Genomic DNA, 439,254 nt, shown 5'->3' on the forward strand with positions numbered 1-439,254 from the left:
TGCTTTGTTCAATAAAACACCTTCCCAGTTACCACTGCAGACGTCTTAAATAACCCTTTCTCTCTCTCTCTCTCTCTCTCTCTCTCTCTCTCTCTCTCGCACGCACGCACGCACGCACGCACACACACACACACACACACCAACATATTAGAAAGAAATGGGCTGTGAGGGAGGCAGATGGGAGCTTTACTCCTTTTTCTGCCTCTGACGTCTTACATATTTCCAGACAAGGCAGTTTTTTTCTGTGGACAGCAATCTTTCCTGTAACCCCGCAATGCCCGTGTCTAACGACACAATGGCACACACCGGCTAGGGCACACACACTGGCAGGCTCAGAAAACAGGAGCTGTAATCCAAGGGGGGTGAGCATGTGGTTTCTCCAACACAGAGTTATTTTGATTTCCAGAAGTGAGGAGCTACTAGGTCAAAGGACAGAACATTCGATACCTATTCTCAAGTTTTCATTGACTCTTGGACTTTGCTGTTGTTTTTTTTTTTTTTTTTCAAATAGAACCAAGGGTCAAAGAAATTAAGCTAGCCTAGGGCTCGGTACTCATAAACTGTAGCGAACAGATTAAACCCATATTTTCTCACTTTTGGTGGGAACAATTTCCATTAAATGTTACAGACTGAGACTCAAACACTTGCAGTACAGGAAACAGAAATAAAAAATCCTTTGCAGTAAATCAACTCTATGAGCCTCTTGTCTCAAATTCTGATGTTATGACAGAATAACACATGCTCAGTAATTCACACAGAGTTTATTCTCTGCGGTCCTGGAGGCCAGGAAGTACAACGGCAAGGCGCCAGCATGGTATGAGGGCCTTCTCAACGCATCGCAACACGGCAGTGGTGAGGGTGCAGCACAGCTCTCTCTAATTTACTTCTTTTTAATTCAATTTGCATGTGTGGATGCTTTGCCTGTACAGCATGCTGGTGCCTGGTGACTGAAGACGACAGGGGATCCCCTGGAATTGCAGTTACAGACACTGAGCCGCATACAGGTGCTGGAACTCAAACCTGAGTCCTCTGGAAGAGTAGCCAGGGCTTCTAACTGTTGAGCCATGGCATCCTGTCTCACGACCTCATCTATCCTCAAGTGCCCCCCGAAGGCCCCACCCTAAGCATCATCGATGTACTGATTGGAGACTCCAGTTTGCAACCTATGAACTCTGGGGACACAATCCCACTCCAGCTCCTCCTTCATTGTGCTTCAGAGAACTTTACGGACGTACAATAAGGAAGAGTGCCCTGAAAATCCATCAGCTTCGGGGACTCTGGAGGCTTGGGGTTCTTCCAGCCTGTCATCGACACTTCCTGATATCTGGAAAAGTCAACGTATCTCTTATCTGTAAGGCGCGAACTCTGGATGGTACCTAAGGACACTTCTAGTTTAAAGTCCTTTGGTGAGTAAGTGACGTGGATGTGTGTGAGAGATAGGACTGAAGCTGTCTCCCCGGAAGTCTGCCACTGTGTATCATCCGCTGGGGGCGTGAACCCCCGGAGGTCTGCCACTGTGTATCATCCCTAGCGAGGGTGAACCCTGCATCCCTGTATCCTTCGCAGTTTCTCTCAGAACATCCTTACCCACCAAAGGAGCCTCTTGTGGTAACATCAGCCCCTAAATGCTGGTTAGAAGGCAGAAACCTAAGGTTAGATTTACTTCAAGGTATTTATGTATTTATTTATTTTTCAGATTGCCTCTGTTGGAACTCTCTACGCAGTCAGGAATGAACTCAGAGGCCTGACCCTCTGCTCTAGCGCCTGCGTACTGGGATTTATGCAGGACTGGATTGGAGCCCAGGGCTGTGTGCTTATAGGCAAACGCTCTACCAGCTGAGTGCTCCACCATCCCCAGACCCTCAGGAGGGTCACTGTATTTCACTGTTGGTGGTGGTGGTTGGGGGGGGGGGAGGCAGGCACATGATCGAAGAGATGGCATGTATAAGAAAAACGTATTTATTTAGTGAAGACCAGACAGAAATGAAAACATTTGATTGTGGTGTTGGGGGGAATAACAAGAGGCTTTTGTTTCTCAATTATCCTTAGTATTGTTTATGCAGTAACAAGTCACAAGAGCACTCTGTTAGATGCTAGTGGTTAAGTCTGGGGCCGAGAGCTTTGGAAGCTTTTAAAATGGTACATCCGGCCGCGTGTTCTAGCACTTTGGAGCCTGAGGCATGATTGGAAGTTTTATCAGCCAGCCTGGACAATAGTTAGACTGAGGGAGCATAGAGGGACACAAAAGATCAAGGAGACATGAGAAGAGAAGAATCCTTCACTCTAGGGTCCCATGGAAGTCTTTCTCCAGCCAAGAATAAAGAATTCCAAGCATATAGGGCTGGAGAGATGGCTCAGTGGTTAAGATCACTGGCTGCTCTTGCAGAAGACCCAGGTTTGATTCCCAGTCCCCTCCTGGTGGCTCTTAACCACTAGATTCAGTCAGTGCCTGGTGCCCTCTTCTAGCCTCTGCAGACACCAAGAACCAGGCACACAAACGGTGCCCAGTAAGCAAAACACCAATATACATTCAATTTAAATTTAAAAATATTCAGCACAGGTAACAACTCTTGCCATCAAGTTTGCTGGGACAGAGTATTTATTTATTTTATGTAGATGTTCCCGGATAAGAATGCTGAAACAGACCAGCAAGTTGGTAAAGGCATTTGCAGGAGAGCCTGACAGCTTGCTTCCAGTCCCCCAGGACTCACAAAAGTAGAAAGAGAGAGGAGGATCTCTGTGAGTTAGAGGCCAGCCTGGTTTAAAAGTGAGTTCCATGACAGCCAGAGCTACATGGAGAAACCCTGTCTCTAAAAAAAAACAAAAAATTAACCTGGGGCTAGAAAGATGACCCAGCGGTGAAGAGCCATTGCTGCTTTTCAAGAGAACCCAAATTTGGTTTCCCAGAACCTACATGAGGTGGCTCACAGCTGCCTGTCAACTCCTGTTCCAGAGGCTCGGACATGCTCTTCTGGCTGCAGTGGACACCCACACAACACACGGCATCCATTTAAACACAAATAAACTGAAACAATGAAGCAACTCTTTTTGAAAGATTTTATTCTTTTCATATGTGGTGTGTGTGTGTGTGTGTGTGTGTGTGTGTGTGTGTGATGCATGTGCACTTGCACTGGGAGTAGAGAGGGTGTCAGAGAGCCTGGTGTTGGAGTTATAGATGGTTGTGAGCTACCAGACGTCTTTACTGGGAATGGAACTCTAGCAGCAAGTACTTTGAACTGTGGAACCATCCCTCCAGCCCAATAAAAATAAATCTGAAAAACACCTTAAGTTCCTGTGCAGCCCTTGCGACTTGGGACTTTTACCTCATGGGTCGTTACCCTGTGCAGCACACATCAGCAACTGCCCTGTGACCTCATTTACTGGGGAGTTCCTTAGCAACCCTTTGAGAGTAACACATGGCTGCGGTGCGGGTGTGTAGGTTGCTACTCTCTCCCGAGAAGCCCTTGCCCTAAGCTCCCCACCAACCTTCTCAGGGAGATGCTAAAACTCCCTTAGTAAACTTAACTCTACCTCATACTGCATAGCGATGCTTTCTAAAACTCTTCTCTGCAGTGAGGTCAAGAATCCTTCCTTTACCTTAGTGGAGGTCTCTAGAAACAACTCCTCAGGCCACTGAGGGGGCAGTGAGGTGCTGTCTGTGACCTGCTTCCCACTACCGCTGAAAACAGAAGGTCTTAAAAAAATCGAAACATTGTAGTTCAGTGTAGAGGGCTTGATTAGCACTCTAGGGAAGATCCTGGGATCAGCCCTCAGTGTGATATTCATTTTAAGATGCTTTTCTGGATGATGTTGCGGAAGAGAGGACAAGGAGAATGTAAGAGCCAGAAGATGGGGAAGGGCTAAGAAACGTTACCTTCTAGAAATGACAAAGCCATCGCAGCCATGGACGCAACAGCAGCTGCGGTCACAAGACCTACAGCAGAGCCTGTCAGGGTCAATCGTGGTTGGGGGAGGGGCTCAGGGGACTTCACCCCTCTCTTCCAAGCCTTTGGCTACCGATGGATTCTAGGACAGGGACAAGTCACTGTGTACTTGCTGCTGAGCCCACCAGCCTCCACTGAACAGTCCCAAAGCCATGGTGACACAGAACACCCCTGGTTAAACTCAGTGGGTGCAAAATAAAACAGAGATGAAAGTGAGAAATGGATTTGTAGGGAGGAGGGGGCCTGATGGGTGGTAGGGAGACCAGAGAGGGTGGGGATTGAGAGCAATCAGAATGTATTATACATGTATATATGTGCATGTGTGTGTGCATATATATATATGTGTGTGTGTGTGTATATATATATCTTTGTGTATGTGTATATAGATGTATATGCATATATGTGTGAAATGATTAAAGGACAAATTGAATATGAAAATTATAAAATTAATATAAAAGTTTTTTAGTATCTTGTTTAGGCTGAGTGAGTAAACACAAAACAAGGACTGAATTCTACACGTGCATATTAAATAATTTGCCACACAGATGAGGTTTTGAGATTTCACAGCAGGGTATCACTTGAGTCCTGTGTGTCAAGATGGCTGCTCACAATGACAGGTGCTTCTCTCCAGCCCAGTGACAACCTGATGTCCCATGTCCCTGCTAACCGCCCCCCCCCCACCTCCTCCTGACACAGTGACTCTTAGATTTGTGATTCCCAGCTTTGGTTTCTCTGGCCATGCATTCCGTCCACGGGGAATCTCTTGAATTCTGCAGACATACGGTCATCATCTAAGAGGAAACTGTTTGCTATTGGCAGCTAATGGGCAGAGGGAGGCATTCCGTCAGATACGTAGTTTGCCAAGAACCGCTTTCCCCAAAGAGAATTATCCAGCCCCAAATGTCCAGAGTAGTCACGTTGAGAAGCCATACTTTACAGATAAGGGAAGCAAAAACAGGGTGTAGGCTTCGGTCCCTAGTCCTGCAGGGCGTTGTTTACAAAGGGCAGAGGAAGTCTAATGAAGGACACAGGCCAATCTTGCAACTCTGCCCACCACATCAACAGCTCCTGGAGATGTAGTATCTGGATGAAGACTCTCAAGTACACGTACACACCCACGCATACACACACATGCTCACACTTACAGGAAGAACCAGACTGTACCCCCAAATGTTACCACGGTGTGCATTCCCACCTCAGGACTTGCTTCATGTCAATCCCTCTCCAGAACGCCTGCTTCTACAAAACCAGTTTCTCCAGCTCACCCTCATCAGAGTTCTGTTTGCACAGCCTTAGCTTCCCAGTCTCATCCTTGATACCCAGAGCTGCAAGAGGACAGTCCGGACAGAGCTTGAGCTCTAGGTAAAGGGGAAATTGGCAGCAGGTCCCAAGAGAAGTTACCAGAAATGACCTGGAAGCAGGCCAAGCTGTAAGGAGGAAGTGCAACTGAGGTGGACACAAAGGCCACCCAAAGAACCACCATGACATGATGTTTCCATGAGCTTCATTCTAAGCCTTGGTTTGAAGCACAGTGATGAGAAACAGCAAGGGATTGGTCAAAGTCCCAGGAAGGGGTTCTGTATGTAAACATGCATTGTCATGGACCCTGTAAATGTTCCATGGTGTGAGGTGCGCTTAGAACTCATCAAAGTCACAGACAAGCAGGAGACTCCAGGGCTTCTCCCCTCCTGGCTGGGGGCTGGTACCCGCTTGTCTAAGTGTTAGAAAAGAGCAGGCAGTCTGCTGCCTCAGGACATTTATCCCATAAGGCTTTGCATCCTGATCTCACGGGACAGGGAATTGGGAAGGGAACTAGGCTGGAAGAGCGTGAGGACTGTAACTCTCTGAAGTACCAGCCTGTGGGGAAAGGAGAGCAAGGATTTCACGGAATTAGGAGCCTTAAAAGCCAGTCTGAAGCCAAACTGTCACACCAGCGGAGCCAGCCCTCCGCCTTTACACCCTGCTGGAGTCCTCGTCTGCAGAATCTTATATTAAGAACTATTGGCCTTTTCTAGTCTCGTGAATCTGATATTACAGAGTGAGGGTCTTGTTTCTCATATAAAATGGGAAAAATAACATCTGAGCCCTGTGGGGGTAGTATATTGCTGTGATCCAGGCATTTGTGAAATGGAGGATTAAGAGTTCAAGGTCAGGGGCTGGAGAGATGGCTCAGAGGTTAAGAGCATTGCCTGCTCTTCCAAAGGTCCTGAGTTCTATTCCCAGCAACCACATGGTGGCTCACAACCATCTGTAATGGGATCTTGTGCCCTCTTCTGGCCTGCAGGCATACACATAGACAGAATATTGTATACATAATAAATAAATAAATTTAAAAAAAAAAGAGTTCAAGGTCATCCTTGGCTACCTAAGTGCGTTTGGGGCCAGACCTGGCTGTAATGAGATCCTGTCTCTAAACAAAAACAAAGTATCTATTACTGGATAGTGAAAAGCGGGAACTTGTTAGGAGGCCATGGCCCAGCAAGAGTGTATCTTACAGCAGCTGGCCTCTTTGCTTTAATCTTATATCAACGGCGCAGTGCTGATCTCAGCTCTTTCGAGAAAGCGCTCTCCTGTGGACATGTTAGGATGAAGACAGACTGCTTTTACTATAAATGAATAAAAGAACTTTTGGCCGGTGTTGAGACTCACCCAGGTGAAAGGTCTGTTCACCCTTGAGTCTGAGTTATCGAAATTTTAACATTAAGCGTTCTGAAATCCCAGCCAGAGGCCTCTGGCAATCTCCACAAGAGGAGGAACCTTGTAGCTGCCAGGAGTTACTTTTAGAGAAACAAGCACTTAACCAGGGTTTCAGTGGGAAGGGGTGTGTGGACGCAGATGTGCACAGCAGTCATGCTCCCTAAAACCTAAAACCTTGTCGGACCCCCAGCCAATAGCAACATTGTTGCAAAGACGATGGAAGCACTTCTGGCTGCTTAAGCATCTTTTCTCTCTCCTCAGTGGAAGGACTTTGGTCTCAGTCCAGCTAAGGACTTCTGACAGTTAATTAAGGAAGAAGTGAAGTAATAAGGAACCTTGTAGGAGACAAGAGAGGGCCTGAAAACCATTATTATTGTATGTATGTGAGGGGGAATGTATGTAGGGTGTGTGCAAGCTGTGTGTATGAGGTCAGAGGATGTCTTTGTGGGACAGGTTCTCTCCTCCATCTTGAGGTGGGACACAGCAAGTACTTTCACCTGCTCTCTTGCCGGGCTGGGAGGACCTTTTGAACTATGGAAGTGGGCCAGGATGCTAATCAATACACGTAAGGCTGGTTTCCTGACGGGTGTGGTGATGCACACCTTTAATCCCAGCGCTTGGCAGGTTACAGGCAGGTGGATCTCTTAGTCTAGTCTTGACCTTGTCTTAAAAAAAAAAAAAAGATTGAAGGACTCTTAACAGTCAAGGTCAGCGTGGCTCCCTGTGCCTTGGGCACCGAGTGCACAGAGGGGAGCTCGCTCTCAGAGCCACAGAGCAGTCTTTAACCCCTGTGCTGTTGTAAGCACTGCCTTCACCCTTGCTTCCTCTGCAGTGGTTTGGACCTTCTTCCAAAGGCTTGGAACACCAGATTCTGGAACCACTGCAGGTTTGACTTCAATGCACCAGATTTTGCCTTTGTTGGGAGCGTAGAGACTGACTGCTCAGATCTTGGTCCAATTCTCTGCTCTGGATCCTTGCCTTGGCTTAACCACATTCAGACTTGCCTGGATTAAACAGCTTAAGCGGATTTAAAGTTTCCATCAGCGGAAATGACTGGCACCCCTTCGCTGAGTGTTCACCCGCTAGACCCTGCCCCTTCTGAGGTCAGCATGGCCAGTGGAAAGGTAGCGCTGCTTTGTGCAGGAGAACACAACATAACAGTGGGTAGAAGCCACACTGTGGAGGCCCCACATAGAGCAACCAGGAAAGCTGCCTATTCAGAATGCGCCCCGGCACAGGGTCAGAATGTTCCAATGCAGCCAAATGGTGCTCAGAGGTGATGCTATCGAAGCAGCTGGGTTGCCAGGAACGTGAGTTTGTGAGTTCTCCGGGGGCTTCTCTGACTCGCAGGATGGGACAGATCATGACAAGGACTAGGGAGCAGAGGCAGGCAGATCTCTGAGTTTGGAGTCAACCTGGTCTGCAGAGCGAGTTCTAGGACAGCCAGGGATACACAGAGAAACCCTGTCTGGAAAAACAAAAAACAAACAAAGAACTGTGTGCTCACAGTATCAAACCACAGCAAGGATTTGTGCCAGGTGTAGTAGGATTACTGAAGGATTTTCCTTACGTTACTGAGTTCACTATTGCTACTTTAAGAAGAACGTATATGCACATATGTGTAAGTATACATGCACATTGTTTTGTATGTGCCTGTGTGTGGATCCCTTGCTGCCCCTCCATCAGTGCCGGTGCTGCCACAGGTGGCAGCCTCTGTGGAAGTCTCCAGTTCACAGTATGGAGCTCAGAATGAAAGTGTGGCACACCAAGACTCCAATGTCCCGGTAATGCCAGCACAAGCTCCAGACCCAGTCCAAGGACAGAATTATGGTGTCTGGGATTCAAACCAACAGTCTGTCAGTGTACAGCACCAGTGCTCTCCTGCACAGTCTCCAACAACCGTGCACTGTCGAGGACAGGCGTGCTCAACTGTCTATGGTGTGACGTCTCCACATCCACAGACAGCTCCACCAACTGCAGAGTTACGCCCTCCCCTCAGTAAAACTGGACAAAAATCTGCTCAACAAATTGAAATACACAGATATTGGGAACAAAATTTAGTTCCATGTGCCAAACTAAATGAATTAAATTTCTGCATGTTTGCAGCATATCTGCCTTTTGGGAACGTAATCAAGGTATAATCTTTGGCTCGTGTTATGTGCCTGTTCTTTAAAAAAAAAAATGGTACCCCAGAAAAGGACTGGCAGTCTACTGCCATAGCCAAACTTCACCTTAATTTCCATGACTTTTGGAAGCAGGAAGAAGGCTACAAAACCAGTATTTTGGTGCCGTGTGTAAACCTGATTAAACTGGTCTTCTAAAAGCTGTCAGGACATTCTACGAAAGGTAATGTCACAGCTGGTTATAAATAAAACCGTCGAGTCAACACCAGTGTGCCTGAGATAATCTCTGGAGTTTATTTGCTGGCCTGCACCAGAGGACACCTGCATTCTCATTACTAAAATTGTAGCACAGAACTGCACCAGGAAACACAGATCTGAACTTCTCTTCCTCTTGTGACATTTCCCGTATGGATGGCTTGCACTCATCAGAAGAGCACAGAAATGTAGGGTGGCACTTCTCCCAACAAGAAAGGCCCACCAGCTAAAAAACCTGATGTGTGCCCGAGTTCATTCTGAACTCGCTCTCAAACAGAAGAATATTGCCAGGCGATGGTGGCGCACGCCTTTAATCCCAGCACTCGAGAGGCAGAGGCAGGCGGATCTCTGTGAGTTCGAGACCAGCCTGGTCTACAGAGCTAGTTCCATGACAGGCTCCAAAGCCACAGAGAAACCCTGTCTCGAAAAACCAAAAAAAAAAAAAAAAAAAAAAGAATATTTGTGTCAATTGCCTCTGGATGGCGTCCTGTGTGGATGAAGTAGCTTCCAAGGTGCAGACAGCTGTGACATTGAATGAGAATATGTCAGAGAGGAACAAAGCTCTCGGCCAGGTGCTGGCTGCCACAGATCATTCCAGTGTGTCTGTAATGGTCGAGAGGTTTAAGAAGCAGATGAAAAACCTAGATGAGGTCATATCAGTAATAAAGGGTGCTCTGAGCTCTGCCACCACGTCGACCAGACATCAGGAGCAGGGTGAGAAAAGTGATTAGAGCAAGTTGGATCCAGCGAGTGCCTCTTCTGTAGGTGAAGGCTCTGGGTTCAGCCTGGAGGACCGGCTGACTGGGAGGAAGCAGCTGCGGACTCGGAGGAAGGAGCTGCCTCAGGGAATGTACTTGCTGTACTGTCCATTTTTCCTACGTACTTTGTGGACTGGATCCCAATCACACACCGCTCAATACACCTGAAATAAGCAGCAATTCAACTAAGGATTCTTTAGTTACGAATGAAAGGAAAGATTTAAAAAAAAAATTTTTGAGAAAAATGACCTAAAAGAGAGAGGACCTCTTAAATAAAAGGCAATTGGAAATCTCAAAGAAAATTTAGGATGTCTGATCAGGAAGGGGGATCAAAGAAGGTTGGGAAAGAAGGAATACTTAACCCCTCCCCCAAAAAAAACACCCCAAAACCATTGTTTTACTTCCCAGCTGGAAGACAGCCTGAGATCCTGAAGGGATTATCTATTACTACCATGAAATCACAAGGCAGACTCAGTGGGGTCCTCCCACTTAGGAAATTCCAGATGATGCAAGCCTTAAGCATGAAGCTGAGATGGACCTGGGAACCCCATGAAGACATCAAAAAAGCCCAAGACAGCAGAAGCAGACACTTCCAGTGAGCTGGCAAAGAAAAGCAAGGAAATATTCAGAAAGGAGATGCCTCAGTTTATTGTCCACGGCCTGAATCCTTACCACAAACCTGACTGCAAGGGGGGCAGAATCACCACAGATGAACATTTCAAACACCTCGCTCGAAAGCTGACTCACAGAGTCATGAATAAGGAAGGACATGAAGTTCTGTAAGAACCCGAGGACCTGGAGTGCAATGAGAATGAGAAACACAAAACCAAGGAGTACACTAAGAAGTACATGCAGAAGTCTGGAGCTGTTTACAAACAGCTCCTCTTGCCCTAGCCAACACGGGCCTGGGCTCCTTCCACTGTCCTGTAATAAGGTCTTTCCAGCGTATCCATCCTAAGGACTGAGAACTTTTATTCCAATGTCTTTCCATGTCCAAGTGACCCTCACAATCCACAGTTAAAACATTTAGAATAAATAAAATAGAAGCCAATTGTGTATGGGGAGAGAGAATATACTCCCCCCTATTTATTTTTGTGAAATACTGTTTTATAACCATATACATTCTTTCTACTATAGCTTGTCCAGCAGAGTTATATGGAATACCTGTAATATGTTTAATATCATTATTTACACAAAAAGTTTGAAATTTTCCACTAGTATATGCAGGGCCATTATCTGTTTTAATAACATTAGGTAAGCCCATATAAGCAAAAGCCAGCAGGCAATGAGCTATCACATCCTTCATTTTCTCTCCACTATGCAGCGAAGCAAAAACTACTTTAGAGCAAGTATCTACTGAAACATGCATATATTTCAGCTTTCCAGCTGAGGGTAGGCGGGTAACATCCATCTGCCAAATGTCATTTGGTGTAAGACCACGAGGATTAACTCCAGCAATGGGTGTGTTATGAAAAGGAGCACAGGCGGAACATTGGGGGGTCATTTGTAAGGCAGTGGCTCTGGAGCGACCAATACGGTGCTGCAAAGAACGAGCATTTAAGTGATATTTTTATGGAGTTTAGAAGTCTTTTCTTCGGGGCTGGCAAACAACATTAGGGTATATGCATCTGCGAGTTTATTACCCTTGGTCAGAGGTCCAGATAATTAAGTATGACCTCTAACATGACTCACAAAAATAGGATCCTGCCCAGATCATACTAAATATTGTAGACAACATAATTGTTGTGGTATACGGGGCACGGGAGAAATATAAGGAGCAGTTTCTAAAGGAGCAATAATGTGAGACATGTAAATACCATCAGGATATAAATTAATTGACTTATCAGGAAACATTTGTAATGCTAGAATACAGACTATTATTTCAGCTGCTTGAGCAGAGACATTGCCAACAGGTGTTTGGAATACTAGACCTTGAGAAACTACCACAGCATTTCCTTTTGGGGAACCGTCGGTAAAAACTGTTTGAGCTCCCACCAGAGGCCTAAGTTTTACTATCCGTGGAAAGATAACAGGATGCTTTTTAAAGAAACTTAGCAATGAATGTTGGGGATAATGGCTATCAATTATTGCATCAGTTGATAATAAATATAGAGTCCTGGGCTGGAGAGATGGCTCAGAGGTTAAGAGCATTGCCTGCTCTTCCAAAGGTCCTGAGTTCAATTCCCAGCAACCACATGGTGGCTCACAACCATCTGTAATGGGGTCTGGTGCCCTCTTCTGGCCTGCAGGCATACACACAAACAGAATATTGTATACATAATAAATAAATATTTAAAATAAATAAATAAATAAATATAGAGTCCAATCATCCATTGCATGTCACCCCAAAAACATTTCCAATCATGTAAGGTTTTAAGATGAACATAATCAAACTGCAACTTTTGTGGTTTAATTTCTCCTTTTTGAAAAATATATCCCAGATAAGAATACGGAGGCATGGCTTGAATCTTTTCTGCTGCAATAATCAAGCTGGCAGCTGCTAGGGCTTGTTGCATATCAGCAAATGCATCACGTACTTTTTCCAGACATTTAGTGGCTAATAGGATATCATCCACATAATGAATTATATAAAGATGGGGACTTTTCTGTCAAATAGGATGTAGTGCTGCTCCCACATAAGATTGGCACATAGTGGGGCTCTTTGACACACCCTGGGGTAATGCGACCCAATGGAAGCATAATACAGGTTCTTTAAATTTTTAAATTTCTTATTTCCCTATGTATTATTTCCTCCTCATCTTCCAGTGACTCCTCACTATCCTCTACAAACTCGAAATCATCAAATTCCTCCCTAGCAACTGACTGTTCTCTGAACAAGGCAGAGAAGATACCTCTAACAATTCCCATCTTAATTCCCCAATATGTCCCTGCTGGCCGGGAATGATCCTGTCTGCTTACCCCTCTTTCTCGGTTGGGCTTCCACTTGCTGCCTGCACAGCCTGGAACCGAAACCCGAGCAAAGGACATCAGGATTAACACATACCCCAGTCCACCCTCACCTGCTGAGGGCAACCTCTCAGCATTCCCTAGTTCCTGATCTCTCCATGGAACCTCCAATTGCAGCGCACAACTCCTGTCTGCGTTCTATGCACTACCATACAGTACACGAGTTTCGGGCAAGGGGCTGGAGATTGAAACATACCAAGACACACAGACAGAGAGACAGAGACACGGATCTCTAGTCACTGGTAAGAAGCCCCTTATTCAATAGCACCATGGAGGCTTATATACCCAACACAGTCAGGTGGGCCAACAGCTGAAAACCTCATCCTCTGATCCTCAAGGCCAAGGCAACACCCCAGAGTGCACCTTCAGGCGGAACTTGACACACGGACATTCTTCAATTCATATCCTGAGCTCTAGGAGAATCACTAAAGCCAGATGGAGGGGCCCTGAGCCCTAGGATGTCCTGTGGAGATCTTGGTGTGCCATGGAAAACTAAAACTAAACTTTGATGATGCCTCCTGATGTACAAGATTGCTCTTGAGAAATGGTTGGGGTGGGAAACACTCCTTGCGAAAGCCTCCTTGCATGATGGACAACACCAAGTTCCTGGCTGGTGTACAGGCAGCGCCTGCATCAGGTCTGCTGGTTCCGTTCCTGCTGCTGAAGTGGTCGAAGAGGCACCCTCGCTCTTGAGTGTGTGCACGTGTTCATACACACGCATGTGTACTGTTTCTCAGGTAGTTTCTACCTCTCTTTCTTTCTTTTTTCTGCATTCTCACTGGCCCGGGCATCCCAGACCAGGTTCTGATGGAGCCCAGGGCATCTGTCTCCTTTTCTCGGTTGTGTTGAGTACAAAGAGCTAGGGCTTTAAAAAAGTAGTTGTGAGCATTAAACACATGTCTCTGTGCCCTTTGCCAACTCAACTATCTCCCTAGCACGGGGTTTTGGTTTGGTTTGGGTTTGGGTTTTTTTTGGAAGGTCTCACAATGTGGCTCAGGCTGGCCTCAGATTTGCAACAGGCTTCTGGCCTCAGGGCCTCTCCCCCCACTCCCCCCCCCTCGAGCTCCGGGATTAGAGGTGCACCCTATTCTTTTACACTGCACTGAAGAGCCATCAAGAAGGCAGAGCCGAGGTCAGGCACAGTCAGCCACTTTCCCTACAGGACACTGTGCAGGCCTGGGTCGGCTCCAGGCCTCCCCCATACCTTCCCGTTAACCATTCAGAGTCCCTTGAACAGTCTCAGTCCACAAGGACACACAACTTTCAGTGAGAAGGGAACACGACCTAGCCTGGGAAGCCTTGTTGATCTATTTTTATAAAAAATAATAATTAAAAATAAACGACCCTGACTCTTCATAATAAAAGATCGTTTCAATGAACTGCTCTTCAGCTGGTCATCTGTCCGGTCTAGAGTGTCTTCATTTCATTAGCGCACCGAGAAATTTCCTGGCACACAGGTCAAAGCGGCTTATTTTTCCCTTCTCAGCGCCTCTAATGCGAAGAATGCCACGCTCTACACGTCTCGCAGCCTCCATTAGCAAGCGCGCTGCAGCTCTCCGGCGGTTTTAATAGCGCCAGAGCCTCTCGATGCTAGACTAAGGTTGGGGTTAGACGGGAAGGAGCGAGGTGAGTAAGCACAAAGCGGGACCGGATGTGAAGAGAGCTGACGGTTCTAAATAAAGACAGCTGGGAAAGCCTCCCAGGGCCGTAATGGACTCCAACATCACAGTTCAATCGAGACGGGCTGGGAGATAATGGAAACCATAAGGGGTTCTGATAGTGCACAACACGTCTCGTCTTAAAGCTTCCTGAAAGGTCCTAAAATGGAATCCAGTTGCTCGGGTTCAGTGTCATTTGGGTAAAAAGCCCACAGGAGTGGGTTCACCAGCCAATGGGACAGCTTCACAACTACTGTTGGCCTGTTTCTCTGGTTGGTTCAAAGTTAGGAGGGAAAAGAAACTGAGGAGTGGTTGGTTATTTGTCTAGTCCTAGGCGTCAGAGGGGAATCCCTCAGCTTTCTGAGCTGGTTGCTGAATCCCTACAAGTCACAGCCTGTGGAACTCTGTTCTCATAGAAGCTCTATTAGCTTCTCCTGGCAGTGATCTTATTGCTTCAGGTGTCTTTAAGAAACGACCAGAGCCTGGGGACTACCAATACTCAGGAAGGAACAAGGGTGAAAGAGACGTCTTGTCCCATTATCAAATCACGAGGCAACAGAGGGAGCCAGGCAGACTGGCCTGATTACACTTGCATTGGGGGGATTCTGTCACTGTCTGTTGGTGACCTTGCTGCAGAATAAGACCTCCCTCCAGGGTCCCCTCCTCTTACCTGCCCTTCCTCGGGGGGACTTCTTGCTTCTCCACCTTTCTTCAGCCATCGGCTTCTCTTTTCAAGGGCCTGAGCTCAGAGTGAAGTCTTGGAGGAGGGATTGCACAAGCAAGCGATGGAGGTGGGCGTGAGCTCGCAGCTCCTTCCCTGTGACTCGGGGCTCTAAGGAGGAAGCCTGCAGAAGGTGATAGAGTTTCCAATCAGGAGAGTTCTGGGCTTGTGACCCAGGGAACACACCAGGCAGGATGGAAGAAAATATCACAGGGATATTTGGTGTTCTGGGAAGTGTGATACTGGGGTCTCGAGGTTTTCTGGGCGATAGGATAATATACCTCATGGGTCCGACGCCACCCAGAGTGGCACAGTTCTTGGGGATCTTTCCATCTACCTGGCTTTATAGGCTAAAGACAAAAGCAGGCATGTGGGCTAGCAACAACTGTCCTTGGTCACTTGGGAAACTCTCTGTTCTTGTGGACTTCAATTTGGTGTTTTCCTGCTCATAGGTTGTGTTCTGTCCTCAATAGCAAGTCCCCAGTGGAAATATCTGTGACTAGGTGATGGGACTCTCTGTCAGCCAATCATCTTTAAGAGGTGGGACCGGGTTAGGGTGGGACCTTTTGGGTACCTGGAGACAAACGCTGGTCCACCAGGGTTGAGCTCTTTCTGTGGTTCCTGTGCTACCCAGCTGAGCTTGGACTTCTCGTTCCTGTTTCGTGAGTTTGCCCCTTATAATAAAGAAAAATACAATTGGTTTATCTTGGAGTTAGCCTGATATTCTTTGACCCGCATCATTTAACAAATGGTGCCAACGTGGACAACTACATCCACATAAAACCTGAGAGAATTTGGGAAGAAATTCTAGACACAAAAGAACAAAGTTAAGCACAGCTTCTTGGTAGCTGCTTTTTCTCAGGTGAGCTCTGTTTGCTAGAGGCAAGGGCATCTCATTTAAGAGAGACTTCCTGACTCAGCTTTAGCTGCAAAAACCTTGGAGCTCTTTTAAGAGGACCTACCACCAATACTTAAATGGTGTTTATGAATAGCCGACAACATGCTTCTTAGTGGTAGCAGGGACCTTGAAACTCCATAGAGTTGTGGCAATAAACATGGTTCCTGCCAGTACCTCCGCCATGAGTCTAGACTTTCAAAAAGCTAAGGAATGGGCTGGATCCAGCCATCAAAACCATGGCTTTAATTCTAGCAATACTGCTTAGCAAATTAAAGACTCATGTGGTCAAAAAAAGAGATATAAAGTAAAGATTGATTCAAAGATAAAGAAAACCTCTAAATGGTTTAGAGTGTGTTTAAAAAATATATGTAGGCTTGGGAGAGAAAAGAAAAAGGACAAAGTTGTTTAAAAAAAAAAAGAAATAAAGAAAGAAAGAGAGAGAGAGAGTAGTTGAGTGTGGTGGCACACACCTTTAATCCCAGTACTTGGGAGGTAGAAGCAGGTAGATCTCTGTGAGTTCAAGAACAGCCTGCTCTACAGAGTGAATTCCAGGACAGCCAAAGACACAGAGAAACCCTGTCTCAAAAAACCAAAAGTTAAAAATAAAAAAAAAGAGTTTAAAATAAAGCCAGGTAAAGATGGAAAATACACTGGAAATCTGGACACTGTATGTTATTGTGTTGTCTTTGAATTGTCTGAATGCTGAGGAAGGAGCAAAAGCTGCTAAAAGACATTTGATTATAAATGCTGCTGGATTAATCCAACATACATATTTTGAAAATGCCTTGACTTCAAAATTAAAGTCAAAAGTTATGTTACTTTGGAGAAGAGGTTTTGCTTTTGTTTCCACAGGAAATAAGAGGCTATAGAGTCATTCTGGGCTAAGAAAAATCAGGTTTGATCAAGTAAAACCCCTTAGAAATCTCTGATAGGAGCAGATGTTCTACATCCAGGACAGCCTCAAGACTGCTGGATGAGATGGGAAAGCCTCACAAAATATTCCAGTCAGTATGTGACCATAATTCAAAATTTTCTTTAGGTCCCCGTAAGATTATCAGCACTCCTAATCACCAGGAAGTAGCCTGGAAAACCAAGCCCACAATTCCCCCCAAAATGGATTATGGATGTTTTTCTTTGTTTACAGTGTTGGTTACAAGTTGTTATGGATAATGGTCAGGAATAAAGCTAAATAAAGGAGATTAAATTCAGAATTTTTGTTTTGAAAAAATACAAAAGGGGAGAAGTGCTTTGGGACAATAATCTTGTACCCTTTAAAGATTTATCAGTTGTATTGCTTTAATAAAAGGCTGATTGGCCAGTAGCCAGGCAGGAAGTATAGGTGGGGTGACCAGGCAGGAAGTAGAGGTGGGGCAATAAGAACAGGAGAATTCTGGGAAGAGGAAAGACTCAGTCTACAGTTGTAATCCAGACACAGAGGAAGAAAGATGAGAATGCCCTGCTGATAAAAGGTACCAAGCCACGTTGCTAACACAGACAAGAATTATGGGTTAATGTAAGAGTTAGAAAGAAGCCTGAGCTAATAGGCCAACCAGTCTATGATTAATGTAGACCTCTGTGTGTTTCTTTGGGACTGAACGGCTGCGGGACCGGGTGGGACAGAAACCTCTGTCAACAGCTGGGGACCTGGAAGCTACAGGAGGTGAATCAATGTGTTCAGCATCTCCCGCCTTAGCTTTGACATGAGTTCTTGCCCATTCTGCCTAAAAATATTGTGGTAAATGAGATTAAAAATGGGGTGGTAGAGTCTGGTGGATCCCTAGGGCTCACTGGATGGCCAGCCCAGTCCAATCAGTTCCAGGAACAGTACCCAACGTTACCTTTCACACACACACACACACACACACACACACACACACACACACACATACCTGTGCATACACAAACAAGCTTGTTCTAGGGTAGCCATTGCTGTCATGAAGCACCTTGTCTGGAAACCATATGGGGAAGAAAGGGTTTTGTATCACTGGTCCTCACTGAAGGAAACTGAGAGAGGAACTCAAACAGGGCAGGAACCCAGAAGTGGGAACTGATGCAGAGGTCATGAGGGGTGCGGCTTACTGGCTTGCTCTTCATAACTTGCTCAGTTTGCTTTCTTATAGAACCCAGTACCAGGGGAGGCATTTGCCCCCAGTGTCCTGAGCCCTCCTCCATAAATTGTTAATTCAGAAAATGTTCTACAGGCTTGCTTACAGCCTGATCTCATGGAGGCATTTCTCAATTGCGGCTCCTTCCTCTCAGATGACCCTAACTTGTGATAAATTGACACACAACCTAGCTATCACAAACCTCAAACATGCAAGTGCACACACGTACACACAGGGAGGGGGGTCAGACTCTACTCTCAAGGCAGAAGCCTCTCTCTCAGGATAGAGAGAAAGATGCTGTGATTAGTGAGCGAATAGCTCCTCGTCCACTGGAATGTGCTGAGCACAGGGACAGCTTGCCTAAGGAGGAGCCCCTCACACCAGGCAGGCTTCCCTGTGTGGAGCCAGGCCCACCTCTTCCTGGAATCTGCAAACCAGATTGACAGGACAGGGCTTCTGGACAATTCCACTGGAAAGAAGTGGCTCCTGAGTCTAAGAAGAAACATGTTTGAGTCATAACGTTGGTGAGTGCTTGTCTTATCACCAGAAGAAAGCACATGTGTTTGAGAGAGTGGAGAAACCTCTGCCTTTCTTTCACCCTCTAACTGCAGGGATTGATGTGAGCGCAGAGGTTAGGAGACTTCCTTTCAATTGAAGGAACTGCACTCCTTTTTGTTGTCGTTGTTACTTTATTATTTGTTTGTGTAGTGTGTGTGTGTGCGTCTGTGTATGCATATCTGTGTGTATGTGCACGCGTGTGTGTGTCTGTGTGTATATGCATGTGTATGTGTGTGCACCGTGGTGCACATGTGGAGATCACAGTTGGGAGTTAGTTCCCTCCTTCCCTCCCCCCCCCCCCTGTGTGGATTCTGGGGATTGAACTCAGGTCATCAGGCCTGGTAGCAGGTGCCTTTACCTACCGAGCCAGCTTGTCAGCTCTTTTGCTTGTTGTTGTTATTGTTGTTTTTCCTTTCATTTGCCCTGACTGGAGCCTCAGGAGCACTCAGATGCTCAGATGAAAATCTCTCAGAGTGGCATGCCTGGTGTGGATGTTACTGGGGAAAGAGAGAGGGACTGTCCCCTTGAAATGACCTTGTTCCAATCCCTCTATAGCCCATTCTTGCCAGAGTAGCCTTCTGGCCAAGGTGGGGACAGTCTGCCTTTGCCTCCTCCCCCAGAACCTCAGTGTACTCCTCCACAGCTGGTCCTGACTCACCAGATAAGGTTGCTATAACGGAAAACAAGAGCAACCCCATAAGCCAGGTGCTGAGTCAGAGAAGAGCGCTGGGTGGATGGGAGCAACCCTGGTCTCCAGGGTGACATTCGACAGAGGACAGGAAGCTGCAGGAGGGGGTAGTGTCACACATGAGAATATTCCCTTCTGGAAACCAACCCCAGCCCTCTCTGCCAAGCTATTTCCAGATGCCTGTGCCATCTCAAAATAATTTAAAAGGATCTTTAGCTGGGCATGTTGGCACACACCTTTAATGCCAGAACTCCATTGGCAGAGGCAGGGGGTCTCTGTGAGTCCGAAGCCATCCTGGCCCACATAGCAAATTTTAGGCCAGCCAGGGTTACAGAGTGAGACTCTGTCTCAGAAAAGAAAGAAGGGGGGAGGACAGAAGAAGAAAGGAAAGACTCTTAAATCAACTGATTGTAGATCCCCATCTACAGAGGGTGTGGAGCATGGTAGCTCATGATAGTAACCCTAGCATTTGGGAGGCGAAGGTGGGAAGACCTAGGCTAGCCTAGGTTACATGAGTCCCTGTCTCATAAAAGGAGTATCGGCTGGGAGATATCTCTACACGAGAACTTGAGTTTGATCCCAGAACCCACATAAAATCTTGAGCATGGCCATTTGTACTTACAACCCCAGGGTCAGGAAGACAGACACAGGACGATCCCAGGGGTTTGCTCGTCAGTCAGCACAACCTGACCAGCGAGTTCCATGTCCCTGCAGCGCACCACGCCCCTGTGTCTGCGTTCTGTGCGCTGGCACCCAGTTACAGAGCTTCGGGCAAGGGGCTGGAGGTTAAAATACACAGACACACACAGACAGAGAGACTGCGACACAGGTCATCCTTGAATTCCCCAAGAATACCCCCTTTATTGTGTTCTGGGGCAGATTATATAGAGATAGCCACACCCCAGCCAAACCCACCAGAAACCACTCTCCTGCCATCAGGAACTCCTGAAGGTCCCGTGCTCAGAGCTGTAGGCACTCAGATCAGGGGATTACAAGAAATTCAGAATCTGGGGTCTTACTGCTCCCAACATGTCCCAGTGGAAGATCTGTATCTGAAGAAAAGCTGGTGGTCCTGATGAAGGACACTCGGTTGCCTTTTCTGGTTTCTGCCTGGATGTGGGATACACACATGCACCTACACACACAGACACATACACACACAGACACATATACACACACAGACACATAAACACACAGACATACACACACAGACACATAAACACACACAGACACATAAACACACACACATACACACACATAAACACACACAGACACATACAAACACACACAGACACATACACACACAGACACATACAAACACACACATACATACAAACACACACAGACACATACAACACACACACACAGAGAGAGAGAGAGAGAGAGAGAGAGAGAGAGAGAGAGAACAAAGAACAATCAAACCTGTCCCCTACAGGTCACTGCAGATGCCTTTAAAGCTACCCATGACTGAATATCAGCAAGTCCCCAATCTACCAAACGTTCATTCACACACCCTACATAATTCCTTCAATGGAAACTTACTAGCAACCAGCTCTCTATGGGGCTGACATGACAGACTGTACTCTGTGGCCTCACAGTTGGGACTGAATGCCAGGTGTGAATCTAGGAATCCAAAGGACTCAGGCATCACCTGGAGGAGGTCTGAGTCCTGCTACTCCTGTCTTCCTGCAAACATCCGGTCACAGACCAACCACAGTCCAGCATGACCTTGGTGATTGACTGGCGAGTGTCTGTGAGTCAGCTTTGAAGTCAGGCTTGCCTTTGGACACTCAAGCAGTTGACTGCATTATCCCTGGGGACATACTGACTTCGTGCACGTAGGTTACCGTGAATTGTGAGTGTAGTAACAACAGTTATTCAAACAAAGAACACCGTGCAGGCTTATTGTGTCGAACTGTAGTTCAGACATGAACTGATGCTCCAGGTCAGGGTGTAATGAAAACACGTGGAATGTGGTCCATACCCTAGACAATGTGGTCTTGCTTCTTGAATCTTGTCAAGACTTGACATTCTCCCTGCTTATCATACCCATAGTTCAGGAGCTAAAGTGTGTGTATGTGTCTCTGTGTGTGTCTGTATATGTCTTTGTGTGTGTCTGTACATGTCTCTCTCTCTCTGTGTGTGTGTGTGTCTCTGTGTGTGTCTGTACATATCTCGCTCTCTCTCTGTCTCTATGTGTGTATCTCTGTGTGTGTCTGTATATGATGGAGGAAGGTCATTGGTTAAATAAAAAGAAACTGCTTGGCCCTCATTGGTTAGAAGATAGGTGGGAGGAGTAAACAGAACAGAACACTGGGAGGAAGAGGAAGTGAGCTCAGACTCCACAGCTCTCCTCTCGGGAGCAGACGCCTCAGAGAGAGAGACGCCATGCTCCGCTCTCCCTGGCAGACGCACGCGATGAAGCAAGCTGCCAGGTTAGACATGCTGAACCTTTCCTGGTAAGACCGGTGCTCACAGATTATTAGAGATGGGTTGATCGGGATGTGAGAATTAGCCTGTAAGGGCTAGAGCTAAAGGGCCAAGCAGTGTTTAAATGAATACAGTTTGTGTGTTGTTATTTCGGAGCATAAGCTAGCCATGTGGGCAGCCGGAGTGCTGGGGACGCAGCCCCGCCACTCTTATTACTACATGTATATGTCTTTGTGTGTGTCTGTAATGTCTCTATGTGTGTGTGTATATGTCTTTGTGTGTCTGTACACGTCTCTCTGTGTGTGTCTGTGTGTCTGTATATGTCTTTGTGTGTCTGTACACGTCTCTCTCTCTTTCTCTCTCTCTCTCTCTCTCTCTCTCTCCTCTCTCTGTGTGTGTGTGTGATGGTCTTGCTAGGTAATCAGGCTAGCCTCCAGCCTACTTTATAACCTGGGCTGGCCTTGAACTCACTATGTAGCCCAGGCTGGCCTTCAACTCATAATCCTTCTGCCTCAGCTTTTTGGATGCCAGGATTATAGATATGCTCTATACCTAGATACATCTGAATTTTTGTCATTTGACGCTGGAAAAAGAAGAGAACCCCCCCCTTCTCTCTCAGAACAAGAACTTTTTTTTAACTATAGCAGAAGTTAGAGGATTTTATAATAATGATGACATACTATCACCTGACGGCATTTGTAACGATTTCCCCTTGATTCAGAATCTGGTCTTGTTGACATGCCTTTTTATTTTCCCTTAATTAGGACCGGTTCGTCAGCCTGATTTTTCTTTTTCCTTTAGTGCTACTGGCATGTTTTGAAGACTATGGGCCATTTCTTTGTGACAATGCCTCCCCATCTGAGCTCGATCTCCCATGATTGCAATCTGCATTCCTCTTGATTGGAACTGGGTTGCCCTCTTGGGGTTTGATTTCAGCCTAAAGGATGCCACCCTTTAGCAGGACCTGACATCAGGACATCAGGAGGCAACAGGCCTGTCCCACCACTGCCAATTGCTCAGTTATCGGGTGCCCTCAGGGTCTCCCCACTACAGAGTTCCCTTTCCTCTCCTTCAGTCAATGTGTTGCCAGGAGAACTTTGAAAATGCATCAGGGGAATGAGAGCAAGTGAGGGAGGGGGTTGGAGACTGAGTCTGAGGTTAATCCACACTGCGGTATAGCTCAGCATCATGCTTCCTTAGCATGCAAAAGGCCCTGGGCTCAAGTTCCACCATCACAAAAGAGGTAATAAGTAATAAAAAGAACACAACCAGCAATTATTTTTCTGTTTGTTTGTTTTTTGGTCTTTTGAGACAGGGTTTCTCTGTATAACAGCCCCAGCTGTCCTGGAATTATCTCTGTAGATAAGGTTAGCCCCGATCTCACAAAGATCAACCTACCTCTGCCTCCCGAGTGCTGAGGTTAAAGGCCTGTGCCACCATTAACTGGCACCAGCAGTTCTTAAGCTAATGTGCTGGTGTATGTCTGTAATCTCTGGAGGCTGAGGCAGGAGGATTGCTATGAGATAGAGACAGGCTTTACAGTAAGACCATGTCTCCAAAAATAAAAGAAAAAGAAAAGAAAAGAAAAGAAAGAAGCTGAGTATGCGTCTTAGTCACTGTTCTATTGCTATGAAGAGACAGAGGGGTGGTGGTTTGAATAAAAATGCCCCACCCTGCCAATAAGGAGAGGCACTATTAGGAGGTCTGGCCTTAGTGAAGTAGGTGTGGCCTTGTTGGAGGAAGAGGGGTGGGCTTTGAGATTGCAGATGCTCAAACTGTGCCAGGTGTGGCATTCTCTTTCTGCTGCCTGTAGATCCAGATGTGGAATTCTCAGACACCTCTCCAGCACCATGTCTGCCTGGACACCACCATGCTTACTGAACAGTAAGACAGCCCCAGTTAAGGGTTTTCTTTTATCAGAGTTACTGTGGCCTGGCAGTGGTGGTGCACGCCTTTAATCCCAGCGCTTGGGAGGCAAAGGCTGGTGGATTTCTGTGAATTTGAGGCCAGCCTGGTCTACAAAGTGAGTTCCAGGACAGCCAGAACTGTTACGTAGAGAAACCTTGTCTCGAAAAACCAAAAGAAAGAAAAGAAGGAAGGAAGGAAGGAAGGAGAGAAGAAGGAGTTATTGTGGTCGAGCTTGGTGATGCACACCTTTACTCCCAGTACTTGGGAGGCAAAGGCAGGTGGATCTCTGTGAGTTCAAGGCCACCCTGGTCTATAAGAGTTCCAGGACAGCCAGAGAAACCATGTCTTGGGTGAAAAGAGTTGCTATGGTCATGGTGTCTCTTCAGAGCAATAGAAGCCCTAATATAGACACCATGACCACGGCAACTCATAATAATACTCTTTAAAAGAGCACTCAATGGAGCACTTGTTCACAGCTCCAGATGTGTGGTCCGTTATCATCACAGTGGGCAGCGTGGTGGCAGGTGGCATGAGGCGGTTGCTGCAGCAGTAAAAGAGAGACATTGGGCCCCGCGTGGGCTTTTGTAGCCTCAGAGCCCACCCCCAGTAAGACCACACCTCCTTATCCTTTTCAAATAGTTCCACTCCCTGGTGACCAAACATTCAAATCTATGAGTCCATGGGGGTCCATTCTCATTCAGACCACCATAGCATGGTTGCTCATATCAGGAGGATTGCCCTAAGTCTGAGGCCACCCTGAACTGGCATATAAAAGTCAGTCTCAAACAAACAAAAACAAACAAAAAGTGAATTTAGTCTGGGGGTAGAATTCTTTGCCTTGGGAGATTCCTATCTTTAAGGCTTCCAACTCTCTGAATGGGCACCACCTCCCCCCCCCCATCCTATCTCATGCACACACACACACACACACACACACACACCAATCCCACGAAGGCAGATAGGCTTTAAACCACACCAATCTAAAGGTTAATCTTGAGCCGCATCAAATTAGCCATCACATCAGATAAGCTTTCCCCAGCAGTCTTAGCATCTGCCCGTCATCTTAGCCCTCATCAGTCTCTGTCCTGACGGCATTTGGAATGCGAAGGATTCCGGCTTTGTTATTCATAGTTCTTTTAGCTTTCAGGCCTGGGAAGATGGTTCAGTGGTTAAAGTGTTCACCAAGCAAGCATGAGAGCCAGGGTTCAACACCCCCCCCCCCCCACCCAGAACCTGTGGAAAAGCTAGACGGAAGTGAAACGGGGTGGGGTGCGGGTAGCAGTTGGAAAGAAAGCGCCTCCACAGGCGCGGGCCTTTGCGCTCTCGGGCACCAGGCGGTGGTGCTGTCTGGGGCCGTGATAGGGCAGTACAGCCCTGCTCAGGCCGCATTTGAGAGTTTACACCACTTAGTTTGTTTCCTTCATTGTGCTTGCATTTGATGATGTAAGCTTCTTGTTCCTCCTGCCATGCCTGGGCTTGCTGCTCTGTCCCTCTGTCATGACGGACCCTTAAACCTTCTTGAACCACAAGCCCAAATAAACGTTCACTTCTGTGAGGCGCTTCTGGTCACACTATGTTGCTACAACAACAGAAAAGTAACTAATACATAGGGGATTTCAGAGCAAGCCAGCTAGCCGGACTAGCTGTATCAGTGAGCTCTGGGTTTGATTGAGAGACCCTGCCTCTGTGAATAAAGGAGATTGGAGATTGAGGAAGATTCCTGACATGCACATTGAGCCTTACGTGAGCACACACTCATGATGTGGGATTCCCTCTGTTTGCTGTGAATATGTTCTATTAGCATTGGTTAATAAAAGAAGCTGCTTTGGCCTATAGCAAGGAAGAATATAGCCAGGCTGGAAGAGATAGAGAAAGTAGGCGGAGTCAAGGAGACACCGGGTAGCTACTGAAGGAGAAAGATGCTCATGAACAAGTACTGCTAAACCATGAGCCTCATGGTAAAATAAAAAAATAATAGGAATGGATTAATTTAAGATGTAAGAGCTAGCTAGCTAGAAAGATGCTTAAGCTATTGGTCAAGCACTGTTTTAATACAGTTTCTGTGTGATTATTTCAGGTCTGGGCATCCAGGAAATGAACAAGCAATCACTGCCTACACACACAAGTACACATGTGAACCCACAACCATGGGTGCCCACAAACGTGTGAAATATATATATATATATATATATATATATATATATATATATATATTGAACATAGCACACACAATAAAATGGAAAAAGGAAAAAAATGAGGACATTTTATATCAAACTAAGTTCTACTATTCTCCAGTAGTACTGGATATATAATTACTTCATTGATGTGTATAATTTCACATTACTTCTTTTTCGAAATATTTAAATCTTCGCTTCATTTGGAACTTATTCTGAGTAACATTTGAATCCAATTTAATTTCTCTACGTGGAGTTGCTCTATTATTATCCTACCGCCATTTGTTGAAAAGTCCACGTTTTGTCCAACTGATTTGAGGTGACATCTTTACTACACTTTAAATGCCCATATAACCAGGGCCTCCTTCCCCCTCTCCCTCCCAGGAAGACCTCACATGTAGCCCAGGTTGGCCTCAAACTGCACACCCTCAGCCTCCCCAGTGCTGGGATTACAGGCGTGCGCCAGCACACCTGGCCTCCCAAGTCTGCTCTGACATCTGCGACAGTCGTCTCTGGGTCTCATTCACACGTGTGCACGGATGCTGAGATGAAAGTGTCTGCATTCTGGACATTTTGTTTTCGAGACAGTGCTTTTCTGTGTAGCTTTGGAGCCTGCCCTGGAACTCATTTTGTAGACCAGGCTGGCCTCGGATTCACAGAGCCTGCCTTTGACTCCCGAGAGCTGGGATTGAAGGTGTGTGCCATTACCACCCAGTTCCAGCCTATTTTTTTAAGGAAGATATAGCAAACAGCCTTGAAGACAGAGGAAGCCTCTTCCTTCTGCAATGAATCTAGTACGCACGCCATGCTCATTAAGGAAGATCTGGGTTCCTGACCTCAGGCCTCTGTCTGTAGTGCAATCCTGCACCTGTGGTGTCTTCCTCCAGCACCGTGAAACTGGGGCTGGCTAACCTAATTCCTCATGGTCCTTGACCTTACAGAATAGTCTTTCCTCGGTGCTCTTCTTTTTTTATTGTAAAAGATTTATTATTATTTTAGAATAATGTGTAGAAACTGAGCATGGTGGTGCATGCTTTTAATCTCAGTACTCTGGAAGCAGAGGCAGTTGGATCTCCGTGAGTTCTAGGCCAGCCTGGTCTACATTGTGAGCTCCAGGACAGCTAGGACTATATAGAGAGACTGTAACTGGACATTTCTCTTCTACCTGCCTGTTCCCAAATACCTGGCAGTTGCTTTCCAAATAATTGACTTGAAGGCTTAATATAAATTATTAATGCTTGGCCAATAGCTCAGGCTTGTTACTAGCTAACTCTTTTTTTTTTTTTTTGGTTTTTCGAGACAGGGTTTCTCTGTAGCTTTGGAGCCTGTCCTGGAACTCCCTTTGTAGACCAGGCTGGCCTCGAACTCACAGAGATCCGCCTGCCTCTGCCTCCTGAGTGCTGGGATTAAAGGCGTGCGCCACCACCGCCCGGCACTAGCTAACTCTTACACTTAAATTAATCCATATTTCTATTTCTGCTTTGCCACCTTTCCTCAGATCAGCTGCCTATCTTGATCTCCCTGCTGCTGCCAGCAATTCTCTGTTGCGGGAGCTCCTTCCGCTCCTTCAGCTAATAGCCGCTGAGATACCAGCCCACTGGGGCGTGGTCTCCAAATTCTCTAACTCCACCCTTCTTCTTCCCATCATTCTTGGTTTTGTCGCTCTGCCTGTACTTCATGCCTGGATACTGGCCAATCAGCATTTTATTAAACCAATTTGAGTGACAACTCCTTTCAGTGTTCAAGAGGATTATTCCACAGCAAGAGACCCTGCCTCAAAAAAAATTTTTTTTATTTGGGTGCAGTGCCCGTGGAATCCAGAAGAGGGCGTCAGACCCCGTGGAGTGGAGTGAGAGGCTGCTGTGAACCACCTGCTTGGGTGTGGGGTGCTAGGAACCAAACTCTGGTCCTCTGCAGGAGCAGTGCACTCTCTCCAGCCCTTGGTGCTCTGAAGAGGCTCCTTCATATTTTTATGTGTTCTTTTGCTCATGTAAATTTAGAATTCTTCATTCCAAAATAAAGTCCTTCAACAAATCAAGAAAGCTTTGCAAGGCGTGTCTCTGTGTGAGAGTCCATCTTTTTGTCCAAGGCTTCCTTTTAACAATTTTCTTCAATTTCATAATCTAGGTCCTTCCAGAGTTGCACTTGGGCAACCCTTCCTAAAAACACACCTTAGATTTGCTTTAAATAACAGGCGAGAAAGCCCCTTTGAGGCGTTTGGATGCAGAGCAGAATGTCCAAACGCTGGCTGAGCTCCATCGGCAAAACCAGGTATCAGCCAGCTCCAGGCCCTGAGGGGAGAGTGAGTTAACACAAGGGGCCAGTGAGGTGTGCTCCGTGCTGGTAGCCAGCGGTGTTACATCGCCTCTTCTGTGTGATCGTGAGCCTTCACCTCGGCTGGCTTTCAAAATTCCAATTCCAAGCACCCTAATTTGTGAGAAACTTGAGACAGTTCTTACATTACAGAAACACGGTTCCTCGGACTCCTACTGACCGTGAATTCATTAGTTTGGCTAATGTGGTCATTATCAACGATAAAAATCCTTGCCCTCAAGTTTATCTTTTAATTGAAAAATCTTCTTACATCTCACAGAGGTCACTACCTAATTATCATCATTATTATTTTACAATAGAATGAGAACAAAAGCCCTGATTATTCAGAGAGGTCAGAGTGGGTGGCTTCCTTCTGGAGGAGAACTGGTGTGGTAATTCCTCGTCCTCTGTCCTTGAGAGTGTTGGTTGCATAGATTAAAGCTGGCCAAGGCTGCTGCGGTCCTCAGTTTAGCTGGAAATCAGATATTTCTTTTACTGTAAAGTATTTTTTCCCAATTCTCAATCTCTCTCATTTTAATACTAAACACTTTGTGATTTAGGTCAAATGCAATAAAGTGTTTTAATAATTGTTATAACAATATGCTAGCCTTCATTTTAAATATTTTATATATTTGTGCATGTGTGCGTGTGTGTTGTGTGTGTGGAGGTCAGAGGACAACTTCTGGGACTCAGTTCTCTCCACTGCAGGAATTCTGGGGGTCGAGGTCAGGTTGTCAAGTTCAATGGTCAACACCTCTACCCCCGAGCCATCTTACTGGACCACTTTTATCTGTCTGTTTATCTGTCTGTCTGTCTGTCTGTCTATCAATGATCTATCTATCTATCTATCTATCTATCTATCTATCTGTCTGCCTATCTATCTATCTATCTATCTATCTATCTATCTATCTATTATCTATCTATCTATCATCTATCCATTATTTATCTATCTAATTTATTATCTACCTACCTACCTACTTATTTGTCTATCTATTGACTGACTGGGACAAGGTCTTGCTGAGCAGTCCAAGCTAGCCTGGGACTCACAGTGATCCTCCCACTTCAGCCTCTGGAATGCTAGCATTGCAGAAGTGTGTTACCATCCACGGGTTTATTTGTTTTCAAAGCCTACATCCAAATCACAGAAAGAGATCTGTGATGATAAGAGACCCCTTGGTAGGATAACCAGAGGCAAGAATAAAGGCCAAGCCTGGTCCCCATGGGTCCCACAAAGAAGCCATGTTCTCCTAATCTAAATCCAACTCCTCTCTCAGGTCAAACCATTAAAAATAAAACAGTTTCTACTATGGCTCCTTAAGACTGTTTTAAGTGGCCAGGCCAGCCAGGCATGCCCTTCAATCTCAACACTTGGGAGGCAAAGGCAGGTGATCTCTGTGATTTCAAGACCAGCGTGGTCTACATGGTGAGTTTCAGACAGCCAGACCTACACAGTGAGACCCTGTCTCCAGAGAACAAGAAATTGTCCTAAGTGCTTTCTACTTACCTTATATTCATGGCTCTCCCCTTATCGAAGAAGTCTCTGTTTGCAGTAGAGACAATTACAGAAAGCCACACTGGCCAAAAGGCAGAGAACAAGTGAGCATGTATTCTGCCCCAATGGATACATCTACAGCACATGATATAATGTGTTGTATTACATCTACAGGACAGCTCCTATACCTGAGGCTCAGGAAAGATGGGGAGTGGGGTGGGCAGAAACGCTTTAGAAACCAGAGTCTGCTGTGAGGCTGTGTCTTCTAGAACGACAGGGAAGCAACTCTCGTGATGTGTCAACAACACGGCTGCCTGAGCCAGACATGACAAGGTCAACCCTAATGAGCATGTTTATATGGAAGGGGTAATCTCAAGGGGCTGCTGAGAGGGGGTGAATTTGTCTTCCCCAGGGATGAGCCCCCTAACTGGTCACCCAATAGCAAGTGGTCAGCCGTGAGATCACCTATGTATAAGCAACAGCAGGTTGTATTTACATATTTATGCATAGTATAGGTAATAATGGAAAGGTCATAGGTTTTAGAGTAACTCACTGGGGGCTGTCGTGGTTTGATAAGAATGTTCCCCATAGATTCATAGATCTGAAGGCATGGTGCTTAGGGAGTGGTGCTTCTTGAGAGGGATTAGGAGGTGTGGTCTTGTTGGAGGAAGTGTATCATGGGGTTGGGTGTGTAGGCTTTGGAGTTTCAGATGCTCAAGCCAGTCCTACTATCTTTCTCTTCCTGCTGCCTGCTGATGTAGAATTCTCAGCTCCTTCTCCAGCACCATGTCTGCCTGCAGGCTGCCCTTCTTCCCACCATGACAATGGACTAAATCTCTCAATGTAAGTAAGTCCCAATTAAATGCTTTCTTTTATAAGAGTTGCTATGGTCATGGAGTCTCTTTACAGCAAAAGAACACTGACTCAGGCAGAGGGGTTTAAAGGGGGAGGACCCTGGAGTGGAGGAAAGGGAAGGAAGGAAATATAATGATGTAATTATATTTTAACTAAAATAAAATAGTATTAAAAGGGAAAAAAGATAACTGTTCTAACCTAGAAACCAAAAGCTAGCTAACATCGACTGCTTAGCAGGATGAGAAACTTGATCAGAGTTCTCTGGAAGGAAGTGGTCCTAGGACAGCGTGGGATCTGAGGCGCTGGGAAGAACACAGGGGCTCTCTCCATCAAGGGCATACCCACCGTGACGTCATGACCCCCGTTTCTCCTCCACGCTGCCCTCACCGCTTTTGCTCTCATTGTTCCCACACCCTTGTGGCCGGTTGAAAAATCAGAAACCTCAATGCCGAAGTCTGCTCCAGTAGACAAGTAGCTATATGACTAGGACCTGTATCCCTCCAGCGCAGATTGGCTGTCTCAGGCCCCTCCAGCGCTGATTGGCTCCCTCAGGTCCCTTCCCTGCAGCATTCTGAGTCTCTCTGATTGTTAAGCAGGTTGTGGCAATGCCACAATCCATCCCTGTTGGTGCCTGGCTCTGTAGTTCCCATGGCCTTTCTAGGTCCACCCGCCTGGACTCTAACGCCAGGGAAGGAGTGAACTTGCCAGTGACAGACAGGGCAAGCGGGCAGCCTACCTCCGCGTCCTTTACGTAGACTGTCTCCAGAAGGTGTGGCCCAGATTAAAGGTGGATCTTCCGCTTCAGGCACTCGGGAGGCAGAGGCAGGCGGATCTCTGTGAGTTCGAGACCAGCCTGGTCTACAGAGCTAGTTCCAGGACAGGCTCCAAAACCACAGAGAAACCCTGTCTCGAAAAACCAAAAAAAAAAGAAAAATTCCTCACGGTGTACCCAACAGAATGTAATCAGGTTGACAACCAAGAACAGCCATCACACCGTACCTACAGTGTGCATGGGTGTCTTCCTCAGGCTCAGGTGACCCCCACAGCACCAACAGTGCCCTTGAAGTTCTGTAAGGAAAAGTTTATCCCTTTACAATCCCTAATGATGACGTGAGTCGGTACCTAGAGCTGGCGACTTAGCTCTTGGCAGGCGGACAACGGTCTCAGACATTTCATGAAATACACAGTTCGGAAAATATACTAGGAACAAGCACATCAGAAAAGATATAAGAAAGCAGTTTGGGGAAAACAATCTATACAGGAAGAAAGATGTAAAAATGTTAGTTTCTGTTATAAGATGTTGCAACCATGAAATATTACCAGGTATTGTAACAGATAACAATTCAGTTTTATTAATTTATTGTGTGTGGATTTTTTCCTTTTTGGGGGACAGGATCCTGATATATCACCTGGGATGGTCTGGAACTTACTTTGTAGCCTAGGCTGGCCTTCAACTGAGGAGATCTTCCTGCCTCTGACTCCCAAATACCTAAATTACCCATTCTTATCTGTCTGCCTGCCTATCTATTTATCTAGGGTTTTATGGGCCAGGCTAGTCTCAGATTAGACACATAGATGAAGATGACGTTGAGTCTCGGAACCTCTTCTACCACCTTGCAGGGGCTGGCATTATGGGTGAGCATCACCACAACCAGCTTTCAAGTCAGAATTTAAAAGATCCTTATAAGACATGATGGCAGAAATAAAAACAAAAATCTATGGGGAAGCCTGGAACATAGCTGAGGCAATCTCAGAGCAAAACAGAATGCAGGAACTAGAAGGACCTGATGCAGGGTAAGAGTACCCGAGGCTGGACAAGGAGCGAGAACACTGAGTTAAGACTTCTATAGCAAACAGGGCAATGGAAGGGAGGAAATTAAAGATAAAATCATCACAATTTCTGATAATCAAAGGACATGTGCTCTCATTTGCAAGACTCCATGAACACCAAACATAATGGATAAAAATGACACACCAGACACATCACCATGAAATTTCAAATTACAGGCTGAGCATCCCTAATCCAAAACGTCAAATCTAAAATGCTTAAATGTCTGAAAATTCTTGGCTGCTGATATAAAGCTGCAAGTGGAAAATTCCACACCCGCCTTCACGTGGCACGCAGCAGTCAGAATGGAAATGTGTAAAAAACACTGTATATCGACTCTCAGGGGCTGGAGATGGCTCTTCAGGGAGCTGGGTGCGATAATGTACATCTTTAATCTCCACACTCAAGAGGTAGAGTCAGGTGGATACCTGTGAGTTCCAGGCTAGCCTGGTCTGTATAGTGAGGCCCCACATCAAAAATAAATGCATAAATAAATAAATTTAAAATACTTTCAGATTGTGTGCATAAATTGTATAGGAAACATTAAAAAAAATTCCCACCCTAAGATATCTCATTTTATATACACAAATTCTCCAAACTGATAAAAAGTAATCCCCAAATCCAAGCAGTCTGTTTCTAATTTAAATAAAACATTATCATAGGGATCTCCAGCATTGGGGCTGGAGAGATGGCTCAGTGGTTGAAAACACTGGCTGCTCTTCCAGAGAACACGGGTTCAATTCCCAGCACCCACACGACAGCTCACGACTCTCTGTGCTCCAGGTCCAGGGGGTCTGACACCTTCATACAGACACACATGCAGGCAAAACACCAACGCACATATAAAAATAAATGAATAAAGAGAATCTCCAGCATTTTGGATGCAGCATAAACAACCTGTAACAGATCCAAAGGATGCCCTTACGTGTTTCCAGGGAGAAAACGGCTCGAATCATTAATTTTCACTGCTAACACACCTCTTCACGTGTCCACGAGAGTGTTTCCAGAAACACTGACTGAGCAGGGGAGAACCAACCAGGATGTTTGTGGCGCCCCCCTTGGGCTGGAGTCCTGCACTGACTAGAAAGGAACCAGCGACCTGAGCCTCAGGGTTCATCTCTCGCTGCTTCCTGACTGCAGTCGCAATGTGAGCTGCTGCCTCAGGCCCCTGCTGCTCTGCCTTCCCCTCATGGTGGGCTGTTCTTTCAAACTGTGCCAAAACAAACCTTGCTTCACCAATGTTGCCTTTTGCCAGGTATTTTGTTGAAGCCATGTGTAGCTAACACACCAACTAAAATATTAAATATGGAGACTGGCCTGGGCTTTCAATAGCATCATCAGAAGCTGAAAGTCAAGGAAGGATGCTCTCAAAATTCCCAAGAGAAGGCCACCTCCATCTGGATTTCTGTACCCAGCAAAGCGTCAACCAAAAGGAAGAGGAAGCTAAGCACATTTCCAGACTTGAGAGATCCAAGGAGGACGAAAGGCAAAAAGAGGATTCAGACCAGAAAAGCAATGGATACACCAAGATTGTTTCTAAAGGACGTCTCTGGAACTCCGAAATATGGCATTTTGTGGAAGGTTCTGGAAAAACTGCAAGATAATTAAAACCAACAGAAACTTTTTTGATAGTAATGTATATTTATAATAATATGATAGTGGTCGTTCACTATTCTCTGAACTCTTGCTCAGCTTTTGTTAGCATTTATCAACAGCCACCATTGTCTCTGTATTTGCTAGGTCATGGGGTCTGCATCAATGCCTGGAAAACAATATACAGTGAATGAAAATGAACGGGTAAGACATTGGTGAGATGACACAGAACCCACAGGTGGGAAATGCCTTACTGTTGAGAGTCACTTCCTCAGGATCCCCCAGTTCAGTAAACTCCATTGCTGTCCTGTGCCCCTGGTGCCGTCCTGTACCCCTGGTGCTATCCTGAGGAAGAGCAATGCAACCCTTGCTGGAATCCCTGGACCAGTTAAGTACATTTCCACCAACCTCAAGGTCGAAACGTCTAGAAACATAAAGGCTTAGTGTTTAACAAGGCCTTCTGATGTGTACACAAGAAAAAGTCCTGATAGGTCTGACATTTACAAAACAATGTTGTTGTTACTGCTGCCCACAAATGTACTCTTCTGCCATCTTGTGGCTACGATAGGACCCAGATAAACATGAGGGTCACCTGAGTCAAAATTTATGGGCATCTGGGGTTGCTCTGGTCCTTGCTCAGCCTCTGAGACGCCCATTACACAGAAATAGGAAACCACCGAGATGCCCGTTATGCTTGATGGCATCTACAGGGGACAGACGAAAAGAATGCCTAAAGCTACCTCTCCAGTGTCCAGCCATACAGTCCTCACTATTCACTCAATCATGGTCAAACTCCAAGGAGTTGGTCTGAGTGCTCATTAAATGACTTAAAATCTATCAAAGCAGGCAAGGGCGCATCCATTTTGCACCTTCACAGACTAAACCACATTTGGTATATAGTAGCTGCTTCCTAAGAATTTGTTGGTGAAGAAATAAAACAATGACCAGCTTGTATAGAGCACCTACTATGTGCAAAACCAACCAGCAGCCTGTATAGAGCACCTACTATGTGCAAAGCCAATCACCAGCTTGTATAGGGTACCTACTATGTGCAAAGCCAATCACCAGCTCGTATAGAGGACCTACTATGTGCAGAGCCAATCAGCAGCTCGTATAGAGGACCTACTATGTGCAGAGCCAATCAGCAGCTCGTATAGAGGACCTACTATGTGCAGAGCCAATCAGCAGCTTGTATAGAGTACCTACTATGTGCAGAGCCAATCACCAGCTCGTATGGAGCACCTCCTATGTGCAAAATCCATGCACTTTCTACGTCCACTTTCATTTCATTCAAGCTATTCGCTCACCTCTGTCCATGGAACTCCTCAATTCTGGACGAATGGGGATGGTTGGTCCTTGTAATTTAAAATTTTACAGCATCTCTCTGAGGGCAACACTGCCAGGCAACCCATATTTCTGAACTGAGTTTCAGAATGACAAGCGCTTGCTTCCTGCGTTAGTTACTTTCCTCATTGCTACAGCCTGACCAGACGAACTTCAGGGGGTCAGCGCTCACGGTTCTGGTGTGCAGTCCAGGGCGGTGGAGGACACATACGGAGCAAATGGACCTCAAGGTAAACCCTGGCTTCTGCAGTGTAAACTGTGACCACGCTTCGATACTGTCCCTGGCACTCAAATGCGGAGTCTTGCAGACATGGCTCCTTCTGGCAGAAGGTCTTTGTAGGTTCTTCTCTGCTCCCAAGACTGAAGGGACAAAGGGAACCAGAAGTGTCTTCTAGTCCTCTCTGATGAAACTTGTTAAGCAGACAACGGAATAATGATGGTGGAGAGAGAAGAGGAAAAGGAGAGGGGAGGGAAGGGAGAGGGAAGGAAAGATGAAAGGGGAGCTAGAACATCTCTCTGTAGGAGCAAACCTGGTCCCTCCCACACATTGCTTGACTGCCGCATGCCTCAGCCTCCTTGGGGGCAGCCAGGAGATGCTGATCCACTTCCGCTGAGGACAGCTTTGAGTATTTAAACACTCAGAGCCCTTAGGGTGGGCCATCCTGAAAGTCCCAATGTCCTTCTCTTATCTCCTCTATCCAGTCCACCATAGAATCCTCTGGCCTCATTCACCTTCAAAGTGTCCCCAGCAGCCCTCGCCCACCACCACACTGGTCTGAATTCCCCTTCTGTATGTCACAAGGGATCCCAATTCAATGCTTGACCTCTTGTGCTAAATGGAGTCCCATCTCAGCACCGGTCAGTGTGAGGGACTTTTCTGAGAAACTATTGTCTTCAGTATGTCTATAAAGCTGTGACTGAATACAGCCCTTCTGTCCCCACCCTTGACCACTTCCCTTGCTCTCAACTTGTGTGATGGCCTCCTGCAACTTCTCAAAGACCCTAAACATGTCCTCTTTAGGCATCCAACAGTGGTCCCCTCTCTCCGGCCTCTCTGCCCCCAGCAGGGTTCTGTCTCCACCTACATCCTCTAACTTTTCCTTAAGACCCAGACTCCATGTGCAATTAGGACAGAATTGCAGACAGCTGGCTGGGAGGGAGTACCCCCTCTACATAGGCACTGAAGAGTCATAAGGCACATAGGTGCCAACCTCCTGCGCAGTCCTGTCTGTAACCTTGAACCCGTCGCTCCGTAAGAGAAGCTAATAAACCCTTTGGTTCCTCAGAATGAACCTGAGTGCAATCACTCTTGGCTGTGAGTGGGAGGTAGGAGGAGGAGGTGAGGGGTGTTTACTTCTTCCCCATGGGAAGGCATTTTAGCCACAGAAGCCACCACCACCATAGCAGTTAAGACTGCTGCAAGTCTTATGACCCTCACAACGCCCTCTTTCCAGCAGGGACTATTAACTGCCAGGCGTTGATGACCTTTGGCAAACAGGCCCAGATGAACTCCTGAAGATGGCAGTAGTTTGGCTCAGAGGATAGACCTGAACAACTGCTGCCCTCAACCCCCTGAGGGTGGTTTATGAGCTTTCTGACCGTCCTTTCTTGAGTTGCCCTTTTATGTGTCCAGGATAGTCTTAACTCTCTTTGTAGTTGATGATAACCTGAACTCTTGACCCCTGTGCCTCCACCTCCAAGGGCTGGGGTTACAGGCATGAGCCACTGTGCAGGGTTTTACTGTGAAGGAGGATCCAACCGGTTAGATCTCCATAAGAGAACCTCTTGTTCCCGTGCTCTCCTCCCCCATCATCCACACCCACTGAAGCCTCCACACTCTAGTCCAGGATGATCCTAAACACCTGCTGTGGCCATGCAGATGCCCTCCCTATTACAGCTGCAAGCCCAGCCAGCCTCCCCCAGCCCCAAGACAAGCGTGAGTTACAACTTGGCTTTGATTTAGTGTCTTTGGGCCTGATGACTCCTGGTACACAGGCTAAGTCCCATGGAATGGAACTTTCACCATGGTATAGAAACAAAACCAAGAAATCCTCTTTGCCCCTTGGAACTGTAGGCCGTGTCCCTTCCAGACCTCCATCATGACCCAGACGGCTCCAATCATCCCCACAAAGCTTCCCTGAAGGGTAATCGATCTCAGCGCCCTTTCTACCGACCAGTGACATCTTTATTATTTAGAGAAAGTCCAGGGCTTCTTGGCAGGCACACACTATCAGCTAAGCTACATCTCTAAGCCTGGTCCAAGCCTTTAAATCTTCAACACCTTCTCCGGTATCAGACCCTTGCCCACGGGTTCCTTGTTGATCACATTATTGTCCATGCTGCCACACTGATGGGTCTTTTAATATTTGTTGTACCCTGAGTGTCTAGTCCGGGTTGGTTCAGGGTGGGTGATCAGTAAGCAATGGTTGAACAGAGAATGAACTCAACTGGCCTGGCCCCCTCACAGCAGCCCTCGGAGGGTGGCTGACCAGCCTTGTGCGTGTGCGCGTGTGTGTGCACATGTGTGATGTGTGCTGTGCGTGCGTGTGCATGTGTGATGTGTGCTGTGCGTGTGTGTGCATGTGTGATGTGTGCTGTGCGTGTGTGTGCATGTGTGATGTGTGTGTTGTGTGTGCGCATGTGTGCATGTGTGATGTGTGCTGTGCGTGTGTGTGCATGTGTGATGTGTGCTGTGCGTGCGTGCACATGTGTGATGTGTGTCGTGTGTGAGTGTGTGTGCGCGTGCACTCATGGTGTTTCTCTTATTCCATAGCATTTCCACAGCCTCCCCAGTGCTTCAAACCCATACACAAGATATTCTCAAACTGGTTACACTTTGGTCAGAATACTCCACTTACCTGGGGGAAGCCTCCTCCACTCCCTCCGTGTGTGTCATACGGTCCAGCCGTGCTCTGGGGTGGAAGCCTCCTCCACGCTCTACACCCCCAGCACTGTGCGTACTTTCTGTTTCTTACCTAGAGCTTCTGTTTATATCCTTATTTCATCTTTCTTGGGAGCTCTTTGGGGACAATCGGACTCTCTCTCTCCTTCCCTCCCTCTCTCCTCACCCACCTCCTCTCCTCTCTCTCTAAGCTCTCTGACTTTCCAGCTTTCTCCTGGATGCCTGCGTGGTTCTTAGTAAATAATTATTGAACACACGTGGGCTGTGGTTTTTGCACACCATGGGACCTATCACGAAGTCTGTCTAGGTTTGTATACTGTTCCAAGAACCCAAGTCAAACTGTAGTTAGTGGCTTTCTGAAGCTTGGTCCACTGGAGGTCAGTGGTCTTCTTAGTGTGTCAGCCACTGGTTGTCACTTATATTGGAGCTAAAATCGAGGTTGAGCGGTGGGGGCTGCTGAACTTGGGAATCTCTTCTCATCAGGCATGGTGGCTCACACCTTTAATCTCAGCTGGCAGAGAGGCAGGAAGAGCTCTGATTTGGAGGCCAGATCGACCTATTTAGTGGATTCCAGGCCAGCTAAGGCTGTACAGTGAGACCCTGTCTCAAACAAACAAACTAACAAACAAACCAACAAATCAGGTCTGGCAGCCGTGCGCGTGCACTCGGGAGACAGAGACAGGAAGATCTACAAGTTCAAAGCCAGCCTGGTCTACAGTGTGATGTGGGACAGCCAGGGCTACACAGAGGGACCTGAGGAGCCTGACTGACTCCATTGTAAAGCAGGAGCCGTTATGCTGTGTTTTTAAAAATAAGTTTCTATTTACTGTGAGAGTGTAGTAGCTCTGTTTCCTGGAACCTGACCTTCCCAGCCTATGACCTTGATTTGTTTTTGAGAATACCTTGACCCATCCTGGCCCTCCCATGACCCTCCTCATCACAGGATGGGTGAACACATGATGAATTTGAAATGTTTTTTAAATTTCCTTATTACTCCATTATCTCTTCAGTAAAACTACTTGTGATTTTACTCCTTAAAAAAGGCCCAAGAAATGAATTCAGGGCTACTCTCTTTAATCCGACTTAGGAGGCAGTCACTGGCCAGCTCTTGGGTGCACTCCAATAAAAATCAAGCTTGCTTGAAATTCAGCTCAAATTGTGGTAGTGGTCTTATTCTTGCCATTGGGATTAACCAAACCAAACCAAAATAGAACAAAACAATAAAAGAAGTTACTACTGCGCTCAGGCACCATGTGGGAAAGAGACTTGGCTCCCTCTGCTGGTCAATTGTGTAGTCCGTCAGCCCAGTTCTGAGCTGGCTGGCCTTTCTGTGAACTGGAGACCAAGAGACCTAAGCATTGGGAACAGGGAGGAAGAAGGCTTGGCTCAGTGCTAAGGATGGGCTGCTTCCCCAGCACACAGGCCTGTCTTTGGTTCCCACTAAGCAGACGGGACACTCAGCCCTAGGAAGTGTGGGGCTCTTTGTTTCGGGGCCCCAAAATAGCAGCTGCCACACTCGGTTCCGGTTCTGTTTGAGCCTTTAAACTATGGAGCCAAGAAGTCTCATTAGACAAGCCAGACATTAAAGCAAATGAAAAACTCACGTGACCCTGAAATTGCCAGTACCCACAGGATGCTAGAGGGTCACATCAAAGCCTCTTAGTCCCTGCTTGTAGCAGACAGTGATGGTACTGGCCTCATTGAAAAAAAAAACAAAATAAAACAAACAAACAACAAACAAAAAAAACAAGCTGGAAGCCCTAGACGCCCAGGTTGCCTCATTAGTGGCCTCCGATCAGGGTTGAGACAGAAGCTCTGACACCCAGGACTCTCCAGAAAGCCCGAGGTCAGTATCCCAGGGTACAGGTGAGTGGAGGCAGAAAGCCAGCAGGAGAATGTGCCCTTTTTGTTTCTTCACTCTGGCGGCCCGAAGAGGGGAAGTGGGGATTCAGCCAACACAGGGTTTCGGTTCTGCAGGGAAAAGTGTCTTGACGACTCATGGAGGGGACGGTTGCACAATCGTGTTGGTGTGACTTCTGCCATGGTTCTGGACCCTTATAAAGGATTAGCTCCACTTCCTGTGTGTCTCACCACAGTTGTAAGATTAAATAAATGAAGTGTCCTGCTTTCTGAGCAGGTAGGCACGGGATCCGGCCACACTACCACTGTCATCCTCCTCCTGTGCCTCACGGGTCCCACATCTGTGTCCCTGTGCCCTGCTCCCCAGCCCACCACTCCGCCACTGCCTTCTTCATGGTGAGGTCAGAGTTTACCTTCATGACCTCTCTTGGCGATGGGAGTGTCTCCAGTCGGGCTCGTGGGGAGGAAGTTAGTGTCTGCAGAGAGCCTGAGGAGAGCCCCAGCCTCCCCTGAGACGGTCAAGGTCGTCCTGCCTCCTGGATTTGTCCTTTGAGCCACCATTCCAGTCTTGCATCCCCACAGACGGTCATCAAGGCAGCTGTGGGTGTCCATCCCAGGGTGCTGGTGGTGAAACACTGGTCTCTAGGGCCCCGCCATCCACACTGCCTTGCCCTGGTTCCCTTTCCACTACCTTAACCATCAAGTTTACTGTGCTATGAGACAGAGCTGCTATAATCTCGAGGTCAGGCAGGTTGTGGTAAGCGGCAGGTGCTAGAGCCTCCTGGGAAAAGACTCAGTTATACTTGAGTTCAAATCTTGGCTCAGTCACTAGGCATGTGTCTGAGGCAAGTTATTTAAGTTTGCTCTTCGCCAGTTTAAAACAATGTGTTTTGTTTGCTTGTGTGTGTGTGTTTAGATTTATTTTACATGTGTGAGCAGTTTTCCTGTAAGAGCATGTGTGCACTGGCCTTCAGAGGCCAGAAGAGGGCGTCAGACCACCTGGAACTGGAGTTAGAGATGCCTGAACCGCACTGGGATCAAGCCTGGGTCCTCTGCAAGAGCAGTAAATGATTTAAATGACTAGCTTCTCTCCAGCCCTCTTTCTCAAGTTTCTTATCTCCAAAATGAAGGTCGTGAAACATTCCTTATTATTAATAGGATTAAGATTGACGCCTGCCTCACAGTAGGTTAAACAGGGTAGCAGATGTAGGGCTGACAGCTTGAGAGCCTGTGGGGATGGCCTTGAGTAGGCTACTCGCCACACTGCAGGACAGTGGCTGGCTTCCACACTTGCGGGTAATTCAGGAGACTGCTGAGCCCATAGGCAGTCTGCACATGCCCACTGTTCAGTGCATGTTCAGCCTAAGTCGGTTGTCATAACATGTGAGAATATAATTTTTTTGCAGAGTCCATAATGGTTAAAATAGCCAACAATAGTCAAGCATTTCTCAAGCATTTTTAAAATTTAAAACCGACTTAAAGATACTTAGTCCCTAGAGACAGATTTCATCTGCAAAACGAAAACAAACAAAACACACAGAGGGGTCCTGTGGAGCCAGCACGAGACCAAGACAATGGAAAGAGATCACAGCAACCCACACTGAAAACTACTGACAATGTCCTGGACTTTAGGGATAAGGTGTAAGGTTTGTTTTAGCGTTTCCCTCCCTATGCAGAACAGCACTTAAACAGTTGGATAGCGCACTGATTGGGTGTTGCCAATCAGCATGGAATTTAGAGAAAGACTGCAGGAAGATAGAAAAGCCAGGTGAAGACAGAGTGGCAGAATTAGTGTTCCCTCGAGTCTAGGCTTTCATACTAGAGTTGTTGCCAGGTGCATTTGCAGTCCAAGGAACGAGCCAAGAGAGGCAAAGAGCCAGGCCTGAGAAGGCAAAAGTCCCCACTTAGTGGAAGATCAGTCCGCGGTGAAGACTGGTGAACACGATGCTCCCAGAACCGAGTCAGAAAGCTGGGAAACCGACATCTGGGAATCGTCCGGCATTTTGGGAGCTCAGAGAGGCAATGGAACTTAGTGTGTCAGGGAGCAAGATCAGCAAAACTCTTGCAGGAGTGCTGTGGAAATGGAGGAAGAGGGGCTGGAGTGTGGAGTTCGTTTTTATTTTCTCTTTACTTTTTGGGAGCCCTGCTACCCAGTTTCAAATAAATAAATAGAGTCTTACTCTTCCTTATGAAGGCTCAGCCTTACCTTGGCTCATTTCTTTCTTTCTTTTTTTTTTTTTAAAGATTTATTTATTGGTTATATATACAGCATGTTTTCCTGCACACCAGAAGAGGGCATCAGATCTCATTACAGATGGTTGTGAGCCACCATGTGGTTGCCGGGAATTGAACTCAGGACCTCTTGAAAAGCAGTCAGTGCTCTTAACCTCTGAGCCATCTCTCCAGCCTACCTTGGCTCATTTCTACCAGCTTTCCTTAACTGAAACTTACCCTGTCTACCTTTTGCCTCTGGGCTTTTATCTTTATTCTATATTCTTTACTTCTTACTCTGTGCTGTCTGTGTAGTGGGGTGGCTGGTTCCTGATGTCCTCCTCTCCTCCTCCTTTTCCTGTTTCTCAATCTTCTCTTCCCAATTTCTCCTTCTATTTATTCTCTCTGCCTGCCAGCCCCACCTATACTTTCTCCTGCCTTGCTATTGGCTCTTCAGCTCTTTATTGTGCCAATCATGTGTTTTAGGCAGGCAAAGTAACACACTTCACAGAGTTAAACAAACACAACATAAAAGAATGCAACACATCTTTGCATCACTAAACAAATGTTCCCCAGCATAAAGAAATATAACATATCGCCAACTAACATTCTACAACATTTCCCCCTTATGTCTAAATAAAAAGAAAAGGTTTTAACTTTGACATAAACTTTATACAATAAAAACAAATATCAAGAATTACATTTATGATTTAGTCCATTTGTATTTAGCAAATTTAGAGAAAATTCTTTATTATCTATCTTAGTGAGTTCAAAGTTTTATACCTAGTTTACTTTCTATCATAACTAAGGAAAACTATAACTCTATTTAGTCTTTAATTCCAGCAAAGACCCCAGAAGGATATACCCAATAACAGAGACATCTGACTGCCTGGACAGCCACTCAAAGTTCCTCTGCAATGTTAGGGCATCCATCTTCAGCCTACAGGCCTAGGACATCTGGTAGACTCTTCTATGAAGCAGGAAATTTGAAGGACTGTTCTACCTTATCTTGGCAAAGTTTAACAGTCACTTTCCTTTTTGTCCTGTATGAAGTCTAAGCACTGTGGCCTGTTTGCACAGGAATACAAGCTAGGGCCATCCTGGGCTTGGCATCAGGGATTATTAAACTATAGCTCCATTCCATGTAGTAGACTAGGGATGAAAATCAGTTGATGGAACACTTGTCTACCACACAGAAAGCCTTGGGTTCTGTCCACAGAACCAACTAAATTTGGGCATTGTGGCACATACCTGTAATTCCAGGGTTTGGGCAGTGGAGACAGAAGGCTCAGATGTTCAAGATCTTCAGCTACACAGCAAGCCTGAGGCCAGCCTGGATACATGAGGCCCTCTCTCCAAACAAACAACTGGGCTGAAGAGGTGGCTCAGCCGGTGAGAGCACTGTCTGCTTATCCAGGGGATCCCTGCTCAGTCCCTAGCTTCTGTGTTGTTGTTATTACTGCCTGTCACTCCAGCTCCAATGAGACCCTTGCCTGGCTAAGTTTACTCATACTCACATGGCAGACACAAAAACATACACACATACACACACACACACACACACACGGCACACACAAAAACATATACATGGCAGGCAGGCAGACAGACACACAGACACACACATGTCATACAGACATATAGACACATGGCAGACACACACACACATAGAGCAGATATACACACACGCAATCATACAGGCATACAGACACATGGCAGGCAGATACACACATAGATACAGCAGATATACACACACGCAATCATACAGGCATACAGGCAGACAGATACACAACAGACACATATGGCAGACACACACAGACGCAGACACAACACCAATAAAAAGACACACCCATAAAGAAAAGAGTGGGAGTATAAAACAAACAAATAAGCCGGGTGGTGGTGTTGCACACCTTTAGTCCCAGCACTCAGGAGGCAGAGGCAGGCGGATCTTTGTGAGTTCAAGGCCAGCCTGGTCTACAGAGCAAGTTCTGGAACACCCAGGGCTGCACAGAGAAACTCTGTCTTGGGAACAGAACAAAACACAACAAAACAAAAAATGCACCAAATATCTGTAGGATGAATTAGGCAGTAGGTGTGTATAATATCTTAGAAGGAACCTCTACTTTAAGTACAGAATATTTATCAATTCAAGAAAAACAGAATGAGATATATACATATACATATACATAGAAAGACATTAGTAGTAAAAGACAGATTTTTTTTTTTCCACCCTGGGGAAAAACAGTACCAGGAATGGTGTGGGAAGTCCTTCTGCATATGTGTTGCTTTTATAGGTTAATGAATAAAGAATCTGTTTCAGCCAGTGGCTTAGCAGAGCAGAGTTAGGTGGGAAAACTAAACTGAATGCTGGGAGAAAGAAGGCAGAGTCAGTGAGACACCATGTAGCCACCAGAGGAGAAAGATGCGAGCTGCCTGCTGGAAACTTGCCAGTAAGCCACAGCCACGTGGCAATACACAGCACAGCCACGTGGCAATACACAGATAATGGAGATGGGTTAGTTTAGGATATAAGAGTTAGCCAGAAATATGCTTAAGCTATTGGCCAAGCAGTGGTTTAAATAATATGGTTTCTGTGTGATTATTCAGCTGGAAACAAACAAGCAGCCTCCTACAACACAGAAGAAGTAAACGTTGGTGTTTCATGCCCCTGGGGTTTCCCCTATGCAGGTATTGCATTTGTTAATGTCTTTATTAACTTCTGAGGACATCTTAACGAGCATGTACTGAGTAGTAGGACCAGATAAGACACACAAACTCATATCCTTAAGAACAAGAATTTATTTCACACCAGTGATACTTCACAGCTCATGACTAGCCTTCACTGGGTGGTCTTTTGAGTGACACATAATTTAAAAAGGAAGGGCAAAGAAAACTAGAACAACAAACAAACAAGACCTAAGGCACAGTTTTCAGCTCAAACTGCTGACACTCACTATCTTCTATTTTTTTTTCAAAAGCCCTCTGTAAACTCAACATTGTTTTCATAAAAGCGTTAGAAATAAACAGGATGGTTACCTTTTCAAAATTAAGTTAGTCTGAACTCAGTTCACTTCTGCAGCAGAAATGCAAGACATGGCCCAGTGTTAGAAAAAAATAAAGTGTGTGCTTTAAATAAAGCCAGACGGTGGTCATGCACATGCTGAGGCAGGTGGATCTCTGAGTTCAAGGCCAGCCTGGTCTACAAAATAAGTTCCAGGACAGCCAGGGCTGTTCAAAGAGAAACTCTGTCTTGAAAAACCAAAAATAATAAAAATAAAAAAAATTAAAAAAAGATTAAAAGGCTCCCGCTGGCAGCTTAGAAAACAGCTTTGTTATTAGTTAATATTTTGGTTCACGATTCTGAAGTCTTCTGCATCAAAGGCTCGCAATAGAGTGTCCTGCCCCTTGGGGCAGAGGTCAGGGTGCACCGTGGACTCTGTGTGACTCCCTTGCCTCCCGACCTTCACATTTTTGTCTGTGAATCAGGTTCCAGCGTGGAGAGGGGGTTGTCCTTTCCTATGCTCTTTTTCTTTTCTTCCTCATCGAACTGAGCTTCGATCTCCGCTGGGTTGACGTAGGTGTAGAATCGAGCCATGATGGCGAATATCACACAGACAACCAGGAGCAATGAGGCGAACAGAACGTACTCAGCCCACTTGGGAAGACCACAGTTGGAGCAAGGAAACAAAAACAAACCATAGGTCACATTAACATGGTACTGTATGCCCATCTCCTTGCTCCTTCTGGGTGGAAGATGCCTTGAAACAGCTAGAAAAACCGGGGTGCCCAGCAGAGACACACTGGGTTTTCTCAAATGTTCAAGGAATGGGGACATTTTCCTACTAACATGGGGTGTAGAAACACCAGACTTTTGGGAAGATGAGAGAAATTTTCTGATTTTTTATTGGATTTTTTGAGACAGAGTTTCTCTGTGCAACTCTGGCTGCCCTGGAACTTGCTCTGCAGACCCCTGAGACTTGCGGACATCTGCCTGCCTCTGCCTTTTGAGGGTTAAGATTAAAGGTGTGCACCATCACCACCCAGCAATTTTCTGAAATGCTTCAGGTTTATGGCAGGTGCCAGAGGGATGAGAACCACCAACGACCAAGCAGTGGCCTTGCAAGACAGAGTGTGCTGAACACGAGTGGGAGAGATGGCTTCATGGTTCTGAATATCTGCCAATGGTCTCTGGTTGGGCTCCCAGAACACCCACCAACCTCAAAACTCCAGCCCAGGGGTTCAGAGTGCTCTTGTGGCCTCCATGGGCATCTGCAGGTGAATGGCATACATATATGCATTCAGGTCCCTTCCCTACACACACACACACATACATGCATAAATATTTCTTGACAGTACCTGGGCTCAAGAGCATGAAGCCCTATGGCCATTCCCGCCACAGGAAACAATGTAGCCCTTGTGTACAACCAAGCTGAGCATCAGACAAGCCTGTGTTTCATTGTACTCTAAATGGGAAGGTGTAGCTATTGAAAGAATGCCTTTTAGTTGTTGGGACGTTTCTGCACAAGGACTCTGGTTTTCTTTACTTTTTTTCTCCTTCCAATGCTGGGACTAGAACCCGGAGCCTTGTGCATGCTAGTAGGTGCTCTAGCATGGGGCTACACCCCTAGTCCACATGTCTATTTTAGGGTTCTTGAGTTGAATTCACAGAATTGATAATGGGTGTTTCCTTTGATAGTAGACCCCATCAGGAGGTTAATCTGGTGTCGGTTTCCAAGTAACAAGAGTCAGCAGAGATTCTGCCCAGCACCAGTGTGGCAGCTGGAGCAGACGGGCCTGGTAATGTTATTCAGCCATTGACTCAAATGGATACTTATTTATAGATAGCTAGGGAGGGTCATGGTGATAACCACCAATAGCCAGCAAGTTCAAAGTCAGCCTCAGATACACAGCAAGTTTGAAGCCAAGCTGGGCTACATAAGACCTCGTCTCAAAAAAGACAGGAAAAAAATAGGCACACCCAACCTTCTTTCCCCTCATACCTGTTTCTCGAAGTGACCAGCCCCTGCCACGATGAGCACGATGATATTGCCAACTGCCACAGTTAAAAGCCAGCCTGCCTGAAGCACCGACTTCATGTTAGAAGGAGCCTGGGGGAGCAAAGCAGAATGGATTATGACCCGAGTCCTGCTTCAGGCCAGAAGAGCCCCATCTACCTCTCCCTTCACCCAGCATCCTGGACGTGCAGGTTAGAAGTCAGGTTTAGTCAGGTGTGGTATCTCACACCTAGAACCCAGCACTTGAGAGGCTGAGGCAGGAAAACCGTGAGTTTGAGGACACCCTCGGCAACATGGCACGGCCCTGTTCTAAATATAAATATGTGTATAAGTAAATAAAAACAAGGTCAGGGTCATTTTAATATAAGGATAATCACGCTTACGTGATGAAGCACAAAAACCCTCCTGAGGCGAGGACAAGTGTCTTAGGAACGGGCAGATCTACGGGTAATGGTCTTTGCTCACAGTCTTTTAGGCAAAGCCATTTGTGGCATGTTCTCCCCCAAAGGGGGACTACTCTCTGGGCTGCAAACTTAGCCTTCTGCCACGTCCTTCCTCATGCTCTCGACAGCTATGTCACAGTTTGTCAGACTGTGTGGTCATCCCAGAAAGGAGCGACCTGCCCATGCTGACCATCACGAATACTGAAGGAAAAGATGCCAGGATGGAATGGCTTTGACTGCGCTTTCAACAAATATTTAGATATTAAGCTCTAATTAGGGTACTAATAAAATTTGTTTAATTAGCTGTGGTGGTTTGAATGTAACTGTCCCCTCATAGGGAGCGGCAAAATTAGGAGGTGTGGTTTTGTTGGAGTGGGTGTGACTTTGTTGGAGGAGTGTGTCACTGTGGGGGGGCTATGAGGTCTCCTATGCTCAAGCTATGCTTAGTTCAGTTCACTTCCTGGTGCCTTCAGATCAAGTTGTGGACAGAATTCTCAGCTCCTTCTCCAGCACCGTGTCTGCCTGCATGCCGTCACACAACCAACCGCCATGCTCCCCACTATGATGATAATGGACTGAACCCCTGAAACTGTAAGCTGCCACCTCAGTGAAATGTTTTCCTTTAGAAGAGTTGCTGTGGTCGTGGTGTCTCTTCACAACAATAGAAACCCTAAATAAGACTTAGCCAAATATACGTAAAAGAAAAAAAAAGTAGTATTTTTCTGAGGTAGGGTGTTATATATCTCTGCTGACCTCAGACTTCCTATATAGCCAAGGATGACCTTGAAGTTCGGACCTCCTTGCCTGTACCTCCCCAGCGCAGGGATTACAGGAGGGCACCGCCATACCTGGTTTCAGACAGTGCTGGGGTTTGAACCCATGGCTGCATGCGTGCTAGAAAACACTCTTATCAACTGAGCTACATACTAAGACCCAGTCTTACACAACCAACAAACAAAAGAGGCTCTAAGCTTGTGGACATCCCAGATTCAAATCAAGTTCCCTCAGCAGTTATCTGAGGGCAGCAGGCAGCAGAGGGGAGGAAGAAACAAGAGACCTGGGAATAGGAGAACTCCAGTCCCGTGACGGAGAAGACCACTTCGCCACAGGTGAGGAGGAAGTACTGCGGGATCTGTAGCGCCATGTTCACCGTGTTGGGTGGGATGTCTTCAAATTCCTTCACTTCCAGGCAGCCGTCATTCTAGACCACCAAAGCAACAAGCAGGTGGTTGAGAAGGAAGCGGAGACACCCTTTAGACTAACATCTGTTCGCACAGACAAATTGAGTTGACTTTCTAAGGTTAAATCCCACACCTTATGAAGCCAGTGCCAATTTTAAATACAATGTTGGAAGCCCGTCAGTTAAAACCATGCACCCTAAAGTCAACAGTCCATAAGGAAGCATCAAATACTGGTTGGAAGGAACATTTAGCTACCGTGTAACTAAGTCTGCTGGGTCAACTAAAGTCAACAATAAGTTAGAGAATCAGTGGTGGGCCGGGGGGGGGGGGGGCGGGGGGCACCAAACCTAATAACCTGAGTTTGAACCCTGCAACCCACACAGTGAAAAGAGAGAATGGATTCCTAAAGGTTGTACCTACGCGCGCGCGCGTGCACACACACACACACACACACACACATGCTCTTGCACAATTGAAAAAAAGAATTAGTGGTGAGTTGAACTAGTTCTAAGCCCATTTACAGGTCCCAAGTCCTCTTGTTAATCGTAAGCACATCCTGAGGAGTGTCTGTGAGGAGGATGAACGGGCTATCTGCTGTGCTGGAATGAGCTACTAACCGCCCTTGTGATCACATAGGTGTAGGCGCTGCCGAAGTCAAGGCTGGAGGATTTAAAGTCGCTTGGACAGGTTGATGCAATCTCTGTGGAGTTTATTGTGTATTCTTTTCTATTAAAAGAAAGAAAACAGAGGTTACGGTTCTTGGTATTAGAGTATCCTTTCCTTCCTTCCTTCCTTCCTTCCTTCCTTCTTTCTCTCTTTCTCTCTTTCTTTCTTTCTAAGAAAAATACTAAGCAACCTTGAATTTGGAAACAAGTTGCCCAGAAAAGGTACTTACTGGCCAGAAGGAAAGAACTGGTAATTGCTGATATTGTTACTGGTGATGTTTGCGTACACTTTCCCACTCATCGTGATGGTTAGCGCCTCGGTAAGGGTGTTGACAAATCTGGAACAGAAAGCCATCTGTCGCGTAACCAAACCATGGAATGATTTCTTCTCTGTCCCAAGTCTGGGACCCCATGTTAGGCTATGTTCCTTTGTGAAGGGATTTAAGATGCATACAGAAAATTCCCAGAGTCTAGAGGCAGGAAGTTAGCTATCCTATCTTACGGTTGTCTCTGCCCACCCATTTATGAGAACGCCCTTCCAGCAAGGTTTTTATTTTTTTGGCCCTTCACATGTTGAACTCTGAAAGTTTCCATACAAGCAGCACCAACAAAGCCTAGCTGTCTTCTAGAAAGAAAGGGAACCTGTCCCTGTTTCCATGCCTAGTTAATGAATGCCCCTACATATCAATCAGCCTTGACATTGTCCCTTGCTAAACCTCAGGAGGAGGCAGGTAAGCTATTTGCCTTCCTAGGTCCATACAGAAGGTTTCAGCGAGAACAGATGGTTACAGATGTAACCATAACATAGGCTAGAGACTCTATGCTACAGAAGACTCTGAGATTCTAATACTGCCCTAGGGATGAGCATGGTGCTTCCCCAAGGGAGTTGTTTGTTTTGTCCCCCAAATAGGTAGTGACAGACTATAGCAGATAGTTCAATACATAGAACAAGAAGTAATGATGGCCATCTAAGTACTATAAAGAACAACTTAACCACTGTATCTCTGAAATATATGGCCCAGTTTCACCAGCTTCATGGCATTTATTTGATAGAATAGCGTATATATATTATATTTATAGTTATATAATTATTTGTATAGATAAATTATATACACACACACAAATAATTTTTGAGACACGGTTTCTTGTATAACAGCCCTAGATATCCTGGAACTCATTCTGCAGATTAGGTTGGCCTTGAACTCACAGATATCTGCCTGCCTCTGTCTCCTGAGTGCACCACCACCACCTGGCCAAAAAAATTTTTTTAAAAGATGCCATATCAACATTTAATGTGTGTGTGTGTGTGTTTTTGCATGCAGGTGCCCTCAGAGACCAGAAGAGGACATCAGATACCTTGGAATTGGAGTTACAGGCAGGTGTAAATTGCTGGACTTGGGTTCTAATCATCAAACTAGGATCTTCTGTAAGAGTGGTACCTAGTCTTAACTGCTGAGCCCCCTCCAGCCCCATGGATACTATATTTATATATAGTGGATATAGGTTCACAATATTTTTTACTAAAAAAGAGGTAGCTCAGTCAGCTGAGCGCCTGCCTCTAAAGCAGGAGACTCAGCACACTTGAAGCTTTGGGGGCAGAGGTTGGGGTTCATTGGCCAGCCAGCCTGACCGGTGTATTCCAGGTGCCAGCCAGGGCAAAAAACAACATGGACACCCGTGAAGACCAACACGAGGGTTGGCTTCCTAATGTGCATGCGTGTTTTAAAAACTTCAGTTGTACTCGTGAACAGCTGATTCCAGTAAGTGTGTGCACGCATACACGCAGACACACACACAAACTTTTAAACACCTTGTACTAGTGAGCCGCCAACTTGAGTTTGATTCCTGGAGTCTACCAGTGAAAGGAGAGAGCTGACTCCTACAGCTGTCCTCTGACACGCGCGTGCCCCCCAACACACGCATACTAAATAAGCTATCTAAGGTTTAAAGAGCCTGGCAGGTCTCTCAGTGGGTGAAGGTGATTGCTTTCAGACCTAACGGCCTGAAATTGGTCCCCAGGACTCACATGGTGTAAGATGGAGACAGGTCCTGAAAGTTGCCCTCTGACCTCCACACCCACATATATACATAATAAATAAATGAATACATATATACATACAAATATACACATAAACAAATAGCCTAAATCCCGTAATCTACATTGTCCAAGGTTTCCAGTGTTAGGGGCCATTTCTAAGGATCAAAGCAATGGAAATGTTCTGAGGACAAAATGAAACCCCAGAGGTGCTTCCAGTTCAGAGCCAAATACAAACCACAGAGCAGATCTGTGTGGGAGCGTATGTGAGAGAGAGAGTGTGTATATGTGAGTGTGTGAGAATATATGTGTGTGAGAGAGTGTGAGAGAGTGTGTGTGAGTGTGTGTGTAAGAGAGAATGTGTGTGAGTGTGTGTGTAAGAGAGAATTGTGAGTGTGTGTGAGTGTGTTTATGTGTGTAAGAGAGAGAATTGTGAGTGTGTGTGAGTGTGTGTATGTGTGTAAGAGAGAATTGTGAGTGTGAGTGTGTGTGTAAGAGAGAGAGTGTGTGTGTATGAGATGAATGAATCCTGAATTCTGCCAGACTGATTTTCTACATCAGTTGAGAAGCTAAGTGGACTTTCTGCTCTCATTTATTAAGATGATGGATTATGTTGGCTGAAGCAGCCGGCACTCTTGGTGCGGACGGAGCCCTTCCATGCCCGTGTTATAACTAGCTTCGATGACGGGACTGTGCCAAGCTCTGCTAGAAGCTAAAGCACAGTTTCAGAAATCTCCATACCTGATTCCATTTTCTCCTTTTTCTGGCTTCTGGTTAAGCCCATCTTTCACCTAAGAGAGAGAGAAAAAAATAATATAAAAATATTCCTGAGACGTTGAGAGGGCTGGTGTGGAAGGCCTTGCTGGGCAAGCCTGTCTCTCCGAGTTCACCCCGGAAGCCACAGCTGTCCTCTCACGCCTTTACACACATGGTGACAGGCACACTCTGCTCTCTTATGTGCCATCATGTGCACGTGCACACACATATATACAGATACACACACACATACACATGAATAAACATACACACAAACATTCACAGACATACACACACAAACACACATTCACACATATACAACACACACACGCATATACATATATACAGATACACACACATACACATGAATAAACACACACATAAACATACACAGAATATACACACAAACACACATTCACACATATATACAACACACACACGCATATACATATATACAGCACACATACATACATATACACACATAACACAACACATGCACAGACATATGCATACACACATAAACACACATACATACAAATGAATAAACACACATACACATAAACATGCACACACAAATACACATTCACACATATATACAACACACACATGCATATACACACATAAACACACATATATACACAAACACATAGACTGTGGAATAATCTTTTTGTACACTGTGAAGATGTGTCACTTTGGTTGGTTTAATTAAAAGCTAAATGGTCAATAGCTAGGCAGATTTTTGGGGCAGAGAGGATGTGGGGAAGAAGAAAGGTGGGGACAGGAGGAGATACTGAACAAGTGGAAGTGCATGATGAGAGGGAGCTAACAACACGCGGCAGAAGGCAGATTAATATGAATGAGTTAATTTAAGCTAGAAGAGCTAGTTGAGACAAGCCTAAGCTAAAGGCTGAGCTTTCATAATTAATGTAAGTCTCTGTGTTGTTATTTGGGAGCTGATTGGTGGGTCAGAGAAAGACTCGTTACACATACAATACACACACACTCATACACACATACATAAATAAAACAATAAAATGATTTCCAAATATTTAGCTCATTAGAATCAATTCACACTAACGCTTCAGACTTCGAGTTCATGATATTGGCCCTTGTCCTGGGAGATAAGGGTTCCCTTTCTTCATCCCTGCGTTCCCACCAGGCTAACACATGCTTCTGCTGTTATTGATCCCTGACTGTCAGTGGTTCCAAAGAGCATGACTCTCCAACAATTCAGACTGTCCGACCTTCGGACATTGCAACACTGTGTTGTCAATACAAAGCTCATGTGTGAGAGCCGTGCAGATGAGTCAGCAAAATCATTGCAAAACGACTCTTCTAAAGCTTTAATACGCACATTTGTGCTGGGCCACGCTTGGAGATACCCTGGAGTGTGTGCTGCCTGCGGGCCACAGGCTGGACACCCCCCTTACAGAACGAGCCCCTCAACAGCTCCCTGATTAAGCAGATGGCCAATAGCATTAATTGCACATCGAGTTTTTCGTGTGTTCTTATTCAAATTCCCTTCAGACTGACTGAAGTTCCTTTATTTGGTTCAACTACATCTTCACTCTTCATATACCAAATGACATGTCTGCATCTTGTCAACAAATATTCCATAATTATTTTCGTCCTTGTATTTGCTGTGCACGCCATACTTTTGTAAGACTGCTCTAATGAAAAGACTCATACAAATAAAGACACATTAAGTGATTTATCTCAAAACGCCTCTGAGAATTACGTATGTATCCATGCGATATTTACACATGTACATATGTATCCATGTGATGTTTTCACATGTACACGAAAGAGTGTGGGCACACATAAGTGTGGGCACACACTCATCACAGCAAAACATCATTGACCTTTACATTTTTATTGTTTCTGCTTTTTTGAGTCAGAGTCCCTCTGTGTCACTTTGACTGACCTGGAAGTCAAGGAAATCCTTTTGTATCTTCCCTGAGTGCTGGCATTAGAGGCGTGTGGCACTATGCCCAGCTGAGAAAGGCTTTGCTACCAGTCCAGGCTAGTGTCTGCCTCCTGAGAGCTGGTGAAAAAGGGGTGCACCAACAAAACTGAGCCCTAGTTTTCCTTTTAAATCATAACTAATATTAATCCTTCCTATCCACCAGCCAAACCCTTTACTGGAAGTCAAATGACCTGTGTTCTTGAAGAAAGAAGATTGGCTAATATAGTACTCTATATAGATAAAGCAACGTCATGCCAATAAAAAGCTGTATCCTGAGCCTGGAGTGGTGGCTCAATGGTTAAGAGCACTTGCTGCTCTTGCAGAGACCTGGGTTTGGTTCCCAGCACCACATGGTGGTTTACTACTATCCACAACTCCACTTCCAGGGGATCTGATGCCCTGTTTGACCTCCTCAGACACCAGGTACCCATGGGGTGCACATAATGTGTATACAGATAAAATGCTCAAACACAGAATAAAATCTAAACTTGAAATCTGTGTCTCTAATATTGCAAATAGCCAAGAGAAAGCTGAACGTATCGCCTACTTACCACAAGCATACCACTGGGGGCCCATACTAGAAGGGTGTAGCGTTGGCCTGGCTCAAAATCAGGGTCAACTTTAGTGACTGGAGATCCAGGAGAAGATATGTTTATGCTTGTCAGCTTGTCTACATCAAAAGTCATGAAACTGTTTGTCTGGATGGGGGTGAGGTGGGGGAGGAGGTAGAGTCAGCACTGTGCATTTGAACACTGTAATGCCATGTTACATGGCAATCCACGTTCATATACATCCAATACCTTGTAGGGACTTCACACTTGGCCTCCCACCCACACAGACACTTCCATACAGTTCTTCTGTATTGCCACAGGGATTATATCATTCACCAAACATTTTATTTTGTTTTGCTCTAAGGAAACTCATTCTGTGAAATCATTTATGGTACACTGGAGAGATGGTTCAGTGGCTAAGAGCACTGCTTGCTCTTCCAAAGGTCCTGAGTTCAATTCCCAGCAACCACATGGTGGCTCACAACCATCTGTAATGAGATCTGGTGACCTCTTGAGGATGGTCTGTCGTCCTCATCATCTTAGACCATGAAACCCAATATGGACAAGTTCAACAGAACGGCCATATATAGGCTGCCCATGCATGCTCCAGCATTGCCAGGGCATTAAAAAAAAACTATGTAAAGAACAGTACCAGGAACTGGGGGTGGAGAGATGGCTCAACGGTTAAGTGGCTGTTCTTCCAGAAGATCTATGTTTGATTCCCAACATCCATATGGTGGATCACAACCATGTACAACTCCATTTTCAAGGGCTTTGATACCCTCCTCTGGCCTCTGAGGGTACCCGGCACATATGTAGGCTAAACACTCGTGCACATTAAAAAAATAAATAAATAAACAAAAACCACCAGAGGAAAAGGAATGGCTCTGGTGACATCAATATGGGCTTCCTGGTGACCAGGAGCCAAGCTTCCAACACCTTCAACAAGGTCATCAGCTTGTCAGGTCTAAGTTCACTGCTCAAAGTGCGGTGGACCAGGAATGGGAGTAGATGAACCCACACCATTGAGGTTAGGACCTCAAGGTTCTCCAAGTGACCAGACTCAAGGCTGGGAACTAGTATTCAAGGGCAATGACCTTTAGAGTAGGGTTTTGACACCAGCATTGTGAACACCAGGACAGATATACCTCTTTATACAGCACTATGTGTGCCTCCCCATGGAGGCTGAGCGCCTGTTGGCTTTCCATACGTGAAATGCCAGCATCACACTCTTGGTTTGTAACGACAAAGAACTGTCTGTAGAGACTGTTCAAAATCTCCTCAGGGATGCTGTCGGCCCAGTTTGGAGCCGCGGAACCTCCCTGCTGTTGGAAGGGCAGCTTCCCAGAGCAGCAGCACGCGGGAAGTTACGGAAATGTAGTAGTTCTGGCCTCCTCCAGGGTACCAGCGTGATGAGTGCCCACATTCAAGTCAGAGGCCCGTTGGCCTAGAGAGTAATATGTCGTGGGCATCGGCATGTGACAATCTTAGACTGGCTTTGGGGTTTATACAAGAACGGATCTTCCGAGTTGGGTTGTAAGCCAGGGGAGAAGATGAACAAGGAGGCCCCATGGCCTCTCACTTACTTGAGACATTTGGTCAAGGTTCACAGTCTCTCCAGGAAGATACACATTCATGTTACCGTTTCCTATGTTCAAGACTTTAATTTGGACTTGATTTTCTGTAGCGAAGACGGGAAGAGTTTTCTAGGAAAGGGAGAAGGATATCAACAGTGAGGACTCCTGGACAGCCACTGTCACCCTGGGTCTGGGGGTCACTCTCCTCTGCAGTCTATAGCTGCACCCAGGGAGACGTAGCAAATAGCCGGATAAGCCCGCTGGTTACATCTGGCATAGCCATGGAGCATTATTTAGCCTTAAAAATAAAGGGGATCTTTTTATATTCTCTAAAAAGGGTAAACCTTGAGGGCATTATAAAAGAAGCCAACCACAAAAGGAAAAATGCCCCATGATTATATGTGGTGATATTTTCTTTGTGCTGTAACAAATAAAGCTTGCCTGAAGATCAGAGTGTGGAGCTAGCCACGCTAGTTAGCCATAGAGGTCAGGCAGTGGTGGCTCACACCCTTAATTCCAGCTCTTGGGAGTCACATGCCTTTAACCCCAGCATTTGGAAGGTGGAGACAGGAAGGGATACAGTTGGGCGGAGAGAGGAATATAAGGTGGAAGGACACAGGCGATCATGGCATTCAGTCTGAGGATCCCTAGAGACAGGATACCCCATTTGGTCTGAGGATTCGGTAGAGGGAAGGATCAGCAACTTCCGATCTTTCAGCATTTACCCCTATATATGACCCGGGGTTTTTATTATTAAGACCAATCAGAAAACATACATTGATTATGATCCTGTGATGCTCAGAGCAGAATCCTAGAGATAGACTGTAGAGTGGTGCCTGGCCAGGGGAGGGGGAGACGTTAGCTCTGAATGGCACAGAGGCTTCATTCGGGCAGATGGAAAATTTCTGGAAGTATGTGTGGTGCGGGATTCATGGTAAAGGGAACCGTACTGAGCCGCGCGCTTAGAAATGGTTAAGACGGGAAACTTCATTTGTGAATGTTCACTGCCATGAACTGTGTGTGAGAAGAGAGAGAGTCTCTCTTCCAGTTTTATGAATTGCATTGTCCTTTTCTCTAGAACTAAAGTCTTATCTCCAGCAGGCAGCACTGGGCTGGTTTAGAAAAAGTGCACCCAACAGGTTTCAGGATCGGTTTAGTCATTAACCCTTAGTAGATATATTAAAATCCAAAATGTGTTTTTCCCTGAAAAGGACAGTGCATGTATTTCTGAAGTGCCTGTCTGTGAACGATAAGCCTCTTCTCATCAAAGCGTCCAGAACAACTCTGTGAACTCATCTCCCAACAGGGAAACTGTATTATAGACAGAAGCTACGCACGCTGTCTTTCCAACTAAGGAAGCCCGTCCATCAGTCCCAGGACCTCCTGTGCCCTGCCAGGACAGAACCCACTGTGCACCCTCCTCCCCACCAGCACCCTCCCACTATCCTTTACCCTAGCAGTTCGTACTGCTTATGGGGAGAGCCCCCTTGTCTCCTCGAATCTTCCCAGTCCCAAAGAGCTCACGAGGGGTCCAGAAGAAAACTCACATCGATTTCCACCTGTACAATTGCAGCCGCCACGAAGGCCATGGCAGCCAGGAACATCCCAACTGTCATCTTCTTCAGGGAGCTGATGAGGACAGGAGGAGAGTGGACATCAGCCCGTCTCACCCAGACAAACCAAGAGTGGGCCCCAAGGGGAAAGCCTCAGCCTCTCCCAGCCCAGCCACTTCCCTGCAAAGATAGCCACCTCTGGAGCTGTCATTGTTTTGTGAGTGTATGTAGGGACATTTCATTTGTATTTTAATAAATAAAGCTTGCCTGAAGTCCAGAGAGTGAAACAGCTGCACTGATCAGCCTTACAGACCAGGCAGTGATGACACACACCTTTAATCCCAGTAGCCACACTAGTTTGCTGTAGAAACTGGGTGATAGTGGTGCACGCCTTTAATCCCAGCACTAGAGAGGAAGATAAGACGGGAGGAGACAGCTCTCACACACAGTCTCATTCCGAGATTCCTGGAGGCAGGATCGCCATTTTGGACTGAGTAGAAGAAAGAGCCAGTGGCTGGTTGTTTTGCTTTTCTGATCTTCAGGTTGAACCCCAATTTCTGTCTCTGGGCTTTATTAATTATGCTCTAAGTGTATGTACACACGCATGTGAGGATACTCTCAAGGCCAGAAGATCGTGTCAGATCCCCTGGAGTGGAGTCACAGGTATTGGGTGCCCTGGACCATGAGCTTGAGAGGCAACCATTCCTCGTGACTGAGCCATCTATGAGTTTTTTTCCTGTTGTTATTCATGGCCAGAACTAGTGAGGCCAAATAGAACCCTTATCTGTATTATCACATTTAATTTCCAGAAATCCTGTGGCCATAACTAACACTTCATGTATGTACAAATGATAGCCTTGATTATCAGCTTTTCTTAGGCTTCCATTAATAGAGCATTTTCAGAAACACTGAATACAAACATCTCCCTTTAAAATGTATACGTGCATCATGCAAATGAGTGTGGATTTATACAAGCCTATGTATGCACATGAGGAAGCCATAGGCTGTCAGGTATCTTCTGACCCTGCCCACCTTATTTCCATGAGGCAGGATCTCTCAGTGATATGTAGCTTATCACGTTTGCCTTAACTGGTTAGTCACTACACTCGAGGGATTTGCCTGTCTCTGCCTGCAGCTCTGAAGTTGTGGGCGCACACTGCCTATGCCTGGCTTTTGACATAGGTCCTAGAGGTCTGAGTGAAGACCTTCATGTTTGTACAGCAAGGTCTCTTACCCAGTGAGATATCCCCCATGCCCCTGATCTCTCTTAAATTGATTTCTTTAAAGTCTTCACCACCATCAGGCCTTGTAGAACAGCCTGTAAGCCATCTCCCTGGGTGGCTTGCAAGTTCAGAGCCAACCTGGACTGTAGAATAAATTTAAAACTAACCTTATCTCAAAATAGAAAGGAAAAAGAAGCTTGGGGTTCTACGTCAACAGAACATTTGTTTGGCATGTGTGAGTCTCCTTCATTCAATCTCCAGTACCGCAAAAATAAAGTAAATAAATGCCCCACCCTCTAGGTCAGTGGTTTTCAACCTTCTAACACTGCCACCCTTAATACATTTCCTCATGTGTGGTGGCCCCTAACCAGAAAATGATTTCCGTTGCTACCTCATAACAGTAGTATTGCTACTATTATGAATCATAATAAGACTAGCTGTATTTTCTGATGGGCTTAGGTGACCCCTGTGAAGGGTTTTTTGATCCCCAAAGAGGTCATGATGCATAGGTTGAGAAATGCTTATCTCGGTGGATGCTTCTGGAAGCAGAGTCTTTGCAAAACCCTGAACCAAATAGCATCTCCATCAACCCCAATCAAGCAGCTACCTACGTGAAATTGAAACATTTCGCAATGAGAGGGTACACCACGGCATCCATGATGGGGACCATGATGACAATCAAGATGGCATTTACAGTCTGCGGAGGAAGTGGAGAGGGGCCGTTAGCGCTGTCTCAATAAGCACGTGGACCTTGGAAAGGGACCCCAGGGGTTTCTCCTACCTGCATCTGGTCTGGCTGAATTTCCATACTTCCCTAAAAAAGAGGAGGAAAATATTACTGGAAAAAAATGCCATAAAAGGGAGGGAGAAAGGGGGCCAGGGGACTGACACGAAGAGGTGGTGACCAGAACAGAAGGACCACGAGGACAGGCAGACTTACAATCTTCCCACTCATGGTTGTTGCTTGCAGCGTCCACCTGGAGCCCTGGAAAATGAACACGTTGATTGCGTCATGGGGGCGTGTGGCTTTTTAGAATGTGATGATCCACCACTGAACCTTCTAAGTCAGGACAAAAATGGTATGGGATTTGAAGTCGTCACAAACATCCAACTGGCTTCTACTCCATCACAATACTAAGAAGACAGAGACCAACGGTAGGCCCGCAGACCTAACTCTGCCCTGGAATTCATGAAGGACCCAAGACAAAGGAATCCTCAGAGGATGCAAAAGCACAAGGCTGTGTGAATCCATGGTATCTCCTCTCAGGGTGAGCTCATCGGGGCATGGTGTTCTACGTATGCTGGCGTCAGTATCGAATATCACAATTGTTAAGAACCATCTTCTGAAAGCTATGGAGGGGGTTTAAATGCTTCTCATCAAAGACAGAGGTGGCCTTAAATCTGGGCAGCCTAACTGCAGTTCATCTGTTTCTTACAGGATGTGATGATGTTTTATGGCCAACTAAACACTCAATGGATCAATGGAAACCCATCGACTCCATGGGGAAGACAACAAGGAAAACGGCAGAGTTGTGTTGTTTGAGTTCTTAGTATGCCCCAGTCACTGGGGGCCTTGTGTGTAATGTCCAATGTGGGCCTCACAGAAGAGGTGGGTGGGGGGTCAGTTCTGAGCCAAGTCACCCAGCTGTAGGGATGTCTGTACTTCTCGTGCAAGTCTGAGTCCAGTTAGACTCCCACCCAACATGCAAGGTGGTTCCTTTGTCCTTCCAGGATGCTCTGTGCTTCACACTACAGACAAGGAGGTGTGTGCACGCTCAAATGTTCTCCAGGGACTGCCCTCCCTTCTGCTAGTTCTGTCTGTACAGTGTCGACTAGCTGTTTAGTCTCTTGAAGAAACAGTATCTCCTTGTTCGACTAGCGAGTGTTGTATGCTGGGTTAACTGACATGATTGTATAGACCCCAGTGTGTGTCCTACACATGGTCTCAAATCACGTCTGTGCACATATGGGAAGCACTAACTGGGACCTTGGTTATCATCACAACAATAAAGGAGAACATGAGGCCAAGAGGGACGTGGGGTGGGTCAGTTGGAAGGAGGTGATTGTGTATGGATATGATCAAAATACATTGTATAAGTGCGTGACTGTTTCAACAATGCAAAAGAAAGAACAAAGCCACAAGTCTGGTCTGGTCAAGCACTAGGAGGACTTGGATCCAGTCATTTCCAAGCCTGTCTGGTGCTTTGAGCTCACTCTTCTGTTTTTAAGAAGATCTAGCACACATCTCTTTAATACCTTTCTGCCGTACTGGGTCAGTAGAACAAAACCCTGCCCTCTGTTCTGACTGGCAAGGGTCCCAGACACTCTGAGGCAATCTCCCCAGGGTTACTTTAAGTAAACAAACCTCGTTTTCTTCATTGATTCACAACAGACATGTGGACGGAACCTCTCAGGGTATGTTTTAACCAATAAACTCAATCTGATGCAACAATTAAATCAGCAAAATTAAAAAAAAAAACTGGAAGAGGATTTTTAGAAGCTGAACATGCAGTGTGACCGGGTGACCTGGCAGCGCTCACTACCTTCTGATGAAACAAGACACATACCTGCTGATCAAACAAGGCCCAGAACATGGGAAGCGGGATATACAGGAACATCACCTTCATGACCATCTTAACTTGTGAGATAAGCCGCTCCTGCACGTAGACAAATCAGCCCAGGCTGGAGTCAGCAGCAGTTGCTACTCTGTTGCAAAGTTGGGATATTTGCATCTAGGACAAGCTGGGGGTGGTTATTGGGTCTAAGGAACATGGCCACTGGCTTTAGGAAACCAGAATGTTCTGCACACGTGACGGTCCCAGGGAGAACAGCTGTTTAGGGGTTCAGCCACCAGAGCTTACTCCATGTCAATCCCAAGGTTATCACCACCCCCGCTCCTCTGTTCCACATAATGGAAGCTGACCGGAGTGGGCAGCTAAGATAGGCTCACTTCTACCATGGCCAATGATAACCACTGTTTTGGTTATCAGCCATACAGAGATGTACTTCACGTGCTATTAAGTGTGAGGCGAACACGCTGAAGGTGTTGCTCATGTAGCTAACACTCTGCTTTGAGCTTTCCTTTCACGCCTGCTTCCTGAGCAGCCAGGTCCACTGGAGAAGATGGGAGAGGTGACTTACGTCGTATTTCTCTTTAGCCCAGTCCAGCCAGTGTTCCCTCTTGGGAAATTGCTTACTTCGATGCCTAAATCTGTTTTTGATGGCAAACTGAAGAAAGGAAGAAAAATTAATTTAAAAAGAGAATCAACTATACCAGAAAAATACATTTCAATGATTTCCCTCTTAATGGACAAAGATGGGAGGAAAAGCCCATTTTTAACTAGTAGATACCAGCATGGCACATTTGCTGAAACCTTCAACAGGTTCTCTTTCTAATCCAGACGCCTGTGTTCGGGTCCCATTGTCAGCACTTTACCCCTAGTCTGTCTAGAAAAGCACGTTCAATAGGATGTTCCAACACATTTGTACTTAAGTTTCTTGCAGCCAATTAACAAGCAAAAACAAAATACATAAAACCCAGTCCCAGACAGGGTTTCTTTGTGCAGCCCTGGCTGCCCTGGAACTTGCTTTGTAGACAAGGTTGGCCTCGAACTCAGATATACACCTGCCTCTGCCTCCTTCGTAATCCTTTATGCCTCTGCTGGGATTAAAGATGTGCGCCACCACCACCTGGCTCTATTTGGTAAGTTGTATACAGAAAAAACTCCCAAGTGCCCTAAAAAAAATCATCTTAAAGGGAAAATCAAAACTTTGTTGAATTTTTCTTTGTTTTTTAAATTGAACTTTGATTTGAAGGAGGTGGAAGGCAGAGGAAAGTTCTGGAATGATGTAATGTGGCCAGGGAAGGGGGGGAGGAGCAGGGGGGCGGGGAGGGGAGGGGAAGACAGCACTTACACCGATGCACTTGACCACTTTGCTCATGACGTTGCCTTGGGGCTTGAACTTCTTATACATCCCACTACCGAGGACAAACACAACTGCACAGGACAGAGGAAGAGGTGTTACTGTGGCCTGTGCCAGGGCTCCCTGTGGTCTGAAAGACGCTCATGTATCTGTACCATCCCGTTGTCTGGAAGCATGGGATTGCATATAGCGCCATTCCCCTGCCTCATGGGTAAAGAACTGCTCCTGATTAGAGCAACCCCCAGGGCCTCTGGGGAGCAGGACATCTGTGCTGCAACACACAAACCACAGCCTCACGCCTCTATCACTCCCCCCTACTGCCATTCAGCACAGCTATCTGAACACAAGTCCTAGCTATTTAAAGGGCACAGGAGCTTCTGCATGCCATTGGCTTACACTATTCTACAAAGACAATAAATACAGTGTTAATATTTTTGGCTGTAATAGCAAGAGGAATTTTCTTCCTGCTCTTAATATTCAGGAGAAAGGGATTAATCTGTTGAAAGGTTTACTTAATCATCAATGGTGGAATCCCCACCTCCAACTATTGTACAGAAGAAGCAGGGCTATAATTAATTGCTTCTACAGCTGCTTTGATCAATATGAGAGACCCTTTTCAGTGAGGCTATTGTTCTTTTGTGGGGCTTGGTAATAATAGGCATTTTGTGAAAAGGACCCAGGAAGACAGCACTTCTGTAGGAGAGCCCACATTAGGTTTCCAGATCACCCAATGCCATAATTTGATAACTCAGAGCATCAATGTATCGCATGCTTCTCGTTAAGCCTGAGGCATAGACAGTCACTGCCCTCAGGGTCAAAACTGTTCTGCAGATGCCCTTCAGGACCAACTTGCTGATGCTGGCACATGCCAGCATTCCCCTTTGCTAAACACTACTTTAACCTTTCAGCTTTTTGACAAACTGAAGCCTAGCTCAAGCACAGAAATTTCTAGAAGAGCTTCAGATGCCTGTGGTCTTAATTCTTTCATAAGAAGAGACAGAATCTTTTTCTTAAGAATGACTTACATGGACTAGATGAGAATTCACCTGAAGTGTCTTTTTCTACTCAGAACTGAGAGAAGCATATGTAAGCCCTTTAGAGGAGGGCGGCCATCTTTGAAGGATGATGGGAGAAAAGAGATGTTGGGAAGGGGTAAGGACAGTGGTTTCATAATGGTAAAACAACGCAAAATTGCTTCAATATGATAAAAAGAGGTGGAAAAAATAGTTCAATATATATACTAGTAAGACCTGGAAACAAAACCTGGAGAGAGGTCGAAGGAGCTGTGGAGACTTGAGAGGACCATTGGCCAGGCCTTTCTCACACTAACTCTCAACTCAGAACATTCCAGATTATATCTTTTCATTTCTTAAGAAAAAAATACTCATAATTAATGCACATGTATAGAATCTAGATTCTATCATTCATCTATCTATCTATCTATCTATCTATCATCTATCTGTTCATCCATCTATCCAATTATCTATCAATCTATCATCTATCTATCTATCTATCTTTATCTGTTTATCCATCTATGATGGAGGAAGGTCATTGGTTAAAAAAATAAAGAAACTGCTTGGTTGGCCCTCATAGGTTAAAACATAGGTGGGAGGAGTAAACAGAACAGAATGCTGGGAGGAAGAGGAAGTGAGCTCAGACTCTACAGCTCTCCTCTCGGGGGCAGACGCCTCAGAGAGACGCCATGCTCCCGGCTCCTGGGCAGACACACGCGAGGAAGCTCCGACCCAGGGTGGACGTAGGCTAGAATCTTCCCAGTAAGCGCACCTAGCTGTGCTACATAGAATATTAGAAATGGGCTAGTCCAGGTGCGAGAGTTAGCCTAGAAGAGGCTAGATAGAAATGGGCCAAGCAGTGTTTAAATGAATACAGTTTGTGTGTTGTTATTTCGGGCATAAGCTAGCAGGCGGCTGGGGTGTTGGGGACGCAGCCCCGCAGCTCCTATTACAACACATCTACCCAATTATCTATCATCTATTTATCTATCTATCTATCTATCTATCTATCATCATCATCTGTCAATCATCTATCTATCTTTTATCCATTTATCTCCTCTCTCTCTCCTGAAAGTAGAGGGAACTGTTTCTGGGGAAGAAGGGGAGCAGCCAGAAGGATGAGGAAGGACTGGCATAGGTAATGGGGAAGCAAACATGAAAAAGATAGAAAGAGATAATGGCAACCATGTATGAACTGTCATAATGAAGCGTGCCATTCTGCATACCAGCTAAAAGTAATCTAAAAAGAAATACAGCCACTGATATAAAAAACACATGCGCAAATAAATATGACTACTAAGTACATATATTCCTTCCAGCAGGAAAGGGGTGGAGTAGACACCCTTGGCATGATGTACAATGGGAACTTAGATCCTAGCAGGAGTATTTAGTGGCCATTGAACTAGATTCTTTACTCAAGCTGATCCCGTTTCCCTCCTTTAATATAGCCGCCTCACTTTTTCCTCTCCTAGAGGGAGAGCATGCCAAACACCCAATGCAGGTCTTCACAATACTTTCTCTTACAACTTGGCACATGGACGTAAAAAATTAGCCATGATAATATGGAGCCTGACCTGGGCATGGGCTTGTGTCCCTTCAACCCATTTTTACTTACTTAGGGAAACAGCCATGAGAGCCGCCGGAACACCAAAGGCCAGTGGGTAACAAGCTTGTTGAGTGTGAATTCCACATTCCTGAACTAAGGAGAAATAATGATTAAAATGCATCATTTTTTTCTCGTATATCCCATTTCTTTAAAAAAAAAAAAAACCCTCCCTGATTACACCATATTGTTTTTGCTTCATGTTCTGGATTTAGTTGTTTGCTTCAATGATGTTATTGCCAGCTGAGCAAACTATCTCTATAGCTTGTTCTATGGGTTTTCTTTTTAAATTTTGACATTTATTCTGTCTCTGTCTCTCTCGTGTCTCTCTCTCTCTCTCTCTCTCTCTGTGTGTGTGTGTGTGTGTGTGTGTGTGTGTGTGTGTGTGTGATGGCGTGCATCTGGAAGTCAAAGGACAGGATTCCATTCTCTCCTACTGTGTGGGTCAGCACCTTTACCTGCGCAGCTACCTCACTGGCCCCTCACCAGTGAATTTTCTAACCAGTGGAGATAGCCATGACCTGGACACTCTAACTTGAATATGTGGGTCAGAGAATTAAGGCAAGGGCACTACCTTTCAATATCGCGAGTGTCCTGTCAGTATGGTAGCTAAGTGCCGTATGATTTAGGAAGGGCCAGACAGTAACTAATTTTTAGGCTTTCAGGTCCATTTGTCTTTGGTCACAACTCCTCAACTCTGCCTTCATAGGGGGAAGCAGTCAGACCTACATGGTGGCTATATCTAGGTTCCTGGATGTGACCCATACTTGGTCACTCTGACCGAGGGCAGAAAGCAGAAACCCTCAGATGCTTTCAGTGGGATGTTGGTGCCTTCTGGAAGGACTGGATCCCACAGGGAGTTAGTTGGGTCTTGTCTTAAACTGGGTGTTTCACAATCCTGTGGAGAAGAGTTAACTAGCGGGAAGTGATGGTTGGGTAGATGTCCCTGCTCATGCCTGCACACGTGGTCCCCATTCATGACAAAGCCGAAGGGCCTGTCCCTCCAGCACTGTCAATCAAATCCCTGTTTGAGGGGTTGTGGCTCCCCAGTTCGTCACACGTTCCGTTTATTACGCGTGTACAGTCGTGACTTTACTTTAGGAAGCCACTCCTTTGACCTGTTCTGTAATTCAAACATGTACATTGGTCGGAAGAACCTGGAAGTGGGAGAGGAAGTGAGGGAGTTGTAGTTCAAGAATAAAAACCAAATTAGGATGGGCGAAGTGTCTGCCATCTTCAAACTATGATCCTAACTTCACAATTTAATTGGATTTAACCCGAGACACTGAGGCTTTGTTAGTTTGTCCAAATAGCGGAAAAACCTTCCACTCTGCGTGGAAACCTCACAAGCTCTCCGTGAGGCGTGAACAAGCAAAGATTAGGTCGTGGTTGAGAGTTATTGATATATATCTCTGTTATTTCTCTGGTTTGGCGCCATTTCTTCTTATATGCCCTTGGTTCTGTGGAGTAGGGTCTCACTGCAAGACTAGGTTAGCCTTGAACTTACAGCTTCTTGCTTCTGCTTTCCAAGTGCTGGGATTATAAGTGTAAGCCAACACTCCTCTTACACATCTGAGGATTTCTTTTGGAAACTGAAGGACAAACCTTGCCCACTAAGTTGTTCCCAACTCACTGAAACACCACAGGAGGGTAAAGAGGCAAGGACCAAAAGTCAGCCATAGCCTGCTATATGTTTTCCCAAAAATGCTGTGGATGATATCGTTCCCCACGTAACACATCTTATATTAGAAAATCGATGGTGTGGGAAGGATGACTAGGGGTCTCCAGGGGTCCTAGAATAAGGAGTCAAGAGAGATTGGAAGCGGGTAAAACATGTAGGAAAGTTTACAGTTTAGATTTTGACAAATATCTCAGCGTGTGTGGCAGCTTGGCCACTGGAGGAAAAAGGGACAAAGCAAAACCAACAAGACGAGGACCCAGCCTTTGTTTTGAGACAGGGGTCTCACTGAGTAGCGCTGGCTGGGCCAGAACTCCCTGTAGAGACCAGATTGGCCTCCGACTCACAGGGATCCACCTGCTTCTGCCTCCCCAGTGTTGGGATTAAAGTTGTGCCACCAAACCTTGAAGACTTGGCCTTTGTTACTTGACTTTCTCATAATTAAAGAGAGAAAACCAGCTCCTTCTAGATGGTTCTTACCCCTCAGTATGGGTGTGACAATCGTGGAGATCAGACTTCCAGCATTGATGGCCAAATAAAAGATGGAAAAGAACTGGTTCCTCTGCTTTTCCTGTCATGGAACGGACAAAGTTAGAGCATGACAATTTGGCTGGGAATCACGGGAGATGATAAGCTCAGAGCTGAACTCACTGCCGACTTAGTCTGGTTAGTATTCTGCTTTCAAGTATCCTGGAGAAGAATGGAACAGAGATCTGACTTGTTCCAGAGATTTGATCTCTAGAGGGCTGTCAGTCATTAATGGGGCTCGTGCAGAATTCACATTCTTACCTGACCTTCTTCAAACTGATCGCCACCAAATGCAGACACACAGGGCTTGATTCCTCCTGTGCCAAAGGCTATCAGGATCAGGCCGATCATGGAGAGCGCTCTGGAGAAAGGAGTAGTTTGAGGGAAGGTCCTCAGAGGAGGGAGCCTCCCCCATGCTCTCCCTACAAGGACCAGGTGCAGCGGCTGTCACCTGAAGGCTCTGCCTCAATGCACAGCAACCCGGGTAGTGCACAGGACCCCAGAGAATGCATAGGACCCCAGAGAATGCACAGGAACCCAGGTAATGCACAGGACCCCAGAGAATGCACAGGACCCCAGAGAATGCACAGGAACCCAGAGAATGCACAGGACTCCAGAGAATGCACAGGACCCCAGAGAATGCAGAGGAACCCAGAGAATGCACAGGACCCCAGGTAATGCACAGGACCCCAGAGAATGCACAGGACCCCAGAGAATGCACAGGACCCCAGAGAATGCACAGGAACCCAGAGAATGCACAGGACCCCGGGCTGAGTGTTGAATGAAAACGACACCACAGGCCTTTAAGTCACATCTTTGTCCAATCATTTTTCCCCCACGAAATTGAAAATATCTTGAAATCTGAACAAAGATTTATATGTGGACTTTGGGGAGGCCTTATCATTTCTAATAAAAGAAAGATTACATGAAAATATTCCTTAAAGGGCTGAGGGTGTAGCTCAGTGGTAGAGTCAATGCTTAGTATGCACGGTGTGGTTCTCAGCACACACGCAAACACACAAATTCCAACTGAACCAACGTAAGCCTTGTGTCAATCAAAACGGACTCATGATGGTCTTGGAATGACATTGGAAACATGACTTAATTGCAAAGCAGACCATCTGACCAGGCGCTGCGATCTCCTACCTTTATGCCAGCGGGAAAGGCCAGAGAGCAGCAGATCAAATGAGAAATGGTTATGACTAGGTTGTGGGACCAAGGGCTCTCTATTTCAATTTTAGTTTTGTTATTTTCCAGGTTAGCTGCAAACATTTTACCTCCTGGATTAAAAAAAGAGGCCATGGGGCAGCAGGAAGAATCACGACAAAGTATAAAGACACATGCATGGAAAGTCACCATTACTTCATATGCTGACCTAAAAAATTATCTGAAAAGGGAAAACCCATAGCATTTAGGATTTTAGAGTTTTGCCCAAAGTTAGGCACTATAAATCTGAAGTTTTGTAATGTTTTACTAATGTTGCTTAAAATATTTAAAATGAGATAGATAAAGTCTCTCTTGGTCTGGGGTTCTTCCTCCTGGCTACATTGGCTGGCCAGTGAGCCCCCCTGGTCTGTCTGTCTCTGCTCCCTCAGGGTTGGGAGGCGAGGGGGTGAGGAAGTGAGGGGGTGAGGGGGTGAGGGAGTGAGGGGGTGAGGAAGTGAAAGGTGAGGGGGTGAGGGGGTGAGGGAGTGAGGGGGTGAGGGAGTGAGGGGGTGAGGGGGTGAGGGGGTGAGGGGGTGAGGAAGTGAAAGGTGAGGGGGTGAGGGGGTGAGGGAGTGAGGGGGTGAGGGGGTGAGGGAGTGAGGGGGTGAGGGAGTGAGGGGGTGAGGGGGTGAGGGAGTGAGGGGGTGAGGAAGTGAAAGGTGAGGGAGTGAGGGGGTGAGGGAGTGAGGGGGTGAGGGGGTGAGGGGGTGAGGGAGTGAGGGGGTGAGGGGGTGAGGGGGTGAGGGAGTGAGGAGGTGAGAGGTGAGGGAGTGAGGGGGTGAGGGAGTGAGGGGGTGAGGGGGTGAAGGAGTGAGGGGGTGAGGGGGTGAAGGAGTGAGGGGGTGAGGGGGTGAGGAGGTGAGAGGTGAGGGAGTGAGGGGGTGAGGGAGTGAGGGGGTGAGGAGGTAAGAGGGTGAGAGGTAAGGAGGTAAGGAGTGGGGGTGTGGAGGTGAGAGGTGAGGAGGTGAGGGGGTGAGGGGTGAGGGGGTGAGGGAGTGAGGGAGTAAGGGGGTGAGGGAGTGAGGGAGTGAGGGGGTGAGGGGTGAGGGAGTGAGGGGGTGAGGGAGTGAGGGAGTGAGGGGGTGAGGGAGTGAGGGGGTGAGGGGTGAGGAGGTAAGGGGTGAGAGGGTATGGAGGTGAGAGGTGAGGGGGTGAGGGAATGGGGGGGTGAGAGGTAAGGGGAAAGGGGGTGAGAGGTGAAGGGGTGAGGAGTTGAGGGATGAAGGGTGAGGGAGTGAGGGGGTGAGGGGGTGAGAGGTGAGGAGGTGAGGGGGTGAAAAGGTGAGGAGGTAAGGGGGTTAGAGGGTAAGGGAGTGAGGGAGTGAGGGGGTGAGGGGGTGGGGGTGGGGCACAGTAGCCATGGACTCACACATGCACAGGAAGGCTGTCAGGAGTCCCATCACGGTTGTGGTCGGTGAGGTCGTGAATGGAGCTCACCGCGATGACTATCTGTCCGATAGTGTAGACGATGGATAATGAAATAATTGTCCTGTGTTTAGAAAGGTGAGAGAATCCTACTTTATTGCAGGTAGCTGTCTGTTTCCATTCTGCAAAACTTCCCAGCGCCCAGTCATGGATCCGCCCGCTTTTCAAAACTGGATAGAAACGTGAGCTCTCAGGATGGATAGCATAGGAGCACAGGATGAAATTCTGGTTAGAGCCTGGTAGTGTCCCACGAGATGTCCTCTGGTTAGGTGAGTGCTCACAGTGGCTTTCCATCCACCAAGCCACACGAGGCGGCAAGGCCTGAGTATCAGGCAGTTTTTGTTGTCCCATCTCTGCAGTGTCCCTGCTACTATTTGAAAATGATACAGTTTGGTTGGGGCTGGGCATAAACAAACCAAACCAAACAACCATGATAAACGCACAACCTTCTAGAGTTCACAGTGCTGTGTTAGGAACGTGATAGCAAGCAGAAACAAGGCCACAGATGTCCTACAAGCTTCTTCTCCTTGACGCTTCCTTCCCCGCGCCTATCCTGCCAAACCACAAAGCTCACAATGAGCGTCTGCGCTTGTGTGATGAGAAAGTACCATTCACTCACTTGAACTTCCCCAGCCACGAGTCTGCGATCAGGGCTCCGAGGATCGGAGTCAGGTAGCACAGGGCAGCGAACGTGTGGTAGATGGCCGTGGCCAGATCGTCGTCCCAGCGAAGGAAGTTTCTGAAGTACAGGACCAGAAGTGCTTTTTGCAGGGGCAGGTGGAAGAGAGGAACCGTGTTAGGGCTGGCAAAGGGAACACTCATTCTTACAGAAGGGCGAGGTGAGCCCGAGACTTACCACGCATCCCATAGTAGGAGAATCTTTCACAGAATTCATTGACCACGATGAAGAAGATGCTCACAGGGTACCCAAAGCAGCTCTGACAAAAAGGAAAATAATATCCAGACATGTCCATCACTGGTCCACACTCACGTGCCAGCACCGGAGGCTGGGCAAAGATCCACGGCACACTTAATAAATTCTCAGTGCCATTCAGACCCAGAATCTTGAATTCTGTGATTTCTACAGCCTGTACTTGTCATCCCCACATAGATTGCAGTGAAATAAATCAACCAGCATGAGCAGGAAATGAAAGGACATCGGCAGAACTCAGGACTGCTCCTTACACCCCAAGCACAGCGTGTCAAGTGAACAAAGCCCATTTGCAGCCACCGAGGGACAGAATACTGCACAACTCCAGGATAAAGACACAGAAGGGCAAAGCATACTTACCCGTGACTTGGACATCCCTGAAAGAAAAACAGAACACCAACGTTAAAGTCGTGTTCCACTCAGCACCCGTGGTTTCTTTGGGATCCCAAGCCAGGACTCTCCCATCACATCTGCAGTGAGGACTGGTGTCCTCAGGCAATGCTTGTGATCATTCAGGAGGAGAAAGAACCAGCACTCAGAAAATCATGCCCAAACCATTTCTTCCTCAAACACTTCAAAGGCCACCTCTGTATAAAACCCAAGCATTCCAGTGTGGTCTTCACTACCTCACAGCTCCTCAGAGTCCTCTGAGGGTTAGATCATTGAGGTGTAGCATGCTTTGGGTGCCTAATTCAGAGAGAGGATTCAACCACTCTTTCCTGTTCCTAACCCTGCCTTCCTTCCGGCCCTTCTCCATGCAAAGACCCTGTGAAACCCAACTGTTTGTCCATTGAATATGCCGAGTGTTCTCTCAAAGTTTGTAACATGGGAGATGGCCACCTGTTGCTGGGTGCCCTACCCCCTTTAATGTGTCCCTTTCCACTCAAGTTTTAGCCTTGGTGTTGACGTTCCCTTCACACAGTGTGGTGTAAGGATGGGTCATTCCTGTTCTTACCTCCCTACGGGATTGAGTCTCTCAGTAGAAGAAGCATGTGACACACCTTAACATCCCTGTCTCTTTTACGCTACGCACTGTGACAACAGCTGCTGTCAGCAGAACAAATGAGAAGATGGTGAAAACAAGAACCATGAGATTCCAAACTTAGTGTGGCATTTTACTTCCTAAATCTGAGGAGCATCCTTCAGTCCCATGACCTCAGAAGTAGAGACCTCTGCTCCTCTGTCTCCCTCCTCTGAATTTTGGGGTGTCTCACACCCTTGTCTCTGGTCTTCTCTAGACCTTCTCTGTTTCCAAAAATGACATATTGCTCCATATTTATCATACTGTGTCCCTTTTCAGGGGAACCCACCCTCTTCCCGTTTCCCATACTCCATTGACCTCATCTTAGAGTTCTTTGCTCCTGAGGCTCCCTGCCTCTGTTAGGAGCCAATGGCTCAGCAGTCGAGGGTTACAAGCTGGGCTGTTTCTGAGACTCTCTGGGGGGCTTGTGGGAACAGACTGCTGGGGCAGCTCAGAGCTGCTGACTCCATAGGTCTGCCAGACACATGCGACTGCATTTTCTATACAGTCGCAGGGTTGCACGCATTTGAAAACTGCTGCACGGGGGAATTAGAAATGATGCCGAAGCCCTGGCTGCGGCCCCTGCATGCTGCCCTGCACAGGGTGAACACCCTGCACAGCTATGCTGGAAACCGCTCTGGTCACTGTGTCTCGTATGAAGACACAGGGAGGATCTCTCTGTCAAATAAGCTCCAAGGTGACTTGGATGCTGCAGTCTGGGGACCTCACACTCTGAGAAGCGCATGTCAGCTGTGGTATTGTTGCCTGGCAGATCTCTGTATGTAAAGATCATAACTCCTCTGGCCCTGAGAACCAGGAAGACCAGCTAACTGCCCAGAGCAGGAAGCAAAGGAGAAGCTGGGCAGGTACTGACCCGCCACTGCTCCACATCTCTGTCTCTGTTCCCCATTCACATCCTTCCCTCAGAACTGCCACCACGTACGCTCAGTCTGTGTGACTCCCGCATCTGTCCCACAGCAAGCAAAACCCCAGTTCTGCAAGAGGAGCTCTTTTCTTGACCTAGACCATGTAGTCCTCCCCCCAACCAGCCCCCATTCACCTCCCTGGCAGGTACAGCCCTCCCTACTCCTGTCAGCTGAGCTGGGGGCCCTCTCCACTTGCCCAGCTCAGCCGTGACCCCAGACATCAGACCAGACTGTCTTGTGTTTCTCCCTACTTCAGCGTGTTTGATGTTATTTCAGCCCTTGCTCCAAGGAAGGAAATAACACCATCCTGATCTCCCAGGACTCCAGTTCCCAGCTCTTCCTGCTCTTGAAGCTGGAGCCAGAGATTTCACACCATAACCAAACTGCTTTTTCCCCTCAGTTAAGAGTTCGTTGATGGAAAGGGTTGCTTTGAAGGTGCCATGCATAAAATGAGAGCCAGGGGGTCAGACTTGCGGTTGAATCTCAGTTCTGCCAGCTGGCATCCGGGGTCCTGGGCAAGCCTGGGTAACTGGATAGCAAAACAAAGATAAATAACACCCCCTGCTTTGTAAGAGCTCACAAGGGGAAGGGCACTGAGATCAAGGTTGAAGACACAGGCTTCATTCACAGAATCTACACTTTCAGAGAACAGGCTCTTGCAAGCTTTCCTGCAACTGATACAAACATGCATGCACACATAAGCTCACGCAGACACTGTGGAGAAAGTCTCTGTGAAGGTTTCTCTACCTGGCTTCATGCACTAGTAAAATGGAGGTACTACGGCCAAGAGCCTTCCACCTTGAATGGCACTCTCCAGTGCTCACGGAACAAGGAGAAGCCAAGCTAAGCACCAGAGGCCATTCCTCTCTGTTTCCTGTCTGTGGAGGCCTTGCGACTATCCCTTGGCTGCCATGACTTCCCTGCTGGGATGGGCTGTACACTCTCCACTGTCAGGGTTCATCCACAGACAAGGAAGAGTCTTAAGTCACCAGGGAGCAGGTCAGAGGAGGCAAGCCAGGCTACGGGTGTTCATCAGTGCCCAGGGAGCAGGGCAGAGGAGGCAAGCCAGGCTAAGGGTGTTCTTCAGTGTCCTGATTTATCCTAGGGTGGCTTGTGTTCTTGAAGAAACAGCAGTGCCCCTAATGTTCTATCTACTTGAACCTCAGAGCATGTGGCCTCCCCATGGCCTAAGGACAAAGCAGGGAGTGAGACTGACATTAGAGCCCAGGATGTCCTCATGAGGAAGAGCGGTCAGCCCAGAGTCCACAGAGCCAGGGCGAGTTTCACCACAGTGGTGCCCTTCTCATGTCCCTAGGCACTCTGGTTCACAAGGGAGGACCCCGTATCTCCACGGCAGGAGCTGTGCATTTCCGTTAAATATTACCTAGCACTGATTTACATGAAATGCTTATGTGGTTATGGGAAATATTTAGTGGGCTGAGACCTTAGCTGGCCTTTCATCACATCTAGAATTTTATCATGGAAAAGGAGTGTCCGACCTCACTCAAGCAAAACCCTGAGATGCGGGACCCAGCCAACCAACGGGAAGCATTTTGTGTTTTGAAAGGTGTGACTTCCCAAGAACTGCCTTCATTATTCCGGGGCAGAGGTCACTCAGTTCTTTTTATAGATTGCAGAGCTCTCTGCTGGCCGCACACCAAAGTCAGCATTTCTTATCTGAATGTCCCCGTGTCAACAGGACCGCTATCATAGAAAGGCCAAGTGCAGAACCCGGGGGCACAAGTTCCGACGTGATCTGAACTCAGATTTCAGTTTCCACAAGGCTTGTCTACTTTAGGCCTTCGCTGTGTTGTCATCCTGGTTACCACACTCACTCAGCAGGCTGGAGTGACGTTTCCAGAACAGTTCCTAGAGGCCTGGGAGATGTGAGCAGGATCAGGGCCACATCTAGACTCCAGATGCCCTTATCTAGAGCTCAGTGGAGCCAGGGTGTCTAACCACTGACTAAACATTGGCTTTTGCTGTCACTATGTCTGATAGATATGATACAATAGATATGACTTTCTACTGTCTAGAAATTTTAGACAAAATTGCTGACAGTCACGACGCAGTACGCTTGTCTCTCATACAAACTTTGGAGTGCGGTGGAGGGACAGAGAAAGCAGGGGGAAGAGTGAGATTCCAGCGAGAGCCACTACTTCAAAGCATTTCTCCGTTAGCAGGGACATTTCCCGGGACTGGGATGTATGCAGAGCATATTTTAAACCATGTAGAGTTAGGATCTCTAAGTAGTGCTTTGTTACCTAGACGTCAATACAGTAATAGCGGATTAAAGAAGAAGCGTTCTGAGAAACGTAACTCATCATCAATGGCAAAGATCGTGATGATGTTTTCATTCTTGTTCAAACACCAGGGAGTGTGTTTACACAAACCTGGAGGGGCGGTATATTGCAATCTCATGGGCATATGCCACCCACGGTCGGAACGTCATATGACTGAGATTCCTCAGCAACACTCGGGTCCCACGGTGCACTCCCAGGAGTTGGGTTTGGGATCTTGGATAAGAACAAAGCCTTCGCTGAGGTCTGAGAAAGGAACCCGCACTTTCAGAGGGAGAGAAAACTATTTCCTACCACTTCTAAAAATATCCGTGTCCTACCCTCTGGGCGTTTTTCCTTCCCTGGAAAAAAGGACTTTGCTGATGATTACAGACCTTGAAATATGGACCTTATCTCGAGTTGTTCAGTGGGTGAAGAGAAACACCACACGAAGAATAGTCAGCATGATAACGGCATCAGGGACTGTTCTTTCTGTATCATTCATTGCCAAGGCAAGGGAAGCCAAGCATGGTGGTCCTAGCTCTGGGGAGGCAGAGGCAGGCAGGTATCAGTGAGTTCAAGGCCAGCCTGGTCTACATAGTGAGTCCTAGGACAGCCAGCATTACGTAGAGAGACCTGTCTTAACCAAAACCAAACACCCCAAGAACAAAGAAACTGTCTAACTGCTAAAAGGATCAGCTCAATGTTAGGAACGTTACCAAAGACCTGACCGGCCATGGTTGTTGATCTGAGTCCACACCCCATGAACCTGCTGAGTCTGAACAGGTGTGATGGTTATCAGTACAGCTCCTCAGGAGATGGACACGGAAAATAAGCCCACTTAGCTGCTGCCTAGCTTCAGCTCCTCAGCAGTGGGTACCACACACCGCAGAGTGCCAATAGCAGCTCCTGACATGTCTGTGTTGCGGGCCAGATGCCAGGGCGCTCTTTCTGTTCGACCCACTTCGGTGATAATGTGCCCTTGTATATCATTCCCATCTGTCAGTCAGACCACGCTCTGTTTGGTGCGTGCACCACAGCTGGGTCCTCATCTCAATTTAGCATCCACTGCTTAGTCTTGGGGCACAGCTCCTGGCCAGCATATGCATTTTGTGGGGTTATAATCCAAGGTACCGCATGATGCTGGTGACTCAAAAACAGCCTAGATCCAGGGTTTCACAGTCCTGGAAGCCAGAGGTCTGAGATCAGAAGTGTTATCAGAGTTCTGCCCTCTGTGCCTGACTGGGAGAATGCTCTGGACCCCTCTTCTGGGATTCCTCTGTTGATGGAAGCATCGCCTGGTTGTCTTCATGCCCACACAGCATCCTTCTCATGTGCGCACCTATACCCACAATTTCCGCTATAATAAAGATATTAGGTGTTCTGAACTCTCAGCCCATCCCACTCTACTACGGCCTCATCTTTATTAGTCACGTTTGCAACCCCCCTGGTCTCTAGAGACGTCACATTCAGGACACTGGGGGCCTGGACTTCTCTACATATGAACTTTGGAGATGCAAATCCCAGCCCTTAATGGTCAGAGGCTGTTTGTTATCTACTACTTGGTACTTTATGCTGCGACATCCTCAGCCCTTTAAAATGGTTTCTAAAGGACCAGGGAGATGGCTTCGTCAGTAGCGCCTGCTGTGCAAACTTGAGGACCCAATTCAGATTCTCGGTATTCACAGGAAAAGCCAGGCATGGCAAACCTACATCTCAGCATTGCAGAGGCAGACATAGGAGGGCCTCTGAAGCTCACTGGTCAGCCAGTTGATAAGCCGGAAAGATAGATACACTGTCTGAGAAAAGAAGGTGGAGAGAGATTAGGGAAGACACTTGACATTGTTAGACATGGTGGCACACACTACACCTTTAATCCTAGCACTTGGGAAGCAGGGGCAGGCGGATCTCTGTGAGTTTGAGCCCAGCCTGGTCTACATAGTGAGCACCAGGATAGGCAAGACTACATAGTAATACCTTGTCTCAAACAAACAAACTTAAAAACTTCAAGCAAAAAAGGTACTTGACATCACTTTCTGGCCTCTACACACGTGTGCACCTACATACACACAGTCTTGTCTTATAACCAGACATGATTCTCTGACCACACCTTCTGTTGTGAGTCAGCAGACAGGGTCTTGGTGGGCTGCAGGATCGAGTTATCTTTGGACAAGATCAGAGATCACTCAGTCCCAAACTGCTTCATGGCAGGGGAAAATCAGCTGGCTAGAGTTAGTATGTAGCAAAGCAAAAGACCCGGGAAGTAGTCCTAAATTCTGCCCAGATATAGAACCCTGTGCTACTTCAGTTCCAGGAGCCCTGGGAAAGGAGCCCACGGAGTAAAAATTCACGTGTTCTTTCCCTCAAGAATGTTTCAAATCACAAGTGAACCCTTTGTTACAAAAGCTTGTCACTGAAGGCAGGCTGCAGGCATTTTAAAGGGTTTGGTTTCAGAACCTTGCCTGTGTCTTCCTACCTAAGAATACTTTGTATCCTTTCTAGCCCTGAATCTGATTCTTAAACCAAAACCTCCTAGTGAGGCGCATGTGCGTATCCCCTCTACCCTCCTCCTATCCAGTGGCTGGAAATCTTCCCTGCATTGAGAACTCCAGCGATCTGGTGAGGGAGCTACCCTCCCTCTTCTCCCTGGACAGTGTATTTCCTTTTCTTCTTCTGTTTTTTAAAAAAGATTATTGTGTGTGTGTGTGTGTGTGTGTGTGTGTGTGAGAGAGAGAGAGAGAGAGAGAGACAGAGACAGAGAGACAGAGAGAGACAGAGAGAGAGACAGAGAGACAGAGAGAGACAGAGAGTGACAGAGAGAGAGAGACAGAGAGAGGCCCACTCATATACATGCCATGTGCGTGCAGGTGCCCATAGATTCCAGAAGGTGGCGGTAAGGTCCCTGGAGCTGGAATTACAGGTGGTATTTTATGTGGATGCTGGGAACCAAACTTGGGTCCTCTGTAGAACAGAAAGTACTCATCACTGCCGAGCCATCTTTCTAGTCCCAGCAACAGTATTTTCCAAGCTGAGCAGAGCTTTACCTCTGTCCTGACAGCCAATAGCAGCTGCGCTTGTAAACCAAGGGACGAAGTTACAAAACAGAGACTCTGGTTCCTTGTGTTGCAACCTCAGCCTTACAAGATTCTCTGAGCCAATCATTGTCACTTGCTCTCGATAACATTGCTCTTCCTCGTCTCTGTTATGGGGCAGGAATGTGCAGCTGTCCCTCGGGACTCACCCTTCTTTTTATTTCCTCATCAGCTCACCTGAGAAAGCTACCCACTTTCCCTCCTGCCAGAGGTAGAATCCACTTGCCACTGTGTGGTGGAGCTCTGGCCCCAGAGTAGGAACAGAGCAGAGAAGTCACAGCCTCTAAGCATAGTTCCATGCTATGTGGCCATTCTGTCCCAAGCGGTTCTCCCTGTAGAATGGGAGCATGCCCTTCCTTCCACTAGCGAGGTTCCCCGGAAGGTGGACTAGCTTGCTCTCTGCTCCCCCTGAGATGCCTTGGGAATCTCAAGGGCAGAATGAAAATTGGAAAATCCGAGAAAACGAGAAGCGTGATTTCTCTCTAGAGTCCGCCCCCCACGAGGCACCGTGGGCGTGTGAACAGCAAAGCCAAGGTCTAGCAGGAAGATGGCAGCAACTCCTCCATCTCCATTGCTGCTTCCTCTGCTTCCTCTGTTGTCATATCTTAGCGGAAATGTTAATTCAGAGGACAGAAGTGTTTCTAAGAACTTCGGTTCCTGCCCTGAGGATACGATCTGCTCCAGGAGGGCTGCTCCATGACCTTCTGTGGGAAGTAAGCATCTATGTAAATCAGGGACTTTATATCCACTCTGCCAGGCCCAGGAGACCATCACTTCATTTTGATTCTCCTGGTCTCCACAGTCATTTTTCAAACTGCCACAAATGTCCCCATCACAATGGAAATGTCCTCACACAGACCCAGGGGACAGGCTGGACTAATTATTCCTACCATCTAACTTCTAAAACACAATAGCAACATTTAAACATGGGTAAGGGTCAAGGAGAAGAGGGAGCAGTCAGTCACGATCACTTAAGGGTCACTGTAAGCCATCATTCTCAGAGTGTGGTCCTGGGACCAGCAGCAAGGGCGTCCTGAGAACTGTGTAGAAACCCATCCTTGGCTCCTATCCCAATTCCATGGAGCCAGACACTGAGGGGTGGCGCTCATCCAGGTGTGTTCATGTGTGTAAAGTTAGAAAGCCACCTAGGGATGGAGCACCGTGGGTAGAGTGACTGCCTAGCATGGGCGAAGTCTTGGATTTGACCTTGTACGCCACAGAAGATGGGCGGAGAGCATCTGTAACCCCAGCACTGTGGAAGTGGAGACAGGAGAAGCCCAAGAGCATTTCAGATCCAAAGCATTTGAATTGAGACCCCGCCTCAAAAAAAGAAGTTAAAAAAGGAAAAATACAATTAGAAATATTAGCAAGAGCCCAGCTTAGCAGCTCCCTCTTGTTTCTTGCTGCTAGCCAGGTCTTCCATCCATGTGTAGAACTACTCACTCCCAGCCTGGAGCGGGATGCCAGCTTCCCTGCCTCTTCAGCCCTGTACACTGGAGAGAATGAGGAAGGACTTTTAGATGGCTAGGTGGTAGGGAAGGCAAGGCTGGGACATTCCTTCACACCCAAGCAAGAGGCTGACTTGGAAAAACTCCTTAGACGCGCAAACGAGGCTGAGATCTGAGGAAGGGTATGCAATAGAGCAGGCGTCACTAAGGAAGTAGACTTCTCAAGTAACCCGAAGCTTTGGGACACAGGCGGGAGCTTGACTCTGTCACAGCCCGTGTAAGTAAGTCAGCATCAGTGAACTGAAGCATGGAACGTGTTTGATAGCAGCATCTAATCCAGCCTCGGCTGCTGCAAAGTTTTAGGTAAGAGAGATGACAGGAAAGAACCAAGTCTTAGAAACAGTGAATGGACGTCTCTCTCCTCAGCCTCCCAAAGGCGATGCCGCTGCTCTCTCCTGAGGTCGCCGCTCATCTGCGAGAGTTTCTGTTGTTCAGAGACCAGACACTCCGAGAGGCCAGTGTGGAAACAGCCTCTCGTCCAGTGTGCGTGCCTTCAGTCAGCCAACAGCAGACATGGCCTCAGTGCCGCATCCAGTCCAGCAGCTAAGAATGCTGGACTGTTTTTAAGTGATTGAAAAAAACTGGAAATTATATAAAATGCAAGGTGTGCTGGCTCACACTTGCAATCCTAGCATTCGGGAGGTTGAAGCAGGAGGATTACTATGGGTGTGAGGCCAGTCTGGGTTGCAGAATGACACTCTGTCTCAAAAACCACCAGGGTGGATGAGTTGTGAGCACGTACACATACACAATAAATCAATAAAATTCAATAAAAACTTAAAAGGAGTATTTTTTTTAAAGTCAGCTAAAAGGGAAAAGAAAGCTATACAAAGTCTGACAGTGAGTACTTGTAACTGGTTTTATTGGGACAGCTCCACCCACGTGTTGGCAGAGTGTCTGGGGCTGTTTCTACACTCCAAGGACAGAGCCCAGCTGTCACTACCGTGGCCCTGCTTAGAAAAGACTGCCGATCTCTGCTTAGAAACAAGTCTGAGGTTTAAGATTTCCACCAGACACTGGTCAGGTTCAGTCGTGACATCCACAGTCCAGGCACCTGCACAGCCTGGGTGCCAGAGAGTCACAGGTCCCTCCTTCCTGGTCACCCTCACTCCGACCTCTCGCTCCTGGGGAGGGAGGCTCTGCGGTGTGAACACGGAACCACACATGAAGAAGCCAGCCGGCTCGGGACACCTGCCTCTCTAAGAACCACTCTCCTCTAGTTCACTCACGGCCCATCACACAGTGCCTGAAACACTGTTGACCTATTCTAATTGCCAACAATTATTTTCAAGACAGCAAGTCACTATAGCTTTTTTTTTCTTGCCTCAAAAACACTTTTTAATTATATTATCCATTTCCTTGCTCTCGATCTTGAAAAGCCGAGATGTCTACAGATCAAACCTTGGTTTGAACATAAACCTCTGGCTGCTGTTCTCTGCTGCACAACTCCAGTTGAGGAAAATCAAGGAAACGCCCATTCCTCTGGAGCACTATGCTTTTAATATTAAGATCAATTCATCCCTATTAATTAATAATTAATCGATAATTAAGTCATTAGTATCCATCAATTCACTAGTAATTTACATTAATATTCTTCTCTTCCAGGTTTCTGAGAATTGTCCTCACCGGAGCTATCTGTTAGAAGGGCAAAACACATCTCCCACAAAGCGAATCCTGTGATAACCCAGGCACCAGACATCAGAGTCCAACATAAGCAGCTCAAAGCGGCTCCCAGCCACGTTACAAGAGTGTCAGGAGGAGTGCGATCAGGAGCTCCTCTTAGAAGCAGGGTACCATAGGCAGCCTGATGTCTTCCGTCTAAAATGACAGGAGAACTCTTTCCGGAACAGCACTTTGCAACAGCCAACGTTCAATGTGTGACCCACTCCCTTGCTGCTATTTCTAAAACTCCTGGTGGGTCCAGTAGGAAGTGAGGCGTGAGGGGAAGGGTAGCGAGGTAAAATGAACACAATGCCAGCAGGCCACGTGGGGGTCTCAGAGGCCTGTGCCCGCGCAAGCAACCCGAAAAGCGGACGCTGGCCATCAATGCGCGCGCACGCGCGCGGGACTTTGGAAGAGTCCCGTTGTTATCTCGGCTTTGAGGGGACTGGAGGCCTCAGGGCCTCGTCTGTGGGTCTAAATCACTTCCAGAGCCGGCTTGCTTTGAAGTAGAGCAGGCCTACTCCGGACTGCTCAAGGATGGGCTACTGAATTTGTGTGTCTTTTAAATCTGAGGGCTGTGGTAGAACCCGGAGGTCACAGAGAAGCTACTTGACTTACCCTGGGGCCGGGGATTTCCTAGAGAATTCCAGGATCACTCTCTCAGCTAGAGGCACGGGCAGAGCAAAGCCCCCAGGACCCCCCCAAGCCCCCCTGCACCGCCCCTTCCTGCCATTTCTCGCAGAACTCAGCCCAACTCCAAGACCACAGTCACAGAATGAAAACCGGAGTTTCTAAGAGGCAGGCGCGGGGAGGGGTATAGCATGTATTCCCCCATCCTTGGCGTCTGACCACCTAGAGGGGACTTCAAAACTTTATGCCTGGTTTCCAGCCTGCAGCCAGTCTGCTTCCTGCTGCCAGCGCGGAGTCATTCCCTGCCCGGTGGCACCTGCTTCGCAATCTCGCCCGGTGCCGTGCGCGGGACAGAAGTGTCCCTGCTCCCGGAGACCCCGCCCCAGCTACCCGTGCACACGTACCCATGGTGGCGACTCCAAGGCTCCTGGCTGGCGACTGGCGAGCCGGAGTTCAGCCTCCCTGACTTTGTTTCCAGGCCCTGCCCAGCAGGCTACCTGTGGGGCTGTAGGAGTGCGAGGCGGGGCCGGCCGGGGCTCCACCCTTGGAGGAGCGAGTTTAACGTCGCTCAAACCCTGCTGCAGGATACCTGTCCCTGGCTGCTCCCAGACCCTGTCGGACAGGGCAGGTGCAACTGTCCCACGTAACAGGGGCAGCTGGAGAGGACTCCTTTCGTGAGGGGTCACCTGGAGGCTTGTTAAAATGTCGGGCGCCAGGCACCACCTTGAGATTTGCTGAGTCAAGAGAGCCAAATTGGGGCAGGGAACCTTCATGTTTGACAGTCTAAAGTGTTTGTGCTGGTCCTGGGACCCCACGTTGTAAACTGTAGCTCAGAGTCCGCTCTACCTCTGTGTGGGAAAGCAAAACTGACTGAAAACACTTTGTGTCTGGGTTCTCAAACTTGCTCTGCAGCCGAAGAGACCTGGAGTCCAGCTGCCCCAGCTCGCTCCTCCCCAGCTCCGGGATTACAAAACTGGAGCACCTGGTCGGGCCATTTTTCTCCTTTCTGGTCAGCTTTGAGGAGTTCCCAGCTTCCGCCTCCCCAGTGCTGAGCTTATAGGTGCCCTGCAATTGTCCTGAAAACGACAGTGAGATATACGTGAGGTAGCATGATCGCCTTAGCCGTTAGAGTACATTAAGTACACTCACCAACATCATCCATCTACAGAACTGAAGCTCTGTCTCATTAAACAACTCTGCAGTTTAATCCCCCCAGTCCCCGGCAGCCACTGCTTTCCTTCTCTGAGTTAAGACCCCTCTGGGTGTCCTGTGTAGGTGCACTGTGTGGATCCACTCTTAGTGGGGCTGGCAGGGTCAGAACTTCATGCCTCACCTTGTTTATCCATTCACCTATCCTTATCATCTGCCCCAGGAACTCCCAGCCACCCTGCTGGGAGGTGGTGGTGTGTGGGCAAAGCCAGGGAAAGCCCTTTCTCAAAGGCGGCTGCATCTGTCCTTCCCCTTCCTTCAGTGGGCATAGGAGGAAGAAACTTCGTCCTCCCTTGAGTGGTTGATACTCACTGACTAGCAGCTGACTTACTGGAAGACTAGTGACTGCAGGTGGAGGGACCACAGATGGTGGCATAGGCCAACGGGGAGGTGGGCAGATACTTCCTGTTAGCCAGCCGTGGGGACAGAGGTGAGGCCGCTGGCTCCTCCTTTGGTTGGTCTCCTCTGCAGGATGGACTTTGTGTTGTTGCGTCCCTAAGCCTCGACATCAAGGGGCTCCGTGGAAAGCACCCCCGCTCCCATCAGGGTTTCAGTGTGGACCTGGTTCAGCAGCAGCATCTCCGGCATCCGCGGAATCAGAGACTTCGGGGTCCTGGACAGCGGCTGGTGATTTAGTTCGGGAGGCCTGTGCTGTCTCTCCTCTGCTTATTTAACCCTTCGCTCAAACATTAGTCATTTATCACCTCCAGGGTCAAGGACTGGTGCCTGCATCAGGCACACTGGGAAACAACACGGTCCTTTGTCCACAGAGTTTGTTTCCCAGAGGCTGGACTGCTCCTTGGCGTGTGGTGGGGGCGGCAGATCTGGGGATGTCTATGTCCTCTTCACCAACTTGGAGAGCCACACTGTGCTCGCTTTCTGCCCTCACCCCTCCAGATCTTAGCACGGGCTTCTCTAACAGATTAAAAAGCCCAGCCGCTTAAAATACCAGAACTGCACTCTCTCCTGGCTCTGGAGGTAAAAGTAAGTGCTAAGGAGAGCAGGGTGGTGCGCTCCCTCTGAAGACCGTAGGAATGGCCCCTCCTCCACTCTTCCAGCTTCTGAAGGCTCCTGTGGTCCCGCTGAGGCCGCACCCCGTCCTCCACCTCTGTCTTCAGATACCCTTGCCTCTGTGCTGTCTCTGTCTCTCTCCTCTGAGGCTGCTTGCCTTTGGAATAAGCAACACAAGTGAGTTCCACAGCCATCCACGTGAAGAGTGGTTCTGAGTGACGAGGGAGGGGGAGATTTAAAGCGTAAGGAAATGAAAATCATTTGGTCTGAGGAAAACACATTTGGGGAGGTGTTGCTGAGGATCCGGCCCAGGCTGTCACACTCCAACAGGCAAGTGCTTACCACTGAACTACATCTCCAGCCAATAAGGTTTATTAGAAAACAGACGGAGGAGGACAAGCAGCTAAGTTCAGGCTCCCTCACTGAGACTCTGGAACCAAGAGATGACAGAAGAAATTGTGTGTGTGTGTGTGTGTGTGTGTGTGTGTGTGAGTCTGTTAGCCCTCCGGCCCTCAGAATATCAAGAAACAAAACCCAGAACATGGTTCTTAGAGGACTCAGTTCTACCCTTGTGTTGTGCCAAACTGTGGTGCCCTGTTTACCACATCAAGATGCATCAAAATGGGACTGGAGACGGCTCAGTAGTTAGAGCATTGCTGCTTTCCCAGAGGACCTGGGTCGTCAGTTCCCAGTGCCTATGTGGTGGCTCCCAGCCAACTCTAGTCCTATGGCATCTGATGCCCTCTCTGGACTCCACTGACATGGTGCACAGACATGCATGCAAGCAAAGCACCCATACACATAAGATACAATAATAATTAAAAAATTAAAACGACACAGCAATATAACTGGGTACTCCATATCGTTGTTAATTGACACTTTTTAAACTTAAGCAAATGAACTTAAAATCCCAACATTTTTTGGCAGATTCTGTTTTCAAGTCTAGATCTCAGTCATCCTTACCCCCTAGAGTTGGTAGTAATTCATCTTTATCACAATATATGCAAGTCCTATGATTAAAATATTCATTGTCGTCCTGGGCAGGTCTTTCCTCAAAGCACTGTTTTGCTTTTCAATGTTTTGGTTTGTGAATTTTCTAGAATATAAGAAATGAGAAAAATACATCATGAGCTCCTGTTTTTGCACCAGATGACCTTGAACTCACTCTGCACACAGAGGTGACCTTGACCTCTGATGCTCCTGTCTCCACCTCTCCAGTGCTGGTATGACAGACAAGTGCCAACATTCCTGGTCTATGTGACTCTGGAGCTCAAAGTCAGGGCTCTGCGCATCTGGGCAGGCAGTATACCAGCTGAGCCACATCTGCATCCCTGCCCTTTATCTTCTCCGTCTTCAGGTCTGTACTGCATTTTTACCTATGGCTCCGGACTGGTCTCTAGTGTGTAAAACAGTATTTTCTCTTTACCACTGTCTCGTTCTTTCTGGACAAGGGAACCGCCTGCTGTCTGCATCAGAACCATAGACTAAACCATATGAAACAGGGCCGCCGACTGTCAGTCTGAGAGGAAGCTGGGATTCTTATTTATACATCGCGAGTGATACCTGGGAGGCAGATGGCTGCAGAGGGCCCTTTGCCCCTGCTCTGCCTGACAAGGTCTGCTCCCCTTCCTGGGTCGATGCCCTTGTTTTCCTGGAGTGAGGGAGTTATTATCCACAAGGAGTTGTGGTACTTTTACACTCTCACTAGAGACCTCTGTCACCAAGTGCTGAACTTTACTGTGTTATGACGCTGTGAGGGGCCCCCTCACCAGACATGGTCCAGTGGCCTTGGGGCCTCCCATCCTTCAGAACTGTAGAAGTCAATTAAGACTCTTCATTCAGAACCCCCCTCTCCCCGCCCCACCTGTGGCGTTCTGTGACAGCCGCACAAGCAGACCGAGTCAAGCTGTAAGGAGCCACTCCTTTTCTTAAAATAGCTCCATTTCACCGAGGGAGCAAAAGCCACCAATTTACAAACCTTCGTTATGAAGTCGAGAGGAGAGGAATATCTCAGAGCTGAGTTTTGTCTCTGAGATGGTGTTGCAGGGCCTCTCCTATGCACAGAGAGGCTTGGCCGCCACCTCAGGGGAATGGATGGGCTGTAGCTGTCTCACTCTGTACCACCATCTGCTTTAGCAACTGTGAATAAAGTCATGTGCAGATGCAAGCTTGGGGGCCAGGGAGAGCACACTCTGGAGGTAGGACAATAGTGACAGCAACAATGACAGTCAACGCCCCAGGGGCACACCACTGCCTTACCTCAAGTTAAGAAGGAACACCAGTACCCACTGGAGCAACAGTGGCACAAACATCGAGGGAGTTACCAGTCATTTTCTCATTGGATTTAAGTTCTGCTCCACAAATTGCTGGGGACTAAGAACCTGTGGTCCCACAAGTCACAGGCCCTAAGGGAAAACCTACTCCTATTGTTCTGCAAAGTGGACGTAGTACATTAAGCCGATTCCTAAGGACTTACTGTTATACCTATAGATCAATGCATCTCTCAGTCCACACAGAGAAGTTCCTGTTTGCAGTAGATGAAAAACACAGAGACCCAACTGGCCAAGGTGGAGAGAGCAAGAGACTGAGGAATGTTCAATCCTAAATGGAACATCTACACTGTGTCCTCTCCCCAAGCCTCAGGAATCATTGTGTAAGAAAGGGCAGAAGGACTGTGAGAGTCAGAGCTGGTGAGTGTGCACAAACAAAGAAACAGTATCTTCCAGTGAGAGCAGAGCTGGTGAGTGTGCACAAAGAAACAGTATCTTCCAGTGAGAGCAGAGCTGGTGAGTGTGCACAAACAAAGAAACAGTATCTTCCAGTAAGAGCAGAGCTGGTGAGTGTGCACAAAGAAACAGTATCTTCCAGTAAGAGCAGAGCTGGTGAGTGTGCACAAACAAAGAAACAGTATCTTCCAGTGAGAGCAGAGCTGGTGAGTGTGCACAAAGAAACAGTATCTTCCAGTGAGAGCAGAGCTGGTGAGTGTGCACAAAGAAACAGTATCTTCCAGTGAGAGCAGAACTGGTGAGTGTGCACAAAGAAACAGTATCTTCCAGGTATAACAGGGCAGCTGCAATAGGAACTGACGGCAGTTAGGACAGCGTGCATACAACCCATGCAAGCTCCAGCCTGAGCAGATCCCGCCAGGAGAGAGGAGATGGGCATGAAGCCCCGCCACTACCGAGGAGCTGTTAGCAGTTGATAGCTGCTGGAGGAGAATCACGGTTTTCTCCTTTTTTTCCCCCTTTTATTGAAAATAGATTTTTTTTTTCCTCACATGATATATCCTGATTACTGTTTCCCCTCCCTCTACTCCTCTGAGTTCCTGCCCACCTCCCCCTCCCATCCATATCCACTCCCTTTCTGTCTCTTTTTAGGAAACAGTGGGCTTTTAAGGAATAGTAATAAAATAATAAAATAGGATAAAACAAAAGCTAAAACATAACAATTGAACCAAACAAAAACTCCAAAGGAAGATAGCCCAAGAAAAGCAGAAGAATCAAGAGAGCCGGCTCATTTGCATGCTCGGAAATCCCATACTACTAAACTGGAAGCCGTAACATACACGCAGAGGACCCTACACAGACCCAGGCAGGTCGTGTGCACTGTGCCTCAGTCTCTAGGGTCTCATATGAGGTGAGATCATGCTGCAGAATCAGGTTTTCTAAAAAACAGTGTTATCGCCACTGGGAGGCTGACCTTATGCCAGTGGGAGGCCAAATTCCCAAGAGCACATGAGCCCCACAGCTTGGACTTGACAGGCAGAGAAAAAACATATAAACCCAAAGTCAATGCCTAGAGAGGCTGGGGGGGGGGGAGGGGAGGGCTGGGAGAAGCTGGGGGAGGGGTCAATATCATTGTAGAAAATTCTCAAGGGACTAATAAAATATAAAAAACTGATGAAAAATCAAACCATTTTGTAGAAAAGCATGTATCACTTTTTGGGAGAAGTGGAAAATAAAGGACACCAAATAACTCTTCACCTTTTTATGTTGAAAGTCCACATATAAACAATAAACAATAAAGTTCTCCTCAGACAAGTTTTCCTCCCTAAGATTCTTAAAGACACCCCCCCCCCCCCGCCCCATCACACACACTGCCTGTCCAAAAAGTGGTGCACATACTCAAAGTGCTTCACAAAACGCTAGGAAAATATTCTGAAAAATTCTTCTGGGCAATTACATCAAGTCCAGAAAGGAAGCAGAGATCGTTGCTATTTATTTGGTGTTTGCTTTGATGTCTTAAAAAAAAATTCTGGGCTGGAGAGATGGCTCACTGGGTGAGGTCTTGCTGTGTGGCTGTGAGGACCGGAGTTCGGATCCCCAGAACCCACATAAGTGCTGTGGCCATGGCAGCCTGCCCATAATCCCAGCACTCAGAGGCAGAGATGGAGGATCACAGAGCAAGCTGGCTAGCCAGATCAGCCAAATCGGTGAGCTCTTGGAATATGGTGGAGAAGTCAGGGAGATTCCCAACGTCAATTTCCAGTCTTCACATGTGTGTACACACATAAAAGAGAGGAAATAAAGTCAAGAGCATCCTAAATTGTGAAGCAAGAAAGTGGCAATTCCTCAGTCATTACTGATTTATGTGCCAATAATGTAGAGTTTATCATCTGATATAAGAAATGCTCACACGTATATAATTGTCCTACTTAAGCCTAACGGTACAAAACCATTCACTTTCCCACGCTTAGCATTAGTGATGGCTTCTTGGGGAATTACTCTGGATATCTGTCTTTGTAACTTCATATAGTATTGTGAAAATCTATGTTTAATGCCTGGAAAATAAAGGTGAACTGTTTGGGGATATTTCTTTCTTATTAGTGCTCCAATGAGCCATCGCGTACTTAACAAGTTGATAGTCTCCTTGGAAATGTTAAGAAGTGTTCAGTAATTTATAAATTGTTGGGAAAAGCATCTAAAAGACACTATATCTGGTTTCCAAATGTATGGCCTCAAAGTAAGAAAAATCAATGAAAAATCAAATTGCTTTATATTAAATGTATATCACTTTTTGGGGAGGCCATCAGTAATTTTTTACCTTAGCTTCATCTCCCCAAGACATTGACGTCAACAAGAAAAACTGCAACTATGTATAAACTAAACAAAACAAACTAACAAGCAAAAACAGCGATGCCATCTTGACCAAGAGTCTCAGGCCAGCACCGCCAAGAATAAGACATGACATCATGTCCTGGACAGGACAGGCTGAGAAGGCCCTAATACTGGTCCACTTCCCAAATATGAACTTTCCAAAAGTAGTGAGAGGCAGGACTCAATAGGTTGAGTCTCTCTGTACGTTATACACATATATGCATATATGTAATGATAATTGTAGAAGAAGTGGTCATGAGTGAGGGGAGAGGTGATGGAAATACACATGAAATACTCTTGTATAAATTCTTAAGAAACAAAAGAACAATAAAGTAAAATATTGAAATTAACAACACAGAGTGATTTTTAGCTCTTTATGGAGCAGTACGACTGTCACTGTACTTGACTTTAGACATTTTCACTGTTCCAGAAGGAGCCTATACATGTGGCTGCCCCCCTCAGTCACCCCATTCCCCCCAGTGCCAGCTGATTGCCAGTCCCTTCTCACGGCCATGGCGTTGTCTCTGGACAGCCCTTGGGTCTTCCGGGACTGCTTTCATTCATAGCGATTACATTTTTGTCATTAGCTCTTATAGAAACTAACCTCTGTGATTATAAATAGTATAATTACACTTCTGCCTCAAGGTGTACTTGCTCTAAATTATGTGTACTGATTCACCAGTATGGAAATGACATTAATACCGATTAAAATTCTTCTTCTCTAACACCTCTCTCCCCCGCTTCCGATTAAGTAGTCTTACTGTGCTTTTTAGATCTGTTACTGGGTTCTTCGACAACTTTTCCTTACACGTGTGACTATTTTCCCCCTTTCAGATTGGAGGACACAGAGGCCTTTCATCTAGGAAGCTCCGAAGCTTGCTCTTTACTTCTGCATAACCAGAGCCAGTAGTGACTATGTTATGGTTCAGAACAGCCTCCTGTGAATGGGTTAAAGGAGGATTCTAGAAACCAATGTCCAGTACACATGGTTATCTTACTTGGTTCATGTAAATGTCGACGGCAGAACCAAGTGAGAGAGCCTAATCGTATTTTCCCCTACATGGCTTCAGCCGTACACTCCAGTGCCAGCCGAAAGCGATGCCCTCATTCACTGGCAAACAGATCACTTTATACAAGCCTCTGCTGCCTCTGCTCCCTCTGCCACCGCCTCCTCTTCCTTCTCATCCATGTCCTTAGCAGGGTCTTACTGCGCAGCCCAGCCTCTTTTCTCTGTAATCCCCTTGGCTCAGGCTCCTGAGTGCTAGGATTATGGGTGTGTTCCTTCCTTTTCATAACTGCATTTGTTCTTCTTATAGAATAAATACATGCTTTCACCTAATTCTGAAGGTTGTCCAGCCATTCTTTTGTATGGGCAATGGGGGTACATGCAGACGCCACAGAGATCTCCAACAATACTAGTCAGCCCTAATCTCTCAACTCCTGGAGAGCTCAGTGCTAAAGATTTACTATCGCATGAGTCGTGAGAGGTTGACAAGGCAGCGTCATTTGGGGATGTGTAGGTAAGGTTTTAGCTTCCATTCCCCACAGCTAACACCCTAGCCCTTTCAGGCACCTGGATGACAGGCCTGGCTTTTGTCAGTCCTGGTACATAACACCCTTCTGTGCCACAGCGAAGAGCCTTTGCCTATGAAATGGCAAACACATTTTTTTTCTAGGAAATTATGTAATTATGCTTCTGTTTTTGTCTTTTTAGCTCTGTTGACTGAATCAGGACCTCACCCATGGCAGGTGAACTCTCTACCAGTGAGCTATCTCAGTCTCAGCCATGGCAGGTGAACTCTCTACCAGTGAGCTATCTCAGTCTCAGCCATGGCAGGTGAGCTCTCTTATCAGTGAGCTATCTCAGTCCATCTTAATCTTTACTTAATTTTTACATGGAAGGCCCACACTGTTGGGTCTAGCTGAAACCTTGAAGAATGATCCTTGCTTGTTTTGGTGTTTTGTTTTGTGAGACAGGGTCTCACTATGTAGCTCTGGATGTCTAGGAACTTACTATGTATACCAGGCTGGTTTCTACTTCTCTCAGGCACCTGGTCTGGTCTCAGAGACTTGTCTGAGAGGGACTCTCAGCTTTTATTGCTTACTCTGGCAGTGAGGGGGCCCAGTGGGTCTGCTCAGCTTCAGGGACTTCCTGGAGCTATTTTAATTGTTTGCCCTCTGGCTTGAGGAGCTTCCTGCGGCATGGAATGTTTCAACCTTGGAGGAAACTGTTACATAATAGCCGGGTCTTGGTCTTTTCATCAATTGTGGCAGGGGTGGGTATGCTAACCAGCAAACCTGTTATGAGTAAAAATTTTTACATATTGGATTATTTTAGGGCTGCATGGTTTTCTATTTCCTTCATGTTATATATATATATATATGTGTGTGTGTGTGTGTGTGTGTGTGTGTGTGTGTTTGTTTGTTTTTTGAGTCAGGGTTTCTCTGTGGTTTTGGAGCCTGTCCTGGAACTAGCTCTTGTAGACCAGGCTGGTCTCGAACTCACAGAGATCCACCTGCCTCTGCCTCCCGAGTGCTGGGATTAAAGGCGTGCGCCACCACCGCCCGGCTCATGTTTTATATTTTATAAAGAAAAATCTAGTACTCATATTAATCTCTACAAGTAAATATAATACTTCATTCTCCTTTGTCTCCTCATATAACTGCCCGGATCACAGTCACCCACGTCATGCCTTCAGAAAGAAAACAGAGTGAATGGGACAAACCTCCAAGGGCTACCAGGCACTCACGGACTCAGGATGAAATTGTTTTCCTTAAGAGCAAATCTCCCTGGCAGGCAGGTAACAGGAGAGAACAGTGGGGCAGAAACAAGGCTGTAAATGAGTAATGCTGATAGCTGGCACTGTGTTGTTTCAAGGTTCACGGTACACTTGTCTCTCTAATGATCGTGTACGCCCACAGCCGCAAAAATCACCCATAAGTTCATTCATGATTCTGGGTTTTGTCAAAATACCACTTGGGCTTTCAGGGCTAGTTTAAAATTCTGCTGAGTGTTTTCCCCAATGCTCGACTTCTGTCTGCGATGGAGGAGAGGGCAGGGGGCCTGAAAGGAAAGGCAGCAGAGGTGGCTCATTTGATTTTCTTCTTCGTCACTTTCAGGCCGTCATTGGCTGACACAGGCAATTAACACAAGCCGGGATAAGCTAGGATTCTGTGCTTGGCTGCATTTCTCAGAACAGCTACCATCTCTCCTCATTAGAGAACGGTCTGGTTAGAAACCAAAGTGTGACCTCTACTGGGTAACCCAGTCTTTCGTGATAGGGACCAGACCTGACCTTAACACAACTGACTCCATGATGGAAGTGTCATTCAGGCTGTAAGACCCTGCACATAGACAGCACCCCGTGCCAAGAATGAAAACAAAGACCTAACCCATCAAAGGTCTGTAATGTGCTTTTTAGCTTCTGTAGCTCTGCTTCTGGCGACCTGGTCTATTTAACTGAAGTATGTCAACCCAGAACATGGCTTTTGTGTTTAAGAGCTCAACCTGAGAAAGGCTGGATGCTGCACTGGGATCTGGAGCACCTAGTGAAGTTGCCAGTCAGCTAACAAAGACTTTTTATGGGCTTAAACCCATGCCCAAGCAGTTTTCTCTAATAAATACCCCACAACACACAGACCCATACTTGGTACCCAGTGTCCCACATATATATCATGGTCAACTGGGATTGCGTGCCATGAGTATTGCAAGTACTTTTCATTGATGGGGCATCACAGAACAGCGTGGGCATGCCTGTCTCCTCCACCCACAGACCTGTTCCAGTGTTTCCCCAGACTTCACTTACAAAATATGTACAAAAATAAAATTATTAAGAATTCCAAGATGGGGTACTGGAGAGATGGCTCAGCAGTTAAAAGCACTGACTGCGCTTCTGGAGGATCTCGGTTCATTTCCCAGCACCTACATGGCAGCTCACAGCTGAGCATTTTTCAAGTTTCAGGAGATCTGGCACCCTCACACAGACACACACACTGTCAAAACACCACATAAAAATAAATAAATTTTTAAAAATTTCCAAGATGAGGACACCAGAGCCCTAGTGAAGTATAGGATCTTCTGAGTGTGTTGTATGGGTGATCACACAGGCCACAGGCTCACTCAGATACCTCAGGTTTTAGTTACCTTTCAAAAAGTATTAAAAATGTCCCAAGGGTTAAAGATAGCTCCATTGGTAAAGCAACCTTGTGGGCATGAGGACCTGAATTCAATGTCAGAACCCAGGTAAAAATGCCAGGCGTGGTGGTGTGTATTTGTAATGTCTGTGCAGAGGACAGGAGGATGGCTGGAGCTCTTTGGCTGGTCAGTCTAGACCACTTGGTAAGCTCAAGGCCAATGAGAGACCTGGTCTGAAAGGAAGGAGATGGATGGTATTCCGGAGGATGACACCCAGGATTGTGTGCCCATGAATATACCCAGATATTTGCACACCCATGAACACCCTACACACATAAACACCCTCGCATTAAGAAAGAATGCTCAACGGGTTCAGCATAGATATTAATCCCCTCCCAGTCCCATTCTTTGTTAGTAACACTCTTGGTGACAAGCTCTCTGTCCCAAGCTTTGGAGACAGACAATATTGATTGGAGTCTCAAGTTCAGTGTTTATTATGTGAAATTGGACAAATTTCTAAACCTTTCTTAGTTTCAGTTTTGTCCAATGTGAAAATTCAACTGAGGAGCCATTTACGGTGGTGGCAAGGATCGAGGGAATGAAGAACAAACATCTGTCCTAGGGGTCCCATGGAGCAGTGTTCAGGGTGATTGCAGTTTTTATTACTGAGAGCGTGAGTCATGCATTCAGGGAACAGCATAAGCCAAAGGGCCCGAGATGAACACACAGCTGGGTCAGCTCATGAACTTGGATCAGTCCCAGGAAGGATCAATCACGACCGCCCACTTGACTAGATTTAGTATCACTCAGGAGACACCTCTGCACCTGTCTCTGGAGGTGTTTTCAGAGAGGGTTGACTGAGAAAGAGAGAGAGGCTCACCTTGAGTGTTGGGGGCACCATCTGTTGACATGGGATCCTGGATACATAGAGAAGGGGAAAGAGAAAAGCATCACGGCAACACCAGCCTTTCTCGTTCTTCACTTCCTGTTCTGCCAAGCTGCGAGCAAACCTCCTCCAGCTGCCATGGACGGGATCCTGCCACAGTGTCCTCAGACCTGAGTAAATATGGACCATTCCTCCTTAACTGCCCAGGCGTGTGGTCACAGGAATGAAAAAAGTATTGAATGGAGCCATATTCCTTTTCCATATCTGGGATCCCCAGCCTTAAGTACAGTAACTTGCCTATTTCATACAGGGATTTCAGATGAGAGACTGTATATGAAAATACCTGTAACAAAATACAGATGTCAGGGGGAGAAGTGAGGGTGAATATGATCAAAATGCACCGTATGAAATTTTTGAAGAATAAAAATAATCTATATGAAATTTTTAACAAGTTAGAAAATCATCCTGTCCAATGAAAGCCAGTCTGTCTTTGCTTCCTAATACAAAATACACTGAACCTAGATTAAAAATACAGGCATTCAAAACAGATATATCTGGGTGTGGTGGTGCACGCCTTTAATCCCAGCACTTGGGAGGCAGAGGCAGGTAGCTCTCTGAGTTTGAGGCCAGCCTGGTCTACAGAGAGAGTTCCAGGACAGGCTCTAAAGCTACATAGAGAAACCCTATCTCAAAAAACAAAACAAAACAAACAAAAGCACTGGGTCACACCTTTTGCTGTTTTATCCGACCTTACATCTCAAGAACTTTCCATGTCTTAAATGTGCTTCCACAATGAATACACTTCATTGTAGGTGAATAGCGCACTGGACAGATTTCTTCTTCTTTGGACCTTTAGGTTAGTTTCTGATTCAGGAATACTTAACCCTAAGATAATTTTGGGTCCATAAATGTTTATGTCTTTCCAACGAGTTTTCTTGTATAAGTTCCTAGAAATTGGAATGGGCCAAAGGATTCTTTTTTCACATTGCCAAACTGCCTTCCAGGGATGTTTACTCACCTTTAGAATGGTTGAAAGTAGGGAGGCAAAGGTACCAAACATGGAGAAATTCATATAAAAGAGCTAATGCTGTACTCAGAGCCCCTACTTCTAAGATGGTGACAGCGCCTGCTGATGGAGCTGTCTGTGCCACAGAGGGGCAAGCAAACAATGACTCACCACACAGTGGTGGGTTAGCATTACATCTGAGAAAACTTCTGCCTTCCTCTCTGTATGCATAATTTTTTGTTTGTTTTTTGGAAACAAGATTTCTCTGTGTAGCCCTGGCTGTCGTGAAACTCACTTTGTTGACCAAGCTGACTTTGAACTCACAGAGATCCACCTTCTTCTACTTCCTGAGTGCATGGATTAAAGGCATGTGCCACCACTGTCTGACTCTTGGTGGCTTCTTATCCTGACATCTCATTCTGTGGTGGACTCTGCCCCTTCTTCAGCCAAAGGCATAGAGACATGGTATGTCGTGGTCCTGTGTACAAAACAAGAAGCTACAGCATTCATGGCTTACACTTGACTCTTGTGTGCACAGCAATGGCTGTAGAGGTGCTAGGTTTAATGTTTGTGTTTTAAGATTCATTATTTGTGTGTGTGTGTGTGTGTGTGCGTGTGTTTGCCTGCATATATATATATATATATATATATATATATATATATATATATATATTTATCATACATGTGCCTGGTGACTTACTGTGGAGGTCAGAAGGCAACATCAGATCCCCTGGAACTAGAGCTACGGATAGTTGTGAGCCACCGTGTTGGGAACTAAACTTGTTGCAAGGGCAACAAGTGTGCTTAACTTCTGAGCCATCTTTCCAGGCCCAGCTGTTTTCTAAACAAGCATTATTAAAGGCTGAATGGCTCTGGCTTGATCCCAAACCCAAGAGTAGACTACACTAACGTGAGCAACAGCCCTCATCAGGAGTGCGTTTCCTCACTTGTGCCTTGTCAACTCTGAATGGCCCAGGATGGGAAACTCATGGGTCCCAAAAGGAACGCACTTGACTCAAGGTGTTCTTTTGCCATTGACTACAGTAGGCATCTTGACTATGAAGATGCTTAAAAGCACATCCCTGAGTCACTGAGGGACAATTCGTGTTGTCACAGGGGTTGTGGACTTGGGACTCTAAGCTGATGTCCTGGAAGGAGTCAGGACAGAGTCAGTCAGAAGGTCTCTAGGGTCTGTCCAAGGCCAAAGGACAGCAAGTATAGAAAGGCAGGGAATTGCTTCACTCCTCATGTATGAGCACACCCATCCATGTGCTGCATAGACACGAGCCACTTCCCCCAACCTGATGACTCGGCTACAATGGGTGTGGTCAGAGATGAGCCAGATAGGGGAAATCAGGTGACTTTTACAGCTTATTGAAGAGGTTAGACCATTTCATTCTTAACAGCCCAATTCTCTCTCTCTCTCTCTCTCTCTCTCTCTCTCTCTCTCTCTCTGTGTGTGTGTGTGTGTGTGTGTGTGTGTATGCGTGTGTGTGTGTGTGTGTGTGTGTGTGTGTGTGTGTGTGTGTGTGAGAGAGAGAGAGAGAGAGAGAGAGAGAGAGAGAGAGAGAGATGTTATCTGTTTTTATTTTTTACTTTTTGCTCTTTGGGGGACTCCCAAATAAATACATGGAGACTAATTCTTACTTATGAATGCCTGGTCTTAGCTTGGCTTGTTTCTAGGTAGATTTTCTTAACTTATCTCAGCTACCTTTTGCCTCCGGGCTTTTTATATTTCTCTATTCTATATACCTTTTTTTTTTTTTTTACTTAGAACTCCATTGTTTGCTGTGTAGCTGGGTGGCTGACCCCTGGAGTCCTCCTATCTTCCTTTTCTTGTTTCTTGGTCTTCTCTTCCCAGATTTCTCCTTCTATTTATTCTCTCTGCCTGCCAGCCCCACCTATCCTTTCTCCTGCCTTGCTATTGGCCATTCAGCTCTTTATTAGACCAATCAAGTGTTTTAGACAGCCAAAGTAATACAGCGTCACAGAGTTAAACAAATGCAACATACAAAAATGCAACACATCTTTGCATCATTAAACAAATGTTCCACAGCATAAACAAATGTAACACATCTCTAACTAATATTCTACAACATTTCTTTCTTTTTGTCAAAATAAAAATGAAAGGTTTTAATTTTTAAATAGTAAAACTATATGTAACAAAAACAGTTATCAAGTAAGAATTTATTAACAATATTCAGAGCTGGGCGGTGGTGGCACACGCCTTTAATCCCAGCACTCGGGAGACAGAGGCAGGCGGATCTCTGTGAGTTTGAGGCCAGCCTGGTCTACAAGAGCTAGTTCCAGGACAAGAACCAAAAGCTATGGAGAAACCCTGTCTCGAAAAATAAAAAAAAATAAAAAAATAAAAAAATAACAATATTCAGTCCATTTGTATTTAGCAAATTTAGAGAAAATACTCCATTATCTCTCTTATCTTGGTGATTCCAAAGTTTTATATCTAATTTACTTTCTACCATAGCTAAGGAAAACTGTAAGTCAACTATTTTATCTTTAACTCCATCAAAGACCATAGAAGGATGTAATATACCTAACAACAGAGACATTTGACTGTCTGGACAGTCACCCAAAGTTCATCTGCAACATTGGGGCATCCATCCCAGCCTACAGGCCTAGAGTATCTGGCAGATTCTTCTGTGAAGCAGGAATCCCAAAGGACTATCTTGCCTTATTTTAGCAAAGTTCTACAGTCTTTTTCCTGTGTCCTTGCCACATTGAAAGCAAACTCCATATGGAGTTTCTTTAATGCCTATCATTCTTTTATGAAGTAAACTGGTGCTTCCAGAAGCAGATGTGCCTCACTGTCACATAAAACCCCAAGTTAACAAAACATCTTGAATGCCATATCTGTAGATCCTTGAAGTGTATGAAAATCATTTATCTCTCTAATATATATCTGTTTAACCTTGAAAACATACCAAATCTGACTACAAGTTTGATTATTATAGATTAACTACTAACCTCATTGTTGTGGTATATTTTGTGTTCTGACAAATAAAATTTGCTTGGAGTCAGAGGGTAGAGCTAGCACCAGTTAACTATAGAGGCCTGGAGGTCTGTACAGAGAGGAAACAGGAAGTGATAAGGCAGGGTGGAAAGAGGATCTAAGCCCTTTTGGATGAAGGCACTGAAGAGGTAGGAAGCAACTGGTGTCTGTTCCCAGTTCTCTGATCTTTCAGGTTCTTACGCCAATATTTGACTCCCAATTTTTAGTGATAAAGATCAATTAGATTTACACTTCCCCTCATTTCTTAACTCTACATTGAATTTTTAAATGAACTGCATAAGTACAATGCCCCAAAGAAGAGGAGAAACATACATACAGTGTAACAAAAATAACTTTAAATTTGTATCAATATACCAAAATCCATGCCAATGTAAAATATCTGAGATTAATAGTTGTCTTTTTACCCTATATTCCTATATCCCCCTCCAACATTCATAACCCACCAAACAACCAAAGACCACCTACGCCATCTCTTGGAAATGTGGGCAACAAGATGGCTTCCTGTTGTCTGTGAGCGAAGGCATCTTTAGGGTCCCTGAGAAAATTTGAGATATTGGCCAAGTCCTGGGGAGACCAGCTGTAATCTTTGTTGATGGAGTATCACCTGCCAAAATTCAGGAGGTAGCCCCTGATCAAACCTGATCCATAGTAACCAGGAAGAAACCCACAGCCTCTTGTCTCCTGTGGGAACAAAAACAAAGCCTCTTCTCCAAAGCAATGCATCTTTTAAGTTCCATTTTACAATTTTGAATTCCATTTTAAAGTTAAGGCATTCCTAAAGTATTTAGGCTGGTTTATTTCAATAGTCCCTCTTTCAATTCTAGGTCTCTCAGCTTATCAGCAATCAAAAAATGCAAAATCAACATAGCAACGAACAGAATCCAGACTCCCTGCATACCCGTTTCCCATCTCATGTGTTTCTTCTCTTATTTTACTTTTACTCTTTGTAAAGACTTTGTTGTCTGAGTTCCTGTCCTGCCCAGTTCCCACAATCGTTTAGTCCCAAAGAAATCACACAGAGGTCTACATTAGTTATAAACTCATTGGCCTAGTATCTCAGGCTTCTTATTAACTCTTACAACTTATATTAGCCCATTATTCTTGTCTGTGTTAGCCACGTGGCTCGGTACCTTATTCAGCAAGGCAGTCACATCTTGCTTCTTCTGTGGCTGGGACAGGACAGCATACCAAGATTTCCTCTTCCCAGAATTCTCCTGTTCTCATTGGCCTGCCTCTACTTCCTGTTGTCCTACCTATACTTTCTGCCTGGCTACTGGCCAATCAGGGTTTATTTAAAATATAATTGACAGAATACAGACCTTTGTCCCACACCAAGACTTTATTATTTTTAAGCTATTTATTTCTTTCCATGACGGTCTACACCTGTTTTCTTTTCTTTCTTAAGCCTACACCATTGTTAACACACTAGAACCTGTCTAGAGGTTTCCCACCCCCCATCTGGATCTCTTTTACTGTGGATCTCTAGTCTTTTTTGACCATGTGAGCAAACTCTAAACTGCTTAGCTACAGCATGTCCTCCCGATGGCTATGTCAGCCGGCTCTGACAGCTTCCAGGTTCCTGAGAGCCAAGCCTAAAGCTCGCAGCACAGACGGAGGCGTGTGACCAGGAACTGCATTCAACCTTCCTAGCTGTGGCATGCCGGTACCTTGCACTGTGGCAGGCATTTTTACTTAGTTTTTTGTTTGATTGTTTGTTTCTATTTATTGTGGAAAAGGCTATTTAAGTGTTCTGCTGTACGACAGTTTCTTAAAGAAGCCATATCTGGTTTTGCTTTCCCCCCAAATTTCTCGGGCCCTGGGGATATTTGAGCCTAAATGTAGTTGTTCTTTTTACTCTTTTGGCTCTTTGCTCTTTGGGGGGCTTACCACCCAGTCTCCCAATAATAATGTGGAGGCTTATTCTTTCTTATGAATGCCTGGCCTTTGCTTGGCTTCTTACAGAGACCACAGCCTGTCATATCTTTCACCCTCCAATGCCAGCTTCAATTTAGTCCAGGTTCTGTCATCCTGGACTCTGTGTATGAAGAATATGTATGTGTCCCCCATAACCGCATCTTTTAGACCTGGGAACTACGATGAGGCTGTAACATCTGGCAGAAATACCCTTCTCTCTGTTGACGTACCCCTCTTAGGTTGGTTCGATTCTCCCCGATGCTCTGTGTAGGTTTTGTTGGCTCACACACTGACATTTGTCAGTAGGCTGCCCCTCACAGGCTGCATACATGACAGGAAATGGCATGCATGCATTAGTGTAGGCAGGAAGAAGACCTGACTTGCAAGGTTGTTGATGTAAGCTTGCCATCCACCTGTCGGTGTGCTTGTGTGGGTGGTTCAGTTTTGCTGTGATCCAGGTCATTTCCCTGCCCTGGTTTCCTTGTTTGCGTCACACAGGGAGAACACTAGATGGAATGGATCCATTTTAAGAATGGTTTGTAGGGTCTTGAGCAAAACCTCTCCATCCCAAATGACTGGGGAAGTTGAGCTCCGAGGCTAAAAATAGCAGTGGCGTCCTGAACAACAGGCACATTTGACAGCCCTGGGGCAACTGTGCTCCTCAAAGGGAAGGCCTTAAAGTCACAAGGCCATTGAGCACGAGAACCCAAAATTTCCCCAAGTTTTTACTGGGCTACATATTATTTAACCAAGACAAAGAAGTGAGGTTGTACCCAGTACACATCGTGCTCACCAGATGCTGTTGGCTCCGGAGGATCTAGTTTAGACTCGGGAGTTGGACCCTGCTCGCGAACAGTTTAAGAGCCCTGGAGAGCATCTACATTCAGGGTGGGAAGAGGAAGGTTTTGGACAGATGAGCTGTGGGATAGCGGCGGAGGGAGGACAAGCTCCAAGTTGCTCAGCTTCCCCCTAGTTGTAGAAGCAGCCGAGGTCGTCTGGGATGCTGTGAAAACAGAAGCATGACTGAACGTAGACATATAACCTTCCAAAGAACCACAGAGTGCCCAGTCCTTTTCACGGCTCAGAAAGCACACTGAGCAATCAGTGTGGAGCCAAGCAGTTACTTGACCTACAGAAACAAAGAAAAGTTATTTCCTGTAGGTCCCACGGATGCCTCAACTGTGAAGAAGTTGGTATCAATAAAAGGCAGCTACAGGGCCATTGATTAAGTGTGTCACGCCCATAACAGAAATGTAAATTCCTCAAGGACGGCAGATTCCACAGGGCTGCTCTCACGGCCCAAAAGTCTGCCCACCACACACTAGGAATTCAGGAAACAACTGAGCTCAGCTCTACTTTCATTTTCCCTTGATGGAGAAGCGTGGCAGGCACTGCCATTGGCTTATATTTGTTAAGCTGGAGATAGCTTAGCATAATGGTCCGAGTTACACGTTCCATAAAAAGACAGACCTAATTCGAGTCCAGGCTCTTTGTGTTATAATTTAAAAAATGGCCAGGAGTCACGCCTTACAACAGGGCTCACATGGGATGTTTACTGGAAGAGGAGAGAGAAAGGGCAGAAAAGGGGGCAGAAAAGGGGGCGGAGACGGATCCCTGGGGACAAGAGTGGCAGAAGAGATAGAGAGATATAGGGAGACTTGGGGAGGTGGGCAGGGCCCATCTTTTATAAGGGAACATAGCGAATGTGCATAGGAGGTGCTCTTAGTGGCTGCCGCTGAGGACATATCCTGCCAGGACCCCAAGGGCAGGCCAGTGCAGATGCCTGAATACTAGCTCCTCGGCTGTAGAGACCAAAGTTATCCCTGTGCTCCACAGCCTCTCACTGAGGAATGCTTTTCTTATGGATGGGTTTGGGGGATGAGCAGATGCTGGAACCTGGAAAATGGGAAGGCCAAGGAGGACCTGGTGTTGTGAGGTGAGATTTAGAAACTTAGTAGCAGCTCTAGAGTGCTGGCCAGTGGGTGATGGTCATGGTTACACATGGGCCTCATACCCTGGAATGAGGCAGAGCAGGGTTCCTGGGGCCGGGGAAATGCGGCGATGCCTGGGAGATGCCGCTTTTCATTGAACTGCCCTCGAACATGCTGCCTCCTAAGAGGCCAAGGGGAAGCGTCTTGTTGAGGTAGACATTCATTCCTTGGTCCCTATGGGGGAGTTCATGGGGTGTGTTAGTTTCAGGAACACTGAAGTCTTCCTCCAGCAACGATCGACTCCCTGAAGATTAGAAAACCAAAAGTACGTCCTCTCCCCAGGCCTTCCTGTTTTCTGTCTCTTGCCTGGTTTTGATTTCTGCTTTCTGTTTTCCACATTATAATCTTACTGATATTATTTGTGAGACTAAAATACACATTAGCCAGATAAAATATTAATAAGGAATGGTTTGTTTCCCTTACATTCTGGTGTAGGAGGTCCTTCTGTCTTTGTGTTGCTTTCATTGGTTAATAAAGAAACTGCTTTGGGCCTGTTGATAGGGCAGAACCTAGGTAGGCAGGGAGAACCAAATGGCATGCTGGGTGAAAGGAGACAGAGTCAGAGAGACCCCATGGAGCCACCAGAGACAGATGCTGGAAATTTTACCCAGTAAGCCACTGCCATGTGGTGATACACAGATGAATAGAAATGGGTTAAATCAAGATGTGAATAAGAGGCTAGGGCTAATGGGCCAAGCAGTGATTTAATTAATACAATTTCTGTGTGGTTATTTTGGGGTTAAGCTAGCCGGGCGGCCAGACGAACAAGCGGGCCCTCTCCTTGCAGCAACATTCCCTGGAGCAGCCTCTCGGAGCACCCGGCTCAGGGGACAGAGAGTGCATTTCCGACTGGGTTCCCCTCTTCCCATAGTGCTCCCTGGGAAGTGCAGCGGTGCAGACAAGCACAAGGCCACGGGATGGGAGCTTTGCCGGCACAGGAGTAGGGTACCACCCTGAGCTTCCTGCTGGAGTCTCCAAGAGGCTGGCTGGTTCCCGGATGCTGAAAGTGAACGTCACCTGTGCCTATCGCTGATGGCTTTCACACAGGACAGTTGCAAGTGGCTACTAAATGCCTCGTTCTGCCTCCCTGGCTTTCCCTGGCACTAGGAGGCTTTTCAGCCCTGGACTTTAGAGGCCATTGCCTGAATGTCTGGTGAAGATGGCTTCATTCTTTCTGGGGTGGGAGGAGTGGTGTTGGGTGTGAGGGGAGGGAGGGAGCTTTGTTAAAACAGGATAGTTAGCTGGATGTTGTGGTGCTGTAATAGGCTGCTCAGCCCCGAAATAATCACACAGAAACTGTACTAATTAAATCACTGCTTGGTCCATTAGCTTTAGCTTCTTTTTGGTTAACTCTTTCATGTTAATTTAACCCATTTCTATTAATCTGTATATCATCACGAGGCTGTAGCCTACCTGGTAAAGTTCTGGTGTCTGTCTCTGGCAGGGATACATGGCTTCTCCTTGACTCCGCCTTCTTTCTCCCAGCATTCAGTTAGTTTTCCCCCACCTACCTAAAGTTCTGCCCTATCAACAGGCCAAGGCAGTTTCTTTATTAACCAATGGTATTCACAGCATACAGAGGGGAATCCACATCATTGTGGTATACACCTCTAACCCCAGCACTGTTGGCAAAAGCAGTTGGAGCTCTATGAATTCCATAGTGACTTCCGGAGCTAAAGAAAAACTGTCAAAATAAAATAAAATAAAGTAAAAGTACACACACACATACACACACGCACGCACATGTATGTCCTAATATATATGTATTAGGATAACCACAATGATTATCCTAAAAAGAACAAAGATGTTTTTCCATGATAAACAATAAAGGTTAGTTTCTCTGCTTATATTTATTTTAATAAATAAAAACAAGCCCCAAACCAAACCCTTCAAGTGACCCTTTCCTAGGTTCAACAGACCTGGAGCACCACCCCCCTGGATAAAAATCCCTCCTCTGCCTTCGCTGCCCCTCCCCATCCCTTCTGCTCTCACCTTCCCTCCTCCCCTGCCTCTTCCCACCTCACTCTGCTCATGTAGCCCAGTGGATTTTCATCTTCAGTGGCTTCTAGGCACTGTGCCAGGGAGAAGGACAGTTGCTGTTGTATATTTTACTCTTTAGTCTTTGACTTTTGTGGGGGAACCACCCAGCTCTCAATTAAATCCCCACACACCGAGTCTTACTCTTTCTTCTAAATGCCTGGCTTTATCTTGGCTTGTTTCTAGCCAGCTTTTCTTAAATTATTCTATCTAGCTTTTGCCTCTGGGCTTTTTCCTTTTCTTACTTTTGTGTATCTTACTTTCATTTTGACTCATGGCTGTCTAGGTGCCTGGCGCCTTGTTTTTTCTCACCTTGATCTCTCTTTCTCTCATATTTCTCCTTCTATTTATTCTCTCTGCCTGCCAGCCCTGCCTGTCCTTCCTCCTGCCTTGCTATTGGCCTTTCAGATCTTTATTAGACCATCAGGTGCTTTAGACAGGCAAAGAACTACAGCTTCACAGAGTTAAGCAAATGCAACATAAAAGAATGCAACACATCTTTGCATCATTAAAATAAATGTCCCACAGCATCAACAAATGTAACACATCTTAATATTCTACAACAAAGGACAAGGTTGGGAGATAAAGTCCCTTCTACTGGGCAGGCTATCCTGACACTTAGAACATAATCTTGGGCAGATGTCTTAACTGAATGATATAAGGAACTTTCCAGACTGGCTCATTCTCGTGAAAGGCTATGGAATCTTGAGATTAAGAATTTGAACTGGTGTTGGGTGGTAGTGGTGCATGCCTTTAATCCCAGCATTCTGGAGGCAGAGGCCAGTGGATCTCAAGGCTGGAACGAGTTCCAGGACAACTAGGGCTACACAGAGAAACCCTGTCTTGAAAAAAATAATCCAAAACTAAAAAAGTCTGAATGGGGATGTGTCGTCTTCACACGGGTATGAACCATGTAGGGTATCATTAGGTTGGGTTATTTCCTAAGAGTCAGCTGCTTAGACAAAGGCTCTGAGGTTGGATGGAACTCCTCATTTCCGCCACCAGGCCTTCACCCCACCATGCACACACAGAGCTTCCCACGCCGGCCAGAACTGCAGGGCCCAGGCCTGTGTGTCAGGCGGAGTCATTGGCCACTTGGGATGTGGGGCCGACTCAAGCCCTCTGAGTGCAGCCGACTGCCTAGCCAGTGCTCAGCTCTCTACAGTGCCCCGTGCTTACCTGCTTACCATCTCCAAACCCAGGCCTGGCTCTGGCTGGAACAGCTGGACGGTCAGTGCTCGATAAGAAAGCACCCAGTGAAGGTCAGCTCTTCTAGGCGAAGGGAGAGACCCACTTCCACAGGGGCCGTGGCCAGGGCCAGGCCCCCAGCCAATGTTGTCCTGTGTGTGGAGGTACAGAACTCCAAGAGATCATGCAGGGAGAGGCAACATTCATGTGCTCACTGGACCACAGTCAGGAACTTCGTGGGTTTCCAGATGTTTCTGAAGTTGCCTCCCTGACATGTTAGCATGGAAATAGTAGAAAGGAGACTAAGCCATAGATTCTGAACAAGACAGGTAACCATTGTTGGAACTTAAATTCCAGCTGACTTGGGCCAAAGGGAGCTGGCCATGACCAGGCAGCTTGTTTAGGGACAGTTAACGGCAGACACACACACGCAGACACACACACACACACACACACACACACACACACGTATTGAGGGGACTAAAGTTTAGCTGTTGTCCATTCATAATGAGCTTGCTTTCAAAAGATACACATAAATAGCCTGGCCTTCCCATTGGTAGGCTGAGGGCTGGTGACTTAAGCCAGAGCTGCTGATTCTGCTGTTGTCATTTTCAATGCTCTGGGCGCTAGGTCTGTAATTAGTGAGCTCTCTTGTGGCCACTGTCTTCATCCCGTGTGAACATGGCCTTGTGATAGGGCTGAAGACCTTCAGTGCTTCCTACGCAGAGAGAGCGTGAGGTCAGGTGGAAAAGCCACGTGACCACCCGGCGCTAGCAGTAGGCCACGGTAACTCTGAGTCACAGTACAAGACAGAAAGTTTCATGATGAACAACATGTCTCCACGTGGAGCTGAGGGGAACCTGGATCCAAGGTTGAAGATACAAGGGGGCCTACAGTTACAGAAAAGATGCTAATCCTACCCCCCAGTACTCATGCAGGGAACTCCTTGGAGAGCTACGTGCTTTTAGCAAAAGCAGTCTTCAAGTTTCTGTGAAGCAACTTGACGATTGCTACCTGAAACCACACATCCGCGGTGTTATTTGTGGCGGAGCTGGCTGGATGCTAATGATGTATTGCTCAGCTGTGAGACTTCCGAAATTACAGTCTGGCTTTGTGGCCTAATCTAGTGTTGATGACAAAGCTGTTGGGAGCACAAGGCCGATGAAAACACATCAAGCTTTTAGCAAGTCACGTCAAGGGCCAGGGCCCCTGCACCTTTTGTCTTTCTGTGGTGGTCTCAAACTATTTCAACTAGACAGCACAGGGATGGGACAAAGGTGACATCTAAGGATCTCCTGGGTGCCAGACCCTGCACGTACACCAAGCAACAGCCCTCTGAGGTTGGTGTGGCCAGATAATGTGAGTCACTTGCCCCAAGTTATGTCACTAGTATGTGGCTGAGCTAGTATTCCAGTTCACAGGCTTGTCTACTTCAACACCACTGAGAGCTGAGAAGCACTGGCAGACTCTTCCTGGCCTTCAGAAGGCTGCAACACGGCCCTGTGTGTAAAGTCTCATTTTCAGACTCATCCCTTTCCTTATATGGGGGTGGCACTGACTGGGCCCAGAATGCTTTGGGAAGTGAGCATTTTGACTAGCACTTACGGAGATTTTCAGGTCTAAGTCTATTTTTCAGAGGTGTGGTCAGCACGCAGGCAGGCCCAGCTGGAAGTTTGTAGAAGTTTGAGCTGGAGAGTTAGGTGTGTGTAGACATCAAACAGCAAACCAAACCATTACAGACTTAGTACAGAGACGATGGAAGCTCCCAAATGGGTTGGCAGAGGACAACGGGCATTGCAAATGGTTGGTAAACAAGATGACCTCAGGAAAGACCACCAGGGGCTGAGCTCTAGGCACTCTGGACAGGACACTGGGTGGTATCTGGGGCACTCGTGTGGGAGGGACCAGCAATATATGATGAGGCTGGAAAAAACCCGTTCTGGAGTTGAGTGTTGATGATGGGAAAGAATGGATTTGGACCCAGTGCTGATGAAGGTCAGCTAATATAAGGACAAGAGCAGGGTTGGTGGAGGGCGGTCATCTTTATAGGGTTGGTGGAGGGTGGTCATCTTTGTAGGGCTGGTGGAGGACAGTCATCTTTGTAGGGTTGGTGGAGGGTGGTCATCTTTGTAGGGCTGGTGGAGGGTGGTCATCTTTGTAGGGCGGATGGAGGGCAGTCATCTTTGTAGGGTTGGTGGAGAGTGGTCATCTTTGTAGGGCTGATGGAGGGTGGTCATCTTTTAGGGTTGGTGGAGGGCGGTCATCTTTTAGGGTTGGTGGAGGGCGGTCATCTTTGTAGGGTTGGTGGAGGGTGGTCATCTTTGTAGGGCTGATGGAGGGTGGTCATCTTTGTAGGGTTGGTGGAGGGTGGTCATCTTTACTTTCTTTTTTTTTTTTTAAATATTTATTTATTTATTATGTATTCAATATTCTGTCTGTGTGTATGCTGCAGGCCAGAAGAGGGCACCAAACCCCATTACAGATGGTTGTGAGCCACCATATGGTTGCTGGGAATTGAACTCAGGACCTTTGGAAGAGCAGGCAATGCTCTTAACCTCTGAGCCATCTCTCCAGCCCTCATCTTTACTTTCTATCATGGTAGCTCTGACTGGCATGCATTTTAGGGCATCTCTGCAGAGCTTTGTGAAAGGATTCACTTTCTGTCAGTGGTTACAGAAGCTTAGTCAGCACTAAGAGGCTCTGTGTCTTCTTGGGGCTGTGGGTCATCATCTACCACAGCCATTGCTTCTTCCTGGAGAGAGTCTAACAATAGGGACAGATTGGTTGTTGGATCAGAGGAGCAAAAAAAGGTCTATGGCTTGCATCAGTCACTCTCTCTGGAGACACTTCCCCTCAAGATAACAAAGTCAGTGAGTCCTACGCAGTGGCTTCAGGGATGTACATGGTGGTCCAGGAAGAATAGTTGTCTCATGGATGATGAAGCAGAAATGGAAGACCAGGCTGAAATGGTAAAAGTAAAAATGCTGCGGATTCCTGAGTAGCTGCAGCCGCAGAAACACTGCAGGTTCCTAAGTGGCAGCAGTGGGCAGCAGGTCCCAAGAGCAGCCAGTCCCAGACAGGGACAGCATAGTTCCCAAATGGCTGCAGCAGGCTACAAGGGGAAACGAGTCCCATGAGGAGAGACAGACAGATGGGCATGCCATGAGACCACGCTGCAGGTCTCTGGAGGTGGATGGTCCTAGGCAGGGAGCCACATGGCTAGCGAGACACAGAGACATGAATAGGCACGCCATGCAGTGAGGTTGGATATTTAGTGGGTTATGGAGGGAAGGGGAGAAGGGTAAGGGAAGAAGGGGGAAGAGCAGAGAGAGACAGAGGGAGGGATAAAGAGAGGGAGAAGGGGAGAAGTAGGGAGAATGGAGCAAGGGACTCAGGCTGGAAGCTGAAGATCAGCTTGCTTTGGCTGATGGGGGGAGTAGGCATGACTTGTCTCTTAAAAGGACAGAGCAGACCATGACACAGGCCATTTTGGCCAGCATGAAGTAAAAGAAGGTGGCCCTCAGAAATGATAGAAGAAAAGAGAGTGACCGCTGGTTTCCCAGGGAACCAGCTGAAGTAGGCAGGCTCTGACATCTCCCACCATGCTGCATCCTGGGGTAACACAAGTTTTCCTGGCAGAATCCTAGTCCTGTCCTCAGTCCCAATGTGACTTCTCTCATGCCTTTCGATGTCTTTCTCACTCAACTCTCTCCCCATCTACACAGCCAATGTCCCACATGTGTAGGACAAGAACATACTGGCACATGTTACATGAAGCTCCACTGGTATAACTTGATGTGGGACTTTAACACGTTCATTTCTATGAATGTCCTGTAGATATAATTTCAGATGGGAAAATAAAGCAGGCTGAGGAAATTCAAACCAATACGGTCATCTTCTTTGGTTTTCTTTTGAATGTGATTGTGTTGAGCAACACCTTCCAAAAGCCACCAGACTCTACTTCCAGGGACACCATCAGATTTCAATGGCAAGATGTTTCAGTGGCTCAGATCTCTACCTTTAATAGTTTGTGGGGGAAATGGCAGAAGTGGGCACCCTTGGCCGAGCTGTCCAGAGCCCCATTCCTGGGAAGGCTTGCCCAGGGAAGCAGGATGAAGGTGGCAGCGGAGGTTTGGTTGCTCAACTTAGAAGGGAAAGGAGCTCCCAGCCTTGGAGAGGTGGAAGAGCTGGTAATTCAGGATGCTGACATGGTTCCTGGAACAAAACATCCTTCAGCTAAGACAAATCAAAATATGTGGGTCAGGAAACAATGGGAGACTTAAGGACACTCAAGGGAAGAGTTTTTGCTTTTCATTTGGTAGGGAGGGTGGTGGGTATTTTTATTGTGAAAATATTTCTCAATATCTTACACATTTTATGCCAGGAACAAATGCTGGCATTGCAATCAGAAAAGATAGAAAGGGCATTTCTTTTCTAAAGGGAGAAAGAAAGGAGAGATGAGCTTATGGGGTTTGCCTAGAACATGGGGTTGGGGACAGATCACACGGTATATTCATCAGTTTGAAGGAGGGCTTCTGTGGGAAGTGTGTAACATCCAGGAATCTGAGAAATTTGAGTTTAGATGTGCACATTGAGATACAAATTTAATATTTTATGCTGTTTTATTTTAAAAGATCACAGTCTTTCATAAACGCCCTTTCTTGATGTCCACTTTTGCAAGTATTTTACTTTGTCCTCCTCGGCAGCCAGGACGCTCAGGACTAAACGTGGGGCTTAACTCATGTTGTCTGCCAACTGCACAGCTAGCTCCTCTTTCCTTTACCCTCATTTTACCACCCAAGCCCCCCTAGTCCCTTTGGGGTCTGAGACACAGGACACAGTAACAAATCACCTTCTTTGACAGAAATAAACATGTGAAGTCAATGGCAAAACTCATAGATTGTAATGGGATTCCATGCTTGGTGCATTGGAGCTGAAGCCCAGCCATTAGACACCTCATCTGGGCTACTTTCAGCATGCCAGCCTAAGCGGTGGCTCTGAGACACCTTGTCTAGGGTGGTGGCTGTTCTACTTCTTGACCAGGAAAAGGTGGAAGGTAGCTTACCACATGATGTGGCCCACTTCTGTTCCTCCACTCCCTGGAAGCACTTTGCTAAGAATCACCAGTCAAAGTCATTAGCCAAATGGCTGTTTCCCAATATTAGTTTCAAACGAGGGGTTAGTTCCTCCAAAGATTTGCTGTCCTTATTTCGACTGTGGATTAGTGGTGTTTTCTGTCCAAATCTTCCTGGAGGTCTTTGAGTCTCTCTCCATGTATTGTTGGGAACTGCAGATGACCAGACCCTAAATTTCTTGTAAACAACTTGTTTTCCTCTGCTCTGAGCAGCCTGCAGCTGCTCTGAGCACCAGACCTTGATGGCAGGAGAGTGAGTTCTGGTGAGGCCTGCAGCTGAAAGATCCTGAGAGCTGGGGCGTGGCCAGAGCACTCTATAAACTGCCCCTGAGCACAATAAAGTTGGTATTCTTGTATCAAGGATGACCGGTGTCCCAGTGTCTCTGTCTGTCTGTGTGCGTGTGTTTTTAAGTCTCCAGCTTAGTTGCCGGCTGGTGTACCATCCCCTTCCTAGTGCAGGCGCTACAATGTATCCCTAGGAGGAAGCCTCACCCAATGGCCAGGAATCCTGTTTCAGTGTTTCCTCCACTGCCCTCTCAGGGTGTCACAGATAGGCAACTCAAGGCACCGGGATGGATTCTTCCAGGTTCTGGAGGTTGAAGTCCAAGAAGACTATCCGGCTGGGTTAGTTCCTTCTGAGGGCTGAGAGGAGAATTGGCTCCAGGTCACATTAGCTTGTAAACAGCTCTCTGTGTCTTCACAGAACATTCCCTGTGTGGTGTTTGTGTCCACATCCCATCCCTCTTTCTGTTTGGTTTCCATGTTGGGCAGACATCTGTCGGGGTTCAGCCTCGACAGGTTTGTACTTTCCAGGGTAAGAAGGTGTGGATCAGAAATGTTCGGCAGAATAAACAGAGATACAAAAGAGATACAGAGACTAGGATAGTACCAGGAGGGCAATCCAGTGAATACTGAGTGTGCCCGTGTTGGTTTCTTATGATCTTTAAATACCCCAATCCACAAGAGGGGAAGAAAGCAAAATAGTGATACAAGAAACAATGTGATTACCATCTTAATACCCAAAACACCAACTAGCTACACCTAGATCAAGATATCCTGTTAGTAGCCAAACCTTTAAATCCAATCTCCTGTCAGTAGCCTTGAAGGAGCAAGACGAGGCCTGAACTCTCTGATCTTAGTCAAGGTGGAATGGATCCACTTCTGTGGGCACCCACAAAGGGCCCCCTAATAATCTGAGGGAGTTGGGCCGAAGATCCTTATTCCAAATCCAGTCATACTCTGACGTACTGAAGAAGTTTTGGACTTCAACTAGGAAGTCCTAACCGGGAGATGGAGGACGACAGTCCCACAAGGTTCTCATTGCTAGGCTCCGCTGGCTGCTGGCCAGACCTCCAGGTCATACAAACCCCAAACAATCCCACTTGCCACGCCCAACGTGAATCCTGGGCCGGCCGCTTTCTCCATCTGTATTTGATTCCTACGAAAATACACATCCCAGCTGACTGGACTTACACAGATCGCAAGACTTTGCAAGGGGATTGTCCTAAGCTTGCTCTATTCCAGACCTGATGTGGTGATACCTTGTTTGCACAAATAAAGCTTGCCTGAAGATCAGAAGGCAGAGTAGCTAAGAGCTAACTATAGAGGTCTGTATAGACAGACAGGAAGAGAAATGGCTGGGCAGAGAGAGGAAGTGATAAGGCAGGAAGAAACAGGAACTCAGTCTCTTTTTGGCTGGGAAGTTGAGAGGTAAGGTGGCTATATTTGTACACACAAGATATCATCACAAGCTGATGGGTCACTAGTTTTGTTCAGGACCAGCTTAGGGCCTCCTGCACATGATAGCATCTTTGGAAGCTCAGTTTAATGCAGGTCCAGCAGGTCTGGACAGGGTGGGGCTGCTCAGTTTGTAAGGCCTGGTAGTTCAGTTTCACTTCTCTATCTGTGGCTTCCTGGACAAGGCACAAAAATGTCTCAGGCAATCCCAGGTACCTACCACTAGCCGCCTGGGAAGAGTTACCTGACCATGGCAACCAGTGGGGCCACATTCCAAACTTTAATCTACACAGACCTGAAGGAACCATCATTCTTGTCTTCCAGATAGTAAGAAGGCACCCTTCCTCAGCCTCGGTGATGCCAAAGGTTGGGGTCCTCATGAGGCAGGAGGATTGATTCCCGTTGACTTGTGAGGGAGTTGGCGTAAGTCCACAAGAGACACGGCTGCAAACTCGAGGCTTTTGCGCCAAGTCTCTCGCTCAATGTTTGTGTCCTATAAGCCCAGACTTTGGACACCATGTCCATCTGCAGTAAGTCTCCTCCCATGGTGATGCCGGTCACATTTAAAATGTACATTCTCACTGACTCAAAAGTTAATTTCAAGCCGGGCGGTGGTGGCGCACGCCTTTAATCCCAGCACTCGGGAGACAGAGGCAGGCGGATCTCTGTGAGTTCGAGACCAGCCTGGTCTACAAGAGCTAGTTCCAGGACAGGCTCCAAAGCCACAGAGAAACCCTGTCTCGAAAAACCAAAAAAAAAAAAAAGTTAATTTCATTCCTAAGAATTTATTCTTTTGAGATAGAGAGACACCAGTACTTGGAAGGCAGATCTCTTGTGAGTTCGAGGCCAGCTTGGTCTACACAATGAGTACCAGGTCAGCCAGAGTACCAGGAGGCAGAGACTGACTGGAAGTCCCATTTACAGGAATCTCTCAATCTTGGCAGAGGGGAACAGCTCAGTCAGTGGCCGCTCCTCCATCCCTTCTGGGCTGAGGCCCAATGTATAAGGGGTTTAATGAGACACAATCCCATTATAAACTGAGGGGACAACTATATGCTGTCACTAATTCTATCGATCACATCTTTAAATTGTGATATAACTTTATGCATAGGAAAGTCATAGGCTGATGGGGGAAGGGGACCTTACTACCACTGTTTAGCTAAAGCTACACAGCCTCAAACTGCCTTCTAAACATCTTGTGTTTGTACCTACAGGCAAAAGCGACCCTCAGCCTCAATCAGAGAAGCCTCACTCTGTGGCGAAACGGTGGTGAATGCAGAGATGCTGGCCACTCAAGATGCTGAGGATAAGTGTTAGTTGAGCGCTAAGCCCTAACGAGGACATTTGCAGCACCCCTCGGCAATACTGCAGAAGAGGAGGTCAGACACATGGAAAGCCAAAAGATCCGGAGAAGGGTTGCAAACGCTCTTTTCTAAGCAGGACGCGGCCACCGCGATCCCATAGCAGCTGTAGAGACTGTCCCCGGCAACAATCACAGATGGGGGTGTGGCTAATGGCCCTACCCTTGCTGCTGAGCTATTAGCTATTGGCAGTCCTTGGAGAGGAATAGTCATTGTCTCCAGCTGTGTACTGAGCCCAGCAGGCTCCTGTAGATAGCTCTAAACCATTGTCTCCAGACACAGACAGCCCTTGTTAACCTCAGCCATAAAGAGAAGCATGAGGAACATTTCTGTAGGGAAGTGGGTGGGGAGAGGAGAGGATGGTCAGGGCGAGGAGGCAGTTAAGAGAGGGTGGGGTGTAAGGCATGCATAATACACAGGTATGAAGCTGTCAGAGGACAAGCTTTATTAATAAGAGTATTTACTTGGCTCCCAGTGTCAGAAGTTCAGCCCACGGTCAGTCCGCCCACCCCATTGTTTCTGGCCTGTGGAAGGCGGGAGATCATGGCGTTAGGGCACAGTGGGGCACATCTAGTTACCTCATGCCCACCAGGAAGCAGAGAGGGCAACACCTGCCCATGGGCTTAGTCTGTGGGCCACTCGCTGTCTGGACCCCTGCCTTTTAGATGGTGCTGGCCACATTCAGGTTGACCTTTTTTATTAGTTTTTAATTTTTATTTTTAGAGACAGGGTTTCTCTTTGTAGCTTTGGAGCCTCTCTTGAAACTCACACTGTCAACCAGGCTGGCCTTGAACTCACAGAGATCCACCTGCCTCTGCCTCCGGAGTGCTGGGATTAAAGGTGACTTCATGCATAGGAGGGACTTCCACAGCCAAGCGTCTCTGTGAACCCTCCCTCCCTTCCATAAGCCACCCAGAATGTGCTTTACTGATCTTGGTATATCTCAACCCAACCAAGGTGGAAATTAGGAGTGCTCATCCCAAACCCACTCCTGTCATCTTGAGAATACTTTAAAACAGACTTAGTCTCCAAATAAAGACATGGGCGTAGTCCTGCCTAATATTACAGTGCTCTACCACACACACCTGGAACGCATTGACTCCGTCTTCAAAGTCTCACAGTTTCTGTAGGGCTCAAAGGCCTGTGTAAAAGCCTCTTCACTCAAGGCAGATTCCTTGACACGAGCATTCTCATCCCAAATGAAAGGAATAGAAAGATGCGAAGAACTGTACCAAAGCAGGCAAAAACAAACAAAATAAAACAAAAACAACCCAGTAGGGCAAACATTACATCTCGTAGTTCCATGCCTACCACCTAGAGCATGTTACGGCCTAGATGTCATGGCTATGACAGGAGCTACAAGGGACTCTGACCATTCCTCATGACCTCTCTCTTCTCACAATGTTCCTTGGAGCACGTAGCCAATGCCTCCTCTACTGGCCTGGCTTCTCCACTGCCTATGTGGCTTTGTTCTCCAGGCTTCACCTGTCACCTTCCAGGGAACGGTCTTCCAGGGAATGGCCTGCAGGTGATGCCTGGCCTTCCAGAATTTCCTTCATCCTCTCGAGAGAAGCCTCCGTGTCCTGGGAACTCTTGCATTCTACTTGCCTGAAAAAGCCAGCGTCGTTCATCTTGGAGAAACCATTTTCAGAGCGTGAGGTATCAGCTCCCCAAGGAGAAGTCCTTCCACGGACTGAAGCTGCACATGTGGGTGTCCTTTTATGGCTTCTGTGACGAAGCACCAGAGAGGACCACTGAATGGAGAGTTACTCCGGCTGCTTCACAAGTTTCAGACCACAGTCGCCTTGTTTATTTACTGCCGAGCCTGCGTGTACCGAGACGGAACATCCCGCAGAGTGTGGTAGAGCAGGGCGGCTTGCCTTAGGAGGAGAGGGGACAGTGAGGACAGAGAAGAGGCCAGGGGGAAGAGGAATGGAAAGGGATGAGACGGGAAGGGAGGCAGATGGCAATCAGGGGCAGAACCCTTTAGACACGTGACCCCAGTGACCTCTGCCTTCATGAATCCGTCACAGGATTACTCCATTGAGTAGGTCAAAGCTCCCCTGACCCTGTCCTCTCTCTGTGGCCAGATCCACCACCTGGGGACCAAGCCTTCAATACTTGAGTCTTTGGTGGCACGTTTCATACCCAGACCATAGGAGAGAGGTCTTGCAAGGGTCCCAGAAGACCTCAAGGCTTCTCTGTCGTTCCGGTGCAAGTGCTCGGCTAATTTCCTAGTGACCATACCCTCCAGACCCACAGCTTTAAACAAACTCCTTTTCCTGATAAAACTGCATTCCCCCCGCCCCCAAGGTCTTTCTAGCCCGCTTCTCACCTCAAGCCTGGCTTAAAATAGCTTGTGATACCTATGCCGCTGCTGAAATAATAGATCGCCTTGAAACTTTCCTCACTAGCTTGTTCTCAGGGAATGGAGGAGATGGAGGTGAGCTGTTAGCAAGGATGCAACTGGAAGGGGCTGCAGTCGGGCTAAGAGACTGTTCCTGTTCCACGTTCCTGGGCAGTCTGTACTGTACACAGTCCTGTGAGCATCCTGCTCGTCTGAGCTCGCATCAGGACCGCCCACTAAGCTCCGCCTACAGCAGTCCAAGCTCTGTCTGGTTGGCTTTTCTAGATTCTTCCCGTGAAACCAGTTCCAATGGCATCTGAACGGATGGACGCGATTGGGCTTCACCGTGGTAACCACGCCTTCTTGTTGCTGACTTCTTGCGTCAGCTACACAGTAGTGAGAAATAACTGAGGAAAGCCCCTTGACGGGAAAGGAGGGCGGCTCACACTTTTAGAGCTCATCAGCCATGGTTCCGATGGCTCCAGAGTCTGCGGGCCCGATGTGAGGTAGATCACCGTGGTGGAAGAGCTCAGAAGAACAGATCTGCTTGCCTCAGCCAGGAGCAGCATGCTGGCTCGTCTGCACTGGCGGGAGCATTTTCCATATTTGTTCTGCCTGGGCCCGGCAGACGGACGTCCACATTCAGCCCGTGTCTCGCTACTTCCCTAGGCATCCCTCCATCCAATCAAGTTGGTAATCAAGGTTAACTATAACATGTATGAGGTATTTACTAGAAATAAGTTTACACGTTTTAATAATGGAAGCAATTTTTCTCAAAATTTTTTTGGCTCAATTGGTGGATGAAGGAATCACAGGTATGAGGCTGGTTCTAAAGTCAAACTATAAAAAGTCACACTCACACACCCAAAGGATACTCAATCACAAGGTCACTGGCTCGACTACATTCACAGTAGCTTTATTTGTCATAGCCAGGACCTGGAAGTAACCTAGATGCCCCTCAACCAAAGAATGGATAAAGAAAATGTGGTATATTTACACAATGGAGTACTACTCACCTGTTAAAAACAATGATACCAGGACATTTGAAGGTAAATGCATGGAACTAGGAAAAAACCATCCTGTGTGAGGTACCCCAGACCCAGAAAGACATTGTATGAACTCATTCATAATTGGATATTAGCTGTAAAGGATAACCATGCTATAACCCACAGACCCAGAGAGCCTAGGTAACAGGGACGGCCCGAGAGGTATACATGGATCTTCCTGAAAAGGGGAAAGAGATGGGGGGATGATGGTGGAGGGCACGGGGTCTGAGGGACTGGGCTGGGGATGGGTGGAGGACAGTGCTGGAAGGGATGACCGGAAAGGGGGGCTTTACCGAGTCAGGTAGAAGCCTGGTACAGGGGAACTTCCAGGAGTCTGCAAGGACGGCCCAGCTAAGACTCTTGGCAGCGGAGGATGCACAGCCTAAACTGGCCTTTCTGTGATTAGATTGGCGACTACCCCAGCTGTCCTCAGAGACCTCATCCAGTGACTGACAAGGGCAGTTCTAGAGACCCACAACCAAACATGGGGCTGCACCCGGGGAATCCTGCTGAGGTGAAGGAAGAGGGACTATAGGAAATGGGGGTCAGGAACATCACAGGAAAACCCACAGAAAACAGTAGCTTGGCTCATGGGAACTCAGAGTCTGAACCAACAACCAGGGAGCCTCCGTGGGACTGACCTAGATCCTCTGCAACTATGTGACGGTTGTGTAGCTTGCTCTGTGTGTGGGAGCAGGGCTGTCCCTGGTGCTTTGGCTGGCTCTTGGGAACCTGTTCCTCACGCTGGGTTGCCTTGCCCAGCCTGAATACAGGGGAGGTGCTTGATCTTCCAGCAGCTTGATAAGCTACGCTTTGCTGACTTCCATAGGTGGCCTGCCCATTTCTGAGTGATTATGGAGAAGGGGTGGGTTGGGGGGGGGGAAGAGGTAAGAAGGGAGGAGGCAGAGAAGGAGTGGGAGGGAAGGAGGGGAAGCTGTGGTCAGAATGTAAACAAACAAATAAATTTAGAAAAGCAAGTAGTTAAAACAAAAAGTCACACTGGACAAGTGTATTTTACAACCCTCTCCCCCACGGCGTCTCTCCACTCTGCTCTCTCAGGTAACAAGGAGAAGCTGTAATCTCAATGTAAGAGGGCAGAACTTCTGTGAAGGATTCTGACCCTGAAAAATAAAAACACAAGCATGTGAGGACACAGCATCAGTACTCGTCCAGCATGTGCCAGGCCCAGGGTCACCTCCAGCACCAATATATACACATGCACACATATGCAGGGGACTTCCGGAAGCCTGGACATAGGATGTTTATTGCTTTGATAGTATATTATGTATACATTGTACACCTGACTCAGATTGTATTCGTAAATGTGTTTAAGACGTCTGGTGTATGAGCTGAGCTTCTGACCACTCTATAAATGACTGATTTTCTAGTCATACAACAACCTTCTGTGTTGACTATCACATTTACATAAATGACCCCTATTAAGGAAATCAAGTAACTGCTTTTGACAGCGCCTCTGCACAGGTCAAGCTAGCTTCAAACGACTATCTCCCAGCTTCTGCCTCTTAACTTTGGAGATTACGGATCGGAGCCATCCTCTCTGGTGGACGTCAACGGCTTTACATTGTGAAGCTGTCACATGAGTAAGCCATGACTCACCGTGGTTATTTTTGTTACTGGTAAGTTCTTTCACTGTGGCCTGGTTATTCTCGGCAGCAGCTTCCCAGGCAGAAGCCCATGTACACTCATTTGTGTACACGACTTCATTCTCAGGCAGCTAGGATTTCAAACAAGGATGTGGAGGTGGACGGGAGGTACAGCTGCACAACACAACTGTCCCATCCCTGACCCGTATAGGTCAAAACGGCAAATCTTCTATCGTGCAGACTTTCCCATCAGTTAAACTAACATGCAGAACTTATGTAAAAATCTACTGGTAACCAGCTATAGTTTTTCCTATCAAACTTGTACTTTAGTTTATAATAAAAAGCCTGCTGTTATTATACGTGTATCTGTGAAGTGTGGATGGGCACACGTGCCAGAGTATGTGTGTGGAGGTTGGAGGGCAGCTTTGTGGAGATTTTTCTCTCTCGCCACCTTTCTGTGGGTTCTGAGGAGCTGGATTCAGACTCACATGGTAAGTACCATCCCGCACCGCGCGTCTCTCCAGCCCCAATGTGTCGACTGACCCAGAGATGCACGTTCTCTATGAACTCTATGAAATGTCTCATCAGCCAACAGGAACCTCCTTCCCCTTCCCCACTGTCCCTTGTCCTCTCTGGCTTTTCCTCTGCTATCTCAGTGTCCATCAGAGAGAAGGCTCCTTCTCTACTGCTGAACAGTGAGGGCTGGCCATCTTCCAAACTTAATCTTATCTTCCAGGTACTTTCTAGACTTTTATTTATCTTGTCACAGGATGACCAGAATTTTATGACTAATAAATGCAGCTCCGTGACAAAGCCCTTGACCCACCTGCGATGATGTTTGATGAGGCCTATCGCACGGGCCAGGATGTCAGCCTGCGGTATTACCACGCCCTGCACCGTCACAGCTGGCATGCTCCCTGGTTATCGGTGCTCAAGAGTCACCACACCACAGCCGTCGTTCCTCAACTGGGTCGTGGAAAAGATGGTTTCTCTAACCCTTAAGTAAGAAGCCCATTCTTGTGAGCCGTGTACAAAGTTCTCCTTGCAGCAAAGACACAGCCTGATGAGGAGCCGATTCGTCCTCTGGGGCCACTGGGCAGACCAAGGCAGGACCAACACACCTCATGTGACTCTGCCCCGTGCTCGCGACAGTGTGGGGCATGAGGGTGGGGTGTACCAACATGGCTACCTGGACATCTTTGGGAGAGACGACTGCCGAGTGTAGCCCAGAGTGGTCACCTCAAAAGCAAGTCAAGAGATCATAAAACAGCCCCGACAAAGATGAAGAACGGACTCATGTGCCTCCCGTTTCTTGGCAGTCACAGCACAGCTCGGGGCTAGCCCACACTCATGTGCCTCCCGATTCTCAGCAGTCACGGCACAGCTCGGGGCTAGCCCAGACTCACGTGCCTTCCGCACTCATGTGCCTCCTGATTCTCGGCAGTCACGGCACAGCTCAGGGCTAGCCCACACTCATGTGCCTCCCGATTCTCGGCAGTCACAGCACAGCTCGGGGCTAGCCCACACTCATGTGCCTCCCGATTCTCGGCAGTCACGGCACAGCTCGGGGCTAGCCCAGACTCACGTGCCTTCCGCACTCATGTGCCTCCTGATTCTCGGCAGTCACGGCACAGCTCGGGGCTAGCCCACACTCATGTGCCCCCCGATTCTCGGCAGTCACGGCACAGCTCGGGGCTAGCCCAGACTCATGTGCCTCCATTGGCATTCACCAAGTCCTCTGGAAGCATAAGCTCCTAGCTCCACCTTTTGAAATCATGGAAACTTTGAGAAAGGCAGAGAACTGGTGTTAGGATTTCCACACTCTCAAGCACAGCTTCGACAGTTGTCACACCTCATCCACCGTACTGCATCCATTTCCATTCCTTACTGTTTTAGAGAAAGTGTTGATAATGCTATTTTACCCTAAGCACTCCGCCCTTTTGTAGGATTACCAAACAACAAATATCCAGTGTTTATTACCAGAAAGCCAGCAAGGTTATTTTTAATACAGTTGTGGTACAGGACATTTAATTACAGCAGGGCAGTGGTTCCAGTTAAATTAAAAACCTTTATTTTTTTCCAAATATAAAATTACTAAATTAAAGTCTTAAAAGAAAATATAACATGGTGAAAACTTTAAATTATCCCCCAACTCGCCACAGGATTTAGGGTTTACCAATCGCATACTCCACCATTTTGGCAAAAGGATGAAAACTTTTTTACCAGTTTATAAACACAGCAAAGACTGTATACATCTCCATATTGCACGTCTTATGTACAAGGGTAAAACAGTAAAGTACAATGTATTTGCATATACCGAGAACAGCGCGGATGGGTCACAGATGAACACCGTGGAAGCGGATCTATTAAAAATGTAGAAATGTGTATGTGCGTGAACACAGCGAGGAGGCTGCATTAACAAACCGTCTGTACACTGGGCTTCAGGGTTTAGCGTAGCGTGTTTGTTAGCACGGGCCTTTGGTTCTACGCTGCTCCACTAGGCTTGGGCTCACGTACAGCTTCACCACCTCTCACGGTTCCAACACAAGGTGGGAACATAAAGGGCTCCACGTCTCCTCATTCGCCAGTACAAAAGTTACAATTGCCAGTCCCCTTCCGTCATCAAAAACTAGACACAAAAATAGTTCTTGTTCTCAACCTGAATGTGCCACAGGAAAAAAATTATTTTCAAGATTTCTCCAGCTTAGTTCCCAGACTCAGTTTCAGTGCCGCTGCATCCGCCACGGACGCTCCTAGAACACTTCTCCTTTAGGTCATTTAATACTACGCTGTAAAAAGGATAAACTGGAGGGGCAGCGTAAGAGCGCCCACCTCACGCTCCTGTTAAGACACGAGGAAAACTAAATATTGCCAGTGAGATTTAAAAAAATATGTGCACCTCCCCCCGACTCCTATAAAGTCTGCTACAGAATACCACAGTCCGGGCTCCCCCTCTCTCCGGGTCCCCATGGCTTCCTCCTGTGCTTGGCCACACCAGTGATTAGCTCTGGAAGTCATCCTGAGTTTGTACATGACAAAGCATGTCCCCACGTGGTTCCTGAGGTAAAATCACGCGATCGAGGACGAGCTGGTCAACCCCTGAACCACTGTGCCCGTGGGCGTCCCGCTGATGGCATTGAAGATGTGCAGGGAGTTTGGCAGGACGCTCGTCTTCTCCTCCAGGGGGCAGATCTTGAGGCACAGAAAGACAATGTCATCAAAGTGCAGTGCTCCAGCAGGGCAGCCAGTCGTGCTGGGGTCACACACACAGCTCGCCCTCCGGCAGCCACTCTGCAGAGTGGGCACACAGCCGGGCCTGCGCTCTGCCAGTGTGCATAGATGGTTTTAGCTCATCTAATAAACAGCCACCTTCAGATTGGAATGGTAAGGGGAACATCGGAAAGAATGTGCTCTGTTTCCTTACAAGCTAATGAATGGGAATCTTCTAGACTCATCAGGTCAAGTAACTTGTGGTCTACCTTTCAACTCCACTAAGACATGAACTAGTTCTGACCCTTGGGGGGAAAAACCCCTCTGCAACTGAGTTTGGAACATCTATGTTTCTTAGGTCTTAGAGACTTAAGTGTTTCTTCATGGCAAACAAGACCAGAAAAGGATCTGGGTGTAAGATTTCTCTCTAGCCGCATAGAGGCTTAGAGACCCATGCAGAGGCTTCTCTGGCAAACACCAAAGCCACCACGCCAGACCACAGCTCTTCCTATGCACCGGCTAAAGGGTCTAGTCTTCACAGATGCCGAGACAATGGGAAGTTTAAGGGACAGCAGATAGCAAACCACTGCGGTTACTATTCTGCTCAATCTAGGAGCTTAACAGATCCAGCCCACAGTTTTCTGTGCTTCTGTCTCTCCTGGTCCTGACCGCGGCCATCCACCTCTAAGAAGTCTGGAGCTACCAAGGAAAAGATCGCAAGTTTCCTGCAACAGTTTCTTCCCATGCGCCTCCTCCGCTTTGTGCTTAGTTATCCACACACTAATGATTTAATCGTTTCATTTTTTCTCCTTTTAAGAAAGTTCAGAAGAGAACTGCTCCCCACTCCACACGCACCATCCCAAGTCCACGGCTGCCCAAACTTGGTCAGAACCTGATGTGATTCAGTTTAGGTCAGACAGTTTATCAGAGAAATAAAAAGAAGAAAAGGTATTACCATCCCAGCTGAGCGTGTGCAGCATGGAGGGAGGGAAAAACAAACAAGGGCATTAAAGCTCAGATAACCAAGTTAGCTGTCATTCTTCTGCCACACAACCCCACACCTAGGGCTTGGGAAACATTGCAGAAGGGGTGGGGATATTGTGAGAGCCAGAAGATCGGGGTTTCTGCTGCAGGGTGGTGGTGTCTCCTATGTATGGAAGGGAAGCTGCACCCAGACCTGAGAAATGACATTGCTAGCAGACGTTCTGATGTGGACCGGGGGGCGGGGGAGGGGCTACAAGATCCCATTCCATATGAAGAGCCACAGGTGATAATGGCCGCTGAGAAAGAGACTCCATCTTCTCCAGGGAAGAGTCCGACAGGTTACCTAACCCCAAGGAGTCGGCCTAAACACACACATGCGAGCAACAGCAAACAGACTCTGTAGGTTAGAGCCACAGATTTCTATGTATGTATATATGTAACAATAATAATTGAAGGACGAGCCCATGAATTTGGGGAAGAGTTGTGTGTGCACGTGTGTGTGTGTGGAGAGAGAGACAGAAAGAGAGTTGAGGTGGAGGGATAGGGGCAACTATAGTATTCATGTATGAAATGCTCAAAAAACAGACATTTCCAATTATCACATGGTAAGGTAGGTAGACATAAGTCCCAGCTTCCACTCTGCAAGACTGGAGACAATAACACAGGAGACAGAGTGTGAGATCCAGGAGCTAATGCCACGGCAACAGCGACTTGGATTCACGTGCATGTTGCCCTTGGACATTTGCCTGACGCCCTGGCTGATGTGTCCCCTGACTCCTGCTGGGACCACATGGAGGATTCACAGAGGAAGGACAGAAAACACAAGGGAGGCAGGAAGCGTGCCTTTGACAAGGACCACGGAGGAAGGAGCCACGTGTGTCTCCTGGGGTGCCCAGGCTGGCTGGAACAATTCCGCTCTTTTTTAAAAAGACGAAAGACTTGTAAGGCAACGGAGGACAGAAGCAGGCTGGGCAGCCCTGTCTGTCAGAGAAAGCTGTCTGCCTCACACGGGGGTAGGCAGCGCAGAGCTCGGGAAACACGGAGAAGGACGCTGGCCTCGCTAACTGCTCTGGATGACATAGGGGCACTCACCACTCGCTTCTCTACATAATCTGGGCTCGTGTAGCAGGGGTGTGGTCTGTTACATTTTCCCTCAGAAATAAGGATTCCAGAATACTGGAGGGCTAAACTTACTATTACGAGTATTTCAGACCCCACAAGTCCACTCCTCAGAAGCTGCCCAGCCCAGCTTGGCACTCACCTGCTCACGCATGATGTCAGAGAGCTCCTTGGCCATTTCCCTGTAGTTGGCTTTCATCTCCTCCTGGTACTCCAGCTGGTCTTCTTTAATCAGACGTTCATTCACTGCGAGAGCCTGACCACAGGCCTCCACAAATTGCCTGAGTGAGGAGAGGGGATGAAGGCATGGAGCAGGGGGACATGGGTCAGGCTAGAAGCACCCTCTCTCCTGAGCCCAGAGCAGTGCTACGGTTTCGTTCTGTAACACCCCCAAATGTCCACTGTTAGGGGTGCTATTGGTGGGTGATGGAGTCTCTGGAGGTGGGACCTAGTGGGACGTCTTTAGTTTGTTGGTGACATGCCCATGAAGGGAGTTTGGGGAGTCAGGCCCCTTCCTCATTCTCTTTGACTTCCTGTCTTTACTGCCCACCCCTCACCGCAGGCCCCAAACAACCTCAGGCACTGCAAGCCCAAGTCCCCCTTATTGGTTCACAAGTGAATCATCTCAGCTCTGCTATAGGAACGGGAAGCTGACCACCGCAGAGAGATGAACGATTTCCGTGCAGAGAAACGTTCCGTGTTCTGTACCTGAAAACTTCCTTCAGCAGCTTCACCTTGTTGTCGGGGTATCTTTTCGTGTTGGTGTCGTCGAGGAAGGCCCGGGCATACGCTAGTGGACCAGCGTTGACCTGGGGAAGGGACAGACGTGTGAGTGGAAGAAAAATGACCACTACCATTTACTAATGTCAGCTGCCACTCACTCTAAATGCTGTTTAGTGAGTCAGTCATGATTCCCGGCTTCCACAGACACAAAGGCCAAGGAAGAAATCATAAACTGAACTACATCATTATACACTGTTCCACTCCATCATGCAGGATATCCTTCATTTTATGGAAGAAGGAACCAGGGTAGGGAGCATAGGGACTTGTTCAGGTTTGAGCAACCAACATGCGAAACACCAGAGCCCAGGTCTCCAAACCCACGTCAAATGTTCTTTCAAACGGGGTTTCAGACACTGGGATTTGTGCTACATTGAACTGAACTGCTCAACCTGATGAATTTAGCATGAATGAAAACATCAGTGTTTCTGTGTATGAATGTGTGTGTGTGTGTGTGTGTACCAGAGGTCAGCATCAGAGTTCTTCTGTTTTCTACATCGTCATCACATCATCATCACCATCACCATCATCATCATCATCATCACCATCATCATCACCATCATCATCACATCATCATCATCATCATCATCATCATCATCATCATCATCATCACATCATCATCACCATCACCATCATCATCACATCATCATCACCATCACCATCATCATCATCATCATATCATCATCATCATCATCATCACCATCATCACATCATCACCATCATCATCACCATCATCATCATCATCATCATCATCCTCATCATCACCATCACCATCACCATCACCATCATTATCATCATCATCATCATCATCATCATCATCATCATCATCATCATCATCATCATCACCATCATTTTGAGACAGGTTCTCTCACTGAATATAGAGCCCACTGATGAAGCTAGGTGTCCTGGACAGTGTCTTGTGTCTGCCTCCCCAGAGCTGGGATTACAGGTGTGGATGCTGGCAATCTGAACACAGCTTCCACAGCAAGCACCCCCCCCCCCCCCGACTGAGCCATCTTCCTGGCTCCTACAGCCACTGAAACAAAAACAAAACTGAAACATTGTTCATCTCACTGGACTGAACAGGCGGCCACACCACAGGCCAACTGTCATGCTGACTTAGCTGACATTGTGCTGGAAATCAAAGATCAGGAACATTCAGCAATGTGGAGAGTGACTCAAACAGCCAACCGGAGTTTTCTGTACTTCCCACACAATATAGGAATGAGGAGAGAGAGGCTAGGCCCTGGGAGGGGGCAGGGAGAGCTATCAGCTTGAAGCTGTGACTCATCACACGGCAAACCTTTGCCGTTAGTAAGCCACTGCCACGTGGCGATATAGAGATCACTAGAAATGGGTTAAATTAATATAAGAGTTAGCCAATAAGAAGCTAGAGCTAATGGGCCAAGCAGTGCTTTAATTAATACAATTTCAGTTATTTATGTGATTATTTCGGGTCTGGGCGGCCGGGAAGAACAAGCAGCTCTTCCTTCTACATATGACTGTGGCAGTCTCAGAACCGAGTTAGTGATCTCACAGCAGATATGTGGGAAGGGGTTCAGCGTGGAGCCTCAGCGGTGGACAGCTCGCTTCCCATGGTGGCCGGATATGGCGGCCTCCGCATTAGGCTCTGTGGGAATGAAGCCCATGTGAAGACAGCACAGACTGACGTGTGACAGGACACGCGGTTTTAAGCAGGCACTGATACTATGTGAGGCGCACTACAGTAAGCTCTTGAGAAGCCACAGAGCCAGAGGGAACAGTGGCCTCAGGAAACTGCTGGGGGACAGAGTTACTGTCCAGGAGACCTAGCTTGATCAGTGGGCTCCAGAGTGGGAGATCTGCCTCAAAATAATAATAATAATAATAAATAATAATGTAGAAAGCAGAAGAGCTCTGATGCTGATCTTTGGCGTACACACAAACACACACATAAACACTCACATGCACACACCCAAAGGCGACAGGAGCTAACTTCCTTTGGTCTAGACTTTGCTATCCAGAGGGGCACCAGCACGAACACATGTCCTCATTTTATCATGGGGTTCACTGCTGTGTAAGCTGATTGGGCGTTTATATAAAACTCGAAGGTCACTGTCAAACGGCCTTGCGTGCTTTACCCTTTAGACAGTTCAACCCTTCAGGCCCCACCCCTCCTGGCCTTCTGATAGAGGCTGCCTGTGCTCAGGTCCAGCTAGTGAGTGGCATTTTTAGCTACGGAAAATGTGGCCTCTGGCCCTGCTGTACAGTCATGTTGTTGCTGGAGTGTCATCCGCTTTGCTGAATATTGCTAGGTGATATTCCCTTTGTAAAATACTTCGGCATGTAAGCTTTTTAGGGCGTGAGGGAGGAGACTAGAAAGATCTAAAAATACTTTTGTGGTCAATGCCATTTGGCAAAATATTTGCTCAAAACTCATGATTCCTTATGTGTGTATCTGATGAAACAGACAGAAACTGTTTTCACAAACCAATCCTGGATGCAGAACCTACATGGTAGAATTTCTGCCTAGGCTTTGGAGACGCGCTACACTTGGATGGGAAAACAATGAGTTCTAGGGGTATATGAAGGAACAGACAAGGGCTTGAACCCCTAACTACGTATAAAGCTGGTCACTGCAGGGAGAGGACTTAAAATCTGCCTGTTACCTAATTATTTTAGATAACTTAAAACATTATCTTAAGTGTATATCTTGATAAATCTTTACAAACAACATATGCACTAACTAGTATCCAAGTCAAAGGTGATCTCCCAATAAATGGCATACAACACTTAGAAGGGAGAGAGTAATTTTTCTGTTTTAGAGAGAGGGTCTCAGGCATCCCAAAGTCGCTTTAAACTTTCTATGAAACTGAGGATAACTTTGAATTTCTGATTCCCTGCCTCGATCTCCAGAGCTGGAAAATGAGGCACAGCTTAGCATAGCCAGTTTATGTGATCAGGGACCAAACCAGGGCTCCTCGCACGCCAGGCAGACCTCCACAGCCCCTCTTGTTTGTTTCCGTCTTAGACACGGGTCTTACTATGGAGTACAGACAGGCTCCAAACTCACAGCATAGTCGGGAACCTGCAGGTGTCTGAGCCTCAGCCACGTGGGCTGGGGTTAGAGAGGCATGCACAGTCAAATCCTGTTGAGGGTGAAAAGTATCCTCACCCCTCTCCTCTGTCAAATACAAACCAGTTCCAGCTGGACTGCAGATCTGAGTGTGAATATTGAACAAAGGAGGAAAACTTACAGAGGACCCAAATTTCTGTCTTTCATCTGAGACATTAAGACCTGTGCTAGCTATGAAGCCCAGGCTGGCTCAGGCCTTGCTACATAGCCCAGGTGACTCTTAACAGATTCTAACACCTCGACCTCTCAAGTGCTGAGGATACAAGCGACACACAGGGCCACATCTTTCTCTAAAAGAAGAACAAAACCCACAAAATCACTAGTAGCTTTCCTGCCAAAATCCTAACAATATGGCTCCCTAAAACAGACCTGAAAAAAGACATACCAAACTGACTGGCCAATGCGGGGTAAAATCTCACAAGGCCCCGCCCCAGACGAAGAGCTCCAGGCCATGGCTGACCTCAGAGAAAGGGAGAATCAGTCTTTCCTAGAGTGAGACCCTGATAGGCTATCTAGCCCTAACAGGTCAGCTCTGAACACACAAACCCATGGAGGCCACTAGATGGACTCAGCAGCCTGCGTTGTGTGTGTGTGTGTGTGCGCGCGCATGTGTGTGCGTAATAATTTAGAAATTAGAGGGCTGGAGAGATGGCTCAGTGGTTAAGAGCACTGCCTGCTCTTCCAAAGGTCCTGAGTTCAATTCCCAGCAACCACATGGTGGCTCACAACCATCTGCAATGAGATCTGGTGCCCTCCTCTGGCCTGAAGGCATACCTTCAGACAGAATACTGAGAATACTGTATACATAATAAATAAATAAAAAAAAATCTTTAAAAAAAAAAAAGAAATTAGAGATCATGAATTTTAAGAATGAGGGGGCACGGCAGAGGTTAGAAGGGGAAGTGATGTAAATACAGTGCTTATATGAAATTCTCAGAAATAAATGAATTTTTAAAAATGTTACCAGTAAAATTAACTCAATTGGGCTGCCCTAAAATGAAGACGTTTTGTTAACCAAATCAACATGGAGAAAGTAAAACTCAAGGTATATTTTTAGACGCAATTTTCATGGAAAGGAAAACCCCCTACTATCATCTTTCTTGGGCTCGGGGAGCATTTTGTCAACCAGGAACCTAACATTCTTCAAGTTACTGAAAAGTCAGGGTGACGCTGTTACTAGCAGACAGCTCAGTGAAGCCACCATTCTGTTGTAGGCAGAACTGGGGGGCCAGTTAAGCCTCCTGCTCCCTCTGATAGGCCAGGAACGCTGGGAACTGGGCTCACCTGAACGCTCACACTGCCCTGGAGTTTGAGCTGCAGTTTGATCATGTCCACTTCCGCCGAGGAGCACAGCTGGCGGAGCTCGGCCACCTTCTTGCTCATTTCGTCGATGGCCACCTCAATGGGGTTCAGGTCAGTGTGGTGCTGGTACATGACGGGGATCCTCTTCTTCACGTAGGGGAAGCAGTGTATTGCTGCGGAGGAACGGGGCCTGGAGTTACTCTGCCGTTTGGAGGGTCTTTCCGACACGGAGGGAAAGCAACTACCACGCCTGCTTTACAGCTAAAACTCAGAGCTTGTCAATGTCATAAGCGAAGACTCTTTGGAGCTGGGACACTCTCTTTGTTTTTAAATACCCTATGCTTAAGATTTTATTACTAATTTTATATGTAGAAATGTTTTGCTTTCATGTCTATCTATTTGTGTGTGTGTGTTGCCCACGGAGGTCAGAACTGGAGTTACAAGCTCTGCAAGCTACCATGTGGGTGTGAGCTGGGAACCAAACTCAGGTCTTTGCAGGAGCAGCCAATGCTCTTAACCACTGAGCATCTCTCCAGGCCTTTAGTGATGTGTGTAATGGCAGGTTGCAGGTTGTACCATAAGGTAGACAGAGTTGGTTCCCTGTTATTCCTTTCACATGTAGAGTGTGTCTTTGGGGTAAAACAAACCTCTTTTCTTATTCCTTGCTTCCTTTCTCATCTCTAAGTGCCCTAAGCCTCCCTGGAAGTTGTTAAGACTCAAACGAGTAGGTTCTAGAGGGATTCTAAAATACAAAAAAAGACCAAACAGTTTTGAGATATTATACAGCAGACCAAGCCACCCCGCCCCCCCAATCCCAAATAGTGCCATCAGATATCTCTGAGAAAATTCCCTTTCCTGTGGGGGACAACTTCGAATACATGACAAATCTGTCTAAACCTAAGATAGCAATGAGAAACAAACAAAAGCATCCTCACCAAAGCAGGAATTCACTAACAATAACTACTGTGCCCATGGGAGAGGCGTTCTGAAGCTCCCAGGGGTACGAAATAGAAAAATATTTACTATTTCTTACTTTTTTCCACTAGAAGATCATACTGTTTTTATTTTTAACAAGATACCTGACCATGTCAACACCAAACAGCATGACAACAGACAATAAAAAAGAACTATAGGGGCTGGAGAGATGGCTCAGGGACTAAGAACACTTGCTGATCTCACAAATACGACCCGAGTTCAAGTTCTCAGCACCTACATGGCAGCGCACAACCACCTGTAATTTCTGTTCCTGGGGACCTGGCACCCTCTTCTGACCTCCCAAGACACCAGGCACGCACGAGGTGTGCACACAGGCAAAGCACTCAAACACATAAAATAAAATAAAGCTAAAAAACTTTTGTGTAATGTTGGGCTCTACTTCAAGTGTTTAGCGTTTCTGTCTCTTTGCAGGACCACTTATAATATTCTCATTTGCTACTTTAAACACTTATTGTTCAATTGTCTGTGTGAAGGTGCAGGTACCACTGCATGCACGCACCGCTGTGCACTCGTGGAGGGCAGGGCACGCTCTTGAGACTCAGTTCTCTCCTGCCACCTTGTGGGATCCAGGGGTCAAACTCAGGTCATCAAGCCTGCACACAAACACCTCTTGTACTCATGGAACCATCTTCCAGGGCCTTACTTTATTTTGTTTCTGTATGACAGCCTCTCACCACCTAGCCCTGGCTGTCCTAGACCTCACCATGTAGATGAGGCTGTCTTTGGACTCAGAGATCCATCTGCTTCTGCCTCATGAGTGTTGGGATTAAAGGCGTGTGCCACCATGCCTGGCCCCCTTATTGTATTTTTTTTAACCAACAACAGATGAGAGAAGTTACATTTGAATTCTTTAGTAAGTGGCTAGGGATAGTTTATTCAGGAAAAGCTTATCACACAACGGGAACAGGGGCAGATCCCAGACTGAATGGGGCTAACGATGACTAGACAAAGCTGGAAAAAGAGGGGTTCCCATCACTCATGTCTATCTTCACAAGTTTTTAAAGTCAGTCTGGGGCTCCCTCCTGGAATTTCTGTTGTGTCCTTGTGGGCTGCAGGTATTAAGAGGCGGCAGTGGGACTTCTGAGTCCTCTTGGCCCAAGACTGCTTCTTCTAAATAAGAACTGAGCATTGCTGCCCACTGCCAGGGAAGCCATGTTCTGACAGCAGCTAATGCTGGTTACCACAGAAGGGAATTTCACTCTCCACTGTTAGGAAAATGCATCACGACTCTTAAGTGTCCAGCATCTGTGACAGACACGGTGAGGTGGCGCTATGATTTCAGAGAGAAAGCCAGCTCCAAGGTTGGTGCATGAGGTTCCCACGAATCACACTGATCCTGCTCAGTCCCGACTACTGCGTCTTAGGGGAACTAGACTTCAAGGGGCCACAGGCAGGCGCTGCGATACTACTCAGAGAAAGCTCAAGGTCTGTGCCCAGGCCCACCGGGTCACAACCGCCCTGGTATTCTTGCCAGCTTCACCCCGTCCTTTTCTTTCCCCGGAGTGCCCAGACACAAACATTCCGGCCACCCTCATCTCCTTCAAGTTGACTCTGATATCACATGCTATCTGATATCCCCACGAGCCCCTCACCCTCCCCTTTAAACTGTACTCCTCTCCCCCAGGCTCCACACTCCGAACCTCCATGGTGTCTCTCATCCCGTGTGGCATGCTCTAACACCCCATGCTGACTGTTGTCTTTTCTTGCTGAGATGTGAGGGTCTGGCTCACTTTGGGGACCACGCCTCACTGGGGCATGCATTACTGTCCCAAGACTACACGAGAGAACAGAGTGGCCCCGGAAGATGGAAAGTCAGTTGAGCATGGGAACAAGCCACTGTGTAGTACACAGCCCAGCGTCCTGATGTGTGGCCCTTTAGGAAGACAGAGGACACATGTCAACTGTAGGGCAGGCTAGGGTGAACAGAAGGCAGGCAGCAAACAGATGTTTCCAGTCTGAGTGCAGTGGAGGTGACTGACAGCTGGAGGAGCTGGGAATAGCAACTGGGAAGAAAGGAAAGGCAGGGCCAGAAACTTCCACCCAGGAAGCTGAGGGAGGGAGGAGACAATGGTGACATTTTCTCAGGACTGGGAACTTTCCAGAAGGGTTAGCTTGCAAGTAGGATGCAGGAAAGGCCAAAGGTTAAGTCTGCAGCAAGACGGAGGAAGTTCCAGAAGCCTAGTAACTGGAGGGAAACTCTAGTTCAAAGTCTCCAAAAGAGCTAGTGTGTTTCTTTAAGGTTGCCATGGTGTTGACACTCTCAGTAGCTTTCACGGAAAAAGAACTTTCCTCCAACTCCACTCTGTCTAGTCAGCTGTCCCTTCCACACTTCCAGGCAGCAAGCCCTGCACCTGTTTCTGGTGTCACACTGTGGTCCCTTTTGCTCCTCATGAAGCCTAAGGCAAGAGTTTAATGGGGGGTAAGAGCTAGTTGTCCACCTCATTCCTTCCCCGCCTGTCTGTACTTTATAGGATTGTTTAACTCAGAGGAATGCACAATGTCCCCACATCCACACAGACAGGCAGTGGCCAGGTCTGCAGGAGCCCCAGGCAAGGCCCTTACGTTCTCAGCCCTGAAGGTGTGGCTGGCAAAGTCGCTGAGTGGCTATTCTGTCTGTTGTGCCTCTTTCTGCAGCCAGTTACTCTTTGTCCTCTGATTTGGTGACAGAGCGCTAAGCCCACATTCTTTATCTAATCTAAAACGGTTCAGCAGCAAGTGTGAACTGTAACCCGGAAGAACAGGTGCCCAGGGAGAACACCCTGCCATGAGTCAAAGCAGTACGCCACCTCAGCAGGACTCACGATAAAAATAACCGCTCAGCTCAGCAGTGTGTTCTGAGCACACACCCGGAATCTCCTGCGGTGCTTGCTGGGCACAGAGCCTGGGTGCCCTCCCTAGTTTCTTATTCAGCAGATTCGGGGTGTGGGGTGGGTAGAGCCTGGGAATCCGCAGTTCAAATTCCCAGGGGCGGCTGACCTTGGTGGCTCCAGAGCAAACTCTGACAGATGCTGATTTAGGGAATCCACAGTGAGGTTGTTCACAGTCAAACTGGAAACCCCAAGAAGGACCGTTGTCTAGAGATCGTTTACTTAACTGGTGTGCATTAGAGAAACCACCGTTTGCTCAGAGCAAGGGGCTTACCCTTGTGAGGTCAGTGTGGTTTATGCATTGCATGTTTTCCTAAGAGAAAGAGTGGGGAACGTTTATAACTATATGCTTTTGTGTTTGTTTTAAAACCCTTATCTCATTCTAAACCATTTCTCCCACAGACACTGTACAACATCTGCTGTATTACGCTGCCGTGAGTTTATTTTTATTTTTACTGGGTGCATGTGTGTCTGTGGGCGAGCACATACAGGAGCACACCTGTGCCTGGAGGCCAGAAGAGGGTATCAAACCGCATGGAAGGGGGTTACAGGCAATTGTCTGCGGCCTGCTGTGGGTGCTGGGAACTGAACCATACAGAAGAACAGTAAGCACTCGTAACTGCTGAGTCACTTCTCTGGCCCCAAATCATGAGTTTATGTATTTTAATTTTTCAGGGTTTATTTATTTTTATGTGTATAGGTCTTTGGTATGCACGTATGTCTGTGTACCTTCACGCATGCCTGGTGCCCAAGAAAGCCAGAAGAGGGTGTCAAACCCTCTCGGTCTCCTAGGACTGGAGTTATAGATGTTTGTAAGTCACCATGTGGGTGCTGGGAATTGAACCCAGGCGTTGTGGGAAAACAGAAGTGGTTTTAAACACTGAGCCATCTCCCCGGTCCTTACTCTAGCAGAGCGAATACACTGTCTGGCGGGAGGGATGCATGTGTACCCCAGTCCTTACTCTAGCAAGAGCCGTACAGCGTCTGGCAGGAGGGAGGCGTTAGTACCCAGGTTCTAGCCAGAGCCTACAGTGTCTGGTGGGAGGGAGGCGTGCGTACCCCAGTCCTTACTCTAGTGAGAGAGGTGCACTGTCTGGCGGGAGGCAGGCGTTAGTACCCAGGTCCTTACTCTAGCGAGAGCCCTACATTGCCTGGCGGGAGGAAGGCGTGCGTACCCCAGTCCTTACTCCAGTGAGAGAGGTGCACTGTCTGGCGGGAGGCAGGCATGCGTACCCAGGTCCTTACTCTAGCGCTAGAGAGCCGTGTACAGCGTCTGGCGGGAGGGAGGCCTGCGTACCTGTCAGGATGGTGCGCCGTTTGCACTGCTCCTCCACCCCGCCCTGCCTCTTTCCAGTCTGGGTGAAGGGCATCTCGAACATGAAGCGCCGGATGTTGTGGCATCTCTCAAACTCCGTTCTCCTCTCCTGTAACTCCTTCTCGTCAAAGAACGGGGTCACGTGGGTCACCTGGATGTAAGCAAACTTGGAATCCAGGTCCTTCGGGTTAACCTTGAAAACAATAAGCAACACCAAGTCAGGCACTCTTCCTGGTCTACGATGAGTCTTCTAAACTTTTCGTTAGAAAACATCTGAGAAAAACAAATTTAGGAAGGTTGGAAAAAACAGTAGAAGAACACCCACTATCTACCAAGAGGATCATCACCGCTACCACCTTGCTGTATTTGTTTCAAGAAGAGATGCATACACATACATGTAAGTATGCACACACCAATGTGTGGAGACAGAGTGTTAAAACTGATTTTTCAGGTTACCATACAAGGTAATGGGATTCATCACATCTTCACCCAGGTGTCAATATACCTTACTATCAGACTTCTATAAACACACACACATCACATTTCAATGTAAATGGTATACATCATGACACACCACCCTGTTTTTCCTAAAAATGAGAACATTTTCCTCTAAAAACACAATGCACTATGGTAGTTAGCGACAATAATTCTATTCAAGACATCTTAACTCCCTCAGAAGTATTCAGACTGATGGAGTCTAACAACCGCTACACTTCACATCGGAGTGTCTGTCTGTCCCTCGCTCCCTCTCTTCTTCCTTCCAGTCCTCCTCCCCTCCCCTGCTTCTTTTAGAAGAATCTCTTGTAGCCCAGTGTGGCTTTGAACCCACGATCCTCCTGTGTCCCCTTCGTAAATGATGGGATTACAGAGTAAGTCACAGCACTAAGCTTTTCTCTTCACTCTGCCTTAGTCTGGATTTCTCCATTCTAATTTTTGTTTATTCTAAAACTTTTATGTGCTTGGCTAGAAGAGGCGTTTATTTTAAGAATAAGGATCAAATGTTAGGCCCTAAATTACTATTAACTGGTTGTCAGATCAAATGAGACGCCAACAGCTGCAGATGAATTTATTTAATACAAGTGCGGATTAACCTCATTTACAATGAAGTTTCTTTTGTGATTAACCCTACACACGAATGCTTTTGCAACCAGACTGAACTGGTGGACCTCTGGCGTCTGACACATGATGGAAAATTAAACAGGCATGTTCCACAGGGGGACAGAGCTGATTTACATTAGCGAGGCAAATCGATTCTGCACATCCTAATTGTATTTAACCAAGGGCAATAAATGACCACAGAAGAAACGGCTTGCAGAGGGCTTGGGGCAGCAAAGATGGTTTCATGGTTCAGCAGAGGCGCTCAGAAAAAAAAGGAGGAAAAGGTTAGTGGAGAGAGCCTAGTGCAGAAGGTAAAACAGAATTTTCCTGGATTTCAGAAAAGTCATCTGGACAATCCTAACTGTATTTTTTACGTATTCGTTTGCATGTGTGTCATGGCGCATGCACACAGAGGCCAGAGAGCAACTCTCAGGAGCTGGTTCTCTCCGGCCACCTTGTGGAGCCTGGGAGCGGAACTCTCGGGCCTGTGTGCAAGCTCCTCTCCCCACTGACCATCTCGCTGGCTTGACCATCATATAATTGCGTTTCAATCTATGAAAGCTGACTTTCTTTAGCAAAATCAATTAAAAGGCAGCAAGAATGGCGCTGCCTGCCTGGTTGTGATGTTCCTCCCTACGCTTCGTGTTCCAGACTGCCGCACAGACAGTGGGGACGGAACGCTGACTTGGGAGGAGGGCTCTGTAATTCAGCAGCTCCACAGGACCACACTGTGAACGAGGGAGGAGAACTGGGAGCTCGGAAGAAAGGCTGCATGCGGAAGCTGTCTCTGCAGACACAGGGCTGCTCCCAGAAGAAGCCCAACCAGGCAAGTAGCTTGATCTGTTTTAAAGGGGGGTCTTAATGACTAAGTCTGACTGAGGCTTCTAGTCAAACACACCGTTTTCTTTCCCTTACGTATGACTCTCTTAAAACGACACCAAGAATTACACCACAGGGACTCAAGAGAGGACGGGGCAGGTGAGAGATTTCACTGCTGGAAGACTGGCTTGCAGAGCTGTGTCCCGGTCTTGGTGGTGGTGTGCTAACCCGGGACTCCACAGGTGGGTAACACAGAAATAAGCACATCCCTGAGAAGCCCACAGGGGACCAACGTGGGACCCCATGACTGTGACGAGAAGGAGATGACAGGCCAAGTGGCCCCAAGTCTCTGTGGCTGCGAAATGGCTTCCTTCTCTGGTCCCTTTCCTACTACAGAGCATCTGATTCCAGAGAAACTGGTCTGAAAACAGCCCATAGCAGCCAAAGCGGGGTTAGCATACAGAATCAGCGAACAGAGGAGCGAGGGAGGCCGAGGGCTGCAGGCACAGGAGGGACTGTCCTATCCTCTGCCCGGGCCAGAATCCAGGTGATATCGGCTGGTCTCTGCTGCAATAGCAACCTAGTCAGGTGAGCAGGAGAAAATGAGGGCTCTCAGGAAGCAGATGCTAGACTCTGGGCACTCAGCAGAGGACGCAGGAACAAAAGGGTTCTAGTTCTTCAGGCTGGTGTCCTTAGAACGAAGCAGGGCTTTTCACATTTGTGAGTACGCTCTACACGGCCAATCACACAGAATTTAAAAATTGCTAGGCAGCTTATCAGACAGCAATCATACCTTGCCAGAATCCTGTATCATTTTGACATTTTCCGAACCAAATTTATCCGAGTAAAGCTTAAGGAGCCTCTGGGAAATCTCCGACAGAGGCGTGAGCTTGGGCTCTTTGTAGATATACTCCTTGCCATCTTCATCTTCAAAGAAACCCTGCAAGGAAAAGCACTGTTAGGCATGCCCCCGGCTGTGCCCGAGGCTGACCAGAGCAGGGAAAATCCATGAGAAAGATGATTTCAAAATAAAACCCCATTTAGACAGGCACTCCCAGGGGAAGGAAAGGGCTCTGAGGAGGAGTCAGGCGCAAAGATGGGGAAAACACAAGAGCACAAATGAACGCAAGTCATTAAGTGTGAGATGAAAGGGTGGGGCCCAGGCAGCACTCTCTCCGCGAGGTGTGATGGGGGCAGGCCTGTTTCACGTTCCCAGAAGCAGGACACATGGAGAAACGACCAGGGATGCACGTCTGGTCTGGAGCAGGCCGAGCAAGAAGTACGTAAAGTTTGAGTGGATTTGGCCGTGCTTCCCCGCTGAGACAAACACTGAAGGTCAGCAGCACAGAACTGGAAATGCTTCCGTGAAAACCAGCCACGACTAGCGTGGCGCCAATCACAAGTGCCCACAGGTTTAACATTATATGGGAAGTGAAAAAGGTTGGGAAATTAAAATGTCCAGATTGGGGGTTAATATTTGAAATTAATGTTCAAAAAGTCGCTTATCTAAAGTAAAAGGATATAAAATGGCATAAGAAACAATATAGGTGAGGGGGAAAAAAAACCAGGCTAACATGAAACAAACAAATGAAAAATCCACACCAAACTGGGAGTTTAGAGGCGCTCACTCCACTAACGTTACTTGCTTTAGAAGCATTTACCTCCACATCTGTTGCACTGTCTGTAAACTGGTATTGCTAGAGTTATAAAAAACAATAACAGAGTAAATTGAAGGTTATAAAGCGCTCATCGGAAAATCACACGCCCTCAATGAACAGATGATAATCGATTCCATTTAATAATGTTAGAGCCTGAAGGTTAAAGCTTGTTATGTAACCCCCCTCCGACAGGACTCCCCAAGAATTACAGTGATAACTATGCGTGCGCAGATAGTATATAAAAGACTGAGACACAGGCACAAAGCAGGTCTTAATTTTTGCCTTAAAACATGCAATACGGATGTGTAAGGGAACTGATGCTTTCTGTAAATGGAATAACAATGTTAATTTTCTTTCTGGAGTTTGAAATGACTAGACAGTAAACATATAAGACTTGAAAAAGAAACTTGCAAACCACATGGAAGAATGAGAGATGACGCTAAGGATGGAGGAAGAACTTACCGCTGCCTTAAGAAAGTGATAAAGGAAAGAGAGGAAGAAAGAAAAAAAAAGTAGAGTTTACTCCAGAGGAAGATAAGAGCCACATGTCATATGAGAAATTCATTACTTTAGCGTTTACAGAGTGGAAAATTCTCAGGATCTCACTTTAAGAGAAGGAAGATAAAGGACTCGGGACAGCCTACAGAACGGGCTGAAGGCTCACCTGTCCAAAGAAGGCCACCCGGAAGTAGGTCCCCAGGAGCCTGCGGCCCGAGTGCATGACCTCGGTCACTTTGCTGTACGCCCGGTGTAGCGTGTCATACAGGTGGGCTAGTCTCTGGAAAGCAGAAGAAGACACATTTCTTCCTATTTGCAAGTCGCAGAATAAAACTGAAAACAATTCAAATGTGATGATGGACTCTGAGTAGGAAAAAAAAGTCACTCTATGTGTGTGTGTGTGAGGGGGTAGGGAGTGTGCATGTGGGTGTGTGTGCATACATGTGAGAGCCGGGGCACCAGCCTGGGTGGCATTCCTCAGGCCCTGTCCACCTAAGACAGGGTCTCTCACTGGCTCAGAACCCATCAAGAAGGCCATGCAGGGTGGTCGGTGACCCCTAGGCATCATGTGTCTCTCTCTCTCCAGCCCTGGGAGTCCAAGCAGGTGTCACCACGCCCAGCTTTTTTACATATGTTCTGGGTATTGAACTCAGGTCCTCGGGCTTTCGAGGCAACACTTTACTGACTGGCCTATCGCCTGATTCCCAAGAGTGTATTTTGACTGTTTAACTCGGTGATCATTTCTGGATTACAACCATTTGAGGTTTCTGATCATTTCTGGATTACAACCACCAAGCTAACATGAGGTGGAGGAGAAAATCTCTGACATCATGTGGGTTCTGCTCTTCATACTCCATTTGATTTGCTGGGGCAATGGCTGACTTCTGAACCCTGGAAGGCGAAAGGGCCGCCATTCCCTCATGCAGAGGAAGCAAGGAAGGGCCCCTGGAAATCATACAACCATCTAAGGAAACTTCCAAAGTTCAGGGGTGGGATAGAACCCTTGCATTCGAGACACGGGGGTGTCTGCATAGGCAGGGCCCAAGGTGTGTGACATCTGATAGCACTATAGATGGTGACTGGTGACCGCCTTTGATACAATGTGGGTAACTGGAGACCACCGGGCATCACTGAACCCAGGCCTGCTGGCTCTCTCTGCGTGAGGTCTGGGTCGTGTCAAAGAGGAGAAAAGAGGGCGCGATACCTCGAAATCCCTCCGCTTTTCATAAATGGGGATGATGAGCTTGTAGATATCAGCGATCAGCTCGTAGCGCTCGGCCTTCCAAAGTCCGTCCGCACACTGCTCCAGCAGCTCCATCAGTACATCCTGATCAAGGGGGAGGGCGGGGCCGGGAGAGGTTACAGAGAATCCGTCATCGCGTACAACCAAAGGCAGTGGATCAATCCAAGACTATAACAACTCACAAGTTCTTCCCAAGTCATGTTTATATGCGAAAACCAGAAAGGTGTAATACCTGGGCTAAGAGCTGGCCCAGCAGTTAGGAGCACTGACTGCCCGTGCAAAGGACCCAGACTGGTTCTCAGCACCCACAGCTGCCTACAACTCCAGCTCCGGGGATCCCGACACCTTCTTGTGGGATGGCATACATGTGATACACAAATATACACACAGACAAAACTCATACACATAAAATAATTTTTTTTACAAGGTATAGAAAGTTGGCTCTGGTAGACTCCCACAAGCTCTTAGCTTGTTTATTAGCTCTCTCTTTAGAACCGTAACTTGGAGATTTATTTATCCTCTCTGATGAACAAACACTGGCAATGCTGAGCTATGCAGCATTACTAAGCATGACTTCAATACCAACTAAACGTTTTGACGTTGTCCAGGGATGGCGATGGGAGAACCTAGGCCTGCTTCAACAATACCCTTTCCTCCTCCTCTTGGCAATTTCCTTCTAGAGAAGGGTGCACAGTTCTCTGCTCTGGTTAGAGCTCTCAGACTTGGGGAGAAACACTACCTACAGCTTATGTATACCAATCATCATGGACTTTTTTTTTTTTTTTTTTTTTTTTTGGTTTTTCGAGACAGGGTTTCTCTGTGGTTTTTGGAGCCTGTCCTGGAACTAGCTCTGTAAACCAGGCTGGTCTCGAACTCACAGAGATCCGCCTGCCTCTGCCTCCCGAGTGCTGGGATTAAAGGCGTGCGCCACCACCGCCCGGCTCATGGACTTTTTCTTAGACGTAGCCACGGGTTCATCATGGTGCCATGGCGGGTCAAGTTTAAGGTTCCTGACCTGGAATGCTGGGACGGGAATGGCAGATACAAGAGCGGCAGCATGGAGCTGACTGGGGCTAGTATTTGTCACATGGCCATGGAGAGGCCTGAAGAGCCCACTTCTGCCTCAGCCGACAGCTTGTTAAAGGCTCGGATTTCAGAAAGTAAACATATTTGTCTTGTCTCTAATACTGGGACTGGGTTGGATTTAATAAGGTAAACATACTTGTCTCATCTCTAATACTGGCAATAATATTGTTAATACTGTCTTATTTTTAATATCGTGATTATCTCGAGACAGCTCATGTATCCCAGGCTGGTCTCACCTGGTTTATATGGTGTGGAAGACTGAACACAGGGTTTCACATCTGCCAGGCAAACACCCTACCAATGGAGCCGCGTGCCCAACCCCGTGTGCTCACCCCAGCACCTCGGGTTTTACTAGTTCTTCCTGAATTTCTATATTTTCCATTTTTAGGCTAATGTTCACCACAGATTTAATGCCCACGGTTTATGGAGTCAAAGAAAATATCATTTTAAAACAATCAGTCCATCAGATAACACTGTCGAATCAGGCCCATCTAACTCATGTCATATTTATGACACATACATCATAAAATTGTCATTTGTGCGGTTGAACTCTGCACCAGCGCTTATAAAAAAGTAGGACAGTTGTCTCAGGCTTTATGGCAGCTCTCATTAAAGCCAGCTGTGCGCGGTAACCATGACGACAGCAGCAAAGAACCCAGAGAATCTCCAGCGCCATCCCTTCTCCTCTGCATGTACGATAAAAAGATGTCCAACAGTCCAGCACACTAAACACGCTAAAGATTTCTTCATGTTCCTCTGCTCGTAAGAAGCTAAAACAGAAAGCATGAAAGTACAGCTTGTATCACTTTGCAGTCACACAGGCATGCTCACGTCTTTCCCATCCTCACTGGTGTCTGGGGCGATCAGTCAGACTCGATCCCCCCACACCCATACACCCCACTGCCGTGCAGTCTGTAAACGCTGTATCTAATTCACTGGCCAGCTAAAAAAGCCTTCCCCACACTTGAACCATTACTTCCTACTTTGTATTAATTTTGTTTGTTTTTTTTTTTTTAAAAAAAATCTTATTTCCACCAGTGTACATACACAGGCAGCAAGCAAGTGGTTCTTAGAGGCAGGCTTGCATTTTTCTCAGGGATGTCGGCAATACTGGGTGTAAGGGACACTCTTTTGTGTGGGAGAGGAGTTGATGGGCTGTATCAAAGCCTTGGATTTCTTACAAATCTCAGGCCAGACTTATTGTTAGGTCTCAAACCCGGGACAACCGGCCCCCAGGCTCTCCGTGCATTCCTCAATCTCTACCTATTACAGGGCCCTCTTAGCTGTACCGCGCATCCTGCCCTAAACTTCTCCAGCCCAGGGGCTGGGCTGCCTTCCCCTCCAGATGCCCATTATACAATCCAGCCATCTTGGCTGTGCCAGTCCCTTGGCCTGGGCTGCCCCTCTTGGTTGGCAGCTCCCCCCTCCAACAAGGCTCAAGGTCATGTCCACTCTAGACTCTTAGATGTCCCTGACTCTGAAGGTGCTCTCCCTTGTATCCACAATAAACTTTCTCCCCACATACCTGCAAGCAGTCTCCCTCCCTCCCTCCCTCCCTCCCTCCCTCCCTTCCAACTCGCTCACCACCAATGGGTATTTCCCAAGTACCTGCATCCCAGTGCTGCCACGGACTCACAGAGGTGGCTGACAGAGACCAAGAAAACCCAGTTTCCCAAGAGGATGGCATTGTAATGGCCAACATTAAACTTCATCTTCAAACTATTCTACAACGTGTAATCATTTGGTTCCTCGTATTCTAACTTCCAGGTTTATCACGGATGTAATTTTTTCTTGTGCGTGAAAAAGTACGGTTGGTTTTACTAGTTGCATCATCAAGTCATACCATGGACAGATCTATAATAATGTCACCCTATTTACCATGGATCAGTTAAACAAACAGTAGTTAACTTTAACCCCATGCCTTGGCAATTACAGTATAATAAAAATCTGGAGTAAATGATTTGTTTGTGTTCGTCAGGTACAAAGGAAAAAGTCCCCAAAGTCCAAAAGGAAAAGAAAGTTCCTAGATCCAGAAATGAGTTTAACCTGGACCGGGGATTTCTGGCCATTAGAAAAAAAGCTAGCATCTCTCAGGAACTGGTGAAGCCAACCCCTTCTACCAAAAGGAGCCAATTCCCTTCCCTCTGGCAGATGGCACATATGGCTGTGGTTACATATCACAAGTACTAGTCACACATGTCCTCACCAGCGTCCTAGCCCACTCCCCTCCTTCAGATACCCATCTCTTGTCTTTATAACGGCAGGCTCTCCTGCCCTGCTATCTCTCGGAAACAAATCCCGCTACGCTCTGACCCCCGCTGCTCTCCTGCTGTTTCCTCATGATGTCCTCTCCTGCTGTCCTCACTCTCTAGCCCTGGCCATGGCCAGTCTGCCGCCCCTCTCTCTCTCTCTCTCTCTCTCTCTCTCTCTCTCTCTCTCCTCTGGACTCTTCCGGATGTCTCTGGCTGCTCGTTCTGTCTCTCTCTCTCTAAAACCTTCCCACACTGTGGAGTGGTCATGTTGGCAGATTCTCTACTGCACCTTCTAGAATACAGTTTTGAGATGGGAACTTACATAGCCCCAGTGTTGTGGAACATTAGTTTAAGATGTGTTACATTTTTTATCCTGTGGAATATTTGTTTAATGAAGCAAAGATGTGTTTGCATTCTTTTATGGTGTATTTGTTTACCTCTGTGAAGCTGTGTTACTTTGCCTGCCTAAAACACCTGATTGGTCTAATAAAGAGCTGAATGGTCAATAGCGAGGCAGGAGGGCTCACTCGTTCCAGCCTCAAGCGTGTCCTCCAAAACCGTCCTAGGGCAGCAGGCTGGTTCCCTGTAACGAGGAGAAACGGCAGCAGCCAACAGCTAAGGGTGTTAAAAATCTTACACCCATGAGAACAGCTGGAAGCTAAACTATTTCCAACAGAGTGGTGCAAGCCTGCCTGGGGTGGGAAAGAGAAGCCTGAGCCTCTGTGCAGAGGATGCTCTGCCTGGCCTGGAAGATGCTTAGCCAGGGGTCCAGCATGACGGTCTCCGTGGGGCTTCCTTGGCCATTTCTGCTGGATGCTACGACTATCTCAATTGCTGGCTCTCCTCACTTGCTATTCCGATTGCTGAATGCTGTAAGTGCCAGCTTTGATAATGTGCTGTTATCTACGGACTGTTCCCACCTTCTGCTACCTACTACTTGCAATTTGTCCTTACACTCATGTTTGCCAAAAAAAAGAAAAAAGAAAAAAAAAGTACTTATTAAAATCCAAAGCACGGATTAGGTCATTTCCTGTAAGGCCTGTGGGAAGGCCCAGCCCACTGATGTGACCCCAGGGCAGGTGGTCCTGAAGTAGCTAAGAAAGCAGGCCGAGAAAGCCAGGAGAGCAGCAGTCTCCGGGCTTCTGCCTCACTTCCTGCTCCTGCTCTGACTTCCCTCAGTGAAGGACCATTACCTGGAAGCAGAAGAGCAAATAAACCTTTTCTCCCCAAGTCGCCTTTGGTTACGGTGTTTTATCACAGCAATAAAAACCTAAGAGGCACACGGTACGTGCAAAACTGGCACACAGCCTGATGGGCTGGAACATCTGCATCAGGGTGCCCAGAGAGAAAGGGAGGAGAAAGTGGGTGGATTAAACACACCCCTGCAGGGGCATACTCAATGTTTTCTGCATAAAAATGAAATTAGTAATTTAATCTTTTAAAATGGCTTCCATGTGTCTGCTTGTCTGTGCGGGTACCATGTGCATGTGGGGTCAGCAGAAGCTAAAAGAGGGCATCAGATCCCCTGGAACTGGAGTTAAAGGCAGCGTGAGCCACCATGTTGGTGCTGGGAATAGAACATGGGTCCTCTGGAAGAGTAGCAAGTGGTTTTGGCTACCGAGCTGTCTCTCCAGTCCCAAGTGTAGACAAACGTATGAGCCGTGAAAATACAGACGTATACTAACTATTACAACAGACACAGAAGCGTTGGGTGGAAAGTAATGGCTGACTTTATAATGATACCGCCTCTCCACACAAGGGACATTTCAGATAGCCCTAGATTCTGCCACTTCATAAATCTCTATTGGAGGAGGGGTGCACATGCTTCTGTATTTCCAAGCAGAAATTTAAGACTCAAATACAATCTTACTCTGGCTTAGTCAACCTAGAAACAGGAAGAGGTTTAAAAACACAACCTGAATTCAAGTAGTATATGTTGTTATAGGGAATGTATATATAGTAGGGCACAGATAAGTTCATTAGGGAAAAATCTGTTCTATTTGGCACAAAAAAGACGGAATTCAACCAAGAAGATTTCCCAGAATGGCTGGGAATGGCAGGGTTTGATAAAAACAAATAGATTAGTGGATGATAGGGAATATCGTCACCAAAACACATGCACTGTTATCACAAACCAGGAAAGAACATGCCAGGCATTTTTATATTCTACTGAACATTGTTTTATCTCCTTTTCTTGGTCAGGAGGCATTCGAGATCTATAACCTATCTACCCAAATTTATTTCTTCCTGTAAAGAAATGATAATATTCTACAAAAGCAGAATAACAAACTAAAAGCAAACGTAACAAACCTAGGGGCTAGAGAGATGGCTCCGTGCTTAAGAACACAGGGTTTCTTCCGGAGGACCCGGACTCTGTAATTTCTGCCCTAGGGTATCTGACAGGCATGCAGGTGAAACACCATATATACAATAATAAATACACGAACAACCCTAAACCTTATCCTCATGGCATCAAATGTGGGCTACTGAATATCAGGGCATCTGTGGTAAACTATTTAAACTAATGCTACTTCTAAACCTAGACATACAGCTTCGTGGAGTGAGAAGGCTTTGGATAAAAATGTACTCCCGGACAATTAAGTTTAATAGCCCATATATGGCAATATAGAATTATAAAAGTTATAAAACTAAGACATACTGCCTAAACACTGGAGCATCATACATATGAAATTCTAAGCAGAAATTCTATTTGCTTTGAATCAGCAATCACTGCCCCTGGAAATCAGAAGGGAACCACGCAACGGGCAGACCGTGATAACCCTGAGCAGTGGCCATGCCTAATGGGTTTCCCACCTTGGACAAACAAACACTAAGCTATTTCTTATGATCATCAATGTGCACAGGAACTGGCTGGGGGGGGGGCCTGTGTGGACTCTGTCAATCCATAAACCACGTGTTTTATCACACTAAACTAGGCTTAGAAATCACAGTGCATGAAATCCACAAGCCGTTGGGGAAGTTTTAAAACATGAAGTTAGTCAGTTTCATTGTTTAAGAGTGTCGTACAAACACAATTGAGGATACCAAACGCCTGTCTATGGAAATGTCACACTGATCACTGGTGTGTTCCCCCACACACCTGTGTGTGCAGATGCACTACGGTTAATTCCCATATGAGAAAGCGTTTGCACGCGGCGCTTAACTCTACACACGTCGCTTGTTCTATCTTGGGATGAAATCAATGAGATCAATTAAAGTAAAGCCATGTGCTGTCTCTGGTATCCACTGTCTGGACATACATGAACCTGTGAGCCACTGGGACAATGGCGGACCTATCCCTGCATATACACCTCCCACTTGCACTGGATCAGCCGGCCTCAAGATGCAGTCATTGGAATTCCAACGCTGGAGCTGTCAGAATACCGATTCCAGGGCCGGGAGAGATAGCTCAGAGGATATGAACACTTGCTGATCTTCCAGAAGACCCACATTTGGTTCCCAGCACCCCTGCTTGGCAGTGCCCATGTAACTACAGCTCTGGGGGCCCAATGTTCTCTTCTGGTGTACACAAACACATGAATGAAAATTTTGTTAAAATCTAAAAACAACACTGATTCTTGGGTCCCACACATACTTAACTGAATTTGGGGCTGAAGCATCAAGAGAACATCATCTAGACCAGAACAGGAATTCGAGTAACTCCTAAGCACACGGACGTCTGGGGGCTACCGCATTACGAGAAAGCCTTTAAGGCAAGTTCCCTACTTGCAGAGCCCCCTTTGCTAGCGCTAGACACATACGGTGAGTTTGTGGACCAATCAACAAGTCAATATAGAAATTCCCAGGACACGGGGACTGACATCTTCCAGTTATGGTTCTAGGGGACAGTGAACAAGACATCCTCCTTCAGTGGGAAGAAGCATCAGAAGCCATGGTGCGACTCCATCTTGCCTCTCTAGGTATCTCCATCATGCAGCTCACTGCCAAGGTAGCCCAGCACTCACTCCAGATGTCAGTCAAGGACAGAACAACCACACCAGTTCCACTGGCCAAGTCTCCTCGTCACCAACACTGTTTGGGAGAATCACTGTGCCAGGGAGGAACACCAGGCACCTGGGTGGTTCTAGAACACTTGCAGTTGAGGAACAGGAGGTTAGATGGGATTATAATTGCCAGAGTTAGGATGAGATATAAACAAAGCCACCAACTCTTCTGCTGACTTCTCTGTCTCCTATGGATGTGAATATTTTGTCTGCTACTGGCAGGTGGTTCAGAATAGAAATGATTTGGTCTCAAGGAAGCCAGAGACTTGCTGTGAGTCCATACAGTGTTCTTTGTACTCAACGGTGACTCTGCATAGTGAGATGCATCTGTTGTGGGGTATTTGTACACTGTATGAAGGTGTATTGCTGTGGTTGGTGTAATAATGATTAGACAGGAGATGTAGGTGGGACTTCTGGGCAGAGACAGAAAGAGAAGGAGGAATCTAGGCATGTGGCTAATATGGGAGATGCCAGGAGACATGGAGAGGAAACAGGAGGCAAAAGATGGAAGAGAGGTAATGCCATGTGATAGAGTTTAGACTAATAGAAATTGCTCAAGTTATAAGAGTTGGCTAGGAACAAGCCTGAGCTATAGGCCAATCTTTCATAATAAGAAGTGTCTATGTCATTATTTGAGAGCTGGCAAGACTCATTAAATTTGGCACCCAACTTGGGACACATACACAGAGCCCACTGCTCACAGTATGCAGAAGAGGCCCGGCTTCTTTATGAGTAGTCAATGCTGGGACAGTTAGGTGCAGCTGGGATGGTTAGGTGGACTTGAAGGGGGCAGAGGCAGCCACCAGCACCATAAGTCAAAGCCACCTGGAGGTCATTCTGTGGCTTTACCAGGGAAGGCAGAAATGAACCAAACACTCATCAGGTCTGAGGCCTGCTGCTAAGATTAATGTGCATTTTTAGTAGCTCCCTAACAGGTCGGGTATCAAATCACTCCTACTGCAGAAGAGTAAAGAGGTTGTGGTTTTTATTACTGCGTCACTTGCTTCTTCCCCATCAGTTCCTGTAATTCCTTCCTCTCGGGGACAGATTTTCCAGAGCTCTCTTTACCATGAGATACCCAACCTGAAGATCAACACAGCAGTTTCTGCGTCCCTGTCACTGAGAACAGGTTACTTCCTGTCAGTTTGACTCTTGACAACAGGGCTTTATAGCCCTGCAGTGGCTCATCCTCACGGGTACAGACTGTCATGTACTATGGACCTTGTTAAAGATTTACCCATCTTATGCTTCAAGGACAGGGCGGCCCATCCATATTCTGAAAACGGCTGATAAAGCAGCCTTTCTGTCACATGCCCAACCCTTACTCAGAAGTGGTGCCATTCATAGGCTTCTCTGAGGGATGTGTGCACTTGGCCTCAGATGCTAATTCATCAGGTTCTCATAACCACCTCACTCTGAGACTTGATTTCACTAGATGTGCAAAGTGAGCTTCCTGTTCCGCAGGGCCAGTGACTGGAAACTGGACTTTCAAATCCTTGGAAGTTCTTGGCATTGATGTGTTTCTCATCTAATTCCAAACAAAATGCTGAGCTCCAGAGAGTGACCTGGCACCTTGGCTGATGTGGGCTTAAAAACGTGGCCATGCTTGTGTTTAAAGAAACCAGTCTCTCCAGGCATTCCATGGTGTGAAAACAGTAATCACAAAATATTATGGAGTAGACAACTTATTCTCCCCCTGTGTATGCACACGACTGCAGGTATCCACAGAGACCAGAAGAAGCATGAGATCCTTTGGAGTCCGTCACAGGTGGTTGTGAGCTGCCCAGTGTGGGCTGGGTACTGGGAACTGAACTCAGGTTCTCATGATTGAGCAGTCAGGACTCTTAACGGCTGAGCAGTCTCTTAAGCCTATCTTAACATTTAAACTTCTTTTTCATATTTAGCTTTTGATTTTGAGAGCCATTTAAGACTAGACAATTTATAATAGCAGTTCTTAAATTTTTTGCATTTAAGATCTCCTTTATAAAAGGTGGTGTTTGATTTTTTTTTTTTTGAGACAGAATCTTTCTACATAGCTATGGCTGTCCTAGAACTTGCTAGGAAGACCAGGCTGGTCTTGAACACACAGAGAACCTCCTGTCTTGGCTTCCCTAGTACTGGGTTTAAAGTAGAGTGCAACCATATTTGGTATAAAGGAGATTTTATGCTTTGTGTGTGTGTGTGTGTGCGTGCATAGTTATAAGTGAAAATGCCTAGAGCCCAGAAGAGGGTGTTGGACTCCCTGTAACTGGAGTTATAGGTGGTTATGAGCTACTGGATAAAACTTGTGTTCTCTGCAAGAGCAGCCCTAACAACTCCTGAGCCATCTCTCTAGTCCCATCTGCATCTTACATTTCACTGAAGACCACAAAGAACTTCCGATTATTGAAGCCCGATCCTCCTGTCTTGTATACTCAGCCTGTCTCATGTTTTAGGTGATGCATGTGAGAAATCCAGCAAGGGCCTTATACACTTCCTTAGAGGGGTCTAGACTACACTTTTGGAACTGAGTCCATGGGTCTTGTTTATGTCATGGAAGTGTTTGTTGATGGTCCCTTCTCTCTGGCATGGAAACCACCAAGAACTGTAAACTGTGTGCTACCTCACCATGGTCCCCAAGTCAAGATAAGACAGCTCTATGGAGGCAGAGGGTACGTACTCCTCTTTGTTGGCTCTTTCTCCCCAAATGAAGAACTGGACAACTTTATCTTTTTCCTTAGAAGATGGCAGAACTAAAAATATTTCCTTTGACTCTTTTTTTCTGAGTTTGTGGGGAGGGAGGAAGGCAAACAAGTGTGTTCTTGAAGCAGAGATTCCCAGAACAGAGACTGGAGCGAATGCAAGCAGAAAATTTATATTTGTTCATATCCCTAGTTTTATATCAGAGCTGTCTCTTTATACACAAGGTTGTCCTGTTTCATGAAGTTTACAGAAAGTGCAGAGATGGACTAGGGTGGTCCTGGGCCTCAGCGCTCATGCAGAGGCAAGAACCAGGCCCCACATTGGGATGCTCTGGTCAGGAGCCCAGCCTGCTCTTTTGGGGCTTTGCCTGTCTGCCAGGGAGGAGGTGCCTAGAATTAGAGACACTAATTAAAATTAAAGGTAGATTAAGTAATGAAACTCGAGATCCAGAGATATTGGTAGAAAGGCTAAGCTATGTTGGACATATCCTAAGCTGTGTGGGACACATGTGCTGGGTTTGACATAGTGTCCAAGCACTCCTTCCCTGCAGACACGAGGCCTGGCTTAGAATGGAGGGCAGCAGAGCTTTGCCTGCTGTCTTTCGGCTATCTGGAGAGGCAGCAGTTGTGGGGAAAAGGGCTCTCAGTTGGCGCAATCACAGGGGCCAGCAGGCTCAGGCGAGTCTCTTGCTGGAGTAACATCTCATGGAGCATTAACACAGCGTGCCTACAACATTACCAATCATACAGGCGGGACCCCCACACTGCAGGCATCTCTTACGTGATGGGGGGAAGAGTCTTCTGTTTTGTGTTAATTTCATTGGTTAAATAAAGAGACTGCCTTGGCCCTTTCATAGGACATAAAATTAGGTAGGCGGAGTAAACAGAACAGAATGCTGGGAGAAAGAAGCTGAGTCAGTCGGTCGCCATGATTCTCCCACTCCAGACAGACGCAGGTTAAGACCTTTCCTGGTAAGCCACCTCGTGGGCTACACAGATGATTAGAAATGGGTTAGCTCAATATGTAAGAGCTGGCCAATAAGAGGCTGGAACTAATGGGCCAGGCAGTGTTTAAAAGAATACAGTTTCCATGTAATTATTTCGGGGCATAAGCTAGCCATGTGGGCGGCCGGGTGCCGGGGACGCAGCCCCGCTGCTCCTATTACAACACTTACGGACAGAATGCCATGTGGCATGTGACTGTACCTACCCCACCTGAGACACAGCACTCACCTCATTGAAATGGACATCCTGCATCCCAACGTCCTCCATCATGGCAGCCTCTTCGTCGATGTTTGGCGTGATGACCCGGAAGGCGGTACATCCCTGTCTGAACATGCCTAGGCAGAGAGAAAGCAGAGGGGGGGAGCTGTCAACCTGACTGGAACTCTTGGGTTCCTCCTGCCCTGTACATTTCTCGGTTGAAATCCGGATGCTCCTACCCTCCATATTCAGATTGCTTCACGTCTGAAGCGAACAGCTGAGGAGGGAACCCTCACGTCTGCCCCAGCGTCCATGTAGGAGGCTGCGGCCAGCCTGTCTTCTCTCTTTCCACTTCCCCACATTTAACCTTCACCAGCCTCACTCAGTTTCTCAACTCTTTTTTAATCTTTTAACCCACCTTAATTAAAATCCATTCAATCTTCAAAGAACCCATAGGCTGCCAAATCATAACTGAGTCAAGCCAGCGGTAACTGAACGAGGAAGGTTTGGTCAAAGGATCCGTAGTCAGACACCAAGAAAAAGAAAGTGGCCAAAGCCAATGGAAGAGAAGTGAGCAGCCCCAAAACAAAGTCTCCTTCAAGCAGCTCGTCACCTCACCATTCAGGCCGGGGAGAACCCCCAACTCGGACTGGGGCCCTCCCGACTGCCTCCAGCAACACAGATGATTCAACAATCACATCTGCCAGCTGAGGGGCTGCCTGGGAGAAGAGAAGCCTTTTCTGTTTAGGAACCAGAAAGCCACAGTTCCGGGGGCTCAGCATCTGATACTCCCAGCTGACAACCTAAGTGAGGTCAGTGTCTGGGGTAAGGGTCACAGCTCAGCTCGGACACCGGGACACAGGTTAGAGCCGGTTCAACATCAGCTGTGTGACGTGTTTAGACGAGGAGGAATTTGAAATGTTCGGCTACTCTGGTTTGAGATGCTCCTTCATGAGTTTAGAAAAAAGAAACGCAGAGTATTCTGAAATCAGGTGTCGAGAAAGCAGAACCCAAAAGCAGAGACAATTCCTGCGGACATCTGTCCAGGTTTCCAGTCAACCCCGAGGTAGCCATTTTCACCACAGTCCTCATATAGCCTTGCTTTGATCTGGCAACAAGGAAAGCAGAGAATCCCCCAAGTAAAGCTCTCCTCTGGGAACTTGAGGATACATTAATACAACAAAATTAAGACGAAAGAAATCGACCACTAGTGTTTAGGCCGATGGAAGAGCAGACGTGCTGACCAAACACCTGTGACACAGAGCAATGGCTGCGAGGGACGTGGAGAGCCCGGTGACAGGAGAGTGCAGAATTGACAGAAACCACCAGAGCCCTGGAACGGCAGGTGAACAGAGCGGATGGGGACCCGTGGGAGCTGAGTGACCCTCAGGCTCACCTCCCCAGCTCTTCCTCTGGCACGTGTTATGGCTGTACAGGAAGACAGACGGTTCCCACTGGAGCGCTAGGTCAGCTTCTAAACACGAGGAAATGCATCACCCGGTAAAATGTCTCAGCAGGGAATACTATATGAGCACGGCCCCTTTATTTCCTCTCTCATCCTGACTCTGAGATGTTTCAAGCCCTTGGCATCTGCCCCTTGATCACGCCTCTCACTTCGTAGAACCTGTAGAACCGCTCCTTGCTAGCCTGGACCAGGAACTCATAGTCCTCAGTATCGCATGTGCAGACTACCGGCTTTCCTAGAACCCCAGTATTCCAGAACAAGATGCCACCCTTGAGGGACGCCCCAAGTAACTGGTGTTTAACCAGGAGGAATCATGAATGAACTCATGGGAACAAGCGTGTAACACACAAATACAGAGCATAACTTGTACCCTGACCTTTTCCCACGCTAAAGTCAACAGGGCTGCATTCCAGAAAATCTGTCCAACAAATTCCCGTTAGAACTGTCACTTGATTGGTAACAGTTCTGGTGAGAATTATCTTAAGGGAAAATAAAGTCACGTCAGCTCTGTATTAGTTGGTCAGGAACGGCCGGATGCCAAGCCCATTAGCTGCTTCTTGAACAGCGTGAGGCTGGGACAGCAGGTCACGCTCTCTTCTTTACACCAGCACTATCTTGCTGTGCCCACGGAGGCAATCAAATGCTGTAACTGGGAATGAAGCAACCAGCAAGCCCGCGTGCGTGCAATTCCTCACCTCCAGATTTGCCCGCACGGCCCCACTCCTTACCTTTCCGCGTGAGATACTCTGCCACCAAGGCTGTTACGTGGACGTAGCACATGGCCGCCTGTCACAGGAGACAAACACAGGGGCTCAGAATCGTCAGCTAGAACCTGTGTCTTCAGAATAGACCTATTAGTAACAGCTTTGTGGAAAGAAGCGGAGCGGCTCACACAGGAACTGACACTTAGGAGTTGAAAAGTCAGGGAAATTTACATTACTGTATTTTACCATAAAAGACAAAATCAGCATTTTGAGAATTAGACCACTTGTCTCAACACAAAACAAAGTATTTAAAGAAAAAGTTTTCTTCCCAGACCCACATTTCAGGGGCTACAAAAATTTTCCTTTCAATTTTATTTCTAAACATTTGTTTTTCTCTCTCTTCGTGTGTGTGTGAGAGAGAGGGTCCTGAATTCAGGATCACTGACCCATAGTGGAGGATTCCGTGTGACAGTGGAGGCAGACTGGAGAGATCTGCCCACAAGGCAACGGACACCGGGGAGTGCTGGCAACATGAGCATCCAGGAAAGAGGTGGGGGTCACGTTCTCCCCGGGATGCTCAGAAAGCAAGCACTCCCAACACCTAGACCTGGGACCTCGAGTTTCCCCCACCGTCAGGGGAAAGTGTCTGCTTGTGCTAGTTTGCCGCAGCGGTCTGAGTGAACACAGACTACAGCTGAACCTGGAAAGGGCTCTTCCTGCTTATGAGAAACCTGGACCACAGAAATCCTGTAAAAAGTCTTAAAATCTGAGAGTTACAGAAAAATCATTATCGTGACTTTCTTTTTATGACAGCCACAGCATAGTCGAGGCTGCATTTGTGGCGAAGAGGACGGGACCGCGTATGTGGCAGCATACCATGATGAACAGTGACCAAGCTTGCAGACTCAGAACCCTAATCACGAAAACAGCCACAGAGACGTCACGGTCACAGTGCACACCCTCGCTGTGGTGACACTGGAAGACGCGTCCAGCCACAAATCCTGAATGGTGGGTCCATGGGAACACAAAACCTGCTTGTAAGTCACTGGTTCCCTTGAATTTCTCATGTTACACAGGACACCATCAAGTCACAGTGGGTTAAAGAAGACGGTGCAATGACCCAGAGCCAGGAAACGTGTGGCCTTGGATCTGAAGTTTCTCCCTCATGCCTATTCTCAGCCATGCTGTTTACACACAGAACTGTGTCTGCTCTGAACAGACGGGAATGTTTCAATACCTGCTACACATCCACAACAGGAGAGTGGGCTGCCCTACGACTACCATAACAGCAGCATCCTACCATGGGATCCAGCCACGGAGATTTCGGTGCAGGAAAATGTACTTCAAAGTAGCAAGCAACTACATAAATATGCAGGTGTCCGCTTGTCATCTGTTTCCAGCCATCAAAATGCCCAGACAACTGTGAACCACCCCAAACCTAGAAGTACGTGTTTAAGGCACCATGTGTTCTCACGGGATTCCTTTGATTAACGGTATATTTTTTCTCAAAAGTACCTTCCGAGAATGAAATGAGTATAACTGTTTCTCAGAAACTCAGGCGGGCAGGGCCTCCTACCTCGGAAAGGTCCCCATTTTTCACATGGATCCTCGCCATGCTGTCCAGCCACGTCTTTCTGAGCTCGGGGGTACTGGCGTAGGACTTGGCCAGGCTGTACTGGAGGTCCACCAGCATCTCGGGGTCATTCTCATGTTCCTTCATCTGCGCTGTGGCCATCAGGACCGTGCGGATCCTCTTGGTCAAATCTTTTACATCAGAGGCGAAGCTGGTGTGCTAGACGAAGGGTTGGGGGAGAAGAAAGGACTCACGACTTTAATCCGCCTTCTCCCTGATGCTCGCACACATCCTGGGAGGAGGGGAAAGGGGAGCTACTCACCTTGATGAGCCGGTCGCTGTTGGCACAGTTGTTGATGATGGACAAGGACTGCTGGAATCTGGTCCCTCCAATGCCAACCACGTCTGCAATCAGCTGGCTGACAGAAATGATGACCTTAGGGACAGAAAAACGGGCACATCAATCTGCCTTCAGACGACGGTCAATTAGGACGTGCACGGAGTCGGTGTGAAGGTGGGATGCGTGGGGTGGGGACCACACCAGTGCGGGGAGCAGGGGCTGAGATCCCTCTCTTTTTTAAATCACTTTCAAAAATCATTTATGATTGTCTTCCTAATGTATTTTGCTCATGAAGTGTTAAAGGTGAATCGGAAGAACAAGAGGCGGAGGTATCCACACAACTCGGACTGCTACTTACTCACGGCACTCTGCAGTAAGAGGGGGGACCCTATTCTCCCCTCAAGTGCTTGTTTGGAGCTTACATGGAAGGTTCTTTGCACTTTTTTTTTTTTTTTTTTTTTTGGTTTTTCGAGACAGGGTTTCTCTGTAGCTTTGGAGCCTGTCCTGGAACTCCCTTTGTAGACCAGGCTGGCCTCGAACTCACAGAAATCCGCCTGCCTCTGCCTCCCGAGTGCTGGGATTAAAGGCGTGCGCCACCACCGCCCGGCTGCACTTTTTTTTTTTTAAACAGAACATGCAGGCGTTAAATATGCGAAGAGCAATCTGACCTTTTTGGAGTCTATAGATAGCAAGGCCTTAACTTAGGCGTTTGAGATCTGTATTTCATTTGTATTTTAATAAATAAAGCTTGCCTGAAGATCAGAATACAGAACAGCCACACTAGTCAGCCATAGAGGCCAGGAGGCGGTGCACGCCTTTAATCCCAGCACTGGAGAGAAATCTAAGGCAGGATGAGACAGGAACTGGCTTCACTTTCGGTTTGAAGATTTCATAGAGGTAAGAGCTCTCTAGTGGCTTGGCTGCTTTACTTTCCTAATCTTCTGACTGAACCCCAATATCTGTCTCTGGGTTTTTATTATTTGCGCTATAGGATCAAACACTGCAAGCAGTGCCGTGGAGAATGCTGACTCAACCCCCTCTTCCTTCCTGTCTCACCAGCCCTCGTCTCGTCTAGAGGGCCATCTTCTCCACCCTAGAGTAGACAATGCTCAGTGTGGACCCCCGAGATCTGCTCTTAATACTGAAGTTCAGGTGAGTTCTCCAAACATGCAAAGATCTGGATGCATACTTCTGTAAATTCTTCTCACCTGCGTTCTAAATATGAAGGAGCTTCTCTAGATCCCCGGATGGGTGATTCCCACAGTGGACCTATAACTCGGGAAATACCTACTCAGGCCCCTTCAACATATAACCCTTCCTCATCATCAGGTCCTCTGAGAAGCCACCCCTGCTCCCCAGAATCCCTAATCAGGATTCTGGTCCTTTCTGGATCTCAAGTTCCTCTATGGGAACACCGGCCCAGTATACTGTAAGGGCCTTGGGTTTGTCTGAGGACTCCCTGAACACACACTCCAGGAAGACCAGGAGAGGATCGCTGTTCTGTTCACGGATGCAGGCATTAATTCTAGTGCATTAGTCTATGGACAACAACTACCACGTTAACAAAGGAACAAACGCAGATTGAAAAGGCTCTCCCGTCACATGTACATAAAAAATACGTATCTATGAAAACACAGAGTTCTTGCTATTATCTTAGCTGGTTTTAAGAGCAGAGAATTTTGCATGTTTTAACTGGACACACAGGAGAGGTACTCATGAACAGAAAAGACAGGAAAGTCTACTTTGGGGGTTTTGTGTTTTGAAGACATTTAATATTAAGCACCTTGTGCCAACAGACTATCAGTTCAATATTGATTCAATACTTAGCTATCAAGCTACAGATGGAAGACACCCCAGGCCAGGATCTTACAGCATGGAGGTTGAAACAAACACATCCAGTGAATGTGACTTCTCAACTCTCCACTTGGCCTTTTACAGCCGTCACGAGGAGGTGTCAGGACACGTGAGCCTCAACGAGACGGGATCCCACCAGGCTCCTGTGCCCCGGCGAGCTAAAGCACACACCTGTAAGTGTGTCCGGACAAAGGACTTCTTCCCTGTGTAGTCGAAGTTGTTCCTCATCAGAAAGTAGAGCAGCTGGGACGCGTCGGTCCGGATGGAGCCGAGCTTGGAGTTACAGCACTTGAGCACCTCGTAGCACAGCGAGGCACACATGTCCGCTCGCCCCTCATAGAAGGTGGAGGGGAACTAGAACAAAACACAGGGCGGGCAGGCCAGCGAGGTCAGTGCTCCAGACGGACGGCGGGAAACCTGTCACTGTCAGTACAACCGCGGCCTCCAAGTGGCTTACCTTGTAAATCAAGGACCTTAAGGCAGTAAAGACATTTTTTAAAGCCATTTCTGACTGGTGCTTTTGAAGAAAACACAGGTAGACGTCAAACACTTTCTTCATGAGAGGATTATGTCCATGGTCAGCCAAGAGCTGGTTCTGAAAGACAAGCATTGACGTCATTGCTTGAGAGACACATCTAACATCTCGAAGACATGTCATACAATGGACAGCCTCAAAGACTGTGTCTTCTGAGCAAAGGGATAAACCAGTTCTGCTACAAGTGCCCCAAGGAAGGCACAGAATGCTCCTGTAGGCCAAGCAGGTCCACCAGAACACTGACCACTCAGGCAGGTTTCTATAAAACCGCAGTGTGGTTTACACGCTTAGTCCTGAGTGTGTTTCTGCAGACTTATTTGTAAGCATGTATCACCATCACAACTGACTCTGGATGTGATATCTTAATTCTAACATGGGAGTGCCATTATAGGTGTCCGTGAACTGATGGGCGGGTAATGATACAGAATCCTGTCTTCCCCAAGTGATGTCCTTACCCAGCCTGGCTTCCTGGGCATTCAGCTAAGCTATAATCAAACATTTTGGAGGGACAGCATGCACAGTCTTTGGTCAGGCACCACACAGGTAAACTGAACCCCAACAGTCTCGTTTGTGAGACGGCAACTCTAAAACTATCTTGTGTTCCGACTGTGACAAACCAAGGTCAGAAACCCCAGAACAGAGAAAGGAGGTGGGCACGAAACCCCACCCCGAGTCACAGAGTGATTGCCAGGGTTAGCCGCAAGGAGAGGGAGAGACACCCATGGTGCCCCTGGGCTTTAAGTAGCCTTTCTGCCTGTGCGCCTGCTCTGTACAGGCCTTCCCTCGAAGTCTCCTGTCTCTTCACATGGCGGGGTGTGTTTCAAAATAAGTGGAGAAGACGAAACAGAGCCTGACTCTGGCTAGAATTCCCTAGTACCCTTGTAATTAAACACATGGTTCCAACAGTTAGATATCAGCTAACTCAGTGTCTTTTCCCATACTAGGAATGGAAGGGACTGTTAACTGGAAGTGTTAGGCTCCTAATAAGACAGAACACGGTACAGTGGTATTTATGTATAAAAACACCAGAATTAAAACCATCACGTATTCCAACTGAATTTTTTTTAAACTGAGTGTGGTTTTGTCCTCCCGAACAGAGAGAGGCTTGAAGAACCTGCACCAGTGGCTAATTAGTCGCTAAGTTTAAAACCCAAACTCTTTCATTTCTTTCTCATGACATGATTTTGTCATTTAATTTAGTAATAGATAATTTGAAAAAGGTGAGTTTATGTTTAACTCGCCTCTCTTTAAATATCTAATTTAAGACATTTGGCTCTGCTTCAAGATGTTCACAGCAGAAATGCGTTAGGTTCCCACACTTATCATATGGAGGGCGCAGGATAAATACTTTCTTCTAGCCAAGACAGCTGTCTCCAGGGACTGCCTCTGGCTTTTCCAAGCATGCGGCACACAGGCCAGTTAAGCTCTGTTATCTGTAAGAACGGGAGCTGCAGTCACTCTCTACGGGAAAGCTTCATTAAGGAAGCCTGGAGATCAGCAGTCTTAACTGAAGTAAAAACACATCAGGCACGCGTGTTAGTCAAGCTTGGTAAACTGAACGGATTTACCAGATAAAACCTCTGACCTTGGGCAAGGCGTGTTTAATACCAACCTTAAAAGCCAGTGTGAACAGAGAGAGCGTGTCCAGAGTGGTGAGGCAAACCTCTGTAGCAATGTTGGCTTCAAGAAGCGACTGGTGCAGGACATCCGCCTCCGAGTGGCCATAGCCTGCGTGAATCAACACAGCGTTACTGTCTGGGGGTTCAGGCACAGGGCTGGCGAGGTTGGCAGCGACAGTCAACTCTTGATTATTACAGACGATCCCCTTTTCAGGGCACGTCTCCTCCTCTGCCTTTGTAAGGAGTCGGCATTAATAGTGTTCCCGTTCAATGACGCATCTTTTCCAGCTCTGGAGGCCCAGTGACAGCAACAGCCATTTACAGTGTGCTTGCTCGGTGCCAGCTGAGTCTGGGAACACCATGCTATGATCTAGTCACTCAGCAGCCCCGTGAAGTATGCATCCTGTTAAATACCCTTTGCAGACAAGGAAAGAGGCCTGGGTAAGCTACAGGGCTAGATTGAGGTCATAAGGTACTAAGAAGGTACCAGCACACCCATCAAGACCAGTTGCAGTCCACCAGCTGCACAGCTGAGCTGTTACAATGGCCAGGGTGCTGACAACGTCCCAATCACCCTATGGTGAGAAGAGATGGGGCCAATGGCCAGTTACTCCACCTAGCTCTATAACTTACTATCTGGTGTTACAGCAAGTTGGCTGACCACTTTATACTTCAGCAGCCCAATCTGTAGAACAGGGATAAAGTATGCACACTTCCAAGGGCTGTCGGGAGGATATATTCATTAGTATTGTGAGGTTCACAGAAATGTGCCCAGGACAAACTGAACAACATAAAGCATTAAGTTGGTAACACCAAGGCCTGCGTTTAACTACAATCATGAGTGATAATCAAGAGTTGACTGTACTGCAAATAATCTTCTACTTGCTTTAATAAAAGCGTAAAAGCCAATATATTGGAAAGAAATGTCTATGGAAAGGACCAGAAATACCTGTCATGTAAATTTAGCTTGATCATACACAACTTAAACATAAACTGCAATCTTCAACAGTGGCAGAAAAATCAACCCAGTAATGATATAAATGCAGTTTAACATACAATTTGTGATATTAAACTATGAAATGGAATGCATTAGCAGAAACACATGGAGAAGATGTAAAGATGTTACCATGGTGTCTAGCTGATACAGAAAGATGGTAACACAACAGGACACAATGTAATGACTTTCTCCAAGGAGTGTCGAGGAAGCAACACCTACAAATTGGTCTTGTGTTTAATACTCTAGAGAGGAAGACATTAGTTCAGAGATGAGAAAAATATAGTACAGAAAAATCTATAGAGTTTCTTTGAGATTACTAATGGGAACCACCCTCCACCCAGAACTCGTACTCCAAATTCCTATTTGGGTCACTGCATCAGAGGACTGATATTGTCAAATAGCAGGAAGAGAGAATAGCAGGACCTTGTTCTGACTGAAGGAAATGTGAGAATTATAGTTCCACAAATGCTAGAGAGGAGCTTTTAAAGCCACAGGAGGTGCTTTGAGACGGCCATGAAAACACTATCAACTGTATTCATTCAACTCTGCTTTTCAACAGGTAGTTCTGAAACTTTACGTCTGGGGTTCCCTGTCCCCGTGTCAGGGTTGTCTCCCTCCTCATGAGGATACAGAATATATTCAACACTATCCTTTTTTTTTGTTTGTCCATTTTAAAAGGATGTCTTTATTTATTATGGATACAGTGTTCTGCCTGCATGTATTCCTGTACACCCGAAGAGGGCATCGGAGCTCACTACAGATGGTGTGAGCCACCATGCGGTTGCTGGGAATCGAACTCAGAAGAACTGGAAGAGCAGCCAGTGTTTTTAACCTCTGAGCCCTCTCTCCCATCCTTCTTTGTCCATTTTTAAACAAGCAGTTGTCTAGAGAAAAGAAAGATGGCTATTTGGGGGGGGGGTATTAATACCACCATACTGCCTTACACAAGCCAAACATTGCTTTGGGGGGTGGGGTGGGATAAGATACAGAGACAGTGAAAGGAGGATTGATGAATGCTGTGACAGGGATACAAACCATGGAGAGGGGACAAAACCCAAAACATCAACTGCGATCAGGCCAGCTAAAACATTCCCATAGGTCTCAGGGACCTTTAAGGAAGCTGCTGTTCACTCCCAGGGAGTTGTGGTCTGGGCTAAGAGTTTGAAAAGAATGTGGTTTCTGGTGACGTTACAGCTTTCTCTTTATAGAATTGCCCTTCTTTCTATAAAACACTCAGGCTAAGTGCATGCAGGTAGCTATTATAAATGAGACAGCCTCCTACTGAGGAATCCCTGTAGCACTGACCTACTCCTGGCCCAAAGCCTGGAAACAGAGAATCAGAACTTAACATGTCTTGTCATTTTAAAAATATAGAACCAAGGTGTCAGGATGTTTAAGTGAAAGAATTACATATACATGAAATACAGCGATGACAAGATGCTCTGATCTACCTATCTCTTGGACAGGTGCAGAGATGGGTATTGGGGGGGGGTGCATATATGAGCAGAGATATACAGATATGAAAATGTCATAATGGAACCCATTTATTCTGTACATTAATGAAAAAATTAATTAAAAGTCACAAAAATTAAACAAAACCCAAAGAAAAGGGATTAAGTCAGATTTGTGGAGAATGAGCCTGTCTGGGTCACACAGAAATCTGTCCTCTCAACAGGGGCTTGTCACACAGCCTCGACTCAGTAGAATTCTTAAACTAGTGCTCAACCTTGTAAGATCCCTGACACTAAGTGGCAGCTCAGACTGTCCTCAGTCACAGAAGCCGAGACAGAATGTCTCAGGAAGATGCTGTCAACAGTCATGTTAGAGAACACAGGAAAATGAAACAATTAGTAACTCCACAAGACTGGGACCTTCAGAGACCAAGACTTCCCAACTGAAGGCTGAGAGATCAGCGTGGCGCACACTCACATACACCCGCCATCTTAGGTCTTGTTTATCAGGGTGTCTCACCGGCCTGGGCCCACCAAGCACGCCAGGACGGCTAATCAGTAAGGAGTCACCTGTGCCCAATTACACGCGTGCCAGCGCTACCACACCTGGCTGGTTTTGTTCTAATGTGGGTTCTATCAGGGAGAACTTCACTAGGCTATGTCCTAGTCCAAGGATCAGTCGTGAGAGTGTGGTGAAGACTACTTCCACTAGGGGGCGGCAGTGCATGGCTTGGATTCTCTCCACCCCTGCTCGGCCTGCAGGAGCAACAGGCCTCTGTCACAGGGGTGACATCTTTGGGTGGCATGTTGTGGGCTGGTTTGGGAGTCCTCAGCATTCATAGCTCACATTTATAAACATTTTAAACCAACCACCATTACGCCTGTGATAAGACTTGTTTTTATTTTAAAATTGAGTGTTAGCATGCGGGGTGAGCATACAGTGGAGGCAGAGACACACGTTGCATGTCTTCCTCTACTACCTTCCACGTTATGAGAGAAATCTTCAAACTACATTTCTTTACTTGACTATTATTTGGGTGTGCCTGTTTGGAGGGGAGAGGGCCATTTGCAGAAGTCCTCTTTTTTCACCACACGGGCCCTGGAGATTAAACTTAAGTGGACAGGTTTAGCAGCCTTCAGGGGCTGAGCAATCTCACTCGCCCGTCTCCAACTTATTTCTCCAGGCAGGTCCTGTTACTGAACCTGGAGCTTGCTGTATTGGCTGGAACCGCTGGCCAGCACACCCTTCACCTGCCTCCGTATACCCAGGCCTGGGGTGACCGACACACACCAGCTTTTATGTGGGTGCTGGGAATCTCAACTCAGGCCTTCCGGCTTACACAGCAAGCACCTCACCAACACACTGCCCCAGCACCAAGACTTGTTCTAAAACCTCAAAGGATTTTGAACACTCAAGGGCCAAAAAGGAGCACACCTCCATGTCACCTGTTAGGTTTAAATGTAATTAACCCTACTGTAGCTTACAAGTTCACCTCACCTGATCGCTCAACTAACCCTGCCGACTCCATCTGTAACTTGGCCTCTTCCCTGAGACCCTGCATTGGAATGACTGCGGCAGAAGCCCCTCAGCCGCCTCCGCCTTCTGATGGTGAGGAGTGTGAGAGATGGATCAGACCCACCGTCTCCCAGGCTGTGCTTCTGGTTCCATGGCTGGTTTTCCTCTATGGGACCAAACTCTGTATTTTTATTGTGACTTTCGTCCCTTCTGGATAACCTTACACACCCAGAAAGACAGGAAGTTTGGGGTATAAAACATGAACTGACAAAGCCCCTTTCTTGCTGAAAGGACTCCTCAGATGGGAACCTGCCATCTTACCCGAGAACTACCTGCATGTGGCTTTATGAGATGCCAACGTAGTTTATGTAAGAAAGCATAACTGTGATCAACACCAGTTATTCACCCCTCCCACCTAACTGCTTTCGTAGGTTTCCCTCACAGATGAGCAAGGGTGTATACAGAATAAAGAACAATGTTCTATGGCAAATGATATAATTTGCTAGCTCCCCGACTCACATAAAACAACCATGCTCAAAGCTATCTGTGGCCACAATCCACGAGGTGCAAGCTCACACGAACTGTGGCACCGACTTTCTCTTCTTTGAGGAATACTGCAGAATAAAGGCCACCTGAGTTTGAAAATGGCACTAAGTACACAGCCTCAAACTGTGAAGACACCTGAAGGACATGTGGCCCAAGCTCGCATCCCCTCTGAGGACATCAAGACAACTAACCTCAAGCAGGTAACCTCATTCGTAACCCTGAGCCAATTCAGGTACAATAAACATCATTACTGATGGACTAGCCCCTCAGATGACCTATGAAGATACACCGTTTTCAGAAATGCGCGTGTTCCACGGGCAGCACTCATGGTGGATTCTCCCACAGCCTCCTCTCTGGGGAGTAAGGGAAGAGCATGTGTAGCCCTGCCTACAGAAGACTGGCCATCATGGGCCTCTGCTGCCCCCTGCTGGCCAAGAGGATGTCTGCCAAAAAGGAAAGCAATGGCCACCAAGAGAAGCAGCTTTAGCCTCTGCATATCCCCGGCAGACAGGCTGCCCACTTTCAGGCTCTGTATCACATTGCCTGGCTTAACAGAAGGGGCTGTATTTACTGCAATGCACGCTTTTTCTTTTTTGCAAAGGGACATACACAATCCCAAGTTTCCCCAGAATACCTAGGTAGAGATGATCAGGTATATGTACGTATACATTATACACATAACACAGTAGACGTTCATTCTCTTTGCAGGCTTTTGGCCAAGTTCCATGAGGAGCTAAAAGAGGTGGTGGCAGGCAAGGCTAACGCCACCTAATCAGAACTCAATCTCGAGAGCAAGATTGAGTCCTGGAAGATGTGATGATTTAACAACTCAAGAAGAGGAACTGTGGAGACACAGGCGGAGGCCAAAGGAATCAGAACACTACTTCCTGGCAGAGCAGCAGAGACAGGTGACTGAGGACAGCGTGCCACTGAAACTGAGGGGAAGGCCGGGTGCCAGCTTCTCCGTGAGCTGCAGGGAGAGAAGCCAGTCTCGCCCATATGCTGGTTCTGCCGCAGCCCAGCATGTGTCTGTCCTGCCACTGGGTCCCTGCTGCTACCACTGCCTCCATCTGCAGGAAGGGGTGGTTTCCTGGCTGGGCTGTCACGGTGTTCATCTGACACCTATATCTCTAGAGACGGGGCCTTCTTCGTCTGCTTAGGGAAAAATCCTGCAGTGTTCCTGCATTTATTTCAGCAGGTAGTGAAGGACTATGGCCTAGATAATCTGGGGAAAGTGAGCTCCCACAGCCCAGCGTGGCACAGGGGACTGTGTTTCTGCTGCAAAACAGGAAATGAAAAGTAAAAAGTAACAGAACCCCTGGCATTCTTTGCTTTAACCCCTTGCTCATCAAGCCCAACAAAGGGTTAAAAACACAAGTATTATAGCCTCAAATGTCTCATAAATATGTATCCTACTCTACGGGTAAGAGCACAGAACCAGAACTGGACGTCCTTACTGAGTTCAGCGGGTGGCAGGCGATGAGACAGTGTTCTGAGAGAAGCCTGGACCCGCAGGATGAGATTTAGCTTTGACTTTGTTGGTGAAAGTGTGGAAAGCCACTGTATAGATTTCTTTGTTTTGTGTGCTTTTTTTCCTTTTAAAAAGTATTTATGTGTATGGATGTTTTGTCTGCATGTATGTCTGTATGCCACATGTTGGCCAGGAGTCCCTGGGACTGGAGTTAAGATGGTTTTGAGCTGCCATGTGGGTGCTGGGAATTGAACCCAGGTCCTTTGGTGGAGCAGTCAGTGCTCTCAACCACTGAGCCATCTCTCCAGTCCAAATTTTGTGTGGTGTTTCTAACACAGGGTCTCACCATGTAACCTTGGCTTCAAATTCGATATATAGAGTAGGCTAGCCTTGAGCTTGCTCACAGAGAGTCAGCCCCCTGCCTCTGCCTCCTGAGTGCTGGGATTAAAGGTGTGTGCCACCACCACACCCGAGAAGCCTCACTTTGTGCCGCCTTTCTTGGGACTGTTTCCAATACAAGGTGGTGGGAATATTGTCTTTATGCAGAGTCGGCATGAAGAGAGAGGTCTGACAACCACAGCAGATGGAATTATTGCGATTAGGGACGATGGGAGGATATTAATAACCATGTATTAAAGACAGTGCCGGGAATGAGAACGTGGTTTTGTAGGACTAGCTATGTCATGCTCGGAGAGGAGAAGGAAAAGCTCTTGAGAAAAGAGAAATAGAAGCAGGACTTCACAGATGGTCTAATTAATTTTTCATGGGCTGCATGGCCGGTACCTTTTAGGTTTTCTGCTTTGAGAAACCCATAGGTAGATTAAAACACCAAAATGTCTAGAGACAGGGCATGAAGCTGTTTGGGTAACTGGTAGAAGTAAATCTAAAAGCCGGTCCCACGTACTAGCAGAATGGCTACGGTGAAGTTAGGAAATGCCGCAGTTAGGAGGCGAGGCGGATGGAAAGGTCTTGGTTGCAAGTGAAGGGCCTGGAGAGCAGACCCCAACTGGATTCCATCTTACCATTGTCTACAGATATCCCAAGCACACTTGATATCTTTCTCACACTGAAAACACAGAAAAAGTCACTTTGTTACTGGATGCTTTTCCATACCCTCGCAAATCGATTCACGGGCTTTAAAAATTCATTTGCAGGCGGGATGTCAGAACGTGGGCGCTCAACCAATTACACGCATGGAGCAGGACCCAGATGTGACGGGAGGAAGGGATGGGGATAAAATTAACACAAGAAATGCATGCGCTAAATTTAGAATACAAGACAGTGTCTTCCCATCGTCCCTGCAGAATTCTGTCTGGAGTTAGGGCAAAGAGACTAAGCGCTTTCAGATGGGCGCCGTAGCTGATTGGGCTCCACGTTCTGTCACCCTCCACTGCTCAGGACACTCCTCCAAGAAAGGGAACTCTTCTTCCTAATCGTTTTGCTCTGGAAGAAAAATCAAGTCGGTGATGTGGTACGGTGTGGCCGGGGCTGTCCCCTCTGCAACGGCACAGAGATGGCTGGCTGTTACGATGGTAAGGCATGGGACTTACTGTGGTTAAAAGTGACAGAGTTATCCAGGCTGCCCAGCTGCTGCAATCTGGCATGCATCATTCCTGTTCTGTTACGGGAAACAGGCAATGTCTGAGACTTTCGATCATGACCTACGGGTCCCAACCCCTCCTGGTTCCTGTAACATGAGTGACATGGGATAGAAGCAAACGTTAGATGTGTTACAACAAGCAGGACAGGAGCATTAGTGAAGCTGGGACACGACACAGGGACAGCCGGGCTACAGGAAGCCAAGGAGCCGGGGACACAGACAGCCGGCAGCTCCGACACAGTGCACGGTGAAGCCACCAGACTTCGAAGGAGCAAAACCAAGCCAAGGCATTGAGTCTTTCTCATGGTAAGAAAGTCCGGTGGAGACGCTCGTTTCAAACAGAGCATTGCTCCGGGGTGGAGGTAACAGTCAGCATCTGACAAGAGAGCACTGCAAACCTCTCCAAACTACGTGGCATGAGCAAAACTTTAATTAAACAAGGCACCGACAGAAGCAGAGGACACATGCGATGGGAGGGGTTAAATGAGTCAGTTGAACTCCTGTATTCTTACCCAAGCAGGAGGAAGTGCCACACACTTTGTTAAACTTGGGAAGCGGCCGAGTAGAGAAAACAGACAAGTGTCCGGGTTAGCAATCAGACAGCTCACTTCCCTAGTGTGTACCATCACCAGAGCAGACGGAACCAGACTATGACACCTGTCCCCCGTCCCGGAGCCAACCGTGCCCCTTACAGTGTTACTGTGTGTACAACAGGGACATGCAGGGATTGTCATCAACAGCATGCTGCTGGATCCCTTCCCAGGGACAAGCAGAAGGCACAGTGTTCACACAACCACACCACCGTGGATGGCAAACACTGACGACATTCATGTCATGGTTTAAGACCCCGGTCACATGCAGCAGAGACCATGACAATCTTTGTGTAGAGCAGCGTGTGTCTTTCCACAGTGCAAGGAACAAAGTGAACACGTCTCTACCCCCGCCTCCCCTGCCCATCCACTCTTAATTAGTCCATATTCTATGCAAATATATACAGGGGCTTACACAGGGACAAATTTTCCTCCAAAAGCTAAATTTATATCCCCTAATGGGGAGGGAAAGAAAGAGCCACTTTAGAAATTATTCTGAAACATTTTGTCAGGGAGGAGCCAGCAGCTTCCCAGTCACCAGTTGGAGCTCAGAGGCTTTATCCTACTCGGCAGAACATTCTCCTAATGCCTTGCTGTATGGAACTCAGAGAAACCGCCAACAAGGCGTGGCAGTTGCCAAGCACAGAGCCTTTTGGTGGTTAGCTTGCCTATCTTCCCCGGGCAATGCGGGAGAGAGGAAGTCAAGCTATGTTTACCGGCATCCAGGCACCCTGTATATACTTGCATTTTGTATTCGAAAACAAACATAAAATCACAGCGACGATAAAAACAGAGGTTAAGACCAGGGAACTTTAAAATGACCACATTTTCAATTAAAACAAAATACTAATAAGAGGGAAGTGCGAAATGGTCGCACTAAACTTGTTTCTTTCTAAAAGAGGACACACGCTTTCATTTCTTAACACAACACGTAATCCCGAAAAGTTCTTGGACGTCCCCAGCAGGGACAGCAGCGGCATAAAGAGTCGACCATACTCAAATGCCGTGCCTACTAACGTCTGTTCTGTTTCTCTGCTGTAAACCACAAGGAAAACAAAGTCAATTAAAACTAGACTTAGCAGGCTCTCTTTAAACCAATGCAGTTTTACTTACAACCAAACTGTTAAAATATAATAGAGGACCGTGCTGGAATGCCCTGTCTCCGACACAGAAAGACACATGGACGGACAGGACAGATACACGGGGTGGCGGTAGGGCAGGGGAAGGCCTGGGAATGACAAGCTGTGCTGGGAGGAATCGCCCCCAGGGGGCTGTCTGATCACACACCTGTACTCCTGAGTATGGGAGAGAGTGTGGGCAGGACAGGTTCATGGGGAGACGTGGTACCAACAGAGTTGTGTGAGACACAGGGCACTTCCTGACTGTCAGAACAAAGGAAAAGCTCCATCCATGTGAAAGGCCAGTGAAGAGCCACACAAATCTGACACAGGCTTTCAGAAACATTCTCTTAATTATGGAGAAAAAAATAAATAAAAATGGTTAGGTGAGAACGTAGCTGCTTCTTAGTTGGGAGCAGGGGAGATTTTAAAGCCAGAGAGGGCACAAAGTCATCGGGGAAGGAGAGCATGGGGAGGAGACAGGGAAGGAGACAGAAGTGAGTTGGGATGCAGGATCCTCCAGGGAGGATTATCTGTGGTGTACTGTCGCTACGGGAACGAGACAAACGAGACAGAAGGAAGGCAGGAACGCAGACATAGACGAACAGCTCCACGGTTCCATGGCAGCAACCTGAGCTCGTGGCTGCTTGTGTGAATCCCACCTGCTGGCCACCACAGGGGACCATTCTCACACAGCCTCACAGAGAACGACACTCCATGTCACAGGTCACCCCACAGTACCTGGCTATGTAACGCTTCCCCATGTACTGGAACTGGTGCAAGCAGACCCTGCGGACAGACGACAGAGAAAGTGCGGTTGGAACTGTGTTCTGTCCACGGCTTTGCTTAAGTCTATTCACCATAACAAAAAGGGTACTGATGACGTACCAGCCCTTAACTCTTGGCTTTGAGGAATGTTCTACAAGATCCTCCACCCAAAGAAAAGCATTACCTTATCAGGGAAGGCACACACACGCGTGCTGCCATCAGAACTGCTGTCATGGATGGAGTGCATTCTGCCCTTCAGGGCTGGCAGACCTGCTCCAAGGCACTGTGCCTTAGAATGTCTTGGAGACTCCCATTGGCCCTGTTACTCCTTCCCTGTCTGAGTCTGAATGAGGAGCTCTGTCTTTGGGCTCAAGCAGACGGAATGGTCCCTGACAGGCACCAAGTACAAAACTCTCTGTCTTGAGAAGAGCCACAAAACTGAACATTTAAAAACCACGTACTTTAATAGTGGTAGCTAATATAATGAGTTCTCTGGGTTCACGGCGTGACAGCCTCCCCACGGAAGTCAGTCATGGGAGCGGTCACGGGATGGAACCACTTCTGTCAGGCCCCTAGGCTTCCCCTCGCAGTTCTGATACACACAAAGCTCAGAACAAGATTTCCATGTGAGTTTCTTCAGGTAGCTTTTGCAGTGGACAGACACAGAGCCGCCTAAGTCACCACGCATTCAACTGTGAACCGAATAACCAATAACAGAGCTGAGCAATTCTCTTTCTTTGACCATGGCGTGTGTTCGATTGAGGGTGCTGTCTGAGGGGCTATTATAGGTCAATAAGTGTTAAATTTCAAAAACAGCCCAAATTCTGATTTTGAAAAATTATCTGCCCGTGGCAGTTTTAGGTAAGGTGCTATGGATCTGTATTTCTAAAGACAAAGAGCTTAAATGAAATCAGAAACATATCCCAAAAAGATTTAAAAAAAACAAACAAACCACAAAACCAACCAAACACAGCAGCCACATAGCAGCGAAAACGTTTTGCATAGTTTTATCAAAAGTGGCCTCAGAACAGAGGTTTCTCATGAGCCACAAGCAATCATTTACGTATCATACGGATGGCCACTGTTGATGACTGATGAGGGAAACCAAGTCATGCCCGAGGACACAGTGTCCCCACCCCTGGCTGAAAAGATGAAGGGGCCACAGTTATGGACAAAGCCACTCACTCAGATATGGTAAAGAAGTCCATCAACTCGGCGGTCGAAGCCTTGTTCCAGTACGTGAACAGCGCATCTGAAACAAGCATTGATTGGTCAGAGTCACAATATACAGTATGTATTACAGATGATCACTTAGGACACCGGGGACAGACTCCAGAGTGTGGGCCTCCATCACTGCCTCTTTTGTATTGGACCAAAAGGCAAACCTCACTAGTGGGCCCTCCCAGATAACACACACAGCAGGCTTACTCAGTTCCAACACCACTCAAACTTCTGAACTTCAATAATGCAACACCTAGTGCTGTGTTATAGTATGAGCCCATCCACTTGTACATAATGTGCTCTTAACAGACTAGAAAATTGGAAGAATCTAAGAGGCCATAATAATCCAAAGTCGGCCTCTCTATTTCCATCTATAGAGATCTTCCCCCACTTCGTAGGATTTATTGACAACGAAAACATCTGCTGTTTTGCTTTTAAAGTTATTTTAGATTTGTTTTTAATTATGTGCATTATGTGTGTCTGTGTTGGGTGTGTGCACACGAGGGCGGGTGCCTTCGGAGGCCGGAGGGCATCTCATCCCTGGAGCTGGAATTACAGGCTGTGTGAGCTGTCCAGTGCAGGTGCTGGAAACTGAACTCTCCGGCCCCTGCCTTTGAGTTTTAAAGGAACAATATAGATCGGCTCTACCCGGATGTTTCCAAGCTGCAGAGAATCCTCTACGGGCGACCGTAAGGGGGCTAACCAGTCTCTATTGATGGACATTACGGCACGGCTGGTCTTTTGTTCTATTACAAGCATGCTTTGCTGACCATCCTGTCATATGGGTCTTCCCATGTGTGACCAGCTACACCTACAGAAGAAATTCTTGAAATGGATACAGGATAATCAGTGGCAAACACATTTGAACCTCTGTGTGGAACCTCTCTACGGGGCACATTTGACATGTGTGCATTCAGCTCAGGAAAACGGCTCAGTCCTTGGAGGTTGAGATGGCTGTACTTCTGTATTCTACACTCACCAGTGGCAGGGATGGGAAGGGAAGACATGGGCTACGTGGCATGGAGCTGTGCCAGGCTGTGCTAGGTGCTGTCCCAATTTCATGGGCATATCACCCAGTCCTCCGTGTGACCCCATGTGGACGACAAGTTCTCATTTATAGGTTATGCTATCTGAGGCTTAGGGAAAAAGCTAAGTGTATCTCCCATTTTACTCCCTAGAGAATCATGGCTGAACGTCGACTACAGGTGGCCATGTTCTAGGCCAGGTCTGACTCATGTGATCAACAGTAAGGGTGTAAGCTTCTCCCGGAGGGTTCTGAACTCAGGTAGATACACTGCTGAGTGGAGCTGATCATCACAGGAAGGTGAGCCCTGAGGAGCCTCACAGTGGCCCAGCGCGCATCTGTGGCTACCACAAGCACACACCAGCAATGTCCCTGCTAGTCCTGGCTCTGGACTGAGGCTATTCAAGGAGGGCGCTTGAGAAGCACGGAGCACACGGACTTACAGTGGAAAGGAAAGGGTGTGTGATCTGCAGTGTGGTACGACCGCCTCTGTCGTCTGGCAAACCGTCTTCTGGGGTGGGTGTAACACACACACACACACACACACACACACACCAAGACCAGGCAGATTTCTAGGGCTGACTTAGAGCTTTTTAGTGCCACCCATTTAAGAAAATATGGAGACTATTTCTATGACCCAGGATTTCTAGAACGGGATTTATCTAGAAGGCCTGGTTTCTGTCCTTATCACAGCATGAACTGGAAACCAGGTAAGGGTAGCCTGTGCCCCATCCCAGGGCTCTGGAGGTGATGGCAGGAGGGTCGGAAGTTCAAAGTCACTTTTGGCCACAAAGGTCTAGCCTGGGCTATATGAAACACTATATTAAAAAAATTCCATTTTGGAATTTGTTTTCTAGAATAAAAGTAACCAATTTTTCCACTTCAAGGCTTCTATTTCTATAGCATTCAGCAAATTAATACAATTTTTTTAAAAAAAGAAACAAAGATGGGATTCTCTTAAATATCTGAGGATTTCAACTAATGCCACCTAAAATGATTTACTGAGACACGGAGGACAAGGGGGCGGGGTTTTGGCTCTACCCACGGTCAGACACAGACACGCTCTGGCTCTACCCACGGTTGGACACGCTCTGGCTCTACCCACGGTTGGACACGCTCTGGCTCTACCCACGGTTGGACACGCTCTGGCTCTACCCACGGTTGGACACGCTCTGGCTCTACCCACGGTTGGACACGCTCTGGCTCTACCCACGGTCGGACACGCTCTGGCTCTACCCACGGTTGGACACGCTCTGGCTCTACCCACGGTTGGACACGCTCTGGCTCTACCCACCGTCAGACATGCTCTTCAGCACATACAGGAAACACATGAGCAGGCTCTTGATCTCGGACTGGTCCAGTTTGTCACAGCGAACCACGGGATTTCCCAGCGTGCCGCTCGGCTGGTGCTGAAAGGGAATGCAGGTGAGCTTGCTACTCCACAATGCACACACATCTCCCTTCAGAGAAAACTGAAGACTACAGACTGCAGAGACCTGGTTACCGCAGGCAGAGTTCACAAAGAAATGTCTCACAAAGGTGTAACACACATTGCTGCCACCTCTGGCTCTGACGAAGGGAGAAGCAGGAAGGCACAAACCTTTCTTTCACACCCGAGGAACAGTTTTCATTATGCCAAGGGGAAAAAAACCTTCTGAAATGCCAAGTAAAATCTCATGCAAAAAAACCAAACGCATGTACAGGAGGATCCATTCTGGGAGGGAGGACTCCAAGGCACCACACAGCCCTCATCTCAGGTCTGCGCGGTGAGCCTGAGCAGTGGCTACAAACCAGCCGTGAAGCCGGCAACTGAGGCCTGTCATTCAGGGCACAGCATGGGTGTGCTGTGGGAGCGGACGGAGAAACACGTGACAGACACACAAAAGGACACACAGGAACACACGGCACAGCAATACCAACCACGCTAAGTGGTGAGGCCGCTCCTCAGTCAGCTGACTGATACAGCAACATCAGAAAGCTTGGGGCTGAGGAGGAGCGCAGTTTTACCACTAGGAAGCAGCAGGATTGGGTTCACAATGAAACAGCTTAGTAAGACTCTTAGATCGTGGTGAAAGACACAAAACACTAAAAACAACCCTTCAGGTTGTGTTTCCAATTTAAATCAAGAACCGTTTTTTTTTTTTTTTTTTTTTTGCCAAGTGCCAAGTGAAAAAAAATCATAGAAAAAAAGTGTTGGTGATTAATTTATATATATGCCATATATACACATATATATCAGGTTCAACTAGTAAGATGTAAATCATTCTTATTTAAGGAAGAAATGCAGCTGTCACGAGTGGTAAAAGCACCCTGAGCTGAGCCAGGAGCCGACAAGGGAACTCAGTACTTCTTGCAGGGAGAAGACAGGTGTAGCATGCCAAGTTTCCTCTGGCACAGGTGGAACTGTTAGGAGGGAAAAGTCCATGGTGACCCGGTGTCTCCTGGCTGACTGGCAGCTCTCCTCCTCTCCCGCACTGGGCACGACACAAGCAGAATGCCTCCGGAGTAGCTTGTCCCTCTACACACGAAGGCATGTCGGGGTCAAGGGAAAAAGTTCAACACATCATGACAGACCCAGACTGACACACTCACATCTCAACACACATGTGCCTAAAGAAAACCGTGGCAATGCCGTTCACAGAAGACCTGGTGCTGAGGCTGAGAAAGGAGGTTATGGAAGCGAGAAGCACATCCCTAAACGCCTGTTTATCGGCAGAAAACTTTCTTATAACTTGAAGTCACTTAGAGACACAGAGCCCCAAGAATACCAACCTACCAGGTTCCCAGTTAATATCTAACCTTTATTTTCTCCTACAAGGTCCTAGGGAGGCTGTGGCTGAGTAATGTGCACAGGAAGGTTTGGTAGAATGAAGAAAGTGTGTGTTAGGAACGGGTACAGTGTAACCAGAATGGTTCGACCACGGCTCAGCACTGGTAAGATTAACCCAGACATTATGCCAGAATCGTTTGCTCCTGCCTGCTCCATTGTAAACACTGCCTGGATGGGTGTGAGGCTCTGGAAACAGGAACCACAGTTTCAGGGCCTCCAGGGATGCAGAGCTCCACAGCAGGGCGCTTGCCTGACTTGCAGAGAGCTCTGGTTTCAGGTTACCAGCAGCACACTAAAATGGTAACAACCAGGACACAATGAATTCAAGGTCTGAGCCACGGCCTTAGCCAAAGCTCCTCATCTACTGCGTGCTGAGTAAGGTGTGCAAAAAACAACCCCAAAGGTCGTAAGGGATAAACAGCAGGATGCAAGGCGAATGACCCTGGTCACACCCATTACAGAAGCAACACCACGTCAAGGGAGAGAGATCACCTTATCCAGGGAATTGCTCTTTTCAGGGTTCCTTTCCGGAAGGCTGTTCCCGGAGTCTGTGCTGATGAGAGAACCTCTTGAGTCGGCGTTCCTCACACTGTTGATGTTGGGGGTCGAGGCTGTGTATGGAGACGCTGAGGGGACATGAAAGGGAGACCCAACTTCGGTTAGACGGCACAAAATAAAGAGAAGTACTCGATTTCAAGAGGAACCGTTTTCGCGGCTAGTATTCTTCTACAAGGGCATGACTTGAGAGTTGTAGTCAATTATTTTAACTTCTTAAAAAAATTACTTTAATTTTATGTGTGTGTTTGTCTGCATAGATGCAGGTGTACCATGAGTGTCAAGTGCCTGTGGAGCCAGAAGTCCTGGGATTGGAGTTACAGATGGCTGTGAGCAGACACGTGGGTGCTGGGAACAGAACCTAGGTCCTCTGAAAGACCCGCAAGTCCTCTTAACCACGGAGCACTTCTCGGGTCTGTCAATGACATCACCTTTGAGAACCCGGGGGGGGGGGGGGGGAGACTGAGAGCAGAACAGTCTTCTACTGCGATTTCACTTACTGGGAGCTACTTTGGTTTGCTCAGACTAAAGTAGCATACATAATTTCAGAATGGGATTCAAAAAGAAAAAAAAGGATAAATCCAACCAAAACGTTTTGATCAAAAAGTAAACTATGTCATAAACCTACAGTGTGCAACCTGTAAGCCGAGCTGCCTCAGGGAAGTCTCAGGAAGTGCAAGGGGACCCACAATGACACTGGCCAGACACTGCATTTCAAGAGGACCCTGCTACGCTCCCTCTGCTGACATCACTCCTCTTGCAGCTGGCATTTAGTACGTCTGGGAATGCGATGAAGAAGGAAAGAGACCAGATCTGTCACAAGTCCCTTCCATAACTGCACCCTGCACGGGTAGCAGGTCAGGTCCATTGCCGTGTGCGGGCCGTGATAAGGAGACCCGAGGCTCCTTACTCCCCTCCCAAGGAATCTCAAACCCTAACACTGAATTCTGAATTGAACACCATGAATTCTGAAGAGAGAATCAGACGAGCCAATCCCCTCATGGTGGCTTGATCACTTCCACTAAGGCTGCAAGGATTCCTTGTGGTCCTGTCAAGTACTGGCCAGAGAAGACAGAGAATTGAGACTTCCGGACACATTGCTGGGTGTAGACTCATCTCCTTGGCCCCGAGAGTGCATTATAAAGAACGGAGACCACAGTACAGCTAAGCCAGCATGAACAACGGCAGCACGCATTCTCCACTCTGCACACTGCATTAGCTTCTCATCCCTGATGATAAGCTTAGTGATAAGGCCACAGAGACCACGGGAGCTAAAGGACCAGAAGAGGGGGTAACCAAGTCAAGGGGGAGCCTAGATGTAAAGCCATTCTGGGTGGAGCTAAGCTACTGCTGGGACCACTCCAAAGGTCACTTCCCTGCTCACACCGCGGCTTAGTGTCTGTACAGAGCAGGGCAGGAATACGAAACGTCCCCAACAGTCGATGTTTGTGGGACATTTATCATGGATGTCCCTCTGCATTTAATACGTATAAGCTTTTAATCCATAAATCTTTATATATAATATAATAATATATACATAGTTATATATAGAAAGGGGGATATAATCACAAAGATTATCCATAAAAACAAATGAGCTTCGGGACTGGGATTGGCAGTGTAGGACAGACTCAGACACCGGCACGGGCTTTCCGATGTCACAGTCTACTCCCATTGCGTCGTCTTCTCCGTAATGATGTGTTAACACGAGAGAAGGTGAGAGCCCTGACTCAGGAGGCATGATCCAGTCCTGTGAGTTCAGTGGGTGAGAGCCCGTCTTTTCCCGCCCCATGAATTTGTAGTGTTAGTGGGTGGCATAACCACTAGCCACATCAGGATGCTTCACTTATGCAGGTGTGGTCAGCAGAGGGGACCCAGAGGGAGAACCAGGCTGTGGACCCCCTATGAAAACCCTTTGGTTAGATCTGTACGTGCATGCATATGTACATCACCGCTCGCATCATCAGCATCTGTATCAAGCTGCAGCTTCATTAGTCAGACTATAAATAGGTGCATTTTCTCACAGACAGACTTTTCTGCTGGAGGAGTCTTGATTTATGCCATCTGTTTTCCTCCCCATGAGGCTGTTTTACATATGAAGGAGGAAAAAGGTACAGGACTGAAGATTTCTGAAAACTGATTTTTAGGATCAAATCCCAGCCACGAACTACCTCCTTCGGAAATATGAATAAGACGGTCACACCTCACCTAGGCTGCCAGCATTACTGCTGAATCTTCCTCTCACCCCCATAGCTGCAGACAGCCCGCTTCTAAAAGATGTAAAAGCCAATCAACAGAAGAAGCTTTGAACAAAAGGCAAGACAGCAGTGATGTCGGTGTGAGCCCAATTAGGATCCACAAGAATCCTGATTACAGAGAGACTTAGGTGGTGAAACGCCACGATCAGGGGAATGCCCAAAGTCCGAGTCCTGATTTATCATTAGCGACTTGTGAGAATAAAGACAGTTTGAGTAACAAAGGACGAGACCATAAGAGTGAGGGACATTACCAATGCCGGAGATGGCACCCAGGAGGTCTTTGTGCAGGCTGTGGTCAAGGGTATTTCCCTTCTGTGGCGTCATGAGTGGATTCCCGGCTGGCACAGCAAGGGGCTCATCCTTCACAATCTGCCAAAGGGAAGAGAAGAAACTCAGAGGTGGCCGAACGAGCCTCGTGGACTGATCTTCAAGCGTGCAGGCAAGACACACAACAGCTGCACATGCTCAGCATTTCAAGTGGTGGGTGGATGCACACGGCATACAAGAGAGGAGGGGGCAGAGGGATCAGGGAAGGAGAGCCCAGAGGAGGCCAGGGAAACTATGGTGAGGTGGCAGAGAAAGCTGGCTCCTGGCTCCATCTATCTTTTCTCTGGCCCAGACAGCTCTTCCATCTCGCCCTGGCTACACTCCCACTTCCTGCCTTTCTGGACTCACTGAGACCTTTCTTCCTGCAGAGGGAAGGCTTCCCTTCTACTCCTGACTGCAGTAATAGGTTCTCCTGTCCTTGTACGTAACAGGCATCAGCTACAGTCTCTGGATGCTCCGATGGGAGCTCACTGTCAGGGGAGAAACTGTACTAATTTTAAAGATATCAAGAAAGAAGGTGGATTTCATTTTCCCCAGGATTAGATAGGGACGGGGAGATCACGTGCTATCCTGACTTGCTCTGCTCAGAGAAGCAATTGGAGTCAGAGGACACACATGTGGGAGGTAAACCAGGAGCATGTCAGATCAGTGAGAGAGGCTGGGGAGGAAAAAGTTTACACTGATGGAAACAGAAAGGTGAGCGCTACCAACCTGGATGCTCTTAGGATAAAATCAGAGGGTGAACAGTGCACCGGACAACAGAGGTGGCTCGGGTTAAGAGCACTGGTTGGTTTTCTGGAGGTCCTGGTTTGGTTCCCATCACCCACGTGGTGGCTCACAGCCTAACTCTATCTAGTTCCAGAGGCTCCAACACCCTCCCCTTTGGTTTCCTTGGGCACAGCACACATGTAGATGAAAGCAAAACACCCATACACAGAAAAACAAATAAATAAATACCAACCAACAAACCAACCAACCAACCAACCAACCAACCAACCAACCAGGAAACTCCCCAAGGGTATGCCATAACAACAAAGTAGTGAGATTAACAATGGAGCTGGCATATGGTCAAGATTATCAGGGCAAAGGTTCCAGTGATGTCTGTTAACGTCATTAGCAGACCGCCACTGAGCCAGGAAAAGAGCCCTTGGAGAAGGAAGAATATATTTTGGTTTATGAGGTTTTGATAAATTTTAATAATAAGAAACAGACTGAGGAGATGGCTTTGGGTAAAGTGCTTCCCTACCAAGCACATGCACCTGAGTTCAGATCTCTAACAAACATGCAAGAGTTGGCGTGGTGGAGCGTGCTTACGACCCAGGCTGGGGGAGGGGAGGGGATTTCACAAACTCTCCAGACAGTCACTAGATCAGCAAGTGAGGGGCAGGTTCAGTGAGAGACCCTATTGTTCCCCCAAAACCGTGGAGAGTAACTGAGGAAGATGATGACCTCTGTCCTCTATAGGTGTGCACACACACACACATATCTGTGCACACATACACACGCCATACGCACATGCACACACATCATGCCACACACCTCTGTGCACGCACACACATACACACTGGGAAACTTGCTTTTCATTACAAGTTAATAAGGGGAAATCCTTATTTGCAATTGAGTTATGACAAGAAACTGGATGTTCATGCTTTAAAATGTCAAATACTAGGACGAGTCTAAGAATCTTTCTTTTATGTGACAGCTGTTTGCCTGCGTGCCCCATGTTCCTCCTCCTGTCATCGCTGTCCTGAAGTCTAATGAAGACAGAGAGGGGCTCCAAGAGGTGGCTTTACAGAATGGGCACGGGGTGGGGTCAGACCTGAGGCCTACCTGGGCAATAAGGAACAAAGGTTAGCACCGCACCCCACACCGCCCTTTTGTTCTTTGACCCCCATTTCCTGTTTTGAGACATGGCAGCCGAGGTTAGCCTTAATCTTGTGATCCTCCTGTTATGTCCTGAGTGCTGGACAGCAGGCATGGGCCACCATGCTCATTTAGTTGAGCAGATGGGATTAGGTTATTAATAGAGCAAGGGTTGAATATTGACTGATTTCATCTTAGTCAGAATGTAATTCCCCAGGACTGGTTGGACACTTCGGGGATTAAGAGCCCTGGCCACTCTTCTAGAGGACCCAGGTTGGGTTCCCAGCACCACGTGACAGTTCACAACCGCCTCTCACTCTGGTTCCAGGGGAGCTGATGCGCTGTTTGGGCTTCCACAGACACTGCATGCACACTGCATACATATGTGTGGGCAATGTACATCACACATATGTGTGGGCAACACACACACACACACACACACACACACACACACACACACACACACAGATGGCACCCTGGGTGGGCCCTCAATTCAGCCTCTAGTCGTTACAAGAAAAGGAAAGGGGGTGGGCTCACAAAGACAGAACGCCACGTGGGGACAGAGGCAAAGGGGAAAGAAAGTCAGCAGCCACTGCCAGCCAAGCGGGAAGTGAGGAACCACCTCTCCCTGCAGCGTGCAGGCACGCAATGAGAGGTGTTGGCCCCAGCTCTGCTTACGTACATTGCCCGGGTTGGCAGGGAAAGGCGACACGTCCCTCACGTTGATCCGCTGCACGTTTTCGATGAGCAGCCCGAACAGAGGCAGGTAGAGACTGGCTATCCTTGCCTGGTGACTCTGAAAAGGAGGGGTACGGTGAGTGTGGTCCCCGGCTCTGAGCAACAGATGCAGACCAGTTACACTGGCTGCGGCTTTGATTTGGACTTTTCCTGTAGGCAAAATGCCGTCAACAGGATTTATCTAACTGCTTAAGGGAACTTAGACCACTGGAAATAAAGGACATCATTTACCCTCACACACGTCCCTCCTCTGGGAAGCACTGGAAATAAAGGAATTTACCCACGCACACGTCCCTCCCCTGGGAAGCACTGGAAATAAAGGAATTCACCCATGAACATGTCCCTCCCTGGGAAGCACTGGAAATAAAGGAATTCACCCATGCACACGTCCCTCCTCTGGGAAGCACTGGAAATAAAGGAATTCACCCATGCACATGTCCCTCCCCTGGGAAGCACTGGAAATAAAGGGTATTTACCCACGCACACGTCCCTCCCCTGGGAAGCACTGGAAATAAAGGGTATTTACCCACGCACACGTCCCTCCCCTGGGAAGCACTGGAAATAAAGGAATTCACCCACGCACAGGTCCCTCCCCTGGGAAGCACTGGAAATAAAGGGTATTTACCCACGCACACGTCCCTCCCCTGGGAAGCACTGGAAATAAAGGGTATTTACCCACGCACACGTCCCTCCTCTGGGAAGCACTGGAAATAAAGGAATTCACCCATGCACACGTCCCTCCCCTGGGAAGCACTCACCCTAGAAGCGTATCTGTCATCAAAGGAATGCTTTATCAGCAGGTTCTTGAGCATGCTGACCGCTATGACGCGGACCTCCCGGAACTCCTGGAGGGCAGTGCCCACCTCCCTGAGCAACAATCCCACCAAGAAGTGGTTTCTGCAGAATTCATCCGTTAAGGAGTAGTCGAGCTGGAGATCTGGAAAAAAGAGGCAGAAGGCACTTAGGTTCAGGAGGGTCCAGGGGTGCCTGAGCCACATAAGAATGTCACCCTGCTGTCGTGTGGCTACGGGGGACGAGATGGCCTCCTGCAGCAAGACGGGCGATTCCGCAAGGCCGCCCTACTCTTAATACCTCAGATGCCAACAGGAAAACCAAACTGAAATACAAATGGCCGCCCTGAGTTCTGAGTGTGAGACTGGTTTTAGTACCAAATTTTAGAATATACAATATACTTCTACTAAAAATATGTTTGTGACAGTGTTCTAAAAATGAAGCTATCGATCAGAACAGCAGAAGATGGGTGTTTTAAGCAAACCCACATCATTAAAGAATTAATACGTATGTTTTTTTTAAATATTTATTTATTTATTTATTTAATACGTATGTTTTTAAATGCTATTTACTTCCTGAGTAAATCAATTCCCTGGCATCCATACCCCAATAAACCAATATATGTTAAATGACATGACAGCACCTGACCCGCCCACTCTGCTTTCATTAGACAAAGACACTATTTCTGCCATTTTCTCTAAAGTATCCCTTTCAAATTAAACTGAAATCACACAAAGCACCAAAAAACCACCCCAGTAACTCATGGAGCAAGCAACATGCTAAGGCTGAGGGCTCATCTGGAAGAGGGAGGGACAGACAGGAACCTTACTGAGAGGGGCCACTAAAAGCAGACACACTCATCCCCAAACTGCAGGAAGCACAGAGGGGGATCATCCAAGAAAGTCCTGCACACCCTCCTTGACTTTCAAAGCCTTTCTGACAGTTCCGTGTGAGTCTCCCCAATACATGGAGGACGGAGCACGCACAGCGGCAGGGAGGAAGGCTGTCTGTCTCTCAAGAACGACCATATTCTACTGCCTACCAAATACAGTCTCTGCAGACTGTACTCTAAGGCTGGGCTCCCCTAGATCACTATGCCTGGCTCAGAGTCAGTGCGTGACAAGTGGGTGCACAGTGCTCAATCCCTTCAGACTCAGAGGGTCCAGAGCCGTTCGTGAGGACTCAGCATGCAAACACAGAAAGCTCACAAGAAAACCCCCGTGCGTGACGCTCCCGACGCCTCCACAGACAAGGGCTGTGCGAGTGGTGGGCTGTGACTGGGGGCAAAGCAGGGCTTTGCTTGTTCTGCTTCTTAAGACAGCATGAAAGACAATCTAGACACACCCAAGGAGCAGGGAATCTCGGGGTGTGACAACAGTGTCTTAGCTCCATCGTCAGAAATCGAAGACCTGACCAGAGCACAGAGACGACTGAACAAAGCATATGAAGCAGCTGAGCGACCGCTTGCATTTTTTTTTATTAACTGGAGGAAAATGCAAGGGCAAGCGTCCGCCCCACACCTACCTACAGGAGTGTCATTTGACTCCACAGCTGATGGAAGAAAAGCTCATTCACAAGAGGGAAAAACAAATGCAGTAAATAAGACAGAGGTCTGTTAAGTAGAAGAACTTTAAGATGAAAAAAAAGTCATGATGTCTGCGTCCAATAAACCCAGACAAGCTTCTGACCTGCCCTCATCTGTATGGTTGTCTTTAGGCTTACTGAAAAGCCAGTTCCTACGTAAGATTTTATAAGGGATGGTGCAAATGAAAATTTTGTATACACACATACAAACATGCACACCAAAACACTCATCCATTAGTGAAGTCAAATTATGGGATAACATTTGGATCAACACTTTTCCTCTAACAAATGATACAGCTCACTTTGTGAGACAATGAACCGTGTAGAGACAGCTTACCTTGGTATCTCTGAATCCTGCCTTTTCCAAACGGCATCGGCAAGTTCAAAGGAATATAGTGTTCATGGTTGCACACGACGCGGAGAAACTCAAACTTGTACTCAAAGAGAGTCTGCAGGAAGAAATGCTTAGACATGAAAACCTCGCTGGATACTGTATACTGGATTCTAATAAGAATTAGAAGCAAAGTACACAAGCATTTAGTGCTAGCTCCGTGGCCCATGGGGACCAGATGCTTGTTTCACTATAGCTGTTAGCATGGCTGCAGGGATTTGTGTGAAAACCAAGAACACACTTCATTAAATAATGCCTTCAGCACACTTTAAGGCATTGCTAATTTACGCTCCTCATGTATAAAAAAGGATTTCAAATAGCTTACAATTACACAGATTCAATACAATCAAAAAAAAAAAAACACCAGTAAGCTGGAGGTAACAAAGCTAATTCTGTCAGAAAGGCCACATGGTTAAGTCTTTGGTCTTAGATGATCTGCGATCCACACCGCACAGTTAGACCACCCTAGGTGCTGAAGAACAAACACCATCAGGAGAGCCTGCCTTATTCAGGGCTACTTGACCCCTAATACATTTATGGAAACAAGTAAGTTCCAGCATATCCAAGAGGGGGTGAAGTGCGCCTCTAGGGGAACAAAGGAAAATTCCGATGAGAACGGAGAGGAACAGGCAGGGTCCCACATGTGAATGGGCTAGCCAGAATCAGGGAACAGTGCCCGAGGGCCATGCTACCTTCGGGTCTCCAGGAGCAAAGCAGCTGATGTAGTTGTTGATCTGCTTGAAGACGAAGCCCCTGTCCATGAAGGTGAAGCATCTCTGTGGGTCAAAAGCCAAGAGCCATTAGCTGAGTCCCACAAGAGCCTAATATTAGCTGAGACTCAGGATGTGCAGAACCTTGGCTTCTGGATTCTCAAATCATTCTCTGTTCCTAAGTTTATGCTTTGATATAAACAAACACTCTCTTCTTGTCAGAGGGTTTCCATTGTCACTCTTCTGGGTAGCTATTCAGAAAGCCCACCACAGCGGGTGCCCTCTTTCTCTGGAGGTGCCCCCCTGGGTGCCCTTCCCTGTGGAGGTGCCCTCCTTGGTGCCCTCTCCCTCTGGAGAAGGTCCCCACCCTGGTGCCCTCTCCCTCTGGAGAAGGTCCCCACCCTGGTGCCCTCTCCCTTAGGAGGTCCCCACCTTGGTGCCCTTCCCTCTGGAGGTCCCATCTTGGTGCCCGTCCCCCTGGACGTTCCCACCTTGGTGCCCTCTCCCTTAGGAGGTCCCCACCTTGATGAACACAGCGAGGCTATGATTGGCATTCTTAGATGCCTCCGGGTTATCTCGAAACTTCTGTGTGATGTGTGGCATCAGCATGTTCACCACGGTCTCCACCGCATGATGGTAGGAGGCTGGAAACCTCTGGTTTCGTAGTAACTGGAAGAGATCCAGAACAAACGATGCTTTAAGAGGTAACACTTAGGGGTGGAGTTACCTCAGCTCCAAGGCCATTAAAAAAAAAACAGAGTTCTAATCTAATTTGTCTGGAACTGAACAAAGTGTGTTAATCTCTTCCTAATGCAGTCTGGAAAGTCTGCTGAAGACACTACTTTATCAACACTTTTGGGAGCGGAAATCTCACCAGCAAAAAATTTAACCCAATTTTAAAAAATCAAGCTATAGTATAGTATTTGAATCTGTATAAAGTTCTCAGATGTGTCAAATATTTGGAACTGCTTTGGCATGACAAAGAGAACCTGGATAATTTATCTAAGTGAGGATAGAAAATCTGATCTAAGCTTCGGCAGAAGAGGCAGGAGCCTGTATTTCCTCTGGGCATTTGGAAGCTAGGGCCTCTCATTTCCCAGACACTATTATATTCTTTATTCAAAATTTAAAACGCAAGTGTATGTGCACGCATACATCCTATAGCATGTGTGTGCGGGTCAGAGAACAGCTCTTAGGAGTTTCTCTGTACTCCTACCATCTGGGTTCCAGGGACTGAACTCAGGTCATCAGGCTCGGTGGTGAACGTCTTTGCCCACTGAGACGTCTTGCTGGCCCTTCTCAGAGAAAGCACGGGCTAGGCTTAAGCTCCAAGTATTCAAAACACACACATGCACATTCACACACATATACACACATGTGAACACACATACAAACACACATGCACATACACCACACACATACACACGCGCACACACATGCACACACGCACCACAAACATGCGCATACATGCACACACACACTGGTGCATGCGCATGGCCAGTTTAAAGGGCACGGCCGTCTTCTGCTTGCAAGCTACTTCCCATAATGATCTTCCTTCTCATTAACGAGAACCAAAAAAACTACCAGCTATTTAGCAAGCAGCTGTTTTATCATCACACATATTCTCCATGGCAGGCTTATCCTATGACCTTAGTCTCCATGTAACAGACAGTCAGAGAGGGTAGGTAAAAGCAGGCTTAGTCACACAACCCAAATGATTCCTATCCAGATGTCCCAGGAGTCCCAAGTCTTCTGCCAGATGAGACTACTGCTTCTTCCCTGACTCCATAATGGAAGTACTTACAGACAAAGCAAGGAGGGAGCTCAACTAAAGCCTCCGTTAACCCACCATGGATTTAATCCCAACAGCCAAGAGAAGGGAGCGCCCCAGTTTACAAACAAGGAAGCCAATGCCGAACAGCTCACAGGTCCTAATTAGTCTTTAACAGCCTTTTCTAAACACATACAAACCCAGTGGGGTAGGATCAAGTTAGAGGAATACCAATTTAACCAAGTCTCAAAAACCTGCTTTGAAAAGTTAAAAGAGTTTTGTTCCCAGTGAATAGCCAACCACCTCATGTCCTGGGTTGACAACACCAATAGGCGATCAGCTTCCAGAACTCAAGCAAACAACCCACTGTCAGGCAAAACTGCTTACTACCTAAGAGGACTAATACTGGGAAAACGGAATCCCAAGATACGCCGCTGGCCTTTGGAGCCAGGCTGGCTTAATAGTTACAAACCCAGAAAAAATGGATAAAAGACCTTTGTCGTGGACAGGCAACCCATTAACCAATATTATCACTATCATACATATATGGACTATGGCAGCACATACTAGTACTAGGGATGAAGTGTACCTGCAAGTGTTGAGATTTTCACTGTAAGTGTGTAGGTAATATAGGGATAAAGAGCCATGTTACAGAACATTGTAGGAAAACAACTGACCAGTCCTAGAAACCAGGAAAATCCTCGTGGACAAATACCACAGTATTGCTGTTGTTTTTTTTTTCTTCCCCATACACATTGCACTGAAAACAAAGAGAAGAGACAGAGAAAAAAACAAAACAAAACAAAACCCCCAAAGAACCCTACCCACAAATCAGAGAAGCACATTAGCTAAATGTGGTACTTGGTCCTTACTAACATTCTGACTCAGTCAAACCAACTGTAAAATGACATTTTAGGGACACCTGGGGAAAAGCTGAATATAGTGAGGTGTTAGCTGATGATGGAGACATACTGCTAGCTTTATCTCAGAGTCATGTAGTGCTGGTGTCCTTTAAAAAGCCTTCCCCGCCAGAGAGGACCCAGCAAGGGTGAGGGTCGGTGCAGGAAGCAAGAATGGCAGAAATGTTGTTACCAGTTCAAGCTGAACTGAGGGTAACATAGACGTCATTGAGCCACCTTCTCCACTCTGTGTTTCTTAGACGAATCTCTGCCATGGGTTTTCATTTTTAAAAGTACGGGTGAATGATGGGCAATTTACACATCAACCCATCAGTAACGCTGTTACCAGTCACCCTATAATGGTCACTGGGACCTCTGAAGGCTGTGGGAAATCCTCGCGGCAGCAGCCAAGAGCTACAGCAAGGAATTCTATTTTGATAATAAAACAAACGAAAGCCTTTTTATGTGGTAAGGCACACATTTGTAGGCAGTAAACGTAATAAAGACCTCGGTAATTAAATGTTTTTATGGAGTTCACTATAAACCGAACTGAAAGGGAAAATAAAATCTAGGCTAACAGGCTAATGTGTAGAGTGGGAATATACGAGAAGACCTCTAAGGCGAGAGCCCAAGACACAGACTTCCCAGTCAAGCAGTACCCTATTCCTTAGCCATGGCCTGGCATAAGGTTTTGCTGTGAGACAATGCATTCGTACCCTGTAAAGATTTGTCACTCGTATTGGTTGAATAAAGTGAGGATTGGCCTGTAGTCAGGCAGGAAGTACAGGTGGGCATCCAGACTAGGAGAATTCTGGGAAAAGGAAAGGACAGACAGTCACCAGCAAGAAGCAGAGGAAGCAAGGTCAGAATGCCTCACTAAGAGAAGGTAGCAAGCTGCATGGCTAAACATACATAAGAATTATGGTTTAAGTTGTATGAGGTAGTTAATAATAAGCCTGAACAATAGGCCAAAAAGTTTATAATTAAAATAAGCCTCTGTGTGTTTCTTTGGGACTGAATGGCTGCAGGACCGGGCGGGAAACTTTCAGCTACAAGGTTCCACGTCACCACGTCTGTAGTGTCCCCTCTGGCCCGGGCACTGCCACCTGAGGCCCTAATGGATGCTGCCTGTAAGGGTTTCCCTGTCCAGTACCTGTAGCCGCAGGACCAGGACCCTCTAGTCCATATACTGTGTACTCTGTCCAAGCCTGCTGCAAACGTGGAATCTAGGTGCGTCTGTGTATGGGAACTCCATGAAGACCCAGCCCTGGCCCCAGCTTGCTGTGACATCTGTGGACACTGCTGTTAAAACTAGGGTTTTGAAGTGTCAGGTCCCCTGGAACTGTAATTACAGCTGTGAGCCACCATGTGGTTGCCAGGAACTGAGCAGTGTCCCTCTGTGAGAGCAGTAAGTGCTCTTAGCCAGCCCCAGGTTTCACTTAATCGGTCTTGCTTTGTAGCCCAAGATAGGCTTGAACTCTGACTTTCCCAGGACTTGGGATTACAGGCATGAACCAGTATACCCAGTTAAGTTCAGACTGTCCAAGTGCAAAGTTTGGCACATTCTGACAGATGAACAGAGTTGTATAACCACCATGATCAGGGAGCCAGCCCTCTTCTCCCTGACCCATTCCTTCACACCCAGGTCCCAACAATGGTCAGTTTTCTGTCCCTGTAGTGGGTCCTTTCCTAGATTGTCTTAAATACAGATGAACTCATCTGCTACATCAATACTTCTAAGAGTTGTCCTGCTGCAGAATCCTTCTGTACACCGTGAATATGTATTACTCTAATTGGTTTAATAAACTGATTGGCCACAGCTGAACAGGGTAAGGTTAGGTGGGAGAGTCAAACTGGGAATGATGGGAGGAAGAAGGGCAGAGTCAGGAGTCACCAGTAGACAGGGAGAAGCAAGATGGCTGTGCCATACTGAGAAAAGGTATTGAGCCATGTGGTAAAACATAGATAAGAAATATGGGTTAATTTAAATCTAAGAGTTAGCTAGTAAAAAGCCTGAGCTATTGGCAGAGCATTTATAATTAATACTAAGACTCAGCATGGTTACTTGGTTATTTGGGCTGGAGGGACAGGAAAACTCCACCAGCATTGCCCATATTTGTGAAAGAATAAGTATTTTGCTTTTTGTTATTATTAAGTGATATTCCATCATGCTGAGTCACCGACAATTGGTTTATCCATTTCCCATTCAGTGGGCTCTTGGGTTGTTTCCAGGTCTTGGCTATTGTGAATAAAGCTTTTGTGCACATTCATGCCTGGGTCTTTGTGTGGATGTGTGCTTTCATTACCTGTCAGTAAATGCCGAGGAGGAAATGGCTGCAGTGAATGAAGGTTTCTGTCTTCTCGTCTCTTATTCATTCACTACACTATTCATATTGCTGAGTATGACCTGCTGCATAAGACTCATCCCCCTTCCCCTCTAAGTGTGGCATCCTTCAAGGTCCAATACATCTCTATCTCTACCTTTGCCTCATCGTGCTTGGTGTTCTCTCTCTCTCTCTCTCTCTCTCTCACACACACACACACACACACACACCTTCCTGCACTCTGTTCTAATTGTCCCAACTGAGTATCTCCTTTCTCCCATGACCATGGCGGCTTCGGGGTGGAGGACATGCCCTTCGTCCTTCTTCCATGGCTAACAAACAAACAGCTGCTCCAAATGTGTGGGGTGGCAGCATGGTGGGAACAGGTCCCACAGACACAGGAGTGTTCAGACTTGCTTTAGGGAAGTCCAAACCATCTATTTATCTTCAGCCGTATGTTTAGTACACTTTTTAAACACAGATTCTTGCTCTGCATGACGGCTAAGCAGTAGCACTTAGGATACACACACATCTACCTCTGTGGGCTTTCCACTCCCTTCTTAAGGACACCTGTGGGGTGCCAGGTCTTGGGTTGGCACAGCGTGGGAGGAAGGAAGTGGGAAGCAAGTGTGAGGGAATTACAGTTTCTAAACATAAGTGAGAGAGAGAAGTTCCCAAAAACATCGCCCACGAATGCAGAGTCAGAGAACTTCCCAGCAGGCCCTGCTGCCATGGGTTTTACACCTTCCTCAAAAACCTGTTGTAAATTCCAAGCACCTGCCTGCTCTGATGATTCAGGTCATGCTCAGTCATACACGATGTCCCCTCTGACGCCTGGGTTGGGCTCAGTCACACGCAAAGGCCCCTCTGATGCCCGAGTCGGGCTCAGTCACATGTGATGGACCTCTAATGCCCGAGGTTCAGCGTCAGAAGCTACAGGCCCACCTTCTGAGTAGCTTTCAGATGACAGTTCCAACTCTTAAGGGAAGACTTCAAATGTAGTTGACAGAGTGGGGCCTGGAAGGTGGAGACAGCTCCACCTTCCACCAAGGTAAACATTCAAAGCAAAATAGTTTATTCCCTTAATTCTTCCAGGCCACTGTGTGTGGGCAGGGCCACCCCTCTGCCACCAGGAATGCACACAGATGGACACTGAAGGACATACACCACGCAGACTCATATATCATATACACACCACACAGACATCACACACACACACACACACACACACACACACACACACACACACACACAGTGTTCTTAATTTAGAGAACCAGTTCTTTTATCATTCATGATTTCCTTCCAAAACTTGGGTCAGATCCTTGAATTTTTATACTTTTAGTCTAAATATCTTGATTTTTTTCTGATATCTTTCTGTTGCAGACTTTGATTTTCTCATTAATGACTCATCCTGAAAGTTGGCACCGTCCCCAGATACCCCTCATCCTGTAGGTGCCCTGAGCCGTGGGCTGGGTCAGGAGCTGATGTTACTTTCGGGATCTAATATGCAGAGCTGTGGTGGGCACCTTCAGTGTCCATCTGTGTGCACTCCTGATGGCAGAGGGGTATGTGTGATATGTATGTGGAGTGTGTGTGTGTGTGTGTGTGTGTGTGTAGTGTATGTATGCATGAAGCACCCACAGAAGCGTGTGTCAAGAGGTCTGGATGGACGGGTCGCCTGTGGGAAGCAGACTGGCCCGTCTAGCACAAGCCAGGCAGGCTAAGATGGAAGATGCGCATCTTTTACAGCGTCAGGAGGGTCCCTAAGTCCCCCTCACTCAGTCCCACCATTGTTCCACATCCTGTTTTGGAGACCAGAGCTCTTACAGGCACTGCAGCACTGAGATTTTTTTTTTAGACTTCTAAAAACTACCCTCTAAAAATGGCTTCAGGACTAAGAGACAATTAAGGCAGGGAAAGGCTGCAGCTCCAAAGACAGACACAGCTACCTTAGAGCAGAGCTGTGGGGAGCCTAGCACAAGGCCGGAGAGGGTGGGGCACCTGCTGGTGGCTGCTTGCTCCAGCGTTCACGGCTCCACGAAGCCACATGCTCTACAAGACCATTCCACGGCTAAGTGGCCCCCAAGCCATATGTACGTGGCCCACCTAAATGCCTTCATTTTTAATACACTGAAGGGTTGTTTGCTGAGCAAAACAGACAGATACACTCAAAACAGAATTAAGTTACCATGTCCTCCGAAGTGATCATTTTTATTTAGGGTTAAAATATAGAAATTATCCCACAGCTGTTTTGTACTTTGAACTACATTCCCGAATCTATACGTTAAAGATGAGTTTTTTCCTAAGAGCTGGCTTGTGCACCCCGCCCCCACTTCCCCCGTGCAGGCCTGCGTGTGCCATAACATGAACGTGGAGGTCAAGGGACCACATCAGGCATGGGCTCTCGCCTCCCACCTTGTCTGAGACAAAGTCTCACTACAGCAGTACTGGGATTATAGAAGTGTGCTAACACGTCCGGCTCTCCAGTCCGCATGCTTAGGTTGTAACACACGAAAATCCTGGTGGGAGATTATATTCTGAGACAGGGTCTTTAGAGAAGAGACTATGGTAAAGTGATGTCACCAGGGTGGGCATAACCCAATGTGACAGGTGTCACCACAGGGACATTAACTTTTGCAGGAGAAGCAACTGCCCATAAGCAGAGTAGAGACCTCAGAGAGGCCAACCCCATGGAAACTTTGGGGGAGAACTTCCACCCTCTTAACTCTGAAGAAATAAATACCTATTTTCTAATCCAGTGGTACTCTACAGTGGCAACAACGGAAAACCGCAGGCTAGAATCCTGTGGCACTTACGACACTGGAAAACAATAAAACCAAACTGGTATACATGAGAGCACACATTTGGCTGCATACTGCTCGAGTCTTCCTTGGCAGGGTGGTTTGGCACCAACTTAGAGGGTTCACATCTCCGTGCAAGGCAAGCACCCTCCCCCCTCCATCTGGCATCTCCCTGTGCACTAAATATCAAAATCTTTAAGTTGGATTGAAAAGGGAAAAACAAACAAACAGAGAAAGCAACTGGCGAGGACCAAGGCCTGCTCAACAGGTGAAGTGCGGCTGCCGGCTCTGCTGCACCAACCTTCTGTTCAAGCAAAATGGCGGCCCTTGCCTAGGCTTCCTCTGAGGAACTGGAGCCCTTGCGCAAAAGGCCAAGGTCTTGAGCCTCTGATGTCCCCTCTCAGGGCTTTCTCTCCAACCATGAGATTGCAGCACACGCATCCGCAGTGCCCATGCAGCCCCACCACATGCAGCCCCGCAACCAGAAGCTTGCACAAGTTTTTCCCGCTCTCCAGCAGCCTCAGCTGCAACAGGGCCACAGTTCACTGTCACGGGGACGACTCCCAGCTCCTGTCCCAGCAGCAGCTCTCCCGGCCACCAAACAGTGACAATGTCAGTGTATGTCCTACAGTTCACTGTCACGGGGACGACTCCCCAGCTCCTGTCCCAGCAGCAGCTCTCCCGGCCACCAAACAGGGACACTGTCAGTGTAAGTCCTACATGAGGACTTGAGAGAAGCTGCCGTGAGCCTCGTGAGAAAAAAGGGACAAGGGTCACAGTCACATAAACACACACCCAGGCACCCCCAAAAGGAGGCCTGAAGGAGGGGGAGGTTTGAGACTACATATATCTGTCCCCAAAGAGATGGAGTCTTTATTTGGTTCTATAGGTGGTTGATGAGACGCAACCACCTGTGGACAGAAATATCCACAATGGTTATGTCTCTTAATAAACACCAGATGATGGCATTTTACATTGATGCTTAAGCAATTGGTTCCAGTTCCAAAACTTGAAGATTTCTGAACTAGTCAAATAAAAAGACACACTTTTCTTTGGATGTAATAACCATGTAACCAGTCAGAAACCAACAAGGTCTGGGAGCTGGATGTGTTGCCAAACTTCCATTCATTAACTGCAGGATTGGGGCAAAGACTTCAAATATTCCAGCCTCAATTTCTTTATGGAAAAACTGTACTTCTCCCACAGGACTGTGAAATATTTTACTATGTAACACGTAAAACAAGTCTGTCCGTGGCACACAGAAAACACAAGTAGCCGTGAACTATCAACTCCGTGGAAAATACTTCCTGCAACAAGCCAGCCCCCACGTGGAGTAACATACCTTAACTTTGTTGTTTTCTATCAGATGCTGAGCCATGGATTTTATCAGCACATCAAAGAAAAACCACGAATACTAAAAGAAAAGAAAAAACACAGAAATGATGCACTGTTAGGAGAGAGGTGAACTCTCCACACTGACGATAGTGGCAAGGACAAGCAGGCAGACACGCATCAGATCCAGGGGTGGTGGCGGCTGTCTGCTCCCTGTACAAATCCAGCTGCACACAGACAGCTGCACCCCAGGAGACCGAACGCTGTCTCCAGCAAGAGGCTCCATCCTTTGCTCTGATGTTGTCTTGCCTAGTGACACTGCCCTCAGCCTCTTCATCAGTGTCCCCACTGACTTCAGTATAGGGACGAGGTGACTCTAAATACGCTAATTCATTCTTTACGGCTCCCATCTGAGACCCAAATAGTAAACTTGGACCGGAGGACTGATTCTGATCGGTCAGATTTAGCAGTGTTGGTGGCTACTGTCTAGAACTGTACACAAACAGACTCAGCTGATTAGGCCGTAAAATCTAACTTTTCCTTCCCTTCATTTTTATATTTTTATTTTTATTTTTTCTGAGAGAGAGAGGGAGAGAGAGGACTCTCAGCTCATGCATCACAGCTCATTGTGTAAGACACGATGTCCCTGATCCCCTGCCTGTCTCCCCAATATTGGGATTATGGGTGTGAGCCACCATACCCAGTTTCCATTCATTGGTTTTTGAAAATAATTAATTAGTAAAAAATAATTTTCTTCCCCACAGATACAGTTCATGCTAACCAGGCTGGTCTCAAAACTGTGCACTCAGGATCTGTGTAGGGTCTGGGAGAGCAATGTTCCCTGTGGGCTCAGGCAGGAGGCAGTAACACTTGGTCTCCAGTTGGTAGCGTTGTTTGGAGGAGGTTATGGAGTCTTTAGGAGGTGTGGCCTTGCTGGAGGAAGTGTGTCACTGGGTGTGAGCTTTGAGGGTTTATAGCCTTGCCCCACTTCCAATACACACTCTTACTGTCTCTCTCTCTCTGCTCTGGGTTTGTGGCTGAAGATTCCCATCCTCCCTGCCTGCTGCTGTCCGCCTCTCCCCACAGAGTTCTCCAACCACCTGAAATAAACTTTCTTCATGAAGCTGTCTCTGGTCATGGTGTTTCCCAGAGCAACGGAAGACTGACTGATCCAAGATCCTTCCTCCTCCCTGAGTAGCTGGGACCATAGGCAGGTGGCACCAGGGCTAGTTCTCAATCTATTTAACTGTGACACAGAAATTATATATATTACTGGGTCAACCCTTAATGCCTTGGTATGTTTAACTCAGATTAAATAAATCCAACTTAAAGATTTTTTCATTTCTTTATGGTGACAATCAAAATTCTTTCTCCTAGAATAAAAGGAACGCACACGCTACATTACTGCTTTCTGCTCTCACTGTGTTGTGCCACAGGACTGGGGAGCTCAGTACCTGACCCCCCAAGCTCCAGCCGTTTGTTATTGCTTTGACAGATGAGACCCAGGACCTGACACACGGCACACGAGCATCCCTGGCCCTTGGAGGTCAGTTCTAATGCTGAGGATCCGGGCCAGCGGTCCCGACGTTACCTTCAGAAGTTTGTTGCTGGTGAGGAAGTCGGCAGAAGGCTTGAGAATGGTGGTCATGGATTTGGTCAGCTCCTCATGCACCGTCTTATATTCAGATGCGATGTACGGCTCGGCCTTATAGGCAAACTTGAACAAAAGAGAAAGACTTGACTTTGCCGGTTCTTTCAAGTTAAGGGGCAGAAAGCTTGCGAGGCTCCTGAGGACAGAGATGGGGACCGAGGTGCACACTCAAGGGTGGGAGAAGGGATGAGAACGAAGGTGGGAAGGGTGACTGCCATGAGTGTGTCTAGATGTCTCCAGGGAACCCATCCGACATCACACCCATCCGAGTCAGTTCTGGGCCCATGTAGCACACAATTCCACTGTCACGGGACCTTCTAGGAATGTGTCCCGGAGAATCAAAATTTTAGTTTTCAAAGTATCACGAAGCCAAAGTTCACATATAACAGGATGTGTAACTTTTTAGAATGGTGCTCGTCACTATGCTTAGTTAATATCAAGACCTTATTGCTATTTATCCCCAATGAAATCTTATGCTGTTTGGCACAGCCTTTTTTATCTGAGTGTGGCCAGAGTTAACCTTCCAGTCTTAAAAGTACCAGAGATGCTGGTAATTTTAGGTGATTTGAAAAGCAATATAAGGATTGCTAGTGTGTAAGAGGTTTACCCAAGATAACTTAAAACAATTCCTGTTTCACTCCCCTGCCAGCTGAGTCACATTCATCCTTTCACAGGTGACATCAAGTCAATGAGGGATGGCTGCCTCTTCTCAACTCCCCTGTGCCCAGGTACAAGCCTTGGCGGCAGAGACCAAAGAGAACACCTAGGTATTAAATCCCAAACGAACCCCTAAATAACAAGAAGTCTTTGGAAGGAAACTTGGAGAGCCACAGCTGTAAGTGATCATAGCAGCTTGACTTATTTTTTTATTTTACATACCTTAACATATGACCTCAAGTGGCTCTCCAATCCTTCCTCATGGCACTGGGCAACCACATGAATAATGACCCTACACACCATAGGAATGAATAAAGCAATGAGTAGTGATGTGGAAATGGGAACATTTCATTATCTTCACAGCAGAACAGAGATGATGCTGTTGGCACTTAGCAAACAAGTAGACAAGAAGTCAGACGGGGAGCCCTGTGTGAGAGTAAAACACGTCTTGCCAGTGTAACGATCAGCACACACTAGCATTCCAGATAGGTTCCAGGTGTGGATGAACTGAAGGGAAGAAGAGTATGTATGTGTCTGTCTATCCGTCCATCCATCCACCCAACTGTCCATCCATTCATCTATCCATCCAACCGTCCATCCATCCAAACAACTGTCCATCTACCCATTCATCCATCCATCCACCCAACCATCTGTCCATCCGTCCATTCATCCGTCCGTCCATCCGCCTGTCCGTCCGTCCGTCCGTCCGTCCATCCATCCATCCATCCGTCTGTCCATCTATCCATCCATTCATTCATCTGTTCATCCATCTGTCTGTCCAGCCATCCGTCCAACCATCCATCCATCCATCTGCCTGCCAGTCCGTCCACCCATCTGTCCATCCATGCATCCGTCCGTCTGTCCATCCATCCGCCCATCCATGCATCCATCCAACTGTCAATCTGTCAGTCCATCCATCCATCCATCCGTTGTCCGTCCACCCACCCACCCACCTATTTACCCCCTTCCCTTACCGAGTCACATTCACTGCAACCTCCTCCTGGGTGGCTCTGGTGAGGACTCGGAACAGCTGGTTTAGGATGGTGGGCAGGAAGGCGATCATCACATGGCCTTCCATTGCATGCAGACTCTGCACACAGGGAATGGTGAGACCTGGGTTATATTTCATTCTCTTGGAGAGCAGGTCCTGCTATGTGACCCAGGCTGAACTGGAATGCATGACTGCCTGTGACTCTCACATCTTATCCTCCCACGGGCCTGGGTCAACAGGTGCATGCCACCAGGCCCCATTGTGTGATCAAGGCAATGGCTACCTCGTTTCAAATCAGGACAGCAGAAGTCCCTCTGTGACAAATGGAAAGCACACAGAATGGACTTCAATGGCTTGTGTCCTAAACTGCAGGCCTGTGAAGATGTACCACAGTGCTGGGGATGAAGGAGTATGCAGGGGACTAGTGTCATGACGAAAGCTCTTTAAAGCAGAGAGGCAGAAGAGGAATCAGGAGGAACGTCACCAAGAACAGTCAGAGCAGCCATAGCTGTCACTGAAGTGGAGGGAAGGCTAGCAGTCGTAATGGACTTGTGTGTTCGTTATTTAAACACGCAGGCTGTCCTTTCTTGATCAGATCAAATAGGAGTTTCTACCCTATTTCCCGCATCTTACTCTGTCCTACACATGGAATGTCATTTAGTGGCTGTTTTCAAAATTCTCTTCTAGGATCCCATTCTGTATCGAGGTCCCCTCCACCCCGCTGTCACTGCTGCACAGTGGCTCCAGGAGCCACTGATTCCTGCACACAGCTGGGCTGGGCTGGGTGTCTCACCTCCATCTACCCAGGATGCTGTCATAAGGGGGTACTGCCTCCTACAATGACTGAGGAGCTCTCTCAGGGTCAGGACTGTTGTGACTTGAGTGTGTCCTTCACAAAGCTTCTGTCAGAAACTTAATCCTCAACGCAAAATCAAGGAGGTGGGGTCTAAGGAGAGGTGACCAGGCCATGAGGGCCCAACCTTCAGGAATGGACCATCGAGACTGCTAGAATGGGTTCCTTATAAAAGGACGGGTTTGTCTCCTATCACCCAACTCTTGCCCTGATCCTCTCCTAGCCCTTTGAACTGTGAGAGAATACATTTCCATTCTTTATGAACAAGACAGCTTCAGGTACCTCACTATCGTGGCACCCAAGAGGACCAGCCAAGACAGCTTCTCTTGTGCCCAGCAGCTGGTAAACATTTGGCAAAGGTCTGTGGCGGGTGAGCACGGGAGAAGCGAGAGAACACAGGGACGAGCACACAGGCAGGCAGAGCTATCGCTGAGATCACTCTGGTCCACTATCTAACGCCACTTAAAGCCACCACTGTGACAGCATCCAGATAAGGAGCATCTGCACAGAAGCTTACAACAGGCAGTAACAACACCTACCACCAGAAAGGAAACCCAATTTACTTCCAAAGTCATTTAAGAGTGACTAAGAAAGTCATCTGGTACCTTAAGGTATTTTACAAGTTCGCTCCCTGAGGCTTGGGCTCCAGATTCCGTTTTCTGACAGTACTGGAAGAAATTATGTAGATGCTGATCCTGGAGTGGGGGGAGAGAAGAAAGTCTGTTAGTATGCACTTATAGAGACAGGGAACTGAAGTAATAAGGGTGGCGGCGGGGCTGCGTCCCCAACACCGGGCCGCCCCCACGGCTAGCTTTACCCGAAATAATTACACGGAAACTGTATTCTTTTAATCACTGCTTGGCCCATTCTCTTCTAGGCTAATTCTCACATATTAATTTAGCCCATTTCTAATCATCTGTGTGTAGCACCCCAAGGTGCGCTTACCGGGAAGATTCTAGCCTATGTCCATCCTGGGTCGGAGCTTCATCCCGGGAGCAGGGCATGGCGTCTCTCTCAGGCATATGCTCCCGAGAGGAGAGCTGTTGAGACTCTGACCTCACTTCCTCTTCCTCCCAGCATTTTGTTCTGTTTACTCCTCCCACCTATCCTCTAACCAATAAAATGGGCCAAGGCAGTTCCTTTATTAGCCAATGACCTTCCTCCATCAGGGAACAAACATAAATGGCTTATATTTATTGGTACGTGCGCGTGTGTGTGCGCGCACACGCGTGAGAATCTCGGTGCACTGAGTACAAATGTGAAGGGTTTACACACCAGTATGTATGAGGAGACTGGAAGAGGAACTGGGACTTCTCTACCGCTCTGCCTATCCCCTTGAGGCAGGGGCTCTCTTCCTTGAACACAGCTGGAAGGGTTTACACACCAGTGTGTATGAGGAGGCTGGAAGAGGAACTGGGACTTCTCTACCGCTCTGCCTATCCCCTTGAGGCAGGGGCTCTCTTCCTTGAACACAGCTGGAAGCCAGCAGGCGCTAGTCCCTCACGTCTCTGACACCCTTGGAACCAGGTGATGGGCACCTATGAGACGCTTGGCTTGTTACATGGAATCTGAACTCTGGCCCTCATGGTTTTGTACTGGCTGCTGTTTACCACTGAGTCATCCATCCAGCCCAATGAATGTTTTTTAAGATTATAAAATGACCACGTACAGATGACATCTAAGGATCCCACTGGGGAAAACTGTTGAACAATGTCACAGACTATAAATTACTTGTCTTGTACATCAGCATATATAAGCACCTTCTATGTACTCTTTTCAAGTAAAGGCCTATAACGTAAAAACACATTTACAGGGCACCAGGATTCTGTTTTGCACAAACTCACTGGCAGAATGACCAGGGGAATGAGACTGCCGACCCATACCTGAGTGTACACCGTGGAGACCAGGTGAGTGGAGACCTTCAGCAGAGGCTTGCCACCTTCCACCCACTTAATTTCTGGACCATAATGCTGAAAGAAAGAATAGAGAAGGACCCCAACAGATCAGCTATCTCAGCTGCACACAACCATCAATGGGGGCATGGTGAGGGACCGAAGGCCCAAAAAGCCCCCCCGAGGCTGGGGAGCTGCACCTGGCCACAGCAGGGCTGCAGCTGGGTTTGCATTCGGATTTGCCCAGTTCCTTCCCCTTGGCACACCGCCCTGCCTCCTGGGCTTTCTAAGTAGTCCGAGGTGACAAGTAGCCTGAGACGACAGTCCACTTGGCTGGAAATGGATTCTACTTTACCAGTATCATTTTCTGTTTTTGAGACCGGGTCTCACTATGTAGCCCTGACTTGACTGGAACTTTCTATGTAGACCAGGCTGACCTCAAACCGACAGAGATTCACCTCTGCCTCCCGAGTCCTGGGATTCTGAGGATCTTGGGTAGACCTGAGGTCAGGGTTCTGAGAAGCAATGAAGGTAACACCAGAGAGAGTGATGAACCGTGCAGGAAAGATCTATCTCGCACTAGAAGAACTGAGAACGTAACATTTGAGCATGAGTACGTCTCAGAAAGACTCATGCCGGGCCCAGCATCTCCGGCCTCTCTGTCCCGGCACTGCCAGTCCAGGCTTATAAAACGCACGGAGAGTTATCTGAGGCAGCTTCTAACTGTACACATTTACTTCAAGATGAATGAAGAAAACCAACGTGTTAGGGCCAATAAAAATCCTGCGTGCTGTTTGTGCCTGTGTGCCATTTTTATTTTTAGACATTCTTTAACGCCTTCTGAAGACGCTGGGTGAAAACAAAACCACTCTTAAAATTTTGTACCCTGCCCATGCTGAGCTCCTGGTAGCCAAGGTAGCCGGACGGAAGATTAGCCGAGACAGGGACATGCTGTTCACTTGTCACCACCCTTCCGTCCTTCAGGAGGGGAAGCCAGGAGTAGCCAACTGTTGGGAACAAAGGACAAGAAAATCCTCTGTGAGTTCACATCCTTCAGAAGGAAAGCCACCGCAAGCCTGGACAACGACCGCGACCATCAGTCAAGGTAAGTGATGGGGAAGCCTTGAAAAAGCCTCTGCTGCGTGTCTCTCTGGGGTCAGACCACCAGCCATTTACAAGTGCAACTTATATATGCAATCCAGGCACGGCAGCATCGTGCCATCCAGAAGCCCACCGAAGCAACCCTTTGGCAAGAGAATGAATGTTTAAGAACCAGAATATAATAAAAACTTCAATATGCAAATGATAAAAAAAATAAATAAAACCAAGAAGCAAAGAGAGATGGGATTCCCACCTTGCGTTTCTACCGCGTCTTTCTTCTTTGTGCTCCCTTTAGTGGAGTTATCGCAGCTGACGTGGAAGAACGTGAAGAGCAAATGGTGTTTCTCATGGAGCTGGGTCGGCAACTCTATCTTGATCTGCAAAGGCAAAAGAACAAACTTCCTAACGTTCTGTAACAGCAAGTGTGCCCAGGGAAGGCAGGTGCAGGCGGCCCAATGCGCACCTCCATGTCTCCTCTTCAAACTCTTCCTAGGATGAAACTTAAACACACCCAAGCTGCTAATGACGCCAAGGAAGAGATGGATTCTGAACTCACGAAAAACTGGGGAAGGGTTGATGTCGCTTTCCGGCATAAGCAAACAGGAAAACAGACCCACGACACAAGCCACACTGCTGTAGGCATGAAACCTGGGGCTGAACATCTCTTCACTTACAGCAGTTTCACTGAACTACAGCTGACCTCAGACAACAGGGCTGTCAACTACATGGATCTCGTATATGGAGACTTTGGTTTACTTCCGGGTTTTGGTACTAAGAATTCAATCTAGCACCTCACACACGCTAATCACACACTTTACCACGGTGCCACACCACGATCCTATGCAGAATCTGGGTTTCTGTTTGCTTTACTTTATCTTATTTGGAAGGAGGGAGCCATTTGAAAAATTCATACACAAAGCACTTTACTTAAAAAGTCAAAAAATTAGATATTCATGAGTACGTAATTATGTGTACTTGGAGGGGGCTATCTGTTTGTGTGATGCGTGGGTCATGTGGGTGGCAGATACACACGTGTGAGCATGAGGACACACCATAGTGCAAGGAAATAAGAGGATACACGGTGTCTAGCCCTCTCCCCGGTTCCCACGAGACACGGTAGCTTGAGTCTGGAGGTAGGCTGGCATCAGCAGGCCTCAGGGATCCTCTTGTCTCGACCTGCCCCAGCTCTGGGGTTACAGATGCATGCATGGCCAAGCTCAGCTTTTTATACTGGGGTTGAGGATTTGAACTCAGGTTCTCGGCTTCTAGAGCAAGTACTTAGCTTAGCTACTCAGCATCTCCCAGTGCCCAATTTGCTACCATAAAATCTGCATGTACCAATTACTGAGATATGATTCATCAAACTGTATGCATATAAGCAGATGGCTGGCAACATTCACAATCATAAGAAATGTGAGTTAGCTACAAGGCTAGCTCACGGTTGTATTAATTAACGGTAGAACATGCTGTCGGTAATTTAAAAGCCACCTCCTACTGCGCCTGCAGCGAGTTTAGTGTTGCAGATTCTGTCTAAAATGTGAGCAGTTTCTCTCTGCTGCAAACTGAACGTGGGGAAAAAAAACGATCTCTCTTGGCTCTCATGTTCTTTTCACCAGATGTAGATGACTCAACACACAGAACTTGTTAACTGACTGCTGTGTTACTGATAAGGCTCAATCAGGGCATTAAGTAATTTCCGTGTAAATCAGAAGTCACATACGAATTTTAGATCACTCCAAGAGCATGCCACCCCAAGACTCTCTAGTCGTTCAAGAATAAACCATTCCACAGGAGAAAATCCACCAAAAAACAGGAGAGTTCTTAGGTTCAATAGTAACTATGCTCAAGGATGGATTTGGTTTTTGTCAGTTTTATTTTTGGAAATTTGATCATTTCTCTGAAGTTTTCCCCTCCCTCCACTCCTCCCTTTCCCTTCAGAAAGGAGCAGGCGTCCCAGGGACATCAACTCGAGGATGAATTTGAACGGAGCTCAGTGGAATATTCACTATGGTACTAGAGTGCAATTAAAAATTGTCTTTTATTGTTTTGTAACGTGTGGTTTTATTTTTAATAACAAAGATGTTAAATAGAGAAAAATAAGTAAAACAAACACCAATTCTGCTGCTGTGGTTTCAGCACGGAGAGCAGTTTTCCTTGCACTCTGCTGTAACAAGCAGAAAATTTCATGCTTCTCTGAAACTGGTCAAATTGCCTTATTCTTTGAAGATGCCCTTACCTCGTCATAGAATTCTGGGTTTTGTTGATGGTGCAGAACTGCGGCCAGGGCACTTCTTGTGAACACGGGGCCCCCAGGTCTGCCGTAAATGCACTGTAGGGAGAACCAGCAAAAGCAAAGATTGCGTTTCGGCTGACGGCGTGAGAGACTGGTCAGATATGCTACACAGAACGAGGCTCCTCGGACGGCATCTGCCTGTGAGAGCCCGGGCCCGCAAATCCTGGAACTCAGAAGTCCTGGCAAACCTGAGACCTTCCCTGGTCTGTTGCCCACCCCCTTCCATTTTTCCATAAAAACATTTGTATTTGTTGTAATTAAAACAAACACATTAAAAACCTTATACAGTACCTTCCATTTCAGGCAGCCTTCTCTCCATGACCATCTGTCACTAACCTGTTCGTTTCCTTTTCTCCTCTCCCACTCGGTCTCTCCCTTTCCTCCCTTGTTCCCTCACTTAGCCCAGGCTGGCCTGCTCTGCCTGGCGGCCAGAGGTCCTCCAGACTGGAGTGCAGCCCTCACAAGCTTGTGCCACCATGCCTGCTTTTACGAGTGCTGAGACAGAACCCAGAGTTCGGCAGGCACTCCATCATCCTCAACCTAAACTCTTAACTATCTTGAGAGAGACTATATTGACTTTCGCACATCTGTCCCCTACCTTTCTGGGAAAGGCTCTGGAGCCACACTGCTTGGATGTAAACGCAGTTCTACTAAAGTATACAGCACTGAACAATTTACAGCCCGTGCATTCATCTTCTCAGAACCTAGAAATCCCCGATCTCAATGGATCTATTTGAAAAGTCTGTTTGGTAATTAGAAGGATTAAGTATGCACACCACGGTGCTGGGAACAGCATCAGTCAACATTGTCTCTGATGACAGAGAGCATTGCTGAGATTCTGTGTCAGCTACTTAATGAAGATCCCGTGGTCAATCGCTACCTCTACCTTCACAATTGCATACATCACGACTCTTCACACCTAGACAATGTCTGATGCACGGTGGGTATTTAATACATGCTTACTGAATCACGCACACATAAAAGATCCCATCTCCAACAAGAAAAGCAAAACATAGTCAATTAGGACCAAGAATCAACCTACACACTGTGACATTTAGCTTAGGCCATTATGTAATATAACACCCTATAGTTTCAGCTTATGCTAATTAAAATTAAAATGTGCTAATCTTTAATATATATTAAATATTGTTTCTTTTTGCACATTTGTCTCCTTTTTCTGGGAAAGTCATTTTAACATAGTAAAGAATTTAGGCTCTGGAGCTGGACTGTTTGGATTTAAAACTCAGTTCTGCTAAAGTATGTAACATTTTAAAGTATATATCAATTTCAAGTCTCTGCATCAATCTTCTTAGAAGGTAGAAATTATGTATCTTATATATAATAATATTACATATCACATAAAAATAAAGATATATAACATATATGCATATTATGTATATGTGTGTTGTGTACGTATAAAACAGACAAACCTTCAGGGGTTGAGAGTCTTCTTCATCAGAGTCTTTAAACTCAATGCAAATAGCAATATTTCTGGCCTGCAGGGGTATATAAGAGAAAAAGATGTAAGAGTTAAAAAAAAAGCAACAAAACCCAGCACACACACACACACATTTATAAAAGAACCTAAAAGCTAGGTTGTAAAGGAGACTCCTACGTCGGTGTACTCACCTTGGCAAAAGACTTCTGACTGTCGTATTTCAAGTACTTCGGGTACACGTAAAGGTGATTGCTGTAGACGGTGTAAGGCTGGGTGTGTTTGGGGATGCAGGGCACAAACTCCTCCACTTCAAATGTGAGCGGAGATTTACTACAGGTTTCGAATTGCCTCATGGGAACGTACGACGAATTGAGATAATCTGAAAAGAAATCCCAAGTAATACAGACCAGAGGAAAAGCCAACTAGACAAACACGTGGGCTGCTTTATTGCACAGAGCTGATCACTTACTCGGGCAGTCAGAGGAGACATTGTCAATCGTAATGTCTAGATTGCCCAAAATCACTGGGAGTTTGGCCATCTTCTCAGGTCTGCAAACAAAAGAGAAATCAAGTGTTATGAGGGAGGTTAACTGTGAAGTCCAAATTCTCCAGTGGTATACCCAGAAAAAGGATTTAACAATATATATATAATATCACCAGCTGCAAAAATCACATTTCAACTTTGTAACAACCGCATGAAAAAGATATTAAAAATTGGCAAAAAATACGGCATTTCACTTAGCCCAACATTTATACAATATTATCTTTTTGGTACATCATCAATACAAGAACATGTTAAGTCTTCAAAGCCAGTGTTTTGCAGTGCACACTGGGGTTCAGACTTTTTCAGTAATTCAAGTGATTCTCGGCCTAATGGATTAAGTAACCTCAGAGGTCAAGACACAGAATATCACCAAATAGGATGATACAATATCACCCAACAGTTACAATGATACAATATCACCAAAAAGCTACAATGATACAATATCACCAAACAGTTACAACAAAAGCCTCCCTTCTCCTCAGCCTCAGCCAAGGAGACGCAAGGCTTATTTGGAAGAATCAGCATTTAGAAGCAGAAGCTATATAAATGCTGGGCATGAAGTAATTGATCAATGAAACTTGTCATTCATCTGACTCCATTTAATAAAGAATCTCCCCATTGTCCTAATAAGAACTGCTACTGTTGTCAAAGAAACCAACGCAGGCATTGTGACACCAGGCCCCTTCCTCAGAGAAGATAAAATTCCCTTCTCTGAGTATTTGCTCACCAGAGGACCAGGAAATGTTCCTCTTTCAACCTCCAATAGCTACTTCACATTTCTTTTTTTTTTTTTTTAAATTTGGGGTGTATGTGTGTGTGCGGGGGGATATGTGCATGTGAGCCCCTTGAGGCCAGAGGCATCAGATCCCCTGGTACTTGAGCCATAGGCGGTTGTGAGATGCCTGATGCAGGGAGTGGGAACCAAACTCAAAGCCTCTGGGAAAATAGTATGCACTTTACACGTTGGGACATCAGAATAGGACTTCTTTTGTTCTGATAAATTTTCATCTTTTTTATGTTTGAGCCATTTATGGTAGGCCCAGATCCTCCTGAATCCAGGCTCTACCATCAGTGTCTGTGATCTTCCTGAGAACTTCATGCCATGAAGATATTTGATCAGCATTGTGTATATTCGTAACCATCACTGATCACACTACATCACATAGAATACAGCCAAGAACAGGCTCTTAAGTTCTCCACTCTCACATGACAGGAGCTTCCTGGCAGCCAGTTCCTCCAACAATCGAACAGCTGTCCTCTCACACCCATGAGTCATTCACGGGACGCTGCACGTAACCATGGCAAACACATCCCGCCAAACACTTTGCACTCCTCTGTGGCACCAGCTTAGCCAACCAATTTAAAAGAGTCATGGTCAAGGTGGCGTGGCTGGCCCTGGAAACAGGATGCTGCCACCGGCTCTTCATAAACCACCTGTGGAATAATTCCTTCCACGGTGCTGCCAATACCATCCCAGTTCAGGTCTAGGTCGATTACTTGTTTGTCAGGTTATCTGGGGAGAGGGGACCTCAGCTGAGAAAAGGCTCCCATCAGATGGGCCGGTAGGCACGGAGCATTTTCTTGATTAACGATTGCTGTGGGAAGACCCAGCACAGGGCAGGTGGTCCTGGGTTCTGTATGAGAGCAAACTCCCAATCAGGGTGCCTTCCCAGCAGTGGCAGAAGCCCCAGGGAATGCACACACCCAATAACATGTGCAAAGCATGGAAAACTATGACTGCTTAGGTGAGGATTATATCAATTATCATCTTCCCCCAGTTTGTTTATTAGTATCAGGAGAACCAAGCTTGTAAGTCAGAAACCTGGCAGGTGTCCTTGGTGACCACCCTCCTCTTCCCCGCTGTAACACCCAGCAACTGGGCCCTGTGGCTTCGTTAAGGAGCCCACCTCTCCCGACTGCCTGCTGCTATCACCTTTCCAGCTGACAGTGTCCCTCAGATTGTCTCTTTCCTGCGTACACTTTACCTCTACCCTAAACTGTATTATCACCTCACCAAAACATCCAGCAAGAATTCCAGTTCACCAGAACCGTTTGTTTCTTCTCTTGGACTCCAGGACACGTTCTGTTCACGCCCACTCCTCCACGTACCCCTCATGATCTCGAGTGACATAATTTACATGACTGTCCCCGCCTCTCCCCCCATACATGCGGAAACATCAACACCTTAAAAACTCACTTCCGGAAGTCTGCGAGTAGCTTGAGCATGTCATCGTTGGAAAGCTTGTTGCTGTCCTGCCGATAGATGGCAGAAAATCTGGCATTTTTGTCCAGGTTTCCAGATGTATCCTTGAACAACGTCCTGAAACAGTGAAACGATATTTCGAGACTCCCTTTTCTAAAGACCAAAATAAAGAGAACTCTGGTCTCTGCGCAGACTAATCATGATTCCACTGGCTGTGGCCAAAAGGAATCTCATTATCCCCAAATGTGGCAAGTATTAATGAGGACAACCACAACTAACTCAGTTTGCACAGAGGAGAGTTCCAGCCAAAAGCCTGTACTGAGAAAACAACATCCCATTCATGTGGGAAAGAAGGAGGGAACACGGAGAGAGGCCACCGCGGGACACCCCAGATGCACCATTCCAGCTGGAGGCACGTGGCCAAGGCCTGGACTGAGACAAACCTCCTGTCCACACTGCTGGGCCCAGCAGCTGTTCTTCGGCCCACGTCCTTTCTCTCTGTGCCACGGCTTAATATATCTTCTGATCTGCTGGTTATTAACCCTTGATCTCACCTATCTGAATCTGCCCATCTGTCCATCTCAAGTATAAAAGGCGTTCTTACCTCGCTGCCCAAGCGAACGGCATTCTGTACTGTCCCAGTCTTTGGCATGCCTGTTTGGCATTCTTCAGCACCTTCTGGGCAACCTGGAATGCACCAGGACAGAGCACTGAAATACTCAGGCATGGGGAAAGTGAGACCAGAATATGACCACTGAAGATCTCACCATACCAGCAGATGCACAGAAAGGTGCTTCTTATAATGATAGGGCTGGATTCAAACCCAGTACGGACTTCTTTATGTAATGTACCCCTGGCAGTGATCCTCATAACTGGAGTATTGTTTTCAGGAAGCATAGAAATAAACCCAGTCTTTGCAAGCAACAAACAGGCTACTCTGTGGCCAGAACTTTTCCTCTCACAGACCTCCTTTCTTTTTGACTAAGCTAATTGTGAACCACTGAGGAGACTAATATTTGGTATCCATGCCCAAATATCTGCTTACCAGAATTTAAAGGAAAACACTAATGAGCATTCCCAGCTTTCCCAGCACCTAACACGCACCAACGTGCACAGATTCCCACAATCTGGGAAACGCCGTAATTAGTGCTGGTTTAAATTAGACACCGCCTTCAATTGTTACCGCTTTGCTTTATTCACAAACACTATCACTGTCCCATTATCAGCGCTGGCTTGTTCTCGGTCGATGGAACACAACAAGCATGCCGGTGTTGGGCCAATGACATGCATGCGTGTCGAGTGGTTCTATTACCGATCAGCTGCCCCACATGTCTTGGTGCTGTGGTAGTGCTCTGCGACCGAAGTGTGGCTGATCTGGACAGTCCAGAGGGGACCTGAGTGTCCTTTGTGTGTACAGGAAGGAACCTGAGCTCATTTATGTTACTTGAGTACATCAAAGTCAAAGCAGTCTTAGGAAAAGGGCTTATACCCGAGAGCCAGTGTTTTCTACCAAGCTGCAGTTAGAGAAGCCTGGGGCCTGCCTGCACCGCTCTGGGCAGGACTGCACCCTGACAGGCCCTGCAGTGATCTGTGGGCACCATCGAGTGAGAGAAGGCACTCGGCAGGCGACAAAGGACCAGAGCAGCAGAAAAGCCCATCTGAAGGGTCACGAAAATCACCATGTTACTCCATGAGCTCTGCTTTCCCCACATTAAAAATGGAGGACGTAGTGACAATATCCATGAGCCCTCGTCACTGTAAAACTCTGTGGTCCTTCCCAGTCACACCCTGTCTCGCAGAAACAAACAAACAAAAAAACTGGGCACACGGGAATAGGAGTTTAGCATAGTGGCAGAACATACACTTGGCATGTGCCAACACCTGGGCACAGTACATAAAGTAACTGCTCTTTATGTTTTAGTGTGTTTTTCGTGTGTGGCGTGTGTCATGTCCGTGTGCATGTCTGCATGTGCGTGTCAAAGCTGTGTACATGTCTGTGGAGGACTGGAGTTGATGTCAGGCATATTCCCAGATGGCAGCCACGTTGTGAAGAGCTAGCTCTCATCTGAACCTGAAGCCCGCTGGTACTGGCCACTCTAGCTACCCAGTTTGCCTGGGAGATGCTGAGACTACAGACAGGGCAGGCATATGGGTACCAGGGAGCAGAACTCTAACCCTCAGGCTCATGTGGCAAGGGCCTCATCTGTTTGTGCGCTTTGGACCATGGATAAATGTGGCTTACCTGTGACCTCATAATTGTTTCGATCTCGGCATAGAACTCATCCCTTTGTCCGTCACTTTCTAATGACCGCAAAGCATGGAAACCATTCCTACCTTCGCGGAGTCGGAGCTCTTCATGTACGGCTCAGCACAGTGCGCGATGCTCCCCTGGAGGACCTTCTCAATTCTGGCCACAAGGAATATGTCCGGATGAGGACACGTGACTGAAAATATTCCCTAGAGAGACAAAGGGTCAGCAGGACTCAGGATGAAAGAAAGAAATCCCTTAACCACCACAGCAGCAGAGGGCACTGAGACAGTCCAATCAGGAAGGAGACCTGGGTCAAATATCCCAGGTACCTCTCAGTCCACCATCTGCTCAAAGAGTCTGCTTGGTGGGGAGGGCAACAGGAAAAGGCTTAAGGAATGAATGAGAGCCCCGAACCACTTCTCTCTCAGTCTGCTTTTACTATGTAATTACACACAGTGCCCTATAATCAATGACCCAAACTGCCCTCCCCCCCCCCATGCATGACAAGGTCTCATTTGAGCAGTTTTACTAATCAAAGAGCACCTGCAAGAGAAGGCTGAGAGGTGTGCACGGTCCCCACCTGCTTTGGATACTGCATGGCTGTGGCCTGAAGTGCATCCTGGAAGGCCGGCGGGCTCTGACCACCGTTCATCAGGGCCGGGGATGTGGGGACCAGCATCTGTCGCACTGAGAAATGGTTCAGGTCTACGTGGAAGTCAGCGGAAATCTTCCGGTTGTATTTTATGTCAAACAGGGACAGGGTGACAAAGAAAGGCTCGACCTGGACAAGGACATTAATACAACACCACGTCCTCAAGACAGTTCAGACAGCTTGGGGGGGGAGGGGGAGATACGCGGCTGTGCAGGGAGAATGGCGAGCCCTGTTTACGGCTGTCCCCTTGAATGACTGTGACACTTTTGTTCCTTGCCACAGAGTTAGGCTATAAAGCATTTTAAAAAAACAACACTGTTACTACCCCCTTCATGGGTGTCACTATTTCATGCACCCTCTCCAGATAGGACAGCTGATCTCCTTGGGGCATCTAACATGAAATTCATATCCTGGATATGCATCTTAAGCCTGCTGTCTTACCGTTGTCCGCAAACGCACCCCCATCCCATCCACATCCCAGTGTGAGCCCTACGCCTCTCCCTGGGTGAAGTCTCCACACCCAAGCTACAATGTAAGGGGAAACCCGTGACACCTGAAATTAATAAATGTTTAAAACGGAAAGCACTGATTTGTTTTTAAAATTATTTTGAAACTTGAGGACAATTTTATTAGAATCTAAATGAAAAAGCCTACGGCAATCAAGCTGTGAATCTCAGTAGTTGCCAGGGGAAGAAGAATGGGGAAGAGAAGAGGGAAAAAATGCCACGTGTTTTTAAGCCCGTGTGGAGGTCAGACACATGGTGGAGGGGGCGCTGGAGAAAGGGGTGAGGAAGCCAAAAGTATCAGGAAAAACACTCGTGTTCTGAAGGAAATGCATTTTAAAAGGTGTGTGTGTGGGGGGGGGGGGGGGTCACACGTTTCTAAAACTTGGCAAGGTAGGGAGATTCAGCCGAACCTCATGGGTGCTTGGCTGATGGAGGGGCTGTGCTGGAAAGGGGGAATTCTAGGAAGGAAAAGTACGGTTTCAGTAAAGGGCAAATTATTCCACCTATCTCTTCAGTATGGCTTAAGGCGACTGCCTCCTCAGCTGGTCCCTGGGCCAGGTCACCGACCCACCCAGACCAGAGTCTACGTTCTTGACCAGGGGGACTCTGTGGCAACTCTAACATCTCCCCTCTAGAGACAATGTGCTGGTGGACCTGCGTGTTTGTGGGTGACCTCGTCAAACACCTGCACTTTTCAGAAGGAAAATTACATTTGTAGTGGGTCCTTCTTCATTTTCAGCGACACAGCACTGGAGATTGAAAGACAGATCATTGCACTTGACGAGAATCCTTTTCCCAAACTTCTCTGCAAACGGCTTCACTTCCGGCTCCATGGGTGAGAAGTCCAGTTTCTTGAAAATGAAAACATGGATATGTAAACACTTAGAGCTCCCATCAAAAATGCCATCATGGGTGTTATCACATAAATCTGCCTGAAACACGGGAAAGCTATATCCACAATAGGGCTGCGACTTTGCGACGGCACATCACACTGAACAGACATGTATGTCATCATGCATGTTATCATGACAGTCACATACATGATGACACACCTGCTTGACGGATCATTATGCAGGGAATAATACATGGTTATAAACAACCTAAACACCCATTAGCTTATGTGTAAGGACACATAAAATACATTATATATGTATACACACACATACGGCTGTACATACAGACATGTACACTCAATAATAAAAAGGAAACTCAGGGCTAGACGTGGTGGCACACATTTGTAAGCCCAGAACTTCGGAGGCAGAGGCAGAGGCAGGCGGATCTCTGTGAGTTCAAGGCCAGCCTGGTCTACAAGAGCTAGTTCCAGGACAGGCTCCAAAGCTACAGAGAAACTCTGTCTCAAAAAAAACAAAAAACAAAACAACAACAACAAAAAAAAAAGGAAATTCTGAATCAATGAAATGGCCCAGCAAGTCAAGTGTGCGGCATCAAAGCCCGCCACCTGAATGTGATTCCGGAATCCACGGAGGATGGAGAGAACCAACCCCTAAAGTTGTCCTCTGACCCCCCTGCATGTGGCTGAAGTTTCAGAGTCCATGTTTTACCCCCACAAATAATAGCAATCAATCAAGGCAATCAATAAAAGGAAGACATAACAGACAAATCCTGCATGGTTTCACATTGATGAGTTTGATATAATAGTTAATTCATAAAGACTAAAAGCAGAACAGAGGTCACTAGGGTCTTATGGACAACCAGGGATGGGAAGCCATTATTTAAAAGAATTTCAGTTTCTAAAGACGGAAACTTTCAAATATTGGAAACAGATGGTGTAACAGTTGCATGGAGAATATTTGTTGTTACTGTACTTTTAAAAAATTTTTACTTTTTAAAGTTTGAATTATATATTATCAAATGACTCAAGCCATAAGGTCTGCGCTGTATGCATGTTACCACAGTAAACAGAGTTAGGAGGTCCGTGAAGAAACTCAGAAGATGGTTATTATTAAAGTTAAATGGGGAGTCATTTAAAAAGGAGAGCTAGGTCTATTAGAAGAACCACAAATGAGGAGGGAAAGCGTTGGGGCGAAATATAGCATGACCTTGTCCCTTCTGGGCAACTCTACCTTACACTCAATGTCGCAGGCCCTGGAGGTCTTTGTCACACCATGTTTGGACTTTGCTGGGACACAGATGTGGGCTGCACGCACTTAGCTTTCTCTCGGGGTCAAAAGCTAGTTGAGAAGTGTTACTGCCTCCTGGGTGTCTACAGCGGTGTGTGCCACGCTCTAGGGGTTATTTTTAGGGGTCCCTTAAATGATCAGTGTGACCCTGCAGATTCAGGCTGGAGACTTCTGGGAAGTGGGCTAAACACTGCTCTCAATGTTCGGCAGCACACTGAATATTAAACATCTGTGGATTTTATATTCTAAATGTTAAACAGCTCTTACCTGGGCATCTGGGTCCAGGTAAAAAAGCTTCACTCTGCTCTCGCTTTTCAGCTTTATTTCTGCTTCTCTGGTGCTCTGTGGACAAAAAGAATAAAAAGAAAGAAAGAAATTTATTTGTGAACAAAATCCTTTGTCCCCACCGCCTCCCCCAGAGGTACCAGAATATGTTTGAAAGCTGCCTATGACAGTTTAAATGAGGTCCCCATAAAGCTCATCTATTCGAATGTTTCATCCCCAGTTGGTGGGACCTTTTGGGAGGGGTAGGACTTTTAGAGGAGTTGCTTCATTTGGGGTGGGTTCTGAGATTTCAAAAGCCCATACCATTCCAAGCTAGCTTTCCCTCTCTCTGCCTTGAGCATGTGGACTAAGATGGGAGCACTTCGCGGCTGCTCCAGTACCTAAGACAGAAGCACTCAGAGGCTGCTCCAGTACCTAAGACAGAAGCACTCGGAGGCTGCTCCAGTACCTAAGACAGAAGCACTCAGCGGCTGCTCCAGTACCTAAGACGGGAGCACTCAGCGGCTGCTCCAGTACCTAAGACAGAAGCATTCAGCGGCTGCTCCAGTACCTAAGATGGGAGCACTCAGCGGCTGCTCCAGTACCTAAGACAGAAGCACTCAGCGGCTGCTCCAGTACCTAAGACGGGAGCACTCAGCGGCTGCTCCAGTACCTAAGACAGAAGCACTCAGCGGCTGCTCCAGTACCTAAGACGGGAGCACTCCGCGGCTGCTCCAGTACCTAAGACGGGAGCACTCCGCGGCTGCTCCAGTACCTAAGACGGGAGCACTCCGCGGCTGCTCCAGTACCTAAGATGGGAGCACTCCGCGGCTGCTCCAGTACCTAAGACGGGAGCACTCAGCGGCTGCTCCAGTACCTAAGACGGGAGCACTCCGCGGCTGCTCCAGTACCTAAGACGGGAGCACTCAGCGGCTGCTCCAGTATCTAAGACGGGAGCACTCAGCGGCTGCTCCAGTACCTAAGATGGGAGCACTCAGCGGCTGCTCCAGTACCTAAGATGGGAGCACTCAGCGGCTGCTCCAGTACCTAAGATGGGAGCACTCAGCGGCTGCTCTAGTACCTAAGACAGAAGCACTCAGCGGCTGCTCCAGTACCTAAGACGGGAGCACTCAGCGGCTGCTCCAGTACCTAAGATGGGAGCACTCAGCGGCTGCTCTAGTACCTAAGACGGGAGCACTCAGTGGCTGCTCCAGTACCTAAGACGGGAGCACTCAGCAGCTGCTGCAGTACCAGCTGCCTACCTGATGCCATGCTCCCCACCGCAACTCTCAGGAACTGTGTAACCAGGCTCCTGATAAACTCTTCCTCTGTAACCTGTCTCTATCATGGTATCTCTTCACAACAGCGGGAAAGTACAGGCTACTCCACAACCCTGTCTGGTCTCTAGGAGGCAGCGGCATGCCATGTGACCCAGGTGGCACAGGCTGGAACATTGTGGGTGACAGCATAGGCACTGGAACCCTGAGGAGGTTTAGAGTGGCGTAGGCACAGTTAAGCCTGGGAGGTTTTCAGCTGGAACCTTTCAGTCGATGGCCATGAACTTGAGTAGCAGACTTGGAAAGCATCAGCATGAAGGCAGGGATGGAAGTGGACATGATTCCTTGGGAGTGTGGGAGGAGTGACAGGCAGAGGAGAAGCCACAAAGGACACAGACACCTGGTGGCAGGGCGGAGACAGAGATGCAGGACTTAGAGGGGGCGCTTGTGTGAAAGAGGCTTCTGGACATTCACGAGGTTGAGTCACCTTTAACCTCTTCTTTGTGGCAGTCACAGACACTTACTCCTCATTTTCCCAGATAAATATGGAGCTCTGATTATAATTCCCCCTTCTCATCTGCTACTTCTCCCAAAGACAGGAATCACCCCTCTGTCCCAGACAATGGAGCAGGGACAACCAGGGTGAAGAAGTTGGCTGTCTTCTGTGTTGATGGCTAAGGGACATCTAATATGGCATGTCTAACCTAACCCAATGAGAAATTAAGAATCTTACTAATTTTTCAATCATAAGTCCTTGGCTATGACTCAAACCCTCAGCGACTGTAACCAGCGGCCTGACATTCATAACTAGCTCTGCAGCTGACTCCCCTCCCTACCTGGCCTTGTATTTCTAAGTAAAAAGAATGCACGAGATGACGCCAGAGGCTCTTCCCCCAGCAGTGTGTGTCGGGTGGCATCTAAGAGTGATCGCTTGGAGGTCAGGGGCAGTCTTTACACCTGCTTTTGCTTTCCATGGAGAAGATGTTCCTGGGTTGGATCCAGGCAGACTCTCTCCATGGAGAGTTTGAGAGCCTCATCTCACTTCATGTTGCTGACCCCTGTACCTTCTATAGACACACACACACACACACACACACACACACACACACACTGGAAACCAGAACATACCTAAGTGGATATATGGAGATTGGAGATGTCAGGAAGATGAAGTCACCATGAAGAAAAAAGTCTAGCTTGTTTACACAACACCGGGAAGTTTTACTTACAAGAAGCATAAAAGTAAAATCTTAATCAGTGTTTATTAAGACACTGAGAAAATGTACTTTCACAGGCTAAGTGCACACAAAGATACAGCTGTTAAGAGAATTATCCCAAGACTATGTGATTGAGCACGTTTCAGGGAGGCAGGAAGCGGGCCCGCTCTGGAAACAGCCTGTGGTCGGTCAGTGCGCGGTGGGACTGTAGGAGGCTTCCTCCCAACAGCTCCGCTCTGGCAAGACCTGTTTTCTAGTTTAGACTTGGTGGAGAAAAGACTGTGAGGAATACGGACAGGAGCAGGGCGACCCTCCTTAGAAACTGCTGTTTGCACCCAAGTCAAAGAAGAGAAGGGCTCAGCCGACACAAAGACACTTCCCATCTCACTCAGCCACAAATGACACGGCTTCCCCATGCTTCCTTCATCTTTGGAACATTCAAGGGTTTCTCCAGAAAGGAGAGTGATGTGTCTCAAGCTTGTGCGTGCACAATCTGAAGTGAAACATCATCTATGGCCAATTTTATTTCATTTCAAAAGTACGTTACAGGAAAAACATGGTGTTGGCGGCTGAGTCATTCAGACAGAATGAGATAAAACAGATTTAGCAAAATCCTCTGAGGCTGGAATACATAACGCTTAAAAATAATTTATGAGTATGGGTGGTTTGCTTGTATGCATATCTGTGAACCAGGGGCATGCCTGGTACCCACGGAGGCCAGGAGACAGGTATAGAATCCCATGGAACTGGAGATACAGATGGTTGTGAGCCACCATGTAGGTGCTAAGAATCCAAACGAGGTCCCCTCGAAGAGCAGCTGGTGCTCTGAGCCACCGAGTCATCTCTCCAGCCTCCAGATGATTTAGTTCTTCCTTTAGAGAGCTATCACAACACATGTTCATGCCTTATGTCATCTAACTCAAATGGACTAACACTTCACCTCCGGACACAAAGCCAGGCTAGAGCGTTCTAGAATTGGAAGCTTAGCAATGGAATGACTGCCAAACCACAGGCGATTCCACAGCGTGATAATGGCATGGTTTTCTGGTTTGGGGTCTGGGAAGGAAGTGTTTGTTCCAGAGTTGGCTTTAAAACTCTTATAAAAATGTGGCCAGGAAACCACATGGGTTCCCACAAGTCCTACTGAGAATGGCCCCCTGCCCCTGACTCAGTCTCAGGGAGGCTATAGACCTACAAATGCCACACTTCATCTTATACTCCACTATAGAAGATTTACCTGGAAAGAAAAATTCATCATAGAATAAAATCATAAAGAAGCAATTCTGGAATCATACGAAACTGCCTCTCTTCAGAACACAAGGCGATGAAGTGTGAGCTACTGTTTGGATACATACACACACATGTGTGCACACACATCACACAAAAACACACCACACACATACACACACGTGTGCACACAAAACACACCACACATACACACACGTGCACACACATCACACAAAAACACACCACACACATACACACACGTGTGCACACACATCTCACAAAAACACACCACACACGTGTGCACACACATCACAAACACACGCGTGTGCACACATCACAAGCACACCACACATACACATGCATACGTGTGCACACATAGCATGCACAGACATACACGCATGCACACACACCACAGAGAAGGAAAATACATTAAGAGAGAGTGTGAGGTTTTTCTTCATATCACCTTTACACAAAAAGGTAATGCACAGACATCCTCCAGGGCCACCTAACATCAAGGCAAGCAGAGGAAGGAATGCCCTGAGTTCCCAGAAGAAACAAATTCACTGGTTTGTACAGGCTTTTTAAATAGAAATATTTGTAAGACTGATGCTATGAATTTTGCTTTATTTACAATCAAAAGTTTGGTTTCAGAGCTAGACAATAGGAGAAAAAGATTAAGTTTTCAGGTAAATATAGTATGTCCCTGAAGTGAAAACAGTAGAGATATCCAGTACTCCAAGCACAAGCAAACGCTCCAGGAACATACAAACAACCCTGAAAATCCAAGTCCATAATATTCCAGAGTGAAATATCAGTTATTTTGCACTGAAATAACTTCCTGTCAGACATATCCTGTTTGGCTGGGTCTCAGTCACAATGGAAAACAAAAGCCAGAGCTAACAGGAAGAGTGAGGCCAAGACAAGCCATCAGGAGAGGTCTGGCCACTAAGTCACACCTCCAGCTGCCTCTCCAGTGATCCAGGCATCCTCTCCACCCTTCCCTGTGGCTGTGCCTCCCTCGTCTGCTTTCCCGACCTCTTCATCCTGAGTACACTCCCTTTCTCTCCCTGCATCTCTCCCACTCCACTCCATACACAATTTATCTGACTCTGTAACCATGGAATTCATTCGTCCTAAAAACAGGATGTCCATTTGCTGGTTAGTCCCCAAGTTCCCTTAATGAGTACAAATGAGCCATATCCCAGGTTCACTAGCAGGGCTAACAGCCAGGCTGATGACAGAGGAGTCAGGCACAGGGATGCCTCTCCACTTAGAGCCTGGCCCCTCAAACGCCACATGACTGAGAAGGCCACTAGAATTCACAGGTGACTGACAAGCCACACTTCCAATAGTCCTCACAGTAGCACCCTGGGAGAAAGACAGTACGTTTTTTTCCCTTTGAAAAATTAAGTTGGCCAGGTAGCAGAAGAAAAGACTAAAATTCTTATTCAACTTCATAGGGGGAAAAACTGGATTTCTTGTTGGTTTTATCCTATTTTGCTTTGCTTAAGATAGGCTCTTGCTATGACCCAAGCTGACCTTGAACTTGGCAATTCTTCCTGTCCCAGCCTCCCCAGCAGCAGGGTGTCAGGACATCTGGCTTAGAGATACAGACGTGAAATCACCAACCCTGGGCTCAAATCACCGGAACCGGAGCTTCATCTTAGGTAACCATTCTGCCCACTGGGTAAGCCTAAAGTGTCTTTCCGATCTCTAGACTGCATGGATGTGCTGTTCCAGTAAGAACCAAATAAGTTTGAGCGTGCTGCCGGGAGAACCTCTGAGCATCCAGGAACAACGCAGGATGCATGAACAGAGTCAACTAATGCCCAGACTGCCTAGCAAGACTGGTCGAGGGGTGTAGTTCAGTGCTAGACTACTGGTCGACCATATGCACGGCCCTGAGTTTCAGCAACACACAACACACACACACACACTGGACTAGCATGAAAATAAACACAGAAGCCAAAACTCCTCCAGGCCAGGCACAGCTTACAATGGAAGTTCTAAAGTTAGTTTTAATGGGCAGGTGTGAAAATAGCTAAGTCCTGAAGAAAAACAGAACTCTGCAGTCCGAGCCAGGAAGAACCACCATGTCATCTAGAAAGAAAGGTCAGTGCTGGATGCCTGTCTATTTGCAAGCCTACGTAGACACACCATGTTTCCATTATAGTGTTTAACGTGTGGGTGGGTACAGCCAGCATTTCACTGCATCATAAAAAAAGCACAACAGAAAGGCAATAACACAAAGACTATAAAGGGACAGTGAAGACAAAGACATCGCCCTCCTTTTAAGACGCATGTACAGGACAAGGATAGTCACGGCAGCACTGTTCAGAGTAAGAAAAATGGAAATAGCCTGACAGTTAAAAGGTCTATGCAGTACGATAAAAATGACTGACCATGTCTGTACCCAAAACAAGGCCAAATATGGTATCATTAAACACCAGTGCAAAATAAACACACAAACATACAAAAATCACCACCCAGTGTCTTTATGGTGAGTGTGTAAAAACACACAACAAAAAGGAAGTAAGATGCATCTCAGTGGATGCTCATGGCTGGGGCTGTGGAGCAGGAGAGAATGGGAGCAAAGGCCATGCTGAAAGGACTGCCGACTGTCACTGGGGTTATATATATTATATATAATACTTATTATATACCGGGGTTGTATATATAATATAATACTTATTATATATAATATACAATACTTATTATATATAGCATATATAATATATATGCTAATAAGGTAACAGGGCAGCACGGGGCTCTGGGCAGCGCTGACATGGCCACTTTGTTTTTTCTTGTGCTTTTCAGTAATTCTGGGGTTTCTCAAAATTACCAAATACACGAAGAACCTGGCTTTGTTGTTGCTTACTTGTATTTTGTTTGTTTTGGGTGACCCAGGAACATGGTCTGTACCTTCAGCAGTTCCCGTTTAGATGAAGTGACAAAATTTCCACAATCATCGTTGGGAATTACGAGCATTAATTTGAGTGAGACAGCATACCCAAGTGTTCTGGCTCCTGGACACAAACTAGCTCATCTGAGAAGGAGCTTCGTGGAGACAATGCCCCCACTAGACTGGACAGTGGGCTAGACTGTGGTGCATTTTCTTGATGGATATGGGAGAACCCAGCTCACTGTGGACAGTGCTACCCTAGGCTGGTGGTCCTGGGTGCTATAAGAAAGCAGGCTGGGCAAGTCATGAGACTAGCAGTGCGTAGCACCCCTCCATGGCCTCTGCTTCAGATCCCACCTCTAGTTCACTGCGCTGAGTTCCTGCCCTGACTCCTCACAGTACCTGAGAGCTGAGAGCTGAAATAAACCCTTTCCTCCCTAAACTGATTCTGGCTGTAGTGTTTTTCACAGAATAGAAACATTAACTAAGACAGCAATGAACGTAATTTAAGTAAGAGAAGCCCAAGTAAGAGAGAATACTAGGTACACACAGGCATGTGTTTTTGTTATTTCTTTCATATTTGCGCTGACATATTAAATGCAATGATGCCGTTTAAAAAAAACAGCAACGTACTTTGTAGGGCATTTTCTGGAAGATAGACTGGAAGTGTCATTAGTGCAAAATATGCCACCCCCTCATATTCATGTCAGGAAGCAGACGGTGACAATCACACCATCAGTGTTCTTATTTTAGGAGAGTCATGAAACGAGAAGCATTTAGCATTCGGTGTAGAGTGGGAATATTAGGATGACCTTACCTTAGCAAGTTCAGGCAGGTAGCTATCCAAACCGGAACCGGAACCTTCTAGTTTGCTTTGTTCATCATCTAAACATCAAAAGAGATCAATTGAGTCATGTGTAGTTGTAACTGTCTTATTCAATATAAGCAAAGGAACTGGAATGCGGTGGTTCTTAAGTCTGAAAGAACATTCAAAACAGCTCAGGGCTTTAGAAGGACCCTGATGGACAAGCCCAGCAGGGAAAATGGTGACACCTGAGACCTTGCACAGTTAAGGTCCCCATCCTCAACTCCCCACCTTATTAGAACTATGTTAGCTGTGTGCAACACCCTTCACAGCCACACATACACACTAGAACTTATGTTAGCTGTGTGCAACACCATTCACAGCCACGCATACACACTAGAACAAGTTAGCTGTGTGCAACACCCTTCACACACAGCCACACATACACACTAGAACAAGTTAGCTGTGTGCAACACCCTTCACAGCCACACATACACACTAGAACAAGTTAGCTGTGTGCAACACCCTTCACAGCCACACATCCACACTAGAACAAGTTAGCTGTGTGCAACACCCTTCACAGCCACACATACACACTAGAACTTATGTTAGCTGTGTGCAACACCCTTCACAGCCACACATACACACTAGAACTTATGTTAGCTGTGTGCAACACCCTTCACAGTCAAACATCCACACTAGAACGTATGTTAGCTGTGTGCAACACCCTTCACAGCCACACATCCACACTAGAACAAGTTAGCTGTGTGCAACACCCTTCACAGCCACACATACACACTAGAACTTATGTTAGCTGTGTGCAACACCCTTCACAGCCACACATACACACTAGAACTTATGTTAGCTGTGTGCAACACCCTTCACAGCCACACATACACACTAGAACTTATGTTAGCTGTGTGCAACACCCTTCACAGCCACACATACACACTAGAACAAGTTAGCTGTGTGCAACACCCTTCACACACAGCCACACATACACACTAGAACAAGTTAGCTGTGTGCAACACCCTTCACACACAGCCACACATACACACTAGAACAAGTTAGCTGTGTGCAACACCCTTCACAGCCACACATACACACTAGAACAAGTTAGCTGTGTGCAACACCCTTCACACACAGCCACACATACACACTAGAACAAGTGAGCTGTGTGCAACACCCTTCACAGCCACACATCCACACTAGAACTTATGTTAGCTGTGTGCAACACCCTTCACAGCCACACATACACACTAGAACTTATGTTAGCTGTGTGCAACACCCTTCACAGCCACACATCCACACTAGAACAAGTTAGCTGTGTGCAACACCCTTCACAGCCACACATCCACACTAGAACTTACGTTAGCTGTGTGCAACACCCTTCACAGCCACACATACACACTAGAACTTATGTTAGCTGTGTGCAACACCCTTCACAGCCACACATACACACTAGAACAAGTTAGCTGTGTGCAACACCCTTCACAGCCACACATACACACTAGAACTTATGTTAGCTGTGTGCAACACCCTTCACAGCCACACATACACACTAGAACAAGTTAGCTGTGTGCAACACCCTTCACAGCCACACATACACACTAGAACTTATGTTAGCTGTGTGCAACACCCTTCACAGCCACACATACACACTAGAACAAGTTAGCTGTGTGCAACACCCTTCACAGCCACACATACACACTAGAACTTATGTTAGCTGTGTGCAACACCCTTCACAGCCACACATACACACTAGAACAAGTGAGCTGTGTGCAACACCCTTCACAGCCACACATCCACACTAGAACTTATGTTAGCTGTGTGCAACACCCTTCACAGCCACACATACACACTAGAACTTATGTTAGCTGTGTGCAACACCCTTCACAGCCACACATACACACTAGAACTTATGTTAGCTGTGTGCAACACCCTTCACAGCCACACATACACACTAGAACTTATGTTAGCTGTGTGCAACACCCTTCATAGCCACACATCCACACTAGAACAAGTTAGCTGTGTGCAACACCCTTCACAGCCACACATACACACTAGAACTTATGTTAGCTGTGTGCAACACCCTTCACAGCCACACATCCACACTAGAACAAGTTAGCTGTGTGCAACACCCTTCACAGCCACACATACACACTAGAACTTATGTTAGCTGTGTGCAACACCCTTCACAGCCACACATACACACTAGAACTTATGTTAGCTGTGTGCAACACCCTTCACAGCCACACATACACACTAGAACAAGTTAGCTGTGTGCAACACCCTTCACAGCCACACATACACACTAGAACAAGTTAGCTGTGTGCAACACCCTTCATAGCCACACATACACACTAGAACAAGTTAGCTGTGTGCAACACCCTTCACAGCCACACATCCACACTAGAACAAGTTAGCTGTGTGCAACACCCTTCACAGCCACACATACACACTAGAACGTATGTTAGCTGTGTGCAACACCCTTCACAGCCACACATACACACTAGAACTTATGTTAGCTGTGTGCAACACCCTTCACAGCCACACATACACACTAGAACTTATGTTAGCTGTGTGCAACACCCTTCACAGCCACACATACACACTAGAACAAGTTAGCTGTGTGTAACACCCTTCACAGCCACACATCCACACTAGAACAAGTTAGCTGTGTGCAACACCCTTCACAGCCACACATCCACACTAGAACAAGTTAGCTGTGTGCAACACCCTTCACAGCCACACATCCACACTAGAACAAGTTAGCTGTGTGCAACACCCTTCACAGCCACACATCCACACTAGAACAAGTTAGCTGTGTGCAACACCCTTCACAGCCACACATACACACTAGAACTTATGTTAGCTGTGTGCAACACCCTTCACAGCCACACATACACACTAGAACAAGTTAGCTGTGTGCAACACCCTTCACAGCCACACATCCACACTAGAACAAGTTAGCTGTGTGCAACACCCTTCACAGCCACACATCCACACTAGAACAAGTTAGCTGTGTGCAACACCCTTCACAGCCACACATCCACACTAGAACTTATGTTAGCTGTGTGCAACACCCTTCACAGCCACACATACACACTAGAACTTATGTTAGCTGTGTGCAACACCCTTCACAGCCACACATACACACTAGAACAAGTTAGCTGTGTGCAACACCCTTCACAGCCACACATCCACACTAGAACAAGTTAGCTGTGTGCAACACCCTTCACAGCCACACATCCACACTAGAACAAGTTAGCTGTGTGCAACACCCTTCACAGCCACACATCCACACTAGAACTTATGTTAGCTGTGTGCAACACCCTTCACAGCCACACATACACACTAGAACTTATGTTAGCTGTGTGCAACACCCTTCACAGCCACACATACACACTAGAACTTATGTTAGCTGTGTGCAACACCCTTCACAGCCACACATACACACTAGAACAAGTTAGCTGTGTGCAACATCCTGCACAACCACCCATCCAGAGGCTTTGGTAGGACCAAGAAAATAGGAGTTTGACTTTTTTCAAACCCTCAGGTAATTTGGAGTATAACCAGAGTTGTTCACTTATGAGCTTGTACAATTAGAATGAACATACATCAAAAGCACAGCTGAAGTCAGGCGATGGTAGCACACCCCTTTCATTCTACCACTCAGCAGGCAGAGGCAGGTGGATTTCTGTGAGTGTGAGACCAGCCTAGTCTACACAGCTAATCCCAGGATGGTCAGGGATACACAAAGAAATCCTGTCTCGAAAATCAAACAAACAAATAAACCCCCAAACAAAAACGTACACTTTGAAGCTTACTCATTCCATTGGTAATTTTCTTTTCAATCATCCCTCCCCACACCCACACAACTTTTATTTTTTTCTTAAAGACAGGCTGTCATGTAGCCCAGGCTAGACTTAAACTTACTATGTAGCCAAGGGTGACCTTGAACTTCTAAACCTCCTGCCTTGACCTCCTAAATATTAGGATTACAGGCGTCTACTACCATACAAGTTTATGCAGTACTGGGAGCCTAAGGCTTCACACAGGAATATATCTACTGAGCTGCATCCCTGGCTCTAATTTCCATTTTCAGGTAAAAACCGAGACTCAGAAAACATAAGTGGTTTGTCCAAGGTCACAGAGCTAAAAAGTGATATTCTTGAGACTCATATCCAGGCCTGCCTGTCCACACCATGGCTGTTCATGTTACATACTTGCCACACAAACATTGTCAAAGTACTAATTCTTTTCATTTGTTTTGGGTTTCTTGAGACAGGGGCTCACTATACAGTTGGCCTGCAATTCCCATGACAATTGGCTGGGCCACCTCAAAACCTGTGCCTCTTGTCTCTGCTCTCCACATGCTGGAATTATCTGCAACACCATGCCTGGCTCCAGGGCAGTAAAATGCAGCCTGACAAAAGCCTTTGCTGACAGACTGTTTGGGAAAGGCTCTCACTGTCCCCACCTCACAGGGACCTTCCTACCTTCATGAGAGTCCCCATTCCGCTTTTCTTGCATTGCAGCTTCAAAGTTGAGCTGGAGGATCTTGTTGAGAACGGTGACCCACTCCTCCATCTCCGCCTCACTATCTGCTGCTAGAAGATAGCTGCTTTTGTCCTGCATCTTGAGCTCGAACGCAAAGCGCCTGACTCTGTTGTTCTGTGATGGGAACAGGCGAAAGAGACACACTGGGAAACAGCTCAGGGTAATCGGCCCTAGTTGTTAATGGTGCCATTGGATCAGATCTCGGATACTACTCTAAAACTGCAAACTCCCTTCTCATGAGCCGGCACCATAGTCCACCTCCGCCATTTTTACCTTCCCTTTTGATTAATTACCTATCTTTTAAAAAAGATTTACTTTTTAATTATGTATGTGAGTGCCTTGTCTGTGGTATGTATGTACACTATGCATGTGGCTTGTTCTGGAGGAGGTCAGAGGAGAGCCCTGGGTCCCCTGAACTGGACGGTTACAGATGGTTGTGAGCCACCATATATATGATGGGACTGGAACCTGGGTCCTCTGCAAAAGCAGTAGATGCTGGGGCTGGAGAGGTGGCTCAGTGATCAAGAGCATTTGCTGGTTTCTTTTTTTTTTTTTTAAGATTTACTTTTATTATTTTTAACTATATTTCCATGTATGTATGTGCAGGTATGTATGTGCATGCGTGTGCAGGTGCCCATGGAGGCCGAGGCATCAGATCTCCTGTAGCTGGAGTTACAGATACCCATGAGCCATGTGACACGGGTGCTGAGAACCAAACTTGTGCTCTTAACCACTGAGCCATCTTTCAGGCCTCATTTCCTTTCTTGCTATTTAATTTATGTATTTCTTGCTCCCTGCAATGGCACAGAAATCCCTCAAGGACAGGAGCTATCTGTTCTCTTTATTTAATGTTACCCCCACAACCTTCAAAGTCTGGCACACAGTGAGCATTTGAAAAATGCCGAATCTATGAAATTTCACATGTAAATATTCTATATTCAATAGTTACATATTTGGTTTCTTTAAAAAGATCAAGTGTGTGCCACCACTGCCTTTCTCAAAGCTAACTGCTATCTACCAATCTATTCAGCTTACTTCCCCGGAACTTTTCCCATCATTTATTAGTCGTAAAAGTATGTGGATCCTTTGTCTCCTGTTCACATGCCCATTATGGGAATGGAAGATGAATGTATACCAAAGGTTGGTCCATCTCAGTACTGCATTCAGGCCCATCATTCTTCCCACAAGGGGCTGGTCTACGTACTGTTCTAGGTTTGGCAGCATCCTGGCCTCCACCTACCACACGTTAGTGGGACAGTTGTGAGCCAAACCATCTCCAGACACTGACAAATATATCCTAGAGGCAAACACTCCAGGCCAACCACTCTAGACAGAAATTCATCTCTGAAGAAAAGAACACAGTCCACACAAGCTGAAGGGGGAGGAGTCCAACCTCCTGTTGAGTGCTGAGGGAGCAGAGTGTCCCAACACCCACTAAAATCTCAGCCAGCCACCTGCAGTTCAAGGATGCTTCACGGTGTATGGTCCAGGCACACGGAGACCTAAGGCCTATCGTTTGTGCAGGGCAGCTTTTAGGAGCCTGATATGCTAAGTGCGTCTCTGGGCAAGGCCGTGTGAACCACAGTGCACAGATCATCTGCCACGGGCTTAGTGATTGCCACCTCGGGTCTCACACGCAAAGGTAAAAAATCAAGGAGTGAAACATGGGACTGAAGGAGTTTTCTCTGTGCATTTGGGGAACCACCTACTCCTCAAACATACAGAGGGTTAAAAATCAAGAAAAAGCACAACACTTTGATTCTAGGTTATCCTTTCTGAGACCCATTTTCTTCACCTGCAGCACAAGTCTAACCAACTCCCGTGGCTTTAAAACACTATCAGGGTTTAAGGCTCAAGCTCTGTCTTTCAGGTTGACCTGGAAACTCCCCCTCAGGCATTTCTTTCCATTCACAGCGTTCATCAGCTACTATTTTAAATAACATCCAAGAGGGGTGGGGCCAATAGAAAGGTATGGGAGGGGTCGTGAGAGGGTAGAGAAGTACACGGGTAGGAAGATCTCCTGAAGGACATAGTACCATGAACAATCAAAATACATGACCAAAAATAAAAGCTAAAAAGTAAGCATCCCAAAGAATTGTTTTTCTTTTTCTTTTCCCAAAACCATTTAAATTACAACTTTTTATTTCCTTTTTGATCTCATTTGAGGACAGGGTCTCACGTAAGCCAGGCTGCCCACAAACCCCTAGGTAGCCAAGAAAGGCTTCAAACTCGGGGACTTCTCCCCTCCACCTCCCAAGTGTTCTGACTTCAAGTGTATGCTACCACAGATGGGCTTAACAAAGGAAATAACTCTTTTGAAGACTTATATGTGGTTCAGCAAAGGAGAGATGTTATGAACTACAAATGCAAAAATAATTCGAAGGAAGACAACGGGCACTGGACCTCAGAGTCTGAGATGCTCCCGAGGACAGCGGCTTGATGAGGGTGATCCAGCAACTGTGTTATTACACTGTGTTGCACACTTGTAACAAGACACTCTTGTTAAACAAAAATAATTACTTCTTACTGCAGAATGAGGTAGAAAAAAATACACCTAGCTCTGCTTTCAACTATACCAGAAAATTCAGCTAAAAAAGGAACTTCAAGGCTTTTCAGCTCCACGTGAATGAAACTTGAGCTTGGAGATCTTACAAAAAAAGCCAATAAACTGTCATTAACAAATCACTCCGTTACTTCTTACCCACAGCTACTCAGTATGCTTTTTAATATACTTGTTATTCACACCTGAGGGCTGCTGAGGATCCACCAGGATTGGCTGCTGGCAGAGGGATCCGTCAGCTGATTAGCTGTTGAAGATACTTTCTCAGGGACTGTGAAATCATGCTACAGTCTTGCTCTAAGGCTCAGACACATGCCCACCACCTGTGGTCTGGGTCCTGCCCTGTGGCTTATGCCAAGAGCTAACTAAATTTCTCTGTTCTCTCTGTTGTCAAAAGCCAGCGATGCTCACCAGCAGATGGGCTACACCATCAGCTTTAGCAGGTGACTCCTGCACTTTACCCGCAGCCAGTTCACCCCAGCACCCTCTCCTGCTGCCCTTCCAGTGTCTCCTGCCACTCACTCTCTGGGTCCTGCCCATTTCTGATCTGGATGCTAACTTTTGCTTCTGACAAGGACAAAGCCATAATTACCAGAGTGCTGGACAAAATAGAAGAAAACGCTATTCTCAAATAAGGGTAGAGACTGTGTGGCTGTGATCCCCAACAGAAGAAAAATAAATGAACCCACTGACTTCAGCATCTGGCAGGACAGAGATTCAAGGTAAAGCTACCGACCAAACCTCATGAAGTCAGGCAGACAGAACTTAAAGGAAAGTCTCTGGAATGAGGACCAGGTGAGAGACATCAGGTAGGCAAACATTGTAGGACTCTTCAAATCCCATGTATGTTGTCTAGTTTCTATCTGCATGTCTACCTTAACAAAAGAAGTTTTCCAGCACATAAATAAAACTCAAGACAGAGCAACCTAAATTTCAGGAAATGAAGGACGAGATGGGGGTCCGTGAGACGGCTCAGCAAGTCACGACACTTGCCTCACAAGTCTGTCAACCTAAACTTGACCCACAGGTGGAAGGAGAGAACGGATCCCATGTTGTTCTCTGACGTCCACACGCACGCTATGGAATTCACCGCCACCTGAACCCCTCACAACAATCAATATTTTTTTTTAATTATAAAGAGATGATCATATAAACAGGGAGGAAGAATACAGCAGGTGCCCCCAAACACAATGGTGTTGAGAAGACACTGCAAAGGCTTTGGTGTTCCGAGGTCAAAGGACTTCTTGGATTTCTAAAAAATGAGTCAAATACAACTCAAATATAAGTTTTTGCGGATAAAGTAACTAAAAAAAGTTACCACTTTATATAAAGCTTCTTAGGCAGTCACAAGACTCTAGCAACTACAGGGTGTCTCCTCCAAAATAAAAATTTTAAAAATCACAACAAATAGGAGCTAAACGGACTGGAGAAGGAAGGTCAGAAGGTCCAGTCACCCGTCACTTGTTTTGAGGCCAGCCTAGACTACAAGAGACCCCATCTCATAAAGGAGCAGAGAAGTCTCCACAGTGGGGAAGGGGAAGAGAAAGGATCTGCAGGACAGCGGCTCTGCGGGGTGGAGAGTCACAGTCTGGAATGGAACAGAAGGGGGCGGCTCTAAAATTCTACCTTCCCGCACAGGAGCCAGGAATAAAGAGTGGGAAGTAAGGGGGGACTACGATTCAGGGGAGCCAGGAGCACCCCAGTGCAAGAGGTGTGGGGGTGAAGCACTTGAACAGTACCCTTCAGCCCTTCTCTACTCATGAGGATTTACTAGAGGACAAAGAAGCAATTTGATTTCAGGTAAGAGTGTAAATATCAAAACAAAAAGACCTATCAAATCCGAGGGCGATGTCAGCTATGTCCCCGACTTCTCCAGGTTAGCCCCACGACACAGCCTCCTAATAGAATCAAGCTCCAGGCTAATGCCACTCAGAGGGAGGCTTCTCTGGTGATGCTGAATCCATCCACTGTCTCCTTGACTGGAAGAGTGTTCCTGGTCACAGAGCCCCTCTGTCTGAGGCCTGCGGAAGGAACGCATTCATGCTTCATTCCGCGGGTACCCGGGCAGAGTCCAACGAATCAGGGTGTTTGTGTCTTACACACTGTGAGTTGTGAGACGGAACAAGCCTCCACGTTGGAAAGTGAACAATTCCCGTATGTGGGTTTTACGATGCAGCCCAGGCTGGCCATGAATCTAAGATCCCTCATTCTCCCGTTATCACACCCACGTTTTAAACACAAAGCCTCGCACACTAGAGGACTAGTGTCTACCACAGTATCCTGCCATCTTTACAGTGATGAAAAACAGGCTGTGTTTTCAGGTTAGGTGTTATGTTTCCAGCCTAATTACAGCCATGTTCGAAAGCGTTTCCCTGTATCTGCACATTCATGTGTAGTATCGCTGCAGACCAGAAACCTTGAGAGAATGCTTTTCATACTCACCTGAATCACACCCATGCAGGAATCTAGGAATATGGATCCTTTGGGTTCCTTGGAGATCTTTTCATCTTTATAAAAATTTAGATTGTAGGATCCATCACCAAGTTGAATCAGGTGGAAAAACCGCCGCTTAAATGACTGGAAACAAAACAAAACCAAACTCAGACAGCTCCTCTTTCTGGATGGACAGCGGGAACTGAGAAGCCACCAGGACTCTGGAAAACACGAGCCAGAACTCTGTAACCCCAGTGGGATGTTAGTCAATGCTACTGGCCCCTGCATCGGCTGGAGGAAGATCCCCCACCACGGCTCACGCTCTTCCTGCCTGTGCGTTTTAAGAAGGCTTCATCATCATCCACAGTTCACTGTTTCTCATCCACAGAGCTTGAGGTTTGACATAACTCTACCCTAAAGTAGGGAGAGGAGGTCCAACTGTGAGACAGACGTGTTCTCACATCCCCAGAGCCCCTCACTCACACCACAAGGAATGTCCTCCCGTCATGCCACGGAAGGACTTTTGAGCCTCAGGATTCTGGCAGTCAGTACTTGCCTGGTTTATTTTCTACCTCTGTGTTCACCTGAGCGTCCTCTTGCTGTTGCGTTTCTCCCTGATTCACCCTGGTCTCTTCTGCATAACTTCTTAAACTACTTTTACTCTATATTTTATTTTAGTTTTCTTAACTATGTGTCTATGTCTGTGTATGCCCTTGTAAGTGCTGGTACCTGTGGAGGCCAGAGATGTTGGAGGTCCCTGGAGCTGCCTGATTGGGGTGCTGGGAACGTGTCACGTGAGGGAAAGCGGGGTGATACGCCCTCTTACCCTCATGGTCACGCTGATCGCGCTGTTCATGTTGCCTTTGTACAGCCAGCCATGCTTGGTGATCCCGCCCTTCTGAGACCCGAGGGAGGCAGCATCCTAGGAGGGAAGGGAAACCACGTCAATCTACTGCCCTGTGTAGATTATTTTCTGGGAGTTTCATCAACGGGAAAACCATTCCGTCTGTGCCAAGTGGTCCAGTTACCACCAGTGCCTCTATGTCCCTCTAGAAGCTGTTTACCGGTGAATTCTAGATATCCTGTTCCCTCAAGGGTCGGGTTAGTCCTGGCCAAATTTTTACTTTTGGGAGTTTAACGAGCCACAGGAACCACACACCACTCAGTTTTTCTGCCTCACCCAGTTTCATGAAAAAAGTTTTTGAGCGACACTCCTCCACGGTCAGAGGACAAAAGAAAATTCCTGAAATGCTTCCCAGAGGCTTGGTTCAGGGAAAGGTGAATAAAGAAAAGGAAACAGGAGGCCATGCAGGAAGGAGATGGAAAAAAAAAAAAAACAGGGTGAGGGAAAGAGAGGCAGATGCTGGAATAAAAATACGACTTCAAGGGAAGACCTTCCCTGTGAGATCTGGATGTGAGGCGGTGGGCACAGAGCCAGGGCATGCCCCAGCCACTGCCGGCACATACAGTCATGGACAGCTATAAACATGGCCCAACATAAAACTGTTAAGTTACTTAAAGCTTTTTCAGATTTTCTTTCCTGTAACTTGACCGCACCGCGTGTGGACTACACAGCTGACAGCCTCAGTCCGCGGGGACAAAGACTGGAGACGCCTGAGAGAGACCGTAAACAGACAGAGGTGACACTGCCAAGTCTTCCCTTAACCAAACCGAGAAGCGTGGGGAGGCCTGGCTCAGCTTTGTTGAGCCACCCTGATATCAGCGTTTGCGGTTTCGGCATTGTTGTGATTGGACCTGAGAAATTGTTTCCCTGTCAAGGGTTTCCTAAGCTATTGGGCACCTCGACATGCACGCCTTCGCTTGGTCCTCCTGGCCATATAATCAGCACCTTTAAAATGGAGACTGTGTAGCCCTGGCTGGCCTAGAACTCGTTATGTAGACCAGGCTGGCCTTAACTCTCAGAAATCCACCTGCCTCTGCCTGGTGAGTGGTGGTTAGATTAAAAGTGTTCACTGTGGGCCACATTAACTTTTCTCAGAATTATTTCTGAAACACTATTGCTCCAGAATAGTTAGAAGATGTTTAGAAGATTACCTTCTAAAGTTGGCTAATGCTGTACTTAGTATACAGCTGAGGAAAGGGGTCTAAACCCGCGACGGGGCACCAACAGAGAGGAAGAGGAATATACGGAGGGGTCTGCGCTAACTTTATGAGATTCCCTTCCTCCCTCTTCATACACTTCCCTGAGCACCGTCTTTCTCCAAGAGCTAGGGAGCTTACTAAAGTCAGACCGCGCTAAAGCAGCCACTGGAGAAACAGCCATTTCACTTCCACTGTCGAAAAACAGCCGAAATTCAAGGTCTAGGGCATCTCGGTATCTCTTAGCAATGCAGCCCAATCTGATCCAAGCCCTTGCAAGTGATCTCAGAACAAAACACAAGTCAGAGAACATGAGATGCTGAGCAGTCCAGATAAAGCCGGGACCTGAAGCCAACCTAAAAATAGATTTTAAAAATTTCCTTTGCTTCATTTAAACATCCCCGTTCCTGTTTGGGCTGAAAGGTTGGCTCTTCTCTCAACGCCTGCGCCATGGGAGTCTTGAGTGGGAAGAGAGACAGAGGGCAAGAGCCTACCTCGTCTTTGTCAGCCTCTTCGTCAACTTCATAGACATGAACCGGAAGTTTATCCAACTTGGCCACTTTGCTTTAAAAACAAGAAAGCAAAGTTGCTTTGTAACTGCATCATCAATAGAGTCTACATCTCCACCCATCAGAGGAACCAGTCCATAACCAGCCCAACAGTGGCCCCTGGCAAAGAATAACACAGGCCATGTCATTGCTTTTCAATGAACCGAGGAACCCAATCAAAGGTCCACACAGCACCGTAGAAATGAAGGCACGGCTTGCTAGAGCAAGGAGGCCTATTAAATGTAAGGAAGTGGACTGGGTACTAATTAAAAGACTAGGTGGGACAATTCTTAATATTAAAATATGAGAGAAATATATTATCGAGGTCACAGAATTTTAAGTGATTAATAGTGGAAGGTGATGAAGGCATTAATGGCGGACAGTACCGACAGCTACAGCAGCAGTAGCTACAGTTACAGAACAGCTGTACGCTAGGTGTGCCGGGTACGTTACATATGCCCTGTCATGTAAGCTGGTGGTAGCTGTTGTCAGTCTGACAGGGGAAACTCAGAGAGGGCAAAGCTAACCCAGACAAAACCCAGAGTCTGTAATCCTATTACAATGTTCCATTTGGTGGGACATTCTTACTGATGCTCAACGGTAAAATCTCGCCACCGTTAAACTCCACCCCATAGTAAACATACACTCCACGAAGTCAGTTATCTTCCTACATGAAGACAGTTTGAGAAGACAATCCAGGAAGGTGGATTTATTAGATCAAGTGGGAATTATTTCAAATCACCAAGTGAGTGCTGGGCAGCCAGAGAGCTCAGAAGCCTATCCATGCAGAGAAAATAAAGTCGGCAGGGAGTGTTTCCTCTGATGTTTAAAAAGGTGATCAGGAACTTGGCTGAACACTCTAAGGAGTGGCTGAGCCACACACGTAGGAAAACAAACAGCGAGGTCCAGAGAGAAAAGTACAAAGGGCTCGAAATCTCACTAAGGGAACAAACTCAAGAACGTACTAATTTGGGTTCAATGCAAGTTTCCAGGGGCGACAATGACCCTGAAAACAACCTGTCTTCATTTGCTCCGATCCAGCACCGGCTGCACTTCCCTTTGCCGACTGTGTGTGGAATGTGCTGTCTTCCAACAGTCCTCTGGGTACACACACACACACACACACACACACACACACACACACACACACCGGCCCTGCTTCCCTTTCCACAAACTTATCCCAATACAATTGCTTTCAGTGTGCTCACAGTTAAAGCTTCAAAGCAGGTAAGGGACTGACCTGGGGAAACACTGTATAAGATTTGCTTTCTTAACACATTTATTTACCATAGCCTTCACGTGGTTCTTTCCAAAATATTCTTTTGAAGAAACACACACACACACACAGAGAGAGAGAAAGAGAGAGAGAGAGAGAGAGAGAGAGAGAGAGAGAGAGAGCGCGCGCACTATTCTCAAGAATTAAGCTGGAACCAACCTAGGTGTCTGTCAACCTAGGAAGGGATACACAGAATGAAATTGCTTTCGTATCTAAAAAAAAAAAAAAATGAATGTAACTGGAAATACTCATATTACAGCAATTATGCCAGGTCTAAAAAACACAAATACATATGTTATGTGGAGCCTAAAGTTTACATGGATATATAAAAATCATGGAGGCACAGATGACATGAAAGAAGGTGCCCAAGGACGTACAGGATGGACAGGAAAGGGGAGAACATGCTCAAAGCACGGGACATACTTGGATGAGAGGCGCTTATGGAGCCAGGAGCGTGTGCAGCGGATGTGAACACAAGAAAGTGGACAGGGTGTGTTAACACAGAGAAGACAACGGTGGGAGGGGAAGCAGAACAGCGTAAGGAGGACCAGAGTTGATCAAAGACGTGGAGGAAACGTCAGGATGACACTCGTTACCTCACACAGTTAATAAATGCGGACAAGTGTTCAGTCCAATAACCATAAAACGACACTGCATCATAGTTCACCACAGTGGCCTTATCTCTAACACACCTCAGTGGAAACTTTCTGGCTCTCTGAACAGAATCAAGCCACCTCTATGTGCTGTTCACCCCATCAGAGTATGACATCGAGTCTTGCAATCAAAAGATATTACCATGCACACAGAAATCTCCTGTGCTTTCACAACCACTCTGACTGTGCAAATGAAGCCACACGTCTTCCTCAGCACACACACGCCTGAAGCCCACTCACCTCGGAAGCTGCCGAAACTCTCCTGAGTAATCTTCATATTTGTATGTCACGAGATGCCAGTCAGAGTTGTAGGTTTTGATGCACTATGGGGGATTTAGAAAACAAAAAACAAAAATCAGAGATACAGAAATCAGGTGACTTTCTGCGGAGTCAGACCCTAGAGACATTCCAAAGTTCTACCACCAATTATCAACAGTCAAAGCTCTACCTGCAGAGTCTCCAGGAGGTGTGAGACTTCGAACCAGTGAAATATGACCCTTGGGAAAGATACTGTTTCAAGTTATCAATATAAATGATCTGGCCGCAGTTTTTATATGGAGACATTGAAATAGCAATTACTATTCCTGGCTTATAATCTATTTTTTATATAAAAGAAAGTTACGCTGCTATGGTGGGTTGAATGAGAATTGCCCCCTAGAGGCTCATATATTTAGATGTTTGGTCCCCAGTTGGTGGAACTGTTTGGGAAGGATTAGGAGGTGCGGTCTTGTTGGAGAAGGTATGTAGAATTTTGAGGTTTCAAAGCCAGCATCATTCCCAAAGCCTCTCACACAGGCTCACACGAGTCACTATGTAAATTCAGTGTGTGTGTGTGTGTGTGTGTGTGTCTGTGTGTGTGTGTGTGTGTGTACTGTAGGCACGCCACTGCTAAGCGTCGTTTAGTGACATTAGTGTTCACACACTACATCAGAACTACCTCACTGCATGACTACACAGGAGCAAGGTGCCCTTCGCCCATCTGCCCTGGGCACCCGTCTGAGGGCTGTGCAGTCTGATGATTTACAGGGCTACATCTTTGCATATGAATGGGTGGAATTCAGCAGCTGAAGGCCCCGCTTGTTAAAGCCCGCTTGGTCCACGTGAAATTCTAGATGGCTAGCTCTTGACATACACAAAAGTGGGGAGAGAAAAAGAGCGTGAAAAGATGTATTTGTGCCAGATCTCATTATGGGGCTGGGGGGGGGGGTAAAACTGTCTGTGAACAAAGCCCCTGTTCTGTTCCCACTTCATTTACAGCAATTGTTTGAGCAGCCACCAACTCACAACAGCGACAACAATCGGTGCTTTTTTAATTTTTATCTTTCTTACACAGTAAGCAACTTTGCTTCAAACGATCCCAAGGGAAGGGAGTGTGGGTGTTCTAGATTATTCTTTGGAGGTAGAATAAACAGGAGGGAAGGGCCAAGAGCAGGGTCAGACAGGGTAGGTGAGAACTTCTCTCCCTTTGACCACACAACTATAAACATTTTTAAAATGTTATTTTATTCTTACAAATGCTTTTTCACAATTTCCAGCAAAACTCTCACACCTGGGTTTCAGATACCACATTCAAAATTAGAATCCAAAGTCCCGGAATATGGCTTTGCGAAGTCACATGTGGTTATGGGTTTTCCTACAGCTGCCCCTCGGAGGCAGGCATGGCTCTGTCTAGCACACTCCTCCTGTCTTTATCCAGCTATGATGGTCTCGCAGGAGCCTGCACATCAAGCCACAGCACCAACCTCCTAACCAGACATGAAGCCACCCGGAGGCACAGGCGTGTTCCCAGGTGATGAAAAGCAAGGAGGAAGGACAAAGGGGGTAGCATGGATGTTTTTATGAATACTCACCTGTTTACAACTTCAAGCAAAATGGGGAAATACAATGCCTAAATGTTTAAACTTGTAAGGACTCACTGGTTAAAGAAGCAGCCACCAAGCCTGAGAACCCGAGTTCGATCCTCTGGAGGCCCATGTTGGAAGAAGAGAACGAACTCTTGCAAGTTGCCTTCAGACCTCCATGTGTGCACGGTGTTCATGCACACACACACACAAACATACATACACATGCACACACACACATAAGATAACCTGGGCTGGAGGCATGGCTCGGGAGTTAAGAACACTTATTGGTCTTGCAGAGGACACAGGTTCAGCTCCCTCCTCTGACCTCCATGTGTGTCAGCACGAATGTGGTCCACATACATGTGCAGGTAGAGCACTCATACACAAGAAATAGGTACAGCTAAATAAGCAATCTTAAAAGAACAAACAAGTCTTTCGAAAATGCCACTGAGGGTTCTGCCCACCCTAAAACAACAACAACAACAACAAAAACCCAACTTTCTCATGAATTGGGAGAACTAAGTGATGATTTTGTCACATGCTCTAAGGCAGATGTCAGCAAACCTTCTGTGGACATCAAGAGAGTCATAACCCAGTGATTTTCAGGATTTCACTGTCTCTACTCAAGTCGGTTGTATTATGACTACAGCCCAATATGTAAACAGATGGGCAAGGCCATGTACTGATAAAACATCAGCCATGAAAACAGGCTGCGAGCCAGGTTTTCTCTGAAGTCACATTTTCCAAAGCCTGCCTTTAAAGAAATGGTTATAACTGTATAAATATACCTAGTCTGTGCATGGAAGCCTATATAAACACACCTAGTGTGTGTGTAAGCCTGTATAAACACACCTAGTATGTGTGTGTAAGCCTGTATAAACATACCTAGTGTGTGTAAGCCTGTACAAACACACCTAGTGTGTGTGGAAGTCTATATAAATACACCTAGTGTGTGTGTAAGCCTGTATGAACACACCTAGTGTGTACATCAAAGGCACTAGTGTGGTGAAAAGGAAAGGGACAGGACACTATCTTTATAGAAAGACAGAACACTGCTTTAAACACTTTAGATGCAGACTTTTTTTTTTTTTACATCTCCACTAAAAAAAAAAAACTCTCTTATTTAATTGGTCTTCACCTTAAAAGCAGAGCTGACCTGCAGTTCTACTGATAGGAACACACTTCCTCTAACGCACTTTCTATTTTCCACATAGAAAAGGGCCTAACTCATTTTTTAACTATATTGTGCACGTGCGTGTTTGTGTCTGTGCATGTGTGTGTGTGTCACAGACATGGGTGAGGGTCAGAGGCTTTCTCCTCCGTGTGGGTCCTGGGGATCAAACTGGTGTCAGGGATCTTTCTCTACTGAGTCATCTTGCTGCCCCCAAACTCATTTCTAAAGGAAGAAACTCTTCAAGAAACAAAATTACTGAAACTAACTAGTTTCTTCTACCTAAAAACAGCTGAAGGAATAAACACACACACAAGGGAAGCGAAACCACACAATCTAGTAATGATGTCTCTTGGTTCAGGCTATGATCTGTGTGCTCAAACACAGATAGAGTGATTTTATTGCACACAGATCGGGGCGGTCAGGTATGGATATCATCACCTGGTTAAACATACAAGTGGAGCGAAAGATCCCATGATGCACTGCTGAATCAACCACTACCAACTGTATTAATGACCAAGGTCCGCACTAAGGACAGCGATCCCCTTACGAGCCACCCTTGAGTCTATGTCCACAGGGTCAACTCTGGAGACGTGGGTGTTTGGGACCATTCCACACACCCAAAACACCCCATCTGAATTCTTGTCATCAAACTGTCATCAGCTCTTTGACAACATCCATTAAAATAACAAGATTCGCGGAAAGGCAGGGGTGGAGGGAAAAATCTTTACAAAGCACGTGATGCGGAGAAAATGAAAACCTACCTCAGTGACAAATAAGCTCTGTGCCTCCTCCTCTGCATTCACGGGAACCGTGGAGCGCATGTACCGCCCCTGCCGCCTCAGGATGGCTGTCTGTGAACAGAACACAGGAAGAGCTGAAGATGGAGGGTCGGGCTAACAGTGCAGCCGAGGGGCCTGCCTGTGAAGACGGAGAACTGGGCTAACAGTGCAGCCGAGGGCCCTCCCTGCCTGTGAAGACAGAGAGCCAGGTCTACAGTGCAGCCGAGGGCCCTGCAATAGGACCAGAGCATACAAAGTACCTCCAGTTTCCCCCAGCAGGTGAGGACAGCGGCCTCCTGAGGTCACTGGCAACAGCTCCAGGTGAGATTCTGAAGTTCCAGTACCCAGACTAGGTAGCAGTGCAGGCTAATCAATCACTCATTATTAAATGACTGTACAGACCAGGAAGAAAGCCACCCCTTGCCTCTGAAGATTAGAGCTACCCTTGCTTCAGGAGATTCCAGTCGTACATTTTTATTTTATTAGCACCGACTTACACACTGACTAAAAGTCAGGGATTTCATTCTGCCATCTCCATACGTACACACCACATACTGTGACTGTGCCCACAAACGCACCCGTTACCCTTTTCTGGTCTTTCCTCCAGCCAGTCTCTCTTTCGTCTGGATTCTTAAAAAACCAACCACGCAAACAACAAAACACCTCTAGATTCTACATGACAGGAAATGTGTGATATTTGCCTTCCGAGTCTGCCCTACCCCACTGCTGTGAAAACACACACCTCTGTTCTCCACGCTGGATAAGTCCCCACTACGAACAGCTACGGTGAGCAGTGCTGCAGCAGACAGATGTGAGGAGTCTCCACACTATACCGACTCCAATCGGACTGTCCAGATAGACCTGTGCGTAGCTCTACTTCTACATTTCTGAGGAACCTCCACTCTGACTTCCACAGTGGCTGGTCTAATTCACAGTCCCGCCAACAATGTATATGGGTCCATTTCTCTCCAAATTATTGATTTTATCATTCTATTTATTTATTATTTCTTTTATTCTATGTGCACAAGTGTTTTGCCTATATTGGATGTATGTGCACCGTATGCATGCCCGGTGCCCACAGAGGTCAGAAGAGGGTATCAGATTTCCTAAAACTCAAGCTACAGATGTCTGTGAGCCTCCGCATGGGTGCTGGGAACTGAACCTGCGTCCTATGCAAGAGCAGCAAGTGCTCTTAACCACTGAGTCACCTCTCCTGCCCCCATTTTTTCCTCAATGATAGCTGCTCTTACTGGGGGGTAAGATGAAATCTTAACCTAATTTCTGTTTGTATTTGCCCAATAAATAGCTTAAACATTTTTTTCATGTATTTACTGGCTATGTTTCCTTCTTCATTTGAGAGCTCCTGAATTCATTTGTCTACTTATCGTTTGGTTTATTTTGTGGGTTTAAATTTTGTTTCAGTTCTTTAATATGGATACTAATCTTGAAAGAAGAAGGAGCAACTGTCAAAGACTTTCTCCACACTGTGGGGTGGGTGGCTCATCGCTCTGGTAACGGCTTCTTTTGCTGTGTAGCTTCTTGCAATCCCATCTGTCCACTATTGTTATTTTCTGGACTGCCACAGCTTCAGACTTCCAGGTCTTCCCTGGGCTGCTTTCTCTAGCTGTTGCCGCTTCTCTGATATTTCCTCTCAGCAGGCCAATCTTCCAGAGCCATCTTGAAGCCAGTATTTAGAGGGTGGTTTCCTCACTATATAAAGAAAGGGATGCATCTCTTGTCCTCCACCCAAGTTCTGTGCGGTGAATTATTTATCTACTCTGCCCCTGGGGAACTCTTACGACCCGGGTCTTGGTTTCTTAGTGAATATTTCAAACAAATGGTGACCTTCACTGTAAAACTGTTTTCAAGGAATGCTAGAGACACACGTGATCATAAACATGGGAATGCCACGGCATACGTGATCATAAATATGGGAATGCTAGAGACATGTGTGATCATAAACATGGAAATGCTAGGGACATACATGATCATAAACATGGGAAAGAGGTGCAAACTGCTACAGAAGGCCTCAACACAAGACCTGCACAAAACCACACCTGTCAGGACTCTAGCACGGAGGGAGGGATGGGCTCACAGTTCCATAGCTGAAGAGCCATGGACTATTGTGAGATGTCATTCTGTAAGCTATGAATATGTGTTGTTCTCATTGGTTGGTAAATAAAGGTGCTTTGGCCTATGACAAGGTAGGATAGAGCCAGGTGGGAAATCCAAGCAGAAATTCAGGAGAAGAAGGGTAGAGTCTGGGAGATGCCCTCCAGCTAGCCAAACTGGTAATGTCATACTCACATGGCAATACTTAGATTAAAAGAAGTGTTAATTTAAATGCAACAGCTAGCTAGCAATTAGCCTGAGTCATCGGCCAAGCATTTATAAGCAATATTAAACCTCTGAGTGGTTATTCGGGAACTGGTGGATAGGAAAGAAACCTCCAATTACAATTGACAGAGAGGCTGCCGGAGACAGCAGGCTGGTCAGTTTTCTTTAGGAGTGTAGGTCCATGTTCAATGAATGGTCCCATGTCCATGAAGATACAGGAAGCACAAACTGGACTCAAAGTGAACTCGGTGGGTTACATGGCCAGCAAGTTCCTGGGCTCCAGGGTGGTTTGTTACTGAACAGAAAAATCAAACATGGTGGTAAGGGAGCAGGAGCGGCCGAGCAGCAAAGCACAGTGCTGAAGAAGGCTGACTCACAGGATGGAGCAAGCCTGAGAGACACTCTGCAACCTGGTTTCCTTTGACTCAGCTGGTGCCCCAAAGAGGTCACGTGACTAGATAAAAAGTGGGTGTCCGCTGAATCCCAAGGGCAAACTGTGGTGTCTTCCCTTCATGAAAAATATTCTAACAATCATTTAAGAGCTCAACATAAATATTTACCTATCTAGCCAAACCTTGTCTGGGTCCTGGCCTTCCTCCAGATGAATCCAATGGCTAAAGATACAATATTTAATAAGAAATATCTGCTACTCTCATGAAACACATACAAGAGAAGGAAATATGCCTTAGAGTACTCCATCCAGAAGAGCATTCGGAGAGGGGCACTGAATTCCAGGATGACATGGAAGAAAACAGCGGGGCTCCAAATCCAACAGAATAGAACATCAAACAAAGGTGTATCGGTCTTTACGCTGAAATGGTGAAGGATGGGTTCGAGTTGTATCAAGAACGGGCAAGAGAGACACCTAAAGATAAGACCAAAACAAAATGAATGAGATCACCTATGTTTTAAAAAACAGGGCTGGACTGGGAATGGAGACCAGTTGGTTGAGCGCTTGCCTCACTTGGGCAAAGCCCTGGGTTTGAGTGAACTAAGCCTGAGAGCCCATCATGCTTGGAGCCCCAGTCCTTGGAAAATAGAGGTGGGGGAACCAAAGGTTCAGGGTCATCCTCAGAAGTATAGCGAGTTCCAGACCAGCCTGGGATGCATGCACATGAGATCATGGGTGGGTGGGTGGGTAGGTGAGTGGGTGGGTGGATGGATGGAAGGATGGATGGATGGATGGATATATAGACAGACAGACAGTCTAGGACTAAGTATATTTTCTCTGTCAAATACTGCCTTTGACCTTCAACTGACTTTCAACTAAACCTACCACTTTAATCAATCAGGGGATAAATCAGGTCACAGAAAGAGCAGGACCTGTGTAGTAGGCTGGAATCCTTCAGGTCAGATCCCCTGAGGGTCTAGCGGACTTGTCATGAATGTAGAAGTCGCCACTAATGCCACCAACTATCGTCTTCATGACCTTCACTCTAAGCCCAGTCTCGACAATTCACTTCTTTATAATACGCTTTCCATTTTTTCCATTTTGACTTTCTTACACGGAAAAGACACAAAGCCAACAAAAATATTTAGATTGACTATTTTTTTAATAGAAATTCCAACGTACTTTAATAAAATACTATCTTTGCTTATCTTGTGGAGTCAGCAAATGCATATCAGTTCCCTTGAGTCTGGTCACATTGATCAAATATCTGGTCTATGAGCCTGAAGAGTTGATGCTTGACCCTATCATTCAGTAACTTTAAAACAATGTCCCTGAGACCTGTTTTGGCAGCTGGCACATTATCCAGCATTCTCCTGCAGGCACATGCCTTTTCCTCTACTAGATTCTGAGTTCCTTTAAGGCCAAGTGCCATCTCCCCTGCTTGTATCTCTGCGATGAATACCTGATAAAGGTTTCAGGAATGAAGAAAACAGTCAATGGGGACAGAAAAGGGAACTGCCAATCACCACCCATTACTGCATATAAGGTTTTCCTATGAAGACGAACGCTCTCCGATCCATTATATAAATCGACAAGGGACGTCTAAGCACAAGCTAATGTTCTATTTTAACATCTCTATAGATTTTGTGTATTAAACATTACTTTCAGACCATTGTCTTCTCTATGCCAAACCAATTAACATTAAATTTCTATAGTTTCATTTATCGGACTTATAAAACAGTTCAAGTCAATCTCCTAAGAGCTACTCAGTGAGTAACAGAGCCCTTCTAAAGAATGAACTAAGTTTCTCTCTAACACTGTATATGGGCTTCTACCACACAGCACGGGCTGGCCTGGAATTCACAACACGCCGCAGGGTGGCCCTAGCTCATGGCCTTCCTGCTGCTGAGCCCAAAGGCATGTGCAGCCATGACGATTCCTGTCCCTTATAACCACTTTTGATAAAGGATGGGTCTTTATCCAATTTCCAAACACGAACATCAAAAAAACGGTAAATAACAACCCCAGTGTTTGTTTTCTTCTCAATGAATCTCCTGCTTGCTTTACGACATGGCGTAAATTACCTCATCTTTCCTGTTTATTTCCCTCATCCACAGCAATGGGGACAATACGACTCTTTCTCTCTGTAGAGGTTAAAGGGAGGCCAACTCGATGCAACTTCGAAGTTTCCACTAATTTAAGGTAGTTTATAAGGTGTCCTAATACAAATGCTCCACTCTTTGAATGTTTAAATTACAGCATCACTCAGTGATCTTGAAGGACTGGGTCTAGGACCTCCCATATCTATAAAACCCAGAGATACCAGAGTCCCTTATCTTAGGTGGGCATCTGAATAGAGCCTGGCTTACTCCCCTGTCTAACTCTCAGTTTCTCCCGGCCGCTACTCACACCTCCTTTGGTACCAGGCTGTATAAACAGCTGCTATGCTGCACCTCTTAGGGAACAGTCACACACAGTCTGCCCATGCTCTTTTCACCAAATATTTTCAGCTTGATGTCGTCTGAATCCACAGACAGGGAATCTGGGGAAATGGAGACCCAATTATATCTCTGTCCTACTAAGAAAGTGTTTAACAGGAAAGGGAACAGGAGACTTTCTCACACTGTGAGAGGTGGCTGGCATCTGAAGACTGAAGTATAGTTAAGCACTCCCCAATAACTAGCAAGATGGGAACCTCCAAGTTTAAAACACAACTTAGAAATCAAAACTTTCCATCTGCTGGTGTGGCTAAATACCGACAGCCTTTGACGCTGAGAAACCCCTGGTTTACTTTCTCCAGGGACAGACTAGCTTCTCATGAGGAATTCCAAGGAACCAGCGCAACAGTAGAAACTGAAGGAAGGAGAAATGTCCTCTGCCCCAAAGGCACTTTGAAGGAAGTGTGGACCCTGAAGAGCCCCAAGCCAAACTCTTCATTTTCTTGGAATGCAGTGGGACCAGGAGCCTTGTCACCAGACCCAGGACTGCCATCTCCCAGTAGGGTTTAAAATTCAAACATTCAAGTAGATTATTTTCACTTTAAGAACTTTTCTCTTGATTGAAATGACTCCCTCCAAACATTTTGATGGTCCCCAGCTAGCTATAAGGTCAGAGTAGGAAACTTCTGAGCTGTGTGGACCACCTGGGGAGAGGGGGGGGGGACACAGCAAGGCAGGCAACAGTTCCTTACCTGGCAACTCCCCCTGTCCTGGCTCTGCCCCAGGAAAGGCTGCAATCCTATCTACTGAGATTAAACTCTGTCCAGACCCCAAGGGGATGAGGGGATCTATCTTACACATGTGACCATAAACACTATCCACTACACTACCCCCCAACGACCTCTCTCCACCCTCTCCCCCACTCCCCACCCTCTCGCCCCAACACCCATAAGCTCAGGTTCCAAGGAGAAGAAATCTGAAGCCAACCATTTCATTAAACTTCCCACGGCAGAATCTGAGGAAGGACACTGGGAAGGGTTCTGAATAGAAGCCAGAAACCCAAGAGCTCTCGAGGGGAGGTTTGCCTCTCCTCCTCTGTGTAATCCTGGAGAAAGCCTGAACTTTCCACCATCCATAAACTGGCCTTCTAGGACCTCCAGGTTTCCTCTGCGGGAATTCTGAGTCCCACCCCTTCCCAACAGCTGAGTGCTGGCAACCAATCTATGAGAAACCCAAAGAGGGGGGAAATTTCAGTAAAAAGAGAAAAGGTGAACACCGCATGTGTTTTGACTTACAATGCCCAAGTTACTTTTCAGAACCAAACAAAAAGCGGGAAGACTCACTATATGGTTCAAAAAAATAAGAATTGCCGAAAGTATGGAGTCGGGTTTCATCTTTATTTTCTACTCCTCTCCGCTCCACACACGCTGGTTACTCACTTGAGGATGTCATAAACTATTCAAAAAATACTCCTAATTCCTGGGGAGGAAGTATGCATATCCACTGTGCATATAAATATCACATGTTATAAGATTTTAATTAGAAGCCTGAACAAAGGGCCCACCCTTCCCCCAGGGACCCCGAGAACAATGAACTGGAGAAGAGACCTCAGAGAAGTGGGTGGGCTCTAACCTAAGCCAGCTGCAGGGCTGGTGATGATCCAGAAGCAGAAAGCTGGGGGTAGCCTCACTCAGACAGAAAAACAGACGCCAAGGACAGACAGAAGAGGGCGTGTGGCTGCTCTCCCAGGAGAAGGGAGATGGGGCACTAGGCAGACAACCTTGGGTGGGGTCGTCTTGGCTCAGCCACTGGTGAGAAACAGTGGGTCCGAGAACTGCAGGCTTTTCTTCACTAGGGTCTCAAGGAACCTAGGCTAGCCTCAAACTCACTAGGTAGCCAAGAGGCTGCCCTTGAAGCTCCCTTCAGTCTGCACCTCCCAAGTGCTGGGATTATAGGCATGTGCTACCACGCCCCCAAAACGTGACCGTCTTTGAGAGCCGCCTCACAATCTGTTGCAGAACATGGCAGATTTATCACTATTTTGGCTTTATTTATTCATAGGATTATCCCTTGGGACCGCTGCAAATTTTAGGTATTTATCTGAGAAATCACGGCTCCATTTACACGGAAAAGGACAACTCCTGGTCGGTGAAAGCTACCTGAGGGAGTGGAGAGAAATGAACAGCACAAGGCACCGCCAGGCGACACAGAAGACACTGGGCTCTTGAAACTGGTGTCCCCCGGCCCAGCCCACCACCTTCCTCATATGAGAAGCCCGAGATGGGTTTTTTTTTTTGTTAATTATTAATATGTTCAGTCAGTCCAAAGGAATGCAGCATCCACATCAATGTTTTAAAGTTATCTCCAGTTTCAACTACAGTTTATTATCAGGAGGGCTCCCTACTCCCCTTCCCTCCCTCTCCAGGCCTGACCAGCTGTGCGGTGTATCGTGTGTCCGGAGAACTCTGTCACTTTGATGTCTCCTGGAAAGGCCACGTGGCTGGGTTGGTCTGTACATTAAATGTTTTTGGATCCGGGGCAACGTCAAAACCGCAGCAGGAGAGGATTCTGGGAGCGGTGCTGCAGCTGGCTGACTGCACACAGAAGCGATGGCGACTCTCCAAGGATCGGCAGAAGCATTTGTTCCAAAGCGCATGAGCTGCTCATGAATGACTCCAGCACCAAGCTACGCTGGAAACTCACATTCATGCAGGGCATTCCCACACCACACACCTCCGAGTTCCTGTCCCAGCCTTCCATGCACACACGTAGTCTGTTCACCTCTAACGACGCCATTCACAGAGAAGCGGTCCCTCCCCCACCCCACTGTTTAGCTCACCTGTAAGAGCCTGGAGAACGAATTCCATTTAGTGTAGGGAGAAATTTAATTTGAACTCCCAGAAAGGGGCTGGAGAGATGGTTAACAGCGCACACCGCTCTTTGCAGAGCTGGGGAGACCAATTCCTAGCACCCCCTGGCCAGCTGACAAAAGACTGCAACTCTAGCTCCAGGGAAGCCAACACTCTCTGACCCCCTCCGACAACGGCACACACATGCACACACCCCACACACACTCCTCCAGGGCTGGAAAGACGGCCCGGTGGTTACAACCCTCTTCCAGAAGGTTCACTTCAGTCACGTGCCTCACAATCGTCTATAACTCTAGCTCCTGGGGCTCCTAGGCTTCTAACCTCCACTGGCACCAGCACTCACACGCACCAACACACTTTGTCAATGATTTAAAAATAATTCTAGATAAACACGGAAAACTCCAAAACGATAGCCTTCGGAAGAACACCTTACAGCACACAAAGGATGACCCGACAAAGACAGAAGAAAAGTCCATTTCTCGTGATCTTCCTGGGTCTGCTGTCACCTGACAACAACTCTCTTAAGAATATGGGTTCTCTCTCCCCAGCCACTCTGCGACCCCCCACGTTTCCACCCTTGGGGCTCTCTGTCCCTGCAGCAGTGAGGTGATGGCGGCTTCCCCTCGCGGTTTGTTTTGTTTGATGATTCTGGATCAACTCCGGGGCCTCACACACACCAGGCCAGCGGATCTACACCCATGCCACAGTGCAGCCTGGGCTCCTGGTGCATCTCTGTCCTGCGCCTGTCCCGCCTCCTCCTCCTTCCTAGGAGCAGGTGCCTACCCAGCTTCTGTCTCCCACATTGGAGGTTAGCTGGTCCTTTCTCTTGGTCCTGACTTCTCGTTCTGTGTGGGCGTGAGAGAGTTCAGGCTGCCAGCACCTGGATACGCTAGTGGATGCTGAAATTTACATAACAGGATCTCATGGACTGTGACTTATGCGATGACAATGAACCTGCTTTAAACTCTGGCGTCTTACAAGTACCCACAATGCTTTCTTTTATCTCTTCTCGGTGTTCAGCAGTGTGAAATTGGGGCTTCTGCTCTGTGTGTATAGCCCTAAGCCCCAGACAAAGCCACCGAATTCCTCGCACAGGCTATGAGAATTCATTACGTACGTGTTCTCTTCAACCCAGCCAGAGGCCGACCTCCTGAGATGCCACCTAGTCCTTCACAGATCATTCCACAGTGGAAACTCATCACTCACTTTCTTATACTTGAATAGAATGAAAACTCTCACCTCCTAAAGGCCATTCTGAAATGTCAATTCAGAAACATTGTATATCAACGTTTCCAGGTAGGTCCAGTCCTAGACATGAACGTCTATCCCACCTTGGTCACATAAAATCACACTGAAGGACACCAAATTCCAGGTGACAAATTTTCAAGGAATTTACAAAAAGAACATTTTTAGTAAAAAGTCAAAAACGAAGTCCTGAGATTGCTTCATTGTGGGGGAAAACCTATTAAGGAAAAACAGTGCTGAAAAATATTTTCTTTTCCAAACGGTAGATGGGAAATGAGATCAGAGATTTCCAGGCCTTTGTAAGTCCTGGCGCTTGGCTTCCTCTCCAGGCCACTGGTTCGCAGATAATTATCGGTTGCGTGTGAGTGAAAAGAACCAGGGGGAAAGTAAAAATCAAGATGTTACTGACAGGGAAATGGAGTTACCACATTTCCCTATACAATCCTGAGGCCACGCGAAGGTTGTCCTGAATCTAAACACTTCCTAGAACTGGTGCTCCTTCATCATCTCCAGCTGCATCTTAAATTCTCCCGGTCAGGCGTGGACGATGCACCATGGGTCTCTCAAGACGGGGTTCTCCTGAGGTACGACACCTCATTCTGACTCTGCAAGCAGACCCACACCCATGTTTAGCTAGGAATCCTATAACCAAACACTCTTTTTAAAGAATGTGGTGTGCCTAGGTATGGCGATACACACCCATAAGCATCTCCCTTCCTTTCCCACCACAAGCAAACACTGTGATGTTTTGCTCATCCACGGACAGACATCCTTTTCCTGCAACTCGGGCAGCTTACAGAACATCTTGCACCGTCTTCTTTTGCATCGTGGCTCAGATCTTCAGATACGAACTCGGAAGTGGAGTAAACGCTCTCTCTACTTCCCCATACAAACATCATCCCTGGCTTATAGCAGACGCCTCGGTCTAACGTTCATGAAATAAATTATCTCCTGACTGTCTTTTAGGCTCCATGGCAATACAAAATTACACAGGCAGCGGTAACTCAGGGAACCAGCCAGGAGACACTTGAAGGTGAGACGCAGTGGACAGATGAAGATGGTTGCATATGTCACTTCCACCAGCACAAGGTCATGCCGTCTCCACAGAGTCCATGACTGGCAGGGACAGTACTTTCCACTGTGCAAACCCTGCCATCCTTCAAGCAATGAATCATTTTTATTGATACAAAACATTCTGATGAAAAAAGGTTATCACTCACAGCCTGTTAAAAATTTTCCCTCTGAGTTTGCTCGTTGGAAAGTCCAAGGTTATACCAACTACCAACTTAAAAAACACTATAAAATTTTAGGAACAGAAAGATCCATTAGCCACCAGAAAGTATACTCCTCTTAAGACCTGATTTAAATGGCTTAAAAAAAATGAAAGACAGGGTCTCATTCAGTGGCCCCAGCCGGCCTGAACTTGCCAGGCAGACGAGGCAGACCTTCAACTCACAGACACTTGCCTGCATCTCTGCCTCTCAAATCCTAGGACTTACCTATGCCCAACTTATCTATGTCTTTTTAACTTAAAAAATTCAACAAACTGAATCGCTGATCTGATAGGCATTTTCAACATATATCTATTCCCAGTGTTCAAATTATCAGGGATTAGAAGTCTGTGCAGACAAAGGGGACAGACAGCAGGCAGAACAGAAACACAAAAGAGTGGTATTGGACTGAGCCCTGCTCAGGCCCACAGCAGAGAGATGACATTAGGTCAGAAAGAGCAGCAGGTAGTGACAGACTATACAACATACTAAACATTTACATACACAGGACATAAAAGAATCAGGGAGAGGCCACAGTGGACTTAAGTAGTTTCAGAGGACATGAGATTTCAATTGGCTTCTAAAGGAACTCGAGAACCTGCGGGCCAGGAGAGCCACAAGTCCCAGACAGACAGACAGCACTGACCCCAAAGGACCAGGATGGGAGTCTTAACAAATATGTCCCATGACACTCCTGTCCCGTGACACTCTGCCCCGTGTCCCGTGTCTTATGACACTCCTGTCCCGTGTCCCGTGACACTCCTGTCCTGTCCTGTCCTGTGTCCAAGACACTCCTGTCCCGTGTCTCGTGACTCTCCTGTCCTGTCATATGTCCCATGACACTCCTGTCTTGTCCTGTGTCCAGTGACACTCCTGCCCCGTGTCCCGTGACACTCCTGTCTTGTCCTGTGTCCAGTGACACTCCTGCCCCGTGTCCCATGACACTCCTGTCTTGTCCTGTGTCCAGTGACACTCCTGCCCCGTGTCCCGTGACACTCCTGTCCCGTGTCCCGTGACACTCCTGTCCTGTCCTGTCCTGTCCCGTGTCCCGTGACACTCCTGTCCTGTCCTGTGTCCGAGACACTCCTGCCCTGTGTCCCGTGACACTCCTGTCCCGTGTCCCGTGACACTCCTGTCCTATCCCTGTGTCCCGTGACACTCTTTCTTGTCCCTGTGTCCCGTGACACTCCTGTCCTGTCCTGTCCTGTCCTGTATCCGAGACACTCCTGCCCCGTGTCCCGTGACACTCCTGTCCTGTCCTGTCCTGTGTCCGAGACACTCCTGCCCCGTGTCCCGAGACACTCCTGCCCCGTGTCCCGTGACACTCCTGTCCTGTCCTGTCCTGTGTCCGAGACACTCCTGCCCCGTGTCCCGTGACACTCCTGTCCCGTGACACTCCTGTCCTATTCCTGTGTCCCGTGACACTCTTTCTTGTCCCTGTGTCCCGTGACACTCCTGTCCTGTCCTGTGTCCCGTGACACTCCTGCCCCATGTCCCGTGACACTCCTGTCCTGTGTCCCGTGACACTCCTGTCCTGCCCTGTGTCCCGTGACACTCCTGTCCTGCCCTGTGTCCCGTGACACTCCTGTCTTGCCCTGTGTCCCGTGACACTCCTGCCCCGTGTCCCGTGACACTCATGTCCTGTCCTGTGTCCAGTGACACTCCTGTCCTGTCCTGTGTCCAGTGACACTCCTGTCCTGTCCTGTGTCCCGTGACACTCCTGCCCCGTGTCCCGTGACACTCCTGTCCTGTGTCCCGTGATACTCCTGTCCTGTGTCCCGTGACACTCATGTCCTGTCCCTTGCTGAGGAAGATCATCTCATTTGCTTTGTAACTACCTGACATGACTCTTGTTTTCTTTTTTTTTTTAAAAAAAAAATACATTTCATGTTTCTTAGCCTTTCATTTCAACAACTTCATCCTTGGGTAAGTACATCTACCCGATAGCCTTTTTTTCTATACACTCCATCGGGGGCTGGAGAGATGGCTCAGAGGTTAAGAGCATTGCCTGCTCTTCCAAAGGTCCTGAGTTCAATTCCCAGCAACCACATGGTGGCTCACAACCATCTGTAATAAGGTCTGGTGCCCTCTTCTGGCCTGCAGGCATACACACAGACAGAATATTGTATACATAATAAATAAATAAATATCTATACACTCCATTTTTCAGAGGCCACTTGGATGTCCCCAGATCTGAGGAACAGGGGCTAAATGTCGATCTATCACTTGGAAACATGCAAAGGCAGCACCACTGTGTATGCTTATACTTTAGAAATTATATCTGACATGCTTGGCAGACATCTAATACAAGTTCTATTACTTGAACAGTTCATTACTGATGCCCCCCCTCAGGCACTGTGCCTATGATCTTCCCCGTTTTCTAACCCCATCATCCCTTTTCTGTATGAGAAAAGATGCTCTGTTCTGATCGAATGTTTGCACTGCCTCTAGACACACAACACTCGATGCTCCTCGTCACCTAAGAAGACAGAATCAGGAGGACTGTGGCATTGCTAAATCATTAACTCACACTGCAATTAGACAGTTAATACCATCAGCGAGACAGATTAGCAAGAACGGATGTGTAAACAGTCTCTCAGATGACAAAGCCCGGTCTGTAGGAGAACAAATAGTGCCCGGAGTCAGCTGTGACCGTCACCACTGCCAGGACGCGGGCCAAAGCTGATATTCAAACTCCTTCAACTCTGGAACAAGTTTCCTGAAACAGAAACCAGGACTTCTTCATTCATTCTCGGCCAGAACAGGGATGCTGAGGCTCTGTGTCCCTTAGAACAACACAGCAATGGATGAATGGATTTCCTCTGAAGTTTTAATCATTTGCTTCTACAACTGCTGGAGTATCTGGGTTCTTTGTCCCTGGGGGAGACGAGGATGCTGAAATACTAAAGGAATTGTGTGTTGGGTGTTTTGCTTTCTTTCTTAATTAATTTTATTCCGTGCCTACGAATATAACTTTTCATTCTGGGTTTTATGACAAAACAACAAAATTATTCCTAAACATCAATAAAAACACACTCTCTACGCCCTAAGAAGCTTCAGATACACCATGGCTTCCCCAAGAACACTACAGGAAAAAACCTGTCAGCAAGGAGTCTAATTTGTAAATGACTGACTTTGCTTTTCATTTGGTGCCAATCCCCAGGCAAAGGACACAATTCTAGAGAGCCCTCCGGTGTACCCTTTAGCTTTGGGGTTTAGTGATGAAGGATGCTTCCAAAGCATGGTCTTTGGGGTCATGCTAGGATCCCACTCACTAGCAGAGAGTACTTTGGCTCTAAGCGAGAGTCACATCCAGCTGATGCAGGCATCTCTAGCAAGCTAGAAAGAAAAGACATCCATGGAAATTCTCACTGCTCGTCCAAACTGAAGTCTTTTCAGTTTGGTGTTGCAGGGGATCGTCAAGGGTTAGAACTGAGCAAGAGCTATTAATAGGAGAGCATCTTAAAGGGGAAAAGAACAAAACAGTGTGTACTACAGCTGTTATTCTGGAAAGTAAGATCAGGAAAAAGAAAAAAGAAAGATGTTTAAAAGATGTTCTTTTTCTTTATGTGTCTGTCTGTGAGTAGGCACATGCGTGGGGAAGTGCCCGTGGAGACAAGAAGAGGGTGCCAGATGCCCTGGAGCTGGAGCTACAACCAGCTGTGAGCCATCAAACATAGGTGCTGGGTGGGGGCTGAATTCAAATCCTCTACAAGAGTGACAAGCGAAACCAGGTATGGGGAATCCCAGCCCTCAGGAGGCAGAAGGAAGAGAATCTGAGTTAAGCCCAGTATGGTCTACAGAGACAAATGATCCAGAACAGCCACGACTACACAAGAGAGACCTGCCTGGAAAAAAACCAAACAAACAAACAAACAAAAACAAAACAAGGCCAGCACAGCAAAGAGCAGTAAGCACTCTTCATCACGGGGCCACTTGTCCAGCCCCCCAAGGGGAGGCTTTCCACACCAACTGGTTTAAGTTTTTCCAAGTACGTTAGAATCTACACGTAGTTCATTTTTCAGCTCCGTTCACAGAAGACCAGGTTTGGGCAGTAACAACATCACGTAGGATATCCAGCTCAAGGAAACTGAGGGAGAGGACAGGAAACTGTTGGGAAACATCCAGGAGAACAAAATAGGAACAAGAACCTCTGAACAGACCGCAGTGGCCTTGGGTCACTAGTAACCCTTGCTCCTCCGTAACCGCAACACTTCCTGTCTGTCACCTAGCTAGAGGCTAAAAGACATCAAGCAGCAGCCCAGAGGGCAGCTGAAGGCAGGAGCTTCCCTCTGAGGAATGGCAGGAGCTTCCCTCAGAGAAATGACACCTCCTTCCTGCTGTCCTGCTACCGAGACAGACTTCACAACACTGCTAACCACCACACAGCCCTTCTCTTTGGGGACCGGCAGTTCAGGGCGTGTCGCAGCAAGGTTCAAGCGTGTCATCCTACAGGATGGACAACAAGCCTCTTCTGCTCCCCAGAAGGTTCTAGAATACCTGGTTTAAGTAAGAGCAAACGAGGCTTGGGGTATATTCAGTGGTAGATCAGACCTTGCCTAGCATGCACAGGTCCTAGTTCTGTTCGAAAAAATGTGATTTAAAATCTAAAATAATCTTCTAAGACACAAGAACCACTTGTACCCTCTAAGTCAATCTAGGGTATACAGATACATACACACACCTATATGTAATTTATATTTATTTATAACGTGAAAAATTAATCTCACTAAAAATATGAAGTCTTAATAAGGTACACAATCATATCCATTTTCTCTTTAACAACGCCTTCCTCTTACACTAGGACTGAACACAAGACTTCACACATGCTAGGGGAGACGTGTACTATCCATCTCACGACATTGTCCAGGCTGGCTTTGAACTCACTCTGCGGCTTAGCCAGTCCTTGAATGTGGGATCCCCCTACTCTGCTCCCCAGATAGCTAGGAATACGGAGGCCTGCGCCACCAAGGCGGGCTCTAGTCCTCGCTTTGAAAGTCATGAGCTCACCAATCAGACAAGTCGGCTTACAGAAACACGGCGGCACTGAGAGAGGCATGGCCACGCACCTGGAAGTCATCGTAAGGGAAGAGGAGCATCTCCCGCAGACAGTCATTCAGGATCTGGGTCTTCTTTTGCACGATGACATTTTCGTAGTCCAGCGGCTCGATCAGCTTTGGCTTTGCCTGGAAAACCAAAGAAAAAGTCCCCATCACTCAGATGCTCTTAGAGACAGATACACCCTTTCGTTTGCTTATTCGAGATGAATCTCACACTGCAACTCCAGGCCGGGCCGCCCTCAGCGTGTGGGCCCTGGGTGGCTTCTCAGGAGCCATCATGGCTTACTTGAGAAAGGGAAAAGACTCTGTACATCCAGACCATAATATCGCCCAACTTTTCGGCAACAACTGCATTGATCTCACTCCCGAAAAGAAAACACAATGAGAAGAAATTTGTTTTCAGAGGGAGAAGAGACACCGCTCACGGCACCCTGTCCAGGCACAGTGGTGCCTCGTCAGTCATGTAAGCATAAGAGGTCTCCATTCTGATGGGATTTCCAGCCATTTCTAAGGCCACCTCTGGCTGACCTGTCCCCTTCCAAACTTCCATAGCCGGCCACTGTACGCTCATCCTGACCGAGGCCTTAAATGTCCCTACGGGACTAATTCCTTGGAACCCTTGGAATACTTCTTGGAACCCTTCTGAGCCACCACCCATTCCTCTGAAATACTATACACTCACAACATGCATATGGCCCGAATCTACAAAAACATGAGCTGGGCTGAAAGCAGGCAAGAAAGAAAAACTGCTCACACCCTCGGGAGTGAACCCTAGGGAACGGCGGTGTTGATCCTAGCACGGTCTGGGTAGGAAGGGTAACAAGCCCGTGGGAAATGAAAGATAACAAGCCTTTTCTAGCTACTTCCAACAGTCTTTTCAGTACAACTCTCTCCTCTCACACCGTCACCGCCAGCACATCTGCGGGGCACGTCTATGCTGCAGGCAGAAATACATATTCAAGTAACTATGTACTACAGGGTGTCAACTGCTAAAACAGACATAAGTATACACGTATTACGTGTCTGGATACTTGTGTGCTATAGAAAGCAACTAAAAATTTATACGTATGTGTGCATATGTGTGTGTATCTATTATGAGAAGCAACTGAATCCAGGGCTAGCAAGATGGCTGAGCATGTAAAGACAGTTGCTGTCATGGCGGACAACCCGAGTTCAAGCCCCTGAACCCATGTGGTAGAAGGAAAGAACCAACTCTTGGAAGCTGTTCTCTGACCTCCACACGTGTGCTGTGGGACAAGCAAGTAAGCACATATGTGAATACACATACGCATGTACAATACAGAGAGACAAGATAAATAAAAACCCGCCATTATCAAAGTACTGCAAAATTGTTTTTAAACCATTAATACAAGACCTAAAACACTGGATCTCAATGAACATTATCTATGCTGAACTGATGACTTATATCGGGATTATGTAAAGACATCGGTAAGTGGGATTTCAATGCAAATTGTGATTGAGGCTCTGAGTGCCCAACCTTTGTCCTTTCTTTCTCAATACATTTCCCAGGCTCCTTTTGGTTAGGTGTGGCTACATGACTGTCTTCTGGCCAACAATCTGTAAGCAGAAGAGATGTGGCCACTGACACCTTGGCCCTGAGAGGCGTCCCCCTTCCACCACCAGGGCTACCATGATCCAGCAGTGGCCTGCAGGGAGAATGGAGCTCCAGGATGGAGGACATCGGGATGCTGAGGCATCCACAGAAGGCCACGGGACACCGGAATGCGCCTTGAGTGAGAACTGCATTGCACTCTGTGTTCAGCCCGAGACGCCGTGGTTGTCCAAGCCAGACAACTTGGCATGGCATGTGAGTAAAAGCTTATATTTCATGTCAAATACTTGACCCAAGAACACTCGACAAAGATACTTTTATATTCTAAGAAAAAGTTCAGAACCCAAAGAAGTATACAACTAACCATAATTATACAAAATATGTTTTAGGGACGGATGTTAGAAAATACGCAAAATCAAAACACTGACGTTATATATCATAAAAGTCTTTTTAGTTTGGACGGCAAAAGTTCAGGTAACGCCTACAAGATTTTCAAGTCAAAACAATCTGCACAAAGAAATTATTTTTAAAATAGAACTGCCACAAGGGAAAAAACATTCTCTAAATGATTTTAAGTCAACTTTTAAAAAACTCATTCTTCTATTTCTGTGTGTTGTGCTGCACATAGCAGCTGGCAAAATGAATGGATGTCATAATTAATAATATGTGCCTTAGAAGCCATTTCCACAAACCTAACAAAACCAGCTACCCTAGATGGCGTCAGCTCCACCCGTCCCCAGCTTACAAGGTGTCTAACATATAGCCATGACCCACCCGCCGAGGCTCAAGACACATCTACCTTCTGCTCCTTCACAAAAAGGCCATGGAAGACTCCATGGAAGGGGGAAGGGTCCAAGTTCCTTTGTGTGTTTTGTTTTATCTGGGCTTTACATTTTATTTGACCTTGCTCTTACAGCAGCCAGGGGCCTTTCTGGTAAAGACCCAGGAGGATGCACCCCCCACAAAGAGCCAAGGAAATCCTGCTCCAGCCTCACCCGCAAGGTTCCCTGCTCATTGGCTGCAGCCTGTTGCTGTGGGAGGAAGGTCCCAAAATAATCACACAGAAACTGTATTAAATCACTGGTTAGCCCATTAGCTCTAGCTTCTTATTGGCTAACTCTTACATACTAATTTAATCCACTTTTATTCATCTGTGTATCGCCATGAGGCTGTGTCTTACAGGATAAGGTTCCTTCCCACTCCGTTGGGGATATGTGGCTTCTCTCTGACTCCACCCTTATTTCTCCCAGCATTCAGTTTCCTTTTCCCTGCCTATCTAAGTTTTGCCCTATCAACAGGCCAAGGCAGTTTCTTTATTCACCAACGGTATTCACAGCACACAGAGGGGACTCCCACATCATGTGGCCTCAACACTTAGTCCCTCCATTCCTTATGCACAACCACACTCTGTCTAAGACTTGATCTTAGCACCTGGTAGTGGGTAGGACTTTCCAAGTTTCCACTTTCCATGGGAAAACTGCTCCCAGGGCCTCCGACAGAAATCAGGACAGAAATCAGCAGACTTGCTAAAGAGCCAGAAAATAAACACTCTAGGTTTTGTCAGTTTCTTGGGCTGTGTCAAACACACAAGTCCGCTGTTGGAGTTCAAAGCACCTAGGGACAAACAGGTACAGAATCGATTTCAAATTTTTTAAGAAATGGGCAACAGTCATATTTAGCATATGGTTGACAAACTTAAACTTTAGAGCTATTATCACACTGCAAGGCTAATAATAATAAAATTTATTATAATAATTTCATATACTAGTTTTCCATGTTCACATATTCATGTGTTTCCTATATGCAAACCGACACAGATAATACATTTACAACTATTAAAGGCAGTAATTATTTCTTAACCACTTGGTAAAATTCAAGTTGCTTACACAGTTTGGTTACTGATGGCATGGTCATTTTACCTAGTTGGGACACTGAATACTGTTTCACCAATCAGGTGACTCGGTCTCCCTAGAAGTCATCTTGGAGTAACCAGATGCCACGGTGAAGCAGAAGCGTGCTTTTATGCACCCAAGCGCAACATTCAAGAGGTTCCACTCCCATGATCACACTTAACCTACATCTAGGCTGACTGCAGGTGAATGGTCTGGATCATCCAGCAAGACTGGATTACGACTAGGACCTCCGTCAATCAGACCAGGCTGGCCTCGAACTCACAGAGATCCACCTGTCTCCTGAGTGCTGGGATTAAAGGCGTGCACCACCACAGCCTGACAGACCCAATTTTTAATGTAATGTACTCAGGGAGGTTCAGCCACAAGGAATAACTTATTGGAATTTATTTTCAAAATCTAAAGAAGCATTCACTTCATGCCCTGACAGATTATACTGTCATCGTCTGGCCGGGTCTAAAACCGCCTCAGAGGCCAGCCTCTGGGGCCGTGTCTGAGACAGCTTTTCTAGGTTAGCTTAACTGAAGTGGGGAGACCCCCGTTATGTGAAAATGGGACTGCTCTATGGGCTGGGGCTGCAGATGTTAGAGAAAGGATGAAGGAGACGGAGCGATTGGTCTCCCAGTGTTCCCAACTGCAGGCTCCACGTGAGCAGATGCCTCGTGTCCCTGACCACCCCGCTGTCCACCCTCAGACTGGGAGTCTGAGAAGCCCTTCTGGAAGCTGCTTCTGTCGGGCACTTTTCATTTCATTTCAGCAATAAAAAAGTAACTCATACATGTGCCTTATTCGATTGTCCAACTCTGAATGCCTTTCCTTTGGGAACAACTCATAAGCTCGGTCTCCTACAGAACCTGGCTCTACTGCTGTCCAGGGCACACGACCACTCAGGCGATCACGCTGAAGCCGGGAGAACAGGGCAGACGGGAGATGAGACAGTCATTAGGGACGGCTGCTGGGCAGCTGAGTGAACACGTGTCAGAGGCAGAGCCTGGCAGACCACAGGCACCCACTAGATATGTCTCATTATTATTATTAAATGCACTTCGATTACTGCTTGCATGGCAGGTCTCCTTTTTTTCTCTAAGCGAATGTTTCGTATCTATTCAATTACACCGATCTAGTCATAGATAATTTCCTCCACTGTCTATGAACTCATGAAATAAAACAGCCAACGATGGCAGGGACATGCACAGAGACGAAAAGACAAAGGACCTAACAGAGAGAAAACTATAATAGAGATGACACTGGTACTCGGGGCAGAGGCTGAAGCAGATATAAAGCTCGTATTATCAGCTGAACCAGGCATTGATGCAGTTCACGCTCGGGAGGGGCGTGGGTGGGGACTGAGGTGCTCAGAGAGGCACTCCTATTAGAGTAATTCCACAAAGACGGCAACGGCATCTCTGGGGTACTGAAGGCAGCAGCCACCAGTGCAGAAACATCCCGACTGTGCTCGTGGACAAAGGAGGGTGAGGCTCTGTGTCCTGCCATTCAGCCCTCTCCCGGGCCTCTGAAACCTCCTTCCCACAACGCATGCCCACTTGGATGAGATGGCCCATGTTCACACACACCAGAATTCCAGATGGAAAGGTAATAGTCAGAGAATCTTCCCTGTCCTGGGGAAATGGGATACCTCTGGAAGCCAGCCGATCTAGAGAGTGTTCATCCACAATATGGTTCGGTCCCACTCAAGGTCTGCAAGCCATGGGAACCGGAGCGAGCCTCAACAACTAACCGAGTGACCCCCATTGCTTGTCCCTCAGCCACAAGAGCTTCCTGGGAACTTTCTAGAATTTTCTGTCTCAGAGGCTGAATATGAACACACGAGACCCTGAATGCCACTTCTTAAAATAGCAGACAGAGGAAGTGGCGAGTCTTGGTGGGCTCTATTTTGAGAAACGCTACTCATCATTCCTGCTCATGAAGAATTTAGGACTTCCCTTGATTTCTCTTCCACAGGATGGAAGTGCCGAACAGCCGAGGTGAAGATGCTTTGCGAACCGTAGTCTGTTTCCCAAGACATCCACTGGGGACAGAGTAAGAAGCATGGGCCTCGCCAGCCTTCCTATGCTCTCTGTCTGCTTATATAAGACTTTTGTCTACCAACTCCAACTTCCTGAAGTTGTTGGATTTGAGGAATCCTTGTTTTCCTATGGTTAGGGTGTGCACAGACAACCGACAGCCTCCTTACCTGGTGTGCAAACACTAACATCAAGATGTGTCACTACTTTTCGCAGACATTTACTGAACCTGTCCACGTGCGCCATGACAGGTCTTTGGGACACAGGTGAGGAAGATGCAAGCCCAAAGAGACAGATGCATGTGTGAACAAGAAGGGCAACATGGTGGTGACCCGGGACAGACGGGTTTCTGACCTGGTTGCCATGAGGTTACTATATCTCTCCCAAGCTACGCCTTCTCTGTTTGCTTTGCTGCATCTCCAGTACCTAAAACTGCATCTGTCATGGTATGGCATCACCTCACTCACCACCAGGAAGGAGTGAGGGACCCACGACCTGGTGCTTCCTGAAGGAAGCTGCCGGGACTGAACAGGTCAGCAGAGATTAAGGGCAGACTCCAGTGTGCAAGTTCATAGGTGCAAATGCATTTGGAGCAATCTGAGGTCTACAAAATCATAGGGGAGAGGGATTAAAAAATACAAGCCATGCATTCAAATTGCTGGTCCCCCAAACAACTGCCAAGACCCCAGAAGGAAGCTAAGCAGCTCAGCTCCGTCGACTTTACAGGAGGTTCTCCTTGGTCAGAAAGAGTGCACAAAGCAACAAGTTGCTCAAAGCAGTGGCTTGTGGGGGGTGAAGGGGTGTGCAGCAGGCGAGAGGCGGGGCACCAATGCGTAGAACACTTCAGGTTTACTGGAAATCCACTGTGAGGGAGAAAACAAAAGCTACTATATTCTACGTGAACAGTGAAACTGTGAGCCATGGCTCAAGGAACAAGAGATGACTAACAGTCTCGCCTCGCTCCCTCTGAATGGATGGGTAGCATAGGAGTAGTCAAAGGAGTGGCTCCTAGTGGGGTGCAGTGGCTCCTAGTGGGGTACCCTTGCTGCAATTTATCCATACAGTCCTCAGGCTCATCTCTAAAACGCATGGAAATATTCAGTGGAGGGGGTGGCCAAGGACTAGTTCAAACCCAGGGTGCTCGCCTCCAGTCTACAGCGTGTGGAGCAAAATGAAGCCAGTTGAGCAAGCGGGAAGAGCTCTGAGGAGACCAAACACGGGAGAAGCATGGGAACTGAGAAACACACACACACCTTCCAACAGGAGAATCACACACACACACACACACACACACACACACACACACCTTCCAGCAAGGGAACTGAGACACAGACACACACACCTTACACACACACACACACCTTCCAGCAGGAGAAATGAGACACACACACACACCTTCCAGCAGGGGAACTAAGACACACACACCTTCCAGCAGGGGAAATGAACTCCCATCACTGAATAACAGATGTGTAACATTAAGACATGCAGGAGACTGCCAGCATGCTAACACACATTTCATTCTTGCAGAGCTAAAGCTGGAGTTCCAGGCTAGCCTGGTCTAACAGTGAGATCTTGTCTCAAAACCAAACCAACAAACCTCTGAGGTCACAACAAACACGACCCGATCCATTATGATTCCATGACTCAGGCTCTTCCCTAGAGTGCTCATTAACATGTGTGGGAAAAGCTGTGGGAAAACATACTAAAAAACATTTAACGTGTATGTATGTGCGCACACGTGTGTGTGTGTGTGCATGTGCGTATCAGTGCACAGAATGCAGGTGCCCTGGAGCTGTAAGCCACCTGGCATGGGTGCTGGGGATCAAACTCAAGTTCTCTGCAGGAGCAGAACTTGCTCTCAGTCACAGTCCTGTCTCCACCCCTCCCAACCAACATCCCCCCCCTCCCCGGGCTTGAAGTACACATCTGTAAAAAAGGTTAAGATATGGACGTGTGGTGGTTTGAATGAGAATGTCCCCTATGGACTCAGAGTTTGAACGCTTGGTTCCTGTTTGGTGGCATTGTTGGAATAAGTTTAGGAGGTGTGGCCTCACTGGGAGCAGGCTGTGGGCTTCCAAGGCCTCCTGCCACTCCCAGCGGTCCTCTCTGCTTCCGGCTTACAGTCCAAGACTGCCCCAGCTGCAGCTCCTGCTGCCACGCCCCCAATCTGCCATCATCGACTCTCGTCAGGCTGAAACTTTAAATTCAAACCAACTTTCTTCTGTAAGTTGCTGAGCTGTGGTGTTTCGTCTCGGCATTAGGGGAGCAACCGACACAGGGTACCGCAAGCTTGCACAAGCATCTGAACGTGAGGGCCATCCACACTACAGGTGGGTTTGGAAGAAGGGGAGGGAAGGGGCCGTCAGAGTCCCTGAGAGGAGAGTCTGCAGTCCCAGCTCAGGTTCTCCCCCTTTCCCAGCCATATAGTATATTTTTAACTTTAATTAATTAATTTAATTAACTGTTAATCTTAATTTCTACCGTGATCAACAAAGGATGCAAATGGCAGTTTATCTAAACGTAAAGTACGCTTGAACCCGAGCGTTAAAGCTCAACCCGGGAGGATTTGAAGACTGTAGCCCAGCCTATGGGGGCATCGGACTCCCAGCCGTCCATGTAGAAGTAACAGTGACAAACTTGTGAGTCCAGTTTTCTGTCAGAGAAACAAGAGGCCATCGGATCCCCACTCTAGAGAGCACTTTCAAAAGCACTCGGATTACAGAACTGGTCACTGAACGGTGGTTTTATGGATCAAGTGTATCCATGTAACAAAGACTGTCCATCATAAAACCATGTGACTGTAAATGAAGACGAGGGGCTTTAAATCATGGCTTTCCAAAAATTACCAATCTGCTTCTCAAGCGAACAGAACTAAAGACAACTGTATAATCCACAGCATCTGGAAAATGGGTAAGAGAAATGCTGGACTAAGCAATGACATCGCAGTGATACTAACACCAATGACCTGAAGCCCATGCATCTGCTCCCACTTAGAGGGCTGTGCTGAGAAGGGTCACTGCTGAGGATATTAACGAAGAGAGGATGACAAGACAGGAATTTAGGGAACTCACTCCCTGCCCCGTGCCCACGAGTCACACCCAGAGAACACAGAGAGGACTGGGATGTGCTCCCTTGCACACACAGTGACAACTTCCAGCGATGCCTTTCTCTGACAGGCCCCACAGAGGCCAGGGAAAGCCTGAGGAAACCCAGCATGCCCTGCTTCTGCCTGCCTTCTTCTGCAGGTGAGAAGGGATCAATAAGAAATTCTACAGTAAGTCTATACTATACTCTTTCAGAAAACCTGTATTTGTCCTTCTTTAACATCACAGCCTAGAAATTATTAATTCTTCTGAGATAACGGAAGCTATTTTGAAACTCTGAAGCAAAGAGGTCAAGCAATTACACAAAAAGGCTCTAAAAGCCGGTTTTTGTCCAATTTCATAACAACTTACCTTAAGCTGTTGGGACTGAGGGGTGAATGTCCACAGGACATTCTGCTCACAGACAAGTCCCTGCGCGCGTACCGGGAAAGGGCAGCAGAGACCAGCTGCAGCAGAGCAGGTATTGGTGGAGCCAGAATTTAAGTTCTGGTCCCCAAAACATGGAGCACTACTGAAGAAGGCATGTGTGGCTTCATTACAGCAATCTAGAGGCTCTCGGAGCTCAGCTCCAGGCCCAGCCCCAGCACCTGGAATTTATTAAAGATGCAAGCTCACCCAAGACTCCCTGAATCAGCAGCTCTGGGGTGGCCCAGCACGGCCTCAGCAAATGCTCCAGTCACCACTCGACTGGGCAAGCCCTCTACTGGGCCATCTGCTTCGGAGAATCTCATTGTAGAAACTGTTTTCCAAAAATTCTGAGCTCTACCGTTTACTGATGGACGACGTGGTCTTAGGGCAAATTGTGTACTTACTTAACCTCTAAGTATCCTTCTCTGAGGACAGAGACATGACTCAGCAGCTAAAATACAACCTGTACACACACACACACACACACACACACACACCTAAATGTAATAAAAACTTAAAAATAAACAAATATCTCTATCCGTAAAATGGGTTTCTATTCTCTTTGCCATGGGGTTATTGTATTATTCAATACACAAGCCCTCCTACAGAGCCGGGGGGGCGGGGGGTAACAGGGCTCATGTGTAGCCACGCACAGTTCAGCTTCAGGAAAATCTGACCCCTCAACTGGCACCTCTTTTGCCAGGCTACACATCATATCTCATAGACATTGAGGAATCAGCTCAGAGGAGTTAGAGGATTTAGGAACGATCACACAGATGGTAACCCCGAGGTCTCCCAGCCCCATGCCAGGACTATCCCCACAACACGGTCAGTAAGCATGATGGAAACAGGCAGCCAATCCCTCGCTCCTCTGTTCTGCATTAAGGCACGTCCTCCACATGTCCAGAGCTAACATGAGGACAGGGCCTTTCTGCCCAGCTCTGAGCACAGCTGAGCTAACTGTGCCACATCGGGGAGGCTGACAATCTCGCTCCACGGAGAAAAAGGGTGCTTGCATCAACAACACGCATGTCCCGGGTGGAGGATATTAATAATCTTACTCTGAAATACACGCTCGGATGCATGGATACACACGGATGCCACCAGGCAAGCGCACACTTTAGGAGTGAACTCTGCAAGGAACACCTGGGCTTACACTAGCATCATCTGCTTTCTTCCTGCAGATTCACAGTGTGTTACCTCATCCAGTGACTCACCCTCCTCCATGACAAATTCCTATTCTGAGGCTAAATGTGTAAATTTATGGACAAGCAATATTCAGTGGCATTTAATGAGGTGGCTACGCGCCGCATGTGACCGCTGAGCACTTCAAGTGTGGCTATTCCGGGGCTGGAGAGATGGCTCAGTCGGTGAAGTGCTTGCCTTGCAACCGTGAGATCCTGAGTTCAATCCCCAGAATCCAGGAGAAAGCAGATGGTGGCGGCACCTATAATACCAGCGCCGCAAGGAGGGAGACAGGTGGGTGCCCGGGGCTTTGCTGGCCAGCCAGTCTAACCTACTGGGAAGATTCAGGCCATTGAGAGTCCCCAAGAAACAAGGTGGAATGGCACTTAAGGCTGAGCCCTGGCCTGCACATTCACCAGCGTACCGATACACACACGCATGCACACACTCACACACATGCTCTCACACAGACACACACTCACAAATTTACACACATTCACACACACTCACAAACACACTTACACTCACAGACACACACACACACACACACCTATTCCGAATTCAGTTGTACTGTAAGCAGAGACTAAACATCAAAATCAGTTTGATTAAAAGAAAGTTCAACTACCTTGATAGTTTCAAAAGATTAGTAATTTATTAGAAATTCTTGGTTAAAATGTCAATTATACCTGTGTCAAGCTACCTTACTTTTACTACCAGAAAGTTTAGAGTGTGCACTAATTACATACTATTTCTGTTACTTTTAGGGTGTGACATCAAGAAGCAAAAGGTTACTTTCTGAAACTTTCAAAAAAAAAGAAAAAGAAAACCAAAACCACAGCAGAGATGGAACAGTCAGGTCCACCTGTGAGGTACAACAGGTGTAGGGACACCTAGGGTCCTGGAGAAGCCCCTCCTGTCTGTGCTCCTTCTGCCCTTCGCCAAGCACCGACTGGATGGGGATTTGTGAAGCCAGCGTGCAAAGCTCATCCACAGTGCACGCTAACACCCAACATGGTCACAGTTTCTTCCAGGAAGACAGCGGCACTGGTGGCAAAGAGAGGTAGCAGCACCTACAAACACGGGAGAAGGCTTCACTTTGGGAACTTAAGTTTGCCCTTGTGTACCCGAGTCAAGCGATAAACAGTTAACTAAACTACCAGCTTAAACTCAACTAAGCGATGTTAGCAGCGTGGCTGGGGATGCCGCCCTGGGCTCTAGCTGCTTCCTTCAGCATCGTGCCTTCTCTCCGTAGCAATGTAATACAGCTGGGTGTCAAGTAGCTAATCCTCTCAAGGTGGAAGAGAAGGAACGAGAGCATGGCCCTCACGCAATGACGCCAAGGTATCAGACACAAATTACCACAGTCAAGTTAAAGACCAGCGTCAACATAGCAAGGAAGCCATGTTTCCATTCCTCTACAGAAGAGTAAGGAAAGACCATGAGGTGGGAAGTACGGGTAATCCCAGTCCCCTGGGGGTTGAGCGGTGCAGCTCCTACCTCCACTGAACTGTTCGGAAACAGAAATGCAAGCATGTCTCCTCAGCACCGGAGTGAGCAGGGCTCCTGTAAGTCTTTCCCTGGGAGGAACTTTCATGGGATCAATGTCCATCCAGGAAGCCTCCTCAGGGCCCTGCTGGTCAGAGGCCCACACGCTTTCACGGATTGAGGGCCCCGCAAATTTCCTCGGCTTCAGAACACCTTTCTAGGAGAAATTCTGAACTATTATATCACATTACAGAGGATTTCAAGCTTCTAGAAAATTATGTAGAAACTATACAGTCCAGGTCTTCTTGGTTCTAAAGTTACCTTCATAAGCAGTCTGGAGGCCCAAGAGGGGCTTCTAATATCTTCCTAGCCACTGTCCCAAATTATGCTGCCCTTTCATGCATTTCCAAACAGCAGACTCAGACACCGTCCGTGAGGAAATGTCGCCCCAATCTATTGGTGGCCATGCTGGCTAGTTTTACGTCATCTTGACACAAGCTAGAATCACTTGAAAAGAGAAGTTCAATTGAGAAAATTCCCCTATATATTTTCTTTCTTTTTGTTTTTTTTTTTTCCTGGGGGGGGGGTGGTGGTTCGAGACAGGGTTTCTCTGTAGCTTTGGAGCCTGTCCTGGAATTCTCTCTGTAGACTAGGCTGACCTCGAACTCACAGAGATCCACCTGTTTCTGCCTCCCAAGTGCTGGGATTAAAGATGTGCACCACTGTTGTTCAGTATAAGCCATTTTCTTAATTAGTGACGGATGAGGGAGGGCCCAGCATGGTGGGTGGAGCCATTCCTGGGCTGGTGGTCCTGGGTTCTATAAGAAGGCAGGGTGAGCAAGCCCTGGGGGCAGGTCAGTGAGCAGCATCCTCCATGGCCTCTGCCTCAGCTCCTGCCTCCAGGTCCCTGCCCTGAATGAGTTCCTGTCCCGACTTCCTCAGTGGTGGACTATGATGTGGAAGTGTAAGCCAAATAAACCCTTTCTAACTTGCTTTTGGTCCCGTATTTCACCATAGCAACAGTAACCTTAACTAGGAAGCTTCCAAAACCCCCAAACCAAACCTTTAAACATAACTAAGCTTAAAGCTTAAAATTAAATCTCTATGATATTAGTCCTGACCTGGCCCTGGTCTGGTCTGAGTGACAATTTACCATCTACCGCTCACTGATAAAACTGCCAAAGCTCAGAAATGTGTGTGTGTGTGAGAGAATGTGTGCGTGTGCACGTTAAGATCTGTGTGCTTACGTGAAAGTGTGCACATGCTGCGTGTGTATGAGGGTACCCACGGGGAGCTGGAGTTACAGGCAATTGTGAGCCCCCCATGTAGGTCCTGGGGCTGAGCTTCAGTGCTCTGTGAGATCAGCAAGCACTCAGCCACTGAGCCATCTCTCCAGCTTGAATTTTCAAGTTTATGGTGAGGGCTTTTGACCTTTCTTATCTGCCTTTCCCTTCACAATGGCAGGCTTGAGTGAATACCTTTGTGTCTATCAGTAAGAGGGTGTGCGAGCGTGTGTTTGAGTGTGTACGTGTGCATGCGTGTGCATGTGTGCATGTGTGCGTGTACAGGTACAGATCTCAGGAAACCTGACCAGGACTCTACCATCCTGGCTCTGCACCTTACAGTGATGCAGATCCCACTGCCAAGCCCCTGGGAGCCTGTTTCCTCACTGAACAGGAACGGCGAGGACTCTGTTTCCCGGGTTGTGAGAGCTCACAAAATCGTGCACCTAGCAGTGCCTGGTGTGCAGCAGGGGATTAGCTTTTTAACTATTCCACCAACATAAAAGTCGGGGAGTATCACCCTGTTGTATAAGACAGTGGCTGATCAATCTGCATGCACTTTATGGCAGGAGAAAGGAAATACCCCAGAGAAGCAGGTCTTCCTTTCTACAAGGCGAGAATCCCAAAGCAGCTTGGCATGAGAGTGGGCGGTGACGGAGGCACGGAACCCCTGGGGGACACCATTAGAAAAGTCACTCTGCCCTTCTAGGAACGAGTGCACTCATGAAGTTTCCTTCCTAGATTAGTCAACAAAGCAAGTGTGTAAGAGTGGAAGCCTTGCCTGTGCAAACAGCTCCAGAAATGGTGGGAGCCCCTGCCTACTGGAGAGCCTACAGCTTCTGGGGGGGAAATACCCAGAGCATGGCCTTCCTCCAGCGGGATGAGCTTAGTGTTCTCTAAGACTTCGGAAAGGGTGGGTGATACTAACACACACTGTGGCTACCACGAGAGCATTTCTGAGCTAATTAATATCGCAGAAGGACAGGCCTCTGTGTCCCCAGTGTAGATCTTAGGTCTTACACGTGTGGCCGAATGAACTAAAGAATGAGCAAATGAAACAGAAAAACGGGGGCACAGGAATGAAGTGTCTGCAGCTCTCAGGAAGGAAATGTCCTGATTTGGTGACCTGAAAAAGTGTCATCACACAACGGTGGCGGGAACGTTCCTGACCCTCACACTATTGAAACACAGACAACAAAGACATGACTCATGAAATAACACCAAAGGTGAGCCTTCCTCCTAAGCAGCCTACACAGACGCAGCTCTTTCTCGGTGTGAGTACGTGTTACAAGCTATTAAACCCTTGCCCGCAGGCCTGCACTTTAGGGCCCGAGTCTTCCTTCACTTGGTGTCTCCAGTAAAACAAGTCTGTGATAGAAAAGGCCCTCGACTTCTCCTCCCTGTCTGTGGGACTGATGCACTAGTGAGACCACCGGAAGCTGGGTCCTCTCTCTCTACAAGGGGCACAAGGGTGGTTACCTCCCTGCACAGTGAACACGGCTGACCGCAAACATTCCGGTCACAACTCAAACTCATCTGTCGATGCCTGTAAGTTCCTCAAAAATACGAAAAGACCCAAACAACGTCTGTGAAAACATGAGTCCCTTTGCTGGAGAGTTCAGCTCCTCCCTATCCTGGCATCTTCCAAATGCCCAAACTCTCAAACCAAGACCAGTGGTACAAGCCCTACCTGCCTCACAAAAACACCCAACACGGAAGCTCCACTGATCGAGAACTCTGGGAACACCACACCCTTTTCCTCCAGAGGGCTGGAAAGCAACCATTAGAATAAGGTCTTCCCAAGAACCAACCACACCTTAAAGTTTGGAGGGCAGAGTGGAGCTCCCCCCCTCCCCCCCCGTGAACAGACAATGCACAGCAAGAATCCCAAGGGCTCTCCCCACGCGTCATCCACGGCCACAGAGCCACTATCAGAGGTCTGCGCAGGAAGCTGAGTGGACAGGCACACCGGTCTCCTTCACCTTCCGCTACCACGCAGAGACAAGACGACCCATAAGCTGAGCCCTTTGGTCTCTGAGGCTTTACCCATCCAGACACAAGCTGTTCTTGGGTACTGGTGGGTGGCCCAGACCTCTAATCCCAGCACTGGGGAGGCAGAGGCAGGTGGATCTCTGTGCGTTCAAGGCCAGCCTGGTCAACAAAGCAACTTTCAGGACAGCCAGAGATATGCACAGAGAAACCCTGTCTTGAAAACTCAAACAAGACTAAAACAACGCACGCGGGCGCACACACACAAAACAGAAAACAAAAAACTGACTCTCCAGCCAGGTGTGGCAGCCTGCGCCTGTAATTGCATCACTTGTTGGGAAAGGAGACAGAGTGGTCTGGAAGTTAAGAACCTATCCATAAACAAAACTACCACCACCACCAATGACCTTCCTAGCCCTGTGAAAACAAACAACAAACAAAAACACTGCTCAGGGAAACCCTAAACATGGCAGGCCCAAGGAAAAGCAAACACTACTGCCAAGCACAGGGCAAGGGGAAACGTCTAATAGTTTACAGGATAAGCAGGATGGCGGAAAGCACTTTAAAACACACACGCGCACACACGCGCGCACACGCACGCACGCACACCAGTACATTCACAAACTAATTACAGCAGAAACGTAAAAGGAATACTACATAACCATTAAAAATAAGGCCTCTGTGTGCGGGGAAGATAGCTGTCAGCTAAGTGCTCGCCAAGCAAGCCTGAGGACCTTAATCTGATCCCCAGAACCACACACTAAAGGCAGGTGTAGCCATGTGTTCTTTCAAAGGCAGGGGATGAGATGCAGACAGGAACTGAAGCTCCTTATACCTGAGGGACGAGACATGAGCTCCATTTCTGACAGGCATCTGATAGGCGCACACACGCGCACATGTGCACACACGCGTACACACACACATGCATGGTTCTTGATGTGTTTCGGGAGAAATGTACCTTTATTCATGTACTTTCCAAAGCAGACAGACGGAGAGGAGTTGTGCTTTGACACGCACAGGACAAGCCGGGAAGTACCCGAGCAGATCAGTAACAATGTCAACCTCCGAAGACTGGGACGAGCAGGTAACTATTTCAGGGCTTCAGTGTGGCTGAGGAGCGGAGCATTCGGGGCCTCGCACACAGGAAGAGGCTTTGGACGGCCCAGGGATGGGAGTGTACTGTTTACATTCCCTGTTAACTATCAGCTGTCCCTTCTAAATGTTTATTATTGTCTCCTAGAGACTACTGATACATTTTATATAATAATAAATAGTAATTAAATCATAATAAATAATGATAAAACAATAACGAAATGTTACTTCCTAAACGAACTATGTTCCCCGTAGTTAAACATCTCTCCATATAGTTCACTCAAATTACAGGCTTAGGTACAGGGGCTACTGGGGCTCAACTAAGGATTAGCACCCAGACAAACTGATCTTGTGACCGCACACTCCAGAGGGCTCCCCTGAGAACAAGCTGTGTCCCCAGCAGCCTGCTGAGATCACCTTTGCTGTGGGCAGCTATCTTCCCAAGCAAGGAGATCTGCCTGGGAAGTGAGCCTCCCCCCCCCCATATCCTGGCTTCTGATATCCCCTCTTATCTTGTGTGGAAGGGGAACCCCTGCAGATAAGAAAGGTGTCTTCATGTATCGGTTTCCTTGGAGCTCCACACACCTACCTCTCTGCAGGTGCACAGTACTGGACCGTTCCACGGCACCAGAAGTTTCCACGCCCCAAGGAGTATTTCCCCGTGTACAGCTGTAGCCGGCCCAGCCTTGTCTTTTGCTGTTCCCTGTGGGACTGTCTGGAGGGAGATGTGCGCTAAGTAAATAACTACCGCCTAGCCGCATGAGCAGTGGGGGGGAACTGAACACCAGAAAGAGAAGCCAGCGTTTCAAAAGTCACTTTTATGTTATTTAAGAAAAAAATCACAACATCGCCACAAGCCGCTCAACCCTCTGCATAGCTAATTCTGGATACCAGGAGAACCCCGACAGAACACATTTAAGGATATTCTCTGGGGAACCCAAACCACACAACTTCCTCCCACTTACACACACTGTTTACTGTAGAAGGCACACAGGTGGCTCAAGCCTTGGAGCTAGAAGAAAGATCTAAGATAAGGAATATACAACTGCTTCAAAACATCATCTGCCGGGTGGAGGGGGGGCGGGGATCAGCTTCCTTGACCGTCCCAGTCTAGGACGAGCAAAGCCATTCTGAAGGCAACCTCCTCCGTCACAAGGGAAAGCGATCCGTTCATGTCAGGTTTGCTCTCGGAAAGTTTAAGCTTCCATCCTCACGGCTATTAATCAGAAAAACAAACACTATAGCAGCCGCAACCAAACATCCACGTTTAGGCAAAAGTAAAAAAAAAAAAAAAGGCTACGTAGAAACGCCAGGCACCAGCATGACAATCCCTTCAACAGATAGTGTGAAAGGCTCGATTGTCTCCTCTGCAGAGATGCTGGTGGTTTCTGCAGCTTGCTTAAAAAATTATATGCCTTTATTGTATTAAAGGAATTCCACAGGGAAGCACAGCCTACTCAGAGACGGCCAACAACACAGGCACTTTTCACATCCTCCCTCCCAGAGCCGACCACGGCACTTGACTCTGTTCAAACTGCTGTGAATTTAGCTAATGTTAAGACATCAGCTTTTCTGCCAGTTGCCTCACAGCTGAGGTTCTTTGACTCTGTTCAAAGCACACTCCCTAGTTAAGAAAACCCAAGTGAGGCGCAGAGAATGCAAGCAGTCTGGGAGCCCTCAGCACCTGCCTTCTTTTCTCGCGGATGTGAAGAGGTAACGCACAGGAAAGTTTAATTCTACCAAGTGCTTTCTTTACGACTCCCAGGTCGCTATTAAAACGTCCCTGGTTGGGTTTATTTCTGAAATATGTTGCAACTACGTGTGACAAAATTTTAAACAATACCAAATTGTTTTATGCAGAGTTTCCTCCAGGAAACCTGTCTACCCACAAACATCAACATTTCTCTCCTCACCCAGGAAGATGGAAGTGGGCTTTAGGTCAGCCTACAAGGGGAGGAGGGGAAAGGGGGTGAGAGAGAAGGAAAAGAGCTAGCCAGAGACAGGCGGAGCGAGTCAGAAAGTCAGAGCCGGGCAAGCGTTGGTAGACTTGTTCGCGTGGGGCCCGCGTTCTTACCAGCACGGAGCTCTCCGCCTCCGCGTCTCCCTGGGCTGGGTCCTTGTACTGCAGGGGGGACTCGATGACCAGCTCCTTCTTGTCATTTCTCCCGCTAGTTCTGTACTTATCAGCCTGCATCCTCCACCCAGAGCCGTGGTCAGAAAGCCTGCAGCAGGGACAGCTGAGAGTCCCCTGCTGCTTGAGGCACGGGCACACACACCACTGGCCAGAGGACGGAAAGGAAGCCGGTTTCCCAGGCACGAAGGGTCAGCCTTACTGGCTGGATGTGCGGAGCCTGAGGGGTGGGAAGGCATGGCCGAGAAGGCCAGCCTCCAGGGGTGTTACTACAGCTCGGAAAATGGGAGGCTCCTGCTCGCTGGCCAAAGGAAAACAAACCCCAAACAGAACAATACACAGTGTGCTGCCTCTGTGATGAAAAACCAGCCTCACTGTGTCTGTCTGCTCTGCGTGGCGTGGAGTCCAAACAGCGCAGAGCCGAAGACTGCCCGTGGATCTCAGTGAGACTCCCTCGTCGTGGCTTCCACACTGAAGCTCCCAGCTAGGGAGCCTGACAGTCTAGAGCCGCAGTTTCAGAATGTTTTCATGTGTGCGGTAAGTCTAAGCACCCAAGGGTATTCCAATCACTTCTCACGGAAGGACAGACAGCAGCAGGCGAAATCGCAAGCTTCTGCTGTTAAGAGTATGCCGAATAAATTAGCATTCCATGCAACACAAGCGTTCACCACGAACGTTTCCTTTGCACGCACCAACATGTGTGTGTACTAGGAGGTGTGCACCCAGCGCTAAGGGATGAAGAAGGTCAGAGTGGGCACGTGAAGCAGAAAGTCTCTTCTCTGGAGAGCAGGAAACAGATGGGAAGCCAAGACAAAAGCGTCCTACAGAGACAGACACACAGGAAAGCCCAGGGAAACAGCTAGGTTACTTTCAGGGTCCTACTTGCTGCCCCTCCCGCAGTGTGCCTCCAGAAGTCTACTTTATTATTTCCTCATATTCACGGTGAAGTAACTTTTTTGAAAAAAGGTAAAACAGAAGCATTGGGGGGATTTGCTAAAACGGCACAGGGAGAGCATGCCTGGACCGTGGGATTAAGTATAGTGATGCACTTCCAGGATTAAATATACTGATTTATTTCCAGGCGGTGCTTCAAATGGGAGCACCTCCCGTTTGGTGCCTCTGTTTATTTCTCTGAAATCAGGAAGCATCTAGTAACCGATACAGATTTAGTAACAGTCTGTAAACAGGGAACCTAGCTCTAAAGCATCCACAGCTCCGAAGTACAGAACACTTGGGGAAAAAACCGGCAGAAGAAACGCAGGTATCATCCCCACCCCCTCCCCATACTCCTCCCCACACCCCACCCCACTCTCCAGGCACAGCGACTGAGGCTGGCAGTGGGAACTAAGGGGCTAACCAGTGCCCATTCCGCCCCCCTTCTCCCCGCTAGCACCTGTCACTGTCATTTAAACACCAGAAATCCTTTTGAGTATGGGCATTAATGGTTCAATAAATAAACTACATTTAAAAATTAGTTAACTCGCTGGGTGTGGCTGCTCACACCCATAATTCCACTCAGAAATTCTGAGGCATGAACTCGGGAACCTGGGGTAGGAGAACTGCCTCCTGTTCAAGGCTAGCCTGGAATAAAAAGTGAGCTCCTATGTCAAGAGAGAAACAAAACCTGGCCTTTTTTTTTTTTTTTTTTTGGTTTTTTTTGGTTTTTCGAGACAGGGTTTCTCTGTGGTTTTGGAGCCTGTCCTGGAACTAGCTCTTGTAGACCAGGCTGGTCTCGAACTCACAGAAATCCGCCTGCCTCTGCCTCCCGAGTGCTGGGATTAAAGGCGTGCGCCACCACCGCCCGGCCAAAACCTGGCTTTTTTAATAAACTCGTTTTTAAAGAGTTGGGAACATAGCCCGGATGGTGGAATGTTTGCCTGACAGGCACAGCCTTGGGCTCCATCCTCAGCATCACACTAACCCAGAGTCGAGATGCATGCCCTGGGCTCCGTCCTCAGCATCACACTAAACCAGAGTCGAGGCAAAGCCCTGGGCTCCGTCCTCAGCACCACACTAACCCAGAGTTGAGATGCATGCCCTGGGCTCCACCCTCAGCATCACACTAACCCAGAGTTGAGATGCATGCTCTGGGCTCCGTCCTCAGCACCACACTAACCCAGAGTTGAGGCGCATGCCCTGGAATCACAACACTATGGGGGCAGAGGTTGAAGGATCAGAGTTTCAAGGCCATTCCCTTCCTAAAATACATATGAAGTTCAAGCCCCATGTGGCCCCCCAAAAGGAATAAACTGGGCGGTGGTGGCGCACGCATTTAATCCCAGCACTCGGGGAGGCAGAGGCAGGTGGATCTCTGTGAGTTTGAGGCCAACTGGTCTACAAGAGCTAGTTCCAGTACAGGCTTCAAAGCTACAGAGATAAACCCTGTCTTGGAAACAAAAACAAAAAGAAATAGAAAAAGAAAGAAGGAAAGAGAGGAGGAAGAAAGTGAGGAAGGGAGGGAAGGAAAACTATCCAAGACTTAGAAATTGGGTAGGTTGTAGGGTAATCTTTCAAAATTCAGGTTTTCTCATCAAAGCTGCATTCCAAAATAGTCTGACCCATGAATTTGAAAAATCGTTGTAAGGTTACAAGAGAATTCAATAGGGAAGGAGGTTCAGTTACAGTCACTAAAAAAACCACCAAAACGAAATTTAGAAGTATCCTAGGCATGAGAAACTAGACAAATGATGTCAGCGCTTGAAACAGATACTGACACGAGCAACAGCTCAAAACCCTTTCTACGTGGCTCACAGAACAGGCCACTCCCTCCTCAGACTTCCACCGCCCCAGAATCCCTGTCCTCTAAGGAGACACGCTATCCAGAGCTACAGAGCCAAACCACAGCAGCATCTGGTAGTGGTGTGGAGGTGTCAAAGCCTTACTCAAGAAGCACCATGTACTGTATCCTGGCCTGCGTATGCTCCACGGGCTTGTCTACTTCATGACTCTATATAACTTAGCCCTGCTTCTTACACCGGCAAACTGATGTGGAGTTTAAATGTAAGCAGAGGCCACCTGGCAAACAAGGGTGAGGATCCAGTGTGCACCCTCCACCGAGACACCGTGCTGAACTGACTTGTTCTAACAACTGCTGAGATGTCAGCCAGCAACAACCGATAATGTCAACGTTTGTGTAAGACCTTAAGGGGGGCGGGGGGGCGCTCAGTGAAGTAGTAAACAGTCTGTGTGCCGGCACATTTAGGATCACACAGTGTAAGTCCTAATATTATTCCCGTGCTAAAGTAAGAAACTCTAGTCTTAAATTCAGGACTCTGGCTTTATGGCCTAAAAGAGCAGCTCCACCAATTGCTCTGGAGCAATGCTTTGCAACGATCTCCAGCAACTGAAAATTAAATCCTGTCATGGCTGCGGAGTTTAGGGTTGAGCCTCTGTAGTCTCAGCTCCCTCAGGCTAAGGTCAAAGCTAGCCTGCGCTACATTTCAAGACCGAAAAGGGAGGGCTAAGGAGAAGTTCAGCAAGCATGAACACGTGAGTTTGGATCTCCGTAGAAAAGCCTGGTGTGGCAGTGTGGATGTCCGCAAGACAGCTGCTGGCGAGGGGAAGGGATAAGCGGCTTTGGGAGCTAATTTGTTAGCCGGTAATGGGTGACTCCTGGTTCAGCGAGAGATCCAATCTCAGAGAATAAGGTGAAAAGTAATCAAAGATCCCAGACAGCAATCTCTGGCCTACACATGTAAGACACACGCATCTGAGTGCAAACACACACACACACACACACACACACAATGTGAGCATATACCTCTCACTGTCTCTACACACACACACACACACACACACACAATGTGAGCATATACCTCTCACTGTCTCTACACACACACACACACACAATGTGAGCATATACCTCTCACTGTCTCTACACACACACACACACACACACACACACACAATGTGAGCATATACCTCTCACTGTCTCTACACACACACACACACACACACACACAATGTGAGCATATACCTCTCACTGTCTCTATCTACATACACACACACACAGAGCATTCTCTTTTTGCTGACCCTGACAGAAGTTTTCACACACACACACAAGCACACATGCATGCACACACAGCGTTCTCTTTTTTCTGACCCCGACAGTCATTTTCGCGCACACGCACACACAGCGTTCTCTTCTTGCTGACGCTGACAGTTGTTTTCACACACACACACACACACACACGCGCGCGCGCATGCACACACAGCATTCTTTTTGCTGACCCTGACGGTTGTTTTCACACACACACACACACACGCACACACACACACACAGCGTTCTCTTTTTGCTGACTCTGACAGGTATTTTCACACACACACACACACACACACACACACAAGCACATGCACACACAGAGTTCTCTTTTTGCTGACTCTGACAGGTATTTTCACACACACACACACACACACAAGCACAAGCACATGCACACACAGCATTCTTTTTGCTGACCCTGACAGGTATTTTCACACACACACACACACACACACACACACACACACACACAAGCACACGCACACACAGAGTTCTCTTTTTGCTGACTCTGACAGGTATTTTCACACACACACACAAGCACAAGCACATGCACACACAGCATTCTTTTTGCTGACCCTGACAGGTATTTTCACACACACACACACGCACACGCACGCACATGCACACACAGCGTTCTCTTTTTGCTGACCCTGAGAGTTGTTTTCACACACACACACGCACACGCACATGCACACACAGCGTTCTTTTTGCTGACCCCAACAGTCGTTTTCAGATACTCGTTTGAAATACCACATGTTCATGCCATTAGTCAGGAGTTTTCCTAAGGACTTTGTGTACTTTCTTCAAAAGATTTAGCAATGACTTTCTATGTGCTCTATTTAATTGGCTCTGAATTCCTAGGCAGCCAGGACAGAAAGGCAAACACGATGAGTTTCCATAAGGTAATACACGCCAGGTTCTGAAGGAATCTTGTGCAAGTTTCTCGGGCAAAGGTTTATGCAAAAAGGGGTGATGTGTGTTTTCCAAGGTTCTCCACTATCTACAGGAAATGCCCTGCACGCGCCTTTAATCCCAGCACTAGGGAGGCAGAGCCAGGCGGATCTCTGTGAGTTCGAGGCCAGCCTGGTCTACAGAGTGAGTTCCTGGAGAGCCAAAGCTGTTACACAGAGAAACCAAGAAAACAACAAAAAGGAATTCGCATGCCAGACCATCCCGTCTCTCTATTTACACTCCAGACCAAGTAAAGCCGTCACCTGTCTGTCCCAAGATCGCTGACTCCTTCAAGGGGCCCAGCTCAAGAAAATCTCTGGGTATGAAACCTCCCGGTCGGGTGACTCAGGTGACTGGAAATGTCACCTCTCAGGATTCTTCAGACCTATGGCCACCAAGGGAGCTGAATGATGTCTCGTTCAACCTCCTGATCCCAAGGCTCCGAAGAGGATGTGGTTTCTCTACGCCTCAGGACAAGAGGACACCTGATGACAGAGCAGCACCCACGGGAAATGCCATTTCAGAGGACAGGAAGCAGGTGGCCATGCTTTCCTCTACGATCTTCTAAAAGGAGGTGGATGTCAGGCCTGTGGATCCAAACGACACCAACATCACTGAGCCCCTGGACCCGCTGGCCTCAACGGGTTCACACACCCATAAGAGGACACCTAGGACCGTGCGTTGGGGATACACCGTGAGAGTAGCGCAGCCGACCGCAGTAACTCAGGACCCAGTGTGCGCTTCCACAGACAGGGCTTCAGTGCTCAAAAGTCAGCATGCACTCATGCCTACCTGCTGGGTACGCAAAACCACAAAAGCTTACAGGGAAACTGGAGGCAGTTCCTAGGAAGGCTAACTTTAGACCTCTGCCTTGCCTTCTCTTCCTCCCAGGAGAATGCCCACCACACTCCAGGAGGCCGCAGGCTCCCCACCCCCCATGCTCAAACCTCTCAAAGCCTCCTTCCCAGGAAGCCTACTTGATCCTCCAACCAGGATGGGTTGGCTCCTCCTCTTGGGGGCCCACCTTTGGATCCCCAGCCTGATGTGCCTGGTGCCTGCGATGCCTGTGCTCCCTGATCTCAGGGCTGACGCACACCCACACCGGCTGAAGGCAGGACTGACTCACGTTAAGAAGGAGTGCGCTCACGTGTGCGGCTGGTGTCAGGGCACTGGTTACCGTCACCCCACAGTGGAAAGAAGTATTTATTAAAGATGGCACTGTCGTTTGTTAAACATAGAATTCAGCTAAGAAAATGTCTCTCCACAAGGTTTACTAGATGTTTTGTGAGATATTTCCAAATACTGTAACTACTCTTTTAAGAGCACTAACAATAGGGTTGGCAAGATGGCTCAGTAGGTAAAATCACATGCGACCAGACTTGGGGACCTGAGTTTGATACCCAGGACTCATAAGTACAAATAATTTGATTTTTTTTTTTAAACAAAGCATAAAGAACATAGCAGGGCAGCTCACATCTCTAATCCCAGCACTTGGGAGGCTGAGGCAGAGGATCACCATGAGTTTGGGGCCAGCCTGGGCTAGAGGCCAGTCTGGGCTAGGGAGTAAGACTGTCTTTAAAAATAAATGAACAAACTTGGTTTTGGCAATGAGTCTATGTAAATTTTGAAACTGTACTTGCTGTTGCTAATAACCATACGAGAAATAACCACACAGGGAATAAATACGCATGATCTCAGCCTAAAGGCTTTTAAACTCTTTGTCAAGGCCTCCTGGCACACCAAAAGTACATTTAAGTCACAAAAATTAGCTTTAAGGGCAAAAGAAAACTCACAGATGCGTGTAAGCGTCTCTAATAACATGACCATTCCTCTCTCTAGTTAAGGTACAATGATAAAAAGTAGAAACTACCAGAACCACAAAGGGAGCCAGCGGATAAAGTTTTCCCATAGTGTTGTTGACCCTGTTGGGCTTGCTGGCCAAAGGAAAGGAAAGGTATCAGGAAATGACCTGCACTCCTGAGAACAACCAGAACATGACAGGAGCAGCCACGCGGAGAAAGGGGCATTGGGATGGAGAGGGAAATGGGAGGGTCACTTTAGGAAAGGACAGAGTTGACAGAGACTGGCAGCCCTGTGGGAGGAGCAGGGCCCCTTAGAGAAGCTCGATTTACATATTCGCCTCACTAGGTATCTGGCTGAACAACCACAGAGATGAAACCTGCATCACTATGTATTCTCTTGTTTCTTAGCAGGGGACCCAGGACCTAAGGAGCCCCCGAAAATCACAGAGCTGTGTGTGCCCCTGAGTTCTCCAAGGTGAGGCCTCCAGAGCTTACTAATCCAGTTCTCAGAGGAACGTTGAGGAGAAGCCGCCCATCACCCACCACCGAAGGAAACCCACAAATCTCATTACACTGACATGCCCAGGTTCCCGAGGTGGGGATAACAGCAATTTCCAGTCACTAGACGGCACTCAGGACAACACCAGGAATTCAGGTCAGGAAGTGGGTAACAAGAGACCTCATGACCAATACACACAGCTTTGAAGTAGGGCAAATACCCGATCAACAGTTTCCCAAGAACAGCTGAAGCTATTGAGAAAATGCTTACGGTATCACACACAGGCAAGAGTTTAAAAACACAAACTGCGGTCTTTGGTTCTCTTCAGCGTGTGGAACCATTTGTATTCTTTCCCCTCTGAAATCATCCACATTTTGTACGTTTTCTTCAGACACACAGTTTACTTCTGCAGAAACAAATGAACGAGAGCAGGCGAGAAGGCTCATGGGCGCCTGCTGCCAAGCCTGACAAACTCGGGACCTGCACAGCTGGAGGAGCAAAGCAGCCTCCACGCCTGTCCTCTGACCTCCACATGTACACCCTCCACATGTGTGCACGCGCACACAGATACACACACAAAGTAAGTTTGACAAAAATGTTTCTTAAAGGGATAAATGAACGAACAGGGTTATGAGAAAATGAATGGACTTAGCACACTATTAAGCAGGCCACACAATCTCAGAAGTAAAAAACAAAACAAAAAAATGCACATTCTCTCTCCTATGCAGAATCCAGCAAATGCCATCCACAGAGGTGCAAATGGGAACACACGGGAGCAATGTGACGGGAATAAAAGAGACAAAGCTAAACACACAGGCAGGAGGCTGGACGGAACTCAGGTAGCAGACGTACATTATGGGAGGTTATAAAGTTAATAGTAATTTTAGTTCTGAGTCTATCATGGGGGGCGGTTCTGGTGGTGACTAAGAGCTTAAAATACTGCAAGTGTGTAACTGAATGCGCTGCTCCATGGCTCCCTTTCCAAACGCCTATTCCAACTGCATGAAGTTCACTGAGGTCTACAGACTTTGGGTGGGGTTCATTTTGGTGTATAACATTTTTATTTATTTTCAAGTTTATCTAAAATAAAGTTTACCTTTAAAACAGACTTTTCTGTGCTCCCCAACCCAATGCATATTGATTAAACTCCTTCTCTGCTCTTCGTGGCCCTTGTCTCTTGAATTGGCTACTGAGATAGGTGGCCGGGCCTACCCTGTCGGTGTTCCTAGAGTCACGGCTTTGGGCTGTAACTCCAGCTACACTGTTGGCAAGAAGGCTGGAGGGGAAGATGGATGCTCCTCTTTATCCAAGTTTCAAGGATGCTACATTGCCAGGCAGGGAGGGAGGGGCAGGCACTGAGGGAGGAAACTGAACCGCAGAGTGATCATGACCCGGGATAGGCTCTGTCGGCAGCCACAAGACATTTTACCTGCAACATCCTCCTCCTTGTTCCTTTATCTCCCCCACACACACCGCAGCCTCCGTCCCCCACATCTGGCATTCTCTGTTCTACTTCCTGTTGAGCCTTGGTCAGAGCATAAGGATTCTGGCCTGCTGTGATCCTGCTCTCTCAAGTCCTAAAGCAGGGAAGATGATGCTGAGAAACACTCACGAAAGGAGCTTTGCTGGAGACTCACGACCGCCCCAGACGGCAAACATAACCATGAGTTTTACCAACTGATTGGGGGGGAGAGGGGGGCGGTGACGACAACTCCAACAGCAATGTCAGTCATCCATCTCACGGATGGAAATTTACACAGCCAAAAAAAAACCAAAAAACAGCGTGCCTGGGATTTCTCTCAGGAAACCCAACTCCAGCTGCAGGTTACTGACACTCGGCCTCAGCCATGTTTGGAGTCCTGCGCCCATCACCTCTCCTTGGCTGCTTTTCAGCACACTAGCTCCTAACCCAGCGCTACCAACAAAGCGGACAACACCTCACCTAAACAGTTCTAACAGGTTGAATGAGGCACCCTCACGTGGTAAGGCTTGCGCAAACCCCAACCTCAAAGCAAGAGCTGGAATTTTCTCTTTCCTCTGTTCACCACACATGGAGGTTAAAGGCCAAGGAGTGTGTTCTTGGTGAGAAAAACAAACAAAATTCAATTATCTAGCTTTTGTTGGTGAGAATTTGTTGATAGGAATCTGGCACTCAATGTTTTTCTTTAAGTTAAAATGTATCTTTTAAGTATCACTGTAAGATAAACTTCATTCCCCTTCTCTCACCCCCTCCCAAATCAAAGAGAAGTTCAAAATGGCTCCACCTAAGGTTACTGGTTTGTAAAAATCTCTATTTGTACCTGTTAAATTGACTTAAAGTATCTCCATGGGGTTTCCAAGGAACAAAGCCAGCTAGACCATCATAATTTATAGATGAGAGACTCAGCGAATGGTAGATCACATAGCTCTAATTATTCCCAGGAGGCACGAATGACACAAACGCTGAGACACCTTCTGAAAAGAGGCAAAGGGAAAGTCCACCTCGAGGAAATTATGCAAATACATTGCGGCATTTTCCTGGGCTCTTCCAGCTCAAATCAGCTGGTGCTTAAGACAATGAGTGTGTACAGTAATACCTGCTTCCAAACAATGACTGGGAAGTCCCCCACTTAAAGCCCTGCGGGCCACATCCCTTCCTTAAGATAGCATCTCCAGCAGTCAGGATGACAGCTCCCTTGTCCAGCTGCTAAGTGAGGGCCAGTGGTGTCTACCCCCACAATCCATGCTGACAGTCACTGCCTGTCCACATGAATGGGTGAGACGGCCAAGGCCGACAGAACACAGCCAGTGTTGGGGGGCTCACTCATCCCGGGCAGTCACAGGACCCCACCCCACTGCCATAGGAAAGATTAGTAAATCAAATGACTTTCTTCCTGGTGACAAATGATGGTACCAGAGCTGAAATGGAAACACATTCAATAAGGAGGATGAGTATGAAGAGGTGGTCCAAGCTTCCTTCCTCCTGGCTGGCCGTCAAAACATGAGCCACACTATGCAGATGACGGCTCTGACCACAGCGAGGATGGAGCTACAATCCACCTTATCAGCCCTTCTCAGCCTGACGGTACTTCGGTAACACGTCCACTCAATGTTGAAATTTCTGCCCGGCGTGGAGGTGCACGCCTTCAGTCCCAGGCAGATCTCTTTGAGGTTGAGGCCAGCAGAATCTATATAGCAAGTTCCAGGCCAGCCAGGGCTACAGAGTGGGAGCCCTGCTTCAAAAGAATTTTAAAAATAAATACTTCCTTAAAGATTAGATTTTTAAATGTTTTTCCACAAACACATAAAATGATAAAAGCATGAGACGATGGATATGCTAATTGAGTGTTTGATTTAATCAGCCCACGGTATAAATGCGTATCAAAACGTCCCGCTGTGCCCTATAAATATACAGTTATTGTCGGCTGAGATCATTTCTCCTTTTAAAATTATTTTACTTTTTAATGATGTGTGCGTGGTTGTGCCTGCGTATATCTGTGAGCACGAATCCAGATGCTCTCAGAAGCTTAGCTTTGCGTAAGAGGCCCTAGAACTGGAACACCAGCAGCTGTGGCCACCTGATGTGGGTGCTGGGGAGCAAACCTGTCTCCGGTCCAAGTATAAAAGCTCTTAACCACTGAGCCACCTCTCTAGCCCCAAAATAATCTTTTTATTTTAAGCTTTAATCATGTTTTATTTGTGTGCATGGTGTTTCGTGGGAGCAGGCACACGCACGCAGAGCAGGTATGGGGATGGAGGACCATTTCTGGGTTGACTCTCTGCTTCTGCCATGCATCCCAGGGACTGAGCTCGGGTCGTCATGCCTTCCCATCAAGAGCCTTTGCCTAAGGAGCCACACTTTGCTGTTCCTAGAACAAAACAAAACAAAATAAAATAAAAAGAAGCTATCCATGCGACACAACAGACTTCATCTTTCCCTCTCACACGAGGAGAAGCAGACTCTGGGAGTGGGAGTCCGGTGGACGAGTGTGATGATCAATCAACCCGGGCAAACCTCAGTCCTCAGGAATCCCCCACAAAGGGAGGCCGGGCCTCAAGCCTCTGCCTGCTCAGAGACTGCTAAACACAAAACAAAGGAGGCTTCCAACTCCGCCTAACACGCGGCTCTCCAAACACACTCTCCAAACACGGTTTGCCAAGACCTCAATGGGGAAGTGGAGACATATTGTTTTTATTATTGTAATTGTGGCAGGGATAAGCAAGGAAAACAAAAAAGCCATTTACCCGGTCTCCAGGGACTTGAGGGACGTTCTTACTGAACCGGGTCCACCTTGGCCCTTCAGCGTGACAGCAAACGCTATTGTATGCAGAGACTGGGTATGCTTTTAATTAAATAGCTTATACCAAATTCACACTGTGCCATGGCTTTGAGCTAGGTTCCACCGTTAATCCGAGACATGGTGATTAAGCTTTTTTTTCTTTTTTCGAGACATAATTTTGCCTCCCTTTTGCTCACATAAGCGTCTTAGGGGAGACACAATGAATATGGGAAACTTTTCTATGTCTGAAAATAAAAGGTCTAAAGAAATAGAATAAAAGTCAACACTCATAATGATTATATTTGAAATGTAGAACAAATGGCTTTCTCTCCTTCCCTTTAGTCTGATTTTTAAATTTTCCTTAATAGTCATGAATTACTTTAAATTAAATACTTCTTTAAAATTTCAAAGTCATTTGGGAAATAATTCAAACGAATGTCTGTGGAGGTGGCCAATGCTTAAATGCAACTTTTTCCAGGGCTGGTGCCAGAGGGTGGTGACTTCAGTCACCAAATTCACAAGAGCACTGGGGGGGGGGGGGGGGCACTCAGAAATGAAAACAGTAATACTTAAATGAAACGCTTGAGCAAAAAAAGGAAATTGAAATTTTTCTCCTAAAACCTGTGATATACAAATCAAAACCGTTTCCTTTGCCTCAGGACCAGCATGACTTCCTAGGCAGGCACCAGGACGCAGGCACCGCCTAGGCCTCCAGAGACCCGGCCACTCGGCTCTCACTTTATGAACAAAAGCTTTGTGAGTCCCAGGAGAGGAGGTGCATCAGGAGCCCTTACAGGGCAACTTCTCTAACAGACCTTGATTTCGGATCTTCTTATCCCTTGACCTTGACGAAATCAACTGACTTCTAAAGCTCCGAGTGACCAGAATTTAAAATCTCAAGCTCAACACCCACGCTTCTCTGATAGACGGTAAGTAGCACTCTTGGGACCATTTGAGCAGGAAAGCCAACCCACTCCATGGGAACTGGTTCTGTCCTGGTTCTGATGTAGATGGACCTCCTGAAGGCTGTGAGCAGGGAATAGAATGGAGGAAAGAGAACCTGAGAAGCAGGGCAGAGCCATTCCTGCCGACTTCTCCAATGAAGGAAGCAGGAAACACAACGGACTGGGATGTGTTCTCAGAGAGGAAGGGCAGCTTCAGAGGTGACATGGCCCACGGACCTGGATCTCCTGGCTTCTCTGCCCTGAACTTTAGCACAAAGGCAGAAGTCCTGGCTGCCTCCTGAAGTCTCACGCCTCTGCCTCAGGAAATGCTACCTATCACTTTGGAATGCTCTCCCACCACCTCGACCTGTTGGGTGCCTGCTCACCTCCTAAGCTACAGCCCAAAGGTCCCTCCCTTTCATAAGGTCCCAAAACACTCAGTCCTGAAGAATGTCTTTCTGGTCCAGATAAATGGAGGTGAAGCCAGGGCCCTGTCTTACAGCAGCTGCCAAACCTGGTTGTCCACTGTGTTGGGAAGTTTAAAATAACAACAAAAATAACAATAAATACTAAAGCTATTATCGTGGTTCCATTATCCCAGGGTCCTGCCTGGACCTTCTGAATTGCTATCTTGAACTGAAAGCCAGGAGTCTGCATTCCTTCCCGGCTCCCCAGGTGACGGTGTGCTACAGGCAGATGCTCATTTATATCCTATTGGCTTTGCTTTAGTAACTCGAGGTGCGTGAAGAGCAGACATCCGTGGTGGAAATCTGAAAGCAGGAAATCACGGGTGGGTACCCAGAAATACCTGTGCACAGGTATAACACAAGGGATTGTATTTAGCAAAAAGTAGGGGATGAACCAGAAGGGAGAGTGGAGCCAGGGATGGAAGACGCACGGAGCTTTACTCAAAATGTCTCTGAAAATCTGCACTGTTCCGTGATTGATCATTTCCTATCTAGTCAACTTTTGGGGAGGCTCTGTCTCTCCCTGACCCCCCAAAGGCCAAACCTTCAAGAAGGGCCTTCCAGAACACGACGAGGGGCACACATCTCTCAAATGCTTCTAATGTTGTGTCAGGCATGGAACCCTTGCTAACAGTACCCTCTCCCAATAGGATGTAGAATGAAGCCAAGTTGAGCCTGTGATTCCCTCTCCACAGTCCTCTTGCTTGTTTGCAGGTTGACTTACAACCTTCCACTCAAGTATCAAACCTGTGACCAGTGCTAACTCACAGCAATGACGTGATTTGGTTAGAGAAGAGCAGAGTGAAATTCCGGGGGTTTCCTCTCCACCTAAGAGGAGTAAAATGTGAAGTCGCATCGTCTATCCATGTCCTCTACAGTCCATTGTAATTTTGTTGGGGAGACAGAAACAGAAGAGAGGGAGAAGGAGAGCGAGAGCCAGAGTGAGAGCGAGAGAATGTTACTATCTAACACAAACTGAATGTTACAATGTTTCAAAAGAAACCTGTTCCTCAGACTCACACCGTATAGCTGCCCCCTTCCTGAGCTTCTCAATTCCCTGGTATAAACCTTATCAGAATGATGGTAAAGTACGGAATTTGAAACAAGTTTTATTTGTAGCATCTCCATTGTGGCTTCTTGCTGTCTGGTGGCCGTCAACTTGACACACTCTAGAGTCACCTGAGCATAAGGATCATCTTCCATGGTAACAGACCTAGAAGGGCCCAGCCCAGGGCAGCTGGCACTATGCCTAGCCAGGTAGGTGGTCCTAGCTTGTGTAAGGAAGTTAACTGAGCAGGTCAGAGCAGTTAACAAGCCAACAGCAGCAAGGGTCCTTCGTGATTTCTACTTCAGGCTCTTGTGTGAATCCCTGCTCTGACTTCCCTCAGTGACCAGCTGTGACCTGGAAAGGCAGACCAAAATCCTTCCTTCCCAGGTTCGTTCAGAGCCTTACAGAACACAGAAAACGGTGGTGGTGGTGGTGATGGTGGTGGTGGTGGTGGAGGAGGAGGAGGAGGAGGAGGAGGAGGAGGAGGGGGGTGGGGGGGTGGTGGTGGAGGTGGAGGTGGAGGTGGTGGTGGCTGCGGTTTTACTATTTATTGAGACAAGGTTTTACTCTGTAGCCCTGGCTGGCCTGGAAGCTACTGTGGCCTTGACTACAGGAAGAACTCTCCTTGCCTCTGGTGAGCGGTGGGCCCAGCTCTACATTGTATTTACTCAGAGCAAGGTCTCAGTGATATATAACTTTAAACTGGTAATCCTCCTGTCTCTAATCCCAGGTGCTAGGATTGTATGTGTGAGCGCCCCATACAGACTGCATTTTAAACTATAACTATGTTAAATAGCGCCGTCACCAACATCTCGTTTTGAGATAACTGCAGTATACACTACCTTAAAGGCCACTAACACAGCGCAAGACACAGAGGTCCAGGCTTACTAATTCATCAACAGCTGAGTTAGAGCAACCCCAACCATCGCCAGCGTCGGCTCTCCAGACATGATGTGTCACCTCCCAGTCATGATTTACCTCAGGGGCACGCAGCGCAGACTGAAGACACCAGAGCACTGATAAAGGCGGCTTCTCCGCAACTCAGGGACAAACATTAAGGCCAGAGTTGACTAGGCCTGCTTTATCCTTCTACTACGGCACTGGCTTGGCCAGACTCTGGGTGTCAAGGTACATTCCATCAGAGAACACTTAAGAAAAGAACCAAAATGTTCCTCTGCATTTACCCAGCGATCCATTCATGTATGAAGGTCCTTGCTGCTCAAATACTCTGAGCATGTATGTGCGTGCACGCGTGCATGCGTGCTATGTGTGTGTGTGGGTGGGGGGGACATGTATGTGTAAGTGTGGAGGGCAGAAGACAACCTCAGCTGTCATTCCTCAGGTGCCAAACACCTTGTTTTTGAGGCAGGGCCTCTCATTGGCCGGAAACTCACCAAGTTGGTTAGACTGGCTGATCAGAGAGCCCCAGTCGCTCTTGCCTCTCCCTCCCCAGTCCTGGGATTATAAGTGTATGTTACCACACCCAGTTATTTTTTTCTAACATGTTGTAAGGTGTCAACTCATGGACTTTACTGACTGGGCCATCTCCTCACCTCCTCTATAAGCAATCTTAACCACAGAGTACTATATAAAAATGGGACATTCCAGGAGCACACAACCTCCTGCAGGACGAATGTACAATGGTCTAAAAAGAATGTAGACAAGCAACTTCATTATCCACCATGGCAGGGAATGGGCTAGGCCTGCCCCGTCCGGCTTGCTTGCTACTGGCCGCATGGCTACTCAAACAGAGAGATGTTTACAAACTAAGTTTCAAAGACTATGCAAGGAAAAAACAACAGAAAATATCTTACTAGCGGGATACACATGACTGAGAATTAAAGCTAGGGTCCTCTACATATTAGACAAAAACTGCACCATTAAGCTATATCTTAACCTTTTTTACCTTTTCTAGCAGGGTCTCTAGTTCCCAGGCTTAAATTTGCTCTGGAATCCAAGGCAGACCTTCAGCTCAGATCCTTAGCCTCCAGAGGACGAGCCTGGGTCATAAAAACTAGCTTATCGCTAATTTTCTTAATGATTAGAGCTCAAAAGGATTTTCAATTTACTAGGTTTAACGAAGTATATTACTAAAATCAATGTCATCTGCTCCTTTTCCTGTTTCTAATACAACTACCAAAATATATAACTATATATGTAAACAAATATATTTACGATATTATGTGCTACCATACAGTGAAACTTACATATATAAAATATTATGGTTTGGGGATTTAGCTAGAGAGAGGATACATATTCTATCTTATTAATAGGATATATATATCAATATATTGATATATCTAATATATTGATCCTATATTGATCTCTGTATTATTTTTCAAAAAACTGATAAAATAAAAAGACTTTATTATTGGGCAATGCTATATTAGATGGTCTCTAATCCTGTCATTTTTTTTCCTAGGCAGAACACACACACACACACACACACACTTTCCAATCTCCTCGGCACTTAAGAGATTGAAGTTCTTTTAGACAAGAGCAAAAGGAAACGTGAAAAGGCCATGGTGTGGCTAAGTCTAAGCACAGTTCTAAAACACACTGCTTTCTAAAACACGCTCTTCCTCAGCCTGTGGGTTTGCTAGAGGCAGCGACTCTGGAGGTGGCCTCCAAGGAGGCCCCAGCAACAAGAAGCCACAAGATGGGAAGCAGCTAGGTTTCTGAGCCGTCACACCCAAGACCACCCAACATACACCCGTCCGATCCGGCAGGGCAGAGTTCCCGCAGCTCGTCACAGCAGCCAGCATCCCTTGACTAATTACCCCACTATGAGACGGGGTCACAATAGACAGGATGACTGACTAGCTGTGGCCGGGAGCTGTCGGGAGATGTTTCGGAGATGAGGTGTCACTGCAATGGTATCTGTAAGTGGTGCTTCCTGACTCCACAGTGCTGGTATCACCAAGAAAGCTTGTCAAAACACAGACTGCTGGGCCTCTTCTAATCCTCTCTAGGGTGATCCAGCCATGGAGGTCTGTGTAGGAGGCTTGGCCCACCAAGAGCACCTAGACTCCCCCCATCCCCACCCAGAGCCTCCTGTGAGCCAAGCTGCCAAGGCTTCCCCAGTACAGGGGAGCCGATTCACCATTGTGGAATGCCATTGAGAATCTGCTCTAATGAGCTCCCAAGTGAAGCTGCTGCTGGCCCTTTAAGGCTTCAAGTGTGTTAGAGCACAGTCAGGGAGCCAGATCTTTAGGCTTAGACAGGATTCTGTGAAGCCGTAGAAGAGAATAAAAAGTCCTGGAGGAGAAAGAAACTACATCCCCAGCAGACTCTGATGCTGGAGAGGCTGGTGTAGTGGGACTCTGGGGAAGGGATACCCAGGTGTGGAAAGGGGCAGAGAGTGGGGAGGTGTCTGCAGAGGAGAGAAATGGAGTCAGATCCCTGGGAGCTGCAGGTACAGGCAGTTGTTAGCCTCCCAACATGGAGAGTGGAAAGTGAAGTCTGGTTCTCTGCAAGAGCAGTACACACCCAAGCACTGAGCCATCCCCTCAGCCCCTTTGAGGGCTTTAAAGCAGAGCCCCCACTCCGCAGTGCAGACCTTCCCACGACCCTCACGATTCCCGGGAACACAGCAGTGATACAGCACAAAGCCATGATGGTTACAGCCCAGGTCCAGGCCAATTCCCAGCAACCACATGGTGGCTCACAACCATCTGTAATGAGATCTGGCGCCCTCTTCTGGCCTGCAGGCATACATGCAGACAGAACACGGTATACATAATAAATAAATAAAATCTAAACAAAATAAAACTCTAAGATTACAGTGAACCATGTCCCACAGAATCACGGCTCCATTTCTGACCATCCCACCCTACCACAGAAGCATCTGTATCTAATGGGGACATAAATACACTGTAACAGGATTGCTGGGTGCAAAATGCACAAACAGGCCTGCCCTTAGTGCTGGGCCTGATGGACCTGGGGGAAGACACAAAATGTTTTTGTGTCTCCAAGTAGCACGTTTAGGGTCTGAGAAAAACGTCCCCTTTGAATAGAGTCCATTTATGATTAGTTAGAGAAAGTGATTAAAGATGCCTTTAAAGGTTTATTTAATTTTTTTCCTCACTATAATTAGAATTATATAGCTAATACATAGAATGTCCTTGTTTTGGGTAGCAAAGAATGAGAGGTTTCAGCACAAAAAGAATAAAAAAGTATTATGCAACACATTCAAAAATACACCTTCAGGGCCAGCAAGATGGTTTAGTGGGTAAAGGCACTTGCTACTTACTAAGCAAGACACTTGAGGCTCAACCCCTGAAGCCCCAAGATAGAAGGAAAATGACTGCCTCAATCTGTCTTTTGACTTCCACATGGGTGTGATGATACTCACATACCCACTCACACACATCCACACACGTGCAATAAATGTTGTAATGTGTGTGTGTGTGTGTGTGTGCACTTCCATATTATCGGTGCAAAGCAAACTTCATTTAGTATTCTATATCCACACACAACCTTTTCTTAAGTTTCAAGTGGTTTCATGTGTATTTGGAATCTGACAACAGGGCCTTGTCATTGGCTTCTAACAATTATTCTGGCCAAGCAGAAATACTAATATACAAAAAAAAAAATCAAAACCATAGCCGCTGCTACATATGCACGTAGAAAGACTATTAAAACAAACACACGCGCGCACACTCACTACTGGAACTGGCAATGTCAGGATGTTTTAACATGTGAGGTTAAATTAAGATGCTTGCACTCACTGTATCTTTCTTAGCTCCCCTGGTTGTGCAAAGACCAAAAGCTTTGGCATGGTCTCAATCCAGTGTTCAGGATTCCAGGAGGATAACCCCACGTTCAGGTAAGGAAGGTGGATTAAAAGAGCTGTTGGGAGACACACCTTTTACCCCAGCGCTTGAGAGGCAGGCAGATCTCTCTGAGCGCTAGGACAGCCTGGTTTCCATAGTGAGTTCCAAGACAGTCAGAAATGCATACAGAGACCCTGTATCAAAACAAACAAACAGAGAGGTGGTGGGAATAAAGAGAAAGTCCTTGCAAAACTGGCTCATCAACAATAAGAATGGTATTAGTGCTTTAAAATGAAAAAAAAAAAGAATCAATCAAAAATCATTGAAGAAGACATTATCTACTTCAGAAGTCCAGACCTGAACATCCACTGCCAATGGGAAGCTGGAAGCATGAATCCCAGCAGAAGCCAAGGCCTGGACAGCCTGGGGTGGCAGCTGGGAGTTGACAGGTGCCCATCTAGGGCCCGGGTAGACCAGGGTGGGGGTTCAGAGTTGACAGGTGCCCATCTAGGGCCCAGATAGTCCAGGGAGGGGGTTCAGAGTTGACAGGTGTCCATCTAGGGCCCGGGCAGCCCAGGGTGGCCTGCTTGGCATTGACAGGTGTCCAGCCCTCCTACCTCAGCTTGTTCTGATCCTCTGTACCTATCAGACATTCAGATCACGAGCTCGGCTCTGACAATTTTCACTCTCTGGGAATATCTGGTTATATCCAGAGACACTGTTTGGTTGTCATGAGAGACAGGGGCCAGAGATGCTGCCCGAGTCCACAATGCACAGGTTCCCATTCCAAAGACATCAACAGGGCTGAGATTGAAGTCTGCCCGGTCCTATAAAGGGGATGACTCTCCACACTGGTGATCTTGTCACAAAGAAAATGTGTCCGGACAGAAGAGCATATTCATCCTGTAGTTGCACTCAGATCTAGCCACGCTGTTTATATATAATCATAAACTATACTTACAGTCATCCTAATTATATGCAAACACATGGGTGTGTAGACAAATATAGTATGGACGTTTATGTATGATCACATTCCTGATCAAGTCACTGTCTTCACTCCTTTTAATTTTGCTTTAAATATCACTTAAAATTTTAACTACATTTGTGTGTGTGTGTGTGTGTGTGTGTGTGTGTGTACACACGTGCGCCACCCTACAGTCCTTCCTGAGCTTTTCTGTGAACCACCACCTACTCTGGAAGACATGATTGCCGTGGGCAGGTGCCCCCAGAGTCCACACAGGCTGAGAGGCTTTGGAGAACGTGGAAGAATGCCTCGGTGGAGGCCCTTCTAGGTAACTTCACACTCACCATTTGCGGAACTCCTCAGAGCGCTAACGTGCATGGCTTGCAAACTCACTGGGTCCCCTCTCCAAAGGAAGCCTTTGTGTGACCACCTCAGCCTCGCCCGGCCCTCACTTCAGAGAGGCAGAAGAAATATCTCTATCTCGAGGGTTCTGAGGGCTCGCTGCCTGGTTGCCCATGAGATTCCCACATCTGAACCAAAGCAGACGGAGCTGACGTGAGATAAAGCCATCCACTCACTGGCCTCTCTTGTCCCCATTCTCTCAACACTTCTGGTCACCGGCATCCAACGATTTCCAGGGCTCCACCCCACACAGCATCAACTATGTCCTCTTGAGAACTCCTTTCTCATCTCTGCTCCTCAGACTACAGCTCACGATGACTTCAAATGCTGGGTAGTCAGACCCACGCCCCTTGCCCCACCCCTGACTTTGTGCATATTTGTTATAAAAAAAAATAATAAATTTTAAAAACCACACTTCCAGGTGGGAATAACAAAAGAAGAGTTTAGAAGCATACTGCTTCCTAACCTCAGGGTTAGAGAGGGTTTTGCTCTGATGAAGAGTGATACTACCCTGGTCCTAACCGTTACTAACAAAACTAGTGTCTACTGTGTCCCCAGACTCTGAGGCTGAGGCAATCAGCTTTCTCCAACATGGTCTGTAAACACCAGAGGCACTGAAGAGATGGTGGCAGAGGTGACACCGGTCAGGCACACTCATTTTTTCCTTTGCACTCAGCAGACCTCCGTGAGTCACAGATGACACTTAGTGTGGGCCCATGGTGGTAGACAGCGCAAGCAGCAGCTACAGTCAGAGAAAACTCATTGGAAATGGCAGGCCAGAGCCTGGCCGGCACACTCCTAAGGTCGTGTGTTCTCTCTGAAGGAAATGGAAGACCCCTGAGGGTAGGAACCGCCCCATTCCTCTGGTGCAGGCTCTGTTTACCCTCTGGACGTCAATTTCGGCTGGTGGCTTGTCTAGGCAGGAGGCTGGCAAACAGAAAATGTGTGGCCAATTATGTAATGAGCACTTGAGGCCCTTTGTACCCTCGAGTGCACTTACGACATCCCTGGCTTTGGTTTCCATCCGCACGGTGTCGGAAGAATCCCAGGCCAAGCTGCCAAACTCTTTAATGAATTCCCAACTCCAGGCACTTGGTAAACTCCATCAAAGAAGAAGAGCTGTGGGCCAGGACCCACCGTCTTGGGTATCACCTCTTCTTTCTAGACCTGTCCCCTCAAAACACACATGATAACACATCCAACTGAGCCCCCAAAAGAGAACTCCAAGAGCTGCTGGTAACTCAGCCCAAAGTGGAGGCACACAAAGACTACTGGATTATCTAATCCCTCTGCTCTTTCCAGTGTGGTACAGACTGCCTGCCACAGTGGACAATCCAAAGCCTTCTAGACAGCAACCACAACCATCTTCATAATGACATCGCATTGTGGGATCAACATGAGCTCACAACCCCCCGAGGCTCTCATGGTAGAGGAGCGGAGTCATCGTAACCTGGGAGGAGAAAAAGGAAGCAACCTCAGAGTCAGGGCTCTGCTATGGCAACTGCCCCACCACAGATGGCTGGATGAGCAGGAACAAAGGCCGCAGGCCCCCTCTAGTCCTCTCATAATAAAAAGGATGCACTGGAAGACACAGACATGGCAAGCTGAGCACAGTCTGCTTTAGAAACGAATCTACTGGCACCCACCCATTCCCCGAGTTCAACAATCTTTCCAACTAATCATTCCATCCATTCTTCCCGTGTTCAGAGGGTGGGTGGGTAAGATTCAGAACCTGAGTCATAGGAGCGCATACAAACACAAACACACACACACACACACACACACACGCATGAGGGAGAGAAGTGGCCAAGGAGAAGACACCTAAAAATATCTTTTTTAAAAAAGGAAAACAAATACAGTTTTAAGTTGCTTTTCAAAATAAATTCTTAACAGAACTCTCAAGTGAGATCTCCTCCACGATCTCGGGGTCACCTGAGCTTCTCTCTTTCTTCCAGTTTATCTATTGTGTGGCCTTCCACGTCTGAGGTTGCACAACAGACAGCATAAAACAGCCCTGAAACTTACCTTCTCGGTCTCTTCTTCTTCTTTCTAATGTTTATTTTTTAACAGAATGAGGGTGATTAAAACTTACGCAAACAAATAAGGTTTTAAATGTCTGTGGTAGCTAGAGGTTGATTTCAAAATTAAGACCATTCCTGCAGGCTCTGCCTTTGGATGGGGTCCAGCCTCTTTTAGATAAACACACATCTGCACAAGCGATCCGAGTTTCCACCAGTTTTACAACACTGGTCACAAGAGAGTCTGATTTGGACAGCAGCCTGCATCCCTTCTGTGACAACAGCCCAGCCCGAGAGGCAGCTGACGCGGCAGGCTGAAAAGTGAAAGTGGGAACCAGGCCTCAGCTCACTCCCATTGAAGAGCATACCCTCTCTGTTCCTGGAGACAGAACTCATGAAATTCCACTGGACTAGAAATAAAGGGGGGTGGGGGGCGAGAGAGAGCTCAGCATTTAAGAAGAGTTTACAGCTCACTCCTCCAGAGGACCTGGATTTGGTTCCCAGCACCCACATGTGGCTCCCAACCATCAGTAACTCCAGCCCAGGAGATCTAACATTCCCTCTGACCTCCACGGGATCCCATACCCTTTTATAGCCTTCACGGGCATCAGCCATGCACACGGTACATATACATACATGTAGGCAAAACAGTAATACACATAAAACAAAATCTAACAAAGAAAAAGGAAAAACTGTATCACAATGGTGCCGATTTGCAGGGGAGAAGTAAAACAATTAGGGCTCTGCCTAAGGCCACCCCCCCCCCCGTGTCCACCCCCAAATCTCATCTGTAAACATGATGGTCAGGTCTGACCAGGAATCTGAGAGAGAACTGGCCCACTTTAGCGATAAACAGGAGGAGACCCTTTTAAAAACCCTTTTGTTCACTTTGGTTGCTATGCTGTGTGCTGAACATGAAACCACACTCCACACAGATCCAGCCGGGCACGGCACTGAATATGAATGCAACACCTTCCCGTCGTCTCTTACTAGATCCTGGGATGTCAGAGGGCAACAATGTCCCGTGCAGGTATCTTCAGTCACAAGCACACCAGCCAGAGCTTCCCAAAGCAAGGTGCCGGATGCCCACACTCACCCTCCTGCAAGCATGGCAGAAGAGAGGCTTGCAAGAGGCAAAACACCCCCAGAGAAGCCCACTCACCCAAAATTATGCCTTCCCCGCATCACCACTAGAAATACATTCCAGGAAAACTAAAGAGGAAACTCCTTAGATTGAGATCATTCTCCCAATATCAAAACGAAGCCCAAAGACAGACACACAGTCTGGCGAAATCCAGGCTCCATTTACTCCACGGTTAGGAAGCCTCCCGGGCCCCTTCCTGTGCCACCAACCCCGAGTTAACGATCTCCCCTCTGAGATGCAAATGCCCTTCGGCAGCCATCAGTCACTGGAGCTATTTCTGCCGCCGTGTGACTTTTAAAAACAGATGAACCCTAGCATGTCTAGCTGAGATCATTCACACACTGAAACTGTTCTGTCAGGGAATAGAAAGGCACGGGAAAGTGGGGGTGACTCTGAGCACCTGTGCTCCGTGGTGGCACCCAGAGGATGAGGCAGAGATGGGGAGCTTCCAAAGGCCAGGGTGTCCACGTGGGGGAGAAAGCCAAGGGGCCTCCCGGCACCTTCCCGAATGGTTTCCTATCCTTGGCCACGCGGCTTCGGCCTCCCTGTAAGGACAGGCTGCCCGCAGATCCAAGGCACCGCCCACACAGACTAGATTTATTCTCCACTCCCTGCTTTGCTGCCACAGAACTCACTTCCCAAGTACGACTGAGGTCACAGTTTCTAGGTCCTGCCTCCCTCTCCCTGACTGGAATAAACCACTAAAATTGGGTTAAGGAACTGTTTAGTCTAGGGGAGGCGTGTTAGGTAGAATAACCCCCGGATGCATTTAATAAATCAATACTCTAGAGTCTAGTTCCCTGCTAGACTCCTCACTCCTGCCTCGGTCTGAAGAGAGAAGAGCCCAGCCCAGGCCTCACAAGGGATGTGAGCCCTCAGCCCCTCCAGGCCCCCGGGGTCTTTCTTCTGGGTTTTTCTTCTGCGTTAAGGAAAACAGCAACAGAGACCCTGGGCTAACCTGACTACTAGTTGAGGGCTAAGAAGATGAGACCACTACCAAGCATGACACAGCATGGAGGCACCAGAGGGAGAGCCTGGGGTACCCCAGATACCTGCTGCCAGGCAGGCGAGGGCTCAGGGAAGCTCCTAGGCTTTGTCCAGAGCTACTTCCAGGGGCCTGCACTTTATCTGGTGTCCATGCTTTTCTTTTTCCTAAGCAGGGATTCCAACAGGAAAAATAAGGGGGCTTACACAAGCTGGATCTGTCTCTGGATCCAAACTCAACCCAACCACACGCATGTGCCCTTCCGATCTGCAGCACAGTCACCTTCTGCAGAGCACACGCGTGTGCCCTCCGATCTGCAGCACAGTCACCTTCTGCAGAGCACACGCATGTGCCCTTCCGATCTGCAGCACAGCCACCTTCTGCATCAGAGCACACGCGTGTGCCCTCCCGATCTGCAGCACAGTCACCTTCTGCATCAGAGGACCTGGCGCTACCATCCACTTCCTGCATGCAGCAGTCATGTAAACCTGAGCTCTAAAACATGGCTGACCTTCCAGGGGAGCTTGGAGGTTTTATCCTAGGCAAGTCTCAGTCTCTATCTGATGGAGAACCCAGCCTGATGTGACGGAAGGGACCAGTCCCCATCCAGGGCTGTGCGTGCTTCAGGCTGGAACATGAACAGTTCAGCCCGCGAGGCTGTTCCTGTCATTCTGCCTGGCTCGTCCTGTCCCCAGATCCTGAACTTCTCAGCAGCCCTCAAGCAACACTAGAGCAGGCTCCCCACTTCCCCTATGGCCTCCTCCACTCTTGCACCCTAACATTCTGGGCCTTTGATTTAGCCCCCAAAGCCTGGCTCAGACGGCACCCGAGTTCTTCTTCGGCTACTCCAGGTTAGCAGGTGCACGCAGACCTTTTGATCCTGGGTGGAATTTGACAGCTGTTTCCTTGGCTTCACGTCTGTTTCCCACACTAGACCAAGATGGGCTCATATTCAGCTGCTGTCTGGCTTTTTCGCACCATCAGCTGCTTCCGGATTCGTCCACTTCTATGTACTTTTCCACAAGCCTCGACTTAGCTATTGCACACTGCCTTCACACCCTGGATGGCACTAACGGCACACTCTTCCGGCAGCTAACCGGCTGGGTTCAGAACCAAGCGCTGGCCTGAACTTGGCCTTTTTACTTTCCTCACTGAGGGACTTTCTCACAGGTGGCTTTGCCCTTTTCCATTCCTTGATCTCGCCGTCTATAAAATTACAGAAGTCACAGTAAGCAGCCCGTGGTGTTACCATAAGGATTCAAACAGTAAACAGAGGCACAGGTCCTTAGAACAGGAGGACAAGTAGTCAACTCTGAATCAGTGTTAGCCTTTCTGATGGAGGGAGGAGGAAGTGCGGGACGACAGCTTCATTCTGTCATCAGTGACTCCACTGTCTATGGTATTTGGCCCATCTAAAGGGCAAAGGGGCTCTCTCCAAATCCTGTGGTACCCAGAAGTACACTGGATATACAGCATACTTTGGGAAGTATTTCAAAGAATCACAGAGGTGGTGGTATTGGTGAATTGGAGGCAAGAGACTTAACTACGTTCTGCCAGAGCTCTCCAAGCTGGGTACTTAGTCCACAATCACCCTATTTACACACGCGAAGCAGTCTGTCCTGAACGCCTCTGACCACTCAAACCCGAGACCTTTCCTGACTCCTAAGCCTTTCCCATGGCACGGACTCCTTCCTGAACCCTCTACCAGGCCTCGCCGGTTTCTGTGGCTTCTGTGTGAAACAGTACTCATCTCTCTGCTGGGATCTGCCTTACATCGCTATCCTGGGGATGCCTGCAAGTAAGCCCCCTTCTCTCTCTCTCTCTCTCTCTCTCTCTCTCTCTCACACACACACACACACACACACACACACACACACACACACACGGGAGGGGAGAAAAGCCCAGAGATAATCTCTCTTCCTTCCCCTCTGGATTACCTGTCTAGTTTCTGGCATGTTCTCTCCACCTCTGACACCACTTTAACCCAGACCGCTGTAACCTGTCTCTTTGTTAGAATGATCTCATTAGAGAATTTCCCTTTCTCTAATCCACCAGCCACTGGGCAGTCTGAGCAATCAGTCCTGTAATCCCAGCACTTGGGAGAACCCGGCAGGACAATGCACAGAGGTCTGCGCTGCTAGGCCAGATACCGACTCCAAAGAGTAATAATCATCTTTAGTATACGGTTCTCTAAAATACTAGAATCAAGGCCGTTATGGTCTTGTCCCCGCCTCCTCCTGCAGGCTCTCTGGTCACTTCTGTGCCTCCACGTTTGTCTTCTGGCTCGATGAGGCCCCGCATACTGCGCTAAGCTAGAAGCCCCGAGAGGCATCAGCTTCCTCCAGGGCTCTCATCTAAAACCGGCCCGGTCCTGCCTTTCGACCTCCTTAAACTCGTTGGCCAGGGACTCCAGTGGGCTCCCCTGTCACCCAGTCTGGCCTCCATCTCAAACCGTCTACTCACAAGCCTTCAGGAACCGGCCACCCTGCGTTTAGCAGCATCCAGCGGCCATTTGATAATTAGAGAATTATAGGGGTCAGCACCCAGTGGCTACTGGATAATTAGGGAAATTACGGGGGTCTACACCCGACGGTTATTTAATAATTAGAGAAATTACGGGGGTCAGCGAGGGGGATTAGAGGCACTCTGCCAACAGCTCTTCAAAAATAAAAGAACAGAGAAATACTAACTTCTAAGACCAGCGCTCTGGTTGGAACGTTGAGGACTTCTAAACAAACTCTCCCCACAGAGGTTGAGCACAGTCATCACCTACGTCCTCCAGAAGAGAGGAAAGCCTGGTTTATACGAATATAATCCCAGCATTTAGGAGACAGAGGCTGGCTCAACACCAGCCTCAGCTACACAGGACAGTCTCAAAAAAAAAATCTAAAAAGAAGGCCAGAGAATAGGGAGGGGGAGAGAGGTGAGAGACAAGAAACCTCAGCTGGCAACTAGTTCTCAATTGTTCCTCCGTGTAGGTTCGTAAGTCACAAACAGAGCTAGCTTTCTAAGCTGTTTTCATCGGCTGGAAAATGCACTGGTTATCTTTAGAATGTTTCTGATTGTTAACTGATATTTGAAAAATGGTAAGACAGCCTTTAATTCAACATTTTAGTACTAAAGCTGAAGGCAAAGCCATATAGACACACATACAAACACAGCCATGCACACTCATACACAGAGAGAAGCTCCTGAACCTTCACTATAGATAGAAGATTGGGGTGAGTCAGGACATTAACTGTCCTTACAATGTGTCAGAGCTATGAAAGACATCAGCATCTACTCTGTAAAGACAGAGCCCCCATTGGAGGTGCGTGCGTGCATGTGTGTTCCTGTGTGTCTGTGTGTGTGTGTGTGTGTGTGTCTATGTCGGTCTATCCTTGTGTGTGTCTGTCGGTCTTCACTTTGGCACTGCCTGACATCTCTGTTCTTCTCTGTTGACATTCCTTTGTTAGTAAAGACAGGAAGATGGAGAAACAAAGCAAGGCTGCTGGAGGATGCAGCTGCTGGAATGGAATTTTTCTTTCATCAGAAGGAACCAGAAATCCATATAAAGACTTGTGTGATCTGCTTTATGAACAGAGTATTTCCCATAAAAGGAATTTACAAATGCATTCAGTTAACACTTAGCTCCTGAATACCAGCCAATACAGGCTTTATCTGACCACTTACATGTCATATATCTGTCCATAAACCGCAAAAAAAAAAAGATTACTAAGTTCACCAACGTATGCTTCATAACCTATTTATTCTAGTATTTTTTAAAAGATTCATTTGGTGTGTGTGTGTACACATGTACATGTACACTTTATTCACGCAGAATCCCGAGGAGGCCAGAGGGTGTTGGAGTCCCAGGAACCTGAGTTACAGAAATCTGTGACTAGACTTATGTGGGCACTGGGAACCGAACTCAGATCCTCAGCGGGAATAGAAAGTGCTCTTAACCGATGAGCCATCTCTCTAGTCCCCCATTTATTCTATCGATGTATTTCTTTCCAAATTAATTTCCACTTTTTCCTGCAATGCGGCTAAGCTGGCAATTGGATAAGAACTTTGCCTTCTCCAGTGCATGCAGGACGATACAGGAAAGAACAGCGATGGGTACAGGCAGGGTGGGCTTCTCAACGGGAGTCAGGGAAATGGAGGGAAGGAGAGATCAAATCAGGACCTCCACCAGGGTGGAAATATATCTGAAGTCTAAGGAGACAGGTCAGCACATTTCTGTGAAGGCCAGACAGCGAACATTCTTAGTCAGTAATTAATAAATATTAATTAGTAAATATTAAACTGATAAGAACAGATACTACACTTGATCTTAGCCAAAAGGCCGAGAAGCGATTAGTAAATATTATGGGTCTCTGTCATAGTAACACTACGCTGCCAGTTTTAAAGCACCATGGACAATTATGTAAAAAGACACTGGGATCAAAATGCGGGTGGATAGCCAACCTCAGAAAGGCAAGAAATCCTCCATATGAAAGCCATAGAAAAGGCTGCAGAGAAAACAGACGACTGTACGTTTCATCCATACGCAAAACTGTGAAACAAGTAATAAATTAAACAGGGGATGGTGAGACTGCTTGGCAGGAAAAGGCAACTGCCACCATGCCTGACGACCTGAGCCCGATCCCAGGTCGCACGCGGTGGAAGAAGGGAGCCCACGCCTGCAAACTGTCCTGACTTTCACACTGCACTTGACATGTGTGCACATGTTTGCATGAGCAAGCGCGCATGCACGTGCGTGCAAACCCACACACAAAATAAATGCAATAACTTTTTTAAAAAATGAATTAAACGACAAATAACCACCACTCAGTGGTGGCGCACGCCTTTAATCCCAGCACTCAGGAGGCAGAGGCAGGGGAGCTCTATGAGTATGAGGCCAGCCTGGTCTACAGAGCGAGTTTCAGGACAGTCAGGGCTGTTACACAGGGAAACCCTGTATGGGGGGGGGGGGGGACTAACTAACTAAATAAATAAAATTGTAAAAAAAGACAAATAAAGATATTTGAAATAGATGTGATTTTGAGTTTTAGTGATGTACTATCCGTCTCTCCAAAATGTTTACCACAACCACACACTAAGGCCTAACACTGCTGCTGGGCACAGGGTTTTGCTCAATCATCAGTCATAAGTGCTGGGTGTGGAAGGCTTTTAAAAAAACTCCTTCCTAGAGCTGGGAGGAGAACATGAAGGAACGGGACGGCCAAGATGGGGGAAGGACAGAGATGAGAGCAAGGAAAGAGATATCTTTATGAGGAAGCCATTGTGGCACTATGGAAATTCCCAGGCATCCACAGGATGACCCCAGCTATTACCCTAAGCAGCAGTGTTCCCCTGTAATCAGATTGATGACTACCTTAACTGTCATCACAGAACCTTCATGCAGCAACTGATGGAAGCAGATGCAGAGATCCACAGCTAACACCGGGCTGAGCTCCCAGAGTCCAATTAAAGAGAGGGAGGAGCAATAATATGAGCAAAGGGGTCAAGACCATGAGGGGACACCCAGAGAAAGAGCTGACCTGAGCTAGTGGGAGCTCACTGACTCCAGACTGACAGCGGGGGAACCTGCACAGGACCAAACTAGGTCCTCTGCATGTGGGCGACAGTTGTGCTGCGTGGGCAGTCTCTGGGGCCACTGGCAGTGGGACCAGGATTTATCCCGAGTGAATCCCTGGCTTTTTGGAGCCCATTCTCTATGGTACAATACCTTGCTCAGCCTAGATATGTGGGGAGGACCTTGGTCCTGCCTCAAAGTGAGGTGCCAGTTTGTTGACTCTGGATGGGAAACCTCGCCCTTTCTGAGAAGTGGGGGTGGAGGGTGGAAGGTGGGGAGAGCAGAAGGAGGGCAAGGAAAGGAAACTGGGGATTGGTATGTATAATGAGGAAAGATTGTTTTAAAAAAAATAGAGAAAAAAAATGTACAAACTATAAAATGGGACATTTTACACACTTAACTAGCCAAATTATAAATTCAAGCCTGCCTAAGCCAAAAAAACAAAACAAAACAAAACAAAAAAAAAACAAAAAACCTCCTTCCTGGAGGGATGGCTCAGTGGCTAAAGTCCTTTCCTGCTCTTCCAGAGGATCTGGGTTGAATTCCCAGCACCCACATGGCAGCTCACAACTGTCTGTAACTCCAGTTCCAGGGGACCTGACACCCTCACACAGACACACATGCAGGCAAAACACTAATGCACATGAAATAAAATAAATAAATTACGAAAAAAATAATTAAACAGGCAAAGTCCTTCTTGCCGTAATAAATTCACTTTTATGAATCAGGCCTACAAAAACAACTGCACAGCCACACAGCACTTCGATGTAAAACTTAATTCACAACAATAGGAACGTATACATGCAGAAGTAGCTGGGCAAAGATGCATAAGGATGGACATGCGTTGTACACATTGAATTAGGTTCTAAAAGACGCTCTGGACAAAAGACATCACTTCTAATAAAACAGAACTGAAAAGGACGTAAGAGACGTTAGAATATCACCCCACTTTTAACATTGTCACATGCAGAGAACACTCGTTAAACAACAATATACCAGGTGTTGGGCAGTAATGACTTCTGACCTTCGGGGTTATGGCTAGTTTTGTTTTCCTGGTTATTCTTCTCTCTAATCGCTGACGTTCCTACAATAATTACATAGTCTCAACAGAAAAACAATGTTGCTTTTAAAAAGCAAGATAGCCAGCGCCCCTCCTCTTAGGCCATGGGACCAATGCCGAGCAGACCACCCGGTGGAAGAAGGAGGAGGGTGGGGGGGAGTGAAGATTCCGCACTAGGGACCAATGCGGAGCAACCACCCTATGGAAGAGACAGGGGTGGAGTAAAGATCCCTCGCTCATTTGTTTACCCTCAGCTTCTCCGGGTTCCTACCACTCTTCCGCCCTCTGAATGTCCATGAAACAGCTATCCCAACCCCAAAAGGGCGAAGACCTCCCAGAACAAACACATTCCAACCCCTCAATGGAACATTTCAGAATTCTCCTAGGAAATGGAAGAATGCTCATAGTATTGCTTCCAGAAGCAGAGGCGGAGGCAAAATCAACGCTCAGTGGAGCCCCAGACAGACACGCGGACAGAAATCCAAGTCTGCAGTTTATTGGGCATAGAACCCCACCACCAGTTCAATGGAAGGCAGAACTGAAGGCCACCCACTCGGGGTTATAATGGGAGAGCGCAAACTGGCTTGTCTTGAGAATCAGCTGTAAACATTTATTACTGGGGGCGGGCAGAGCCAGGAGCACATGCCACAGCACGCGTGTGGGGGTCAGAAGACAACTTTTAGAATTAAGTTACCAACTTGCACCACGCGGGTCCTGGGAATGGAGCTCGGATCATCAGGCTTGGCTGCAAGCGCCTTTACCTGTTGAGCCCTATCACCAGCCCCTGTCTGAAATATTCTAAACTCGGCAGAAACATCCACAATATACACCAAGACCTTTTAAAAGTAAGTGTTCCCTGATCTAAGTTTTCCAGGCTTCGAAGTCTCCTCCAAGAGCAGCCTGCAAAAATGTTGGCCATAACATTTAGAATCATAAAAAAAAAAAAAATGCAATATTGAGTACAGGAGAAATAAAATGTTACGTTCATAAGATGAAACACCATAAAGAACCGAGATGTAAATGCCCTTACTGACATGGGACACTGCAAATATGCATCACTTTCATTGGTCAATAAAAAAGCTGACAAGCCAATTGCTGGACAGGTGGAGGTTAGGCAGGACAGCCAACCCCAGAGGATGCTGGGGAAAGGGGCGGGGTCTCGGGAGTCACAAGCGCAGACGCAGAGAGAGAAGCAAAAGGTGGAGGTTAGGAAGCCAAACAGAGAGGACGCTGGGAAGAAGGGCGGGGTCTCGGGAGTCTGCGCAGAGGCAGAGAGAAGCAAAAGGAACGTGCTATGTGGAAACAAGGTACCTCCATGTGACACAGAGGAGATAAGAAATGAGTTAATTTAAGTGAGCTAGCCAAAAACAAGTCTGGGCTATCGGCCAGACATTTATAATTAACATTAAGTCTCTGAGCAGCTGCCGGGACACAGAGAAACTCCGACTACATTTGGGTGGCCATAAAAAAAAAAAAATAGCACAGGCTAGGATGGAAGTCTGCAGTCAAGGTATGGAAAAGGCCAAGATATGGTGACAGCCCTCTTAGTTTCTATAGGTGTCCCCATCGAGAAAGGTGTGTGTGTGTGTGTGTGTGTGTGTGTGTGAGAGAGAGAGAGAGAGAGAGAGAGAGAACCTAATCAGCCACCACCAGCGCCAGGAGAGCATTCTTGCACACCTCTAAGGACCACATAGATGAGATTAGGTTCTTACCCAAAGGCCTCAGGTAACCCTAACTACCTCCCAAAGCCTCCACCTTTGAGAACAGGGCATCCGAATCTGGTGGGGAAAGACAACCCGGACCTTATCAATCTCCACATATTCTTATCATCATATCTATGATCTATATACACGGATGATAGTGGCAAATATTTTGCCTCGAGATATTTAAACCCAAGGTTTTCTCTGTACAGTGGACATAAGGCTGCTCAATCCCCAATGTTTACTGCCTGTTCGTAGTTTAATAAACATTAAAATAAATAAATAAATCCCACTCTTAAGTAAAATGACGAACGGTGACGAAGCCTTGGAGACAGGTCCCCTCCTCCTCCTCTGCAGTAAGTCCCTTGGGCTGCGATAGTCCCAGGAAGTATTTCCTACTGAGCAGGACAATCTCCAGAGTGAGAGCCAACTGCTCCTTGAAAATTGCTGTGACCTAAACAGAGAACAGAACCCACTGAGCACTGTGAGCAAAGGCACTAAAGGAATGTGGAAAACAAACTGTTTGCTGCCAGGGGTCCTGCAACCAGCGCTGGAACCAAGGAGTAGCACAGGGGCCCCAGTAGAGGAGAGCCGACAGGCTCCTCCCACCACATGGGGCAGGAAAAGGCCTTAAGGAAAGAGCAGCAAAGCAATCTAACCCAGCCTTTACTTTTGCACTCACCAGTTCTGCCTGCTCCCCATCCCATGCACCCCTATATCCCCAAAACATAAAGAGATACACATAAGCAAGACTGGGGGCCTTGGTGGCCAAAGAGAGGTTATCTTCAATTTGTTCTCTTTGCACAGTGCCCAATGTTAATAAATGGTTGTTAAATGAGTAAACAAGTCAAAAGACCTTCACGGCCAATACTGGTTTTTGTAATTAGGAAGGACCATGTAGTCCGGGAGGCTAAAGTACTCAGAGAAAATTCTAGATACTAAGAAATCCCCTGAAGATACTTAGCAAATTCTATACTAGTAGAACCAGGAAAAACTTTATTTTATTCATTGTGAATTTTTTAAAAAAATTAAAGAGTTGCATTATCCCAGTAAGATAACAGGAGTATAAATAACATAATAATAAATAATATAAATAACAAAAGAAAGTCAAGGGTCTGGGGCGATAACTCAGGCAACAAAGTGCCTTCAAGAAGGACCTGAGTTTAGTCCCCAGAAATCAAATAAAACAGCAGGCGCACTTGCAATTAGTAATGACGAGGTAGACATAAGGGCCAGTGTGCTTACTGATGAGCTCTGATGATGAGACCCTGTCTCCAATGAGGTGTGCAGTGTTCCTGAAATGACACCAGGGTCTTCCTGTGGCCGCCACTTGTGCAGAAGTACACATACACACAGGAACACACATACACACACATGCACACAGGAACAAATGTACACACAGGAACACACGTACACACAGGAACACACATACACACAGGAGCACACACAGGAACACACGTGCACACAGGAACACACATACACACAGGAGCACACACAGGAACACACGTGCACACAGGAACACACATACACACAGGAGCACACACAGGAACACACGTGCACACAGGAACACACATACACACAGGAGCACACACAGGAACACACGTGCACACAGGAACACACATACACACAGGAGCACACACAGGAACACACGTACACACATGTATACACAGGAACACATGTACACAGAGGAACACACGTGCACACAGGAACACATGTACATGCAGGAACACACGTGCACACAGAAACACGTGCACGCAGGAACACATGTACACATAGGAACACAGGAACACACACAGGAGCACACACAGAAACACACGTAGACACACGTATACACAGGAACACATGTACACAGAGGAACACACGTGCACACAGGAACACATGTACATGCAGGAACACACGTGCACACAGAAACACGTGCACACAGGAACACACATGCACGCAGGAACACACGTACACACAGGAACACACGTACACACAGGAACACACGTGCATGCAGGAACACATGTACACATGGGAACACACGTACACACAGGAACACACACATACATCTACAGCAACTAGAGAACCGTCACTGTTTTCTCCCTGTGTGCCCGTTAGCAGTTTGCCTGTGTACTGCCCCCAGTAGGCAGCTGCAGTCATGGTTCTGACTGACCAACCTTGTTCTCCTCTATAATCAGCAGAAACAGAATACACCACAGAATAACACAACAGGTTTCCAACCCTTCCACAATTATAGAAAGGAAGTAAAATATAACCCATGGGGCCATGAGCGGAACGGGACTGTCTCTGACCAAGAGAGTAGACTTGACCACGCTTTGCTTCGGTTGAAGCCTTCACTCCTGTGGAGGGTTTAGACTGGCTGGCTTCCTGGCCAGCTAGAACCTGTGCAGCCCTCACATTCCAGAAACATCGGCTGCGACAGCCCCTCAGCTGCTCCGCACCCAGCATGAACAGGCAATCAAGACAAACTCCACAATGCAGTGAGCTAATTCATTAAATTACTTTGTAAAGCAAAATCCTTGAGGAAAAATCTATACTCGAGAATGAGATCTACCCCACCCCAATCTTCCTCATCAACTGTGCTAGACCCAGCAATCAACACTTAAATGGGATAAGGCTGGGGAGACGGCTCAGTTGGAAGCAGAGGAACGGAGTTTCATGCCAAGAACCATGTTTTAAATATAAATATACTGGTGTGAGATCCTGTCTCAAGAAGCAAACAACAAAGCAGACAGAGCCAGAGGAACACACCCCAAGGCTGTTCTCTGGCCTCCGCACACTGGTCTCCACGCATATGCACCGGCACTTCTGCACACATGCAGCCACACACATGCACATACACACATACATATTTAAGTGGGATATATCTGAAATTCAATCGTCCTACACTTACTAGGTAAGTTCATTTCTAGGGCACCACCCTCCATGAAACAGATTCCTCAATGTTTAAATATAAACAGAACTTTCCAGTAGAGGCTGCACATCCCCCCCCCCATCTTACAACGCTGAAGACTACACTCAAATTATCTGTGCTCTACCCCAGAGTCCTCCCTAGTGATCACCAAGAATCCTCCCTGGTGATCATGGAGAGTTCTCCCCAATGATCTGGAGAGTCCTCCCTAATGGTCACGGAGAGTCCTCCCTGGTGATCACGGAGAGTCCTCCCCAATGATCTGGAGAGTCCTCCCTAATGGTCACAGAGATTCCTCCCTGGTGATCACGGAGAGTCCTCCCTGATGATCATGGAGAGTCCTCCCTATGGTCACAGAGATTCCTCCCTGGTGATCACGGAGAGTCCTCCCTTATGGTCACAGAGATTCCTCCCTGGTGATCACCGAGAATCCTCCCCGATGATCACGGAGAGTCCTCCCCAATGATTGTGGAGAGTCCTCCCTAATGGTCACGGAGAGTCCTCCCCGATGATCTGGAGAGTCCTCCCTAATGGTCACGGAGAGGCTTTTTCATCACTATACAGTGCTCTGCTTGCTAATTTACATGCTGCCTTAGTCCAAAAAATGACTCGCACACAATAAAAACAAAATAAGCAGGCGGGACAAAGCATATTAACATAAATGACAACCAGGAAATAACAAGCGAGACTTAACAATTTAAGAACCCTTCTGATGGCCCCACCTGTCAGAGCAGCGATGGTCAAAGGTCTCTCGGGAGTGTGAAACCCTCTCAGCTTGGATCCAATCAAAAACCTTTAAAAAGCAGCCAGGAGTGGTGAATCCTTCATTTAATCTCTGCACTCAAGAAGCAAAGGCACATGGGTCTCTGTGAATCTGAGACCAGCCTGGTCTACACGGAGTTTCAAGCCAGTCAGAGCTACACAGTGAGACCCCAGCTCAAAAAAAATAAGGCGCTTGAAATGGCGCTGCATGCCTTTAAAATGGCACTCAGGAGGCTGAGGCTGTTGATCTGTGAGAAAGCAAGTCCCAGGCCAGCTAGAGAGACCCCGTCTCAAAACCGCACGCACGTACGCATGCACGTACACACATACGCTCTTACGCTGTTACTCAGAATATGGGGAGAAGAAATTTCTTTCAAGGTTTGCCATAAAGAAGATAAGAAGAAAGAAAGAAAGAAAGAAAGAGAGGAGGAGGAGGAGGAGGAGGAGGAGGAGGAGGAGGAGGAGGAGGAGGAGGAGGCGGCGGCAAAAGCCAAAACAAAACAGCACAATGCAATCACAATTAGTACTTATTTATGATGCAGACAATGTCCTGAGAGACTTGGACAATTCACTCATTTAATATCCCTGGGTTAAGTCCCATTTTATCTACATTTAGCAGATGAGAAAGAGGAGCAGAAAGCGGAAGCGAGCTGCCCACAGTCGCACAGATACTAAGTAATGAGTGTGGGCTTTAAAAGCTGACGGCTGGCTCCAGAACCACGATCTTTAAAAAGCTTACATTTCATCAGTGTATATATGTATGTGTGTCTATGTACAAGTATGTACATGTGTATGTGGATGTTTATGCAGGCCAGGAGAGGGTCTCAGAGCCCCTGGAGCCGGAATTACAGTCAGTTGTGAGCCACAAGGTGTGTGCTGAGAACCGGACTCTGGTCCTCTGTAAGAGCAGCAAGCGCTTTGAACCACGGAGCCATCTCTTCCAGAGTCACCTTGATGTACTCCGCTGCCTCCCGTTGACCCAGACCCAAGCCAGACTCATCATCACCCATCCTTAACAGTGAGCATCACTGTCACATTGAGCATCAGTACAGGATGGGAGAAAGGCGCAAAATTTGGTTCAGAGGGAGAAATTACACGAAGACCAAAATGAAGCGGTGCAGGCATGAGGCTCTCTGGCTGCTGGGCAGCTGCTGGGATACCTAGTCTCTAGGACAGGGGGGGCCTCAAGTCTTCAGCCCATCCCAACACAAACATGCCCTCCAACAAGGACACATTGAGAGGTTAGAGTGGAGAGGCGCTCTTAGGGAAGGTGAAGTTCGGTTGTCACCTGCTGACGCTTCAGGCAGAGTCACAGATGGAGGCATTGCCAGGGCTACGGATAAGGGAGGCAGCTTCCCAAAGCTGGGGACCCTAACAAGGACCCATATGATCTGAAGATGAGATCAGATGGCCTTTACATGGAGGTGACCCAAGGGAGTGACAATGGGTTTGCTGGGGGGCTGAGGGCTCACACTGGGCATTTATGGGTGACTAACTGAGAAGGAAGAGCTGAACAAAAACCTGGGGGAGTACAGGCATGAGCCACACAAGGCCTACATGGCAGCGTCCCAGGAAGCCTCAAGAGCCAGAGTGAGGTGGCACACGAGAAAGACAAGGGGACAGTGACAGGTGGAAAGGAGGAAGTCCCAGTGTGGAAACCTCCGTGTGCGTTCTGCATTGGAGGGTTGTAAGCACAGGGAGGTACCATGGTCTGACCTTCATGTCCAAAGACTGACTCCCCTGATGTGTGCAAAGGGAATCCGAGAGCACGGACAGAGCCGGGAGCACGGACAGAGCTGGAAGAGCAGTCACTGTACCCAGCAGCATCTTGACGGCCAACAGTGACCCACATGGTAGCTGTGGCCCACATGGTATAGGAACTGTGTGTCAGAAACCCAGGCCTTGAGGTCTGACAACGCCCAAGGCAGATTACTACTGTCTTGTGCAATCAAATGAGAAGAAAAGCAGGAGGGGTCTCCTCAAGACAGGTAAACCAAAGACAACCCTGTCTGGCCCAAGAAGCATAAGCCTAGGGCACAAGGTGGGAGCAGCTAAGGTCCTAAGCAGCTTGCTGGCTAGGGGCAGGTGATGGGGTAGAGCGTTGTAATGGGCTTGCCCGTCTAATCTGTTATTCTCCAGAGGATATTTCAAAATACAGCAGAGCTTAAAATACTCAACAGTTAACATAGCACCGCTTACAGTCCCTACCAAATATAACACTGACTTCCACACTGCTCTGACTTCTATCTCATCTGATGCTCTCCCTCCTTCCTCTTGAGTCTTCTGAGCGCTCATCACATAAGTCCCTCCACAAAACGCACCCTCTCCTTGGGCTCCCGCAGACCCAATCCCTAGGTGCGTCTAGGGTGCACAACGCCCCCTCCTCAAGCTCAGATGGCAGTCACCGGTGCTGAAGCATCCCTGCCTTTCTGTGTGCCTCGCCCTACCGAGGAACTGCCAGCAAGGCTCACACACAAATTCTCACACACACTTGTCCCCAGTCATCTTGACAAAAAAACTGCAGTTGGAACAGACGGGGAAATGGCAAGGCATTCTGAGAGAGGGGGCGGCCGATATGTGCTTCCTCGCAGCCTGCTGTGGAAGGGGAGGTCACCGAGAGGCACACCCATCTGTGACTTGACACCCCTTCAAGCAAGGACAGAACACAGAAGGGACGGGTCAAGCCCGGCGTTTTCTCACGACCCTCCAACCATAAACATCGGAGTTGAGTTTTAAGAAAATAATACTATAAATATTTGTCTCATGTCCAGCACAGTTTTCTTTCACGATCCATTTTACATCCCCTGAATGAGAGCGCTGACCACAGGCATTAGCAAGGCAAGCCAAGGGAAAGGCTGAGATATAAGGAGACTGAATAATTCACCATCACCGGGAAAGGGGGTCAGCATGGGAATGTCTCGGCATGTCCTTTTCTACCTATCATTGCTAAGACCAGACCAAGCCCCCAGAAGCCTGTCAACTGCCTTAGAGAACTAGTTTCATAAAACATTGCCTCTGTCTATGCTTATCTTCACAGCCTCCCACACACAAATAAATGCTTCAAATTGTAAATCTAAGATTCCTGGTTACCCATTTACAGTATGTGCACATTTACATATACAGACACGCGTAAGCACATGGAAAATGGATGAGAGCTGCTTTGCCACTAAAGACCAGCTTTATCCCACCACCGTTAAGCACTTGTTAATTAAACGAGATGGCATTTTACCAGGCAGGAGGAGATCAATACTTCTGAGTCTTCTCTGGACCAATTGTATGCTGGATATTCAAGGGCATTACTTTCCCCTTGCTGCTTGCACATGTAGGCACAGTTCCTCTCGAAAACGGTGCGGATGCCTTTGAAGAGAATCACACTGGTGGTGCAACCCATCCCCAAGGTGTGGACGTTCAGATGTCTAACAATCTCTACTCCATCTCCACATCAGCTTCCTTGGCTCTTCAGACGCAGGTTCCCACTGTACCATCTTCATGACAAGCAGCTACCGGCACCGAACAGAAGGGAAGTGCCAAGCTGTCACACTAGAATCCGTTCTTGTCCAACAGTCTGACGAAAAAAAAAAAAATCCAGGCTCCCCGTGTAAAACGGGAAGGGTGGGCGGTGCAAAAGCAGGATGACACACCTCAGATGTAGCAAGACCGTGAAAGTAGCGTTTTTTCCAGGGCGCTGCTTCACTGCTATACGGAGGATAAATGTGCAGATTAACCTCGGCTTGGTGGGAGAGTGCTGGTTCGCCGCATCTGCCTGGGATTGCTCTGAGTCTCAGAACCTGCCCAAAATGAAAGAGCTGGTGCCAAACAGCCACCCTGCTGCAGAAGCTGCTGCGGAACCACAAAGGATTCTGTGCTGCTAGAAATCACTCTCCCAGAACGCTGCGCCTAGCATCTCTATTAGCAAACATCTCTCTCCTTGACCTAAATATGCTGCTTGTTTAATCTTACATCAATGAGGAAACAGGGGAGCCAGAGGGAAGGGGGAAAGACGGTCTAAAAACAAGTGAAAAACGCTGAGCGGACCGCTGCCATGGAAACACATGTAAGCACACTTCAAACAACCGTTTAGGCGCACGGCTAACAGCCTGCTGGCAGCAAAGCACGAGAGAACATGCATGGCTGTGTGATCCTGACTTCCGCCTACCTCCGCTCATCACCTGGACTAACCAAGCCCGTGCTGCTTAGGAGGATCCCCCCACCCCTGGTACTCGAAGATCCTAAGAGGAACACGGGCAGAGAGCTGCCCCTTCTGGCTGGCCGTGTGCCTCTAAAGCAGCGTTCTACAGTCTGCTAAGGCAGGTACTGCTGCAGTCCCATTCACAATCAATAACACCGGTCCTTCCACTACAGATCAACTCAGTGACACTCCAGTATAGCACGTGACTCTCAAGGAAGGGCTAGCAGCTAAGTTCTTCGTGGACATACTAAGTAGACTCCTGTCATTTCCCTATTGGCATGTGGGGGAAGCCTCTCGCTTACAACACGTGTCCAGAACAAGGCTGCCATTCCTTTCAGAGCTGTCCAATATTCCTGAGCTAGACAGCCATTTCCATGCATAGATCTCAAAGCTAACCAACATTGAAGGATAATGATTGAGTACCTGGGGGAAGTAACAGAGAGCCATGTGATGTCGTAAAGGGAATTATAGTGAACACGGCCCTGTCACATGGTCTTGTTTAGCCACCAGGTTGGCAAAGAAAAGCAAAACCTACTGGTTCTCTCTCTGGCATTCGTACAAAAAAAACTATCTAAATAGTCACTAAAGGGATGCAGGTACAGCCACACGCACAGAGCAACGGCACTGTGGATAAGGCTGGCGTGAGCAGGGGCTGGGGATGCTCAGGAGGCGAGTGCTCTGTTGCGGAGGATAAGGAAGGAGATGAGATCCCATATGTTGTATGAAAACTCCCATGGGGTGTCTAGCACACACAGTGTGCAGTGTTACTGGTACTTACGGTAATTAGGTTTTTCCAAGCACTGCTGCTGGAGCAGACTAATGATTCCACCAACACCCTTAGAAAGAATTTAGACATGCAGAGTTGTTAGCAAGGCTGGGTTAGGGTGTTTTTGTCAATGGCTTTGAGGTAGAAAATCTTGGGGGGAAATTTAAAATTTAGAAAGTCATGTAGTTGAGCGAGGGACTCGTTGAGGTCAAGAAACAAGAACTAGGACAGCTGGCTGAACCATTAAATGTCTTCTTTATAAGAGCTGCCATGGTCATAGTGTCTCCACAGCACAGAAACCCTAAGGGGTCTTTTGAGATCTTTTGTAAGACAAAGAGTAAAATTATTGAATTAAATTTTACTCCTCTGACAGAAACGTCAATTGAGTGGTTAGTTTGCTGACTCCATGAATCCCCATCAAATCCTGAGCTACTGAAGGCCGGTCTCATGGCAACACACATGTGTACATAAACACATTCAACCAGGCTTACTCATGTGCACAAAAAACCTAAGATTTGAGACTGTGTAACCACCTGACATCAGAAGATCCAAGTCTTCGCGAGAGACTGCAGCACGCAGGCAAACGTCATGGGAATTCATCACACACAATGCTGGAGACTGAAGCACTGGACATGAGAATTATGATGTAAATTGTTGTAGTAATAAGGGTGGCGGCGGGGCTGCGTCCCCAACACCCCAGCCGCCTGCCCGGCTAGCTTATGCCCCAAAATAATTACACGGACACTGTATTCTTTTAATCACTGCTTGGCCCATTCTCTTCTAGGCTAATTCTCACATATTAATTTAGCCCATTTCTAATCATCTGTGTGTAGCACCCCAAGGTGCGCTTACCGGGGAGATTCTAGCCTATGTCCATCCTGGGTCGGAGCTTCATAGCGTGCGTCTGCCCAGGAGCCAGGAGCACGGCGTCTCTGCTGAGGCGTCTGCTCCGGAGAGCAGAGCTGTGGAGTCTGACCTCACTTCCTCTTCCTCCCAGAGTTCTGTTCTGTCTACTCCTCCCACCTATCCTCTAACCAATAAAATGGGCCAGGGCAGTTCCTTTATTAGCCAATGACCTTCCTCCATCAAATTGTCTCCCAAGTTTGCTTTCCGTCACACATTGAGTAGAAACAGAAACGACACCGAGAGATTTTAATTTATCTGTTTTGTCAATTTTGGATAGCCTAGGTACAGAAACAAGAGCCCCCTTAAGATGCAAAAGATTATGTTTGAAAATATAAAGCTTATATTTGAACTTCACAATGGATTATAAATTATAAGCAAGCCAGTTTTAAGCTGTTGGTATATTTTGTTCTATTGAATTTTCTCTTAAACCCCATGTCAATAGTCAGGCATGACAAATGCCTATTATCCCAGCACTCAAGAGGATATGGAAATTGAGATCTCACTGAGCTCACAGTAAGTTCCAGGCCAGCCTGGGTTACACAGCAAGGGCCTATATTGAAAATAATAATAGTAATAATAATAATAATAATAATAATAATAATAATAATGATAATAATAAATCAAACCCTTGCTTAAGAGTTGTAGAGATTGCTCAGGGGTTAAGAATACAAGATGCTCTTCCAGAGGATCCAGGTTCAAATCCCAACACCTACATGACAGCTCACAACCATCTGTAACTCCAGTTCCAAGGGATCTGATGTTCTCTCTGCCCTACTGGTTTTCACAGGCACTGCACACATGGAGTGTGCTTGTGCAAATACATATATATCTAGCACATACACATTACACATACACATCCCCTCAAAGACAAAGAAACAAAGTACCAATGCATGCCACGTGAACAGATCCAAAAAAAACACTGTGCTAAGTGAAATAAGCCAACCAGAAAAGGACTTGCACATGTAATTCCACTTAAACAGCCAAGAGCAATCCACAGAGACAGGAAATACAGCTGAGTGTACAACACACCCAACAAAGACTGAGGCAGGAGCATTATGACTGTGGAACCACTCTAAACTATACATGAGAAAGAAGGGAGGAAGGAAAGATGGGCGGGACTTGTGCTTACCTCCCCAGGGCTGGGGAGCAGGACCTGACCCCACAGTCCACACCTGACCCACGGCCTTTGCCTGACCCCCAGTCCACGCCTGACCCCATAGTCCACACCTGACCCCCAGTCCACGCCTGACCCCATAGTCCACACCTGACCCACGGTCCCCGCCTGACCCAGGGTCCCTGACTGACCCACGGTCCCCGCACGACCCACTGTCCACGCCCGACCCACGTCCCTGACTGACCCACGGTCCACGCCTGACTCACAGTCCACGCCTGACCCACGGTCCACACTTGACCCACAGTCCACGCCTGACTCCATAGTCCACACCTGACCCACGGTCTCTGCCTGACCCACTGTCCCCGCCTGACCCACTGTCCACGCCTGACCCACGGTCCCTGCCTAACCCAGGGTCCCTGACTGACCCACAGTCCCGCACGACCCACTGTCCACGCCCAACCCTCGGTCCCTGACTGACCCACGGTTCACACCTGACCCACAGTCCACGCCTGACTCCATAGTCCACACCTGACCCACGGTCTCCGCCTGACCCACTGTCCACGCCTGACCCACGGTCCCTGCCTGACCCAGGGTCCCTGACTGACCCACAGTCCCCGCACGACCCACTGTCCACGCCCAACCCTCGGTCCCTGACTGACCCACGGTTCACACCTGACCGACAGTCCACGCCTGACCCACGGTCCCTGCCTGACCCAGGGTCCCTGACTGACCCACAGTCCCCGCACGACCCACTGTCCACGCCCAACCCTCGGTCCCTGACTGACCCACGGTCCACACCTGACCCACAGTCCACGCCTGACTCCATAGTCCACACCTGACCCACGGTCTCCGCCTGACCCACGGTCCCCGCCTGACCCACTGTCCACGCCTGACCCACGGTCCCTGCCTGACCCAGGGTCCCTGACTGACCCACAGTCCCCGCACGACCCACTGTCCACGCCCAACCCTCGGTCCCTGACTGACCCACGGTTCACACCTGACCGACAGTCCACGCCTGACCCACGGTCCACACCTGACCCACAGTCTATGCCTATCCTAATAAAATGACTCGTGCTTAGAATGACTTCTACACTGAATATAAGCGCACCTGAATTTCATTTCTGTTCCAGGCCCCATCTGGGCAAGCTGACAGGAAGGTCCAGGTGAATCTTTGACACCAGTAAGAAATTAAACAGTGTAAGGACCCTTCAACCCCAGATGTTTACCAAAAAATCCCAAGCCAGAGACCTCTCCTTGCTATCTCACCTACCCCAGGACCCCCTGTTTTCTTCCCCTAAGAAAGACGCATTAAAATTTTTTTAAATAAAAAAAATTCTTTTCTTTTTTTTTTTTTTTGGAGACAGGATTTCCCTGTATAATAGTCCTAGCTGTCCTGGAACTAGCTCTTGTAGACCAGGCTGGCCTCAAATTCACAAGGATTCACCTGCCTCTGCCTCCCAAGTGCTAGGATTAAAGGTGTGCAACACCACTGCCTGGCCTAAAAAAAATTCTTACATAGAGTATATATTACATACAGTATATATTGATCACATTCTTTCCATACACATACACCTCCCAGATCATCCCCACCTCTCTCACTACCCACCCAACTTAATGTTTTCTCTCACTTGCTCTCTCAAAAAATAAAAATAAATGAAACAAAAAATAAAGGTCAAATAAACAAACACACACCAGTAAGACCAAAAAAAACAACAACAAAAACATAAAAAGCACACACAAAAAGTACAGGTATGTGGGATTCCCCTCTGTATGCTGTGAATAATACCATTGATTAATAAAGAAACTGTCTTGGCCTGTGATAGGGTAAAAGACTAGAGCTAGGCGGGGAAAACTAAACTGAATTCTGGGAGAATGAAGGAGGGTTGAGAGAAGCCATGTAGCCCTGCCAGAGACAGACTCCAGAACTTTACCGGGTAAGCCACAGCCTCGTGGCAATATACAGATGAATGGAGATGGGTTAATTTAAGGTGAGTTAGCCAGAAATACACTTAAGCTATTGGCCAAACAGTATTGCAAATAATATGGCTTCTGTGTGATTATTCGGGGCTGAGCAGCCGGGACGAACTAACAGGCTTTCTACAACACACAAGGTCCATCTTGTGCTGACCAGCTATTCCTGGGCATGGGGCTTGTCCTGGAGTGAGGTTGACGTGCCTTCTGTCACCCTCTTGAGGGAGCTGGTGTGCTCAGTAGGGTATGGTTAGGTGGGGCATTTGTCCTGTTACTGCAGAGGGACTCTCAGAGTGGGTTGTGTCCTAAGATAGCCGCTACCGAAATGGGAGAAGAGCAGCACCTTCTCTGTCCAAATCCGGTAACAGGAGACATGTTCACAAGCACAGCTGGCGCCCCTAGCTCTACGCTTCAAGGGACTTGCTGTGATTTGATGCAGCTTTCTTCCCTGGGTGAGCTGAACAGGTTTTGCACGCTGCTCAGGGTAAGGGGTTCTGGGACCAACGAGCCACCAGAAAGCCTAAGGACTGTCTGTTCTGGCTGAGCTCTGCCGACCTCATGGGCGGTCACAGAAGCTCCGGAGTGCAGCCAGCGCCCACGGCAGGCGTGACCCAAGTGCAGAGCTCCCCCAAAGCTGATCGTCTGGAGTCGTACTTACCATCTGCGGCACGCTCCTTGCCAACGTCTTGTTTTAAATGTCTTCTAAAAGTCAAATCCGTTTGCTTGGAAGATTTCCTTACTCCTCTCCTAGGAAATCTAGATAAAGCAGCTGAGGAGAAAATCTCAAAGCATCAACTGATGCTCGTGCACTTCAAACGGAGACGTCATCTATCTAGACTAGACCTCTTGTCTATTTTGGAGATGAGGAAGCCTAGACGGAATTCTGTCAAAGCCTATCTTTTAAACAACATAAGATGTAATCTTAAAATGAAAACTTGCAAAGAGGCTCAGCACCAGTGAGAGCTGAGGATGCTGTACCGAGATAAGCCAGGCACGAGGAGATTGCATGGCTCCGCTCCCGTGAGGAGCTGACTGCGAGATTTGTGAGGTATGGCTGAGATGCTTGAAGAAAACCAAGAAACAGTGCGTGTAAGGACAGGACACCCTAGTCTTCTCGAGTCCTCTCTCCCTCATAAAGGGCAGAGACGTTAGAGAAACAAGCTTCGTTGGGTTTATTCCCTCTTTTCCCTCAGTGTGGGCCTCCTGGGAACAGCCCTTTGCACAGGCATCCTCGCAGAGAAAGGGGAGCTGAGGCTTCAAGTTCTGACTCAAGGACAGACGACTCGGGCCACTTCCTTTGAGAGCTATAAAGAACGAAGCAACTGAGTTCTAGGGATCCATTAACCCCTCAGCGCTGGGAGACGCCAGGAGCAGCCAGACTCCAATTACTGTTATGAGAGGTCGCAGAGCGAATCTCACGGCTACTAAGGGAGCTCAGATCTTTATAGAGAAACCCATAAATCCAGAAATGCTGAGCCTGTGTCAACTGCAAGATGCAAGCAAAGCAGCAGCACAGTTGTTGGCCTCAGCACCTCTCTGAGCACCCGGAAGCAGGGCGTCCAGCTGTAAGGGAGACTGGGGGAAAAACAGAAGAAGCAGAGGAAACTCGAAGGGGCCATGCAATCAGCAGCACCTGTGATTCATCCTGGCCTCCAGCAGCCTCTCTGAGGATTCTCTCGCTGGCAGACATCTCGAAAGGTCAAGCCGAGACACAGCACAATGAACCCGAACAACAAGATGCAGCCAAGCAAGCGCACGCAAATGCCCCCTGCGAACAGTGTGTGTCCACATACGCAGTCACGGCAGCCGAGATGTCCTGACAGGGAAACCCAGACTAACGTCGGATCCTCCACACATCAGGTACTGTCTGAGCAGCTGACCGACTTCGGTGGTCCACTGCCGTCTTCATAGAAACACTGTGACCACTTTTCATTAAAAAAAATAAAAATTAGCCCAAACCAAGCTAAAAACATTCATAACATCTTTAGCATCAATATAAATGGGGGCTGGACAGTTGGCTTGGTGGGTAAGGGCATCGGCTGTGCTTCTGGAGGACCCAGGTTCAACTACCAGCACAGACATGGTGGTTCACAACCATCTGAAAACCCTCCCTCCAGGGGACCCAATGCCTTCTTCTGAACTCTGTGGGCACGGTGGCAGACCCATAGTGCACACATGTATGTGCGTTCAAAACACACATATGTATATGTAAATCTTTCAAAAATCTTTAAATACCAGAACAATTAGCAAGAGAACTTCTACAGCTTATTCAGGTCTTGATTCGTCAAAAAATGAGCAGCAAGAAGTTTAGTAATTACATCTCTGAAACATAGGGAAAAAAACCTTAATTTTTCAAAGTAACTTTTTTTTTTTAAAGCAGAGTCAAAAGACAAAAAAAAAAAACACACACTCTAGGCTTCTAGCCCAGTCAAAAAGAATTAGACTAATCTGTAGCTTTGCTAACGGACACTCAAAACCTCATCCTTCCTGAGTGAAATGGCGCTCACTGGGAGGCTAAAGCCAAGGGACCATCACTTCACCGTCAGCCTGGGCTAGCCTGGGCTAAGTACAAAGGACCTGCCTCAGAAAAACGGACCACTTCTCTACTCCTTCAAAGATTCATTCTCACAATGACAAAAAACCCAGGGGTGGGGCACGCCTTTAACCCAGCACTTGGAAGGCATGGATGGATGGATCTCGATGAGTTCGAGGCCAGCCTGGACTACACAGTGAGTTCCAGGACAGGCTCCAAATCTGTCTCAAAAAAAAAAAATGGAGCTTTCATAATTTATTTTCTCTCTGCCTCTCTGTCTGCCTCTGTCCTTCTCCACCCGTTCCTCCCTCCCTCCCTGGCTTTTTATTATAGAATTCCATGTAACCCAGTTTGAGGCTAGTCCTGAATTCTTGATCTTTCTGTCTCCACCTCTCAAGGGAATTTTCAAAATAATTTATATATAAACCAGCTGAAAAACCATGGTGGGGGGGGGTGGTGTTTGTTTGGTTTGTTTTATTTGTTTGTTCTTTAGCAAGACTTCACTCAAACACTCCCTGGGAACTATATAGGAAATAACTAGGTCAGAGAAGACGTGAAGTAATTTTAGCAAAACCACCTACCACAAAAGAACAGGACAGATTACAGATAATGCCATCCAAGCCAATTAAACACAGAAAAGACCAAAAAGAGATATCCAGTAAGCAGGTGAAAAGCCACTGGGGAAATGCAGATCAGGACCACAGGCATGTTATTTCAGCACCAACTGGCAGCTAAATTTTAAAAAGAAACATAATTAGGATTGCTGGGGATGAAGAGAAGCTTGGAGCCTGGCAATGGAAAACGGCAGTGTCTTCGGAACCAATACGGCAGCGCTTTAAATAGTTACCATATAATTCAGCAAAGCCTCTCCTAATTAGACATCTAATACCAATAAAAGCCCTCATCCACACATATTTCTTAGCAACAACGCAAACGTCCATTCACTGATGACCAGACAAACAAAATGAGGTATAAAAATGGAATATCCCCCAGTCACGAAAGGAAGTGAAACAGTGACGGATGTCAGTCACAAAGGACACATTTCACTAGCTCACTGCACACAACGGGCACGCCCATAATAAGGCAGTCAACCGGGGGCTGGGCACACATCAGGGGTGGAGAGCATTTGCTGCTCAATCATGGAGATCAGAGCTTGGAGCCCAGCATCCACCTCCAGGGGCTCCCATGTCTCTACAGGCAGCACACACACCTGTTGGGGACTTATTTTCAGGTGTGGGACTTCTGTTTACGCTGCATTTGTTCATCTCTGTGAAGCTGTGATTCTTTGCCTGTCTAAAACACTTAATGATCCTAATAAAGCTGAATGGCCAATAGCAAGGCGGGGCTGTCAGGCAGAGAGGCGGGGCTGTCAGGCAGAGAGGTAATAAATAGGAGAAATCTGGGCGGAAAGAGAACAAGGAGAGGAGGCTATCAGAGGTCAGCCACCCAGCTACTCACAGCGAGCCATGGAGAAAGAAGTAAAAGAAGGTATATATAGAAACAGAGAAAGATAAAAGCCCAGAGGCAAAAGGTAGTCAGGATAATTTAAGAAAAGCTAGCAAGAAACAAGCCAGGCTAAGGCCAGGAATTCATAACTAAGAATATGTCTCCATGTGCTTTATTTGGGAGCTGGGTGATGGGCCCCACAAAAAGGCAAAAGAGTAAAATATCCTAGAACACATATGTGCACATAAATTCACATAGGCATGTCAAGTAAATCTCTTAAAAAAACTTTTGAGGCCAGGTGATGGTAGCGCACACCTTTAATCCCAGCATTCAGGAGGCAGAGGCAGGCAGATCTCGGGTGAGTTCCAGGACAGTCCGGGCTACACAGAGAACCCCTGCATCGGGGTGGGGAGGAGAGATAAAGAAGAAAGCAGATGAATGGTTAGCCTAGAACTCGGTTGAGGGTAATGGCCAAGAAGTACAGAGTTTCACTGGGGGAGGGAGGGGGTAAAAATGTCCTCAACCTTGTAGACTGAGGCATCTCGTTCATTTCCCGGCTGCCCAGACCCAAAATAACCACACAGAAACTGTATTAATTACAGCACTGCTTGGCCAATCAAGTAAGCGCATTGCTAGCTAGCTCTTATATCTTAAATTAGCCCATTTCCATTATTTTATATTTTACCATGAGGCTCGTGGTTTACCGGTAAGGTTCCCGGGTGTCTGTCTCCCTGGCATCTCCCTGACTCTGCCTTCTTTCCTCCTCTATCTCTTCTTGGAATTCCCCACCTTGGTCTATTCTGCACTGTCATAAACCAAAACAGCTTCCTTCTTAACCAATGGCAATAAAACATGCACAGCATGCAGAGGGGAATCCCACGTCAGAACCTAACGACAGGGAGGGATACAGAAGCATGAATAGACTGAAACCCAGCGGACTATGCCGTGTAACTGAGTGAGGGACACGGTAGGAAAGGTACATCCTGCTCATGTGTTGACAAGGCAGGGCACAACCGCACACGCATGACCACAAAGATGCATTGCTCCGGAGGATGCCCTGTACACCCTCGAACACGGCAGAGGCCGCAAGCCCTCCTGGCACTGTACATGTGGAAAAAGACAGGGCAGAAGAAAACAACAGGGTGGTTTCTTGATCAAGGGCCAGTGAAAGCTACTGTCCTGAACATTTACAGGACGCTTAACAGAAACCTTTCGTGAGATTGATCACTCTGGCTCGTTCATTGTCTAAGACAAAGTTAGGATCTAAGTTCCTGGTCATCTATCCCAATTTGTACAAAGAAATTTCTTTTATGGATGTTTCTCCATAAGCAATTCATCTTGGCTTTAATCACAAGGCTCTAGAGATTCAAGACAAAAATACCCTTTGGAGAAAAAGTCAGAGGGATGGAAAGAGATTAATAAAGAATTTTAAAAAAATTACATAAGTCAGAAAACTGGCTATATTTAGGTCTAGTCATCTGACCAGTGTAGGAAATGTCAATTTTATTAACATCAAGGAAACATTAATAAAAGCACTGCGCTGGGTCCATCTCTGTGTATTCGTGTGGCACACAGGAACTGAGTCCAGCTACATGTCAGGTCCCGAGCTCAGAATTAAGTCTCATTACCTCAGTTCTACCAGTTCAGAGAGCTAAGGTCTAGGGTGATGCCCTCCGTGATGGGATCCTAAGAGCTGAGGTCTAGGGTGATGCCCTCCATGATGCCCATCCTAAGAGCTGAGGTCTAGGGTGATGCCCTCCGTAGTGGGGTCCTAAGACCTGAGGTCTAGGGTGATGCCCTCCATGGTGGGATCCTAAGAGCTGAGGTCTAGAGTTATAGTTTGACTCTTCCAAGGCCAACGATTTCCACAGAAACCCACCCTCGTGGTCACATCCACTGAAGGGGCGTGGCCAACATCACCATGTGAAATCAGACTGAGAAATCAACCCTGGCAAAAGCATCAGGGGTTGGTGATAAATGTCCCTTTAGAGCAGGCGCTTTTAAAGTACTGTCAAACAAAGATGGCGTTAAGAAACACATCCTTAAGTTGTGACAGAGTAAATGTGTATAAAAATATTTGCCACGGTGACTTGCCATTTCAATCACTTGAGTTTATTATAATCCACTAGAAAGAAGCAATCACGGTTCAATAAACTGTTTCTGGACCATTCACGGGCTGCAGTTTAAAACCCACAGCGTGCACCAATTATTGATAAGGAGACAGCAGCGGTGATCGCTGGCTCGGGAGGAACTAACAAGACACAACTATGTGAGCGGGGGAACAGCGTTCTGGAAGAGTTCTCTCTCACAGGTATCGCTGTGTTTGCTGCCCCTCCAGACCCAAAGACACTGGTGGGAGGGCTCTCCACTGCAGTCATCACCCACCGGAAGAACTGCTGCTGCTTATTTATGTGGTCCTGGCTTTGGAAGAGCGCTACAAAGAGAAACAATGTTTTCAGTAAATTAAAGGTAGGACAGTCATGTGTTCATTTGGGACTGGAGTCTTTAACCAAGCAGGAAAAGTCTCTGCCATCTGGAGTAAGAATTAGCTGGGGTGCTACCTCCCAAGGACAGGCAAGGCTATGGCTTCCTTCTTCCTTCCACTTCTGAGACTCAGCAAGGCAGCTAGGAATGACTGTCAGCAGACATGAGAACGCAGACCTTCAGAAGACCAGTCAAGTAAGAATCTCAATCAGGGAAGGCCCGGCTGGGGTAGAGAAAACGTCTCGGAGGTTTGAAAAAGAATGGCCCCCATAGGCTCATATACTCAATGCATAGTCATCAGGGATTAGCATTATTGAGAAAGATTAGGGAGTGTGGCCTGGTTGGAAGAAGTGTGTCACTGGGGGGTGGGTGTTGAGGTTTCAGATGCTCGAGCTATGCCCTACGTTTCTCTCCTTCTGCTGCCTATGGATCAGAAGGCAGGACTCTCAGCTACTTCTCCAGCACCACGTCTGCCTGCATGCCATCCTGCTTCCCATCATGACGAGACGAGACAAAGCTCTGAAACTGTAAGCCAGCCCCAACTAAATGCTCTCTTTCCTGAGTCGTTGTGGCCATGGTCTCGTCACAGCCACAGAACACTAAGACAGCCTTGTACTATTTTACATAAGCACCTTGGACACGGAACTCTACAGGATAAGACTATGCCACAGGATACTGAAGCGAAACCGAAACTCAAAGACTAACCAAGCCAAGAATGGATAACAGGACGCTCTCCCTGAGCCCATACCAAAAGTAACAACACTGCGCCAGGGCAAAGGACGCTGTGTTAGGAGGAGCTGTTGAGAACCATCTTCCCTCCCCAGGAAAGACATCTGCATTCTGTGAGGGCCGACACAAATGTTTTCTGTTCTGAGAGAGAGCCAGTAGGCTTAGAAGGATGGGTCTCTTCAAAGGAGAAGGGAGCTGGTGATGGGCCCATGGGCTCTGGCCACACCCTCTAAACTTAGCTTGGGGATGCTGGGCTGGGACTCAGGAGACGCGCACTTCTGTTTCACCTGGGAGACTCCAAAGACTACAAGACTTGCTCCTTCCCTTGCAGTTCTGCTGGCCTTGGTCTCTCACGGTTACCCTAGAACACACAGGGTGTGGTAGTGCCTTTCTGTGCGGTAGCTGAAGCAGGTTTATAGGCTTGCAGCATTTAACACAACCAACCTGTGACATCTCCGGAACACCCGCCATCACCAGCCACCTGGCGCCCAGATCTAGGTCTGAGTTTCTGGGACCTCTGCTTCAAGCTTCAAAGGGTCAACAACGCAGCCACATCTGTGCATCCCCAGCAGCACCGCGAATGGCTTCCTATGACCCAGCTCTATGGAGTCTTAACGCTTTTTACCTTTGCACTTAGCAACACTTCTTTCTTTGTAATAGCATAGTTTACTGTCCCAGGTTATAAACCTGTTTTTAAGAGACGATCACCAGAAGACACACAAAATGACTACCAAAGCACATGGAAAGACAGCCAACATCAGACGTTAGGGAAATGCAAATCAAACTATAATGGTATCTCACCATGCACCTACAAAATTTTAAAATTGGCCAAACTGATGCATTTAAAGCACTTGCTGGCAAGCCCGATGACCTGAGTTCAGTCCCCACACAGAGGAAGGAGAAAGATGATTCTGGAAGTTGTCCTATGACCTCTCCTCACGAGCCACGGTGCGTGCACACCCATGTACACATAACACACACCAAAAAAATGCTTTAAAAAAACTAAAGATGGCCAAGTCGAGCATTTCAAAGGCTTGACGGCCACTGGAACACATGCACACTGCTGCAGGATCCACTCTCGGAAAGTTCGCCAACGCCTCCAGTTTCCAGGTGACGGAGTAACTCAACTCTCGGGGCTAACTCAGGAAAAGTGAAAACACAGGTGCATACGTAGGCTCGTATATGGTGTCCACAGCGTTATTCCAGCCGAAAGGTGGAAGGACACGCACGACCTGCCAGTGCAGGGCAGGTATGTAAAATGTGGTTTATGGAGAACTGAATGCAATGCTATGTGGCAATAAAAAGCAACATAATAACGGCGGTGGAACGGCAACAGCCTGCAGCCTGAGGCGGTAAAAGGAGCCCGACACAAAGGCCATGCACTAAAAGACGTCACTTATGTCAATGTTCATAAACAGAAGTTATGGAGACAGAAGGCAAATCCGTGGCTGACGGGAGCTGGGTGGGAACTGAGAATCACTGCTACCGGGGAGACTTGTCTTTTGAGAACAATAGAAATGTTTTAAAATTGGGTCATGGTGATGACTGCAGAGATCTTCAAATTTGCTAAAATTCAATGAATCGTGCATTTAAATTCTAGAACGAATGTCAGGGTTTACACGTTATCCTTCACTATCACGGCGAAATAAAACACTCTAGGTCTACGTCAAATTAAGTAAACAGTTACCACAACATGCCATGCCTGTTTATATGGAGAACTACACGTGCTAAACACAGCGAGCCTCTGGACCACGCCATCACAGCAAAGGGGCAGCTTCCATCCCCAGTCCGACGTTCGGCCTGAGGCATTGGAGAAACAGACATGTGGAACGGAAGACGTTTTCACTGCTTCAGAACAGACAGTTCCAGCATTAGCCAGGAAGTTAACCTCATGAAGCCGAGAAAACTCTGTCTCACACAGAAGACAGTTTTTCTTGTTCCTCAGGGACATGTTTTCACAAATGATGACACCACGTCACAGGAACAGTGAGGCCGGACCGACCGCTGGCATCAAACATATCTAAACACTCACACATCCCTGGACACAAACTGGATGCAGCAGAGTACTACCAGGATGTAGAAGAGACCCCTGAAGATCTGCTAATCGTAGACAGGCAATAATGAACAACTCCAGTCTTGAATTCTTTCGCCCATTCCTTGATGATGAAGACTCTACACTTACCACAGCGAGTTTAAGAAGAAAGAACTAAAATTTAACCAAAAGTTCAACGTGCTTAATTTTAAAGGCTTCCCAAAAATCCATGTAGAAATCTCCAAATGGAGCATTACTAGCCTGAATATATGATAAACATCCTGCTTTCTGGAACTAATGTTTTTAAAGGACTAATATTTAAAATTATTTTTGTAATTTTATAATTTAAAGCTATTTTCTTCTTATCCCTGTATATAACTATGTATGTAAAGAAAAAGTAGGGTTAAGAGGTGCCACTTCCGGTTTCTCAGGAAATTTGGGATCAACTTACCCCTGGACCCCGCAATACCACTCTTGGGAATATACCCAAGAGAGGCCTTATCATACAACAAAAGTATATGCTCTACTATGTTCATAGCAGCATTGTTTGTCATAGCCAGAACCTGGAAACAACCTAGATGCCCTTCAATGGAAGAATGGATGAAGAAAGTATGGAATATATACATATTAGAGTATTATTCAGCAGTAAGAAACAAGGACTTCTTGAATTTTGCATACAAATGGATGGAAATAGAAAACACTATCCTGAGTGAGGTAAGCCAGACACAAAAAGAGGAACATGGGATGTACTCACTCATATTTGGTTTCTAGCCATAAACCAAGGACATTGAGCCTATAATTAGTGATCTTAGAGAAGCTAAATAAGGAGAACCCAAAGAAAAACATATAGGCATCCTCCTGAATATTAACCTTCAGCAAGCGATGAAAGGAGACAGAGACAGAGACCCACATTGGAGCACAGGACTGAATTCTCAAGGTCCAAGTCAGGAGCAGAAGGAGAGAGTGCACGAGCAAGGAACTCAGGACCGCCAGGGGTGCACCCACACACTGAGACAATGGGGATGTTCTACTGGGAACTCACCAAGACCAGCTGGCCTGGGTCTGGAAAAGCCTGGGATAAAACCGGACTCTCTGAACATAACGGACAATGAGGACTACTGAGAACTCAAGAACAATGGCAATGGGTTTCTGATCCTACTGCATGTACTGGCTTTGTGGGAGCCTAGGCAGTTTGGATGCTCAACTTACTAGACCTGGATGGAGGTGGGGGGTTCCTTGAACTTCCCACAGGACAGGGAACCCTGATTGCTTTTCGGGCTGAGGGGGGGGGACTTAATTAGGGGAGGGGGAGGGAAATGGGAGGCGGTGGCTGGGAAGAGACAGAAATCTTTAATAAATAAATAAATAAATAAATAAATAAATAAATAAATAAAAAAGAGGTGCCACTTCAACACCACACCAGATGTCAACTAAGCCACGAGCCACGGGTCACTAACCGCTCTCCAACGGCAGGTGCCACAGACAGAGAAGGAAACAAACTTGACACAGCTTACGCATGGGGTGTTCACGAGAGCGCTAGGCCTCTTTCTGTCACATTAAATCCACGAACAATGACGACAGCACCAGGAAGAACTAAAGATTCTAAGATTCTGAAGGGGAATACGAAATTCTAGTTATTTAACTACATGAGCTCCTTAAGATAGACCTGTCTTATAACTGGGGGACCAAAAGCTAGAGTCTGTCCCACCAGCTGGGAGTTTGTCTAAAGCCCAGGACCAAAGTGACGCCAACTGACGGCACTCAGCCAGCGTTCAGCCACAGCAGCTCCGCTCAGCCCAGGCCTCCTGAGTTCACCTCTAAGATAACAAAGGAGAGTCCTGTACAGCCAAGGCCAGCATCTGCTGTAAGGGGCTTCTTCATTTTCTACTGGAACACAACGCGGAAGCTGAGGCCTCAGCCTTCCTGTTCCCAATGGGAGCCATGGGAAATACAAAAGCCGACTCCTCCAACTTCCAAAAATAAACAAAATCAAGGCCACTCCTGGGAAGACCCGCTACCTAATTCCAGGATAAACAGATTGATCAAACTCATTATGAGCCAAAGAAACATCCTGATATGAATTCCTTCTTGAAAGTCATCTGAGACACCAGTGTGGGTCACTGGCTAGAAGACACCAGGAAGAAGGTTAAGTGTTGGGCTAAGTGGATCCCGGTGTAGGCCATGCCAATGAGATCAGGTACTATTAACACGGATTCTAAAGTCCATTCAGATGTGGGACTCCTTAAATCCCTTCTATTTGCAAAAGATAAGACTAAAGCCTTCTTCCTCAACAGAGAAGGAAGTACTACAAAGAGCTAATTCGTATGCTATAAATTAAAGGGGTTTGATCATCTGTTGCTTCTTCATTGTTAAGACCAAAATCTTCATAATCCAATAGAATTTCTGAAAAATCTGTCTTCAGATATGAAACTCTTCTATACTAGGTAACGCAAGTGTGTCAACCTATTAGCGTATGTCTCCTTAACTAAAAATTAACATCTCGGGGCTGGAAAGATGGCTCACCGGTTAAAAGCAGAAGCTGCTCTCCCAGAGGACCCAGGTTCAATTCTCAGCACCCACATGGCCGCTCACCACTGTCTAACTGCAACTGCAGGAGTCCCAACACCTTCACAGAGACACACCGGCAGGCAAAGGCAGCAACACACATAACATAAATAAAAAATAATTTTTTAAAAAATTAACATCTAGAAATGATAAAACGGCACATAGAGTTTTCCCATAGCAAGGCTGAAATTACCTAAAGATGAAAGCTTTTACTTCATTTCACGAAACATTTAGCGGCAGATTCCAGCAGTCTAAAATGTCACCGGCTCTGAGGGACATGTGCTCAGAGCTGCTAACGTGACTGACTGCTCCTTGACACAGGATGCTCGGCTGTAGCTGAACATAAGCAACAGGCCTATGAGTACACGGACGCTGTCTACACCGTTATCTCCTGTTCCTTGCAGAGAGTGTCATCTGGGTAACCCTAGTTAACAGTGAAGGTTCCATCGTTTGGTTCTAAGGGGAAAAGTCTGAAGACGAAAGACTAGATGTTGCAATGCGAGCTGCCCCAGAAAGGATAGCCAAGCCCAGTAGGTAAAGAAATCCTTCCAACAGCCAGTGTTGTCCTCGAGCAGGATACAGGGGAAACGAAACTCCTGCTCCAGGAGTGCTTAGGTACAGTGGAGACCAGTAACGGGGACATCCAGGAAGCGGGCCAATGGTACCCGGTGCCCTCTATCCCAGCAACGCCATGGGTTCTCCACGTCATAGACACTGGCCGTGACTACAACTTTCTCTAGGTGAAAACAGGACCCAGTATGTCATTGTTCATGCCCACTGGCCTGATGGGATAGCACAGAAGACCAACGTCCTACGGTTTGTAGAAAGTATACCTCACCTACTGCATACTGTAACATGGGCAGCAAGGTTCAAAGACATGGCCGGATGTCACGGAACATTTGCACCAGGATGTTCCATCGTGTAGCCACAAACATCCAGATTAGAATTATTTCCACACAACATTTCGGCCAGGACTCCTAGAAACTAATATATTAACATGCTGTGGCAAAGAAACATTTTTATATTAATAGAGAGGGCAACAGAGCAAACGTCTGGCCGACTTCGAGGGTCCTCTCAGCATTACTCAGATGCAGGGACTCTCCTCTCCCACCCTCTGATCAGGAAATATATTCAAGGTGCTCCATCTAGTGGATCGATGGAAGATCCTCAGGATAAGGGAAGCTCAAGGCATCTCTCACCCTTAGTCAGACTGCAGCCTGGAAACTAACGATCAAGACCACAGAAAGTTCAGGATCTCAAGACCAAAAGGACAGTACGGGGGGGGGAGGCAGGAGAGGGACCGTAGCTGGCAAGCTCCCCAGGGTCAGGAACGAAGTCACTGTAACTGGTTAAACACAAGGCACCCTAAATTTGCTCCCTCCCACTTCCCCAGTTTTCTCTAACACAGGGGGAACTCATCAGAGAGACCACTTCAGAGGGACAGTAAAAACACGGTAAACAAGGTGCGCGGGCAGACGTGTTGGCTGGCAGCCCCAACTGTTGTATAGATCTCTACAAAACCTGGTCTACAATTATCCATAAACAGCTTTATCAGTAAATAACCAGACACTGGAAACATGATTCATAAACAACGGATTCGTCAATCAAAGGAAATGAACTGCAGTAAACACACAACACGGCCCGGCTCGGCATCATTATTACAAATGAAAGAGGCAAGACAAAACTATGAGAATTTGTGCTATGTAATTTCATGTTTATAAAAACTCCCAGTCACAGAGAGCAGATCTGAGGTTCCTGGGGGATGAGCAAGAATGACAAACAGGTACAAGGACATGCGGGCTGTGGTTGCGGACATGTTCATTACTTTGATTGTGACAACGGTTTTACATACGTGGGTGTTAAAATATGTCATGTGTGCAGCTTTAAAGATGCCAATTATTCTCAGGAAAGCTACATAGTGGGAAATGACCACAATGGGAGCATTTTAACCCAACAGCCTCCCAGGCTAACGTGCGCTTCTTACCTTAAATCTGTGCAACACTAAATAGTCTCACCTCATTGGGAAATAGACTAATTAAGCTGAAGACACTGCTCGCATACCACCTTTAACTCTGCATGAAATGGAAGACACAATATTTCACAATGTGTCCCTTGAAAAACTAGATTTCCGTTTTCACATGCGCCAAGAAACACATTCATGCATGGAGCCCACGAGTTACTATGGGCAGAGAGATTAAGAGAGGACGACCAAGTTCACGGGGAAATCAGTGCACTCAGCGGATTACTCCAAGTTCTCTGAGCGCCTCGTAAGGCCAGGAAAAACATCTGAGGAGCATCTAGAACATGGTGCACCTCTGTCCTCTGCAGCGTGGCGCTGGCAGCTCTTCTAGACCGTTCTCTGAATGGTTATAAAACAGGGGGGAACTAACTGTTTCATCTCCTCCATTTCCATCCATGTGCTTTTCTGGAGAGTTCCCAAGTTAAAAGCTGTAAGACTGCATCTCACTACATATCCAGTATGGGGAAAGGGTCCCATGGTGTAGTAATATGGGCTGCGGGGTTGCATCCCCAGCACCCCGGCAGCCTGGCTAGCTTATGCTCCGAAATAACAACACACAAACTGTATTCATTTAAACACTGCTTGGCCCTTTAGCTCTAGCCCTTACAGGCTAATTCTCACATCCCAATCAACCCATCTCTAATAATCTGTGAGCACCGGTCTTACCGGGAAAGGTTCAGCATGTCTAACCTGGCGGCTTGCTTCATCGCATGCGTCTGTCTGGGAGAGCGGAGCATGGCATCTCTCTGAGGCGTCTGCTCCCGAGAGGAGAGCTGTGGAGTCTGAGCTCACTTCATCTTCCTCCCAGCGTTCTGTTCTGTTTACTCCTCCCACCTATCTCTAACCAATGAGAGCCAAGCAGTTTCTTTTTATTTAACCAATGACCTTCCTCCATCACCATGGCATGTTTGTGGCAGTCAGAGGCCAACTGGGAGAAATCAGTTCTCTCCTTTTGTATGGATCACGGGATGGTACTCCATCATCAGGTTTAGCAGCAAGCGCCTTCACCCACTGTCTTACCAGTCCAGGAAACATCTTTTACAGATTAATTTATATATATATGAAAATGTGCACATGGAGGTTGGAGTAGTTTGAATGAAAAAAGAACTTCACAGGCCTGTAGGTTTGACTGCTTGGTCCCCAGTTAGTGGAACTGTTTGGGAAGGACTAGGAGGTGTGGCATTGAAGGTGGGCTTTGAGTTTTCAAAAGCCCATTCTCTTCCCAGTTAGCATGCTCTCTCCCACTCCCTCCCTCTCTCTGTCCCTCTATCTCTCTCTCCCCCTTCCCCTCTCTCTCTCTCCCTCTCTCTCTCTTTCTTGTGCCTGTGGGCTGGGATGTAAGTTCTCAACTACTTCTCCAGAACCATGCCTGCCTATCTGCTTCCCACCATGATGAAAATGGCTTCTAAGCCTCTGGAACTTTAAGTCCCCTATAAACTCAAACTCCTGTTGATCTTGTGTCTTCACAGCCAACAGAAAAGTAACAAAGACAGAGGTTAAATATACGGAGACGTGGTAACAGCATAAATCGTTCATGATCCCACAGAATTCAGGCTGTCATTCACTAAACACTTCCAAACTCTGCTGCAGAGGAGACAGAGAGTCAAGGTGAAGAAGGTGGAGAGACCAGAGGAGGAAGGAGGACACAAGCCAGAACCATGCAGGTCCTCGCTCCTGCCCACCCACTGCCTAAAGCAGGGCTAGCTAAGTGAGGCTATCTCTGTTAGCAACAAAGCCAAAGATGCCCTTATCCCTCTATGAAAGCAAGATGGAAAGTGGTTTGGTGGCCCCCACAGAAGCTCAGAGTTGATCATTCCGTTAATGCCCAGGGTGGGCCCTAAAGAACCCTTTATCCACTGATGTCTGAGTCACCAGTTAACCAAGTACACCGTGCCACGAGGAGTGGAGGGGCTCTGCACGTGTGGACAGAGCGGGGCTCTGCATGTGTAGACAGAGCACCTCTGAAAGGAGTAGGAAGGACAGAAGAGAGCAGGCAAAAACAGGGTTGTCCTGCTCCCATCCCGAGAAGAGACAATGGTAAGCAGAAGCATTCCTCAGCCCCTACTTCATGACAGCACCATCACCACCACCACCCTGGCCAACTTTGCTCTTTTGTTGTTAACAGGTTTTCATTGTTATTGTATGTGTGAGAGTGTTTTGCCTGCATGTGTGTATGTGTGCCATGAAGGTAAGAAAAGGGCCAGATACCCTGGACTGGAGTTATGGGTGGTGGTGAGCTACCACTTAAGTGCTGAGAACCAAACACGGGTCTCTGCAGGAAAAGCCAGAGGTCCGTCTTCTTTTGACTTTTGTTTAATTGTATGTGGGGGCGTCCGCCTGTGAACCACATGTGTGTCTGGTCCCCAAGGAGGCCAGAAGGGAAAATCAGATACCTAGAAACTGAAGCTGTAGAGAGTTGTGAGGATGTGGATGCTAGGAATTGACCCGAGGTTCTCTGGAGGGGTAGCCAATGCTCTCAACCTCTGAGCCAACTCTCCAGCCCAAAGTTTTCTTTGTTTTATGGGTTTAGGTTTTCTTGTTGCTTCGTTTCGAGATAAAGTCTCACTGTGTAGTCCAGACTGACCCTAGCCGTGCCACCTACCTGCCTCAGTTTCCCCAGTGCTGGGATGAAGGCATGTGCCACCATGCTCTTCTCCCCTCCATACCTGCTCCACCACAAGGTAAGAATGAACTCCACTCTCTAAAACAGCCGTTCTCAACCTGTGGGTTGTGACCCCTTGGGGGGGGGGGGGTTCAAACGACCTTTTCAGAGATCGCATATCAGATATTTACACTGCAATTCACAACAGCAGCAAGTTACAGTTATGAAGTACCAGTGGAAATAATGTTAAGGTTGGGGTCAGCACAGCATGAGGAAATGCACTGTTAGGGAGCTTGAGAGCCACTGTTCTAAAGGCCTCTTTCGCAAAGGGGAGCACCCACAGCCATTTCCCGACACCCAGACATCGTGCATGTGACCTCATCTCAAAATCAGGGTTCTGCTGTCCAGGATGGGAAGTGAGGTCAACCCACTGTGGCCCCAAGTCCACTAATGAGATCCTTACAGAAGAGAGGTTCTGACCCCGAGAGCTCAACTACAGGCTTCCAGAAAATTCTCACCCACACTGATCCTTGCACCTGTTTCAAAATTTGATGGCTCAAAGCAATAAAAATACATTTTTACTACGTTTATTGATTGGAGGGGGCATAGATATGGAGGCCAAAGAGCAATGTAAAATAGTTCTCTTCTCGCGCCACAGGATGGTGGTCACCAAGCTGGGTGGCAAGTCCCTTCACCCACTGACCCATCTCTCACCATGCTATAAAACGTCCTGTCATAGGCCAGAAGTCTAAAATCAAGCAGGACTAAGAGCCCTCGGTGGACTCAAGAAGAGAACCCTCCTTGCCGCTCCCAGCCTTGCAGCTTTGGCAGCATCCTTGGCTAAGCTGCCTCACTCCAATCTCTGCATCTCTTTTGGCCAATAATTCCAGCAAGTCGCAAGTCAGTGCTATCTCCACCCTACACAAGCACCAAGGATAGGGCAAGATGTGGTATGGTGGCATTTCCTGAGACGCCTCCAAATGGTGTCAACAAAAGAGAAGGCCAAGGATAGGGGTCCTTCTTTACCCCCCCCCCCGCCCCCAGCATGGTAGCTTGCCTCCCCTCATTCCTGTCCACAGTTGTCCCTCTGGCTGCTACATGGAAGCCATGAGTCTGGGTGGATCTGAATGTCTGCGAAGATGCCTCTGATACCAACAGAGATCAGGCAGGATTCAGGGGCACCAACTGAGCACGGGACATCTAGATATTTTCTTCCACGCGATCCCACCCCTGGACTGTCCACTAAAGCCTGTGTGTTCCTGCCTCTCGCGGCCATATCCTTTTCCTTGGACATCTGGTGTAGGAGCGGGGGCAGTGACCCCATCAAAAGAGGAAGGAACCGGGAAATATTTTTAAACAAGACTGAAATACATTCTCAAGATGAGTTCCTAGTCCTCAAGCATTTACATCTTCAACTATAAAAAGAAAAAGATGTGTTCCTGTTTAAACGGGCTAAAGATAATTTAAGGGCCTAGGTGTTTCTTCACTGTCAACTGAGACAGCTCAAATGCCCCCTGACAGCAAACGCACAGTTTTGTATTTTCAATCATATAAAACATGGCCTGCATGAGCTTATTTATAGCCATTTAGCTGCTTTCCCATCACCCCGTGAAACTTCAACTTGAGAGCTGTCACCACTGATGAGACAGGTCCCTAAAGACCTAAGAACCATGGCCATCTATGTCTCCTACCCAAGACATCACCTACACAGTCCTCGCCCCTCGGGAGTCCCCTTCCTTCCCTGGTCTCAGACAATCAGTGACATCTTCTCTCGTGTCACCGCAGGCCAGCACAGCCCAACCAAACTTGTGCTTCGGTCACATCTTTCGTCCCGTGATCAGTCCCAACCTCCTACAGTCACCTCCATGCTCCTTTAGGCAAAGGGGAAAAAATGGGGGTGTTGGCCTCAGGATAGCCAGCCCTAGGAGGAAGCTGCAAGATACCTGGGCCCTGGGAAGCTATGGCCAAGTCCTCTGTCCACCAGAGGGCTTCTCCCTGCTCCAGGTCAGCAGTCCCAGGCAGGCCCTCTCCTCCCACCTACAGAAGGGGCACCCTGTGCTGTTTCCCCGGCCTTGCAGTCTGGGATGTGAACCCCTCAGCCTTTCCAGCACTTAGCATGAGGACCCAGGAGCAAGGAGCATAAGGGAAGGAAGAGAATGGGAGGCAGACAGCCAGGTATACCAATAGGACCCAAGAACAAAACAAGACATTAAAGTGGTACATCTGAAACCCCAGTGTTCAAACGAGGTGTAGGCAGGTGGGAGGGGGCAGGCAGGAGGATCAGAAGCTCAAATCCAGCCTGGGCAATATAACAAGTTCCAGGCCAGACTGGGACACACAAGATCCTATCTCGAGAAAACAAACACAGCTACTTTGAATGCCTATATCCTCACCCAACACCAAGGTCAAGGAAGGGAACAAGAAACAGCTCACAAGGATTACAGGGTTAAACAGGGTGTGATGACAGAGGAGGAGACCGGTTCCTTCAGCTGTGAATCATCGCAGCCACAAGCCCTCCGATGCAGCCCCTCCCTCTCGCCCTCCACTTTGAATCCCTCCATGACAGCTGGCAGGTGAGTCCCTGATGGCGTCCTCCTTGCCCCACTGCCTTCCACGCCATCATGACAGCCGAGACAATGCTAGTGTGACCATCCTGCCCCTCGGGCCTTGGAAGGGCGCACCTCACACACTGCCCGGTGCCAGAGGCCGCCAATAAACGCTGGCTGAATGAATTATGTGAACAGCTCACTTACCACTTACATTTAATCACTGTGTAACCCCATTGTAATTCTTACTTATAGGACAGATTACCGTGGCCATAAACCGTCTGCCAACAATAGCTCAGGGAGGCACAGGCATGGTTCACAAAGCGTGTTCGACCGCTCATACAGCATTGCTCGGCTTTACAACCGGAAAGTCGGGGCTGACCGAGTTTTAATAAACAAACCGATCTTACACACGGTGACACCGAGAGAAGCCATCAGCCGGGGCTGCACACTGATTCTCCTGGCACCACCGAGCCAAGAAGCCATTCCGCGGCAGTCATCTGATCTTCACGTTTGATCTCCCAGCAGTCCTGTAATCCCCAAACAGGAGATCAGGGGTTCAAGGCCAGCATAAGCTACCTGAGACCCATCTAGGAAGGGAGAGGAGGAAGGGAGGAGGGAGTGAGGGTACAGGAAGGGAAGGAAGAGGTCAGGGGAGTTAGCAGACAGTGGGAGGCCGGGAAAGAAGGAGGAAAGAGGATTTTAAAGATCTGTTTCCCGGTACTTTCACCAAGTAGTGAGGATCAACTATTCACTAGCATTTTATAAAGGTATCAATTTAACCACCAAAACAAACTTGAAAATGCAAAAACATAGGACAAAAGGCAAATGACTGACTGCAAAGACAGACTTTGGGCTCCCCTGGGTGGCTCACAATGGACTGGAGGTAAAAGCAATATTCCTCCCAAATGGGATACCAATGTCTCTCACAGGTCCTCAGAAGTAGGACATTCACCACCAAGAACCGTACTATACTCCCCAGAACATAAATATCCACATGTCCTCTTTCCAGGTGGCCACACTGAATAAACCCCCTTCTCCCGCTTTCCACATCCACGTTGGCTGTTTTAATTGGCTTATTGAGGATGAATAGCTAGCTGGGCTTACCGTGAGACACAGGCTGATAACGCACCTGAGTAGATGGACCTCCAGTAGTAACTATGAGGCTATAGAGGAAGGGGATCTACTGGCGGGAATTTAAATCAATACTGCCAATGTGGAAAACAATTCGGTCTTCAAAAAATGATAGGAAAGCAAGAACGGTGCCTCGCATCTACAAACCCATTGCTCAGCTGGGGAAGGACCATGAGCTCAAGGCTAGCTGCAAAGCAAGGTCCTGTCCAAAAGGCGTTGTTTTCTGATATGACTACCACACAAAGTTTCACGTAGGAAGTAAGTTCAAGAAACTCATACAACACAGTGACAAAGACCAATTAGCTGAAATTATGCATATTTCAAGACACTATAAGATGACTCGGTATTATCTTCTAACAACCAGGGGACACCTAATGCAAAAACAGGTAAGACAGGAGCCATGATCCAATACCAGGCCACCCCAGACTCAACCCACAGCTCTGGGCAGAAGCCAAAAGAGCGATTTTTCTTGCCAGGCCTTCCTCACTGTCGGGGTGGGGACCCTCAACAGGTTCTACTGGACTCGAGCCCATAGGCCCTGAGTAAGAACAACCTGACCTGTTGGACCACAGCGCCTCGCGTAAGTGAAGGCCAGTTCTTGGCTCTACTGGACTCGAGCCCATAGGCCCTGAGTAAGAACAACCTGACCTGTGGGACCACCGCGCCAGTTCTTGGCTCAGCAGCCAGCTCGCCTGAGATTAACACAGGAAGTCATTCACGGGTTTTGAGGTTTTCCAGTGGAGGACGGAGTTCACACCCAGTGTGCTGAGACTCTCAGCGGCACCACAGAAAGCAGCAATTAAAGGTTGCCAAATTTTCAGGACTTGTCTCGGCAGCAAACATCCCATAGAACTAGCCTGGCTATGAAGGGGGTGTCCCTGGAAAGCCCTTGCTTAGCAGACAGGGACGGTCCTAAATATCAAATATGCACATAACTCTAAACTCCATTTTGTTTTAAATATTTGCTCAGATATATGTATGTGTATGTGTGTGTGTGTGTATTCATCCTTATATCCACTCTATAATTCAACTCTCAGCTCTCCAATGATATCACTAGAAATATCTCATGCTTAACTTTTATGTGTGCTTTGAGCCTACAACCTGCAATACTGGGCATGCTTCTGAAAATCTTAGATTTTTCCAAGGAAAATTCCACCATAAAATGTCCCATCCCGGGGCTGGAGAGAAGGCTCAGTGGTTAAGAGCACTGACTGATCTTCCAGAAGACTCAGGTTCAATTCCCAGCACCCACAGGGCAGCTCATAACTATCTGTAACTCTAGGATCCAACACCTTCACACAGACACACAGGCAGGCAAAACACCAATACACATAAAAATAAAAATAAATAAGTTTCATCCCACAAGAATAAGTATGAAGAGAGCAAGCATTCACATCTATCAACATAATACATGCATTTAACTAAAGAGCACAGAGCCAACGGAAGCTCTTTGATGGAGAGCAAGTACAGGCCAGCTCACTGCTCAGACCAGGCTGCTTCAGAGGCCTCTGGAAGCGTCTGGAGCCTCTGCTGGACACACCCCTCTCATTTCCTGGTTTCACCACTCCAAACACTTCCAATGGAGTGGCTGCTACAGTAGACAAAACAGCTCAAGTCAACCCTTTCATCCCCGTGATACCTCGACTTTTAGTTCCCTGTAATTCTCATTATAGCTTAAAAGTAATACGCTTGCACCTTTATTATTCCATCACTGATCATTTCCCTTGATTTCCCAACTTTTGGGGTAAAATTGTTGGTGAAATATATCCCGAAACACAGCTTGCTACTCAGTAGCTGCTGACAATAGCACAGCCGAAAACAGAAAGAATGACTACGTTTTGCTGGAGCGAGAGGGATGGCTCAGTAGCTAAGCATGCACACGGCGCCCAGGTGTGGTGGCGCACGCCTTTAATCCTAGCACTCAAGGGGCAGAGGCAGGCAGATCTCTGAGAGTGTGAGGCAGCTGCTCTACACAGCCACTTCTAGGCCAGCTACACAGTGAGGTCCTTTCTAAAAGTAAGACTGCCTACTGCTCTTGCAGAGGACCTGAGCTCAGTTCCCAGCACCTACATCTGGCAGCTCACAACTGCTTCTCACTCCAGCTGCAGAGGATCGGACGCTCTCATCTGGCCTCCACGGGCACTGCGCTTCCACACAGACACATCTATACACAACCTTTCAATAGGCCTGTGTATATTGAACTCAGGCACACACACACACATGCAGGGATCACAGCACACCACCAATGACGTTCGCACTTACACACACAAACACACACACACACGGGGACCGCAGCTGCTCAGGTCAACCCCTCTCAGCACCCCAACGTTGCACTTCCAGTTTGGAGGTGAAGAACAATGACTTTAAAAGGCCGGGGGTGGTGAGGAGAGACACTCACGATCCGTGGAGTTTCCTCATAATGAAACTGCTCACTAGGACCTTAGGAAACACCTCACAGGAAAGAGAAATGAGCTGGCTTCGTGAAAAGGGAGACAAAATCGAAGGAACAACAAAAGCCAAACTGATACTCAGCCAAGAACCGTTCCATTCCTGCCTCAGCACTCAGAATATCCCTCATGACCTCAAGTCATCAGCGCCAGGCGTGAACGTCTCTCTTGGCAGCTGTCCTAGCTGGCTTCTCTGTGGTAAACACCATGACGAAAACCAGCTGTGGAGGAAAAAGTGTTTACCTGGCTATAGTGGCCCAGCACGGAGGGAGGTCGGGCCAGGAACGATGCGGGAGCAGAGGCAGGAACGATGAATGAGTGCTACTCACTGGCTTACTCTCTGGGGCTTGCTCAGCCTGTCTCCTTATACCAACCTGGTCCAGCACCGGCATTGCCCACTGTGAACTAGGCCCTGTTACATCAATCACCAATCCAGAAAATGCTCTGCAGACACGCAATACCCACAAGCCGATCTGAAGATAATTCCTCAAATGAGGCTCCCCCCCCCCCAGATACATCTAGATTGTTTAGAATGGACAGAAACTAACCACCCAGTAAATTCAACAAGGCTTCAAATAAGGATGGCCAACACAAGCACACAGCTCCACAGCCTAGAGAAGGACCCGAAGAGACAGGAGACCTGTGGCGAGGTTAGAACGAGCACCAACTAGCGGCAGCACCTCCAGTGGGCAGAGGATACCCCAGCCGTGAGCCATCACCCAGTGCCTGAGCATGGAGTAGAATACGGAGCCTCACGGTAATGAGACCTGCACACCATCCACGCCCTCCTCACCTCCCCAGGCTCCTTAGGAACTGACAGCAACGCACCAAGTTTCCTCAAGTGCACTCTGACCACCCACCCGCTCTATCAGAAAGACCACGTTTACTCTACGTCTTTACCCAAGAAACCTTTGCCTTTCTTTGTAAAAGACCATTAAATGCAATTGCATTAAACTATTAATCTTATTTTCAAAGATATTCTTTTTGTTTTGTTTTATTTTTCGATACAGGGTTTCTCTGCGGTTTTGGAGCCTGTCCTGGAACAGCTCTGTAGACCAGGCTGGTCTCAAACTCACAAAGAACCGCCTGCCTCTGCCTCCCGACTGCTGGGATTAAAGGCGTGCGCCACCACCGCCCGGTCAAAGATATTCTTGTTATGTTCCTGGAACCAAGAAAGTGCCCGGTCTTATGTAAGGGAGAAAAGTGAGAACTTTCTGAGACAGGGAAACCCTCTGGGGCTCAGACACTCACACGCACGAAGGAAGAAAGACATGAAAAGTAGGGTTCTGGGCAAGCCCTGGGGGATCCTGCTTCCTGCCACGGCCTGTGGTGAGGATCAGTTACTGTAACTGAGAAACCTCAGATTGTTACCTAGTCCCCAGTGATAGTACAACATAGGACATGAGCCCATCAGATAGCAGAAACACAGGTTACTACAGAGAGAGCAAGCGAACACCCCCACCCCACCCCCAGTCCTGGCTCTCAAGAAAATATCAGGCAACTTTTAGGACAAGATTAATTCTTCAGTTAAAAACAAAACAAAACCCGAAAGATTGCCTGAATACATCTCCAAGACCGCAGGGCTCACAAAAGAAACAAGGCAGAGAAAGGGAGGGCACTCCAGGCAAAACCCAGGCTGAGTTCTCTGCAGAGGGATCCGTCTATACCTCCCTTCTTTCCACAGAAAAAGACCTGTGATGTGCGGTCACATCTCAAAGGGTGTGGCTTGCTCTCAAATCTAGTCCATGGGGATGATTCCGATATTTTACGAATCCCAATGTCTGCAAAACCACAAACAGTGGTCATACCTAGAAAGAGGTCTGTCTACAGGATTCAGAAGTAGAAATGTCACCTTTTATTCTCTCAGACCCTGGAAGGAGGATAATTCTGTAAAAATTTAAGAGGCGAGCCTACTGTCTCTTCAAACTCTTGGGCAAGACAGCTTCACCCCAAATCACAATTCACCTTCAGAAGCAGGCAGAGTCGCTGAATTTATAACAGCAGGAACGATACCAAGGTTTCCAGAGAAGCATGGGAAACCGCACAGCCCACAGAGCACAGTTAAGTTCCTAACTGGAGAACCCGACACCAGGGCTTGTGTGTGTTGGGTTGGCGGTGTGAGATAAGCTCATTTTGCTATCGCTGGAATTCTGTCTAGGCAGAGGCACCGGGGTTCCACGAGACTGGTTCTCCACTTACCCTGCGCCTCGTGTTCGCTCACCTCCGCTGGGAGATTCTTAACTACACCCACCCAAGAGCTATCAAAGATGCCCCCTGTGGGCTGTAGAGGCTGAGGCGGGAGGGGAGAAGGAGGACAATCAAATCACCTTGCATCTGAGCCACCTTTAACACCAGCGTGCTGAAGAGGAGAGAGAGAGCCTCGATCCCTCTGATGTCTTCCCTACTTTCCTATCTCTAGAGATTCCAGCTGGTTTGCAAACCATCACGCTAACTCAGCCATGACATCCTTAGCAGATGAGCATGGGAAAGCTCTCATACAGGGTTCTGCTTTGATATCAGTTGAATGACTCTATGAATGAATGAATGCACTGCTCCACTAGCTGGGAATTCAATGACTTAATTAATTCCACTTAACTTACACAAACCCACAGCAAACTTGGAGGGACAATTACAACAGCAGGTCTATACCCAATCCTGAAAGCAGGCACTAGAATACACACGGTACAACACTCCACGCAGAATACACACTGTACAACGCTCCACGCAGAATACACACGGTACAACGCTCCACGCAGAATACACACTGTACAACGCTCCACGCAGAATACACACGGTACAACGCTCCACGCAGAATACACACTGTACAACGCTCTACGCAGAATACACACGGTACAATGCTCCATGCACAATACACATGCTACACCGCTCCATGCACAATACACACGGCACAACGCTCCATGCACAATACACACGGCACAACGCTCCATGCAGAATACACACGCTACAACGCTCCATGCAGAATACACACGGTACAACGCTCCATGCAAAATACACACGGTACAATGTTCCAAGCAGAATACACACGGTACAACGTTCCACACAGAATACACATGGTACAACATTTCACGCAGAATACACACGGTACAACATTTCACGCAGGATACACACGATACAATGATGTTCCAGGTATCATTATCCACAAAAGCCGAAAGATGAAACTGCCACTGTCTGTTTGATAAATGGATGCACAAATGAAGGAGACAGACACAAAGGGTCACAACGGGATATTACTCAGCCTTTATTAGAGAGGGTAAGATGTGTCGGGTGGTGGCTCACGGCTTCAACCCAGCACTGAGGAGGCAAAGGCAGGAGGATCCCTGTGACCAAGATATCTACACGCTGAGATACAGGACGGTGCACAGTGAGACACTATCTCAGAGGGGCGGGGCATGGGTAAGGTAGTAAATTTTTATATGTATTTTAACACAATCTCAAAAACAGAAATTGATTAAAATAGTAAAATTTAGACTATATACATTTTATCATAATAAAAATTAATGATAACACTTTAGTATGCTTTAAGGGGGTGGACTACATGCATGCATACATAATGCTATATGTGCGCATTATGCACATATACACATATACAATACACACATACATACATACTCATACGTGTATAGATGAGCTACACCTCAGCAAACGCACAGAAGCTGGGGAGGGACGGATGGGAGCACCTGATGGCAGGAACTGGCCAGCACTAAAGTCTGATGAGAGTCCAGCTCAGGCTCTCCCGGGTCCACGCCCTGCTTCCTCTGCTGAACACCCTGGCCCACCTTCTCTCCAGACTCTCTCAGATTACACTGTATCCCAGCACACAGGGTGCAGAAGGACCAGGATACCGAACACGTGAACGAAAGAGCAATAATTTCTTAAGAAAAACACTCATTGTGGCCTTACCATCTCTGCACCGGTTTCAAAGGATAGAAAATTAAGTCCTACTTAGCCTACGTGCACAAATAAATGTCCACGTTCTGAGCAGACACGGCACTTTAGAGTGGAAAAGACGTCAGATCCAGGTCAGACCTTTCAGGGGGTGGGAGGAGTCTAGAAATAATCTAGAATGTGCCCTAACGGAAGCAACTGAGGTAGTTGAGCAAAGGAGACTTCCTTGGACTAGTCCCGTGCGTGTGTGCGTGTGTGTGTGTGTGTGTGAGAGAGAGAGAGAGAGAGACAGACAGACAGACAGACAGAGACAGACTGAAGTTTAAAAAGGATGGGAGGGGTTAAAAACGTCCTCGGTATGAAATAGATTCCACTGGAGACCCACAGTAAGAATATTTTTCTAGTTTCTAGGAATCAAAGTTTCTAGGAAAGTTCTGGAAACTTCCAGAGACAAAAACCCGTGTCCCTGGGTAGAAACGGGAAAGGCCCTACGTGAGGAACTGGAAAGGCAAGAGAACAGGAAACAGCAGTGTTTGCACTGGCCAGGGTCGCTCCAGCCTGCACCTGAGAAGGGAAGGCAGCTAACAGGTGAAGGGAGAGGTAATTGGGAGTTACCAGAAAGGAAGGGAGGCGGCGGGCCAAGCGCCACATCTGCCTCGCTCAGCCAGAACCAGGCAATGCAGCAAGAACAGTCCAGGAATCCGGACTGCGGCTTTGATGGAAAGCCACCCGCAATTGCATGTGACATTAACTGCACATAATTAATTTCATGAATACAGCGACGTCCAGCTCTTGATTTTTCCTCTGGGCTGCTAACGGCACGGCCTGCACACTGTCTCTCCGGTCTTGAAGGAAAGCAGACACTGGATCCAGCCCAGGCTGCTTCCAATACACATCCTGGACTCCCACAGTAGAGCAGACGGGGAGGGGGGCGGCGCTGGTGTAAACACCAACAACCCAAGGCAGCTGGGTTTTCTCTGAGCAAGCTAAGTTTTCCAACTGCGGGGATAGAACCAAACCTCAGCTGCACTGAGCACCACAGGGGCGCAGTCTCCGTAATAAAAGTGTCTTTATAGCTGAGTGAAACAGAACCCAGTCTGCTTACTGTGTTCCACACCAAATTCCACACCAAATGCTTTGAAGACGACAAATCCAAATTCCACGGGATCGTCCTCCAGGCCAGAGAACACAAAGTGTTTCTTGCAAGTATTTATTTCTATAGAAACCACCAAATACATTTATAGGTCATTTTTAGAACGCATGTGTAAAAAGTTTTTGAAAATCCAATTGTGAAAGCCAGGTAATGCGGGGCATTTGGGAGGGAAAGGCAGACGGGTCGATAGTTTGAAGTCATCCTTGGTTACACAGCGAGTTTGAGGCCAGCCTGGGATGCATAAAACCCTGTTTCAAAAGAAGAAAAATAATGTTAAGATCTTCGGGCCCTACAGAACAACAACAATGACAGGAAATCCAGCTTCCCTGAGTGTCCAATTATTCTTTTAGACATTGTGTAGGCACGTGACACGGTGCTGAGAAGCCAAGGACGGGGGCTCATACTCAGGAGGCTGAGGCACAGGATTGCTGAGTTGAGGGCTCGGTTGTAAAGTGGGAGTCTGCTCGAAAAGAAAGAGGCAGGAGGGGTGGGGAGGGGTTGGACAGATGGTTCAATCAGTTAGGCACCTGCCAGATGAGGATGTGAATCTGAATTCTCAATACCCAAGTTAAAAAGGGGGCTCGGAAGAACAGTACCCACGTGTTATCTCAGTGACCAGGAGGCACAGACAAGAGGGTCTCTGGGATTCACTGGCCAGCCAACTCCAGGTTAGTGAGAGGTCCTCTTTCAAAAGACAGAGGAAATTTTAAATGGAGCCAGTAGTTTTCTTTCTTTTTTTTTTTTTTTTTTTGGTTTTTCGAGACAGGGTTTCTCTGTGGTTTTGGAGCCTGTCCTGGCACTAGCTCTTGTAGACCAGGCTGGTCTCGAACTCACAGAGATCTGCCTGCCTCTGCCTCCCAAGTGCTGGGATTAAAGGCGTGCGCCACCACCGCCCGGCAGTAGTTTTAAAGTTTTTTTTTATACAATTATTAGACTTGCGTGTGTGTGTGTGTGTGTGTGTGTGTGTGTGTGTGTATACGCGTGCACAGTGAGTATGTACAGATCAGAGGACAACTTGTTGGTCCCCTTCTTCCACCATGGGTTTCCCAGGTATCCACGCGGGCCCACGCAGGCCACAGGACATGGTAGCTGGCATCTATACCAGCTGAGCTGCCTTGCCAACCCCAGAGACCATTTTTTTAAAACAGATCTTCACAGAAAACACCACGATTTAAAGACTAAGTATTCAAAAGCTATTATTATACAATTAACACCTTTATGAAGGGCGACCAACATTGTTTTATACTTTTTAACTCTAAGAGGAAAAAGTGCTACGTCCATCATGAGACACCTAGACGTGACGCAGGCTTCCCTGAAGAAACCCCATCTCTCACTTATCCAGACAAGATGCCTGAATCCAAGTCATTGCTGAGTGGAGTTAGATCTGTGGTAACAACTCCCTCCAGCTCCAGCTTTTAAAGCAAAATAATAACAATAATAATAATAAAGCTTCACATAAGGGACATCGATTGGCAGTCCCGTCCCCCTTCCTGTCCCTACCCCATCTGTGCAGGTGGGGATCCCCAGTTCAGTTCTCAGCGCTCATACAAGGTTACACACAACTACCTGTAACCCCTGCTCCAGGAGTTTGGGTGCCCTCTTCTGGCCCCCACAGGTATCTACATGCACACACAAACACATACAAACCTTAAAAGTAAATAAAATCTCAAAATACAAACAGTTTTTTAATTAATTTATTTATTATGTGTACAACATTCTGCTTCCCACACACCAGAAGAGGGCACCAGACCCCATTACAGATGGTTGTGAGCCACCATGTGGTTGCTGGGAATTGAACTCAGGACCTCTGGAAGAGCAGTCAGTGCTCTTAACCTCTGAGCCACCTCTCCAGCCCGAAAATACAAACTTTTTTATGCTTAAATTGATTGAGTTTCTGTCCCTTGCAACGGAGAATAATAATATTAGTAACAATAACAATACCACAACAGACAATCCCCTAGCATATACATGAGAGGAAAAAAAATAGCTTCAAAGTACCAGGAGGTAACGCACTGGGTCCGCAATCTAAAAACACAAAATAGATAAATATAAAATAAGAAAAAAAAGATGATTCTAAATCCTAATTTCTCAACATAGGAAAATCCTAGCTGCACTGGTCAGTGGGATTTCATCTCAGTCCTGATGTGTTTACTAAGCCACTGATTCAGGGGACTTTGCATACAGGGAATTTCCACATCTTGCAGTTGCATAATATTCCCCAAATAAAATAATATTTATACTAGCACTTTAAAGTTCCTCTCACGCTAACTTGACACCTTAAATAATGAAAAAATTAAGTGCCATTTGCAAAGGTTGAAGTGCAAATGATACCTCAGCTGATCCAGCAGCTTCGAAGCTCTTAGGAACAGTAACTTCCTCTCTTTAAAGGGAGCAATTCTGAAAACCCAGATAAGCAGTCTTGGAGCTCCAGGCTGGCTTCCAACACATTCAACAGTCAGCAGGCACTCACTTAGGACAGCAAACTAGTTGCCATACTTCGGCTAAGTTTGAAGATGCCGCCACTCATGGTGACTTTTCTTAGACTGCTAACACGGTAATTCTGTTATACTGAGAACCGATAAGCCTAGATTTCTAAGAGAATCCTACGGTTTCTGCCAGACGATACTCAACAGGCAAAGAGCTACGACAGAACAGGAAGGAAGGGGAGAGGACTTCTAAGCAGTTGTATAATCTCTCTCCAATGCCTAACGTGTGACCAACACACCAGGAAGACAGAATTCCCCAACTAAGGGCCTATTCAGACCCCTGGAATGATAGTACTGGGTATGCTAGCTCAGACAGTCCTACAGCCATGAGGTGTAGGCTCAACCAGGCAAATGAAGAGCCAGAGAGATGAAATGACATGGTGCACATACATAGTGCAGGTAAAACCTCACACATGGACATGAATCTAAAGTCACTGACCACATAGAGCCATCTCAGGACGCTCCATCCCATCTCCTTCCGGTACCGTGCTATCTGTATCACACTAGCTTTGTGTTGGGTTTAACGGCAGGGAGTGCACCTCTTCCAATCCAGGATTCTTTGATACGATCTACGCTAAACTGGGTTATTTGCATTCCCATACAACACTTGTAAAACCTGTACTGGCTTCCACGGGTGTTTGGCAGGCACAAGAAAAAATACCACAGCACCCTGGGAAGACTACTACGACTATTTTAGTAACAATATTAAGATGTAACTGGGGATTGGCTGTCCAGTTGGTAGAGAACTTGCCTAGCAATTGCAGTCCCTGAGATCAGTTCCAAGGCTCATTAGGTTTCAAACCCAGGACAAAGGCTAGGGTACCTATTTAACATATCAAAGTGAATCTGGTCCCTGGGTCCCTCAACCCCACCTGTTATCTCCTATCTGGCACACCCACCCTTTACCCTGAACTCTCCAGCCCAAGGGGCTGGGCCGCCTTCACTATATAATCCAAGCATTTTTGTTATCTACTCTTCGTGCCTTTGGGTCTCCTGGCTGGGTCCCCCCTCTCCTCACAGGGCACAGCTCAGTTCAGCCACGTCCTAGCCATGTCCACGTGGACTCTTCCAGATGTCCCCACCTCTGGCTATGCTCTCCCACACAGCTATGATAAACTTTCTCCACTGTACCTACAGGCAGTCATGTGCCTTCCCTTTCTTATTTCTTTCTTCTCAATCAGCTCTAAACTGAACGTATATATGTATGTAGTATATAGACCTATAATCCCAGCATTGCAGAGGTGGACACAGATGGACCACATATTCAAAATCATCCTTGGCTGGATATCATTTAAGGTCGGCCTGGATCCCTAGATCTCCAAAACAAAGGAAAGAACACAAAATGTCTGTCTTTCAATTTACGTGGTGTTTTTATTTGTTTATTCCCAGTGCCAGGGTAGGAAGCCAAGACCTCATGCAAGCTAGACTACCCTAACTCACTTACTTATTTTTAATGTTTTGGTATACAAATCATACACTTCTTTTTTTAATATTTATTTATTTATTATGTATACAATATTCTGTCTGTATGCCTGAAGGCCAGAAGAGGGCGTCAGACCTCTTTACAGATGGTTGTGAGCCACCATGTGGTTGCTGGGAATTGAACTCAGGACCTTTGGAAGAGCAGGCAATGCTCTTAACCACTGAGCCATCTCTCCAGCCCCCATACACTTCTTTTGTTAAATTTACTCCCAAGTATTTCATTCTCCATGATATTATTGTAAATGTCACTGTTTTCTCAATTTCATCTCTAGGGTGTGCTGGCTAGTTTAACAGAAATATAGCTGAGGTCTGTATTTTCATGTCTTGTATAACTGCACAATCCCACACACTTCTTTCTTGTTTTTGTTTGTTTGGGGGTCTTGGGGGGGGGGTTGTCTGTTTTTGTTTTTCGAGACAGGGTTTCTCTGTAGCTTTCACGCCTGTCTTGGAATTAACTCTTATACACCAGGCTGGCCTCAAACTCACAGAGATCCACCTGCCTCTGCCTCCCGAGCGCTGGGATTAAAGGCGTCCCCACCGCTCGGCTCCCACACATTTCTTGATGCCCTGCAGGGTCTTTCACACTGGGCTCCAATCACCCTTCTGGAGTCAACCCCCACCCTCACTACTGTTATTGGCGCCACAGGCTTTATTTATTGATCTGTCTTCAGTTCCGATTTCACTCCAAGCTTCCCCAGTGGCTGCAGCGTAGGAACACCTCCAAGGAGCTCAGTCCCCTATCTTTCCAGTCTTAGCCCGTCACTCCTGTCTGCTGGGGCCTTTCCCCTAACACCACAAAATACTCTCCATGTCTCCTTTTGAAGTTTTTGTCCCTCTTCACCGATTTACTGGGAACTGATTACCTACTTACATCCAGACCAACGCTGTCAGGTCTCTGAGGTCAGAGACGGTGCGTCCTAGATACAGATCTGTCCTCAGCTGCTGTAAAGTAACAATATTCCATAAATATTTTGTTAAATGGGTTACCCAAATCGAAGGATTATCCAAACCTACACTTTTCATCTGACATGTTAATCCTACAATCCTTAATAAAACAAACAGTAGACCCGTTGGCAAACGTATTTCACAGACAAAAACGTCTAAGACCGCTGAACCCCACGTCGTACGAGGATCCGTCTTGTAAAACACACTGGGGAAGTACACTGTGCTGACAGCTGCTCTGTAAATAGTTACTGGGGTAAAACAGTGGCCAGGTCTCTCCCTTCAACACCTAAGCATTTGTCAATACACTGGGACGGGAGAGGTGAGGGTGCGGGAAGGACAGGAAGGCCGTGGGGCATTCCCTCTTCCTCTCCACCTGCTCCTTCACCTTCTTACACCCCAAGGTTCTTACACACACACACACACACACACACACACACACACACACACCCCACTCTGACGTGAATCTGTCTGTCTCTGTAGAGAGACATATGGAATCGCCAGTCCTACCCCCAGGAATCAGAGAGCACTTGAGTTAACAGGTTTCTCACCTTGTCTCCTTGAACTAAATCTGGAATGATCACATGGAGTGGATGATGTCCTGGGTGAATGTATGTTGATACAGGCCACGCACGCCACGTCAAGGATCCTGATGCCTCAGACCGTGGGGGCAGCAAACCCCTCCCCAGGCAGGAGGGCTTAGAGGGCGACAAAGCAAGGGTTGACAGTGTGTGCAGAAAGTGTTCAGCATCGCTTCCTCCTCCCTCCCCACAGTTTATGGCCTGAAGTCTGCTCCCTACGGAGACTGACACCACTCTTGCCAAAACTAGCTAACCCTCCTTGTTCATCTGTATGCATGGAGCCCGCCCCACGGTACAATTCTATATGAATATGCTGAACTTCTGGGGGTGCTGTGGCTTCTCCATCTGAGTGCCAAGCCCACCTGATCCCAGCTTTTCTGTGTCTGTCCTTTTTCTCATTCCCTCTGTTCCAATTTAAGTTCAAACCCTGAAGCCGGGTAAGGACTAGATGATGCGTCACATCTAGGTCTGTGGCAGACCAGGGGAGAGGCAGACTGGATTCAAAGGGTCACCAAGTAATAGCAGAGAGGGACAGCGGGACAAGAGTGTTTGCTGAGGGTCACCGCTGCTCGGGGAAGACCTTTAGTTTTCAGTTTCCAGGTTCCTCACTGTTTAGATGCTCACACAAGCTTTCCTGTCATGTGTGTTCCTCCTGCGGTGAGGAAAAATACCTTGAAGTACCCAAGAATGGTTCTAATGGCGTGTGGCAGCTTAACGCTGCAAGAATTCTGGTATCTTTCAGAGCTGCTTCAAGTTAAAGCAGGACTTTAATATGAAGTTTACGTTTGTATTAGTCACTGCCCCCTCCCAGGCAAACTCAACATGACCTCATGGGGAGCAGAGTGGGGGTTGGGGGGAGTCTCACTTTTCTAATCTGTCATGTTTATAGCTCTCTGGCTGCTTTAAATCACAAAGCACACATTTATAATATCCCTCATTAAACACCATAAATAAAGGGGAAACCACACGGAGTTGGCCTGCTAAATGTCCCGTTGCCTTCCCAGCTCCTCGGTTTCCTCAAAGACAAGAATGAGGCACGTCTGTCCGCCCCTGCAGGGCCAGCCTGCCGGACAGGACCTCGCCCTCCCCTGCCTGCCTTTCTGTTTTTTGTTCAGGGCTGCAGAGGAACAGGAAAACCTGCTTTCCTGCTTTCTCAATACTAAGTGGGTTGGTCCTGCAAGGGCAAACATCCCCTCCAAGAACACCCCAAGACTCCACAGGACAGAAACGAAAGCTGGTCCTCCAGTAGAGGGCTTCCCCCAGGCCTTACCCCATCACCCTGGGAAGCCCCGCTGTCGTAAGGTCAGCCTGGCATCCCCAAACACTCCAGCCTTCTCAGGAAGACAAACTGGCCCCGTCAGATAAAGGACGGAATTAGGAAAAGGCGTAGGCACAGGGAAGCACTGCCCAGAAAACAGTGCACAGGGGACTCATTCTCATGCCAGACTGGGGAACAAAGGGACAGAGGGTTGTTAAGCCCAGCAGGCCACATCTACAGAGTCAAGAACAGGGGCAGACAAAGATCAGACAGAAGCTTAGATACCTCCACAGGTATGGCTGTCTCTTCTCAGTCAGTAAGCAAACGGGCCCCACTCAGACTGTGGGGAACCCCTCCCCACATCCAAACAAATGCTGGAGAGCCTGACCTGATGCCAGGGTCCATGTGCGCCCACCCCCCTGCCAGTCTAACTCCCTTCAAGCCGTCAGGGTTCTCCACGGCAGGTGCTAAGGTGAGCACCCGTCTGCCTCCCTCTATCCTGACCACTTCGAATAAATCACCCCCCACCTGTTTCCCCGACAGGTCTGGCGCAACATTCTGCGGACTGCGTGGAGAAGGGCCACTTTCTTCTCCAGTACCCTGTGGACCAATGCTTTTACAAAATACAAAGAGTAATTAATAGGTGAAATAAACAAGGACATGCAGAATGTAATTCCAAATTCTCTATTAGTTTCAATAGATTATAAGCATCTACACATTTATTCTTTTTTGTTTGCTTTAGACAGGGTCTTTCTACACAGCCCTGCCTGGCCTAGAGTTTAGTATGTCGACCAGGCAGGCCTGGAACTCACAGAGATCCTCCTGTCTCTGTCTTCGGAGTGCTGAGATTAAAGGCATGCGCCACCACATCCAGCCTATAGACATCTATTCTTAATTTTTATAGCTCTCTCGTCACATACAATTCACACCCACAATACACACCTGCATGCACAATTCACCCCTACACACACAACGCACCCCTACACGCCTGATTCACACTACAAGACAGCCTTCAGCGTGAGACGGAAACCACAACTTAACTTCCTTCTGCTAAGTAAGACCGATTGAGTCTTCTATTTGGAATAAATGTTCACTGATCCTCTTTCTACCAAAATCTCCTTCAACCCCCTTTCTTCTGGGCTTCACCGATGTCTTTGTAGAAGGAGAATCTAGAATAACTGAGTTATTGGGAAGGGAAGGAAGTAGCCGAGCACTGAAAGGAGACGGGGGGGGGGGGGTGGACCCATCCTTCTGGGGCAAGCCTAGAGACACTGAGAGGAAGACATGAGGGGCAGTCACCCCTGCGACCATATTAACAAGGAGGCAGGCAGCAACCACTGTGTTAGGGCACCCACGGAAGATGGTGTTTCAAAGAGACAAGACCTGCAATCACATGCAGCCAAGGGATCCAGGCGGAAGGCGAGCACATGCATTCATCTGTAATTCACCAAGTCTACACGGTGAAAACACTGAAGAGCGTCACATCCAAAACAGAACTCGGCCCCAGACACACAATAACTGCATCTCCCTCTGCGCATCTACAACAAGTCAACTACAGGACCGTGCATGAGACAGGAGGCATGCTGCCAGACTGCACAGCCTTGCTCTAAATGACTGTTTAGGACGCCTTCCATTTTCCCTTAAAGAAAAGAATGGACGCCAGGCATGGTGGCCATAGTTACAGTCTCAGGACTCTGCAGGCTGAGGATGGTGGACTAGCAGTTCTAGGCCAGTCTGGGCTACATAGGGAAACCCAGGCTAACCTGGGGAAAAAGAGGACCGGGATGGGGGGAGGAGGAAGGGAAGAAAAAGGAGGAGGGGAGAGAGACAGATTCATGATGATTGATCAGAACATTGGTATAAATTCAGAATATCAGCCATGAAGACCCATGGGTAGAAAACAGCCAGGTGGGAGAGGTGTACCCACGGTTAAACCAGCATTGGCCAGGGCTGGGTATTTTAAAGTGGACTAGCTGGATGGCTTTTAAAACACTCTGAAAAATGAAGATCCCTAATGGTTCGCTGCTAATCCTGCCTTTGGTGAGGAATCTCATCTGTCTAGGACAGTTTATCTGGAAGCAGATACTTCTACACTCTCCCCAGGCCTGGGTGGTAGGGGGGTGTTCTCGGATTTCTGCCTTACAGCCCTCCTGGTTCTTCAGGTCATGCATGGCTGAAATCTAAGGCTATCCTTAATACCTCCTGCTTAATGGCACCCTCGCCTCGCCAGGGAACAAATTTACCACTGTCTGGTGGTAAAGAGGACTCATGAGCAGAGATTCAGACACAGGCACACACACACTCACAGGCACACGCGCGTGCACACACACACATCTAACTGAAAAGATGAGTCCGCATTAGGAGTACTGGTTGCTCTTCTAGGGGACTAGACTTCAGTTCCTGTCACCCACATGACCGCTCAGAGCGGTCTGTAACTCCAGTTCCACAGGATCCGAGAGCCTCTCCTGCTTTCCATGGGCACCCTACACATACATGGTACAGAGACAGACATGCAAGCGAAACACTCAAAACATAAAATACATTCTGTTTTTAAAAAGAATCAAATTGGCTCTGTCGCCAAGATTTCTTCCTGTGTATGTGTCTACAGCGTGGGTATGGGTATGGTGTGTGCACTTGTCGAGTGGGGGAGGGGACGGCACATGGAAGTCCATGTCAGGAGCTCCCCTCCATCGCCTCCGACCTTGTCATCAGGGACAGCACATGGAAGTCCATGTCAGGAGTCCCCCTCCATCGCCTCCGACCTTGTCATCAGGGACGGTACACAGAAGTTGATCTCAGGTGTCCCCTCCTTCACCCCCGACCTTGGTTTTTGAGACATGACCTCTCGCTGAACCTGGAACTTGCCGACACAGCTAGACGGACTGTCCAGCTAACTCCAGGGATGCCTGTGCCCTCCTCACCGCTAATTCCAGGTCCATACAGCCACGCCTGGCCTTTTATATGGATGTTGGGGATACAAACACAGGTGTGCTCTCAAGGCAATCATTTTGACCAGCTGAGCCGTCTCCCCGGCTTCCTGAAACATCTCACGCATAACTTACACCTCCTCTCAAATTATGGCAAAAGTTTAAGTAACATCTAAATCCAGCTCAGAACCCATCCATGTCTGGTCACCAGACCCCAGGGACGGTCACTGTACACATCCATGTCCGGTCACCAGACCCCAGGGACGGTCACTGTACACATCCATGTCCGGTCACCAGACCCCAGGGACGGTCACCGTACTCGACAGCAGATTCCAACCTCGGGGTCTTCCATCACAAAAGCCCATGACAAGGAACAGTCAACCCTCCGCATCTGCCTTTGTCCACCCTTCCCAAGCCTGGGTGGCTGAATCTGCACCCCAAATCTCCTTACGACTCAGCAGACTCTACTACCCCCAACTCCCCAAATACACCCCACGATTGCCTTCCTCTAAGCCCCCATTCCCATCATTCCCTCCAGAATAGCTCTCACCTCCCAGATCTACTTCCAGCTATAAATGCAATCTCGGCTGGGTTCTCCGAGTCTGTCTTCTTTCAGAGTCCCCACCTGGAGGTCACACCTCTCTCCTGAGGCCCCTTCCACATTTTCCTGACGCCTCCCCAACGACAGCAGCCTATATAAAGTTTATTTGACCATCTTGGTCCGTCCACAGATGGGACAGAATACTTTCCATCCTGGCTCACCAAAGCACCTGCCCCACACTGGGCGCATAGCACTCTTGGCATATAACAGAGACTCGACCGATGTGTTCACGTCACAGATACACGGGTGACATGAAGAAGCCCTGTAGGTAAAGCACTTGCTGTGCACTTGTGAAGATCTGAGTTCAAATCCCAGAACCCGTGTAAAAAGCCAAGAATGGTTCTATGTAACCCCAGCGTTGGGGAGCAGGGGCAAAAACAGGCGGATCCTGGGCCTAAAAAACAAAGAATTCAGTTCAGGGAGAGACCTCATCTCAAGGAGGATGTAATGTCCTCCTCTGTCTTTGCCACGCATGGGCACAGGCATGTGCGCCCTCATACTCCTACACACACAAAGCACGCACGAATATTACATGCACACGTGTTCATACACATAACTTATTAAGATTATTCAATCAAGTTTTCAAGCATTCATAATAAAATTACATATTTTATACTTCCATTTGCCAAAAGGCTGAGCTCAATTCTCCCACAATTTGATCCGGGGTGGTCACAACCTCCATTTTTTTTCTCCCAGATTGTCAAACTGCCAAGAAGGCTCTTGATGAGAGTGTGAACAGAAAAAAAATGCTCTCCACCCCCCTCCTATCTAGATTCCGTGCTCTCTGGAAGGCGACGTCAGTGTCTTAACCAGTGTTTGCCTTTCAGTGTTTGGTAAGTGAACTAAAGACAACCTGGGAGCTGGGAAGTGGGCGAGCACAGTGCTCAAAAAAAAAAAAAAAGAAAGAAATGGTAGGTATGGTGGTGCATGCAGTGTGAGGCTAGCCTGGTCTACACAGTGAGTTCTAGGACAGTCAGGACTAGATTGAGAGACTCTGTCTCAAAAACGAAACAAAAGAACAAAAAATTACTACCATGGCATTGCATTCTTCTCAGTTAATGTCATTTTTTTCCACAAGACAGACGAAGGAAGCGGAGGAAACGTCACAAGACAGACGTGAAGCGGAGGAAACGTCACAAGACAGACGACGTGAAGCGGAGGAAACGTCACAAGACAGACGTGAAGCGGAGGAAACGTCACAAGACAGACGACGTGAAGCGATGATTGGCTCCAATTCTGCACCAAGCTGGCTCCTAACCCAAGGAGAGGGTCAGAAAGAATCCGTTCTGCAGCTTGCGTCACTGTGGCAGGTCAGGGTCCCCCCACCATGCTGGTGTCACACGCAGGCACCCGATCAAGACACAAAGATCACCACAGGCAGTACCTACGTTTCCTGGCATGTTATGCCACACTCAGTGGGCTCCAACGAGAAGCTGGGAAGACTTTGGTGGAACCAGGTTGGGGCTTTCTAGGGCAGAGACTATTCAACACGCTAAGACTGCACTGTACAGACTCCTGACAATGGAAGCGATTCTCAAATGCTGTACCCGCTCCTCTGTGGTGGTTTCAATGAAAATGGCTCCCACAGACTCATAGGGAGCGATCTTACGAGAGGGGCGGCCTTGTTGGTTCCAGAAGCTCAAGCCATGCCCAGTGACTGCCGCACTCTTCCTGCTGCCTGCTGATCTGAATATAGAACCCTCAGCTGCCCTTCCCGTACCATGTCTGCCTGCATGTTGCCATGCTTCCTGCCATAAAGATAATGGGCTAAACCACTGCACTGGAAGCCAGCCAAATTAAATGTTTTCCTTCAAGAGCTGTCGTGGTCATGGTGTCTCTTCACAGGGATAGAAAACCCTAAGACGTGCCTATCAAAGGAACCCGCCCCATCCATTCTACCACCTCAGGGCATGCATACCTATGGAAAATTTGTAAGTGTGATGGTTCCTAACACAAGACACTCCCTCTGGCAAGCCCTCCTCTCTCAAGCCACCTCTCATAGAGAAATTCTAAGCCGAGTGGTTCCTCAGGCGATCTAGTATACTAGCTCCTCCAGAGGAGGCCAGGAATCTCTGTGGTCAGTGGTGAGCCAATAAAGTCCCTTAATATATGGAAAACTTAATATATGGGTCAGAGAGTTTAAATGGGTAAAGATGCTTGCTACCAAGTCTCACAACCTGAATTTGATGCCCAGGACCCACATGGTAGAAGGAGAGAAGTAACTACCAGATGTCCTCTGATCTCCGTGTGTGCATGGCGTATATATGTATACACACATACACACACACACACACACACACATCACAGAAAGAGAGAGTAAGAGAGAGAGAGAAACAGAGACATGTAACTCAAAAAATTCTAACTACTGGGCTGGAGAGATGGCTCAAAGGGTAAGAGCACTGGTTGCTCTTCCAGAGGTCCCGAGTTCAATTCCCAGCAACCACATGGTGGCTCACAACCATCTGTAATGAGATCTGGTGCCTTCCTTGCCAGCAGTACATTGTATGCTTAATAAATAAATCTTTAAAAAAAAAATTCTAACTACTATCTTTATTGGTTTTTCACAAAATCAACTCCAAGGAATTCTGGCATATACAGTCTTCAGATTCATAAGAAAAAAACATAAAATTTTCTAGGAAAAAAAAAAACAGCGTTCTCTTATCACATTAACAGAAACTTTTCGAACAATAAAGAAAACTAAAATGCAAAATGAACATACTAAAAGCCTAAGATGCTAATCCAGAGATTACCTACTCTGCCAGTTTTAGCAAAAACAATCGTTTATAGACAAATCGGTTTTTACGGCACCTCCGCGGTCACTGTGGGAACTCTGTTTCCCACTCAGGAAAACAGCACTGCGAGAAAGGCCGGTTAAATTAAAATTTCCTCGGAACAATCTCAGGAAGACAACTCCTGGGCAGGAGGGGCCGCTCAGCAGCTAAGCCCACTGCTCTTCCAGAAGACCAGGCTCACACTGGGCAGCTCACAACTCAGGGAATACACCACCCCTCACCTCTGTGGGCGCCTGCACGCACGGATACATAAAACACGCACACAACACATGTACATGATCAACAGTAAAATTTTTAAAAAGAAATATGCCAGGCATGGTAGCACACACCTTTCTTTGATCCCAGCCCTGGGGAGATGAAGGCAAGTGGATCTCGGTGGGTTCAATGTCAGCAGCCGGGTCTACAGTGGGAGCTCTGGGCAAACCAGAGTTCTATAGTGAGACCCTGTCTCCACAACAACAACAACCACAACAAGGATACACAACCTTCCCTATAATAAAACAGTATGCACCCAAATCGCCATGTTCCGTTATGTTCAGCCAAGGCGAAGCAGTCAGAAAGGTAGAGTGCCCTGCATTCACACCATTTTATATTAATGTACTCTAGGTAGAAGGCCCAGCGTATGCAGAGGCCCCAGGGGTTCTGGTAGCCTCTTCTGGCCTCCAACGACTCCATGTACCCATGCAGTGCACATACAAACATACAAGTAAAACATTCATACACACAAAATAAATATTTAAAAAAAAATAAGACCCAGGAGAGTGATGGCATCCCTCTCTCTCTCGCTCTCGCTCTCTCCCTCTCTCTCACACACACACACACACAAACTTTATCTTTAAAGAGGGACCCACTAACTATTTCCGCGGAAACACTACCTGTATGACGGTACAAGGCCCTCCCTTACAGACGCGGTTCTTTGACTACAATTCTTTCGTCCTTCACCCGTTGCTGATACAGTTTTCATCCCAGGAATTCTGTTGATGGTTCACTTTGTTTCTGCCTCTTGCATCCTAATACTCCTTACACAGAAACACAAAACCCCTTTCTGGTCTTAGAGACTTGTGAATGTCAATGTCACCTTCAGTCTGGCCCGGGACTAATAAAACGCACACAGGGGAGTGCCAACCGAGGCTTCACATTCTTCCTTGATCCGATTAGCGTGGTCTGTGGAGTTAGTCTGTGGAGGCGAAGACAACGCCAAAGCAATCATTTCCGGCCATCAGGGGAAAATCTGTTGGACCAGGAGTCAATAAAGCAGATTTTGCTCTGGCCTCTGACACTAGCTATCACAGACCATCTCCTAGCTGTGATGGACCTCATCTGCCTCTAAAACTAGGACGCTAGACCAGTTAACCTGTAAGTGACCCTCCATCTCCAGAATGTAAGCTCTCTTCTGCATACCACACGATTCTACTTTCCGGAGAATTTGTGGTACTTTCCAGAGGCTCTCACAGATCTGTGATCTACACTGGTATCTTGGCCAAACATGTGGCTCATGTCTGTAATCCCAGCACCCAGGAGCCTGAGGCAGGGGGGCTGTCTCCAGGTTGAGGCCCACCTGAGCTACATAGTGAGTTCAAGGCCAGCCTGAGCTACAGCTTAAGTGTGTCTCAAAAAAGGAAAAAAATACATAATAAAATATGCACATACAAGCAGTCTCTAACCATTCTGTTAAAAGAAAAATAAAAGGTAAATTTTAGCTGTGTGATCGTAAATAAGTCACTTCCTACCCCTGGTGTTTAGTTTCCCCACTAAAAAACAAAACTAAAAATAGAACAAACAAACAACAACAAAAACATAAAGTTAAAATCATCCGGATATTCCAGAGGCTCAGGCAAGATGAGGTTTGGGTTGGGTATTTTTTTCCCCAGAGGGTAGGGGTAGACATTATAAAACTCTCAAACACAAAATTTCATGGTTTCCCATGAACCTCTTTTATAAGCAGTGAACCCAAGGTTCTTAACCATTTGACAGAGAGAGAGGGGTGTGTGTGTGTGTGTGTGTGTGTGTGTGTGTGTGTGTGTACACGCATGAGTGTGCGTTCCAGCGTGGACAGATGCGTGTGGAAGGCAGAAGCCAACCTCAGATGTCATTCCTAAGGACCCACCCACCTTCTACTCTGAGGCAGGGTCTCCCACTGGGGCCTGAAGCTCACAGACTGGAATAGGCTGTTGGGCCAGCGAACTACAGACATCCTCCTGTCTCCACCCCCCAGCGAAGAGATTGCCGGGAGACACCAGCGCACACAATCACGCAGGTTCTCACGTCTGCACGGTAAGCACTTTACCAACTGTCTTAGGGTTTCTATTGCTGTGAAGAGTCGCCATGACCACAGCAACTCTTACAAAGGAAAACATTTCACTGGGGTGGCGGTTTACAGTTCAGAGGTTTAGGCCATTCATGTCAAGGTGGGACATGGCGGCATGCACGCGGACATAGTGTGGGAGAAGGGGCTGAGAGTCCTTACATCTTGATCCTCAGCCCACAGGAAGTGGTCTGAGACACTGGGTGTGACTTGAGAATATATGAGACCTCAAAGCCCACCTCCACAGTGACACACTTCCTCCAACAAGACCACACCTACTCCAACAAAGACACAACTCCCAATAATGCCTCCCCCTATGAGCTATGGGGGCCAATTATATTCAAACTACCACACCAACTGAGCAATCTCCCCAATCCCAGCTGGCAATATTTTGCTACCAAAATGCACACGTGGCCTTACCTCAGGAACACAACACCATGCACACCTGTGCAGGAGCTCATACCTCGGGAACACATGACGATGCACACCTGTACAGTTCACACCTCAGGAACACAGTCATGCACACCTGTACAGGAGTTCACACCTCGGGAACACACGGTCATGCACACCTCCGCAGGAGTTCACACCTCCGGAACACACAGTCATGCATACCTGTGCAGGAGTTCACACCTCCGGAACACACAGTCATGCATACCTGTGCAGGCGCTCACACCTCCAGAACACATGGCCATGCACACCTGTACAGGAGTTCACACCTCCAGAACACATGGCCATGCACACCTGTACAGGAGTTCACACCTCCGGAACACATGGCCATGCACACCTGTACAGGAGTTCACACCTCAGGAACACACTGCCATGCACACCTGTACAGGAATTCACACCTCAGGAACACACGATCATGCACACCCATGCAAGCGCTCACACCTCCAGAATACACGGCCATGCACACCTGTACAGGAGTTCACACCTCCGGAACACATGGCCATGAACACCTGTGCAGGCGCTCACACCTACAGAACACATGGCCATGAACACCTGTACAGAAGTTCACACCTCCGGAACACATGGCCATGCACACCTGTACAGGAGTTCACACCTCAGGAACACACAGTCATGCACACCCATGCAAGCGCTCACACCTCCAGAACACATGGCCATGCATACCTGTGCAGGCACTCACACCTGAGGAACACATGGCCATGCATATCTGTACAGGAGTTCACACCTCAGGAACACACTGCCAATGCACACCTGCACAGGCAATAAGGTGCACATACTTTCTAGATTATTAACTCATGAAAATCAAACACCTGAGAACCTTCAAACATGCAAAGAGTATGCCACATTCCTGCCTTTTTCTGTATGTCCTCTCTTGCTGCGACAATTCACAGCTGTGGCTACCTGGACGCCTCTATCCTGCTTCATCCTTACTCAAGAGTACAAATGTGCATCAGGAATGGCTCTCCATGAGCAGCATGCTTAAGGGGGGTGCAATTCCCCTTTATCTTGTCCTCAGGACCGACAACAGCAAGCGCTGAGCGGGCACTTAAGCGTGAGCCAAGCTCTACTCCAGTGCTCCTGTGCTAAGGGCTGAAGATGCAGTCACTCAGTCTTCCCAAAGATCTCCGGGATAAGTGCTATTAGGCTGTCCACTCTCAGGATGAAGAAACAGAAACAGGAAGGGGAAGAGCAGACCGGAGCCCCTGAGCCCCAGCCTTACCTGCTGACATTGAGAGCAGGAATGCCGCCCTAAACACAAAAAACACTGGTAGGCCACCGACACACTCTGCGAAGAAACCAACATGGAATCTAGAACTACAGCAAAGGACACTTCCATCGCATCTGTGAGCACATCAAGTGTTGTCACAAGTAAAACGCTGCTTGTTCTTTTCCCAGGTAAGCCGGTTTGTGCACACACAGACGACCACAGCCTGTTTCTAACATGCTAAACATCCTTCGTTAGAACAGTTTCATATCCACATGACCAAACACGCATTTTCTGGCAAGACACAATGTCTAGGGGCTGTAAGGACGGCTGTAAAGATGAAGGTTAAGAGCACTTACTGCTCCTGCAGACGGCCCCAGGGTCAGTTCCCAGCACAGACAGAGCGGCTTACAACTGGCTGTAACTAAAGTTCCAGACCCGACACATTCTTCTGACCTCTGGGGCATCGGACGCTCCCATGGTGCACTCAAACGTGCAGACGCTCATCCACATAAAACAGAGATGAACGTCTCAAAGTTTCTGAAAATACAGTATGTCAGACAAAGAACAGAGTTTTAGCATAAACTCCATGGGAGTCGAACGTGACCCGAGATGACTCACGCCTTCACCCGAACCTTCGCTTTCAGATTAACAGACAGTAAGTGAGAAGCAGTCACTGACCACACGCTATCTGAATTTTGCTTATCCCAGTCAACAAAGAGAGGGTGGGGGGTCTGTACTGTGATGGCTCAAAGCTCTGACCAGATAAAATGTGCCCTTTTGGATCCAGATGTGACCCACAGAGGATTCAAGATACAAACGGGAGGAAAAAACAAACAGGATAAGTGAAAAGCAAGCAAATCAAAGTCTAAAACAGACAACTACCGTCCTGGTACTTCTTCCTGATTTGAGGGACTCGAACTGTTTGAACAAATGAACAGTATTGCCCACAGCTCCGGGGGCCTCAACTTGCAGCCATCCTCCTGCCTCAGCCTCCTCACAGCCTGGATGGCCACCACACCTGCCTGATGATTTTAACTGGCAGTATTTGACCTTTGTTCTGTTTTTAGAAAACTGAGTTCCCAAACACCCAGTTTAAAAGCCACCCTTGGATGCTCTACAAAGTCTGGGGAAACAAAGAAGAATAGAAGAAAATGAGTCTCCCTGAGTATTCGAAGTGTGTGCAAAATACTACCCAGGAAAGAGCGACAAGCTGACCTGCATCTTCTAGATGCAAGCACAGAGCTAACGTGATGATGCCCGTCAGGGAGGAGGGTGGGATTTCCACGGGTGGCAACAAGAAACAGCATACTGGACTGTGTGGTGTGGACTCTAATCCGGACAATGGACAGCGGAGTAGAATAAAGTCAGCAGACACTAGGGCACAAGGGAGGAAACCCAGAGGACTTGGGGAGCTGAGACGGGGAAATGAAGCCTGGCAGGTGTATTATCTTTAGTGAGTTTGCTTATTCACTGAGGGATAAAATGCTGTAGGACATAGCAGCTCATGCCCATAATCCCAGCTCTCAGGAGGCTGAGACAGGAGCATGGCCTATGAGCCTGAGGGGCCAGCCTAGCGTACAGTGCGTGCCAGGCCATGCCTGGGCTACAGAGCAAGATCTCGTCTCAAAAAAAATAAATAAATAAATTGTACACACACATATGTTTGTTGTGTATGTATGTGTGCACACAGATTCTGTTGTGTATGAAGAACTGAGGAAAACACAGTGAAGAGCAGAAGATAGTATTAAATTCATATACAAATAAGCATAAATCATGTTGAATAGCAAAAGGAAAAGGAGAGAAAGGGGGGGGTCCATCATAGTGGAGAGGCAGCCGGAGTGCGGATGCAGAGAACAGGGGGCATGCCGGCAGCTGAACGGGATGGGGCGGGGGGGTAATTACTAAGCCAAGCTGCTGGAAAACCTTCTGTGAGGTTGGCATAATGACCAACTGAGAGCCCAGTAGTGAGCAGTGGGAGGGGCACCTCCTACAGAGCATGGGGGTCTTCAAGATAGAGCAGCAAACCTGCGGTGCTCCAGGATGGGGTGAGAACCAAGTCCAGAGCCCAGAGAAGGGGGACCCTGGCCCCAGCTCTGCAGGGCAGGACACAGACAGAAGGGGAACCGAAGATTTGCACTCTCCCTCCCAGGCACGCAGAAAGGCCAGCCACAGCTGAGTGTGGCCAAACCTGCCTTAATCTGGGAGTTCAAGGTCATCATCCACCACTCAGCAGAAACTCGGACCAGGCTGAACTGCATTGCGAGGCTATCTCAAAGCACACCTGCAGAGGACTGAAGAACTGCCCTTTGGAGTCAGGCGTGGCCACAGGACGTCCTTTAGTCAATTAGGCGTGTGAGCCTGGTAGGCCAAGTCACCATCCTCCACAAAGATTCAAGATGATTCAACACGGTGGCTGTTTGCATCAACCCAGGTCACAGGACAAGATCACGTGGGCACACAACCTGCTCTCAGTGTTGAGGTAGGGTGCTGAGAACACTCTGTGGCTCTACGGCACTGAGATTTGGGGTTCTCGGACCCTAAGGACCGAGTCACGACGCGGCAGAGCCTGACGAAGAGAAATTCAATCAACGGTGATAAGACGGTTTCCTCATTAGGAAACAAAACTGGCCAGCCTGTAGCATGCGCCTTTAGTCCCACAGCACCCAAGAAGCTGAGGAGGATGGATCTCTGGGAATTCAAGGCCAATCTTGCCTACATAGTGGGTCCCAGGCCAGTCAGGGCTACAAAGTGAAACTCTGTCTATAAAAACAAAGACAAAAACGTAAAAAGGACTCTGATTTGAGACAGAAAGTGAGAACTTAGGATTCATCACCAAACTCAAGCACAGAAAGGTGAAGACAGGTACCAGAAGATAACAGGAAAGCGGGAGACCAACTCGCACTGAGCTAAGCTTCTGAGAGCCCAATTAGGGGAGAGATTAGATTCTACAGGCCAGCGGAGCGTACCTGTGGCAGGGTGGTACGGGGGGCGCGGGTAGGAGGCAGTGGAGATGGCAGCAGTGGGGACACAGGGAGGAAGAAGTCAAAGAGAGGCCAGAGGAGTCAGGCTAAGGACTAAGGTTCACCCCACATGGACAGACGCCCATCACAGAGGCCAGGAAGCTAAGGGTGATGAGGACACAGGCAGACCCAGGAGGTGAAGAAGAAAACAGGAAGGTTCCATAGCCTGGACTGAGCAACCAAGGGCCCCAGTGACCACCGACGGCCTGGGACAGTCTGCAGGCAGCATCTCAGCTAACTCGCTGATCGCAACCTTTCTTTCCCCAGTTTGTTCGATCTGAGGGATGTCATTTTTATTTCTAGGTGGCATAGAATCGGAGGTGCTCAAATACACATCAGGAATGACATTAACTGGTCGTCATACAAAACAAAAAAACTACAGCACAGCCCGCTTACCCCAGATCACAGCACGGTCACATTCACCGCTCCTGCCGATAAACCTCAAAATAGCAAAAGCGATCACAGATTGAAGGACTAGGGAAAGGACGTGGGGAGATAAAATACAAAACGTGACCTTTCTATAGCCCCTATCCAAACAACATGAGCCACGACCACGCTGCAATCGAGTTCATGATGAAGACTACACAGGCACCATAAGCACACCACACAGATTTATGCTAGATAAAACGACGTTATCATAGAAACACCCCTTCAACCTCATTCTTATAAGACTACCCCTATCACATCGGATGGCTTGTGCCCAAAATCACGGTTTGTTTGTTTGTTTTCTAATCTGAGTTTCTCTGGAATGAACACACATTACGGCTAAACGTTTTTTTCTTCATATCCCTTCCCAATGTTCCCTATTTCACTGCATAGACTTTTGTAAAATCGCGCCTTGGTTCATACTTATAAATAGTTCAACCTGGATTTTACTTCCTTTAAGTAGGGATTTTAGCTCCAACCAGCCACATTTACTAAACCTCAGTAATGTGTCAGACAATATTCTTGGAGCTTTGACAGGATTTACTCATTTAATCCACAAAACTCTGAATCAGCGCTATGGGCACGCCCACGTCTCACACAAGAAATTCTGGGCCCTCGGTAACTCAGCGCTCTTCATGCTACATCCGGTTAGTAACAAAGCAAGGGTGTCCCATAAGTGCCCTGTCCAAAGCCTCAGACTAACCCACCGCCTTCCATCCGGTTAGTAACAAAGCAAGGGTGTCCCATAAGCGCCCTGTCCAAAGCCTCAGACTAACCCACCGCCTTCCATCCGGTTAGTAACAAAGCAAAGCAAGGGTGTCCTGTAAGCCTCAGACTAACCCACTGCCTTTCATGCTGTCTCATGAGGACAGTCTTGGGTTTTTTTAAGGGACCTGTGTCTTACTCAGACTACTGTATGACTTTTACCCAGTTTGCACACGGTCGGCATGTCACACTTTCTGCCCTGAATGAGCAACACTGACTCCAGTGCACATTTCAGGCCAGATGGGTCTGTGATTGTAAACACCGGGCCATGGAATGGGAACACACCAAGGTTCTTGATGTGTGTGTGTGCATGTGTGTCAGAGTGCAAAGAGGTTACACCATCTGTCATGTTATAAAGCTCCAGGAGACACCGTGTGAGCAGGGACCTGCAATTGTGGGGCAAACTAGCTCTACAAACAACATGTACCCATCCTTGCAAACGCATCTTCTCTATCAGCAAATCGGGCAGAAAGGGTATCTTGCTTTGGTTGATTCTTTTTTAATTAGCAAGAATAAACATTTTGTTGTTGCTTTGTTATAAATTGGCTAACTATAGTCCCTTCTTTCAGGAACTGCCTACTAATGTGATATGACTTTTGCTTTTTATATCTGTCGGGATGCTTTTCTTTTTAAAACTTTGTGTAAGATTCATAAGGTTTTTAAATTAAAGTATAATTACATCATGTCCCCCATCCCTTTCCTCGCCCAACCCATTTCATGTTCACCCTTACTCCCTTCTCAAACTCAAGACCTCTTCGTATTATCTTCCACATATATCCCGCGTATCAATATAAAAGTGTGCTAACCTGCTCGGTGCATTTGGTGTTTCTTGTATGTATACAATCTCGGGACTGCCCGACTAGTACTGGATAACCAATCACGGGGCTCGCCCTGCGGAAGACACACGGCACTCACAACACGGCAGATAACACCAGAGGACAAGTGCCGTCTCTCGTGAGTTTACTGACTGCCACTGAGGGCACCTGGGATACAGAATACAAGTTCCACGGGAAGATGTGGCAGCAGTTGGCAGTATCTGAGAGTTGAGGGTGAGAAGTTCAAGACCCAGCCCTTTCACTTATGGGGATGACCTCAGAAGACCTAACCTCCCCATAAGTGAAGTTCTCACAGGCATCAGAGAACATTGTACGTGCTACATAAACGCTGTCTCCGGTTCACGTTATCAAGATATCCAGTCCTTCCCACACTAAGACAATAAAAGCTCACATTTGTAAATAGCTCTGCATGCCTTATTAGGGGAACTTGGTTGTTTTACGATGTGGCCCTGGTTGTCTGGAGTGCACAGATCTGCCCACCTCTGCCTCAACAGTCCTGGAATCGAAGGCGCATGCCTTAAACATTTTCTTTTTTTGCTCCGCGATTATTGAGACAGGCTCTGTCGCTCGGGCCAGTCACAAACTCACGGTGCTCCCCCTGCCTCAGTCTGGGGTGACAGGTCACTGAGCTGGGGTGACAAGTTTGTGTCCGCGTGGCAGCCTCCAAACGCCACATCTACCTAGGTTTCGATAGTGTTCTTGTGTACTATCATCAGTCTGACTGAAGGTGTCTGCGTTGTCTGCCTCTTTGGAATGTGTGCTCTCCCCAGACAGAGAACTAACTGCTGCAGCAGCATCTTCTGGGCACCCAGCAGCGCCTGAGCCCAGAATAAACATCTGCTTACAAATTCCTTCCTCCCCATGCAACCCAATTCAGGGCATTACTCATGAGAGAGCGTGCTGCCCCTAACATTCAAAAGCACTACGAAGAAAGAAATGGAACCTGCTGTTCATTATCTAGCTGGAGATGGGTCTCCACCCTGCTTCCTGTATTCTGGGACATTTCTGTTTGTTAGGACTCCACCAGAGGGTGGAGGAAGACAAGAGAGGGAGCACGCAGGCCAGTTCAGTTGACAGTGTGCTAACATATCCCATTTAAAGTTACAGCCAAAATGAGGTTGTACCTTATCTGAGGATTTCGGGTCTCGGGTTACCTCAGATGACACTACATGGGTGGGAGAGGCCGCAAGCACGGAGTGCAGGCAGGATAGTTTCTCCCCACGCCTCTGACCCGCCTCCCTTCTCTAGTAACACAAAAGAAGAACCAGGGATGACTTGACCTGGGTCACTTCACTTCACAGAGCTGTATCTCAGCGGGGTGTGGAACGGTATCCTTGGCAAGGACTTGACATCCAAGGAGAATTTGAAGGGGAACACACTGAGATAAGATCAGCAAGGACGTAGGGACAGGCAGCCAGATGACTTGTGTGCTAGTTCCCACGTGTAAGGATATGGACAAACCTAGCTGGAGTATCATGACACACGAATCTTTCAAAGAAGCAGTCTTCGTATGCCTTGGTGGTATATTCTCTTCAACCTAGGTTGTGACAATGCTGTCTGTAACACAGCTGACAGTTAAAATTCCTTCAGGAATTCAAAAGCAGCCACAACTCGACCCTGAGACGGAACTCGGTTCTGGCATTCCTGCCAGGTAAGCATACATTTTAAACCTGCGGCCCTCGGCCCTCTCGACTATTCTAAATCACGGAAAGCATATTCTGTGTCTGTGAAGATTCTCAGTCATAACCAGAAATCAAAGACTACTTGTCCTACAGCTAGGAACGTCTCCAGGAGTATTTGTGCTGCTCATAAAGACACTCGGAAGCAGAGCCTGTGGAGTTAGGGTGAAAGATTCGGCAAACAGTCTGGTCCGAACCGTTACAGAGCAAGAGACCTGAGGTCCAGAGAAAGAGCACCAGACCCAGCGAAGGTAAGCAGCTGCCAGAATCCATGCTAGCACCAAGAGCTATAACCGAGCCGTTCATTTCCCTGCCCGGAAACTCTGAACACCACGCCCACTCCGCAGGTGGGGAAACTGAGGCCTACGAATGTTAAGCTGCACACCTGAGAATGCACAGTCGGTAAAGGACAGAGCTAGAAACACAACCCATGCGCCCAACTGCTCAACTTCAAGGATGAACACCTAGAATCCCACCCTCATGGAGTCTTTCTCCAACACGAATCGTTCTAAGATTCATGAGTAAGCTAAGCACGTTTTTAAGCCCTGCAAAAGTTGTGTGGGGGGCTGGAGAGATGGCTCAGTGGTTAAGAGCACTGCCTGCTCTTCCAAAGGTCCTGAGTTCAATTCCCAGCAACCACATGGTGGCTCACAACCATCTGTAGTGACATCTGGTGCCCTCTTCTGGACTGTAGGAATACATGCAGACAGAATACTGATAATACTGTATACATAATAAATAAATTAAAAAAAAGTTGTGTGAATCTTTAAAAAGCAATCAAATAGGTTTTTTAATTCATGAATTTTGAACATTAGATTATTAGTGTCATAAAAAAGCATTCCAGTCATGAAGAGAACTATTCTAGTTTTTAAAAATAAATACTATATATACAGGCATGAGATGTGTTAAGAGGCCCGAGACTCATAGTCAGCAGGAAAGGAAGGCGAGAGAGAGAGAGAGAGAGAGAGAGAGAGAGAGAGAGAGGGGCGGGGGGGGGGGAGGGAGGGAGGGAAGATGAGGCGCACATAAACCAAATCTGGCAAAACCTTGGTAATTATTTAGTTCAGATAACGAAACAAAGGTTCTCGATTTTTGTATATTGATTCTTAAGCTCCTCAAATTAACACAGAATGATCTGGAAGAGCCCACAGATCTGAGTCCATAAAAGGGGAGGGGAGAATCTCTGGAGCAATGAAATCTGTGCAAGCATGTCACTTCTTACGTCAAAGTTCTTACCGTGGCAACCTTGCTTATGCACTGAACTGTCTCATTCATCGTATGAGAGGCCTGGGAAGAGCTAGATGGCGCCACACATGGCTGTCTCGGGCCATCTTCAGGGATGGAAACCATTCGCTGATCATTGGGTATGCTGTGGACATGGGGCTAGCTCTAACCCAAGTTACCAAAGGCAGAGACAAACAACACTTTCATCTAAGCATGGATGGACGGACCAGGGTATGGTGGCTGCTCAGCCTCCTGAGAGAACTGGGATCACCTGAGGTCCTCAGAGGACAGAGATGGACCGGAATTTATGTGACAGGTGCACCCGCTGTGACTTCCTGGCAGGCACCGGGGCAGCAAGAGGAAGAGAGTAGAAGGTGAGATTCATGGGTAATTTTTAGTGTCTTGACAACTCTCCCAGACACCCTGTAATGCATCCCCCATCCAGCCCAGGAGCCTACGCTACATGTACGATGGCTCATCTGCTTCCTCGTATCTTGTAATTATTTCACCACAGAATTCATCAGACAAGCGACCACAGACAGAAAAAATTAAGAGCTGAGACACAAGCTATTTATACTTAAAGAGTTTCCAAGGAAATCGTATAGTCCTAGCAGGGTCATTAGAGCAAGGCAGCAGAGGCGTGTCACCTATGGAAATACTACTGTACACAGGCCGCTGTCAGCAGGTCCTCACCAGGACACAGATATTCAAGGGCTGCAGCCCATGGGTGATTCGTGCTGCCATGCCTATGTTGCCATCTCTGCGTTCTCTCTAAATGGCTCACAAAACTTCAGGGAGTGGGGGGCACTACAGACATCATAGCAATATAAAATGTTGCGTTGAGCCGGGCGGTGGTGGCGCACGCCTTTAATCCCAGCACTCGGGAGGCAGAGGCAGGCGGATTTCTGTGAGTTCGAGACCAGCCTGGTCTACAAGAGCTAGTTCCAGGACAGGCTCCAAAACCACAGAGAAACCCTGTCTCGAAAAACCACAAAAAAAAAAAATGTTGCGTTGATTCTACTTTTTCCTAATATCCCTGATGAGTTCCAGCTAAGAGGAGAGATGCGGTTGAGGATGCTGGTTTTCTCATTTGATATTCTCTCTCCCCTGTAACTCCAGAAGCCAGCAAGCAATGGTGCTTCAGCAAGGGTTATATCACAGAGAGGGCCGGTTCTGTTCCCAGCTTCTGCTCCATTCTTCAACCGATCAACTTCTATGAAACTGGAAAATAAAACCTGTGTTTATCACAGATCAAACTGAAGCTTGAAAAGTCTAGAGTGAGTTAGCAGGGATGGCAAAGGACGGGAAACTCAAACTGAGCAGACTGGATATGGAAATCAACACCAACCTCCACCAACATCATTCCTGCAATCCTGTCTGCCCAGGAAGGGCATCGATCTGCCACCGAACCCCGAAGAAGCATCTGCCCTGTGTTTATAAACAACGCTCCTTTAGCAATCCTACACACACAGCACCACAAAGGCCACAGATCTCCTCACATGTTCCAACAAACACACCCACAAACAAGTCCCCTTCACGAAAACAAACGCGAAGAACTGCTAAAAGTTTCCAGCTGCCCTGAGGAGAGCTCCCCCCCAGCACAGACTGCTGCTCTCCCGGCACCAGACCAGCGATCTGAGCGTGCCCTCTTTTCCAAATACACCAGGGCCGTCCCTGGCTGCGGAAAAGTTGATCTTAAAAACTTCACCTTCCTCACCACCCAGAGGCCTGTTCTCCCCAGAGCTGCTGCCAAGAATAGGCTCATCTTGCTTTGCCTTGCTCTGCTAGCCTCAAATCCCCAGACTTCGAAGCAATTTGTACCGAGGATGAGATGAGCAAGCCCACCCCTAACCAGTCATGAGAAGCCTCCGGACGCCAGCCAGCTCGCGACACTGGGCAGAGATCTGCCCACCCAAAGCATCCGTGGGAACATCGCCACGCTGGACCCCGGGCTGGGTGGGAAAGACCCCACCTCATATTACACTCTCCCAGGCCGGGGCACCTGCCAAGCCCCCCAGAACGCCGACGATGGGGTGGAGGACAGAGTTACTTCCCAGTTGGCAGAGGACAGGTAACGTGGGGGCAGGGAAGCGGACAGAGGGCGGAAATTTCCCAGGAGGACAGGAACAGCCCCGGGAGGGCAAGCTCGGACTCTGGAAGTTGAGTCGTCGTCCTTCCCCACCCTACCCCCTCTTTCCCTCTCCGCTCCGGTAAATCCGGAGCACCAGCCAGGCCACCCGCCCTCCCGCCCGCCACCTGCGCGCCCCGCTCACCAGAAGCACCGAGCCGCGCACCACCTCAGACACGCTCTGCCGCAGCTCCGCCGCCGTGCCGGGCTTGCTCAGCGCCCGGGTGAACTTCCGAGTCTCCGCGGTCGCGGGGAGCGGCTGCTGCGCCATCCTCCGGCCGCTGCCGCCGCCTCCACCGCCGCCGCGGGCCCCGGAGCGCGCTCGCGATCCGGCCCGGTCCGCAGCCGCAGCCAGGTGCGCCCCCGGCACGCGATCCCGGGTCCCCGCCGGGTCGTCAGGCGCAGCAGCCCAGGCCACGCCCTCGGTGCCGCGTCACGCCCCGAGGTGTCCTCCTTGGGCTCCAGTGCCTGAGGCGGAGGCGCCTCGCCTCACTCGGGACGATCTTGCGTGCAGCGCCCGCCCGCTGCGGCCCCCCCGTGCCACCGCCACCAACCTCGGTGAGCGGCCGCCTCCTAGGGGCGGGGTGTCCGGCGGGGCGGGGCGGGGCCGGGCGAGCCTGAGGGAGGGGGGTGGTAGAGGAGGGGCTGGAGAACGGGAGGGAGGACCGGACCAGACCCGGAGGGCACGGACCCTGAGCGTCTTCAAGCAGATCACCCCAAGAAACTATGGAGGCCTCACGGAGCCCTTGAGGGTGCGGGCTCGGTGGCACCATGATACCCTGGACCGGGCATCCTGAAAAGTAGTCTTTTTTTTTTTTTCAATGTGACACGGAGAAGACACAAATCTCTCCCTGGAGACCGCGGCCGGGTGGATCCCCAGACGTCGAGCCGGCGGTGGAACTGGACAGCATTGACCAGGACAGGCGAGGACCCATCGCAGACCTCAGCCCGCGTGCTGCGTCCCGTTGGGCGCCAGCAGGACTCCTGGACATGGATTATCTCGGCTGCAGCCTGAGGACAGCGGGCTGCAAGGGGCTGGTGTGACCCAGCGGCACCGCCATCGGTCTGCACCCCGGGGCCGAGCCTGGGAACCCCGGAGTCGTCGCTGCTGACGCGTGCCTCCGAGAGGACCGTCTCGCGCAGCCCTTCCCGCCGTCCCCCTCCTAAAGCATGGGGACACAGCCTTAGAGCCTAGCCAGGTGGGGAGACCTCGGGTAGGAAGCGGAGCTTTGCCTACAGCGCATGCTCCGGGACTTCGGTCTGGGCGGGTTCTCCAGCCCAAAGCCTGTCTGAATTCAGGGAGGCTCCACTGATTGGTCCGACTGCTCTAACCACCCCACCCTGTCAGCAGGTCCTACCTGCCCGGTCCGCCACCTGGCTTGGGAGGCCTTCAAAATGAGGGGCGGGGCGATTTCTCAGGACACCTCGTGGTCAAGTGTCTGGAGACTTTTTGGAAAAAGTTGGAATTGCGACCCACCTCCCCCAAAAGCCAAAACCCTGGCCAAAAGCTAATTTTAAAGGGGAAGGGCGGAAATGACCTAGTTATAGAGGGCAAGACCACCTCCATCAGACTTAATGAGCAGGCCTGACACAGTAAGACCTGGAGCTCAGGCATGCAGTTGGTACTCAATAAATGCTTGCTGGAATGGCTTTTTTTCCCCTACTGAGTTGAGTCCGCAGGATGTAACACTGAACGAGCCTGCCAGGTTGAAAGATTTTTTTTTAATTCCTTGTTTTACGTTTTTTGTTGTGTTTTTTAGTTTTGGTTATGTGTGTGGTGTTCATGGAGGCCAGGACTTTTTTTTTTTAATTACACTTCAGATTTTTTTTCTCCTCTGTGAAAAGCTGGAATAGCCTAGACATTTCTCAGAGTAGAGCAACGTGATAATAGAGCTGGTGCAGGCCAGCCACACCCTGCTTTTTGTGGCGAAACTAACAGTTTTGTCTGACTGTCCATGACTTGTGTTTGTGGCTCTGAGCTTCACTGGAGATGGCAGCCCTGGTATATGAACTGAGATACTAGTCTGGATCACGGAACCCTCTGAACTCAATTGTCTAAGAAGCCAACTGGACCCCAGCTGCGTTACAGCGGCTCTAACAGGTCTTAATTAAACGAAGGATCTGGATCTGGCCTATAGGTCAGTCTGCAAAGACAACGAGTTCTCTCCAGGGTTTTGTTTTGTTTTGTTTTGTTTTTTCTGTTTGAATGTTTTGTTTTCTTGAAACAGGGGCTCTGTAGTCCAAGCTGCCCTCAGATTCAGGGCAGTCCTCCTGCATCAGCCTCCCAAGTCCTGAGGTTGCTGCTACAAGCTATAACACCTAACTAAGTACAAATGCTTTTTAAAATCCCAGTCGGTCCTGCATAGTGGTGCACACCTCTAATCCAAGTACTCAGAAGGCTGAGGCAGCCTGATCTTAGGTTCAAGGCCAGCCATGTCTACAGGGCCAGTTCCAGGACAGTGTGGCTCTGTAGAGAGAACTCTCTTTTAAAAAATAATAATAAGCCAGGTGGTGGTAGCACAAGCCTTTAAGCACTCGGGAGGCAGAGGCAGGTGGATCTCTGTGAGTCCGAGGCCAGCCTGGTCTTCAAGAGCTAGTTCCTAGACAGACTCCAAAGCTATAGGAAAACTTTGTCTTGAAAAAGCAAAAATAATAATCCCAGAACCGTACTACCCTATCACCAGCTCTTTCCTGAAGAGACAGACTCATAATAGGAGGAGGTCCTTCAGCACAGAAGTGCCACCGATCCTCAGATATGGCTTGAAATCTTTCTGGAGTGAATTAATGGCTGCTCCCTGTAAACAGGGTGCCAACGACAAACCCAAGTACGGTTACATGGAAGTCCAGCTTGGGAAACAATGAGTTTATCGGTTCATTTCCCTGTGTAAGGAGCTACTTACAGGAGCATCGCTCTCTTGAAGCAATGACGCGCACCGCCCTTGGCTTTGGTTCAGCAAGCACGAGGAATGCCGGGAACCTTCCAGCACTATATAGGCTCTCTCCTCGAGAGACTGCGAGGACCACGTGCAATTAGGGCAAAATTACGTACGGCTGCTGAGCCATGCAGGGAGAGTGGCCGGAATCTCCCATGGGGGGTCCAGTTAGTGTCCCTGCTCCTTCTCTGAGCCTGACCTTTTCAAATCTAAAAGAAAGTTTCCTTTGTGTTGGCAATGAGTCTAGCAAGTACTGAAGACATTTAATTACAGTCAGGCTTGAGATTTTTGCATATAAATGACTAGCGCAAACAAGTATTTACAGTTCAAGCTATTACCCACCTTTTGACGGCCTTTCTGCGTCAGTCTTATTCACCTTAAGATACGCACCTGTTCTAATGACTTATTAGTTCTGTTTGGTTTCTGAAGTGTCTCCTCAATAGTAAGAGGTCTCCATTTATGATGCACCTGCCTCAAGCTCCCGTCCTGCGGTTACAAGCATTCTTTAGACACCTGGAAATGTGGTTCGCCTTAAACCTCTTTCAGAAGTCTTGAAAGAGCATATCTATTTTCAGAAAGAAGAAAAAGTAACCTGCTAAGAGTGGGTACTCCCAGGAGTTGTCGAGGTGGCTGCTCTTCCAGAGGACCGGGGTTTTAATTCCCAGCATCTACATGGAGACCCACAACCGCCTGTAACTCCAGCTCTGGAGAAATCAGACATCAGTGTCCTCTTTAACCTCCAAAGACACAGCTCATACATGTACATCCACACAGGCAAGCACACGTACATACACATAAGTAAGGCACCAACTCATACATACACATTCGTACAAACACATACATACACATGCATACATGCAAGCACACGTACATAGACATAAATAAGGCACCAATTCATACATGCACATTCATACAGACAAACACACGTACATACACATAAATAAGGCACCGAATCATACATATACATTCATACATGCAAACACACGTACATGCACATTCATACACGCAAACACGTACATACACATAAATAAGGCACCGACCTATACATGAACACTCATACAGGCAAACACACATTGTTATGGTTTTGGTCCCTTTAAGAGACAAGCCACACCCATTCCCCTCCCCATCAGCTGAGGCAGGCTGATCTTCAGCTTCCGGCCTGAGCTCGCTCTCTTTCCATCTTCCTCTCAGAGAGGCAGCTTCGCTTCTGCCTCTCTCCCCACTTCTCTGCTCCCCCCTTCTCTGTCTCTTTCTCCTCTTCTCTCTCTCTCTCCCTCTCTCTCCCTCTCTCTCTATCCCCCTTCACCCTTCCTCCTCCATAACCCCCTGAATAAACATTCAACCTCACCCTGCATGTCTTGTCTATCCATGTTTCTGTCTTCTGCCTGCCCGCCCGCCATGTGTCTCCCTGCCTGGGACCAGCCATTGCTCGGGGACCAGCAGCCGTCTCTGCCTGGGGCCACTGCCTGCTGCCACATGGCCCGCCACCACTGCTCTGGGACCAGCAGCTGTCTCTGCTTGGGACTGGCTGCTCCCAGGGCCCGCTGTCTGCCGCCACATGGCCTGCCGCCACCATTTGGGACTTACAGCATTTCTGCTGCCTACTGCCGCGGGGATCTTGCAGCATTTTTTAAAAAAGAATAATACACATAAATAAAAATTGAAAGTTAAATCTTGGAAAAATAAGCCTGCTTTTCAAGAGTAGGGACAAATTATAAACAGCCAGAATGATATCAAGGCTAAACAGAAAATCCGAAGCGCTTCTAAAGTCCTGACAAAGGCAAGGCATGGCGTTCTACATAAAAGAGTCTAAGGAACGTACACATATGCAAAAACCTACTAAAAATAATAAACCAGGTTTGCAGTGTTGTAAGACATGAGATTTACATCCAAAAAACATTTTGTTTTATATGTTAGCAATTGAACAATCCAAAACAAATTAGGAAAACAATTCAACCTTCAGTACCATCAAAAAAGAATAAGTTATGCCTATAACAAATCCAAGACTTGTACATTAAAAACTAGAATCTGTGATTGAAAGACAGTGCAGAGGGACTTGTTATGATGTCAAGCCATATTACAAGACATAATATTATTAAAATAAAGGCAAAGTATAGTGGCACTGCCTATGATCCCAGCATCCAGGAGGCGAGGCAGGATTATATATTTAAGACCAGCCTGGATGGAGTGTGTTCTAGGCCAGCCTAAGCCAATAGGAAAACTTTGTCTCAAACACTAAATTGTTCAAATGAAAACAGTCTCCCAGTTAACATATGTGCAATCCCTATCAAAATTCCATCATGGATGAACAGATAAGCAAAACATGGTCTCTCCATGCAAAGAGAAACCACTCAGCTACAAGAACATATACTATTTTATGTTATAATGTACATGACCTAAAAACCAGAATGTTGAGTATAAGCAATCAGATACAAAGGTCACTTAACCCGTGATTTTATGAATACAAAGTTGTCAACACAAAAACAACAACAACAAAAAGCCAGCTCTCACCCTAAAGGGAATAAAAGATAGTTTATCCTAGAGCCAAATCTGACTGGGCATGGCCTGGGAGTTTAGGTTACCCCAAATTCCATTTCCTAAAGTGGAAGCATTTTCACGTTTTGTATAGTTTTACAGAACAAAGGAAGTCATGAATCAAGGTAAGTTTAAAATACATGGGTGGATGTCATCGCTCTAGAGGCAGAGGGACCAGGGAGAATGGAGCTTCCAAAGGAAGTGGACTAAAGCCTCGTGTAATAGTCAACTAAATTCAGGGCGTGAGCTGATTTATACTCTGAGGGTTAAGAGTCACCTAAGTGTACAATCACAAGGACACCCTGCCTGTGGCAGAATCTTGTTTTGCATAGAAGCATAGAAACAAATAAAATAGCCAGCCTTAAGGAGTAATCTAAACTTCTATCCACTCTACCTGGGAGGGGCATGAGAACACATTCCAAGAACAACTAAGGTCACAAGACTCTTGTTTTCTTGGGATTTTCTCACATGAGCTCAGAATTCTCCTCCCACAGCTCCATTCTTGGACCCTGTTCTAGCAGGTGGGTACCGTCAGAGAGGCGTGGTGACAGCAGGAAGGGGAGGCTTTCTTTACAGGCCTCAAATGCTGTTTGATGATGTCCTTAGCTTTGAGGCTGCTGGAAGCTAAGTTAATGGGTTCTATTTGTCACAGGATGTCAGTGCGGACGTAGAGGCGGGCAGGGAATGGCTACTCGCGGGGCTAAGGCTAGCTGAGATGCGGTGGTTAACTCTGGACCGGCTACACCCCAACCCCTCTACATCGCTGCAAACATCTTTGCAGACACACCTCCTTTCCAGGAATTCTCATTCACAAAATGTCCAGAGCCAGAAGAAACAAATCCACAGAGGCAGAAACTAAGTTTGTGGTTGCCATTGGCTGAGAAGGAATCACAGAGAAAACTGCTAACGACCATATATTGTGTGATGTTTTAGTCTTTTGGCTTTGGGGGAAGCCTGCCACCCAGCTCCCAAACAAATGCCTGGCCTTAGCTTGGGTTGTTTCTTGCCAGTTTTCCTTAACTTAAATTATCCTGACTACCGTTTGCCTCTGGGCTTTTACCTTTCTCTATTTCTGTATACCTTCCTTTACTTCTTTCTCCATGGCTTGCTGTGTGTAAGCTGGGTGGCTGACCCCTGACACTTCCTCTCCTTGTTCTCTTGCTCCTTGTTCCCCTTCATTTCTCCTTCTATTTATCCTCTCTGCCTGCCAGCCCCTCCTGTCCTTGCTTCTGCCTTGCTATCGGCTGTTCATCTCTTTATTAGAACCATTAGGTGTTTTAGACAGGCACAGTAACAGCTTCACAGAGTTAAACAAATGCAACGTAAACAAAAGCCACACACCTGAAAATAATATTCCCCAACAAGCATAGAATTTCTTCTTCTTGTAAAGAACTAAGTATGCCTCACACCAAAAGATACAGACAGCTAGAGGACACCGTCGTGACTTTGAACGTGACTGTGTAAGTTGGGAACGCACTGTTGGGTTTTGAGCCAAGGAATATGTCAGTAGATGTCCACCAGCCCTGTTTCTCCCCCTGGATGAGCAGACAGAACTTCTAACCGCCTCGTTGTGGTCTAGGACTGTACAGCAAGGTCTAGTTAACAGAAGTAGATGGAGATGGTACATGAAATTTTTATGCCTGGCCATAAAGCTCCCTGCATGATCCTCCAGCCTCACTCTTCCCTCTGCCACAGTAACCATGGGAACCAGACATGAAGGTGCCTACACCTCTGAGTCATCCTTACAGAAGATCACCCATTTCCTGAAGTGTAGTGTTCACACTGGGTTGTTATAATCAAAAATGGAACTGGTGTCAAGCCACAAGGTTTGGAGGTGGTGACAGCTGTGTCAGGCCAAGGCCAGGGAAAATAGGAAGCATCCTAGAAAACTAGATGGTGTTGCCAGTCCAAAGCAAGTGGGTACTCTGTCTATTAGCTGATCTGTAAAACTTAACCTCCCAAGCTAGGTGTGATTTATACACTGTAATTTGAGCACTTACAAAGTTGAGACAGGAGGATGGTGAGCTGAGTCAAACTACAAAGAGACCCTGCCTCTACTAACAGAAATAATTTCCACATCTCTGAAAATCTGCTCAGAGGCTAGTGTGGAAGACTGAGAGAATTGGGAGGAAGATGGCGTAGAGGAGTAATGGCTGACTTCATAAAGAGCCGTGAGTGGCCAGCATCACAGAGGACTGACCTGTCCCTGAACACAGTCCTGTCACTGGGATCCACAAAGGTGCAGCATAGAGGACCTCAAGTGAAACAAATTTATATGATGATGTACAGAAAATGCCATCAGCCAGACATGGTGACGCGTGCCTTTAATATAAACACTGGGGAGGCAGAGGCAGGAGGATCTCTGTGAGTTAAAGGGCAGCCTGATCTACAAAGCAAGTTTCAGGACAGTCAGGGCTTAACAGAGAAACCCTGTCTCAAAAAAAAAAAAATCCCACCAGTCCATCCCACAGTGTATTATCAAAATTATTAGCTCCTGGGGTTGGGATGATGGATCTGAAGTAAGAGCTCTTCCTGCTCTTGCAGAGGACCTGGGTTGGGTTTCTGCACCACAAGGTGGCTCCCAACCATCTGCGACTCCAGTACACGGGGTTCTAAAGCCCTCTTCTGGCCTAACAGGCACTGCACATGTGTGATGCGTATACACACAGGCCAAACACTCATCCACATAAAATATAAACAATTGGAGCTGGAGAGATGACTGGGCACTTCAGAGGACTGGCTGCTTTTGCAAAAGACCTGGATTTGTTTTCCAGCATCTACATGGTGGCTCACAATTGGTAGTAACTCCAGTTCCAGGGGATCTGACGCCCTCTTGTGACCTCTGCAGGCACCAAGTACACACAATGCACACATGCATACATGCAGGCAAAACACTCATCCACATAAAATAAATCCCTAAAATTACTTTTCACTGATTACAGAATTTTCATTAAACCAAGAACTTTATAATCCAAGTTATGTTTCATTGTTCTGTCATCATTTCTGTTACTTAAAACAGGGTTGGTGTCCCAGGCTTTCCACAGTAAAGAATTACACATTAAAGGAATGCTTTAAATTCCTGCATTTTGATAAAAATAAATTTAAAAAAACAGAGTCTATAAAACTCAATTTGTGCCGGGCGGTGGTGGCGTACGCCTTTAATCCCAGCACTCGGGAGGCAGAGGCAGGTGGATCTCTGTGAGTTCGAGGCCAGCCTGGTCTACAAGAGCTAGTTCCAGGACAGGAACCAAAAAGCTATGGAGAAACCCTGTCTCGAAAATAAAAAAAAAAAAAAAAAAAAAAAACCTTAATTTGTTTTTACTATGTTTTTGTATTTTGTTGTTTTAAACCAAGTACTCTAGGACTAGCATTGTTAAAACAATTTTCAATAAAGAAATCTTTAGACAGAAGAGATGTTTTTAGGGTGCTTTTGACAGAGAAAAGGAACCATCAGCAAATCTGTCCTACCATATATGATAAGAAGTTATCAGCTATTAGATACTTATCAAGGGTTTCCAGAGAGTGTCGGCAAAGCTCTTCACTGTGCCCAGAGAGCATCCAGACGACAGACAAGACCCCTCGCCCATGCCTAAGGGGGTATTTCAGCACAACCTCTCTCTCTCTCTCCCTCTCTCTCTCCCCGTCCTTTTATGAGCGACATTTGCTCTTCCTGCCTCTCCTCACAAGTAGTACCGTTCTTGTTTTAAAACAATGTTCATATTACACATTATTTGGGCAACACCAAACATCAAATTCTATTTGCTCAATTCCTTTCTTGACCTGTATGCGGGGCCCAGAACACCACTGGTAACGCTGAGTATTGCATAGCCCAAGCCCAACCTGTCAACATAATGGGTAGTGAACGATGGTTGAAAATTGTTTTTAATGATATTAACTGTCAACAATCTGTTATCACTGCCTTACTGTATATAATTGCCTAAGGATCATACATAAGAACAATGAAGTATAATCATCCTAATATAGCTTATTTGATAACATGCTGTTATGTAAACCATATTTATTTTACCTTGTCCAATGAATTCCCACATTACTCTTATAAATGTGTTAACGTTTATGAAAGCATTCAATCACAGCACAAATCAAGATACATTCCTAACTATTGGTATTTCTTAGACAAGCAAATATGGGATTTAGATGATATATTTGGATTTGCCTAAGAAACAAAAAATGTTAGCAGGGTATGGTGGTGCATACCTTTTATCCTAAAACTGGCTAGGCAGAGGCAGACGAATCTATAAATTCAAGACCAGCCTGGTTTACGTAGTGAGTCCCAGGACAGCAGGGTTACATAGTGAGACCCTGTCTCAAAAACAAAATAAAACAGAAACACACACACACATATACGGTGCTAATATAATGAAAAAATTATGAAATAAATATAATGAGAATCATTTTAGCCTTGTATGACAGAATCTCACGTAACCCAGAATGGCCTGGAGCTTGCTAGGCAGCTGAGGATGAACTCCAGATCCTCTTGTGTCCACCTCCCAACTGCAGGGTTACAGGGCGCATCCGGCACCAGGCCAAGATGGGAAATTATTACAGGGGACAGGTAATGGAATTGACCCACACGTCTGTGGAGGCTGAGACACTCTAGACTCTGCCAGCTGCAGACTGGAGATCCACCAAAGCTGACGCTGTTGATCTAAGACCTGAAACCCAAGAACAAGTGGTACCTATTCCAGACGGAGCCGGGGGGGGGGGGGGGGTCTGGGAATCTGGAGAGAAGGCCTTTTATACCTAGCACATCCGCAACACAACAGGTGATGCCCACCCACTTTGGGGAAGGCCAGCTGCTTTATTCAGTCGGCAAAAATCAAACAATAACTTCTTCCAGATATACCTTCACGGATTTGCCTAAAATACTGCTTGCCCAGTTACCATGGCAACCAATGACTCGGTCATGTTGAAACATAAAATGACCCAGGAAGCAACTTCTGCTTTCTCCTCCCTTATTCTGCTTGTCCGAAGGGATCTCTAATGAGCTAACAGCAGATCTTAGGCACCAGTGCTGAATGACTTTAAACTAAGTATCTACCGATATTGTCTGGTTAAAACAGCCCCAAACTAGTTTCCTATGGAAGAGCTTGATCAAGTAAAACTTGTATCGGTTTTCTGGAGAATATAGTAAAAAGCATTTTTTAGAAATGAGTTAATGAATGACAATTAAGGGGGGAAGAATATCGGCAGAGTTTCTTAAAAACATATCACATCTCGTTGCAGAAAAATTCTATTCTCGATGCTTGACCCCTGGAAGAAAGTTGGCAGAATAAATTCGGGGGGTGGGGACAACAGAGGGAACCCCTGTAGCACAGAAGTAGGTCTGGTGTGGCAACCCCCCAGACATTTCCTGGAGGCCGCTCAGGCAGGTCCCTTTTCTTCTCCATCTCCAGTGTCTGGAAGGGCGATAATTCACAAACATCGGGTTACTTGCAGAGGTCACTGTGAAAGGGGAAACAATTTTCAGAAAGCATTGAGAATGTCTATAGATAGGTAGGTAGGTAGGTGGGTGGGTGGATAGGTGGATGGACGGATAGACAGACAGATACAGAATCTCCAAGGAATTGATTGAAGGCAAGCTCTAGAAGAGAGGGTTGTATCCTGTAAATAGCAACACTAATAATAGCCAACCCACAGAAACAACCTAAGTTTCCGTCGACAGGTACACGGACAAACAGACACAGTGTATTCCTATCACGGTTATTACCCAGCCATAACAGAGAAGGAACCTACTAGATGACATCAGCTGTTTGCAAAATGGAACCTCCCATACGATTGCACTTTGTAAGACGGATGGATGCCTGGAGAAGTCAGCTGTATAGAAACAGAAAGGTGGGTGGTGGTTACAGGGGGTTGAAGGGAAGAATGAAGGACTCACCATTCAGTGAGCCTAGAACAAGATGCGTAGAACTCTATGGACAGATGGTGACAATGGGAAGAAGGTGGCTGTGCTCACTTACAATCCCAACGCGTGGGAGGTGGAAGAGGCTCAGCAATTCAAAGGCATCCTCAGCTACATAGTGAGTTTTTGTTCATAGTGAGTTTCGTCTGATCTACCTGAAACCCTTTCTCAAATCAAATAGAAAAAAAAAAAACAGTGAATGTAGTTAATGCCACTAACCTACCTAAAAATGGTTGTTGCTCTTTAGACAGTCCCTGCTACAGTTGAAGCTGCAGGTGATACAGGGTTTCCATGGCTCTGAATTGGATCTCTCTTCCTGGGCCTTCCTCTGCCTTCTCATATTTCCATGATCAGCAGGCTTTAAATAAGATGGTATCTCATGCCACAGTTTTCAGCATATGAGAGGGGAATCTTACTCTCCATGCCAGGAAGCAAACAGGCTTTTCTAGCTGACTTGATTGGAGACAGAATCTCGTGCAGATCAGTCTGGTCTCAGATTTGCTATGTAACCATGCAAACCCTGGAACTCCCTTATCCTCCTGCCTCTACCTCCCTGGTGTTGAGAGTCCGGGTGTGCCTGTAATGATTTTGAATGGCAGTCTAGGCCTGGGGATTGTAGCTTAGTGATGGAGCATTGAGGCCCTGGGTTCCCAATATCGGGGAGAAGAAAGAAAAAGGCAGTAGACTCAGGAAAACAAACTCCAATTTTCTTGGAGCGCAGGAAGTCAGGCATGAGATGAACACTCTTAACAGACTCCTTAACTACTTTCATTTTCATCATGGCTGGGTCAAATTCCTGACAAGAAACACCTGAGGTAGGGAAGGTGCATGAGCTTGCAGTCCAAGGTCAGTCCAAGCTCCCCGTGGTGAGGTCACGGTGGTCCGTGTTCCCTTCGGAACCCTCTGGGCGGGTCTTCCTACTTGGATTTACCCCAGGCAGATCAGCACAGACGTGCCCAGAGGCTCCTTGCTTGGGTCAGTCTGGATTCCACCAGTTTGGTAACTGAGACTGACTATCATGGACCCTTACCCTACAAAATAACGAAACTGTATCAGCCATAAAAACGAGAGTATTACCAAATTCTCTCCACCATTAGTATTTGAACTCTACTGTGTTCTGTTAATGTCTGTAGCTTTCATGGGTTTCGTCTCCACTCTTGATCTTCTGGCCACATACAGCCCCAGCTACTCCTTTTGCATTGACATGCCACACTGGTAAAAAAACTTCCAATGACCAAACTCCATTGGGTCTATACAGAGCTCGACAGGAGAGAGAGAGAGGGAGAGAGAGAGAGAGAGGGAGGGAGGGAGGGAGGGAAGGAGGGAGGGAGGGGGAGGGAGGGAGGGAGAGAGAGAGGGAGGGAGGGAGAGAGAGAGAGGGAGGGAGGGAGGGAGAGAGAGAGGGAGAGAGAGAGAGAGGGAGGGAGGGAGGGAGGGGGAGGGAGGGAGGGAGAGAGAGGGAGGGAGGGAGGGAGGGAGGGAGGGAGAGAGAGAGAGGGAGGGAGGGAGGGAGGGAGAGAGGGAGAGGGAGAGAGAGAGAGGGAGGGAGGGAGGGAGAGAGAGAGGGAGAGAGGGAGAGAGAGAGAGAGAGAGGGAGGGAGGGAGGGAGGGAGGGAGAGAGAGGGAGAGAGGGAGAGAGAGAGAGAGAGAGGGAGGGAGAGAGGGAGGGAGGGAGGGAGAGAGAGAGGGAGAGAGGGAGAGAGAGAGAGAGAGGGAGGGAGGGAGGGAGAGAGGGAGAGGGAGGGAGAGGGAGGGAGGGAGGGAGGGAGGGAGAGAGAGAGTTTGTAGAGGGGGAAGGAGAATATAGATTTATATACATAAGAAATATGAATTGAATAAATGCACTCTGGAATAAGAGTGGAAATATATATAGATATATGAATTAAATGCTAAAACACAAACATAAAAAAATTCTCCATAGGATTTAAAGAAGACCCAGTATCTGACTGCATAAAATTCATAGAAAATTCCAGTCTGTGGCCAGAATCCTAGGCTGGATTTTGCTGGAGCATTCAGACTATCATGCTTCAATTTCTCTAATAGTTTAAAGCAAAGGTCAGTAAGTTTTTTTCCTAGAAAGGACTAGGCAGTATTTTAGGCTTTGTGGGTCATACAGTCTCCATTGCCACCACTCAGCTATGCCATGGTGGTGTGAAGAAACCATGGACAATGTGTGAATTGTGAGCATAGCTGTCTTCCAATAAAGCTTTGTTCATAGTCATGGAAATTGATGTTTTGTGCAGTTTCACTTGCCGTAATTTGGTATCCTTTTCAAATCGGGGTGTTTTTTTTCCTCCAGCAGTTTCACAATGTAAAAACTATCTTTTGGTATTTGCATGCAAAAACCAGTGACAGCTCATGTATATGAAGAGCAACACACATCCAGGGGATGCGTCCTGGGTTCCAGTCTCAGCACCACAAGAGCCAGATGTGGTAGTTTACACACTTGTAATCCAGTTCTGGGGTGGGGGGAACAGGAGGTCAGGAAGAGCTCACCGTCATCCTGTGTGATGGTCTGGAAGAGAATGGTCTCCATAGGCTCATGTCAGATGCTTGGTTCCTAGTTAGTGGAACTACTTTGAGAAGGATTAGGAGGTGAGGTCTTGTTGGAGGAGGTGTGCCAGTGGGGACGGCGCCTAAGGTCTCAAAGCCCCAAACAAACTCAGTCTCTGTCTCCCTCCCACCCCTCTTATTCCCTAGTGGATCAGATAGTGGCTTTTGGCGGCTGCTCCAGAGCCATGCATACCTGCTATGACGTTCCCCACCGTGATGGTCACGCACTAACCCTCTGAAACTGTAAGCAAGACCCCAATTAAAAGCTTTCTTTTCTAAGCTGCCTTGGTCATGGTGTCTCTTCACAGGCCTAGAAAGTCAGCAAAGGCACTTTGGTTACATGGAGAATTTGAGGCCCACTCAGAATGTATGAGGCCTTGTCTCAAAACAAACAGCAAGGAAAGATGAATCAGAACCCAGCCATCATCTTTCCCAGAAAGTAACAAACTGTGTGTAAGTGTGTGTGTCATGGCATGCATGCGGAGCTTAGGAGACAATTTTATGGAGTTTTTTTGTCCTGCACTTTCACCTTTCATGGAGTCTAAGGATCACACTCAAGTCACCAGGCTTGTGTTGTAAGAGTCTTTACCGGTGGAGCCATCTTGCTCACCACCTTAAATATGAACATATGTGTTCATGTATGTGTAAGGGCATGTGTGACTATTTGTATGTGAGCATAGACATATATTGCTGTGGGGCACATGTAGAGGTCAGAGGACAACCTTGGGTTTTGGGCTGTGCCTTGCAGCTTGTTTGAGACAGAGCGTCTTGATCTCTGGTGCACATGCTGGGCTTGTTGGCCCACAATGCTCCAGGGATTCTCCTGTCTCCCCTCCCATCTTGCCATGGAGTGCAGGACTGGAGATACCGGTTTCCATTCCGTGTAAGGTGGTTTCTGGATATTCAAACTCCTGTCCACCAAGCATTTTGCCTGATGACTTTTATCTCCTTTTATTGAAAACAGATTATTTTTTTCACATAATATATGCTGATAACGGTCTTCCCTCCCTCTGCTCCTCCCAGTTCCTCCCTACCTCCCTTCCCATCCCAATAAATTCCACTTCTGCCTCTCATTGGAAAAAAAACAAGCTTCTAAGAGATAATAATAAAATATAGCCAAATAAAACATAAAATAAAACTAATATATTGAAGTTGGACAAGAGAAGCGACAGAAGGAAGAATCTGAGAAGGCACTGATTCACACACTCAGGAGTCCCTAAAACTAAACACTAAATTGGAAGCCATAGTATATATACAGAAGACCTGGGCAGACATGGAGGCCCTGTGCGCGTTGCTTGGATCTCTGTGAGGTCACATGAACTTTGCTCGTGTTGATTCAAGGCCTTTGTTCTCCTGGTCTCCTCCATCTGCTCTGGCTCTTACATTCTTTCTCCCTGAGCTCTGGCTCTCTCTCTCTCTCTCTCTCTCTCTCTCTCTCTCCATTTCTCCATAATATCTACTTCTGGATTCCTGTATTTGTCCCCATCTGCTGCAGAAGGAAGCCTTTCTGAAGATGGCCGAACAAAGCCCTGACCTATGAGGCTATGAGGCTATGAGAATATCATTAGGAGTTATTTTATCACTACTTTTTTCTACTTTTTTAAGGCTGGTAATACTTGGTTTCTACCCTAGGTCCTTGGGCTGTCTAGCCTCTGGTTCTTGATTGTCATAAATGGGTTCTATCTTGTAGAATGTATTTTCAGCGAAAATCTGAAATTAGTTGGTTACCCCTAACATGCTTTGTGCCACCAATGCCCTAGCATGTGTTGCAGGCAGGACAGATTGTAGAACAAAGGTTTTGTGGCTGAGTTGATGTTTCTGTGTTGTCTTCTATTTAATAGTCTGCCTTTTAAACTACAGCTATCCTCGTCAACAATCGCAACTCCGCCTGAAGAAATTCTGTTCCCTGAGGCACCGACTCTTTCAAAACTATTAAGAGAATTTACCTAAATCTCTTTCCTGCTAAAGAACCCAAGACTCAAAGGCTGGGGTGGAATCCTGCTTCCCTGAGAGGCTGAATAGCAGGCAGCTCACCTAGCTCGCCACCTGGCGTCTCACACTTCTTCCCCTGGCTCCTCCCTACAACTTCCGGTCAGCTGGTTGCTGACGCAGCCTACGGACTGCAGAAGTTTTATTTAATCAAACACATCTTTGCTGTGTTCCAGAACATAAACAAAAGTAAGATACCTTAAAATAATATTCCCCAACATTTATGTGTCTCTTTTAGTAGCCTGCAGAAACCCTTCTTGGACCAAAGACCCGAGAATATAGGCGTGAAGGCTGCACCTAGGCCCCAGCTCCTCTTCTTCGTGTTCAATGAGTTTTGTGAGCATTGTTTTCGGCAACTGGCCTTGCTGCTTGCTATTTCTTTGCTGAACACCCTGGGTTTTTTAATTCCTTTTGAGGATCTTCAACTCCAGTTGTCTTCCACACATTTTCACACTAAACACTTTAAAGGTCTTCCTGTTAAGTCTGACGCCTGCGTCTTGCGAGTACTGCGTCTCACTGTTCTCCTTGAGTTTCCCGGTCCATTTGTATACTGAGTCATTTTAGGCTGTAACCTGGACTTTCTGGTTATGTTAAAAGCCATGGGGGGCCTCTTTAAATGCTACGGAGAATTTTTCTGTTTGTGTCTTAGTATACAAACAACCCATCTGGATTCAGGCTATTTTATTTAAAGCAGTTGTTGCTGTCTGAATTGTCCTTGAATTCTCAGTTTCTCAAGTACTAGGTTCCAGGAGTGAACCCCCATACGTAGATAAGTAATGTCCAGTCTTCAGGCACCTAGAATTGAACCCAGAGCCTCACATGTGCTAGGCGAGAAGCAAATCAACTGAGCTGTCGTCCTCCTGTGTGTGGTTCTGATGTCGGATCCACTCTATAAGCATCCAGCAGATTCAGAGCGATCCTCTTTGAGTACCCCCTAGCGGCCAGTGCAGGACCGGGATGCTGTGCAGGGTCAGAACCCTGTCTGTGTATCTTGGATGCGAGCCTAGGTGTCTGTGAACTTTCTGGAGATGTTTTCTTTCTGCCATGTCCCTGGTACTTTTTAATTCACTGTCAGGTGTGCTCTTTCATTTCCCAGCTGCCCAGACTGAATAATCACACAGAAACTATATTAATTACAACACTATTTGGTCTATTAGCTCAGGCTTCTTATTAACTAACTCTTATGTCTTAAATTAACCCATTTCTATTAATCTGTGTATCACCACGAGGCTGTGGCCTGCCGGTAAGGTTCCAGCAGGTGTCTTCTCCTTCAGCAACTATATGGCTCCCTGACTCCACCTACTCTCTCTCTAGGTCTCTGTTTGGATTTCCTGCCTTGCTTTACTCTGTGAAGCCTTTGGCTGAAACAGCTTTAGTCATCAACTAATAAAAACAAAACATATACAGAAGGACTTCCCACATCACTGTTTTATTAAGATTGTTTACCTTTTATGTTCCTTCATGTTATAGGTTTGGGCATCATCTTGATTTTTTTAAATGATATGTTTTAATAGGCTAAATGTGGCTTTTGATCTTTTGACACTTTTTGGTGAGAGGGCCTTGACAGTTTGGCTAGACAGCTCATCTTTCATGTGCTAATTCCAGACCCTCCAAGTATGACCTTGAGTGTAGTGGTTTGGAGGTCCTTGGACTTCTTCCATGTCAGCTCAGGACTCCCCACGTGTGTTCCTAGAGCTTCATAACATTGGTTCATAATCAAGGAAGTTGCTAAAGGGCCCATCTTATGAATAACAGAAGATCTACTCAGAAATTGCTGGTCCAGCGGTGTGGATAAGAGGATGCTCTGGAGGCCAAAGCTCCTAGAAATCCACAGATGAACAAACCCCTTGGCATTACATCTTTAAAAAGCAGGTATGTCTGTATGTGTGTATCTATGTCCGCATTCGTGAGTGCAATACCCACAGTGTCCAGAAGAGGGCACTGGATCCTCTGGAGGCCAAGTTGTAAGCCTCCTGACACAGGTTCTGGGAACTGAACTTGGGTTCTCTACAACAGTAGTGAATGGTCTTAACCATTACTTCTTGATAACATGTGACAGAGGTGAATCTCACTTTTGCTGGGCAAATTTGTGATTTCACATATAGTGCTTCTTGTCCTGGGTCAGAGCTGTTCAGGATGTCCATTGGATGCCTATAAAATATGTTTTTTATAGGTAGTACAGTGTTAAGTATTGTAGGTGATAAAATTGACGTCTGGTCTTTGTCCTGGTTTTGCTGTGTGTCCCTGGCTGACCTGGAACTCAACCTGTAGACCAGGCTGGCCCAAAACCCACAAAGATCTGCCTGCCTCAGCCTACCAAGCATTGGGATTAAAGGCATGTGTCAACATGCCCCACTCAAAGAACATGCTAGAGACTTCCATGATATTCTATACCAGGCTTCCGTTCTCAAAACATTCACGTCGATTCCTGCTCTAGAAAATAAATGAAGGGGCTGGAGAGAGGGCTCAGTGTTAAGGAAAACCCACTGCTCTGTCGTAGAACCTGAGTTTGGTTCCCACGTTCACACTTGATAGCTGACCACTGTCTGAAACTCCAGCTCCAGGGGAGCCGAGGCCTCTGCTGGCCTCTTTCACACCTGCTCACGGGTTTATTACAGCACAGAGACTCACACATAAAACATAATTTTATCTTTTTTAATTAAAAGAAAGAAAAGAGAAGGAAGGGAGGAAGGAAGGAAGGAAGGAAGGAAGAAAGGAAGGAAGAAAAAAAACAGTGGTTGTGTACACATTCAATCTCAGCAACTGGAAGGCAGAGTCAGGCAGAGCTCTGTGAGTTTGAGGCCAGTCAGGTCTACAAAATGAATTCCAGGACAGCCCGGTCTACAGAGAGAAACCCTGTCTCTCATTAAAAAAAAAAAAAAAAAAAAGTATAAATTGGGTGTGGTGGTCTGGGCTTGTAACTCCAGCACTCAGAGGCTAAGGCTCGGGGAGCACATGACCTAGGCTAGCCTGGGGTATAAAAGGAGCCCCTGCCCAACTCCCTCCTCCCCTAGACAAAAAAAAAAAAAAGAAAGAAAGAAATTATACAAGTAAACTGTTCTTGGACCTGTTATAAAAGTAAATGTAAAATCTTACCTTACTCAAAAAGAATAAGAAGAGATGGACAGTTGGCCAAGAGCTCCTCCTACAGTGGACCCCAGGATTGGTTCCCAGCACCCATGCAGCACTCACAATGGACTCCAATTCCAGGAAGTCCAGCGCCCTCTTCTGGCCTCCTCAAGCCCCAGCACAAACTTGGTCCACATACATACATACATACATGCAGGCAAACACTCATACACATAAAACATAAATAAATCGTTTAAAAGGAGACCAATCAAGAGACAAGGCTGGCTTTCTCAGATGTCTGTTCTCTGGCCCTTCCATTTAACAGTGAAAAGCCAGAGAGTAACTTTTCAAACTTCTGCCCTGGGGTTGGGGGTCAGCTCAGTTGGTCAGGTGCTTGCTTACCCTGGGCTCCAGTCCCAAAACTTCCGGCCTCCTGGATTTGAATTGTCTGCTGCTGTTCCTGCAACGTCAACAGATGTTTTATTTTCTCTCTTCTTTTTAGCTACTCATAAATCTACCCTCGTTTGCTCTGTGTTTTATTATTTTTCTATGGACCTTGTCTTTTTTGCCAAGACCTTCACTCCAGTCTCGAAGTACACAAACTCACGTCTTTCTCCTCGAGAGACAAAGTCATCTATATGGGCAGATTCAGCTTTACCACTGCCAACATCTCGGAACAGAGAGGATGTGTGTCATGGCTGTGCCTTTTGGGTATCCCTGAGCTAGTGCAGCCTCTTCTAGAAGTAGGGCATAGCCTATTTCTATGTCCATTTCTCAAAGACTTAAGGAAAGCGGAAAGCACTCCTAACCTAATTTTTAAAATAGTTCCTGCTTTTAGCAGAGTGGGAGCTTGTGAAAAAGGTGTTCTCAATAAAAATGGAAAGAGAGAAGCTGACACATGTAAGTGAGCTAATCTGTATACTTTAGTCAGATTCAAGGGCAATAATATTTTTTTAAAAAGAGTTTTTTTCAAAACTGATATATTTGAGTGTGTGTGTGTGTGTGTGTGTGTGTCCATATTCATGTGGAGGCCAGAAGACAACTTTGGAAACTGCCCTTCGGGTGTAATCTCATGTGAGATGTCCTGCACAATGCAAATATGTGTTGCTTTTCTTTTTTTTATATTTATTTATTTATTATGTATACAATATTCTTTCTGTGTGTATGTCTGCAGGCCAGAAGAGGGCACCAGACCTCTTTACAGATGGTTGTGAGCCACCATGTGGTTGCTGGGAATTGAACTCAGGACCTTTGGAAGAGCAGGCAATGCTCTTAACCACTGAGCCATCTCTCCAGCCCCCATGTGTTGCTTTTCTTGGTTGATGAATAAAACTGGCTCGGCCAATGGCTTAGCAGAGTACAGCCAGGAGGAAAATCCCTACAGAGATAGAAAGAGGGCATAGGCGGAGACAAGGAGATGCAGTGTAGCCGCACGCCTCATAGTAATGTATAAACTATTAGAAATGGGGTAATTTATAGTTAGAGATAGCCAGTAAGAGGCCTAAGTCATTGGCCAAACAGTTGTAACTGATATTAAGCCTCCAGAGTGGTTAGTCGGGAACTGGAACGTGGGACAGAGAAACCTCCGTTTGTAGTAATCCAATTGGGGTGTTTTGTTTTGTTTGTATTTTTAGGTAGGGTCTCTCACTGACCTGGAATTTACCAAGGAGTCTGTATACAAACAGACTGTATACAGTCTGTATACAAACTTTGACAGGTCAAAGTTAACCTGTAAGCTTCACCTGCCCAAAGATAGATAACTTCCAGGAATGCTGGGGGCTGTGTTCTTGGGAAATAGCAGGCCACATGTTTTTGTCTGCTAAACAAGTTTGTTTGCACTGGAAGTTTTTGATTGGATGTGGCCAGGAGATATGTAGGCAGGAAATAGGTCAAGATGTGCATTGTAAAAGGGCACACACACACACACACACACACACACACGAAAGAGATCTTGGTGGGCAGAGTTTATGTGGGAGTTTTATTGAAATAAAGGGAGTTGGGGAGGGAAGAGAGAAAGGGAGATACAGAGAAAAAGAGGAAGAGAAAGAAGAGGCAAGGACCAGCCTGCCTTTCCAGGAGAGGAACAGGGAAGAGTGGGCGGGGCTTGTCTCTTAAAGGGACCTTTGCACCTGCGTACAGTCAGGGTACTGCTTGCCATGCCCAGAGGGGTGACACACTGTGCCAGGTTCCCAAGGGGCAGGGCCAAGGTGTGCCTGGATGCTAACACGTGTGCTTCCCCGTTGGACCTAATAGGAGATGGGATGGCCTTGTGTTTTTGCCTTTTTAAGCCTCTGTAAAATGTGATTTGTGGCCATATTCTGGGAACCCAGGAGTGGACCTGGCTTGAGTCCATCATCCTGGACAGTATTTAACTAAAACTTGCTTCAGATTGGCTCAGAAATTGTGGAACTGGTCTTTCTGTGGGGGATTATCCCGAGCCCCAGGGACCCACCATCTCCACCTCTCCAGCGATATGTCAAGCTACATTGTTACTGGAGACTATGAAGTCACTACTGGCTGTCTAACATTATCCAAACTCTAGCAACGTGAATGGGAGCAGCAGCAGCCACAGCAGGGGAGCTCCCGTTTCTTGCAGCTTGATTTGAGGCAGGAAGAAATGCCATCCTACCCCTTTCCTCTGGGCTTCCGTTTGTGGAACCTCCTTGCTCTTTCTCTCCATCCCTCTGCCGTGGGTGCCTGCTGTAACAACACATCGTTTTTAATTTCTCACTAACCTATAAACATGCAATTAAAATGAAATTGAGAACGTTCATAAGGCACGTACCCTTTGTCCCAGCTCCTCTGCTTTCTTTCTAGATAAATGGAACGGTTTCCTGTGTTTGTGTCTGAACGTAAGGGTGGTACTACTGAGCACAGGGAACAGTAAAAGGCTGCTTGCTTTTTTAAAGAAGCCACGTTTCAAATCTTAATTAGAACGGAAGAGTATCAGCTATGCAAATTTGCCAAAGTCTGGAACTCACAGGCCTCAGGGCTCGCATGCCAACAGGTATGCGTCATGCTCCTTCCTAAAGATGGTGTTGGGGAGTTGCGGGGGGGGGGGGGGTTCGGATCATCATAAAGGCTTTCGTTGTCTTTTCCTTTGGGTTCGAATGAGATGGTAACAACATGATTTAATATGCTTTGCTACCAAACATTTTCCGAGCATTTCAGTCTGAAATCTCAGGATGCTGTAAGTTTCAGATGACATAAAACAAATCACAGTGTTAGCTCAGGCTGGCCGCCAGCTTGCTGTTACTAACGATACTCTTGAGGGCTATCCTCCGCCTGCACCTCCCAAGTGCTGGGATTGCAGGCATGCGCCCAGGGCCCAGTGCTCACGCTATGAGCTAACGAGTAAGCCACGTTCGGTCCCCAGCCTAAAGAGATCTCCTTTATCAGTTCTGTGGGTTTGCAGTGGGGCAGAGTCCTTTTGTTTCTATGAGAGGTAACCTGAGCAAAGGTTGAGACCATGTAAAATTCCATAAGCAGAAAGGCCGTCCCAGTGGAGGGAACTCCCAGCCCTGCATAGTGTGTCTGAAAGGGAAGTAGGGGATCGGAGGGGAAGTCCTCAACAGGAGAGATCTCCAGATGCTTACCCATCCTCACTGGACCTTCGTCTTCCCAAAAATAGAAGAATCTCTCTGAAACCAGGGAGGGGACATAGTCACAATCTTTTTTTAAAAATTTTTATTTTATTTTTTTTGGTGTCTCACTGCTGCGGGACAGTGGTCTTGTACCCTGTCACTTGTATTTTAATAAAATGCTGATTGGCCAGTAGCCAGGCAGAAAGTATAGGCAGGGCAATCGAGCAGGAGGGAGAGGTGGGGCAATGAGAACAGGAGAATTCTGGGAGAGAGCCGAACCCTAACCACTAGACCACCAGGGAGCGACGCAGGAGAATTCTGGGAAGAGAAAGAGGTAGTTTGCAGTCGTTACCTAGATGCAGAGGACACAAGATGTAAGTGCCTCCCCAAAAAAAGTACCAAGCCATGTGGCTAACAGACAAGTATTATGGGCTAATATAAGTTATAAGAGTTAATAAGAAGCCTGAGCTAATAGGCCAATCAGTTTATAATTAATGTAGACCTCTGTGTGTTTTCTTTGGGACTGAACGGCTGTGGGACCTGGTGGGACAGAAACCTCAGTCACCATTTCACCTGTATGTATGTCTGTGTGAGGGAGTTTAATCCTGGAGTTACAGGCAGGTGTGAGCTGCCATGTGGGAATGGGGAATTGAACCTGGGTCCTCTGGAAGAGCAGCAGTGCTCTTAACTGCAGAGTCATCTCTCCAGCTCTTAGTCATGACCTTTTTATCACAACCTTCCCAATTTCTCAGGACACACAACTCTCCGAAAGAGAACTTTGGGTCACGCACTGTGTTATAGACAGGAACTTTCTGGGGACAGTTGGAGAAACCACAGTAGTTGGTGGTAGGACCAACAGAAGAAAGGTTCAGGGGATGTAGAGGAGGACATCATCCTAGAGCCCGGAGAACCAGGCCCACAGAAACCTTTCATGGAGAGGCATGTTCCTCTGAATTCTCGCCACATTGAAACATTTGCTCCAGGAAGGAAGGGGTGGCCTCTAAGGTAAAGAAAGGTCACACGTAGGGGAGATTGGGAAGTGGGAAAAATCTTGAGACTTCTTCTGCAGCAGTAAAAAAAAAAAAGCCAACAGTTGTTGGGGATGGAGACTGTGTCCTGCCAATGTGCAGAGAGAGACGTCTGCACTCAGGGTGATCCACCATCAGGACTCTAGGGACACAGTTTTCCAGGATTGTCATTCATGTCGGGTAAGTAACCCCTGACTGGCGTGAGCTGACGTGTGTGTGTTTGTGTGTGTGTGTGTCTGTGTATGTGTGTGTGTGTCTCTGTGTGTATGTATCTCTGTGTGTGTGTCTGTGTCTATGTGTCTGTGTGTGTATACGTGTGTGTGTCTGTGTGTGTGTCTCTGTGCGTTTGTGTCTCTGTGTATATGTCTGTATGTCTGTGTGTGTGTGTGTCTGTGTGTGTCTATGTGTGTGTATGTGCTGCACCACCCCAGGAAAAGCCTGTCACACAACACCTGCCCTGGCACCCAGCTGCAAGCATCCCGTTTCACAGCCCAGCCTTGCCTGCTCCCAGGACCAGATCAGCCCATAGCCAGCGGGATCTTAGCTGCCCCTCCCTGCAAGCTGCTGGGCTTAGGCCAGTCTTGGCACCGGCTGAACTGGCCTGAGTCACTGCCTCATCAGAGGAAACACTTTTAGGGAACCTTTGATGCTTCCCCCGTCCCGGGTCTGTTGTGCCCCGTCCTCCCAGCAGGCTTCCTCTGCTCATTTTCAGTGAGTTGCCCCTGTGAGAGAGAGAGGGGAAGCTACCCCCCAGATTAAGGTTTTCTCCCTGGGGAGCCACCAAATACCTCAGGCAGACAGCTCTGGGAAGGCAGGTGTTTGCTTCCTGTCCACTGCCAGCAATCACATGTGTTCACTGGTGACTCGACAGCCTGATGCCACCTAGACCCGGTCACTGCTCATCTGCTCCTCAGTGTATCTCCAGGTTTGCACCCAGGCCCTGAGACTTGTTACCCCAATTATAACAAGATTTTACAGTTCTCACTGTACCCCTTGTCCATCCAGGCCCTCTGGAAGAAATGGTTGGGTGTCCCTGCTGGCTCCCTCCAGCTATCCCTAGCTGGGGAAGCTTGATTTTTTTTTTTTTTTATTGGTTTTGGAGACAGAGTTTCTCTGTGTAGCTTTGGAACCTGTCCTGGTACTCTGTAGCTCAGGCTGGCCTCTACCTCACAGAGATCCACCTGCCTCTGCCTCCCAAATGCTGGGATTAAAAGGCATGCACCACCACTTCCCAGCTAGCCTCAAACTCTTACGTAGCTCTGAACGACTTTAAACTGCTGGTTCTCCTGCCTCGATTTCCTGAGTGCTCAGACTACAAGCAGCCGCATTCTGTTTCTGAAGTGCTGGAGATGGACCCGGGGCCTCAAGCATGCTAGGCAAGTTCTGTCTATCCCTAGCCTCTCCCTGTTGGCTTGCGCCCCTTTGCGGGCAGTGGGAAGTAGCCTACTTGCGGAGGGATGTTATCTTTCCCTGCACGCTCCTGCTCACTTGCACTTTGACCCTATCTCAGCCTTCCGTTTCGGGGAGACTAGGCATCTAGCACATAGCAGACCTAGCAGGCACTCAGTTAAATGCTCCGCAGATTAGCTAACTATTGTGGGATTTCGGCATTACGTGGGGTGGGGGGGGAACTCTTTGACTGTGAAGTTGTCTATTAGAAGCTGCCATCTTCCCGTGGAGGAGGGAAAAAGGCCTTCCCGCTACAAGTCCTGAAAAAGGATCTAGATGAAAACGTGAAGGTGGGGGATTTTCTCCCTTCTGTGCCCGCGTGCTTTCAGTTGTGGCGGAGACTCTGGGCTCACAGGTTGATTATGAAATCATTCACTCTGGCGAGCCAGCAGGCTGCCTTTTATGGATGCTGCAGCCCAGACTGTCGTACCGGGAGTGATTTTCCACCATGTTCTCTGTAGAGTTCACAGCAAAGCCAAACATAATACACGATTTTCAAACCAACCCTAGACTGGAGTGTCATTTTATAAACACGATCAAAACCATCCATGAAATAAAAAACTGGAATGGCCCTGTGACCGGCATCCTCATCCCCCTCCTGCCCCCTTTTATGGCAGGTTGGCACTGGATTCGTGTTTGCGTGTTACACTTGAGGAAATGAGTCACAGAACGGGCATGCTGACGGCTCCGAGGCTGCTGTCGGAGGAGAGCTGGAAGGCCGTATCCACCCTCCTCGTGGGCTGAGCTCCAGACATCAGGTCTTCCTGAGATACTTTTACGAGAAAATAGAACTGTGTGGTTCCTGAAAAGGGTCGTTGGCGGTGGGGAATTCCACGAAGCTGTATATGGTTCAGGTCAAATGTGAATGTGAACATCAGATTTTAGCATTTTATAGGGATGGTGAGAACTAAGTTAATTTTTTGCACTATTTTTAATAGTTATGAACATAGTTAAATAAGAGGTGTTGGCTTCCAGGGAAGTCTCTGGGTTCTCCAGGAGCAGTCTGCCCGGTGCACCTGGGCTACACAGATTGCTGGGGTGAAGAATGTTGGGGGCGGGGCCTGGGTCAGGCAGCACGCCCCCTCGTGAGAGGGAGTGGCCAACGGCGGATCTGCCTTTAGTACTTCTGAAGTTCAGAGAGGTGACTTATTGGTGCAGACTGAGGTGTGGTGACAGGAAGAGAGAGTGATGACCCTAGCAGACTAGCGATGATGACCGGCAGCCCTAGGACCAGTTAAAGGGACAGTCACTTGCTGGACTACAAAAGTGAGTTCAGACGTCCGGGAACACTTGAGATCGACAAGAGAAGAGTCGCTTACTCACTGGTTTTGGAACCAAGTTTACAGAAACCTAGGAGTGTGGCAGGCGTGGTGAGGGCTTGATCTACTACCTCTAAGGACAGGGTTGCCAAAGAACAGGTGAGAAGTGAGAGTTTAGTGGTGGTGGTGTGTGTGTGTGTGTGTGTGTGCATAAATGTCCATGCACATGCACGAAGGTGAGAGGCTGAGGTTGCCTGTCCTCTGTTATTCTGTCTTGTATATATTTATGTATGTATGTATGCATGCATGTATATATGTATTTATGTATGCATGTATATATTTATGCATGCATGTATATATGTATTTATGTATGCATTATATTTATGTATGTATGTGTGCATGCATGTATGTATGAGTGTGCATGCATAAATGTCCATGCACATGCATGAAGGTGAGAGGCTGAGGTTGCCTGTCCTCTTCTGTTACTCTGTCTTGTATGTATATATGTATGTATGCATGCATGTGTGTATGTATGTATGTATGCATGTATGTATGTATGTATGTGTGTATGTATGTATGTATTTGAGACAGGGTCTCTTATTGAATCTGAAGCTCACCAATTGGCTAGACTAACTGGCCAGCCTCCCCTGCCCCTGTCCTCCTGTCCCCACCTCCCAAGGCTAGGATTACAGGCACAAACTGCAAAGCCTGGCTTTTTAGCTCATTGTGGAGGCTCCAACTTGGGTCCCCTGCCTGCCTATCAAACACTTTGCACACCACACCATCCCCCCAGCCGCTAGGGTTGGTTCTAAGTTTATAGTGGGAACATTTTCATCCGTTAAGAGATGGGAGAGGATGGATATGAAGGTGAAAATTTGGCAGATATTGGGGACCATTTTCAACAAAAATACCTCTTGCTAGGGCAGAGGCGTGGGGATTTAGAAATATAGTAAAGAATACAAAGACGCAAATTGTAATGATGAAAATAAAATGCTCCAGGTCACCAATGTAATAGTAAAAATAAAACAGCACTGTTCGCCAAAGGGCCTGTGGGCCAAGAGGGGCAGCAGATCCCAGGCAAGGAGCCACATGGCAGGTGAGAGGTGGGTCAGCTGGTTTCATGATGAGCCACAGCGGGTGAGAGACAGAGACGGATAGGCATGCCATGCTGAGAAAGTGGGTATTTATTTGGTGGGTTATGGAGGGAAAAGGGAAAGGGGGAAGGGGAGAATGGGGAAGAACAGAGAGAGGCAGAGAGAGAGAGGGAGAGAGAGAACAGAGAGAGAAAGAGGAGAGGGGAGGGGAGGAAGAGGGAGAGGAGAGGAACTATGGCAGCAGTCACCTCTCCCAAAGAGAGATGGAATCGTAGGAGCCCAGGCTGGAAGTGGAAGGAAGATCCTCTTGCCTCAGCAGATGTGGTAGGGAGTGGGCGGGGCTTATCTCTTAAAGGGATAGGATAGACCATTACATGAGTGAAAATAATAAAACGGAGAAACATATTGGATAGTATAGGGAGGGAATTCCAGTGAGTACTGAGAATTCACTGGCTTTTAATTTCCAATTGCTTTAAATACCCCTGACCCCAAAAGGTAGGAGTAAGAAAAAAAACTACATTAACATGATACAAGGAAATGAACAGACCAATTGAAAGTCATGGGCTACATCCATAGTTAAGCATTCTTTGCTAGAACAAAACAAGTCACACACACACCCTAGACCAGAACATTCTGTAAGCAAACCACTCCCTGGGTGGAATCCAAAGCCACCTCTTTAAGGGAACTGGAACTTAGCTGGATCCCAAGACTCTTGTTTGAGATGGGAACAGATCCACTGCTCTGTTCCTGGAGCTCAAGGTCTGGCTATTAGCCACACCTGTTGACTATAACCTTGAGGGAGCAGAACTCTCTGAGCTCCCTCTAGGTGGAACCTTTGTTTGAGGTAGAAGTACAATAACCTGGAAGGAACTAGAGGTAAATTCCACCTCTCTGACCTTTGGTCCACTGGGATAAATAGGTTCATTTTTTGGGCCTCCACAGGCAGTAATCCCTAAAAAAAGAAAACATTAATTTTTAGGAAGTAAAAGAAAAGAGATGTTCTTCCCTTAAAAGTAGGAGCTGTGATGACAGGGTCACCAAGTTCCTAAATAAGAAAGAAATTTCATTTCCTGTGTTTCAATACAGGATTTACATTTAAGAATTAATTGGATTAGAAAGAGATCTCCTCTGAGATGATTTTGGGCTTTCTTCAGTATTTGGGGGGAAACAGAAAGTACACAGCTCTCCTGTTAGAGAATGAGAAAACCCCAAGGAGATTTCAAAACTTTATAAAATCAGGCTCCCAAAGACTGCTAAGGAGTTACTACATTAATATATAAAACACTTACATATGCGTGTTAACAAAGCATGCAAAAGGTCTGCACAGCAAAGCCCACAAAACTGGTTAAAGACATCAAGGAAGAAGTAAACATATAAAGAAATATTCTATAGCATGAATTCTTTTCTTAAAATATATTTATTTATACAATGTTCTGCCTGTATGTCTGCCAGAAGAGGACACTAGGTCTCATCATGGGTGGTTGTGAGCCACTGTATGGTTTCTGAGAATTAAACTCAGGATCTCTAGAAGAGCAGGCGCTGCTCTTAACCACTGAGCCATCTCTCCTGCCCCCTGTAGCATGAATTCTAATTGGTCTTAATAATAAAAACCTGGAGTTAGATAGAGGGGTTAATGCTGAAAGATCAGAGAAGCAGAGCAGTAAGTCACTAGAGAGTTCTTACCTGTGCTCAGACCAAAGGCACGATCCTGTCTATGAATCCTCAGACTACATGCTCAGACTAAATCCTCAGGCTCTATCTGAGCTCCTGTGACCTCCCGCCTTATATTCCTCCCTCTGCCCAGCCATATCTCTCCTGTCTCTACCTCCCTAGTGCTGGGATTAAAGGTGTGGAATCCCAGGTGCTGGGATCTCCTTTGTGTGAGATCTGTTTCTCTTTTAGATAGATTCAATCTTGTGTAGTCCATGGTGGCTTTGAACTCACAGAGATCCATCTACCTCTGTCTCTGGGGTGCTGGGATTAAAGGTGTGCGCCACCACTGCCTGGCCTCTGTGGCTAACTAGTGGCTTAACTCGGCACTCTGATCTTCGGGCAAGCTTTGTTAGAATACAAACAAAAATATCACTACAATATTCCATGTTCAAGAATAGGAAGACTCAATAGTGTTAACATGTCAGTTCTTACCAGTTTGATGTTTAGATTCAATGCAATCTAAATTAAAAACTGACCAATTGTTTTGTGTTATTGAGACCTTGGTTCTGAAGTTAATATGGGCAAGCAGTAGATGCAGAATAACAAGCACAACACCAAAGGAAAAGAACAAAGTTGGACAGCTGACACTATTCGACTTCAAGACTTACTATAACTACCAACTTTCGATATAAGAATAATAAAAAGAAGTTAGACCAGTGAAGTAGGGGGCTCATACACATAAATACAACCAACTGACCTTTGGCAAAAAGGAGGACTTGGTGGCACAGACCTGGAGGCCAAAGCAAGAAATATTGCTGTAGGAATTCCTACCACCAGTAGCCTTTGAGTTACCTGCCCACTTAGGTCTGGCCTCTTATACTGTTTATGCCGATGTAAAGCCTGCATCAGGCCTCTTTCCTGGCTGCAGGATTAGGTTGCTCTTTCCCCTTCGAGCAGAGGATTGTGATCTGTAAGTCTACCCCTAAATAAATAACCCTCTATTATACTCAATTCTGAGCTAGGGTGGGATTTCTTTTAAGCATCCTTCATCAAAATATTGCAAGAGAAAGCTCTGCTTAGGCTATAGCGTGTGTAAAAGACTAGTCTAGGCAACTTAGCAAGAAAGAACCTGTCTCAAAAATCTTCGGAGGGTAGTAGACTATACCTCAGAGGCTCAAGGATCTTGATTCCATTACTAGTACTGTTTTTGGCAGTTTCTTACAGAATTAAGCATATATAAATTATAAGATCCAGTTTACCCAAAAGAATTCAAACTATGTCCACATAATGACCTCCACACGGATTGCAACTTTGTCCATAATGTCAAAACCATAAAGCAACCAAGACCTCCTTTGGAAAATGAAGTATAAATGAATCATGGTATATGGTACTCTGTGCTAAAAATTAATACGCAATTGTCTTATTTTGGGTTTCTATTGCTATGAAGAGACACTATGACCAAAGCCTGTCTTATAAAAGAAGACATTTAATTGAGGGGCAGCTCATAGTTTCAGAGGTTTACCCCATTATCATCATGTTGTAACATGGTGGCCTGAAGGCAGACATGGTACTGGGGAATTAGCCTCCTGAATGTCCTACATCCTGGCTTGCAGGTAACAGGAAGTAGTCTGTGTTTCACACTGAACTTGAGCATAGGAGACCTCAAAGCCCATCCCCACAGTGACACACTTCCTCCAATAAAACCATACCTCCTAATAGTGCCACTCTCTTTGGGGGCCATTTTCTTTCAAACCACCACAATCATCAAATAAGGAAAAGATACAGACTGAAGTGCACATTACTAAGTAAATGAAGTGAGTTGTAGAAGGTTGTACACACCATGAAAGCCACAAGATGGTATTCTGAGAGTTCCAGGCCAACATGGACTACAGACTGAGTGAGACTATTTTTCAAAAATAAAAACAAACAAACAAATAAAAACAACAAATATATAAAGAACTTGAAATCATGAGCGAGATAAATTAAAAGACATAACTGGAAGCAATAACACACACAACAGGATTTGAAGAATGAGAAGACAAGGGTTGGCTAGTCAACAGGCTCAGGTCTCAAATACACAATTCTGGAGCATGCAATCTCAAAGAGTAGGGAAGAAGGGATGAGGCAGGGAGGAGGAGAGGACAATTTTATGGGTTCACTTAGCGAGCTGGCTACCCCTTCACAGAAAGTGAAGTCTTTAGGGATGTGTTCAGACAGGCTGTATCAACGGCTACAGTTTAGACACTCCACAGAGGCAGCAGAATGTAGTCTGGGAAAATCTCTGTCTCTGTCTCTTTCTCTGTCTCTGTCTCTCTCTCTCTCTCACACACACACACACACACACACACACATTTTTCAAAACAGAATTTCTCTGTGTAGCTCTGAATGCCCTGGAACTCATGCTACAGAATAGGCTGGCCTAAAACTCAGAGATCCACCTGCCTCTGCCTCCTAAGTGCCAGTTCTAAAGGGGTGCAACACCACACGCCTTGTTAATTTTTTCTATAACATTTAACAGAGAAGTTCTGTTAAACTATAATGGTCTCTCTGTCTATGTCTCTGTCTCTCCTTGAGCAACTATCGATGTACTTTTTTGGGGGGATTTAATTTGATCCTATGAAGTTCAAGAATGACAGGTTTCCTGTAATGAAAACAGAGGGGGCTCATAGAGGAGCCTGTGACGTGGAGACTGGAGAGGACTGCCTGCTCCTGCCTTCCCTTACTTCCCCTAACAGCTTAGAAGACAGATCTAGCCCTGGGAGTGAGAACAGTGTGTGTGTGTGTGTGTGTGTGTGTGTGTGTGTGTGTGTGTGTCTTCCAGAAAGCTGTCAGCTCCAATTCTCATCAAGGGTCAAGGTGAGCACATAATTCTCATATGCTAGAACATGCTGGGCACCACAGGCTCCCGAGCACAGCACGGAGGAGCAGTAATGAGCTAGCTGTGCTGTGCTGAGCAATAGGAGAGCAGGAGCCAAGGACTCGTCCAGGCCACAGAGGAGGAGGTAACTCCAGGTCACTTCCACCAGGCTCCCTGCTGGGAAATCAGGGAAACGAGACTACGTCTTGAGAAGGAGAATGTATGTGCAGAATGACCTCTGTGCCTTCACTGTGTGTGTGTATCTGTCCATGTACAAGTGCTTTCTATCGCTGTCAGAAGCAGGCTTGGCCGTAGCTGAAATCAGCAAAAGCATTTAAGTTCTTTGTGGATATCAAAGGTTGTTGTTGTGGTGGTGGTGGTTCCAGGTTTTTTTCCTTCCTTCTCTTTCTGGTGTTGGTAGTTGAACACAGTACCTATGAATGCTAGGTGTAGTGGTTTAAATAAAAACGGTTCCCATGGCCTCACAGGGAGTGGTACTCTTAGGTATTGCCCTGTTGGAGGACGTGGGTCACTGGGGGTGGGTTTTGAGGATTCAGACGCTCTAGCCAGGCCTACTGTCTCTTTCTCACCCTGCTGCCTGCCGATCCAAATGTAGAACTCTCAGCTTCCTCTCCAGCACCGTGTCCCATGTCTGTCTGCATACCACCATGCTTCCCGCCATGATGATAATGGACTAAACCTCAGAAGCATTAAGCTTTATAATGTGAAGCACAGGCTCTGAAGAGAATGTAGGAAAGTCAGTCCTCCTAGATAATGCAGGGCCCGTGGCTGCCGTATTCCCAGGGTTTCCTGACCTGTGATCCTGTGCAATGGGGTGTGTTCCCTTGGCCCATTTCATCCTCCCCGGGATAGGTGGGGTCATTGCATCTTGTCTTTCCTCTCTACTCTTCCTTCTTCTCTTTGTACTCCTCCTGCTCATCTTCTTCTTCTCCCCCTCTGACTTAATCTGATTCTATAACCGTTGCCCTAAAGTGCCTAACTCCCAACATGAAATTCAAGTGCATTGTCTCCTGGAATAACACACCACTGGCTGTGTCCTTGGAGCCCGGGAACCAGCTCAATATCCATCCTACAAACCAACTTCTCTGCACTCGAATTCACCTCTGTTGTGCTTTCCTGTCGCTTTAAGGGACAAGCCACGCCCACTCCCATTACCTCTGACCTGACCCACCGCCATCTTGGGCCCTTCCTTTTCTGCTTCCTTGATGTGCGTGCTTTTTATTATAAGGAAGACCTGGGAATGTTATTGTTTTGGTCCCTTTAAGAGACAAGCCACACCCACTCCCCTCCCCATCCACTGAGGCAGGCTGATCTTCAGCTTCCGGCCTGAGCTCGCTCTCTTGCTCTCTTTTCCATCTTCCTCTTGGAGAGGCAGCTTCGCTTCTGCCTCTCTCTCCACTTCTCTCTTCCCCCCTTCTCTGTCTCTTTCTCCTCTTCTCTCTCTCTCCCTCTCTCTCTGTCCCCCCCTTCACCCTTCCTCCTCCATAACCCCCTGAATAAACATTCAACCTCACCCTGCATGTCGTGTCTATCCATGTTTCTGTCTTCTGCCTGCCCGCCATGTGTCTCCCTGCCTGGAACCAGCCATTGCTCGGGGACCAGCAGCCGTCTCTGCCTGGGACTGGCTGCTCCCAGGGCCCGCTGCCTGCCGCCACATGGCCTGCCGCCACCATTTGGGACCTACAGCATTTCTGCTGCCTACTGCCGCGGGGATCTTGCAGCATATTTTTTTAAAAAAAAGAATAACAACCTCCTCAAATACACATTCTCCATTCTCTCATTCAGCATCTCCAGGTGACTTTCTCTCTGGCACCTTAAGAGCAAAGAGTCCGGGGATTTCTCCCCAGGATGTGTCTCTGCTCTTCGTTGTTGGTGCCCCTGCTTTCACGAGGTTCTGGGATACTGTTCTTTTCTTCCCTCTCATATGGTTGCTTGGTCCTCAAATTTGGATCGTTCTGTCTGTGGTGAGCGTGATTCCCCCTCTCTGGGCTCGCTGGCCATCTTCCTATCCACCAACCCCGTCAGGTGCTTCTCATCTGCCGCTACGCTTTTCTTCACACCCATCCTCATTTCCTCCTAATTCCCACCCTTCCTCCATCTTGGTATCAGTCCAGCCCCATGCTGGTCTTCAATACATCCCCAGTGATTATAGGAAGAACTCAAGAGTCTTTGTTTTGGTCTCCCTTACTCTGTGTGACCTTAAGGGCCATTTCTGTTTACGTCCTGTGTGTTTCCCTCTCTGTGGAGAAGACCTGTGACTTCTTGTGGAAGAGGATGTCAAGCTCCTAGCTACTGCTACAGTACCGTGCCGTCTGCATCCCTCTGAAGCCCCCAATGAAAAGCTTTGCTTCGTAAGAGTGGCTGTGGTCATGGTGTCCCTTCACAGCAGTAGAGTGGGTATAATAAAAAAGACATAAATCATAGGTTAGCAGTCCTGTTGCTTTTTGGATACACATGTATCTTTTTAGAAAAATAATGATCCCTTCTGGCTTGCACAGTCTGAGGAAATGATCTTTTTCAGAAGGAAACTGCCACATTGGTGCGTTGTGAGTGTTCATTGATCGCCTTCCACTTTATTCACGGAGACAGGCGCTCAGTTGAGCCCAGAGCACACAGAGGTGGGCTAGTTTAACTAGGCAGCTTGACTTAGGGATTCCCTGTTGTGCGTCTCCCCCCAGTGCATCTCCCGCCCCCCACAGTGGCAGTATGAAGGCCCCAAAAGCAACCCTTGACCAGCAGCCAGTATTATGGTTTGGATAAGCGTGGCCCCCACAGGTTCTTGGATTTGCAGTGCCCACTTGGTGAGCTGTTTGGGAAGGTGTGGCCTTATTGGAGGAGGTTTCTAATGTCCACCCCAGGCCCAGCATCTCGCTCTCTTTGCCTGCTGCCTGTGAAGCAGGATGTTAATCTCTCAGCTCCTTACTGCTCAGCACCATGCCTGTCTGCTCCCACCATGATGATCATGGACTAACCCTCCAGAACTATAAGCAGCGCCCCCAAATGCTTTCTCTTATCAGAGCTGTCTTGGTCATAGTATCTCTTCACAACAATAAAACAGTGACCAAGACATCCAGCAAGAATAAGACCTTGGTCCTACAGAAGCAGATCTATGTAAGGAGATGAAGTTTGTTTTTTTTTTAAGATTTATTTATTAATTATGTATACAGTATTCTCAGTATTCTGTCTGTACATATGCCTGCAGGCCAGAAGAGGGCACCAGATCTCATTACAGATGGTTGTGAGCCACCATGTGGTTGTTGGGAATTGAACTCAGGACTGTTGGAGGAGAGGACAGTGCTCTTGACCACTGAGCCATCTCTCCAACCCCGGAGATGAAGTTTTTAACAACCCGTGCAAGCCTGGAGTGGGTCTTTCCAGCCAAGCTCTGATGGCTCTGCTGTGTGGGCCAGCATCTGAATTTCAGCCTGGTTGGACTGTAGACGAGGGCCAGGTAAGCTGTGCCCACATTCAGACCCGGAGAAGCTGTACCATCATAGACCTATGTTGTTTCAAGGTTTGGTTTGCAATGATGTGTTACACAGCAATATGAAACTGAACTGGGCATGGTGCAAGTGCCTGCAATCCTAGCAGGTAGAGGCAGGGGAATTAGAAGATGAAGGCTAGCTTTAGCTATGGTGGTGAGTTCAAGACCAGCCTGGGTTCCTTGAGACCCTACCAAAAGAAGGAAGAATAGAAGAAGGAAGGGAGGTAGGGGAGGAGGGGAAAGGGAATGAGGGAGGGACAGGGGCCTCAATTTATAGGCCTCAATTTCTGGGTTCCTTAATTTTATATGAAGTGGAAAAAATAAATGGATAAATTAAAATGACTTGGACTCGGTGTTATGTTTCAGAGCTGTGGAAAACACAAGTTATTGGAGGGTGTCCGAGAAAGGAACCATTGCAATGCTCCAGGAACGAGCACAGAGGCCGTTGACTGGGGGAGCCCATCCAACCGCCCATCTTCTGCATCCCACTGCCTGGAAGGAATGTCAAGCTTGGAAGGGAGGCCCTGAAGATTGCCACACAGCTCCCCAGTGTCAGCAAACCTGCCTGAGCCAGATCCACAATGAAGGAACAGAGCCATCTGGAATACGGTACAAAAGCCTGGGAGCAAGCCCAGAGCAGACACAGAAGAAAGGCACGCCTTGAGGTCAGCAGGATGGATCCAAAGAGGTGACCTCATGAGTGTCGAAGACTCATGGAAGAGGGGGAGCTTCTTCATCAGGGAGCCCACCACCGGCAGAGCTCCTCGGGTACCGCTACAACAGAGCTGCCTTCGTTAGGGCTCACTGGCTTTTCCAGGCAGCGGATGTAGTTACTAAGCACTTTCTGTGTGCCAGGTGAGTGCTGGGTACTACAGACGAAAGTCATACTGAGCTGCTGTTTGGAGCTCAGTCACAGATGTTCAAAGCCCACAGTTTCCAGCACTATATAGGGCATTCTAAGTGAGAGGAGTGGGCAACCATTTGCAAGGCTAGGCATCGAGCTTTCTACAAGGATCCCTGTCTAGTCACCGCCTTTTGAGAACTGGGCTCACTCATGGGTCTCTGCACTCATACCTATGTAACACAAATTCTACTAGGTCTTAATAACAAAAACCTGGAGTCGGATATCAGGATAAGGCTGAAAGATTAGAGAAGTAAAGGAACCAACCTCTAGAGAGACCTTTTACCTCTACTGAATCCTCAGACCAAAGGGGCAAGATCCTGTCTCCCAAATCCTCAGACTGCACCTTCTGAGCTCCTGTCTCCTCCCTGCCTTATATTCCTCTCTCCTCCCAGCCTTTCACTCCTGTCTCCACCTCCCTGGTGCTGGGATTAAAGGTGTGGGATCCCAAGTGCTGGGATCTAAGGTGTGAGCTCTGTTTCTCTTTTAGACTGATTCAATCTTGTGTAGCCCGGAGTGGCTTTGAACTCACAGAGCTCCGCCTGTCTCTGACTCCTGAGTGCTGGGATTAAAGGTGTGTGCACCACTACCTGGCCTCTATGGCTAACTAGTGGGGCTAGCTGCACACTCTGATCTTCAAGCAAGCTTTGTTTGTCAAAGCACAAACATACTATCACCACGTATTTGTTCCCTTTTTCTACTTTGGCTGTGGGACCCTAGGGAACCAAGTTCTTTGCCTGCTGAGCCGTCTCCCCAGCCCTCATGATTCCACAAGAAAGTATGGAGCCAGGGGATACTCTGGTTCCATCTCTTCGTGAGAGGCCTATCAGTGGGCTGTAATCTCTTCCTTCACTGTAGAAAATAAAGACAAGTGAATTTCAAGGATGACATTCGACTCAGAGACTCACCTATAGTTAAAATACAGGTGAGCCAGGCAGGATAAGATGCATAGTCCCAGCCATTGGAGGCCATGACAAGAGGATAGCAAGGTGACTTAGCCCAGGCTACAGAACAAGCCCTGTCCCTAAATAAATACACAAATAAAATTAAATTTAAAATGAATAAGGAAACATATCCTTTTTGTGCGCTGAACAGCTCCAAAGTCCATCTGAACTACCGGGAAGAAAGCCAAGTCTCTCCTCCAGCGCCTGTTCCTTATTAGCCTAAGTGGGACTGTGGCTGTCAATCACTCGGTGCTGTCATCTGTGATCACAGAGTGCTCCGAGAACTCTACCAATCAAGCAGTCATCTTGGGCCGGTTCTGGTCACATCTGTTATCTGTTGCAAACACTGGGGCCAAAGCAACCGCAGATGGCTGGTCTGTGTGATTTCATTAAAAAGTTGTTGTCGGCTTGGTCTGTGGTCAGGCTGTGACCTCAAAGTGGAAGTGGTCTTGCATTTCAAAGTCTTCCATGGAGAAGTCAGCTGGCCTTCCATGGCCTTCTGTTCCACTTCCTCACCCACACCACTTGCACCATGTCTAAGAAATCACAGATAGCTTTGCATTGCTTGTTTGTTCTCCTCCAGGAAAGTCTATTTTGCTGGAAATGAACATGCTGCCACAGATCCTGATCCCGAAGCTGAGATGGACTATCACTTCAGAGCACTGACTGCCTTTCAGAGGACCCAGGTTCAATTCCCAGTACCCACAGAGCGTCACAACCATCAGTAACTCCAGCTCCAGGGCAGCTGCCCTGCTCCTCTGCCCTCCATTGGCACCAGGAACAGGAGTGGTACACAGACATCCATGCAGACAAAACACTTTTATACACAAAATAAAAAGAATCTAAAGAAAGGAAAGGAGAGATTATAGGAATCTACACACTCCTGGTATCTTACCAAAAGAGATCATTCATTTGTGACAATCAGCATAAAAGCAATAATAATTGCATTAAAACCTCAGAGCTTCATGGAGACCTATACTATGGTGCGGCAGCTCACAACTGTCTGTAACTTTAGTTCCATGGGATCTGAGGCCTTCTTCCAGCCTCTGCAGGCACCAGGCATGTATGTGGCACACAGACATATATACATGCATTCATGCATGCAAATACTCATACACATACAAGCAAATACATCTTTAATAAAGAAGAATAATAAGACAGTGACAAAGACAATGACTGTAGTGATATTTCATTTGTATTTTAATAAATAAAGCTTGCCTGAAGTTCAGAGAGTAAAACAGCCACACTCATCAGCCTTACAGACCAGGCAGTGGTGACACACTCCCTTAATCCCAGGAGCCACAATCCTTTCAAGGGCCTTCCTCAACAACCTGAACACCTGCCATAATTCCCCACCTGTTAAAAGCTCCATCGTCTTCCAACTGTACCCCACGGCCTTCATGGATGGTTAGCATCACACTACAAGAAGTGTTTTCTGTCATTGGCTGTCAGGAGCCAATTTCCTCCTAAAATTATTACAGGAACCATCGCCCTGGGGAGCCTGCAGAGAACCCCACACCCCCAATTGTATTGAGAAACTGTTCTATTGACAGAGCCTACCCCACACTCAATTAGCTGTTAATAGAGAGCTATCTGTTAGTGGAACCCGCCTCACATTCCAAATTATCTAGAGAACTAGATGTGTCAACTTGTGACTTCCTGGCCCACATGACCTGACCGAACATAACCTCCTGGCCTACGTGACCAACGTGAAAGAGCCCAGGCCCCTGTGCCCCCCCCCCAAATTCCTTATCCTATATAAGCTGTAACCCTGACTCTAATAAACGAAGGCTTCGACAAATCTGCCTGGCCTTCTTCCTCTCTCTTGCTCATGTCTTTTCAGATAGTGCCTCTCCGGGACCCTGGAATAACTGACTGCAGGGTGGGTTACAACCCCTAGACTAAGTAACCCACCCAAAGCGGTTTACAATTGGTTGATTCTGCTTCCCACAGGTAAAGTGCTGGGGGAGGTCTGTAGCCTTTGGAGGAACCATAATGTCTTCGCTCATACTTCTGGGGTAAATCCTACACGGAGGCTGCACGCTCTCTGAAATTGCATGTCCATCCCACATCCTTCTCTTCTGAAGTTACCTGTAGTCCTTGCTGTGTCTTGGCTTGGAGACACACCAGTGCCCGCCTCTGTCTTCACTGCACACACTCTCCTTGCTCACTCATCTCTGTTATAGGAATGTCTGTCAAATTGGACTGACAGCCCATCCCAGTCTTCATAAGCATGATCTCATTTTAGCTCAGGACACAGGACCATATTTAGCCCAGACACGGGATAAACGTTAGTCTGCACAGACTGAAAGGACTGTTCTGTTCCAGGCCTCTCTTCTTGGCCATCTTCTCCTTGTCTTTTCTTGGCACATGTGTCGCTATGTTCTAAGTGGTTTCTTTTTCTTTTTTCTTTTAAAGCATTAATTTGTTATATTAGCAAGGTAATGGTTTTCACCGTGTTTTCTTCATACATTTTTGTTATAATGCTTTGTTTTAATTAGTTTCTTCTCCTGTGCTCCTCGTCCCCCTCTTGTTATATCTTACAGGTCTTAGACAGGGAAAGGTACAAGCAGGGTAGGGGCATACCCATGCTCCTTGCTGCCTGGGCTCCAAGGCAGCCTGACTGTGGTCAACTCTCAAAGATCACACATTCTCCAAGCCCCACTCTCCTGCCCAAAGAAGGAGGGTATCTTCTCGTGTGGCCTAAGCCACGTGTGTCCCCCTCCCTGCCACTGTCAGGTGTAACTAGGCCTGCATCCTCATAGTGTATGGCCTCTGCTCTCCTTCAGAGACCTTTCTTTGTCTAGCTGGGCTGAAACTGCTTCAGACTCTGAGCTGTTCTGCCTGCTGCTCTATTCCTAAGTCTCTGCTTGAAAGACATTTCCACTTAGTGCCTGCTGTGGTTTGCTTCTCTCCCTGTGATAAACACCAGGCAACACTAACTCACAACGCGAAAGTGTTTTTTTTTTTTTTTTTGCTTGTTTGTTTTATTGCAACTTACAGTCTATCATCAATGGAAGCCAAGGCTGGAACTCAAGGCGGGAGCTTAGAGCAGACACCATGGAGGAGCGTTGCTTACTGGCCTTCCTTCTATCTCATATTTAGCTGCCTTTCTTATACAGCCTATCTGCCTGGGAATAGTAACACCCACAGTGGGCTGGGCCCTCCTATATCAGTAAATAACGGAGGAAATGCCACCACCAAGATTCCCGCACAAGGCCGCTCCTCAGTTGAGATTCCCTCTATGCCAGCATACCACATTGACATCCAAGATTAGGCATCACAGCGCCTTTCTCTTGAACCTTCTGTACACCTCCCCCCCCATAAAACCTAACACCTCTGGCTGGTTCTATCCTTATCCCAGATAGTCAACCCTTCTGCTCTGTCAATACTTGAATTCTATTATCTTCCCCCTTTAATATTCCCTTCCCCCATGACCCTCTTCCTAGGTCTATCACATGTGCACATACACCCTTCACACATATAAACACTCTCAGGACCACCATAATGGCCTCACCTTTATAAAGAGTTATATTTACAAATAAGATCACATTCTAAAGCATGGAGGGAGGTCACAAATAAATTTAGGGAGGGTCACAATGCTATTGTAGCCGAAGAAAGACTTCAATATATCTTCACAAGATACATTGTTATGGTCAGCTGGCTTGGTCTGTCACCTGAGTACCTTGTCCCTTTAAGAGACAAACCCACCTACTCCCAACCCTTCCCTTCCTGAGGCAAGCAGATCCTCCTCCAGCCTCCATACTCTCTTTCAGTCTCTCTCCTGAAGAGATAGCTTCTCTCTCTCTCTCTCCCTCTCCTCTTCTCCCCTTCTTCCCTTCCCCCTTTCCTCTTCCTTCCATAACCCGCTAAATAAACTTTATACCCAAACTACCTCCGTACCTGTCTGCCTCTCACCTGCTGTGGTCTCCCATGCACCAAGATGACCTGCCGAGGCCGGGGAGCCAGCAGCTCATGGCCACCCATTGTGGGACGGGTCTTCTCCCCCACCCTTGTATCTTTAACAACGAAGGAAACAGTTAAACCCACAACAGTGAACTAAATACTTAGTTAAAATGTAACTTCAATACTTTGTGGAGGTGAAGACTATAGTCATGAAAACATGATGTGTGTTAGGGAAAAAAATCTTAGACGAGCCGCTCCGCCCATGCAAAGAAATCCAATTAGAGCCGGGTGGTAGAGGTGGTGGCAAAAGCCTTTAATTCCAGCACTTGGGAGACAGAGGCAGGCAGAGCTCTGTGAGTTCCCGGTCTACAAGAAAGAGCTTGTTCCAGGACAGACTCTAAAACTACAGCAAAATCCTGTCTCGAAAAACTAAAAAAAGAAAAGAAAAGAAATCCATTTAGATCAGATTAAACCAAATTAAAATGCCTAGCATTCACAGGCCCTGATTGCATCCCCGGCACATATATATATTATGTATATATTACTATGTATGCTTTTCACGTATTGCTTTTTATAATTTAATAATATGTCTAGGGAAATCTCTTATTTGTAGTGAGTAATTTTGTTCCATCCTTTCCATTTTAGCACAGTATTCCCGCCTATGGTTATACCAGAATATACTTGCCCATCTGGCAGTCCTGTTTTGTTAACATGATGAATATTTGAATCCTCACACCCATTTACAAATATTTCTGCATATCTAGGTGTAGAATTTTAAGTCAAAAAATAACCTGCCCTGCCGGGCGGTGGTGGCGCACGCCTTTAATCCCAGCACTCGGGAGGCAGAGGCAGGCGGATCTCTGTGAGTTCGAAGCCAGCCTGGTCTAGAAGAGCTAGTGCCAGGACAGGAACCAAAAGCTACAGAGAAACTCTGTCTCGAAAATAAAAAAAAAAAAAAAAAAATAACCTGCCCTTTCAAGAGGATGAGCCAATTGTCCTACCACAAACAAGGTGCCAGGTTCCCCCATCACCATAAGAACACCATCAAGAATTCCCCAGATTTTTAAATGTTTGGTTAACTGAAGACCTGGTTGGTGGTTCACGCTTGGAATGCTAGCACCCGGGGAAAGCTGAGACATTGTGGGAAGCAGCAGGTTGGAAGCTGGGGGTAGGGGGCAGTTAAAGCAAGCAAGCTTGGCTGGTGTCTTAACTATGTTGCCGGTGGGAATAGTGAATGAAGACAGGGGAGGGTAATGGCCCCTGACAGGCAAGATTGTAGGAGGATTTTAGCAAGTCTCTGACCTGCCCTGGAAACACGTTTCCACACGTCTGACCACTATCTGATTCACGTTCAAGGCCTGTTCTTTATCTCCTGAGGTTCCTTCCTTCAGGGAGGAAGTTGGAATAGGAAAAAGCATTTGGCCTGAGGACATCAATACCAACGGTGCAGGGATTGCAGATGCTGACTTGGAGCTAGTGAGATAGACCTGCCTGCGTGGCCTTACCTGGTATCTTTTGATCCCTTCTGAGAACATCAGCACACTCTAAGCAATAAATGGGGACATGCTGTGTGGAACTGATTTAAATTGTTAGTTTTTCTCGAATATATAGGCATTTAGCTGATTAACCAAGTCTGTTTAGTTAACTGGCTTGGTAAACCTATAAAAAACAGCAAAAAGATCTACTGACTGGTGCATCTCCACAGGGCTGTGACCTTTGAGTGCAGTTGGCAGACACAGGGATGATTTTTAATTGGACCACATGGGTGATTAATACTTCTATGAAACATAATGGGTCCTGGCACCCAATGGGGCGTGGGGAGGAGAAGAAAAACCAATCTTATGGAATGATCTCCTCTGGGAATTTAAGCCAATTTCATGAAATAATTTTTTTTTATGCCCCATCCTTTTCATTCATCCCTTTGGCAGTAAATTTAGTGCCTAACACCGTCAGCCATGCATGCTTGAGTCTTACTGTTTTGCATGCAAATACTCTTACACAAAATATTTTTAAATGTTTATTTTATTTTTTTATGGGTATGTGTGTGAGCCTGCTTGTCTGAATGTACACCGTGAGCGTGCAGGAGCCCTCGGAGGCCAGAAGAGGGCATCAGATCCCCAGGAACTAGAGTTACAGCCAGCTGTGAGCTGACAGGTGGGTGCAGGGAACTGAACCAAGGGCTTCAGCAAGGGGAGTAAGTGCTCAACATTAGTGCAGCCATGACAGGCAGCAGACTAACAAGAGTGGGACTGGGCCTCACCCTTACAATAACCAGGGAAAGCCACAGACTGTACGCTGCGGGGGACCAATCAGAAGTGAGACAAACAAGTACTAGATGCTCCAGAATATTAAGACTAGCTTACCTCACTTGTATATAGGTTGCCAATTTCCTGGCAGCCAAGCCAGTACCAATCCCTGTTTGCCAAGACTTCTGTTACCCCACTCCCACCCAATCAACCCCTGTTACTTCACTCCTGCCCAATCAGGAGTTCAACCCCCACCTGACTCTGGAATTCCCCTCCGCCCCCATCCTTTCCTCCCTAAAAGCCCACCATAGCTGAGCTCAATGATCTCCCTGATCACTGTGTTGGAACAGACAGAGGCCAAGCTCAAGCTGGCAATCAAGGCTCTTGGCTTTTGCATATGAACTCAGACTCCTGGTGGTCTTTGGGGGGCTCATGAGTGGTCTTTGGGGAGCTGACAACGTGGGCATAAAATCTTAATCGCTATGCTATATCTCAGCCCCACAATTTTCTTATCGCACCCAGACAGAACATGGGCAGAGCTTTTTCTTACTGTTATTTCCTAAATAATTTAACCTAGCAACGGTGCAAGTGCCATTATGTTGTGTTAAACATTGCGAGTAGTGTATAGAATATTTAAAGAATACAGCACACTGTGCACAGGTTGATATCCGTGATGTCTGCTATTGAAATGTTGTACTTTACGTGGTGTGCCTGCTGGGCTTCTGACAGCTTGACATACAAGCTAGAGTTACCTGAGCGGAGGAAACCTCCAAAGAAAATGTCTCCATAAGATCCAGCTGTAAGTCGTCTTCTCAATTAGTGATTGATGGGGAAAGAGTCCAGTCCACTGTGGGCGGTGCCATTCCTGGGCTGGGGGTCCTGGTTCTCTAAAAAGCAGGCCGAGGAAGCCTTGTGGAGCAAGCCAGTAAGCAGTTCCCCTCCATGGCCTCAGTATCAGCTCCTGCCTCCTGGTTCCTGCCCTGTTTGTGTTCCTGTCCTGACTTTCTTCAGTGATGAGTGATGAACAGCAATGCTGAAGTGTAAGCCAAATAACCATTTTCTTCCCAACTTGCTTTTTGGTCATGGTGTTTCATCACAACAGTGGAAACCGTAAGACACACGGGAAGTCAGGGCTATTCCCAAACAGGAAAAAGGGCCCAGCAGGTTGGAGCACTTGCTGCTCTTACAAAGGGCTTGGGTTCTGCTCCCAGCACCTGTGCGGCAGCTCACAACTGTCTGTAACTTTAGTTCCACGGGATCTGAGGCCTTCTTCCAGCCTCTGCAGGCACCAGGCATGTATGTGGCACACAGACATATATACATGCATTCATGCATGCAAATACTCATACACATACAAGCAAATACATCTTTAATAAAGAAGAATAATAAGACAGTGACAAAGACAATGACTGTAGTGATATTTCATTTGTATTTTAATAAATAAAGCTTGCCTGAAGTTCAGAGAGTAAAACAGCCACACTCATCAGCCTTACAGACCAGGCAGTGGTGACACACTCCCTTAATCCCAGGAGCCACACTAGTTTGTTATAGAAACCTGGCAGTACACGTCTTTAATCCCAGCCATAAAAAGGAATATAAGACAGGAGGAGACAGCTCTCAATCTCATTCTGAGGATTCCTGGAGGCAGGATCGCCATTTTAGACTGGGGTAGGGGCAAGGGCCAGTGGCTGGCTGCTTTGCTTTTCTGACCTTCAGGTTAAACCCTTATATCTTCCTCTGGGTTTTTATTAATCGTGCAACAAATGTGTTCCACCATATCTCCATACCAAAGCACTGCCTAGAATTAACTCTCGCCGTGATGAGCAGGTGTAGAGAACCCTAGGGGTGCAGGTCCCCATGAACCTGGGGTTCACGGATGCTTTCATCACAAAAACATTTTTAAGATTTGTTTTACATCTATGAGTATTTTGTCTGTTTGCATCTCTGTGCGCCATGTTCTGGGTGCCTGGAGAGGTCAGAAGAAGGCATCAGTCACCTGGAGCAAGAGCCACTATGGATGCTCGTGAGCCACTGTGCAGGAGCTGGGGACCAAATGTGGCCCCTCTGCCAGAGCAGCAGAGCTTTGAGCACAGAGCCATCTCTCCAGGCCCTGCTGCAGACTCCTTGTGTGGCACCGTCACGTGGCCTACTAAATCCACACCGGGACATTTTGGTGGCCGGTCTCCAGCTGCATGAAGAAACAGGCGAACTGGGTCTGGGGCTGGGGAGGCAGAGAAGGCCAGGAGCTCTGTGCAGCTCCTTGTGTCCCCAGCTCCTCGGTGACCTGCCTCTGGAAGCAATCTCCTTGTGCTGGACAAAAAAAGAGAAGCAATGGGCATGATGACAGTGTCTGGGGAAACAAGCAGAAATGAAATAGCATCAGCAAAGGAAAATTTCTACAAATCGTCCGTAAGAAAAAATTAGTGATGATCTTTAAAATTATCTTTCGACTGGGATAAAACACGGAGGAAAGTGCAGTGATCTTAAGGGAACAGGTCTTAGAAACCACTCGAAACGACTTTGGCTGGGCAGTGGTGGCACACACCTTTGATCCCAGCTTCCCAGCTCTCGGGAGGCAGAGGCAGGCGGATCTCTGAGTTCAAGGCCAGCCTGGTCTACAGAACAAGCTCTAGGACAGCCAGGACTGTTACACCGCGAACCCCTGTCTTGAAAAACGAAAACAAACAGACAAACAAATAAATAGCTTTGCATACTGGCCTTCTCTTGGTTTTCTTGGCTTCCTGTAAGGGATTTACTGACTCTTCCAGTTTTCTGTTTGTCTTTTCCTCCACTTCTTTAAGGGAACTTTTCATTTCCTCTTGAAGGGCCTCTATCATCTTCATAAAGTTATTTTTAAGGTCATTTTCTCCTGCTTCATCTGCATTGGAATGTTCAGATCTTGCTGTTGTACAACCACTGGTCTCTGGTGGCACCTTGTTGCTCTTTACGTTGTTGGATATATTCTTACACTGCCATCTACCTATCTCCTCCTCCAATTGTTGCCCCTGGGGCCTTTGGCTCCAGTGGTTGCCCATGGGCAGGTGTTGGTGGGGGTAGGAGGGAAGGATGCTGCTGCCTGGTCTCTGGGGGTGTGGTAGGTGGGGGTGGGGCCTGGGGCCAGAACAGCAAGTCTGTCCAGCAGGGAGCTCAGACACTCACCTCTTCCTCCAGGTGCAAATGGGGCCTGTGTCACTCACTGACTTTCTCATGCGCCACATTCCTTCACTCAGAACTGCCTTCTGGCAAGGTATCTGTTTTCTTCTTTCTGTTTCCTGTGGGTCTGCTCCACAGGTCTTTCTTTATCTCTCTTTTTTGACTGATACTTGTTTGTTCTCTTAATTGGTTCAGGATGTCTGAGGTTTTTTTGGTTCCGATGGGGTGTCATTATAAACTCTGGCTGTCCTGGAACTTCCCTCTGCCTGCTTTCTCCACGTCTGTCTGACCAGTCCCTTGGCGTCCCCATAGTGTCTCTTTTTCTTTCTTCCTTTAGCCTAAATTCCTCTTCCTACTTAGGCTCCCTGCCCGCAAATCTCACCTATTGAGAATATGTAAAGAATTTCTCTGCCACTTTGACACTCTGCCCTAGTACATGATATCAAGTAACTGTGCACTAAACCTCTAAATCCTTTGAAACCACGGGCCAGAGCAAACCAATGGATAGCTGTGGTGGTTTGAATGAGGACAGCCCCGATAGGCCCCATAGGCCGAGTGCTTACTCTCCAGGGGAGGGCACTGTTTGACAAGAAAGTATTTCAAGGATTAGGAGGCGTGGTCTTGTCTGAGGAAGAATGTCACTGGGGGTGGGCCTTGAGGTTTCAAAAGCACAGGCCAGGTCCAGCATATCTCTCTCTCTCTCTCTCTCTCCCTCTCCCTCTCTCTCTCTCTCTCTCTCCCACAATTAAATGCTGTCTTTCATAAGAGCTGCCTCCCTTCACAGCAATAGAACAACGACTAAGACAAAAGCTAATCAATACTATTCTCACCAACCTACCTGTATTGTGGCTCTTGTTTTGGTTAAAACCACAAGACCTGAATATCACATGCTAGGCAGGGCACTTCTGACAAATCCACACCATACTGAGGAGAGCGGTGGTCCTTACCCTTCCTAACGCTGTGACCCTCTAATACAGGTCCTCATGTTGTGGTGACCCCCAACCATAAAGTTGATTTCATTGCTACTGCATAACTATAATTTTGCTACTGTTATGAATTATAATGTAAACATCTGTGTTTTCTGGTCTTAGGTGACCCCATTAAAGAGTCCTTTGACACTCTCAAAGGGATCATAACCTATACCCAGGTTGAGAACAAATGACTTAGAGTCTAATAATGTTGCTAATCACATTATAGGTGACCCTTACCCTGTGTCTGAACCCCAAGTCCCTACCACACAAGAAACAACTGTTCCTCATGGATCTGTCTAATGTTGGTGCTACTCTTTCCCCTCATGGGGCCAGACCCCCCAGTCCAGTCTTTATTTCATGGTTGATCCACAGGTTTTAACTGTGAGCAAAATAGCAAGCTATGTCTGAAAAGAGGCAGTACGCTCCACAGGGTTTTGTTTTCCTGGATTGTTACAGTTCAGTCTCTTCAGAAGATGGTCACACTCTGACTCATGGGTTTATGATAACAAAGTTTGAGAGTCCTCCGGTGGAGATGCCGTAGCTCTGCTGTTCACAAAGGGAAGCAAATCCATCCCACTACAGTCCTCCCCCCAGGCTTCATGCTTCACCACACCTTGAGAAGTACCCCGAATCTTTCCCATCACTTCCTTCAATGTGTGCTTTGAGATTGAGAACTATTAGCACACAGAAGAGTCTGAGTCCCAGTACCAGAATGTTCCACGACCTTACCAGCGTGCAAACCTCCCAAAGGCTTGCAAAGCTCATCTCTCAAGGCTCATCTCACATCCTCGGAGAGAGATGAGCACAGCTTCATTCTGTTTGCATAGGGAACGAGTCGGGTTGCAAGGGAGTCATTGAACACACGTGACTGAATTCTCACACATGCAGCTTAAGCCCCCTCAGAAGACACAGTGAGGGCATGAATTTCCTAGGCAGCTCAGAGTTACCAGATGTCTGCTTTATCAACCTAGCTGCATAGGTTCTGCCAATAAAGTGGAGTGGACAGCCGTCCGGATATCGTCCTTGTAGCTTCTCCTGGAGCAGTCAGGAGCAAAGCCATGTCTGGCGAATGAGCTTATGTGTCACTGAGGGCTGTGACTCTTCAAGCTCGCCGCTGACAGCTGGGAGGAATGTTGCGGAGTATTTTGCTCCAAGCAGAAATATCTATGGAATCATCAAGATCAACGTGTCCCCAAGGGCATGCGTTTTTATGGGAAAACAAATGCAGCAAATGATTCATCTTCACAGCCTGGGACTTCTTGAGACTCTCGCACCCACAAGCCTGTGTGCATTCGTTTGTCTGAAATGCCTGTCACTCTGTCTGAACCTATGTTCCTTGTATGTAAAGTATTGATGGACAGACAAACGGTAGAGTGTAAAGTTCTCTTGGAGCCATTATAATTCCGTCTCTCTAGGTGATGGTCGGTCACGTATTCAAAAATGCACAGCACTGGGAATAAACCCAGGGAGCCCGTGTCATGGTTTTTAAAAGACCACCGAAGGAGATGTTGTTCTGATATTCACAGCTGTGGGCAAGTTCATGCCTCTGCAGATGAAATTGGTGCGAAGAGGAATAGAACTATAAAAAGGCCTCATGAGTGATGGAGCATTGCCCTAAATGATTATCATTGCTTCTTTTATTAAAAACATTTAATGAGCTTATAGAGAATGCAGGCTGCTGCTCTGAGACATATGGACTCATCAGCAAGCAATTCAAAGCCCACAAAGCCTATAATATAGTATTTGGCAGATAGTATACTTCTTTTGAAGATGAAATTTTTAAATATTTATTTTTAGCTTGAGGCCAGCATGGTCTACAAGAACTAGTCCTAGGACAGGCTCCAAAGCTACAGAGAAACCCTGTCTCAAAAAACCAAAAAAAAAAAAAAATGTGTTTGTGTGTGTGTGAATGCATGCACATGTGTGTTGGATCCTCTGGAACTGGAGTTACAGGCAGTCGTGAGCCTCCATGTGGGTGCTGGGAATTGAACCCCAGTCCTCTGTATGAGTCAGTTCTATTCACCTTGGGCCATCTCTCCAGCCCCCTAGATTCCTAAGGCCAGGAGGTGCCTGGTGGTGGTGGTGGTGGCACACACTTTTAATCCCAGCACTCGGGAGGCAGAGGCAGGCGGATCTCTGTGAGTTCGAGACCAGCCTGGTCTACAAGAGCTAGTGCCAGGACAGGCTCCAAAGCCACAGAGAAACCCTGTCTCGAAAAACCAAAAACCAAAAAAAAAAAAAAAAAAAAAAAAAAAAAAGGAAGGAAGGAAGAAAGAGAGAGAAACCAGGAGGAGGTAACATTGAAACTTTTGTGTGAATGACAGGAAGGAATGACAGAAAGCAAAAAAAATACACAGGAAAACAAAAAGGGTAAGCAGGGGCCAGCAAGATGGCTTAGCTGGTAAAGGAAGGCATCTACCATATCTACCACCAAACCCAAGAGCCTGAGTTTGAATCCCTGGGACCCACTTAGTGGAGGAAGAGAACTGATTCCACAAGTTGTTCTCTGACCTCCATACAAATGTATTGTGACACACTCACTCTGACACACACCCACACCCACATAAATACACACACAAAATAAATCTTAAAAATGGTTTTTAAAAGATGTGTATGAAGCACAACTTGGGGAAATTTTGAATGATGTGGAATATATAAAGATTGCCTCCACGCTAGAGAGACAAGGCACATAAGCCGTGAGGAGAAGCAGAGGAGGGCATGGGAGGCTTTTCCCACAGAGAAAATGTGAATGGACATTGGCATATGAAACAATGTTCAGCCTCACTAGTGATTTGGAAAAAAACGCAAATTTAATCTTCAAAGGAGAACATTTTGCACCCACCAGACTGTCATAAGTTGTAAAAATCTGATGATACCAAGTACTGACGAAGGATAGATAAGAAGGAAATGTTCACTGCCGTGGAAGTATGAAATTGATGGGTTTAGGGCTAGAGAGATGCTCAGCAGTTACAAGCTCGTACTGCTTGTCTTAGTCAGGATTCTGTTGCTGTGGAGAGATACCGCGACTGTTAGTATTCAGGAATCTGCACTGGCCTGCCCTTGGGGTCCTGACAGGATGCGTCCTCAATTGCAGACACTAAAAACACCTCCTGTGCACATTCGCTGAGTTCCCTTATAAAAGGTGAGGTGAGCAGCCCACCTCTCGTCTCTTGCTGTTTTCTCTTTCTCTCTCTTTCTCTGTCTTTCCCTCTCTCTCTTCTGCCACTCCTGTGCCCAGGGACCGACTGATCTCTGCCCCCCCTCTGTACCCCATCTCTGCCCCTTCTCTCTCCTCTTCAAATAAACCTCCTCTGTGAAGCTTGTTGCATGCTGTGGCTTCTCTTTGTGTTGTTTTTAAAATAACTTACAACGATGGCCACAGCAACGTATAAAGAAAAAGATTTAATTGGGGTGGCTCACTTACAGTCCAGAGGTTTAGTCCATTGTCATCATGGTGGGAAGCGTGGCAGCATGCAGGCAGATGTGGTGTTGGAGGAGCTGAGAGTTCCACATCTGGATCTGAAGTTAGCTGGAAGATAGACACTGGCCTGGCTTGAGTTTCAGAGCCCACCCCCAATGACACACTTCCTCCAGCAAGGCCACACCGACTCTCACAAAGCCATGTCTCCTCATTCTTTCAAATTAGTGCCATTCTCTGGTGGCTAAGCATTCAAATCTGTGAGCCTATGGGAGCCATTCCTGTTCATCACATTTGGCAGGTCACACTGCCTATAACTCCAGTTTCAGGAGATCTGATGTTCTTTTCTGGCCTCCATGGGCGCCTGCACCCACATGCATACACACCACACACACACACACACACACACACACACACAATTAAAGGTAAACTGTTTAAATTTGTATGGTTATTTGAAGAATAATTTTTATATTATCCAATTAATCTACACTCAGCCATCTCTAGAGCAATGCTTGCCCGTTTTCAGGTAACCCAAACATAATGATCATAGCCACACCGTTTGGGACAGCAAAGAAGAAACAATATAAATGGCACCCAGAGAACAGGTAAAGAGCCAACAAGAGATCCCAAAGCAGTGAGGGACTGTTCCTGTACTCCCAGCTCTCCAGAGACGGAGGCAGGAGGATTGAGTTCATAGTCAGACTGAGCTATGTAAGTTCCAGATCAGTTTGGGCTAAACATCAAGAGTTTGCCTCGAACAAAACCAACCAACCAAACACACAAAAAGACAAAGTAGATTCGTGTTAATCTCCAGTTATCAGGCCCACTCACTTTTCAGGTGACTCCTTTTTCTTCATAGATGTTGTTTCTCAGAATAAGGTCATTTGACTCCATATTTTGCATTGGTTCAACTGTGTAATTTCTCAAGCCTGTGGCATGCATGATGCACCCGTAAACTCATCAATGCAAAAAAGAAGAACAGCTTCTTCAAAATGGGTCTCACATCTCATGATTTAAGTTATGATGCTCACATGTGTCCTCCAGCGACTGGAAATGTGTTGAGATTAGGTCCACTAATATTTCCTACAGTCTCCCTTGGAACACTTGGTCCCTACCTAGTGGGTAGAACTGTTTGTGTAGGTTTAGGAAGCAGGGCTTTGCTGTGTAAACTGTCACCGAGGTAGACTCTGAGAGTTTAAAGACCCACTGCCACTTCTAATTGGCTTTCTCTACTTGTAGTATGAGATGTGATCTCTCAGCCTCCTGCTCCAGCCATCATGTTTCCCTTCTCTGACAGACTCTCAACCCTCTGGACCTGTAAGCCCAAATAGACTTCCATATGTTGCTTTTGGTCATAGCATTTTATGACAGCAATAGAAAAGTAACCGATGCACCCCACGCATCCTTGTTTCTGAAACATCCTTAACCAATACACCCCCCCACATCTTTGTAACCGATAAGGTGTATACATCCTTAACTGATACACTCCATGCATCCTTGGCTTCTCCTTCTCCTTCTTCTTCTTCCCAGTCTAGAAACTCACTCGTAGATGTGCCAGAGGTTCATTTCCCAGGTAACTCTAGATCCTGTCAGGTTGATAGTCAACTTGACCCATCCTGATGACCACGAAGAAAGCAAGACGCAAAGACACAGGATGGAAATCTTGGGAGTCTTTCAGGGGACACAAACACATACGTAAACAAAATGCCTCAGTGGACCCCCTGCCCCCCAAAAGAATCACTACTCGATATAAAATATTCTGCATTCTCTGAACCAGTGTTGGGTGCTAGGGGCATTATCTAGTTCTGCAGTATTTTTTTAAAAAAAGGATTTTCTTAATATCTCTCCTGTGCATAGATCTTTTACTTTTGTGGAGCAAAATTCATTCGACTGGAATCTGTTCCAGTGTCCTAAAGTGAAACAAGGCCATCTGCCACGAATGGAAGCTCCCTCTAGATGGAGACATGCCCTTGTCTCCTTCTTTAAGGGACAGTCCTGAGGGGCAGGTAAGGGACCTGCTTCCTGAGGTCTGACTCACACGGGCAGAATGGTTTTTCTTCTCTTTGTCCTTTTCTTTCTGATACTGGTAGAGTTGAGATGTACCTTTAAGTTTCCCCAAGAACACTTTGGGCTTCCTCCACAGTGGGGAGTGACTACCCACCCATCTGGGTGGCCAACCTACATACTGCCATATCCCAAGCAGTGTGGCTTATGCTGTCTCTTCTTTATTGTTCTTTTCCCTCCTGGTGCCAGGGATTTCAAGCTCCACAGCCCTGGAGTCTTCCTGTTAACCCCCAGAGGTTGCCCCTGAGCTCCTGTTTGAGTTCAGTCTTGGTCCTCCAGCTTCCACTTGTGTCTGCTCTCAATTTCTGTCATTTTTAAAACAAGCTTTCTCAGCATAGCCTTGGCTGTCCTGGAACTAGCTCTTGTAGACCAGGCTGGGCGCAAACTCACAGAGATCCTCCTGCCTCTGCCTCCTGAGTGCTGGGACTAAAGGTGTGCGCCACCACCACCTAGCTGTTCTTAAATTTTTTTTCTTAATGAGACCAAGAACCCAAGAAGGATCCCTGATTTTCCAGGTATCGTATGTTGCCTCTACTGGGGCTTCCCAAAATTTACATCAACACAGCTCTTTAATCAGCAGAGGGAATGAACCCAATCCGACACCCTAGACAGCAAATCAATCCATGGGTAGTTTCATCTAAACATCTCAGTCTCTTTTCTTGATTCTACCATGGGGTTTCAAGTACAGAGGTCTGTGAGCTTTTCTTCTCTTTCCTCCCCTTATGTTCATACCATGGGTCAGAAACAATGTTTTCTGTCTCTGAACCAGCCGGGAGAAGGGGTTCTTTGAGAAATCAGCCATGGATCTTTCTGGCAGGGGAGGAAGGGGAAATTTCTTGACCACAGTGTTTGTCTGGTTAAATGCCTTCAAAGCAGCCTGTATTACTTTTTTTGAAGTAGAGAGATGATGACAGACAGCACCGCAGGAGGTAATGACGTCCCACGGCCCAGGGGAAAGGTGTGGATCCAGAATTCCAAGCAGGACACCTCAACTGGCTACTCTTGCTGAGCTACAGCAATGCAGACATTTCTATAAGAATTCAGGTTAATTGCTGCTAAATTTATATGGAGGGCTTTTTTTTCTCACTTTTTGTTGTCATAATGAAAAAATGTAGGAAAGTCTGCAATTAATTGCTTAATGAAGAAGACAACATCAGGAAGCCCTAGAGAATTAAATTTTCTTCGCTGGCAAGCTCTGCCTGGAAGAGTCAGTATTTACAAAGCCAGACTTGCAATACCGTAACTACAAGTTTGGGGCAGGAATATGTCATGCTGTTGAAGGACTGAGATGGCTCGTATGGCCAACCTGTGTTTCTTCAAAATGTGTGTGTTGATATTCTAAGTCTCTGTCCTTAAGAATATGGCTGTTTTCCAAGGCTGTTTCCCAGGAATCCACAAGGATGACCCCAGCTAAGACTCCTGGCACCAGAGGAGAGGGTGACTGAACTGGCCTTCCCCTGTAATCAAATTGATGACTACCTTAATTGTCATCATAGAACCTTCATCCAGTAACTGATGGAAGCAGATGCAGAGATCCACAGCTTAGCACTGGGCGGAGCTCCAGGAGACCTGTTGAAGAGAGGGAGGAGGAGGGATTGTACAAGCCAGGGTCAGGGTCATGATGGGGGAACCCACAGAGACAGCTGACCTGAGCTCTTGAGAGGTCACAGACTCTGGACAGACAGCTAGGGAGCATGCATGGGACCAGCCTAGGCCCTCAGAATGGTCTGTTTGTGGGTTTCCTAGCAGTGGGGTCAGGACCTGTTCCTGCCACCTGAGCTGGTTTTGGAAAATATTCCCCATGCTGGTTTACCTCGCCCAGCCTTGATGCAGGGAGAGGAGCTTGGCCCTGCCTCAACTTGATATGCCCTGCCTTGTTGACTCCCTAGCTCCACTCTGATCTTCAGGCCAGCTTTATTTGTTCGATCACAAACAAAATGCCATCACATGAACCGCTCAGTCTGTGACACTTGTTACAGCCTCCCTAGCAAGCTAATCCAGATCAAACCGTCACTCCCACCATGTCACAAAGAGTCCCTTCTCTTCGTCACCTCACTAGAATGAACTCTGTCAAGACAGTCTCCATACTTAAACTAGAGGGCTACAGTTGTGTTTTGTTTGTTGTAGAAAGACTGGGTGGCAGTGGTACACGCCTTTAGTCCCAGCATGTGGGAGGCAGTCAGATCTCTGTGAGTTCTTGGCCAGCCTGGTCTACAGAGTGAGTCCCAGGATAGCCAAGAAACCATCTCAAAGAAGAAAACAAGCCCACAAAGCCTGCTTTAAAAAAATTAAATGAACAAGATCTCATGGCCCAGGCTGACCTCACCCTCACTGTGTTGAGGAGGATGACCTTGAACTTCTGACCTCCTGGGTCAACTTCCCAGTGCTGTGACTTCGTAGGCTTTGCTGTGTCCTGTTGACATTTTTAGGCTTTGAATGTCAACAGGTAAGAAGATGTCCTACGGGTTAATATGTCATAGCGTGAGAGAATTAACTAATTATGCTTGTACACGGTGTTCGTCGTAGCACTATTGGCAACAGCAAAAATGGAAAAGAGAATCCAAGTGAGAGCCAATTTATAGGTAAGGAAAATGAGGTATATAAGCCCCGAGAAAAGAAACAGATTCTGATACACGCTATGACATGGATGATTTTTTTAATATTTATTTATTATGTATACAATATTCTGTATGTGTGTATGCCTGCAGGCCAGAAGAGGGCACTGGTCTGGTTGTGAGCCACCATGTGATTGCTGGGAATTGAACTCTACAGATGGTTGTGAGCCACCATGTGGTTGCTGGGAATTGAACTCAGGACCTTTGGAAGAGCAGGCAATGCTCTTAATCTCTGAGCCATCTCTCCAGCCCCGACATGGATGAATCTTAAAAATATGTTGTGTGAAAGAAGCCAGGCAGAAAGGAACAAGTATTATGTGAGCCCCTACAAGGCTTGAGAATATATTAAATTTTAGAAAGCAGATCAAGGTGAACTGGGCATGGATGCACTGGGGATGAATTTAACACCACAGAACTTCACCCGAATAATGACGAAGACTTTGAGGCTCCTAGAGGCCAGAGTCCTGGGCAGCTCACTAGGTGTGCAGAGAAAACGAGGATCCCTTCTGCTACAGAAGAAAGCATGGCGGGGAATAGACAATGGATTTTAAATTACTTCTTTGAGAGAGGAAGGGAAAGAGGGAAGAAAGGAGAGGAGAGGAGGGGAGGGAAAGGGAAAGGAGGGGAAGAAGGGAGACTGGGAATGTACCTATATATATGGGTGAGGCAATGTTAGACCAGGGATCCCGCTAGGGGGCGATAGAGTCCCGGGACTAAGACCAACCAGGTTCTGCCTCTACTGGCTTCAGTTTCTCGCTTCTCTAAGGTGACCTGAAAACCTTATAATAGTATGGAAACCATAGATTTATTGTAATAATAATAGCTGTGGAAATGTGTGTAAGTATTCCCTATTAGCTAGTATTATCTGGTGATGTCACTAACGGAGGGGATGGCCACGCACGCGCGGCGGAGGATGGATGTGCTGTGGGGCCAAGGGAAACTGGCGCTCAGGAACTCGCTAAGCAAAGGCTGGCTTTGTTACTCACTGAAGGTGGGCTGAGATATGAAACACAGTGGGGATATGGGGACCTGTGACAGATCAGGCAAGGGGCCACCCAGCTGTATTTCCAGCTTTAATCTTCATCTAGTCCATTTAAAGATATTTAAACGTTGTTAACACACACGGCATAAAATTCGCCGTCCAGCCATTTTCAGTGTCAAGCTGAGACTGGAAGAGGCCAAGTTACAGCCTTCTGTGGCTCAACCCCAGTAACCTACCTCTGCCAGCCATGCCTCCCACTCCGGAGACTCCAGGGCCGCTAGGTCGGGGCCGAGAGTACTCAAATACAAGTGTCTGTGAGGGATGTTACACAAAACATCCCCTGCCTCCCTTCTCCTACAGTCTTCGGGGTAGTTTTTAGCTTGTCTGTATTGCTGATAATCCCCACAGAGCAGTTCTCTGTAATAAAAAGCAGTAACCTTGAAAATAAATCACATGGAAGAGAACATCTTTTATTATGTAAGTGGGGCTTTCTGTGCAATAAAATGTGTGTGTGTGTTTCATACCAGTCTGCTTCCCTCATTGGCAGTGCCTATGGACATTCGAGTGTACCTTGCCCTACTGAGACCTCAGGCCAGTGAGTGAGGTCACAATCATAAACAGACTGAAGGTGGAGGTGGAAGGAGGAGAATGCATTTCTGTTCTCTCTTGTTTTATTACAGCCTGGGAATAAGGCAGGGAGAGTTGCTTGACTCCCCAAAGAACCAGGATGGTGGGGATCTGTGTGGCTGGCTCCTTCTTCAAATGGCACCATTTCTCTGTTCTAGGGCCTCCGTTCTAATTGCTGCTTCAGGGACAAACTGTTCCATGAATGTTCCTGGAGAAATGGAATTCACACTTGCTCAGCTTCCTTGCTCAGAGAGCGATCCTTAAAATGAAGGCAGTAACGGGAGCCTTTGTGTGAAGGCGTGTTCTGAGTGTGTTTTTTAAATATTTGTTAATATATTTAATACTTGGTAAGGTCCCTAGAGGCAGGTATTATCGTTATCAACATTCCCTTGATACAAGTGAGAACACTGAGGGACCCCAAGCCCCATCCTTTGTGAGGAAGCTGAAGGAGGTGTATGCCTGCCGAGGGAAAGAGGGCCACTTTTTCTTTGTATCTTCTGTGTGTAACGTGTGTGTGTAATTATCTTTTACGGTAATTGAAATATATGACACCAATATATAAATCACTTATTTTAATGTCACTATCGAGGCACTAACATTTGTGTGATGGAGTCTTAGCTACAATTCCCATTTTGTTATTTTGTTTTGAGATAGGATCTTATGTAGCCCAGGCTGGCCTAAACTTCTAATGCTCTTGCCTCCCCCTGTTAAGTGTTGTGATCACGGGTATATGCCACCACACCCAGGTAACACGGTGCTGGGGATGAAATCACAAGTTTGCTAGGCAAACCCTCTACCACCTTAGCCTCATGCCCTATCCTGATCTGGGAAATCATAAACTAGTAGAAAAGGAAGTTCTGATGTGTGCTTGCCTGGAGTCAATTTTTTTTGGGGGGGTGGGGGTGGTGGTCTTTCTTACTACATAGCCCAAGCTTGCCTTGAACGCTTTTGTTTTGTTTGAGACAGAGCATCTGTGTGTGTGTTGCCCTGACTGGCTTAGAGCTCGCTGTGTAGACGAGGCTGGTCTTGAACTTGTGGTCATCATCATGGCTCTCTGTCCCTTTGTCCTGATGTAGGAAATACAGCTATGCATTGCTCTCCCTGGCATGACCTGAACCATTCTCCCAGAATCCGGGCATTAAACACGTGCAATCACGTCTGACTTGAGATAACTTTTAAAAATAGTGCTTTTGATCTTAAAAAAAAATCAAGTAGATCGTTTTGCTTGCCAATCTGACCTTTGGGTTTCTTAGAAGATTGAGGTGGAGTCCCCTTTTCCTTCCAGTAGGGGTCAGGAGTCAAGGATTAGCTAGAGTTTACCAGTTACTGTCACGAATGTATCCAGGTCAATGGCTTTTATAGGGCTAGTCTCTGCGTAAACTAACAGCTTTTAAACTTCCTAGTGTTAGAATAGCAAGGGAAACTTGAAGGGACCGAAATAAACCCATCGAAGGGTCGAAACGTTACAGAAATATTTAGTCTGTGGAAGAGAAGGATGAACGGTGTTCGGAACGAAGAGGAGCCCAAAGGACACCAGAGATATTCAGTCCCTGTGAGGCTGGTGGGTTTGCATTGCTCCAGAACACTGTGTGGAGCAGCAGCAATGGAGCAAAATCAAGGCGGCGTGGTACCCGAGGCAGAGTGGTCATCAATGATGGAAGTGTTTTACCCAGAGACACACGGATGACCTTTTCCTTCCTAGCTGGACCTGAGCATGGAGCTCTGACATAGACAGAGCTCAGGGTGACTAGGAAAAGGTAGGGCTATGGTCAGATCCCACATCCTTGTGCACACACTGTCCTGGGCCCCACACGGGGTCTACCTGAGTCCTGTTCACCTGGCAGGGTGCCCAGGGTGCCCATTCTAGGGTAGAGCATCCCCTATTCTCCACCTGGCAGGGTGCCCAGGGTGCCCACTCTAGGGTAGAGCATCCCCAGAACGACACAACACAACAACAAACCAAACGCTTGCCACCTCACAAAAGCCGTGCTGCTGTTCTTTCGTTTCTTCTCGGGTATTGGCAGGGTTCTCACTGTTCAGTCAGTCTTTCGAAAAATTCTGTAAGTCTAGCAGGGGTAAGGAGCATTTGACAAATCCAAGAATCATCTGGCTTTCAGGTTTTAATCAATTCCAGATTTTGCACACATATGACTTCATTGTTATATAAAGGAGTCTCTCACATTAGACTTGCCAGGACTCCCCTGGAACACAGTTCATCTCTCAACACTTCTGCACATCCCTGGGCCACAGGAATCAACGGGTCTAGGACCCACCCCCGCAGGAAAGTCTCAGCAAGCACTGTCCAGCTGCACACACAGTCTGGGGTGGGCTGTGTCTGGCTAGTGTCAGGGCACACCGTGACATGAGTGTGGACCCATCACAGAGGGCCAGGGGATAGTTAAGAGTACCCCCTATTTGGAAAGCCAAGGACATCTCTCAGCAGGGATAATGTATTAGAGCTTTCCTGAGACACAGAATGAATGGTGTGTGTACTGTGTGCATATGGAGAGAGGGAAGGTGGGGGGGAGATTTAAGGAATTGGCTTCAGGGTCTGGAAAATTCAAAATCTGTGGGTCTGAGAGGTTGACGTTGAGGCAAGAGGATTACTGTGAGTTTGAGGTCAGCCTGGGCTACACAGCAAGTACAAAGCCAGCCAGGGCTGCATAGAAAGTACAAGGCCAGCCTGGGCTACAGAACAAGTACAAGGTCAGCCTGGGCTACACAGCAAGTACAAGGCCAGCCAGGGCTGCATAGAAAGTACAAGGCCAGCCTGGGCTACATAGCAAGTACAAGGCCAGACTGGGCTACATAGCAAGTACAAGGCCAGCCTGGGCTGCATAGCAAGACCCTGTCTCAAACAAAAGAATAAACAAACAAAAACCCAAATGACATAAACAAGCTGGGGCTGGAGAGAAGGTTCAGTGGTTAAAAGCCCCTGTTAGTCTTGCAGCAGGCCCAGGTTCAGTTATCAGCACCGACATGGTCGCTCACAACTATTGGAAACACCACTCGTGAGAACATTCACACACAGGAAAAGAAAAGAAAGTCTTTTTTTTTTTTTTTTTTTTTGATACAGGGTTTCTCCATAGTTTTGGAGCCTTGTCCTGGAATTAGCTTTTGTAGACCAGGCTGGCCTTGGACTCACAGAGATTCATCTGCCTCTGCCTCCCTAGTGCTGGGATTAAAGGCGTGCGCCACCACTGCCTGGCCAAAAAAAGTCTTGAACAAACAAGCAAACAACAGCGACAAAAACCCAAGCAGGGTTTGGTGGTATCTGTCTGTCATCTTAGCACTTGGGAGGTAGAGGCAGGAGTACCAGGAGTCCAAAGTTATCCTCAGCTATTCTGATTTTGAATATAGCTTGGGCTTCATGCAATCCCAGGGTGGGTGGGGGAGATACCGACACAGAAACCACCCGACCAGATGTATCTGGGACAAAGCTCAGATTGTGCAGCCTCAATGAGTTGACGGCAAACCCAAGATCACAGCTGAAGCCAGTGAAGACTCCCAGCATCGGTTGATACGCCTGGGAAGAAGGATTCTCAGTGAAGAACTGTCTCCATCAGACTGGCCTGTGGGCATGTGTAGGGAACATTTTCTTAATTACTCTGGGCAGTACCATCCCTGCAAAGCTGGGTCTGGGATGTATAAGATAAATGAGCGGGCCGGGGGAGCAAGACTCACTCCTCCATGGCCTCTGCTTCAAACATCTGCATTCAACCACTGCCCAGGCTTCCCTTGATGATTGGCTGTAACCTGTAAGCAGAATACTCCCTTTCCGCTCCAAGTTTCTTTTGGTTGGAGTGTTTCATCATGACCACGTAGAAGCAAACTAAGACAAACAGCAAGACTAGGAAGTCTGACAGTGCAGGCATGAATAACACTGGCCCTCTGGAAAATCAGAAGCCCAGTTGTCAAAACTGGATGACGCCATTGTGTGACAACGTTATGCTTCCTCGCTCCTTGCACCAATCAGTGTGCTAAGTCTTGGGGTGTAGAGGTGGAAAACATTCGTGCTCCTGGTTGAGCAGAGGACACAAACGAGGCGGAAGATAGCAGGATGGCCACAGTAGACCACCGAACTGCTCAAGGGGAGTCCAAGGACAGCGGAAACCTAAGGAAGTGAAATCTAGCAGACGTCACAGCGAGCTGGAATTTCTACCTTTTCTTTCCTAGCTGGGCCTGAACGGAGAGAGAGTGCAGGGTGGCTTTGGAAAGTGGGAGCTATGGTGAAGAACTGATTCCCAGTAAGGAATGAGGACACAGCTTCCTCTCAGGGTAGTTTCACCAAGAGTGAGCCCTAGTTTGAATCCTCCATGTCCCTCCCTGTATCTTCCACCCATCTCTAGCAAAGGCTTTGGTCAGCATTTATTGAATAGCACGGGAAATCATGTCATGAAAAAGGAGTTAAGGATTCTTTATAGAAGTCTTTAACAGAGTTAAAGAAGTTAAATTACTGCTTCCGGCAGTTGATCCACTTGGAAACAGGCTCCTTCAAGCTATATCTACATGTTGTTTGCAACATTTATGATAGATATTTGTTGTTAAAATTGCTTTAACTATGTAAAGATCTGTTACACTTGCGTATGTTGCATTTGTTTAGCGATGTATAGATGTGTTGCTTTGCTTGCCTAACACACTTGATTGGTTTAATAAAAGGATGACCGGTCAATAGCTAGGCAGTAGAAGGACAGGTAGGGTCGCAGACAGAGAGAGTAAGAGATGTAATCTAGGCTTAGGAGAGGGGGAGAGAGGAGAGAATGAAGGAGAAAAAAAAAAGGGAGACACCCAGGGCCAGCCAGCCACCCACCCATTCACCAGCCAGCCAGACATGGAGTAGGATGTACAGGATGAAACAAAGGCAAAATGTCGATGAAGAGAAACAGGTCAACTGAATAAAAGAGCTAGCGGGACAAGCATTAGATAAGGCCGAACATTTGTAATAATAAATTTCCCTGTCACTATTTGGGCTGGTTGGTGGCCCCAAAACAAAACCTGCTCCAGTTGCTGCTTCAAACTGTTCCACAAATGATTACCACACCATATGCCTACAGTATACATTGCTCTGGGTCAGAGGCAAGGAAGGGAATGCAATTTAAGATTAAAGTTATGCATAAGCTTAGGTTGTAAAAACCCATTGCATGGAGATCCGAGGCAGTAAGGTCAACCACACTGTTTTCTTAAAGGCAGGTTTCATTGAAACAGGTTGAGTGCACAGTAGGGCATCAGGTTAGATACATAGTCTCAGTGACCTCAACTTTGCAGTCTTTGGGGATCAAGAAATATTCTGATAAAAATGTATCATTATACAGATCAGGAACCCACAACTGTAATTTCAAACAACTTCAGATTGGTTGACATTCGAGGAGAAAGATTTCTACCCTTGCACGTTTCAGGCCCACAAGTTTGCCATGATGCAGTTTTATGAGGTGAGACAGAGTCCCTTCTCGAATGATGGAGTTGATACAGAAGAGCATGGGAGTTGGGCACTGGCTCCGGCGTGACTCCGTGCTTTCTGGGGGATATGCCCTGCTTATGTTTTACTGTTTTACTTGCAGGAATTATGGGAGAAGAAAGGTGAACCAGCCAAACGCAAACAGAATTAGACGCCTAGAAGTCAGAGGAAAAGATGACTGTGGCAGAGAGAGCTGTCACAAAAATGTCATTAGCAGGGTGGTAAGACAAGGGGAACTTATTCTTTGAAGGTTATGGAGATAGACGTTCAAAATCAAGGTCAGGGTCGCCCTGCCTCTGAAACCTGGTGGGGCACGGCGGGTGTGCGTGTGTGCCTTCCTTGCTTCTTCTTGGCTTCGGGTAGGGCTCGCGGCTCCTGGCCTTCTGGGCCTCTGTCACCACATCTTTCTCCACTGTGACTCTTCCCACGAGAACACCGGTCTAATTGGTTGCGTTTCTGAGCTCATTTTAACTATCTGCATCTGCTACTGTTCTAATTCCATAGAAGATCACTTTCTGGGCTTTTTATCTTGCCGGGACCTAGTTTAAAATACCACACAGAAGGAGCCGAAGATGTAGATACATGTAATCTCAGTTCTTAGGAGCCTCAGGCAGGAGGATCAGATGTTTGAAGTGAGTCTGGGTTCCATAGTGAGATTTCACTTCAGAAACAAGCAAGTCAGCTAACCGAACAAGCAACCATTCTGGCTTTTATCATGAATACTCTGTAGTGCTATTTTTTAATATCTGAAGTTTAACCCAAAGCTGCTGTAATTTTAATAATCGTTGCGACATCCTTATTTTGGTATAAAGGTGGAATAAAGAAGAGACATTTACCGTAAAACGCTACGCCTTTTGATCTGTAGGTGTTTGGGTGTGACGAGTGTTAGATGACAAGGCCTGTATCCACTTATAAACACGCCGGCTTATGGAGGAGAACTGGGATGGGGAAGCCTCGACGCCATCACTGGATATAAACCTGCCAGAGCCAAGGAGGATGCACAGAAGAGTAAGACCCAGCATCGGATGGGCGAGGATACTTCCGGCATCCACAGGTCAGATCTGCTTGTGTGGGATGCTGAGAAAGGGGAACTACAACAACTTTCAGAGAGAATGGAGAATGCAGAGGAGGGCTGGAGCCTCACACCCATGATGGGCTGTGTCTGAGTAGCAGCACATACTGCTCTGCGCTCCGAAGAACACAGTGAAGAAGTTTCACAGAAAACTTAGTTTCCTATTCTGAAACTGAGATGGAGCAGGCAAGGAGAGAAACAGGAGGAACCCAAGGAAAACTGCTGCTGGGTGGCTGCATCTGTCACCTGGTGGTCAGAGTGTCCCTGATATATATACACATACAATCAAGGCTTGGGGTAGGAGAGATGGCTCAGCAGCTAAGAGCACTGGTTCCTGCAGAGGGCCTGGTTTGACTCCCCATGCTCACATGGTGGCTCTCACTGCCGGAGGCTCACACCTTGGGGAGCTGCCCTCTTCTGCCCTCTATAGGCACCAGAGAGAACAGTCACACACATAAAATAAAAATAAATCTAGATTTTAAAAAGTTACAATGCCTTTTCACTTCCCCAGTTGCAACTCAGGTGTGCTAACCAAGGGTCTGCACCCTCAAAAGACCTCTTCTTTATTAAAATACCACTTGCAGCACGGTGTTGAAATGATCATTGGGAGAAATGGCCGAAACAGGAGATCTGGTCCACCGTGATGTGGGAGGAAGTCACTTTTCCTCTCGAATATGCCACTCACCTCATGAAAGTCTGTCATTTAAAAATCTACAACCCAGAGCTCGGAGTGCTGCCCTCCTCTTTCTGCTCAGCCCACTCTAATCTCTCTGAAGTACATGATTCACTTTAATAAATTGCTTAAAATGTCCGTGTTCCTTGGTTGTAGTCTTGCCTTTGAGAAGAACTGAGGCAGCACGTTTCATGGTAACAGAAGCCCACTGTGTGGGGAAATGAGTTCCATTTCTAGAACTTAAAGAGGAGGCTGGAGACCACATCCTTTGCAGTGTGGTGGGAAACAGATGAGGTGGAAAGTTAAGGGCTCCAGAAAAGTGGTGAGGTGTTCTCAGACCACCCCAGCACACCCTAAAAGACACCCACACTATAGCATCCACATGCAGTTTTCTCAACAAAGGAAATAAAATCAAATCACTAGTTTATAAGACCCTAACAGGTGCATCCAGGATGCTACTGCTGATGGTCCCACACTCTACCCTCTCTTGAGTCGATCACATCTAAGCATGTTTCTCAATCATGGCTCTCACCTTGGGCTTGCCCTGCCTCTAGAGTAGGAGGCAGCAGGGAATGGTCACAGCACAGAAGTAAGCCTCAGGAACTGTGGGAGTGAGTGGATGAACACTCCTGCCCCTTTGCCTGGTGGCTGGCGTCCTCCAAGACCTGGGTCTCAGAGGGGTCAGGCTCATTTCCCATAGTGCAGGTTTGTTAGGATGATCCCTGCCCTCCCATGGGTGAAGTCTCCTAGGACCATTCCCCAGACAAAATCGGATCTACGCACAACTTTGTCTCAAGAGAGACTGAAGCAGAAGGCAAGGATGTGAAATACTTTCATCTGTAGGTGGAACTTAATAAGGGTCTAATTCTGTTGAGAGAAATGCCAAATTACACTTTGATGTTTTTGCAGTCACTCTTCTGCTGCCCCGAAACCCTTTGATCCTCAACCATTCAGAATGTACACTGGAGACAATCTAAGACATTTTTGCTTGCTTGAGACCCTATCTCATTGTGTAGTCTGGGAAGCCTCAAACCAGATTTGAAGAACAGGCTGGCCTTGGCCTCCTCCTGGATGCGGGCACCACCAAGCCCAGCCAATGATGGTATTTTTAGAGGAAGTCTAGCAAAGATCTTAGCTAAGACCACTTTTAGTAGTTACATTAACTGAGTCTTTTGGATCCCGAGTAATTTGTTTAGATTAATAACATACCCTGAAAACATACGCTAACTTGTTACATCCTTTGTGAGTGGATTAATTGCCTACTCTGATAATATAAATTCATTTTTAGAGCTAGAGTTTTAGATTTCATTACTTTCTAAAATAGTGTTAAAATTAGCAACATACTAAGCTAGAGTTGATTCAGTGGTTGAGAACACTGGCTGTTCTTCCAGAGGACCCAGGCTTGGTTCCTAGCATCCACATGGTCACTCACAACCACCTCTAACTCCAGTCCCAGAGGTCCTGATGTCCTCTGCTGGCCTCCCTTGACACTGGGCACACACATGGTGCACATACATACGTGCAAGCAGACAACTGATACGCATTAAATAAAATCTTTTTAAAGAAAGGAATATGACTCCGAGCCACTGTCCTCAGAACTAGCCTAATCTAGAGACAGGAGATGTGAAAAAAAAAGTTCTCTGAAAATAATTAAACTTGTTGAAAATGCTATAATTCTTCTTTATAAATATCAACCTAGTTTGCAGCTTAATATCGTGTTAAATGAAGATTTAACACTTCTGATGTAAGTAAAATATATGTCCAGTTGTCTCATATTTTGATATAACTACTTAACTTTTTTACTTAAAGAAACAAAATTATATGTGTTAAAGAGTAGATATTTTAAAACAAATTTTCTCGTAAATGCTTTGTTTCCTATGCTGAACAAAACAAATCTCTCTTCACAGAAGGATCTTTTATTCGAGGAGTTAATTTTGTCAAAGGCACTGATAACATTCAAGGACGTGTGGGTTTTTCAGTAAGATTTTCGGAGGCTCGGGTTGTTGACATGGTTCACTGACTTCCCCTGTGGCTGCTGCTACCTTTTGGTTGTTCATAAGCCCCGGCGGCCAGCGGACCAGCAGCTCGGAAGTTGCACACTGGCAGGGGAAGAGGAAACAAAGGCTCCTGCGGAACAGCTTCCAGCTTTCAAGTTTCAGCTACTCGGTGTTTTCATCCCTATGAATCGTGCCCTTGTTGACGGCCAAGTTTTCGTTTTGATACCAGTCACTATGTTCAACTGCAACACAATTTGTGACTGCTGTTCGTTTCACAGGTGACCTTCGATCGCCTCAGATTTCACCCAGATCCTTCTCAACACTTCTCAGCGTTCAACAGAACGAGACACGCCCTTGAATTTGTTCCTATTGGATAATCACCTTTTATAAAGTGTAAATATCAATAATATATAGGACTTAAGCACATAAGATGAAATTCCAAAACAAAACTTTGAGACAATAATATGACTTTGATACTTCCCCTAAATCTCTATAAACTACCTCTCTCATCTCTATTTCATCATCTGACAGTCATTTCTTAGCTAAAATAGACAAAAAGGTCCAGTACACACTCAAATGTTCAGTTCTCACACCGGGTGCTCTCCAAGGGAAACCATTTTAAGGAAAAATGCCTTTGATGTCTGGCTCAGTAGGACTTCCTGTGCACTTCCCGTTTTAGTTTGCTGTGGTCTGTTTTGGAAGGAGTACATTAAGGAAAGCTCACCCGGAAGAGATCTGGATTGGAAAAGCAAGTATTCCAGTGGCCCTTTTAGATTAAGTAGGTATCTTTCTCCCTTTTTCATGCAATGCCAAAGTTTAAATGGGAGCTTCTTTAAGATTAGCGGCAGCTAGGGAACGGCCTTAACACCTTTTTTGCCTCGCAGTTCCAGCCGCTTTGCCAAGCGCTGGTTAACTGGAAGACCCTACGACTCATGGACGAACATGTAAAGTAAACGTTCTAGCAATACTACAAACATGGTTCCAGTTATCTGAACACCCTTACGCCCCACCCAGGAACCCCCGCATGGGCCGAGAATCACTCTCATGTGGGCTACAG

The 439,254-nt window shown here is 47.2% G+C and overlaps 2 protein-coding genes and 1 pseudogene across 32 annotated transcripts; all 3 read right to left on the reverse strand.

The window, feature by feature from the left end:
* Window positions 1-45,742: 45,742 nt before the first annotated feature.
* Slc15a1 (solute carrier family 15 member 1) lies at window positions 45,743-71,927 on the reverse strand. The gene is made up of 22 exons (XM_041673240.1): window positions 71,913-71,927; window positions 71,478-71,559; window positions 71,241-71,382; window positions 70,566-70,685; window positions 68,252-68,351; window positions 67,943-68,033; window positions 65,797-65,880; window positions 63,160-63,242; window positions 62,386-62,472; window positions 61,830-61,901; window positions 60,185-60,229; window positions 60,026-60,058; window positions 59,856-59,941; window positions 58,016-58,097; window positions 56,478-56,597; window positions 54,892-55,038; window positions 52,360-52,409; window positions 49,814-49,921; window positions 49,536-49,644; window positions 48,795-48,938; window positions 47,280-47,387; window positions 45,743-45,934 (listed from the first exon to the last, which is right to left on the reverse strand). Exons 1-22 carry the CDS (start codon window positions 71,925-71,927, stop codon window positions 45,743-45,745), a joined length of 2,100 nt encoding a protein of 699 aa, XP_041529174.1.
* A 49,526-nt stretch (window positions 71,928-121,453) lies between these two features.
* On the reverse strand, window positions 121,454-372,287 carry Dock9 (dedicator of cytokinesis 9). Of its 31 annotated transcripts, XM_041670088.1 has the most exons (58): window positions 311,305-311,643; window positions 253,611-253,727; window positions 237,972-238,061; window positions 234,433-234,515; window positions 232,210-232,279; window positions 230,442-230,537; window positions 229,625-229,759; window positions 224,562-224,736; window positions 220,072-220,139; window positions 212,638-212,712; window positions 210,940-211,080; window positions 209,652-209,852; window positions 209,155-209,277; window positions 207,425-207,507; window positions 206,815-206,937; window positions 204,543-204,622; window positions 204,265-204,452; window positions 204,066-204,131; window positions 202,579-202,671; window positions 200,596-200,719; window positions 200,127-200,248; window positions 199,233-199,319; window positions 197,955-198,044; window positions 196,480-196,595; window positions 195,728-195,797; window positions 194,789-194,914; window positions 193,208-193,279; window positions 184,593-184,739; window positions 184,053-184,136; window positions 183,307-183,418; window positions 182,910-182,936; window positions 181,352-181,530; window positions 180,538-180,651; window positions 177,917-178,034; window positions 175,348-175,481; window positions 173,320-173,434; window positions 170,966-171,032; window positions 169,754-169,801; window positions 167,255-167,391; window positions 159,717-159,832; window positions 158,027-158,164; window positions 157,741-157,923; window positions 155,698-155,811; window positions 155,379-155,594; window positions 153,827-153,884; window positions 153,030-153,107; window positions 151,664-151,770; window positions 140,369-140,491; window positions 139,331-139,444; window positions 139,129-139,134; window positions 138,670-138,705; window positions 137,802-137,948; window positions 135,074-135,284; window positions 129,896-130,086; window positions 125,425-125,525; window positions 124,859-124,997; window positions 123,569-123,576; window positions 121,454-122,595 (listed from the first exon to the last, which is right to left on the reverse strand). In XM_041670088.1, coding segments are annotated over exons 1-58 (6,345 nt in total). In that variant the 5' UTR covers window positions 311,467-311,643; the 3' UTR covers window positions 121,454-122,594. The 31 variants fall into 31 exon arrangements, with proteins under 31 accessions (XP_041526022.1, XP_041525953.1, XP_041525990.1 ...); XM_041670019.1 differs by lacking the exons at window positions 123,569-123,576; window positions 311,305-311,643 and adding an exon at window positions 371,888-372,287; XM_041670056.1 differs by lacking the exons at window positions 123,569-123,576; window positions 167,255-167,391 and adding an exon at window positions 166,727-166,770 and having other exon boundaries at window positions 311,305-311,642.
* On the reverse strand, window positions 300,257-300,421 carry LOC121464882 (annotated as a pseudogene).
* Window positions 372,288-439,254: the final 66,967 nt, after the last annotated feature.

The sequence above is a fragment of the Microtus oregoni genome, unplaced genomic scaffold (genome assembly GCF_018167655.1).
Source record: "Microtus oregoni isolate MIOR12 unplaced genomic scaffold, Mior012 000001F_ref0000356, whole genome shotgun sequence".
NCBI classification, from domain to species: Eukaryota; Metazoa; Chordata; class Mammalia; order Rodentia; family Cricetidae; genus Microtus; species Microtus oregoni.

Excerpts from the sequence above, each read along its gene's own strand:
- Slc15a1 (XM_041673240.1), bottom strand. Across the intron at positions 70,686-71,240 it reads TCGTGGCTGGGGAAGTTCAA|GACAATTATTTCATTATCCA; the intron begins GTGAGTGAATGG and ends TTCTAAACACAG. Across the intron at positions 56,598-58,015 it reads TTGTACAGGTGGAAATCGAT|AAAACTCTTCCCGTCTTCGC; the intron begins GTGAGTTTTCTT and ends TCCCTTTCCTAG.
- Dock9 (XM_041669997.1), bottom strand. The coding sequence starts at position 311,466 with ATGGGTTGCACCACCAGTGTGATTCTCTTCAAAGGCATCCGCACCGTT. Across the intron at positions 181,531-182,909 it reads GTCAAATGACACTCCTGTAG|ATCTCCAGCTCGACTACTCC; the intron begins GTAGGTGTGGGG and ends TCTTTTTTCCAG. Across the intron at positions 155,595-155,697 it reads ACAGCGACCGGCTCATCAAG|CACACCAGCTTCGCCTCTGA; the intron begins GTGAGTAGCTCC and ends CCCTTCGTCTAG.